Raw genomic sequence first — 576,716 nt, forward strand, 5'->3', positions numbered from 1 at the left:
GTACATGCCCCAACAAAGGACAAACAAGACGAAAAAAAAGACAATTTCTATGATGAATTAGAAAGAACATATGACAATTATCCCATAAATGACATTAAAATAGTAATCGGTGATCTAAACGCAAAAATCGGAAGGGAAGAAATATATCTATTACACACTGGTAAATATAGTCTCCATAATATTACTAATTCGAATGGACACCGAGCAGTCACCTTCACAGCCTCAAAGAACATGATCGTAGTAAGCACATGTTTTCTACACAAAAAAATAGATATGGGGACTTGGACCTCGCCTGATGGATTAACGAACAACCAAATTGATCATGTGATCATAGATGCTAGACACTTTTCCAACCTTATGGATGTCCACACCCATCGAGGCGCCAATATTGATTCAGATCATTTTCTAGTTGGCACAAGAATTCGGGCTAGAATCTCAAATGCGAAGAAGGAGAGAAGTACCAAAACAAGGAGCCTTAATATTGAACTCCTTAAAAACCCGCAAACGGTAGAAAGGCTTCAAAACTATATCGAAACTAAATACATAACTAAAGAGAATCTAACAATTAGTGAACAATGGGAAATGTGTAAAAATTACATTAAAGACGCAGCAAATAACATTCTAGGGCCGCAAAGACCACCACCACGCAATGAGTGGTTCGATGCTGAGTGCGAGGACATTACAAGAAAAAAGAACAATGCATATAAACTGATGCAGCAAAGAAGAACCCGAGAAAAAGAACAAAAATATAAAGATCTCAGAAGAGAAGAGAAGTACATCCATCGGAGAAAAATGTGAAATTATGAAAATAGAATATTGGAAGAACTTGAGGCATTAAAAAAGGAAAATCAAACAAGAAAATTCTATAAAAATCTAAACAAAGCAAGAAAAGAAGCAAGCAAGGATCAGACTATGTAAGGATAAGGAGGGGCATATACTCAATACAAAAAAAGGAGTATCGAAAAGGTGGGTGGAACACTATAAAGAACTACATACTATCGAAGTAGAAGATCCAAATCAACCACTCCCAGGAGCAAACAACAATACACCATTGGAGCTTCCATCAATTCAGGAAGTACGGGATGCAATAAAACACCTAAAAAATAATAAATTTCCAGGAAGTGATGGTATACTCGCGGAACTTATTAAATGTGGAGGTGCTACTCTGACTAATCATATATATAAAATCATACCGAGAGCCTGGAATGAGGAACAAATCCCAGAAGAGTGGTGTATTGAGATCGTTTGCCTGCTACACAAAAAGGGCGATGAATTAGAATGTAGAAACTATAGGGGAATAACCCTCCTTAATACAGCATACAAAATATTTTCGAGTATTTTATATGGTCGCCTGAGTGAATATTCAGAGGAGCTTCTTGGCGAATATCAAAGTGGTTCTGGTCGATCAACAACAGACCAGATCTTTGTGCTAAGGCAAATACTGGAAAAAACCAATGAATTCAATATCGACACATACCATCTTTTCGTAGATTTTAAATCGGCCTATGATAGTGTCCTAAGAAATAAATTGTATGAAGCCATGGATGAATTCCACATCCCCGATAAACTGCTATAATAATCCCCTATAAAAAAATGCTATTTTGGACTGAGTAGACATATGAGAAGCAGAAACTTAAGCCAAAAAACAAAAATAACCGTATACAAAACCCTTATACAACCAGTGTTGACATATGGGTCGGAGACATGGACCATTTCCAAGGCAGATGAAAATCTCCTGCTTATATTTGAACGAAGGATCCTGAGAAGAATATTTGGTGGCATCTGTGAAAAAGGTGTTTGGAGAAGGAGGTATAACTACGAGATATATCACAGACATAAACATCTATTTGGTGGTAAAGACGTAGTATCCTTTATAAAAATAGAAAGACTAAGATGGGCAGGACATCTGGCAAGATCACAGCGGAACAACCCTCCTAGAAGAATCCTTATGTCACAACCTGTGGGAAGTAAAAGTAGGGGTAGACCAAAACTCAGATGGAGGGATGGTGTAGATGAGGATGGTAGACAAATAGGCACAGCAAACTGGCAACAGTTGGCAATGGATAGAGCTGACTGGCGTAATAGACTTGGGAAGGTCGAGGCTCTTTTATAGGGCTGTAGCACCAATGATGATGATGACATGTTATTAATAAAACCAAACAAAATTATTTAACCTAACATAACATTCTTCTACATTTTGGATCTAATATGAAGAAAAGAAGAAATATTTTACTTAACATTAAAAAAGAAAAAGCGCAGTTACACATTACCGAACATGAGTCTGTAAAGTCTATTTTTAAAGAATAAAATGAAGTCTTGCTCCTTGAGGTGCTACCATGATCCAAAAGTTTTGGTAATATTATTTTCAAGTCACATTTTTAAACGGTAGATATATCAGGAATATCAGGCTTAATAAAACAATGCGGAAACGCTACGAAGAATGAAAAAAGATAAAAAATAATCAACACTATAAATAAAAAAAAATGAGCTACTTTGGTCACATACTGAGAAACGAGAAATACGAATTGATGCGGCTGGTCATACAAGGGAGGGTGGAAGGCAAAAGAGGACCGGGCAGAAGACGCACGTCCTGGCTGAAGAATCTGAGACAATGGAGTGGGAAACGTCAATAGAACTTTTCAGAGCGGCTGCAGATAGAGTCAAATGGGCCATGATGATCGCTAATGTCCTTAGGGATGGGACACGTTAAGAATAAGAATAAAACAATATTGTAATGAACTCTTCTTTCTCAAGAAACTAACATCGATTGTTAAAACTTTTGCAATGTAGTAAATTATATCCTCTTTTCCCTGGAGTTGTACCAAAACAAACTCTCCCTCAACAGGATCTCTCTTAATATGTCCCAACCCTTCTATAGCGCTTTGCATATTGTCCTCATCTGAAATTTCGTCTGACATAACATCATCACTTTTTAATATCATAGAACCATCAGATTCGGACTCGGAAGCGTCTTATAACACTTTTCTCACTCCTTTTTTGTCCTTGTTTGTTACATTTCTTTGTTTCTATTTTTCGCTTTCTGGTCATTTTTTCTCTTTCAATCTCTTCTTTTTCTAAAGTGTCCGTTGCTATGATACTTTTACCCTTTTTTTCTATTCTTTCTTAAAGTTTTCCTTGGTCGAGCTTTTAAAGGTGGGCTGAATTGTGCTGGTGGTGTAAATTCCTTGCTATTTCTTGTATTTGAGAGTCAACCTTTTCTATATCTTGACTATAATGAGTTTCATTGAATTGCGGACCGCGATATCCTTCCTCAACTTGTGGACCAACGACATCCTCATCTTGTAAATGATGAACGTCTTTAACTTGTAAACTGCCAACTTCCTCAATTTGGGGACAATCAGTTACTGTGCTCGGTAAAAAGTCAATTTCATTAAAAATCTTTTTATCAAAGGGATGTATTCCTATTTTTCTGAAACTATTTATTTGTTATCGATGTAGATGTCTTGGCCTTGAGATAATCGCCGATGAATTCTCCCACATCATAAATGGATACCAGTTTACCTGGATTTCTTATCATCCAAGAATCCATGCTAGCGTTGTAAAAACTTTTAAATGGTTTAAATAATCCCACATCAAGAGGTTTGTTTTTATGGGACGAATGGGGGAGGGGGAGGGTAACGTAAGAATTATAACACCTTTTGCTTTTAATAATTCTAAAAACTCTACAGACAGGTGTAATTCATGATTATCAAGTAAGTAAGTAATATAAGTAAAGAAGGATTGTCTGTTGAAGATGAAGTACATTTTATGAAATGTTTTAAGACTTCTTGGAACAATCCTCAATTCATCCAGCCGCTTGGAGTGGCCAAACCCAGCGTGCCTGTTGTAAGCTTATTAAGGGAAAGTGTCTACAAATCTTTTTCCTAGTAGTACTAACCAGACACATTTTTACATACGACACAATGGTAGACATTTGCTTGTAATTGGTAGATAAAACTTGTTAAAGTTTTCACATTTTCACGTCCAGTTACCGTAAAATATCTATTTTGCTGAACGTATTTTTTTACCTAAATTGGTTTATAGACTATAAAAGAGTTGTGTCCTTGCATATATCAAAGTACAACACAAAATTAGCGTCACAGTTAAGGTTGATTCTCATTATCCATCCAGACGGCGTCAGGCAACCGACCATCAGATGTCCGTCAATTTTATGTCAGGTTCGCACTATACAGCAGCTAACCATCAGTGTTTCAACAACTTTTGGACAAGTAGTACGGTTTGGCGTGATGTTTAAAAATTATTCACTTACCGGTTTAGCGTTATTGCTGTTTTGCTGGAAGAAGAGGATGAAGGGAAGGAGATATCTAAAAGGAAAGCTAGGAAGACGGGAAAAAGAAAAATATGGTTACATCAAAGTTTGATGGAAAGGAAAACTGAAGGGGAATTTTTCACATTATACAAATAATTATTAGATGGTGAAGTAAAATTTCATGAATACTTAAGGATGTCGAAATATCAAATTAAAGATTTGTTGTCAAAAGTTTTTAAAGAATATTTATTAAGAAAAAGAAATAATACATTTAGATAAGCGATAACTCCAGCTAAAAAATTGGCACTTGGTTTGAGGTAAGTTTATTTATAAAAAATAAGTACAAAAGGATCACATAATAATATATTGTATATATTCGAAATTAAGTTTTATAAAAAAAGTATAGGTATAATATATATATATATATATATATATATATATATATATATATATATATATATATATATTATATATATATATAGATATATATATATATATATATATATATATATATATATATATATATATATATATATATATATATATATATATATATATATATATATATATATATATATATAGCATCGAGAAAAGGAGTACGGCCGTCAATCCAATATAAATTAAGGATCACTCAGAAGAGTGGTGGGTTTTTTCGGTCAAAAGGTGGAGAAAAAAGACAAAGTTGATGGCTACTTCATCTATTTATTGAAGACGTTTCGCTTTCTTAATCAGAAAGCATCATCAGTTCATCTAAAAAGAACAATATGAAAAAACCACACTAGCATGGAAAATGCTGTTACATGTGTTACCTTGTAGATATATAGCAGTCAGTGATAACAAAGTTGTAAAGACACTTAAGTAAATGGACATTATACGATTATGATGTATAAACAATAAATTGAACTAGATAAGTTAACAATTTGTTCAAACTAAGCACAGCAAAAAGAACATGTGGTTTTGTTTTTTTTTATATAAATGTATAAGTTAAGAAACATTAAAAAAGAGAATGAAGAACTAAGAAAATCAAAGAAGCACTTTCAACCAATATAGCATTAGTTATGATTTAATTTTTACTTTAGGTAGCATTATTATATAAATTAATATTGAAATTGAATAATTTAATGTATAATGAAATTACCACTCCTGGCTTCATGAATGCTGCCGATAAAAAGGTGTTCAATTAAGACAATCACGCCATCAACGTAAAAGACAGTAAAACCTAGAGGTCATAAATTATGACAGAACAGCAAGGTGAAATACCAACCCTAATGATAGAGCGGTTTATTTAAATGATAGGGTGAGTTTGGGTGACAACCTGCTTGTAAGGAACCAGTAAATGAAAGGAAAGGTGGTTAATAACACCAAATTTCCCCCATTGATCGGCTAAGAAAAAACAAACAAAACAAGTGAGGTCAAACCAAAAACTCATATATGTATCGTCAACGTTGTGGATGGTTAATCAGCCACAGGTGAAGATCAATTATAATTTCCAACAGTGCAAGGTTCATAACTTGGAGCTGCAAATGAAAAAAAAAAATGATTCTATGAATCACATCAATTATATAACTGTATTGAACTATTTGATTAAAAACAGTTAATACAAATCTGTGTATATGCAACACGAGACTAGGTCAACAGTAATGCAAGTTGCATACGTGTAAGTTAATATAAGTAAGAAATATTTCTTGTGATATATTTTATATTAAAATTATTTTATATGTTAATAAATATATGTGAATATGCAACTAGTGACTATGTCAAAAGTTACATAAGTTTAAGTTAATATAAGTAAGAAATATTTCTTGGTTTTTTTATTTTATTTAAATTTATTATTTATATGTTGATATGTATTTAATTATTTAATAAGAAAATATGAAAATATGGTAAACCTGTACACCTTAAATGACAATGATAAAGTAAATAGCTTATTAAGCCTAATTCTGCAATAATAAAGCATGATATATTTTTGGCTCAAGTTATTGATGTCTGTTCTCTTGTTAAGAGCATTCGGGTGTTTAAGTATTGAACACATTTCCAAAAACTGTCTTTTGACGAGATTACGCTCTGTGCCAAGAATCTTAACTTCATTAAAGTCTATCTTATGCTTGGTATCATATATATCATATATGGTATATATATATATATATATATATATATATATATATATATATATATATATATATCATTACTCGACAATATCAGTGTGTGAACTTGAACATGATGACAGACTCAAGTCTGTCGTGGCTGATGAAAGTTGCTGATAAGTATTTATTTATTTATGGTTTCGCTAATACCATTCAGAAAAGCGTCTATTGCTATAGTGGTAGTGGGTTGCTCATTTTTGCTTATAATGTATTTCATCAAAGTGGTTGATGGTGATCCAATAATTTCAGAGTGAGATACTTTCGCTCTTCTCGATTTGTGTGCTGATGGACTTTTTTTTCTAAGCTGCCTCTTTACCAGAGACAGTCTTCTTAGTTCTCAGCTCTACAAAACTGGTCTCTCAGGCTGAACCATCTTTGTTTACAATCGTTTGCTAAAAAAACTTTTATTAATAACCTATATTAACAATTACTTATTAATTATACTTAATAAGAATTCTACAAATTCAAAGGTCGTTGTTTTTCAGGTTTTTAGCTACAGGGGACACAATGCGGTCATTAGCTTTTAGTTATAGATTGGGGCATTCAACAACTTGGTCTTTGATATAAGGTTGAATGGTCGAATAAATGAACTTTGAAAATTAAAGGCAGATATCGAGCACAGTTTTAATAATTAAATCTTGCCCAAGTATTTTCGCTCCTAGAGCATCTTCAGGGGCATCTGAAATAAGCCAAAAACGTTTTTTAAATGAAGAAATTGATTAATCTCGATAAAAACTCGAAGTTAATGGATTATAAAAAGTTTTTTGTGATTAACGTCGTTAATTTTGGGCTATCCAACAATTGCAGAATGTCATACACATAAAATTAAACATAAATTTGAACATAACACTAGACTAAACAAGGACAAACAGTTTAAAATTATTTAAAAAGCCGAAGCTACATTTTGGTCGGCAACAGGAGAGAGAATGGCTCCCGGTATTAACGGAAATGTTTAGGTGACATGTGACATACGACAGCTTGGATAGATAGTCACAATCATGTAGATGTGATCTGCACATTTTAATATTCTATGTAACTAAGCATTGACCGAAGATCCAACTGACACTACTCTAGGAAATTAACTGATGAAATATGACATATAGAATATTTTAACTAGATTGCATAATCCAGATCTTACACTTAAACCTGTCTATAATAATTAGGGTGCTAGTTTGAGAGCAATTGAAGTGGACGTAAAGTATGAATGCAAGAAATAGACTAAACAATCTATTAGACAGTGGGTGGTTGACTACAATAAAAGGGTCCACCAGACACTATCAATACTGTAGAAAAGAAGAAATCTGACTATGAAATTAAAATGCTAAAAATGAAAGCAATGTATAAATGAGGTATAATTTAAGTAGTTCAGTTAAACCCCCAGTCAATGGGAGAACTATAAAATTAATATGTAAAAGCGTTACTCAAGACCAACTGACCAACAGTGGAAGATGTTGAAATATACAACTGTGGAAATGGTATATCTAAATTACGCAGAGGTATGGAGAGTGTAATTAACGCCGACTATAGATTAATTGAACCTGAGCAAGCTAGTTTTGTAAATTATTGAAGAATAAAGTAGTAATGTTAAACAAAGTATGAAATTAATAAATTCTTAATGGGTATACTCAGTGCAGGAAGTCTAAACAGCCGAGCTTCCACTACGAGGTGAAACTGCAATAAAAATTTTAAAAATAGGTTTCAATTTAGTACAATTTAAATTAATTTGGGTATTCAGATAATGATGACATAGAAAGAAAACAATTAATCTTGTTCGGACATATTAAAAGAATGCCAGAGTACAGATGGCCTAGAAGAGTACTGGAATGGATCCCTCCTGAAAGAAGAAAGAGAGGACGACCACAGAGAAGTTGGCGCAATGATATTGATGAAGCAATGGCGGCAACAGACTTAGAAGAGGCAACTGCATATGACAGAAAAAGATGGAAATTGGGGGCGGAGAAGCGGCGACAGCCGTAATAAATCCGTTATTATATTATATTATATATATATATATATATATATATATATATATATATATATATATATATATTTATATATTAAGACAATGAGAGTTTCTATTTATTTCCTTTGTGATCTCCAAATCTTCTAATAAATCCAACTCCAAATATTTTTTTTTCTATTAATTTCATGTAAAATAGACGGTAAAATAGACGAACCAGTGTTGATGTTAAAATTGTGTTTACTAGATAATAAGTGTTAACCAAAACTTGAAGAGTTTGGTCTTTTCAAATGTTCTGAAATTCTAGTAGATATTTTTCTAATGGTTCTACCTACATAAGAGGCATCACAATCATCACACTTTAATTTATAAATACCACTTTTGTCAAGTGTGTTCATCCTATCTTTGGTGTTAATGAAAAAGTAACCTAAAGTGTGACTTGAAGGAAATTTTGATGGTTTCAATTGTAGAAGTAAAAAGTTTAGATATTTTATTGGAAATGTTGCTATTGGAAATCTATTGTTCTTATGGCACTTGCGGATATAGAATATAAATTCATTGCTGTTGATATAGGAGCTTATGCAAAGAATAGTGATGGGGGCATTTTTTGCAAATTCAAGTTTAGGTCACCGATTCCACAATATAATACAATGAATATTCCACCAGGAAGAACTATTCCAAACACTAATACTGAGATGCCATTTGTAATGCTCGGCGGCGAGGTCTTTCCATTGAAAACCTATTTATTACGACCTTATCCAGGATCGCAAATTAAAGAAGACGAAGCAAAAACAAATTTCAATTAAAGTTTTTAGTTGAGAATGTTTTCGGCATATTAGCTCAACGTTTTCAGGTATATAGTAGAATACTAAAGTCAAAACCTGAATATGCTGATAAAATCATTTTAACCACTTGTATTTAACATAATTACATAAGAGACGGTAATATTATATATTCCTCTAGGGCTGATGTATTAAATTCAAACTCAATTTAGAGATATTCCTCCGCAGGGAGGTACTGCTCAAAGAACAGCTTACGAAATACGAGAAACACTTAAAACTTTTTTCGCCTCTCCACAAGGGGCGGTAACTTGGGAAGTATGATATATCACAGTATGATCAGTCACACTATTTTAAAAAAATATTGCCAGCGATTAAATTAACATTATGTGGTTTCATTTAAAAGTGTGTAGTAAAATTTATGTAGGTACTTAGTAATATAATTTGTAGTTAAATTACTTTTAAAATTAATAAATTTGAAATGAGTAGTACAATCTTACAAGACTTACCTGGAACTCCCAATTCCTCACCGATTTTTTTCCATATTGTCTCCTTAATATGCTTGTCGCCGACGAACTGCATAATATTCTCACTATCCTCAAGACACGTCACCAATAGGTACCGACAATCAGTCCGATCGCATCAGTCAAAATATTTTACTCATGTGTAAACTGCGGTGACATTTTTGTTATTAACGATATTTATACTCATAGACGGTCCTTATTTCAATAACTACAGAAAATGGATCATCTTAGTCAAGACCTAGAGAATATCCTTAGTCTGTCAGATTATTTTTAAAACCTTATTAATTTTCTTCATGAAACCAGATTTTACCAGGAAATTTAGAAGACGACTTGTAATTTAGAATCTGAAATTTAGAATTAAGGTATGTATCTGTGAACGTAGAGTGAAAGTGGAGTATGAGGATCTGCTGGTACGAGGTGAACGGTAGTATGTTATACGGATGGCTCGAGAAAAGGGAAAACTGGGACAGGAATGGTCTCTGTGAATGGGGATTTTCCTTTACCCGACAGGAGTAGCTTTTTCCTTGGTGAACATATTACTGTTTTTCAGACGGATACATTGTGTAACTAGTCCGTCACTTGTAAAATTTACAACAAATATGTATTAATTAACAAAGTTAACATTATTTAAATGGTGTTTATCCTCATATTTAGTGACTTCCATCATGGGGATTTATTACTCCGAAAACGTTCTGTGATGTAATCCGTATATATATATATATATATATACATTTTAATTAAAAACTCTTATCCTCCAGATATGCTACATAGGATATTAAATATTAAAATATTTGTTAAAAAATATTTTAATTAAAAACTTTTATCCTCCAGATATGCTATATAGGATGCTTTTTTTTAATATTGTTAATATAAATAACTTAACACCATTTTTTGCTAAATCTCAAAACATTGTATCTAACAATCGGAACATCTATTATCATTCACTACCTTTTATACCATCATTAACACCTAAATTAATACAAACACTAAAGGTTATTGACAATATAAAAATAGCAACAAAGAACATCAAAACTATTTCATCTTTATATTTCAAAACTAAATATCCTATAGACAAATTTGAAAAAACGAATGTAGTATACAGCATAAGTTCTACTCAGTGTGAAGCTGAGTATGTTGGTGAGACCGGAAGAAATATATTAAATCGCATTATTTCTTACAAAAGTGATTGCAGAATTAAAAAAACCATCTTGTGCTTTGGCAGAGCATGTAATCGATAAAGACCATATTATGGATTTTGATAACATTAAAATTTTATGTAGTGAAAGTAATAAATTCAAAAGGACTTTTTTGGAAATGGTTTGTATTAGCAAAAGTGATAATAATTTAAACAAAAGATCAGAAATTCAAAATCAAAGCAAAATTTATAAGTATATTATTTCCTTATAATTTATATATGAAACTTGAAAAATATCACATTTTCATTTAATTTTCCATATATCTGTTACATTTTTTCAGACATCTATCAATGGTGAATAAATCTTCTTCTTTTTTGTTACTAAACAAAAAAGAATTTTTATATAAAATTTTATTTTTGGCAATATAATTGTCAAAAATTAAAATTTTAAGTTGGCATTTATGACATTGAGGCTTATTTGTAATTGGTCGCCACTTTAAATTATTTTAACTCTTTAATTGTTTTTGTGTTAAGAAAATGTTTTCAAAATTATATTAAAATTTCAGAGAAGCATTTATTAGATAAGGACATTTTTGTAATAATTTTTTTTTGAAATGTATTTGCAGCAATTTTATTAACCAAACTAATTTTATTTGGTGAGTTAACAAAAAATGTTTTTCTTTCTAGTTCAACTTTGTAAGATATTTTGTCTTTTTTAGCAGCTCTTGATAATAATTGTAAACACAATTGAAAGCTCGAGATAATAAATAGTTAACCAATAGCCCCTTTTATTGACTCCAACCCATCCAAAACATTTATATGTATATATATATATATATATATATATATATATATATATATATATATATATATATATATATATGTATATATATATATATATATATATGATGTATATATATATATATATATATATATATATATATATATATATATACCTTTTATAAAAGTTTTTTTTAATAAAAAAAGAATTGTAGAAAGTTAGAAACTGATAAAAGAAAACTTTCGTCACTTTCTAGAAGTTTAAAAATCTTAGTTTGTTTTTCTCTGCTCTTTTTCCTACCTAACGAGACGGAAATTAACAGGAGTTATATGTTTTAGCTGGTTTTCCCTAAATAAATAAATAGGAACATCATATGCACCAGTCACCAAGTCACCTGGGAAAAATTTGGAACTTAAGTTAAGGCTTTGGTTTTTGAAATATCATTTCTACCAAGGATTGGGCTTGCTTACATCGAAGATGAAGTTCTCCTACACTTAAAGGTCTAACCGGAACCGGCAGGAATACTCCACTTCTTGCTTTTTAGTAATAGAATACTACTTTATACTAAAACTTTATGTAGTTAAATATTTATGTTTTTTTTTTGATAATTTCGTGTATACACATTTTTAGTTAATTATTTAACATTCAGTTTATAACCTTATCCTCAAGTCTTTTTTTTTAATAAAATCATTATAATCACTTCATTTAAAAATAATTATGTCATTCTATTTAATAATAATGTAGGTATTAGGGGATAATGTAATACCCCCGTTAACTCTCGTTGTAAGGTAATAGTGTACACTTTTAACCCGTGAGAGCCTTATAAATTTCTATTTAAACAGAATTGATACGTCTGGAATATTCTTTGTCAGAGTATATTTTCATTTTATTTATTATTATTTGTTAGATTGAACGCTGAAGTTACAATAATATTCTTTTTATCACCTTAGTAGACTATATATGTTCATTGTTATAGTTTATTTTTATGAACGAGAGAGTAATTAGCATAATTTTAACTGGTAGCTCCGACCACTCCATGGGCGTGCTCAAGATTAATTGAAAAATTACTTTGAATAATTGTAAAAAATAAATGAATTATTTCAGTGTTATAAAGTGTTATGTGTATGTAAACAAAAGTGACCTCTTTTATCACACACTATATTAGAACTGACTGGCCTACATTAAAAAGGGTTTTAAAAAATTCACATTTTTTTTAATTTTTAAAAATTACAAAAGAGAAAAAGAGTTTTTAAAACCGTCTAAGGTATGTTAAATAGATGAATAAAATTATTAATATAAAACTTACAGCTACTTGTTACAAATCCAAATCAGACTCAGAAGATGAACTTTCAGAACCAAGATTTATAATAACTGGCTCGATCATTTTATCAGTAATATTGTCCAGCTTCCACATTTTTTCCTCTTCTTTAATAGTGTGATTTACTGCCTTTTCCCAGTTTTCAGGTTTTACATTATTTACGGCCTTCAAAAACAACGGTATTTTTTCTTGAAACTTCACTCTTTATCTGTGCCCATACCAGTTCAATCGGGTTTAATTCACAATGATATGGTGGGGATCTAAGTACTGTCATTCCACGATTTTTGCCAATTTCATCAATTTCGTATTTTTTAAATTTTTCTTTATGCAGGGCACACAACGAATAAAGTTCCGTTCTTATAGATCCGGGATGGTACGTAATATTTTTTGAACTCAGCCAATTCTGCAAGTCTTTTTTTAACCACTTGGTTGTGGGTAGTCCTTCTATAAGTCTGGAGTGATAACTTGCATTATCCATTACTATTACACAGTTCTTAGGAAGAAGATCTATCATTTGTTCGAACCATTCTTGAAAGACATCAGCGTTCATGTCTTCATGGTAGTCACCGGTACGAGTTGATTCAAAAGTTATTAAACCACCTTCAACAAAACCGTCTGAACTGCCAATGTGTACTATTATCAGCCTGCGTCCCTTTCCTGATGGTGGGTTTAAACCAGTAGATAAGTTATTTACAAAAGCGTGCCTTTGACTTGTAACAGTTTCATCCTGCCAAAATTTATTTGGTGTATGACCCTCGTTGATCCATGTTTCATCAAGATAAAATATTTTTCTTTTTTGGTTTCTCATTTCCTTTATGGTTCTTAGAAAATGTCTTCTCCATATGACAATATCGCTTCTTTCTAATAAAATAGAGTTTCTGGGATTCTTTTTCCAGCGGAAGCCTATTTCCTTTAAAAGTTTCCATAACCCTTCTCATCTCGAACTGAGACAAGAACTTTATCCAATGTTGGAAATTCTTGTCTAAAGAAGAATTCATGCACTTTCCGTCGAAGTCCTTCTTTAAAATGATATTCTATTTGAAATTTTGGTTTCCCTGGAGCATTACGTGGCATTTGAAAACTACCACATTTCTCTTCTTTAATAACTCTGTAAATCGTAGATTTCCCAACACCAAGTGTACTGCTAACTAACTCAACGGTCTCATCAACACTTTCACATAAACGTTTGTCTGTAAATGATTTAAAACAATTAAATATTAATGTTTTTTCATTAACTGTTAGAGGACCTATTTTTCGGCGTTTACACGGCACTTCCAAATTTTCCATAACACTAGTATACACAATAAACTGCACCTTGCAACTGAAGTACCTACTTTTAGTGAACTGTTAAGAATTTTGAATACGCCACTTGGACCTTCCTATATACAAAATATAAATTTTCTGTGGAATAAGTTTAGAAGGTAATTATCTAGTCAATTACTGTCGTAGATTCCTGGAATTAAAGAATTAAATGTTTGATTGTTGAAACCCTTACTTCGTGGAATGCACTCATTTCAGATAAAATAAAACGTTTTATTTTATCTAAAGAATTAAACTTTATTTTGCAAATAGGCAAAGAATTAAACTTTATTTTGCAAATAGATAAAATAAAACGTTTTATTTTATCTAAAGAATTAAACTTTATTTTGCAAATAGGTAGGTACTTATTAAACTTTTATTGGTTATATATAACCAATAAAATAAACATCTTACATTTCTTGCAAATTCATTAGTACCTGTTAACCTCCATCACTCCGACACTGGCAACCTTATTTAGGGATTAGTAAGCCTCACAACTATTGTATTCTATTCTGCTCCAACCTTTATACCTGGTGGTCATACTCAATTTAAAATTGTTTTCCTATATACTTCTGTAAACTTGTTGACAAATATCTGTTTTTCATTGAGTCACCCGTATCAACAGTTTAGGGATTTGCATACATAATTTATTGTTTTATTACTCTCTCATACATAAAAATACACTATAGTGTTTTCATTTTTGCATTCTTATAATTATTTCTCTTTAACCCTTTCAGGCATGTTGGGTATAATTGTGCCGCTTTAAAGAAATTTACATTATATCAGTATTATACTTCGGCGTTTTGTGCCCAGAGAGCGCATGGATGGTTTTATTCTAAAAGAACATAATGTCAAAAGCAAAATGGCGGCGATTGCATTGTTCGTAAGAGGTAAGTGTACTTGTTTCTTCAAATATCAGTTTAAATAAAAGGTTTATATTCAATCGAGGTTTATTTTTTAATGCAATGTTGAAAATAATGTTAATTTTTACTAATTGTGAATATATTGTATTGAAATTTGATTTTTTCAAGTATAGATGTGTACCTCAAATTTTATGGACACAATTGTATCCAAAATGACTAAGTGTTATTTTTATTTTCAGATTAAAATGTCTCCAATAAAATATTTAAAGCAGAAGGAACTGCTAGGACAACTGTCCGACATAGAAGGATGTGTTAGTGATGACAGTGACTGCGAAGACGAAATGCAATTAAGACAAACAATTGGCCATATGATAGATGATGTCTCAGAAAATCAAAACGAAGGGGAGGATGAGGAAGATAATGAGAAAGAAAAGGAAGATGATGATGAACACGGCGAAAGCAATGGTAACTATGATAACTTCATCACTCTAAAAAAATGTGTAAAATGGTTACAGAATGTTCAATATCTAATACAATAACACGGGTGTCTAATGAAAACGATTCTGAGGAATATCCAGTTACATATTTTCTGAAATATTTCCCCAAAAGTTTATATGAAAATTTCGTTCAATACATGAATATGTATGCTTTGCAAACTGGAATTGAGGAGTTTGCTGTAAGAAGGAAGCAGCTCCATATTTGGACCGTTTTGGGTGGCAACATATGCCATAAGTAAAAAAAGTTGGCGGATTGACTGGTATAAGAACAATGCAGATCCGATAATAAATAAAGTAATAATTATACGTCTTTATGGATCTGCTTCCTTACTCATTTGGTGCAAGAAGAGTGCAGCTCCGGACCTGCATCTTTTTTGCACCAAACGATTGTGAATGTTCGGTGATTTTCGTGGAATATAAGTTCATCTTCTGTTGGCGCTGGGCCGGCAGGGTCCCGCAGGGCAGCTTATTTGTTTTGACTTGTTAGTAGCTATTATTACTGCGTGGCGTGCGTTTTCATGCGGTTTAATTGTTCGTGTAAAAATTTAACGTCGTGTAAAAATGGGTGAAACCGAGTCAGATCCGTTTAGCCCCAGTGAGTCAGACTATGAACCTACAAGCTCTGATGAAAGTTGTTTTAATAGTGATGTCGCAGGACCTTCAGGTAGGAGGAAGCCTCCAAAGAAGTAATGTAACTCTGTAAAAAAACAACACAAACTTCTTCTTCATGTGCCATCTTCTGTAAGAAGGTTGGCAACCATCATGGCAATTCGCACTTTCAATACCGCTGCTCTAAAGAAGTCAGCAGAAGTGCAGTTAAACCAAGCTCTCAAATTGTTTAACCAGAAGATGCGTCTTCTTCCGCGACTCCTTCTACCCTGTTTTCTTCCTTGCATTATTAATTGCAACAAATTATAACGCTCGCCCCTCATGACATGTCCCAGATATTGCAGTTTCGTGACTTTAATTGTATTTAAAACCTCTTTATCTTTTCCCATTCTTCTCAATACACATTCGTGACTCTATCCACCCAACTTATTCTTAATATCCTTCTGTAGGCCCATAAATCGAAGGCTTCTAATATGTCCGAAACATCTTTCTTTAATGGCCAAGCCTCCAACCTATAAAATAGTATGGAGAACACGTAGCATCTCAAAAGTCTTATATTTGAAGAAATTGAAATGTTCCTGCTGCAGAATACTTTTTTCAGTTCGTTGAAAGACTTTCTTGCCTGTCCTATTCTTGCCTTAATCTCTTCTGTGTACTCATTATTTTTGTTAATTATTGTACCCAGATATTTATATTTTTCAACTTTTTTAATTTGTTCTCCATCCATGTATTGTTATGTTTTCTTGGCGCTGTTGGGCTTTTGTAATTACAATAAATTGTGTCTTTTTTGTGTTTAGGTACAGTCCGTTTTCTTCACTGACTTCTACCACTCTGTCAACCATTTGTTGTAAATCCTCAAGACATTCCGCTAATAAAATAGTATCGTCGGCAAACCGTATATTATTGATTGGTCGGCCATTTACTTTTATTCCCATAGTTAGTTCTTCTAGGGCTTCCTGGATTATTTTCTCTGAATACAAATTGAACAAAGTAGGAGACAGGATACAGCTCTGCCTGACGCCCCTCTCAATCTGTATTTCATTTGAAAAGACGTTGTTCTCTTTTACCACAGCGATCTGATTATAATAGATAGCGCTAATGATCCTGATGTCTCTCATATCTAAGTTTCTCTTTACAAGTAATTCAATAAGACGGTTATGTCTGACCTTATTGAAGGCTTTATTGTAATCCAAGAAACACATATATACTTGATTCAAACTACTACTATTCAAAGAACTCGAAAAAAGACTAATGAAAGGTAAGACCACACTTGTTCCCACAAATACTTTATAAAGCTGGGTAAGCTATTCAAACGAGTTTGTGGACATGCTTTTGGTTCAATCCACGGCGTATCAAGGACACGTGTAGATCTCATTGCTCAAACTTTTCGTGACAGTGATATTGCAGCGCCACCTAGTAACAAAGGAAAGCATACAAATAAACCCAACCGAAAATCTAACACGTGAACATGCACATCCAGAGCTTTTCAAGGCGTGAATCGCAATATAGTAGAAACAAATCCCGTCGATTCTATTTATCTCCAGATCTAAGTATAAAGAAGAAGTACACTTTTATATGTATCATGAAACTACGGCTGGAAAGTCACCTAACGAGAAAATGTCATTTTTGTACCACTATATAAAAAATATACTCCCTAAAAATGTTAAAGTTTTATACCTTTTCTACGATAACGCTGCTGCGCAAAACAAAAACTCAGTAATGATTCAGTTTCTGTATTTGCTGGTGAGCAATATCTATATATGCAATATAGAGCAATAGATATCTACCTTCCGAGTTTTCATTTATTCCAAATCTTGAGAAACCTTGACAGCGACTTCTCAGTTTCTTCTGATATTCCTGTCTATTGCAATCCTATACCTGTCAAAAAAGCCAAATATGCAGATGTAATGCAGTTGGCAACACGATTCGTTCCTATGGACCAAATGGCTGTTTACACCCGTCTCACAAGTAATGCAGCCATGGCAGAGAACCAGAAAACCGAATCATCTGGAACGCATGATGACGACCAGCTAGATGAATGAAGGATATATTTGCCCGTGTGTTTAATGTTTTATTTTTATTTCTGAATGCTATTTTTTGACAAGAATCTGTTTCTTTTTACAGATTTTTTCGTATTTGTGTAGTAGTCTAACCATAGTGGTTTGATTGTTGTATCCGAATAAAAGAGTTTTTGTTAGGAATTTGTTTTTTTTTTCTCAAAAATGATGGTAAAGAAGCATTATTTTACGTGTTTGGTGCAAGAAAGATGCAGGTCCAACTTTTTTTAAATTATTTTCTTATTTTTTTTTTAAATATCTAGTTGAAAATAGTCTCAAGTATTGACTAAATCTGTTTGTCATTGATTGATATTATGTCTTTCGGGTTAAAATAAAAACTTTTATTAAAAAACAGTTTTTTTCAATTTCCCAACAATTATCAAATATGGAGCTACATCCTTCTTACAGCAAACTCCCCAATTGAAGAATTTGTATCATGTAACCTGCAAGAAATAAAATCGTTTTTTGGTCTTAGTATTCTAACAGGCTATCTAAAATTTTCAAGACTGCGAATGTATTGGGACAAATAATCAATTTTTTTTCCAGACACATTGACATTGATTCGTTTTTTCAAACGTCGCACCCACTTACATTGTGTTGACAATCTGGAACCCAGACGGGGCAACGACAAACTATGGAAAGTTCGACCTCTTTTTGAATCAGTACTAGAGATGTAGAAAACATACATATTCAATACATGTTCTTTGCAAACTGGAATTGAGAAATTTATACCATGTAAAGAATGTATTGGGACAAATCTATTCGTTTTTTCAAACTTCGCACTCACTTACATTGTGTGGACAATCTAAAACCTAGATAGGAGCAACGACAAACTACGGAAAGTTTGACCAGTTTTTGAATCAATCCTAAAGAAATGTAGAAGACTGTAGATAGAAACAAATGTTTGCATAGACAAACAAATCATGATCTTCAAAGGGAGATTGTCTATAAAGCAATACATCAGAAATAAACCTAATCCATGGAAAGTAAAACTGTATTTATTAGGCGGTGAAAGTGGATTGATTTACAATTTTCTAATCTATCAAGGTAATACCACAGAAGTAGAACCTACCTGTTTGAAATATGGACAGGGTGCAGCTATCATATTGCAATTATCAAAAGTACTTGAACCTAATAAGCATGTACTGTACTGTGACAATTATTTTACGGGCTATAACCTTTTACAAATTCTCAATCAAAAATCAATAACTAATGTAAAAGATTATCAAAAAACGAAAGAGGATCAACGAAAAAAATTATCTATTCTGATGGAATTGTAGTAACCAGATGATTAAATAACAAGCCAGTGATAATGATATCCAACTTCGTTGTTGGATACATGTCGAAGTTATACAAAGGTATAATAAGTCCATGGGTGGCATAGATAAAACAGATGCTCTTATTGCCTTTTACAGAACAAAAAATCGTTGCAAAAAGTAATCTGTTCGACTAATCTTTCATGCAGTTGATATGGTCCTAATAAACTATTGGTTATAGTATAAACGACACATGCATACTTTAGGAATCTCACGAAAAGATATCATGGACCTTCTCACTTTACGTTGAAAGTTGGTGAAGCCCTCATAAAAGTCAACTCTTTCAATAACCGAAAACGGGGAAGACCTTCAAGCATCTAGTCCAATAGTAGCTGAAAAACGCCAAAATATTGAAATTAGACCTCTTACTGAGGTGCAATTTGATAATATCGGATATTTTCCAGAGCACCCACACCTAACTTTACCTTTAAGATGCAAAAACAGATGGTTGTACAGGAAAATCAAGATTGAAATGTTAGAAGTCCAATGTCCATTTGTTCCTGAGAAAGAAATTGCTTTTTTACGTTTCATATGCGCTAGTATTTTGTGTTAGTACTTTTGGGTACAAATGAACCCATAATAAATTTTTTATATATACATTTTTTTTAATGTCAAAAAGTATTATATGAATTGTTTTAAGTACATTTTAGGCAAAAAGTATGTATTTTTCCGTTTGCTGAAAAAGAAAGCGGTGTTGAAAGGGTTAAAGTTAGGATATTGATTGTTTGAGAAAACTTGAGTGTTATATATATTTAAATTTAGGGATTTCATTATTATCATTAAACTAGTTTAATTGTACATATAGGTGAAGGGTAACACAGGCTAAGTTTACTTTGTATCTGTAAATATTAAAATTAAGTAGGTAATAAATTATATTAGTTTTAAAAAGTATTAGTTGATACCTTCCTGATGCCCATACATTCATTAGAGCCACTTCCTGACTACATTTTTCATATTCTCATCAATTTATATATTTTTATCTATTTTCCACCTTTATTCTCATTTAACTTTCTCTGAAGGGCATGCAAATTGGCCAAATCCTTCATTGAGTTTCAAGTGGTTATCTTCCAACATAGCCTGCTAGCCAACCTTCAAATTTGTTACAGTTATAAATTACTATTTTGATATATTTTATATGTATTATACTGCTCCATTCCAGGACCTTCATAGTTTCCACTTCTTGTTACATTACCATACACCCAGACTTTTTGTTACTATTGGCCCAGCAGAAAGCACCTGAGCATTGGTAAAAGCTGGAATTCAGGTTTATAATTATGGACTCGGATAGCCAATCAGGTCTGAAAGCTTTGTTAAATCTCATACCTATATTCTTGGCTAAGAGATCATTTGTATTTAATGAAACGGCCACTCGATATATTAATGATGAACATGTGGTAAAATAATCCTAACTTTTAACATAAAAAAGTTTAATGTAAAATATTTGCTTAAAGAAATATAGCTAAATACAAAGTATAAAAAATAAATAGTATAAATTTTAATTAAAAATTTTAATTTTTAAATATCGTCTAATGATTCAGCTACTAAGAAACTTTATCTAAGGTTCAATGTAAAATGCAATGTACTTGCCCTTAGTTTACATTTAAAATATAAAAAAATAAAAAGAACTACAATATTCTTATTAACTACAATAAAATATATCACATTTATTTTGCCTTACCAGCTTTTTTAATTCTTACAATGAACTGGTACGATTTTAGCATGTTATTTATAACTACAACAAATGATTCAAGCTTAGCACAATAATTAAATAAAGCTATATTAAATTAACGTCTAATATTATCTAATATCCAATCCATATAATGAGCCACCCTGGTATAAACTCCTGGGAAACCGTCTAAGCCACACTCACGGGGTCCAAAAGATACAACACCATGTTGTATGTAACGAGCGGAATCTCCAATCAATCTGGCAACCTGAAGTGGTCCTCCACTATCACCGGGACAAGCGTCTTCGTTATTTTTACCTCCAGCACAAATTTGCTTGTAGGTTAAGCGCGCTTTAGTACTTTGACCTTTGTATGCATCTCTACAACGATTTAAGGGAACTACTGGTATATCAACTTTTTGAAGTACATCAGTTTTTATTTCTGAAAATAAATAGATCAATAATTATTATCAACAATTATATATATATATATATATATATATATATATATATATATATATATATATATATATATATATATATATATATATATATATATATATATATATATATATTGTGACGATTGGGGTTTATAGAAAATAATTTATAAGTTATATACTACATAATATTAGATATTTGATTATTTTAAGAAGTTATATACTAGAGAATTTAATAAAAATATATTTATGTGAGGGCATTTTTAATAAATTAGCATATAATAATTGTAAAAAGTTGTATTTTAGTAATTATAATGTTGTAAATAGATTTAAGTGAGCCATGTGCATAGGCAACCAAAAATACTCTCGAAGTGATTGACAGATAGAAATTAATCATAATACGAATATAAAGTGGGGTTATAATAATATATTGTTTGAAATGTGTATTTTATTAAATTAGAGTGTTAGTTACTAGTTTGAATGTTTATTCTGATCTGAAAAGCCTAAATGTCAACAAAATTATTAATGGAACATTAACGAATTCTCCAGAGTGCAGAATTTGACCTGTGTTTATGTTGGAACATTCTGGAATAATGATTATGGCAGTGGATGGAACAGATATTTTTTCGAGAACATCCATATCGATTAAATAGAACAAAATTGGAACATGATCTCTTACCAGATGGTTCTAGAAATCCAAAAACATATAAATACCCGTGATTTGGATTCAAGATGGCAGTTTTGGAAGTTTTTAGTCTGAAGTCAAGCAGTCAAGAAGTTTTTAGTCAGAAGTCAGGCCAGTTCATTATGAAAGTTAATAGACACATTTAGTTAGTGAATAGTGAAGTAAATTGTTCAGAATTTTCAAGAAGTCAGTCAGAAAAGTTTAGTAAGAAATATGAAAGTTAGTTGGAGTCAGTGAATCAGGTACAAATAGTCGAATTGTTTAATATAGTGAGTTAAATGAAGATTAAAAATTATGCATATAATTAATGCACATTTATAATTATACACAAATAATTATTGAAGATTATAAAAGTATATTGGAAGAAATTAAATTATATTATGGTTGGAGATTAGTATAAATCAACTTATAATAATTGGATATTGGTATATTGAAAAGAAGAATAAATATAAATGCTGTTTGCTGGTTTGCTTGGTGGTATATAAATGCTGGTGAAGAAAAATATATCTTAAATTGGTAGAAGCTGATAATTGGAAAAAGAAATTTCACAAAAACAAGGATAACTGAAGTACGAAGACATTCAGTGGTGATTAGAATCTATATAGTGGAAAACAGTTCATTTAGGCATTCAGTGAAAGAAAGGTACAAAATTTTGTTAATATAATTTAGTTAATGTCATAACAATTTCAATTTTGAAGATAGTTTGTTTAAATTTTACATTGTCTATAGAATTTAATTAGTTTTATAAGAGTATCAATTTAAAGATAATTTATTTTAAATTTACATTGGCTAGGTTAGATATATATGTGTGTTCCATAATAGTTATAATAAAGATAATTTAAAAAAGTACTTACAAACTAATTCTTTGAGAACCGCGATAAAAACCCTATATTATTAAAAATACTCATTGCTCATCATTCATAACAAACAACACATCATAACAATATATATATATATATATATATATATATATATATATATATATATATATATATATATATATATATATAATATTCTGTTAAAATCTATTTTGGCCCTGAAACATGTCATATTTTAATTACTTAATTACTATTTAAATGGAAATAAGCCACAATTAAAGGTTAAAATTCGTTTATTGACGTTTCAATTTCCACTTCGGAAATCGTTCTCAAAATACAAACATTAGTAAATTAAACAATATTTGTTTTTTGTTACTTAGTGAAAAATTCTTCTAATAATTTAATTTTATCTGACTCATATAATGAATAATGAACATAGGGTTCAATGGAATGATTCAAATATAGTCCTAAAAGAAACGGATGGTAAAAAGAGAAAAATCAAAGAAGCGGCTCTAATTATGCTAAATGAGACCAATTGTGTCGCGAATTCCTCGGCAGAATGAAGTAGGATCTGGTTACCCATATTGAAAGAGGAAGTTAAGGAAAATACCAGTATTGGTAAGTCAGTAACATATAGAGAATACATCATTTATGTTTTTTTAAATACCAAACATATAAAATCGGAATTTGGTGTTTATTGAAGGTAAACTAAATGCACGATCAAATACTTACCATGTCGGGATAGTATTTTAGTAGGTCTTTGATTGTTTACAAGTCGAAATATTATGGATGTGTCTTGGAGAAAAAGTCAGACAGATAGACTTGTGTTAATAAAATATTATTCTGAAGCTATGTTATTGTGGCATCTTAATACAATTACTATTTTTGTTGAAAACAAGCCACAGTATAAGTTTCAAATAAGTTATTTTTAATGTTTTGATTTTCACTTTGGAAATCGTTGGCAGTGGAAAATGGAAAATGGAAATTAAAACCTTAAAAATAAACTTGTTTTAAACTTATATGGTGGCTTATTCCTAACAACAATAGTAATAACGTTAATAAAAAAGTGCAAATTATGCTAAAGGAAGAACTGGAATCCAAATCACACGTTTAACTTGCATGGTAAATGTAATGATTTATAATATTTATTTACAATTATTTCATAACTCCAATGTGCAGGGATACAGCTAATAGCAAATATCTGAGAGTAATGCTACACCAATATGGCGGATGTGGGCAGCATATACGGGAGGTAGCCCAGAAGGCAGTGAACAGTGCGGCTAGATACGATGGGGAGGGTGATGCCTAACATTGGGGGACAAAAGTCAGTGACCTTACACAATGTTGTGCAATCAATCATCCTTTACGCGGCACCAGTCTGAAGTGGGGCGGTAGAAATACCGACCTACAAGGGGCTCATGATACGAGTAGACAGAACGAGTCTAATGCAAGTAGCATGCGCCTAAAGGACTGTATCTGCGGCGGCCTTGTAGACTATCATGGAATGTGCCCTTTACATGTGTTAGTAGTAGAAAGAAGACATCTGTATGAGAGAAGAGAGCATTTGACAACAGCCATAAGAATGGAAGAAAGGGAAAGATCAATGGAAAGATGGCAAGAAGAGTGGAACGACGCAGAAGATGTTGCCCAGCGGTCTAAGATGCTGATCCTAAACCTAAGGGGCTGGGTGAAATATGGAGACAGGCGACTTTATTATTTCCTGATGCAAGGTTTAAAGGACATGGGTGTTTTAGGGCGTATTTTCATAGGTTCAGAAAGACAGATATAAATAAATGCCTATACTGCGAATACTCCGACACTGTTAGTCACACAATTCTGGATTGTAATAGATGGACAGTGAAGGGAAACAGAATATACAGCGAAATAGGTATGAACCCTGTGACTGCGAGGGAGATATTCGTGAAGATGTCGGGAAGTAAGGAGGGATGGACTAGTGTACACAATTACATCCGAGCGGTCATTAGAGTTAAAGAAGAAACGACAAACACCAGCCGGACCAAAGATAGAGATAAGATCTAGATAAGAGAAGGAAGTACTCCGAACGTGTCGCCAGCCGCAGAGCGGACATCCCACTTTCAGAGTACGGTACGTGCGACAGTCAATTGCGCACAAATAGGAGTGGGTGGTTTTAATTGGTAGGCAGGATAACAGGAAGGCAGGGGGAGTGCAGGATCTCCTTCTAGGGGGAAATGGGCTTGGATGTACTCTTCTAACCTGAATCCAATAAACGCAATCCTCCGAAGAGAAAAAGAAACTTGTATTGTATGGAACACGTATGATAGCAGAGCACAACAAAACGAAAACATTTGGTGCTTGAGAAATAACGAATTTTAAATATTTTTGTCTCCTAAAATGTTTTTTTTTCATAGTAGTTTTTTTTTGAATCGATTTTATAATTTTAACTTCACTCGAAAAGATATACACAAAGACACCTATAATTCACCAGGCATACTTACAGTAAATATTATAGATCATATTATTGTAGATTCAACACACCAATTAAATCTAATAAACTTCCGTACCGGGATAGGAGCAAATCCGGATTCTGATCACTACTGGGTCGAAAGTAATAAATAAAATAATAAAAAAAGGAAATATGTTTTAAACATGAACGATACAATGTAGAAGGACTCAAAGATACCAACAAAAATAAAGAATAAAATAGAAACATCAATCTAGAAAACAGATTAAAACATGAAAACATAAATAAAGAGTGGGAAGGGTGCAAAAACATCATGAAAGAAACAGCTGAAGAATTACTAGGCATTAAGGTAAACAGATAAGAACAAGAACGAATGACTGTTTTGATAAAGAATGTCAGATTGTAACAGAAAAAAAAGCAGAGCATATTTATTGATGCAACAGAGGCACAAAACTGGGAAAGCAGTGGAGGTATATAAATAACTACTAAAAAAGAAAAGAAAATACACTTAGAAATAAGAGAGAAAATATGAACAAAGAACTTCAAAAACTACAAGAACTTAGTAAGTCAACAGAGAAAGCAAATAAAAGCAGAAAAGAATGGAGCAAAAGATGTGAAGAGATAAGCAGGGTTATATATTGACAGAACAGCAAGAAAAATTAAGAAGATAGAATTTATGAATGCGACCGAAAATAATTTAGATTATATTAATATACTAGATTTGGTTTCGAAAATTAGTCTACGATTTTATTATCAAATGTCGCTAGATTGCGTCTATACAAAGCCATGTTAGAGTTGCTTCCTAATACAGAAAAGATTTATTTCACGTTCAGAGCGTTTGCGAAAGCCGTTCTGATGACGCCTATTGGGCCGAAATACGTGTAAACGGATGCGCAAGCTCCCTGTACGTGAAATAAAATCTTAACTGTCTTTTCCTTTTTAATATCCTAGACTTTTAATTATGTGTTCTTATTTTATTAAAATAAATTATCCGCTACTGACACGCTTATTGGTAAGGGTCATAAAGACAGCTAAACGATACGACAAACTTAAGTGATCACGCGTATGAGCCACTTTATTTTTTTAGTTGCTGAAGTATAACAAATTGTTTTTTTCCCTAAATAAATAAAATAATAAATACATAAATAACACATATTTTATAATTATATCTCTTAAATTAACAAAGAATTTCATAAATATAACTAATAACTATAACTAAATCAAATCTAGTCTCACAAACAATAATATCAAATTAATTTTCCCAATAACAACAACAAGAAAAAACTTCCTGACTGTCTCTTCAAGACAAATCCTTAATATTTCGATGTACAAAAAGTCAAAGACCTACAGCAAATATTATAGCATAAACAAGCATTTTATACATGAGAAGCTGAGTATCAAAGACGGACTACTCCATTTTGTACTTTTTTCAGGAAAGCTGAAAAACTGTAGCGCCTTATATTCTCTACATCCAATTGTGGTTTTTTTTATGAATATACTTCTAGTATCTCTGAATACTTCTGAATAACGAAAATGTAAATGTATTTATGGTTTATTCCCTAAAATCAATTAAGAAAATGGAGTTCGCCGATTTTGCAACCAAGCTCTGGAGCTGTCCGTTTTTGAACCCAATGTCGACCATTTTAAAATTGGAGTTGTCTGATTTTAAAACTACATATTAATAAATAAGACTACCTTCAAATTCAGAACAATACATCGGAAAACTTCTACTGGGTATTATTTCTATTACATTAATTAACATGTTTTAAAGCAGGTGTTACTGAACAAAAAAATAGGCTCCATCATAAATCTTTATTTAAAAAATTAAATTGCTTTTAAGTAATAATTTAAGTAAGATCATTACAATACAGTAAGGACTAAGTCGTACTGAATTTTATCCCGCAGGTCCTCACATTCGCAGGATTCACCATAGTCATCCTCTTCTTGATTGATAGCATCAATTTCAGCAGTTGCTATATCTGATAAGCTGATAGATGTACCACTGGTAACATCAGAATACCAACGCAAACGTTCCAACTCTTCCCAATTATTTCCAAAATGTTTTGTGAGAAGAGTCTTTACGTCAGCTATTTTCTTCGGATTTACTGAACAACCCAAAGTAATTGGAGCTGGATTATTTTGAGCAATAACTTTTCCTTTTTTTGTGATCGAAAACAGCTTGCCAGTGTCGGAATTGTATGCCAGCTCTCCTGCAACTAACACGTTAGTTTTAGCTTTATTGCGAACAAAACGGAAACGTTTGCACTTGGAAACGGCAAAGTGAACACCCTTTGCGGTTTTTAAAAGTTTTTTAGCTTCATCTTTCCAATTTAGCGCAGTCCAATTCTCACCCAGTTTTTTTACTTTTCCATATTTGGAAGACACCTCCAAGTACTCTGACACTTCTATTATCGTTGTCAGTTTTGTAAACTCTTTCTCCAGAATACCAAAAACTCTGTCCGATGGAAGAAAAGAGTGACCAGGTACCGAGAATACAAGTTCTAAATAGTTAGCAATTGGCAACCTTTTTTATTACTACTTCGTTATGACACGTAATTGTTTCAGCATTTTGATCTAACTTCTCCAGGAGACCTGAAGATGACCAGAAAAGTGTAGTGGTCTAAAGCGTTACTCCTAAGTTAATTAAATAGATTGTGAATAAGTCTATTATTTATTTCTACAAACCTGTTTGAAATGGACTCACATGTGCAACCAATTCGTTAACATAATTATCTCTTGAATAAGTGTAAGCATGCATTTAATATATTTTAAAACCAACCTGCCCAAGCGTCTGTATATCCCCATCCAGTAACTGTTACTCTACGAAATTCATCCAATCGATGCTCACCAAGAGGCAAACAAACTGGTCTGGCGTTTTCTAAAATAAAATATTAATGTAGCAGTGTAACAAAAAAAAATCAAGTTTCAAATCATACGTTATTACTGGATTTTACTGTATAATTTTTTTGTGAAGTAGTTTTATTTAATTAACAAAATACGAATGGAAATAGGAAATGCAAAATCAATAATATTATATAAACCATGTATTCAGACTGTATTACAAGAAGTAGCGATTAGGTGTGGTAAACAGCAAACCTAATATGCTGTGTAAAGCCCCGGATAAATAAATAAATAATCAGACCAATTTTCATGTTAATCTATTCATGAAATTATTTATTTATGTAATCACAGAAATTCTTCTTCTAGTGCGTATCCATTATCGAATGTTAACAATCATTTTAGCAATTGTAATTTAATCGTTGCTGCTCAAAATAATCTCGTGCTGGATATTGTATTTCAGGTTTTTAAGTTCTATAGCCAGGATATTCTTTTTCTGACGATGTCTCTTTTATTTGGAACTTTTCCTTGCAGAAAAAATTTTAATAATTTATATTTGCTTACTTTTCTGATTCTGTTACCCAAATATTCTAAATTTCTACGTTTTACTGTTTTCATTTTTTCTCCTTCTTAAATAAATTTTTAGAGTACTCCGATATTTGATATTGTGTCCATCCATGAGATTTTAATTATTCTTTTAAGTCCACGTATTGAATGCTTCCAGCCTTTTTATTATTTCCTTAGTCAAGGTTCAAGACTCTGCTCTGGATAGAGAATATGTATGTAGTGTTACGTTGCATACCCTTAATTGCTGCCCTGCACTTTGGCGAAGTCGACAATTATCCTTTCACTATCCATGTTCTAGTCCCCCGGTAAGGTTCAATAACGTCCCGTTTTTCTTATATAAGCCCGCTGAGATGACTTTTGATTATTAGTATTGACGAATTCTTTTGTAAGCGATAATAGTATCAACGACTTGTTTTGTAAGCGATATCCGCGTGTATTTTAAGCGATACTTATTAATGTAATTAGAATTTATAATATTTTTAATTTAGTGAGTTTGATTTTAGAGTTGTAATAAAGTTAGTTAAACCACGTTTTCGTTACTTAATCTCTGAACCCAAAGAAAAACGTAACAACTGGTATTAGAAGTGTCTAATTAAGTGAAAAGATATTATTTTTGAGATTTTTTATGGTCAAAACAAGAAGTGAGACCAACATGAAGAAAACTCTATATAATAGCTGTAATGAAACAACGTCGAAGAGAAGAAAAAGAAGCTGGAGGGGAACGCCATTTGGAAGAAAAAGAAGCTGGAAAGAAAGGTCATCTAGAAGAAAAGAAAGCTGAAGAGAGACGTCGTCAAGAAGAAAAAGAAGCTTAAGAGAGAAGTCGTTGTAAAAAAAGGAAGCTGAGAGAGACGTTGTGTCATCAGGAAGAAAGAGAGTTGCTCATGAGTCTTTGAAATAGAGGCCTCTTAAAAATATAGAGACCTAAAAAGTGAGTGAGAAAGATATGAAAAAAGAAATCGAAAAGACAAAAGAAAACATGAAAAAAGAAATTGAAATTACAAGAAGTCTACTACCGAAAAGACATAATGAGGTAACGAGAACACGTAAAAATATCCGCCTAGAAATTAAAAAGACCAACCAACTGAGAGTTGAATTGTGGGTGAGAAGTGATTTGCTCCCTATCCACCAAATAGTTAAGCCTCCTAAGTGGTATAGGGGCGGTACTTTCCCAAGTACAGAAGCAGCAAAATTTTAGGAGAAGCAGAAAGAAACTACTGTGTCACCGGGAAAGAGTTATTAGCAGTAGCCAAAGCACTAGCATATTCCCATTCGTTCCTCTATGGCAGAAGATTCTTGATAAGAACCGACCATTCAACCTTGAAATGGCTTCTCAATAAAACTTGTATGCTGAATAGGACATCTTTTATTCCAAGAACTTTCATAAAACCAAATTGTGTTTAAATTGATCTTCTAAATATACATACAAATTCGTTTTTCCCGCAGTCTAAATTTTATTCATTGGTATTATTTATTAATAATATATTACTCACCAACATTTAAATTCATCCTTGCCACCCTTAAAAGTCCAATATCGTTTGCAATTATGTTAGGATTATACTGAGGATGGGGAATAATTTCTTCTATCGCCAAATTTTGAACAGGATCTTTAATACATTTGGTTATTCGGTTTTGGTCTTCAACACAGTCTATTATACTACTGGTATTATATTCTCCCACTCTTACATCCAACCTAAAAAGCAAATATAACAATAATCTTAAACTACTGTGGCATTTTATTTTGTAATATTGATTTCTGTCGATAGTGTTGTGTATTTTAATTAAAAGACACTTAATTAAAAGAACTTTATTTTATCAAGATAACATAACCCAGTCCTTGGCGTTCTTCTTCTTCTTCTTATTCTTTTTTTGGGCTATGTTCTAGACAATTTACCCAGTTTACTTCGAGGGTAGACACTTTTTGTCTTGCTTCAGCAATCAGTGTCTACCTACACTTATATTCTTCCTTTGTTTGTTTTAGGTTATTCTACATGTATACTTGTGCTGGTTTTATTTTTCTTCACAGGCTAAAATATTAGTAATACAACACAACAAAGGTATAAACTTTTCTCGCTCGGGGGTAGCGTCCAAGATTTGCACACACCAGAAATGCTACCAACGGATAAGGTAGAAGCACCCAGGACTGAAAGAAGGAATATCATAGTTTATAATTTAATATTAAAGGTAGAAATAAAGTTGCATAAGGTGCTTATTGTATTTTCATTAATATTTGTGAGAATTGTACAAATATTTATGGGGGTGGGAAGTTTAGTTTTAGCTAATTCGGCATACAAGTCAAAGTGTGGGTTTTGATTTAAGTGACATTCTAATAAAATATGGTTTAAGCCTCCCACTTGGCCACATTCGCAATAAGGATCATCTTTGACTCCAATTCTAAATAGATGAAGAGGGGATGAGCAATGGCCCGTTCTCATACGGATGATTGTAGTTAAATATCTCCTACTGATATATGCGAATTTATTGAACCATGGTAGTGTGTGGATTCGTTTATTAATTTTGGCATAGAATGAATTACTTGTGCCATATCCTTCGTACCATTCAGCTGCCCAATTAGACCAAATCTCTCTTTTCAAGTAGGGTGTAAAATTTGAAAACTCTAGCTTGATATTCATGGGAATATTCAGGGAACGACCTATATTGGCAAGTTGGTCGGCCTTGTAGTTTCCAGTGATACCAGTGTGTCCTGGGATCCATGCTAGTAAGATTTTGATATTATTGTTCCTTGCTAGGATAATTCCTGTTTTCGTTAAATACGATATATGTTCTGTGTCTTTAGAAAACCCTGTTTTTTTAATTTTTTGTAGTGCACTTTTGGAGTCAGAAAAGATAATGGCTTCTGTGATATTTTGTTCCCGTATAATTTGGACTGCATGATTGATCGCAGTAACCTCTGCTGTACATATTTGGGTATGATTGGGTAGTTTAGATGAAAATGAATAGTTTATATCTGGGGAAAAAACACCAAATCCCGCATTTCCCATTGTGTCCGTTGAGCCATCTGTAAAGAATTTTTTGTATGAATGGAATTTTTTGACTAAGTTCACAAAATTCATAAGATTGAATTCATTTTTTGTAATATTTTCATTCAGAATTCCTAATGGTTGAAGTTGTAGTTCCAAGTCATATTCATGGCAAGGAAGAAGTTTACTGGAATATAGGTTCTGCAAATAAGGTTGGATTTTTCTGATAGTTGCTATCAATATGGGTTTTTCCTTATTTCTCCAGCATTTATTGTCCATATTACAAAGTGCTTCTAATTCAATGATTGATTGAATGACAGGGTTGTTTTTAATGCTTAGGTTTTTTAGCAAAAATTTTGTGGTGAGCCATTCTCTTCTGTATTTTAATGGCAGTTCTCCAGACTCTGATAACAAGGCTTGGATTGGAGTTGACTTCATGCATCCTGTGATAATCCGAATACTTTGGTAGTGCATCTGATCTAGTTTCTTCAATATTTATTTAGGGCACGTAGATAGAAATTGACCCCCATAGTTTAAATGACTTAGGATAAGTGCTTCATGGATCAGTTTTAATATTTTTGGGTCAATGCCCCACCATGTTCCACACAAGGCACGCATTACATTCAGTGCTTTACCTATTTTGACTTCCAGCTGGTTAATGTGTGCCTTCCATTTAAGGTTCTTCTGTAAAACCATTCCTAGGTATTTAATTTTATCTACCCACTCTATATGTTGACTCTTACAACTGATATTTCCAGGCATTATTTTGGTATTACCCCTTGTAAACAAGATAGCTTTAGATTTGCCCACAGAGATGTTCAAATTATGATTGTCCAGCCAGGCCTCAAGATTGACTAAATATTTGTTTAATTTTGATATCATATTTTTAACATTCACTCCCTTGACTAGAATTACAAAATCGTCAGCATACTGTATGACTTTAGCATTTTTGGGGAACACTTTGTGTATTGAGTAGGTATATATGTTAAATAGCATTGGACTTAATGGTGATCCTTGTGTGAGTCCAGTGCTAGTGGTATTTGGGCCATGTACTAACCCAGAGTTATCTTTGACAAACAGTTCTCTGCATCTTAAAAAGTCATATATGAGGTTAGCTAAATCATGTGGTATATCCAAATGTATTAATGTAGAGTACAGTTTGTCAATATTAACATTATCATATGCTGAATGGATATCCAAGAATATTCCTATTGTACATTCATTATTACTAAATGATTTTTGGATTTCAGATGTCAAAAAGGATAGACATTCTAAACATCCTTTACCCCTTCTAAAACCTAGCTGCAATGGTCTGAGGATTCCCTTATTTTCTATACGCCATTCCAACCTATTTTTGATCATTGATTCTAAAACTTTACCTACACAAGAGGTGAGGGCAATAGGTCTATAGTTAGTTGCAGTGAGTTTATCTTTCATAGGTTTTAGGATTGGAATTATTAATGACTGTTTCCATTCAATCGGAATGGTCCCTGTACTTAAGCATTTGTTAAAAATTTGTAATAATAGTAATGATCCTGAATGAGGTAGATTTCTAATCATAGAGTATGAAATTAAGTCAAGTCCCGTAGCAGATTCCTTTTTAGAATTGATTATGAATTTGAATTCATTAAAGGTAAAAGGGGAACTTGTATTGCTAGTTTGTATACTTTGTTGATATAACTGTATACTGGGAGGAGCCAAGGAATTCAGTATCTCTTGTGCCATATTAGGATCAGGAAGGGAGTTAATTGGGCTATTACCATATCCAGCTATTTTCCTAACTTTATCCCATATTGTCTTGATTGGCGAGTTCCTATTAAGGCCTTCTGCAAATTTCCTAAAATTATTCTTTCTTTTTTCTTTAAGGAATCTTCTAGCTATAGCACATTTGTTTTTTACTATTAAATAATTTTATAAGTTGGGTGTTGATTGGAATTGCTTTGTTGCCTTAATTCTGTCTTTAATGACTTCAGCGCAAGATTCGTCCCACCATGGGATATGATACTGTTTATTAACATTTGATTTGTACAATGGGATGGACAACTGTGCAGCTTCATTTATTAGATCTGCAAATGATCGGTAGTTCTCCCCTGGAAATGATGTAAATGATGACTCTAATACTGAGGTATATTGGTTCCAATTAGCTTTTTTGAAGTTTCTGTTATTCCTTGGTGGCATGTGGATGGTAATGTTTTGGACACCAATTTTGCACATTGTGGGTAGGTGATCACTAAATCCTAGGTCAGGAATTATTTGCCATGATGATCTGGTAGCAATATTCTTAGATGTTATTGTTAGATCCACAGCTGATGATCTTTTTGGAGGTGGTGCTATTCTGGTATATGAACCATCATTTAAAAAAACTAGTTCCAGCTCATCTAACGTTTGGAAGATGTTTCTCCCATTGGAATTATTACAAGGGCTACCCCAAGCCTCATGCTTGGCGTTCAGGTCTCCCATTATTATTACTGGTTTGTTGATTTCCTGGATCAGTTTTATCCATTTTTATTTAGATATGGTATTTGCATTAGGGACATAGGCATTAAGTAGGTTAATTTGGAATTTAGGTAGGAAGATTGCTTGCAGTTGAGAGTTGTTATTAAATTTATTACATACAGATATTTCATAAAATTCTACTTCATTCCTAATAAGGATGGCTATACCACCATATGAATCATCTCTATCATCTCTAATTACTTGATAGCCCTTGCATCTGATTATATGGTTATTATTTAACCATGTTTCATTTAGCAATAATATGTCAGGATTGTATTCTTTGATAATTATTTTTAAGTTATCCACATTAGCATTATATGATCTCATATTCCATTGTATTATAGTCAAAGGAGTGAAAGCTTTATTTTTTATTTTTATTTTGGGCTTAGTATTCTGAAGCATCAGATACTGTCCCATCTTCCATTAACTCATAGGTTATGTTATTTATTGAGCTGCTTTTAATTGTTTTATATTGTGATACATTAGATGAGTTAGGGTATAAGTTTCTTAGCAAGTTGTTTACAAAAGATCGTACCATCTCTTTATGTTGTGGTGGTAGTAATGACATTGCATGGAAGATTCCATGTTCAGTTTCCTTATTTGCACTGTAACCTTTTGATGTTGATGGCATTGATTGAGAATTTGTTGCCCAGTTCAATCTTCCCTCCGGATTAATTAATTGAGCACTATGTTGTTTTTTGTCATATTCTGTCATGTTTGGTTTCCTTCTTTTGGTGGGTTGAGATTTGACGATTTGGTTATATTTTGGTATACTTGTGTCATTCTTTATGGCTTCTATTCTTCTTTCTGTGATATCTATTATATTATTAGGCTTGGATTCTGTATGCAAGACAGGAAAATTCTCTTCGTTCAAAGAGTATTCCCTGTTTTCATTTTTTGGTATTTGCATGTTTGCTTCATAATATGAGATGTTAGAGAAAGACATTAGGGCTTTTATTTCTTTTTGCCGTTGGAATTCTTTACATTTTTTATCTTTAGAGATATGATCATGATTTTTACAGTGTATGCAGTATGTTTCACAATTCGAGGCTTCCCCGTGTTGGTTTTTTCCACAGTTCTGGCACTTTGGGTTCCCTCTGCATTGATTATTACTGTGACCATATAACAGGCAGTTTCCACACATTAGGACTGGGCTGACATATGGAATAACCTTTATGGGTAATCCATACACCAGCACCTCCCTGGGCAGTGCTTTTCCTGTAAATGTTACGCATATGGTGGTTGTTGGTACATAGTTTTGTTCTTTTCCCTCTTCGATAATTCTCCTATTTAGTCTTTTTATGTCAATTACTTTACAGGATACTAATTTTGTTTCGATTGCATTTTTAATTTCTACTTCAGATATTTCTTTACATATGTTCCTTATTATACCCTTACATGTGACATTGTGATTTGGGATAAAGACATCATATTGTAAACTTTCCCATCTCTTATCATTCACAAATAGATTTGCCGATTTAAAATCTTTAAAAACAACACCTAACCGGTTTTTCCCTTTACGGTTAAATTTAATAATTTGCTGTAGGTTTAGGTTAAATATTGTTTTAGCAATACTTAAGATGTAAAAATTCCCTATATTTTTGTCTTTTCCCTGTACATATACTTCGAAAGGACCGGAATCATATATATTATATTGGTTATTAATTTTTTTTCCACTTAAATCAGGCGGGGGGTCAGGAGGTTTATCAGGATCGAGGTTAGTGTTAGTGGTCTCCATTTTCGGCTGGAGGAACCGTGTCGTGTATTTTATTACTATTAAGTATGTATGCGGTAGGATCGGGTTACAAACAAAGGATTATTAGTAATAGCCTTATTATCTATAAATACCTTGAGTTTTTCTGCAATAGATGTTTCAACCGCCGTCATAACTGCTTAACCTAATTCTTCTTCTGGTCGCCGCACACAACATATCGTCTGCATACTGCAGAAACTGACCAAGTCAAAAATTACTGTTTTCGAGAAATTAAAGTTTGAATTGAAAGTTTTATATAAAATTGATTGCAATTTTGATATCCTGTGTATTAAAAACGTTGGTTTCTAACCACCATATTATTTAAACATTTAGAACTTTAAATATGTAATTATAAAAAAATGTACTTGGTCACTTTTTCTTGTAAAAAAAAGTTAGAAATTTGACTTGATCAAATTCAAAAAATATAATCAACACCTTATTAGGAAATGATATTTATTAACTATGGTCAGTACATAAAACAAAATCAATACAAACTAATGTTTGTATTTTGAGAACGATTTCCGAAGTGGAAATTGAAACGTCAATAAACGTACTTTAACCTTTAATTGTGGCTTATTCCCATTTAAATAGTAATTAATTTAACATGCCACAAGAAATAGCTTCAGAACAAAAATATACAGAAATATATTAAATCAAAAGTTGGAAAATAAACAATTTAATAATAATGAATAACATTACACTCACATACAAAGGTGTCTCCAGTAGGCAGCAACAGAAGCCATTGGATACCAAATCCAGAATCAAAGAAAACTTCCATATTGGTTTGACGAAGAAATAGAACAAGAAATAAAGAAGAAAAGAGACCAATATCAAAAATTCTTAAATACAATGAATATAACGGATAAAATAATCTACAAGGAGTCTCAAGCTAAAGTACGAAAAATGATATGTCGGAAGAAAATTGAAGCATGGCAACAAAAGTGTAACATGATAAATTCACATCTAGAAGGACGAAGAAGCACAGAAAGTGGGAGAGTCTTAAAATCTTTACGATAAGATAAGAAGAGAGACATAGTGTCAACTATAAAAATGAATGACTGGGACCAATATTTTGAGAAACTCCCAAGGGAAGATAGACCACAATTTAAAGACAGCAACGAAACACAAAATATAAATATTTTAACTTCGCCCATACGAATAACAACGAAAGAAGTGAAAGATGTATGTAGTTTTTAAAAAATAACAAAGCACCGGGTCCAGGTAACATCCTTGCAGTTATTTAAACACGGTACAATTAAACTGTATACAAGTTTAGCCAAACTGTTCCAAAACTGCATTAATGGAATGACAACCCCAGAGGAGTGGAAGACATCATTCATATCCACTATACACAAAAAAGGCAAAAGGGATGAATGTGACAATTACAGAGGCATTGCCGTCGTGACAAACTCGGTCAGTAGAATATACGGAAAAGTAATTAAAAATAGAATAGAAAGCGAATATAAAGACTTAGAGGCTGAGGAACAGGCAGGATTTAGGGCAGGTAGATCTACTGTTGACCATTTGTTTTGCGTTACACAGATTATTGAAAAGAAAATAGCCGTTAATCAAGAAGTATATTTATTGTATGTAGACCTACGAAAGGCTTGTGATAGCGTACCACATTATAAATTATGAGAAGCGTTAGAGAAAACAAACATAAGCATGAATTTAATAAATGCGACGAAGAAACTGTACCCTAATGCTAACTCAAAGGTAAAGATTGGAAATAATCTGTCAAATGGATTCCAAATGAATTAAGGCCTTAAGAAGGGCTGCTGTCTCTCCCCGACATTATTTAAAAATTATCTAGAACAGGCTCTAAAACTGTGGAAGCGCAAATGTAGAAATATGGAAATGCCGATTACCAACAATAACATATACAATTCGTCATTTGCAGATGATCAACTAGTGATAGCACAAGAATATGAAGATATTGAGTATATGACTCGAAAATTAAATGGAAACTTGAAATCAATATCCAAAAAACCGAGTATATGTGTATCGGCGGGAAACAACAGGATCTCATATTGGAAGATGGAGAAGTTATCAAATATTGCAACACATATAAATATTTAGGTATATTCATCACAAAAGAAGGCAACATAGACGACAGAATTGAGGAGAAAAACAACCAAGCAAGAAGAGCAATTTCCCTTCTCAATAGTATCCTTTGGGATCAATCAATCTCTAATAATAACAAGCACAAGATATATTATACAATCATTAAAAGTATAATTACCTACAGTAGTGAAGTATGGCAAATAAAGGAAAGATACAAGAGAAAACTTGAAGCAACGGAAATGGATTTCTAAAGACGTTCAGCTGGAAAATCGAGACTAGAAAGAGTAACGAACAACAGAATAGGAGAAATTATGAAAGTAAAACATACAATACTAGACGATATTGGTACCCAATAACTCAGATGGTACGGTTATGTACAGAGAATGTCTGAAGAAAGTCTCCCAAAACACGTCTTAATGTGGACCCCTCACGGTAGAAAAAAAAGAGGAAGACCCCACCTTAGTTGGAGAGAAGGCATCATAGAGAAATGAAAGACAGAAACATAGAAGAAGACTTATGGATGAATCTAGAGGAGTGGTAACTGGGTATCGAAAGACGTAGGAGAACGTTTTAAACCGATCTATATATAGGTATATTAAATTATACTTTATTGCTGGATAGAAAAAGTAGATTTTAGCAGGCTCGATGGAAACAAGTTGAATTCTCATGTCTGTTTAGGTATCTAGCCTATTACTGCATTTAATTTTTTTAACTGTATATACTGAAAATTGAGTTTCACAGAACGGCAGTACAGCAGAGTACGTGGGAACAGCAAAAAAACATTCCGTCTCTGTGGTTAATTGTGGATATTCATTACGAATCGTGCACCAAAAATTGTTTAGTGAAATATTTTTGAACAATGATTACATGCTTGTATACGATCTCATTTAAAAAAATTATTAATAGATCTAATTTAACGTATTTTCAGATTTATTTAGATTAAAAGAAAAAACATTAAGATTCAAATGTCGTTCGCAGATCACTGATATATTGTATCAATTTTGAAAAATTTCTGTATCGTTAAGAATAATGTGACTAAGGAACTCACTTAACAATGAAATCCTTTAAGTTTGTTTTATACCAAAACTAGTAATCCAAAAATTTAATTAGCTTTTAAAACGGTTATCTGGTTGTTAGCATTGTTGTAATACTGACAAAGGCGGAACCCAAGGCATGAATACAAAAGGCAATAAAACTAATCAACAAGAAAAACCAATCAACAGAGAATTTCAACCATCTATTTTGCTCAGCTTGTGCTACCAGATTCCATACAGCACCAAGTCATAATCAACCGTTCATTATATCGCTGCCTTAGAACAGAACTAGTCTATGTCCAAAATTAACTGTTTGCTGTTTTTTTTTGACCAAAACTTTCCTTGTTACAGTGGATACTTACTGCAGAAATATTATAAGTCCAGGTTTAAAATTATTTAAGCATTTCAAATAATATTGAAGTAGTCTATGTCCATTATCTTAATTTTGTTGGTGCAGAACTAGTGTATGTCAACATCTATTAGTTCTCTTCTCATCTTTGACTTGATTTAAATTAAATATACTGCATGCAGAACTAGCCTATTTGGAGATAGACCAGTTCTACACTCACCAGATCGTGGCAGCACTAGTCTATTTTGTGTAAACATAGGTTAGTTTGTGTTATTTGTATCTTAAAATCAACAGTAAAAATTGTACTCTAAAAACAATATTTTTCCTGTTTGAGAATTCAAACAATCATATTGAGTCGTGAGAAGTCTATGGTGGCACTGTCACAACAATGTAAGTATTAGTAATATTAGTATAATTTTAATAGTTCCTGTTTATACAATTAAATAGTTTAATTTCATTAACTTCAGTTTTAGGTCATGTAGGTTACTTTTATAATTACATTTTAGCAAAAAGTAATTTTTGTTATTGGCCTATACCTTAGAATTTTATTATAGATAATGTAGAGGAGAAGCCTATTATGCACTCGACAGTAAGGATTTATAAAATTGATGACTGCACTAATGATATTGACGATAAGGATGATGAAGAGACCTCGACAAGTAGAAGTAGAAAACAATCACGCAGATCCATGTCTTATTTCTATTATCTTTGTACTTCTGAAAAGAAGGAAAGAGTTTGTAAAATGTTTTTCTTGAACACATTATGTCTTTCACGTTAAATGATAAAAACTGCATTTTGCAAAAGAGATAAAATACTGAATACAGTTGGCGAAGATCAAATTAATAGAAAAAAATGTGCTACAAAATTATCTGACAAAATAAAACAGTCAGTGATGGATCATATGTTTACAAGGGTAGAAAGCCATTATTGCCGAAAAGATACACAGAGACAATATTTAGATTCAAATCCAAATATTACAAAAATGTATGATTTATATAAAGAAGACTATGAATAAAAATATTCAACAATTCGCGAAGTTGTCAATGTATAGATCTTTATTTAACACAAATTTTAACCTTGTATTCTTCAAAACAAAAAAGGATTTGTGTGACCTATGCGAAAAACATAAAAACAGCAATGAAGAAGAGATAAATGAAATGAAAGATTTAATTTAAGACTATTTAAAGAACAAGATGCTTGCAAGAGAAACAAGAAAAATCAAAGAAGGGATGTGAAAATGATTATACCTATTTTGCAGCAGTTTCTGATATGTAACAAGTTCTTCATACCCCCCATTTAGATGTATATCAGTTATATTATCGTAGAGAGCTTTCTGTTTACAATCCTATTTAGAAAAAGGTTATTGCTACATGTGGGATAAGACAAAAGGACCGAGAGGATCCAATGAAGTAGCTTCCTGTGTTAAAAAAATTAATAGAAGAAAAGGCTCTGGAAGCAAAACAAGAAATGTGTTTTTTTTCTGACAACTGTGGGGGACAAAATCCCAACAGAAATGCTGTATAAAGATCTGGCTGCTAAACATAAAATTAAAATTTTCGACTTTTTCTTGGAAAAGGGACATACCCAAAACAAAGGTGATATATATATATATATATATATATATATATATATATATATATATATATATATATATATATATATATATATATATATAGTATACATAATAATGTTGAGAGGGCTTCAAAAAATGTTGTTATATACGTGCCAAGTCAGTGGTACCTTATTGTATGAACAGCATGCAGAAATATTTCAATCACTGAAATGGATGAATTTCACGATTTTGTTGAATTCAGAAAACATACTTGTAACGAAATGGACAAAAATGAAAATGAAGAAAACGTCAAGTGACAGAAGGTACGTGTTACTGTTGCTGTACCCATTGTTGTTTTTATCAAATACAATTATGATGATCTGAATTTTATCAGAGTTAATACTGAGCATAGGACAAGAAGAAAAACTTTGTCAGTACATAATAACCTGCAAATGTTGAATGCTAAAAGTTTCCATATTAGTACAAACAAATTAGAGGACTTGAAATATCTATGTAAATGATTGGTCACTCCGACCGTGTACCATGACTTCTATTTGAATTTAAAGTCACGAGGGAACTTAATTTAAGAAATTACTGTTTTTATAATTTATTTTGTAATCAGTGACATGCAACTGCGTGTTTTTTGGTAAAAATGAAGAATATTGTTAGTGTATAACGAGCATAAGTCCAGATAAGCTACTTCTGGACTAATAATTCTAATGCAGCACTAGTATATATCCACCCAATTTGTTATTAAAATAATGAAACAAAAAAAAACTAGCTTTATAGTAATATAAAAGTTTCTGAATGAATTAAAAAGTATGCACAAAGTAAACGTTAATGTTTAAAAAACAAAATAATGGAAAACCAAAATTCTAAAAAACTTCAAATTGCTCTCCCGAAAAGTTGTGATTTCGGACATAGACTAGTTCTGTTCTAAAGCAGCGATATATAAACCACATACGTATCACCCATAGCTACCGCATGTTATCAGAACAGCCCCCTTGATGTCCCAATGTGACATAATATTCACAGTTAAACATATCCTTTTAGACTTCAAATGCTATACAAACCAAAAGCAAAAAAAATGGCATTAACATCAACCTAAAATTCTACTTACAACGAATTTAATAAAAACAATAAATTATCTAAAAGAATTATCATACTTAAAATATAAGCATACCTAAATATGTATACCATAAATTGTAATTATTATTTTCTTTTGTAAAATGTAAAAATGTACTAACGCGTATTTTGTTCACACTACTAATAATTAATTAAAGAGTTGATGCGACATTATGTATCTTGTATCCAATTGAATGTATCCAATCAGTTACTAACAATTAGTTGTTACTAAGGGAAGAACGTTGTTGATCAGATTTTTCCATTTAAATGAACATTTTTAATAAAACTTGTAACGTTTTAAACGTCAGAGGTTTGTTATTTTTTTTGTTTTTTTTTATAATTATATTATTCCAATTTCTATCGATTTTATTTATTTATTAACTTTTCTCTTTTATTTTACTATTTTTATTCTAAAAATAGTTGGCGCTCAAATAATTGATGTTTTATTTATAAAATATTCTGTCGAAATTTTAATTTTCATTTTCACTTATTATTTTAATTCCTTTATTTGGACCTCATTATGTTGTATCAGTGAAACATAAAATTTCCATGCCACACTTCAGTAGAACAAAGTATATGTGTTAGTTGGCAACTCTGCTTTGTCATGTCACTTCAATTTTGTAGAGGTGGATTATTGTTTTTAGAATGTCTTTTGCTTATTTAAGCTGGATTTTCAGTTAAAAATTAATTTATGTTGTTAAATTTTTTCTGGGATTTTTTTGGCCTGAATAAATTTGTCCTGTTGGTGAAACCTCATTGTGATAGTCAGAGTGATGACAACTGCAGCAGCATAGCAGATATGCAGAACCGAATAGCTGCTTAGGACCACAACGGGCTCTATCCCAGCATCTCCACCAACCTGAAAGCTACTCATCAGAACGTTATCAGACGTTATCCTGTGAAGCCAACATCAGAAGCAATCAGCAGGTCAACCACATAAAGCCATAAGTATCATGTCAAATTTTTTTTTGTAAAGCTGTAGGCAAGATTAGCTTTGATTTTACTTTGATATTAAAATTTCAATTTGATATTTTTAATGTATAATAAATATGATTAGTTAATATCTTAATTTATTTGTCCTAGTCAAACTTATTTTTCAGATTTATTTCTAAGATAAACCGTTCTTACACCTGAGAGACTGAGCTGGACGAGGCTAACAAGTGACTCCCAAAGAAAGTTGTGAGTTTTATTTTTTTACATTGGCCTAGAACTTTCGGAGGTAGTTATATTGTTACCCATTGGTACACAGCTTTTCTGATGGGTCGTTGGATGGTTACAAACTTATTTATGAAAAGACAAAATATTATAGAATTGCAATAGAAAGATTGAATAATTTTTTGAAGCTTTTTGTAGTAAACTTGTGTATGTTGTTTGTATGTAACTTATTTATATTACAAGTGGCGACTCCTTCCGATACGTTTTAGTAATACTATAGAATAGTTATTGGAATTACTTACAGTGGTGCCTCTAAACGTGTTAGGCAATGGGCGGCTGTAAGTATATATCTATTATTAATGATGGTTCCACCACACTTAAACTCTGCACCTGTCTCTGTAAAAAAATAAAAATTAATAATGTGCCCGTAATTAAATTTTAGCGTTAAGATTCTAATATCAAGTATTTTGTGATTATTTTATTATGTTAATTAGTTTATTCCAAATAACAAAACAAATAACAATACAGTATAAATATCAGAGTACAAAATAAATTTAAATAATAAATTTTCGTTACTTAAGTCACTTTAAAAGTCACTTAAGTCACAGCTATTAAAAGATCAACACACAGAACATAGTGTAAAGCGGTATATACAGAACAATTTGAATACCGTTATTCAATCGGATGTAATGGACCAGGAGCTATAAAAGTTACATACAGTTTCAAAAGACATACGAGAGAAATTTCTCAAACCACCAAAAATGAAGAAGAAATCGTGGATGACAAATGAGATTCTAGATATAATGGAAGAGAGGCGAAAATTCAAAGATCAAGACATGTCATTATACAAAAGAATCGATAAAAAGATCAAAAAAGCTATTAGAATAGCTAAGGATACACATCTACGAAAACAGTGTGAGGAAATACAGCAATTGCATCATAAACACGATTCGTTTAATATGCACAAAAAAGTTAAAGAAGCCGCAGGCTTATACAAACCTAGAAGAGTTGGGTGTTTGGCAGATAACCAAGGCAAACCACTGTTAACTGTGGAAGAAAAACTAGACACTTGGAAGAATTATGTAGAAGTAACTTTTGCAGATGAAAGTCAGAATACCATTGAAGACACTGAGTGCCAAACAGGACCCCCGATTACCATTGAAGAAGTCACGTCAGCTATTAAAAGAACTAAAGATGGTAAAGCGGTAGAGCCTGACGAGTTTTGTGCAGAATTCCCAAAACTTATGGATGAACAGGGAATAAAATGGATAACAACTGTATTTAACAACATATACGTAACTGGAAAAATACCCCAAAGCTGGTTAAAGTCGACCTTCGTGACCATACCAAAAAAAGTAAATGCCAAGACATGCGAAGACTACAGAACAATTAGCCTAATGAGCCACTTACTTAAAACAAAACGTTCTTGAAAGTGATACACGGCAGAATATAAAAAATGTGAAGAACAAGTATCATGGACGCAGTTTGGATTCTGCGCTTCCTTAGGCACCCGAGAGGGTCTATTCGCTGTCCAAGTGCTTATGCAAAGTTGCAAGGATGTTAACTGTGATGTGTATACTTGTTTTATCGACGACAAAAAGGCATTTGATAGAGTAAAGCATGATAAACTTATAAACATCTTAAAAGAAGTGGGGTTAGATGATAGGGACTTATAAGAATCATCTATAATTTATATTACAACCAAACAGCCAATATTAAAGTGGATGACCAATTGACAGAGGCAGTCTCCATAGATAGAGGAGTGAGGCAAGGATGCATTCTGTCTCCGGTGTTATTTAATATATACTCTGAATATATCTTCGAGCAAGCGCTAGGCGAACCACAAGAAGGCGTATTAGTCAACGGAATACGTCTAAACAACATTAGATATGCCGACGACGCAGTAGTTTTTGCAGATAGTCTGGACGGTTTACAAAGAATAATGTCGCGTATATCAGATATAAGTAGAGAACACGGACTTGATCTTAATACGAAGAAAACAAAGTACATGGTAATCAGTAATCGCGAAATATTAAATACACAGCTTTTGGTTAACCAACATCCAATTGACATAGTGGACAGCTACACATACCTTGGTACCAACATTAACAGCCAATGGGATCACTCCAGTGAAATAAAACAACGCCTAGGAAAAGCGAGATCGGCGTTCATAATGATGAAGTCTCTTTTCAGAAGTCACGATTTACCACTTGCTACCAAAATCTCTCTTATTAGATGCTTTGTATTTTCTACGTTATTATACGGAGTAGAGGCCTGGACACTTTCCGAAACTTATTTAAGAAAACTCGAGGCATTCGAGATATGGTGTTACAGACGTATTTTAAGAATTTCATGGGTGGATTGTGTGACTAATGTTGAGGTCCTACGTAGAATAGGCAAGGAATGCGAGATTATTAACACCATCAAAGAGCGCAAACTAGAATATCTTGGCCATGTTATGAGGAATGAACAGAGATACGGCTTGTTGCAACTTATTCTTCAGGGCTAGGTATTTGGAAAGAGAGGACCAGGGAGAAGAAGAATATCTTGGCTTCAAAACCTGAGAAATTGGTTTAATACATCGACAACCGGACTATTTAGAATAGCAGCAAGCAAAGTTAGGACAGCCATGTTGATCGCCAACATCCGGAACGGATAGGCAGCGTAAGAAGAAGAAGAAGTCACTTTGTAGACATACTAAATACGGTATGATCCAGAATATACATTAGTACCGGCTAGTATCTAATTATCGGGATGATAATATGAGTCGCCTATTCAAATGATTGGCCTCAAAGTTGCCAATCTGCACCTTGAACAATTTTACAGGAACCACCAAATTCTGTAGTAGCTTTATTTGCCTAATTATTATTATAATTTTTTAAAAATAATATGTAATTAGGATTTTGTTTCAACACATTTTTTATAGTCTGTCAAGTAACTAATGAGAAAATTCAAAAAGAAAAATGAACATTGGCGATTGTGATATTAATATACTAACACTGTAACTTTGGTTATTTTGATACAAACTTCGCTACCTCCAAGTCATTTGAAATAAGTCTGGTTAAATCAAAAGTCATTATTGTCCAAAATAACTTTATTTTAATGAAGTTACACAGATAATGCAATATTTTTTTCACTTTGTGGACCACAGAATGAGTCTTCGTAGTTAGGTACGCTTGGTAGATACATATTCTGTAAAGGTGCTCTGCAGTATTCCAACCTTGGATTTTGGAGCCAAGTGTCTCCAAAATAAATTTCAAGCAAATTCTTGACGTCTTTTAACTTCTCCCGACTGACGTTTTGTATATTGTTGGTTCTAAGTATGGTAGAATTGAGACGAGATAACCTTTCTTTAATTTTGGTTAAGCTTTGAAACTCCAGTTGAAGTGTTGAAATTTGGATGACTCTTCACCACAATATCTCCAGGTTTTTTGATAGATCCCTTTAGAGAAAGTCGTTTACATTCTCTTAGTTTAAAATACCACCTCCTTGGAGCTTTAAGGAAGCTATCAGCCTCGGTCTCCCATTCGAAAAAGTTAAAATCTTGCTACAACAGTAGTATATTCTTTCATTTTATTATAATATTTTTTAACAGAATAATATCTCCATTGTCTCTATATTTACTGGAGCTCGCTTTCATAACCATGTCAAGCACATTTTGGCCGCCACACTTGTCACACACAAGTCTCACAATAGTTACCTTTGAAAAATCTGTTTGTAGAGGCTACATGAATAAAATATTTCCTGTATTGGTCCTCGGTCCAGCCATAGCCGAATGAGTTCTGAGGCCCAAATGCAGCCTTTGGGTAATCCCTGAACGACAGTGAGATTATGTAAATAAAGTTGCCTGCTGTAATATGTCTGCTGGTCTGGAACTTTTGGCAAGGACAGGTTTTTCTGAAGGTCGAAGGAGAAAGTTATTATATTGCTATTTTGTTCCTTCAGTAAATTATAGAATGCCCTATCTCGTAGCTTGTGGATTCTTTTTTGACATAAATTAGCTTTCTCACCTCCTTCAGATCGTTTAGTTTTTTTCCTTTAGCGATAAACATGTGGAACACATATCTGTACGTGGTGTAGGAAAGCGGAAACGTTAGAGTTGCTTCTTAAGACAGAAAAGATTTATTTTTACTTTCAGAGCGACTGTGAATAGCCGTTCTGAAAAGCCCTTTTAGGGATGTCGTGGAATGCAATTTTTAGATTCCCCATGTCTCTATTAACATCTTAATCAACGTCTGTTTTGCCTTGCAATTCTTAGAAGGTATAGATTAATGCAAAAATCTGAATTTGGTTTCGAAAATTAGTTTACAGATTTTAAATGTTAAGAATTTGTAAATAACCAAGCACAAAGTGAATCGGCCATGTTTCTCGTTTACGATATTCAGGTCACATGAATGAAAGTCTCCTGATTGGCTCTTTAAAACATAGGTTGTTTTGATACGGAAATCTCCCAAAACATAGGTTACTTTAAAACGGAAGGCAAACTTTGTGATATTTTTTAGGCATGATTTTAGCTATTTTAATACTGAACGTTACTACCAGTCGATAGGTATAAATCAGACGAATCAAGGGCAGTATATATCTCAAAACTGGAAAAATGTAGCTCTGACGATTTTGATACTAGGCGACTCATATGTAATAGGTAATATAGATACACCTGTGTTCATAACGATCACGCAGATTTTGAAATATATTCTGAACATGCTTGAGTCCTAAAAAACGAGACGATCTTCTGATGTAATTCAGCTGTAATTTTGGGCAGATCTGGATAGCTGAAAATTTTCTCCTTTACCATTATCTAGATGTAAGCATCAAGATGTATCAAATCGAGGGAATATGATGGGTAGAAAAAATCAGTGCCACGAAACATGATTAATTTTGGAAAGATTTTTTACAGCATAGTCACATACTGTCGAGCTGTGTGAATGGTCGTTCCATCTTGTTGGAATCAGTGTCTATTCATCAGAATTTTTATGACATGATAAAACCTTCGTAAATGCTGTGAATAAATGGTCTAAACATCATGTCCTCACAACGTTCTATCATATGTATTAAAACTAGTTCAAAAAGTTATGAAAATAGATCATCAGCTGATAAAAAAGGAAATGTGAAAAAGGTGTAACGACTGATGTGTTAACTTAATCTGATTATGAGGCTATGACAAAATAAAAAGTAATCTATACTTTATATTTAATAATTGTTTTTCAGATAAATGTTCTTTTTTTCTAAATGGGACTTATTCGAATAAATTTATTCGAAAATATAAAACTATTAAAAATATCTTTAATTTTAATGTAACTAACTCCACCCAGTGACGTAGCATGGGTGACAGCCAGGGCGGTAATCGATGGTATCACCACAATGTTTTAAATAATGAAAAAAATAAGAATTGTGGATAATGAAATTGCAGTAAATAGTATAAAACAGGTTATTTAGTTTTTGTTTTACATCATGTGAATGAATTAAAATATTTGTTTTCTAGCTTTCAGAGAGCAAACTCTGAAATTACATCTATATTTATATTTGTGTTGCTTCGTTTTCGATAGGTAATAAACCAAGATTATTAAGCCTTGTTTGCGCCATTGTTGCTCGCAGGTAATTCTTCATTCATTTTAGCTTACTTAAAACTTTTCTCACATAAAGCAACCGATACACAAATGGTCATAAACAATTTTAATCTTTTTTTTCTTCTTCTTTTTATATAGACATGACTCTGTCTGTTTTTCAATGGGCCTCCAGTAAGTTGTCATTCCATCGTTTGCGTGGTCTTCCTATTGGGAAACCGTCTCTTGCCGTCTTTACTACTCTATTTGTTGCCATTCGGCTTATATAATCGTTCCATTCTACTCTTCTATTTCTTACCCAGTTTTTGATGTTCTCCACCTTGCATATATGTCGCATATCTGTACTTCTAGCTCTGTCCCATAGTGTCTTACCATCAATTTTTCTAAGTGTTTTCATCTCTGCTGTTTCTAACATCCTTTTTGTTCTCTCTGTGTCAGGTCTTGTTTCTGCCGCGTATGTCATTATTGGTCTGATGATTGTTTTGTAAATTCTGCCTTTCGTTTCTTTCCCGATATTTTTATTTCTTCATATTGTTTCGTTTAGGCAGCCTGCGGCTCTGTTTGCTCTATTCACTTGATCTTCCACTTCGGTTTCGAGCTTTCCGTAGCTAGATAATGTAATGCCTAGATATTTAAACTCCATCACTTGTTCTATTATCTGACCTTCCAGCTCCAATTTACATCTTAATAAATTTGCTGTTATAACCATGCATTTTGTCTTTGTTGGGGAAATAAACATGTTAAATTTTCTGGCGGTTATATTAAATTGGTGCAGCATACGTTGTAAATCATCTTCACTTTGAGAGAGTAGTATTGCGTCGTCTGCATAGCAGATTATTTTAAGTTGTTTTTCTCCCATTTGGTATCCTTTTTTAGTTCTTACTTTTTTTAATGTTTCGTCCATAATCAGGTTGAACAATAGAGGACTCAGGGAATCTCCCTGTCTTATCCCATTGCCAGCTTCAATAGGGTCGGTTAGTTCTTCTTCTACTTTTATTGTGTTGTTTTGGTAGATATTTTCGATCGTTTTGATTATTCCCAGAGGTATGTCTCTTGCATTTAGTAAGTGGATAACGTCTTTTAATTTGACCCTGTCAAATGCCTTTTTAAGGTCCACGAAACATAGATATGCCACTTTGTTGTATTCTAATGACTTCTCTTGCACTTGCCTCATTATAAATATAGCATCGGTGCATGATCTTCCTGACCTAAAACCTTGTTGTTCTTCTGCTAGTGTTATAATTTTATTCAATTTATTTGTTATCACTTTGGTTGTTAATTTGAGTGTTGTGTTTAATAAATTAATTCCTCTGTAATTTTCCGGGTCCGATTTGTCTCCCTTTTTGAAGAGAGGTATTAGGATGCTTGATTTTCATTCTTGAGGAATTCTGTTTTGTTCCATTATTTTTTGAATTAGTTTTAGTAGTTGTTTGGTCAGATCTGGTCCTCCATACTTTAGGACTTCGTTCGGTATTCTGTCCTCTCCTAGTGATTTTCTATTTTTTAATTTTGTTAATGCTTCCTTTACCTCTTCCTCCTCAATATTTATTTCTTCGTTTGTCGTCACATCTGGTGTTGGTGGTTCATCATCTTCACCTTTAGCAAACAGGGATCGAAAGTAGTCTACCCAAGTTTCCTTCTGAATGTGTTTCGTTTTTATAAGTTCGTTCATTTCTTTTCTTTGTCCTCTGATCATTCTCCATATTTCTTTTTGTGTTCCGTAGAAATCGTGTTCCATCTGTTTTGAGAAACTCTGCCAGTGTTCCTTTTTTATTTGTCTAACCAAACTGTTCATTTCATTTCTGATTCGTTTATAGTGGTTGTATGCCTGTTGTATTTGTTGTGTTCTGTATTGTAAAAAGGCTTTCTTCTTTTCTTCACATTTTTTCTTCACCTCCTCTCTAAACCATGGTGTTTTCCTTTTTAATATGTTAGTGTTTGTTACTTTTCTAAACAATTTTAATGCGACCATTAAATTTAGGAGGGATTCCATGAAATCCTATTCCACAATGAATTTTAAAAAGTCTACAGCTAACCATTAGAGGCTGTAATATTATCCGCTTGTAATATGTCTTCTGAGCTTTGGTATTTCTAGCAGGAGGTCTGTTTCTAATACCTCTTCATGGTAAAACTCACAAAATGTTGAAACAGCTAATTTCTACAATTTACTGTCCACGAAAAGCACAGTGTGTGCCTGCACAACCTGGAACAATGAAGACTCATCATGAATGGACTTTGATCTGGTTTCGAGTTCAACCCTGAATCTTTCAAAACATTCCAACATATTCTTTTGAAGTTCGGTACGAAGTGTGATTTCTGTATCGTCAGCTAACTCACCATCTATTCGTTTTTTATGTCGAATTCGTCTTTCGGTGGGAATGTCGTAATCCTCAAATTTTTTCGTGGCAAAATACATATATTGCTTCATTTATAATATAAACACGCTCTTCTTTAATATAATGCGAAGTGCTTCTATTTTGATCGCTGATTGATCAACGGTTATGCCTTTATTTTGCAATTGAATCTGACAAAAATTTATTTCTCTAAGTACATCATCCGAAAAAAAAAGATAAAAGAAAGGTGAATTTACACAGGTTGTGTGCAGTACCTCGGGTATTTAAATTTTCTTGTTGATGACCTAATTCATCAATTGTAGTAACAGCACTATTAAAATGTTCTTCTGCCAATACTTTAACTACAGCATCGTGAGAACTCCAACGCGTTGTAGAAAGTCGTTTAACATATGCTTTACTGTGTTTAATAAGTACTTATAAGAGGGTGTTCACAAAATAATATCGAATTCTATTTTATATTCTATATTTCAAAATATAAAGATGGAAATACAACGTGAAATACCATATTTCTCCTCAATATTTGCAGTTTACGATCTCTGTGCTAGGGCACACTAGATTTAAAAACACTTCGGACGCAGCTAGAAAAGGTACGGTAAGGGTCGTGGTAATGTTACTATGGAGTGGTCTCACGAAGTTGTGTTGGAATTTTGATCATTGTATAAATTACCTAACCTAATAAAAATTTTACCGCCAACACTGATGGCGTACAACAGACTTATAACTCAATACTCGCCATAGAAATGGTCCGACTACCTTTTGGGTAGGTCAAAAGCATTTATCAAACAGCAAATATTTACTTATTTCATAGTAACGTGGGATGACAACTCTCTTTTCTGATCGTTAGAGCCGATTTTCTGTTTCTCTTTGCCGACGTAAGCGAAGAGCGCCATTTCACGAGCTGTCTGATTCCGGCTTTAGACATATCTAATTCCAAAAAAGGCTCATCAAAAAATCAAGCTTCTATCTCTCTCTTTCTAATATAAATTGTTTATACCTTTGGATAGCCTTTTGAACCGTTAGGTTTAAGACATTTCTATATTACAAGAGCTCTTATATTTGTATTCAACAACCTCTCTCAATTATGACATTCTTCATGTTATACACTCTCTCAATTATGACATTCTTTATATTTCTCCTATTGTGTAGATACTAATTTCATCTACAGCACTGCAAATCGACATATTTGCCGTTATGGCGCTGATGAAAATTCTAGAGCTATCCACGAATCATATACTTAACTGCCATTAAAATTAAACATATTTAAGGAGATTGTATTATTACGAGGGTCATTCTTTTTGCAAAAAAAATTTAAACGGGGAGGAACATCTAGAATTATTAGGAGACACGGTTGTCCTATTTTGACAGATATAATAGAAAATGATGATTGAAAAAGGTACACAAAAGATAATTTTTTTGATCAAATGCACTATAACAGTGCACCTTCACTTTATAGTATAAACGTCAGGAGGTACCTTTATGAACGGTTTCCTAGGCAATGGATTGGATAGAGGATTTATTGAATGGCCAGCAAGATTACCGTTTTAGCTTCTCTGGACTTCTTCCTATGTGGTTACTGAACTTACTGTGAGTAACCCCCGAAATGTTTCAATGACTAAATGGTTTTGAATTATGAATATTTACGAGGCATGTTTTTTAAGTAAGTACAGCGCTGGTTACCTACATCTCTTGTCTACGCACTGACGCCATTACAATCTGATTATTCATTGTATACTTGTTTACTCCAGTGTTTAAGATGCCTCCAACAATTGTGAGTCACGCTGATTGTGAAGTACGGGCTGTTATACGATTTCTTAGTGCTAAAGGCGTAAAACCGATCGATATTCATCGTGAGATCGTTGAAGTTTACGGACAAAACATTATGAGTGATGGAATGGTAAGGAAATGGGTAAGAGCATTTAAAGATGGCCGCACAAATGTGCATGATGAAGAACGGAGTGAGCGTCCTTCGGTCGTTAATGAAAATTTGGTGCAGAAAGTGGACGAAAAGGTGAGAGAAAACAGACGCTTTACAATTTCATCATTGTCCGACTGCTTTCCTCAGTATTCTCGTAGTGTTTTGTATCGCATTGTTACCGAGAACTTGAATTACCGGATTGTGTTTACGTTGGATTCCAAAAATATTGACGGATCTGCACAAAACCCAACGTTTAGGCAGTGCATTGACTTTCCTTGAGCGGTACCACAGTGAAGGTGAAGATTTTTTAGACCAAATTGTTACTGGTAACGAAACGTGGGTGGCCTACGTCACACCAGAATCGAAACAACAATCCATGGAATGGCGACATTCATCATCACCCAAAAGAGTGAAGTTTAAGCAAACAATTTCTGCCCGGAAAATCATGTGCACAGTTTTTTAGGACAGAAAAGGAGTATTGCTAGTGGAGTTTCTGACTCGTAATGAGACAATCAATGCAGCGTCTTATTGTGAGACATTGAAAAATCTGCGTCGTGCAATCCAGAACAAAAGACGTGGCAAGTTGAGTAAGGGTATCGTTTTGCTGCATGACAATGGCCGTCCACATGTGGCTAATCAGACCAAAGATCTCATCAAATCATTTAAATGGGAAACTCTAGATCATCCTCCATACAGCCCTGATCTGGCGCCCAGCGACTACCATTTGTTCCAGCACTTGAAGAAACACCTGGGCGGTCAGCGTCTTCAAGACGATAACGCAGTCAAAACATTTGTGATGCAGTGGTTAACAAGTCGGGCGGCAGAATTTTATCAAGAGGGTATTCAAAAACTGGTGCCACGTTATGACAAGTGCCTCAATATTCATGGAAATTATGTAGAAAAGTAGATTAAGGTACAGGCTTTCATGTAAAAATAAAATTATTGCCATATCTTTGCACGTCTTTTTTTAATTCCAAAACGGTACTTACTTAAAAAACACGCCTCGTATAATTTATATAAAATTTAGTTTATTTTCTTTACTTTAGAACAGAGTTATTATGGAAAAAAATAATGAATGCTTGATTTGAATATGTTATATTGAGACTTTAAGATGAAACAGAAAAAGAATATCACCTATTGGTAAGAAGTTCATATAAGATGAATTAAATATAGAAAATAATTGGAAAAAATAAAGATGTAATAATAATTATTAAGTGCATTGATTGCTTAACACAAGAGACTTGTGTTAAGATTTTAAGCGTTTCAGCCATAGTAAAATGTTGATTTCAACAAGAAAAAAGAAGAGACTAATCTGATCAGATGTCGTCCTGCCATACAGTTCTACGTAGAATGTAAGACGTAAGCCATACATGCTTTTAATTTGGTTATTTTTATGGAAGAATGGTTTTAATGGAAAAATTTATTGTTAATAAATTAATTATATTCAAAAATGAGCATTGCAGAATTTATGTGTTAGTTAGCTTATAATTTAGTACAACCACCAAAAGACAAATCACTTCCAATAAAATTAGTACATTCTTCTTCTTGATGTTCCTATCCATCAGGAATATTTGCGATCATCATGGCAATCTTTATCTTATATGAAGCAACGCGAAAAAACTGCACAGATGTGTTGAAGTAGGTTAAGAGGTTGTTTAACAGGGATGTTCAGCTTTTTCACTTTGGATGAGCTTTGTATTCTTTGCGTTTACATTGAGTTCATATTGTTGACTGTAAAACGTGATTTTGTTTATATGAACTTGTAGGTCTTCTCGATTGCCATCAAATACTATGGTGTCATCTACATAATATGATGTTGTTTAGCCGGTACCCGTTTAGTAGAATGCCTTATGGAGTTTTGTGCAAAGCTTCGATAAATAGTTTTTTAGAGTAGAGATTGAAGGTTGAGACAAACTATTGCATACTTTTTCAAAACCCAAAAGACCTGGAAGAAAATGACGAAAGCCATGTAGAGGCTGTGTTAGGTATTAAAATCTTCAGGTTTAAACTACCGTAAAATGGATAAAACAGTTCTTCGGATTGTCTTCTTGTTCCAATTACTCTGACAAACCTGGATACTGTTTGTCTTGTTTTAATAAGACACGTATTTAATTAGGAGAAGCAAAAATTACTAAATAATTTAAAAGTGGACCGTATTTTATTTTATTAAAATATGTTTTGCTTTAATATCCTTTGTTAATTGTATCCAATTACCTCCCAAATAAAATTTGTTAAGCTTTGTTCTACACGAGACACTAGAAGCATGTTATGTTTGAGATAAAAGTAGAGTAGTACTTTTACAATATTGTACTCTATACAGGGTGTTTCAGAAAAAAGGTAACCCCGTCTCTAGGGTAGGTAAAAAACTGAAAAATAATTGGGGTTTGCTTAGTAAAAAATTTTTGTAACGCCATCCGTTTTAGAGATACAGGGCGTTGAAGAAAAAAAAAATTACGCATTTTTTACGATTTTGCCGAAACTACTGGCAACATTGTAATGAAATTTTATACGAATATATTTTGGAAGCTGATACATCCCATGAATTTGTTTTTATATCTGATTCTCATAGAGGGCGCTAGTTACACGGATCGTACTAAGAATTAGTCAATATAACTTTTTTAAGAGTATAATTATTAATCAAAATTTCAAGTAAACTTAAACATCATTCAATTTTATACGAAAAATGTAAAACTCGATACTGTGTACCGTTTTCTTAATATTTTGATTTGAAAATTATGAAGTAATAATTGATGCTGTAGTAATGATAAAGTTCTAATAGGTATACCTCTATTTTCTCCAAGTGTGCCATAAAAATCTGACATTTATTGATTGTTATGACGATAAATCAACAATAATTAGAGTTTTAAAACCTTGTTATTTGTAAAATCAAATCAAAATGTACTCAAATGTTGAATACACTGACATGTTATTAACCTTAGGCGAATGTTTAGGATGTTCTAGTGCAGTTGTGACACGTTATGCAGAAAAGTTTCCTAGCAAAAACTTACCAAGTAAAAAAACATTTAGAGCCATTGAACGACGTTGTCGAGAAACTGGGAATGTGAGACCAAATAAAATAAATTCTGGTAGACCAAGAACAACAATCAAAGAACTACTTAAATTGACAAAGAAACATGATGTCAACATAATTATGGGAGATTTTAATTCCAAAATAGGGAAGGGCAGCTTTGAAGACGTAGTTGGACCCTATGGTCTTGGAACAAGGAACGAAAGGGGCGACCGACTTATACAATTTTGTCAAGAAGAAAACATGAGAGTTACCAACACATGGTTCCAACTCCACCCCCGTCGCCTTTATACTTGGAAATCTCCAGCCGATAGAGCTCAGAACATAATAAGAAATCAAATAGACTTCATTCTTATCAACGGTAGATTCAGCACAACTGTCAAAAGAGCTTGCACATACCCTGGAGCAGATGTCCCTTCTGACCACGTACTATTAGTGGCCGTCATAAAGATCGCTCTTTCATGCAAGAACAAGCCTGAAACTCAACAACATATAGCACTGGACAAACCGAAAGACCCAATGATACAAGCAGAAATAAGCAATGAAATAAACGCACAAATTCAAATATTGACGACAAACATTGCCGAAGATCTAACACCAACATGGAATACGATTACAAGTGCTGTAACAGACATCATGAAAAACAACTTAGGGTACAAACGAAATAACAAGAGGCAAAAATGGATGACAGACGAAATACTATTACTAATGGAAGAACGACGAAGACACAAGAATAAACAAGATGGCAGCAATATGTATGAAAACATTAACAGGCAAATAAAAGCAAAAATAAGAATAGCAAAAAATGAATGGCTTAAGCAACAATGTATCGATCTAGAACATTTACAACGACAGCACGACGACCGTAATTTACATAAAAAGCTTAAGGAGACTGCTGGAATATACAGAAAACGAAGACCAACCACCATAGTTAATCAGGATAACCAGATAGTGCTGGGTGAAAAGGAAAAAAAAAATTGATATATGGGAAAATTATATCCAGGAGCTCTTCCATGACGAAAGACCCATGAGTGAAGTTTATACAGACGACCAGCTGACTGGCCCTTCAATCACCAAAGAGGAGATAGAAAAGGCAATATTCAATTCAAAAAACAATAAGGCACCTGGACCAGATGAAATCCCGTCAGAAATACTCAAATTACTAGATGAAAGGGGAATTTCAGCACTACACAAAATATTTAACTTAATTTATGAAACTGGCTACTATCCTCAACAGTGGTTACGCTCTACCTTTATTCCCCTGCCCAAGAAAGTCAATGCAAAAAGATGTGAGGATCACAGACTCATTAGCCTGATGAGTCACACTTTAAAGATATTCTTTAAAATACTACATCAAAGAGTATACAAAAAATGTGAATGGGACATCAGTGACTCCCAGTTCGGGTTTAGGCAAGGTTTAGGAACACGAGAAGCAATAGTAGCAACACAGGTGCTGGTCCAAAATTGTTACGATCAGAAGAAGGATGTGTTCCTATGCTTTTTAGATTACCAAAAAGCGTTTGATCGTGTCCAACACCACAAGTTAATGCAGATCCTCAAGAAAGTTGATATAGACCAAAAAGACATAAGATGCATTGAAAACTTGTACTGGCATCAAACGGCACAGTTAAAAATAGGCAATTCTATATCCAAACCCATACATATAAGAAGGGACGTTCGACAGGGATGTGTGCTTTCCCCTCTTTTATTTAACATTTATTCGGAAGCCATATTTCAAGAGTCTCTGGAGGATGCAAAGATGGGAATCAAAGTGAATGGAGTACTGATCAACAACATACGATATGCTGATGATGGTGTCTTAATTTGTGACAACATAGTCGATCTTCAACAACTTGTCACTATAATCGGAGAATACAGTAAGCGAATGGGATTAGAGATTAATACCAAAAAAACCAAATTTATGATCATCTCCAGAAACTCGGATGCACTTGAAAACTCCACCATAACACTGAATACTAAGTCCATTGAAAGAGTGAGTAAATTTAAATACCTGGGATCGTGGCTTTTTGAAGACTGGGCATCGGACAGGGAAGTAAAATGTCGCATTGAGCAAGCTCGACAAGCTTTCGTAAAATTCAAGAAGGTACTGACTTGTTCAGAGTTCGATCTTCAACTGAGACTAAGGTTTACTAAGTGCTACGTGTGGTCAGTGCTGCTATATGGCGTAGAGGGCTGGACACTCAAAACGAGGGATATAAACAGATTAGAAGCTTTCGAAATGTGGCTCTATCGCCGTATCCTAAAAATACCATGGACAGCGAAAATCACAAATATAGATGTCCTTAAAAGAATAAACCAAGAACGCCAACTTTTCGAAACCATCAAGAAAAGGAAAACGGCGTATCTAGGTCACATCATGCGAAATGAAAAATACCAGTTCCTCCAACTTATAATCGAGGGTAAAATTGAAGGCAAGAGTTAATGGGACGCAAGAAAATGTCCTGGCTCCGAAACATAAGGCAATGGACAGGGATTAACGACATACAATCTCTGATACATATTGCAAGAAATAGAGAATTAATGGAAAATGTGATCGCTAACATCCATTAGTGGATTTGCATCTAAAGAAGAAAAAGAACAACAAGAACAATTAATAAAGAAAATATTATTTTACATTTACTTGATCAAGATCCAACAGTTAGCGTAAGGAATATAGCAAGACAAACAAATACTTCTTCTTCAAGTACTTGGCGGATACTGAAAGAACAGCAATTACATCCTTATCATTACAGACAAGTCCAAGAGCTCTTGCCAGATGATCTACTGGTTAGAGTGGATTTTTGTGAAACATTGCAACAAAGGACAGCCCACAATCCAAATTTTTTAAAATGCATTCTTTTTACGGACGAGGCCACCTTTACGCGACAAGGTATGTTTAAGTCCCATAATGTACACTACTGGTGTGATGAGAATCCACGAGTCAAAAGGGTATCACATTACCAACACTCATTTAAAGTTAATGTTTGGGCAGCAACTTTAGGTAACAAATTAATAGGTTATCATATTCTACCTGGAAATTTAAATGGTGATATGTATCTTGATTTTTTAAACAATTCCTTATTCGGGATATTAGAAGATTTAACGCTAAATGTGTATGTATGTATGTAATATATGTATGTAAACTGAATGTATCAGCTTCCAAAACATATTCTATAAAATTTCATTACAATGTTGCCAGTAGTTTCGGCAAAATCGTAAAAAATGCGTAAATTTTTTTTTGCTTCAACGCCCTGTATCTTGAAAACGGATGGCGTTACAAAAATTTTTTACCAAGTAAACCCTAATTATTTTTCAGTTTTTTACCTACCCTAGAGACGGGGTTATCTTTTTTTGAAACACTCATTTTTACTTTGGTGTACTAGAGTAGAAATTAAGTATTTTACCTTACCAATAATACCTTAAGTAATACCTTAATAGTTAGATAATTTCTATATCAACAAATTTATCTTACTTGTTCTATATCTTAGTAAAGCCATCCAAGGGAATTCGTTTAAATCAGCATCTTGGCCCTTTCTAATTTTAAAACTTAGGTCTAGGTAACCACAGTCAGGCGGTAACAAATTTAAGTTTCTATGATTTGAGACATCTGGTGGGTCTTGTTGCACTTCTACGGTCGAACCATCTTGAACTATTATAGGCCCTTGTGGACAGCAAACATTGGCTATGTTGTAGGCAAAGCTGTAAAAATAGGATATTTAAACATAAAAAATGAATTAAAATACAAAACTTCTTCATACATTTGTAATCATTGCCCTCTTCCTTTTCTATAAATTTGAGTTACAAATAAAATCTCGCTTTAGAAAGCTGAATAAGTTAAGAAGCCACATACCATAATATTATATCCGTGTGACAAGGACATCTGCACGTAAATTATAAGTGACGCAACGTGGAATGAAAAGACCGTTCTTGGACATAACGTTGAGAGATAGAGTGAGAAACAGAGAAATTCGTAGAAGTTCGTAGAAGCAGAAACTCGTAGAATTTTTTTGTTTCTCCCAGGTATAAAGAGTGTTATAAAACACATAGCTAAAATTAAACGGAATTGAGCAAAACACTCTGGAGTGGAAAAGAGGATATGTACCTACTGTATTGCAACAGCGCAAGATAAATCTGAATGAAAGTTTTTAGAGGAGGAATATGCTTAGCAGTGGATAAGTTGATGGTGATTATACCATATATCTACGTGAATGGTTCGGGTGTAGTTCGATTGAACTTTTTAGGCGCGCTGCTAACAAAGTCGCAGTGGCCATGATGATTTCCAATCTCCGCTAGGAGTGGCACGAGAAGAAAAAGAAGAAGATACCATATATGTATGTAAAATCTGTACACACACAAACTTGGTAATCCCAGCTTCGTGAATACGGATAGACTCGCAACCTCTGGACGAATTTTTACAAGCCCGTGTATCTAGCATTAGAAGAGACCCCGTGAAACAGACTAGTCCAGGAGTGACTAAGGTCTCGTGTCATATATGTAAGTGAAACACAGTAAAAGCCTTCCCAGGTACTGCTTTCTTTGCCATTATATAGCAGTCAGCCGGCGTCCCTGGTAACGATACTAAATAACGGTCAATCCTTCCAACACCAAGCGGGAATGAGAATAAGTTCAAGATGAACAACTCTCATCAAACACGGTTTTTTTCAGAGCTATTTCTTATGATAATCTCGAGGTAATTACCGATGACAAGAAAAAAAAAACATCGTGTCTCTTATGTGTAAAACCTCTAAATACGACATCTTGTGCGTCCAGGAAACTCACCGCGACCAAAAGCAGAGACGACACGAAAGCGTTATTTTTACGAAAAGAGGCCTAACTGTCAAAATAACCGACAGCGCAAACCAGGACCGCGTAGAAATCCTCTCCGTCGAAGTCGACAATTGCACAGTCATCTTTGTGTTCCTCCAGGAACGAGATTTGTGTTTCATCCATCAAAAAACTTCTAACCCGCCAGTCCGCACTTAGCCGTAGATGACTTTAACAGACATCACACAGCATAGGGCTATGCAGAAACGGACAATTGCGGCGAGCCATGGAACAATAAGCGAAATGGCCTTTGTAAGTGGGGTAATTAACGGATATTGCACAAGGACGATCTACGATCATATGCCAAAATCACTGCATTACTCAGTCAGTCGTAACTTACACGTAATAGAAAAAAACGATAGAAGTCACGTTTTGACGTAGGTTCAATTTTAAAAAATTAAATGGGACAGATAAGCTTCCGAGATAGATCGCACGTTGGGAAATTTCGAAGCTGCCCCAGCAAATTACGATGCTTTTGTCGAAATAGTTCGAAAATCCTCCCGAAGACGAATTCCTAGGGACTGTAGGCAACGGTACGTCCTGGGCCTTAACGACGATGACCGCGATTTACACACTAAATATCAGAGACTGTTCGAAACCCACGCCTTCAGCGAGGAAGCCATAGAATTCAGAGAGTAACTTATAAATACCATGAGTGAGAAGAGGTAGCGAAAATAAATAGATACGTTGAAGAAAATCTATATGATATATAGCAATAACTGTGACTAAAAAGCTTGTGACAACCTCTAGGGAAGTTACATTAGACCAAACCGCCCATCAACTACTTGTCAATAGGAAACTCAGCCGGAGATCACGTCCGGAAAGATAGAAAATGCTGTAAGTTAACAAGACCTTACAATATAATAGTTTGAATTTGGTAGAAAAGGAATGTATAATATTGAAAACCAAATCTTCTTCTTTTTCTTTTTATATAGACATGACTCTGTCTGTTTTTCAATGTGCCTCCAGTAAGTTGTCATTCCATCGTTTGCGTGGTCTTCTTACTGATCGTCTTCCTATTGGGGAACCGTCTCTTGCCGTCTTTACTACTCTATCATTCGGCTTATATGATCGTTCCATTCTACTCTTCTATTTCTTACCCAGTTTTTGATGTTCTCCACCTTGCATCTATGTCGTATATCTGTACTTTTAGCTCTGTCCCATAGTGTCTTACCATCAATTTTTCTAAGTGTTTTTATCTCTGCTGTTTCTAACATCCTTTTTGTTCTCTCTGTGTCACGTCTTGTTTCTGTCGCGTATGTCATTATTGGTCTGATGACTGTTTTGTAAATTCTGCCTGTCGTTTCTTTCCCGATATTTTTATTTCTCCATATTGTTTCGTTTAGGCAGCCTGTGGCTCTGTTTGCTCTATTCACTTGATCTTACACTTCGGTTTCGAGCTTTCCGTAGCTAGATAATGTGATGCCTAGATATTTAAACTCCATCACTTGTTCTATTATCTGACCTTCCAGCTCCAATTTACATCTTAGTAAATTTGCTGTTATAACCATGCATTTTGTCTTTGTTGGGGAAATTAACATGCTGACGGTTATATTAAATTGGTGCAGCATACGTTGTAAATCATCTTCACTTTGAGAGAGTAGTATTGCGTCGTCGGCATAGCAGATTATTTTAAGTTGTTTTTCTCCCATTTGGTATCCTTTTTTAGTTCTTACTTTTTTTATTATTTCGTCCATAATCAGGTTGAACAATAGAGGACTCTGTCTTATCCCATTGCCAGCTTCAATAGGGTCGGTTAGTTCTTCTTCTAGTTTTATTGTGTTGTTTTGGTAGATATTTTCGATCGTTTTGATTATTCCTAGAGGTATGTCTCTTGCATTCAGTAAGTGGATAACGTCTTTTAATTTGACCCGGTCAAATGCCTTTTTAAGGTCCACGAAACATAGATATGCCGGTTTGTTGTATTCTAATGACTTCTCTTGCACTTGCCTCATTATAAATATAGCGTCGGTGCATGATCTTCCTGACCTAAAACCTTGTTGTTCTTCTGCTAGTGTTATAATTTCATTCAATTTATTTGTTATCACTTTGGTTGTTAATTTGAGTGTTGTGTTTAATAAATTAATTCCTCTGTAATTTTCCGGGTCCGATTTGTCTCCCTTTTTGAAGAGAGGTATTAGAATGCTTGATCTCCATTCTTGAGGAATTCTGTTTTGTTCCATTATTTTTTGAATTAGTTTTAGTAGTTGTTTGGTCAGATCTGGTCCTCCATACTTTAGGAGTTCGTTGGGTATTCTGTCCTCTCCTGGTGATTTTCTATTTTTTAATTTCCTTAATGCTTCCTTTACCTCTTCCTCCTCAATATTTATTTCTTCGTTTGTCGTCACCTCTGGTGTTGGTGGTTCATCATCGTCACCTTTAGCAAACAGGGATCGAAAGTAGTCTACCCACGTTTCTTTCTGAATGTGTTTCGTTTTTATTAGTTCGTTCATCTCTTTTCTTTGTCCTCTGATCATTCTCCATATTTCTTTTTGTGTTCCGTAGAAATCGTGTTCCATCTGTTTTGAGAAACTCTGTCAGTGTTCCTTTTTTATTTGTCTAACCAAAGTGTTCGTTTCATTTCTGATTCGTTTATAGTGGTTTTATGCCTGTTGTGTTTGTTGTGTTCTGTATTGTAAAAAGGCTTTCTTCTTTTCTTCACATTTTGTTCTCACTTCCTCTCTAAACCATGGTGTGTTCCTTTTTGATATGTTAGTGTTTGTTACTTTCCTCTCTCCGAGTGATTCTGTTGCTGCGTTAATTATATTATTTTTGAGTTTTTCCCAGCTTTCCTCGATGTTATCGTTTTCTAATATTTTATTCCCAACGATCTTCTCTTATATTCTTTTCCTGTATAAGTATTCTGTCGATTCCGTATTTAGTCCTTCGACTTTGATTTTTGTTTGTGTTGGCGCCGCTCTCTTGGGTGGGAAGTATTTCAGGATTATTCTTATTTTACATAATACTAGGCTATGGTCGCTACCTACATCTGTTGAGTTGAGGCATCTTACGTCGATTATTTTTGATGGATGTATATCTCTGTTGGTTAGTGAAACATTGAAAACAAAATGTTCGAGAATATTGTTTTTAACGAAACTATATATAAACAACCTACAACACACAACACACGTACTACCTAATATAATAACTCATCTCCAAACAAAATACTCTATGGATACTATGTTTATGCAAATAAAATGTTAAAAGTTGTTCCATGAGATGTAATGTTAAGGTCAACTTCAAGAATAAACTTGTACCTACTCACCTACAGTAATATGCGTTTAATTGTTTAGTAACGCTTGGAGTCAATGGTCTTTTTACGGTTCGTAGAGCATCTATCATCGGTCTACATTGCCTAACGGGTATACAGTTACCAGTCTCACCAGTTGGAGTCTGACAACCTTGATTAGCATTATCCCAAAATCCTAAAATTTTAAAATATTTTAAGAAACATATATGTTAGAAATAATTTAGAAACTATGAATTTTGATCTTCGTCGAAACACAAAAAAAAATACTATAATAGTATGATATATTTTATGTTTATGGATGATAGTAATTACTAATGTCATAATCATTTAAATTTAACTAACAGCAATTAAGACACATACTTTGTTTCTAACCAAAATAAAAGCAATTGAACTTCGTAAGTCCTGGGTTTTCACCAAAATCACCGGAAATAGAACTGAAAGTCGATATATGAACTTTTCTTGTAACTTTGCCTCAATTGGTATACGATTTCACTAATTATGACTCATCTCTGCCAAATTTCCGGTCATAACTTATTGATATATCACATGTACTATATCTGCGACTACAATGTGGCACTTCCAGTTATGTACAACTTCTTAATTGGAAGTGAATAAACGGCCACTATACTACTCGCGAAGTTGATCGAAGTTCAGTGAGTACGAGAGTGTAGACAGGTACTTTAGGCTACTTCGCTTCGCCTCGTTCTACTTCCGTTCTGTGTCGGTTTCTCGCGTCCGTGTCAAAGGGACCGAAGTTGGAATACGAAGATTCACACTACATTACTCGACTTCACGAGTATGTAGAGAGTCACCTCGCCTCGATTAACTTCACTTCGACACTTCGTCCGAAGAACTTCGATCGAGAGTGTAGACGGCGTTATATGTATATATAAAAACGAAAACTAAATATTTTTCCGTCTGGTAGGCGCGTTAAATAATCTGCAACAAACTTGAGTTTGGTAATATGACTCATGCGCAGTGAATCGTGTTTACTAGTGTTACCATGAAAACGACCAGTGTGCTGTTTGCCAGTGTCGTAGTTTGAGACGTAGGTACCATAGAGAATGTTGATTTGATAGTGTTAAATGTTTTGTTAATTTTTTTTTCGATTAGTGCTTAATATACTGCTAGTAGTAATTAGTATGTTATTAAGTCATTTAGTGTATCTATAAAAAGGGTCAGGCTAGAGAATGTCATCTAGGACTAGAGAACCACAATAGATCTGGAGAGGTCGGAATGGAATAGGCCAAAAGGCCACCCCTCTAAATCTATCTATCTAGAATATGTACGATGTGTCTACGAGGACTTGATAAAAGCAAACTGCTTCAGTTGCTTTCATCAAGTCCTCGTAGACACATCGTCTTAGGACCAGCAACTTCATGTGGAGTCATAAGTCGCCATGTTACCAAATCCACTGGCAACTTTAACATCATAATATTTAATACCACATAATGTAAAGTAAATTTAAACAAACAATTTTTAACGGGTTTTTACCCACATATTTAGTGGTTCAATACATGTATACTTAGACACTGATGATGGAATATGGACTCCGAAAACGTTTTGTAATATAGCCCGATTGGGTTTTTAAATTATATACCTTTTTTATAAAGGATTTTTATAGTCACCGATCTCAATATGGATTATGTTAGTAAATAGGATTAACGTGCATTTTGTTTCTCGATATTTTTATCCAGTAACGTTTAACATTGGTAATTATAGGGATAGGATTCTAGCAGCGACAGGTATAAGTAAAAGTACCTTAGCCAAAATAATAAAAGAAGGTAGACAAGTCAATAAAAATGAAGCGCCTAGGTAGTTCATCTTCTTCTGGAAGTCCAAAAAGTAAACGAGGGTCTCGTGCTAAAAAAATTAATTGAGCAGTCGACAAATAAAAACAATTAAAAATATTATAAGCGACTTCTACACTATTGAGAAAAGATCACTTACAATTAATGGTAAATAGTTAAGTTAAGTAAAAAAATTAGTTAGTGTAAAATTGATATAATTCTTTTATCGTAAAAAAAAGAGTAAGTAAAATTATAAAAGAATTATTTGTACCTATTTAGAACGAAAACAAAATTTCTCATAAAAACACTGATCTAGATATATTTTTAAGAAAAAAAGTGGCAACTACCAAGACGATATAAACCACCTTAATTTTATGAAGTGGGTCAGAAGTCAGCTCTTGCCTAACTTACCCTAAATTTGGATCCTGGTAGTTAATACTGCATCCTATCATAATGTGCTAATGGAAAAAAATGTGACGTCTGCTAGCCGTAGAGATATTATTGTAAAGTGGTTATAGGAAAAAAATATTCCTTTTCAACAAGCACCAACCAAACCGGAGTTTCGCTTGCCTCACTATCATCCGGAGTTAAGCACTATCGAAAAAATATAGACTTTGATAAAAGGTAGAATGGCAATTCTTAATACAACATTTAATATAATAAATGAGGTTAAAAATATAGCAAAAACAAAATTTTCAGAAGTATTAATGAAAGAGATTGGGCTAATATATACAATCACGTACAAAAAACGTTAATTATACTTGGGTTTTCTGGGGGTAAATGGGTTATCCTAAGAAAGCCTTTCTAAAGATGAAGATAGTGATTCAAATTCAAGAATAGAGATCTTAGAATCATACGAGGAATCATAACTAAGGCTTTCCTATTTTGACAAATAAATATATTATTTAATTAGTTAAAATAAACTACTAACCTATTTTTTGATTGTTGAAAGCCTTTTATTTAAATAAATTGTAACGATTTAGGAATTTGTAATTTATTAAAAATGACTATGTACTAATATTTTACTCATTATTTTATCGTGTGGAACTAACTATAATTTTCATAATGATTAAAAACTATAATAATAAAAATTGTCAAATTCATTCTTCACTTTAATTGAATATATTTATAAAAAAATATTTTAAATCTACCTGTTTCTGCCCGCCAGTAAACCTGCGCGTAATACTACGTCAAATTCCCAAATTTGTTGCACTTCTGTATTTTGTCTGATTTGTATCACTTGTATTATTTCGGCGACTTTAAAACAGTACTTCCAATTGCAAGTCTGGATCCAGAAGTCCAGGACAAATTTCTCACCTTCAAAACATTTTTGGGTGCTTTCATTAGACAACTCATTTGTCATTATATCTGTCCTAATAACGGATGAGTTGTGTTGACGTAAGGACAGACAGACGTGGATAATTCAAGGTTTTCACATTTGAATGTTGTCTCTTCTTCTTAGTCGTTAACCTGATGCAGGTATCGTGATATCATGAAGCTATTAGCTAAATTTCCCAATGTTCCTCCACGTTTTTCTATCTTCTGCCATTCTAGCACATTCTGACAATGGAGCGTCAATGGTAGCAACAATATGGTCCGTGTATCGTGTGGGAGATCTACCTCTATTTCTTCTGCCTTCTACTTTTCCCTGGATGGTAAGTTTTTCAAGACCATTTCTTCGAAGCACATGTCCAAAATAGCTTATTATTTGTTCTGATATTTGTGTTCTTAGTCTTTTCTTTATGTTTAGTTGGTCCAGTATGGATTCATTTGTTCTTCGGGCCACCCATGGTATTCTCAGCATTCGTCTCCAGCAGTACATCTCAAATACATCTATGTTCTTTTTGTCTTTCTCAGTAAGGGTCCAGCATTCCAATGCATAAGTAAAAACAGGAAAAACTAGACTTCTTACTAGTCTCATTTTTGTATCGGTAATTATTTCATGGGTTTTCCAAATTTTTGTTAATTTTGCCATAGCGCTTTTTGCGATTGCTGACCGCCGCTTTATTTCTTCAGTACAGCCTCCTTTGTTGGTTATTAATGAGCCCAGATACACAAATTTATCTACAACAGCGATATTGTTTATCATGACCAGATGATTTTAATTATTGTTAGCTCTGTCAATTATCATGATTCTCGTTTTATCTCTGTTTATTTTAAGGCCCATCGTTAAGCTTACGTCTTCTATCCGTTGTAGCAGGTGAATCAATTCAGCTTCAGAACTAGCGAGGATAGTAGTATCATCTGCATATCTCAAGTTGCAAATCTTCTTCCTGCCAATGGTAATGCCACCGTTCCAGTCCTCAGTAGCTTTCCGCATTATCCATTCACCATAGATGTTAAATAGAATTGGGCTTAGTATGCAGCCTTGTCTCACGCCCTTTGTGACCCTGAAACTATCGGTTAGTTCCCCATTTATTCTAACTCTGGCATAATTGTTATTGTACAGGCTTTTAATTAGCAGTATCAGATGATTGGGGACTCCCATTTCAGACAAAACCTGCCACATTTTACTCCAGTTGACCAAATCGAAAGCTTTACTATAATCTATGAAGCACAAATATGTTGTGATGTTGAATTCTCTGGATTTTTCTACAATTTGCCGTACGTTTAAAATTTGTTCTCTAGTACCACGTCCGGGGACGAAACCTGCTTGTTTCTCCGCAATGTTAGGTAGTAAAAAGGGCTTTATCCTTTCGAGAATTATGTGTAAGAGTATCTTACTGCAATGCGCAATTAGAGCAATTGTGCGATAGTTGCTACATAAATCTTTCGCTCCCTTTTTATGTATGGGAATATAATAGTGATTGTGTCCAGTCCTCAGGCCATTTACCTGTCTCCCACATTCTTTGACAAATTTGATGTATTATATCCACTCCAACGTCATCTAGGGCCCAAATCATTTCAATAGGTATGTTATCTGGACCGGCAGCTTTCTGACTTTTTTGCCTCATAATTGCTGCTTCAACTTCACTTTTGAGTACGTCAGGTTCCGTCAAAAAACTGGCATCTTCTTGTTGTGATGGGGCGTCTGTGTTTTCCTCCATCATCAGTCGTCCACAGTATTCTTTCCATCTGTGTATTTTTATGTTTATTCCAGACTCAGAGTTTCCATGGCGTGCCTGGTTTCTCACAACATCATGGCCGGTAGCCCATTTCACACCATCAGCCCCGGACGCTGATTGGCGCCAATTGCTAGTTGGATCGCTCGGCATACTGATATGTTTAGAGGTCATCTTTCATGATAGTTCTTGGGGCAAAGTCCTTCTGCGTGGTAGAAAATAGTTGAATGTTGTAAAATGGGTGAAATAACCCAAGAAACAATAGGTACAATTAAAATGGAGTTTTATGTCTTTGGACATGTAACATTGATAAACAATAACCTTAGAATAAACTAGGTAAATAGGTAATGATGCTAAATTCAAATTTATACTTAGTTTACAGGAAAACTACATACTTCTAGTCAGAAAGCAACCGCAACATTCAATGTTAGTCATTTCCTCTTCTCCTCTCTTCTTCTTCTTGATTTCATGTTTGTTACACTTCAGTGTAACATCATGATTTACAGCAAGTATGGATATAATTTCTTCAGTTTATGTGTTAGCTGGTAATCCCCTGATTACCGTTTGGGAATGAAATATTTCTCCAATTGCGATCTATTGCATTGGGCTACTTTTGTTGTATTCTTCAAGATATCGGTCATTTTGCTGTAATGCTTTAGAACTTTTGTCTCTATTAGAGGTCTCCCTCCTGTTGTTAAAGATTTTTTTCTTCGTAATGCTCTTCTTAATCTCGGACAGGGTTACATACATGATCTTAAAAATAAATTAACAAACCAGAATATAAAGATTGTCTATTTTTATGCTCTAAATGAAAAAGCAACTGATGACGAAAAAAAAATACTTTTTACGAAGATCTTAAAAAAAGCTACAAACAATAAAGAATATAAAATAATATTAATTGGAGATTTGAACGCCAAAATTAGATGAAAGGTATTGAAGAACTCGTTGTGGCTACAGAAAGTGTAGGTTTAAATATAAATATCTCGAAAACAAAAATCATGACCAATTTGGTACCCAACCAGAACATCAGTATTGGTGGGAAAGAAATAGAACTCGTAGATAGATATAAATACCTGGGACATGAAATTATGATTGGCAGGGATAACCAGACTCATGAACTGAGGAGAAGAATCGGCCTTGGGTGGGCAGCATTTGGAAAACTGAGAGAAACTTTTAAAAGTGAGCTGCCCACATGCCTAAAGAGAAAGGTATTTGATCAGTGCGTCCTCCAAGTCTTGACGTACGGAGCAGAAACACTTACCTTAACAAAAGCAGCAGCTACCAAACTGAGAGTCACGCAGAGAAGAATGGAGCGGTCCATGTTAGGAATAACTCTGCGAGACAGAATAACCAACGAAGACATCAGGAGAAGAACCAGAATGACTGACATCATCGAGAAGATAGCCAGACTAAAATGGAGATGGGCAGGACACATAGCCAGAATGACAGATGGGCGATGGACAAAGAGGTTATTGGAATGGAGGCCAAGGGAAGACAAGAGAAGCGTCGGTCGACCACCTACAAGATGGACTGACGATTTAAGAAGACTCAATAAAAACTGGATAAGAGCGGCGCAAGATAGACGGGGTTGGAAACATGAGGAAGAGGCCTATGTTCAGCAGTGGACTCTTGAGGCTGGATGATGATTGAAGACTCTGAAAAGAACATTGGAAATTTCGGATTCGGCACAAGAGGAGAAAAATTTATGGATATCCTGAAACAAGAAAACATATATGCTATAAATACTTGTTACAAAAACAAACTTAACACAAAGTGGACATGTATTGCACCTAACGGAACTACCAGAAATGAAACAGACCATTTTCTCCATCAACTAAAGAATTTTTTTGAAGAACGCACAACAATAAACAACATAACAATTGGTAGTGACCATGGTATAGTTCAAGCAAAAATAGATATAAACATGAAAGAAGCGAGAAAAAGGATCTTTAAAAAAACAACGCAATAATGCAAATAAATGTCCTTAAAGTAAGAACAAATAGAGAGGAAGTCCGAAAGGTCTTAGCAAGTAAATTCGAATCAAATCCTTCACATTATCAAGAACAAATTAACATTAACAAAAACATAAAAAAACCTTGTCTAAGCCGGACTACAGGTCGCAAAGAAAACTAGAACTAATGAAGACAAGATAAGCAACTAAACTTAACAACTAATGAAGGAAAGAAGACAACTACTAGCGGAAAACAAACGAAATTCTTAAGCCTACGTAGAACTTAACACAATTAGAAAAAAACTAAAACATTGAAATTCATTGAAAATAACAGATGTCTAAAATGTCTAAGATCAGCACTGGGTATCTAAAAAATTATCAAAATTAAAGAGACCAATAATAAGGAACAGAAGGACAAACATAAAATAACAAAGATAGTTGAATACTTCAAAAGAACGTCAAAAGAAAAATACAAAACGTGGGATCAGAGGTACTACCAAATATACAGGGATTTGAAATAGAAAGAGCCTCAAAAGAGCTAAAAAATAATAAAGCTTAAACGAGGGTATAATTACCGAGCTCTTGAAAATAAGCAAGACAGTAACAATCCCTATACTAACAGAGGTATTTAATAGATGTCTCCTAAAGACTGGAAAGAGAGTCTAGTAATAATATTACACAAAAAGAGAACAAATATGACCTAAGTAATTAAAGGCCTATTTCGTTGCTCAGTCAAATATACAAACTATCTATGAGAATTATTACTTATTATTAAGAATACCGATAAACAAGGTAAACGAATACCAACTACCCGTATTTCTTGCTTTCGTAGACTACGAAAAGGCATTTGATTGAATCGAGATGTAGGCCGTGGAACAAGCTATTAATCATTGTAGAATAGATTTGAGATATAGGCAACTAATATATAATATATATATATATATATATATATATATATATATATATATATATATATATATATATATGAAAACGGAAGTATGATATGTACAACTAGATGAAAATACAAATCCCGTCTCCATTGAAAGAGACTAGAGACTGATATCTCTAAAGCTTTTTAATCTAGCCCAGAAGACGTCTTCAAAACTACAAATTGGTCAGCATATAGCAGGAACTTGCAAATAGCTCCTAATACGTCTAAAAATGGATGTGACAAAAACAAAAACAATGTAAAACAATTAGATAGAATAAGTTCAGGAATATATCTACCTAGGTAAATTTCTCAAAATTGACAAAGAGAGCCAAAGTGCGGAAATCACTAGAGGAGCAAAATTGGTATGGGCAGGATTTGGAAAACTTAGTTGGATTCTTAAGAACCGTAAAATACCTCAATACTTGAAGAGTAAAGTGTCCAGCCAGTGCATATGTATTTCCTATCAAGACATATGGATTCAAACCTGAAATCCATGTATCCATATCCATATTCACAACAGACAGTAAAATGGAAAGAACAATTTTTAGGTATACGACTGTCAGATAAAAAGAGGAACGACTAGGTAAGATCAAAAACAAAAGTCGAAGATATCACAAGAAAAATTGCAAAACTCAAATGGAGCTTTGCAGGTCACACTGCTGGACAAAAGTCCCCACAATACAATATTGGAGACCTTATAAAAGTAGACGACCAAAAGGAAGACAACAGATGAGATGGGTAGATGACATAAAAAGAATACCAAAAACAAATTGGAAGTATGTTGCACAGGATAGACATCAATGGGATAGTTGGGAGAGGCCTATGTTCCAAAAAGGACGATGGAAGGCAAAGAAGACTGATCTTATTTTTCGCATCTTTGAAAATTGCACCAGTGCTAATCACTGATTGTAATTTAGTCGGTGGTTATATAGTAGCTTTTCTACTTTTATTGGTTTGGATTTATTCGTTATCATCTTCTCGTTTGTGTCGTTTTTCTTGTGATGTAGATGGCTCGCTTGCGTCCATTAATTCTTCACTTGCTTCTGCGGGAAAGTCTTCACTTTATTTTTTCTACTTGCTTGCCGGCTTAGTCGACTGCGATGCTCATGTTTCGTTATTTTTATTTATAGGTTTCTTAACTATCTTTGTTGGTTCCGAAACTTTTGTTTCTTGAGTATTTTTCTTTATTCTCCATTATTACTTATGTGTCAATATTTTAGTCGTGTTGTTCACTTTTGTGGTATTTTTCTCACTTCTTTTAAGTTGTTAGTAAGTTTTACTCTTGAGTCATTATACCTCAGTTAAATTACGATTTAATCTGAAAATGGCTGTATCTCGAGAACTCAGTTCCTCCCCATGAGTCAATATATCGTGCAATAAGGTGGTGTCATTTTTCATTCTGAATCCAAAAGTGACTATTACGTGTATAAATTAAATTGTTTATTCTTTATTTCATTAACGCTACATTATTTATTTATTTGTTTACAATTTTAATTATCTCATTAAAAAATCATAAACAATTTTTGTATTTAAAAATAGTGATATAAACAAATTAAAAATAGAATTAAGAAATATTTTACAACAATAAAAAATAATCGGTAAAACTGAATATTTGTATATTCAAAAACATATTTTTGGCTAATGTTTAAGCACCTTTATTAATAGTAGATATGTCTGACGTATATAGTTTATGACGTAAGGAAATTTTTAGACCATAAACAACGTATTTTTTTAATAAAAGAGAAATCTCAAAGTCGAAGTATTTTTAAAACTTAAATTAATAATATTACGGTATTCCCGAGAAATCTTAAAACATCATCTAATTAATTTTATTTAATGCAATTTGGTGTCCAGTATCGACCAGGTAAGAGGTATTGTAAGTTTATTATAAGTTCATTTGTTTGATTTCGCGATATAAAAAGCAATCACAACTCCAGTTAAACAAAATATTGATCCATCTATTTAGTTGAATTCCGTTCCTAACTATTAAAGTCCCATCGAACAAGGCATGGCATGAGTTTATAAGTAGCAAATGTACAAAGCAAAATTTTTGTACCCCAAATTTTCCAGAAACACTGTTTATAATAAATTTATAAATTGAAGCCATTACATGTTTTAAAGCACTTACCTACAGATCATCATACATGTGTGCCCTAATTTCGCCCCCACCTTCTCCCACTAATTATGAACAATAATAAACAAATCCCTTAACTAAGTCAGTTTAAGATAATTTTCTTAAATCAATGGTTGCCATTTTGACAACTTTTAAAAAGATTCATAGCAACATACTGACTGACAGAAGCACTTTCTAATAAGGTATCAAATAATCGCTACATATAAATGCAAACTATCCCCCATTGACAAGCCGACCATTAACTATTGACTTAACACTTAAAAATTATCCCAAATCAACTACAAATTCCATAATAATTAAACATCTATTTATGGAAATTCTAGATCACTATCCTAACTATTTGCAATTCTTTACCGACGCCTCTAAATCTCCCGATAGTCACGCTGCTGTCTACTACTGTAAAGGAAATTCTTATAGCATATCGATACCTTTCCACTATCGACCAATTCTTATAACAAACTGAAGTATACTAACAGGAGAGGCTACAGCTATTTGAAAGCCCTAATCTTCTTCGAAAAGAGTAGAACGATGAAGTGCATTATTGCAACAGACTCATTAAATGCATTACTGGAATTGAAACAAATATATACCAACAACCCTATTATACAGAAAATAAAAAACGAACTAGAAACATTCCAATCATTAAGAAAGGAAGCGGTTTTTATTTGGGTACCTTCACATACAGGTATTTACGGAAATGAAAAAGCAGATCAACTGGCAAACAAAAGTCGAATGAACTTAAAGCATACTGCAAAATTGAAAACATATCCGTACACCGATCTAAAGAACCTGGTTAAAATCAACTGTACTAATACATGGCAAAATTATTGAGAAAAATTAGGTACAAAATTAAATGATATCCTGGAGACTCCTTCAGACAGAAGAAACCAAGTTATTATTAACCGTCTAAGAATTGGCCATACTGGCTTAACACACAAATACCTAATAACAAAAGATCCACTACCTATCTGCTCCAGCTGCTCTAACCCACTGACTGTCAAACTTATCTTGCTTGATTGTCCTCAATTCATGGAAAAAAGAAGATCCTAAGGATTCACAGATGATGATCTCAAAACAGTTCTCACCAAAAAAATTTCAACAGTGTTAAGCTATTTAAAAGACATCAAGTTATTCAATTGTATTTAATGTAATATTTCTTGTATTTGTTATATCCACTAATAACCCTATGCGGTTGATGTGGTTTTTTGTTTAAATAAAAAAAGGTATCAAATAGCATATAATGTAATTTGAATGCAGTCTCTTAATATTGTTCTGAAGCTATTTTCTTGTGGCATTTTAAATTAATTACTATTTAAATGGGAATAAGCCACAATTAAAGGTTAAAATACGTTTATTGACGTTTCAATTTTCACTTCGGAAATCGTTCCGATTTCCGAATTCCAAAATAGTTAGAATCTGGGACACTTATGTGCAACAACTGTTTAATGATGACCGTCCTAGTAAGTATACACTGAGCAATGATGATACTGGCCCTTCTATTCTAAAATCAGAAGTGGAGAATGCTATAAAGGGTCTTAAAAATAACAAAAGACCAGGCAACGATAACGTATACGGGGAAGTATTGAAAATGCTGTGCGAAACAAACAGTCAATTTCTAGACTCACTCGTTAGAACTCGTCTTTAACAATATTTATAACAGCGGGGAGTTTCCTGAAGACTGGCTAGAGTCAACTTTTGTTGCCATACCGAAAAAACCAAAAGCAAAGTCTTGTGATCAACATCGGATTATAAGTCTAATTAACCACATTTCGAAGGCATACACCAAGGTTATTTACAACAGAATAAGCAAAAAATGCGAGTATAACATTGGAGATTCGCAGTTTGGGTTTCGGAATTCTCTTGGGACAAGAGAAGCACTTTTTAGTCTACAGGTACTCATCCAGCGCTGCAAAGATATGAACAAAGATGTGTACATATGCTTTATAGACTACGCAAACGCATTCGATAACGTAAAGCACGAAAAGATAATTGAAGTTCTCCATAAGATCGGAGTCGACTACAGAGACATTCGAACAATAGCGAGTCTCTATTGGGGCCAAACAGCTAAAGTGAAAGTAGGATCTACATTGACCAATAAAATTGAGATCAAGAAAGGGGTACGACAGGGCTGTATCTTGTCTCCTATTGTCTTTAATATATACTCAGAAGAAGTATTTAAGACAGCGCTGGAGGAAAGCACAGAAGGCATAAAGATAAATGAAGAAATAATTAATAACATAAGGTATGCTGATGACACTGTGATTCTAGCAAGTAGCATGGACGAACTGAGTTGCCTAATGAGTAAGATACAAAAAACAAGTGCACAATACGGACTCAGACTAAATATCACAAAAACCAAATGGATGTTAGTAAGCAAAACCCAACAACCACCACAGCAACTGATATTAGACAATGAAAGAATTGAACACGTGGATTCGTACATCTACTTGGGAACAACAGTTAACTCAAATTGGGATCAAGCGAAGGAAATACGTATAAGAGTAGAAAAGACAAGAGCATCGTTCACTAGCATGAAGCAAATTTTCACCTCTAAAAGCCTCACCCTACCTCTCAAAATTCGACTTCTGAAATGTTATGTATTCCCGGTTTTGTTATATGGAATGGAGGCGTGGACAATGACCGCAACATTGATGAAAAAAGTAGAGGCCTTCGAAATGTGGGCTTACCGACGTATATTACGTATATCCTGGACTGAGCACGTGACCATCGAAGAGGTACTACGCCGGATAGGTAAAGAGAGAGAGGTAGGAATAAGTATAAAGAAAAGAAAGTTGGAATACTTGGGTCACGTTATGAGACATAATAAATATAGGGTACTACAACTGATCGTTCAAGGGAAAATAGATAGCAGAAGGGGTCCAGGGAGGAGAAGACACTCGTGGCTCCAAAACTTGCGGCAATGGTTCGGATTATCATCTGCTGAACTATTCAGATCTGCCGTAAACAAAGTCAGAATAGCCATGTTGATTGCCAACGTTTGGAACGGACAAGGCACATGAAGAAGAAGAAGAATAAACGTATTTTAACCTTTAATTGTGGCTTATTCCCATTTAAATAGTAATTAATTGAATGCAGTCGTCAGAGATGAAAATGCCACTGAACCTCTAAAAATCATACGAACAAGCTGAATTTTGTTAAGAATGTCAATCATAGCACAAAAAAGATGCAAAAAAGCTTGCTGCTCCTACTCTCGGGCTTTTCCCTAAAACCGAATTTGATTGGGCTCGAAAAATGAAAATTCTACAGCGACCTTGCGAACTTTTAGTATCGATAACCAGATCTTTCTGTATTGATAATATTTACTATTAATTTCCTTTAAAACTTTTGATCTTTTAATTTGACACATTTTTTTTATCCCAAATATGCTAGCATATCTGAGATATATTATTTTTCTGTTTCTAATGTAAGATTAATGCTCTTTTACCCTAAGAGTTAGAGGTATTGAAGTTTCACCCAGATAAAAATTGTCACATGGTTCTTTGTTTTTTCTTGTAACACTGTTTGATTTTTTTTTGGATAAAATAAATCTCAGTATGTTAGTTGTTTTAAATATTGTAATGTTGGACTTACTTTTTATAATTTTTCTAACACATAATACGAATGTCAGGCAATACATTTGCTAAAAAGCTTACGACAGTAACACCTATAATACGAAGAAGATGTAGAGACCGACCGCGAATTAGGTGGTTAGATAGAGTTGAGACCGACTTAGGGATACTAGAGATCAGAAGATGGCAACACGCTCCCAGAAACCGAACAGAATGGCGACTAATCAGCAGTACAGGATACACAGAGGATTGTCGAGCCAAAGATGATAATAATAATTTTTTGGATAAACCTTTTATGTATGGTATTCTTGTTCTTTATGAATCCCTTTTTGTAAGTGTTTCAGGATGTCTCAGTAAAAGGGGACTTTTAAATGGAACTAAATGGACTATAAATTGGAAAAAAGTAAATTTTTAAATATTAAACAAAAAAAAACTATTATATATATGGTCACAATTTTTTCTATTAATTGTTAAGAAGGATTAGAGGTATAGAAAAAAAAATTTTTGACACCAAGTTTAATTGTTTTTCACCACGGTAGAGGGCGTTTTCCAAAAAATGCATTTTAATGTGGGGGACACGTTTCTGTCCCCCTTTAACAATTTTTTTTTTAAATTTCAAATGGATTTAATTCTTTTGACTTAATACTAATAAATAAACCTTTAAAAAGTAATCTTTTTAAATTTCAAGGCTTTTATATGTTGTTTTATAAAAAGTTAGAAAAAACGCCTGGTTTGGAGGTGAATTTACCTCCGTATTAAAGAAATAGGGTGGTTTTTTTTTAACTTTTATTTATTACTAATATTATTTATTTAGTAGTCGAATATATGAAGTATCAAAAAAAATTTGGTTTACTGGGATTTATTATTATAGCAGATTTTGAGAAAATGTCTCCCAATTTTTAAAAATGTGATTTAAAAAAAACACGCGTTTAAAGTATTTTTACTATAATTTTATGTAATAAAATAACCATATTTTTTTACCTTTAATCAACGATTTCTGCTAAATATTGTGTGCTCTCACTGTCCAGTGAAAGTCGATCAAAGCTTTTTTTCATAACTTTTCACTCTTTTGATGTCTCGCTGCTCTTTCTATTAGCTTGAGCAATATGAGTTTCGTCGATATTTTTCGACTAATTCGTTGCTATTTCACCAATTTTTATTCCAATTTTTATTTTTATCCATTTTGTCCGAGGAACTGAGTAATTTAGAATTGTTTTCTGCAGTAAGCTGATTGCATTTGAAATTTATTTTCATATTTTTTGGAGTAAACATATCCAGAAATAAAAATTTTTCTTTGCTATTGTGAATTTGCTCGATTCTTCTTTACAGTTGATGTGCAATATGGTATACAATCAGTGGCGGATCCAAGGGGGGGGGGGTCACGGGGGTCATGACCACCCCCAAAACAAAATTAAATATCAATCAAATAATCCTAAAAAAAAATTTAAAACCCATCAACCTTATAAGCAGGAAGTCAAGAGTTGAAATGATTTAAACTCATTTATTGTAGGGGTAAGTGTAGAATTATACGGAAGCCTTTTTAAATTGCTCTTTAAAAAAATCAACAATTCTGAATACAGTAATACCTCGACTAACAACCTGACTTCCGCGAATTCAGAGTTACGTAAGTTTCAAATTTTGACAATTCGTCATTTGAGTGCCAGAGAATTTGTTCGATTATCGATGAGATAGAATTACCGCCCACACATTATTGCTCATTCAATGTACCTGACATGACTTTTCGCACGAAATCAGCACATTTTTATTTTTTATTAGGTATTTCTTATCTTCAGTTTTGTCTACGAATTGTTTGTTTGTAATTTGAATATGTATTATAATTGTTGAGACTGTATGCTACATTTTATAATTTATCTATAATAAATATCAAAGTGAATATTGTTGTTGCATTAGCTCTGTCTGATACGTTAGTGAATACAAATAAAGGAACTGCGGGCTGCTGTCCAAGGTATTTGTGAAACTGTGAAATAGTAGTTTGTCTTAGTGATGTGTTAGGTACAACTGTATCACTTAGTCGTCTTCTTCATTCACCAAAATTAGATTTTAAGTAGGCTACTGAGGCTATATAGAGGACACTAAATGCATTCTTCAAAATAAAAGATCAAATGTTGAATCTGTTTTTAGCAAACTTTACTATGAAGTAAACAAATAGCTGAACAATTAGACATTGAATTAAAGATGCCTCGTATATTTTCTCGTCAAACCTTTCGTCAAAACCAATCTGCTAACTCTTGCGAAGAATATTTCCGAAGATCTATTTATTTACCCCTTTTAGACAATATCTTAACTTCCACCTTTCAGGATATTATTGGACCAACTACTTTCTGCATATTTCACAGTAGAATAAGAGTTTTCACTGTGGATTCCAAAGTGAAAAAGAGTCGTGCAAAATAATGGAAAATGTTCTAAAATATAATCAGGAAAACTTCCTGATTATATTTTAGAAGTATTAGAAAACTGCGATATTCATCCTATGTATCCAAATATCAGAATATTTCTGCAAATATTAATTACACTGCCAGTCAGTGCAGCAACAACAGAGCGTTCTACGCGTAAGCGTCTGAGTCTAATCGTTAACTGGTTTAGCACTCATCAATGTGTATCCTACAATTTCTCTAGATGTTGATGTAATCATAGAGTGATTTGCTAAATCGGATAGACGAAAAGAATACATTTTTATAAAATTATATAATATTTACTTTTCTTATAGTATTTTTATTCACTAAACTTTTATTTACCACTCGTTGTCGGCTGTTGCTGACGATTCGTGCACTTATAGCCTAATATGCCTAATTATAGAAATAACTATTCCTTAATTATATTATGTTTTTTGTTGAATAAATTAATTTAAATAAAATGCTGTGTACACTTATTCTTAAGGTTTCTTCTTCATTACGGAAGGGTGGCTATAGCTACAGCCAATTGGTCTCTATCTTGAGCTGTTTTTAATATCGAATGTGTGTCCATGCCTGTCCAGTCTCTTACATTCTTCAGCCAGGATTATTTTTTTCTTCCTGGACCTCTGTTTCCTTCTACTTTCCCTTCCATTATGAGTCGTTATATTTTGAGTTATATTTTTCTTCTCTGAGAATATGTCCTAGATAACGCATTTTTCTGTTATTTACAATATTTAGGAGTTCTCCCTCAGTCCTTATTCTTCTCAGTAGCTCGTTATTGGTGACGTGCTCTGTCCACGAAATCTTCAGCAATCTTCGAAAAACACACATTTCATAGGCTTCTATACGCCTCATACTTGTAATTCCGAGAGTCCATGTTTCTACTCCGTATAGTAATAAGGAATAAATGAATGTTGTTACAAATTGCAATCGGATATCCAACGATAAGATAGAGTTTATTAGGAATATTAAATACATTCATTAATGTTTACACTTATTGCATTTAAATTACTTAACTTTGGTTTATACTTATGTATCCTCGGTTTGTTCTTGATTTTGTAGCTATGGGATAGGTGGGTTTAAATTAATTGTCTTTAAAATACCTAGTTTAAATTGACAGTCCTTGATTTTTCAGTATTTATATTTTAATAACTTTCCTTTGGTTTAATAACCTTATACACTTGATTTTAATAAGTATGTGGGTTTAAATTATTTTTTTTTGTTTAGGTTTAAGACCCCTACCCTTCTATGCACCCGTAGGGTATTTGGGTTTTAATAACTTTTCATTGGTTTAATATCGCCTAAAATAATTATTAAGAAAATGGTTCCCTTATATTAGGCACAAATCATATCAATCGTAAAGGTGCAAAAATCTAAATCCTATATCAAAATCACCCTCAAGACCCATGACCGCCAATTCTCGACAAAAAATTTCTGGGGATCAGCCACTGAAAGGTGCAAAAATCTAAATCCTGTATCGAAATCACCCTCAAGACCAATGACCCCCTGACAAAAATTTCTAGATCCGCCACTGTATACAATTAGGTGTATTCTTCTCCACCATATTGTGGTGATATCAATAATTATTCATGAATTGATTTTAGAAGTTGGAAATTGCAACGTAAAAAGTTATAATTTATAATTTATTGTAGTTTATTCATATGTGTAAAATATTCAGTGAAAAACATGCCACAAGAAAATAGTTTCAAAACAAATATCAATGTGTTTAACTCATTCCACGATTACTTTGACTTAATAACATTAATAGTTTTTCTACATTATTCATGACATTTGATTATTTTTCTTTTTCAAGCATTAATAGTGTGTTTACCAACCATGCTAATAATTATTGATTTTTTATGATTTTTGAGTATTAAGCATTCTTTTTCGGGTGCCATGTCGGTGGAATCATCGATTAATTTTTAAAAATATCACAGGTCAATTTAGCCTGCTTTAAATAACTAACTTTAGCAACAACTGCGATAGAACTAGGCGGTTGCTCAACTTGAACGCTGTTCAATTTGTTGAGTCCTTACGTCTACAAATTAAAATACTAAACTATTATACACCTAAGCTGCTCTAAGTGCGTTAAACTGTATTGTATTTTGTAGATTTCAAATGTAGAACTCGCAGGAACAAAGATTTTAAAAAAAGATAATAATAGTCTCCCGTTTTATAAAAAAAGATATGTTAGCTAAATTAATAGCATTTTTTCTCTCCATCTTAGTATTAAAAAATAATAATTATTGACTAGAATTGGTACACCTAAACTGGTACATAAACTGTATAAGGCTTGAAGTATTTTACGTATCTCTTATAATTTATTATGTTTTGATATTTTTACATTAAAGAACATGTTATCAAGTGATATTAATCTTTAGAGTGGTATTGGGAAGGAGTGTAGGAGTAGAAATAGGTTTCAGAAATAAGTGGACAATGACAATGTACTAGAGAGGTTCAGAGGGGACACAATAAAAGATTTCGGGGAACAGCTGATAAAAATCTGATACCACTGTAAACAAGAAATCACAAAAAGGATTTTACTGACACAAGGAATAACATAAGGTATAAACATAAGAAATTTAAAAACACTTGTTTAAGAATTTGTTAATTAAGGTGCCAATTTGTTTAGACAATGAGTTTGCCCCTCTTAATTATTGTTCTGAAGTGTTTAAAAAAATATCTTGATTAAGTAAAGACAGATTATTTGATGTCGATTAAACAAATTCGTTGTTTCTTCTGTGCCAGTTGTATTATGTTTTATGGCATATGTGTCACCGTTTTCTGAAAGTAGAACTTGAAAATCCAAAAGAAGGTCGTCTTTATTAGAAATGGACGCTAATGTTAGCCCGTTGGGTGTTTCACCAATGGACTGCCTATAGCTTTTGGAATATAGAAATTTATTGGTGGTGGATGCGGGATAGGAGTTATCTATGAGAATGGACTTCAGTAGATTGAGAGATTCTTCTTTGTAAACCGGGAGTGTCAACGCGTGTACTCTATATAAAGAAAATCACCAAAAATTAAATAAACGAACAATAGTACTCGCATTATAGTTTTTCTTGTGTTTTTTCATACAATCTAATAAAATAATTGTAAAAAAATAGTTATGTTTTCACATCTAAAAGAAAATCGATTTTAGAAGTCTTTTCCTCCAAATAAATTTTGATTAACAATAAAATTTACAATAACAAATATTAAATGAACAAATATTACTAAATTAGATTTTAGTACAATTTACGGAAATAAGTGTCAATTTATTATTTTATGTCATACTAGTTTATTATTTTGTTTTTTGTGTTGTTTGTAAAAATACAAACAAAAAGATAATAAGGTTTCCACAGCGTAGCAACATAACACGGACGATAGAATGTCTACTAGTAAATATATTGTCAAAATAAAATCGAATTTTCGGATTTTTTAGAACATATTTATTTGTAGATGCAATAATGAACTAGTAAAACATAAAAGTTTGTATACACCGCGGGTATTAATAGATGTATATGCCCTCGGGCGATATATAAATAACTATTATGTGTCAATTTATTCCACCTACTTTTATTCATTTGTAATCTTCCTATAGTATTTAAAGCTAAAGAAACCTACTAAGAGCGTAGGCGCAAAATTACGGGTCATGCTTTTTAAATGCATTCATTTTTTTTTTCGAATCCTGAGAAAACAAGTATTTTTGAAAAATTTAAACGCAGAATAAAACAATACATTATTACTGAGTGCCGAAAATCTCTCAAATCTTCTATAATGTTTATTTTAATAAGTTACAGGGGTGAAAAATAAAATAAAATTTAGTGTGATTTTTAATTTAAAATATCTCATTCAAAAACACTTTTTGTTTATTGTAAAGGACTTTCGGCCCTCGGTAATAATGTAATCTTCCATTCTGCGTTTAACTTTTTAAAAAATATTTGTTAGTTTTCTCGGGATTTGAAAAAAATTAATGCATTTAAAAAGCATTGGCCTGAAATTTTCCGCCTACACTTTCATTTTTACATCTTTTCGCTGGAATAGGCTAAGACCTTACTATTATGTAGAAAATTTCTCTAACGACTGCCTCCATTTATTTCATAAATAGTTGACGACATCCTGTTAAGAATTTTAAATGGCCTTTTTCTTATTAAATCTAGTTTGTTTCGATTAAGACGGTTAGCCATTTAGACATAAACTAAGCCCCCAACTTTAAATTCATACCTATATTTGCTTCTTCCGATCAACTCTAAATTTATTGTTATTGTGATCACTCTGTGAATTTTAAAATGCCAAAATTCTGATCTAAGCCAAATCTTGGGGTTGTTTAAAATCTGAGGTCTAAATTGATGATTGTTCTCCAGTATGCAGAAAAAGTGGAGAGAATTTAGTTACACTATGTGTTATCCGGTTGTATTCGTCTGTGCATTCAATTATGATTTTGGACCATAGATGTCGTGGTTTCTCGTTAATCTTCTAGCGGATGCGATTTACCAGTGTTTAGTTGAGGCACTTATTTAATCCACAATCAAAGTTATGCTACAGCTGCATATGAAGTATTTGAACTCATTTAAATTAATGGCTGTATAACAATCAGCAAGGAGAACTTTCACCTTATTCTTCTCAAAAATAGGGCGTAAGAACCTAATTAGATCTTTAGCTTGTTGGCCTTAAAAGGACATGTATATGCAAACCTAGAGACATAATCTGCAAAAGATGAAGATCACGTTTAGGTGAGTTGTTTTCTGCAAACCCACCAATAGCGTCAACCAAAATGATTTCATATTTCATAAACGACCAATGTCTTGGCTTCTTCTTGATTGGTTTTTCTTGCAGATATCACATTGGTTACAAAATTCTGCTATAACTGCATCCATATGTTTAAAATAATAAAAAGATCGTATCTTTACTATCGTATGAAAAATTCCAATGTGGCCATATTCAGTGGCCCTGGATTTTAATCAGTTTACAAAAGAACTGATAAAAATTTTGTTCAATTTTTGAAAATATTTACAAGTTTACAAGCTAAATCCGCTTTCAGATGCACGGTGGACCACTTTTAACAGGAATAGTTGCTGGTTTTTTTAACGGTAACATAGACTATGGATGAAAAAAGTATCTAATAATATTTTATAGGTGAGTCAATTCTTTGAGTAACATATCCCACAGGTATATGAATTATATCCTAATCTAATCGGACTACAATGACAACAGACTACACTAAAATGTCTACACCTTTTGGACTAATAATTTTTATCGACCAGAGAAACGGATGATAAAAACCGCACTGGATCGAAGGATTTCGTTAAATTCGACAAAAGCACTCTTCTTGTGATGGCCTTTGTGACTGTAATAGTGGGAAGGAAAAAAAATATAATCTCTACAAAGAGACCATTTAAGTACTAATAATTTGCTAGTATTAGGATCCATACCAATTACTACAATAGCCGGAGAATCAATACAAATAGTTCTCAAAAAATACAATGAATTGGAAGAATACTTATGCAAAGACAATTTTGCTGAAGTCAATAGCGCATTATGTTGATTGAATACTTATTGATTGTTTCGTTGATTAAATTTTATCTTAATTATTATTTTTGTTAGGAATAAGCCACAATATAAGTTTAAAATAAGTTTATTTTTAACGTTTCGATTTTTACTTTGGAAATCATTCTCAAAATACAAACATTGATAAATTAAATTCAATTCTCAAAAAGAAGCTCGGTGATCATGTTTAATAAGTGTCTAAAGTGCATCCTTCATCTCTTTAGGTAATCTTTGAAGTACGACCAGTTTTAACTTTTGTTTCAACATTTCTCAATTTTTAAACTGTGAAATTATATTTCTCACTGATCCTTGAAGAATACTTAAATTTTGAGTAATTTATTGTCCAGAAAAACCTTTGTTACAGACCGCAGCAATGGAATTTCCTAAATCGTTTAATAAACACTATCAACGAAAGATTTTGACAACTACCTCATAAATTTTTTTACGGCATATTTAATAAAATAATTAATTATAATTAATAAAAAATTATACAAGAGATTTTATTGGATAAGTATTTATCACGGATTGGGTGATGGTCTAATTAATTTGCGCCAGACATTGTTTCTTCTTTTTGTTTATTTTATAATTACTGTAGTAGATAAAAGTATGAGATATTGTTGATTAATTGGCAAAACCACATTGTATCAAATAAAATTATTCATGTTCGTTTTATTTATAATAGTTAAATAAATTCTAATTCTGAAAAATACAATTGTGTTGCGTATTGGTTTTGGTCCAATTCATATGTGTCTGGGTTCGTGGTTTCTATCTATGAGTATGTCTTAAAAGATAAAAACCAAGAAAATTTTAATAAACACATGTCGATATAGGTATTCCCCTATTTTACGGAAACTTATACCGAAAATCATTATACTGAGAAGTGGTATTTCCACACCTTGCTAAATGTATTACTAACGAAGTATGACTGATTGTGACAAATACTATATTTCACTGTTTATATTAACGTTTTTTTATATCCAATGTTGTCTAACATATACAGGGTGCCTCAATAAGAATGGGACATAAAATAATTGAAAAATATCTACATCAAAAAAAGACGTGTCAAAACTGAAGGGTGTTAAAGTTGTACATTAAAAAACTATTATCGATTATATGTTTTTATTACTTAGCATAACTTTCCTGGAGAGTCGTTTTTGATCGTTGATATCCACAAGAACAGATGTATTTGTTCTTCTGGCTGTTCAAGATATTCGAAGCATTTAATATTCGTGCAAGATTCATCTTAGTAATTGATATTCTATCCGAAAGTGATAATAAAACTCAATATCGACGTAATGCAGTATTGGCTTCAGCAAACTTCTCTATGAATAAGTATTCTTACAATTCATTGGATTTTTTGAGAAATATTTCTATCTAGTTTATCTAAAACTAAACCTAATAATGAACAATAAAGAACCATTTTACTTATAAAATACCTTGTAAATGCGATCATTTTTATCTACGTGAAACATCAAGACCATTAAAGATTAGAGTAAGTAAACATCAATCTTGTATCAAAAATATAAAATTTGATAGATCTCAACTCTGTAAACATGCATGGTAAAATTAACATAGGGTTCAATGGAAAGATTCAAGTATAGTCCTGAAAGAAATATATAGCAAAAAAGAGAAAAATCAAAGAAGTAGCTCTGATTATGCTAAATGAGATCAATTCAGTCGCAAATTCCTTGGCAGAGTGCAGTTTGATCAGTTTACCCATATGGAAAGAGAAAATCAATAAAAAGAAAATACCCCTATTAGTAAGTCAATAACATATCTAGGATACATCATTTATGTTTTTAAAAAACATACACATAATATCAGAGTTTGGTGAAGACCAAATACTTAACATGTCGGGATAGTATCATGAGGTTTTTTCCTCGTGATTTACTATGGAATCACTTACGTTAGAATTTTACTATCACCTTTGTATTTGGTTGACTTTTTGAAGGTGTATCACATGCTGTGATTTTTTTTACGGGTATTTTTAAGTTAATGTTGATTTCATCGAATCGATTTCATCTCAATCGAATGAACTATCTTACAATAAAGTCGTCCCAGGAAGGCAACTCAACAATATTGGCAATATAATTTTAAAGTCGTCTACTTTAAAATGTCTAATATGTGTCTGAATTCCCATTATAAAAGAGTTGCATAAAATAAACTTTATTAATGTTTGTATTCTGAGAATGATTACCGAAGTGAAAATCGAAACGTCAACAATAAACTTATTTTAAACTTATATTGTGGCTTATTCCCAACGAAAATAGTAATTGCGATAAAATTTAATTAACGAAACAATCAATAAATATCCAATCAACTTAATGCACTATTGACTTCAGCAAAATTGTCTTTGCAAAAGTATTCTTTCAATTCATTGAATCCTCCTCACTCCACGTAGTGTGTGATCGCGGGAAGTGTGTGGTGGCGCGATCTGTCGTTACAGTCGTTTCAGTCGTTTTTATTTTATTACCTCTGCGCTATCCACCGCTCAGTCCGTAGCTCGCGATAGGAAAGCTATGCTTCCAATAAAAGTTATCTTCAGGGACACAAAACTAAGATAATCCCGTGAGGTAATCTGCTCATCATTTTCACGATATTAGTCCACATTTGACCTTCAAGAGTAAACCTTTCAAGAGATATGTTGTTTGCAGACTTAAGAAAAAAGAAAGGAGACACTATATTGGTGCTCTGATTGTTATGTGCCATATTTTAAGTTGTACCACACTGTTAAAATTTGTAATTTTCTTCGGTAACAATAATAATTATGAGTGTTTTGAATAAAAAAAAACTTTATCCTTCATTTACTGTGTTTTTAACTTTTGCCGTTCTATACGTCTAAATTAAGGACAGCAGCTGTGTGGTTGGAAATTTACTAGAATAAAAGGAACTTATTCAGACAATAAAAAAAGAATCAGACAAGACATCAGGGACAACAGAACCGAAAAAATCGAAAATATTATACAGAAAAACAAGAACATGAAAGTGTTTAAAACTCTAAATATCAAAGGTCAAAAACAAATAGAACAGATGAAAGACAAAAATAGAACCAATATAAATGACAAAAACCAGATAATAAATATATTGTTGAATATTACTATCTATACTCATCCAACGTACCAAAACTTAAAAAGCCTCAATATAGAACGAAGAATATTAAATGTCAGCCTGAAACACTACCAGAATTATAACAATAATATACTGAAAAAATTGTTTTCAAAACTTCCACAAAATTTATTATAATGTCTTATCACTACTATAAGATATTATAATAAATTTTGTGGAAGTTTTGAAAAGAAAACTTTCAGTGTTTTATTGTTATATAAAATGAATGTCTATCAAGTAACGGTCGAATCCTTCACTACCAGAAATTACAAACGAGGAAGATAAAAATGGCTTAAAAGATTAAAAACAAACAACTTCGGAAGACGACGGAATCGCAAAAGAGATAATAACAGCTGAAACTACTTTGGCAATTAATATCTTAATGGACAGGTACCTCGTTAGGGTTGGTTTTCCAACCTCTTGGCAAAATGCGCAGGTAGGTACTTTTACTAAACAAAATGAACACAAATTCGTAAATTACAGATCAATAAGCCTGGTACCACATCCGTGCAAATTGCTTACTATAATAATTACCAACAGACTATCAAAAAAGTTCGATAGTTACCAGCTTGTTGAAAAAGGGGGATTTTGAAAAGGTTATAGTACCATAAAACGCCTACAGACAACATGGACACTTATCAAAAAGTGTAACGAATACAATGAACCTCTTCATTTTGCATTTGTGGATTATAATAAATAAGGCATTCGATTCCATAGAACTCTGGGTCGTATTAGAAGAAATGAATAACACAAGGATTGATTTCAGATATATAATATTCCTAAACTACATATACGACAATGCAACTATACAAATATACGTGGCAGAAGATCTCACAACAACCAAAATAAGAACGGAAAAAAAAGTTAGGCAGGAAAACACTGTCTCTCCAAAATGATTTACTCTTGCATTAGAAGATGTGTTCAAGAAGTTAATTGGGAACACCGCCAAAGGATTAAGATTAAAATCTCAATTTTAAGAATTTTTAGATGGCAGAATTTTAAGTTATCTAAAATTTGCTGATGAGATAGTACCCATAAGGAACAATACAGAGGAACTACTCTACATAGGCAGCTGTAGGTCGACTCAGTGTTGTTTTGAAAAACAAAACGATACAAATAAATTTAAAGAAAAGAATATTCAACATATGTATTCTACCAGTTATGGCCTATGGATTGAAGATCATGACACTTACAGAGTTATCAGCGAATATATTAAGAAAAACACAGAAGGCCATCGAACGAGCTATGCTAGGAGTTTCTATAAGAGAAAATATACGAAATGAGGACGTACCAAGCAGGAAGAAGTTAGCAAATGTAATTGAAACAATTTTGCAAATGAAATGGAGCTGAATACGACACGTGGTACGACAAAACAACGAAAGGTGGACGAAAACATTGTACATTGAAGACCACGCGATCACAGTCATGGTAGAGGTACACCACAAAAACGTTATCTAGACATCAAAGCAAAAAGGGGGAAAACTAGCACCAAATAACACAGAACAGGGAGAAGCCGAGAACTCATAGGGAGGCCTTTGTTCAGCAGTGAATGTGAAAGACTAAACTAAAGAAGAAAAAGAGATATGTCTGGAGCAGTTTGGTATCGAATTACCGTTCTGAAAATTTGGTCTGTACTGATCAAGATGGGTTTATTCGCACCTGATAATTTCTTGTAGGAAACCTACACTGTTCACACATCAATTTTTTATCAATCAGCAGAGAAAGGCTTAGTCCACAAAAATTTAATATATTTACTGACAGAATTGAATTCAGTGACAAGCTTGTTGATTTTAAAAAGATGTGTTTTATTTCATTAAACAGTTTTTATGTTTTCGAATACCTTTAAATCTGAAATGGACAAGGCGAAAAGCTCGGGTTTGTACGGAAAGATATTCCTATGAGATTTTTTTGCATATTCACTTTCATAAAATACCCTAAAATAAGGTTCAAGAGGTTTCCTATGCGAAAAGTTGATAACATTTTTTTAAACAAATCGTAATAATGAATTTTTTTTTATTTGTTGGCCATTCTGAACAAATAAGTCTCCTGTAATTTTTCTGATAGTTTTCGAGTTATAAACAATTTAAAACTAAAAATAAACGTAAAATTACGATTTTCAAGGCTTAAAAACATAACTAAAAAATATTTTTGAATTTACCGAGAACCTAAATTCAAGTTCAGATCTTGTTTTATATCGGTTCTTTGAGCCTTGTTTTCTTTTACAATGGGTAGGATGCTAACCTGGCCCATCAACACTCCTCTTTTATCCGGGCTTGGGATCGGCTGTGAGCATTAACGCAGCTTCTGAGCTACTCGATCCACCCAGTCATCGCGCTCATACCCTCTAGGCAGAGTTTTTTTGATAATATCAGCAGACAGAACCAAATGTATGACAACATCTAAATACCCACTGCGATGTGAAATCGAAATTGATGGGAAAATAATAAAGCAGGAAGCAAGGTTTACATATCTGGGAATAGATATAACTAGTTACTGAGATGTTGAATAAGAAGTAAAACAACAAAGCTTAAAAGCAAGTAAAGCGGTGGGATCTCTTAATGACACCATCTGGAAGAACAAACATTTAAGACAAGACACAAAAACAAGAATCAATAAAGCAGCAATTAGACCTATATTAACATACACGGCGGAGAGAAGACCTGACACATCTAAAACGAGACGGCTACTAGAAACAACAGAGATGAAAATACTCCGACAAATATCAGGAAAAAGTCTGTTGGATAGGGAGAGAAGCGAAAACATAAGAAAAGCATGCAATATAGAAGACATAAATGGATGGGTGACAAAACGGAAACAGTAGGGGAACGAATACATCAGTAGAATGGCAGAGGATAGGATAGTATGAATAGCATGAGATAAGTCACCAAATTGACGAAGAAGTATTGTCAGACCCAGAAAAAGATGGTGCGACAATTTAAACAATTTCGGAGGCTAAAATTAAAGAAGAAACAGGCTTTAAAGCCTACATACAAAAAGGAAGAAGAAGAAGATCTTATTATCATTTCTCTAAATCATTTTTTGCTTATTTAATTTTAAAACATTGTTTTTTAATTGTTAATGAATATGACAGGGCGGACGATCGGGCTGCGGCGTATATAAGAGAGAACAAGATCTATGGCACACATTTTTGCTGGTTTAAATTTTCATTGTACAAATGAGCACCCGCCCTACTATGCGCGGTTCATTAACAACTAAAAACAATGCTTTAAAATAAAACAAGCCCAGAATTTTTAGCGGGAATTAATAGAAGAAGTCTTGAACTATAATATGGGCAGTTACAACATTTTTTGTTCATAACGATCTAAAAAACCTAAAAAAATTGAACCTAATGAAACTCGTATGGCAGGGCGGGCATTCATTTGTATAATGAGAATTTAATCCCGAATTACTTATCGGGAAATGATAGAACAAGGTTTGAACTTGAATATAGGTCCTTGGTGAATTCAAAAATAACATTTTTTAGTTGTGTTTTTAAGTCATCAAAATCGTAATTTTGCGTTTTTTTTTCAGTTTTAAATTGCTTATAACTTGAAAACGATCAAGTTTACAGAAAAATTACATGAGACCCATTTTGTTCAAAATCGACCAAATGATTTAAAAAAAATTGTCAGGACCGAAAAAATTGATTATTACCATTTGTTTAAAAAAATTATATAAAAAAATTTGCGAAAAACAGCTTTACGCCTGAGCGACCTCTTGATTCTTATTTTGGTGTATCTCATGAAAGTAATTATGCAAAAAAATTTCATATGAATATTTTTCCGAACGAACCCGAGCTTTTCGTCTTGTAAAATTTAAAACTACTACTGAAAAATATAATAACTAAAATTTGTCTCAACTGACGTTTTGGAAGCAAGCCTCTATGTATATGGTCAAAGCACTGTTCTAAATTAAAAAGAAAGGTTGCTGATATTAATTAGTTAATTATTACTACAAATAGTAAATAATGTAGAGCAATATTTTGAAAAACGCCAAGTCTATTTAAAAGAAGACTGCTAGCACTAACCATACAAAAAGCAATCACAGTCTGATATATGGAACATAAATATGATCGGTAGAACAATAAGCTTTTACAACCGGTGATTTTTAATGGTACAATGGTACAAGTTTTACAGCCAATAATCGGGAATTATTTCTGCCTGGAGTTTCGTCAACGAACGAGCAAAACAGTATCAAAGACGATCTCGATTTAATCCTCTTGATTTAATTAAGAAAATTGTCTATATATTAAAACTTATTTAAAATAATTAAAAAGTTAAGAAATTTTTATACTCACCTTGGGATTTAACAACTACCAAACAACACATAAATAGTAAGGAATTCCCAAATAAAGCCATTGCACTGGATGAAATTGCAAAAAATAGGTAGACTCTATACTACTTAACGGTACTATCTGCTATTGTACGGTCCACTTCCAATAACCGAAGCTAAGATACTAACTACTAACTCTAACTGTGTCTGTCGAAAGGCGAGCTTATACTTGAATATGTTAATGACGTAAAATACAAGTCTTCGTTAAAACTAAACAAGTTAATAACTCGATGATTAAACATTACAGGTGGTTAAACTGCAATAAAAAGGATCTGAGAGACAGATGATTTTTAAAAGAAATGTGAAGTTTTTTTTAATAAATTCATAAAATACTATGACAGTACAAGGAATAGTTATATTGTAGAAAATTCAATGAGTAATAATGAAAATAATACTCATTCGTGATAAAATATTTATTATGTTTAAAAGAATAAATAAATATAAATACATATTAGTCTAGTAACTCATGGACTGCATGGATTTTAGATTAATGATAATTTGTACTTTAATACAAATTCTCAACCCTTTGAAACCACTGCTCATGATGTAAATAACGTCAAAAAAATTTACGATGTAAAATGCTTAACTTATAAACTAAAATCAATTCATTCATCGCTTGTTAATACTCCAGTCACTGTGGAGGAAAAGAGGTCAATACCTCTAAATTTTTTATAACTGAATCGATTTTGCTAATAATTTGGAATTAGGCTTATCTTACCTCCCTCTTCAAAAGCTATATATGCGATAGGTGAGCTTTTCATTTTTAAGGGGTGAAATCACCCCTTATTGAAAATAATGAAAAAAATTTATATTAAAGCATTTTATGGATTTAAATCGTGTTAAATTAGGTAATTGAAATATTGTCAATTATATTAATGGTTATTGTGTACATTGTCAACCCTTAAATAATCTTAAAAACCACCCCTTTTAATAAAAATAATTGTAAAAAATCAGGTTCAAACGCTTTTGTAGTACATTTATATCATCTACAATGTAATTCTCTGCTTATATAAAATAATTTTAGTTGATTGCAACATTTCAACCCTTAAAAACTACCCCCTATGTCAAAATATATAAAAAAAAACCTTTTAAACAACTTCAAAAGTTTTTAATGTACATTTATATTCAAAAATTCCGTTCTTATCAATAAAATATTTTTTGATGATTGCTTATTTTCAACCCTTAAAAACCACATCTATGCTCACGAAACAAATTCCCCTTTAATAAATGTCTAAATAAAAAAATTAAGTATACTCATGATGTTTTTATTGTAAAAAATTATGCATGAAAATACTTTACATTAGAAAGTATACAAAATGTATTTACAAAAATAAAAATTATTTACAATATATCAAATTATTCATTGTCTGAAGAGCATGTTCCACACGTAGCATTGCAAAATAGACCTAGTCTACGACAGCCACACGCTGAGCCGCAACCCTTTTTGCAATTGCAAAAAATCATTTTCAATAGTTCTTCTGGTGCAGGTGAACTTTTCATTTTTATTGGTTGTAAAATATCATCACTCTTGAACCATCCCCAATCCGTTATATCAATTTCTTTGTTTCCAAGCCATATCTGAGTTTGTAAATAAACTCTTTTGATATGCTCATCCAGGGCACTTGCAGTTGGTCCAAGAGATGATAATTTAATTGCACTATTTTTAGTTGTGGCTTTAATAAAGGATTCGTACGGCATTTGTTCAAGTAATGATGAATAATCTTCGACCTTATTCACTTTGTTCATGTCGGTGTCTTTCGCAAGGCCATACAGCAAAATTGTACAGTATCTCCCAGCTTCTAAAATGTCTTCGAGATCTGAAGTACTCCTGTCATTGCCACTCATTGGCGGCTTGCCCACGCAACTTCAAAGGAGTATCGCTTCTCTGTGTTCGTTAGTTCTCTGAAACAAATGTTCAGTTTAGAGGTGCCTATATTATATACATAACATTTATACATAGATGTATGTATGTATGTATTATATACATATTTGTTTGAATATTAGTGTGTCTGCTACCAGTTTTTCGAATATACTTGAATAAAGCATTTATATATACAGAAAATAAGTTGATGCTCCAAAATATAAATAACATGCTCCAATATTTTTTTAGAATAACTCCGTTAATTTTTAAGCTACAGTGTCCATTAAAAAATATTTTGAAGGTCATTTCAAAAGCTACAAGACTAAGTAGATTAAAATATGTTAAAATTCTTTCTTTTTAAATAGTAAAGGGCCAAAGTGCTGATTACAGGTGTGTCAGCCGCTGTATCTCAAACTTCAATTGGCTATATCTCTATTATTTTTCGAGCTACAACAAAAATAAAAAAACCAAAATTTTTGTTATGAAAAAAACTACATTTTAGTATTTTTCACGTATCTCTTATAGTTTTAGATTTATTTTGAAAAAAAGGAAATTTTTAGATAATTAAAAAAAAAGATTTTTTTATTTAAACATGATTTTTTTTAAAAATACGCATTTTAAAAAGGTAAACTTTTAAAACTTATAAATAACACTAAAATAAAATGAATTGTAGAAGATATACGTTTAATTTCAATTCTGATCGAAACAGTGTTACTTATACTGCTCGTTTTTTTTTAAACGCTAGAGTAATTCAAATTCTTTCCTTCGTATTTCGCTTTGTTTTAAGCGAAATGGCGTTTAACATAGCTCATTTTAAAGGTTTTTTCTAGCTCTTTAAATGCATCGAGCTCATTTTAAAGGTTTTTTCTAGCTCTTTTATTTGATGTTAAATGCATCGAGTATATTATCCCAAAAATAAAAAGTCATCTTCAAACAATTATAAATCCTTTATAGTACTTATAAGTATTGTACTTATAAAACTTAATAAAAAAACAGTCTCTTTGTTTTTTTATAAGCTTTATTTTTGTTCATTATAGATTTTTCAATAAAACGCTTTGTTTTTGAGTTATTCGTACAAAATCATTGGAAAACATGTTCTTTTTTGCGAAAAGTTTACTTTTTCAAGTGCGTATAACTCAAAAAGTATTGATTTAGCGAAAAAAATTTATATGACATTTTTTGTTTAGAATTTTATTCCCTATCAATTCCCGGGGTTATTTTGAGTGTAAAAAGTTCAACCCCCTAAATGGGGTGCCAACCACCCCAGGGGTAGAAGCACATATCGGCACCATATAACTTATGTTTTTTGAGTAATTTACTATCCACTGTAAAAATTTCAGATAAATCGGTGCAGTTATAAAAAATTTAAAGGGAAAATGCCACAGTAACTGGACTATTAAATGATGTTTCATTAGTTTCAATTACCTCTCGAAAGCATCCCTTTATGCAAAATAGTGAAAATGTACTGGCCTTCAACTTTCGTTGAAGTTTTTTAACCTTCGGGTAGTGGCGCTATAGCTTCTTACAAGTTTAGTTGCCCCGGTCTCATAGACCAGGTGTGTCTAAAAAGTAAAAATATGGGATTTTTCTTTTTTATTGTGTAGGAATTTAGAATAGGTAAATATATTAAGACGTTTTAGTAAATCACTACATCACTAGAGTTGTTAGAAAATTTATATGGGCCATCGGGTTGGGATCCCACGTAGACTTCCATTTTTGAAGTGTAAAATACTTTTGAATCACAAACTGCAAATATCTTAAGTCCGTATTTATTAGGTTTTGAGGGAATGTACTGACGGAACGAACATTTCCATCTGAAAGCAGGGAGCACCTCATCTTCTTCTTCTTCTTAAAGTGCCCTCTTCTCAATGGAGGTTGGCTACTACAATTTTAAACTCTTCTCTATCTTCAGCTGTTCTTATTAGCTGTTCAAAATTTAGCCCTGTCCATTGTCGGATGTTTCTGAGCCACGATAGTCTTTTCCTTCCTAGGCCTCTCTTTCCCTCGATTTTTCCTTTCACTATAAGTTGGGCATATTGGTACTTATTAGCTTACTAGCTTTTACTGTGTTAAAAAGTTCTCTTTCCTTGCCTATTCTATGCAGCACTTCTTCGTTTGAGGTATGCGATGTCCATGAAATTTTGAGTATTTTCCGGTAGATCCACATTTCAAAGGCCTTCAATTTATTTACGGGTAATGTTTTAAGGGTCCACGTTTCAACTGCATATAGAAGAGTCGACCAGACGTAGCATTTTGATAAACGTAGTCGAATTTTATTCGAGAATCACAAAGCAGTTTTTTTATTTTTTTCGAAAGATTTTCTGGCCTGTTCTATTCTCGATCTTATTTCTAGATCAGGATTTAGGCTGCTATCGATCCAACATCCCAGGTACTTAAATCTATTGACCTGTTCTAAAATGTGCCCATTTATTGTGCAAGGTTGAGGTACGTTTTAGTTTTTTCGGATTGACATCACTTTGGTTTTTTTAGTGTTTGGTACCTCATGCACCTCATCAATGGTAAGAGATGATGAATGATTATAATTATTTTGACATTTTTTTACGAAATGGTCAAACACCATACGAATGGGGGCTAGCTTGTCAATTTTTGATCGCTCTGCACGTGTTTCCTTATCATCAAACCTAATGTAACGAAGAAGAAATCGGAACCTTTGTAGAGTAATCGTAAGATAAAAAATTTCTATACCATAACCATCTCTCCTTGAAACATCTTCTGCACTGGCACGATTACAGTGACCTAGCCCAGATAAATACAAGAGTCCTATAAAAGCACGGATTTTCATTTCATCAGTGAGATTAGCATTTCATTTTCGCGAATAGTTTTCTTGGATGGAGGCTATGTATTTATGTGTATTTTCTACAATGATACCCATTATCGTGCCATCCAAAAAATAATTCCAAATTCCGACAGCGTCCTTTAAATTTTTAGTACTTGTTGTAGGCCCTGGTAAGCGAATTATTATGTGATCCTGTCTTGTTCTAGTGGTTCTTGGTGTTGGAGGATGCTTCTTCCAGTGAGTTGTACGGTTCTTGCCTAAAACAATAAAAATTTAGCATGACTTGCTAATACATATTCTAGTTTTTTAACATACCTATATAGAAAAGACGGGCAGACTGACGAACCGCAACTGTTTCATATGCATCTGATATCTCCTGTTCTGATTCACTATCGTGATTTATAACTTTCTTAATTTACTATTCCTCTTCCTCTGATTCATCTTCGCATGCCACTGATTCAATATCACTATTATGTAGTCCTACTTCTTCTAAAAGTTTCTGCAAGTAAGCTTGCCCATGCTCGTAATCCCCCATTGCTAAAATCTAACAATATTTTAATTAGAATTAGAGAAATGTACAAGAGCTTACCTCGGAATATTTTTGTATCGATATTAGTGGCGCCGGTCTAAGACACCTGAAAGCTCGTTTACTATAGCACACTATTACACTGTAATGCTCACACGACGACTAACCTTCAGTCACAACGGTACATAAAGGTACTGAAACGTTCGATTCCTTACAATAACTTGTTTAATACCAACATCAAAAAATAGTCTACCCGTTCTCTCACACAGTGACGCCACTACCCAAAGGTTAATTGTGCCTGTTTCAATTATGGAGGATGAGGAAGCTGTTTGTTCTGATTCTCATTCGACATTAGTTACTGAAACAATATTATATTAAGAAACTTGGGTATTAATTTTTGTTTCTAACACAACTACATATTTTATTTTCTAAATTAAATTTAAAATGGTTTCAATATTGTACTATTTTATTTTCTTAATCATTTTTAAATCAGCTTTAATAGTTCTGTTCTTCTAATTTATCTATTCTACTAGTAATTTGATTTAGCTCTAACTTAAAATTTTATATACAGTCTCATTGCCAAAATTGGACATTAAAGTATGTTACAAGAACTTCATAACAGCCTTTTAGGAGGACATAAAGTTTGACAGAGTTGCCAAACTCCGAAATAAGAGCACAATATTATACTAAATGAATATCATACAAGAGACAGATTATACTAAATGAATTACCGCCAAGATTTAGAAGATTGTCGTGTTAAAATGGCACAATATCTTTCCGGGAGATATTCAAGGTCCACTTCCGATGACATAGAAAGGGAACAAATACTTAATGGTGGCAATGGATTATTTTTCAAAATGACCTGAAATTGTACCCCTTTCTAATCAAAAAGTGACTAGAGGGGCAGAAGCATTCATAACACACGTCGTATTAAGACATGAAGTTTCTTTAGAGTTATATGCTAATCAAGGATGAAATTTTAAATCAGAATTATGGCAAGAATTAATGAAAATCTTACATAATAAAACTGTTTGTCAATACCTTTAAATGTTCGTCGCTGATAATCAAAAAAATTGGAATACTTATATATACACCGGTATTTAGGCGGTACGCCCTTCCGGTAGGGATCTATGGAGGAGTATCGCCGAGCCGCAAGCCCTTATCTCTTGCCATACTGCTCCACCATAGGCCGATCAGAGACCAGCATATTCTAGTCTAAGCCGCAGATTCACTTAGAATTTTAAACTGCAGCTTCTTCTTCTTCTTCGCGTGACTAGGATTACTCCTATTTGTCTGCCTCTTATTCTGTTTCAGTCGTTGTTGACTGTATATTATCTTTCCACCTTTTTGGCGGCCTTCCAACGGGTCTTCTGCTATACGTCTTGTTGTTTTTACAGATGTTCGCTAATCTATCTGGTCCCATTCGGTTTACATGTTCGTTCCAGTTTTTTTTCTTGTTTTTATCCACCTGTTAATATTTTGAATTTTGCATTGTTCGCGTATACTTCTGTTAGTTTGTCTGTCTCTTAATGATATGCCCGCTATTGATCTTAATACTTTCATTTCGATATTGTTGATTTGTTGTTTCGTCTTTCTTGTATCGGTCCTTGTCTCCGCTGCATATGTTAAGATTGGTCTTACTGTTGTCTTGTATACTTTCATTTTGCTTTCCGTGGTCAGATATTTGCTTCTCCATATGGTTTCTCGGCGGCAACCACTTACTCTTGCCGCTTTTGATGCTTGCCTTGTGGTCTCTGTTCTTATATCCCTATCACTAGTGATCTCTACTTCTAGGTAATTGAATTTCATTACTTGTTCTACAATTTTGTCGTCTATTTCTAGTTTGCATCTACGCGGCTCTTTACTAATCACTATCCATTTAGTTTTTTCTACTGATATTCTCATATTAAGTTTGTTTGCTCTGATATTGAAGGTGTGGAGCTGCCTTTGTAGGTTATTTTCGTTATCAGCAATTAGTACTGTATCATCGACATAGCATAGTATCGTGATTTTATGCACTCCCATGTGGTATCCGTGTCGTTTTCCTACTTCGTGAATTATTTGATTCATCACCATATTGAATAACAATGGGCTGAGCGAGTCTCCTTGGCGGATTCCTCCTAAACCTAAACTGCTGCGTTAGCCTTTTTGTTTTCTGTACACCGAGCTGGGGATCGAACTCACATCCACTGAACCACTCGCAGTGAAGTGAATGAGAACCGGCCGCCCAGCCCGCTTGGCTATCTGACCGACTTTGTACTTTAATAATGACCGACTTTATACTTTATACTTTAATACTTTAATTCCTCTATTCCTGTTAGCCTACAGAAGTTCCCAACATGAAGCAACTGGTTATTCTCTATCATGATGATCACCGGAAGAGAAATGAACTTTCCTTAAGATCTTTTTTTCGGTAGATTGTCTCCCTGCGAAGAAGAATGTTCACCCCTGACGTACATTGAAAATTTAAAAGAAAAATTGGAAAAATTCTGCAAACTTACTCGTAAAAGTTTGAACCTTCAAAGTGATAAATTCAAGGCTAGACTCGATATGCATGCTACTGGTACAACTTTCGAAAGAGATGACCCAGTATAGTTATACAATCCCACACGCAAAAAAACTTCAACGCAACTGGGAAGGCCCATACACTGTCTTGCAGAAAATAAACGAAATTAGTTTTCAGCTAGAAGAAAACAAAAGATAGTTCATATCGAGAAACTAGCTCTATACCGTGAAACTGATTTACCCTGTTGGCTTCAATCAATCGTTATAATGATGTTGGCAGATAAAGCAGGTATGTTGATAAATAAATTGTCTTTTCTACAATAGTTTGTTAAATAAACTATAATAATTAAAATATTTTAATTTCCCATCTCACTAAATTAAAGACCTACGATCAGCACCGCATGCCTTCTTCATACTGTTTCGTATCTTCTACGCCTGTCAGTTATTTTACATTTAACTATTCAAACCGAACTATTCTTAAAACAATTTGTCTTTGTCTTCTCAAATAGAAGCACGCCAGTCAAAACCCCATCTTTGGCTTCTCAACTAGAAGCAAGTAAATCCTTTTCACGCTTTTCAAATAGAAGCAGATTTCAATTTACTTTATTTTTATTAAATAGTTACCTCAGTTAAATTCAGTGTTAGTGCATCAGCAGTGTTGCGACAGTTTCATCTATAAAAGTATTAGCACGATCATATCCTTGTTCTCGTTACTTACTTTTAGGTATATTTTTTCATTTATGGATTTAATAATTTGGCTAGACATTGCTAAAGCTTTAACTTCATAAAATCCTAAATATGACAATTTAATGATGAGCGCCTTTAGAATTTCGTTTCCGTCTTTCTCGATCATATAATAACGGTAAAGTTCACACATTTGATCTGTTTTTGAAATATCTATTACTTAATGTAACATGCTTCATTTGTCGTCAAATTCAATTTTATTTCTTAAAAATATTTTGAATTTATTTTTACATAGACATTCCATTTTTATGGAAGCAGTAGCCACGTTCAATTTTCGTCGCTATAAATTGACAAATATTCTGGTTTTTGAATTCAGTTGTATTTGAACTAACAAGGCGTTGGTAAGTATTGTATTTAGATTGTTTTATGGTAATAACGATTTTTGTTTTTCTCTTATAGGGAAACGCAGTAAGGTCCAGGACGAATGTCTATGTTTTTCAGATGGGCCGTTTAAGTTGCCTTGATGTTATTTCTTTTTGGATCTTACCTAATGCCGGTAAATTTTGGATTTTGGATATTGGATGTTGAGATACTTTTAGATTATTTAATCCTATATGAGAACTTTTTTTATGGTTGTTCCGGATATTCCTGTATCAAGGGTAATTCTTAGTATTTGAATGGTATGGGTTTCTTAGTATGGATTGAAGACCGTCTATATGGTTTTCTACGACCTATCTACCGCTGGAAACATGGCAAGATTCAACCTTAAGTACAACCTCAAATATAATTTTAGTTCAGGTACCGAATACATTGTTGAGTTGAGTTTTCGAGTGATCAGGCAAAAAATTATCTGATAATTGTTTGTCTGATTCTTTTCATTGTCAAAGGTTCAATAAAATAAAACTTTTAACTTATTTATGAAATATGTGAAAAGATTTTGTTAATTAAGAATGTAAATTTCTCTTCATAACTACCACACACATGAAAATAATCTAGGAACCTATATTAATACTTTAATGCATGTTTAAAATTTCCTCAATTATTCCTCTTAGAAAATTACTTTCACGCCACCTATGTCCATAGACTTTGCTAGACCCATTAAGAATAACCATTAAGCAACGAGTGATTTGTCACGCCTGTTCGCAACAACGAAATAGCTCACAGTATGTTGTCCTTGCTCTTAATATCTTTCGTTAGTTAAATAGAAACTCTTCCTCTTAATAAAGAAGTTAAGTCCTATTGTCGAACAACCCAGCTTACTTTCTAAGAAAAGCTGAGATGTGACTCTTCTATGAAATAATCTTCTCACTCAGGAGAAAGTAGAAATTATAGAAAATAAGACCACACCGGACTTGTCAATTAAGTACCATTTTCGCTTGGCACTCTTCGTTTCACTTCAGCAAATACTCCCACTCTTTTTTATCCCTAGCTGGTCTAAATATTGAAAATCGAATTCATTTTCTTTGCGGTTCTTGTTGCATGTGGTTGTCTTTATCAAACGGCGGTAAGTGTAATTTCAATTTACCATTATGAATCTATCTTTTCGTTTCCTCCATCCATTCAGTTCAATATATTCTATTCCAGTCTAGTCTATTGTGAGGATTGACCTGATATATTACCTGTACCTACATTGATTTGATGATTTATGTGCTGATTGAATCCACGGTAATTTAGTACCTTGCTTAAATCATCTACGCTGCTGGAGACGTCCCAATACACCTATACCTGCCGCCGACTGTAACTACAATATCGATTCTTCAATTGTAAGTAGCCGAGATTTTTATGATTCAACGATCATCTTTTCTCCGGTGCTACCTAAATCGTTGGGAATTGATTGATGACTTAAGTTCAACGCCTTTAATTTATTTCTTCTTCTTCTTCTTAGTCGTTAACCTGATGCAGGTATCGTGATATCATGAAGATATTAGTTAAATTTCCCAATGTTCCTCCAAGTTGTTCTATCTTCTGTCATTCTAGCACATTCTGACAATGGAGCGCCAATGGTAGCAACAATATGGTCCGTGTATCGTGTGGGAGATCTACCTCTACTTCTTTTGCCTTCTACTTTTCCCTGGATGGTAAGTTTTTCAAGACCATTTCTTCGAAGGACATGTCCAAAATAGCTTATTATTTGTTCTGATATTTGTGTTCTTAGTCTTTTCTTTATGTTTAGCTGGTCCAGTATGGATTCATTTGTTCTTCGGGCCACCCATGGTATTCTCAGCATTCGTCTCCAGCAGTACATCTCAAATACATCTATGTTCTTTTTGTCTTTCTCAGTAAGGGTCCAGCATTCCGATGCATAAGTAAAAACTGGAAAAACTAGACTTCTTACTAGTCTCATTTTTGTATCGGTAGTTATTACATGGCTTTTCCAAATTTTTGTTAATTTTGCCATAGCGCTTTTTGCGATTGCTGACCGCCGCTTTATTTCTTCAGTACAGCCTCCTTTGTTGGTTATTAATGAGCCCAGGTACACAAATTTATCTACAACAGCGATATTGTTTATCATGACCAGATGATTTTGATTGTTGTTAGCTCTGTCAATTATCATGATTCTCGTTTTATCTCTATTTATTTTAAGGCCCATCGTTAAGCTTACGTCTTCTATCCGTTGTAGCAGGTGAATCAATTCAGCTTCAGAACTAGCGAGGATAGTAGTATCATCTGCATATCTCAAGTTGCAAATCTTTTTCCCGCCAATGGTGATGCCACCGTTCCAGTCCTCAGTAGCTTTCCGCATTATCCATTCACCATAGATGTTAAATAGAATTGGGCTTAGTATGCAGCCTTGTCTCACGCCCTTTGTGACCCTGAAACTATCGGTTAGTTCCCCATTTATTCTAACTCTGGCATATTTGTTATTGTACAGGCTTTTGATTAGCAGTATCAGATGATTGGGGACTCCCATTTCAGACAAAACCTGCCACATTTTACTCCAGTTGACCAAATCGAAAGCTTTACTATAATCTATGAAGCACAAATATGTTGTGATGTTAATTTATTTATGGTTTGTTTATTTTGAATCCAATCGAACGAACTATTAATAGCAAAAATTTACGGTATGTATATGCATACGATGTATGATCAGATTTGTTTTATATGTAGTTTATATTTACTATAGATTTTATACACATATTTTTGAGGTGATCACCATCAAACATTTCAGTAATTTCATATTTACGTATTCTCAAGGTGTAAAAATCACTCGTTTGTTTTATTTCAAGTAATATCAAATATTGACATATATATATACAGCTATAATATTCCTTGCCTTTTTCTTATTCTTGAGGATACTAAATTATTTATAATTATTTTTCAGAAAATATTATTCGTTGTATTTAATAATAAATTGTACAGTAATTTATTTCTTGCTATTTAACTGTTCAATAAAATTTTTATAGAGCATTTACTCTAACTATACCTCTATATAACCCTGTTGATGATCTATTTGCCTTTTATTTTTTTTATTATGTATATATTTATTTCATGTGTATGGTGTATCTCTTTCAGACATTGATTGATATTACGATTTGATTTATTATATAAACAATGTATATGTGGCGAAATGTCAAGTGTGTACCGCGTAACCATAATAGTTTTCTCTCACGGTTTATTTTATTCTCGAGTGATCATCCTAACCGTACCTTAACTTTCTCGATATCTTATATTATATGTCGTAGGTTTCCCTGTTGCTTCAAAAATAGGGTGGTGCCCAATTAACTTCCCTTCTCTTTATCTTCTAATTTCTCTTCTCTTTATCTTCAGTACTTTACTACTAACTAATTCTTTGTATTTGAGCTGCAAAGAACCCCGACCAAGATACCTCTACCAGACTGAAGCCCGAGCCTAGTGCCGTTCCCTGAGTAACCTCTACTTCTTTCATAAAGAGGGTACAAGCTGTAAATCAATGTTAGCTGCAAATACAAAAATAAATTTATGTTGTTAATCTTTTTTGTTGTTTTGTCGATTATTGTACAAACTAGGATGGTAATGTTAATAAGAATGGTTATAAAAAATTTAATAAAACTTAAATATGCGTTTTTTTTATAAGATAAAATAAAAAGCGATATTTCTTTATTGGTACTTGATTTTCAATGTCTATGTGGAATATTATTTAGTTTTGCGATTGCCAATAAAGGTGAGACATCGTTTAAATCGCGAAACGCAGTGGCGTGCTATCAGCATGTTTCAAGCTGGAAGAAGTCAAAGAGACGTTGCTGAGGTCCTTTACACAAACATAAGTGTAATTATTCGTTAGTGGTTAAGGTGTAAAAAAACTGGTAATGTTGCTAAACGTCATACATGCCGTACAATGATAAACAACCAGCTTAAAGACTGTTTTATTAGGTTGCAAGCTTTGAGAGATCACCCTGTAACTGCATCAAAATTACAAATGACGCTGCAAGAGACCCACCAGGTGTTTGTAAGTGGCCAAAACATTAGAAATAGACTGCATTAAGTAGGGTTAAATGCTCAAAGACCTGTGAGAGTGCCTGTGTTATCAAGAGGAAATCGGGCTCCTCGACTTCAGTGGGCACAAGATCACGAAAATTGGGTTAGACGTGAGTGGGCCTCTACTTTGCTCACAGGAGAATCCCCGATTTAGATTTGAACCAGATACAAGACGGGCAAGAATTTATAGATGATCTGGCAATGCTGAACAATTGGCCACCGTACAAGAGGTTCATAGACAGCAAGGCGGCTATATAATGGTATGAAGTGGCATCACTCTTGGTGGAAGAACCAATCTCGTTTGCTTGCACCAGTTTCTAGAGGCAACAGACTACCGCGATATTATTCTCAAACCTATTGTTGCACCCTTTGCATAGTCCTCAAGCTGGTCCTCAATTTCAATTAATGCACGACAATGGGCGTCCGCGGACTGCCAGGGTCGTGCGAACGTTCCTCGAAGATAATGAAATTGAGGTTTTACCATGGCCTGCATAATCGCCAAATTTAAACCCAATTGAGCTTGTATGGTGCATATTGCGTATACGCATTTTGCAACAAAATATTACATTCACTACAAGACAGCAACTGCTCGAGGGCCTTTTAATGGAGTTGAACAGAATACAGCAGCAAGACATTGACCATCTGATCATGAATTTGCCTTACAGATGTAGAACAGTGATCAACAACCATTGAGGTAATACAGTATACTAACTTAACCTAACGACTACTTTGTTGGGAGTTGAGGTGCAACAAATTAGTTTTTTTATTTGCATTGTTTGATTTATAGAGTTCTCTTTAAATTTTCTTAAGAGCGAAATCTTGAGATAACTTTAACAAATAATGTTTATTTTATATTCGGGACACTATAAATTTTTGTTAAAAGCAGTCGCAATAAATTATTTCAATTCATTCTGTAATCTCGCATTTTGTTTTTATCCCCTAGATTATTTTGATGTGTGTATTTCTTTTATATTTCAAAAATACTGAAATTTAAAATTAGATTTTGGTAATAAACTCTTTAATTTTTATGAAGGTATACTATATTATTTTTATGACATTACAATTTAGTTTACCCCAGGATGTATTTTGTTCAAGAGTGATCCATTAATCATAAATATTATTTCTTTTATTTGTCTTTTGTCTTAAGATCGAGTTAAATATAAGATGAGTTAAATACATGGAGGTATTCGTAGGTTAATAATTTATTGGTTGGTGGATTCCTTTTTGAACCTCTGAAAGGAAGAAGCAATTTCCCTAGGAGAATACTCCCCGTGGAGATTAAGGGTTTTCAATAAATTGAATTTTTATTACCCAGAGTGTCGTGTTTTAGTAGAACTTTAAGTACTATCCTAATAATTACGAGTAAAGTTTTTTTTACGTAACATATCTTAAGTGGTATCGAATATGATAGAGTAAAATATTGCAGCGTTTAATCCATTTATGAGTCAAGAGAGTTAGAGCCAGAACAGAAATGAGCTTATCTTATTTTTTATTTTTGGACTTAAGGATCTTAAAATTTTAGTAAGAATAAGGATCTTTTTTACTTAAGATCGGATCGTATTTTGCTAATAATTATTCTACAATACTCAAAAGCACTGGGATCGTTGCTATCTGACTTTTCTCTGTGATTCATATTGAAAGCGGTAGGGTAACATCAAAGACCTCTTGTTCTTTATATATTGTTCTATGTTACCGCCACTGTTGATGCTTAAGACAAGAATTTAGGTGAATTTTCGATGTCTGGTGTCTTTCTATAATATGTATTATAAGTTTCCAGTCGTTTTTGTACTTTTTTAGATGCTAGTTTTTGTGAATAAGCAACATAGTTCACAATAATCATTTTGAAGTATACACATTTTATATACACAAAAAAATCAGCAAGAAATTCTACTTTTTTAGAAGAGTAGCAAAAAATATATCATTAGTATAGTATTTCAGTAATCCAATCGTATTTTGATTATTGTGCATCAGGCTTATATATGTTCAACCTAAATAAAATGGGACAACTTCAGAAATTACAAAATCGTGGTATGCGTATAATATTATGAATGGGCCGATTCACACCAATAAATTTTATGCTGAATACATTGAACTGGTTTTCGGTATATCATAGATTTCATTATATTGAAATCTATGATAATGCCTAATTAGCCCAGTCTGGTTAAAAAAAAAGGTGGAAAAATGTTTCGCAGATTTCTGAAGCTTTTAAGACATAGGTGGGGGATACTAGATGATGAATAGATGAAAAGATACTTCTAGTTTTACCTTGCGTTTTTTTAAGCAATAATTTATGGTCACAATTTGATTTTTTGTCTATAAATTTTATCTCTTATATTTTAAATAAACAATATTTATGTCATTTTTTTATGTCAAGAATATCTTTATTTTCCCGTTTTTTTAATTAAAATTGATAAATAATTTACAGAGATATTTGCAAAAAAACAGTTTTTTTGCACTAATTTATAAATTATATTAATTTTTTTATTAACAAAATAAAATGGTATTAATACATTTAAACATCAAGGAATTACCATCTTTTAGATTTGTGCGAAATTTCCTCCCGATCAGTCAAATATTTTATAAGTTATTTAATTTGTTTATCCCTAAGGCTAATTATTTAAACTATTGAGCTTGCCCTATGCATGATGCTAGACACATTCAGCAAATTTCATAGGATTCTTTAAGACTTAGACTATCTCAGAAGTTAAATGCATATTGAGTTTTCATCGAAATTATTTACAAAATAAACGTTTGAAAAAGGGGTATGTTTTTTGCTTATAAACAATTGTAATAACTTCTATATTTTTCAAGCTACAGACTTGTACGTACAACCATTGGATAGCTGGTAAAAAAGCTCACATTAAAAAATAAAAAACCTTCTATGACCAATAGGAACGAAGTTAGTGACTATTTTTAAAAAAATCATATCTCCATTGTTTATAAACATTAAGAAGTAAAATTTGCACAAATTTTGAATGAAAATCTAAACTTTATATTGAAACTTATAGCTATAAAATTTATCTAATTTTTCGAAACGACGGTACTTTCGAAAGATCGACATAGGAAAGTGGAGAGGATATCTGTTTCAGCTCCGTTTTTTTTTCGGCATTGGAACTTCAAATTGCAACACGTAGGTAAAATTTACATTATCTCGGCGTCCTTTGCAGCTGCAAGCCTCTTTTTTTTATTCTGGGGTAGCTCGTCGAAATATGAATAACTACATAGTTTTCACTGGCTGTAAAATATGGGAAAACTCGGAAAAATTGAGTCCATTTGAAATTCACCCTAAATACTTACTTTTTTTTAATTTGCCCGAATAGTCTGTCGCAGTATTAATAATGATGACATAATTTTCACCCCCATAAATCTCGGAAAATCCCGGAAAATCAACATATGTTTTTTCATTTTATATCAATGATGTAATAATACTTATATATTTTATAAATTAAATTTCAGGTAATTTGTTACACATTATATTATTATATTCCTTATATTAATTATAATTGTTTGTATTTTTTAGAATTAACAATATCGATTTTTATTCTATTTTTCTTACAAATATGATATACAATATTAATCTAATCTGCCTTACTGCTTTGATAAAATAAGTCGATTTTTTCATCACTTGCCTCATTAAATTTTGCAATGTTTATTGAACTTTACTTTTTTTATTTTCTTTACATACATTGGTTTAAAATTTAAAATTTGGTTCATTTATTCGACTTCACTGTCAGGCCTAAACCTTTTTGTTGCAGTTTGTTTGTCTTCACTTATTAAGTCAATCTTTCCATACATTAACATATTAATGGGCGATCTTAATGCCAAGGTGGGTCAAGGTAAGGTAGGAGAACAAGTAGGAAAATATGGGCTTGGAAACAGAAATCACAGAGGAGATCGATTGATTCAATTTTGCCAAAGTGAAGACTTCGTAATAACAAATACCTTTTTCAAATTACCTCCTCGACCGTTATATACATGGACATCTCCACAACATACCAAAGAAAAAATAGTGAGAAATCAAATAGACTACATTATGATAGCAAGGAGGTATCATAATGCTGTTAAATCTACTAAGACGTACCCAGGAGCTGATATAGGCTCAGATCATAACCCGGTAGTTACTGTGATAGAGGCGAGACCAAAAAAGATTAGAAGACCACACAGAAAGGCACTAGATTTAAATAAACTTAGAAACAAAAATATACGACAAGAAACAGGAGAAGAAATAAATGAACACCTCCGTTCAGTGCAGCAACAAATTAACGATACAAACAACGTTAACCAAAAATTAAAGTACATAAATACAGCTATACAAACAGCAGGAAAGAAACATCTTACAAAAACAACAACAAAGAATAAGGGGTGGATGACACAAGATAAATTTATATTTAAATGGGAATAAGCCACAATTAAAGGTTAAAATACGTTTATTGACGTTTCAATTTCCACTTCGGAAATCGTTCTCAAAATACAAACATTAGTTGATATACTAGACTTGATGGAACAAAGAAGAAAGATGAATAATTACCCAGACAAATACAAAGAAATAAATAAACACATAAAAAAGAGAATAAAAAAAGCCAAAGAGGAGTGGATTAAAGAACAATGTGAAGAAATGGAAACCTATGAGAAAAAGTACGATGCGTTCAATATGCACAAAAAAGTAAAAGAGATAACAGGAAGCATAAAGAAATGCCAAATAGGTAAAGTTAAAGACAAAGATGGAAATCTTATTGTAGATCTAGAGAATAAAATAAAAAGATGGACAGAATACCTGAATGAATTATTTGAAGACGATAGAAACAACTTAACTCAGATAATCAATGCAACTGGGCCAGACATATTGAAAGAAGAAGTAGAATACGCAATAAGAAACGCTAAAAATGGAAAAGCAAATGGACCTGATAAAATTCCTACAGAACTGTTGAAGCTTTTGAATGATAAATCCGTAACCATAATATTAAATTTTGCAGCGAGGAGCTAAAACAGTTTCCCCTCCACTTTCCTATGTCGATGTTTCGAAAGTAACTTCGTTTCGAAAGGTTTTAAGTTTCGAAAAATTGGATGAATTTTATAGCTATAAAATTCAATATAAAGTTTAGATTTTCATTCAAAATTTGTGCAAATTTTACTTCTTAATGTTTATAAACAATGGAGATATAATTAACAAAAAAATTATCGCTAACTTCGTTCCTATTGTTCATAGAAGGTTTAATTTTTTGTTAAATGTGAGTTTTTTTATCAGCTATCTAATGGTTGTACGTACAAGTCTGTAGCTTGAAAAATGTAGAAGTTATTACAATTATTTATAAGTAAAAAACATACCCCTTTTTCAAACGTTTATTTTGTAAATAATTTCGATAAAAACGCAATATGCATTTAACTTCTGAGATAGTTTATGTCTTAAAGAATCCTATGAAATTTGTTAAATGTGTCTAGCATCATTCATAGGGCAAGTTCAATGGTTTAAATAATTAGTCCCAGGGATAAACAAAGTGAATAACTTTTAAACTATTTGACCGATCGGGGGGAAATTTCGCACAAATTTAAAGGACGGTAATTCCTTAATGTTGAAATGTATTAGCAACATTTTATTTTGTTAATAAAAAAATTAATTGAATTTATAAATTAGTGCAAAAAAACTGCTTTTTTGCAAATATCTCCGTAAATTATTTATCAATTTTAATTGAAAAAACGGGAAAATAAAGATATTCTTGATATAACAAAATGGTATAAATATTGTTTATTTAAATTAAAAGGGAAAAAACTTATAGATAAAAAATCAAATTCTGACCATAAATTGTTGTTTAAAAAAAACGCAAGGTAAAAATAGGAGTATCTATTTATCTATTCGTCATCTAGTAACCCCCACCTATGTCTTAGAAGCTTCAGATATCTGCGAAACATTTTGCCGTGAAATCGATGATTTTTGTATAACCAGACTGGGCTAAATGCATTAAAAGATTGTAGGACAGATAAAAGTTTTAAAAATAAGTTTAAGATTTTCCTTAAAAATATAAAGTAATATTTGAATTAGCAGAGAACGTGCACAATATTTTATTTATTTTTATTAATTTTTGTAGACTTTTTTTAGTCGTTGAACTTGTTGTTTGAATTGATTGCGATTTGTTATTGATTTTGAGAATAAATTAAAAGTTTCCTTAGGAATATATAGCGATATTCGTACTGACAGTAAACGTACACAATATTGTTGTATATTTTTATTAACTTTTTTGTTGTTAAACATTTTATTGATTTCAAGTTGTTATTGTTATTTTCTTTTGTTTATATATAAAAACGTTATTGAAGTTAGAACTTGTTTTGTATATTAGGTTCATCATCATCATCCAGCCTTCATTTATCACGTCCACTGCTGGAGATAGGCCTCTCCTAAACTCCTAAATTATTTGCGATTGTGTGCTCTTTGTTGCCAATTTTTGGTGATACGCATAATGTCCTCAGCTCAACGTGTAAGTGGTCTTCCTCTACTACGTTTGTCTGATCTTGGCCTCGAATTCGTGATTTTACTTGTCCATCGTGAGTCATGTACTCTCGCTACATGGCCTGCCCAGTTCCATTTTAGTTCCGCTATGCATTCCACAACATCAGCAATACTTGTCTTTCTTCGCAGATCTCTGTTTCTTATTCGGTCCCGCAACGTCACTCCCAGCATAGACCGTTCCATTCGTCTCTGTGTCACTCTCAATTTTGAAGCCGTACTCTTGGTTAGAGTCATAGTTTTCGCCCCATAGGTCATGACCGGGCTAGTATATTAGGTTACCTATTTGAAATAAAGATATATCTATAAAAAAAGTATTAAAGCAAAGGATAGTGTTGTGAATTTATTAATTGTTATGTCTTTAATTTATAATGTCTTTACTAATTTATTATCTTGTTCCTACTTTAATTTATTAAAAGGCACGATAATTTATATAAGTTTATTTATCACTACATATACAATAATTTATTAGTAGGCGAGCGTAACAATAATATCACGAGCGCGAATCTTCTTTATTAACTGTCCCTTCCAAATAAAGTTCCGTTATTATATACCAGTGCCGTTATCTCGAATAGTCTAAAACCTTCGATGGCGAAACGGTAAAGGCAAACTGGATTTCCCTCGCATCGCTTCTGGAAGGTCGCTCAGGTAAATCGAGGCCTCTCGTAAACTCTACAACATATTAGATTAAAAACATGTTTTAAAGGTTAAAACTATGACTCATATTTTTACGTAACATTGCCCCCCTCTCAAAAGATGGTTCCTCCTGGAACCTTGTTGGGACTAGAACTGGAACGGTATGCTGGTATCGGCAACTGGACCCTCTTTTACAACTTCCAGTTGTATAAAAATGACAAGGGACGGTTTTCTCTCCGCACCAGTAACTATGCGGATTGCAACAGACTAACACCTGGACTTCGGTGTCTTTAAAGATCTCCTCCACCATATTTCGGATAACCCTCCAATCTAATTGGCGGCACTCCAACTTTGGCATGGCTAACTTTTGCACGTCGGACTCTAGTACGTGCCCTCTCAATTGAAGTAAGGCTTCCCATACATCTCGGTAGGTAGGTTGGTCACGGGCAGTGTCTTTTGTTACCAGGTAGAAAAGGTAACGTGATGCATCTTGGAGTTTCAAGGTTTTACCGGGAGCTGGCACTTGGCATTGAAGTTCTGCAACTCGACCAAACTTCCTTCGAAAGACGGATGCCAACCCTGGTGCGTCTTTGATACTGGCCGGGATGGTAAGGGCCAGCGAGTAGTCATCGGGGAGCTCGAGTAGATCTTGCTTTTCTTCAGTGGTAACACCATGTCTCGCTTTACCGGTACCTCCATAGGCACCCATGAATTCCTCAAACGTGAGGTCAAACACATCTTGGACTTGGTTTACTTCCACTTCTTCATCTACGTCGTGGTCACCTTCGAAAGATGCCAACCGGTTATGGTGTACTATCATCGGCTTTCCCCTCGGAATCTTGCTTATTCGGTAGATGACATCGTTGATCTTCTCCATGATGAGGTATGGACCTTCCCAAAACTGCTGCAATTTGGGAGAACAACCTTTTCGCTTCTTGGGATTATACAGCCATACTTTGTCGTTCTTCTTAAAGCAACCCTTTTCGGCTTGTGTATCGTACCGTTTCTTCATTCGGTCGCTAGCGATCTGAAGGTGGGAACGGACCAACTCATGTACATCGTCCATTCTTCTTCGTAATTCGATCACATAAGCTTCACCTGCTACATCTTCTCCAGGTCGACACCCAAATTCTAGATCACAAGGTAGTCGCATTTCGCGTCCGAATAGGACTCTGGCTGGTGTCTGGCCCGTTGATTCGTTAACAGCAGATCTGTAGGCCATTGTGAAGAACGGAAGGTATTGGTCCCAGTCTCGCTGATGATCGGACACCATCTTTGTCAAATACTTGCCAACTGTCCTATTCATTCGTTCTACCATACCATCCGATTGCGGATGATACGCGGTAGTTCTTGTTTTCTTCATGCCTAGTCTATCACATATTCCTTGGAATAGATCACTTTCGAAGTTCCTGCCTTGGTCACTATGGATCTCCAAAGGCACTCCAAATCGGCTGATATATTCTTGGATCAACTTATCTGCAACGGTGGCGGCCTTCTGGTCTGGAAGTGCGTAAATCTCGACCCACTTAGTGAAGTAATCCATTACTACCAACATGTACTTGCCCCCATTTTCACTTTCTGGAAATGGCCCTGCAATGTCCAAAGCTATTCTTTCAAACGGGCTTCCAACATTATATTGTCTCATAGGAGCTCTCCTTTTCCGGTGAGGCCCGTTACTCGTAGCACAAATAGTACATTTCTTACACCAGTCTTTTACGTCGTCGGAACTGTTCATCCAATAAAACCGTTCCCGAATTCGCTGAAGGGTTTTCCTTACACCAAAATGCCCTCCCGATGGACTGTCGTGTAACTGACGAAGTACTTCGGCTATTCTGCTCTTTGGGATCACCAACTGTCTTCTCTTCTCTGAACCGTCATCATTTTCCAGGACTCGTTTAAGCAAGCCATCTTCGATGATAAATGAGTCCCACTGGGCCCAATACGTCTTAACTACTGAGCATAGGTTTGATATTTCCTGCCAAGGTGGTCGACGGTTTTCCTCTTTCCATTTTCGGATTTTCTGTATAACTGGATCTCTCTCTTGTTCTTCCCTTATCTTAGTAGGCGTCCAGTCGTCGTTGACAATCGTCGTTCTTAGCACTGCTGCTTCCTTGGATTCCGTTTTGTTGCAGTGGGGACACTCTGCTGGGCATGGCCGTCTGGAAAGAGAATCAGCGTTTCTGTGGCTAACTCCGGCTCGGTGCTCAATCTTAAAATCGTATTCTTGGAGTCGTTCGATCCACCTGGCTATCTGACCCTCTGGATTCTTAAACTGCATCAACCACTTAAGGGCGGCATGGTCGGTTCGGATTAAAAACTTCCTTCCATAGAGGTATTGATAGAAGTGCTCTACTGATTTCACTACTGCCAGAAGTTCTCTTCTCGTGACGCAATAATTCCGCTCAGGTTTTGAAAGAACTTTACTAAAATATCCGAGGACTCGTTCCTGTCCTCCTTGAATCTGAGACAGCACTCCTCCAATTCCCACATTACTTGCATCTGTATCTAAGATGAACTCTCCTTCTGGCAGTGGATACCCTAAAATTGGTGCTGTTATTAAATGCTTTTTCAACGTTTCAAAGGCATTTTGGCAGTCTATATCCCAGCGGTATTCTCTTGCTTCCTCTGTAAGTCGCGTTAATGGCTTAGCGATATCTGCAAACTTCTTAATAAACCTCCGGTAGTAAGTACATAGTCCAAGAAAACTTCTCACTTGATGTTTGTCAGTTGGTTTTGGCCATTCCTTAATGGAATCGATTTTTCCCTTATCCACGGCCACTCCTTCTTTACTGACTATATGACCCAGATAATTGACTTTACCTTGAAATAGCTGGCACTTCTTGGGGTTTAGCATCAATTGGGCAGCTTTAAGTCGATTAAAAACGTTTTCTAAATTCCTCAAATGATCTTCGAATGTCTCCCCCAAGACGATTATGTCATCTAAATAAACCAGGCATGTTTTCCAAGATAACCCTCTCAACACATTTTCCATAAGCCTCTCAAATGTCGCAGGAGCATTACAAAGGCCAAATGGCATAACGTTGAATTGCCACAATCCAGATCCTGTGGTGAAGGCTGTCTTTTCTTTATCGACTGGGTCCATTTCTACCTGCCAGTATCCAGACTTCAAATCTAAAGTAGAAAACAATTTACTTCCAGCCAATGTGTCCAATGTGTCATCGATCCGAGGCAGAGGATAACTATCTTTCTTGGTAACGTTGTTCAGCAAACGGTAATCCACACAGAACCTCGTCGTTCCGTCTTTCTTCTTAACCAGGACCACCGGAGAGACCCATGGACTCGTAGAAGGTTCTATCACCCCGTCTTTCTTCATTTCCTGAACAATCGTTTCAGCTTCCTCTCTCTTCGCCTGTGGTAATCGTCGAGCTGTTTGACGAATTGGCTTAGCATTACCAGTATCAATTTTATGCTTAACAACGGTAGTTCTTCCCGTCTTTCCTCCTTTCGGTACGAAAATATCACGATACTGCCGAAGAAATTCCCTTAATTTCCTTTTCTCCATCTGATTTAGAGACTGTCCTGCAACTGCAACCATTTGGTCGAATTTGTCGTTGGAATTATCAGATGTTGTCGCCTGACGGATTATGGATGTCACAGGTACACAAGTTCCTACCTTTGTCTCTTTCTTGATGGTCACTGGGTAGTCGTTGACATTGATAAGTCTCACAGGAATTTCTTTGGCCGAAGTCACCAATTCCTTTCCAATTATGATTCCACGGCCAACCTCATCGTCGTGGTTCCAAGGCTCCATCATAACAGGTGTCCCTTCGTCTACAATTCCCTGTAGTCGCGCTACTATGATCGTTTCGCTTCTCGCAGGCACGACTGTATCTTCTGTAATGGCTGCTTGCACAGTGTTGTCATTATGTGGATGGAGAAATACCTCCTCGTTGCCAACCTTGATTACCTTATTCTTAAAATCCAATTGGAATCCATGCATATTCATTACGTCCATTCCTAATATAACATCCTCTTCGATGTCAGCAACTATAACAGTATGGACGAACTTTTCTGCTCCAACTCCCAATTGTACCTGGATTTCTCCATGAATGTTGGCATTTTCACCTGTAGCGGTCCGAAGTCGCAACCTCGTTGGTAACAGTTTCTTACGGCTGTTTATAACTGTTGGACGTATAATGGTTCTGGTCGCTCCGGTATCCACCAACAACGTATGTCTTTTACCATTTATTTCTCCATCTACATATACACTATCTTCACGACATTTCAAAGAAGCTATTAGTATGAGAGGGTCTTTGGAAGAGTTCCGGGTCGAAGCTGCCTCCCTAAGGTTGACTCGTTCTGGTTTTCCTGATGGTGAGTTTCTTGATTTTATGGTCTTCTTTTTCTTGCATGTCATGCTTTTCATCAAATTAAAGAGCTGGTCAAGTTTATCTTCGTCTCCTTCCTCTTTTACAGTCCTAACTTTACTGTACCCGCCAGAGGCCTGCGTAGCTGACTCGTATTCGAGGGCGGCGGATAAGACATCAACCAGCGTTTTGTGACGAGCTAATCGCAGTGTTCTCTGCATTTCATGATCACGAAGACCATCAATAAACGTTTGAACGGCCAATTTTTCCATCATGTCTTCGGGAGCTGTTGGATAAGCATATCGTACTAATCTGGCAATATCTACCTCATATTCTTGAAGAGCCTCATCTTTCTTCTGTCTACGATTTTTAAGCTGCGACTGATATACATGCTCCAAATGTTCGTGGCCATATCGCATATTTAACCTCTTCTTCAGTTGTTCGAAATCATCGGTCTCCTCTACGGCTATGGTCTGAAGCACATCTAAGGCATCTCCTCGAAGAGCGATAGTCAGGTTTACAGCCTTTTCTTTTTCAGACCATCCATTTGCTCTTGCGGCTGATTCGAACTGTTTCATGTAGTTGTTCCATGATGATTTTCCGTCGAAAGTTGGGACTTTAACATGAATAGAACCTCCACTTCCTTCAAATTTCGGCCGTGTCTCCAACTTAAATTTCGTCTCGTCTTCTTTTATCTCCACTGTAATCGGATTGTTACCTCTCTCTGCTGTCCCTGTTTCCTCCATCTTCTTTTCCATCTCTTTCCATATCTTTTCTTCGAAGGCTAACATATCGGCAGCAACTTGGTTTTTTAATGAAGATATTCTATCGTCCAGGGCAGACATCTCAGAAGTGACTTTAGAGATTTCCGAAGAGATGTTAGCAGAGACTTTGCTTTCCAGCGAAGAAATCTCGTTAGAAACTTTGCTTTCTAAAGAAGCGATGTCGCCGGATACTTTGTTCTCCAATGATGCGATGTCGCCGGAAACTTTGGCTACATCACCAGAAACTTTGGCTACATCAGAAGAAACTTTCGAAATCGACGAGAGGACAGCATCATGCTTGTCTTCAAATATATAAGTTTCTGGATCTAGTCCTTCTTCTAGCAAAGCGTTCTTTAGTCGTTGGACTAACTCAGCCTTTTTTCCGGTAGAAGCTAATTCTCTGTCTTCGAGATGTCTTCTTAAATTCGTCACTGTGAGCTCATAAATCGTAGCCATTTTCACAATTTATTTTACGTATTCACTTGTATTATTATTATAAGTCTAATTTATGTTCGATCTCACTCTGACACCATTTGTTGTGAATTTATTAATTGTTATGTCTTTAATTTATAATGTCTTTACTAATTTATTATCTTGTTCCTACTTTAATTTATTAAAAGGCACGATAATTTATATAAGTTTATTTATCACTACATATACAATAATTTATTAGTAGGCGAGCGTAACAATAATATCACGAGCGCGAATCTTCTTTATTAACTGTCCCTTCCAAATAAAGTTCCGTTATTATATACCAGTGCCGTTATCTCGAATAGTCTAAAACCTTCGATGGCGAAACGGTAAAGGCAAACTGGATTTCCCTCGCATCGCTTCTGGAAGGTCGCTCAGGTAAATCGAGGCCTCTCGTAAACTCTACAACATATTAGATTAAAAACATGTTTTAAAGGTTAAAACTATGACTCATATTTTTACGTAACAATAGCCATCTACAAGTTTTACATCAGACTTGGAAACAATTTTTCTCGGTAAGATCTATTATCACTGCCTTTTAAAAAAGGACCCTCATTTTTGTAATGTCGCTTTTGATCACGAACTGTTTCACTTGATCATTTAGTTCTTTAAAATTACTCTTATCAGTAATATATAGTGAAGATGCAATATCTTTCACACTAAAATATGATTGCCTTTAATTTTCTAGCACCTTGTTGTGGTTATTCTGGATATACACAGGCATCGGGTGCTGCATCTGCTATACTGTTACATTTATCTAAGTCTAATTCTTTACTTTCAAAGCACTGTTCACTGGTTATTTTTCGTACTACATGACTACATGACGTAGTCAAGACCGCTTCTTCGCGCAACATTTGAATGTAATTGTATAGGAAAGACATTTAATTTTAAGTGCTTTTATATAATTTGGCTAATTTAATTATAGTAATTATAAGGAGATGATAAAATTATGTTATTATAATATTTAATCATAAATTATAAAAAAATTATAAAATAAATTTATTGATTTTTAGTACAGTTATTTTGTTAACATAGATATCCTTTATAAAACAAGTTTTAATTATCTTTTATTACACGTAGGTACAGGTTAATCAACTTATACTCCAGAGTTTGATATTTCAGAGGTTTAAAAAGATATAAAAAGTGGTAATGAAGGTACACAAAATTACAAGTACACACAAGTCTCAGACACAGGCGCGCCTTACTCGTAATTTTATACGCGCTCATCTGGGATACGGGCGCCGGTTAAATTTTACCCATCAAATTTTTTAAGCCCTTGCGAAGTGGATATTTGTATAAAGAGACATATGTAAGCATATATCTAAATTATTTTTCTATTATAAAATAGATGACTCAGTCAGTATTGAGTTACTTTAAAATATATTTATTATCTCATAACTTGCAATTTGCAGTCGTCACCATTGATAACCGATATTATTGTCGAACTTTTGTTTTTATACAAGCCTTCTGTCTTGCAGGTGTAAAGTCGTCTGAAGTCTATATTTATTGTGTTTTGCGTATGAAATAATTTGTGTCTTATTTTCATGTTATTATATTGTTTGGTAAGTAAATTTTGCATATAATAATCGGCGGGTTATAGTAATGTGTATATTTTTTATTTTACTAAATTTAAAAATAAATCAATCTAAAATACCATATTCAATTATAAATCAGATTTTTTTTTATTGTAATCGATTTTGTTTTTATTTCAATAAAACTGTTAGGAAATGAGTGATAGTGAATCAAAATACGCAAATCTACTACCATTTACATATACAAAAAGAGTGCATATATTATTAGTATATGTATGAAAACAAAAATAAATATTTCGCCTGAACTCCCAGGAAAAGTAAAGGTTTTACGCTACTAAAAATATATTTTTTATTCAATTATAACCAAAACAAAACATTTAAAAAAAATTCGATCATTTTTTGACCATAATTTCAAAATTAATGTGTACATTAAGCTGCAATAATAGGTTCGAGCGGTCTTGACTACGTCACACTCCTGTGCCAGCTGTCAAATGTCATGCGTAATATCATACCTTGTATTCATTGTACCATGACCTCTAGCGTCACAAGCTCGTCCGCGCCACCTAAGTACGGCACGGCAGCAACAAGGAGAAGAAGGAACCATTAGATGCGTTCTAAAATGTATCTTTTACTTATGAATGCGTTTAAATCTTAATTATTTTTTTGAATTTGTATATGATTTTGGTTGTGTCTAATTAATTTTAAATATATTTAAATTTAAATATTTAAATTTATATTTTTTACTAAATTTTCTTAAACATGCTAAGTCACTTCTCAGTTCGCAACCTCTCGAGCTGGGTGCTCGTAGCATTTGGACAGTCCTACCACCTTATAGAATGCCACTGCTTACTAATAAAATATTTGTTATAAATAGTGTATTTTAAAGAGGAGTTTATTTTGTGACTACATTTATTGATTGTTTTTATTCTAATTTTTAATTTTGGATATTTTATCGTATACTGCCTTATAGTCATTCAATCGAAACTTGTTTTAACATTTAATATTATTTATTTTTTTGCCGTAGCATATTTGTGCCATTGTAGAAAATAGGCTATGTACAACCGCAGTTGATATTTAGTTTTTATTTTTACTATATATTAATGACAAAAGGTATTAAGCCGGGCTTTATCATTTAAATTATTTCACTTAAACATGAAAAACTAATTGACAAAAAAACGAAACGCTTTTATAAAACATTTAGATGCACTAAATATTAGTTCACTACAGTCTTATACTCTGTTTTAACGTTAAACACTGGCATTATATTAAGCGGATGTAATCTTGCCTGGATAAATGCATGCCATCTTAACAGACCGCAATCAGCTTCCAAAGCCTCACTGATAACTTTCACAAATATTTTAGTTACTTTTACCTGACAAAGAATGTTGGAAATTCTAGAAATAATAACATTATTTATCATCTTGGAATTTTAGATACGTTGGAAAGTTCCTCATGACTCATCAATGGTGCCTCGGTCACATTTATTTAATTCAAATAAATTACCTCCACGTAATTTTAAACCCCAAAGTTGATTTTGACTTGTACAAACGTCCGTATACAACGAGACAAAGGTTTTCCTCTTTTCTCTTTCAGTTGTCATAATGATGTTAATTTGGGATTTATTGAGCCCTGTTGATAGGCGCGCCACGTATTCGATAATAGGTTTCATTACTGAGGTTAAGACTTTATCCATGAAGCTTTAGTTACTTCATCATCATCATTTTGGCTTTACAACCCTGTGTGGGTTCTAGCCTCCCCAAGAATTTTTTTCCAGTCGTCCCTATCCATCGCCTTCCTCCGCCAAGGACGTATTTCCATATTTCTCATATCTTGATCTATGTTATCTAGGAATCTTGTTCTGGGTATTCCTCTTCGTCTTTGACCAATAGGTCTATCAAGGAGCGTTTTTCTAGCTGGGTCGGTTTGCTCCATCCGCATTACATGGCCTACCCACCTCAGACGTTCTATCTTAATGTGTTTTACGATATCTGGTTCCTGGTATATACTATAGAGTTCGAAGTTGTATCGTCTTCTCCAGACACCATTTTCATTTACCGCTCCATAGATTCGCCTTAGTATTTTTCTTTCGAAACATCCTAACATGTTTTCATTGCTTTTTGTTAAAGACCAGGTTTCTGAACCATATGTTACAGTTTTACTTTTGTATTTCTTGATATAACTGTAGATTTAAAAAGGAGATTAAGCCCAAAATAGCATCTAATAGCCGTGCAAATTCTGCGGTTTATGTCTGCGGTAGTGTCATTTTCAGTATTGACGAGCGTTCCCAGGTATACAAATTTGTTAACTGCTTCGATGACGTCGTTTTCTATAACAAGTGGCCGTAGTATTTGTGGTTGCGTACCTATTTTCATGTATTTCGTTTTATAGGTGTTTATTATTAAACCCATTTTTGTAGCCGCTTCCTTTAGTGCTACGTACGCCTCTCGTGCTGCGTTTTCCGTTCTCCCAACAATATTGATATCATCAGCATATGTTAGGATTTGCACAGATTTGTTATATATTGAACCGGTAGTTGTAATTTGTGACGTACGTATTACTTTTTCCAGAGCTAGATTGAATAGTATACAGGAGAGTAGGTCTCCCTCTCTCATGCTACAAAAGGATTGCGAGGTCATAAAGCACATCAAAACAAGAAAGCTGGAATATTTAGGCCACATTACCAGAGGTGCGAAATATGAGATATTAAGGCTCATGATGCAAGGTAAAATCAATGGTAAAAGATCCATAGGAAGACGAAGAATTTCCTGGCTGAGAAACCTAAGAGAGTGGTATAGTTGCAGCTCAGTAGATCTTTTTAGAGCAGCCGCCAATAAGGTACCGATAGCTGTGATGATAGCCAACCTCCGATAGGAGAAGGAACTACAAAAAGATGAAGAGTGGGTCTCCCTGACGTAGCCCGTTATTTGTTTTAAAAGATTCAGAGAGTTCCCCCTGGATTCGTACTCTGCATTCAACTTTTTCAAGGGTTAGTTTGGTTAGACTTACCAACTGATTTGGTACTCCTAGGTCTATCATTGCTCTAAACAATTCTCTTTTATTTACGAAGTCGTAGGCTGCCTTGTAGTCTATAAATATGTGGTGCGTGTCTACACCATATTCCAGTGTTTTCTCTAGAATTTGTCTTAGGGTTGAAATCTGATGAATTGTTGATTTACCACCTCTGAAACCAGCCTGGTATTGTCCTATTATTCGCTCTGCATATAGTGCCATACGATGGCATAGTATATTGGAGAATATTTTAAACGCTGCATTTAGGAGCGTAATTCCTCGATGGTTAGAGCATTCAAAGATATCTCCATTTTTGTGTATGGTGCAAAGTATTCCAATATTCCAGTCATTGGGAAGGGACTTCTGTATCCATATTTCTTTTATAAGCTGCTGTAGCGCTTTTATGATATCGTGGCCACGTTCTTTATATAATTCCGCTGGGAGATTATCTATTCCGGGTGATTTGTTTCTGACTAGTTTGTTTACAGCGTCTTTAACTTCCAGGATCGTTGGTGGATCCTCCTCCCTCTCGTCTGCTCCACTTACCTCACAGCTTTCGTCTTCCGGGTTTTCTTCTTCTTCCTCTATATTAAGTATCTGGATAAAATATTCCGTCCCTCGGTTTAGTACGTCTGTTCTTGTTGTTAATAGATCGCCATCTAAACATTGATTTGTGTTTGCCTTGAATTCTTTTCTGTTGATGTTAACTTTCTTATAGAATGTTCTAAATTCTTTGTCTCTGTTGAGGTTTGTTATATATTGAAGTTCCTTTTTTAAGTGGTTTCGTTTCTTCATTCTGTTTATTTTCTTTTCTTCTCTTTTTTTTTGTCTGGTAATTCTCTATACTTGTTTTAGTTCGGCGGGTAAGCATTTTTGCATAGGTTTCATTTTTTTTCTGTGTTGCGTCTTTGCATTCATCGTCAAACCAGTGATTTTTTTGGGTACAAGTTTCTGTTCCTATTTCATCTTGTGCTGCTGACTCAATATCTCCCTTTATCCTGTTCCAGTAGGAGTCTATATCTCTCTGGTCTTCTTCGCCTAGACTTTGATTCCTTAATCTATTGGTAATATTTTCCCAGTACTGTTTTGCAACAGTTGCATCTCTCAGCTTCTGTACATTCCATTTCTTTATATTTGTTTCTTTTTCTTTGTTGGAGTTTGAAATTCTAGCCCTTAGTGTTGAGATCACTAAACAATGGTCTGAGTCTATTTTTGCGCCTCTATACCTTCTGCAGTTTGTTATGTCCGTTCCGTGTCTTGAATCTATTAAGATATGATCAGCTAAGTTTATCAGTCGTAATCCATTATCGCTACTGATGTTGTGTAGGTTATGCCTTCCTATAGTCGGCATAAAAACTTGCTCTCGTCCCATTCTTGCATTCATGACACCTAGCACTATCTTGATGTCATTTCTGGGGCATCTTCTGTAGGCTTGTTTTAGGCCTTCGAAAAACTGTTCTTTAATATCTTTTAGTTTGTCGTCGGTCGGGGCATGTGCATTAATTAAACTGTAATTAAGTAATTTACCTTTTAAGCCTAAATAGCACATTCTTTGACTGTAGGCTTTAAAATCAATAACTAGGCCTTTTGTTCTTTGGTTTACTATAAATCCAACTCCATTTATGTGTTGGTTTTCATTGCAGCTGTACTATATGAAGTGAGTTCTCTTGTGAAGAATGCCTGTTCCCGTCCATCGCATTTCCTGCAGTGCCAAAACACCTACTCTGTACATGTTTACTATGTCTAGTAGAGATGCGAGTGCTCCAGCTCGGTACAGGGTTCGAGTGTTCCATATTCCTTATCTTAATTCCATTTTTCGTTTGCAGTGTCGTCGTCGTAAGTTCCGTCCGGCTAATAGTTCTTGAGGTTCCGTAACATATGATTTTTAGAGGAAGAGGTTGTTAGCCTCTAGCCTAATCCCCAACCTGGAGGGCCAGGGACTCTTTTGGGTTGCCATACCAGTCTGTCTTGGTTTACGGATGGTATTTTATTTCCCACGTACCCGCCAGTCCTAGGACTGGTTAGGACGTTCCCCTATCCACCAACTGGGGACGCGTCCGATGGGCGACAGACAACATCCACACGGCTTTAGTTACTTATCCTCCTCAAAAAAATTACGAGATAAATTAGGGTGTCTGAAGAGCATTACATAAATGTGTTCTAGTTGGATTTAGCATGAATCTTTATTTGGTGCGCTAACTCAAGAGTGAGTTAGTTTTGGCCCATCTGAACTTTACCGAATACAGAGAGCTTCCTCTCTTAGTGTGGTAAAGAAATACTTCGAAAGTTTTATCAATCTTCAGTGTAAATACAATGTGGTGAAGTTTATATTGTAACTCACATAGACGGAAATACCTCTCATAGAAAATATACCAGAACTAGCAGGTTTTCAGTCGGTTCAGGTGTGGAAACATATAGGTAATCTAATAACAATTTTCAATGTGCACTCTTGACTGATTTTCCTTTATTTAATATGATCTGCATGTTTCAGAACAAATTTCAATTAAATAAAGGTATTACGCGCTAAAATCTATTTTACTAACTGCATCACGCAGATTCCATTTAATGATTTGAGACCGTATTAAGGAAAGTCTCTATAAATCTTCCGAATATTTTCCTATATGTTTTAATATTGTTGACCCAGTCGTGGTACGATCCGGATACTCTAAAAGACGACAAAATGGTAGTTCATTTGCATGCAATTGGCAAATAAAACATTAAAAAAGTTTTTATCTTTTCACGTTCAGGCAATTATTTCAAGTTAATTTATAGGTAAAAAGGTTGCATCCTTGTATATATCAACGTACAACACAAAATTGGTGTCACAGTTAAATTGCAAACAGATCGCATCAGTCAATGCTCATATGTAAACTGCGGTAGCATTTTATCTGTTAAAGATTTACTCATAGACTGTCCTTATTTCAACAACTACAGAAAAAAGAATCGCCTTATTAATTTTCTCTATGAAACCAGATTTTACCAGAAAATTTAGAATATGAAAAATATTAATTAAATTTAATATCGTTTATTTGTATCGATTGTAATGTAACTGTATATTCCTGCCATGTAATGTTGTACAATTGTTCTCTCTCTCTCTCTCTCTCTCTCTCTCTCTCTCTCTCTCTCTCTCTCTCTCTCTCTCTCTCTCTCTTCGTCTTAGGGATCTTCGTCGTGATATTCAGCATTGAACCTGTCCCTAATTAATAAGATAAATACGTAATAATAAGGATAGTACGTCCTTTTAATTGTTGGAGATGAACTTTACAGGAAAGCCGTTTGCTTGCCTTTAGTTTATTTAAAATTAAATTATTTGTCTGGTGGTCGGTCCACGGAATTCGTAACATTCTCCTCTAACAGAACATTTTAGTGGCGTCTATCTTTCTTCTTTCCGCTTGTCGTAGGGTCCAAGAGATTTACATTCGTATATCAGTATTGGGAATATTTAGTAGTTGATTAACCTCATTTTTAGAGTTCGTGAAATTTGAGAGTCCTTACATATTTTGGCCATCTTTCCTACGGCGACTTTTGGTAGATCGCATCTACGTTTTATTTCTTTCTGTAGTGACTCTGTATTTGTGATCAATGATCCCAGATATAAGTATGAGCTCACAACCTGAAACCGGTCAATCGTGGTTATTTGGTAATGATCTTTGTCTTTCATATGTTTAACTGCAGACCAAATTTACTTTTATTTTCAACCAGTCGTATGAGATCAATTTACTCTTCTTGACTACTTGCAAGAATAGCTCTGCCGTCTGCAAAACGAAGGTTGTTGATTTTTCTGTCATATATGTGTTGGTATAGTTAAGTTATAAGCGAAATTAAGTGGTTGTGGTGCTCATACTCCTTTTAGTGTCTCCCATAGGTGTTGCCATTTAACCCTGTCGAACGCTTAACGATAATCCATAAAACAAATATATAGTGGAATATTATGGATATGGGTATCTCTACCCATTTTAAAATCTGGTTTTCTCTTGAGGTATTTCTCTTTGTAGGAAAATTTTCAGTCTCTCATTAATTAAATGTAGCATTATCTTGCTGGCATGTGAGATAAGGAAGATGGTACTATAACTATTGTTGCATTTATGAAAGCTGTCTTTTTCTGATTTCTTCGGGGAATTGGTGAACAACTTAATGGCGTTGATCATCTTTATATACATCCCAGCAATATAATCTGCCATATTTTCTTTGATGGTTCTCAGGGTTGCTGTGCCGTCTTTAATGGCCCAAGTTCTGACATTAAAGTCTCTTGTTTTGTAGCGTATTTTCTAAATAGATCTCTCGGATGATTGTTTTGATCGTGGCTCTCAATTTCTTTACATATTTTGTGATAGTATTGTTTTCTTTCAACCTTGCATCTTCTTTTTTTTTTCTTCCTCTTTAAAAGCAATACTGCTTGTTAATTGGCGGATTAATACCTTTATGGTAGGTTGTCACTCCATCTTTTGCGCGGTCATCCGATACTTCTGCCGATTGGTGACTTCTCTTGCTATTTTGACGACACGGGTCTCCTTCATTCTGCTTATGTGGTTATTTCATTCTTTTCTCCTATTTTGTGTTCTTTCATTCCATTCATTTATCCACTCTAAGTTGCATTTTCTTTTAATATCTTCACTTCTCTTTCCATCTCTCCATAAATTTTTGACTTCATCTCAGTATTAATGTGTCTGTTTTGCCATATAGTGCTATTAAGACATCTTTCGCCATATAGTGCCAGTCTGTTTGCTTTTTGTACTTGATCTCTCACTTCTTTGTGCAGGTCTCCATAACTAGACAATGTAATTTCCAGGTATTTTATTTCTATTACTTGTTCAATAATGATGCCATCAATTTCTATTTTACATCTGGTTGTTTCTTTGCTTACTACTATTGTTTTAGTTTTCTGAGATAATATTGTCATATTAAATTCTTTTGCACTTATGGACCAGTCTTTGCAGACTATCTTCATCTTGGGCTATCAATATTGCATCGTCTGCGTAACAGAGTATTTTTATTTATTTGTTTCCTATTCTGTATCTCCTTCCTTTGTTAACGCTTTTGATGATTTTATCCATGATCAAATTGAAAAGCATGGAGCTTAGTGAATCCCCTTGTCTTATTCCGCTCCCTATGTCTTAAGGTTCTGTAAGCTGTCCATCTATTCTGACTTCCATTTTGTTGTTTTGGTAGATGTTTTCGATAGTTTTTATAATATTTACGTGAAATTCTCTATTATACAGAAGATGGATCACATCTTTTAGTCTTACTATGTCAAACGCTTTCTATTGACCTAAGTCAATCAGATCCAGAAATGCTGGTCTATTATACTCTAGTGATTTCTCAGTAATTTGCTTTATAACGAATATTGCATGTGTACACGATCTTCCACTACGAAAACCCTGTTGTTCATCTGCTAAACTTATAATCTGATTTATTAGCACTTGTAAAATTTTAGTTGTAAGTTTTAGCGTAGAATTTTATAAGGTCATACCTATGTAGTTTTCTGTCTGTTTTTTGTCTCCTTTTTAAATAGTAGAATTAGTTTACTAGTTCTCTATTCTTCCGGAATTTTATTGTGTTTTACAATTTTATTAATGTTGTTAATTTTTTTGTCATTGTTGCTCCACAATATTTCAGTAATTAATTTTTAATAAAATCCTTTATAAAAAGGTATATAAAAACCCAGTCGGGCTATGTTAAATAGACAAAACGTTTTCGGAATAAGTATTCCATCATCAGTGTCAGGTTAATACATGAATGTAGCCACTAAATATGGGGGTAAAAACCCTTTAAAAATTACTAAATGAAATTTAGTTTACATTATGTCTTGTTTAAAATTAATTATTATTATATATTATATAATTAAAACAAAAATATATAATAACTTTAGCATACCTATTGTTAAGGACACTCAATAATTCAATTTTATTTCTTATTATAATTTAGTTAGGAGGAATATATACCACAAATATGATCGGCCTAAGACTTAACATCGTTTCTGCTGAGTGTGCGATGAAATCGTTCGGTTAACACGTTCCGTCCGGATGGCATACATGTGAGCCACATGGTGCCTTCACCAATGTGCGGACGGCGCGCATGTATGCCATTTATTATACACAATTTTATTAATAAATAAGTTTCAATTCTTTATAGATTCTTGATTCAATTCTTTATAGATTCAATGCTGCTTTATAGATTCTTGTTTTTGTGTCTTGTCTTAGGTGTTTGTTTTTTCCAGATTGGATCATTAAGAGATCCGGTCGCTTTACTTGCTTTTAAGCTTTGTTGTCGTACTTCTTCTTCAACATCTCCGTAACTAGTTATATCTATTCCCAGATATCTAAACCTTGCTTCCTGCTGTTATTATTTTCCCATCAATTTCGATTTTAAATCGTAGTGGGTATTTAAATGTTGACATACATTTGATTTTTTCTCCAGATATTATCATTTTGTATATCTTGGCTGTTGTATTGAAGATGTGTATTAATCTTTGGAGTTCGTCTTCTGTCTCGGCAATTAATGCGTCGTCGTCTGCATAACATAATATTTTGATTTGTTTGTTCGTCGTGTTCTTAAATATTAAATAATATTACATTTCTATACATATTCATCATCGACTTATTCTTCCATTCTTTCTATTTCTCATTAGTAGTCCCTCTAAAATATAAATATAGAAATAGAAATTTTAAAAATATAATTAAAAGAAGAAAATTGGAATACCTATCTCGGACATATTACACGTGGAGAGAAATACACCTTGCTCCAACTGATTATGCAGGGAAAGATCCAAGGAAAGAGAAGCATAGGGAGGCGTAGAATGTCGTGGCTGCGCAACCTGAGAGAGTGGTACGGATGTACATCAAATGAACTTTTCAGAGCAGCCGTCTCAAAAGTCCCAATAGTTAGGATGATTGCCGACCTCCGCCGCGGAGATGGCACTTGAAGAAGAAGTCCCTTCTACATCAACGAAAACTAACTACTCACCTCATAATAATTTCCACCTGACTAATCCAGTTATTTCACCTTATTTCATTAATGATCTTCTTTTTCTTCTCAATTCCCTGAGTGGTTTAACTTAACTAGGTACCTACAATTCTCACTGCATACTCATAATTCTCTTTAATTTCGATTTCCTACTTCAACAATACTCTATGATCATCTCTTACTATGTAAGTTCACAATCAATTGCCTTTAAATTTATTATAAAATATTTTTCATTAGATGCTCATGACATTTCATAAAACAACAGATAGGGAATTTATTTTCCATTCATTGGGTTTAACATCACAATTTGTCAGAAAACTAATAATTTTATATGCAATCATATATGAGTTTACAATCTTACGTTAAACTGACACATCTCTACTTCAGGAATCATTAAGTTCCTTTTTCATTATTACTTTTTCAATTCTACCATTTTCAAACAAAATTTAACTTTACAATTGTACATTACATTACCAACTTATACTATTGACTATTTATACCTCATTATATTTCTACCAGTACCACTTTCTATCTCATGACTCCTGTAACATTGATACAAAAATAAAATATCACCTTTTATTTATAAAATATTAACATTCTCTTATTATCAATAATCTTACACACTTTTTCAACCAATTCAAAACATTTATATTACAGCAAATGCAATTCAATTTTCCCTCAGACATATACAACCAATTTTACATCTTACCTGTAGTTAAAACTCCAACACATTTTCCTCATTTTACTTAATACGTCTTTAACTTTACTTTGTTCACATAAGATAATTAATTATAAATCCCTCATCGTTGGTCTATAAGATAAATCTGCTCTTTCCACATGTTATTATTCGACCGACCATCTCACTCTTAATTCACTTTCAATCATCATGTAGTGAATTCCTTCTTTCCTTTTCTAATGGCATATAATAAATATATTATCTTCAATTTAAACCCAAACACTGTTTGGTTTTGCGGTTAGTTATGCAAGTACTTCAAAAGTCAGGAATCTAAATCAAACTGCTGTATCTAACGGTGAAAATTTTAAATTCGCCTTTTTCTTAACTTAGTAGGATTATTTACTTCTTTTAGGTTCACTGAAGATGAACTGATTAGTCCCAAAAAGGTTCTGAACTTTTTATAATCCATTTTGATTTTTAATTTAATTACTACGTACAACAGAAGTTTTTACTTTGATGTTCGAGTTTTTTAGATAACAAAAAGTCATCCAGAGTTGAAAATGGACCCATATGCAATTCAATATACCTAAACATAATTTCGAAATTCTGGTATATGGATGGCTCTAAAAACGATGAAGGGGATGGAACTAGAGTATACGGAGAAAACCAATGCTATGTCTTAGTAAAATCTTGGTAATCACTCCACTATCTTCCTAGCTGAAATAAATGCTAAGGAGATATGCCTGCAGGATTTAATAAAGGGAACCTGCAGGACCGTTCTATAAAAATATATCAGATAGCCAGGTGGTATTAAAGGTACTGGAATCGAATCGGATTGACTTAAAGTTAGTTTGGAACTGTCTTTAAAATCTGATTCAGATCGGAAAAATAACAAAGTAAGTTTACTCTGGGAGCCTGGACATACTGGTGTTAAAGAAAACGAAAAAGCGGACTTACTTGCCAGGGGAGGTCCAAAAAAACATTCATAAGACCAGAAAGATTCGTTGACCTAGCAAGAAGCGCAGATAAAGAACGATATTAGATTAAGTGGAACGGATGAAACGTAACCACTGGTATAAACAAATAGGTTTCATGCGGTATTTTATACATGAATCTTCGAAGAAGAAATCGAAAGATCTACTGGATATAAATATAAATAGTCTGCGATTACTGTAGCTCTCCTAACCAGATACTGTCGCCCTATGGCCACATGAATAATATCAGACTGACCAAAAAAACCAATTGCAGATTTTTTTAGGCTGCATTATCTTAAGCCTCGTAGAAGTAAAGAAGTATCACCAAAGGCTATAAAAGACTTTTTTAAAAAGGCTGACCTACAAGGGATGTGTTACTCACAGGACACTCACTGAAGCTATGGAGAAAAAACTGGAAGCCTTCGAGATGTGCCTATACAGAAGAATCCTGAGGATATCATGGACGGACAAGATAACCACCGAGACTGTACTACGAAGAATGGGGAAAGAAAGAGAAGTGATGTAGACGATTAAAAGGAGAAAGTTAGAATATCTCGGACACATAATGAGAAGCGGCACTAAATACAGATTACTAAAAATAATCCTCCAATGCAAAGTATTCGGAAAGCGAGGAATTTCGAGAAGAAGAATATCATGGTTACTGAAATCTCCACAACAACAACTAATCTTTTTAAAGCATCAGTTAATAAAATAATTATAGCCAGATTGATCGCCAATATTCGAAACGAATAGGTTCCAAAAGAAGAATTACAAGGGATGTGACACAAGAGACCTCTTAGGTCGAACGAAAGGGTGGTTAAGCGTCCACTCATATTGAACCTGACCTAACTTAACCTTTTTTTTGGAATGAGGTGGAAAAAGATGTCCCTAGTACTGTTAAATTTAACCAGAAGGCAGTACCACATGAAAACAGCACAGAGTCCACACGGAATACGCGTCCCCATCGTGCCCCCCTGTCAGATCGCCTACCAATCAAAACCACCCCCTTTTCGACGCTGAACATCCGTGGATGAGTTCATTAGAGAAATATATAGGGATATCCTGCGCAGTCTGGAAGGGTGTTCTTGTACAAGGTCTTGGGGCTTGTGCTACGATGCATACTTAATAACGGCATGCATCTAGGGGAGGGTCTGGTTTCTTTTCGAAAGGAAAAGGGGAAGTGGTTCGGAAGACTGATATTGTAGAATGAAGAAGAATAGAAAGAGGAAGAAGAACAAAGAGAAAAGTTTACAATTGTGTCTCTGGTTACCGTTTATATGGAAGCTGGTTCCTACCGAAACGAGATTGGGACATATCGGTTTTTCGCAGTAGTTTCCGCACAATTTTTACTACTGTTGTATATATAATAATTATCCTAATATGTGTGACATATAATATCCGGTGTACCTACCCGCCCTGGGTACATTTAGGCAAAGTAAAAGAGAAGTAGGAACAAAAGTTTTTTGTAGGTAACAGGTTTATCTGCTATTCAAAGTAGAAAAAGAGTGAGATAAAGTTATTTATAGGTATCCCCTTGTGTGGAAGTATGGTGTTTTTTTCATAATCTCCGTTATGCTGTCTGTTCTGATTTCGAAATTCTTCTTGTTAATCATAGCCATCTGTATGTTGTTTGGTGTTGTCAACCCTATGCTGTTACTTTGCTGTTACTGTTTTCTTGATAGCGTATGTGTAAGACCTGAAAGATCCACGTCCGGTCAGAAATTGTGTAAAATAATAATTCACTCATTTAAACTTACAGTTTTACCAAGCCACCACATCAGGGATTAGCGTTTTGGTCCATTGAGCTTTCGTAGTCTGTGCCACCCATTCCCTTTGCCATTTTGTTAGTAGTTGCTCTCATACGGACGCTCTTACCCGGGGTAAGTGACCGTTTCAATTATCGTATAACATCTGCCGTTCTTTGGCTAAGAGGTGAATGGGAAGTGCCCGAGATTGTCTGTAGGGCCAGGGTAGAAGTGGTTCGGTACGCACTCGTAACTGTGAGAAGGGGTTTACTCTGTGCTAAATCAATGCCTAGATATTTAACACAGTTGGTTGATTTTAGTTCATTACTACCTAGTTGGAATATCAAATTTGTCTAGGCTCTCGGGGCTTTCAGGGTGGCCACTTCTGTCTTGTTACCTGCAAGTTTCAGGTCGTTATTCGTCATCCACCTATTTACTTTACTGAAGCAGTCATTTACAGTGTCTACGATTTCCCATATCACCTGTTACTAATATAACTAGGTCGTCGGTATAGGCTATTGCTATCTTTACCGTAATCGATGTCTAGTATCTCATTATATCTTGACGGTAACCTCATTATAACAGCCCAGTATATGATGTCCCAGTTGGCAGAGTTAAAGGCATTCTTCACATCAAACATTACTAAAATCGCCCATCTTTCCCTTGTGGTATTGACAGTGTCTGTGATATGTTTAACCGCATCTGCAGCTGATTTTGCTTTTCTAAATCCGTATTGTCTAGTTCAGATGACGCATTTTTTCCTCAACTCGTCTTCAAAGCGATTTTTGACAAGATTCTCGTAGAGTTTCCCTAAACAGTAAAATAGACAAATCGGCTGATATGCGCTGGCTTCGTCCGGATCTTTTCCGGGTTTAGGTATAACGGTAAGTCTCGCGAGCTTGAGCTGATCGGGGAATTCTTGTCTTGTCAACAGCTGATTAAGGATTTCTCTTACTGGTTCTGGTTGTAATGTAGTAAATAGTTTTATCGCCTCGGATGGACCAAACTCTGGTCCAGGAGATTTACCTACTTTGATGGAATCTGCGGTAAGCCTCGTAGTAGTGTCACCGAAGGCTATAATTCTTCTTCTTCTTCAGTGCCTTATCCGGTCCGGATGTTGGCGATCATCAAGGCTATCATGGTTTTGTTGACTGCTCTGCGAAACAGCTCCGCTGAGGTCATCCCAAACCATTGTCGGAGATTTTTCAACCACGAGATACGACGGCGTCCCGGTCCTCTTCTGCCAAATACTTTACCCTGCATAACAAGTTGAAGAATTCGATATTTTTCTTCGTTCCGCATCACGTGGCCAAGGCTATAATAGACTTTGTTAAAAAGGCTAGCCTACAAGGGATGTGATACGTAAGACCTTAGGTCGAATGAAAGGGTGGTTAAGCGCTCACTCATATTGAACCTGACCTAACTTAACCTACGCATATGTTAGTTCTGAATCTTATTATGATTATGTTAAAATGTATTAAGTAAATGGGAGAAAGGGGTAATAAAGATAAATTTTCAGAATATAAGTACTGTTTATTTAAAGATAAATAACAGAGCGAAATAATAAATATCTACATCAATTTTTACAGAAAATCTTTTCTACAAAAAACTTTACTGATACGCAGTATGTATAACAAAATATTTACAAGTTTACACCACTATTTACACATTCGAGTAATTTTTTAACAAATCACAATGTTTAAAAATCTACCGAGTACAAGATACAGTATTGCTAAGAGGGTAGGATTCAGTCGTTTCAGTCTAGTACGTATTAGGACCGATGAGTCTATAATCGATGAATTCATGGGTGGTTTATGTTTCGGTGTTGATCTCTTAGAAATTTTATTTTTAAAGTACATCTTCTACACTGAATACTACTTATAAAAAAAGATATGTTAAACTGTGTGAAAAAAATTAAATGTGTGTAAAAATCGCATGCCACATATCTTAGCTAGCTTAAAACTATGTCATCTGTAAAAGGTAGACACTAAAAAATTTAGGCTGCTTGGACATATTTTTCGATGTATTTTGCAATAAATACGTTTTATATTTGAATCATTTACAGATTAAATTGACTTATTTTTAGACGAATAGGTATATAAAAAGTATTTCTTAAATAAGTGTTACAAAATTCATAAAATATAGTTACTAAAAAAATAAAAGATCCTAGCTTAACTAGGAACTAACTTTAGGTAAGCAAAATAAAGTAGGATTATTTATTGACAAAAAAGCATGCCGACAAAATAGTATCTATACAGGCAATAGTTGCAGACAAATCATAAAAATCAATAAAGTACATGCATTAACTTGTATATTGATGAATTAGTAGACAGATTTTACGAATATCTTTTCGCAACCATAAACAGAAATAAAACTCAACCTACGACCATCTTCGGAGATTCTAATGCAAATGCAAATAATGCAAAAATTTCGAATCAATAAATGAGATTATTTACTTTACGAAAAAACATACCTTTATTAGCACCAAATGAATCGTTTTTTTTTTCAATACCAAATAATAAAAGAAACTATAACAAGAATATAGAGAACTCCAGAAAACTAAATAAAAAAGAGTCTAAAAAAATTCCAGAAACAGAAGACTTAAATGTTTTAAACAAAGCCATAATCTACATAATAGGGAAACCACAGGAAAATATTGTTCTAACAGAAACAAGCAAGAGAAAATCAGTTTCTATTCTAGATAGAAAATGGAACATCGAAGAACACTTTGAGAAAATTACATAAACAACAAACACACATAAACAAACACAAGCTGAATGAACTACACTCAAAAATATCTAGAGCAATAAGAAGTAACAAACGGCAACACCAACGCTACGAAGTAATAGGAGCAATATTACAAATTACGTTGCAAAAGATTGGGAAGCGTTTAACGAATTGATCGCCAAACTTCGTTAATAAGAAGTACAAAAGTTCTCACAAAAAAAAAACAGGCAAATGAGAAAATGGAAATATTCCAACTCAACCGGAAGAAAATAGTAACATTAAATAGATATAAATTAATAGAAATTGTAGAAGAATAATACAAAAAATAATATAGAAATAAACCTCCCCACCCTAACATAAACAAAAAAAAGCAAGATCAAGTTAGAATAATAATATAATCATATACACTACCCCAGGGGGACTGACGGCTTTACGTGTCCTCCGAAGCACGGTGAACGGCTCGTATCATTTTTAGAAATGAAAGTGTCGTTGTTGTTACCGAGAATCGAATTTTATCCACTGAGCTATGCCCATTCACAGCGAAATGAAGTCAAAAAACCTATCCTAATGACTAAAGAATGACCTAAAGAAAATCAAATTCAATCGGACAACGAAAGAGGCTGTGATAGTAACAGACGCCATAAAACTTAGAGACCTAGTAATAAATGAATAAAAAAGTATATAACTTATGCCGATATTATCACGAGATTCGAACAAAGTGGAATAAAGCAGATACTTTTCCGTTATACAAAAGGAAGATGGAGTAACCTCTAGAATTATAAACTAATGAATCATTGTAACTAAGTATATTATAAGTCAAACTTTTAACGCCCGATAGTACAAGCACGTTTCCGCTTAAGTTAGAGGACGAACGAGCATCTGATAGGGTTTAAGATAAAAATAGAGAACACCATAGAATCTCTCTTGTGGTCTCTTGTGTGTCTCTTGTGCTAATTTTTGTAAACTTTAATAACACATTTACCACGAAGAAAATGCGCACGTTATTGACAGCCTTATAACAGTGTAGAATTGACCACTAGTTTTCTGTAGAAAGGTAATGTCAAATTTGTTCCTCAGTAAAAAATATATTCTTATAATAGAAGAGAAATAGAATAGAACAACAAAACGTGTGAAATTCTCAGTAGGACAACTTTTGGTTGGGCGGTCAATGGTAGACTCACAAATGTTTAAAGATACATATTGGATATTCGAATTAACTTAAGAAACACTCTTTTTCTATCGGTTTCGATAGATATAGGTGTGAGATACGAGGTTATGCTATCGTCGTTATTATTTAAGATATTCTTTGAACATATCTTCGTGCAAGCTATGGAAGAACAAAAGGAAGACATATTAGTCGACGGAGTGCATCTAAATAGCATTAGATGACGCAGTTTTTTGGTAGACAATTCACAGGATTTACAAACAATAATACTATCCTTTGGTAATAATTCATAGGTAAGTCAAAATCAGAATTCATAGAGATGAAATTGATCTCGTGGAGTCATGATTTATGTACGGACTATAGGCTTGTCTTAGAGCTGAAATCCTTTTAAATACTTAGGGTGTTACAGGCGCATCTTAAGAACGACATGTGTGTACCTGGTGGCTACTGTTGAGGTTGTGCATAGAATGGGGGGAGAAATGCGAGATCATTCATACAATCAAATAGGGTGAATTAGAATATTTGCCGATTTACGAGAAATCAGCAAATACATGGCTTTTTGCAAACTCGTTCTTTAGGCAAATGTGTATGATGATAGAAATGAGCCAGGTAAAAGAAGAATTTATTGGTTTCAAAACTTGAGAAAATACTGTCTACATGTCTACAACCAGACTATCCTGAATACATTTCTACAAAGTTAAGGTAGCCATGTTGTTAGCCAATATCCGGAACGAAAGAGAAAGATGAAAAAAGAAAAAGTTTAAAAAAATTAGCTCATACCTACTACAAATTCTTCAGTATAGGGCGAATGATATCCACAGAAAGACAAAGGGTCTAAGAAATAGAGAAGGTGGAAAAACTGAAATGTAGGTAAGTCCGGCATCTGACAAAAGAAAATGCACGATATTAATTAATTTAAAAAATGCTTTCGATATAATCATGTGATCTAAAGCGATTAAAGAATGGAGCAGCTCGGCATAATAACGACACTAAGGAAAGTGTTCATGAGTGAGTTTTAAGAACACCGCCAAGAGGATAAGATTCAACTGAACAATCCATAAGAAGATTAAAATAAACAAAAATGTAAAAACAGAACAGTCTAACTCCACAACACTGTTCAATCTCACTGTTTAAACAATAGTCAGGAAGGCAAACCCCGTGGACAAAAATATTTTCGCAGGTCAGCTTTAAATATCATTTGTAGATGATTGACCACTTTACTGAAATTATCCATACATAGCCCCTAGAAAAACTAGACAAAGAAATTCATTATTCTCATCTAATATAACGATTTCAATCAACAATATTACTTGTGGCTGTAGTAATTGAAAAGAAATATACTAGACTATTTCAACCTCAAATATTGCTAAAACTGTATACTATACACATATACATAATAAACCCTTTTCTTCACAGAAGATAATGGTCATATGACATGGCAATTAAACAATTAGGTATAAGTAGTATTAGTTTTCTTCTAATTTTAAGATGAAGCTGTTTATCAATCATTCATTTATACAATCAACACTGGAACATAAAACCTATTTTATATACCAGCACCTTCTTTTAGTAAATAATCGAAAGTGTTCAGTCTAAAGGTACACTATATACAATCCTCAACAATGCGTGGCATTTCACAATATTTTAATTCTTAGCTAAAATGGTGCCAAATGTAAATTATGTCATTTATTCCAATGAAAATGTAATGCAAAAGATTGCATAACTCCTAAACCTATACGAACAACATCTTTGATGCACAAAATATAAATTTTCAGTTAAGATCATCAGCTAATATTCTCTTTTTAAATGAAAAATTTTATAAAAGTACATGCCAATACCAATGTCTTTAAAAACATTTCTCTAATTATCTTTAGATGTATTGCGTATGTATATTGGAATAAATGATTAAGTTTATGGCACTGCTTAAGTTGTTTTATTGATCTTAAAATTGTCTACCTTACATAACTATACATCCATGTAGACGGAAACATTCGTTTTTGCAGTTTAATTAGTGCGAGGGATTTAAAATACATTTTAAGACAATAAAACACTCCCTTATAATAACTACATAACATATATTAAGCTGTACATAAATTTTACAAAAACAACAGTGTAAAAATAAAAAGTTGGTAATAGATTAACAACCAAAAGAAAGAATTTGTCGAAAGAAATATACTCAATAATATACAAAAAGAATTGAAGAATGTTTTAATTAAAATTTTGTATAATTTTTATTAAAATAAAGTAGATATCTAATATATCTTGATTTCTTTTAGATTTCCATAAAAAGCATTTCTTCTCGATCATCAAAAGATGGACGTTCTTCATAATAGAAGTTTACTTTTACAAATAATTACCAGTTTTGGACCATATTGTTTCTTGAAATTTTAAGATTCTTCTTTTATAACACGCTTCATATAACTTAGTTATATGTTAATTTTTAGATTTATAAATGCTTTTATCTTTAACTATACTACACAATTTTTTCATATAATTTTAAAGAAAATTTGTCTATATTATAGGCAAGAAAATGAAGCACAACCCCTTAAAAAAGATATGCCTAAAAGACAATTACTGAAATAAACTACTTTAGCTAATTTAAATGATAGAATTCGGTAAAAACATACACTACTTTTTCCTTTTTATCTATAGGCTCCTAAAATCTGTTTCTTCTTCGATATTAGCCTCCTGCATTATGTAAATTACATTATCTTTTCCTTTAATGTATTGAAAATGTGCGTTAATCTTTGGAGATCATCTCCGGTCTCGGAAACTGTGTGTTATTCTTTGTAGATGATCCTCTGTCACGAAAAGAAAAAAGAAATAGAAAACTGCAATTAAAAAAAATCATAAAGGCTGTTTAGATAGTTTAATTTTGTAGTTCGATAAAAGATGGCGCTATTAGGTTCGTAGCGTTATTGTTCTAAAGATACAATACTGTAGGATGAACACGTGTGACGTGTATAAATATCCACGATGATTATAGCGAACATACAGGATATGATTAATATTTAGTTAAAGTCCTAGAGACTTGATTAAGAAGTATGGGAAATATTTTGACTGCTGTGAAGTTTTGGAATAGAACATAAACACATTCAAACTTGATTTTCTCAGCAACCTTTAGAGCTTTTTAGAAATAAAAAAATAATAATTATACGTCTCTTTTTATCACTATAAATGAAATTTAGGTCTACCATCAATATTAATATAAGCAAGAGGCTAAGGAATAATAACCAATCACGAAGTTAGTTATGGTCCAGAAATTGACCAAAAAAGTATTCACCTAGCTCAAAAACTACCTCAAAACGCAGTAAAGTAGGAATTGTTGCGATATTCTTCGTATTTATCTGAATTCTAGATATTCTCACATTCGTGTGTAGGAAATTCTTTTAAGGATGACTGTTTCCATGGCACTCTGGGATACTCTTAAATTTTCCGCTGTCTTTTTTGTTAATGTTATTGTCTACGCTTATGTCATTACTGGTAACACGCATTGTTTATATACTTCTCTTCAGACATATGGATATATTACCTTTAAATATCTTCCGTAATTTTCCAAAAACAGTCCAACCCAAATCTATTCTACGCTATATGTCATGCGTTTAGTTGTTCTTTCTAATTTGTATTTCGTGCTAAAGTCAAAAAGTCTATTCTGACGTTCTGTGCGAGTATTAGATTTATCATTATTTGAGTTTTGGTTCTATTTAGTCAACTTCCAATGAGGCTTTTAATATTTCGTCAATCTCTTTTACATCAGCGATGTTGTCTGTGATCAGAATGATGTCGTCTGGGAATCTAAGGTGAATTAACCTTTTGCCGTTCATAATGATGCCTTTGTTTTTAGAAAACAATGATTTCATCCCTTATTGATGACATTTATAAAAAGTTTTGGCGAAATGGTATCCCCTTGTCTAACTCCTCTGCCTACTTTAATTTTACCTGTTGCGTTATGAAGTTTTACAGTTGAGTTATGGTGGAATTATTGTTCACGTATTCTATAAGCGTTGTATCTGAAATATATGTTACATTGTTCCAGTGCTGCTATTATTGATGATAGTTTTACCATATCAAATGCTTTATGGAAATAGATAAACACCAAGGTCAATGGTTTATTACATTCCGCAGACATTTTTATCTGGACTTTATTTGCTTGAAGATGATCATTTGTTCCGTAACTTTTCTTGAAATCTGCTTGGCGACCACAAGCTGGTAAATATCGCAGAGGTCGACCACCGATGCGTTGGAGCGACGACGTAAAAAGAATTGCTGGGAACTGGAATATGACAGCTCAGAATCGAGATATTTTTGCTTAAATCTATGCCTTCTATAAATTGCAAGGCAAAACAGACGATGAAAAGATAAAAAGACCGACAAGGGGAATCTAAAAATTGAATGGTTTCGTCAACCAAGAAATCCTTGGATTTCTACTTTGTTGTTTTATTTTCAGATGTCGCTGTAGCGTCTTTATTGCAGTTGTTTTATTATTGCTTTTCTTGACGGAAAATATTTGATTTTTCTTTTTTAGAGGTTCTGCATCAGTCGCTCTGGTGAATCATGGTAGGATAAAATGCGTATAAGCGAATATACAGAGGCACTATACGTGAAATAAAATCGACGTTTCTTTATTTCTATTTAGTTTTTATTAGTACAAGAAACCAGTTCACCAAGGGTTCTTGCTTAGATGAGTAGATATGTTGTGAAATCCAGTTTTTAGATTTTCCATGTCGTTCTTTCTATCTTTTGATCGTCTGTTTTGTCTTGCAATTTATACAAGACGCAGATTTAAGCAAAAATCTGAAGTTTGTTTTCTTCAACCAAGAAATCTTCGGATTTTTACTTTTTGGTTTTAAAATTATTGTGGTTTATTCCCAAAACATAATACTCATTTTACATTTATACTCCCCTTTTGACGTAGATGATAAATCCGTTATTAAAATTACTTTAGCAGTATTACGATATAATTAGTATTACGACCCAATGAAAACTTCAAAGTGGATAATGATATGGAAAAGTCACTAAAAATCTCTTAAAAATTTAGAATTTTCTTTCTTTCATTATTAATCTATCAATTTTAGTGTTAAAACATTTTTAAAATACCAATTTCTTTCATTTCGACTTACACTCACGATGCCGGAAAAATCGGCATTAGGTACAAGCTATGTTTTTATGTGATAGTTTTTAAATAAGGACAAAAATATTTATGCTAACATTAGATCTTACACTTCTTTCCACATTTGTACATGAAAATACAGATTTTTATTTACGTATTACACTGATTGTTCAGTTAAAGTACAAAAAATTACATTCATCCATTTATATTATGCTTGCTACAACTGTTTGTATGTACAATATTTTCAAGTAGGTACTTATAATTTTGAACAAATAGTATAATCTTTCATTGCAAAAAAATAGTCTTTTTACACATATGAAATCAATCAATCGATAATTTCGGTATTTCGGCGAAGAAAATATAAATCGCCGTTACATAAAATGATTAAAAAGACTATTATATTAAAATCAGACCTTCAATATCAGTATCACACATTCTAAAATTTTCCTTTTAAATTTCAAACTGCCACAAAAGTCCATGTTTAAAAATAAAAATCGACAAAAATCTAGTAAAGTATGTACCAAAGAAGGACCAAATCAATTAATGTTTTTATTTTCCCCTTTTCCATGTTCTTCTTAATGTCCCAAAGTTAGATTTGTGCAAAAGCAGCTCCTCTGCATAGCTGTCTCCAGAACGCAACCTAAGCCGCAGTATTGTACAGCTTTAGAGGATAAGAAATGTCCTTAACTTTTAGATTTAAAATAAATTTTATTATTGTAAAGTAATAATATATTTCATTTGCTTAATAACACTTTACTGAACAAAAAGGAACCATGAATAGGTATTAAAGAAAGAGTATACTTTAATTTTAACCGATAAACAAGGCTAAGAAAATACTTATATCCAGATATTGTCAATGATATAATTGATGAACTACAAAATGGCAAACAAAAATTAGATAAGAAAATATTAACACGCAAGAAGAAAATACTATTTTTCATGCACAGGTAACATATCTTTCTGCATATGTTTTTATACGATGCATTAAAAATGAAGATTACATTATTCACAAAACTAGTTGGTATTAAATATTGCTTTAACAAATTACTATAATGGACAAATTCGACCTCTAGTCAAAACTCCTAATGAAGCAGAACTATGTATTAAAATATGTTAAATAGGATCGATTAAGAAATAAACCAAGATACACTATTATATAAAGTTTCATGGTCTTACAGTTTTTATAATTCACAAACTCGTTTTAATAATGTTTAAACAATATACAAAAGGAACAAAAACCTATTTAGAAGTCTAACTCAACATTGATTTTCCTTAATACCATTTAAAACGAGCTTCGTAAGTTAATATTATGCTTCCTACTAGGACACCGCGCTATTGAACAGGAAGACGTTGGTCAATCTAATCTGAGCATATCGATTTCTAAAACTAGGACTAGTAAAACGTAGCATTCATATCTGATATGCAGTTCTCATAGACGGGCCGTTCCGACTCGGAGATATGCTCGATGAACTAAAAATAAATGCTGAAGTCGGCGTACCCTCACTTAAGCCGTTTATTAACCTGCGGGTTATGAGCCAAAGGACGGGGGTTATTGGAAGGTCCGGCTTCAGCATACAAACAGGACGATTCGCTACATGAGCAGGTAGTATCATGGCTACTGGTACATGAGTGTCTATCTTCACAGTCGGCGTCTTCGTTATCCCAATTATGTTGGTTAAACCAAATCTTAGTATCACAGCTGTGGGGAATATTGTTACAATAACCTCTACTGTTTGATCTATGACCGGAACTACCGCTAGCTAAAGAGCAGTGAGCATCACAGTTATTGCAAGAACGAGCTCTGGCATGTTGAATTTTACCGCATTGATTAGGAACGTGGACAGAGTAACATCCGTACCCCCCAGCACTTCCACAAGTACTACCACCGCCTCTTGGTGGAGGTACTGGGGGATTTTCTCGGGGACAATCTGGAGGAGGGTGGTCTGGTGGAGGAGGAATTATCTCAGACCAGTTTGGAGGGGGCAAAATCATTGTTGTAGCGTACGGGGTAGGACTTTCCAAATTTTTCTTGCAATTATAAAATGTGGATAAATTTTTGGTGTCAACTTCAGCATAATCTGCAGGTTGTGCTAAAGGAATAGAAGAATCCTTGTCACAATCGGTAGCTTTCCATCCCCTGTCAATCCACAGACTTTCTTTTGCATTCAACTGAGAAGCATTTACTACGGGGACATTTAGATGTCCCAATTGTTTACTCAATGACTGTCTTCTTTTTAAGTATAGCAGCACTCCAATACCTAACAGCAATAATAATACAAGAACTGCGAGAAGTGCAACAAACCAGGTCTGGCGAACTAACGGTACAAATGGACCTAATGTTCTAGGACTTTGCGCTCTTGGTGCAGTGAGCAAGGGTACAGGGTTAGAATATGGACCTTGACCAGCAATTGTAAGTGCTGCCACTTTTGCTGTATACGAACCACCAGCTGTAAGATTGCTAATTAATATAGAAGTCGTGGAAGCATTCATAGTCATTGATCTTACAATATTTCCCTTAATCTGAATTTTATAACCAGTAACTATTCCGTTACAATGTTGGGGTGGAGGAGGCGACCATCGTACCCAACCTGCGGTGTCATTAAAAACTCCAGCCGTTATGCTATCTGGCGGTGCAGAAGGAACATCCTCTAACGTCTGGGCTATTCTTGAATTCGATGGTTGACCCTCTACCGATTTATAGAACGGCGAAATAAAGAATTCATACTTGGTAAATTTCTTTAAATTTGCTACTACATAAGATTTTGCTTCAACATCTAATACTGTTAGTATGTTGTAATTGTGAGATCCTCCTGATAATTCTCTAAACCTAATGTAGTGACCTTCTACATAGTCATTATCAGAAAAATTCCAAATCAGTTTGACGGAACTGGAAGATTGAGGTTTTGCTTCCTTCAACTCAATTAATTTAGTGCTAAGTGTAGCTCTAGCAGTGTCTAACTCTGAGCTAGGTAACGATCTTGAATTAGCTAAGGTTCTAGCAATTTTTGATACTGGACTAGCTGGAGATAATCCGTGAGCATTTTCTGCTCTTACTATAAATACATATGAACTATCTGGTTTCAGCTCGTGAACTACCATATAGGGATTCTGGATTCGATGGGCAGCTATAACCCACCCAGTCTGTAAATCTGGACTCCAATATTCAACAGTATATCCTACTAAAGTATTTTCGTCGTCTTCACTATCCCATGACAAGCTTATACTTGACTCGGTGGAATTTAAGATTCTTGGAATGCTTGGAGCTTTTGGAAATGTAGACGGATCCGGACTGCGATGTAGTGGAATTGAGGTTCCTTCGACAACATTGAGGGATGCTGACCAAGAACTTTCGCCACTTTCGGATGTGGCTGAGCACGTGTATTGGCCAGAGTCATCTAATCTGAGATCTAAAACAGAAAAGCAGTTTGTTGTATAAACATTATATATTTGTTAAAAATAAAGTAGAAATATGTAGTAATAAATAAAGTCAAAACAAAGTAGAAGAAAAACAAAGTGGTTATAGACCAATCCCTTCCTCTATAGACAAATTGGCTGCTTAATAAGGGAAGGCAAGGTAAAATGAAACAGAAACGTAGCCACAAATTTTCGTGGCTACGATATATAAAGAACTAAACGGACATAAATAACATTGGCGAGGTTTTGAATGCCACAAAAGATAGACGTCTGGCCTTAAGATAATTCGCCAAAGCGCTATAGGTGCATGGCATTATAAGAAGAAGATATAAGAAAAACATATAGATTTTTATCTCGTAAAACAAATTATACACATTCATAATATATTCATTAATTTATTTAAATAAGCTTATTGATAATAATAAGCTCGTTATATATAATTCTATAAAACTTCAACATCCCCTCAAAATATATCCACCTAGTTAGCATCAATGGACGTAACACCTGATGACACATTTCGAAACATAAACTAGTTACAGGAATCATGACATCCAGATTAGACATACTCAAAGTAGTTTTCAACATGCAATGGAAAATAACATCACACGAACAAAAGAGGTCTTATAATTCTAGAAGAACTAAAAGAAATCATAAAAGGAAAAAACAGAAATAAAAGAACATAACAAATAACAAAAAGGATCGAATACAAAATCTATGGTGATGAACTATCAGAAGATATACGAAGGAATGTACTTCAAACCTCAATCAAAAGTGTATGCAATAGCAAAAGAACTAGCTAAACACATACGGACAAAATCAACACATGTCAGATGAATAAACCATAGAAATGGCAAACAAAACTATTCACAGTAAAGGAAGAAGACAAGTCTAGTAGAAGTAGCAAAAATAATAAGAAATTTACAAGAAAATAGAGCACCATGAATGGTGCAACTATTCTACATACACAAATTCTGACTAGAATATGCATATTTCCGAACAACTGGAAACATGCAAAAATTATTCCTCTACTACAACCAAAAAAGGACGTAAGAAGAACAAAAAGTTACAGGCCAATATCGCCAGGAATCGGTTAGAAAAATATTGGAAAGAATCATATAAAAAAGACTACAAGCATGCAGAAATAAGATGAGTCATCCAGGAAGATCAATTCGGTTTTAGAAAAGAAAGGAATTGTGAACTACAATTAGCAAGACTTGCCAGTGATGAAAAAATCGACTTTAACAGAGAGAAAAGAACAGAAAAGGCCACATTGGACATAGAAAAAGTCTACGACACAGTTTTAAAAACAGCCATAATTTACAAAATGGAAAAAGCTAGGTTACCTCAGACTGAGTCAACAGAATATGTGATACATATTTGATTACTTGATAGAATTTTTCAGATTTCAGCTGATAAAAAGATGTCCAGGATATAAGCAGTTCAAGAAGGGATGCTTCAGGACATCATTTTATCACCGATACTCTATAATATTTGTGTTTCAGATTTGAAACATGACACAGTGAGATGGTACAGTAATTTACACCTCAGCTTAAGACAACGGGAAGATCTTCGAGAGGCTTGAAAACCACCTAGAGAGAATTTCAGACTACACAAACAAACGTAAAATAAAGATCAACACAGAGACGACCCAATTTATTATCTTTACATAGCAGACTATACCAATCAGAGAAGAAATAACGATGAGAGGAAATAAAATCCGGTCAGAAGAAGTCTTTAAGTTCCTAGGAGTCCATCTCAATAGAAGATTAAACTTTACCAAATACACCCAGAAAGTCAAGAAAAAGACATTAGTGGCGAAGAGATTGATTCAACCTTACATCTACAGGGCCAGTCGTTTATCGCAGATGAAAAAGATTCAATTATATCAGGCCTACGTTAGAGTGGTACTGGAAGAAGCTTGTAAGAACAGACGAAATGCTACAGCTTAAAAATTACAGATAAGCAGCGAAGTAGGTACGGTCCCAAAAATAATACCTACAGACACAGACGTCTAGAAGCCTAACAGCATAGATAATCAGGTACCCGAAGAGAATGCGATTCCCACCAAGTACGCGGTGTTGGAGGGACAAAGGAGAAACAGAATGTTGGGAGAATAAGAAAGAAGACTAAAATGTATTGTAAATACTATTTGACATGTACATTCTATTTTTATGTAGATATGACTCTAATCTGTTTTTCAATGTGCCTCTAATAAGTTGTCATTGTATCGTTTTCGTGGTCTTAGTACTGATCGTCTTCCTATTGGGGAACCATCTCTTGCCGTCTGTACTACTATTTGTTTGTCATTCGATGCTTGCATCTTGTTCTTCTATTTCTTACTATATCTATACCTGTGTTTTTATCTCTGCTATTTCTAACATCATTTTTGTTTTGTCTGAGTCAGGTCGTGTTTCTGCCGCGTATGTCATTTTTGGTCTGATGACTGTTTTGTAAATTCTGCCTTTCATTTCTTTTCCGATATTTTTATTTCTCCATATTGTTTTATTCAGGCAACCTACGGGTCTGTTTGCTCAATTCACTTGATCTTCCACTTCTGTTTAGAGCTTTCCGTAGCTAGATAATGTGATACCTATGTAGATATTTTAACTCCATCACTTCTATTATCTGACCTTCCAGCTCCAATTTACATCTTAGTAAATTTGCTGTTATAAGCATACATTTTGTCATTTTTTGGGGAAATTAACATGTTCAATTTTCTGGCGGTTATATTTACTTGGTGCAGCACACGTCGTAAATCATCATTACTTTGAGAGAGATTGCATCGTCTGCATAGCAGATTATTTAAAGTTCTTTTTTACCATTTGGTATCCTTTTTTAGTTCTTATTTTTTTTAGTATTTTATCCATAATCAGTTTGAACAATAAAAGACTCAGGAAATCCCCTTGATTTATCTCATCGCCAGCTTTAATGGGGTCGGTTAGTCCTTCTTCTACTTTTACTTTTATTATGTTGTTTTGGTAGATATTTTCGATCGGTTTGATTATTCCTAGAGTTATCTCGCTTACGTATAGTGTGGAAACGTCCTTTATTTTGATCTCTAGTCAAAAGCCTTCTTAAGGTCCACAAAACCTAGATATGCCGGTTTTTATATTCTAAAGATTTTTCTTGCACTGTCATCATTATAAATATAGCGTCGGTGCATGATTTTACCGATCTAAAACCTTGTTTTTCTGTTAGTGTTATAATTTTATTCAGTTTATTTGTTATCACTTTAGTTGTTAATTTTAGTGTTGTGTTTAATAAATTAATTCCCTTGTAGTTTTGCGAATCCGATTTGTCTCCCTTTTTAGAGAGGTATTAGGAAGCTTGATATCCATTCTTGAGGAATTAATGAGGTTTTAATAATTGTTTTGGTCAGATCTAGTCCTCCGTACTGTAGGAGTTCGTTCGGAATTCTGTGCCCTCTGGTGATTTTCTATTTTTTAATTTCCTTAATGCTTCCTTTACCTCTTTCTCCTCAATATTTATTTCTTCGTTTGTCATCATCTCTGGTGTTGGTGGTTTATTATCGACACCTTTAGCAAATAAGAATCGAAAGTAGTCATTCTTTATATTTCTTTTTATGTTCCGTAGAAGTCGTTTTTCATATTTGGAACTCTCTGTTTTGAGAAACTCTGTCAGTGTTCCCATTTTATTTGTCTAAACTAGGTATTCGTTTGATTTCTCATCCGTTTATAGTGGTTGTACGTACTTTAAACGTTTTTATGTTTGTTTTTTATATTTGATTTTTTATTTGACTTAACAACAGAAACGGTCAGTATACAGAATGAACTGTTCTATCTAGCTTTGAATATATCATACGATAGCTATATGTAGGAAGGGTATATATTTTAACAAACAAATGATTAAAATTTGTCGAAGGTGACGATGACGTTAAGATTACGTCTCTCAGACGAGGCGTCATAAATATATCCATAATTAAAAAGAGCGGTAAATGAGATTTGTCTAGAAATAAATATGCACAATACAAAAAAATATAACACAGATAACATACGAAGGTCTAAAGAGAATTAAAGCTAATCATCACATATCTAGGATTCAAATTAAATATTATGCAACGAAAACAGAAATTAACAAAAAAAAATTAAGAACAACAAAGCTATGTCTCGCTGAATAATATATTAAATTCCAAAATTATTCGCCGAAATTCTAAGATTAAGATTCAACCAATATTAGACTAATAGTATCTAGGTTTTTGAAAAAAAAATTCTAAGGAAGATTTTCAAAATCAATGAAAGATAAATGTTTATGTTTCGATAAATATTGAGCATGGAGGATGATGCCCGACTACCAAGAAAACAATAAAATACCAGATAAAATAATAAAAAGGACACGCACAGTTTAATAAACTTCTGATCTTAATGGGGAAAGGCCCACGATCGGTAACGTTGGAGGTAAACATTAGAGAATCGAAGTGTAAGTAGAAGTCTACTAAGAACTAAACGTCTCATTTCTCGTGTTAAAATCTCCATAAATAAATTAGCAGATAGATCTGATACCTCTTCGTGATACGTCTTGGATTTGCTATGGTTTTTATCGTTTGTATTGTTTGTATTCTTATTACGGTGGTATTTCCTTTCAAGATAATACAGGAAAGTCTACGGTAAAAACGAATACTTTTGACGGTTGGAATGTGGAAATTCCGAAATGCCAGGAAACCGGATATGCATATGGCAGATGTTCATAATACCAACTTAAAAATGAAGAAAAAGAATATTTCATGTTGTAAATTATGTTAAGGATGTGAACTACTTTTTTTTTAATGAAAATCGTCTCTACCTTGAAAATGGGCATTATCGAAAGCCTTAAACAAATCTAAATATTAATTTTGAGTATATATGTTGGTCCATAATTGTTTGGCTAGTAAATCAGTATTGTTCGACCTCCCTCCCCCAATCATCGTTGTTCTTAATAAATAAAATACAATTAAACAATAAATCTGAAAGTTTGAAACATCTCTTTTTTTCGTGTTCCAATTAAAATTTCGAGTGTCCGTGAATATTACTGTTGAATGGTGCTCATAACAATTCAAATTACACGGAAAACTTCGTTAGGCCTGGTGGAAATGTACACAACACTCATTTTAACTGTAGTTATAAGGTTATTACCGTAAATGCCCCGGAGAATTAGTCAATTTTATATGTTTCAACGTTCATCATTTGGTGTTTTGTAGTTAATGGAAATGGGAAAATATATGAAAATAACTTTTTGGTTATTTACATTTGAAATGACGCTCACAAGTTGTTAGGGACCGAATCATATAGGATACAACGGGCATATAGTTCGGTAAAAGTTTTCTAAAATAAGGATATGTTACTTTGATGAGTTGTGAGATATATTTTATGCATTTATATACAATGTTAAGAACTGAATATAAAATAATTGATGATTTCAGAGTATAGATTCTATTTATATTTCTATTAAACCTTGAAGCCTAAGATTGCTTTTAAAACTGATATACAACATATTGCACATAAACATACAGACATACAGAGCAGCACTTTATATCACTTACAAAGTTAACAACATTGTATCTAATAAGAAAAAGAAATGTTAAGACTAAATAGTAAATCTCAATAAGGAAAACAGGGTCAACGTTTACCAAATTAAAAAAAAAGTAGACAAATCTGGCGTATTCGATTGTATCTAGCATAACATCTACAGTAGAAGCCAAAGTTATAATGCAGTGCAAGTAAGATAGGCAATGTATTTCTTACGGCAGAACGACCGATCACGTTGCCGGTTTGCCCCGAGCGGCGCATCACAATTATTAAGTATGTTCCAACTCATGGGAATAAAGATAGCTCAGTAGTGGACTCAGAAGGGATTGTATTCAAAATATTAAATATATTAACAGAGAAGAGTGGCGAATGGGTATCGGAAAACTGTGTAGAACCTTTTAAAAACAATAAATATATACACTCATATGTTTATTTTGTTAATATATATTATAAATTTGCAAAACATTAAGTACTTACCATCAACATCCAAGGTACCTGTGCCGCTTAAGGTATATCTAGAAGGTAGATTGCTTCCAAACAGGGCTTTCCCATCTTTTAGCCACCGAATTTTCGGAGCTTCTCCTTCAGGACTAGAAGCTCGACAGTGAAGTGTCACCATGCTATGTAGTGGTAAAGTTTGATTTGCGGGTCCTATTTGGATGATGGGTGGAGGTAAGTCGGCTACTGATGTTACCTAAAAAATATTAAAATTTATTAGAAAACACATTGATGTCATGTTTTGTTTTCTTCTCCTTCGTTTGGCAGTAGTAGCTCAGCGACCAAGCCAGTGACCGTCTAAGCCAGAGCGCTCGAGTTCGATTCTCAGAACCAACAACGGCATTTTCATTTATAAAAATGATAAACGATACTAGTTATCTGAAACAGAGTCAAAGATGCAACTGGCGCCGGAAAATTCGGAAAAGATATCCTCGTAGAAAATGCCATACGATATAATTATGTATTCTTCTTCATAGTTTTTCTTTCCTTTTCATAGCTTTTTATTTATTTGGCGTAATATTTTATTTTTATCCAATTCCCTCTTTTATATATCATACATTTGATTTTTGCTTGATGTGTTTATTTTGCTACAGAGAACAATTTGGCCAAACAGCAATTTTCGTCACTTGTTGTCTTATCTTTATCTTAACATCCAGATTGTGCGATGTGCGATCTCTTTTCCAGTCTTAGTCATCGAATCACATCATATGAGTAGAAAATAATGGTTATCTTTTGTATCTGTTTTGTATACTATGCTTTCAGTGCTACTTACAATGCTTACTTTATCGTTACATATATTTACATATTTTACATATTTTCTTTCGTTTTACATAGTTTCCCCACAAAAATATTGGAGTTGCTGTCTTAGGTGATTTAATTTCTTTCTTTATCATCCTCTCTTCCTATCGCTGTATATCTCTCTCTCTTTCTCTCTCCTTTCTATCTTGCTTTGTAAAGTCTAAGGTGTCAAAATTCCGATACGTTACATTTTGTGGAAATTTCAATTTCAAATCATTTTAAATTTCAATAAACATTTTCTCATCAGTCATTTCGTAGAACACCCACTTGTCTATTCTGACTTGCATTAAGGCCTATCAGTATTTACTGTAATACCGTAATAAACCTTTTTAAAAGTTATTGTTCGATTACCAGAATATAATTCTATATTAGAACATCTCTCGCTGTTTTGACTAAGGTTGCCGGTAATATAGTGCCGTCGGTAGGATGCAGTAGGATCTGGTTATCCATATTAAAAGAGGAAGTTAATAAAAGGAAAATACCAGTATTAGTAAGTCAATAACATATCGAGGATACATCATTTATGTTTTTTAAATAACAAACAAAAAATCCAAATTTGGTGTTTATTGAGAGTAAACTAAATGTAAGACCAAATACTTATTAGGTCGGGATAGTATTATGAGGCTTTTTTCCTGGTTTTTCCTCACGATTTACTATGGAATCACTAACGGGAGAATTTTAATCTCATCATGGCATGTGGTTGTCTTTTTAAAGACAAATTATAAGGATATTCCCGAGTTAAAGTTGAGATCATGTAATCGAATGAACTATCTTAAAATAAAGTCGTCCCAGGAACGCAACTCAGCTATATTGGCAATATCATTTTAAAGTCGTCTATAAATGAGACAGATAAAATTAAATTATTAGAAGAAATTTTCACCAAGTAACTCTAAAACAAAAATTTGTTTAATTTATTAATGTTTGTATTTTGATAACGATTTTCGAAGTGGAAATTGAAACGTCAATAAACTTATTTTAACCTTAAATTGTGGCTTATTCCGAATAAAATAGTATCTACTTTAAAATGCCACAAGAAAATAGCTTCAGAACAATATTAACATGCTATTAAATAATATTTTTGCTGTTTCCTGTATGTCTCTTGTTTACCAAATTTTATTTAAGGTATTGAATGCACCTTGTGACTTCGTTTTTATCGCCTGTTTATCCTTTCTTCACCGCTTTGTTTTCCATAATTAATTCTAAATATGTATATTTGTCCATTTTTTAAATTTCCATTTATCTTTATTTTAGTATTTTGGTACTTATTGCTTTTTAGGATTTTAATTTCCCTACTTGTATTCGGGGACAAATATTGTCGAAGTAATTTGTCAACCAAACAAGTTGCATCTATATTTGCATATAGATTTGGTGCTCAATTAGCATGCGAATTTAAGCTGCAAATTCTAGGTCTTCTAATTGGCAATACAATTTTGTCCAATACTAATGACAATTGGAGACCTATGTGATTCTCACGATCAATAAATATTATGTAGAGGTTTGTTTTTGAAAAGTTTTTATTAACTGTCTTTTAATAAAATTAGTCTAGATCTATTTTATATCGTGTCTAATCAATGTTTAAATATTTTCATCGCCTATTTCGACACATTTTTAAACGTGATTGTTTTCGTTCACCTTGCTTCTTTAATCTGATTTACTTAGATTTACTTAGTGAGTTCCATTAAACATTCCAAGATGCCAAATTATTGTTTTCTTTTTAGAATTATCCATAATTTCTTAAAAATAGCTTAATTTCTGGCAATTCTCATTTGGAAAACTATATAAGATTTATTCTTAAGTAATTTTACAACTGTGTATTATAAATAAGTATAAGTTTACCTGAAGAAAAGCTCTAACGCTATTAGAACCAGCCACGCTCAAAGCATTGCAAACCAAGAATCCAGCATCCTCTCTTTGGACACCTTGAATCCTGAGGGTTCCATGAGCATTAACATGCATGTGACCATTTGAATTGTCTGAGAACATGAGAATCTGGGAACCTTCCTTACTCCAAAACACTGATGGTGGTGGATTTCCAGTTGCTGAACAGTGAAATTCTACTACACCGTTAAGACTAACTTTCTGATCCTTAGGACGTTCTATGAAAGTTGGAGGAGCTAAAAATGCATTAAATAATGTTTTAGTGTACGTGATTATTTTTAAATACATCAGGTATGTATGTATGTTTGTGTTTTTAAAAACGATTACGGGTACTTTAAGTTAGTTGATGATTTGTATTGTGAAATAAAAGAAAACGATAATTCTAAGACTTTATGAAGTCTAAGACTTCAAGAGACATTTAAATTATCACTCACACTACAACATAAATATCAAAAGTAAATCATAAAACCACTATATGATAGAGCTCAAAACGCCTGCTTCAACGAAATCGAAAATGCATCTTAGGAAGAAAAACGTGCTAACCAAGATCTTGACCAAAAAATGATTATTCATCGTCATTTGTAAACCAAAAAATACACACCAGAAATCAAAGAGCTGCATTTATAAAATACCTTGTAAACAATTTTTAGGTGGAAGAAACTTCAAGATAAAGAAGTATTAGGATAAAAGATCATGGATCATACATCAAAAACAGAGAATTTGACAGATTCCAGATATGCAATAAAGCAAATGTAGAAAAATGTGTAGCAAACTCATCAACAGAATATAGCAGACTCTGGTTATCGATACTGAAAGAAGTCAGCAATAAGAATATACCAACTACAAGTTAAAATTTGATATCAATCCTGAGGGTTAAACATCATCCTCAGAATTTCAAGTCAATTGCAAGTTAACATAATTCCTTAATTACAAAAATATTTAGTTCTAAGGTTGCTGTAAGGTGATAGTTTAAAAACTCTCTAAAATAATTTATAGTTCTCAAACACAACTGTAATAGATTACATCCAAATCAAATCTTATTTATCAGAAAGTGATATAAAAAAGGCCAGATACATAGTTATAAAAACAAACAAAAATGACTTGAAAGTTTCCTAAGTGAACAGTGGTATAAAAAAGGCCAGATATATGGTTATAAAAACAAAAAAAAATTACTTGAAAGTTTTCTACGTGAAGAGGTCACCTAAAAATTTATGTTCTATTACACAATTCCATTAAAAATGATTAAAAAATCCGTATTAAAAAATTTATTCATATTAAGTTTAATTTTATGGGAAAATAAAAACTGGTCATATTTATAAACTTGCATATAAATTTAAGTTTAATATCAGATAATACACCGAAACTACCGGACCATTAAAATGATATACTTTAAATATACAGAGCAGTATAGCAATGAAAACCGAACTATAAAAATAATAAATGCAGAAGCTATAAACGAGAATCTTCAAAAGAAATGTTAGCAGACACATTTTGGTCATGTAACTACTAAACGGTTGGGTCTATTAGGATAATTTTATTAAGAGAGCAATAAAAAGTGCATTAAATTATAAATTTTTATTAAAAATTTGAATGTTATTACTACTTTTAAAGTGGTTTTATTGATGAGAGGTTATTTTAATTTACTAAATTGGTTTTTAAAAGGAAAATTTATTTACAGTCGGTTAAAACAAACGAAATTAAAAATTGAAATGGATAAAAGTAGAAATAAAAATTGAAATGGATAAAAGTATCTTTAGTTCTATATATCTGTTACTAAAGTGAATAAGTGGTAAATCGATTTTTTGCCAAAATGGGTTGCAATAATGAGGACAGATTGACTTCTCAGATGTAAATAAGTTAAGGTTAAGTTGTATCGGAACTTTAGCCAAGGTTATAATTATTATCTGTGTATTTTTGGCCATCTTTGAAATTGATGTACTATTTACATTAAGTTAACTTAACTAAGAACATAAAATAATGTCTTAGAAAATGAATAGTTAAATTGATCTGCTTAGTTATGAACAATAAAATTGTCTTTTGTGCTTAACAGATTAAGTTGAGTTGATCTCTTTTAGTCAACTGTGCACTGTGCATGACTGGTCAACTATAATATAGTTATTATATGACGACATTTTCTGTCTACTTTACAATTTAAAGTAGATATCTTCAGATGAGCTGCAGCGTAGTTTATATACTAGTCATTAGATGGCATTGAATGTACGATTGTTGAATTTTTAAAGAACACTATTCGGGGAAGTACAAGCTCATATCATTATCGAGGTAAAATTCAGAGTTTACATTTATTTTTATTTTTGCTATATGACTGATAACATTAGTTCTTCATAGTATTTCTGCATTGTGTTTAAAAGATGAATTTCTGATCAACATTTTTACGAGAATTAAAACAAAATTATTTACATCCTGGATATTAAAGCTCTTCAGATGAAGAAACTTCCAACCTTAAGCAGACAAAAAAAACAAATCTGTGCTAAGAAGAAAACAATGGAAGCAATTCATGTAACACTGAGTTGTCGAGGTAAGAACTTATAATGATGAAAAAGATATTAAAAAAGGGAGATCGAGACGTCAGAGCTGAATGCAAAAAATCGAGAAATTTAGGAAAATCATATATAACCGAAACAGGAACAAAAATTTTCGAAAGAGCAATGAGTATTTTAAAATCATGCAGAATGAAATGCAATGACAGGATAATAAAAAATGATAAAAATTTTGCTTCGAAAATTCTTGGAATTTAAGAAGTAGAAATAAAAGGAGCAGTTACGTTGGTTCTTTGATAGAAATAAAGGAGAAAAAAACCAAAAAAATGTTGCTTGTTCCATTTAAGAATTGACAAACAAACAGTGAAAGTATGCAGAGATTGTTTTCAAAAAATATTGGGTAAAACAAAAGGTTTTGTCCGATAAATACATAATAGAAAAAAAAAATAACAATTCTGCGTGATATTAGACAATGGTGTAGTTCCACAGTAGAAGAACTATTTCGTGCAGCTTTCGCGATAGAGAGAGGAAAGGTTTCAGGAAATTGTAAACATGATGACGGCCAACGTCTGAATACGGACAGGGTATCTAAAGAAGAAGATTATTGTTTTCTTCGAGTAACTTTTCGTAAATCTTTTAGGAACTTTTTTTATGTTGTATTTAATCTGTCGCGCTATGTGTCCGGTCTATTAACACTTAAATATAGCCACTAATTATGTTGTTTAACTTGATATGTTGTTTAGAAATTGCTTGAAGATTTCAAGACTGTATATAAGCTGCCCTACATTGCCACCACTCTGTATCCACATAAGAACTCTGGTTTTTTGCCAACTGTATATTCTGCTCAATCTAGATATTTCTTTTCCAATATTTAAGTATAAACCCTTATTTGATTTATTCGATTTTAGTTAATAATTAATAATGAGTAGTGGCATAATTTATTAATAATATGTCTCCCAAGCTACCCCGTATATTACGTTGTCCATCTTGCATCATGTCTTCGTATAGTTGTTGCATATCTATTCTCATTAAATCTCATTTTAGGTAGTTCTACTCTTAATTTTGTTTCACGTAAATCAAGAACGTCATACTATACGTGTTGTAGTTCTTCTGAGAGCCTTTTAATATGATGTAGGGACCGCAAAGTTCTTTTGTACCTTTTAAAATTTACCTTAGTGCAATCTATATAAATAAAAATGAATTTCCGAAATGTTTGTAAGCGTACTTCAGAACGACTGTACCAAATTAAATAATAGTTCTTTTTTTGTTGTATTTGCCATTATCAGGAGAAGGTTTATCTAAAAGATAATTTTCAAAAAATTGTACGAAAAGACATAAAAACAGTTTTTCCATCATTTTAAATCGCAATTGCAAAAGAAGATTTGATTAACAAAATAAATGTCAGTATTATTAGAGTGACATAACGACATAGCTGTATTTGGTATTGCGGCAAAGAAATACTATGAAGTGTCAACATATCAAATGGGAAGATATGTCAATGAGGCGGTTTGGGAATCCCTTCATTTTCAATACACAAACGTCATCCTACTTTTGTTAGTTTAGCTGTTTACCTAGTGGATGGATACTTTATTTCACGAGAGAAAACGCAACACAATGAGCTGAACCATCACCAACGAGTCAACGACAACGTTGAAATGTTACTTTTTCTTAAAGGGAGACATGAAATTATTATATATTGTTATATTATGTAGTTTTTAAGATCAGGAATAAGTCAAAAATTGTTAATTAAAATGAAATATGATAAAATAGAGTAAAATAAAATAAAATAATATAAAATTAAATAAAATTAAAATAAAATAAATATGTCTATATTTTTTCCAGACATAATTCTGAATGGCCAACTTAAGACAAACAGTTCTCTCCTCCTCAACTTATTCAGTTAAAGACTATAAAGTGTAAATAGATACCAAAAATAGACTTACTTGAGGACGGCACTCTGGCCGCAACGGCTGTAGTCTTAATATTTTCAAACAAATTTTGTGGAAGTGTTGAAAACAAACGTTTGCAGTATTTTATTGTTAGATAAAATGAATTTCTATCAAGTAACAGTTGAATCTATCACTTAATATTCTGTTTCTTTGTGGCTTTATGAAAGGGAACAAGTTACAACAGTTTAGTACTGAAGCATTTGCCGAAATAGTTCGTATAAATTTTCTACAATTGACTTAACAACAAAACATATTGTGTACGATACTTTGATAGAAGCTGTGAACATTGGATGTGAACAAGGATCAGATCGCAGTAGCCGTAGTGTTGTCTTCATCTGGTAGATCTGCAACTTTATTAGTGGGTGGATGAATTGCGAATTTTGTCTTAAAATTACCATTAAACATACAAATGAATGACACACCAGATTGCAACATCGTCAAGAATAGAAAGATTTCGAAGGCGAAGAGACAAATTAATCGTTTGGTATAAATGTACATTGGCCCACAAAAGGTCATTACAGGAACTGGACAGGACTTTGCAGATATTCGAGACAATCAAAAACATTTTTGATGAAGCCATGATTCTATTGTCAGACTGAATTATTTCCCAATTAACTTCTACTAACATCATCCAATTTGCTGCGGCATTTGACGCTACATTGACAAGACAATTGACAAGATCAAAATGCAATTGTGTTCTCGAAGCCGTTGTTAGATATAGAAATAAGAAAGTCGCTATTAACACCTCAATCGTATTTATTTCATTACCATATTACTTAACAATCTCAAAAGTTTATTCATAAAAAGTGCCTATTGAACACCAATGGTATTAAAACCGATTTTAATCCAGTTTCGTGGATAGAGTAAAAAACAACTTACACGTTTTATATTAAATAGAAAAGAAGTTAGAGATTGTTATAATCGCATTAACAAGGGAAAACAAAAGGTAGTGTGAATACATAATAATGTAATAAAATAAAATATTGTTCAATTTATTGCTAAATGGGCAATTCTTTAGTAAAAGATAGATAATGTACAAAAATCAGTCCGGATTTCTAAGGATTTAAAATATTTTCAATCACTTTATTAAAACGTGTATTGAATTATTCAAACATTTTTTAATTCTATTTGCATTATACTTACAGTTGACAACCAAAGACGCTCTGGCAGAAATAGTCCCTACCAAGTTTTCCGCATCGCAAATGTACAACCCCTCGTCGGTTGTTTGTACGTTGTCGATAAGCAGAGATTTGTCATCCATAATCCTAGCTCTTCCTATAGGCATTTTTCCATCTTCTCTACGCCACAATACGTTTGGGGTCGGGTCCCCTTCCACTGAGCATTCAAAAACTACCTTTTGACCGGTTAAAGCCACTATATCCTGAGGTTCCTTATTAAATAGCGGTTTCACTGAAAAAAGCAATTTGTCTGTCAGTCGACGTGAATACATAAGGAGGTTTTTTTATGGGGTACATAATAAAACATTTTATAAACATTTGGATTTATGGTTAAGTATTATTATTTACTAAAATTTCATTTTTCCACAACTTTTTTCCAGAATGGAAGAAAAATATATAACCTTTTTATGAATGCTACTAAAATCAAATTTACATATTATGCTGTATTATTTGGTATAAAAATCAAATCTCTAAAACCAAGTGCAAGATATATATGTACAGAGACTATACAATATTTGCAGAAATATTTGAAGTTCCACTGGAGAAATAAGTAAAAATGAACGATTATCACAAACATGGGTTAGTAAAATATTTATTGTATACTGCAACAAATTTAAGTTTGGGAATATGACTCATAACTCGACGATGCGCAGTGTTAGTAGTAATTAGTGCATTATTAAGTCATTTAATGTATCATAGTGTGTTTAGTTTATTTATTAATAATAGTTATTTAACAATATTGCTCCTAAAAAATAGGAACAAAAAAACCATCATACTTCTGAACAGATACTCTTCAAATCATCTTGAACAAATTACAGGTGGCGAAAATCCAAAGACAATAGGAGTGTTCTAATAAAAAGTTATGATATTCGTTTAAAATAAACAGAATATTTAAAGCAGCTAATTCAATTTCAATCTGAGGGTAGAACCATAATTTATACCGATGAAAGAAATATAGGTATATACAGCAGCCATACTACACCATATCACTGGGCAGATCAAAGTGGACAAATTTTAAAGAAACCGATTTTTAAGGGCAAACGGCTGATTATTGTTCATTCTCTAGGAGAGACTGGATTTTTACCTAACGCTGTGTGCGTTAATGTGCGTGTGAATTTTTAAATCAGGTACATGTTTATAATTAAAAAGTCAATTGTTATAACAATAACAGTAATGTAAACCATAATTACTTTTAAAGTTTCATATTAAATCAAATCTATTGTTGAGAAAAATGTCGTAAAAAGCTTATTAACGACTGTCTACTAAACTAATAACGAGGTAGGTCGTTTGGCAAAAAGTTTTTGATAAAACAACATTTAGTAAAAATAATAATATACTGTGATTATTTTAATTAATTGGCCGAAATATCTTCTCAAATAATTCATACGATAATTTTATGACATTTTTTCCACCTGCTTATGTATTATGTTACGAGCTTAAACATCATGGACAATAAAGTTCTTCGCTTGTCCCCTATCATCCGGAGTTAAACCCTATTGAAAAAATCTGTGTCTTGGTAAAAGATAGAATGGCCACTTATAATACAACATTTAATATAAATGATGTTGAAAATATAGCAAAAACAAAATTTTCAGAAGTGTTAATGTAAACACGTGCAAAAATATAAAAACATTTAAATCGAAAAAGAACATTTGTTAGACACTACGCTGGACCACTTACGCAATTTGTTGTTAATACTGGTTTATCTTTTTAATGTAAAATCGATTTACAGAAAACCTTTCCGAGGATTTTCGATAGAATTTTGCGAAGAATCGTAACTAAGACATTCTTGTTAAGACAAATAAATATATTATTTAATTAGTTAAAATAAACTACTCATTTATTTTTTTTTGTATTATTGAAACCCTTCCTTCGTGATTATGTTAATAAATTGTGGAATTTTATTTAAAATATGTTATTTATTGAAGTACTATTTTACTCATTATTTTTCGAGTGCTACTAACTATAAACTTCATAATGATTAAAAACTATGAAAATAAAAATTAACAAATTCATTCTTAACTTAATTGAATATATTTATAAAAAACTATTTTGAATGTACCTGTTTCCGCGCGCCACTGGTAGTAACAGTCTGCCCACCTGCGCTAAACACTACGTCACATTCCCAAACTTAAATTTGTTGCACTCTTAGACAGTTTGCAGAAGATGAGCTATTAGAATAGTTATAGTGCAAACACTCCTGACCACGGCGCAGTAGCCGAAATTTGGTTTGCAATAGAACCTTTTTGCCTTTACGTGAATTTTGACTCCACCTTCGCGCAGCTCCATGGTCAGGAGTGTTTGCACTATCTTTACTATCGACAATTTATATTTAAACTCAAAATTGGTAGAATCTATTTTTTGAGTACGACAGAAAGAAGCTATGACCCATTTAATGATATATTTAGGTAATCTTAGTCAGAAGTTAAATAGTCCTAATTGTGTAAAACAACACTTATTTTTGTTAGCCCTTGTATTACCAGATTTAGATGTGGTAGACTCAATCTCATGCTTATTGTATTAAGTCTTTGAGTTCAAAATATTTTTGTGTATAGTGCACTAGATGGTTTAAAAATAGTGAGTTAAGAAATAAGATCTGTGTTTATGAATTTTATTACATAGGGAAGATAAAATTTTCCTAAAAAATTTTAAGAGAACATAAATAACTGCCGTTATATCGGCAGTTATCGCTAAGAATGAAAATAACACCAAAACATTTGCTACAGGAAATCACCGAGAAAAAATTCAATGTAGAATCACTGTGGAATGACTCTACAAGAGAAATGTACCAAAGGAGGCTAGCACAGAAGATATAGCTGAAACAAATAGACAACATCAAAGATATAAACGCGAGCTGGGAGAAAATTAAAAACAACATTGAAGAATCAGCAACGGAAGCTCTAGGAAAACGCAAAGTCATACTGAATAAAAGAAACAACAACAATACACCATGGTTTAGAAAAGAAATAAAACAGCAATGTAAAGAGAAACAAGAGGCCTACACGAAGTAAAAAACATCAAATACTCCAGAATCCCGAGACACCTATAGAAAAATACGAAATGAAACAAAGCAGTTGGTACGAAGAACAAAAAATAAATACTGGGGATAGTTTACAAAAAGGATGGAAAGCGACTTCTACGGTACACAAAATCAAATATGGAGATTCATAAGAAACCAACGGAAAGAAATGACAGAATTGAAGAAATACAATAACATACCAGCAAACGAATGGGAAAGATACCTGACGGATGTAGAAACAGCATAATGATACCAATGTTTAAGAAAGGTGAGAGGAGATCAAGAAAACCCCAACAGTTATAGAGGTAAAAATCTACTGAACACCGCACTTAAACTTACCACAAAAGTCCTAACCAACAAATTCAATAAATTAACAAATGTATCACATGAACAACAAGGATTCAGATCCGGAACATCCTACGTAGGTGCCGTATTTGTACTAAGACACATTACAGAAAAAGATATCGAGTATAATAAACCAGCATATCTATATTTTATAGACCTGACAAAGGCTGTCGATCGCATCCAAGTAGAAGACGTCTTACACCTACTGTATAAAAAAAATACCAATCAATATTGTACAATCCATCGAAAACGGCAAAGATAAATGAAAAATTAACACAGTGTATACCAGTACAAAGCGAAGTCAGACAGAGTGAATCGTTAAGCCTACTTCTCTTTAATATAATAATGGACGAAATAATGTAAGCAGCACGTAAAGGTTATGGTTACAGAATGGGGAACAAAGAAATCCAAATATTATGTTATGCAGACGACGCCGCATTAATCGCCGAGACAGAAAGCGAGCTCCAAAGATTAATACACATCTTCAATACAACAGCCACCAAATACAATATGATAATATCAGCAGAAAAAAACAAATGTATGACAACATCTAAATATCCACTACGATGTAAATGCGAAATTGATGGAAAAATAATAAAGCAGGAAGCAAGGTTTAGATATCTGAAAAAAGATATAACTAGTTACGGAGATGTTGAAGAAGAAGTACGACAACAAAGCTTAAAAGCAAGTAAAGTGGCGGAATCTCTTAATGACACAATCTGGAAGAACAAACACCTAAGACAAGACATAAAAACAAGAATCTATAAAACAGCAGTTAGACCTATATTAAAATACACGGCAGAGACAAGATCAGACACATCTAAAACGAGACGACTACTAGAAACAACATAGATGAAAATACTCCAACGAATATCAGGAAAAAGTCTGTTGGACAGGGAGAGAAGCGAAAACAAATATAAAGAGCATGCAATATAGAAGACATAAATGGATAGGTGACAAAACGGAAACAGGAGTGGAACGACCACATTAGTTAAATGGCACATGGATAGGATAGTACGAATAGCACGAGATAAGTCACCAAATGGACGAAGAAGTAATGGCAGACCAAGAAAAAGATGGTGCGATAATTTAAATAATTTGGGAGGGTGGTAATATTGAAGAAGAAACAGGCTTTAAAGTCAACATACAAGAAGGAAGAAGAACGATAAATTGGTAAATACGTATTTCTGACTATTTGGTTGTCATCAGTACGGTGCAGCCAAGTTAGAATAGGAAATAATTAACTTGAAAAAGGGTCACCAAAGAGACAATAATGTTAGAAGACCTTTTTATGGCAATAATGTTAGAAGACACTAAAACTCTACAGCTACCTGAGGAAAGGAACGCCAGAATGATTTATTATAATAAAAAAAATTAATGCGAGTACTAGTTTAAACATGGATAAGAAATCATTATTGGCAAAACTTGCAACGTGAATAAAATAAATGATGACAACCAAATACTCAGAAATACTTATTTACGATTTTATTCACGATGTAAGTTTTGCTATTGTAAATAAAAATTGCTGCTAATACATCTTAAAAATAATTAATATAAAAATGTCCTAATCTAATAAATGCTTCTCTGAAATTTTTTTTTAGTATAATTTTGAAAACATTTTTTTAATACAAAAAAAATGAATTTATAAATAAGTTAAAATAGCAACCAATTACAAATAAGCCTCAATGTCAGAAATGCCAACTTAAAATTTTTATTTTTGACAATTATATTGCCAAAAATAAAATTTTGTTTAAAAATTCTTTTTGTTTAGTAACAAAAAAGAAGAAGATTTATTCACCATTGATAGATGTCTGAAAAAATGTAACAGATATATGGAAAATTAAATCAAAATGTAACATTTTACAAGTTTTATACATAAATTATAAAGAAAGAATATAATTATAAATTTTGCTTAGATTTTGAATTTCTGATCTTCTGTTTAAATTATTATCACTTTTGCTAATACAAACCATGTCCAAAAAAGTTCTTTTGAATTTATTACTTTTACTACATAAAATTTTAATGTAATTTTAATGTAAAATCCATAATACTTTATCGATTACATGTTCTGCCAAAGCACAAGATGGTTTTTTAATTCTGCAATCACTTTTGTGAGAAATAATGCGATTTGAAAGATTTCTTCCGGTCTCACCAACATATTCAGCCTCACACTGAGTACAACTAATGCTGTATACTAAATTCGTTTTTTTCAAATTTGTCTAAAGGATATTTAGTTTTGGAATATAAAGATGAAATAGTTTTGATGTTCTTTCTTGCTATTTTTATATTGTCAATAACCTTTAGTGTTTGTATTAATTTAGGTGTTAATGATGGTATAAAAGGTAGTGAATGATAATAGATGTTCTGATTGTTAGATACAATGTTTTGAGATTTAGCAAAAAATGGTGTTAAGTTATTTATATTAACAATATTAGAAAAAAGCATCCTATGTAGCATATCTGGAGGATAAGAGTTTTCAATTAAAATATTTTTTAACAATTGAAATATTTTATGTAGTGAAAGTAATAAATTCAAAAGGACTTTTTTGGAAATGGTTTGTATTAGCAAAAGTAATAATAATTTAAACAAAAGATCAGACATTCAAAATCTAAGCAAAATTTATAATTATATTCTTTCTTTATAATTTATGTATAAAACTTGTAAAATGTCACATTTTGATTTAATTTTCCATATATCTGTTACATTTTTTCAGACATCTATGAATGGTGAATAAATCTTCTTCTTTATTGTTACAATATTACAGTATTGTTACAAACAAAAAAGAATTTTTAAACAAAATTTTATTTTTGGCAATATAATCGTCAAAAATCAAAATTTTAAGTTGGCATTTATTATATTGAGGCTTATTTGTAATTGGTTGCTATTTTAACTTATTTATAAATTAAAATTTTTTTTTGTGTTAAAAAAATGTTTTCAAAATAATACTAAAAATTTCAGAGAAGCATTTATTAGATTAGGACATTTTTATATTATCTATTTTTAAGATGTATTAGCAGCAATTTTTATTTACTAAACTAATTTTATTTGGTGAGTTAACAAAAATTGTTTTTTGTTTCTAGTTCAACTTTGTAAGATATTTTGTCTTTTTTAGCAGATCTTGAAAATAATTATAAAATAATTATATATATATATAGCAAATTTCTGATTAATTTGACGATTTAATACTTCCACGGAAACTAAAAAGTTGAAGGTAGACACATGATAAACGGCGACATGGAGCATATCGCTGTCAGCGATCGGCAGATAAATTTTTCCGTGAAAAATAAAAGTCACCGTCGGTGTTCGAAACATCTGAGACTGACTTATATTAGGCATAAAAGCCGTTTTGTTCAAACCCATCGAATCGTGAATGCGGAAAGACAAAAATAAAAGTGAGCTTCGGGATCTAGCAAGTCATGGCTTCTATACGCAGCCGAAAAAATATTACCGAGTTGTTAAAAATGGTGACATGTGCATGTCATCAAAATACTTTTGATGTTTCATGGTACAAGCGTGTCTTGTTCTGAGGAACTCCCGCTGTTTAATGAATGGACTGTTAAGTGATTCTAAATGCAAATTTTATTAAGTCTGTTCCAGAGTTACATAACACAACTTAAAAAACAACGGATCAAAAATAGTAACAAAGTTGATACAAATTATTTATTTAAGAATTTTACTTTTTTAATAAAAATTGCAAACCTCACAATTTACAAATTAATACTGGAGTATTATAGACTTGCCCAAAATAGCGAATTAATCCATATTAAATAATATATACTTAAAGGACCAGACATATTACATTAGGAAGTATTTTATGCAATAAAACAAACAAAAAGAAAAAAAATTTAGGTCTGATTTAGACTGATCATGACTCGTTAGACAAATTAGTCAAAGTTTACAACCGTAAAAACAAAATGACCACCACCAAAAACTTGCTATTTTTGAAATATTAAGTCTGAATAGGTTACAATACAAAAAGTATAATAAATACACTGAAAAGAAGAAGAACTAAAAGAAGGATATGTAACAAATAATAAAACCTCTTGGACGACAACACGACACATGAGGGAAGGAAAACAAAAGTAAATAAACGCAGTAAAGAGATGCATTAAAGCAAATCCAAATAAACTCAGAACAAATAGCTAGGATATGAAAAGAATATTATGAGAAAAAAATTTGATACCGAAGTAATAAGGGAAGACAATGTAATAAATGAAGGCGAAGAAAATATAGAGCAAGAAAAAATAAGCAAATGTAAGAAGTAATAGATCAAATATACAAATAGGTAAAGCAGATGGAGATGAAATTGAACCGGAAATGGTAAAATACATACATGGGAGAAGAAGGAATAAACTGGCTGAGAAAAATATAAAAAGAGGCCTATATATATAATCCCTAAAGATGGGCAGATCAACATCATCGTACCAATATACAAAAAAGGAGAACACCTAAACTGCGACAACTATAGAGCAATATGCCTATCATCGGTATGCTTTAAAATATATACAAAAATAATAGAGAAGAGACTAGGACAAGAAGTAGACATAGAACTGGGAAAAGAACAAGCGGCATTTAGACCAGAAAGACAGACAAATCACAACATATATATCATTAGAAACCTAATAGAAAGAAGCATAGACACGAAGAGAAAACTAGTATTAACATTCATAGATCTAAGAGCAGCATTTTGACGCGATAGAATGAGCAATTATAGGAAAATGCTTGAGGAAAATAAATGTACCAAATACATTGATAACAATTATAGATAGTACTTACAAATGAGCAAAAGAAAGAGTATAAATAACAGGGGAAAGATCGGAATAATTTAATTGGAAGAGAGGTCTTAAAGAAAGAGATAGTTTCAACCCTTTGCTATTTATAGTAGTAATGAACGAATTGATATATGACATTGCTATTATACATTACAGTGTTTAGGTTGCCAGAGATGGACAAACCGGACTGTGGCTGAAATTGTGAATCACACAACACAAAATTGACTGCAACAGGCGAAATAAAACATGCGCTGTTGTCAAACATTTTATAAAAGCAGGCCAACATATCGATTATGATAACGTGAAAATATTGGAATCATTAAGTAATTACAAAAATAGACTGTTTCTAGAGATGCGTCATATCAACCTAACTAAGAATGCCATTAATTTTAAACCCTTTTTAGTAAAGTCAAAAATAACATACCTCTCTATATAATTTTATATAGTTTTTAATATCTAAGCAAAAAAGAAAATGGTTTAATATGAGTTCAAGTCAATTAAATACGACACCTGTGAATAAATGTAGAATCGTCTAATTACAACCCCACCATACCAGCAAATTAGATATAAAGGAAGAATGAAGATAATAACAGACCAAAAATATAAAACAACAAAACACACCAGTTTGATTATAAGGATACACATATTGGCACATTTTCCTGTTTTTGATAGGGCATGGAATCTTCTATTACTAAGCTAACATGAAAATGAGAAGAAATATATGAATTGCTCTATCAGCAGTGCGTCAAAAACCTTTGCGCTTATCTAAAAAATGTATCAGGTGAAAAGGAGATAATACAAAAAAGCAGACGTTTATGATAAAATACGAATCAAAATCAGTATTCTATTTTAATTATTGTTTTCGATAATTCCTACATGTTATTACTTTTCATCATCCTATTAACATTCTTGTAGGTTTGCCAAATTTACGAATTTAAATTCAATGTTCATTAAAATCATGTTCATCATCAATGTTCATGTTCATCAAATTCAAGGCTTGGATACCGATAGTATTATAATAATAATGCTTTTCCGTCGACCGTCCATTTATGATTAATTTTAACACCATCAACATCATTGATTAATGACCGCTATTAATGAATCATTTTTTATTAATGAACGATTTCATTATAGGCAAAAGAACATACATTGCTTGCATAAATTAATTAAACGCTCTGTGATTGGCAGTGACCTGTGGTGTAGGCAACCAAACATATACCTATTTATATTCCCACTAAAAAAATTAAAATGAAGTAGCCGCTATTAGTACTATATGTCATTGTATGTCATTATTTACTTTATTGTTTAAAATTCTGTGTATTTGAAAAGTCAAAAGATGAATATTGACGAAGAGTTTAATTTAACTCCTCCAGAAGTGGTAGAAATTGCAAATGAAATATCTTTGCAAATGAAATATCTAAGTTTACTTAAAAGTGTATATTATTTCATTAAAGTTAATGAAAGGTAAAAAAAATTGTTATTTATCGTTAAGTAAATAAAAATTTAAACTAAGATACCTTTATTTCTGAAAAGTACGGTCGACGGAAAAGTTTTGTAACGAATTAAAACGGCGATTAAAAATCTCGAACATCGCTCCGCTCACGCGTTAAAATATCTCTATTGTTAATCGCCCTTACAGTTATTTAACCAATAGTTGTTGGTTAAATAACTATTATAATACAGTAGTTGTAATTAAAACGATTTCTTGATTTCTTACCATGTACTTTTAAGGTAGCTGGTGGCGTCTCCCTAGATCCTACCAAATTATGAGCGACACACTGATATCTTCCTTCATCGTGTTGTCTAACATCAGATATCATGAGATTTCCTCCATCAACAACCCTTATTCGTCGACCGTCGACATCCATATCCTTTCCGTCCTTTTTCCAGACGAGATTTGGCTCAGGATGCCCTCTAGGAGCTCCACATTGAAGTAGAGCGGTTTCACCTGCAGCCACGTGAGTATCAGCTGGCATCACTTTGAATTCATCTCGAAGAACTGAAACAAAGAAATAATTTATTAACAAAACAGAAAAAGGGTTTGTTATAGTTATTTATAGAAGCGATATGTCTGTTAATATAGCAAAAAATAACGAAGCAGATAAAATATGTATACTCAAATATTTCAAAAAAAAAAAAAAAATTACAACTATTTTAAAAATTGTTGCTACAGAAACGCGCTTACTTTAAGCCTTGTGGTCTTGAAGACCAATAGTACCATAGTATGATTCAATTTAGCAGACCCACGGTATATGTTCTATCCCACTTCAACCCAAGCATAGTTAATTCGTACAATTGCCAAAAAATGTTGCCACTTGTTGATAAGTCCCAATCAATTTTATTTTTTATTGTGGAAAATTTTAGAGCCGATAAAATGATCTGGCAAATTGATTTCTACTTTTTTTGAATATTATAATATATTCCAATTCTAAATGTTTCAAATATATTTTAACTACAATATTGTAACTTGAAAAAAGTCAGTGGTTAACAAAGTCACATTTCTCTTTTGCCAGGTCATACCTTTTATTTTTAAACATTGCTTTTACACAAATTTTCATAGGCAATAAGAAAAAAAAAGGGAAAATACTTTAAGAGTTTTCTTATAAAACTGTTAAAGAGGGAGCGATACTGTAACTGCCAGAAAATAAACAAAATTTTTGCAAACCTAAATAAAAAAAAGGTATGACAGAAACAGTGAACAAGAACGTAATATATCTACCAATAAAAAAACAATCTTTATAATAAAACCATTAATCAAATACGGACAAAAAGATCACTGTACAATTCTTGTTGTGATAACCTCTATGTATATGATAACACCGTTTTAAGATCTTATTTTAATTTTCCCTTCTCCAGATAATCCGCTGCAAAAACATTCATATGTACTAGATGGGTAAAAAAGGCAATTCACCATGATGTGGCGATGTTACGCCGACACATACACAAAACACCAAATGCATACAACAGATTTTACCTTTATAAAATGTAATTTTCTTTACAATCAATTGCGGCTATCAATTGCAATATAAGAGCAAAAAAGTTTGTCCTTGAGGAGGAGACTTAAAACCTCTACTGTAGTCGATAATGGTTGAAGATATTTGAACAATGCTTAAAAGAGAATAATTTCGTGCTCTCAACTATACAAACGATCTAGTATTCGTGGTTAAAGTTAAGCACAATAGTATTTCTGCTGATGGCATGTTAAGTGTCTTAAACCTAATAGCTACCTGGTGTTCGAAAGAAGGACTTTCCGTTAATCGTTATAAAAAGATACTTGTTTCATTCACAAATAGGAGGAAGTTAGACCATCAACGCAACAACACTCTCAGAAGGGAATAAGTATTTCGGACTTATGCTTGATAGGAAAATTACATGGAACACTTATCTTGCAAATATCGCCACTTAACCAATAAGGGCTTGGTATATGCCGTATACTTTATGTCAAAACAGAGGGTCTGAAACCTATAATGATCTGATGGTCATATATAATGGTCAGACCCGTAGTTACTCATGCCGCGTTGGTTTAGTTGAACAAAACAGCGGAGCAAAAGGCAATAATGGAGTTATAAAATGAGCAAAGGTGTTCTTCTGTAGGAATTGCGGGCGCTGTGCGATCGTGTCCCACTACAGCATAGAGGTAATGTTGGATCTTTATTCTCTGTACATATATGTAAGAAAGATCGCTCTAGAAAATTCCTTTAGGCTAACATAGGCTTACAATTTAAAACCTGGGTATCTAGAGATTTTAAGGATTGGAACAACGCAATTCATGAAGATGAGCACAGACATTATTCCTGTAAAACAAAAGTTTAGTTAACGCGAAACGAAGGTGTCAGAATCACAAGAGGCGCCCTTATGTTTTATTTTGATGGGTTAAAAACACAAAGCATCATACGCTACATCTGAATCAGTTTAATAACCTTCTTCAAACATATCACTGTACATAATTCTCTTGCTTACGTGTACAATCTTATACGATGAATATCTACTGAACACTTGCTTACGCGTACAATCTTTTACGATGAATGTCTATTGGACACTAAGAATTTTTTTGTTCTACATTAAATGCTATATAATACATTACGTTCCCCTTTAATTCTTAATTTTTCAGAAAAGTATTTTATTTGTTAAAACCGATTACGTGACACCTCATACGTCTCTGTATGTTAAGTCGTTTGGCTAAGTATTAGATTATCATTGTTAAGCGTTATAAGCTTAATGCACCTTCAACACCCCTTTACGTTAACTTTTCTCATCTAGCCATATTCTAATCGTTACATCCTCTTACGTGAGATATGCCTGGGTATTTCAAACGTAAGTAAGCGAGGAGGCAGTTTAGCTAACGACATTAAAAAAAAGAAAGAAGAGTTAAAAGAAAAAGATGACAAGTAAATGGTTTCTCGACCGGTCCATACACTGCTTGGTGTGGGAATAGGGGTTACTGGAATCTGAAAAAACGTCTTAATCCTGAGAAATAACCAAGCAATGTACAGATTTTACAGAAACGCAGCGGAAACGACCAAACATATTGCCTACACTTGTAAGGAAATTGTTGGCCAACGCCAATAGAGCTTAGAACCTCAATTAAAGCCTAGATCTGTTAGATTAAATGTAGGGTATACACAAAAGATGTTTCATGTGGCAGTACGGAAAGATCTATGAGGCCAATCGAGCCCTTTGAAATCAAAAACCTACAAGATCGGCGAGATCTGGATCCTAAAGAAACCAAATTATGCAAGTTTTGGTCTGCAAATGTTATAAACAGGTTCTATAAAGAAGTTTCATATTTCATCATTCTTAAAGCAAGCATATATTTACATACATTTTATTTATTAAAAATAATATTTTGAGAAACTGATGAAATAATTAAATTAACAATTTTATAAAAACAACACTAGGAATCCTAAGATTTCCTACATGGCGAAACTAAATTCAAATCTTTGCCACTGTGCTTTCTAAAACTTGTAAAGCAGACAGATTGATGAATTAGTCGGCAAAAGAATCTATAATTTGCATTCCATATAGTTTTATATTTAAAAAATAATGGTGCTTTTATTAATTAATTCATTCTACAAATTTTCAAAAGATTTTGTAATTTATGCAGACGATGTAATGCTATTAGCGGAAAGAAAAAACAAGCAAAAGTTTTTTCAACATGATGATTACCGCATATAAAACAAAATTCAAGACAGAATCAAAGATATCTCTAAGGTGCAAGCTTGAAGTAGATGCGGCACCAGAACATACAATAGTGTTACGATAAATATACTGGCCTAACTTTTATGACTAATTATTCTGTTTTATTGTAGAAATTTCGGTGGAAGTCTAGAACCAAAATTATGGTGAATGAGCCGGCCAAGCTTCTCGATCTTTCGATGCTGTTCTAGTATATCAGGATTTCGTATATAAATACAACATTTTTATATGGAGGGCAGTTAATTCGGACGACGCGCTCGCGATAAAATGTTACGTTCGCTTTTTAATAAATTATGTATGTTTAGTGAAAATAAATAAATATCAGTCATTGTGCTTTTTAATGAATTAAGATAAGAACAAGACATTATAAATTAAAGACTTAACAATTAATAAATTCACAACAAATGGTGTCAGAGTGAGATCGAACATAAATTAGACTTATAATAATAATACAAGGGTGATATAAAATAAATTGTGAAAATGGCTACGATTTATGAGCTGACAGTGACTAATTTAAGAAGACATCTTGAAGACAGAGAATTAGCTTCTACCGGAAAAAAGGCTGAGTTAGTCCAACGACTAAAGAACGCTTTGCTAGAAGAAGGACTAGATCCAGAGACTTATATATTTGAAGATGCTGTCCTCTCGTCGATTTCCAAAGTTTCTGGTGACATCGCATCATTAGAGAACAAAGTTTCCGGTGACATCGCATCATTAGAGAACAAAGTTTCCGGTGATATCGCATCATTAGAGAACAAAGTTTCTGGCGATATTTCGAAAGTTTCCGGCGACATCGCTTCTTTAGAAAGCAAAGTTTCTAACGAGATTTCTTCTCTGGAAAGCAAAGTTTCTGCTAACATCTCTAAAGTCACTTCTGAGATGTCTGCTCTTGACGATAGAGTGTCTTCGTTAAAAAACCAAGTTGCTGCCGATATGTTGGCCTTCGAAGAAAAGATATGGAAAGAGATGGAAAGGAAGATGGAGGAAACAGGGACAGCAGAGAGAGGAAACAATCCAATTAGAGTAGAGATAAAAGAAGACGAGACGAAGTGTAAGTTGGAAACACGGCCGAAATTTGAAGGAAGTGGAAGTTCTGTGCATGTCAAAGTCCCAACTTTCGACGGAAAATCGTCATGGAACAACTACATGAAACAGTTCGAATCAGCTGCAAGAGCGAATGGATGGTCTGAAAAAGAAAAGGCTATAAACCTGACTATCGCTCTTCGAGGAGATGCCTTAGATGTGCTTCAGACCATAGCAGTAGAGGAGACCGATGATTTCGAACAACTGAAGAAGAGGTTAAATATGCGATATGGCCACGAACATTTGGAGCATGTATATCAGTCGCAGCTTAAAAATCGTAGACAGAAGAAAGATGAGGCTCTTCAAGAATATGAGGTAGATATTGCCAGATTAGTACGATATGCTTATCCAACAGCTCCCGAAGACATGATGGAAAAATTGGCCGTTCAAACGTTTATTGATGGTCTTCGTGATCATGAAATGCAGAGAACACTACGATTAGCTCGTCACAAGACGCTGGTTGATGTCTTATCCGCCGCCCTCGAATACGAGTCAGCTACGCAGGCCTCTGGCGGGTACAGTAAAGTTAGGACTGTAAAAGAGGAAGGAGATGAAGATAAACTTGACCAGCTCGTTAATATGATGAAAAGCATGACATATAAGAAAACGAAGACCATCAGATGCTGGAATTGTGGCGAAATAGGACACGTACGAAGCTCCTGTAAACACCCTAGGTACGACGCAAATCAAGAAACTCACCATCAGGAAAACTAGAACGGGTCAGCCTTAGGGGGGCAGCTTCGACCCAAAACTTTTCCAAAGACCCTCTCATACTAATAGCTTCTTTGAAATGTCGTGAAGATAGTGTATATGTAGATGGAGAAATAAATGGTAAAAGACATACGTTGTTGGTGGATACCGGAGCGACCAGAACCATTATACGTCCAACAGTTATAAACAGCCGTAAGAAACTGTTACCAACGAGGTTGCGACTTCGGACCGCTACAGGTGAAAATGCCAACATTCATGGAGAAATCCAGGTACAATTGGGAATTGGAGCAGAAAAGTTCGTCCATACTGTTATAGTTGCTGACATCGAAGAGGATGTTATATTAGGAATGGACGTAATGAATATGCATGGATTCCAATTGGATTTTAAGAATAAGGTAATCAAAGTTGGCAACGAGGAGGTATTTCTCCATCCACATAATGACAACACTGTGCAAGCAGCCATTACAGAAGATACAGACGTGCCTGCGAGAAGCGAAACGATCATAGTAGCGCGGCTACAGGGAATTGTGGACGAAGGGAGACCTGTTATGATGGAGCCTTGGAACCACGACGATGAGGTTGGCCGTGGAATCATAATTGGAAAGGAATTGGTGACTTCGGCTAAAGAAATTCCTGTGAGACTTATCAATGTCAACGACTACCCAGTGACCATAAAGAAAGAGACAAAAGTAGGAACTTGTGTACCTGTGACATCCATAATCCGTCAGGCGACAACATCTGATAATTCCAACGACAAATTCGACCAAATGGTTGCAGTTGCAGGACAGTCTCTAAATCAGATGGAGAAAAGGAAATTAAGGGAATTTCTGCGGCAGTATCGTGATATTTTCGTACCGAAAGGAGGAAAGACGGGAAGAACTACCGTTGTTAAGCATAAAATTGATACTGGTAATGCTAAGCCAATTCGTCAAACAGCTCGACGATTACCACAGGCGAAGAGAGAGGAAGCTGAAACGATTGTTCAGGAAATGAAGAAAGACGGGGTGATAGAACCTTCTACGAGCCCATGGGTCTCTCCGGTGGTCCTGGTTAAGAAGAAAGACGGAACGACGAGGTTCTGTGTGGATTACCGTTTGCTGAACAACGTTACCAAGAAAGATAGTTATCCTCTGCCTCGGATCGATGACACATTGGACACATTGGCTGGAAGTAAATTGTTTTCTACTTTAGATTTGAAGTCTGGATACTGGCAGGTAGAAATGGACCCAGTCGATAAAGAAAAGACAGCCTTCACCACAGGATCTGGATTGTGGCAATTCAACGTTATGCCATTTGGACTTTGTAATGCTCCTGCGACATTTGAGAGGCTTATGGAAAATGTGTTGAGAGGGTTATCTTGGAAAACATGCCTGGTTTATTTAGATGACATAATCGTCTTGGGGGAGACATTCGAAGATCATTTGAGGAATTTAGAAAACGTTTTTAATCGACTTAAAGCTGCCCAATTGATGCTAAACCCCAAGAAGTGCCAGCTATTTCAAGGTAAAGTCAATTATCTGGGTCATATAGTCAGTAAAGAAGGAGTGGCCGTGGATAAGGGAAAAATCGATTCCATTAAGGAATGGCCAAAACCAACTGACAAACATCAAGTGAGAAGTTTTCTTGGATTATGTACTTACTACCGGAGGTTTATTAAGAAGTTTGCAGATATCGCTAAGCCATTAACGCGACTTACAGAGGAAGCAAGAGAATACCGCTGGGATATAGACTGCCAAAATGCCTTTGAGACCTTGAAAAAGCATTTAATAACAGCACCAATTTTAGGGTATCCACTGCCAGAAGGAGAGTTCATCTTAGATACAGATGCAAGTAATGTGGGAATTGGAGGAGTGCTGTCTCAGATTCAAGGAGGACAGGAACGAGTCCTCGGATATTTTAGTAAAGTTCTTTCAAAACCTGAGCGGAATTATTGCGTCACGAGAAGAGAACTTCTGGCAGTAGTGAAATCAGTAGAGCACTTCTATCAATACCTCTATGGAAGAAAGTTTCTAATCCGAACCGACCATGCCGCCCTTAAGTGGTTGATGCAGTTTAAGAATCCAGAGGGTCAGATAGCCAGGTGGATCGAACGACTCCAAGAATACGATTTTAAGATTGAGCACCGGGCCGGAGTTAGCCACAGAAACGCTGATTCTCTTTCCAGAAGGCCATGCTCAGCAGAGTGTTCCCACTGCAACAAAACGGAATCCAAGGAAGCAGCAGTGCTAAGAACGACGATTGTCAACGACGACTGGACGCCTACTAAGATCAGGGAAGAACAAGAGAGAGATCCAGTTATACAGAAAATCCGAAAATGGAAAGAGGAAAACCGTCGACCACCTTGGCAGGAAATATCAAACCTATGCTCAGTAGTTAAGACGTATTGGGCCCAGTGGGACTCATTTATCATCGAAGATGGCTTGCTTAAACGAGTCCTGGAAAATGATGACGGTTCAGAGAAGAGAAGACAGTTGGTGATCCCAAAGAGCAGAATAGCCGAAGTACTTCGTCAGTTACACGACAGTCCATCGGGAGGGCATTTTGGTGTAAGGAAAACCCTTCAGCGAATTCGGGAACGGTTTTATTGGATGAACAGTTCCGACGATGTAAAAGACTGGTGTAAGAAATGTACTATTTGTGCCACGAGTAACGGGCCTTACCGAAAAAGGAGAGCTCCTATGAGACAATATAATGTTGGAAGCCCGTTTGAAAGAATAGCTTTGGACATCGCTGGGCCATTTCCAGAAAGTGAAAATGGAGGCAAGTACATGCTGGTAGTAATGGATTACTTCAGTAAGTGGGTCGAGATTTACGCACTTCCAGACCAGAAGGCCGCCACCGTTGCAGATAAGTTGATCCAAGAATATATCAGCCGATTTGGAGTGCCTTTGGAGATCCATAGTGACCAAGGCAGGAACTTCGAAAGCGATCTATTCCAAGGAATATGTGATAGACTAGGCATGAAGAAAACGAGAACTACAGCATATCATCCGCAATCTGATGGTATGGTAGAACGGATGAATAGGACAGTTGGCAAATATTTGACAAAGATGGTGTCCGATCATCAGCGAGACTGGGACCAATACCTTCCGTTCTTCACAATGGCCTACAGATCTGCTGTTAACGAATCAACAGGCCAGACACCAGCGAAAGTCCTATTCGGACGCGAAATGCGACTACCTTGTGATCTAGAGTTTGGGTGTCGACCTGGAGAAGATGTAGCAGGTGAAGATTATGTGATCGAATTACGAAGAAGAATGGACGATGTACATGAGTTGGTCCGTTCCCACCTTCAGATCGCTAGCGACCGAATGAAGAAACGGTACGATACACAAGCCGAAAAGGGTTGCTTTAAGAAGAACGACAAAGTATGGCTGTATAATCCCAAGAAGCGAAAAGGTTGTTCTCCCAAATTGCAGCAGTTTTGGGAAGGTCCATACCTCATCATGGAGAAGATCAACGATGTCATCTACCGAATAAGCAAGATTCCGAGGGGAAAGCCGATGATAGTACACCATAACCGGTTGGCATCTTTCGAAGGTGACCACGACGTAGATGAAGAAGTGGAAGTAAACCAAGTCCAAGATGTGTCTGACCTCACGTTTGAGGAATTCATGGGTGCCTATGGAGGTACCGGTAAAGCGAGACATGGTGTTACCACTGAAGAAAAGCAAGATCTACTCGCGCTCCCCGATGACTACTCGCTGGCCCTTACCATCCCGGCCAGTATCAAAGACGCACCAGGGTTGGCATCCGTCTTTCGAAGGAAGTTTGGTCGAGTTGCAGAACTTCAATGCCAAGTGCCAGCGTCCGGTAAAACCTTGAAACTCCAAGATGCATCACGTTACCTTTTCTACCTGGTAACAAAAGACACTGCCCGTGACCAACCTACCTACCGAGATGTATGGGAAGCCTTACTTCAATTGAGAGGGCACGTACTAGAGTCCGACGTGCAAAAGTTAGCCATGCCAAAGTTGGAGTGCCGCCAATTAGATTGGAGGGTTATCCGAAATATGGTGGAGGAGATCTTTAAAGACACCGAAGTCCAGGTGTTAGTCTGTTGCAATCCGCATAGTTACTGGTGCGGAGAGAAAACCGTCCCTTGTCATTTTTATACAACTGGAAGTTGTAAAAGAGGGTCCAGTTGCCGATACCAGCATACAGTTCCGGTTCCAGTCCCGACAAGGTTCCAGGAGGAACCATCTTTTAAGAGGGGGGCAATGTTACGATAAATATACTGGCCTAACTTTTATGACTAATTATTCTGTTTTATTGTAGAAATTTCGGTGGAAGTCTAGAACCAAAATTATGGTGAATGAGCCGGCCAAGCTTCTCGATCTTTCGATGCTGTTCTAGTATATCAGGATTTCGTATATAAATACAACATTTTTATATGGAGGGCAGTTAATTCGGACGACGCGCTCGCGATAAAATGTTACGTTCGCTTTTTAATAAATTATGTATGTTTAGTGAAAATAAATAAATATCAGTCATTGTGCTTTTTAATGAATTAAGATAAGAACAAGACATTATAAATTAAAGACTTAACAATTAATAAATTCACAACAATAGGAAAAAATGGCAGGATATTTATATCTGCAATCAAATCAAGAATGTACAGGACAATGTTCAAAGACAGCTCGAAGATCCATCATGAAGAAAAATGTAGAAAGTAGACAAAAAACCCCTTGACTATTGATTAGTAATAAAAGATATAAAGATACCAGAAAAAAGCCAAAGTATTAATACAAAGTGGAAAACATTCTTTCCTAGGAACTAAACAGAAAAAAAAAGGAGAGATAAATAAGTAGGATATTGGAACGTGGGCGGCTTTCTCCGAAAGAAGTGGAGGTATGCGAGTAGATGTATGAAAATGAAACAAACAATTTATCTAAAACCAAAACGGAATGAGAAGGAAAGCATTTTCTAATACTTCTAATACTACCAAATTATTTTGACACTAAACTTTTTGCCGTTAATGTATTAATAAATGAACTATATGCAACTTTTTTAGACCCCAAATGTTTTTAGAATATAAACCCATTTAAAAATAATTTGACAAAATCCTAAAACCACAAATACTATTTTTTTAATTGAGTTTTTAGTTGGATTTCAATAAAATGGTGAACCCTGAGGTTAACTTAAAACAAATTAAAAGTAAATACAGCAATTGTTAAAATATCAATCTAACAATAAATAATATTGTCATTTAATTTACGGCATAAAGTTTTTGATATAATTCCGTCTTTTGTTATTTTATAATCTCATAATCCTTTTTATTGAATAACAACACCGGAAGATGTATTACCGCATCCCATATAAATCCACCTATCAGCTTCTGTTTGTATTTCTCTTTTAATCCAAAAGCTGTTTTTTCAGCTGACTCACCTACTTCACTACCCGCATAGCTAATTCGGGGATTATTTTGAGTTAGACTAGCTATAAAGCAGTAATTTTACATCGATGCATAGGGTGGTATTATGGTATTATAGTCTCAAATCACCGAAATTCATTTCAGTCAAATCGCTTTGGGGTGGAACTATATTAAAGCTCCATTATTATGGTCCACTTTAGCATTACTGCGATATGAGTATTTTTATTGTTTATGGATTGTTGTATAACACAAGGGGCGTGATGTAATTATCTATGGAGTCCAACAGTTTTTAATATTAACGTTATTGATAATGTGCTTGTTTAAAGCAAAATACTATTAGCTGAAACCAATTTTGTTGAGTCTTATATTCAATCATGCATACTTTTTATTTAAATAAAATGTTTATTATAGTACACTATACCTAACTGTTAAATCAAAAACGAATATTACATGAAATGTTATATCAAGTGCAACTAAATCGAGCTTGTATTGGTAGCTAGATTGACAACAGTGTTTTAAACATTAGTTGTGTACAGTTTATTATAAATTAATTTTGTCCAATATAGAGGACTAAATGTGTCTATTATCTGACAGATCGTCCGTTGTACAACGTCCTAATTTCATTACCTACATATTTTAACAGAAATCAAACACTGATGAAGATATTATATGCCGTTATGCAAATGACCAAACCATTTAATAAACTTACTTTACTTTTTCGTGTCTGGATCCGACTACAGTTTTTCTGCCCAATATCGGGCTACGTCTACACCCTTTGTATTTGCGAGCCATAAATCATCGAGGGTGCACTGTGATGGGCAAAGTCTGCATACTCTCAGGTGCTCCATGTTCTGTATTTCCCCACATTCACAAAGTGCGTCGCTGTCTGTATTGATGCCCCATTTAATGAGGTTCTGTTTTACAGGGGCAACACCTGTGCGTATGCGATTCAGTGTCCGCCAGGTTCTCCAGTCCAGGTTCATTCCATTAGGTCGTTCTGGATGCAGGGGGAACAGTTCGGGTGGTTCGACGCTGACATTTCTCATAAACCTTTTCCTTGATTTAAGTCGGCTGATTCCTGGTGGTTCGTCAAACCCGTATAATTGGTGCCTTTCATCGAAAGTTTGCCTGAACTTCTCCACATATTGTGAGGCGCATCTACGGTCATCTGGTGATGAGAATCCAGCTACCCGGTACAGTAGGGGTAGGGGGGTAGGCTTCATATAACCGGTAATTATTCTGCATGTTTCATTCAACGCCGTGGTGACTTGTTGGGCGTGTCTAGATCTACCCCAGACGGGACAAGCATATTCTCCTGTTGAGAAACATAAGGCCTCAGCTGTTGTCTTCAAGACCTGGGGGTTTGCACCCCACTTGCTCCCTACAAGTTTCCGGAGAAGGTTGTTTCTCGTAGAAACCTTTTGTCTTGTGTTCTGGCAGTGGAATTTATACGTTAGTGACCGGTCTAGTACTACTCCAAGATATTTGGGCTTATCAATATGTTTCAAGCGTTGTCCCTCCCAAGAAACATTCAGCTTTACATGCGCTAGTTGGTTGTTGAGATGGAATGCACATACTTGGGTTTTAGTTTTTTAATAAAAACAAAATGGATATAAAAAGTGATAAAAATGTTTTAGTTTTTTTTATTTAAACACGTTGTTAAAGGTGAATATAACAAACACAAGGAATATTACATTAAATAGAATTGTGTAACTTGATGTGATTTAAACAGGTTAACACTGTTGAGATTTTTTGGTGAGAACTGTTTTGAGGTCATCATCTATGATTGCGTGGGATCTTCTTTCTTCCATCAATTGTGGACAATGGACTACCTGAGTCTTACGTCACAATGGGCGGGAATTTTGAAAACCTTTGCAAACATTTCTAATTTATGTGTATTTGTCATATAAGATGTTGGAAATATTGCTTTTTTTTAATTGTTTAAAAAATAAATAAGGACTTTTGGTTATGAACATTCATTTTGTGTGATTTGTATTACTTGTTTGTAATGAATTTGTGAGGTAAGAATATCAAAGTATTAAGATATTTACTATGAATATTCATATTTTAAGGTTGGTTTGTTTACAACTTTAATTATTTTTTTACTCTATTTTAAGTACTAGTAATCACTAGTACTTAAAAAAGAATAAAATAATAATTTAAATATTTTTTAAAATAAAATCCACAAGGAAAATAATTCCTGTAGCTGGCTGTATACCACGTATAACAAAAGAGGTTAGTCTTTGTATGTGGGTATATTTTATTTTATAAAAACCCTTAAAAGGGCAACATTACAAGCACGAACGTTTTCGGAACAACTGTTCCATCATCAGGTTAAAATGCAGGTTAACATGCCTGAGCCACCAAAATATTTGGGTAAAAACCCTTTAAATTGAAAAATGTTACCGAAGAATGTACATGATGTTTATAATACTATATGATGTTTAATATTTTAATTAGATTTTACTTCAGGTAACATACACCCATGCTTAAGTGAGTTCCAGTGTCCGGAGAGTAAACCTCTTCAAACGGACTACCAGTTGCCAACCGTAGTCCGTTTGAAGAGGTTTACTCTCCGGACACTGGAACTCACTTAAGCATGGGTGTATGTTACCTGAAGTAAAATCTAATTAAAATATTAAACATCATATAGTATTATAAACATCATGTACATTCTTCGGTAACATTTTTCAATTTAAAGGGTTTTTACCCAAATATTTTGGTGGCTCAGGCATGTTAACCTGCATTTTAACCTGATGATGGAACAGTTGTTCCGAAAACGTTCGTGCTTGTAATGTTGCCCTTTTAAGGGTTTTTATAAAATAAAATATACCCACATACAAAGACTAACCTCTTTTCTTTCATTTTTTAAAATAACCCTGATAAAAACAACCACAAAATACCATGAAATACAGTACAAAAGTAAAAAAAAAATTAAAAATTTTAATCAAACCATAACATAACCTTAAAATATGAACATTCATAATAAATATCTTAATACTTTGATTTTCTTACTTCACAAATTTACGAAGAAGAAATAATACCAATAGCACAGACTGAATGTTCATAACCAACAGTCGTTATTGATTCTTCAAACAATTAAAAAATCAAATATTTCCAACTTCTTATGGGACAAATACACACAAATTAGAAATATTTAAAAAGGTTTTTAAAACCCACGCCCATTGTGACGTCAGAGCTTAGGTAGTCCATCAAGCAGGATATGTTTGAAAGGTCAGTGGATCAGAGCAGCTTAAGCGAAATGGTAGTGGTTCTTTTGTTCACACAAATATTTGTGTGTTAAGGCAGTATGGCCAGTTATTAGACGGTTAATAATAACTTGGTTTCTTCTATCTGAATAATTATTCAGGACAGAATTTGTTTTTGTGCAGACCTTTAATTTTGTACCTATTTCTTCCCAATGATTTTGCCATGTATTAGTACAGTGGATTTTAATCAGGTTCTTTAGATCGGTGTAAGAGTATGTTTTTAACTTTGAAGTAAGGTTTGAGCTCATTCGACTTTTGTTTGCCATTTAATCTGCTTTTTCATTTCCGTAGATACTTGTATGTGAGGGTTCCCAAATAAATGCCGCTTCCTTTCCTCGAAATGTCTTTAGTTTGTCCTTTATTGCTTGTGAAATAGGGTTTCTGGTATATATTTGTTTAAATGCAATATATGTAGTTTAAGGATAAATGCTGTCATCTTATATGTAACGGTAGTTCTCCAGTTAGAACTTGCATACTACTAACCAGATTAGTTTTAAAAGCACCCAGTGCCAATCTCAGAGCTGAAGATTGAACATTGTTAAGTTTTTTTAAAGTGGTTTTGCATGAATCGTAATATATACACCCATAATTGATTTTACTTCTAATGACTTTAGAGATGAACTAAAACGTAGCTTTGTAATCAACTTAGAATGAGACAAACATGTTCTCGCCAAAAGTCAATTTTTTGATAATTTTTTTCAATTTTTGTATAATTCTTTCTTCATATAATTCCTGAACAAGTATAATTACAACATTTTGCCTATGATAAAAATATTCGAGTAAAAACAAAACAAAAATAATAATAATAATAATTAAAAAAGTATTCCTCGACAAAAATTAATTTGTAAAGAGTGTTCAAAGTACAGACGCGTTTTGTTAATGTTCTCAACACTATTAGTGCGTCTGTGGCAATAAGACTTACCTTGGTTCATATGAGTGTGCAATCAAGTTAGTCATCTTCAGGCAGCACTGCAAAACGATTCAACCTCATTTTTAGATAAGTTACGTCCTAGCCAAACATTTAACCTGATCTAGTCCTCAGCCCAGAATACCTACCAAGACATAATAAATACAATTAATGAAGCAGCGTATAAAGCGTTCGGTAAGATCTCAAGAAAGCATACTCCGCTGTGGTGGACAAATGACATCGAGAATGAAGTACACAATAAGAAACAAGCATATCAAAAGAGGCTGCAAGCAAATGACCCAGATGATAGACGAACATACGCAAGATCAAACTAAGAAGTAAAAAATCTAGTAACTAAAACAAAAGTTATGTCCTGGGAAAGTAAATGCGAAAAACTCAACAAATATAATATGCCACAAAGATAAAGAGAAGAATAGAAAACGAAAAAACCTGATAGAAAATATACGAGGTAAATATTTAACAGAAGTAATATCTTGGGTGGAATATTACTCACAACTTCTGACTGAAACAATACTGCAATTACCGATATACCGAACAAATTACTAAAAGACAGCCCATAAGTATTACGGGAATTACTAGCGTATATTTTCACTCTATTTTATAAAGGACGTAACTTACCACCGGAGTGGACAAAAACACAAACAACATCTACACAAAAGTAGATCGAAAACATTGTTCAAACTACAGAAAGATATGTGTCATAAATTCACTTTCAAGACTTGGAGGGCGATTCTCGAATACCTACATTTGAAAATTTTGTGAAATATTTTGTGACTAGAAGATATACCTTCGCTTAACATAAACAATTGTAGTAGGTATTACTTTATTTTACCTTTTCCTGTATCATCCAAATACAGTGAAGTATTTTTAAGATACACTTAACATCACTTCGCGGCTATAATTTTTTATCAGATTTTATTACATTCTTAACTTACTTTCTCACGTTGCACCTTTAACTTTAAGTGATAAAACATAGTCCAATATAGTCCAACAATATGAAATAAGAGTGAGAGGGTGACTCACTCTAAAAACGAAATCTGATACCGCGAACTATTGAAGAATTCCATAATTCCAGCGGCGTCGATATTTCATCATTTTTTTTAGGATTGAATTATTTTATTAACACTTAATTCCATCGCGATGTGTTTGAAGGTCATTCCGTGAGTTTCTAACTTCCCCAGGTTTAAATATTGTATTTATGAGGGATTATACCATAATTTATATTAATGAAAAATAGATTTTACATTAATTTTGCTGTTTCGATTGGCAATACGCAAAAATTTAAAAATAAAATTATTAATTAAGAAATTATGTTAAGATGTAAATTTTGTGGCTGTAAAATATCAATCATAAATTGGTAAACATTTACAGAGCCACATAATTTTTTAATTTTATGTTAATGTCAATAAAAAAATTAAACATGCCACAAGAAAACAATTTCAGAACCTCTTCCCTCAGGCTTAACTTACTATTTTAAAAATATAGCTACGTAAATTGCTACGATTAATGCTTTTTTCTGAATTAATTTCTTTAATACATACATATCATTAAAAAATTATTATTCATGTTACCTAAGAACTGTCATTCCATTTGGACAGGATATGGTCAAAGTAGAATTAATCACAATAATCAAGGAGCATCGTGGTAGATATCGTCAATATAGTGTTGATTCAATGTGAATTCAATTGAAGTAAATTGGGCTCAATTGAAGGGATATGTGGCCTGAAAGAATTGGGAAAACGCAGTTATCCGTGTATTAAAAATAGATTAATTACTAAATTAAAGTAATAATTTAATAGATTAGTAATTAATTAAGTAATAATTTAAATCGCAACTATTTATTAAAATACTTCTAAAATACACAAGATGACTATTTATAAGTAAAATAAAGATCGTTTTAACTAACAATCGGTGTATTGGTTATTTGACAAATAGTTATCTAAACAAATTATTTAATTTCAGTTGTTATCTACCTATTTTCATTTTTTAAATTAAATTACTCAAATAAAGTCAATTTTTTATGTAGACAGTACTTTTAAGTTGCCGTCATGAAACGCCACTGACAAATCTAAAGAATTAAGAATACGGATAATCTGTGCTGACCAAATTTTAATTTGTTAAAATACATCATTATAACGTCTGTTATTGCAACTGGCTCACTATAAAGAACTGCATATTACCTATTAAATTGTACGGAAAACTATTAAAATGTTGTGAACCGATATTATTTTGATTTTGTTATTTGTAAATGACGTATTTCATTTGCACTTCGTACAATAAGTAGAACACTCTACACTTATGGGTCACCCTACCGAAGTTCTTGTCGAAGTATAGTTATTAATTTATTTTCACTTTACTCGTTAATGAAACTGGATCACAAGAGTTCATACTGGATTTTATCAAAGTCGATTATCTACCTAACTATAATAGGCAAAAGATTTTCAGCACATGGAGAACATCTTATAAATTTAAACTGATACAGTAATAATTCTTTAATATCTAAAAATATTAACACAAAAATATGTACTCTTGAATAAATTTAATTATGCTTAACTGTATCTTTTTCACTAATTCAACAAAATAACAAAGTATTTGAAATACGGTTTAATCCAAACTCGTCCAGTTTTCGTTCATGACTCAGCAAAGCCTCATACTTTATAAATTGATGTTGCGGAAAGCAATTGGACTTTTATTTGGAGAACAAACAAACCTTAAACATAATCTTCTTTACGGATAAAATAAGCACAAAATGAAATTGTTTTTGACGGACCCGCTTTCCATGAGGGAATGTTTGATTTTGTTATTTCAAGTCTTTTGCTTTGCGATGTGGCGAAATATTTACCGTTGTTTTGCCGAGACCGTTACGTTCCAATTATCGGAAAATTTAAATATTTCTAAAAATAAAGCCCATAAATAAATGTTTATTTTAATTATATGCGGTTTAATTCAATGGTAGAAATTAAAGTGTATCCTTCATTCTTAAAATATATATTTAACGACACTTGAATAAATAGCAAATTTGAAAATACCTTGTAGGCTAGACAAGGTTTTTCAAGGTTACACAAATTTATATAGAGCTAAAAATTATTACAAATGTTTGAGACACCATTATAAATAAAATTCGAATAAACCCCATCAATTCTGGATCTGCAAAAAAGATCATTCAAGGTCAAAGGTAGTAAATATAGGGTTTTTGCATTTTTTAGCCAAAAGGTACCTACGTTTTATTATAAAAATACATTAGACAAAAATTGTAGACCATGCAACTATTTATAAAAATCGCCTGTACAGTTTTTTGCCTTACAATCACCGTCTTAGAAATCAAAAATTGAAAACTACTATACTCTTCATAATAGCACAATATGTTAGAAATAGAAAATATGCTTTATTGTCACTGAAAATTGTATAATTTTATGGACAAAGCTTACGAAAAGTCAGAAAAATAACAATAACAATTCCAGGCAAGGAAGGAAAAATAGACAAAAACATTTTAAATTTTTAAAATATTTTATTAATAAACCAAATTAAGAAATAGTTAAACTAAATAACATAACTTTTTATCAAAGTAAGTGTTCGATATGTCCACCATTTTCTTTAATTCATTTGTCAATATATTCCATAAAAGATCGTTTCATATTAAATAGCATCATTGGTTTTAAAGAAACTGCTGCAGTATTTATTTCTTCTCATAGTTGGTTGCGAATGTTTATGAGATTTTTATAGACACGTTGTTTTAATACGCCCCATACACCATAATCAAGCGGATTAAATTCTGGGCTACGTGGTGGCTATAATGTATAATGAATGAATATAATCTTCTGGATACATATCCAAATCTTATGGTACATTATGGAACTGCATCTTATTTGTCGCAGAGGTTAACTAATGTATTAAACTGTAATGTACCTCATTCATTGATTACTTATATACACACGGAATAGCATATCGACAACATTACTTATTTATATGATTACGTTACAGCTTACGAGTAACTATAATTACATATCGAATAAATGGACTATTATGAGTAACTAAAGAACTAATATTATGCTGAACTAAATTGCCTGTGTTTACTATGTTTATAACAATATCGGTTATTAGGCCCACGATGATGTTTTTGTAAAAATGCTGAGTCTTTAAGGTAAGATTTGTAGATCTGTGCTTTAGTTTCTAATTGTCCTAATAAAAATGGGTAAACAACTTACGTAATAAATAATAAGTATTCTTTTGGGATTTTTGTTCTCAATGCCTTTTCTCTAGAATGTGATGGTGTACCATCTTACATAAACCACATATTTTGGGTTTTCAGCATTTTACAATAGGGAAAAAGTAATACAACGACAGTAGGTATAGAATCTTAAGCAGTGATAGAAAAGAGAAATTGTAAACATGATGACGGTCAACGTCTGAATACGGACACCGTACCTAAAGAAGAAAGTGACGAATATTTTCTCCAATAAGACATTTAGCAGTCATAACAAAAATTTTGTTATGTTGCATTATCATCTTTGAGTTATTTTAATACGAATAAACTATGAAATATGCTTATCTATAGGTATTCAGTGCTTTACCGCACAAATATCACAATTAAGAATTATTATGCAACTGACGATTATCTCGAAATGCGATTATCTCGAAATCGGTTGAATTTTGAGGTTACTAACAAGTATACCTTTTCTTTGTAAAAATAATGTATCTTTAATATTGTTTAACACAAATAGAGCTAACTTAAAGATCAAAAAAGTTAAGCGCAAATCTATGACACACATGTGGCATATGTGGCGCCCTCTATCAGTTACATTAAAGTACGCATAAAATTATATTTTATCCTACTTAAGACCGTCTTATCATAAATTTTTGTCCAAAAATATTTACAAACGTAAAAGATATAACGAAAAATAACATTTTAAAATTCCACTTTGACATCCTGTATCTTTCTTAATATCAACATTTTATTAAAGCAAGTTGGCTTAAATCGTAATATTTTAAAGTGGAGAATCTACGGTTTCTGTTTGTACAATTACTTAAGGACCACCCTGTATATATATAAATACTTCAGTTACTTGTACATAAACGTACATATTGTAATTTCTAAGTTATTCGTTAAGAAACTATTACACTGAATAATATATGGTCTTTCAGATACATAGGCTTTTGTCATTTTACGGAACTTAAGGGGGTATGTTCAAGCCGCAGTTAAAATGAGTGGCATTCAAACTAACTAACATTTAACAACTCTTTGAGTAGATGGCAGCACGTGCATCGTATTATAATATTTTGATTTTCCCGAAATTTAATTCTCTGAACAGCGACATTGTTGCCAACGAGGCCAAGTACTTAGACTTATAATATAATATACGATTGGTAGAATCGGTACAGTTCGCTCTCAATCGGCAGTCTTCTTCAATGTAAGTTGAAATTAGCTATTATTTGAAGTTTCACAAATTCTAATTTTTGGATTGGATCATTCGATATAATTTTTTAATTTTTGTATTGTGTTGTGTTGTTGTTCATTTACCTTTGAAGTTAAGTTGCTGTTTGGATTTTGAGTGTTGTTTTTTATCAGTCTTGTTTCCTAACTAAATTAAAAAATTAAATTTTAAGTACAAAAAAATTACTTATAATAAAAATATACACCTGTAAACCTCATAATTCATCAACCAAGCAGCGGACGCTAAGGGCTGATCAGTTCTTTGTAATTTTACATTTTTCTTAGTAACAAGGCTATTGAATTTATATTTATTTTTAGCCGGTAAACGAAAACCTCCGCGAAAACTTCTGCAGTTTCTCTGATATTTTCCATAGACACGGAAACATTTGAACATGAACATGAAACACGGAAAGATGCCAATGTCGAATCATATCTTCTGGTAAACATGACTCAATAAGAGGATACAATATCGCTGCAAACTTGTCAGTAGGTTTGTCTAAGGTCTCAAGTGAACGAAGTTGACACTCAATCATACCATAAAGAGCAGAAATACTACAAGGACTACTAGAAACTCGTCTCAAAATTAACTTTAAGAGCTCTCTAATAACCTAGACTGCAAATTCTGAACAATTTTTGAACTCGATTGCAGGTAATTTAAATTTGCGCTTACCTTTGCACTTGATGACTCTGAACTTACTAAACCTGTTTCGTCATAATATTTGTACTTAAGTTAGTACTTATTTGTACTTAGTTTAAAGTACTTTGCACTGTATTTATCCTTTGCCTCCATCTCACTGATTAACTCTTATTCGGAAGCTTCTTCGAATATAGTTTCAAGTACTGCACTCTCCACTTCACAAAACTCATTGTACTTTTACCTGTAAGAGTTCTCAGGTTCTCTGTCCAAAAACAATAACAATTTTCGCAAATGCACTACAAACTACCGTTCTTCGTTTTCCGGGTTCGAAATAATAAAAAATTAAATTTTAAGCACAAAAAACTTACTTTTATATTAAATTACACAAGTGTGATTTTATTTTAATACAGTTTGTTTGGTGGTACAAATCTACAAGTTCGACTAACTGTATCCTATGCAATTCTAATATTATTATTAATATGACACACGATACATTCCCAAACGAAAAAGTCATAAAATTTAATTGCCTCACTCCAGCACTAAACTGGATGTGCTGATAAGGGAATTTTTTAAGTAAACATATTAAGTAGTCACTTGACACTTATCCTACTATACACAAAACATTCATTAATTTGGAAATATTTTATTCTTCTTCATGTACCATGTCCTTTCAGAACGTTGGTGACCATCATGGCTATCTTAATTTTATTCACTGCCACCCTAAATAGCATGCTTGTATTAACACCATACCAATCTCGCAAGTTCTTCAACCATGAGGTTCTTCTTTGTCCTGGACTGCATTTGCCTGCTATTTCCTTGCATGATATTTTGTAGCAACCTATATTTGGGACCTCTCATTACATGTCCGAAATACTGCAGCTTTCTCTGCTTGATGCTTTTTATGATCTCAGTAGTATAAGTACCTAGTAAGTACCAGTAAGTACCTAATATTGTATTAGGTATTTATTTCAGGCGACAATTCTGAAGTATTTACCTGCCCAAAAATATTTATTCCAAACTGCTAAAATTTGATTTTTTGAAAAACAGGTAAATTATGATCAAAAAAGGGATTATGGACTATTTAGGTATAAGAACAGTATTTATAAGAAATCTAAAATACCGTTAGTCAGTTGAAAAACAGCGTCACCACAATAACAATTTTTTTCATATCGAATGTTAGAGATAGTGCAAACACTCCTGACCATGGCGCAGTAGACGAAATTTGGTTTACAATAGAACATTTCTGCCTTTATGTGAATTTTGACTCCGCCTTCGCGCAGCCTTATGGTCAGGAGTGTTTGCACTATCTTTTAGGACTCTAGTGAATTTCAATAATATTTTTCATTTACGGAAATAATTAATCGACAAAATTTAATAGATCATTACATAATATTGTTTTGTCTATAAAAATTAAATTTGTTAAAAAGTGAACAAAACTGGAATTGTTTTTATGTTTATGTATTATCTAAAAACCAGTATAATCCCGCAGTAAACTTTACTGACCAGTTTGACTATCAACCACGATTATATAACGTCAGGGTACCAAGGATAAAAATAGTATACTTGTATATTTAAGACATTGTGACGTTATACAATCATTATTAAACATAGAAAGACAAACGAAGCCAAAATATTAACTGGGAAAAAACTTTGCTAACAAAAACACGTAATTCGTATTACCATGGTTACTGCATAACCCATAGATAACTGGCACAACCACAAAACTAGTTTTCAATGTTTTGCAGATTTTTCTTAAATTCGGCAAACGTGCATCTGTCGCCATTTAATACACTACTGCTACCTTCCACTAAATGACACGTGAACTTATTTTCTTATCTTAGCCGAACTGATTTCTCACTAACAAAATGTAAAAGTTTATAGTTTACGTACATAATCATAAGTTGAAGATTTGTTTTGAAATAGTGACGATAACTGTACCTAAAAAGTATATAAATTTTAACATTGTGACATAAAACATTAAGGAAAGAAGTTGCAAAAAGAAAAAGATTTAAGTTGCAAAGGGATATGGTTGTATAATTGTTTTGCCGAATATAATATAGATTTCTTTACTAACTAAGTGGACGGGATCGGTAAGTACACATCAAAGGTTGAGTTTCTGAAAATACAACCCTTTTGAAGATATTTCAATTAAACCGTTGTTAGGACGCCATCTTTAAAAGGCATTTTGCGATGATAATCGATATAAAATGAGTTCCAGAATTTGTAGTTTTGTTTTTAAAGAACTTTTTTGGACATTCTGTATGTAGTCCACAAATTTATTCGAAAATAATTGTATTATTATGTATATATATAATTATATTATATTGCTTTTGTAACCAATATACATATAAATATAAACAGTATGACATTTCCTTTACACTGTAATATATTTTAGTACACCTGCTGTTTTTATATAAAATAAAATACAGTTCGAGTATTTTATGGAGCATGGAGAAAGATTATAGTTTATACGGAATACTATTCGACATTTTTCAATGCAGCTCGTTCTACCGATGCCATAAAAATATATCAGCAAATGTTCGTCATAACTTCCTCGGCTACACAAAACATTCACATCCCACTCTTATCAGTCGGAGACCTCGAAATGCACTGCACTAAAATTATTTATGATACATTTACTTCTGCCGGTAATATATTAGATAAAATGTTTCCCCAAATCCCTTAGGCCAATATTAGGGCATGCAGTGTTAGCAAATAGAGCTTACACATCCTGAGGGTGGTCATGGGGCCGAACACCCTATCCCTTATCCCTTAAAACCCCAGTATTAGCGCTATTAGACGTATCTGGTCTGGCAGTCACTCCAATTACTGCAAATGCCAGATGCAATGGTCATTATGTTGCGAACACTGTATATGTAATTGACATCTATATATGTTCCGAAGCCAAAGATATTTAATACGCCATTAATATAAATCCATCCACTTAGATAGCTAATTACATACGATCCACGTTTTTTATAGATGGATAAGATGGATATAAGTCCGTTTTTAGACTTAGCGTTAATATAAAACAGAATATACAGTGTGACAAAATATAATCATATTGTATACTTATTTGTACAGTGGGCGTCTACAGTCCAACACCCGCCCAATTATATTCTGATCCATAAAATTTAGATGACTACATTTTTGAGTAACTGATCTACAGAACTTTGATTTTATGCTATTTTAGTGTCATATTTATGCGAAATGACCAACTGGCGCTATTTTGCAAAACTGTATATAGCAAGTAATACCTTAAGTTCGTGCGTTACTCCATAACCACTCAATATTCACTAAAGAGTGTGTAAAATAAAAGTACGGACGCTAATAATGATCATTTTTAGGTGCTATAGAAAACGCTTAAACAAATCAATTGATTTGTCTAGTTTCCCACCCAATACTAGTTTATTTATTGCTATTTGTCTATTTACTGATATTGGCCAAAAATATGACATTATCGACATTTTTCTTAAATGACTATAGAGCATGTGGTCTATAGGATCTTATCCATAACTAACTTAGTTGCTTTCATCAGGTCCTCGTAGACACATCGTCTCAGGACCAGCAACTTCACGTGGAGTCATACGTCGCCATGTTACCAAATCCAATGGTAACTTTAACATCATATAATTTATCACAATATAATGTAAACCAAATTTAAAAAACAAATTTTAACGGGTTTTTACCCACATATTTAGTGGCTCAATACATTTATACCTACCTAGTGCACTGATGATGGAACATGGATTCTGAAAACTTTTTGTGATATAACCTGATTGGAGCTTTTTAAATTATATACCTTTTGTAAAGGATTTTTAATAATTTTTTTTTTTTTATTTAAAATAATTTTACAAAACGGTACTTGTCCGCTATTTGAGTTTAAAATTAGAGGGCAGTCTTTGGACGTACCACGGGTAATGGTAAAGAGTTAGACTACAACCTTCCAAACAGAAAACACATCTTCAAAAAGAACACTTAACTTAGACTAGAAATATATTTTAGGACAAACGCAGTTACGGTTTATCACATCACGATTTCCACAATCGTCATACAAAGCGTTATCCAACAGGCGAATTGTTTTTTTTTACGATTTTTCAGTTGTCTCTTATTTACATAATATTCTTTATGCCATAAAAGCTAAATAAACTTTTTTTACATAACAGCATCATTTCCTTTTTGTATTATTTGGCTGCACATTTTTAATTTACATGATTCGGTTTTTTTATGTGGTCATACATTTTGCTTATTTTGATCTTATATATACACGGTGGGCCAAATTTATTTGGAATTCATTTTGATTTTAACTAACTTTATTTCTGATCCGATTTTGATGAAATTTGAAACCTATATTCAAAACGCATATTTAAATTAAAACTTACAAGATTAACGGCAAACCTTAAGGGGGGTCTAAGTAAGGATCATTTTTATAAAGGCTTACTTTCAAGGTCGTTGCAAAAGTAAACCTGTTAATATTTAAATTAAAAAATTAGTATTACTATTAATAAGTATCTGATACGACTACCCTTAAAATCATATTAAAAATTTTTTAAGCGTTTGGAGCAAAATAAATAACATTCTGAAAGGGTGTACATATTATTTTTATTAAATTAATTTTTTTATTCAAAAGGTTATACAAATCTTTTAACTAAATAAAACAAGTCTTCGAAGCCATTGTACAATTATTGATCGGTTAATAATTTCTTGGTCGAATTGGTTCCACCAAAAATCTATGCGATGTTCTAATTCCTCGATAGTGTGAAAATAGTTTTCGTGAACCGTGGCTTCTAATGTACTCCAAATATTGTAATCAACTGCTTTAAGATCAGGGCTATTTGGAGGCCACATGTTAGGTTCGATGAAAACTGCAACTTGTTTTTGCAAATATGTTATCGTATTTCTGGAAGTATGAGATGGAGCACCGTCTTGTTGAAAGGTGAAGTTGTGACTAGCATATTGCTTAAAATATCTCTCTGATAAATTCCAGAATTTATTTTAAGACCAGCGTCTACAAAATAATTTTTTGTTTTTTCCATCATTGAGACTGCTAGTGAAACCATCGCTAAAGGGAAAAATGACTTCTTTGAACTAAACGTTAATCTAGCGGTATGTCAGATTTCTTTCGAGCACCAGAGTAAACCCTAATGTTTTGGGGTTTTTTGGTTGACGCAATGAAAAAAAATCTGAAAACCAGATTTTTGCCATTTGTTGTCTGCTTCTGAAGCTTCGCTTATTCAAGTCCTGCCTTATTATTCTACGCACAGTTGTACGTATAATGTTTGTTATTTATGATATTTTTTTTTTAAACTAATAACATCATTTTGCCCAACATTTTCAAGAATTTCCCTTATCATGGCAATATATTCATGACTTCTGCCAGTTTTTGTTCTTCCCCGCCCTGATTTCATTTTAATGGAGCCATCATTTTCTCTCAAATGTTTTAAGAAGTAACTAATCGTGCTCACTTTCCAGTTAAACACCGGGAATATTTTTACAATTCTTTTGGGACAATATTTTTTTTTTATTTAAAGACTTTATTAACATTTTATCTTCAATTGATGGGTAAACCATTTTTAATAATAACAACACAAAACTAAATATATTAATGCCTGCTGACAGTTAACGTAAAACATCGGATAGTTTTTTGTTGGAACTAATTCGACCAAGAAATTATTAACCAAGCAATTGGATAGTGGCGTCGAAGACTGCAAGCTGTAGTAAATAACCATGGGGGACACATCCATAATCCATAATGAATTTATTTAGTTAATTTTTAAGTTGTTTTTTTTTAGTTAAAAAATTTGTATTGCCTTTTATACCTAAAAATACTACATATTTAGAATCTCCCTTTTAGAATCTCATTTATTTTGCTCCAAGCGCTTAAAAATTTTTAATACATGGGGGACACATCCATAATGAATTTATTTAGTTAATTTTTAAGTTGTTTTTTTTTTTAGTTAAAAAATTTGTATTGCCTTTTATACCTAAAAATACTACATATGTACGCCCTTTTAGAATGTCATTTATTTTGCTCCAAACGCTTAAAAATTTTTAATACGATTTTAAGGGTATTCTTTCCGAATACTAACAAATTTTAACTAATTTTTTGAATTTAAATAACAACAGGGTGACTTTTGCAACGACCTTGAAAGTAAGCCTTTATAAAAATGACACTTACTTAAACCCCCCTTAAAGTTTTTTCGTTAATATTGTAAATTTTAATTTAAATATGCGCTATCTATATAGGTTTCAAATTTCATTAAAATCGGAACAAAGCTAAAAAAGTTATTTAAGGTCAAAATCAGTCCCAAATAAATTTGGCCCACCGTGTATAATAATGCATATCTGGTTAGATATTCTAAACATTTTTAGTAGTGCTTAAAAGAAAAATGATACATGTACTTAAATAACTCTAGTGGGAGAGGTATATATATGCTTTTGCCTCCACTATTTAATAAATATTTCGAATTTATCTTAAGGGAAATTATACAGGAATGAGACATGAGTGTGTTTATTTAGGAAGTTGCTATTACCCACTTAAGATGCGCAGACAGTATATTTTTCATCACCAATGTGGACAATCTACATAGATTATTAGAAATGATGAAAATCAAATAAAAAGTGTCGAATTAGACAAACTAATTTAATGATAAAAAGGCAAAATAGATGGTAGTTAAAAAAGATTATCACCTCATTCACCAATCACCATTATTTACTCATTATTGTCAATCATTAGATACAGAATTGAGCAGAAAAGACAAGTTTCTTCTAAAATTAATAAAGTAACAAATAAAAATAACTAAAAAAATACTAAAATAAACATACAACTCCATGCGCACTTACTACTTACTATACCGGTGTTTATTAGTATTTTCTAGAGCATGGGTTCGCAATGAGTCATGAATCACGTGCCCAACTAATACCATGTATAAGCTGTAATTTTACCCCCAAGCTTTCGAAACCTGAACATATAAGAGAATGCTAAGACATATATGTACCGCTAGATAAACTATTGGGTATATCTTTTTCCAGACTTGTTAAAATAAGAACACGAGAAACTAAAAGAAGTCTTGTTAGAAGAGATATAAAATATTGCAACTCATTTTAATCGAAGGAATAATTTGTAGAAAATAATGATGTAAGGAAAGTACATATCAGTTTAAAGAATATACGTCGATGGAATCCGAGAAGCGGTAGATATAGGTACGATGTAATTGGTTGTCGACGTTTGAAGAACACATGACAAAACAGACTAAATAGTTATCTTAATTTTCTACGAATAATGGTATTGCTCTTACACATCTCACACAAAATATTTTTATCCTTATCTTACATTTGATCATATAATCTAAACTATATGATAGTTATATAAGATCCGGTCAAGGAGATTTAAATCTATTTTTACAGATTAGGAATCTAAGGGCCCCTTAAAAGGTTGGCAACTAAAGGTTGGCTACTACAATTGCGAACTCTTCTCTGTCTTCAGCTGTTCTTATTACCTGTTCAACTGTGGGACACTATGCCATACATACTACGAGACTGGGATAGATGGGTAGCCAAAAGACGCCTGTTTAAAAGTGAGTTGAGGGAGAATTTTGGACTGTCATAAAGATCCAACGACATAAAAGAGAAACTTAAAAGACGAATTGAAAAAAGACAACAGAAGATAAGGCAGGTGATCAGAGTGAGGAATGATGAATGAACGAATACTTGTGAGATTATGAGTGAAGATGGATGCTGTGCCCAAATTAATTCCAAATCAGGGCAGCCCGTACCAGCATACGACATTGTCTAGAAAAGTGATTTTTAGCAGGTAGGCCACTGGCACTGATGACGATGGTGGTCGAACAGCCCTTATAGCCTCAATACCTTCGCAGCAATTAAGAAGGAATCTTGCATTCTTCTTTTTTTGGTGCCTATTCGTTTCGAATATTGGCGATCATTCTGGCTATAATTATTTTATTAACTGATACTTTAAATAGATTAGTTGTTCTTGTGGAGACCTATTTCCTCAGGTTTTTTAACCATGATATTCTTCTTCTCCGAATTCCTCGTTTTCCGAATACTTTGCCTTGAAGGATTATTTTTAGAAATCTGTATTTAGTGCAGTTTCTCATTATGTGTCCGAGATATTCTAACTTTCTCCTTTTAATCGTATACATCACTTCTCTTACTTTCCCCATTCTTCGTAGTACAGTCTCGTTGGTTGTCTTGTCCGTCCATGATATCCTTAGGATTGTTCTGTATAGCCACATCTCGAAGGCTTTAAGGTTTTTCTCCATCGCTTTAGTGAGTGTCCAGGACTCAACAGCGTAGTATCTTTCATAACAAAAGCTAATGTAAGTGGTTCAGTCGGTCTAGGACTGAAATCAGGGTTACGAATATACTTACATCTAACCGATTATTAAAAGAGGCCAAAGTTTTCATGTCCAATACCCTTTTAAAAGGAATAAGTTTGGCTTGTATACGTCTGTTTATAGTATTGTAATCTATTCAGCGAGATCTGAAATTAATGATTGAACATGTAAGAAGATCAATTAGGTTGGTGTTTATATTCGATAGATTTATAAACTAACTGATGAAGGATATATAATGGTAATTATAATAAAACTCTATAAGTTCCGTCAAGCCTAAATTTATGCCCTGGAATAACTTTAGTTTTTACTTAGAATCTCTTAAACGTAAATTTTATTTCTTTGAACTAGCAATTGTCCTATCGGAGGTTTTTTGTAATATATGCTATTTTCATTTTTGTGTATGATAATTTATTTCTATAATGTATTTTTTTTTAATTTCGCTCATTTCCTGTAGTGTTTTTGGAATATTAACAACCAAATTAATGTAACTCTTTAAATGCTAGTAAATCTGACTTCTTTTGAAGAAGTCGAAAATAGCAGATATTGAAATTAAAAACTTTTTAACGGTAAAAATGATAAAAAGCAATATTTTCCTGTCTTAAAGTAATTAAATGAAGACTATTAAATATTCTACTATATCACGTTTCAGAGATAAAATTCTTTTAACTACCGCTTTTTTTATTTTCTCATTTATTATCTTAGTAACAATTATCCAAGAACTTTTAAAATATATAAAATTTATAGTATATTCAAAAAAACTATTCAAGTGTGAAAAAACGGAGAAATATAATTGTCGTTTTATTTAACGTCATAAATTCCGACTATAAAAAGAAATTACATGAAAGTGCAACTTTATTACATCATAAAGTTTTATTTCCAGTTTTACTACGGTTAAGCTGAGATTATCCTAAAATGTTTCAACAACGCATTGATATAAAACATACTCAACCCTACACTGGGACATAGTTTAGCTCATTCCTGTGATAGGTTAAATTGACAAAAAATTGTAAAACCACATTTAATGCAGTTGGAGTTAACAAAAAATGTAACTTTGAAGTTTTTGTTTCTTTAAATCGATAAATTCACCTAATATTTGTAAATCTGCAGGTCCTTGGCAGATTTACAGATTATCTACAGATTACAGGTATAAAGTCTTAACTCTTACATACCCAGTACTCACTAACGTGAGTGTCGTAACAAATTACTAAATAAAAGTCAAAATAATATGTGATTTGATTCAGGCCCGAATCATTTGACTGTGATAAATACCGACTGCCTGCGGTTTAATGCGAAAGTGCTTAATTAGCAATTGTGACGAAAAAGTGTCCCTCTAAAGTCGTATTATATTGTTGACATGACATCAAAACATAAGTAGTATTTTTTTTTATTTTTAGCGTGTATTTGTAATGTTAAAGAAGATTACAATATTGTAAAATTATTACCTCAAGTGTTGTAAGAACCGGCCTTAGACTTATATCACAATTTGTGATCTTTGAGTCTCAACAACTTTGTAGCTTGTCTAAACAAATCAATTATTTTGTTACAGGATCGGGGTCTAAAATTAACTTAAAATATAAACTTTTATTTTATTATTATTATTTTATTATTTATAATTATTATTATTTTATATATTATTATTTTTTATTTTAAGTTTTATCTTCCTGGATACAAAACTGAACTTTGGAAGTTTTCCTAAGCTTTTATTTTATTGACCACCATTTGCAATCTAGCCTTATTTCTTCCATTTCCTAAATGTTTTCTTCTAGCTAATCTACAAATCATAATTATACAGTTATTATTGTACAATTAAGGCATGTATGTACATAATTATGTAAAATTATTAATATAATTTCAGAGTTTTAAAAACTGTATCAATAGGACTGGTTCAAAATCGATTAGGAGAGCGTAATTAAGGTTAGGTATACAGATAATTGTTAATCACGTTTATAGAAGTCCAAAATTGCTGGTTTATTCATTCGCGAATCGGTACTCGGAAGCTGGTAGGAGTTTGTCTGTAACGAATTAGCTGTTTTTACTACGTCTCTCACGGTATTGTCTCTCTAAGCGAGGTGGAGAGCACGTCTGCTGTCCACGCGATTTAACAGTCAAGAGAGAGAGACAGAGAGAGATTTTATTTTTCATTTTCCAAGACATGTCTGTATTTCTTGAGGGTGGGTTAGAGTGGGAGTAGGAATTTTTACTTAGAGTTGGATTCAGTAATGGTTTTTAATATTGAGGTTGAAAATATAGGATTTGATACAGCAAAAAGTATAAAATTGTTTTTTGCATATGAAAAATTGACCAATTTTTCCACTTGACAAATATGAATACTCATTCCGCTGTGGAAGTTAGACAATATGTGTAGATGGATTCGAAGATGTATTATTATTGTAAGACCTCACTATCACGTGATCTGAATTTGTTCGATTATTTCTATGAGGTATTATTAATAGCACAAAATAATAATTTTATGTTTAATAATTAGATGATTTTGAAACATTTAAGCACTGAGTCACGCACTGACAAAGGCTCAAGGAATAAAGAAGAGGAATATTATATGAAAAATATTCGGAACTACTAAGGTAATCTAAAAATCTTAAAATCTACAGGATGGTCCATTTGGAAAATAAAGTGTTTCACATTATTGGAAAGATGGAAGGTTAAAAAACGCAAATAAATATCAATACCTATCGACTTCATAAAGAACTGTCATAATTATGTTACCCATTTCTAAAATCATTTAAGCGTTTTATATACTTTTACATTTTGAGTAATGTATTGAGTATAGAATTGAGTAGTACTTTATATACTTTAGCGTAATACGTATACATAAACATTTAACACGTCAAAGATACAATATATATCCAACGCGTACAAAAAAGTAGTAATCTTTTCATTTAGCTATTATATTTATTACTAGTCTATCAAATAATTTATAATTGTTACCATTTTTCAATTTGTACCTTATTTCCTCCTAAATTATAACTGCAATCGCCTGGGTCATCCAAAAAACTTTTCGCATAAAGGGACTTGAAAAATAATAAATTAAAATAACTGACAGAACCCTGTTTGTACTCGTGCCGATCAAACCAATTACGAAAGTAAACTTTTCTCTCCTTTTTCGATCATAAATCTTTTCCGAAAAAGTTATAATTAAAATTTATTTGGAGAAATGCCTGAAAGATAGAAAATTCATAATTTATGAGATACAGATTCACCAAATGTAAAAGCAGTACGAGGAAATTTTAACTCGTCGGATTTCTCATTAATTTAGAGGTAATTCCATAAATGAATACGTTAACTTTAGAGTTATGTGCCCAACTTGAATGTTTAACTTTCCCGTTTTAATTGCCCGAGTATGTGATTAGCGAGCTATTTCGACTTCCTGGTAAATCCGCAATTTAAATTTACAAACATGTTGTTTTTGTTAAATAGATTTACAAAGGAAATATCTTCATTTGTACAAAACTACGACAAACACCACAAGTCTAATGTATTTAGGTCAAAACTTTTACATTTCTACGTAATATCAACTAGAACAGAGGTTAATATACGAAATATGTATATATATATATATATATATATATATATATATATATATATATATATATATATATATATATATATATATGTTCGGAAAGATTTCCGCGATTAGTACAATTAAACTTGGAGCTAAGATTAATATTATTATAAAAATTAATATTAAACTCACCAGTCTTCCGGGTTGAACCGCGTCGATATCCATTTTGCCGAGCTTTCGACATCCTCTCTGATGTCTTCTTCAGGGCTTCCGAGGTCTCAGTCTCCCGAGCCTCCAAACACTACTACACTCACTAGTCACTTCTAGTTCACTCACTAGTTCACTGCTACGACTAGGACCAGGGGACGCTTCATTTATACCGTCGATGGTGACGTGGCCTAGGTGACCTCCATGTAGAAGGTAACCGTATGGCGTCATCTCTTTTATTAAAGCAATTTGGTGTTTTTTCTATTTCTATGGCTTCTCGGATAATTCTTGGTTTATAAAAGCGGATGGGGGCTATGGTTCTGGAGTTTTCGCAATTCCGATTCAATTTCAGCTCTCGGTCAACACCATCTTCATACAGGTCACAAAATTGATTTCGAAAACTCCAGAACCATAGCCCCCATCCGCTTTTATAAACCAAGAATTATCCGAGAAGCCATAGAAATAGAAAAAAGACCAAATTGCCTTAATAAAAGAGATGACGCCATACGGTTACCTTCTACATGGAGACCTCTCATAAACAAAATATCGCCCCCTCCATCTTCGAATCAAAATCCCACTGTCGGAAATGTTCGCGCCAACTCTCGCTCCAATTCAAACCCTAACTCCCACCTAGGCCACGTCACCATCGACGGTATAAATGAACCGTCCCCTGGTCCCAGTCGTAGTAGTGAACTAGTGAGTGAACTAGAAGTGACTAGTGAGTGTAGTAGTGTCTGGGAGCTCGGGAGACTGAGACCTCGGAAGCCCTGAAGAAGACATCAGAGAGGATGTCGAAAGCTCGGCAAAATGGATATCGACGCGGTTCAACCCGGAAGACTGGTGAGTTTAATATTAATTTTTATAATAATATTAATCTTAGCTCTAAGTTTAATATATATATATATATATATATATATATATATATATATATGTATATAAATGTAAAATAAACATATACAAATGTAAAATAAAAAATAGAGAAAGGGGAGAAGACGAAGGAATTTATAAAATTATGTTAGCTATACATATCGATAAACGGTTTAATAATTTGTGTGAAGTGTCATGGACTTTTTTGAATTTTAGAATTATTGTGAATTGGGACTTTCCGAATTATAAGAATTAGTATATTTAAGATATTAGTTTTAAGTAATCTCAATGAAATTAATATGTTTCATTTTTACCTACAGTAAATCATCATAAAATCTTGGGGCTAATATTCGTTCAGTACACTTAAAAAATCTAAAGGATAACTGTGCTGGTAAACTAAACATATTGAAAACACTGGCACATCCTCAATGGGGAGCTGAAGAAAATATATTATTGAGAATCTATAGAGCTCTTATTCGCTCTAGATTACATTATGGATGACCGCCTGTAATACTTATCTTAAATCTCTAAATTAAATACAAACGACCTCCTTACTTATATGTCTAGGTGCATTTCGATCTAGCCCCGCCGAAAGCATATGCATTGAAGCTTTGAAACCTCCAATTTTTATAAGACGTCAGCTTTTACTCTCTTTTTATTTCACTAGAGTTTCCGCCAATCCAAAAAACCCAGTAATTAAGCTCATTAACATCCACCACGCTCCTGAAAATAGAGACAGATCTGTTTACCCCCTTCCACAAATAGTAAATCCTTTGCTAGCAGCTATAGTATCGAATATAACTACCCCCATCAGTACTTCCAATATTCCTCCATGAACCAAAAAGCTACCTGCTTTCAATACTAGTCCAATTCGATGTAAGAAAGAAGACACTCCTAAGCACCTCCTTAGACAATTATTTCAAAAAGCAATAAATGCAAAACAGTACAACTAAGTTCTTTATACCGACACATCTAAAGATGACAAGAATACTGGCTGTGCTATCTGTACCGAAAACATTATCTTAGCTCTACACCGACTACCAACCACTTGTAGTATTCATACTGCAGAATTATATGGTATCCTTAAAGCTCTTGAAAGGACTTCCCCTAATAAGAAATCTCTAGCTATATTCATTGATTCTCTTTCTTCAATTCAGTCCATTGCCAACATATACTCGTTAAATCCGATAGTCCAAAAAATCCAACACATCTGTCATCAAAACCACAGCAGAGGAACATCAATAACCATTCTTTGGACCCCATCTCATGTAGGGATCACTGGAATTGAGTCTGCAGATATCGCAGCAAGAAAAGCAAGTTGTTATGACCTACGCCTAGAAAAACTTCATCTTCATCAAGATCTAGCAGCAATCATAAAACAAAACACTCGTAAAACATGGCAAAATCATTGGAATGGACAAAACACAAAACTGCACATAATCAATCCCACTGTGTACTCATTTAAGATACCTACAATAACTAGGAGGGACAAACTCATCATTAGAAGACTCCGAATAGGACACACTCGCTTCACTCACGGATACCTGATGACTTCCGAAAACCCACCTGTTTGTGAACATTGTGACTCTCACCGCCTTACAGTAGAACGCTTGAGTGCAGTTATTATAGACTATTATAGTCTAGCGCATAATATAAACGGTAACCTGAAACAGATACTTAGTTCGCCAAATGCGTACAGTGCTCTAATTGACTTAGATTGCAGATTATATTATCGTATATAACAAATATTGGAACACTGTTCGTTAAAAAAAAACAAAATGTTTGTAGCATTATATTTATTTCAAATCTAATGTAACTTACTGTATTAATCTTATATGTATAATGTAATACTCCAGACGTTTTTCTACCCGTGTCAATAGCCATAGACGTCGAGACACGTTAATTTCGATAAAAAAAATATGTTTCATTGAAATATCATCATGGGAAATCTGTTTACCTGTTTTTTTTAAGGATTAATTTTTGTCTTGAACAAAACAAGTCATTAAAGGTAGAAAGTTTCTTTTATCTCGTATGTTTTGTACAAAATTATGAAATGTGAAAATTGATTTTTGAGAAGTGAATTTCTTTTGTCTTAAATGAAAAAGAGGATATGTTGGAAACCGAAAGGGTAAGGAACTGCTGTTTGACTTTAAGCGAGAGTTTAAACATCGAATTCAGCAGAAGAAATATAATATATGTAGTTTTTGTTTTTGAACGGTGAAAGTAAATTTTAATTTGTAAGAAATCGTGTAAATGTAAGTGAGAACAGTGTTACTATTTGAATCCTGAGTTGGAAAATTGGCAGTATAAAAAGTTTGCAGAATTTTTAAGTAAAAAAACAAACTACCATTCCTCGGGAGATTCATAGCTAACAAGAGTTTGGAAGACAAAAGGAGATATAAACGGTTTTTATTAGGACATTTTTGATCGACAGTCCTGTTTTTATAAGCAGAACCAGAAAAGGAGTTCTCGCTAGGATGCTCACTAAAGTTAATCGCTTAAGTAAAGTTCAGAGGAAAATTGTTAGAATGAGACAATTAATTGAACTAAACTTGTATGATTTTTGTGTGTTAATTTTATGAATACAAGCTATATAATTTAGGGAAACGTTTATTTCTAAGGGATGTGTTTATTTGTATGAAAATTTTCAAAGGTATTTTATCATTCTATTTTAATTATATTGCACAAATTTGAATTATTTTATATATTACCTCCTACTCCTCTTCTTATTGAACCTTATAAAAGGTTAACGTATTTCTGAACTCAAATAAGAAGACAAAGATTAGAAAATATATAATTACTAATATGGCGTCTGTAATACAAATTGATAACATATATATATATATATATATATATATATATATATATATATATATATATATATATATATATATAGATATATATATATATATATATATATATATATATATATATATATATATATATATATATATTGATACCAATCACATATTGATAATCAAATTCATTAATTTTGTTTTTGGTTTGCTAATTGTGTAAATAATGTTAATTAATCAGATAATTTGCTGTTTAATTCCAAAATTACATTATCATAATAATATATCAGTTAAAACATTTAGGCGCTGTAATGTATGATCTCAATCAAGATTTAGAATTTATTAAGAAATAATCTTGTAGCAGTATCAAGGAGATTGTTTTTTCCTGATGCCGCCGTGGAGTAGTTTGGATACCGTAAAACAAGAAATAACCAGCATACTAGAAGCAAAAATAAAGTAGACAGTAAGCAAAGAGAAGGGCATAGAGAAAAACTGGAAGATAATGAAAAATATATTAAAGAACGTTCAAGAAACATAATTGAGTGCAGTGAAAACAAGAAGCAAAAAAGGTGGATGACTGGGCAAATACTGAAGCTCATTGACCAAAAACGAGAAGTTAGAAATAAAGAGAAATTAATACAAGAGAAGCAACGCAATAATCAGATAAAATATAACATGTAAGAAACACAGGTTCATAAAAAGAATATAATGAAATTAAAAATTATGAGAAAAAACTTAATAACTTTCAACTGCGCCATTCGGTGAGGTGAGTCTTGAAATACTAAAATTGTTGAGGTGGAAATAGAATTAGAACACTATGTAATCTCTTTAACATAATCTATGACACGCGGATATTACCAACTGATTGGTTTAATCGACTTTTGTTACAGTAGCAAAGAAACACTGTGCAACTACATGAAGTGATTAATGAACAATAAGGGATGAGTCACGTTTTAAATACATTACTGCAAGAAATGTACAGTAGATATACAGAATATTTTATTAATACTCAGTTTGGCTTTATTTATGTCTTGAATACAAGGGAAGTCCTGTTTAGTATCAGAGATGCAGAGATATAAATCAAAATGTACACATATATACATGAAAGAAATATAGAGTTTTGGTAATTTATTTTGTATTATTTTGCAGGTGTAATAATTTACACAAAGAATAGGAAATTAAGTTGAAATATTATTGACTATCAAAAGAAGAAAACTTGTGCAGAAGTAGTGCAGAACTATTTAGAGCGGCTGCGGCAGTCAACAGGGTCTGCATAGCCATGATGATTTCCAACCTTCGACAGAAGATGGAACTTAAAGAAGAAGAATAATTTACAATAAATAACAATTGTAAAAATGGTAAGACACTGATTTTTTCAATAACAGGATACAAAATTAAGTAATTGCTGAAATATTATACGAACATTTTTTATGTTAAATTCTGTGGTAAATCTGTATTCAGAATGACATTAGGTTTAAGAAAACATTGAGAAATTTCAAAAAACTATCAAAAAAGACGTAAAATTCAGGAAAAATTGGAAATTTGGACCCGGAGCTACTCTGCAATTTAGACTATGCGAAAAATATTAAAAAAGTAGCACATGGTCCAAATACTTATTTAAGTATTTCAGAAGAAACTGTATTAGAAAAGTGGGTAGTAGATTGTCACAGAAAATGGTTTTCCAAAAAGAAAAGAGGACATCCAAGTTTCTGTTAAGTCCTTTTTGGATCAGAACCCCCAACCAAATCCATTTAAAAATAATCTCCCTGGAGATCATTGGTATCAATCGTTTTTAAGAAAACAACCTAATTTAACAAATAGAATTGTTAAATCCCTGAAGCTGTAAATAATGCCAGTGGAAACGTGTCAGAAAATATTATCAGAAAGTGGTTTAATGATATACAAGAATATTTAATGGATAAGAAATATTTTGACATTCGTTCTGATCCTAGCAGAATTTACAACGGAGATCAAACTTATGTTACCCTTTGTCCGAAAGAAGATAGGGTTCTTGCACCAAAAGGTGTCAAAAATAATTATCAGATAGAGCAAGGCCCATCGAAAACAAATATTACCGTCATGTTTACATTTTCTGCTGCAGGAGTTACAACTCCACCGATGATCGTTTATGCTTATCAAAGATTACCCAAGGCCCATCGAAAACAAATATTACCATCATGTTTACATTTTCTGCTGCGGGAGTTACAACTCCACCGATGATCGTTTATGCTTATCAAAGATTACCCAAAAGCATCGCAGAAGGTGTTCCAGATGGGTGGGGTATTGCTACTAGTGAAAAAGGTTCGATGCCAGCAGATGTATCTCATGATTATATATCTAAGATATTAAATCCTTATTTAGTAAAACAAAATGTTACATTTCCAATTATAATGTTTGTAGACGGGTACAAAACACATTTAACATACCAACTAAGTCCATATGCCAGTCCAGTGATATCCAAATGCCACTAGAATTCTTCAACCCGCCGACGTCTCTAGTTTCAAACCACTTGAAAATGCGTGGAAAAGAGCTTTGTTGAATTAGAAGAGACAAAATCCATTTGAACAACTAAGTAAAAATAACTTTGGTAAAATTTTAAAAGAAGCAGTAGATACTCTTAAACCATCGGCTATCTTAAGTGGTTTTAGAGTGTGTCGCCTCTGTCCTTAGAACGTGGATACTATTGACTACAGCAAATGCCTAGGTAAAAAATATACCGTAGATAAATTTGGCGAAACCACAACAGAATCAATCAATTTGACCGATTTTTGCAACATATGCGATGAAGATACTTTACAGCTCTTAAAAGAAGCCAGAAAAAATAAAGTCAATTCCAATTAGGTTAATTCCAAAAGCACGTTAGAAATCTGTCAGTATTAGGATTTGATCCGGAAGTTCCAGAACTCTGCTCACCACGTAACAATAATATTTTTATGAATAAGGGTATATGCTTTACATGTACTGGAAATTTTTCCCTGATTAGGTTTGCAGTTAAATGCCAGAAGTGTTCCAGAACATTTCACAAGGGAAGTCTTGAAAAATATGATTTATATAAAGAATATTTTGTTTGTAAAACTTGTCTTAACTAACTTGTATAAAGAATATTGTTTTTGTAATTTTTTTTTTAAATATATAAATAAATGACACTTTGTTTGTAAGTAAGTACTTATGTTTTAGTTTTGTTTTCAATGCTCAATCAATATTTTGATATAAAAATTATGCCAATTACTGGGTGAAAATGATTGAGTACACTGCCAATTACTACATGCCAATAACTAGAATATAACTGCCAATAATTAACAGTAATAATAGTAAATTATAAAAAAAATCAAAATATCCCCCTATGATGTTACCTATATAATAAATCTTATGTTTAAACAACTCTTTTCCTTAAAATGCCAATAACTGGGTGGTTTACCCTATGCAGAATCTGAATATTCAAAATGTATGCTGATTTTCTTTTATTATCCAGATATTGGCATGAATTCTCATGAACTAAATAATTCACTGAAACTAAACTTCACAATTAAATGTTTGGATTTGGTTAGAGAATTATCATTTTTATTTCTACAACAATTTTCATCTTCTCGTAATCGGTTACCGGATCCCTGAAAATGTAAATAGTTTTTATTCTCGGGTATTAACGCAACTACGCGCCGTCATAAGTCTAAGTCAGATTTAGGACATAATCCGTTTTATAAATACTTCTTATACGTTGATAATCCCGGAGATAACACTCAACTGTAATTAGCACGCGATAAATTTATTGACATTATGATTAACGAAAGCCCTTTGTTGTGACAACTTCTAAGATTAAATCAAACGGCGCACCCATTTTCCCAGGGATATTTCATACAGGTTCATTTTTTACGGAACTATATTTGGAATTGGTAAATCTAGTAAAAAATGTGTCGCTCAATCTTATGAAATTAAAAATATGTTTGATATTTCATTTTTTTCTTTTTCTTTTGCTGATATTTCATTTTTGTGTTTTCATTTGTTGAGTTACCAATTACTTAATAATGAACTTTATGCCCATGTCAAATTAATCCACTATAAGTCTTGACAACAAAGCCTCATCTCGCTCACAAAAATATAAAATAAAACAGACAGTTAGTCAAAGCTGCATTTTAGTAGTTATTATCGACATTATTTTACTATATACTCAAAAATACTGTTCAGAAAAAGTATCAGTACAATAAACGAGGATAAAAAAGATGTTACTAAAATAATTAACAATTCAGGTTAGGCGAAGGACACAGATCTGGTAGATGATAGGTAAGAGGATTTGCAGACTAATAGACAGTGTACTAGAAGCATGTGACAATGCAGCATAAAATTATTTAGTAAAAATACCAATATTCTGGTAGTAAAAATATTAATTTATAAATGGGATATTTCGTACAGGACCATTTTTTAGGAACTATATTTGAAATTGATAAATCTAGTAAAAAATGTGTCGCTCAATCTTATGAAATAAAAAATATGTTTGATATTTCATTGTTCTGTTTTTCATTTGCTGATATTTAATTTGTGTTTCATTTTCTGAGTTACCAATATTAAAGGAACTTTATGCCCATGTCAAATTAATCCACTATAAGAATTGGCAACAAAACCTCATCTACTCTATACAAATATACAATAAAACGGACAGTTCGTCAAAGTTGCATTTTAGTTATTTACTCCAGTGGTCAGAGACGAAAATGCCACTGAAACTCTAAAAATCATACGAACAAGCTGAATTTTGCCGTGAATATTAATTTTGGGACCCAAAAAATGATGCAAAAAGTTTACCACTTTTACCCCCGGGCTTCCCCCTAAAACCCCCTCGCAAGGAGGTAAAAACGCAAAAAAATCGATTTACACAATCGAAGTACACCGTCAAAAATGTTTCAAATAAAAAATGTAACCGAAATAATTTTATTGTTTTTACAATACAAAAATGTTTATAGGCATTTTTTGTCTAGAATGAATCATTCTCTTATAAAAAACGCTTGAAGTTACCGTCGATTTTGCGTGTCAGTTACGCACGCGAAATCAATGTTCAATAAAATTTGTATCAGCTCGACGGTAAAAATTCGATATCTTTTGATTCAAGTCGCCTATTGACAAAAATCAAGATGCGTTTTAAAGGTAAGTAGCTTACCTTTTGTATGCAGTTTTTGTATTTTGCCGCAAATAAACTCAGATTTTATACAGGTGTTAAATAAATAAACGTGGCGCAATTTTTGCAATTTTTTATGATTCTCACGAGATCAATACAATCTATCCCTTTCATTGACTGGCCACTACGAAGTTTTGATAAATAGAGCCCAACCTTTAAAAGCTATAGCATGAGATTTTAGTTTTGACCCCCACTTTTATTTCATAGACCCCCAATTTTTTTTGCACAAGTACACCCCTTGCATGTTTTCATTGATCCTTGGGGGTCAATATAGACCATTTTGGGAATCACTGGTCTAAATGGAGGCGGGAAAGTTACATAGCCCAAATGATCGACAACCGTTGGACGAGAAGACCAATAATATGAAGACTCAGGAGGATAAAAGAAGTAGAGGTTGTCCACTAAACCAGATGGAGCGTCGATGTAAAGAGAATAACAAACAACTAGATAAACAGTGCTCAAGACCGGAATATGTGAAAGAGAAGGAGACATATGTTTAGCAGTAGACAAAAATATCTAACTAATGATGATAATAAATCTAACATCATACATGGTGTGAAATATATATTGGATATTTTTTGTTTTACTTATGTTAGTTTTATTTAAATTTTAGATTAAATTTTTATACTTATTGATCATTTTACAAAAAGTAAAATTCTATGAAACTTTTATTAAATTGTAAAAATTAAGGTTGAAAAATTGTTTACAGTTATTTATGTATCAAGACCATTAAGTAGATATTTATGCCTAAGGGCGACCATCTTAAAAACACGAGGGCCTCTGGCCCGAGTGTTTGTAAGTCGCCCAAGGGTATACACATCTACTAATGCCCACGGCGCATATAAACTTTTATATCATACTAGTTTGTTATCATATTCACAATATAAATATTTTTAAAAATAAAGAAAATTTATCATAGAAGACTAGGCAATACCGACTTTAGGGAAATGATGTCAAACATAAATAAACATCTGCTGCTGACAAACCTAAAACGTTCCTTATGATCCAAAAATTCAATGGTAAAGAATACTTTGAGGGTAATCTATTAATATCGCTAATTACCATAAGTTAAACGAAGAGTTGAAGCAAGGATCAAAAGGACACTTTAGCAAAAACTAAAGTTCTGTCTAGAGAAGATGTTTTAAAAATTATCTATGAAGCACCGAACGAGACGTTTTTATTGAACAAAGTTGCATTAGTATTTGGTATATTTGGTATACAGCAAAATAATTACTGTATAATCAATTGGAAAAAATACATTTGGCAAAATCCCCTTTATCACGGCAAAATATCTGGGTTTGAGCGCTCTTGATCACTGTCACTGTCTGCATCTAACATCGACAACTCTTCTGGCAAATGCTGGAGCCAGTATGACAATGTTAAATCAGCATGGTAGATGGAAGAGTACGTCAGTTGCTGAAGGATGTATAAAGGGTTGTATTTATTCAAAAAATGAGTTTTCAGGGATGCTGGCAGGTATCCCTTCTGGATCTGGTGTTTTCTTACATAAACTTAATACGTAGACAATGAAACATGAATCAACATTTGCTGCTGACAGTCTATTTGTCCGGGATTTTTCCAGAATTGCTAGTTATATGTGAATTCCACTAAATCATGTTATGTAGTTATAATAATTTATTTCCATATTTTGTAAATTTAATAATATATTTATCAGATATTGTTAGGATAGGCTTACTATTATCTCGTCTCATTGAAATATATTTACTAATTATCTGTGACTGACGGTTGTGTCTCTTCATCGACGTAAAAAAATTAAACATCATACCGTTCACTTTCCCCTCATTATTTTTGTAAAACTTTTCAAAATTACAAACCAAAAGAACTTTTATGTCTCAACACATAAATAAAAAAATATTATTGTATGATAGCCGCATTGAAAGAAGAAAAAATTTAAACGTGCCAAAACAGCCACTTTTCCAATATTTTTACCAATAATTTATCGACGATTACCTCCAAAGTCCCAAGCTTTATATTTCATTTTAAAACTTTTCTAAAATGCCTCCTCTACGTCGAACTTTCCAACCATTTTTTATCTGATCGGAAGCGAGGAAGGAAAATATAAAACGCGAATTAGCGTCATCGATTCTGGTGAAAAACATGATTTACGGACCAACCAGTCGCAGAGATCAAAAAGTAATTAATTTCGGTTTATGGTGGATCTTACGAAAAACAGCCATAAAGTGAACGGACTCAAAATAGATTACTATGTGACGGGATATGATGCTGCAAAAAGTAATGGACAGCTGGAATTTTATGAATTTAAAACCCTTTTAGCTGTTAGTGATATGAAAAAATGAATTGGTCAAAAAATTGAGTTAGTGTGTTCGCAAATATTTATCGGATAATTGGTTTACTTGGAATACACTTATGCGCTATACATTTAAAACAATTTTATTAAAATATACCGTAGTCTAAAAATAAAAGAAAACATAGAAAATGTTTAAAATATATAGAACTTACTCTAAAAATTAAAAAACAAAAATGAAAAATATTGCAAAAATTGTAATAATAAACGGTACCGTCGAAACAAATTTTAGGCCATTCCAATATTGAGACTTGCAATCAAAAAATTAAAACAAACTGAAATAATTCAATGATAAATTAATATCTTTTAGTCTATTTATTGTAAATTGGTGCAAAAAATTCATTTTTGTCTTTTAGGGCGATGAATTTAAAAATAGCAATGTATAAAGTTTTGTTTTATTTTACACAAAAATAAAAAAAAGAATATTTAAATAATAAATAAGATGATATTAATATTATAATTAATAATTTATAAAATAGACAATAAATAATTTTACACTTTTACTAGCTGGTAGTAAATAGGAGCTCCTCAAGGCAAAACACATTTGAACAATGCCTGTAAACCACAAGATGGATAAAGCCTAATTAAGATCACTTTACATTAGACTAATAGACCAACTTTTACTAAGTAGCTGAAGAAATAAAAAAAATATATTAAGTACCAATGAAACTAATAGCTAAATAAAAACAAACTTACAGGAGATGGAACGGCTAGTTAGCGATGCCAGGATAAACCAACTGCAACTGAGCTTCGGCTGTGACGCGAATGCGCTATTGAGGCCTAAATATAACGGGGTTGTATCATGGGGACGAAGATGCAGATTCAGTAAGTGAGAAATTTAAACAGTGAAACAAATCTTATATGACTTAGAGACTTTCAATTGCAGGCGGCAAACAGTTTATGGAGACTAACAAGTGACTTGAAAATATATGGTATTCATCCACTTCACCAAAATAATCTAGTAGATGGTTCCAAAACCCTGGAATTACTTCTTCTTATTGCGCCATCTCCTTTCGAAGATTGGCGATCTAAATGTCAATTGTAGCTTTGGAAACTGCTGTACGAAATATTTCTGCGGATGTGTGGTCAAACCATCTCCTCAGGTCTTTCAGCCACGAGTTCTGGCATCTTCCAACTAAACTTTTGCCTTGTACTTTACGTTCCAATATGATTCGGTGCAACTCATATCTTTCGCCTCTAAACACATGACCCAAGTATTGCATTTTCCTCTATTTGATTATGATTAGTACTAGAAAACGTAACATTTAATCAGAGGATTCTGAGCTCTAGACTAAGGTCTGATCTTGTAAAAAATGTGTGTTTTCTGGAATCTGGAATGAAAAAGTGTTTTCTGGAAGACGTACAGTGGTGCAGTATGATTAGATTATAGAAGTAGGCGTTAAAAAAACGTCTTTTCGCAGTCAAAAAATGCTATACGTATTCGTAAGTGATAAGTCATTCCAGATTTTTTTTCTGGTTTGTAATATTCAAAGTGTTTATCAAAATATAAATCAAGTATTTACCAACCATATTTTTTTCTGCGAATCAACTGAATTCTTCCAGTCTAGATATTTCATTTAACAGTAGTAGTTGTTCTGCGATATGTATAATAGCTTTCGGACTCTAAAAAATCATTTGGATATGTATTCAATTTGTTCATGATCAATTTTTAAAAAAATAAATATCTGTTGTCATCTTGATTGATTATATTAGATCATACTACTCAAATATCTTCCACATAATCCCTATAACACTATTCTAAGATCCGAACTATACTCGGTTTAGTTATCTTTAAATTTTGTGTGTATGTTTTGTCTAAAATTTTAACAATTGCATATATATCATGAGTAAAAACATTCATAATTCATATTTTTCATTGTAATTGTGTATTTTTTAGGTACGTAATAATTACTTTTAACGCGAAAATAAAATTCTAGTTTTCAAAGTCATTAATTTAAAATTTTTTACCTTTGTTGGTTGTGATTAATCGTTCCTTCAACTAACGTCACACTGAAATTTTAGGCATCACCCTTTTTAATAAATTTTTATGATTTAAAGTCGAAACTCCCTAATTTTTCTCCCCTTCGAAAAATCTCGTCGAAAAAGCACCACAAAATTCAAGATAATTATCTAGGATTTTTCGCTTGTGTTATCTCACAGGGTGGTTTTCGCTTGAATATCTTTGCGTTCCAGACACGTGCATATGAATTGTCTGTAAAATGCATGTCTTTAGATATCGATAAATGGGTCCCTCGATTGCTATTAGAGAAGTATTAGAGCGGCATAGCCGTGCGACAGCTCTCTATTACTTTGACAAATGCTAGTCTGCGACGGGTGGGAGGAATTAATATTTTACAAGGGTGGATTTTCGATAAAATATATAGAACAAGTATCGAGAGAATGGGTGGCTCGTAAAGAAACGTAATACCGACGATATGTTCGCTAATGGGATATACGTTATTATAGATGGTTATTATAGACGTCCCTAGTAAGTATTATAGACGGTGCAGTAACTAATTACCAAAAAGAGCAATTTGAATCTTTAATGAATTAAAATTAAATTTATAGTGAAATATACCGAATATTGGTATATATATATATATATATATATATATATATATATATATATATATATATGTATATATATACATAAAGATTCACTCTTGCCACACATGTGCATGATAATAACGACACGATGGACTACAGTTCCTTTAAAATCTAAGGTGCAGAAAAAAAACTATAGTAAAAGAATCTTTCTAGAGATGGTTTTCATAGCAGAGTGTGATAATTGTATTAACAAAAAATCAGACAGAAGCATTTGATTGAAGTATATGTATTCCTATTTACTAGCCTTGAATAAAAGTAGCTGTAACCAAAGTTAACAGATTTATAATGCTAATTGCTGATAAACTTTAAACAGTTTAACTGGGATAATGGCAAAACATTTTACCAACTAGCTATTAAAACAGAACAAAATTGTACATCGAGTAAATGTCTAACCTTACTTTAATTCATGGGTCTATCAAACATAAATTTTACTTAATTTAACATTCTATATTTTAATAAATAATTTTAATTTGTGGACCTAAACATTTGTAATTTTTGTGTTCTAGATTTTTTATTATATTAATTTACAATTCCTATAAAGTATTTTTTTAAAGTATATATATATATATATATATATATATACATATTATATATTATACTATATATTATACTTCCTGTAAAACATATTTTACAGGAACTGACAGGCAACTTGACCAATTTTTATATTGAATTTACAATAGAAACAGAACAAAATCAGTCCATAAAATTTTTTAGATTTAAAAATTGTCAGTCTTAAAAACAAACATGAGTTCTCCGTATTTCATAAATCTACCCATACTGACACGACTACAGTCTGTCCCAAACCCTTCTTTCAGTGCGTCACTAATTTTGACGTCATATAGGATTTTAAGAATGTCGAGAATTATTGCATGACATTTTAGTTAAATTTGACAGTTGCAGGATCGTAATATGTCTTTTTGTAATTGAAAATAATTTAATAATTTTAATATAAGTCTTTGTTCTTTCTCGATACATCTCGGCATATTTAAAATATCTATTTAGCGTATTCTATTGGATATCTATTTAGCGTATTCTAAACTCCAACCAATTATACATCCGTAAGTAGAATTAGCTTACGATAAATAATTTTCTAAGTTCTATGTATAATAATGTTGTGAATTTATTAATTGTTATGTCTTTAATTTATAATGTCTTTACTAATTTATTATATTGTTCCTACTTTAATTTATTAAAAGGCACGATAATTTATATAAGTTTATTTCTCACTAAATAATACACATAATTTATTTAGGCGAGCGTAACAAAAATATCGCGAGCGCGAATCTTCTTTATTAACTGTTCCTTCCAAATAAAATGTCCTTTATATATGCCATTGCCTTTACGCTAGAATCATCGAACAGCCTTCTCGATTAGCGGCGAAATTATAACGGTAAGGCAAACGGGTATTTTTACATCGGCTCGACCGTTTCTGGAAGGTACCTTCAGGTAAATTTCTGCCGGCTAATAGAATACTCTCGTAAAATCTAAAAACAGAACAGCATTAGTCATAATATTTACGGTTATTTTAGGCCAGGATAATTATCGTAACATTGCCCCCCTCTTAAAAGATGGTTCCTCCTGGAACCTTGTCGGGACTGAAACCGGAACTGTATGCTGGTATCGGCAACTGGACCCTCTTTTACAACTTCCAGTTGTATAAAAATGACAAGGGACGGTTTTCTCTCCGCACCAGTAACTATGCGGATTGCAACAGACTAACACCTGGACTTCGGTGTCTTTAAAGATCTCCTCCACCATATTTCGGATAACCCTCCAATCTAATTGGCGGCACTCCAACTTTGGCATGGCTAACTTTTGCACGTCGGACTCTAGTACGTGCTCTCTCAATTGAAGTAAGGCTTCCCACACATCTCGGTAGGTAGGTTGGTCACGGGCAGTGTCTTTTGTTACCAGGTAGAAAAGGTAACGTGATGCATCTTGGAGTTTCAAGGTTTTACAGGGAGCTGGCACCTGGCATTGAAGTTCTGCAACTCGACCAAACTTCCTTCGAAAGACGGATGCCAACCCTGGTGCGTCTTTGATACTGGCCGGGATGGTAAGGGCCAGCGAGTAGTCATCGGGGAGCGCGAGTAGATCTTGCTTTTCTTCAGTGGTAACACCATGTCTTGCTTTACCGGTACCTCCATAGGCACCCATGAATTCCTCAAACGTGAGGTCAGACACGTCTTGGACTTGGTTTACTTCCACTTCTTCATCTACGTCGTGGTCACCTTCGAAAGACGCCAGCCGGTTATGGTGTACTATCATCGGCTTTCCCCTCGGAATCTTGCTTATTCGGTAGATGACATCGTTGATCTTCTCCATGATGAGGTATGGACCTTCCCAAAACTGCTGCAATTTGGGAGAACAACCTTTTCGCTTCTTGGGATTATACAGCCATACTTTGTCGTTCTTCTTAAAGCAACCCTTTTCGGCTTGTGTATCGTACCGTTTCTTCATTCGGTCGCTAGCGATCTGAAGGTGGGAACGGACCAACTCATGTACATCGTCCATTCTTCTTCGTAATTCGATCACATAATCTTCACCTGCTACATCTTCTCCAGGTCGACACCCAAATTCTAGATCACAAGGTAGTCGCATTTCGCGTCCGAATAGGACTCTGGCTGGTGTCTGGCCCGTTGATTCGTTAACAGCAGATCTGTAGGCCATTGTGAAGAACGGAAGGTATTGGTCCCAGTCTCGCTGATGATCGGACACCATCTTTGTCAAATACTTGCCAACTGTCCTATTCATTCGTTCTACCATACCATCCGATTGCGGATGATACGCGGTAGTTCTTGTTTTCTTCATGCCTAGTCTATCACATATTCCTTGGAATAGATCACTTTCAAAGTTCCTGCCTTGGTCACTATGGATCTCCAAAGGGACTCCAAATCGGCTGATATATTCTTGGATCAACTTATCTGCAACGGTGGCGGCCTTCTGGTCTGGAAGTGCGTAAATCTCGACCCACTTAGTGAAGTAATCCATTACTACCAACATGTACTTGCCCCCATTTTCACTTTCTGGAAATGGCCCTGCAATGTCCAAAGCTATTCTTTCAAACGGGCTTCCAACATTATATTGTCTCATAGGAGCTCTCCTTTTCCGGTGAGGCCCGTTACTCGTAGCACAAATAGTACATTTCTTACACCAGTCTTTTACGTCGTCGGAACTGTTCATCCAATAAAACTGTTCCCGAATTCGCTGAAGGGTTTTCCTTACACCAAAATGCCCTCCCGATGGACTGTCGTGTAACTGACGAAGTACTTCGGCTATTCTGCTCTTTGGGATCACCAACTGTCTTCTTTTCTCTGAACCGTCATCATTTTCCAGGACTCGTTTGAGCAAGCCATCTTCGATGATAAATGAGTCCCACTGGGCCCAATACGTCTTAACTACTGAGCATAGGTTTGATATTTCCTGCCAAGGTGGTCGACGGTTTTCCTCTTTCCATTTTCGGATTTTCTGTATAACTGGATCTCTCTCTTGTTCTTCCCTTATCTTAGTAGGCGTCCAGTCGTCGTTGACAATCGTCGTTCTTAGCACTGCTGCTTCCTTGGATTCCGTTTTGTTGCAGTGGGAACACTCTGCGGGGCATGGCCTTCTGGAAAGAGAATCAGCATTTCTGTGGCTAACTCCGGCTCGGTGCTCAATCTTAAAATCGTATTCTTGGAGTCGTTCGATCCACCTGGCTATCTGACCCTCTGGATTCTTAAACTGCATCAACCACTTAAGGGCGGCATGGTCGGTTCGGATTAAAAACTTCCTTCCATAGAGGTATTGATAGAAGTGCTCTACTGATTTAACTACTGCTAGAAGTTCTCTTCTCGTGACGCAATAATTCCGCTCAGGTTTTGAAAGAACTTTACTAAAATATCCGAGGACTCGTTCCTGTCCTCCTTGAATCTGAGACAGCACTCCTCCAATTCCCACATTACTTGCATCCGTATCTAAGATGAACTCTCCTTCTGGCAGTGGATACCCCAAAATTGGTGCTGTTATTAAATGCTTTTTCAACGTTTCAAAGGCATTTTGGCAGTCTATATCCCAGCGGTATTCTCTTGCTTCCTCTGTAAGTCGCGTTAATGGCTTAGCGATATCTGCAAACTTCTTAATAAACCTCCGGTAGTAAGTACATAGTCCAAGAAAACTTCTCACTTGATGTTTGTCAGTTGGTTTTGGCCATTCCTTAATGGAATCGATTTTTCCCTTATCCACGGCCACTCCTTCTTTACTGACTATATGACCCAGATAATTGACTTTACCTTGAAATAGCTGGCACTTCTTGGGGTTTAGCATCAATTGGGCAGCTTTAAGTCGATTAAAAACGTTTTCTAAATTCCTCAAATGATCTTCGAATGTCTCCCCCAAGACGATTATGTCATCTAAATAAACCAGGCATGTTTTCCAAGATAACCCTCTCAACACATTTTCCATAAGCCTCTCAAATGTCGCAGGAGCATTACAAAGTCCAAATGGCATAACGTTGAATTGCCACAATCCAGATCCTGTGGTGAAGGCTGTCTTTTCTTTATCGACTGGGTCCATTTCTACCTGCCAGTATCCAGACTTCAAATCTAAAGTAGAAAACAATTTACTTCCAGCCAATGTGTCCAATGTGTCATCGATCCGAGGCAGAGGATAACTATCTTTCTTGGTAACGTTGTTCAGCAAACGGTAATCCACACAGAACCTCGTCGTTCCGTCTTTCTTCTTAACCAGGACCACCGGAGAGACCCATGGACTCGTAGAAGGTTCTATCACCCCGTCTTTCTTCATTTCCTGAACAATCGTTTCAGCTTCCTCTCTCTTCGCCTGTGGTAATCGTCGAGCTGTTTGACGAATTGGCTTAGCATTACCAGTATCAATTTTATGCTTAACAACGGTAGTTCTTCCCGTCTTTCCTCCTTTCGGTACGAAAATATCACGATACTGCCGAAGAAATTCCCTTAATTTCCTTTTCTCCATCTGATTTAGAGACTGTCCTGCAACTGCAACCATTTGGTCGAATTTGTCGTTGGAATTATCAGATGTTGTCGCCTGACGAATTATGGATGTCACAGGTACACAAGTTCCTACTTTTGTCTCTTTCTTTATGGTCACTGGGTAGTCGTTGACATTGATAAGTCTCACAGGAATTTCTTTAGCCGAAGTCACCAATTCCTTTCCAATTATGATTCCACGGCCAACCTCATCGTCGTGGTTCCAAGGCTCCATCATAACAGGTCTCCCTTCGTCTACAATTCCCTGTAGTCGCGCTACTATGATCGTTTCGCTTCTCGCAGGCACGACTGTATCTTCTGTAATGGCTGCTTGCACAGTGTTGTCATTATGTGGATGGAGAAATACCTCCTCGTTGCCAACTTTGATTACCTTATTCTTAAAATCCAATTGGAATCCATGCATATTCATTACGTCCATTCCTAATATAACATCCTCTTCGATGTCAGCAACTATAACAGTATGGACAAACTTTTCTGCCCCAATTCCCAATTGTACCTGGATTTCTCCATGAATGTTGGCATTTTCACCTGTAGCGGTCCGAAGTCGTAACCTCGTTGGTAACAGTTTCTTTCGGCTGTTTATAACTGTCGGGCGTATAATGGTTCTGGTCGCTCCGGTATCCACCAACAATGTATGCTTTTTACCATTTATGTCTCCATCTACATATACACTATCTTCACGACATTTCAAAGAAGCTATTAGTATGAGAGGGTCTTTGGAAAAGTTCTGGGTCGAAGCTGCCCCCCTAAGGCTGACCCGTTCTAGTTTTCCTGATGGTGAGTTTCTTGATTTGCGTCGTACCTAGGGTGCTTACAGGAGCTTCGTACGTGTCCTATTTCGCCACAATTCCAGCATCTGATGGTCTTCGTTTTCTTGTATGTCATGCTTTTCATCATATTAACGAGCTGGTCAAGTTTATCTTCATCTCCTTCCTCTTTTATAGTCCTAACTTTACTGTACCCGCTAGAGGCCTGCGTAGCTGACTCGTATTCGAGGGCGGCGGATAGGACATCAACCAGCGTCTTGTGACGAGCTAATCGCAGTGTTCTCTGCATTTCATGATCACGAAGACCATCAATAAACGTTTGAACGGCCAATTTTTCCATCATGTCTTCGGGAGCTGTTGGATAAGCATATCGTACTAATCTGGCAATATCTACCTCATATTCTTGAAGAGCCTCATCTTTCTTCTGTCTACGATTTTTAAGCTGTGACTGATATACATGCTCCAAATGTTCGTGGCCATATCGCATATTTAACCTCTTCTTCAGTTGTTCGAAATCATCGGTCTCCTCTACGGCTATGGTCTGAAGCACATCTAAGGCATCTCCTCGAAGAGCGATAGTCAGGTTTACAGCCTTTTCTTTTTCAGACCATCCATTTGCTCTTGCGGCTGATTCGAACTGTTTCATGTAGTTGTTCCATGATGATTTTCCGTCGAAAGTTGGGACTTTCACATGGACAGAACCTCCACTTCCTTCAAATTTCGGTCGTGTTTCCAACTTACATTTCGTCTCGTCTTCTTTTGTCTCCACTGTAATTGGATTGTTTCCTCTCTCTGCTGTCCCGGTTTCCTCCATCTTCTTTTCCATCTCTTTCCATATCTTTTCTTCGAAGGCCAACATATCGGCAGCAACTTGGTTTTTTAACGAAGATATTCTATCGTCCAGGGCAGACATCTCAGAAGTGACTTTAGAGATTTCCGAAGAGATGTTAGCAGAGACTTTGCTTTCCAGAGAAGAAATCTCGTTAGAAACTTTGCTTTCTAAAGAAGCGATGTCGCCGGATACTTTGTTCTCCAATGATGCGATGTCGCCGGAAACTTTGGCTACATCAGAAGAAACTTTCGAAATATCGTCAGAAACTTTGTTCTCCAATTTCGAAATCGACGAGATGACAGCATCATGTTTGTCTTCAAATATATAAGTCTCTGGATCTAGTCCTTCTTCTAGCAAAGCGTTCTTTAGTCGTTGGACTAACTCAGCCTTTTTTCCGGTGGAAGCTAATTCTCTGTCTTCAAGATGTCTTCTTAAATTAGTCACTGTCAGCTCATTAATCGTAGCCATTTTCACAATTTATTTTATATTCACTTGTATTATTATTATAAGTCTAATTTATGTTCGATCTCACTCTGACACCATTTGTTGTGAATTTATTAATTGTTATGTCTTTAATTTATAATGTCTTTACTAATTTATTATATTGTTCCTACTTTAATTTATTAAAAGGCACGATAATTTATATAAGTTTATTTCTCACTAAATAATACACATAATTTATTTAGGCGAGCGTAACAAAAATATCGCGAGCGCGAATCTTCTTTATTAACTGTTCCTTCCAAATAAAATGTCCTTTATATATGCCATTGCCTTTACGCTAGAATCATCGAACAGCCTTCTCGATTAGCGGCGAAATTATAACGGTAAGGCAAACGGGTATTTTTACATCGGCTCGACCGTTTCTGGAAGGTCCCTTCAGGTAAATTTCTGCCGGCTAATAGAATACTCTCGTAAAATCTAAAAACAGAACAGCATTAGTCATAATATTTACGGTTATTTTAGGCCAGGATAATTATCGTAACAATAATCACAGACTCACGTTTTTTTCTGTCACTTCTAGCTTAATGTGTTAGAGAGAATTCGATCAACTATGACGCACTGAAAGAAGGGTTTGGGACGAACTATATACACAATGGTCGTGTCAATAAGGGTAGCTTTATGAAAATATATCTGTACCCCGGAAGAAAAGGACACTATATCCACATTCTTAATTTTTAGGAGAGCAATTTTAACATTTTTTAAATTTGTAATCAGTAAATACTCAAATGTTTCTTATATTTAACGAAGATTAATATATTATTATTGTTGTGTGTATAATCGTTTTGCTTCCATGAAGTGTTATTTACCAGAAGTTTACCGTTCATTATATAAAATATTTTAAAAATGTGTAGTTGGACATAGTGTTGTTCACCTCTAACAACTTTTTTAAATAATGTAATATTGTGCGTTAAGGTCTCTACGAAATAAACAAGACAAACACATTAAACAACCTATAGTGTTATTTTTTTAGAGACAAATATTATAATGTTATAATTAATTAAAATTATAGACAGGTCCCAAAATTGTTAAAGAGGCTCCTATCATATTCATCTTCGTGGAGGTAATCGTTCGTAGCTATGTGTTAAATTTTGATAAAGCGCATAACAAACCGACGAAACAGAAGGCAATAGTGCAATTAAGTCATTGTACTTTTGTTTTGTGATTGGTAATGGGATTAGTGAGACTTGATTTAATTGGGCTAAAATCATTACTTGCTGTCTTCGATACCTCATGAAGTCCACCTCATATATAGTTTTGATTATTGAAATCGGTCTTTTAAAAGAGCTTTCAAATGTGTTCTTGTTGGACTTGTATGAAAACACATGTTGACAGTAGAACAGGCTCTTTCTTAACATTTTCTTTTCTACTTACAAAAGGAGGATTACGAGTAGGTGACAGTTTCTTTTCGAACAGCGTTTTGAAGTTTTTGAAATCTGCGAGTTCCATATTGTGCACTGTGTATTTTCCCGATGTTTGCTTCCCTAGCTGTTCCCAGTCCCATGGTGTTAAAACGGCCAAATTGGAGTATGTGCATGGAGTTTCAAGTATAAACACTGTCTGATTCCATATGTGTGTGCCCTATCAGTAAAACCTTTTGAGTGGTAGTCTTTATTTGAGGGTACGTATGCAGTATCCAAAAATAGCACATTATAAAACTTATATTTTTATTTTGTCCATAGCAGTTATCGGTCCAAAGAGTGATGTCCTCTACTTGACTACCTGGAATTGTATTGTCAACCCATTTCCAAATTGACGAGTCAAGTTCATTTGCACAACGGGCCCCTTTGTGTTTAAATTTAATGTCCAAAGCTTCCTTTTGTAGAAACTAATACAATTGTTTGTTAATGGTGAACGCAAACATTTTTGCAAATCACCAGACACTAATTTGTGTTTTGGGGACTCTTTAGCCATTATAAAGTCCAATTGTTTTAAGTAACACCAAGTTTCAGATTCAATTAGGTGAGCATCATAATCAGCCTGTACACTGGTTAGTTCATCTGTAGTAAGATTATTTTTCATTTGAGCGGCGAATGTACTGCATGTATAGTAAGTGTCTATTTTGGGTGGTTTAAACGACAATTTGAAGTCTTTATTAAAAATATCTGCTTAAAACCAGTTTTTTGCTCGTAGCTTTGGATCCACATGTTTTTCATTGCATTCATCAATGTACAGTTGATACATCTTTTCTATTGCAAGTTCTGTGCCCAGATAATTTCTCTTGCTCCTTTCTCTGGAATAATGACTCTCGTACTTTGGAAAGGAATTGATATCTTGATGTATACAATTTATGGTTTCGGTATGAGTTTTATTGATCTACCTCTTTAATCAGCTTTTATTAAACCTCCTGTCTCAATTTTTTTCAACATATTCACTACTACTAAATTAGATATACAAAGTGTGTTTAAAAACATAACTTTGCACACCTTCAATCGCTGATTGTTCACTAAAAAATGGTAGTGTAGTGTATTATTTTTAGATTTGGTAGAGTTTGAGTCTCTTTTTCTTGATCGAAGAGTAGGTTGGATGTCGACACATGAGAAGATAAATTGCTTTTTAACTATTGCGAATATATTGCGAACTAAATAAAATGGTTACAATAATTTAGTAGAGGTAAAACCAAGTCCACATGGTGTTGTTTACCTCTGACTCGAAGTGGACTTGGTTTTTATTAAAAAGTCGGTAACTTGCCGTAAAATTGTCTCTGGATATAGTATGGATTACCTCTGTGTAGAGCCAGAAAAGTTTTTTGATCTGTTTCACTGCTTGTTTAATTGTCAACGTTTTTGATCCGGTTCTAATACAAAAAAAGAATTTAATCTAGTCTGTTGCGATATAGTTATTGTTTACGTTCGTGAATAAGAGTGCCCAAATTGTATGACCTGTGACCTTTACCTTTTTGGTTTTTGTGGATCCTTAATTTCTAACGTTGCGTCTTAATTTAGGTTCATATTGTTCAAATTGTTTTATTTTTTTTATAATTACTACCCTCCTTATGAAAACCTGTCATACGCCTATTGTTTTGATACAATTTAACTAGTATTTCCTCGTTGTCACTTACATTTAGTTCTATATAAGGATCCACTACACTAGCATTGCTTTTTCGGCTAATATTCTCCTATTACAATCTACCAATATTATTGATTCTCCTGTTTTTTTCTGTTCATTATCCGATATTGAATATAGTCGTAGAATAGTTACTGGCTTCAGATACTTATTGAGGTTAACCTGAATTATATTTTTATTTAGTTTTTCAAAGTCGTTTTTTTTTCAGTTTGGTGTTTTGTGTGCATCATTACGGACAATCCCGCTTTAGCTCTTTGGCATTTTGGGATACCACTTGTATTCTTTGCCAACTCCTTTTTTCTTTGTTTCGGTCCATACCCCTAAATCCCTACTTGATGTTTCTAATTCCTGAACAGTTTATTTTCTTCTCGTATACAAATGGAAAATTCTTAAAAAAGTAGTTGATATAACATTTTTTTCAAAAATTTCATCGTTAATCCCGAAATATGTGAATTTACTAAGACCAAATATATATATATATATATATATATATATATATATATATATATATATATATATACATAGGTTCATATACTTTCGTCCGACTTCTGCATCCCTTTTAATTGATTTGAGTAAATACATTCAAACAACATGGTGTATGATAATCCATCATAATCGGAGAAAGCTACGTCAACAATGCTTTTGAAATAAATACGCATTGGTTCACGAACTTGCAAAAACCTAACAATAATATTAACCTACCAGGGAAAAAAATAATCGCCGATGAAATACGTTTAGAATATAAAGCGTTAAACGAGTATCCGTATTCTACTAATGGTAATCAAATTCTATTGTAATCAAACATCTGTATGTCCTCGAATTTTCACCTATTGTTAGCGAGGTCACAATTTTTTACTTTTAATATAGGCAATAAAGATGTTGGATTTGCAGTGTCAGATTGCATTGCAATGCAATGTGCATTAGTTAATGCAGCAAAGATCAAAGACTGACGCAGCCTTTAAATTGCCAGAAAAAAAACCGAGATACGACGAGGTATCACAATAAAAGGCAAATGCTCAGGCCACATACTCAGGTTTGCCAAATACCTCCTTGCTTTGACGAAAATGTGTACAGTGTAATATAATATATATAAATAATTTTAAACGCGTTTTATGCATGTAAATACTTTTGTACATTTTTCAAAAGATCAATACTATGCCAACTGTGAAAGATATTTTCGTTTAGTTTTTATTAAAATTGTAATACGACGAGAATCTTAAGAATTTCAATATATCTGCAGCTGGAAAATATATATTAGAAATTTAATATCATAGACTAACAGAATTACGTTTATTAATAGGAAAATATTTAAATTTGTGAATTTAAACTAAAAAGAATGTAGTCAGATTTCATTGGAAATAAAAGTTTGAATATTTCAGATATGAAACATGGCATCATTAGAACAAAAATGAAAAGAAAGTAGTATAAAATTCAATAGTATAAATATGTAGTAGTTTTTTTTACATTTGTCGATTATTTAAAAACTTCTATTTCTTCTTCTATTCTTCAATATATTCCGGTGAGACCAATGGAGAGAATAACCTCTTCCTACCGTACTACCGATTTATGAGGATTTGGAGTAAAAGTCAAAGATGTTAAATTATCGTTGACAAAAAACTAATGTTGGCTGTTAAAAAGTTTATTTATATTCTTTCCCTAAAATAACATGAAAACCGTAAACAGTCTCCTTGGTCTTAAGAAAGCATTGGTATACTTTTAATATAATATGCTGATAATCTTTAGTTCAAAGGAAAAACTTGAAGGAATTAAGGCAAAGACTGGACACCACTGGGACAGCTTCTTAAGAAGCAATTGGCCAAAAATTTAATATACAGGGTGTTTCAAAAAGATATGTCATAAATTAAATCACGCATTCCGGGGACAAAAATAAATAGATTGAATTCAACTTACCTTAGTACAAAAGTGTACACAAAAAAAGTTACAGCCCTTTGAAGCTACAAAATAAAAATTGTTTTTTGCATTATCTCCTAAACTACATACTTGACATTTTGTAATAAAACTAAAGGGGGGTGTGCAGCCGTAAATCCCCCCAAACTTTTGAGTACGTTCAAATAAAATGAATTTTGTGGCATCATTAGTTTAACACATTATTTTTAAATTTTTTTTACTTTTTTCAAAAAAACAGTTTTTATTGAGTTACGGACCCTTTTTTTAAACTTTAAAAAATAACGTGCAACTAAATAAATGGCTTAAACGAATTAACAAGTACACAAAATGTCTATAACCTCCATAAATATGATATTACAATAAATGTTCAAAATGACCCCCATTTTCTTCAATACACATTTGGTATCGTTTTAATAAGTAACACCGAATGCGCATCATATTTTTCTGACGAAATTGATTTGCAGCTTCAATTATCTAACCCTCAATTATTGTTCATCCTCTATTAATACAGAATACACTTTCTCTTTCATAAACCCCCAAAAGCAAAAGTGTAAACCATGGGGTTAAGACCTGGACTTCTGGATGGCCAAGAAATAGGTGCGTCACGAAACATACCCAATCCACCTTCCAGGATACTGCCTGCAAAGGTATTCTCGGACTTCTCGGATCTTGTAGAAACCACATATTTTGCCTTATTGCAATATTCACTTCTTACAAATACTCTTGTAAATCGTTTGCCAAGAAATGCAAATTATCACCATTTAAATTGTTGGGAACAAATACTGGGCCTATTAGATTGTTATCCACAATACCTGCGCAAACATTAACTTTGAAAGTCCTTTGGTGATGAGTCGTTTGTTTGGCGTAAGGATTTTCGTCGGCCCAAACGTGCTCGTTATGATGGCTTGTTATTCCATTTCTACTAAAGGTAGCATCGTCGGTAAACAAAATATTTCTAATAAAATTAACATTTCGAGTGTTTTCCATTAACAACCAATCGCAAAATCCAATCATTTTAGGATAATCTTTAACCAATAAGTCTTGAACCGTTGTTAACTGATAGGGTTTAAGCAGCTGATCCTTCAAACGCCTCTAAACCCTTACGTGAGGAACATTTAGTTGAGCAGCTATTACCCTTGTACTTGTTCCAGGGACTTCTTCAAAGATTTCTAAAATGTCTTCATCAGTTGCATCCGTTATTGGACGACCACTATTGCCAGCACCTTTCGGTTGGAATGTACTTGTTTACCGTAAACGACGATCAATGGTCAGAAATAATCGTCTATCGGGTGTATTTCGATTGGAGTATTTTACTGCATAACGCCTTGCGGCTGCTGCACTATTTCCTTGACATTCACCTACGATATTCCCGATAGTTTATTGAAATCATAATTTAATCTGATCCAACTTACATAAAGTTAAATGCATATCTGCCATTTCCTGAAATGTGTGGGTCATTGTAATATCAAAATTTTTAATATTAATCTTATTCACACAATAAATGATAGCTTCAAATTATTGAGTATTATTGATGGAACTGTTTGTAATTATTGTATCAGTAGAAACTAATTGTAATTTTATGGCCAATTAGGAAAAAACCAGTTTTTGAAAAAGTGATAAAAGGCAAAAAAGTTTTAAAAATAATGTGTTAAACTAATGATGCCACAAAATTCATTTGATTTGAAAGTATTCAAAAGTTTGGTGGACTTTAGGGCTGCACACCCCCCTTAAAATTTTTCTGTGCTCTTAGATTTTGTTGTTTTTTTGGTATGAAAAATGCTTTCAGAACAAGGAATTAACGTGTCCATTTTTATTACAAAATGTCAAGTAGTTTAGGAGATATTGCAAAAAAACAATTTTTATTTTGTAACTTCAAAGGGCTGTAACTTTTTTGTGTACACTTTTGTACTCACGAAAGTTGGATTCGATCAATTTATTTTTGTCCCCGGAATGCGTGATTTAATTTATGACATACCTTTTTGAAACACCCTATATACATATATATATATATATATATATATATATATATATATATATATATATATATATATATATATATATATATATATATAATTTATATATTTAAATGGGACCTTGTCGGAAGTAATACCTCGTTTGAAAGGTATTGAAAATATCTCTTAAATTACACTAATATTGTTGGGTTTAGGCTGATGTTGATGAATAAATTAAATACAGAAAAATGTAATGGTGTGAGGTCCGATGACCAAGCTAGCTATTCTATCGAACCTCGTCGTCCAATATATCTACCACGATATTCCTCATCTAGGAAACGTCGTACTGCACCATAATTGTGTGCATGAGCATCATCTTGTTAAAACGTTATTTCCAAGTTGCCGAATTCATCTGCATTATCTTCCAGATTTTCAAGAATTAACGGCTCAAATACGTTTTGTAACATCTACAGATACACTTCACCGGTTAAGATAGCATTGAAAAAACAGACCCAACTATGTGGTTTTCCAAAAGATATGCCCAAACATTACTTTTTCTGGAAATTGAGTATTTTTTTCACGAAAGTCTTGAGGATTTGTGTCACTCTAGTACCTCACATTGTGTATGTTTACATTTTCATTTGGGAAAAAGTATTTTCTTTACTAAAACAAATTGTTTTTGTATAATCTGGCAATTGGTTAATTTGATTGAACATATTTTCATAGAATTTTAGTTTTGGGTTGGGGTCATCATCTGAAAGTTAATGCACAGTTTTTAGTGTAGCGTATGGATGAATTTTGTTTTTAGCCAACACTCTATGTACTGTCCTTTGACTGATTCCACAGATAGACGCAACTTGAGCTGTAGAAGAAGTGGGGTTCACTACCATTTCTGCAACTATGTCAACCTTTATGTCAAATTATTAAGAGAGCTGCTACTATATATATATATATATATATATATATATATATATATATATATATATATATATATATATATATATATATAAAGAAAAAGAAGGTAGGAGAATTCTCACCGATGGCGATTTAGGTGAACTGCGAATCCAAGCTTACTAGAAGTTACTCACCGATGTTACGAATCACCCATACAACAATACAGTTTAACCTTACAAAACACTATCATTGGCACTCTTTACGTAGAGTAAAGACGTTTACATGAAAGTAGACGATTGCATTTCTTTTCAGTTCGACTTTCAACGTTCTTCTACACGTATTTAGAGGTTTCATCTTTCCTTAGGAAGACTAGTAAGAAAAGTTGAACTGAAATGCTGTTAATCTATATATAATATAATATATAGTAACATAATATGCCTGAGTATGCTAGCAGCGATCTCCATATGAAGAAACAAGCATTTATTAACACTATGAAGCATCTCGATTTTAAGCTTATTAGCTATTATCAGACATGCGTAAGCGTACACAAAATTAAATTCAAAGACCGAGAAGACAGTGCCATTTACTTGACGGCGATGAACGAAAATAGCTTAATAATTATTGTTTTCTGTCGTTAAAGTGAAAGCTCTGCCAACTCCACAACATAGGCGATTTGATTAGTATCATTATGTACAGAGTTTTTAGCATGATATTTAACATGATTCATTATATGATAGTGACTACGTGATTATTCATTTTTGTAGACTCTCAATTTCATACGTAGGTATTAAACTTTTATGTTCAGACTGATACATATATCGTGGTTTTGTATATCATAGCATATGACAGTTTCTGTCTAAACACTCTCGACTCTCGATGTAAAAGTACATGACAACTCAAAATATACTGAATAATAACTACTTTATATTGTTTAAATGAATTCCAATGAGAACATTGTTATTAATTATACTACTCATCCAAAAACCGGCATATTTTGATGTTTGATTAAGTTATTTCAACATTGCTTTAACTCAAGAGAATTATATTATCAGAAAATCACAAGGCGTTCACCATTCCCGTACAGACACACATTTTCTAAGATAGCCAGTAATATTTATCTGAATACCTACTTAAAATCAATTTGACAAGATAAGAATATAATAATTGGATGTCCCTGTAACTACGGCAATGACCATCTGATGTCTGAGTATATTTGTATCAAGAAATTTCATCTAGATAAAGTAGGCGATATAAAAAAGATATATTTTTGTCACATCGAAAAGAAGCAGATACTCACTAGCAGCGGCTTATTACAAAGAATGAGATACTAACGGCGAGAATAGTCTGGTACCTTTTATTTTAAATCTGAGAAACGTGAAAGTATGCTTATTGCTTTTGACAATCTAATGTTTAACACTGTTAGGTGACATTTTTGTTGCTAGTTCTCACTCATAATGGTACAAAATTGTTCCAGAAACGGATTTTAAGATATTATGAAACAAAGAAAAGTTCAGACGTTTAAGCTTATTGTTCATCAGATGAAGAATTTATAAATTGATGAAAATATGTTCACAAAAGAAAAAACAACCAATTATTCATTAATAATCGTGATGATAAAAAAGTAATGTAATATGTTATTTCAAAACAAATATGATGAAAATTAAATTATTGGTGGTAAATTTGTAAATTCGTCGTAGTTCTTTAAGAAAGTCTGTTTATTTTCAATAAATCTTATTTTGTTTTTTAAAAAACCTATTAATAACACATTTGAAATAAAACAAATATGGATTAAATTATAAAGATCTTTTCATGGACACAATAACGGAACCAACACAAATTGATAGCGAGGAAGCACCAATAATATTAAAATCTGAAGTTCAACATGCTATAAACAACTTAAAATCTGGCAGAGTAACTTGGCCAGATAAAGTTCACATTGAGGTGATTAAACTTAACGATAAAGACAATATAAGCGCAATAACTATCCTCTTTAACATCATATACAAATCTGGTGAGACACATATAGAATAGCTACTACCGCTCATGTTCCGCTAGCAAAAACCAAAAATCCAAAACACTATAATAACTAGATTAATCAGCTTAATGTCACAATCATTGAAAACATTTTTAAAGGTTTACATTTTAAAACATGCAAGAATATTCAGAAAGTGTGAAGTGGATATGAGTAATAGACAGTTTGGCTTTCGTAATGGCTTCGAAACAGTAGAAGCTCTGTACAGTTTCACAACTCTTGCTCAAAAATGTGGGGACCAACATTAAAAGATCTATTCGTCGCATTCATAAACTACGAGACAACTTTTACAATATTAAACATAACATCCTCATAGAATGTCTAAAGCGAAAAGCACTCGAAAAAAGTTATATTAACGTCGTGAGAAATCTTTATAGGAACCAACAGGCTGTGGTAACATTGGATGGACATAGCACGGATGCGCAACAGATAAGTAGAGGTGTCAGTCAAGGCTTTGTACTTTTACGATTACTATTTAATATATACCCCCAAGAGTTATTTACACGAGAACTTGAAATCTTTACAGAAGGGATCAAGATAAATGGTGAAAATATAAATAACATTCGTTATGCCGTTGATTGAATAATCCAAAGGGGTTATTCAATCAACGGTTATGCCGAGGACATATTCATTGTCGCTGAAAGTGAGAAAGACCTGCAGACCTACAAAACACAATTTGTGATTCTGGGGAACGGTTTGGTTTAACAATAAAAAAGAAAAAAACAAAAACCATGGTTATCATTAAGAGGGGTAAAGTCATAATAAAGATCCAGATAAAAAATATAGATATTGAATGTGGACAACATGAAGTACTCAGGAGTCGGAATTACTAAAGATCTAAATCCGAAATTAGAAATTATATCAGGAATAGAGAAATCAAGCGCAGCTTTTTTCCAAGATCAGGAAATTTCCGAGTAACCAAAGACTCAATCTGCAAATCCGATAACGGATGGTAAAATATTATATATCCACTCTATTCTACTTTATGTTGCCAAAGTTTGGACTGTTAATGTTGACTTAATGAGAAAACTGGAAGCTTTTGAAATGTCGCTTTTTAGAAGAATTTTAAAAATACCAGGGACCGATCATATTACGAACGAAACGGTGTTGCACAGACAGAATAAAAAGGGACAGACAACTTTTACCACCATTAAAAGGAGAAAGGCAGCGTATTTGGGGCACATACTTAGAAATGAGAAGTACGAGTTGTTGCAACTGATTCTTCTTTAAGTGCCATCTCCGCGACGAAGGTTGGCAATCATCATGGCTATTCTGACCTTCGAAGCAGCTGCTCAGAACAATTGCCTTGAGCTGCAACCAAACCACTCTCTTAGTACGGTGATGCTTGTCACTAACTGCCATGACGATTTCTAGGGGTACTCTACGAGTCTTTAATGCAAAGGTTCCCCGTTGCCTTCGGCATCCTTATGCCGTTGACCATTCCTTGGTTCATCCGCCTTCGAGATAGATCTCTATCTCAGGACAAAAGAGTGCCCTTACATCTACCAGCTCCTCCGCCCGAAACCGTTGGCCAGTATTTGACTTGATTCTATATCAACCCTAAAATCGAGGGTTGCCACTTACGCCATCCGCACCGTACCGAAGTTTAGCTTCTCCGCCGTGGCTGCCGTTGTGGGCTTCATCCGTAACCCTGGACAAGGGACCCTAAACAGGTACTAGTTTCCCGGGTCAGGAAACCCCCGGAATCTGCGGAGGGCAGGGATTGATTCATTTTCCCTGATAGGACTATCTTCAAGAATTTAAAGAGTTCCTACCCGCTACCCCCTGCAACTGATTATGAAGGGTAAATTCGAAGGAAAAAGAGTAGTCGACAAATTTCCAGTCTGACCAACATTCCCGACTGAACCGGGTTAAACATACATACACTTCTTTTAATAAAAGTCAGCACTATATAATAATGGTAAAAGTTTATATAATAATGGAGTCAGCACTAGAAGAAGAAGAAGAAGAAGCTATTCCATTGACTACTAAGAGTCGCTACAATTAGTTTCTTTAGTCTGACTAATATATCACTTCAGTCGGAATAATAGTTTACTCTATTATTTGATTCAGTCGTTTTTCTAAAAGTAAAGACATTTCAAAAATCTTATTAGATATAACCAAGGCTAGTTTTTATATTTTTTGTACCTTGACTTGACCTTTATGATTATTCTCAGTTAAATCATATAATAAACGTCTTTCTCTAACTAAATTAATTATTTTTATTTTGTTTTTAACATGGCAGAGTTGTCGCATTCTTTGTCTCTGTGTGAATAGACCGCTAGACCGCAAGAATTCTCAGTAACAGTGGCGGTATGACTGACGCGGTGTGTGTTATTAGATTACTACAAAAGAACCGAGAACTCTGGATGCAGAACTCGGGACGCCTGACGCTGTCTGTGTGCGTTTGAAATCGTTTAAAAAAATATTGTTGTAAAAATTCTGTGGAAATCTATAGAAAACAAGTTGTTAATAGGTTTAGTGTTTTGTTAATGTATGTGTTTTATTAATATAATTCGCTATTGTTGGTATATTCTTGATTGGCAATCAAAGCCTGCTACATTCTGCTGATGGGTTTGCTATACATTTTTTATCATGAAGTAGGCTGAGTGTTGCTTCCTTTAACCTTTCTCTTTTTTATGTCTCTTTTTTTCATGATTACTGGTGCATCTTTCTATTGTACTCTTTCCATTGTGCTTGTTGTCCCAGGCATGTTTGCACATCTCAGATTTGTCTAAGTCTCTGTTCTTGATGTATGTTTCATGCTCGTTTATCCTGCCACTAAGTGGTCTTGCGGATTTTCCCACATAGAGATTGTTACATTCAAAGAGTATTTTATAAATGCAGTTCTTTGATCTTTCTTGTGTGTTGCTGGGTTTGGTTTTGGACATTATACATTCAATTTTTCTGACAAATATAGTCCAGGACGAAGAAATACTTCATGGTTGAAGAACTTGAGACATTGGTAAGGTATTGAGATAAACGTGCTATTTAGGATCATCATCATCAACTAGCCTCTAACGTCCACTGCTGAACATAGGCCTCTCGAATGCTTTTCCACTTAGTCCGATTTTGCGCCATCTGAATCCAATTTGTAGTCACTCTTTTTATGTCATCTGTCCATCTCGTTGGAGGTCGACCTCTATTTATGTTAGCTTGTATTTGGGGGCTCCATTCCAAAATTCTTTTTGTCCACCGGTCATCAACTGATCTTGCTACATGACCTGCCAAGTTCCACTTTAGTGTTTTTATCCTTTCAGTAACGTCTGCTACTCCTGATCATCTTCTGCGTATAGTAGCATTGGGTATTCTATCACGTAGAGAAATCTGTAACATTATTCTCTCCATTGCCCTTTCTGCAACTAGTAGTTTACTCACTGTTGTTCTTGTGAGTGTTAGGGTTTCTGCGTCGTAGGTCATCACTGGCAAAATACACTGATTAAATACTTTTCTTTTCAGACACATTGGAATCTTAGACCTAACATTATCCTTCATCTTTCCAAATGCAGCCCAAGCAAGGTTTATTCTTCTTTTCAGCTCGATTGTTTGGTTGTCTATTTAGGATGGCAGTGAATAAAATTAAGATAGCTATGATGGAATTTTTGATGCGTCTCTGAAAAACCCACAATTCACCGGTTGTAGGCGATCATAGACAATGATGAACAAATTTTTTTATCTCAACTTAATTAATCTGGGTTTATCATGACTGATTTTAGACTAAATTATAGCCTTAAAACAGTATTCTTACGTTTTGCGAAAATATTATAATTTTTTTATAGGGAAATAAGATCTCTTTTTCCTGTTTTCATAAAAATATAATGCAAAAAGACAAATTATCCATCGCTAATAATAACGTCTTTTTTAAACAAAGAATGAAACAAACATTGTTGTTCTTTCTCTTTTTTTGTTGTTATTTTTAATATCCTGTCATTTGTTTTGTTAGTGTTTAGGTTTCAGTTCTAAAATATTTCCTACGACATTATATAAAAATTGTCTGTTTATGTTTAGAACCACAAAACAGGATTCTTGCAATTACGAACAGAAGGCGCCTGTATAATGTATAACATTTTAAAATACACTTACATCGATCAAAGAAAAATCCCAATTTCTATTATTTTGATACGTTAAAATTGTAGTAATTGTTGACCCTACCATTATAGTATCTTAGCATCTAATATATCGATACCAGCGGTTTTTTTGTGGTGAGACTAATAAAATTTGGGTAATTTTCCTGACCTAATGGGCCCGACAAAAACAATACACTATATTTAGAGCGAGAATGGAAACAAAAAACACAGCCACTCCGAATTTAACGCACATACCTAGAGGCGTGTGGAAAATGATTTGGAATATTTAAAGAATGATATATACTCACAATTTGTTTGCTATAAAAACAAAAGGTGAAAGAACTTGTTAGTTAAAGATAAAAAGGAGAGAAATTGGAAACGTTTGACTTTATGACTTTTTTATACTTTTTTAAAACTTTTTACAAGCAGAAACTGAATTAACACCCATATAAATTACTTTTGCGGCTTTTAGGTTAAGGGTGTTTTATTACAAAAGTTTTAAAATTTAAAATCTTATTCAATGTTGGTTTTGTATTACAGGACTTCTTGTATGGTTCTTATCAGAGTCTTTTTTCAGTCGTGACGCATTTTTCTGTTTTATGAATGTCGATAATTATTGCAGGAAAATTGGTGTAATATGAAAATAAGCAACAATGATTTTAATTTTAATTACATAGAGAATATTGATGTCACAGTAAAAAACCCAAAACAATAAATACACAGGATAAGGAGAAAAATTTCTGCTGATATAAAAATTGAAAGAAGGGGAAATTATAAAGATAAACGAAAAAGACTAACCACACGATTAGGTAGAAATCCATATTGAAAAACTGGAATAATATTGTAATCAAAAATATGTCACTGATGTTAGTGGAAATGTTACTTGTTAGCCGGAAAAAGTTTATTTCCATTTTTATATATCGACGTTAGTAACCATATTTCCATGACGATGGAATTGATACCTTTTGCAAATATTTAAGCATTAAAGACGCTAATATATGGGTAGCGGGTAGATACTCATCTATGATCCCGATAGGTGACAGATCTACTTCAGGGATGCGCCCCTGCCCACGCGAGCCTTGGTTTATCTCCTAATACTATACAGGGGAAAACCATTGTCCTACCTTCAGTCCATATCCAAACCTACCTTTTCTCTCCCAGTACCCTGGATGGATTTACCGATAACGACCCTAGATTGAATATGGAAATGATCTTTTGATTAACGAATAGGAAGATGGTCCTCCGAAGAATAGGGGGTTGAGGCGCCGGGCCTGCTACCCGACACTCGGAAAAAGTCATTATGCAAAAATCAATCCAATACAGCCTCGGATTTTGAACGGAAACAAGGATATACGACTTAGGCGAAGAAAAAGGACTATAAGAATAGGAACGTATAATATACAAGGAATCGCTTTTAAACAAAATGAAATAATACCCAAAAACCGAAAGACTAGGCCTATATATAATAGTCTTAAGCGAAACAAAAAAAAAGGTCAAGGAGAGGAAATTATAGGGAAATATACACACATATGGAGTGGAGTTTGTAAACATGAAAGAGCCGCAAACGGAGTATCAATATTAATAAAAAATAAATGGAGAAAATACATACAAGATTACCAGCAAATAAATGAACGAATAATGGAAATTAGGATGAACATATTTGGACAACCAACAATAATTGTTGGAGTATATGCAATGAATGACAATGCGACCATAACGGAAAAGGAAGATTTTTCAACACACCAAAAGATGTAGACAGGACAAAGGAAAAAGGAGATATTCTACTAATTGGAGATTTTAACAGCCTCATAGGAAAGGATGATGAAGATATAGTGGGACAATTCGGGGAAGACGAAATTAGAAACGACAATGGAAGTCGGCTAATCGAAATATGTCGAGAATACGATTTAGCCATAACCAACACAAGATTCCAGCATAAAAACATACATAGATATACATGGGAAGAACCTAGTAGAAACCAAAGATCAATTATTTATTTAATAATATCCAGTAAGATTTAAGAGTATACAGACAAGCAGAATGTGCAAGTAGCCACCGATTAGTGCTAGGAAAATTCATATACACGGGAAGACGACAAAAAGACAATATCCAAAAAGATGAGGACATGCAAAAATCGCAAATACGAGGTATAAAGTAGAACTTCTACAACAAATTAGTACTCGAACACTATATCAGAATAGGCTACAGAATATGCTACAGATAAACGAAGAATGGACCCCAACAGAAATGTATCAACACCTAAAGGAAAAAATAAACAAAGCGGCAAACGAAGTGCTGGGTATTGAACAACATAAGAATACATATTTGGAGAAATACAGCGACGACTTAGAAGAGATGATTAAAAGAAAAAAAGTGCATTTCATAAATGACTAAACGGCAGAACCCCATGAACACGGGGAGAATATGTTACCCTCTGACAACAAGTTAAACAAAGAATAAAGCTCGAGAAAAACGAATACTGGGAGAGAATGTGCAGAGACATAGACAACACGATAGGGTATAACAGATCAACGGAAGCATGGAAAAAAATAAAAAACATCAGAAGTAATAAACGAAGTAAAAATACCATACAGATAATTACATTAAAAGAGTGAACAAAGCATTACACAAAATTATTGCAGGAGAATAGGCCGGAGTATATCTCATACGACCCTGTGACAATAATAACTGAGGAAGCAGAAGTCACAGAGGAAGATATACATAAAGCACTAAAGAAATCCAAAAACAATAAAGCACCAGGACCAGGGAACATAAAAATGGAACTGCTGAAATATGGAGGCGCAAGGATAGTATCCTTTATACGATTGTTGTTCAACAAAATCGAAGCAGGAGAGAAGATTCGCGATGAGTGGAATTTATCATAAATGTCTTCCATTTTCAAAAAAGGTGACAAAAGGTCACCAAATAACTACAAACTAGAACAACACATGGACCATTATAGCGAAGAACAAGCCGTATTCCGAAAAGCCAGATCATGTTTAGATAATATATTCATTATGAGACAGGTGATTGAAAAGAACAAAGAAAAAAACATTGAAACACATATGACCTTTATCGACTTAGAGAAAGCATACGATAGCGTGCCAGGAAACAACTATGGGAAGCAATGAGAAGAATGTGCGTTAGAGCGAAATGGGTAAATATAACACAAAGACTGTATAAAGAAACACAAGTGCAAATAAAGTTAGGTAACGAAATAACAAAAACAATCACCGCAACAAAAGGCCTCAAACAGGGATGTGGTCTCTCACCTATACTTTTTAACATATATACAGATCAGGCTTTGAAAAGATGGTATAGAAAATGCGGAACAATGGGCATACCAGTACAAGAGAATATATAACATTCACTACTTTTCGCAGATGATCAAGTCATTTTTGCACACGACATGGAGGATATGGAATATATGATAAGGAAATTAAATGAAGAAAATGAACTTTGGGGACTCAAGATAACTATGTGCAAGACCGAATACTTATGTATTGGACCCGAGGTTGCAGATTTGAACTTAAGTATAGAAGAAGAGACTATTAAGAGTTGTAAGGCTTTTAAGTATTTAGGGTCAATGATTAGCCGAGATGGTACTTGTATGAAAGATATAAAAATAAAAATAGCACGGGGAAAACAAGCCACAAGAGCACTTCATGGAGTGAAATTGAACAACACTCTAACCAAAGAAAACAAAAAAAGGATCTTTCAAAGCATAGTAATGAATATTACCCTATATGGAGCGGAAGTATGGCCAATGACAACAACAATACGAAATAAAATAAGAACAGTTGAACTGGACTTTATAAGAAGATGTCTACAAATCACAAGAGCGGATAGAATAAGAACGGAGGAAATATGAAACAGAATGGAAGTAAAAATGCTCAATTACAAAAAAGTTGGAAAACAGAGCCCTGCAGTGGTACGGGCATGTACAAAGAATGCCAGAGCATAGGTGGCCGAAAAGAATATTAAACTGTGACCCGCCGGGAAGAAGACGGAGAGGAAGACCTGCTACAAGATGGAAAACATACATCGGAAATGCTATGATAGATAGAAACCTCAGAGAAGGTGACTGGGAGAATAGAGTGCTGTGGAGGATGAAAACGGCGAACTTATAAGGGGAAAAGCCGAAGAAGAAGAAGAAGAAGAAGAAGAAGAAGACGCTAATATTACCTACTATTAAATAGTCTGCACATTTATTATACAATATTAGTGAAATTTGTCCCAATACAGAAACCGCAATAATCTTTAACAAAATTAATACATCTTTGACCAATTTAAGAGGGATACAAAGGAGTGATGCATGAGATAAATCTGAAAGGAGAAAGTCAACTATTAAGTAAACTTCTTCTTCTTATGGTGCCCTATCCAATTAGTGAATGTTGGCGACAATTCTGGCATACTCCTCTCGGTCTTGTGTGGCTCTAAAGAGTGCATGGGCATCGAGGTTTGTCCAATCCCTTATGTTTTTAAGCCATGAGTATTTCTTTCTTCTGATGCCCCGTTTTTATTCTATCTTCCCTTCCATAATAAGCTTTAAGAACTGGTACTTGGAATTTCGAAATATATGACCCAGATGAGCAGTTTTTTATTAGCAGATTAAGTAAATAGGAAATATAAACTGTAAAATGTTCGATCAAATATATTTTTAAACATGTTTTATCATTAGATTATTATTTAGCAACGGTATGCCAGTTTTCGCAGAGAATTTCGATCTTCTTACGTACTTATAAAAAGCTTTAAAAATGTATATAGAGGAATAAACAGTTTAAATAAAATTTCAAACTTGTGCGCTGAAAATATTTTCTCTGATATTTTTAAAATACTTAAAAGTGGTGTAACAGACATAATTTGGAGGTTTATATGGATTATATGGAGTATATGGAGACATAGATAACATGATTGGCTATTACAGGTAAACAAACGGAAAATCGAACAAAAATATAAAAGAATAGACGAAATAAATAAGGCAACAACATCTTACAAATAATCGCACAAAAAAAAAGATTAACCAAAACATTACACAACATATCTATATAAAACGATAGGATGACAAGTCACACTTTTTGAGCAGTAAGGTAACGCCACCTAGGAAATAAATCTGACTAAACTGAAAACTACCAACATCTGACATTTTAATCATTTTTTGTTCTTGATATAGCGACATACGACATATTAGGTGTCACTATAGTTGATAATAGACATATTTGCTTTATATATAAAGCATAAAGTAAACTTACTGGTGCACCAGATCATACTTTATATTTACTTGGTTTATCCCAAATAACCCTGATGTTCTACATGTAGAACGCTAATTTCAATAATTTCTGAACGCGGCCCTGGATTAAATCTGATAACGCCGTCTATCACAAATTGTTACTTAAGGACGAATTGTCCCACTATCGTTTAGTTTGTGCGTATCGCTTGAAACGTATACTTGTGTTGCAGTTGCAAAAAACGTAAAATATGGCTGAGCATGGAATCAGAATTGCAAGGTAAGAAATGAATATTATACTTTTGGTAAAATGTACTTTTTTATGATGTTATTTATACATAAATGTTCATTTATCCAAATGGTGAAATAATTTTATGCAAAATGTTTGCCACATGGCTACCAGATAGTGATAAATTTGACCGTCCTACATGAAGGCCGTCAGGATTATGCACTATTATGGCACGAAAATGATAAATTTGAATAAATATAGTAATCAATGGCTTTCTTTGTTTATTTTACTCCATTCTCAAGCTGATATAGTCCTGTTACCTCTGGAAGATGCCGCTGAAACAGATGAAGATTCTGGTGAAGAAGAAAACGTGTCTCCGGATAATTTGCCTTCAAACATGTTGAGAACTGTAGCTGAAATCCATGTGCCTCGTTCGGTTGACTCTGACTCGGATGATAATATTCCAATATCACCAACCTCCACTCCAACTCCTCACTCCAACCAATTTCAAAGTTTTCATCTCTATCATTAAGTTCAAACAGAACTTAATGATAGAGATGTGGATATGTGGCAAACCGGGGTATCTATGGGTACCAAGAAAACTATGCGAAAAGCTTACTACATAAACTTACATTATTTTAACCAATTATTGCTCTTATACGAGAAGCGAGACAAATCTTTGACAGATCGGAGAGCACTTGTCATTGACAGTTTATATCAATATACATTATTTCATAGATCATATTCTCGAATACTCATTTTGTCACGTGTTATATAATGAAAATATATGCACAACACATAAGTAAATATTCTAAAATAAGTATTCTATCTTCAGGTACAGTATTTCTACTTCCTTCTATCAAAAATAATTTCGGGATTATTACGTTTACTAATGGTGAAGGAGATATTGATTTTATAAAAAACTGTGGTATCTCTTATGATACCCTAAGAGGTAAATTTTAAATAATAATGTACTTACGGTATAATAAATATTATTATTGTGGAAATCTGATTCTTCCTGATTTATTTCTAATTGTTTTTCTGTACCCGTACCCTACTGAATTTAGTAAATCCGTTCAAACTCAGCCTGAATATTTATCTCTATTATTGAACTTACAATGTACCTAAATAAACTCATGAATTTCTCCTCACAATTTTCAAGATAAAACTGAGCTATGAATTTTTAACGTTAATAACACATAAAACAGTTATTTCGTTAAAGGAGCATCTACATCTTGAAAATTTTACTTGCAGAGTGCTGTAAATTTTTTAATTTAAATGTAGATTAAAACGTATTTGCAACTTTCATTTTAAAAACTAATCTAAAGCTTTCGCAGATACCAGCACTTTGCTCGTTGATATCTATAACGCCTAAAAGCATTTCAACTGTTTGTACAAAAAATGTAGGTATGTTCGTTCCCAAGCCGGTATTTGGTGTTTGATCCGTTGAATTGTTTAATTTGTATTCAAATACAAACAATCATTTGCATACTTCCGCCCTCATGAGCAAATAAATGAATCCTCTTTGCGATTGCCGGTTCTTTTTTCTTGCAAAACGCAATTCATTCTGAATGAAATGAAAATATCTGCAATTTGTACAACATTGTCCGGACGGTAATTGGCTTTAGCAGCGTTCACCGACGACAAATGGACGTGATTGATTCTTTTCTGAAAAGACAATATTAGTAAAATCGAGCTTGGCAGATTAGTGTAATTGTCTACTCGAAGACGGTTTTATTACCGCCTCGAAAACTGAATACAAGAAGGAATGCGAATTTCAGGAGAAAAGAAGGACGTATACAGCAAATTAAAGAAGATATTACAAGAATGGGTAGTCATTTCCCTAATCAAATAAAAACAACTGCATGTTTGGTTTATTTAACAAAACTAACACATTTATTTTTATTGAAACAATTCTTTGACAGTTTGCTAAATAAATAGATTCAAAATGATTCAGTAATACAAGAAAAAAAAATTAGGAGACAAATAAAAGGTCGAGACAAATAAAAATAATTTAACCTAGAGCAAGTAAAGGATAAACCTACAAAAAACGATAAACGTACACAGAAAACAATATACCATTCGAAAAGCATTTCACTAATCAAAAATACGAAATAATAAGATGGTGTTTTCACTATAATAATTTTAAGTAAATTAGTTAGAACAATTAGTCATAACTTTTTATATAGAATACCGGTATAAACGGACCCGTCGAATATTTCGCTGGTCTACCACAGTAGCACTGCAGTCGGCGTCTGGAGTTGTTGCTCTTGTGAGGACTGAGGAGGCGGAATGCTACTTAATCTTTCTCATGATTTTTACGTATAGAAGAAAACTTCGTCTGTTTCGCGTAGGGGGTCAACCTTTACTTCTTCTGTCTGCTCTTGATCTCCATACTGTAATTTTTTGGGTCCACTGCCCGTCGTTCATTCTACCCACATGTTCCGTCCAGTTTCACTTCAGCCATGCTATGCGCTCTATGACATCTGTGACGCCTGTACTTCTTATTTCTTTGTTTCTAAGATCAATAAGGCACCATAAATTGACACATTTACGAGAGAGTGATAAGTTTTAAATACGTGGGTGCATTAGGGATCGAAAAGAAGTCTCTAACAGAGAAGATTATAGCCAGGATGGCAGTTATTTAAGTTCAGAGTTGTCCGTAGCAATATAAAGAAGATCTTGTAACTAAGCGTAATTTGACCAGTAATGATGCATGGAATTCAAACAGAGATTAGTTTCCAACAAGGATAAAGAAGCAGTCAGAAGGTAGAAGAGAAAAATGCTCAATAAAAATTTAACCGACAGTTAAAAACGATAAAGTCTAGGAGTTAAGAAGAATGGAAAACTAGAGTTGGTATCTGAAATAAAGAAAGGGCGGATAAGTTGGCTCGTACAGAGAGAGAAAAGAACCAATAAGCAAGTGTTTCGTGAAGGCGCATGACCTAAGAAGATTGAGAATCTGACTGTGACGGCAGCGACACAATAGAAAAGAAAAGAACGATTTAATGAGGCAGGCTGAGGCAAGACCTATACCAAAGAATATAGGCCTATACTGACAAGGTATGACAAAGGTAAAAGAGGCTATTACGTAAGAAAATTAAAGTAAATAATAAAAAGAAGACAATATTATTTACGTGTATTTGAGTTCTAACGTAGCCATTCTGCTTTTAGCCGTAGTGTAACAAAAAAGAACGGGTGTGGCAGTCCAGTGGTACTGCCGGTAGAAGTTACACTTCTATACACGCATTCGCCGTTACAAATTTATTTGGGAGTCAATCTGCACAACCATTACATATGTAATGCTATAGGTAAGACATAGCAGAAAGAGAAACAGAATTAGAGATAGTTCAAACACTCCTGACCATGGAGCTGCGCGAAGGCGGAGTCAAATTCACGTAAAGGCAGAAAGGTTCTATTGTAAGTGGAATTATACAGTGCATAGTACAATGTGTTTCGCATGGAAGTGGGGACTAAACCAAATTTCGTCTACTGCGCCGTGGTCAGGAGTGCTTGAACTATCTCTAATAACAACTTACTAACAATTAATAAACAACATTTGACCTGTAATAGGAGTATAGTAAATGAAGGATTGAATCAATATTTTGATGAAAATGTATATTTTTATTTTCATATATGTATGAAAGGAGTTGAATGCAAAAATTTTTTTACACATACTCTGCAGTAAAATTCATTGTTTATTTTGTTATTAATATAAAAATACAATACACTGCAACATAATTCAATATAATAATACAATACAAATTAAAATGCAATATTCATAAGTATTTAAAAATGACAATAATGTACATAACTTTTCTATTTACGCATATGTTTAATTTACCATGTAATAATATTAATAAAAAAGTCCTCCCCGACTGGGAATCCAACCCCGGTCTCTCGCGTGACAGGCGGGGATACTGACTACTATACTACCGAGGACATGACAAACGTATTTCAAAATTGACAGTTCTGAGTCATACAGTGATTTATTGAGATAACTATTTTGAAATACAAAAGACTAATATAATTATGAACATTTAATAAATAATACAAAACAAATTACATAAATAATAATATTAATAAATATTTTATTATATATATAATATATGTATATATATATAATATATATAATATTAAATATATATACAAAAAGAACATTTTTATATTCAAGAGAGGAAGAGAGAGAAAATATATTTTCTGTCTCTCTCTTACTCATTATCTTACAAATGTAATGATTTCACAGATTCACTCCCATACAAATTTCCAACGTGGAGCGCGCGTATAGAAGTATAACTTCAAAATGCTTGTAGAAATATTAAATTAAGATTACGATGTGATTTACATTATGTCAATTTTTTTTATTATGTAGTTCATGTTACTATTATACGTTATTGTAATCTTCTTGTTTTTTATAATATATTTACAGACAATCCTTCTCATCGCATAATTAATTCATCTCATTTCAGTTCAAAGGGAATTCCATAAAATTAATACCATTGTGGAGAAGCGAACACCGCACTAAGCATTGTTCGATTTGGTCCATTTAGGTTTTGACCCTTCCACGTAACTGGGAAATTAATTGTCAGAGTCCGGTCTTCAAATGTCTGAAATCAATCCAGAAATTGATCTGGCCCAATCTGTTCCAGATCATTATTTATTAACCGATTATATAAATCAAAGGACTACGATTTATCGTTGGCTTATCTGCTTTGTGTTACAGCACATTTATTATTGGGTTGAAAGGGATTTCAGACCTTTTGTTGCAAAAAAAATTCCTGCATAACTTTAAAGGCTTTGTAAATTAGAGGGTTTGTTTAGTTGTGTCAATATAGTATAATGTAATGTAGTGTGTGTAATATTTCCATAAGAATACTCTTATGGAAATAATGTAATGATGTCCTTGTATAGGAATAATATTTTGACCATTGTGGAATAATATTTTGGCTGTTAAAAGCGATGCAAGAACACAATGAATTTCTACAAGCTATCTAATATGGTGATACGTCTAAGACTAAATAATCTGCAAAACTGATTATTTATACATCTATCGTGCGCTTTAAAATATGCTCTATTTGTAGTTGACTTAATCTTAAAACATCCATAAACTTGACCATATACTAAAAAAATCCTCAAAACGCTAAAAAGTGGTGTTTATTTTAATTAAATTCTATACATATAAATGTTTAAACACTATAGTAGATGGCAAACATTTCAATGTAATATGGTACCTGAAAATATCTTGGCTCTCGGAAAGCACTTGAAAGTAGAGAAGCTGCTTTCGCTCTGCAGATGTTTCTACAGCGGTGTAGAGACATTATTTAACATGTGTATTACAGCTTTGTGGATTTTCGAAAAGCATTTAATAATGTCAATCATTAACAACTTATAGATATTCTACAAAAGTAAGATATTAACGACAAGGATGTTCGGATTATGGCAAACCATTACTGGAGTCAAAGAGCAAGAGAAAATATACAACAAACTTACTAAAAGTATGAAAATCAAAAAAAGTATCCAACAGGAGTGTATCTAACCCCCATTCCAATTAAATATCTACTCCGAGGAAATAATTTAAAAATTTTTTAAAAATGCTACAAACGACATAAAAATAAATGATAACTTACGAACAACATAAGATATGCCGACGACATTGTAATCCTAGCCAGTAGCTTGGATGAATTACAACAGGCATTCGAAAGATTTAATGCAGCCAGTGGGGACTACAGCCTGAGCCTCAATTTCAAGAAGATAAAATGGATGCTCAAGTTGTTTCTTGGGAGCAACAACCTGTTTGACAGTTAGAGATAAACGACATAAGAAATGACCGTATAGAATCTTACGTATACCTTGATAACAGGTCACAGAAATTAAGGTGAAATTACAATATGCTAAAACAACATTTAACAATATCAAACAGCTCCTTATAATCAAAGACATGTCTCTTTCTCTTCTTATTCTTTTTCCATAGCTTTTCTCTTTTCAGGGGTCGTTATTTCTTACTCTCTTCTTCGACATTCATTTCTATCCATCACGTCTTCGTCACCTTAACCTTTCTCTCTGCCACACTGTCTTTCCATGTTCTCATTGGTTTTCCTCTACCTCTCTTTCCATCAACTTCTAACAGCTCTATCCTTCGTCCCACATAGTTTTTATTTCCAAGTCTGACTTTTTTGAGATTGTGGTCATTTATCAATTTGTCAGAGTATACAACAATGGATATAATGATCCATCCCTTCAGAGGCAGATGTAGCTGAATACAATATATACCCAATAAACCTGCTAAGTACGGGAAAAATGTGTGCGTTATGTATAGGCCTTTAAGGTTGTAAAACTTTCAGTAGAGTCCATAGAAATGACGGTAAGAAACATAATTATCGATAATTTTTATATCAGCATTCCGTTAGCTAGATATTTGTTGAAGAAGAAAGTTACTTTGCTTGGGGCGCTCAAGAATTCCTCAATAATTTCTTTCACATAAATCAAGAGCAGTTCAATCTAGCATATTTGGATTTTAAAAGGATTATATGATTACCTCTTATGTGTCCCGTAAAAGTAAGTAAGTCATATTATTATCGTATATTATGCATAACGACAGCAAAGTTGACATGGATACTAAGAAATCACAGTTGATTTTAGTTTACAACCAAACAAAATAAGGGGTTAATACTGTAGATAAATTGTGCTCATCATACAAGTTACAAAAGATGGCCGTGTGTGATATTCTATAATTTAATGAATAATATTGGAGGCATAAATGCTTTTGTTTTTCATTCTACTGCAAATTCTGGAAAATCACTCAAAATAAGACATTTTTCTAAAACGTTGCAATGAACTTGGTAAAAGAATAATATCTTATACGATCACAAATCAAAACACTTCCACGTGATATAACCAAATTCCTGTTCAGGATGTTTCCGAAGCAACCAGTTACTCGTCAAAAAGACGAAAATCCTGCTAAACGTGGTAGATGCTGCAATTGTTACAGTGAAAAAATTAAGTCGTATACGTCTATGAAACGCACGCAATATAGTGCATTCACTTGTGAACCACATTCTAAATCTAATATTGTATGTACAAATTGTAACGATCATATAAAGTAAAGTTTTTTATACATTTTATTAAAATTAATTAAATTAATAAAGCTTTTTTATTTTTTGACACAATAAATAACGATGCAGTTAATCAATCATTAAAAAAAGTGTCGAAAATAATAAGGAACTATATTGCAGCAAGATGTTGCCGAGCGCCCGATGTTGTTATAATTATTTAAGGCACGCACGCCCTGCCAAAATTAAAATATCTTATTAAAAATTTATACAAAATTTTAATATAATCACTCAACTATTACTGGCTGTTTGGATTTATAATCACTTGTAGGAGGGGTGTTTTTTAAGTAAGTACCGTTTTGGAATTAAAAAAAGACGTGCAAAGATATGGCAATAATTTTATTTTTACATGAAAGCCTGTACCTTAATCTACTTTTCTACATAATCTCCGTGAATATTGAGGCACTTGTCATAACGTGGCACCAGTTTTTGAATACCCTGCTGATAAAATTCTGCCGCCTGACTTGTTAACCACTGCATCACAAATGTTTTGACTTCGTTATCGTCTTGAAGACGTTGACCGCCCAGGTGTTTCTTCAAGTGCTGGAACAAATGGTAGTCGCTGGGCGCCAGATCAGTGCTGTATGAAGGACGATCTAGAGTTTCCCATTTAAATAATTTGATGAGATCTTTGGCCTGATTAGCCACATGTGGACGGGCATTGTCATGCAGCAAAACGATACCCTTACTCAACTTGCCACGTCTTTTGTTCTGGATTGCACGACGTAGATTTTTCAATGTCTCACACTTATACGCTGCATTGATTGTCTCATTACGAGGCAGAAACTCCACTAGCAATACTCCTTTTCTGTACCAAAAAACTATGCACATGATTTTCCGGGCAGAAATTGTTTGCTTAAACTTCACTCTTTTGGGTGATGATGAATGTCGCCATTCCATGGATTGTTGTTTCGATTCTGGTGTGACGTAGGCCACCCACGTTTCGTTACCAGTAACAATTTGGTCTAAAAAATCTTCACCTTCACTGTGGTACGGCTCAAGGAAAGTCAATGCACTGCCTAAACGTTGGGTTTTGTGCAAATCCGTCAACATTTTTGGAACCCAACGTGAACACAATTTCCGGTAATTCAAGTTCTCGGTAACAATGCGATACAAAACACTACGAGAATACTGAGGAAAGCAGTCGGACAATGATGAAATTGTAAAGCGTCTGTTTTCTCTCACCCTTTCGTCCACTTTCTGCACCAAATTTTCGTAAACGCCCGAAGGACCCCACTCCGTTCTTCATCATGCACATTTGAGCGGCCATCTTTAAATGCTCTCACCCATTTCCTTACCAATCCATCACTCATAATATTTTGTCCGTAAACTTCAACGATCTCACGATGAATATGGATCGGTTTTACGCCTTTAGCACTAAGAAATCGTATAACAGCCCGTACTTCACAATCAGCGTGACTCACGATTGTTGGAGGCATCTTAAACACTGGAGTAAACAAGTATATAATGAAGAATCAGACTGCAATGGCGTCAGTGCGTAGAAAAGAGATGTAGGTAACCAGCGCTCATGCGCGGAACGCCGACCGTAGCGCTGCGGCGGCGGAATCGCAAAACGGTACTTACTTAAAAAACATGCCTCGTATATTTACTTGACAGTAGGTCACTCCTACTTTAAAAGCTGAGCTTCAAAAGGCGATAATTTAATACGTGTTTTTAAACGTACTAATAGTTTTTTATAAAAATATGTTTCCTGATATAATCTAGAAATGGTGATAATGTTAAATTGAAGACGTTACCATGAAAAATTTTACCAATAATTTAAAATTATTAAAGAAATCAACACAATATAATGATCTAGTAAACTATTATAATTTTATAATAAAAAATAAACAATTTTTTGTGGGCATTACATTTTTCATACACATTAGTCGTAAGTTTTTGTACGTTTTGTCTTCCAGTCAAAGCAATAAAAAACATATAAACTTTTAATCTTAAAAGTGCTCCACGCTAAAAACAAAACTCCATAAAATGACAAACTGAAAGATAAAAACTGAGATTTTAAGACCTATCAATATCGTTAAGTGCCAAATCTGGCAGTAAACTTTTTATTTAAAATTGTTGTTTGGGCAAAATCAAAATTTTGATTGCTGGTTATCACTATGCTCTATACTCTTACATATATTGAATTTGTTGATATAATTGTATCCTCATTTAGATATGTACGAACATAAAACCTTAGTTATTGTGATTACCAAAGTTGGATAGAGGTAAATGAAAAATACGAACGCTCCTTGTCAAATAATGCACACAATAAGGCGCAACACATAATTTGTTTTTTACTGTTTCATTAAAGTCCGGTTCCAGCTTATTATTTCTGCTAATCGTACATTTAAACGTTTTTGTTGATTTTTATACTTGTTACCATTAACTTTTCTTTTGTATCAGAATAATCTAGGTCAAATCCTAGTTTAAAATTAATATAAAATGAACACGAATCCCCAGACTTGCAAAAAATACGTATATCTGCACTAATTCAACATGCTTCAAATCGATATGCAAAATTAATTAATACCTAATTGCTCTTGCTAAAAATACTAAACTTCAAGATTTCCGAGGGTCCTTGGAGTGGTAGATAGCACACATATACAAATACAAACCTCTGAGGCGTACATGACAAAAGCATTGTTGTAACAATAAGCAATTTCCTTGTGGCATCTTAATATAATTTACTATTTTTATTAGGAATACGCCACAACTTTTCTTGAAATTGTGTCAAATTGTGAATACATACCGCAAAAATCTGTTTCAAGGAAACGATCTCCGTTTTTTTGTTTTCAATAATGTCTAAAAATTTCTTAATTATTAAAATTAGAGTTTCCTATTTCTCCTTTATATAATTTTTGTTTTTTTCACGTGTTCTGTCCATGTTTAGTAATCAAATAAAGATCAACCAATAACAACGATTATAGGTTATGGATATATGGATAGTTAGTAGGTAAACAAAACAAGCCATTACACGAGAACTTATTCCAGGAATAACTAATTGTGGCGTACAAATAGGTACCGAAACGTAATAAAGTATAATCGACTAATAAATTTTATTTGACCAATAACTATGTACCGATTTATTTATTGTTGGTAAAACTAGTGCTTACAGAGTTTAACCAGGTAAGATCTGACATCACAGCGTAGCATAATTGAGATTTACGATATTTATTTTTAGCTGATGACTATTTTAAATTATTTAAAATCAATTTTATTTGAATTTTTTGACGTGATATTTAATTGGATTTTTTTTTATTTATCCCCAATATACGAATCTTTGGTCACATATTTTACTTGATCCTTCGTTTTTATTAAACCAATTTTCACATGATGACGTGGCACTATTAACATCGTGATTTCCGAATGTAGCAATCTACGACACCCCCTTAAAAGACAGACAATTTACAAGCATGCATTGATGATCACGAACAATACCTTCGTTTCTGGAGAATGTTATCAGACAGTTACAGCAATTTTCGTTCAGATCGTTGTTGAGACTACAGAGTTGCCAGAAGAAATTGGAAAAATATAAAAAGAAGTGATCAAAAAAAAATTATAAGTTCTTTATTTTTGAAGACTTAATATATTATGTGCTAATACTCTACTTATTTAAATAAAATAATAAATAATGTGTCTAGGGTTTTTTTAACTGAGTCAAATCCAAACATTTCATGTTAATTCACGTTTTATGTTATTATGTGCATTATGGCTTCAAACTCTGACCTGAATGTATTAACATATCACTTTTGAGAGCGGTGTTACATACTAGCGATCTTTATTTGAACATTTGGCAACCTTGCAGCCTAGGGTGGCAGTTTCGCAGGACGTAATGAGTTGAACTCGGCAATTTATGTTCCGCAGCGTTTTAGGGAAGGCGCATAATATTTAAGTATATCAAATTTCATAGAAGCAATTATAGTTTATGGAAGAGCATCACAGACCACGGGGAAAGAGCAAGTTTTAGTTTTATTGCGGCTATTACAGTTTTATAGTTACTTATTAACAAGTTACACAGCGGAAAATTTTATCACATCCTGGATTTAACAACAGTTGAAAGGAAACTTTTGTCGCATAAAGACAAATAGTATTTAAATTACTTATACTACTTAACTGACATGTTAAATATGTAAGTGCCTTATAAGATTCTTCTGCGAGGGCTTTCTGGAATGAAATGAATTAAAATTATGGCAATTTTTTCTCGATTTCTTTTTGAGCATTGTTGTGAATATATGTACAGTCCATCCGCTGGATCCTTGCACAAGCATGATATTATTAACGAATTATTTTTTATTATTACGTTTATATCCTAATTACAGAAACTAAATGGATGAACTTAAGCCACCTGTCCATACAAAACAGCATTTATGGAACAAAGACAGCCATAGGATGATGGTCGGTGATTAATTCACCAACTGGCAATTGTAAGTTTTGTTTTGACAGCGTTTGTAGTGTAATTATAAATAATTTTCATGTCATTTAAATATTCAATCCTTTTTCGTACTTTGAATATACACATTTCTTATCAAACAGTTGTTATAACGAACATATTGTGACGAATAATATAATATCTAGTCTAACCTCTAAATTAACATTTAATTATTTAAATATGAGCCGCAATCACCAAAGCAGGGACATAATCAGTCAGAACATCACCATCGATGACTTTAACTTTGAGCGCGTTAGAGAATTCAAGTATCTTGAAACAACAATAACTGAAGACAATAACGGATCACAAGAAATTACCAACAGGATCCAGGCCGGCAACAGATGTCTTTTTGCCCTCCAAAAGCTTATAAAATCGAAACAACTAATAAGACGTACAAAGATACAGGTCTATAAAACAATCATACGACACGAAGTGTGATAACTATTATACATCAATAGAAATTACAAGAACACTTTAAAATAATTGAACAATACGTTGCAGTACATCGAGATAAAAAAGACAGAAAAGCTTTGCTAAGTGTCCTGCCAACCAACTCAAGCGAGGTGAAGTCATGGTAACACATCTAGGATTTACTTAAGTCTTAAAATTGGTTAACAAACGACAAGTTCTAATGCTTAAATTTGAACACCATAACTTATACCAAATCTTAGTTAAGATGGGTAAAAAGAAAAATAATACACCGGTGCTAAAACCACCAGCTATTCTTGATTATAACTTAGAGAAACAGGGTGTCGATTTTAGTAATCAAATGACTTCTCACCAAAGCTCACTCCGAAGTGGTATCGAAAAGTGGCAGTGGAATTAATATTTAATACCGTAGTAGTCAACGTTTGGTTTGCAATAACAGAAGTGAAAATAGCGACAAGTTACCTATCCTTGACTTCAAACTGGAACTCGCAATGGCATTGGCAAATAGAGAAACTTAAGAACTCACACGACCATTTACATCCAAAAAATACCCTACACTCCTGTGTATGTAGCAAAATACCAAAGCGAATGATCAAAATCGGTAAAAACGGTGTACATGAAGTTACATAACTTTGGGAAGAATGATGAAGAATGAGGCCATTAAAAAAGTTAAATAAAGTTTAAACATACTGTAAAAAATGTGATGGCAAACCTGCATTACGTCTAGAGTGCTTTAATAAAGCACATTAAAAAATATGTTAACTGGTAGAAGAACTTCCGCCTATTTTTCGAGGCTCATTCTTTGAACCACGCGTTCGCAAAAGAAATATTTAAAATACAGTAGAATTATATTCAAAATGGTCAAAATCCAAATATATTACTAGTCAAGTCAAAGTGATCATGTAAATTTGTATGCCAGAATAATATTACCCCGCATGAATGACTCACTAACAAATAACAAAAGAAGAATAATAAAAAGACTTATGAACTGATGTCCAATATAAGATAGAAAAAAAAAAGAATTAACTCAATATTCACAAAAGTGAGCTTCGTTTTAAACAGATAAATACATTGTCGCAAATTCTTAGTATAGCACAGTCGAAAACAAGGTCTCCAAACAGACTGCATTACAACATTATAACCTTTTCGCTAGTATAATAAGCTCTATTTTATGTTAGTAGTTACCAACGATAAAACACACCAGCACTTTATAAATGAAAATTCTTCTCCCGGAAAGAAATATTTCTCCTCTAGTTAACAAACATCGCATTAAATATGTTGTCTACAACTACGTTTGCAAATAGTTATGACCGGGAAAAGGAAAATTTAACAACATATTCGGTTGAAAGCGCTGCACTATAATGGCCTATTAGGAACGTTGCCAATGGAGAACCAGCCAGCAGACTGTTAACTTTATTTAGAGTTTTACACTTTTATCAATAAATTTTACTTCTGCGAATACTGCATTACAGCGATGGTAATTGAAACGAAATTAACAGGGATTTTAAAAATCAATTTAGGTTGATTCATCGATATGCGGAAGTGGAAACTTTAGGCTGTTTACCATTTGCATTGATTCTGTCTACGAATAAAATTTTATTGGTACAATGGCACGTCAAAATAACTATCATATTTCTAATATATCATTAATAACATTCAATGTCATACAAAAGTAGATTAAGTTGAATTGAGCTTAAAGAAGTTGGTAGACTTTAAATGTATTAGAATTTTTCTTCACAACAACTATACTTTTACAAGGACAAAATTTATAACTGACTAATGAACTTTTTTGACAAAACAAAAAACAAATGTAAGGCTTTATAAAATATTTTATGTATAGCGAGCTCAGACGAACATGTTGCACTTAGATTGCGAATATCAATAACATATCAATCATATTTCACATCGCGGAAAAGCTTTAATAGAACTTGTAATAGAGACAAAGAAAAGATTACTCGAAATTAAACAAGAAGTATAAACAATCTAATTTGATCCCGAAATACCTACAATTCCTACGATCAAGAAAATTAAAAAAAAATACACATTTGAGAATATCCAGCACTTCAAATATCTAGGAGTAATAGTAAAAAAATTATATAAAAAAAAGACAAACCATAGAACGTTTACCAGCAGGAAGCAAAACCTACTAATATACCATAGACTATCAGAAGACAAAAACCCAATTAGGAATACAAAACTGAAAATATACAGAGGCAATTAAACCAGCAGACACTCATGTGGATCTTATTCTTTTTCTTTTTGTGTAGATATGACTCATCCGTTTTTTAATGTGCCTATAGTAAGTTGTCGTTCCATCATTTTTATGGTCTTACCACTGATCGTCTTCCTATTGGGAAACGGTCTTTTGCCATTTTTACTAATCTAATTGTTGTCATTCAGCTTATATTATCAATTTCTTACCCAGTCTTTGATCTTTTCACCCTGCATCTCCGTCGTATCTGTACTTCTAGCTCTGTCCCATAGTATCTTACTATCGATTTTTCTAATGGTTTTCATCTCTGCTGTTTCTAGCATTCTGTTTGTCCTCTCTGTGTCAGTCGTGTTTCTGCCGCGTATGTCATTATTGGTCTAATTACTGTTTTGCAAATTCTGCCTTTCATTTATTTTTTGTGGAATTCACTGCACAGTGCTTTTTGTGTTTTTTCAAAATAAAATAGAACCAGCCAAATAAGAAAAAATTTCTGTAATTTTGTTACCAAATGATCTCTCCTAGTAGTGATACTTAAACACTTGACCATAGCTCTGAAGATGACTTGGTAAGCCGAAAGCGCTCAGCTAGGCATTAAAATTGTCTACACACTTTTAAAATACTTTCTTTTTTATATTTTTTGATCTTTTATTTTTTTTTCTCCATATTGTTTCATTCTCTAAAAGTTACCAAAAGTATTTCGTCCATTATATCTTTCTTTTTACATGCCTTTCTGAATGTGTTTAATTTTTATTAGTTCGTTTATCTCTTTTCTTTGTCCTCTGATCTTTATTCTCCATATATCTTTTTATGTTCCGTAGAAATCCTGTTCCATCTATTTTGGGCAGTTATGTCAGTGTTTTTTTTTTCATTTGTCTGACAAAATTAATTGTTTCATTTCTGGTTCATTTATAACGGATTTGTGTCTCTTGTGTGTTGTGCTGTATTGTGAAAAGGCTTATTTTTTTTCTTCACATTTTGTCTTCACTTTCTCTCTAAACAAGAGGGTTTTCTCTTGTTTAGAAGTAGTTGAAAGAAGTAACTGTGGATATCTTTCCTTGGATTTGGTCTCAGAACCTAAATATCTTTCCTTACCTCTTTTCTTTTCTAAGTTTTTTTAATTTTCTCCTTGAACCCAAAAAGTTAAGTGGGGCCCTGTTTCTATCTTATCTTATTTTTGGTAATTTTACCCGTCTATGTTTTTGTTTATTTCTATATCTTTTCTAATATCTCTTATCCTGTTCTAACTTTACTTATTTCGTCCGTTGGACCCATTCCCGGTTCCAAAAGCTAGTTTCGAAACCACGACTCGCTCTCCACCAACCATCTGGCTGCCGTTTGCAGTGTCTCCATTGGTGACCTTTCTAGCACCATAAAAAAAAAAGTGGTTACAAAGTGGAGGTTACAAAGTGATACAGCTATACACTCCTTAGCCCTACTTCACGAAAATTTTAAGAACCTGGCTTACTAACCTGATCTGGCAATACCTGAAACATATTTGGAGCATGCTGAAGGAATCAGGAATTAAGTCAGAAGCCCAGCAGATATTGGACAACTACAAAACATAATAACCGGTTTTCAACAACTGCAGAAACCACTCTTTATAAACATGTTGGATAATCTGCAAAATCGTTATGAAGCTTGTTTGGGCCGCAATGGCGCATATTTTAAACATGTAAATTATGTAAATTAAAAAATAAATACAATGCTTATTTTCGGTACAGTTTGTTTTTGGCGAATACTGTACATTGTACATTGACTCAAAAAATATGTTATATAAGTTGTAGTTCTTTGGCAAAAACCAAAGTTTTTACATCTGTATTAACGTTTTTTAGTGTGTATTAACGTTTCGCCTTAATCAGAATAAAACTCATTCATGTAGTGTGTATTAATTTTTGGCGGAGATTTAATTTCGCATCATCGAGCACACCCTGTTGGAATCATCTAAATTAGTTACACTTGCTTAACTATTTATAAGCTAAAATAGAGTTTTCAGCATAAAACAACGTTGGTTCGAACTCATCGCACTGTGACTAATACATAATGTAAAGTTTGGGCCTACAAAATGGTAATGTAGAGAATAGACGATGGAGAAAGTTACCATATAGCTAATCCATACACTGTGTTTATTTTATCAACGATCAGAAAATTGGTGAAATAAAGTGCTTCTGGCTACGGTTGATTTGTAGTGTGTAACATCGTTCGGACAAAATTGGCTCGAAGGGAATATTGCTCATACGGCAGTTTAACATTTAAGTGTGTATATAAATCAAGTCTTTTAAATAAAAAACTTTACAGTTGCCCAGATATATATTTTTCTTGTCTCTATATTTATATTAGATGTATTACCTGTGTATAAGCCTACTTATGAGACTTGTCACAAGTTTATCTAGTGTGTTCCTCTGCGTCATTATATGGATGAGTAAAAAATTATATTTTTATTTGATTGGTGGGTTTGGTTATTTAGCTTTTGTGTGTGTTAGGTGATTTAGATAATGTAATATGTTTGTACCCACTTTGAAATGTTATTTGGAAGTTGATAGTTGATAGTCTAGTCTCTTACTAATGGTTGCGTTACATTTTACTACTTTTCTACTTTATGTGGAATCATTATTTATTTACTACAACCAAATTTACCCTATAGAGAGTTGGGGATATGACTCTTTTCGTGGCCTTAAGAGGTCTTCTTCTTCTTCTTACAGTGTCTATCCGTTTCGGATGTTGGTGATCAGCATACCTATCCTAACTTTATTTGCAGCTATTCGGAATAGTCCGGTTGTAAACGTATTGAATTTCCTTAGGTATTGAAGCCAAGATATTCTTCTTCTCCCTGGTCCTCTCTATCTAAACACCTTGCCCAGAAGAATGAGTTGCAATAATCCATATCTGTGTTCATTTCTCATAACATGGCCAAGATATTCTAATTTGCGCTCTTTGATTGTGTAAGTGATCTTGCATTCTTTGTCCATTCTACGTAGGACCTCAATATTAGTCACACGATCCACCCATGAAATTCGTAAGATGCGCCTGTAACACTACATCTCGGCATTAAGCTTTCCTAAAGAAGCTTTAAAGAGCGTCCATGCCTCTACTCTGTATAATAATGTAAAAATACATAGCATATGATGACAGAGCTTTTGGTACTAAGTGGTAAATCGTGACTTCTAAAAAGAGACTTAATCTTTACGAACGCTAATCTTGTTTTCCCTATGCGTTGTCTTATTTCAGTAGAGTGGTCCCATTTACTGTTTATGTTAGTACCAAGATATGTGTAGCTATTTACTCTGTCAATAGGGTGTTGGTTTACCAAAAGATGTGTATTTAATATTTTGCGCTTACTAACTACCATGTACTTTGTTTTGTTCGTATTGAGATCCAGCCCATATTCTTGACTTATCTATGATATGCGCGACATTATTGCTAGTAAAAATATTGCCCATCTAGGTTATCTGCAAAAAATACTGCGTCGTCAGCATATTTAATGTTGTTTAGACTCACTCCGTTAACCAAGACGTTTTCTTGTAGTTGCCCCAATGCTTGCTCGAAGATTCACTCCGAGTACATGTTAAATAGCACTGGGGACATAATGCATCCTTATCTCACTCCTCTATCTGTGAATACTGTCTCTGTCAACTGGTCATCCACTTTAATGTTGACAGTTTGGTTTTAATATAAATTATATATAATTCGCAAATCTCTATCATCCAAGCCCGCTTCTTTCACAATGGATATGAACTTCTCATGTTTTACTCTATCAAATGCCTTTTTGTAGTCGATAAAATAAATATATATTTCACAGTTTATATAGAGCTTCACTGGTACCTAAGGTATCGCAGAATCCAAATTGTGTCCATGACTCTCGTTCTTCACATTTTTTATATATTATGTATCACTTTTAAAAACGTTTTAAATAAGTGGCTCATTAGGCTAGTTATTATGTAGTCTTCGCATGTTTTTTGCATTGAATTTTTTTGGTATAGTGTAGAAGGTCGACTTTAACGAAATATAGTCGTTATCCATTGTCAGGCCCTACAACTTTACCATCTTTAGTTTTTCTAATAGCTGCCGTGACTTCTTCAACAGTAATCGGGGGTCATGTTTGACATTCTATGTCTTCAATGGCAATCTGCCCTTCATCTGCAAATGTTATTTCCGCATATTTCTTCCAAATGTCTAGTCACTCTTCCACACTTAGTAGTGGATTACCTTGGTTTTCTGCCAAACACCCAACTCTTTTAGGCTTGTATAAACATGCAGCTTCTGTCTTTAAGAGGTCTAGTATTGAATTATTTATGATAATAACACGTTTCTCATATTTTCGCTTTGATTTTAGGTATCCCGAAAAATTTCTTAAATTGACAGATTGTTATTAATTGTAAATTTTAATTTTAGTTTTATGCATTTCCTGTGCTGAGATATTCTGTTAAAACACGCTGCAATTTTTGTCGGTACGTAACTTGTTCTCTCATCTCTATTGTTACGAACATGCTTTCGAGATGGCCCAGGTAACGGTTGCATTGCATCTCTAATACTCCTCGAGAAGCTTCGAGATCCATCGAGTGAGAGACAGAACAACCGGTCACGTAGGCGAATTAGAGGTGGGACAACGCCAGAATATTCTCGAACCTAGTAACTGTAGTATATATATGACGCGATTTTAGAACTAGGGTTAGTTGTTAAGATACTACCGAACTGTAAAGTTATAAATAAATATATGTATATAAATTCGAACCGCTCGTTTTATTTAATCTCGCTACAGTGGTGTTACGGTGTGAGTAAAAGAAATAAATTCAGCAGTGACTTTTGAAAAAGACTTTTGAACTTTTGAAAAGTATTGTTCGTCGGGAACATCCGCGTAGTTCGGTAGTGATCTTTGTACGAAAAGAACATTTAAAAAGTACGTGTGTGCCTGACCAAAGATGCTGCTAGTACAACTTTCAGTAAAACAGTTGCGTGAGCAACTGGAAGAACGCGATGAAGACTGCAGCGGGTCCAAGAAGATACTCCAAGAACGACTAAAAACTGTTCTTAACAAGAATGGAGATGACCCAGAGACATTACATTTTCAGTCAGCAGAAGAAGCAGTTTTAATAAAGATAGAAGAAACTTCTAAAAAAACTGATGATAAATTCGAGAATGTTTCCAAAAGATTCGATGAAACGTCTCAAATGATCGAAGAAACTTCTCAAATTATTAAAGAAACAGCCAGACAAAATGACGAGAAATTCGAAAATATGTCTAGAAGATTCGACGAAGTATGTAATCAAAACAATGAGAAATTTGAAGAAGTCTCAAGAACATTTGATAAGATACAGAAAAATGTTAACGATAAGATAGAAGACGTAGAAGAGAAGATCAAACAATTAGAGACCATGATAACTAACACAAAAGTGCTACCACCAGTTAATACAATAGCCTTAGATCCGGTAGTGAAAGAAGAATCACCTAGAGACGAAACGACACATAATATGAGATTCAAATTGCCACCATTTGATGGAAAGTCTTCTTGGTCCATATACCTTAAACAATTTGAAGCTATTGCGACAGCCAATCATTGGACAGAACAAGAAAAAGCTGTTTCCTTGACTGCTGCTTTACGAGGTGATGCTGCAGATATCCTAAGATCGATTCCTAAGGGTCAAGAAAAATGTTACCAGACCTTGTTTACCCGACTAGACAAACGTTACGAAGATGCCCATCTACAACAAGACATTAGTGCATGTAGTCCAGAAGTCAAGTGTTACTGGAGCCAATGGAATTGCCTAGTGCTGAAAGATGATCTTCTGTATAGAACCTTTGAGAACGATGATGGTACAGAAACTAAGCTTCAGTTAATTGTACCTAAAAGTAAAGTGTCAGAAGTATTGCGTCAGTTGCATGACGGTGCATCAGGTGGACACTTTGGTATCACGAAGACTCTGCAAAAGGTTCGAGAACGGTTCTATTGGGTGAACTGTAAAGATGATGTAAGAAGATGGTGCCGGAAATGTGAACTGTGTGCAACCAGTAATGGTCCAGCTGGTAAAAAGAGGGCACCTATGAGACAGTACAATGTTGGTAGTCCTATGAAAAGAGTAGCAATCGACATTGCAGGTCCACTTCCAGAGACAAATGATGGAAATAAATATATCCTGGTAGCCATGGATTATTTTACGAAATGGACTGAGGCTTATGCGATACCAAATCAAGAAGCTGGTACCGTTGCAGAGGTACTTGTTAAAGAATTCTTTAGCCGATTTGGTGTTCCCTTGGAGATCCACTCCGACCAAGGGCGAAACTTCGAGTCAACCCTTTTCCAAAACGTTTATAAATTGATTGGTGTCAATAAGACCAGAACGACACCCCTGCATCTTCAATCAGACGGAATGGTCGAGAGAATGAACCGAACAATGGGTAAACACTTATCCAAGGTTGTATCAGAACATCAAAGAGATTGGGACCAGCATATTCATTTATTCCTAATGGCCTACCGCTCGGCCGTGAATGAAACTACAGGCCAGACTCCAACCTGCCTGATGTTAGGTCGTGAAGTTCGTTTGCCCTGCGACCTAGAGTTTGGCTGCAGACCTTCCGAAGAACATGTTGCAAGCGAAGATTATGTCGACCGCCTGAAGTTAAGAATGAACAACATTCATGAACTTGCCCGACAACACATCCAGATAGAAAGTGACAGAATGAAAGATCAATATGATTCTCGATGCACGAGTGAAAGCTATGAAGTAGGTGATCTTGTTTGGCTTTATAATCTATAACGTCGTCGAGGCTTGTCTCCCAAACTGCAAAGACAATGGGAAGGAGGTCCATATGAAATTAAAAAGAAAATAAATGACGTAATATACCGAATTAAGAAGTTGCCGAAAGGTAAACCAAAAGTAGTTCACATAAATCGTCTTGCACCATATGCTGGCTCAAATGAAACAGAAGAAGCACGAACCCTTCAACATGAGATCAGAGATGACCGGCGACCAAGCTTTAATGAATTTATGTCAAATTACGCAGAGAGAAAGAGTGCTAGATTCGGCGTGACCACAGAAGTTCAGCAGGATCTTTTTAGTGTTCCGCATAACGTCTCTCTAGCCCACTGTGTTGCCCAAGATCTTGAGATGACTAAAGGAATCTCATCCGTATTTTATAAGAAATTCGGTCGTTTGGACGAGTTAAAAAACCAGCAGCCTAAAGTTGGAAGAGTAATGAGATTAGAAGATGGTTCTCGATCTTTGCTGTACAGAAAATCGTATACAGACAGGGCAAGCTACGAGGATATATGGCGTGCTCTAACTAATTTGAAGAAAATTGTGTGCAATTACGACATCAAGAATTTGGCCTTACCCAAGATAGGCCATGCACTAGATAATCTGGACTGGAAGATTGTCAGAAGCATGCTTGAAGTGATCTTCCGAGAAACCGACGTACGAATTACTGTGTGTTGCATTAACCCGATGAAATCGTATCCTTCAAAGTCAGTAGACTGTTATTTCTTTCTAAAGGGTTCATGCAGAGCTGGAGAGTCCTGTAGATTCCGCCATCCTGTGTCTACATATAGAGTTGCTGATCGGGACGGTCAGATTTAAGAGGGGAGCGATGTTACGAACATGCTTTCGAGATGGCCCAGGTAACGGTTGCATTGCATCTCTAATACTCCTCGAGAAGCTTCGAGATCCATCGAGTGAGAGACAGAACAACCGGTCACGTAGGCGAATTAGAGGTGGGACAACGCCAGAATATTCTCGAACCTAGTAACTGTAGTATATATATGACGCGATTTTAGAAGTAGGGTTAGTCGATAAGAGAGTACCGAACTGTAAAGTTATAAATAATTATATGTATATAAATTCGAACCGCTCGTTTTATTTAATCTCGCTACACTATGTAAAAATCGATTTTACTGTTTAAACACCAAGGTCCTTAAATGTTTCTTTTTTATAATTTTAATAGTTTTTTCCGTCGACCATCCATTTATGATTAATTTTAACACCCTCAAAATCATTGATTAATGACCCCTATTAATGAATGATTTTCTATTAATGAACGATTTTATTATAGGCAACACAACATACATTGCTTGTATAATAATTTAACCACATTTAACGCTCTGTGATTGGCAGTGACCTGTATTGTAGGCAACTAAACATATAGGTACCTATTTATATTCCCACTAAAAAATTATTTAAAATGACATAGCCGCTGTAAGTACTGTCTGTCATTGTATGTCATTATTTATCGTTAAGTAAATAAAAATTTAAACTAAGATATTTTTATTTCTGAAAAATTCGGTCGACGGAAAAGTTTTGTAACGAACTCGTGAATTAAAATGGCGATTAACAATCTCGAACATTATCGCACTCGCTTCCCTCGCGCGTTAATATATCTCAATTGTTAATCGCCCTTATTAATAAACTTGTTGGTTAAATAACTATTTTTAATTAGTTTTGATTTGTGAAGCATTTTAATTTTAAATGAGAATATGTATTAAAATATGGAAAAAACTTGACGGCAACAAGATACAACGCACCAATCTAAAGTTACCATAAAAAAGCTATAATACGTTTAAGAACAAGACCAAGTCACAAAAATAACTGTGTCGATATACGCTGTTAATAATTTCTTTATCATTTCTCAGCCTCTAAAGAACAGCTATGTTCGTTGTGAGGTGTATATATGAGATTGTTACCGTACGTCGACAGCACATTTCAAATGCCTCTAACTGCTTCCATTATCCCAGTTAATGTAGCTCTCTTTCTAACGGTGTATCGTTTATTGTGATTTAAGCGGCTATGTTGGTTTTCTTAGTAATGATCAATATTTTTGTCTTCTTTCAATTTATTTTTAGGCCGTATTTGTTTCAGATTAGTCTTATATCTTTACCATCGAGTGCTGAAGTTTTTAAGATATCGATTAGTTTTCCATACGGTACTTTGTCACATGCCTTCTCTAAATTGATGAAACATGCAAACACATCCTTGATTCTCTGTATTAGAACTTGAAAACTGAAATGTGCTTTCCTCTTTTGGAGTCCTGCTCTGAATTCAAATTGAACTTCACTTAGGTTTTCTTTTAATTTGGTGTGTATGCGCGAGTGAATGATAGTAAGAAGTAGGTTAAGTACATGCCTCATCAACCTAACTAGTCTACGCTGTTCACACTTATTAGCGTTGGCTTTTTTGGTAAGTGAAATGAATATTGATGTTAGCCAGTTTTTGGGTAAGTGGTCAGACTCATATATGCTGTTGAATAGCTTCGTACGGGTTGTGATTTGGAGTACCTCTAATAGCTTTAAAATTTCACTATGCACTTCATCAGGTCTTAGTGGTTTCCCATCTTTAATTCGCTTAATAACCATTGTTATTTCTTTGTTTGTTATTTCTGTATCTTATTACCGTAATGATTGTCTATTCCAATCGGTCTTCTTGCTGTATCTTCGAATAATTCTTGCATCTATTATTTTCATCCTCTTAATTTATCTTCAAGCGTAATCAAAATATGGCATGGCTTCGATGTTTACAATTCTGCCTGTATTGCGTTGTTCTCTGGTGTTCTGCACCTCGCTAATCTTTTTGTGCATATGGAAATTGTCATGTTTGCGTTGTAGTATTTCAAATTCCGTACATTTATCCATCAACCATGCTTGTTTTGCACTATTTATTTCCCGTAGTAGTAGTTCTTATGCAACTTTCTGTTTTCATTGTAATTTCTCACTTTTAATTTCCTTCGGTCTTCCATCATCTGCAATTTTATCTGCCATCCATTATTGCTTCTTTTTTTTATTTAAGATTTTCATGCAAAAGTATGGTAATAGATATATTCATGTCGTTTCACTGTTATTTATGCCGTTAGTAGTGTTTATATTTTCGCAAAATATAATAACGCACGTGTATTATTAACGTTTTGAATACTGATCCAAACAATTAAGAAAGTCATTGATTGATCATTTTAGATGCATAGTCTACCATAATTTTTATTTATTATTTATATTTCGGCTACTTTTACTAAATCTTCAGATATAAATACCTGAAACAACTATAAATAATAGTGTGTTGTATCAAATTCAGATGCTACCAAATTAAAAGTAAGAAATAAATCATATTTTAGATAATATATTGCTCGACCTTGTTGTCTTCTTTAATTTTATAACTTTAGACCACACAAGGATTTGTGTGCTAGACCAGTTTTTGGTAAAAGATTTATAGCCTAATGATCATGACGAATTGATCATATAATTAAAACCTAAATACATAAAGGTGTGTAAGTTATACTGACTTAATAAAAACTATTTACATAATGTTTAAAGAACTAAACGTAAACCATACATTAAAGAACAATAATTTGATTGATCTATTATATGCAAACATGTACGTATGGAAGAATGAGTGTAGAGTATGTACTATAAAAACTTTAATCGATAATAATTTTAACAATTATAAAACTACATTAATTTTATTAATTTTGCAAACCTCAAAGCAAATGAGTATTTCCAAAATACAAATAATGGCAAATTTAAATAAGCTAAGTTAAATTTAATGAAATTTGATGGCTGTTTTGAATAGATCAAACTATCACATAATTCTTACCACTATTACTGTATCATTTGCATATTTTATTCAAGTTGTAAGTAAAAATCAATAAGTAAGTTTAATGTGAAAGCCGAAATCAACTTTCAAGCCGAGATCTTTGCGATCCTGGTATGTGCTCACGATATAATAAATAGGACTTGCTCAGGCAGAATCATCCATATCTACTATGACAATTAAGCAGCGCTAAGGGTTTTGGAAGAGCCCAAAGCTCTAAGCTAGTTTTTGGTTGGAAGAGAGCACTGACTGATGTTGTGCTAACCAATAGGGTTAACTTAATATTGGTGCAGGGGCACACAGGTGTGGAAGAGAACATGGCAAAAAGGGGGCCATCCACTCTGCCTGTAGGACCTGAACCTGTGATTGGAGTGCCCTTCAGTACTGATAGTCTCAAGGAGCTTCTTTTTCGAATGTTCCAAGACTCCTGTGCTAGTTGTGAAGGCATTAGTTAGGCCAACCTCCACATAATGGGGCCATCCAAAATTCTTACACCCTAACTTCACTTTCTAGAATGTAGACCATGTTCTCTGCTGGTTAGTATACTTAGCGCCTGTAGACTCAGGCGACATCTACATCTGCTTGGATTGACCAATGATCCACGGTGCCGTCTATGTAATGAGGAGAAAGAAACCTCCTCACGTGTCCGCTGAAAGTGCTCGGCTCTGGCCTAACAGAGGTGGCAAATCCTGCGTTCAGCCTTTATGTAACCGAGCCAAATAAGGGAGTTACCCTTAAATACCCCTTTGTAACTATCATCGCAATCATCATAGCTATTCGGATTTTAGAAACTGCTGCTCTGAAAAGTTCATTTGAAGTACATCCTTACAATTCTCTTATGTTGCGCAGCCATAATATTCTACGTCTTCTATGCTTCTTTTTCCTTGTCTTTCTCTTAATAATCAGTTGGAGCAAGTTGTACCTCTCTCCACGTGTAATATGTCCGAGATATTCCAATTTTCTTGTTTTGATTGTATTTAAGATTTCCATTTCTTTATTCATCTTTTTCTCTATTTATATTTTCAGAAATCTTCTGTAAACCCACAATTCCAAGCTGACAAGGAAAAAACATAGCGAAAGAACAACAAAATTCAAAAACCGACTGATACTTGTAATGTATTCCTGATGTTTTTAACAATTGAAAATAAATAAATTAATAAATACGAGAAAAAATTTTATTCTCTAGTAATAAAAGAAACGTGTTGTATATAACTGTTTATATTTACATTGTGGACGACCCAAAAATGATTACTGAAGCTTTCAGGTTTAATCTTAAAAAAAAATAATATCACTGTCAGCTGTCAGCGGTGAATATTTTATTTACATTTTTATCACCCCGAAAACATTTTGTTAAATTCTGACGCCCAAAACCAACTTATCAGAGAATTTATTGCTTCTCGTTAATTTTTTGACATCGTTTTATTCAACTCCGTTTTGGTTGGGCTAAATAACAAATTACTGGTTGTCACTAATTCCAGATAACGAACGGGTCGCGGTAACTTGATTAACTAAAATCATTATCACTACAACTTTCGACACGAAGGAGACATTAATATAGAATTTTTTATACGATCACTAAATCTGGAATATGTATATCCTCTTTGGCAGTAGTCTTTTAAAATAAATTTTACTATATACGATTAATCATTAAAAATCTTTTATTAAAAACATAATAACTTGGTGGAAATAGGTCAGCCGCTTGCTACAAACAATTTTCTAATTATTTAATAATTATTTTTAAAATTTTTTTATTAGAAGAACACTTACTATTTTAATATATATTTTTGAGTAAGGAATAGTTTGTCTGTCATTAACGAAAAAACTTGACACAGTATGATGACAATACAACAGTCCTGACAAAGTATTTTTGTAAGTACCTAATGAATATGTAGGTATATGAGAAACAGTATTTGTAAGAAAAAAAATGTACTTCTAATTTTAAAAAAATTATAAATAGAAATTTATAAATTATGTTTTTCACGACATTAATATATTTGTTTTAAATTAAATTATTTCAAATCTTGGGGAGAAGTTTTAATTAAAGAAGAAAAAACAGCATACATAATATTAAAAGTGAATACGGTTGATTTTTCTACTGTTTTTGACATTATATCTAAAACCTTTTGTAAATTGACTTCAATACTCCAGTGACACGACAGTAATGCAAGTCCAGTAACCGTTTCATTACCGGTTCTATTTCTCAAAAAGGTTTTACCAGCTTCGTAGTTGAAAATGAGCACTTAACACTGATCGTAGTGACAGTAATAGTAATAACTTAAATACTAAAAAATCTATTGATGTTTGGAAAAAACCTTGTATCATATCTAAGACTCCAGATCTTCGGTATCAGTCTTCAAAGTTCTTATTCTTTTACACCATATTAAGTACTCCTAGACTTTTCCATCTGCTTCTGTTCTGCGCCTCTGCTATCCAATTGGTCACGATTCTTTTGAGGTCGTTGGTCCATCGCGTTGGGGGTCTTCCTCGGCTTCGCTTGTCAGTTGTTTTTTTGTCCAACTGTCGTCTTTCATTCTTGCAACATGTCCTGCCCATCTCATTTTTTGCCTTGTAATATGTTTGATAATGTCTTCCACTCCGATTCGACTACGAACTTCCTCGTTTCTTATTATATTTCTTAAGCTTATTCCAAGCATTGATCTCTCCATCTTTCGTTGTGTCCTTCTCAATTTTTCGGCTGATGTTTTTGTGAGAGTTAAGGTTTCTGCTCCGTATGTGAGGACTGGTAGAACGCACTGGTTAAAAGCTTTTCTTTTTAAATGGATCGGTATATTTGTTTTAAATACGTCTCTCATTTTTCCGAATGCAGCCCAACCCAGACTTATTCTTCTGAGTAGCTCGCATGTTTGGTTATCTCTCGTTAACCTTATTTCGTGACCCAGATACACATATTTTTCCACAAGTTCTATGGGCGACTTTTCGATTTCTATTAGCTCATTGGGGACGAGATTGGTCATCATTTCTGTTTTTCCATAGTTTATTTTTAAACCGACTTTCTGGGTTACTTGCTGTAGTTGTTGTAGCATAACTCTGGCTTCTCCTAAGTTGTCTGTTATGAGAACAATATCATTGGCATATCTGAGATGATTGAATATCTTTCCATCGATGCTAATACCCTTTGATTCCCACTCTAGCCGTTTAAATGCGTACTCCATAACTGTTATAAATAGTTTTGGCGACAAGGTATCTCCCTGCCGCAACCCTCTGCCAATTTTTATCTTCTCAGTCATGCAATGGAGGTTAACGGTTGTTGTCGCATTTTCGTATATATTTCGAATAATATTTGCATACCTGTGATCTATTCTTCATTCTGATAGTGTTTTTAAGATAGCAACTGTTTCGACTGTGTCAAATGCTTTGTGGAAGTCGACAAAGATAAGAGCAAAGGGTCTGTTACAAGCAGATGGAAAAGTCTAGAGGAGGCCTATGTTCAACAATGGACAACTCAGGGCTGATTGATGATGATGATGAAGTACTCTCCTGTCAGCTCTGTCAGAGAACATTATCTTCAAAATATGGAGATAGCTCTGTTAACTGGTTATCTTTATCAGGAGATGCAAAACCCCATGATCTAGAGAGGAACTGAAGACATACTGTGAAAAAAGAAGGAAGTCTTCTTTCTTTAGTTAGAAAAGAATACTTTAGTTAGACAAATTAAAAGAGAACACTAGCAGAGCTACTCAAAACAGATAGAACACGACTTCTACGGAGCACAAAAAGAAATATGGAGAATAATCAGTTGACAAACAAAGTGATGAACGAACTAATAAAAACCAAACACATTCAGAAGAAAACATGGGCACAAAACTTTCGTTCCCTATTTGGTAAAGGTGAGGATAATAAACCACCAATACCAGAGGTGACGACAAACCAAGAAATAAATATTGAGGAGGAAGAGGTAAAGAAATCATTCAGGAAATTAAAAAATAAAAATTCACCAGCAAAGAACAGAATACCGAACGAACAGCGACGCAAACATTTAGAAAAATTGATGATAAAATACTATCGGACAGAGCTAGAAGTAGAGATATACAATGTAGATGCAAGGTGGAGAACATTAAGGACTGGTTAAAAAATAAAAGAGTAGAGTGGAACGATCATATAAGCCGGATGACAATAAATACAGTAGTAAAGCAGGCAAAAGACGGTTTCCCAATAGGAAGACGATCACTAGGAAGAACCACGAAACCACAAGTTTACATATAAAGAAGAAAAAGAAAAAGAAAAAGAAAAAGAAAAAGAAAAAGAAAAAGAAAGAAGAAATTTTTAAATTTCGTGGGTTTGGTTAGTCCAATCGTCAAAATTGTTTCTTTATTATATTGGTATACATGCTCCTAAAATATAAAAAATTTGCAGCTATATTCATTGTTTATCTGTGACATCCGCTAAAGTTTGACCAATTTTAAGGTCAATTTTTATCTATTTAAAAAAAATTGATCAAAGAATTTGTATTAAATTTTGCGTAAAAAATTAAATAAAGTGTAACAAAGAGTGTGAAATGTTAACAAAAGTCTCTGGTAAACATGCTATAAAAAAAACAAGAATTTACATATGCTATAAGCGTTTCCAAGATGGCAGTGAAGAAGTTGAAGATGATGAACGCCTCGGACGCCTCAGCACATCAAGAACCGATGAAAACGTAAAAAAAGTTACAGAAATGGTTAGGAATGACCGCCGAATCACAAACAGAGGAGTTGCTGATGAAGCTATTGGCATATCATTTGCCTCATGTCATGAAATTTTTCAAAATCTTGGCGTTTCCAAGATGGCCGTAAAGACGTTGAAGGTGATGAACACCCCGGACGCCCCAGCACATCAAGAAACAATGAAAAGGTAAAACAAAGACAGAAATGGTTATGAACGACCGCCGAATACCAATCAGATGAAGTTGGCATATCAATTGGTTCATGCCATGACATTTTTTAAAGGTTTTTTGTTTGAAACGCATGTCAGCAGAATTTGTTCCAAAATTGTTGAATTTTGAACAACAACAGCGGCGAATGGAAGTTACTCAGGAGTCACTAAATGACGTAAACGAAGATACAGATTTACTCAAAAGGGTTACAACAGGTGACGAAACATAAGTTTATGGATATGACGTCGAAACTAAGATTGAGGCATTCTGATTCGATAATACCAAAAAAGGCTCAAGAATTGCGGTCGAACGTGAAGGTTATGCTCACTGTGTTCTTTGATTTTAATGGCATAGTGCATCATGAATTTTTGGCCACGAGATTAAACGGTCAATAAAGAGTACATTACCTATAAGTTCAACGCCCTTTGCGAAAAAAAGACTGGATTTGTGGAAAAAGAATTCATGGGTTTTGCATCACGATAATGCGCTATCTCCCACTTCATTGCTTGTTTGTGAATTTTTGGAGAAAAACAATACTATAATGATGCCTCAGTCTCCATATTCTCCAGACATGGTTCCGTGTGACTTTTTCCTATTTCCAAAAATAAAGAAAACTTTAAAGGACCGTCGTTTCACAAGCAAAGATGACATTAAAAGCGCATCGCTGATTGATTTAGAGGTTATCACAAAGATCTAGTTTCGGAACTATTTCAGCAATTGGCAGAAGCGTTGGCACAAGTGTATAATATCTGATGGGGACTACTTTGAAGAAACCAACATTAATGTAGACGAATAAATTTCTTTCAAAAAATGAAAATTCCGGGTATTTTTTGAACACACCTCGTATATACGACTGTGTCCGGCAGACCAGAAATAAGTTAAAAATGTTGAAATTGCAGATAGATTATCTCCGGATGACTGTATACCGAAAGTATAGGTGGAGGAGACTCCTAGCGCCAATTTTGCTTTTCTTAAGCAATTGTGATATGGTCTTTCAATTTGATTCGTACTTCTCGCATCTAGGCGGCGTTAGATAGGGTGGCTAGGTGGGAATTATAAGTACTTCTTATTTAATATGTAATTAATATTTATATAAAGTTGCGAAACTGCAACACTGGTGCAAATATAAATGCGCGTTGTCATGTCTACTTTCCCAAAATGCTTTTTCAAAAGCAATAAAGCACGTATACTCTTCTATGCTAACGTCTAAAGTCCATTTCCATCACATTGATAGCACATTATGTATGCAAATCCCTAAACTGTTGATACGAGTGACTCAATGAAAAATAGATATTTGTCAACAAGTTTACAGAAGTATATAGAAAAACAATTTTAAATTGAGTATGACCACCAGGTATAAAGGTTGAAGCAGAATAGAATACAATAGTTTTGAGGATTACTAATCCCTAAATAAAGTTGCCATTTTCGGAGTGATGGAGATTAACAGGTACTAATTAATTTGCAAAAAATGTAAGATGTTTATTTTATTGGTTATATATAAAATAATTTGTGGCCGTAACAGGGGCCGATTTGTAAAAAAATGAATATTATTTTAATCAAATTCCATTTCATATTCACTACTTTCTTCAGAATCTAAGGAATCTTCAACCCCAATGTTAATTATTACCGGTTCCAGCATTGCATCAGTCATATTATCCAAATTCCACATTATATTTTCTTCCTTGTGAGCATAACTAACAGCATTTTTCCAAATTTCTGGAGTTACTTTTGATAAGGAATGTTCTAATAATTGTTGTTCTTCTAATTTAAAGTCTTCTAATTTAAAAGTTTTGTTGTTGCGTCCGACTTCACCCTTTACTTGAGACCATATATTTTCTATCGGATTCAGATCACAGTGGTATGGGGGTAAACGTAAAATAATTGCATCACGGTTTAATGCCATTTCATCAATTATATATTTTTTATAAGCTGCTTTAAGTTGCCTTACAATAGGTAATAATTCCTTTTTTGTCGAATTCTCCTTCTACTCAATTGCGTGTTTATCCAACCATTCGATTATCTCTCCTTTTTTCCATGCCGTTGTTGGCAATTTTTCTGCTAGTCTTGAATGGTAACTAGCATTATCCATGACTATGACAGAATTTTTTGGAATTAAATCCAACATTTGCTCAAAATATTCTTCAAAAACGTCAGCAGTCATTTCCTCGTGGTAATCTTTGGTTGATTTTGAGGCAAAACTTAATAATCCACCATGGACAAAACCGTATTCGTTTCCAATATGGGTTATTATGAGTCTGCGTCCTTTTCCAACGGGAATATTGTTTATTCCAGTAGATACACCATCCATGAATGCCTGACGGGAACTTTTCACATTTGTATCAACCCGTAGATATGGTACAGTATGACCTTCATTTAGCCAAGTCTCGTCCAAATAAAAAATTGTTTTCCCTTCTTCTCGGTACTTTTTAATAGTTCTTAGATAATCTCGTCTCCAACATACAATGTAATCTTTTTCAATTAAAACGGATATTCTTCTATTCTTTTGCCAACGAAATCCCATCTCTCTCAATAGTCCCCATAATTTCTTATTGCTTATGATTGGTAACTCTTCGTTTTCTCTAATTAATGTTTGGATTTTGTCCAATGTTGGAAATTCTTTGTTAAAAAAAAATGAGTGGACGCTACGTCTTATCATGTTTTTATGTATTTCTTCAATTTCCAAGGGTTTACTCCCTTCACTCTTCTTGGGAGATGAAACAGTTCCTCCTTTTCTTTCTTTTAGGAATCTATAAATTGTTGCTTCTCCAACCCCTGTCATATTTGAACACATGCTAACGATTTCACGAACATTACCTAAAGGGCGTTGATGTACAAGTGCATCGTGTACATTTAATATTATATTTTTCTCTCTTAGACTGCACCTTTAAAACTACACTTAACCGGGATAAAACCTGTTATCGACGTCATTTTTAAATGCAAATAACAAAATATCGACACCAAAAACGTACCAAAAAAGACATGAACAATGTACATCTACAAACTAAATGGAAGATGCAAACAATTTCTAATTTATATTATTGGCATAAGCTGTAATGTGGCATAAAAACTACTTAAACTATCATTAGTGAAGCCTTATCAGTAATTCCAGGTAATCGTTCAAAGAAGGTATTCTTTTTGTGTCAGGCGATAACTTGTATAGAAAACAATAATTACCTTTAAATTACTGTTTACATTAATTTATTTCGTGAAACATTGAATTCTCTCGTTAATTACGCGTGTATAATTAACAATAATCGTGTGGCATATATACCGACGTTTTTTACGCTCAAAAAAGGTATAGTGAGATTAGTGGACACTTATTTTACAGAGATTTTTTAAAAGATAATGAACTGTTGACGGCATCTGAAAATATTAATTTTTTTTATTTATTTCAAAACAAGTATAGGGTGACGCCTATGGTTTTTTGACCTGTTGAGGATTTGCATACATAATGTGCTATCAATATGATGGAAAAGGACTATAAGTATCTTTGCATTAACACATTTATGTCGGATAAGACCACGCTCGTATCAGTTGTTTTCTGAGCCCACAATACATAATAATATATCACTCTGCGAAGTATCCATATTAGATATTTAAAAAAAAATAAGCTTGGACTTAGCTCATGCACGAGATTACGGGATAGTGGAGAACGAAAATAATTTTTATATCTAAAATGAATACGGCTTAGGGCGATATGGCAATAATCTATTTTGGTTTCCGTTCAAAATTACGTTCTGTCATTAAATCGACTTAATAAACGGTACGTGGTTATCTGACAAACTAAAATCATTATTATCATGGTTTTCGGGTTATACGTAAATACATTACCCATCTAATAGCATTACAAGGTCTCATTTGTATCTAGATTATTTACTAATTTCATTTGTGTTATATTCTAGTTAGTTATTCGTCGGGTTTTCGTTTGCGTAACGTAGCCCTGGGGAATGACGATCATGCTAGAGATTAACTTGATTGGATGCTGTAATGACTGATTATTTAACTCGATTGATTAGTGAGTGGACGGATTGAGTGAAAACGATCCCGTAGGAAACCAAAGGTATTATGTTCTAATAATTTATTTACGCACGAAATATCTCCTGTTTGAAGAGTATATGTTTAATTACAAAATTAATTGCCACAAAAAGGTATTACTACCTTAACTTTTGGACTTAAATAAATAAATAAAATAAAACAAAACAAAAATACCATACAGATAATTACATCAAAAGAGTGGACAAAGCATTACACAAAATTATTGCAGGAGAATAGGCCGGAGTATATCTCATACGACCCTGTGACAATAATAACTGAGGAAGCAGAAATCACAGAGGAAGATATAAATAAAGCACTAAAGAAATCCAAAAACAATAAAGCACCAGGATCAGGGAACATAAAAATGGAACTGCTGACATATGGAGGCGCAAGGATAGTATCCTCCATACGAATGTTGTTCAATAAAATTGAAGCAGGAGAGTAGATTCCCGATGAGTGGAATTTATCATACATGTCTTCCATTTTCAAAAAAGGTGACAAAAAGTCACCAAATAACTACAGAGGGATCAGTGTAATGCCTTCAATAGCAAGAATCTTTTCATCAGTTATAAAAGAAAAACTAGAACAACACATGGACCATTATAGCGAAAAACAAGCCGGATTCCTAAAAGCCATGTTTAGATAATATATTCATTATGAGACAGGTGATTGAAAAGAACAAAGAAAAAAACATTGAAACACATATGACCTTTATCGACTTGAGAAAGCATACGATAGCGTGCCCAGGAAACAACTATGGAAAGCAATGAGAAGAATGCGCGTTAGAGAAAAATGGGTGAATATAACACAAAGACTGTATAAAGAAACACAAGTGCAAATAAAGTTAGGTAATGAAATAACAAAAACAATCACCGCAACAAAAGACCTCAAACAGGGATGTAGGCTCACCTACACTTTTTAACATATATATTTATATATATATATATATATATATATATATATATATATATATATATATATATATAGATCAGGCTTTGAAAAGATGGTATAGAAAATGCGGAACAATGGGCATACCAGTACAAGAGAATATATTACATTCACCACTTTTCGCAGATGATCAAGTCATTTTTGCACAAGACAGGGAGGATATGGAATATATGATAAGGAAATTAAAGGAAGAATATGAACTTTGGGGACTCAAGATAAATATGTGCAAGACCGAATACTTGGACCCGAGGTTGCAGATTTGAACTTAAGTTTAGAAAAAGAGACTATTAAGAGTTGTAAGGCTTTTAAGTATTTAGGGTCAATGATTAGCTGAGATGGTACTTGTATAAAAGATATAGAAATGAAAATAGCACGGGGAAAACAAGCCACAAGAGCACTTCATGGAGTGATATAGAACAACACTCTAACCAAAGAAAACAAAAAGAGGATCTTTCAAAGCATAGTGATGATTATTACCCTATATGGAGCGGAAGTATGGCCAATGACAACAACAATACGAAAAAAAAAAAAATAAGAACAGTTTAACTGGACTTTATGAGAAGATGTCTACAAATCACAAGTCTCACACAAGTCTCAAATCACAATCTGCAGTGGTACGGGCATGTACAAAGAATGCCAGAGCATAGGTGGCCGAAAAGAATATTAAACTGGGACCCGCCGGGAAGAAGACGGAGAGGAAGACCTGCTACAAGATGGAAAACATACGTCGGAAATGCTATGATAGATAGAGACCTTAGAGAAGGTGACTGGGAGAATAGAGTGCTGTGGAGGACAAAAACGGCGAACTCATAATGGGAAAAGCCGAAGAAGAAGAGAAGACTTTTGGACTACCAAAAAATTTTATTTCTAATTTGTTCCAGTAATTTCTCTATTTTCTATGGACAACCTATAACAATTCTGTAAACAGGTTATACTCGACTTGGAAAGACATGATACCACAGTTTATATAGCATAAGATTACAACGATGTCTATAATATGACTGTTCAAAAAAAACAAATTTGTCTCACATTTGTTCAGGAATTATTAAAAAAATATGACAACCCGGACAAACTCCAAATACAACAAAATATAAAATCGAAGTGAGCAAGCCTTAAGGGTTGAGGCCGGATTTGTATGTCCCGTTGGTGGAGAAAATCAGTTTATCATAGGAAAATAAAAAAATGAAAACAAGCACATACTCTTATTATACAAGGTGTTACGTTTTTGACAAAGTTCGTTAAATCTGTTGTTTTGGGGGAGACCAAAATAAGTTATTTACAAAAATAGGAAGTACAGGAAGTCAAAGATGCAATATCAATTCTAAAAAATCGAAAAGCATGCGCACTAGAAGGTATACCAAACGAATTGCTAAAACAGAGACTACAAGTATTACGGAAATTATCAGTGTATGTTTTCACTTTATTCTTTAAAGATCATGACCACCGGAGTGGACAAAAGGACATATTCACAACATACGTACAAAAAAGTAGATAGAAAGAATTATTCAAACTACAGGGGCTAAGTGTTATAAATTTGCTCTCAAGACTCAATACCATCGACAAAAATGTATGACTGTTTCTTGCACCATATTCCTTCATTTGGGCCCAGACTAAGTCAATGATGGTAGGATGGCAATGATAAAGTAGTAGTCTCAACACCGCAACTCCAAGTTCTTTTGCTATTTGCAACTTATCTTGTAAATTGTCTTAAACAAAGCCAGATGGTGACTAAGAGTTCCTCTACCGAAAGAATAAGGTTAAGAAAACATTGATATGACGTACTTAACCGCTTTGGGACAAATTGTAGGCAATTACAACATTAAAATTATTAGCTTTTGTACAGTATTTAAAAAAGTGTATTCTTAAGTTTTTGATAAATAGGCGATATGGTATTAGGTATTCTTAAGAAAGTTTGATATGTTTACATTACTACATTTTCAGCTAATTTCACTTCAAATACCTATTTATGCTGGAATTACCATTATATCTCACATTCATTACATAATCTACCTAGTATGATCGGCGTTATACGCAGATAATTTATTAATTTAATTTATTGTAGTAATTAGTTCACGGAATTTAGTTAATATATCCCACCCCCGGGAATAATGATCGTGTTAGGGACTAAGTTGATTAGTAGTTGCAATGACTGATTATTTAATTAAATGATTGCCATGTCGGATGCTTCAATTGAAATAATACTTTTAATTAATTCAAAGTATCATACTTAAATTAGAGATGAGTGGTATTTAACGATCTGTGATCTTTTTCACTAATATGAATACATCAGTTATAAGGATTTTAAAATAAAGTGGCCTTTAAAAGATTGCCGGATTTTACACGGCATATAAAGTCGAAAAATACCATAAGAATCTTTTACCAGCATCTCTATCTAAAGCCCTTTTTATATCCAAGTTTGGATATAGGTCTCTCCTTCTAGCTTCCATTTTTCTCTGTCCATTGCGATTTATGTCTTGAACTGGCATGTCTCTTTAAATCATCTGCCTACATCATCTGTGGTCTTAGTTTGGGTCGTTTTTATTCCCATCGTCTCGAGTACAGCACTTTTTTTGTTCTATCTATCGTCTTTCTGCCTGATGTTATCAAGCAATTTAGTTGAACCCAGCCTAAGAGACCTGTACACCTCATGAAATGATGTTCGGGTGTTACAATTTATTGAAGCGAGATAGATGTATTAATTCGTATAAAAACAGGAATCACTTCACTACGCTCCAATGCTCCAGACCATCCCTTTCCTCTCTATAGTAATCTAATGCGCGATAAGGGCACACTAACGTCTTCTATCATTATTGCCACAAACTGGTCGCATTGCTTCTCTAATCACCCTTTTTTAAGTTAACCTGCCCCTTTTCTAACTTGGCTGCACAGTACTGAAGACGACCAATAGTCAGAAATATGTATACTTATACGGTTGCCTTCCATCTTATAAACATATTTTATAAAATTTTTTTTTTCTTTGTTGCGGGCTATGCTGATACATACTATCTTTATTTTGCTATTAGGCTATTAGTTAGTATAGTCAATTGTTGCTCTGGAATCCTCAGAGTCTTCTAACATTACTGCCACAAATATATATATATATATATATATATATATATATATATATATATATATATATATATATATATATATATATCTAATAAAATAGAAATCGAATATATTATTATTCGATTGGCAGAAGATTGCAGCGGTACCTGAAAGTATTTTATTGTTTAATTGTGAGAAGCGGTGTATATACTTACTCCTAAAATTCTATTGTTAAATGTTTGTCCTTACCTGAAACAAATATAGAACAGTTAGTATAAAAATTGTTTAAATACAATTATGTTATATAAAGACGAATAACGTTCGCATAAAGTTAAACGAAATAAAGGCATTACTCAAACTATCCCTCTCGTCCTGATACGCTCTTCTGGTATCAAAAATCACAGGACTGCTCATCTCTAACTTGCATTATGGTCTGATCGGTCGTTAAAGTATTCCCAGAAAAACATTTTAGATAATTGTCGCAACAAATACTTTGAATTTTATTGAGTTTTTAGTTAGCTGGTTAAATGTTTAGAAAAAGGCGATGCGCGATGCAGTCTGCCACCCGTACTTTGGTATAATTGTTTGATTGGTATTTTATGAGCCTCGAAAACAATAAAATAAATCATAAATAATGTAGATGAGGACGATTACTAATGAAAATGATTAATACGTATCAATTTAAAGTACATATGGATAACAATGATTAAGTGATTTGTATCGACTCTATAATACGTACAACTATCTACAATAAACGAAGCAAATGGTTTGTACCCTTAATACTAAAAATAAAACAACACAAATACAAACACGAATGATCGTTTAACAATTATAAATATACAGCTTGCCCAGTTGATAGTACTTTGTGAGGCCCCCATATGCAGAGTTACAACTCCCCATATGAACTCTACAACAGCGACAAAGGAAACGAAATGATTGCCGGTATAAGCAATTTGCTCTTATTAGTTGACATCTTCGGGTAAAGGAACTAACAAGATTAAGAACACTTATATTCTCGGATTAAGAGATTAGCCTCAAAGGCAGCTGAATCAAAGACCTGGTCAACAATATAGGAATGTAGGAGGCAAGGAGAAACGAATACATTAAAGATCCCTATGGAAATTTCTTGCCACTTATAGTGGCTATGACTAATGGCAATAAAACATTTACTTATCTTAGATTTTGAAGACCAAGATCTGGCAGGGGAGCTACATCTGAACTATACAGTAGGGCTTCATAAGTTATTAGGCGAAGCTCCCGTGACAAGCAAAAGAGAACAAACACACCGAAAATCGGTACCTGAAATGTTAACTTAATGAAGCAGGCAACATCATTAAGTAATAGGAGTAGATAGTAATAGCATCTCATCCTACATGAGATGCGGAGAATCGATGTTAATAAAATTGGACTAAGTGGAACCCTCTCCTCCCCATTCCTTGAGCTCGTGTCAGGAAGGGGTGACATTTAAGTGAAACCAGATAATTTGAATTTGGTGAAAAATAAAAATTGACGGATCAAGAATATTGCGCAAATAATGTAGACACGCATCACTACAAACGAGTAGCGATACTGGCTGATATCAGTTTATGTCAGTTTATTGCTGGTTTTGTTCCTACCTCAGGTACAGTACTTATGATAACAGCTCAAACAGCGCAAAATACCCTTGATATTATTCAAATATGTGTATCCACTGCAAACAAAACTGAATACCAAATAGAAACATTGCATAGCGACATAAAAAGCGCTAGATATTACTAGCAACAGAGACATAACCATAATAATAGGAAATTTTAACTTTAGACTAGGAAAAGACAAATTCCAAGATGTTATTAGTAAGTTCGTAATAAAAAGTAACAACGAACGAGGAGAGAGACTGGCGGAATTCTGTCAGGAATTTTGCATGATAGTGGCGAAAACCTTTTTCAGTTACCAAGTCGAAGACTATAAGCATGGCAGTCACTTGCCATACTCAAGGAAGAATTATAAGAAACTAAATAAATTTTATATTGATTAACAGGATACACGATAATTCCGTCAAATCAACTAAAACATATCCAGGACCACATGTGGCGTCAGGTAACAATTCAATAATAATAAAAGTTCGTTTAAAGAAATTAAAAGCCCAAAAAATACACAAAAATCTGTTTTCTTCTAAAACACCCATTAATATACCTGGCATCAAAAGCAAATTAAAAAGGTGGATGGAAAATATTTAAGAACTCCTCAAAGACGAGACATAAATGAAAAAAATATGAACAATTTTATAAAGAAAGGAAAATAGTGTCAATTATAACAAAGGCTAAAATAATATATAAAACGAATCTAGAAAAATGCAATAACCCCACGGAACCTGACAGAATTCCAAAGAAAATAATTAAACTATTATTTATCAGAAGATCAAATACCAATATTATAAGAGCTATGTCATATAATAATACAGAAAACTATTTGTCTGTTGCCAATTGTAACTTCTGTCATTGTCAGCAATTGCAATTTTTTAACATTTTTCATCTACTAAAGCTGATGTTTTAGTACATAAATTTATTTATATTAAATCTCTTCTCTGGTGTCAGTACAAATTTCCTTTCATATTTGTAGTTAATAATTTTTTTACCTCCAAGCCATGTTTTAGTTACAACTTTTAAATAATAATTGCATTAAGATGCCACAAGAAAATAGCTTCAGAACAGAATTTTAAATACGGTATGTATGTAGGATCTTTATTTAAATCATGTTAACTAATTTAGTTTAACAATATTTATATAATTTAATTATTGTTACCATCAGCTATGTCTTTTAAAAAAATTGTTTTTTTCTACGACAAGGAACTCTTTAAAACGTATGCAGTCGCTAACACAAGGTTTCTTATTTTAGTTTTTTTTTTGCCACAGTAAATTCTTCTTGATCCCCTTGGGTGGAACTTCCTGAAGTCTCGTGATGCACCACACATGGAATAACAATTGCAGCAGCGTAGTAGATACAACTGTAGTCAACTACAACGGGTTTGATCCCCGGCATCTCCACCAACTTGAAATCTACTTATTCAGCTACAATCCATCAAACAAGCATCTGAAGACATCAACAAGTTATCTTGTTAACTACATGAAGCCAAGTATTAATTTCAAATTTTTTCTTTTTCAAAATTTGTTGCTTTGTTGATATTAATATTTCATTTTCTCAGATAAGACGTTCTCACACCTGAGAGACTGAGCCAGACGAAGCGAGTTTTATTGTTACACATTAGCTTCCAACAGCATTGGAGATTGTAACGAAAGAATATCAAAATTAGTTAAGTGGATACAATAACAAATGCTGAGGTGCTGACAGGAATGAAAAAAGAAAAAGAAATAATAAATTCAATTACGATGAGAAAGTTACAATATATGGGTAGATAAAAATGCAGTTCGTAGAATTATTTAGAGCTGCACGTCAAAAGTACAAGTAAAAGGGACCATGTTGATTACGAACCGATCATAGGAGACAGTACAGTTCGTCAAAGTTAGCTCTGTCTTTCAGTTTAAACTCTAGCGATGCGAAAAATAAACAGAGAACGCATTCGGAGTAAAGAAGATAGCAAATGCGTTCGGCTTTTAAAATTATTTTATTATGGAACTACGACTGGGGGAGGGTCAATTGAACTCAGCAGGTATTGAAATTTGAATAATCAGGAGTAATTATTCCACGTAATATTACGATTAATCTAATATTCCACGTAATATTAGATTTTTATTGTTTTTAAAGATGAAATATATTATTACTAACCTCTGTCCTTTAGAGATAGGCTTACGCAAACCATCGTGAGAATCATCATTCCAACTTTTATTGAATGTGTGACAATAGTGGATTTATGTTTCGTCCATGTATACTATAGGACGATTTTTGTTTCTGTACCTCTTAATACTTCGCAAAAAAGTTATTTTTTGCCCTTTTTGTTGGGTGTCAGGTTTTTCCATAAGCAATTTTTTCTTTGTCTGAGTTTTTCGCCAACGGAAACCAATTTTATGTAATACTCTTCGTAAACTTTCATACGATCCTGTGTGATCCATTGACAAATTTCCTGTGTATGCCTCTCAACGTAGGAACTTTTTTTTCGTGGACGTGAAAATTTATTACAAGTCTCCGAAGAATTTCCTTATCCATATTATCCAACTTAGTTTTGGTCGCACTTTTTTGTCTTTTAATATTAGGTGTATGAAACGAATCACTTTTACCATCTTCAACTGACCTCATTTCCTTTGAAATTTGCTTTACAGAACCAACACTAACACCAGTTGCGCGCGAAACACGTTCTTGAATTTTCGTTAGTTCTATTATCGGATGTTTAGCCTCCGCTTCTCGTTTCATAAAATATATCACATTTGCTATAATTTCACGAGATTGACCACTCAAAACTTTACGATGAACTTTTGATTTAAATTCCATTGTAACGGAACCGGATTAATAAGTCCTACGCCAGTATATTCTGAGTATATTCGGGCTACTGACGGATCCTCCCCTCTAAATTTATATTCTTGTCAAAACTCAGAGACATTGCAATTCTTGACGATCTGTATATAGCGATAATTCCCATATTTCTAGAAAACCTCATATGTCACAGTTAAACAGATTGTGAACAAAAACTAAAGTTTTGTTTTCAAAATTTGCTGAAATGAAAACAATAAATATAGGGGAAATGTTATTAAACTGCAGATCATTTTTGAAAAACAAATAAACTCTCATAGTTCTCATAGTGCCAGACTGATCTCAAGAGGAGAAGAACGAAGATAATAAATATAAAATATGCTCCACATGAGAGTGAATTCCATTTGTTAAATATAACATTTAATCACAGCACTTTTAGTCAGTATTTTCCAAATTTAATAATTTGGTGAAATTGACACCAACAAATTACAACAAATCTGTGCCTGAATGCAAGAGGTGTTGAGTAATTTTCAGTGAACATTCAAAACGCGACACATGTGTTACGCACGATATTAAAAGATTATTCAATAACGCGACCCGATAATGTAATAACCAGATGCTTCCACTATAAATTTTGACCCACGACGTGCCTAGCCCTTTTTGCACCATCCGCTTTAACCCTTTGTAAACAATAAAGGTGTCACATGCCCTAGTGTCATTCATTACGGCCGGAGCTATTGTTAAACCATAAAAAATGGAGCTAATTTTTGCACCGCCTACGGCCGTATACCATCTATCGAATCTCTCGGTAAAAATACATTGACATGCACTCTGTGGAATTATAGTTCAAAAGCGAAAAAGCATGAAATCAATTTCATATAATGTTCATCGAATATGCACGAGTTTAAAATAGTCTCTTTTAGTTTCATCCAAATATGAAATAAACATTTGAAAATGCATAAAACGAAATTTTATATTTAGTTTTTATAAAAATGATTGCCTTTCAACTAATGAAATTTTTATAACTGATCTGTATCTGGTAACATTACTTAATGCTTTGTAATTTTATATATGAGCGAATCAAAAATAGATCAATATTAAGTTGATAGTCTCTGAATATGAACTTCATCTCAAATTAATATATTTAATAATATTAACGTCTTTTTATTTATATTAATGTGTCTCGGCTGGACTGGCCAATGACAACAATAATGGATATACAATCATTACAATAAGGACTAATAACTAATTATTACAGTTAATCTTCAAAGTGAAAAACAGGTAAAAATTTTAAAAATAAAAAATCACATTCTATTAAATAACTGAACGTCCTTTAAGAAACTAATTAGATCATGAACTTGATCGGATGTTATGAGTAGAGACTGGATTATATGCAAAATGCATGTGCATATATATGCTGCATATTTGTGGGTTTCTTTATAAATGCATATGCTATTCATATATACTTGATTAAGAGCATATTGCCACATATTTGAAAATATCACATAAATAAATTGGTTTTCTATACATATTTAGATAATAGTTTCTTGGAATTATTCATAGCAGGTACTAGGTAAGGTAACTACGAAATAATTTTATTACAAATATCTACTAAATCTACAAGTTTTATTGTTTGGGAAAACCCATCTGGGAATTATTTATCAGAAGAATAGGGCCAACATGCAGTTAGTTATTATACAGTAAATTCGTTTTTAAATTCTCTTTACCAGCTGGCAAAGCAACTTGGGATTGTGAATATTGTGCTTATAAAATAAAAATAATTTCTTTTTTGAAAATATGCTGAAAGTAGCGAAACAACAATCAAGTCTATTGCTGAGTTGGGTTGGTGGCAACAGTGAAATGAAGATTATAGACAATGAAAGTGTTAAAAAATATAAATTATCTTAAAAATTTGAAGTCCATATTATTGCATTAGACTCTTATTTACTAAACCGTTTTATTACAGATTCTATGCGAAAAAAAATTCCAAATTTCCCAACACCTGAAAACGGCTCTCCGCCAATATAAACTATCTGAGGACTTCAAGAAACCACGCCAGCAGCTTCTGCAGAACAACATTATTCAAAATCGTCACACATCGACGGGGCAAGAAATGTTTGCAAAAGATGTGTGCAATTTTTTTATAAGTTGCAATATCCCACTGTATAAATTGGATAGCAAGGTGTGTCAAAATTTTTTGAAAACATATTGTAAAGTTGAAAATAAGTCAGTACAGGTATCAAGTTCTTCAACTCTTCGCAAGAAATATGTGAGGGCATCTTATAAAGACGTTATTGAAGGTATTAAAAGCCGGGTAAGAGATGAATATCTGTGGATATCTGTTGACGAGACTACTCGCAAATTTAATTATTGGAGTTTTAAACAGTTCATCTGATGACTCCAACAAGTCGTATTTAATTAGCGTAAAATGTTTAGAAAAAACCAACTATGCAACAATTGCTCGATTTGTTAATGAATCTTTGACAAATTTCTTTTTACCGAATCAAGTACCTTCTGAAAAAATTTTGCTACTAGTTAGCGATGCCGCTTTCTACATAGTTAAAGCTGTTACTAGTCTTAAGATTTTTTTCCGAATTTGATTCATTGTACATGCTTAGCGCATGGTTTAAACAGGGTGGCAGAGAAAGTTAGACTCGAGTTTCCAAATATAAACACTTTAATCAACAATGTAAAGAAAGTATTTTTAAAAGCACCATTGCGAGTAGAAGTATATAGAGAGATCCTTCCCGATATCCCTTTGCCACCGGAACCAGTGTTGACTAGCTGGGGGACGTGGTTGAATAGTGCCATATATCTTGCAAATAATTATATTGATATCAAAAATGTTATATTAAATTTTGATGTTTCTTGTTGTATTGCTATTCAGAAATGTCCAAATATTTTTAGTGAGAATTCTGTTCAGAATGAACTGTCCTATATAAAAGCAAATTTTGATATAATTGTAAACTCTTACAAAACTAGAGAGTCAAAAATTATCTTTAAATGATAGTATTTGCATTGTTGAGTATGTCAAAGAAAGAATAGTAAACCTTTCAGGGACAATTGGAAAAAAAATCAAAGATACATTTAGTGAAGTTTTAAACCGGAATAAAGGCTTTTCTTTATTGCGATCAATAAATAACATAATCAATGGAAGCTTTAACGAAGTTATTAATATGGATCCCTCGCTAGTGTCAAATTTTAGATTTGCGCCAATTACATCCTGTGATGTTGAAAGATCATTTTCCTCATATAAACACATATTAACTGATAGAAGGCATAACATTACTCTTGAAAATATTGAACATTTTATGATTATATACTGTAACAGCAAGAACGAGGACATTTTCTTGTGAATTTTCATTTATACTTTTTTATTAAATGTAGTAATAAATAAACACTCTCTAAGTTATACTCTCATTTTATTTTTCACCAAATCTCAAGCCCTAAAAATTAAAAAATATTTTTTTAAAGTGCATATATAAATGCATATTGCATATAATAAAGGCATATTTGGTTACTTTTTAAGTGCATGTTGCATGCATATTTTAACCATTTTTTAGAGCATATAATCCAGTCTCTAGTTATGAGTTTAATATTTGACTTAGATTTGTGTTGATTTTTTTGTTGCATACCGAGGACACTCGGACACTCGAACATAACACTAGAGCAGGCCTGGCAGTTGTGTCTCCAGCTCAGGCTTCATTAAGTACTCCTGTGAATCGGGTATGTCCAATTCTTAATATTCAGATGACTGCTTTTTTTCTTTTTTTTTTCTAGGTACATATAGTTGAAATTTCAAATATATTAACAGTCTGTCGTGTCTTGTGTAACGTGCTTTTGATTGTGTTCGAGTGGATTTGCCAAGAATTGTGCTTTGAACATATGCTTCAGATGATTGCAGATTTGAACATGTAATTTTGAGTGATGGCCATTTAGGGCGGCAGCTAGTTTGGAGGCGTGATCTGCTTTTTCATTGCCAGGGATGCCGATATGGAATAGCAGCCAGATGATTTACACCTTAAGAACTGAGGATACCGTAAATTTTATGGATTTTTTAAACGAAGGGGTGCTAAAAATACAGTGCTAGTCAAAAGTCCGTTCCCCCTCCCTCGCATCTTTTGAACGGTTATTGTTATAATAGTGAAATTTGGAGGAAGGTAATAAACAGACGTAGGCTTCTGAACTAGTCATAACAGGTGACGTAATAGTGATAGATGACGTTACAGCGCTACAATGACATATAATTTTAAATGGGACCTTATGGCAAGTGATACCTCGTTCGAAAGGTATTGAAAATACCTATTCAGTCATAATAGTTTTGTTTAAGTTTAAGATCATTTTGATGAATAAATGAAATAAATACTACAATTGTAGTTTCTCATTTAATTAATAAATATTTAACCAGTTCTTATAGTAAGATTTCAAAACGTGCTCCATCTACTTCTTGACAGTAATGCATCATATTTCTAAACTCTTGTACTCGTTTCAATGTGTCGGGGGAAATTGCCCTACATTCTTCAACAATTCGTTGTTTCAAAATGTCAATATTGTCGGGTGCTGTAGCGTAAACTTTAGATTTCAAGTATTCCCACAAAAGCAGAAACAGAAACTATATATTGAGTTATAAACGCTTTTGCAAACTAAAAACAATCAGAAAATTGACAAACATCAACTTTTTTGGCAAATAACCAAAGGCGGACGGTGGAATTTTTATTAATTAAATGCCAAACTAGAATTTTAGTATTTATTTAAATTATTCGTCAAAATTGAATAAGTATATATTGAATAGGTATATTAAAATAATTGCAGTTTTGCATTTAATTAATAATATTCTAACGTTCGCCTCTAATTAATTGTCAAAGAAGTTGGGGTTGACGTAAAAACAATTAGAGAATTGAAAAACGTCAACTTTTTGATAAATAACCAGAGGCGGAGGTTTTAATATTGATAAATTAAATTCAAAACTACAATTTTAGTATTTATTTCATTTATGCGTCAAAATAACCTTAAACTCAAATAAAATTAGTTTGGTTTCAAACGACGTATCACTTGTCCTATTTAAAATTATCTGTCACAGTGGCGCTGTAACGTCATCTGTCACTATTACGTCACTTGTAATGACTAGTTAAGAAGCCTACGTCTGTTTATTACCTATAACCGTTCAAAAGATATGAGGGGGGAATGGACTTTTGACTAGCACTGTATAAACTTTTTATGGAGAAGAGTGACGATAGGGAGCCTGTGTATATTGCTAGATTCTTATCATCGGTTCTTAGTATTTTAAAAGCTACTGGTTGTGACATGTGCAGAGACAAAACGATGCAAAAACAACAAAGAAAATATTACAATGGAAGCCCATATTAAGGCGAAAAAAAGGAAGGCCCAGAACGAGATGGTTGGATGACGTGGAAGACGACCTAAAAACAATGAACATAAGACAATGGAGAAGAAGGGCACAAGAGAGATCTGAATGGAAGGACATATCCAGACAGGCAAAGACCCATCCAGGGTTATGATGCCAAAAGAAGAAGAATAATTGCTGGCTAGGCAGATTAGGTTTTTCCTTCTTATGCCATTTACTTGCAATGTGTTAAAATATCAAAGACACTCAAATAGTTTGTACACAATTTGGTCATGTAGTAGATAACTCACTATCAGATTACTTTTAGTCACCAGCTTAAAAACTAAGGTTAAAATGTAAAACCCAACACAACATATTAAACTGCCATTTCTAAGCATATGCACCACTTAGCCTAAGCTGTGGGTGCGCATTAATTAGTGAATTTTTGAAACCTAATCTGTGTTATAAAGGGCGATGTCAGGAACATTCCCCAGTCCGTGCAACAGCACTTTTTGGTTTAGATTTTTGCAAAGGTAAGTGAATATAAAATATAGCCATAAAATCATAAAAGTATATTGGATAAGCTTTAATTTAAGAAAAAATTTTTATTTCAAAATTTTTAGTAAAAGGTATAAATAAAATACCCAAACGGTCTATATCACAAATACAGAACGTTTTCGGAACCTGAAAGTAATTAACCACTTAAATAGATTACAATTACAACAATATACTAGTCACTTTAGATATTACCAGTGTTTTCACCAATATGTCATTGGAGAAAGCTGTAAAAATAATAAGAGTTAAATTAGAGAGGGACGATATATTGACAACAAAAACAAAACTGAAAGTATCAGCTAGCATGATACAGACTATACTTATATTCAACTAGATAATGATTTCTATAAGCAAAACTTAGGATTAGCGATTGACCTTAGAGTTCGAATGACATCTTTCCTGTCCTGCTGTATGGAGTGGAAGCGTGGACTTTAACTGAGGTTATCCTTAGACGCTTGACAGCCTTTGAGATGTGGGTATACAGACGACTACTGAAAATAAGCTGGGTCGACAGAGTTAGAAATGAGGAGGTCATTAGACGGCTGAACCAAACAACACAACTGGTCAATATAATAAAGAAACGCAAGCTGGAATAGTTTGGTCACATTATGAGATACTCTGAAAAATATGATCTTTTACATCTGATCATTCAGGGAAAGATTAAAGGTAATCGTGGTCCTGGTAGAAGAAGAACATCATGGCTGAAAAATCTAAGGCAATGGTATGGAAAATCAACTACATCGATATTTAGAGCTGCTGTCAATAAAGTCACGATAGCGAATATGGTAGCCAACATGATATCCAACGATCGATAACGGTCATGGAACTAGAAGAAGAAGAAGGATTAGCGATGGGCTCATCCTGATCTCATTATTAGCAGATATATTCATGAAAGATTTTTAACAACCTGAAGCACGTTCACTCGGCCTTTCTCCCAATTATTTCCCCTCAATTTTTTTCTAACTATGCCTTTGGTAACGTTTCAACATCTCTTCGCAAAGATAACTTTCTAAATCCATAGGTGGCATACTTTTTTTTGTTATCTTCTGCCTTGTTTTTCTAACAAAGAATCTTCCACCTTTGTTAATTTCGAAGTGCATTTCCTAAAATCGTTCAGATACATTTTTTTTGCTACCACACTTTAACTTTCGAAGCAAGAGAAAGTTTTTTGATTTTAAACGGTCCTATATTCATACCCTTAAAATTAGGGCTGTGTTTATCTTTTGTAGTCTAAACCTGACAAAAAACAAGACAAATAACCCACAGTATGGTGGAGATAATATGTAGATGATGTGTTCTCCATTTGGACTCACGGACCAAAAGCATTGAATAAATTAATGATGGACATCAATAATAAAGAAGAATCAATCAAATTCTTCAACTTCTTCTTTTTTATGTACCATGCTCTTTCAGAACGTTGGTTATCATGATAGCTATTTTAATTTTATTCACTTCCAGCCTAAACCAACAGATACTTAAATTACCACTTAAATCACAACATAACTATCAAAAAATGAATTGTCAAATCTTTATACCTATATACCTCTATATCTGAAGATAGACCCCAAAACACCTGCTGCAAAGAAAAAACAATTCTGGAAGAAAAAAAAAAATCAAAGATGACCACAATACCACATGTAAAGGGATTATTAGAAAAATTAACAAGGATAGAAAATAAGTACAATATTACAAAAATTTTCAAAACAACCAATACACTATGAGATGCCCAATCCAAAACCAAACCCAACACATAAGAGGGATCAAAAAACTGCATATATAAAATGTCCTGTGAATGAAAACAATTTCTACGTGCTCTACGTGTTCTACGTACCTTTTAAGTGTCAGGATAAACGAGTATGAAACATATACCAAAAACAGTGACTCGGACAGATCATACATATGCAAACATGCCTAGGATAATCGACACAGAGTGCAATGGAAGGATTTATCAATAATTATGAAAGAAACAGACATGACAAAGGGGAATATCAAAAAAGCAACTTTTATCTTACTTAATGAAGAAAAATGTGTAGCCAACCTATCAGAAGCATATAGCAGGCTTTTGGTTGCCAATACTAAAAGAAAATACCTACAAAAAGAATATACCAACAATAGCGGATGAATAAAGTTGGATACACATTGTCCACTATTATACACAATACTTATGTGACACACAACACACAAACACAATAAACATCGCAAAGACACAAAATCCACCGCCAGATTTTTTCAGCCAAAACCATGGCTGTTCTCCGCAACACCGTGGCCAAGAAAGTCAACCGTTAATTTTGAAAAGACGTAACCGCCTTAACAACATTGGCTCCTATAATCTTTTTATACAGTTGTTAAATAATGTTTTTTGAAAACGATTTCCGAAGTATAGGTAAATCGGAACATCAAATTTTAAGTTAAAATGTGGTTTTCATTACAATCAATTGTGGCTTAATCCCATATAAACACAATATTATTTTTAATTTACGGTTTAATTAGTGTCGACTCTGCTGTCATAAAATAAATTATAAGGTTAGATTAACCAGGGGTCGGCAAGTAATTATATGTGGGGTCCGGATACTAGAAGAAAACTTGAACAAGGTCCAGAAAAAAAACAAATGATAACATTTAATGACAAGATGTTTATTATTTTGGTACTTTCTTAATGATAAAACAAAAGACCTTAAATTAATACGAAAAATTGCACCGACGGTCTTGAGCTAGTTGTTTGTGGTCTGGTTCTCAAGTCGAACAACAAATTCGAAGTGTATCTTCGATCGAGGTGAAAAAATTTATTTTTGAGAAAGATTTTTCGCACATATACGTTGATGCAAAAGTGGCCAAATTGATTGCAAGTTGTCTGCAATTTTCATATTTTGCTGGCACATGTTTGGCCCAAAATTCTTCGGCAAATACCGATTTATAAACGTGCAAGGATAAATCTTCTTGTAATTCAATAATCTCCATTTGAAGTAATGCTTTTGAAAGAATAAACAGCTAAGCAGCTACATCTGTCCATTCTGCCGCTGCATCAACTTCAAATGGTGATTTTAGAAATGAAGATAGTTTGCTTACCTGTGCAAAATCTTGGAAACGTGAAGCAAATTCGTTCCTAAGATCGCCCAGAGATTTTACGAACACCGCAATGTATTCTTCGGAGTACTCCTTATTTTTATTATATTCAAGAATAGTTGGAAAATGAATGAATTCTTGTTGTGCAATATCTTTTTCAAAGATATCCAGCTTGTGACGAATAGCAGACACGCTTTGTATCAGATCACATACTAATTTTCCATTTCCTTGTAACTATGTGTTAAGCGCATTCAAATATTTTAAAATATCTTTTAGAAAAGCCACAACCAGCATGTTGCGTCTGTTTGTTATATATTTAAAATGTGCCCTGGCTCCCTGCGTATCTATATTTTGTAAGAAGGGGATCACATGTTCTTTTATTGGCCAGAAACATTCAATAACTTGACTTTTGCTTAACTATGAGCATTATTGTGTTGTAGTAAGTTAGAATATGCTGAATTACATTCAGAAAGAAACTCCATGAAATGTCGGTGCTGAAGAGCAGAATGAGATCTCATAAAATTAATTAACTTCACTAAACTGTCCATGACTTCTTTAAGTCTAGCACTAAGTTTTCCACAAAGGGCTGCCTGGTGTATTGTGCACCGATATGTTATTACATTTGAATTTTTACCCCTGATCCTCTTTACTACACCTTTTCCTTTGTCAATCATTGCTGTGGCCCCATGAGTAGAAAGTGAAATCATTTTATTATAACTGATGTTAGATTTAGAAATTAGTTCATCAATATCCTTGAATAAATCTTCTCCTCGAGTGTTACCTTTCAGCGTCAACATTGCTAGCGACGCTTCCCTAAAAATCTGACACTCAATATCAAGAAATCTTACAAAAACAGACATTTGTTCATCATTAACAATTTCACATGATTCGTCATGTGTTATAGCGTAGCTGTAGCAAGGTGCCTTTTGCAAAAGATCAAGAAGAGAGTTTTTAATATCCGCAGCTAAAATTTCCGTTCTTCGTGTATTACTTCGCGCTGACAATGAGATGCTTTGAATTAATGCTTTTTTCGTAAGAATTAAGATATACCCGAAGTTTTTCTTTACGCGCCTGACTGCCAAGAGGAAAGTTTTTGTGGAACTGCTGATGAGTTGTTTCGTAGTTTCGCTTCAAATTTCCACTTTTAATTAAGCGACAGTTTTAGTGCATATAAGGCACACCGGAACCGATTGCGACCTATCAGGCAGTGTAAAACAATATTGTTCAGTCCAATAAGCCAGAAACTTAATATTTTCAATGTCCACTTTTCTCCTTTTTGCATCCATATTAACGTAGGTACAAAAAGATGTTTTATAAAACGAACGAAAACGCGAGTAATCACAAAACAAATTAACGGTAGTGCGCTACGTGCATGTCACTGACCAACTAGTGAGCGACTGTCAGTTAGTGGGTAGCAGCGTTGCCAGGCCCATAAATTTTATTTCCCCAAATTGTGTTTTAAAAGTTGCCAGATCTTGAACAGAATTCCCCAGATTTATATATTTCAGTTATTGTAAACATACTCAAGCCATCCTGCAAGGAAAAATATTTGGAAAACGAGGTCCAGGAAGAAGAAGAACATCTTGGTTAAAGAACCTCAGAATTTGGTTCAATACAACATCTGTGCAGCTTTTCCGCGCTGCTGCAGATAAGATAAAGATTGCCATGATGATCGCCAACATTCGTAACGGATAGGCACATCAAGAAAAAGAAACATACAATATTATTATAAAACAATATTTCATCACTTATACATAATTGTTATTATGTTTATTTATTTATTGACTTCCTATTTGAAAATTAAAAGCAGTTTTATTTTGAACTTGATTTACTCAGCAATCGATATTCCGCAGTTCGGTCCGCAGTTCAATCTTTCGCGGTCCGGATTCGGACCGCGGTCCGCCTGTTGGATTAAACCCTAGAATTAGGTTAGGTATTAAACACGGGTAAACACGGCACTACGTAGTGCAAATTTGCTTGATAAACTTCTTTGTATGTTTTACTTTATTTTCTAGGGGTCAAGCAATCATCACTAAAATTTCTAGATCACACGAGCCAAGTTATATTTACTATCATTTTTGATGTAACAGTATTTTGTTTTATATTCATCACAAAAATCGTCAGTGACCTTTTTTATTTAAAGAATATTTTTGTGTCTGAAATTTTTGTTACATATCTTGTTCTTTCTGATCATATTTTCATGAACCGTTTTCCTGTAAATTTGAATTATTGAAATTCCAGTCGAAATACACTATAAAGCAATATCTAGCTACGAACATACGGACGGGTATTTTATATTTCTTGTGCTGGTAGATATTCCTACACCTGAATAAGTAACACGTTATACGTCATAACAAACATTTTACTGTTAGCTTTTTTCGCAAAAGATCGTACGGATGTGTGCATCTCTCTTCATACGTCATAACAAAAAGAACATCTTAAAAGCTGATATATTATGTTCCCACGTGTATATTTTATCACCGGGGTGCGCCTGTCTCTCCAAAATATTGTCGACACAACCTACAATAAACTTTCTAACACCAAGAATTTGGCTGCGGTTGTAAAACAAAGTATAAAATATTTACTTTAAAAAACGGTAAGAAAATAATATGTATGCTACCTTTTATCTACTTAGGTCATATTTAGGCCAGTCTATTTCTTGTTTACAAAAGCTGAATTAAAGAAAAACAAAATACATGGTTATAAGTAAAAATAAGATAATAGGCAACTATTAGTTAACCAATAACCGATATCACAGACCACATTAACTGTTAATATTTAGGTACGAATATTACGAAAAAAAGGAAACTCAGAAGGATCTGGAAGTGACCTAGTCTTTCTGATAAAACAAGACTAAACAATGCAACATAGCAACTAAAAGAAAAATAAAAAAAAAATAAAAAATAAGTCAATATTAGTGAGTACGTCAGAGAACTAACAATTAACAGTAAAACTGATTATTCTCTTTAAAGAGCCACTAAGAGATTAAAGAGACCAACCTTGCATAATCATCCAATAAGAAATTCAGATAAAAGCTGAGCAAAATGCAATTAACACAAAGCCAATAAATTTGCTAATCATCTAAAACAAATATTCCAGCTAAATGAGGGTGAAAATATACTTGAGTGGAAAAACATCATCCAGGAAGAAGATGAAATCCAAAACAAGTAATCAAGAAATGAAAGAAAATATCAGTCAAAAGAAAACTTCTGGATTTGATTTAATTACAGCAGAAATCTTAAAACAACTATCTAGGAAGCCCATACTTAAACTTACATATTTTATCAACGCATTGTTCAGATTAAGATATGGTCCTTCAATGTGGAAAATAGCTAAGGTTATAATGATGCTCAAACATGGAAAACAATCAATCATTGTACAGACCGATTTCTTTACTCTCTGTAATTTTAAAACTAGGAGAAGCTGAGGTTGAATAGGTGAAAACCGTTTTATACCAATTTGGTTTCAGAGAAAGGCACTTCACTATAGATCAAGTCCATAGAATAACAGATATAATAGAGAGAACATTGGAAGAAAATAAAATATGTGCTGCTGTCTTTCTTGACATGGAGCAAGTTTTTGACAAAGTGTGGCATAAGTGACTTAAATACAAAATTAAGAAATTTCTTGCCCAGAAAGTACACAGAAATATTAATCATATATTTCCGATGGAACTTTTAGGCTTAAACACGAAAAAGCTTACTCAGAACTCAAAGAAATTAATGCAGAAGTACTGCAAGGTAGTGTATTGGGACCAGTCATATTGGTACATATTACTATTCTGCACTAGCAACATTCCTGAGTTAGTACAAAACACAAAAGCCACTATACATATTGTACATAATACAATGCAGGAAGCTCAAAACCGACAGATTCCTGTTAGTATAAATATTGCTCAAAATACGCTGGAGAGCCCTTGTCAAGTATAAGAAAAAATTGGATCTTGAAGACAATCAACACTGTCAATTTACAATAAAATACTTTTTAATAAACAGGGGATAAAACCAGTAATGGACATAAATGGCAGCCAGTTGTGGGGTTGCGCCAATAAGACGAATTTAGATATCGTACAATATTTCCAAAATAAAGTGCTAAGAAGCATTGTCAATGCTCCTTGGTATTACAGAAACAGTGTCCCCCTAGGGACTTGGAAATGGAAACTGTTAACAATGTCCCTTTCAGCATGTTGTTGTCGAGGACATCCAGCTCCTTGAAAAGCGGATCGGATTAGACGGCTCAAGAGGAAGAAGTTCTTTGAGTCAGTGATGTAAAAAGCAGAGTACAGTGATCTTACACGCTAATATTTATGTAAAAATCTATTAGATTCTAAGGAATACTAGGGAGTCTGTGTTAGTTATAAGTTTTTAGATGTAATTTAGGTTAAAGAAAAATTGCTTATTGATTAGACTGTAGTGACCATAAACATCAAACATGTGTTTAAAAAAACGTATAAATATAAATAACCAACGAAAACATCATATTTCATATTTCAAATATATTATTTTGACTGAAATAAGGATAGGAATTGAGGTCAATAGTAGCATTCACCAAAATAACAAAATCTTCAAAAATCACGACATACAACTGAAAATTAAAGTCTGCTTGTTGAACCGCTACGTCCATTACCACTAGTATCCTAGATCGGTAGATAATATGGGTAGACAATCCAAAAAAGGTTTCTGAACAATTCTAAAAAACGATCTTTAATTACACTTATCCATATTTATAAAAAAACTAACCAGCAATTAAAAACATACAATTGAAATTAGAATAATTACTATTTAAATCTGAATAAGCCACAATTAAAGGTTAAAGTAAGTTTATTGACGATTTTAATTTGAACTTCGGAAATCTTTCTCAAAATACAAACATTTTAATTATGAAATATTATGAAATTAGAACTATCTTAATATTGCTCGGAAGCTATTTTTTAAGGCATTTGAATATTATTCACCATTTTCAATGAGAACTAATCACAATTTCAGTTGAAAATATGTTTTTTTGAAGTTTCCATTTGCACTTCGAAAATCGTAAAAATACGATATCCATAAATTAGACATACTTAACCTCTTACGAGAATGACAGCATATACATATAATACAAATAGACTAATCCCCGCAATACACTACCTTTCCCCAAGTGTGACAGAGAAAACTGACGCACAGCAGTCCCTGCACCTTTTTTATTGGGCCGGGTTTATCGACCACGTGCCCTTTCCATTGGGGTCACGTGGTAAAAAAATCAGGCCCATTTGATCCAGATGCAAGGACTGCTTTGAGTCAGTTTTCTCTGTCGCACTGGGGGAACGACGCTGTATTGCAACGCTCAGTCTATTTGTATTATTTGTATATGAATGACAGCGTTTTTTCATTCGTGATGGGAGGTTGTATTGTAAAGATCCGGCTATTAGTGAGTAAATCAAATGTCGTTTTATTTGGATTAACTCATAGTCCTTATTTCAAAACTAGGTAGTTGTTATATTTAAGGCATTCTATCGTCTGCATAGCCCAGAGCAAGTCCTTTTCCTTTAAAATTTGTTAAAAGATTGTCCATCACTCAGTCATCATCACTGTATAAGATCTCTTCTAGGCGAAACTTTTACTGCTCTTATATTGGTCAAGTTTTCTCCGAGGTAGGTAAAGGTATCTATATTCCTAGTACTTAGCATGAATTAAGTCTATTTGATGGCAGAAAGTGGTGTAAGTTTTCTGCAACTAGATTCAAGGAGGTATTATCAAGTGCATCCTCTATATCTATGAGAAGTACTTCTAACGATTTGGCCATGTAGAGAGGTTTAACAAGAAAATGCAAGGTAACTACGGTGGATTCGCCTGATTAATATACAAAGAGTTCTTCATATAGCAGTAGACTTGGTAAGTATTTACTTCTTATGAAAGTAGTATATGTAGATATATATTGAAGGGGCATTTAATAATGTTACTATCAACTCTGATAAAAGCAATGAGTAGACGAGGCACACCTGGGGAAATATGCAGATAGATAAGGGCATTAATGGAGCATTAGATAGTAATATCCATTCTGGATAAAGCAACCATCAAAGCGAGAGCACGTGGAGGCTCTCCATAAGGAGGAATTTCGTTACCTCTAAGTTGAACAACTTTGGTAGATGATCTTCTCAAAAAACTAAAAAAAAACTGAAAAAAACCCTCATCTACGGGTTATATCTTTGACAATAAATTTAAAATTAATATAGCAGGTAGGGAAGACTAGAAGGAAAATGGTTCAATAATATCAGAGGGTGTAGAAGCCGCTATAGTAGGGACCAAGTAAGGGATATATTTCCTGGTAAGACTAACTAAAGATGTCACAATTTTTCAGGTGGAAATAACGGCAATCAATTACTGCGTAGAAGAAATAGAACGGCAGACAAGAACGTAAGATTCAATGGCCATCTTCTCAGAGAGCCTGGCAGCGCTTAAGGCACTCAATTTTGCAGAGATGAATTCTAAGCTAGTATGGGATTATGTGGGTGCCCTCAATAATCTAAGAGACCGTAGCAACGTTACGGTAGCATAGGTACTGGAGCACGAGGGTCATAAGGGCAATAAAAAGCAGATGGCGCGTGTAAAACAAGGCTCCTCAACGACATTTGTTGGTTCGTAACTCTTCTGTGGCGTTGCAAAGACAGTAACAAGAATGACTACAAAGAAGTGTGTACCTTACAAATCTCTGGAATGTTTGAGGAATTCACCAGGACAAAGACAGATTGAAAGTTTATTAAGAATATTCTCCAAACTTTACGGTTACGATTTAATAGGCAAATACAGAAAAATAGTCGAAGCCATAGAAGGTTCGCTAACAGAGGTATCCTGTGTAGATTCTCTCATCTAGAAGAAGAAACTACAGAACACATTTTATGTCAGTGTAACAGTCAAGGAAACGTGCGGGTCTTTGCATTAGGCGAAGAAAATCCACCTAGAGAATGTAATCTAGTGTAAGAGGACCACAATAGATCTGAAAAGGTCGCAGTGAAATAGGCCAAAAGCCACCTTGTTAAATCTATCTATCTTTGTAAGTTGTATTATTTCCCATTATTTAGAGAAAAGGAGGTTATGTTAATAGATATATACGACTTTAATAACTCTAGAGGACCTAGAGGAATTTTAGAATATAACCTAAGATGAAGGTAACTTGAATGTTTATACTGTTACCAATACTCTTAGATGCTGTTAACGATCTTTATATTATTAAAGATTGTCTGATTTTTCGAATTAACTAGGATTTTTCTAAGATCTTATTTTATCAAATCTGCCTCTAACCACATTGGTTAAGTTTAAATAAAAAAGCTAATTTTAAATATCGTGATAGTTCTTGTTTTTTTAGTATCTGTAATATATATATATATATATATATATATATATATATATATATATATATATATATATATATATATATATATATACTATATATATATATATATATATATATATATATATATATATATATATATATAGATATATGTACAGACAACTATAAATATAATTTAAAAAAAAAAAAAAATTCTCACAAAAACTGGCCTAATACGAGAAATATGATCTGCGCTGGTTTTCCCCTAGATAATATTTTTTTAGCGAAAATGGGATCTGTTTGGAATAACAATCACGTGCTATGGGTAGAGAAGTTGATAAAGTTGATCGGCACCCTTATTGATTTTGTCATCATGTAGATAAAACTGAAATATGATGAAAATCATCAGAAACATTACAGGTCATGTCACTTCGACTAAAACTTTCTCATCTTTTTACGTAACGTTTCATTTTATAAAGTGCATGTCAGCGAACGCATATATATATATATATATATATATATATATATATATATATATATATATATATATATATATATATATATATATATATATATATATATATATATATATATATAGATATATGTACAGACAACTATAAATATAATTTAAAAAAAAAAAAAAATTCTCACAAAAACTGGCCTAATACGAGAAATATGATCTGCGCTGGTTTTCCCCTAGATAATATTTTTTTAGCGAAAATGGGATCTGTTTGGAATAACAATCACGTGCTATGGGTAGAGAAGTTGATAAAGTTGATCGGCACCCTTATTGATTTTGTCATCATGTAGATAAAACTGAAATATGATGAAAATCATCAGAAACATTACAGGTCATGTCACTTCGACTAAAACTTTCTCATCTTTTTACGTAACGTTTCATTTTATAAAGTGCATGTCAGCGAACGCGACTCAGAGTTGATGTAATGAAAATGGTGGCTTGCTTTTTACGCGGAGTGTTTTGTTTTTATCGTAATTCCAACTTTTTTTAATAATAAGTAAGAAGCATGTACTTATCGAGTTAAATTTATTTTAAAAAATGATACGAAAGACTGGTAATACATTACAATTTTAAAGATATTGCACTGTTGTTTATGGTGATGGATCAGTTGTCAACAATTTTTCGTAAAAATAACCTTGAAGTGTAATTTATTCTATGACTTCACATTTCAATTATCATAATTTTATTTTTCTGAATTTTTCTTTCACCTATATGTTATAGTTCTGCATGAATTACATACAGTGTGGAAACCACTTATGAAATAAAATTGTTTGTGTCCTTATTTTAGAAAATAATAAAAAAACGTTGAGATATCTTAACTTTTAAATTTAAATGTGGGCTTTTTAAACATAAATTTGAATGTACAGGGTGATCCACGCAAGTCTGGCATAGTCCATAATCTGTATTTTAAATGAAACACTCTGTATATTTTTATGTTTTTAAAAGCTCCTTAACAACCTGATCTCAACGAACTATATCATGTAGGGTCTATTATAAATAATACAACGTGAAATTTTATACTTAAGTATACTTTTCTTCAAGACAATTAATTCATAGAATACCCGAGATAATTGATTGGATTACATTAAAATAAATGCTCAAAATGTTCTCCACCTTGTTGTTGGCAATAACACAGTCTCCTATAAAACTCGTTCCGAATTTTGTTTAAAGTTTGAGGTGAAATATTCCGTATTTCTGTAGTTATACTTTCTTTGAGGTCTTCAACGCTAGTTGGTTGTGTTGCATATACTTTGTTCTTGAGATAACCCCACAGAAAAAAAACCAAAGGCGTAAGATCTGGCGACCTAGCTGGCCACTCAGTAGTACCCCTTTGTCCAATCCATTTATTGAAGATTTCATTCAAGTAATTTCTCACCATTAAAGCATAATGGGGTGTTGCACCGTCCTGCTGAAACCAGACAGTTTCATGTGATAGGGTCGGATCTATTGGATCGGATCTAGTAGATTGGAAGTTAGCTAACTGAGGAAGAACATCGTCTTTTAACATGCTTAAATATTTTTCCGCTGTCAAATTTCCATCTACAAATATAGGACCAATAATATGATCTCATATAATACCTGCCCAAACATTCAACTTTTGAGGATACTGAGTGTGTGTCTCACGCATCCAATGTGTTTTAATGTTTACCTCTCCGTTCAATGTAAATGTTGATTTATCAGAAAAAAGAATTGTGCCAAGAGCTATTTCATTTGTGTTAATTTTATCCATCATTCTTTCCCAGAAATCCATTCTACGATCTGTATCGTCTTCTGTTAGCTCCTGTACAAAAGTCAATTTATATGGATGAAGTTTTTTTTTCATGGAGACGCCTTAGGACAGTTGTGTGACTCACATTATTTTGATGTGCAACTTGACGTGAACTTGACGTTGGATTCTCTGCGACACTTAACAAAATATCCACTTTCACCTCATCTTCAATGAAGTTCGGTTTTCTTTTTAATGATTTGACATGTCCAAGTTCTCTGAATTGTGCATAAATTTTAGACACAGTACCTTGTGCAATATTAGGCAACTGAGGATACCTCTGATTAAATAAGTTTGCTACTTCAACTTGACTTCTACAATTCTTCCCGTAACCGATCATCATTAAAATTTCAATTCGATGCGTCTCAGTTAAATATTTCATTTTTATTTCTGCAAGAAATTAGCTTTTAATTAGGAGTTTATTATTTTAATGTAAAATGTCAATACACCAACAACTGATTGATAACAATCCGCATTATTTACCGATTTAGTTTAATTAGCAGACTATCTAGACAGTTATTACCTGTTGATGACAAAAAATGTTAACACGGTTACTAAACAGAAATTTTTCCCAATATACTGACACTTAGAGTAGAAGTGTATTGTCTGTATTTAGCTAATTTAAAATAATACCATAACACGTGATAAATTATTAATTTCAAAATTTCACCTTGTATTATTCATTATAGACCCTACATGATATAGTCCGTTGAAATCAGGTTGTTAAGAATCTTTTAAAAACATAAAAATATACAGGGTGTTTAATTAAAAATAAGGATTATGGACTATGCCAGACTTGCGTGGGTCACCCTGTACATTTAAATTTATTTTTAAAAAGCGCACATTTAAATTTAAAAGTTAACGTGTCCCAGAGTTTTTTATTATTTTCTATAATAAGGACACAAACAATTTTATTCCATAAGTGGTTTCCACACTGTATAAATTTTATTGAAACATGATGACATACTTTGTCCTTGAGATTCTAGAGGTCAATACATAAAGAAGAACTCTATATAAAACAGAAACTTCACGAAAATCTGTACCACTTATAACAAGATTTGCACTTCACCTTTAATACTGCTGCTCTAAACAACTTCACAGAGTTATAGATGTACTATTGTCTCAAATTATTTAGCCAGGAAATCCGTCTTATTCCAGTGCCATTCTGCCCAGTATCTTTCCCTGTATAATCATCTGCAGCAACATATATCTCTCTTTTGATTGTATTTAAAATATCACACGCTTCTATTCATCTAAAACGCTTTTATTCTGTTGCTAATATCCTTTCTTAGCGTCCATGCCTCCATTTCATACAACACATAAAACCTCAGTTTCCAAGTATGTATAACTGTCCACCTTTTGAACAAATTCGCCCTTACTCCATAACCTCTCTTATTGTTGTCAATGGTCTTGGCAATGGTCATGAATTTGGTCTTTTTGATATTTAAAGTTACAGTTCGCCCTATTGGCTACTATCAACAATCGTATTCTTCAGAAACTGCAATTCTTCTAACGACTTTGCAGCGATTAACATATTATCTGCTTATCTGATATTATTGACGGGTTATCCGTTGATTTTAATTCCAATTGATGTTTTTCTAGTGCTTCCTAAAATATCTCTTCTGAGTATAGGTTAAAGGGCAGCAGAGAAAGTATGCACCTCTGTATGCACCTTGTATCTCTTTCATCTGACACTTAGTTACCAATCTTTACACGAATAACTTCATTAAAATAAAGACGATATTATTTCAATGTCTTTCGTATCTAGATTTTTATCTCGAAGCAGTTGTAGGATGCAGTTGTTAAATGCCTTGTTGTAATCAAGAAACAGAGATATAGATACAATTTTGTGCCAATAAGAGCCATTAAGAACAAACAATACCTCCCCTGTACCCATTCCGTTTCTGAAGCCAAACTGAGTGTTTGGCTGAGTCGTCTTTTAACGGATTCGCGATAATTGTATGTAGCGAATTCACGTGTAGACGTCACTTTTACGTTTTAACTAGTTCAAAAGGAGAAAAAACCGTTTAAAGTAGACGGCGGTAACGAAGAGAAAAACGTCTTTTCTCTATGGTAGACGGTATGCGTCTTTTCTCTATGGTAGCAATTGATGAGCCACACATTAAAAAATTTTCTTTACATTAGGAGACTCAGATGAAACCCAGTTTGGATTTAGGATTAGGCTTGGTTCGCGCGAAGCACTTATATTAAAAACCAAAGGAATTGATGGTAGCGACCTACGTATTATAGAAAACTTATACTGGAAGCATACAGTATTCGTATCGAGTCGATGGGAGATTAACCGACGAATGCTACATTTAAAATAGCGTTAGACACGATATTCTATCCCAGCTATTATTGAATATAATTTTGAAACATGTTTTGCAAGATAAAAACTTTGTGACTGATAATCCTTGGTGAACTGATCAGTAATCTTAGATACGTTAAGATACTGTTACTTTTATGCGACAGTCTCCAGGGACTTTAAGAGTTATTGGATTGCGTTAACACTAAGGAAGTGAAATAGGTCTAAAAATAAATGCTTCTAAGACATAATGCATGATATTTAGTCATATGTTTATTTAATTTATTTAATTCAATTTTTATGTTTATCTATCTACAGATAGATAAACAAAACATTGATAGCGTTACTTATTTTATATATCTGGGATGCAACGTTATAGACCAACTAGACCCAAGTAAAGAGACCAAATGCAGAATAGAAGCAGCTCGCATAACGTTTTTAAAAATGAAATCGTTTCTTCTGTAACCACCGCTTAAACCTAAAATTAATTGCGTAGAGGCGTTTGAGATGTGGTTGCATAGAAGAATGTTCCGAATACTCTGAACAGCGATGCAGACCAATGAAGCTGTGTTTCAAAATTAAAAAGAAAAATTTTACACCTAGGGCATGTTCTTAGAGAAGATCGGCACAAAATCTTTCAGCTTCTCATGAAAGGTAAAATCGGGGGCCGCAGAAAAATTGGAACGAGGCAGGTGTCATGACTTAAGAATATTCGCGAGTGAACAGGAATACGCAGAGCCGAACAACTATTCCAATTAGCTGAAACCGCGAACAACTTGCCAATATAATTGCCAACGTTAGGGAAACCTAATATGGTACTGAAAAAAGTAGGCGGCAATCGAGAGAGCGGAGAAGAAGCATTTATCTTCTACGGTAACTAAATTAAGAGAGGCGAAAATCTCTTTATGTATGTTCTTTACGGGAATCAAAATCAGCAAGACGAAAAACAACACACTCTACGAATAGGTAAGAGAGAGCGAAATTTTGCGTTGTCCAGGAATGTCTGTACCTCTCGCGGGTGAGGATAAAAATAGGTAGGAGGAATTATTATTCAGAATTAGTAAAGTAATGATTTTGATATCGAGGTTCGTAATTATAGGAATCATATAGCGTAAAATATAATATTGCTTTTCGCATATGAAAACAATAGTTCACACAAAATGGAGTCCAAAGTTGCTCCACCCACTTAACAATAGGTGGAGCAACTTTGTATCTGCACTGTACTAATTTTTTTTAGGAAGCCGTCAGTTGTAAACCGGGGAACTGCAGCCAATTGGTTTAGTGTATATCTTTCATTTATTCATGATCCTTCCATTCCAGAATTCTGGAACCATGTACTAGCTTGAACAGGTCTAGTCGATTGGTACGGTTTGTCTTTGGTGTCACTTGAAAGTCCACAAAAAATGTCTGTCACTGCGATCTAGTGCCTCATAGTAACATAAATTATGGTTGTCTGTTTCAGGTTCTTTCAGCCTTTCAGTTTAGTTCTTTCAGACTAAAGTCTTTAGCTTAAACTTTCATAAAATAGCTCCATTGTATACAGGTGTCATTTCACTGTCCACTAGAAAGTTGATTCATTGCCATGTATATTCGGTTATTTGGAATCCATACCAGCGTGACACTGTTATTTTGTGCCAGACTATCGAATTATTCTCGGCATTCCCACACTAGTCTATAGTCTACCTTAGGGCTTCTAAGAGCTGTTTGAGTATCTGTGCGTATTTTGATCCACATATTAATAAATTTAAAACCCCTCAAATGAATTTCTCTTGTACACTACAAGATTGCATAACTCTCTGTCTGGAATACAGAGGTATATGCTTTTAGTGGAATAGAAATGTATACATTTCCACATTTCTCCTTCTTCTCATGGGCAGATGTCCACCTGAAAAGGTACTTTACGTCTGTATCTGAGTAGCATATAGTCATAAATTATCATCCATACGGTATCCCTAATTTAAATGAAAAAAAGTGACAACAATAGTCTATTAAATACCGAGCGAGATATAATTTTTCAACAAGCATTTTTTAGACAGAAACAAAATAACAAAAAAAAAGTGGGTAAAATTGAACTGGCTATCTTCGAATTAGGAGACTGAATAGTTAATGTATCAGTCGCAATATCTTTTTGCAAACATTTTTGTTTTATACGAGTACGTTTTAATGGCATTTTATGTCAACTTTCATACCAAATTATAATGAGAATCATTCCTAATCAAAAAAAAATAAATTTAATCAAAATGATAAAATAAAACAGAAACAGAACACGCATTATAGTATATATTATAAATATTTTTAATGAAATCCAAATAAGCACAGATACAAAAATGATGATGTTGGCTTATTGTAGTTTAATAATGTTCGGCGCTTCCCTTTCATTTCGTTCAGACATATTCACTGGTAACCGGTCGATACCTGCACCCAGCACTGAAGGGTGCTTTATAGTGCGTTTTGCGTGGCTAAAGAACTCTCATATATTTGAGTGGCAGGTACAGAGACGAAGTAAGGTTGGCAGCTAAATTAAAATCTTGTTAAAGTAAATATTTATAATATTTGCAATAATATTTACTGTTGATCATTGATACGTATTATGATATTCAAATTTGATCTAAATTTAAATACGGTTACTGATTTTATAAAATTCAATAAATTTGACAAATCAAACAATTTAAATAATTAATCAGTGTTTTAATTAATAAATATATCAATGATCTTAATTACAGACGCCAAATTGTAAACCAGATGTTCAAATTTAATATCAAGGTCATTTTGCAACTGCACAGTAAAAAAAGGCATTCTCTTTACTAAATAACCTATGCACCTCTACATAACTTATAAAAATAAACTACTTTATAAATTTATTTATTTTCTCTTCCGTTTCAAAACTTTATATATCTGTAATATTGTTCTCAAATTTTAATAAACCCATGAACTTCCAATTTCTTTCAATTCTAAATACTCTTGTTCCGGATACTCTTTTTTTAATTCGCTGGCCAAACTTCCTTCTTGGATCTGCTCCCAAGTATGAATCACGATCTTACGCCCTAACCAAAATTCCTATCTCCTTTTGGATACTAAATTCTTTTAGCTTGAGCTTCTCCCGATGCAATGATAATATATTGGCACTTACAAATGCTGTTAACATTAACATTTGCACTACTACTCTTCAGCATACATGGAATCGCCACTGTTACCACTTTTTCAAACACTTTCGAAAATAAAAATTACTTTTTAATTCACACAATTTAATTTAATTCTACCCTTCAAATTCAGCGGCATTCAATCTCTTTTTTTTCTTCGGATGTTATTCTTGGTGCGACCAGGAACATACTGTCATCTTATCTATTTTTAATATCCCATCAAACGTACAACGTACAATTTCTACGAAAATTATCATATTTATATTTTTTGTTTTCGATACATACCCAAGTTAAAATTTTCCATTTTGCTAAGACAATAGCTGGATACGGTTAATCGCTGTTTTATAATTTAATGGTTAAAGAACAATTTCAAACTATTTTGCCCTAACTATTGAATCAAAACACTTTCTATTCAAATAAGTTCATTTCACTTCCAACACAAATAAAACTTTATATGAGTATAATTCCATTCTCTAATTTTTTTACATGCAGAAATAAAATTTTTTGTCATTCTTCAGGTTTTATCAGGGTCTTGTATATTTTGCATTTGGTATTTTCTTGCGATGTTAGATCTTAGATGTTTAATTAGTCCATTATATGTTGTATTAGGGATATGTATTCTTCTCTTAACTTCTTCACTGACATTGTTATCTGCGGTAACTAGTGAACCTAGAAATGTAAAATGTTTCACGCTTTCGATGTTATAGTCTCCTATTGTCAGATTCTGTAGGTTTCTTGACCTGTCGATTTGCTGGCCTTCATGTATTTGGTTTTTATTTCGTTAATGTTTAGGCCACTGTTTTGTGCCGCTGGTTCTATCGCATTAAATGCTTCTATCCTCTCTCTTTCTAACTATGATATCAACATCACCTGCAAATGCCAATATTTGTACACTTTTTGTTATTATTGTTCCTCTGGTGTTGACTTTTGACTCTCTAATTATTTTCTCTAATGTGATGTTGAATAGAATACAGGATAGGGCATCTCCCTGTCGTAAGCCCGTTCTCACATGGATTGTATCTGTTAGTGCGTTTTAAATTCGAATTTTGCTTTGTACTTTAAGTGTTTCTTTTACTATATCAATGAGTTGAGTTGGAATATTAAATTTCAGTGCACGAATCAGAAATTCTCGATGGATGCTATCCTAGGCCGTCTCAAAATCAATGAGAAGATGCTGTGTAAAAAGTAAAAGTAACGAATATGCAGCTGATCGTATAAATTCGAAACAAATGGCGGATTATACAATTAGACATATCACCATACATCCATGAAAGAAATAGCAAGTGTCGAAATTTAACATAAGGTATAGCAGTTTTGACCATATTCTGATATGGCTCAACCTTGTCCAAATGAATACAGCATTACGGGCCCGAAGGGCAGAAGGGTAAAGATTTGTAACTACAAGTAAAAAAGAATGATAGTTTCACAGAAAAATTTGGAGTACTCCATACGAGATTATGTTAAGCACAACTTAATAATAGCCTGGCTGATTAAAATCTTGCACTTGAAATTTTACTAGATTATAATAATATGAGGCAGATATTTATATATTTTCCTCATATTGTAGTGTTACCGTAAATATTGACGAAAAAATAAGCTTATCAATTCGACGAAGAATTGATAAATACGGGTAGTGGCGAAGGACCATAATAATTTAACAAATGAAAGAAATACGCAACCAATAAATTTGTCACAAAATGACGGCGCATTAGGTGATTTACGAAGATAATGATAAAAAGAAAATACTGAGTGAGTTTTAAGTATGGAACGCCTCAACTATCTCAGAAACGGCTTGCACGATTCACAGATATTTTGATGTGGTGCACGTATCTCAGCGACTAAAATACTTCATTTCTACATCAGAGTGCACGAGTTCGCTTCTACGCATATGCAACTTGCTTAGGAAGGCACGTAAAGCCTCGGTCCAATGGGCTAGTTGTCATTGCAGTAATTAACTGAAACAGGGTTAAAGATACAAATGACGCAGGATCAATTCGAAGGGATCTTTCTGTCAAAAATGCCATACGATATTATTATTATTATTATAAATTATAGATTTTATTTTGTGAGAAGTCGGTAATACGAAGTTTAAATAGTAGAATTTATTGCTGTCAGATTATTAGTTTTTCTGGAAATATGTTGAACTTTGTCCTTTATTTTCTTTAATTTCTAAAAAATACTAAACATTTTTAACGTAATATTTCCCATATCTAAATCACATAATTTTGAAGTTACGGCTAAATTTATATTATATTCACTCAAGTTAAAATAATAAATAACAGGTTAAGATAATAACTTTGACGTTTCAATAAAATATTATTGTTGGTGTTTATTTAAAGTCTCAATTGATCGGTTATCTGCAAAAGAACGAAATGAGCTTTTTTTTAATAGTATTTCGATATGGTGATATGCTAGAAGTCAACAAGAAACGTGTAACATTTTTAATAATCTGTATCCTAATCGAAATCCCATAAGAAGATCGACTGTGAGTAGGTTGTTATAAAAGTTTAACCTAACTGGTGCAGAAAAAGGTTTATCCAAATCAGGACGCAAAAAAACTGCATCAACCGAAAACAAAACCGTCCAGATCCAAAGATATACGTGTGGTGTAAGTTGACGATCCACATTTAAATTCTAGACAAATATCTCTGGAACTTGATATAGCGCCAAAATCCGTAATGTGAATTTTACGTGATGATCCAAACAAAGAAAGTTTTTTTTGGGAAAACCAAAAACCATTTTAGTATCGCATAATTAATTGCCATACTTCTTTGAAACGGCTTAACCGATTTGTATGAAATTTGATATGTATATTGCTATTTATTTTGCTAATTTGCTAATTTACTAATAAAACTTGAGGGGATTGGTATTCGTGGTGTAGTTCTAAAAGGGTTTACTTCCTACCTAGAGAATAAAAGACAAAAAGTAAAGATAACATCTAATGAACTTGTAAACGAATCAAACACATTGGATATCCATTATGGTATCCCTCAGGGTAGTGTATTGGGTCCTCTACTTTTTATAGTATTTATTAATGATATAGCTTTGGTAACTAATTCACTGACTGGGGTTAACATCATCAGTTATGCGGATGATACCAACATTCTAGTCACAGGAACGTCTGATCAAAATTTGCAAAATAAAACTACACAGATACTATCCACCATCAACAGTTATTTTTTATCCAACCAATTTATTTTTGAATGAAGAGAAATAAAAGTATATGATTTTCACGTCAAATAATTTATTAAACCATCAAGCCACTATAGAAGCAGCAATAGATAAAACAGACTGCACGAAGTTGCTGGGGGTACTTCTAGACAGTAATTGTAAATGGTCAAACCACATGTCTAATTTAAAATCCAGATTAAGTAGCGCATGTTATGCATTGAGAATTCTTTCACGTCTCTTTCATACATCAATACTAAAAACAGTATACTTTGTCCATTTTTACTCAATAGCCAAATATGGCATTGAAGTCTGGGGTTGTACCTCTGAATTAGAGCAGATATTCGTACTTCAGAAAAGAGGTATTAGGATAATGTATAAAATGAAATTTAGAGATTCTTGTAGAAGCATCTTTAGACAAAACAATATTCTTACAATTCCTGGTCTGTATATATTTTCGTGTATAATGTATTTACATAGCAAAATTTATGAATTTAATAAATTTCAATTTAACCATGCTTATTCAACAAGATTCAGAGACAATCACTTTATGCTTCCACAACATCGTTCTGTTTTGTTGGAAGGTAGCACACATTATGCAGCCATAAGTTTCTTTAACAAATTACCAATAGATATACGAATGAATTTACATCAGCCAAACTTTCGGAGGTGTGTACATCAATACATTTGTGAGCTAGAGCCATATTCTAAAAATAACTTTTAAGTATGTTTTATCGTGTTTATTAATTTATATACTTTTAAGATGTATGTCTGTAACTTTGACTTGTCTTATACATGTACTTTGTATAATGTCGCATGTGATCAATAAATTTGACTTATTGTGACTTATTGTATTCGGTTAAATATAGTATTTCTCTAAATTTTCTTCCAGGAAAGTTGTTCTCGTTCAAATCAGTTGACACAGTTATAGATCTGGATGACGTACTCAACTAACTTAAAGAGTTTTTGAATTAACTGAAATTGTCTCCCACTGAAAACTCCCACCTAACAATTTACAATCAAAAGTCGGATCAGCTGTCATTATGCTGCGATGATTCCATACCATTCGATTGTAAGCGTTTACAATTTTCTGTGCTTTTGGCTTTTGTAATGACAATAAACAAGTCTCAAAGCTGAAATTTGCGGAATTAACTTAATTATATTTCATATTTCGCGCATGGAAAATTATTCGCGTGTCGAAGGACCGTCATCGTTGTATATTTTTTTGCAAGGCAAATTTGTATATTTTTATTAAAAATCTATATATATATATATATATATATATATATATATATATATATATATATATTGTTATGATGTGTTTTTTGTTTGAATGATGAGCAATGAGTATTTTTAATAATATAGGGTTTTTATCGCGGTTCTCAAAGAATTAGCTTGTAAGTACTTTTTTAAATTATCTTTATTATAACTATTATGAAACACACATATATATCTAACTTAGCCAATGTAAATTTAAAATAAACTATCTTTAAATTGATATTCTTATAAAACTAATTAAATTCTATAGACAAACTACAATTTAAACAAAACTATCTTCAAAATTGAAATTGTTATGACACTAACTAAATTATATTAACAAAATTTTGTACCTTTCTTTCACTGAATGCCTAAATGAACTGTTTTCTACTATATAGATTCTAATCACCACTGAATGTCTTCGTACTTCAGTTATCCTTGTTTTTTGTGAAATTATTTTTTCCAATTATCAGCTTCTACCAATTTAAGATATAGTTTTCTTCACCAGCATTTATACACCACCAACCAAACCAGCAAACAGCATTTATATTTATTCTTCTTTTCAATATACCAATATCCACTTATTATAAGTTGATTTATACTAATCTCCAACCATAATATAATTTAATTTCTTCCAATATACTTTTTTTTAATCTTCAATAATTATTTGTGTATGATTATAAATGTGCATTAAATTATATGCATAATTTTTGATCTTCATTTAACTCACTATATTAAACAATTGGACTATCTCCAACTAACTTTCATATTTCTTATTAAACTGCTTGACTGACTTACTAAAACTGTGAACAATTGACTTCACTAATTAATTGTGTCTATCTTCTACTAACTTTCATAATAAACTGCTTGACTTCTGACTAAAAACTTCCAAAAACTGCCATCTTGAATCCAAATCACGGGTATTTATATGTTTTTGGATTTCTAGAACCATCTGGTAAGAGATCATGTTCCAATTTGTTCTATTACCTCTATATAGATGTTCTCGAAAAAATATTTGTTCGATCCACCGCCATAATCATTATTTCGAGAATGTTCGACCGTAAACAATAGTCAAATTCTGCACTCTGGAGAAATCGTTAATGTTCCATTGATAATTTTGTTGACATTTAGGCTTTTCAGATCAGAATAAACATTTAAATCATCAAATATATATAAATTAAACACCTCAAACCAACATTATTATTATAACCCCACTTATATTCGTATTATGATTAATTTCTATCTGTCAATCCACTGTATAGTTGGTTGCCTAAGCACATGGCTCACTTAAATCTATTTACAACATTAAAATTACTAAAATACAACTTTTTACAATTATTATATGCTAAGTTATTAAAAATGCCCTCACATAAATATATTTTTATTAAATTCTCTAGTATATAACTTATTTAAAATAATCAAATACTTTTTTATATCTAATATTATGTAGTATATAACTTATAAATTATTTTCTATAAACCCCAATCGTCACAATATATATATAGTATATAATTGTGAGAATATCGATTATTATGGAGCAGAAAAACAAGAGCTTTTTAATTTTATCCTATAATTTTTAATAAAATTTTATTCTATTAAATATTTTCTCAGTCTTTAAATTCTCCATTACATATTTCAGAATTATTTTACGACTAAAAATCCATGTTGGATAAAAAACATAGTTTGTATCCTACAAGTACGGACCTGCACCAATATTATCGACTATGTCGTTATACTGTACATTTAGTCAAATATATTACACATGCTATCTGATAGGCTCTATGATCCCCAAGAACTACTTACTTGAAGTGAATCGTCCCGGGGTTGGTATAAACAATCGAGATAAGCAAAATGTCAAATGGTTATAACCCCTAAAAATGTTATGGATATGACAATATAAACCGAATCGAGGTGTTTGAATCTTTTATGAATATCTTGACTGTTATTGGAAAAAGAATTATAAATTTGTAGGCAATAATACCAGTTTGTTTTCCATTAGCTAATGTGAAAAGTTTTTATTGCTTCTAACTTTATATTTATTTATTAGTTGATAAAAATAAGATTATCCTGGCCATGATTTTGCTTTAATTGTATTGTAATCTGTTAAAACGTTTCCACGTTTTAATCTTTTTATTTTTTCTATATTCTTCTAATTTTATTTTCTCTCCCGTCTATTCTCACAATATTTTTTTATGATACTGCCAATTTTAATACAAATTTTAAAATACCGTCTATAGTCCGCAAATAGTACCGCTACTCTCCAAAAGCCTCGGTCTAAATTCACACTTTGTTGAACTTAATCGCAAAAAACGTTAATTGAAACAAGACACGTTTTCGATAATATAAATATGCCTAATTTTTCGAATCCAGCCATCTTTCCTCCTGTCGCTGAAAAAGATGTAACGTTCGTTGACACCACCTGTTTTTGTCTATTGACCCCTTTTATTAATTGGGTAAGGCATGTTATACTTATCTCAAATTTCTCTTTTTTAATTTTTTTGTTTTTCGTTTTTTCGCCCGTCAGTTATCTTATTGTTCTTACTTACAGGGCCTTAGTAATGGCTGGTATTTTGCAAATATTCAATATCAGTTTCCTAAAGCTACTTGCTATTAGCATAGTTCACGGAGTGTTTTAGTATGCTTATTAACTGCAATAATAAACTAAATTTCTTACTTACTTTGAAACTATGGGAACTGAATAATTTTGTAATTTTATTTTGTTTTCATTTTAGATTGAAAATTAAGAAAAAATAATATTTCTTCATTCAAAAACTGCATTCAAGAAGATGTGAGAAATATCCAAAGATAGACAGATAAGAAGATGTAAGGAATCAACTTATCAACTCTCCAGCTTCTATTAATAATATACCAAATATTTAAAAAATGAAAAGTTCAAATGAAAAATCGCAACTTATCAGTTTTGATACCAGGATGGTAATGCAAAAAGAAAAATCTTTCTTAAACACTACTTACAAAAAACATTAAGAATTAATAAATAAATTTAAAAAATATAAGAAAAACCATTTTAATGCATTGGGACTTATCATATATGAGCATGCTGAGAATTATCAAGCAACAAATCTGCTCTTATAAATGACGCGATTGAAACTACATGTTCATCAAGGATCTCTAGCACATATCTGTGTACATTAAGAGTAAGTCTAGGTATAGGAACCAACTCCGTACAGGCAAGATAGACTACACCTCAGCAAACCATGAGACTCCCTCCGGGAAATGGCACCGATCCGTTTTCATACTTTATAATAGCTATCTGGAGCTCGCAATTCAGTTCTCGCAATAGACAAGACTCGCATCCATTATCATTGTGTACATTCCGTCCTACGTATTTACTGGCAAATCTTAAACAATCTACAAGGTGTTGCCTGACTAAAAGAGGTCCCGTGACTGTCCTTCTATATCTATAGTAGAAGCTACAGGTTCAATGCAGTGCGGGTAAGATAGGTAATGTATTTCTTTCGGGAGAACGGCCGACCACGTTGCCGGTTTACCCTGAGCGGCGCATCAGGACCGGATTTAAAAATCCGGTCGGCACTGGAATTTACGTGCACACATCAATTGCCTACGGTTGTATAAAATACTATCATTATTGTTTCAACTGAAGCATGTTTCAATTATCGATGTATAAATAAGAGAGTTACATTGTCAAACTAAACAATAACATGAAGAAAAATACTATAAAAAAAGTAAAATATATCAAAAACTCTCCTCTCTAATCCAAACATGTCTCTTTGTCGATTTAGGTACTGGCCACTAGACCAAAAACTTGTTGGCAAAACTATGAAAGCTCAGTTCTATTTTATTTTCGCAAGCGGATGAAAGTACCTACATCATGAAGCCGTTGCCAGTATCTATCGTGAATTTCAAATAGGGTATGACTCTTAGTGTGCAAGTAAAACGTGTGGTGTTAAATGTATTGAACTATCATCTGAACTTAAAAAATGGTGACTTGGTGCTTGACTATTACTGTGTAAAAAGTTTCGAAAATGTACGGTGTAAGTGTTCGCAAAATTTATGACATCCGCGAAGAGGCCCTGCAAGGTGAACTGAAACCGGTACAAAAAAGGAAGAAAAACAGTTTCCAGTCCAATTCACGTGAGAATACTTACGAAGGGGGAGTGAAATCTCGAACAAGGAAAATTATCAATGATTTTTTTTTTGAAAACATACCACCAGCCGTCGACAGCAAATTAAGCAGGGTGAAGAATGGTGAGTATCTACCAGCTTTTTCAAAACCACGTAGCCCATGTCATTTAGTAGCCATTTCGTAGGCTACTAAATGACATGGGTTTTAAATATGGTAAAAGAGGTCGAGATTCGATAATGATGGAAAGAAAAAAAATATTATATCCTTGAGACACAAGTACCTCAGACAAATAAAAACATTGCGGAAGAAAGATAATATACACCTTGTTTATACCGATGAGTCTTGGACTAAAGTCGGTGCTTCAGTCAAAACGGAATGGAGGGACACAACGATCAAGAATCCACGAGATGCCTTCATAAAAGGGCTCTCCACTGGACTAAAAGCTGCAACCCAAAGAGGTCCTCTGTTTGTTCTTCTTTATGCTGAAAGCGAAACTGGTTTTGTGGCATGGGCCGAATTAACTTTCTGGGCCACGAAGAGAACCGCTAATTACCACCACGAAATGAACGGAGATCTATATGAAGAATTGTTTGAGTAGACGTTATTTTCAAACTTGCCGAAAGACAAAGAAAACGTTGTCGTTTTTGATATCGCGTCATACCACTCCCTCAAATTTGATTTTAAGAAAAAAACTGTGGAAAAAAATGCAAATCAAGGATTGGCTAATCGAAAAGAACATTTTCTTCGAGAAAGATTAGCTAAAAAGTGAATTACTGGATACTACAGCCGCATTTAGAAACGAGTACAAGTACAAAATTGAAACAATTGCGGAAAAATATGGTGTTAAGGTTTTGAGACGGCCGCCTTACCATTGCGAGCTGAACCCGATTGAGATAGTGTAGAGTCAAGTGAAAAGGTATGTGGCTTCAAACAACGTCGATTTTAAAGAAAAAATGGTAGAACGGTTGATAAAAGAAGTTTACCAACGCGTATCTAAAGAGCAGTGACATACTTTTGTGAACAATGCCAATAAAGTAGAAAAATAAATGTTTCGGGTGGAAAATTTGCAGGAAGATATTGAACCGGTGATAATTAATATAAGAGATGATTTAGACTTTAGAGGATTATTTGTATACACATTTGGAATATATTTTCCGGAATGTGTAAAAGCTTTTTAATACAATAATTCAGATTCCCTGATTTGCAATTAACCAGTGTAAATTTTAATATAACGTTGTTCCACTGGATTGCCTCTACTTTGCGGTTTTGTAGTAGAGGATGTGGCACGTCGACGGTGTTATCCCATTTACCGATTTTTTTTTAATTGAATCGTTTTGGATATTCGTAATTCTATATTTTTGTGCAGATAATAATAATGTTTCGTTACCATCCACTCTGTATTCATTAGGTATTATTTAATTATTAAATTTATACTGAAATGCATTTATTACTCCGAATATTGTTTATAATTTCAAATTAAAAAGGGTGTATATTATTTTACTTTTGAAATTCCTTTTTATTTTTATTTTTAGAAATCTACTTTTTTTCAAGTCATTTTGGCAATAAAACATAGGTTGAGTTTACCGAAAGTACAAGCTGAATATAGCCGCAAATGTCAAAAATATTTCGGTTTGGCAGTGTTGGCAAATAATAAATAATTGGCATAATGCATATATTGTATGCTTCAAATATAAAGAGAGAAAGCTTTTAAAAAGTACATATCGATTATACTATTTTATAAATTCTGCAATTTTTATTTTATATGAAACAATAACGAGTAAATATTTGTCTCTCTCCAGATTAATTGCAAACATCTGTTGCAATCTGGCAACTGCTGATTTGACGATTGCCAAATCTATTCCCCAATCAAAGGGTAATTGCCAAAAAAAAATTTCTAATAAATAACTGCAATTAATCTTCAAAGAAACAAATATTTACTCATTCTTATTTTATATAAATAAAAAATTGCAGACTTAATAACATAATATAAACAAAATGTACTTTTCTAAAGCTTTATCTTTTTGTATTCAGCATCTACATTATAAAAACAACACAGTCAGACAACCAGACAACACTCTTAAACCGAAAATTTTTGTTCCATGTTTGACATTTGCGGCTATATTCAGCTTGTACTTTCGGTAAACTCAACTAAAACATAACCATTTTTGTAGTTAAATATTATTTTTAATTCCATATCTACATTTATAAATGTATGTTTTTGGCGAATTGACTTGCAGTCTAAATATGTTCCATTTTTACACTTACACCGGCGGCGTGGCGGCATCGCGGCGTAGATTGACTTGACGATGATCGTTTGCGAAAATGCGGTAGTAGGATATTGACGGCAAATGAATTAATTATAAAACATCGCGACGTTGTGTTGAAATTTACACTAGTCAATTGCAAATCAGGGGATCTGAGTTATTGTATTAAAAATCCTATATTTCGTAAAAATTTTATTTACGAGGTATTAGATATTTTATGTATACAGGCATATTTTACAGAATTAATTTGTTTTTTTTTTTGTTTATGCTCTTATTTAACTCAGTTAAACTAATAAGGAAAGATTTTTGAAACGAAGCGCGTACGGTTCTGATTTCTCAGTCGATCGCCAAAGTACCATGCTCCTACCACTATGCCGACATATCGCGCGTCGCTGCGCGCTGTAAGACCAACACTGCATTATAACTGTGGCTTCTACTATATTACTTAAATTTGCTTTGTTGAGATGCCTTCTAACGGCACTATTAGAAATATCGACATAAAATACTTCTAAACTCAATTCATTTACGCTACAAGTGATAAACGTTCTCTTTTTAAGGACAAAAAGTTGCAAAAATCTTCCGAAAACGTTAAATACGTAGATCATTGTCTGTTGGATGCCAAGTAACGGTAACTTCGATCCTTTACAGCTCAAATAATTTTCAGTTAGATGATTATGTCTATCCATGTTGAATAAAAAAGGTTTTTGTTTTGAAACAGCGTAAAAATTTAACGACAACTTACGATGTACGAAGTATTACTGAAACAGTTTACGGAAGTTATAATCGACAAAAAATGAAAACTAACAATTTTATAACTGAAGATATTTAGTTCTGCTTATTGTTCTAGTTCGAAAGCTTCTTCATCTTCTTCTTCTTCTTCAGCCTTAAGTAATCCAACTTTGGACATAGGCCTCCCCCAAATCAATCCAGTGTCTTCTATTTTTTTTATTTTTATTTTATTTTTAGTTAGAAAATAGTTCAAAAGCTAGGATTTACATATTAATTATTAAACAAACACCTTTGATTTTGATGTATACCTTGTCATTCGGTCAGAAGTGAGGCATACATTCTTGTTCTGATATATAAATTTTCCCTTCAACTTTATGGAAAATAACCAATACAATATGTATAAAATATCACATCAAATATTTGTATTAGAATTGACATCAGCTCTATCAGTGCCCCGAAATATAAAGCTTTTCGTCAAAAAGTAGGTTAAGCCTCAATGAAGGATATAAATGGTGGCAAATCTTCCGCCCTCTATTTATTTATATCCTATTTTTTATAAACCGACAAGAAAAGTTTTTTTCGTCTTGATGCTTGAGCATGTTCGACAGGTTAGAAATAAAGTATAAAAATCCAAGAGGAAAAAGGGATTTTCTGTAGGAGGAACTTCTCCGCTTCCGAGTTCGACGAACGTTTATAAGACTTTATATGTCGCCATTTTTTATATCTGAGATTGGGTACAAATTTTATCATCGTAAAACAATCAGAATGTATAAAGATATGTGAAATGATTTATAAGGAGTATATTGGCATGTAAGGTAGTACAATAATAAAAAAAGAAAAATCAAATTTCTTTTAAAAATATATTTTTTATTATTAACAAGTTTAGCCATACCCAACTCGCTTTCTCTAAGAAGAAAATATATTTATTTCAGACAGTTAATATATTTTGAGGTGTGAGTGACTTCTTTCCATGTTGTTAATGTATGGTTTACATGGTATTTTAAGGATTTTCAGTAAAACCCAGCTGTTTGATGTTCTCCATGAATTTTTTCATCTCGTACATTTTCACATTCTCCATTGTCTACTGATTTGTACTTTAAGATCTCTATACTTGGGAGATTTTCTCATAGTATTTAAAATATACAAAATGCATATATCGCATACTTTGGATATTTTATGCAAATATTTGGAGATTTTACATATTTATACAAAAAAATTTCATAAAATTGCCGATTTTAAATAATATGTATCTAACCGTAGATAATGGTATGACTAAGTAACAGGAAATTCCAATGTTTATTTTATTTCAGTATTTCAGTTTTCAATATTACCGATAGTACCTATGGATACTACTTAATATATTTACTATTATAATAGCAGGTAACCGATTATAATCCCGTAATGAAAGGGTGTTTCAAAAGTTTGTTGCGTGTTCAAATAATGATCACCTAATTAATTTATTCATATAAAGAACGCTTTATAATATATTATACACTTGTGTTTATTATTTTTTTTAACCGGATTATAGAAAACATTACAATGATTACTTAAAAATTTAATAAATACTTTCTGAAATACCAGTACGTAAATAATCAAAAACACGAGAATTATTTTATTTTTCGACAAAGATGTTGCATTTTCATATCTAAAGATGGAAATAAGATGTTCTTGTATAAAAAATTTATAAATAAAGGCAGAAAATGTTTGAGATTTAATTTCAATGCAGTCATGCCATCCGCTTATATGTATTTCGACCTTATTAGGTCTCCTCAGAGCGGCTTATGTAAAAGCTCTGGATTGATAACAAATCTCTCCCATCATAATAGAATAATTATGAAAATAATTATATATAGACGCTACAACGCAATCTAATAACAGCGCTTTCTAAAATATACAAAGTAGACATACTAATGAATTAGCCAACAAGGGGAATCTACAATTTGCATTTCACAACCTGTCGATCCACCATGACAAAAATCCTTCGCAAATTAGTTTCTAGTACTCACGAAATTAAGTCAACACATAAAGCAGAAAGACGTATATACAAAGCAAACAGGTCTTTTGAAATTAAATCTCAAACGTCTTTCTGCTTTATTTATTTAAGTTCATGAGTACTAGAAACTAATTGGAAAAGCATTTTTGCGTGGTGGATCGACGGGTCGTGGAATGCAAATTGGAGGATCACCTTGTCGGCTAATTCATCAATCTGTCTGCTTTGAATATTGTAGAAAACGCAGTAGTCAATTATCTGAATTTTAGTTTTCTATCTTCGGATTTCTGCTATGAAGAATAAAATAATTTATATAGTAGGATTTTTTTTCCAATCTTCAGAAGAAAATGGATAGTGTTCCTATGCGTAAGATATTACAGGTGACGAAATAGCCAGTGGCGGATCTAGAAATTTTTGTCAAGGGGGTCATGGGTCTTGAGGCTGATTTTGATACAGGATTTAGATTTTTGCACCTTTCAGTGGCTGATCCCCAGAAATTTTTTGTCGGGGCGGGGGGGATATCAATGTGTAACAACATTGCGTATGTTACTTCGTATTGCTACACGAAGTGGAAACATGGACTCTCGGAATTGCAAGTATGAGGCGTATAGAAGCCTTTGAAATGCGTGTTTTTCGAAGAATGCTGAAGATTTCGTGGACAGAGCACGTGACCAATAACGAGGTGCTGAGAAGAATGGCTGAGAGAGAACTCCTAAATATTGTAAACAATAGAAAAACGAGTTATCTAGGACATATTTATAGAGAAGAAAATATAACTTATTACGACTCATAATGGAAGGGAAAGTAGAAGGAAAAAGATGTCCAGGAAGAACAAAATGCATGGACAGGCATGGACACACATTCGATACTAATAACAGCTCAAGATAAAGAGCAATTTGCTGTAGTTATAGCCACCCTTTCGTAATGAAAAGGAAACCTTAAGAATAAGTGTAACCAGCATTTTATTTAAATTAATTTATTCAACAAAAAACATAATATAATTAAGGAATAGTTCATTTAATTTATTCTTATTTTTTTTTATTTTAATTTCACGAGAAATGGGCCGACTTTGATGTTAAGCTCGCTAACCAATCAAATACTATCCCAAAGGTCCAAATCAAAGGTAATCCCATCGAAGATTTTACGAAGCAAATTGAAGAAAACAGAGAGAATATAAAGAAAAATATAAAAAAATAACAAAAAGAAAATAAAAATATTACAAAATGAAAACACTAAACTTGAAACAATTATAAACAAATATAAAACACTAAGAAAATAAGGAATAGTTATTTCTATAATTAGGCATATTAGGCTATAAGTGCACGAATCGTCAGCAACAGCCGGCAACGAAAGGTAAATAAAAGTTCAGTGATTAAAAATACTATAAGAAAAGTAAATATTATATAATTTTATAAAAATGTATTCTTTTCGCCTATCCGATTTAACAAATCGCTCTATGATTACATTAACATGGCAGTGTAATTAATATTTGCAGAAATATTCTGATATTTGGATACATACCTATGAATATCGCAGTTTTCTAATACTTCTAAAATACAATCAGGAAGTTTTCCATTATTTTGCACGACTCTTTTCCACTTTTGAATCCACAGTGAAAACTCTTGTTCTACTGTGGAATATGCAGTAAGTAGTTGGTCCAATAATATTCTGGAAGGTGGAAGTTAAGATATTATCTAAAAGCTGTAAATAAATAAATCTTCGGAAATATTCTTCGCAAGAGTTAGCAGATTTGTTTTGACGACAGGTTTGACGAGAAACTATACGAGGCATCTTCAATTCAATGTCTAGTTGTTCAGCTATTTGTTTCTTCTTCTTAAAGTGCCCTCTCCTCAATGGAGGTTGGCTACTACAATTTTAAAATCTTCTCTATCTTCAGCTGTTCTTATTAGCTGTTCAAAATTTAGCCCTGTCCATTGTCGGATGTTTCTGAGCCACGATAGTCTTTTCCTTCCTAGGCCTCTCTTTCCCTCGATTTTTCCTTTCACTATAAGTTGGGCATATTGGTACTTATTATTTCTCAGTATGTGGCCTAGGTATGATGTTTTTCTAACTTTTACTGTGTTAAAAAGTTCTCTTTCCTTGCCTATTCTATGCAGCACTTCTTCGTTTGAGGTATGCGATGTCCATGAAATTTTGAGCATTCTCCGGTAGATCCACATTTCAAAGGCCTCCAATTTATTTACGGTTGATGTTTTTAGGGTCCACGTTTCAACTGCATATAGAAGAGTCGACCAGACGTAGCATTTTGATAAACGTAGTCGAATTTCGAGTTTTATTCGAGAATCACAAAGCAGTTTTTTTATTTTTTCGAAAGATTTTCTGGCCTGTTCTATTCTCGATCTTATTTCTAGATCAGGATTTAGGCTGCTATCGATCCAACATCCCAGGTACTTAAATCTATTGACCTGTTCTAAAATATGCCCATTTATTGTGCAAGGTTGAGGTACGTTTTGATTTTTTCGGATTGACATCACTTTGGTTTTTTTAATGTTTATTTTCATACCAAATTGCTCACAGGTCGAGTTGGTCTTGTCGATGAGTCGTTGTAGACCTACGTCGGAATCCGCAATTAACACTGTATCATCGGCGTATCTGATATTGTTGATATTTACGCCATTCACTTTGACTCCATCCTTGGAATCCTCCAATGCTTCTTTAAATAGGAACTCGGAGTAAAGATTAAACAGCAGAGGCGACAGAACACATCCTTGTCTAACTCCCCTCCTAATTTCTACTTCTGCGGATGTGGAACCTTCGATCCTAACTCTGGCGTTTTGGTTCCAGTACAAGTTTTTATTTGTTTACTTCATAGTAAAGCTTGCTAAAAACAGATTAAGCATTTGATCTTTTATTTTGAAAAATGTATTTAGTGTCCTCTATGGCCTCATTAGCCTACTTAAAATCTAATTTTGGTGACTGAAGAAGACGACTAAGTGATACAGTTGTACCTAAAACATCACTAAAACAAGCTACTGTTTCACAGTTTCACATATTCCTTGGACAGCAGCCTCCAGTTCCTTTATTTGTATTCACTAACGTATCAGACAGAGCTAATGCAACAACAATATTCACATTGATATTTAATGTAGATAAATTATACAGTCTCAACAATTATAATATAATCCAAATTACAAACAACCAATTCGTAGACAAAACTAAAGATAAGAAATACCTAATAAAAAAGTGCTGATTTCGTGCGAAAAGTCATGTCATGTACATTGAATGAGCAATAATGTGTGAACGGTAATTCTATCACATCGATAATCGAACGATTCTCTGGCACTCAAATGACGAATTGTCAAAATTTGAAAATCGCGTAACTCTGAATTCGGGGAAGTCAGGTTGTTAATCGAGGTATTACTGTATTTAGGATTGTTGATTTTTTTAAAGAGCAATTTAAAAAGGCTTCCGTATAATTCTACACTTACCCATACAATAAATGAGTTTGAATTATTTCAACTCTTGACTTGGGGCAACCCTGCTTATAGGGTTGATGGGTTTTAAATTATTTTTTTTTACGATTATTTGATTGATATTTAATTTTGATTTTGGGGTGGTCATGACCCCCGTGACCCCCCCTTTGTATCCGCCACTGGAAATAGCATGATTATAGAACGAAGAAACACATCATGTTGAAATCATTATGAGAATGACAATCTAACATTAATAGTCCAAATTGGTGCAATATTTTGCTAGTAATGGTCACCTCGATGGTATGCGTTGGTTCAATTCGGTCCTCTCAGAAAGTCTTCCCTGATGAAACTTAAAAGTTGAAACACGTGTAGGAGAATTGTTAGAGACTCGAATTTAATCGAAATGTAACCACCTATATGTATTGTGTTTATCGTTCTTACTTGACGAAAAAAGTGCAAAAATGATAGTGATTTATATGGGTAAATTGTTGATGTACTAATAGAGTATAAATATTCGTAACATCGACCTAGAAGCTTTATGACCCAAAAAAGCAAACATATTGACAGTCGTGATATGAAAATTATATCTAATCTATATTGTAATCAAACTGCCAATGTAAGAGTTGATAACCAAAAAACTCGAGATATTAAAATACAGAGAGGAGTCTGTCAGGGTTGCGTGCTGTCACCACTTCTTTTCAATGTCTACAGTAAAGCAGAAATTAAAGAAGTGCTCTCAGATTCAATAGAAGGTATATCTAACGATGAAGAAGTTTTGAATAACTTGCGTTTTGCAGACGATACAGTAATAATGACGGATAGCAACAATGATTTACAGAACGTAATGCAACGACTTACGACAACTTACGACAACGAATGCTGTCATGAATACGGACTAAGGATTATAATTTGAAAAAAACTAAATGCATGATCATGACTAAATCTGCAGATGCAAACATCCAATTAATTGTTGAGGATACTGTAATTGAGAGTGTGGATACCTACAAATACTTAGGAACACCGATAACATCAAATGTAGAATAAACCAAAGAAATTAAGACACGTACTGAAATAGCACGTGCCTCATCCGTTAAACTTAAAAAGTTTCTTTGTTATCGGGATATAAGGTTAGGACTATACCTAAGAATGCTTCGGTATTACATATTCACTACTCTTCTTTATGGCTTGGAAGCATGGACATTAAAACATGTGCATCTGAATAAGTTCGAAGAGAAGAGAAGGTATCGAAAGAATGATAGCGGAAGGCAATATAGCAGACATAAGTTCTAGAAAATATCACCGCGATGATCAGACCAAATAAAGAACATGGCCGGTTACTCATTCTTGGAAGCAAAACAATATGCACACGAAAGAAGTAATTGGAAATCAACAATCAACTGAATATATAGATAAAAAGGTTTTTTATATCATTATCTCGTTCAGATCAGTACAGAGAATATCCTCTTTGATGGGAAGCTTTAAGCCAAATAAAGTGTTTCTATTGTCGAGTAATTTAGAACTTGCCGCTTTGGCTTAGTATCCATATTTGCGTAAATTTTAATATTTTTACAGCGTACATGACCTTGACCAAGTCATTTAAAAATCGCAGTATAAATATTTTAGTGCTGCTTTGCACTTAACGAACTGTACAGTATGCCATGATTTATATAGATTTCGTTTGTTTATAAAACTATCATCAATAAAACTTAGTTCTCCTTATTTCCGGTTTTCTATATGTAGTCTATATGTAGTTTTTAATTGTCTAGACTGTTCTTTACTTGGCTGAATGCCTCAGACACTAAGCCATCATCCAAAGAGATTCCAAAAATTAAAACTAGCATAAAACAATACAAAAATAGAATGAACAGATTAAGATTATTTATTTATGGCATTTAAATGTCAAAGATAAATCCATTTAAAATTAGATGTTAAATGCCAAACAATTGAAAAACAAACACAATGTATTGTTAAAGATCTTTGTGATACTGATGACTAAGACTGATGACTAATATAAACCTGTAGAGTTTTTGATATCTTAATATTGCAAAATATTCTATAAGTACAATTTCTAGTCACCAAATTTTCTATAAACGATGTCATCACAGTATCTTTAAATAGAACGCCATTGGTAGGAAGTAGTTAAAAAAATCTCCTTTATCTGATCCGTACTTTATATTATACTTAATATAATATATACTTACTTAATAATAGGAGCTCTCGCAGTTGTTCGTATATAATAAGCGATTCTTTATAAAGAAAATAAACCCGACTTTACTTAGTAACAATACAGCTCCCCAAAACACACAGTAGATCGTACACAACGTACAATAAGCCAATTGGTTGCACTAGTATATAGGTTTATACCGGTTTTTAGGTAAAACACATTAGGGAGTAGTTATCACAGAAAATACTCATACAGCAATTACTAATTATTTTCACACGAAATGTCTCCATTCCATAGCTTTAAGGTCTCCTGCTATATTATTTAGCCACCGGAGTCGAGGTTGTCTGCGTAGTCTTCTTCCAGTTGGGACTTCTTGCCAGACCAGTCCTACAATTCTTTCGTCAGAATGTCTTCTGAGGTGTCCTCTTCACTGGAGTTTTCTGGACTTAATTTCTTTTATTATGTTGGCATCTGCATATAGTTCTTCCAGCTCTTTGTTAGTTTTTATCCTATATTGTTCTGTTGCTCCATCAAACGCCGACACAAAGATCTTCCTTAGGATTTTTCTATTCCAAAAACATAGCAATTCTTCGTATGCCTTTGTTATCGTCCACATTTCTATACCCTTCATCACTACTGGTCTCATGACTGTTTTATATAGATTTATCTTTGGGTGTATTATTAGTTGTTTCGATTTTATAAGGTTTTGAATTGCGTAAAGACATAATATGTTCCAATCTGGTATACTAGTTAAAGTTAAAGTCGTCGATGGTGATGTTCTGTCTCATACTATCTTTGTTTCGGTTATTGCGGGTTCTCTTACTTCCTTGTTGAACCTGATAAAAGTTTCCTTCATTCTTAATCTGGCGTTTCCTATTAGATCGATATCGTGTGGAAATGCTAACAGTAAGTTTGGTCCGCGGAACGGTCTAAATCTGCATTGATAATCTCCAAAGACTTCTTCTGTGTATGGTTTGTTTCTTTCTAGCAGGATATTTGCAAGGACTTTTTAGGTGTATTGAGGAGCGTTATTCCCTGTTAGTTAATGAATTGCTTTTTGTTTCCTTATTTTGTGGATTAGTACAATAACTCTTTCTTTCTAGTTACCTGGAATTAATTCCTCTTGCCAAATGCCTTGAATTAGATTGTATATAGATGTGTACAGTGATTCTCCTTCGTGTTTTAGATATTCTACACGTATACTATCGCTGCTTAGTGCCTGATTATTTTTGAATTTTTTTAATTGCCTGAGTTACTTCTTGATATGTCGGGTATTGGTCTTCTATTTCAGCTATATGGACCTCTATGTTTAATGTATTTCTAATAGATTTGTAGTTTAACAGTTGAAAAAAGTATTTCTTCCAGATTTTTAGGATTCCGTTGTCATTACTAACAAACCCTTCGCTGTCTTTTTAAAGTAAATTTTCTGTTCTTGCTTGGTATCCGGCCTTGATCTATGAAACTTATTTAAACAATTGTCTCATATTGTTCTTACGATTTTCTTTTATATCTCTGAATATTTGTACCTAGTTTTCCTCATTTTTCCTTTTCATTAGTGTCTCTGTTTTTGTCTATTTTTTTTACCTTTTTTGAAGTATCTCCCTTCTAGCCAAGTTTCTTTATTCTATGGATTTTAGACAATCGATTCTCTTTTTTTATTGTGGTATTTCACCTGATACGCTTGTCAAAGTTAATTTTCCCAGTCAGAGTCTATATTGCTATATTCCTTTGTCTATGTTAGCGTTATTTTTGTAGCGCTTTGAAATTTCTCCTCCGTTTCATTATCCTGCACAACTTCGGTATTCCATACCTTTGTTCGCGTATTCCTGTGTGTTTTTTAGGATGCTATTCTTGTTCTTACCTTCGTTTTTACCAGAAAAGATTCCGTGTTTCCTTTTTACATCTAGGCAGTTATTATCCCTCCTAGCATCTACCAGAAAATGATCGATCTGATTTCGTCTGATACCGTCGTTGGAGATCCGGGTTTCTTTATGAATTTTCTTCTATTCGAATAATTTTGATTTTGTAAGCAGGGGATGCTGCAAAGTCTATTAACCTTGTTCCAATATTATTACTTACCTCATGGAGACTATGGCTACCTATTTTGGTCTATATGCTGCTTCCTTCTCAATATTTGCATTAAAATCTCAGTAAAAAAAAGAAAATATGCATGTCCAGTTTAGAGAGACTATGTCCCCTAGTTTTTCAGAGAAGTTGTGTTTTTTTTGCTCTTCCTTTTCCTCAGGCGGCGCATGGACAGTCGGTTCCTTTTAGTCTGATATAGCAGAGCCGTTAGTTAACAGGTTTGAAGGTTATCACTGATCTCACAAGACTTTTCTTGACTAAGGCTATGAAGCCAGTACCGAATTGGTGATCCTGTTCATTTCACCTGAAAAATACTACAGATTTACTAGTTTTCAGTATGCTTTCTCCAGTCTATCTAATCTGTAGTAAAGCAGTTATATTCAAGTTTTTGGAATTACTTTCTTTGACCACCTGAGTGACTGCCCCAGGCCGATATAGGCTTAATACGTTCCACGTTTCTATATTTTATGTCCTCTATCGTCGCTTTTGTAGTCTTAAAAGATCCATCCTTATGCGAGGTATGTATTTCTTGCTTAATTGTTATGTCGTTATATTCCAGATCGTCTTTTCTTTCATGTAACGTATCATGTGTTCGATGATGGAAGGTCTGTGTTAACCAGTGCACGGCCTAGGCGATGATTTGGCAATTTAGGAAGAATATGATTAGTACGACATGCAAATGACAGCTGGCAGATGACCTACAAAAACAGAAATGCGGCTTGGCAAAAGAAAAGACTTGTTAAGTTAAAAGAACAAAAAAATAGTCATGTGTATTTATGGTATACAAATTATCCTATATATATATATATATATATATATATATATATATATATATATATATATTATAAATACAAGAATTACTGGATATTAGTGACTGTCAATATAAACAAACAACACAGTTTATTAGGGTTGCAGTCAGAAAATTGGCCGGGATGTTAATGAAACACTCTTATGACTTTTTGTCTAGCTTTCGGAATGGTTTTATTCCTTTTTCAAGACACTGTAATAAGAAAAAAAAGTGTAAATATTTATAAAATATCACAAATCTTCAGTGCAACTTACTAGTCGAAGAGATTATTTATAAAAGCATAGACACTCAATATTAATAACACACACATAAAATATACAATAGTGGACAAAATACATTTTAAAATTCTTTAAAATTTAGGTACAGATAGTAAAAATTTTGTTGGTCATCTTTTACTGGTGTGTTTTAACTCTGGCACCTAGAGAACAAAAAGAAAAAATCCTATGATTAAAAAGTAATTAGGTGTACTTAATATTATATTTCTTTTTAAGAAATACTAGAGGCCCATCTTAGGTGATTTTAATTTTTAAACCTGTCTTAATGGTATGCAACATGTTATGCATATAAGTGTAATTTGCGTGGGTACGGGTACAGGTAGATATTAATTTTATTTTGGATGTTTTTCTAGTAAGTAACAATAAATGTTGCTCAGTTTATCTATGTCTGACTTTTTATTGATGCAAAATGTACTAGATTTTATGGAACACATTTTCAAGAAAACACGTTTTGAAAGGTTCTTTTCCTTTGCCAAAATACAGGAATCCTCGAAATTAAATTCATGTTTCAACGTTAGTGCATGTTCTGTCAATGCACATGCATTTATTAAGTATATAGTATAAAAACCAAAAAATATATACCAGCTTGTGTGGTTTTTTCATATTGTTCTTTTTAGATGAACTGATGATGCTTTCTGATTAAGAAAGCGAAACGTCTTCAATAAATAGATGAAGTAGCCATCAACTTTGTCTTTTTTCTCCACCTTTTGACCGAAAAAAACCCACCACTCTTCTGAGTGATCCTTAATTTATATTGGATTGACGGTCGTACTCCTTTTCTCGATAAATAGATATATATATATATATATATATATATATATATATATATATATATATATATATATATATATATATATATATATAAAAAAAATGTGCACTCGTAAGTGAAAGGGATATTTTCGGTCAATTTGGAGATTAAAAAAGAAAAGAGTTGTGCTACTTTATCTTTTTATTGAATAAGTTTCGCCCACTGTTCAATGGGCATCGTCAGTTCATCTAAAAGAATGGTATTAGCGATACATCTAATATAAAAAACAATAAGTAAACGATCTTACCTTTAAAAGATCTGTAGCATTAAGATATTAGTATGGTGAAGACACATCAAAAATTAATTTACTAAATAAAACAGCAAAAAACACAGAATGCCGGAAGATTCCCAATTTAAGTAATTTTATATTAATTAGTTTTATAATTTAACTTTTAAAAACATTAATATATTTATTTATATATATATATATATATATATATATATATATATATATAAATATATATATATATATATATATATATATATATATTTATATATATATATATATATATATATATATATATATATATATATTTATATATATATATATATAAATATATATATATATATATATATATATATATATATATTTATATATATATATATATATATATATTTATATATATATATATATATATATATATATATATATATATATATATATATATATATATCTACGGCATAAAGTGGACTCCGCCCATGTTAAAATTCAGGTTCAATTGAGCTCCGTGGTCAAGTGGATACCGATATACGGAGCTCACTTGACCATTCCATAATATTGGTTCTGTCGATTCATCACCATGTAGAGTTTAATAATTTATAAAAAATTTTTGGAGCCCGTAAATACCCCTGTATCATAAATGTATATCGTTTAGTTCACGTGTATATATTATACGGGTCGTACAGATCTTCTTCAATGTATATTTGAACCATACGTTTATCGGTTTAAGTAAGCTCTGAGAGTTTGTCAACTGTGCGATTATACCGTATATTTTCAGCATATACCCTGAACGGTTCATATGGGCTCCTTATTTTTATCTACTGTTCGTAGACAGTGTAATCTAATACGCATTACACTGAGTAACAGAGGATATCTTATTACCTGGTATAACTACGTACTAAAAGGTAACTGGTTCTTTAAAAACAGGTATATAGATACAAAAGGATTTGGGCTTATTATTTAATGGAATATTCGCTTGCATAGGAAATTTTATTTTTTCTGCATTTTTAAAAATGTTGTTCTTTTATTTAATATAATTTTATTAGTTCAATGCCGAACTCGATGTTTTTTTTAATTACAGAAATTTCGTAATATATTTTGTTTACGTGAGTATGTCTTTGTACGTCTTATGTAAGCATCCGATTAATAAAAACTAATTTTATTTCATCCAATCTTCTGCGATATCTTTTATAAAGCTTTTTTATTATTTTAGTTCTGGTCTTATTTGTGTACTACATATGATATCTCGATGAACGGTTATCTCAAAATAAATATGGTTAAGAGCTAAAATAGATATTTTTGAATTAAAATTGGTAGTAGTGTGCACAAAAACAAAGAATGGTTAATTTGTCTAACAAGGTATATTGGGCGGCAGATGCATATAGTGCAAGCGTCTATGTTTTAAGGGTGGAAGGATGTGCACCTCATTTTTAGCTGACAAGCTTGCGAACAATATTATTTCTGGTCCTCAATTTACCTTTTAGTTTTAAACAATAATCTGTGACTGACCCCGTGTGATACAAACTATTTTCAAGGAATTTATAGGGAGTCTACGTTCAACAATCATGACATTATTGGATGTTCAGTTTTGTGAAAGCGTCTATGTTAGGGAAATTGAAGGAGCACACACGAGCTTTTCAGGGGTTTTGGCTGAAAATTGATTCATAGTTTATTTTTATTGTGCAATAATAGGTGTATCGTCTATATAATAGAAGTCCTAGTATCTACCGGTATGGATCGTTCGTTTGTGTAAATGTTATACAGTGTAGGTGCCTTTATGCTACCCCAAGCGAGACCGTTCTTCATCTGCTATTCTTACCATTGAGTGATATAAAAAATATTCTCTTGTGTAGGCATAAGCAGACAATATAAGTGAGTTTGTTATCCAAGGAGATATCATATAGTTTTTGAAAAAATATTCTGTAAGTTAAGGTGTCGTAAGCGGCATTTAGATTGAAAAATACCACCACTGATACCCGATATTTTTCGTACCCATCTTTGATTTAGTATTTGTGATGTACATTACTTTGAATAGCTGACAAACTAAAAATTTCGGCTGATAGTTTTTGTGGTCGTTGGAGTTTTTGCCAGGTTTAAGCAAGGTAACAACTTTGGCTTGTCTCTAGACTTTGGGTATCTCCTAATTTGAACACAGTTGTTCATCATCTGGATAAGCCATTGTAGTGTTTTTGGTCCAGATTTCGTAATAAGCTTTGTGCTCAGATCCTCAATGTCGGTATTTGTATTATTTTTCATTAAATATGTAGATGGTGGATCCAAGCTCAAAATCATTAAAAGGTTCTCTTAGCTGACTGGTTTTGTTCTTTCTTACTTTGAGTTATTCTTTGCTTTTTTTCCAATAGAAATAGTATGTCTATATCTATAATGTGGTTTTCAGCGATCAGCTATATACCAAATACCCTAGGTTATGCCCTATATGTGTTTCCTGTACTAGAAATTAGTCAGATTCGTGTTTAGCTCATATGTCTGATAAGTTTAAATAAAGTAAAGTTTCTTGATTTTTAGATATACCCTTAACAGTTATAGACATATGTTATTAGAATAGTTGGTCCTAAAAAGGACCAATTTGACAAAATCATATTAAAGGGGTGACTGAAGAATTAGCCGATTAATTAATTAATCATTACCCGGGGTATGCCCGATTGCGGTGGTCTTATTAGTACTTCAATCTTCCTAAAGGCTCGTTTTTTAAACCCCATAAGTAATGCGTAATCTTTTACTTTTTATTAAAAATTTAAATTTTACATGCCGTGTATTACTTTTTGAAGATATGTCGAATCAGATTTGTATAGTAATAATTTTAGGTTCTAAAGAACCTCTTTGTGGAAAATAAATAAGTTTGTGATATCTGTCACAACTCATATATAGATAATAAAAAAATAAACAGGTAAAATAAGTGTAAACAATCTTAACTACATACATCGGCGCCACTGTTCAGGTGATGGGTTTATCACAGATATCAAAGGTTACATTTTAATTCAATGTACTATTTACGTATCTTCAATATTAAAAAAGTAGAAAAAGACATGTTTATGCTTTTATTTTTTTAAATCTATGCTATTTTCTTTCTAGAGTTCCGTCTTTTTTGAACGACCTGTGTTCTTTTTTCAATTGGGTACTTGTCCAAAGCTATGACAAATACTCTGTCCTCTGCTATTCTACATTAATATGACTGATTTATTTTATCTTTCTTGCAACTATTTTAATGGTTATCCTGTGTATCTTCTTCTACTTTTTCTTTTCATATAGACATAACTGTCTGTTTTTCAATGTGCCTCCAGTAAGTTGCCTTTCCATCGTTTTCGTGGTCGTCCTACTGATCGTCTTCCTATGGGTTAACTGTCTCTTGCCGTCTTTATTGTTTTATTTGTTGTCATTCGGCTTATATGATCGTTTCATTCTACTCTTCTATTTCTTAACCAGTTTTTGATGTTCTTCACCTTGCATCTACGTCGTATATCTGTACTTCTAGCTCTGTCCCATAGTGTCTTACCATCAATTTTTCTAAGTGTTTTCATCTCTGCTGTTTCATATACTTTTTGTCCTCTCTGTGTCAGATCTTGTTTCTGCCGCGTATGTCATTATTGGTCTGATGACTGTTTTGTAAATTCTGCCTTTCGTTTCTGTTTCGATATTTTTATTTCTTCATAATGTTTCATTTATGCAGCCTGTGGCTCTGTTTGCTCTATTCACAAGGTCTTCCACTTTAGTTTCGAGCTTTCCGTAGCTAGATAATGTGATGCCTAGATATTTAAGCTCTAACACTTGTTCTATTATATGACCTTCCAGCTCCAATTAACATCTTAGTAAATTTGCTGTTGTAACCATGCATTTTGTCTCTTTTGGGCAAATTAACATATTAAATTTTCTGGCGGTTATATGAAATTGGTACAGCATACGTTGTAAATCATTTTCACTTTAAAAGAGTAGTATTGCGTCGTCTGCACAGCAGATTATTTTAATTTGTTTTTCTTCCATTTGGTATCCTTTTTTAGTTCTTATTTTTTATTATTTCATCCATAATCAGGTTGAATAATAGAGGACTCAGGTAATATTTCTGTCTTATTCCATTGTCACCTTCAATAGGGTCGGTTAGTTCTTCTTCTACTTTTACTTTTATTGTGTTGTTTTGGTATATATTTTCGATCGTTTTGATTTTTCCTAGAGGTATCTCTCTTACGTACAATAAGGGGATAACGTTTTTTTAATTTGTGTATCTTCTGTATATCATTATTTCTTTTGTGTATTAAAAATTAAATTTTGGTTATTATTTCTTAAGATTCTCTTAACGTGTTTATTAATTGTCTTGTTTTATGTGTATCAAGATATGTGTGTCATGATAGATTGTAATGCATATTTCATTTAATGTAACCGACAAAAATTTAAAAATTTCTAAGTTAACTGAGCTGCCACCGTGCTTCGGAGGGCACGTAAAGCCGTCGGTCCCGGCTACGAAAGTAGTCGTTAAGTCATGTTAGGGGCGCTTGCGCGACCTGAAAACCCTAACACTAGACCTTAGCCAGAAGGTTACACGAACTTTACTTTTTTATTTAATGTAATTAAAGTGCTCTTTGCGTTTGCCTATTACTTTCTCACTTCCTTAGCGATAGGTCTTTTTTTCCTCATCAATAACCTTATCCTCGCTCGATACAGCTATTTTAACCCTCTATAGCCCCGTGTGTACTCAAGGTAACAAAGGAGTTTTTGATGCAGAAAACTTTTTTAAAACAATTTCCGACTCTAGTATGCCCTCTGTTAATTTCAGGCATTATTTGGTTATACATTTTAATACACTCTATGAACCTATGACGAAACCTATATGGAAATGTTTAACAGTATGTCAAATGGACATGACTGCCTTATTAGTTTGTATTTTCGATCGTGATTTATTGTTATAAATTGTGTACAATTTATATAAAAATACATACAGAGGCATTATATCAGCATTTAGATATTGATTACCGTTGACATTTGTTTATTTTATTGTGTTGTTTCAGTACTGTGATAAAAAACAGGTATGTTGCTTTGAATCCACACTTTACCATATTATTTTAAATTATTTCTTTAAGATGGATACAAAAACGTTCTACGGGAAAAGCAGTAAATATCCGAGGAATCCAAAGACTCTGACTTTGATAGTGATAATAAGAAAGTAATAATAAATTTTCCAGGTACCCAGATATTAATCGATCCAGAATCAAATAAAATGGAAAATGAAGACGATTTGTACGAAGCAAATTTAGACCAGGATACCAATTTAGATTTAGACTAAGATGAAGATGAGGGCGATACCGATAAAACTGAAAAACACACTGAACAAAATGTGCTCAAAAGGTCAAAAATGATCGTAAAAAACATTCAGTGGAAGAGTGGTTCTCGAACAGTATTTCCAATTCCAGAATGGAAAGGTAATTTACCAACATGCAAATTATTAGAACCGGAATCCCCTCTACATTATTTTAAAAAGATGATATCTACCAATATGCTGGAAAACATAGTAGAACAAAGTAATTTGTATGCACTGCAAAAGAATATACATAAACCATTGAATATGACACTAGCAGAATTAAACCAATTTATTGGATCTGTTCTACTGATGTCAATATATGGCTTGCCAAGGACAAGATCATTTTGGCAGAAGGAAACACGTATTGCTCAAATAGTCGATACTATATCTAGGAATCGCTGGGAAGAAATAAAAACTAAAACGCATTTCAATAATAACGAAAATATGGTCAACAATAATGATAAGTTATACAAAATTAGACCATTCATCAACGGTCTATTTTAAAATTTTCAAAGTATTCCAATGAGTGAAAAATTGTGTATTGATGAACAAATGATACCATTCAAAGAGGCACATTCTTTAAAACAATATATGAAGAACAAACCCAAAAAATGGGGATACAAGGCATTTGTTTTGTGTGATAGCAATGGTATTGTTTATAACTGGGAATTATATACAGGAACTGTTAAAGATCCCCTTCATTTACCTAATGTAGACACCAGCGGTAATGTAGTAATAAGATTGTGTGAGATAATCAAATCAAACAAATACTATAAAGTATATTTTGACAACTGGTTCAATGGCATTCAGTTGCAGATTGAAATGGAAAAACGTAGACTGCAATGTTTGGGAACTGTTCTTCCAAACAGATTGCCTTATTGCCATTTTTCTGATGACAAGAATATGAAGAAACAGGGCAGAGGTACTGTAGAAGAAAAGCACGCTACAGTAGATGGCATAAGACAAACAGCGTTAAAGTGGTACGATAATAAACCGGTTCATTTGCTTGGTACATTTGTTGGTTCTAAGCCTACTTCGTTAGTCAAGAGGTGGGATAAGAAACAAAAATCAAGAATTATTGTATGCTGTCCAAATTCAGTACAATTTTATAATAAATTTATTGGAGGTGTCGATCTTATGGATTCACTAATTGCTCTTTACCGAACAGACATAAGATCTAAAAAGTGGTATCTAAAAATATTTTTTTACCTTCTGGATTTAGCTGTTGTTAACAGCTAGTTGTTGCATCGTCGTGATTGCGATTACTTTGAAATTAAAAAGAAAAACCAGTACGCTACATAAGTCCCACTTATGTAGCGTACTGTTAGCAAGCAATGATCAGATCAAAAACAAAGGACGTCCCAGGCTCAGTGAAATTGAGAACGAAATTGTAAAAAAACAGAGGAGAGGATCTACTGCTATTGTACTACCAAAGGAAGTTAGGCTTGACCAAACCTTCCACTGGCCAGTAATTTCTGAAAAAAAGGAAAGATGCAAAAAACCAGGATGCTGTAATAATTCTAAAGTAATGTGCGATAAATGTAAAGTTGCTTTATGTTTTACAACTAACTACAAATATTTGTTTTTTTGAATGACATAATAAATAAGTATATAACTTAATTCGTTAGTTTTTGCTAAACACTCCCAAAACTCTCCCCAAACGAAATTTAAAAAATCTAAAAAAATTACTAGTTGATGTAAATGGATATTTGAGCACATATACAAATTAAAACATTTTATAAACAAACAAGTTTACAAAAAAGTCGGGCAATAGAGGGCTAAGATATTTATATTTCACTATATGCTCTATCATTTGGTTTTCATTTATAATTTGCACCTATGACGAAATTTATAATATCTAAGATCTGGTGCTTTCATATGAAACTGGAATAAAACACTTGTTAGATAATATTTATTCGTTTTGAGTACACTTTTCTTAGAACCTATATATAAAAAATAAATATTTGTCTGTCAACAAATTTCTTTCTATAAAAGTACGAGGCACTATTCTCATGCTGTGAGCTTTGCTGCTCTGTTACTTTTATAACGCTTAAGCTATTTTTAATTTATTGTCAATATTTTTGAGGTGTGTTATCTTAAATGATCATTTTTAAGGTTAGTACGTTTGATTAAATGAAATTGACATTAATTTGATAGTTTCCATTTTATTAGTGCTGATGGTATATGACTAGCATCTGTTGGTACTATATATCAATTTCAACATGTGGAAGTGAGAGCACTCTCTTGTTAGTAATTTCAGCGTAAATTTTGACGAAACCAGAAATAACCCATATTATTCTCCCCGTGTGATCTTAGTATTTCCGTTGATTAAATAGTATAGGGTATCCAATATCAATATCTAATGTTGATTTTTAAATGCACACTTTAGATACTCTGTTTTTGTTTACCTTATTTTTAGACCTTTTTGCTCAAGCGCCCATCTCCATTGTCTCAATCATTAATTCAATTATCTCTCCTTATCTCTTACTAACACCACATCGTTAGCATACATAAGTCACCAAGGGATATCTCCTTAACATGTTTTCGTTAATTTTTCCAACACTAATTAGAAGAGATAAGGGATTAGCACTGACCCCTGATGCAATACTATTCTCAAATGAAATTTATCAGTCTTACCCTCACTTGTTCTAACATTAGTTTTCCATTACTTGCCTTATGATAAAAATTGCATCCGTTGTTGATATGCCTTGCATGAATTTAAACTGATTTCCTAATATTTCTGTTTCTTCCTCTATCCTACTATCAATTATTCTCTCCCACAGTTTCATGGTGTGACAGAGTAGTTTTAGGGCTCTATAGTTTGTACAGAGTTTAACATCTACTTTGTTTTTGTATACAGGTACTAAAATGCTACTTCTCCATTCATCCGGTATTCGCCTTACTTTCAAAATTCTATTAAATAGTCCTGTTAGCCAACTTGTTCCTGATTTTCCTAATGCTGATCATATATCCAGGGATGCCATCAGGACCTATGCCTTTTCTTTTTTCATCTTATGTAGCTCTTGAATTACTTCCGCGGTCGTCATTTTCGGCACCGTTGCTATTACTGTCTCTGTTGCCTCTATAGATGCTTTCTCAAACTCTTAGTTTAATTGGTCGTTAAAGAACTCCTTGTAGCTATTTTTTAGATCCTTTCCTTGCATAAATAGTTTAATGTATTTATCTCGTATACATTTAATCTGATTAAAATCTTTGGTTTTCTTTGCTCCACTTTTAACAATTTTGTATATGTTTTTTTCTTAGGACTCAGTTCATTGTACAGCTTTTCATGCGCTGCTACCTTAGATTGTGCTACCGCACATTTGCTTCCTCTTTATCTATTTGATACTTTTGATAATCTTATTCTGATATTTTTTCTTGTCCCTCCTTATATAATCTTCACTTGTCTTTTATATTGTCTTAAACATCGTCTGACTATCTATATTTACCAATTTTTAAGTCAATTTTCTGAGATTTTTTCAAGTATTTTAATTACACCCTCTTTAATAATTTTTGACACATTTCTCCAAATTTCATTATGACCTTTTTACATATTCCAACACATTCTTTTTTTATTTCTGTTCTAAATTGAACTACTTTGTCGCTTGTTAACGTCAATTAATTGTTTTTGTGACTCTCCTCGATATTTTGGTTTTATTTCATATTTTACTTGTATATCTAGTACCAGCACTTTATGCTGTTGGCTTACAGTTTCACTAATTATTACTTTAGAGTCTTTACATAAGGGATTGGCTTACGGTCCATATTTGGAATTGATTTTGTCTGCTTTTAAATTGGATAAGTTGGCTTTCTCTTTTCTAAAAGCATGTACTAACAGTGGACTAGGTATGGCCACTGTTAGTACATGCTACTGCTAATTCCAGCATATTATCTGCCATATTATTTGCTGCTAATAGCATTCTAATATTTCATCTATAGATTAAATCCGTATAACAAATAGATATTTTTCACTTTCTCGGAGTAATAATATTCTAACATACAAAATCCTATTAAATTGCCAAAACCTTCCTTGCATATTTTATTCACTTATAAGGGACAGCAGCAATATTAGTACCATAATAAGGGTATAGTCCTGGACTGGCTAATCGTTGGATAATAGGAAGCATGAGTGTAGCAGTTTTAATGTTTTCGGGACTGCTACCTGGTATGGGGGAGCAGAGATATCAGTACCAAGTTATTGCATATATGAATTGTTGCTTGAACTTTATTATTATTAAACAGCACTATATAAACAGCACTATATTCTATTACACAAGAAACACTGTTATAAAACAGTCGAATAATATACAGATTCTCAATTCAAATATTCAAAAAATTAAAGAACAGCTTACTAAAATAGAAATCGCCTATTTAAAATGCAATCCATTAATGGCCCAAAGTACCAAGCACTTCTAGCATATGGTAATGATATTGATCTCATAAGAAACTCTCTCCCGTCTGCGACATCTTAAACAAAGTGAAGAGAACACGAAAAATGTTTTACTTAAAATCAACAAAATGAAAAACAAATACAAGCGAATCAACAGAAGAGAGCAATTCAATCTAGATTGTGAATAAAACAAGTGATGTTTTTATCTAAGGGGACGTCATAGAATTTTTGGAGATATTTTCTCTAATTTAATATGTCGTAAGCGGCATTTCGATTGACAAATACTACCCCTAATACCTAATATCTTTCGTACCCGTTGTTGATTTTTGCAACAACGGGTACGTTATTACATACTTTATAAGTATTACGAATAAAAATAAATAAGCAAGAAGAATGTAAGTGTACTATATTTAAATCAAGTGACAGAAAAAAGAATATTATACATACATGTACTTCTAAATTAAAAATTATATGCCTGACAACGCAAGATACAAAAAACAATGATTTAACATTGAAAACAATGATAGCTTGCACAAGCGACAAAGTATTTAAAACGATAAGGCCGAACATATTATATGTAATTGTAATAGATATGTTGGCTAAAATTATACCATAAGACACCGAAATATTATATCTATGTGTTTATGTGTATCTAAAGTATAGTAGTATATTGAATTCCCTACATTAAAAAATCGAAATATTTAAATTAGCCAGTAAAAAATTATAATTTTAAGATTGATTTATAAATTATTATAATTTTGATTTTACTGCTTGATGAAACAAATATTGTAAGTCATACACTATAGCAATCGAAACATCGGAAAGTACATTTATAATATAATAAATATTTCAGTGCCAATGTATTAAAAAAATTCTAGTACATAAAAATGGACACTTGCCTATTCAAAGTTTATAATAGACACTAATTTCAGTTTATCTATAATTAAAGCAAGTAATATAAATTATAATTATTAAAATATTTAAATACATTAACCAAGTACGTATTTGTGAAATTTCTCGATGACTAAATTGATTGATATTTAAATAAATTTGAAGTTCCAAAACGTACCTGCTGTAAAATTTAAAAATCTACGACTAATCAAATTATTGGCAAAATCGGAGGAGTTTAGTTGGGTACGCAAAGAAATGTATACGGATCCCAAAAGTGTTTTAACCTATTACAGAGTCCACTTAATCCGACGTGTTGGTCGGAGTCCACATAAAGCGCTACCCAGATAATAATATACACGGTGTATATTCGCCTGGAGTTAGTATAATACCGTTTTAGTACGGAGCTCTCATTAACCGCTAGATCTATATATATAAATATATATATATTTATATATATATATATATATATATATATATATATATATATGTATATATATATAAATATATATATATATATATATATATATATATATATATATATATATATATATATATATATATATATATATATATATTTATATGAACTCGAAATATAATATTAAATTTTCTCTTACTCATAGGGAATATCAATTTAAAAGAAGCGAGTTGCGAGTTGAATAGCAACTTATTAAAATACTCTTGTACACTTTACCAATGCTAATATATCAAGTTCATTTAAAATCACAGCTTATGGTATCAACAAATTTTAACTCTACTATACTTATCATTCAATTTGTTCGAAATATTTTAAGATATAACGAGAATATGTTATTTTCGTCAGGTGCTAAAGGGAGTTTAAGGTAGGATTAAATTCAAGATGTTCGCATTTGAAGAGATTTGAGACTTCCTTTGAAACGTTTGGGGTTGAAAAGGCAGTGAGAGATTACCAGCTGGACAGTTTTCATCATTGGATTTGAAATCCGCTTTAGAGATTCTTTTTAGAGCTATATATTTTATAGTCAAGTGCTTACGCGAATATTTTTTATATCTTGATGAATTGAGAAGTTTATATTTTTTACTAAATCTTTTACAAGATATATTTATGGACTTATCCATAGTATACGTACAACACAGTATTTTGTAGTTATTCAATTTTATTGGATATAGATTAAAAGATTTACAAACAAAAATGCAACTTCGAACAATATATTTTTTTATGTTCTTAAAGTGCCGTCTCCCTACGGAGGTTCACAATCATAATGGTTATTTTTATTTTTGATCTTGCTGCTGTAAATAAATCAATTTCGTGATCTGCATTGATACCAATTATGTAGATTCTTCAAGTAAGAATTCTGCCTTCGGCCAACAGATTACAGCCTACTTCTTTCTTGAATCTCTTCCTGTATTAAGAGTCTCAAAATTTTATATTTTGGTCCCTTCATCACGTGGCCTAGATATTCCAGTTTACTTGTTTGTATAGTGGTGATAAGTTATGTTTCTTTACTAACCCTCCTTAGGACTTCTTTATTTGTAATTCTATAAATCCATGATATTTTTAATACTCTGCGATATAACCAGAATTCGAAAGCCTCAGTTCTTCTTAAATTCCATTTTTTTAATGACCAAGTCTCAGCCCCAAGCTAAATAATATTAAAAATATATAACATCGAATGGTACGTAGTCTGATTTCCAAATTAAGATTTCTGCACGTTAGAAGTGGCTTTATTCATATAAATGCTGATCTGGAAAACTCTATTCACTAGTTTATTTTTCTATTTAAGTTTCCAAGTAGGTAAGTTTACGCAAAAGTGGCGATAAAACACATCCCTGTCTGACTCCTTTACAGATATTCATTGTTGCCCATCAATTTGAACTGTGGCACTTTGGTTCCAATATGGAACCAAAATGTTTTGGATTATCTTTATGATTTTACTGCAAATGTGCTTATTCATCTTCTTCTTTGAGTACCGTGCCCAAATGAGGCTTGGGTAGCTTCCATGACTATTTGCCGATATTGTTCTCGATCTTGCGCGGCATATAACATATAGGTATTATTATTCATAAGTATTGATATTAGTTTTTCATGTCTTACTCTATCGAAAGCTTTTTTGTAGTCAACAAAACACAAGTGTAGGTCAACCTTTACATCAAGACATCGCTAAATCAGTATGTTGATGGCATATGGTTATTCTCGAGTTAAATAGTCCTTTTTTATGTTATAAGTATTTAAATATTCAATTATAAAACTTGCTCATCTCGGAAATATTTCAAAGTGAAACACATACTTCTATATCATTAAGTCGCCATACTTTTTTACTTTTTATTGAAGAATTATATTTGTTTTTATTTTACGATTATCGAGTAGCATCCATTAACAAAATTGGACGATAAGCCTATATTTATCCACTGATTTAGAATTTTCATTTGACAAATACTTTGGCCTTAAATGAAAATTCTTTTAATGTATTTTTTTACATAGTTTATGTACATAGTACATGGTCTATATGGACACATACAATTTCAAAAGAGTCAAAGAATTTCAGTATCTAGGTGCACTGTAACTTAAGAAAATGACATGAACAGCGAAATACGAGCAAGAATAAAGAAAGGTATCAGAGGCTTCTACGCATCACAAGACATACTGAAGTCAAAGATGCTGTTGACATGCTGTCAGAACAGTGAAGCTGTCTAGCAGCGGCGATAGAATCCTGTTAGGGCCCGTTCCCCTTCCTGTCATAAAAGGCGATTCATGTAAAAGGAATGAGAGGTGAAGAGTCGTCGTTTGAGGTATCGAGTTCGCAGAAACGGGCGCACGGCGACTAGGTGTTGTAGCATTTTTGTTTCACCCCATATATCATCAACACACAAAAGGATTCTTAATCTTTTTGCGTTTCTGAGATTGATAAGGTAAACATCTTGAAGTCTGTTTATAATAGGCAAATTGCTATTGCGGACAAGAGAATAATTTTGGGTGATAATACCACTTCTCGGGAGAGTGGCCAGTAGAACGGTCGTTCTTATTGTGGAGGTCCTAAATTTGTCATGAGAGTACTTCGAGGTTGACAACCATCGTTGTATGATATGTGGAGTAAGGCTTAGGAAGGCTGTTTGTTTTTAATTCCGCAGTTGAGTACGTGGCCCGTAAAGAATGGGAAAATCCATATTAAGTACCTATGTCTTATTTCGAGAGATGGTAAAGAGATGAACAAGGATCCAATAAAGTGATGAATTTTAATTGTTTCAAAGTTTAGTCAGTGCCGTTTGGAGAAAAGTAAGCCGAGTCCTATTTAAGTCTTTCAATTTAATTTAAAACTTGTCAAAATGTTTGGAGATATAATAGCAGAATGTTTTCTACCTGGTGAGCTAAACAAAGTTACCCGATTTCGCGCCCTTTGTTTTTTCCCTTTCATTTAGTACCAAGTATAGTCGTTTAGTCATTTGTAATGACTGAAAATTTTTTAAATATACGACCATCCCAAAATTTATAGACCCACGTCTCAAAGCTCACCGTCGTGTCCTTTAAAACACCTGAGCGCCGGTTTAGAAGGTAAACTAACTTGCACCTGGATTTTCTTCTTCTCTTCCCATCCCCCCACTTCCCATCCAGACAATTTACGTTACGGCGTTACGGATACCGGTCTGCGCTTCTAGTTTTTAAGACAAGCCCCGTGGTACCACTGTATATAATAACAAACCAAAATAAACTATTGTTAAGACGCAAACTACTTTAGGAAAATATATGACCCGACAGTTTCTAAGATAACCGGATACTACAGAATTAAAACAAAAAAAAAACTGGAAACCTTTTAACTGGTACAACCAACAAAATATCATCAACGAGATAAAAGCGCAGATACTGAGGTGGGTAGAATATGTGCATAGAAACAATGAAGAACGACTCATCAAACAGATATAGGAGGTAAATAAGATAGGCTGGAGACCGATAGGCAGGTGTAGACTAAGATGGAAGAATAACATTATAAAATATTTTTCTTTCATATTTTCACACTGTACCTAGTTATTTAATTATTGTATTCGTGTTGGTTAGTTTGTTATATTTCGTAACTTCACTTATTTATTTTCAACACTTAATCATTTAAAATTTTTCTTAATCAATTAAAAATATAAAAAAATATACGCTATCGTAAGATTTGTGAATACTCCTAAATAAGTTATTTTGAGCTAAGATATCACAAAACGACTGCGAAAGAACTGTGTTTTTAATTAAAAATAATCAACCTAATCTGTTTAATCCTCCTTTTAGCATCAACCAAAATATCTTCTTGCTGGTCTTAAAATAAATCTTGGTAATAAATACAATTGGCAACGCGGCACTCGAAGGAAGGGTATTAATAGTTGGGTCAACGGTATTTAGGGAAATCGACAAATGAATGTGGTTTGTACTAGTCACTTGACACTAATGAGGCTGTTCCATAAATGACACACGAGTTGATTTTACAGGGTAACACTCATGTATGATTGGTTAGCTGAGAGAGATATTAATCCTATTCATTTAGGATTTTCATGATTCTTTAAACAGTTATAATTAGTAACTTATAGGACAGGATATATCTTTGGAAAGAATTGCAAAGCATCTTTTAGTAAAAATAAGAAAATAATTTTTGACGTGTTGTTTGGAGTAGAATTTCACTACGTGCCTGATTCAAAAATGTAGTACTTGCCGTAAGATTTCGCCGGCAGTTAAGGAAATACAAACGCTATCTCTTTTTGTTTGCGCACAATGTTCTAAAGTTGATTAACAGCACGAATCACATAGCTACTACTAACTATACGATACTACTACATATTTATAGCTCATGGCTATATTTACTTATAGTTATTTATTCAGTACTTAATTATTCTCTATTTGGTTGCAGTTGGCAGCTCATTTTTGATGAAATGTACTTATAGACAATAAAAAGTAATTGTAAAAAATTGTGCGTTTTTGACCCGGTGGATTGTTTATTGCCTTTTAATTACATTTTTTAACAAAAAAAAATGACAAACAAAATGAGAGCATAAGCATTTCTCACATACTCATTACATTACAGTACCTTCTCCCTCTTCATTTTTTTCCTTAAGGTACGGCTCTGTCTATGCACAATAATTTGATTCCTTCAACAACATCACCCTGGCAAAAATCAAGCTAGAGCTGTAAATCCTTGTTCCGTTATGTAAGTATATTTGCAATACACTTATATTAAATTTGTTCATTATACGCTTAGTATTGGCATAATTCATCTTTGTTTTTCTTTACCACATAGTTATTAATAATAGTAGAATTAGATATATTTTTCAAGCGTAGAGAATTCAGTGCCTACATTTTTTTCTAAATATTTTTTTGTAGGTATACTCTGTACCATAATGGAATTATCGACCAACGTCCCACTAAAAACTCACCCTGTATGTAAGTCTAAATAAAAATAGATCTCCGTAATAATTAAAGATTAGTAAGAAATACCTACAATCAAAATAAACTATAAAATAAGAAAATACATGACTGTTAGGAAATTACCATAAAAATAGAACTGAGTTTACAGATACCTATGTCTTCATATATATTTTATCTTCTTATCTTCGTCACGATAGATCTTATCTCTACAAATATTATGCCTTATTACATAGTTTCAGGTCAATACAACTGCCAATTTATTGAAATAAAACGATAAGTTTAAATCTAAGTAATCGGTAGTTTAATGTACAACTTACAGAAAACAGTTACCCAACAAATTTGCAGTACCGTATTTTTGTTGAAGATAGGACATATTCCATCTAGGAACAAACAATAGTCCAGTCGTCAGAGAGTTGACTTCTAAAAATCATACGACCATGCTGAATTTTGTCGAGAATCTTAATATTGGGACCCCAAAAAGATACAAAAAAAAATTATCACTTTTACCCCCAGGTTACCCCTAAAACCTCTCTCGTAGGTGGGCATTTAAGCCTGCTCACGGTTACTTAATTTCACTAACGCTCGTTCATGCATATGAGATCCATCATTAAGTTCCCACAAATACGCGATTCACGAGTGAGTCACAAGCCACGTCATATAAATTAAATTCAAATTTAATTTTGTACCACACGTTGGATGGCTATGCTGACAAATGTGGCAGTCCTTGAGAGAGCAAATGCTGCTCGCGAACTGCTTGATAACATCAAATGTAGAAAGATGGCCTATTTTGGACACGTAGTAAGGGGAGACCGATATAATATTCTTCAACTTATTATGATGGGTAAAATTGAAGGACGCAGAGAAATTGGTAGAAAGCAGGCCTCTTGGTTGAAGATTATCAGGGAGTGGACAGGAATCAGCAAAGCTGAGCAAATCTTTAGAATAGCTCAAGACAGAGACAGTTTCGCCATGTTAATCGCCAACGTCAAGGGGACTTGATAGGGCACGTTAAGAAGAAGGAAGACCACACGTTGGGACTACATCTATTTTTCGATCTGGGATCTGTATGTGTCCTTAAAAATGTAATTTTTTAACATCCACCTAGTATCATAATAATTATCACGTTTATTACTTTAAATATATAATTTGAAGGTCATCTGACCTTGTTATGTGGCTAGTTTCAACAACTATATAGACGTTTTTTACTGGTTCACATGGTTTACATGGTTCGATGGGACTGAAAACGTTCTGACAATATATAAAGTCACAACAGATGACAAGATTTTTAGTAAATTTCATACTATTTTGTCCAAGTAAGTGTTTAATATTTGTTGCAGTTTCGCAACTGTGTTTAAACATTTGTAATGTAATAACAGACTTTTTGATAGTTTCGATTCTCCCTGTAAATTTAAACTGAGATTTGCCTGTACGAAAAACACAGCGGCTTTAAGAACTAATTGAGACCCCAATTGTTATATTGAGCTCATCGTATGTGCAAAACGCAACAATATTATAAAATATTAAATTAAATATTATTAGTTGTTAACTAAGCTGATTTCAAATTAAAAATTAAGTTTCTTGCATTTAAAACTGCCGTGGAAAAATTTTCTGTTTCCAATCTAAAAAGTAAAAGAAAGAAACTTTATAGGCATATCATTTTAAAACAAAACCTCATCTTTAACGGAAAAGTTCCGTACGTCGTCAAAAATATATATAATTTGAAATAATCTTATGTAGAGCGACTGATCGATCGATCTTCCACAAGTAACAATTTAACGTGCAAAAGCAATGAGTGTGACCCAGTTGTTAAAAACGGTAATCGTTTAATTTGAAAAAAAAATGTATTAGGCTATCATTAACTGAACGCTTACTACATTGTCGTTAGGTACAACAGAATTACACTAAATTTTTTTCTTCAAAATTAATAATAGGATGAGAAAGATATATAACAATGGTGTGGACTCTGTCAAAATCTGATAAAGCCAAACTAGCTTAAATTAAGAACAGTACTTCAGAACAAAAATAATCCATCAGGATCTTCTAAATCGAATAGGAAGGTGTGGGTCATTACACAGTATTTTTTGAAGGACCAAAAAGTAACGCCCCAAATCATGAGGCCAGACAAGAAAAAGAAGAAAATTTATTAGAGATATCGTTAATTATTCCTTTAATACTTTTTTAATTAATTAATTAATTTATACTATACTCAAAATAGTCTTAGAATGTATCAGATTAATAATCGGATCTGTTTTTTCTATCTACATACAGAGTCTACAGCGATGCAGCGTTATGTTTCTAGATGCTTTATTGATTTTAGGATGTATTTCGTTGATAACTATGCATAAACCTGAACATTAGATTTACAAAAGCAATTGTAGAGGTATGTAAAAACTTGTTTACAAATCTAGTAATATATTTCTCCTGAATATAACAAATTCGTTTCCATTTCCAAATTTAATTATGCCGACAATACCTGTTAGTGCGCCATCGATTGTTCTCGGCCCTTGATTATCCCGGACAATTTATAATAGGGTATTGCAAAACTGGGATGATTAATGAGAATAATGAATTGTTCGCTAATAAGATAAGCCCTCGAAGGGATGACAAATACCTTCATTAATTTTGCATGGGTTAAATTCCGTTCAAATCTATCCGAAACGTTCTATCATCCCGAGGAAATGGAAACGTTGAGCCAGACACTATCAGAGAACTATTTACTACTGAAAAATGCCTTTTCAAACGTATTAAATCTACTTGGAAAATTGCCTAGAATATTCATTTTTGGAAAATTAATAAGATGTTAAATGTAAGTGAACAATTTTGAAGAATAAACAAATTTATTTGCAAAATTTATTTGCCAATAAAAATTTTCCTTGTTTACCTACTTGTGAAGTTTATAGTTGCTCAATAATGCTCAATAATAATTTCTAATCGAATTAGTCACGTTATACTCATCATTTTAATACTATGCTGGGAAGGATTAATTTTTGGGAGAACAATATTTATTGTAGGTGATTATTATACATACTATATGGAAGAGTACATATCTCTGTTGCAAAAGTTAATGTGAGTAAGAGAAAAGAGAACTACAAGAAATGCTATAAGCACAAACAATTTAAAAATCGAAAAAATTCGAATCCCTAAGAAATCAATACTATAACAGATAACTAAAATAAAATACTAAAGGACACCGAAGAAATGAGGCAGGAGCTACAGGACTAGAAAATATATATGGAATGGCTTTATAAAAGGAGTCGAGAGAGAATAGAGCACTGACAGGGCTACAAATTAATACAAGTAGTTCAAATGATTTAAAAGTGAACTGAGCAACTTTTTTGAGTAAAAAATAGACTTACTGTTTCAAATAGTAACAGAAAAAAAACTGAGAGACACACAGGATGATAGAATTAAAAAAAAACGCGGAAAAAAACAAAAACCATAAGATTAACTTGCTGAATGTAAGAACCCAGATCTTTGTCGTGGTCTACCTGTTGCCGGTCTCCAGTTGGCGATTTTTTTGATAATTGCTTCTGGATCTCTTGATTCTAGATCTCCCGTCTATTTGAGTTTTTGTATAAATTTTATTTTCGTATATCTTGACAAATCTGACGATACCTACTCTTTTCAAAAGTTCTCTTATTTCGCAGTTAATCAGTTTTCTAAATTCACCATTAGCTATGTGGGCTTGTTACTATTTGAATTATTTTTCTCTTTAGAGTTTTTAATCTTTTTTCATATTTCTGTTTCAGGCACATTACTTCTGCATCATATATGATTGCTGGTATAATTGTTGCTCTGTAAATTTTAGGTTTAGTATTCTGAGTAAAAATCTTATGTTTTAAAAAGTTGTTGTATTTCCAGTAAGTTCTGTTTTCTGCCAGAATTCGTCATTGATAACCATGCTGCTTACATTAGTACCATTATCTAAGTCGCTGAATGAAACAATGTATATCGGAAAAGAAACGAAAGGCAGAATTTACAAAACAGTCATCAGACCAATAATGACATACGCAGCGGAAACACAACCTGACATAGATAGGACAAAAAGGATGTTGAAATAGCAGAGATGAAAACGCTTAAAATTATAGTAAACACTATGGTACAGGGCAAGGTGGAGAACATCAAGGACTGGGTAAGAAATAAAAGAGTAGAATGGAACGATCATATAAGCCGAATGGCACCAAATAGAGTAGTAAATACGGCAAGAGACGGTTCCCAATAGGAAGACGATCAGTAGGAAGACCACGAAAACGATGAAATGACAACTTACTGGAGGCATATTGAAAAAGAGTCAGATTCATGTCTTCTTAAAAAGAAGAAGAAAAAGAAGAAGAAAGAGAAGAAGAACTAATCGCTAGTTTTTAAAATGTTGCTAATTTGGATGCTTCCTTGCCCAACTCGCAAAAGAAGTTGCGACGTTGATGTTATAATTGTACCTTTTGTTTGGGTAGCTCTTACTGTTCCTTCTATCCTATGGCTACATTAAATAGTGAGGTTTATAGTGAGTCGCCTTGTTCTACACCAGTTACTATTTCGGCATTCGAGATGACGTGGCAGGAACAGTATGCTTACAGACAGAGATGACCTTGTAATCTGGAGAAGAGAATTTTTAAGGCAGATAAAAGATCATAGGAATGGCAATCGTAAAATATATTATTTAGATGAGACTTGGATTAACGCCGGTCATACTAAATGAAAAACATGGATTGATAAGTCAGTCACCTCATCAAGACAAGCATTTTTGGATGGACTCTCGACAGGTCTGAAAAATCTATCAGGTAATATTTTTTGTTGAACATTGAAATTGATAAATAATATTTGAATTTTTAGGTAAAGGAAAGCGACTGATTATTTGTCACATAGGCAGCGAAGACGGATTTGTTCCTGACGCTCTTGAGTTCCTGAGTTTTTAATGAAAGAAAAGTGGATATTGCCATGAGGAAATGGATGGTGACCCATTTTACTCATTGTACCTATGTAGTTTTCCAGTACTTATTTTTCGTAATTCGATATTACTCATATGTAATAGTAAAAAGTTTTTTTCATCATTTTCAAAGAAAACCTTTCGTTTTGCAACCGCAAAGTATGTTCGTTTGTGCGTTGTCGCCTATGCAACACTTGGGGACGATCTGTCAATGGATTCATATATAGTTTTGTCTCCTGAACCAAAATCTGAAAACGGCATTTTGATATGTCGAACCATCTTCGACATAACCGGCATTAAAGTCAAAAATAGTGACGTCACAATTCTTCTAAATATACATTCGTTTCTGCTGACACAAATAAATGTTAAATCGAAATCGAAACGTCGACTTAATAAATTTTATTTATTAATGTTAATGTAATGTTAAATGTATAAGTCTATCTACCCAATAATATATGTATAAGTATTTTCCCTAACTTTTTTACAGTTTACAAAAACTAATATTAAAGTATACTTCTTTGGAAGATTAATCATTGATTACTATTATTTTAACAGTAATCCTAAAAATTATAAATTCATTCATTTCAAATTCAGATATTATAGACTGCTAGAATCTTTATACAACCCTGTACAATTATATAAACATCAGGTTTCGCGTGTTCTGTGCATGCATTTGTTGACGGCTACTTTTCTGTTAAATGAATTTAGTATAGTATTATCGAAATATGACACTTATTGAAGACCCAGCAGATCCTTCCTGAAATCATTTCGTTATCTGTCTGTTTGTATATACGTCTTTATGATAAACTTGGTACAAGGAGAACCCTATTGATAGAAAGAATATTGGATCTTGAAACTTACTTAGATAGTTATTTTAGTTTCGAATTGTAGAATTTTATCATATTTGTAGATGTAATTTGCTAGTCTTTTGCTAATAATTTGACCCGTCGTTTTGAACTTCTATGAAAGTTATAATTTTCCGCTATATATATTATTCCGCCAATTAATAATATACGTAGCAGTTAAATATTTCTTGTATTAAAAAATTACAACTAAATTTTATCATTTAAAGCTTCCTGATTCTCCCCGATATAATTACCAAGTTTATTATGACACAAAATGGTCAAACCCTCGAAGGGCTTACAAATACCTTCATTAATTTTGCATGGGTTAAATTTTGTCCCTATCCGTTCAAACATTCCATAGGCCTGGGGAAACTATACGTAACTCTGCTGGAAACAGTAACTTGGCGAAACAAGGTTTGTAATTATTTAATAGATATTATATGTTCAAAAACTTAAAAGAGTAGTTTTAAACTATAGATTTTCATCCAAATATGTCGTTAATAAAATTAGCGAGGTCTCCTTTTTTATGAAACTTACTTTTGTAGCTATTAGAAATAGCCTAAAATAGCATAGTAGACTGTAGTCGTCTGTTCTTAAAAATATTGGGGTATTTTGTTCGTTTTTTTTTATAAAATTGACGTAGAGTTTTAATGATTTAGAGAAAGGAAATATTTCTGATTTTCCGACAAAAATGGGATATGGTAAAAACCATTTACAGCTTAAATATATTTGAAATATAAAATGGATAGCCGACAAATATAAAACAAATTAATAACAGCGTTAGTAAAAATTACTTTAAAACAAAACATAATAGACTGTGTGGGCTCCTCTAACTGCTGCACAAAGTCCAGGCTTGCTTTTAATCACATTTCGAATAGTTTCTTGATCTAAATGTTGTTCCTACTCTTCCACGATAATTTCGTCGACATGTTGTAGGTTTCTTAGTGACTGAAGATCCTTTAAAAGCTTTCCGAGTGTATCCTAAATGTGTTCAATGGGATTTAAATCTGGACTCCTTGCTGACCACTCCATAACCTAAATATTGTGGGTAGTCGAATAATTTTGCACTATCCTGGCCAAGTGTGGTCTGGCATTATCTTGCTAAAAGATAAATTCTGGACCCATATGTTCAGCAAATGGAACAACACATGGTTTAAGAATTTCGATAATGTACCGCTCTGCCATCATCGCCCCTCGCCGCATTCCTAATAGATCAGAGCGGCGATTTAAAGTTATCCCACCCCAAACCCTAATTTAACTTCCGCCAAAAGCCTGGGTTTCTTAAATTGTGATTTCAAAAAAGCGCTCGCCGGATCTTCTACAGACTCGTCCATCAACATGATTTAAAGGAAATCTGGACCTATCAGTAAACATCACGTTACTTCATTGTGCCATGATCCAAATCATGTGTTCTTCTGTACATAAATGTCTGGCTCAACGATGGGCAGGGATCAAAGAAGGTCTCCTAGCTGGCCTTCTTGCATTCAACCCATGTTCGTGAAAGCGATTACGTATAGTTTGAGTATTTACTCTTGTACCCGTAGCTTCTACCAATTCATTTTGTACTCTCTAGTTGTAGTCGCTCTTGCAAAATGCGTATAAGGTTCTCTTCTAATGACTCATTTCTCTTATTTAATATTTCTGCTGTACGGCGTCTTCAGTAACCTTCTTGACATCTCCGTGAGATATAATCTGCGCCTTCGGGGCAAATGTTATGCTTTGCTTTTTTAATGAATACAAGAAAAACGAAGACAAGAAACTTTTTTTTCTTTCGTTTGTAAAAAACTATACATACATATACATTATATATAAAATAATTTCCATAATTTCCATTAAATTAAGTTAGTGGCTCCTTTTTCGTTTTGATCAGTGTATAAAGGGCAAATAAATTAAAAATAATAAAAAAAACTATTTTTCAAATAATGGGACATTTAAAAATATTTTTTTGTGATTTGTTATAGTAAGAACCTATTAACTACATTTTTCTAACCGAAAAACAAAAATGTACACATGAGAATTAACATAAACCACAAAGACTCTCATTAACGAGCATACTAATCCTCTTAAAATATTAGATGAAAAAAAAATACCACAAAAGAGACGGATATTTCATTTAATTCAAATCACATGAATGCGCAAATAAAATATCAAATCATTATATTATATATCCAAACTTATTTTTTCTAATATAATATTTTTTAGAATTAGAGGATTTATTAAAATTTATTTTGGTGAAAAATAATTATCTGTTCTCATTTATAAAAGGAAGTTAAAAAAGTAAAAAGTTTACCAGAAAAATTTAAAAGAACTAACAAACACAACGTAGCAAAATATTTTAAATAACCAGTATATTAAGATCCCTTATATTTATATAAAAGCAGAATGAAAATCTAAGAAAAAATAGCTACTAAAAAATGTAAAAAAATTCCTTCTCAAAGCGGAAAATTTTCTTTGGTTGAAACGTCAAGGAAGACGGCTAAATGAGAAAAACACAGATTTTGATAAATCTTCAACATAAAAACATATATGGAACAATGAAAATAGAGTGCGGTGAAAGGACTTCTAACAGTTATGAATGAACATTAGAATGCAGTAGGATTCTCTTACCCTTATTGAAATAAAAATTTGCTAAAAATAAAGTATTTTTATTAAATTTATAGAATTTTATGTCGATATTAAAATAAAAATTTTAAGGCTTTTTTTTATTTTTCTAATTATTTTAAAGGTAATTTAAGGTAGGTTAAACACATATTGCATAAGTTTTTATTGCATTTCATTTTAATTATAGAACACAGAAGATATACTACAGCTGCCAAAATAACACAAACGAATTCGGAAGTGCTTTCATAGTTCAAGGTGGATCATGGCAAATAGTCCTTGACGTCGAACCGATCAGCCAGGGAATAATCATTTTTAAACGGGAATCTCACAAAGCGTGTACAGGCCCTCTTCGCCAGTTCACGTCGGCGAAGAGAAATAGATAATAGTGAAAAGAAAAGAGAACACAGTTAGCACCCCACTTTACTATGACACTTTACTACTATGAAATTAATAAATGTTCTGTCTTCTGATTCATCGGGATCTGCGTGCTAGTGACTTAGACAATAGTGCACCCAGACATTCCAAAGAGTTTATTAACTAGTACGTAGTACTTTAGTTTTAGGATTTTTTTGTGTAAATTGTTTCTTTCTCATTTAGTAATTTTTTTTGTACGTTTGGATAGTTATTGAACCGTTATTTTTGAGATATTTCTAAATTACAGCTAAGAGTTCTCATATTTCTACCCAGCATCCTATGTTTATACACTCTCTTATTTATTAAGGACATTTTTCATGTTTGTCCTATTGTGTAGATAATAATTTTACCTACAGTAGCGTACTACGAAAAAAGTTATTTGAAACAGTACAAGACTTCAGGATTCCTCTTCAACTGATAAAGTTGGTAAATATGACAATGTCAAGAGTCATATGTAAAGAAAAATGCCAAAATAACTACCCTGAAGAATTTAACACCACCAGACGACTGAGACCACTAAATCAACAAAACATGTTGGAAGCCTTGACAGAATGCCGAATTGACTATCGGTATATAAATATAATTAAACATATATACCAAAACGCAACAGCTAGTGTTAGAGTGGGTGATCGTCAAACCCAGAAATTCCCGATACAACGTGGAGTACGCCAGGGGGACACCATATCGCCGAAACTGTTCACTACACTTTTGGAATATATATGTAAAAGGGCAAAACTGACCGACAAGGGCATAAACATAAACGGAGAAAAGCTTAGCCATCTAAGGTTTGCAGATGATATTGTACTAATAGCTGATAGGATAGATGAGGCCAAAGAACTTTTAAATCAGCTCTAACTTTCCTCGCTAGAAGGGGGATTGAAAATAAATATATCTAAAACCCAGATGATGACAAATCTTGTAGTCAGCGAAGATATATGCGTAGGAACAAGATCCATAGACCAGGTAATGGCCTATAAATACCTAGGTCATGAGATTCGCATAGGAAAAGATAACCAAACCGTTGAGCTTCTCCGTCGTATAAGACTGACTTGGGCAGCCTTCGGCAAGCTGAACCATATTTTCAAATCGTCTGATATACCAATATGCCTTAAAAGAAAAACGTTTAACCAGTGTGTTTTGCCAGTGTTAACTTACGGTGCCGAAACGTTGACCATGACAAGGAGAACAGTTCAAAAGATCCGTGTGTGTCAAAGAGCGATGGAGCGTGCTATGTTGGGCGTTTCACTACGAGACATGATCCCAAATCGCCAGCTACGACAAAGAACAGGAGTGGCTGATGCAGTAGAGAGAGTAGCAACACTAAAATGGAACTGAGCAGGTCACGTGGCTCGAATGACAGACAATCGATGGACAAAGCGGATACTGGAATGGAGACCAAGAGATGATGCCTACCGAAGTAGAGGTCGTCCACCAACACGTTGGACTAACGATCTAAAACGTTGTCATAGGAATTGGATGCAAGAGGCACAAGATCGAAATAGATGGAAAATTATGAGGGAGATCTATGTCCAGCAGTGGATAAGCGAAGATTGAATGATGAGACGACTGAGACAGGGGGATGAGCTGGCGTGTCTCCTTTTTAACATTGTGCAAGAAAAAGTTATAAGAGATGCAGAACTGAAAAATATATAAATCTATCCAGATATTGGCATAAGCAGATGACTTTGACCTTGTTGCAGGCACTACCAGTAACACCAAAGAGAAGTTCGCTGCACTTTCAATTACGGCAAATGATACGAAAGCAAAACAAAGCTCATTTTATCAGGAACAGAATACGGAATCAGAAACATGGAATAAAACTTTAACGCTTGTAAATATAATTAAGTGGTCCAATAGTTCTTTTACCTATAAACTATGGTAAACGCAACATTATATCGAAAGAGATAAACCGAAGAATAAAGTTTCTCCCCGATTCTGCTTATGGGGTTATTCCATTCTTTTTTCCTGTTTAGAGTCCATTGTTTATACACTGTATCATATATTTTCTTTTAATGTCTTCTTCTCTCTTTTGATCTTTTAGCGTGTTTCCTGTAATTCTTCTCAGTACTCATATCTCTGTCGTTTCCAGTAGTCTTTGTGATCTGTGTGGTGTGATATTTGTGGCTGTGTCGGATCTTGTTTCTGGTGATATTGGTTTAGTTTTATGAATTGAGATTATGATATTAAATTCTTTTGCGCCTATGTTAAATCTGTGGACTAGTCTTTGCAGACTATCTTCATGTTGGGCTGTCAATATTGCGTCGTATACGTAACAAGGTATTTTACTTCTTTGTTTCCCATTCTGTATCTTCTTCCTTTGTTGACACTTTTGACAATTCCATTCATGATTAAACTGAAGAGCATAACGCTCACTTAGTGTCCCTGTCTTATTTCTATAGGTTCTGTAAGTTGTCCATCTATCCTGAGTTACATTTTGTTGCGTTGCTTTGGGAGAGCAAAGCAAAGAAATATATTATAATATATAAATTATTAGTTTATGTATATCGAGCTAATAAATACAACTTAATAACGGAAGATATTTGTACTCTACAAGAAACAAAAAGAAAGGAAAAGCACAATCAAAATTAGGTAAATATATACTAATCTACAGTGGAGTAGCAGAAGAAAACAGCGCCAAAGAAGGTGAAGCCTTTCTAATACACCAAAGGTACCAAAATCACATCAAAGAGTGTCAATACATATCAGAAAGTATTGTAACAGCAAAGATAAGAATGGAGAAGGAAGACCTGAACACCATCGGAGTACACGGCCCAGAAAATAGCAAGCCTCAAACAACAGGGGAAACGTTTTATGACCAATTAAAACAAGTAGTAGATCAAGTTAGAGAGAAGATGATAATATTGGGGGATTTTAACGCTCGAATAGGGAATCAAGAAATACCCGGAATTAAGCAAAAACATAACAAGGATGTTAAAAACAAAAATGGAGAACTGATGAAAAATCTCTGATCGAATAACGAAAGATCACATTTTTTGACCACAAAGACCAACAAAAATATACATTTAATAACAGCCGTAGACAAAGATCTATGATATATTATGTTAATAACCAACAGAGATATATTATACATCCATCGAAAATAATCGACGTAAAATGCCTCAACTCAGAAGATGTAGGTAGCGACCATAGCCTAGTATTATGTAAAATAAGAATCATCCTGAAATACTTTACACTCAAGAGAGCGGCGCCAACAAAAACAAAAAATAAAGTCGAAGGACTAAATACGGAATCCACGGAATACCTATACAGAAAAAAAATATCAGAAAAGATCGCTGGGAATAAAATATTAGATCACGATAACATCGAGGAAAGCTAGGAAAAACAATAACATAATTAACGCAGCAACAGAATCACTTGTAGAGATTAAAATAACAAACTCTAACATATCAAAAAAGAAAACACCATCGTTTAAAGAGGAAATAAAGACATAATGTGAAGAAAAGATGAAAGCCTTTTTACAATACAGAATACAACAAGCACAACACGCATATAACCACTATAAGCGAATTAGAAATGAAAAGATATACTTTAGTTAGACAAATAAAAAGGGGAACACTTGCAGAGCTTCTCAAAACAGATGGGAACACGGCTTCTACGGAACACAAAAAGAAATATGGAGAATTATCAGAGGACAAAGAAACGAGATGAACGAACTAATAAAAACCAGACACATATTTGCTAAAGGTAACGACAATTAACCACCAACACCAGGGGTGACGACAAACCAAGAACTAAATATTGAGGAGGAAGAGGTAAAGAAAGCATTAAGGAAATTCAAAAATAGAAAATCACCAAGAGAGGACAGAATACCGAACCAAGGAACGAAGGAAACTACGGAGGACCAGATCTGACCAAACAACTATTAAAAATAATCCAAAAAATAATAGAACAAAACAGAATTGCTCAAAAATGGAAATCAAGCATCTTAATACCTCTTTTCAAAAGAGGAAACCAATCGGAACCGGAAAATTACAGACAAATTGATTAATTAAACACAACCAAATGATAACAAATAAACTGAATGCAATTATAACACTAGCAGAAGAACAACAAGGTTTCAGGTCCTGAAGATCATTCACCGAAGCTATATTTATAATGAGGCAAGTGCAAGAGAGATGATTAGAATACAACAAACCGGCATTTCTATATTTGGTGGATCTTAAGAAGCAATTTAACCGAGTCAAATTAAAGGACGTTATCCACTTATCTTACTCAAGAGAGATACCTCTATTAATAATAAAAACTATCGAAAATATTTACCAAAACAACACAATAAAAGTAAACTGGAAGAAGAACTAACCGACCCTATTGAAGCTGGCAATGGGATAAGATAGGGAGATTCCCTATTATTTCATCCATAATCAACCTAATTATGGATGAAATAATAAAAAAAAGTAAGATATAAATTAGGTCTGGAAGGTCAGATAATAGAACAAGTGACGGAGTTTAAATATCTAGGCATCACATTATCTAGCTACGAAAAACTCGAAAGTGGAAGATCGAGTAAATAGAGCAAACAGAGCCACAGGCTGCCTGAATGAAACAATATAAAGAAATAAAAATATCGGGAAAAAAATTAAAGGGAGAATTTACAAAATAGTCATCAGACCAATAATGACATACGCGGCAGAAACAAGACCTGACACAGAGAGGACAAAAAGGATGTTAGAAACAGCAGGGATCAAAACACTTAAAAAAATTGATGGCAAGACACTACGGGGCAGAGCTAGAAATACAGATATACGACGTAGATGCATGCTGGAGAACATCAAGTACTGAGTAAGAAATAGAAGAGTAGAATGGAACAATCATATAAGTCGAATGACAACAAATATAGGAGTAAAGGCGGCAAGAGACGGTGTTCCAATAGGAAGACAATCAGTAGGAAGACCACGAAAACGATGGAACGAAAATTTACTGGAGGCACATTGAAAAACAGACAGAGTCATATCTACATAAAAAGAAGAAAAACAAAGAAATAACGGAAGACAAAGATGTAATTAGACCAAGTGAGTAATGAGAGACCAAGGTTGACCAATCAAAATGACAGTAAAATCGGTGTGGCAAACTAGCACCAAGCTGCAAAGAATAAGACTAAATGCAGAAATAAGCTAGAGACCGACTCCACTGACCAAAGGGTATTGACTAAAGACCAACCGCTCCTGCTAGAGTGTTGATCTAGTAGCAGCTCCTCCCGAACCGAGTCTTAGAGTACTGATCTAAGGCCGAACCGTCCTGCCGACAATAGCCAACTATTGTTTGGTCATAATTATTGTTTTCCCATAATATATCTATAAGCGATGGTATCCGAAGGAGTAGGATTGATAGCAAAAAAAAGGCTTGGCAGTAGAAGCAGACACTAACGTAACGAGTGGGAAAACATTTGGCTATTTACTACTTTTACTGTTAATATTTACAAATTATAAACACCTCTTTGAAATTTATGGTTTTAATTAATAATGTAAACCAGCAAGGCTAAATAGCTTTAGAGATAATATTTTCAGATATAAGCTCGGCAGTGTCGTATATTCTTTATTATAATTATTCAAGAGGTTTACCAGACGTGTTTTTGTATCAACAAATAGCATGTAATTGGTTTTATCAACGTGTGTATCTAGCGAACAAAGTATTTATCGATGAAGGTGTGTGTGACCTGTCAATTGCAGTTTTTAAACTCTTCACATCCGTTTAACCTTTCGTGAATGTCAACGGCTTTTACAGTCATTTGTATGTTGAAACGGAAAAGTTACTAAAATAGGCATATTCATTACAAAGCTGTTTCATGTTTAGCTTTAGGCGTGTCTAATTCGTTTTATGTAAATTGTATTTATGGTACACAAATTATTTTTATATTTTTCATGTCATAAAATAACGTTGGCTTTTGATTAACTTTAAGCGATAACATTTTACCGTTATTGAAAACAACTCAATAAACTGCGAATATTTATTTTTCTATTAGAAGCGATCCATAAATTATTCATAATGAAGGTATCTATTTATTATAGTCCAGAGAAATAAGATAAAAAGTACCCTGTTATAGATTTTGAAGCCGCCAAGTATCTAATAAGTTTTGAGTTTTATGTTAAACAAAACCTCTGTTTCCTGCAGTGGATTTGGTAGACTTTTTAAATTATTAACAATTTAAGACAAACAATGCATGATTTTAGGAACTCGTCAACCAGTAAAAAGCATTTTGATCGGATTTGGAAATAATTATATGATAAAACACGTTTAAAGCTTTAAAATGGCGATTTATGAATGTTGATATACTAACTTATTACTTACAAAACTGTAAAAGATTTTAAAATTCTTAATTTTCAATAAATGGTTATAAATATTACAAAAGTGAACCTACAGCCATGATATTACGTGAAAAGTTGTATCTAATAGTGTTAAAAATGTGGCTACAATTTCAAAGTGATTCATTAATTAGATTAAAACTTATTCAATTTGTTTATGTCAAAAACCTTTTTTCCAGTAACATAAGTCAGAAAAAATGAACTTACAATGATTTTACATGTCGCGTAAGCAAGACAGAGAGAGTTATTCTATCAAAAGAATTTAAAAAAAGTTTTTTTAAAAAAAGTTGGAAAAAGCCATTTCCAACATTGCAAAAATTGATTCCAAAAACATTGTAATTTTTTGCTTATAAACAATTTGAAAACATTTTTTACTATTGCCTGGAGAAAAATTATTTTTCATATTTGAAAAGTTTAAATAAAATTGTCCTACGATTATTCTGGACACAGTTAGTCCTATTTTTCAAATTCGTGATATCGACAAATGAAATATGAACTTCAAAAACTCGGGCTATAAACTGTCTCAGGTTCTTGTTGATGGATTTTGACATTTCTTTTTATAATTTGTATGCACTTTCTATACGCCGTTTGTTAATAAATTTAATGTTAAATTAACCTTGTAAATTTTTTAAACAATTTTTTGTTTAAAAATTTTACAATGTTTAATAACGATTTTGGTTGACTAAATATAGGAATAGATCATATAAAGTTAAATTTACAATACGTAACTTATTTAAAAAACGTGAAATCAAGAAAATACTTTTTTTTTTAATATGGCAAAAATTTTAAACTGTAAATATTTATAGTGGTGGATAAATAATATGGTATTGAAATTCTATAGATACATAATTTTACTATTATCAATTATTTATAACTTCTTCTTCTTTGAGTGCCTCTCCTATCGGAGATTGGATATCATTATGGCGATTCTAATTTTATTTACTGCTGTTTTGAATAATTCGTTAGTGGTACAGCCAAACCACTCTCTTAAATTTCTTATCCAGGGTATTCTTCTACGGCCTGGATTTCTGCGTCCTTGGATTTTTCCTTGCGTTATATTTTGTAGGAATGCGTAGGAATGCGTCCTACTTATGTCCTCTCATCAGGTGGCCTAAGTATTCAAGTTTTCTCTTTTTTATATTCAGTATAACTTCTGGATCGTTATTTATTCTGCGTATTACCTCTTCATTTGTAATTTTATCCACCCAACTTAGTTTTAGTATACGGCGGTAGCACCACATCTCAAAGCTTTCAAGATTTTTAACATTCTTCTGTTTAAGAGCCATGCCTCAACACCGTAAAGCAAAGTACTGAATACATAGCATTTTAACATTCTAGTTCGTAGCTGAATACTAATATCACGATTACAAAATAATTTTTTCATTTTTAGAAAGGTAGACCTGGCAATTTCAATTCGTCTTGTTATCTCGTGATTTTGGTCACCTGTTTCATTGATGAGGGTTCCCAAGTATTTGTATTCGTTTACTTTTTCGAGTTGGGTACCGTTTTTTGCGATACTAGTGTCATGTATTGGATTCTTACTGAAGGTCATATATTTGGTTTTTTTGACGTTCATTTATGCCGTAGTTATTACATATCTCATTCATACTTTCAACTAGATGTTGTAGATCTTCCGCTGCTCTTGCCATTATCACAGTATCGTCAGCATATCGAATGTTATTGGTAACTTCTCCATTGACTATTATCCCTTCGTTTGCATGTGAGAGAGCTTCTTGGCATATTTATTCGCTGTAGATATTAAACAAGAGCGGTGACAATAGACAACCTTGTCGTACTCCTCTACGTATTTCTATTTCGTCCGATGTTTGGTCTTCTATTTTTATCTTAGCTTGCTGATTCCAGTAAAGTCAGTATAACAGTTTATTGTAAATTCAAGTGTTGGTGGCATATTCCTGTTAACCAATAAAAGTAGTTTTTTTTTGTAAAAAATTGTTTAAACAATTTACTTATTTATTATAATTTTAATGGTTAATTTAATATTAACTAACAGTATATTCGAAATGTACGAAAAATGTACATACACATTAAAAAAGACGTTAAAATCCATTAACAAGCACCCGAGATATAGTTAACAGCACGAATTTTAAAATACCCCCTAGCCTGCACTACTCCAAGCTGATGAACGATTTTGGCTCAGACATTAAAGCTTTGTAGACAACTCTGTTCAAAGGCAATCTTTAAACAGATTTTCCAACTTTGTATTATATCAAACGCTAAAATCTTTGAGGTACACAAAATAAACGAGGACACGTTGCTCAGAGTCGGAAGAGATGTGGAAGTGGGTCTTGTGAACTAGTGAAAAAGAAAAGAATGCAAATGATAGCGACTAGACCTAAACCAGAAATAATAAACTAATAAACTCTGTGCATAACACTTCTATTCGTCTTTGCTTAGGCGCTTTCAAATCTAGTCCCATAGATAGCCTATACTGCGAGGCTAATGAACCACCTTTTTGGATTCGACGAGAGTATCTTCTTCAATCTACTTTGCTTCCGTATCCGCAAACCCATCCAATCCAGTCTACCATTTAATTACTTCAACATCACCTCCGGAGACCCCGCAAAGGATCCACTCAATAATAGACATCCTGAAATTAACTCTAAGAAAAACCATCGACCTTACTAAAACGCATCCCTTTCCAATCCCGGATACTCCGCCTTGGAATAGACCAATTCCACATTCAATCACTTCTCTATTAGAATACAGTAAACATGAAACCTCAAGCCTTCTCATAAGACAACACTTCAAAGAAATCATAAGCAAGAACCAATTACAAAAAATTTTGTATACAGATGCCTCCAAAAGCGAAGCAGGCGTTGGATGTGCAGTTACCAAAGATGATGAAATAATAAAATCGTTTTTTTTACCGAATTTATGCAGCATATACACTGGAGAACTTTATGCGATACTAGAAGCTTTTAAAATACTAAAAACAGATGATAAAAACCAAGTAATATGCACAGACTCCCTGTCGTCACTACAATCGATAAAAAGTCTATACTTCCAGCATCCCTTAGTTCAATAAATCCATAGGACTTACAGTGCACTCGCTTTTCAAGGTGTAAATGTCACGATCATCTGGCTACCATCCCATATCGGCATCCCCGGTAATGAAAAAGCAGACCAAACAGCCAAGCAAGCTTCTTGTGTAAACAGTCAATCTTCAAAAGCCCAACATATTCAAATCCATAATGACCTAAAGCAAATTTTCAAGCAACAACAGTATCATACCTGGCAAACCCACTGGAACACAATCAAGAGTGCATTACATGAGATCCGGCAGACTGTTTGAAAATTTGAACTTCCAACTATCTCTAGAAACGAAAAAGCTGTCATCCGAAGATTAAGAATAGAACATACCCGATTCACACATGAATACTTAATGAAGCCCAATTGCCAAATCTGCTCAAGGGCATTAACTGTGAAACACATCCTGATCGAGTGTCCCCGGTACGCAAAACACAGAGTGCAACATAAACTTAAGTCTAACATCAAAGACGTTTTAAACTCACGCGATCAAGTATTTAATCTAATTGGTTTCTTGAAAGACATTCAGTTGTTCAACAGAATATGACCCCTTGTTTTCCATGTACTTTACTTATATAATATTATTTAGTCATAGGTTCTAAGCTTATAGATTAACTATAGCAATTAGTTACATGTGCTTATTGTAATTATTGTACACAATATTGTTTGTGTCAATGGTCATTGCAGTCGAGACACATTAATTTAAATAAAAAAAAATTGCGTTAATTCATATATTACAATAATAATTTTTGACCTACTTTTACCAAGGGATACTGTATAATTTTAAATTAATATGTTTAAGTGAATTAAATTTTTCTTTATATGCCAGCATTAAAAGGAAAATTCTAACATACTTGTTGTTGCAGTGCTGCGTTTTATCAAATAATTACCCCTAAATTCGTTCAAAATGCTTTACTGGTAGACAGAAATTCTTAATAATTAAGAATAATTTCAGAAGTCAGCCGAAACTACTGCAGGAATCATAGAGGTTTAGGTAATCAGGGTCCTTAAAATTAAAAAAAAAATGGAATGGAATGAATTTTGATCGAATAATTTCGAATGCCAACAAAGTATCGAAAACAACACACCAGATTTAATTGTTTCTACGAACTTTTTATGTAGATATTTTCGGTTCGGAAATGAGTGGAATATCTAAAAAGTTTAATATTTTTGATATGCGGATCGAGTATCAAGTTTAATAGGAACGTATAAACAATTGAGTTTAATCAATGGTTAATATATTATCCTCTCATCAAAGTATTTTTATCAAATATCCATTTTTCTACTTCGGAAAAAAATTTATTGTTCTATTTCGAATATATGTTTAATAAACTCATGATATGTTTAATAAAAATTTTGTCTATGTCCAATCTCAATAAATTTGTTCTTATTCATTCTACAGGTATGTGCATATTATCACCATTTTAATAATGTTATGAAGTATATTTTTAGTGACCATACACTTGTGACAATACAAAGGGACTGGACTTTCGACATTTTAAAAATGTTTACTTATATTAAATAGATATATTGTTATGGACATAAGAAAAGTGACCTTGTGATATTAGCCTCCACAAATGTCATCGTTCAATGACTATAAGACCTGTCCTTATAGAGCCTTTCTCTCTGTCGATTTATCACGTTGTGGTTCTTTAGTTCTTTTAAACTTTTCATACAATCTGTCTCAATATATCTTTAAAATTAAAATAAATATTTGGGCGCAATCCTTTATTATTTACGGAATATTAAAAGAAACGAGCTCAGACAGAGAAATAAAATGAAAAATTTAAAACAAAGCTATTCTAACTTTTATTAGTTTGTATATAACAAAAAATTACTAAATTTTTTTTAAGAAAATTGCATTATATTGCAATAAAATAAACATTCTGTATTTTGATATTATTAAGAATGATAAGTACTTATATGAAACTAAATTATATTTTACCCAAATTTCGAAATTCGTTCACAAAAAAACACACACTCACACGATCACATCACTGTTATTAAGTTCATGGATAATCTTCACTATTCAATAAAAAAGTATAAAATCGGTACAACCTGTATATTCAAAAGCTTGTGTAACTTGTACAAATGATATGTATATTTTACCACTGGGTACAAATGCTGGGATTTCATAGCGTCGAATCACCAAACGATATGCCCTCATATAAGATAATGAAACATAATAACAAATCAATATGGCAATCATAGAACAATATGGCTCCCAAAAAATCGTATTCTATTTCATCACTAAATTGACATCGCGTCAACAAACATGGCTTGGACAGTAGCTAGTGCTCCCGATGGGAGTCTCAAATAAGTTTTATTTGGAATATGAAACAAAAAAGAGAAATTTTGGCTTCCCTTGTCAAAGACCAATAGCACACATATGTCCTTTCTGCTGAACGTTCAAAAAGAAAGAAAAAAAATGGTGATATCTGAGAGATAACTAAGCACATGGATTTGTAAGGCAAAATTAGGAATTGACTATGATTTGACAGTTGGGTTCTTGAAAGGTAATTTACATGTTTTCGTACTTTGCTGAGAGGTGACATTAATAACATTAATTTAAATATTTATTATGAATTATAATTTAAATGATTTAAGGAAGGTTAATTTTTGCCACGGAAACAACGTTAGCTAGATTTTATTTAGTAAAAGTCTTTTCTATCTTTTAACTACTCAGATTTCGTCATATTGACACATTAACGAATGGTTAATAATATGCTTCCAACCACGAGAAAAGACTTTTAGAGTTTTAAGGTTTGTTGAAATGGCTCTTGGACTTGACAATTTATTATAATTTACGTTGTTGGCAAATGCTTGATGGAATATGCTTGATTCTATATTTATATATATTTTTTATACTGCCAACTGCTAACTGCCAAAAAAACCATCCTGCACCCCATCACTACAAATTTCGACATATAAACTTTCCTCAGTCATGCAGTAGACGATCTCGTCGATATCCACTCTATGTTCAAGACACTTTTGAACGTCTTCCCAGAAAAAAAGGGACGATGTTGCCAGCATTTGTAACACAATTACTGGGCCTTCTTAATGCGCCTTGTCCTGCAGAGGGCACCCACTATTCAGGTCGATACTCTACAACTCTATTTATCCTTTTAGCATTAAGACTAGGAGCCCCAACCTGTACTCCTTAAGAGTCGGATTCAATCATTCTAAAGAACAGAAGGAGATTGGTTTTCTAACTGCACAATGATTGCATAGTTGTCCTAGGTAAGAAAAAACCACAGCTACCCTTCAAGCGATTTTACTATTGGGAGACCATAAATTCAGAAGAAATAATCAGTTTTACGGTATTAGTGTTTTTATTAAATTAACCACATGACCAGCCCCGTCAATGCAACACCGTTGACTTCTTAGAAGCCTTTGCCACTTTACCATTCCGGCATTTACAAAAATTACTTCCCAAACTTAATCTAAATTTGAATTTTATTCCTGAAAGAGGCAAAAAGTCCTATTTCAGGCAAAAAGTTTTAAAGCTCGTTAAAACAATGGTTTCATTCACATACTCTTTCTTTTATCTTGTAGATCCGGAATTTTATCTAAATTCTTCTTCTTCTTCCTTTGTCCTATCCGTTTCGGACGTTGGCTATTAACAAGGCTATTTTGACTTTGTTTACGGCACCTCTGAACAGTTCGGTCGATGTTAGTCCGAACCATTGTCGCAGGGTATGCATCCATGAGTGTCGTCTTCTTCCTGGTCCGCTCCTACTGTCGATTCTTCCTTGGACTATTAACTGTAGCAGCCGGTACTTAGTATTCCTCATGGTATGTCCGAAGTACTCAAGCTTCCGTTTCTTTACGGTGAAGATTATTTCTTTGCTTTTGCCTATTCTCTGCATTACTTCCACGTTAGTGATGTGGTCTGTCCAGGATATCCGAAGAATACGGCGATATATCCACAGCTCAAAGGATTCTAGTTTCTTCAGGGTGGCTTCCGTTGTGGTCCATGCCTCTGCTCCATAGAACAAGACTGGGAAGACATAACACTTGACCAGTCTTAATTTTAGTTCCATTGAGATTTTGCTTGTGAACCACTTTTTCATATTGTTGAACGCGTTTCGCGCTTTTTCACGCTTTTTCAATTCGTGATCTTATTTCTGTTGACTGGTCCCATTTTGTGTTGACTGTGGTTCCAAGGTATGTGTATGTCTCCACTTGTTCTATTTTTCGGTTGTTTAATGTCAATTGCATCGGAGGTTGTTGTGTTCTGCTGATGAGCATGCATTTAGTTTTGGTTGTATTGAGTTCTAAACCATATTCTTGACTTGCTGTGTGTATGCTTTGCATGAGTCTTTGAAGCCCGTTGCAGTCATTTGCGATAATAACTGTGTCGTTAGCATATCTAATATTATTGATTACTTCTCCGTTTACTTTGATACCCTCCGAAACTTCTCCCAGTGCTTCTCTGAAGATTTGTTCAGAGTATATATTGAACAGGAGCGGCGAGAGGACGCATCCCTGTCGTACACCCTTTTTAATATCTATCTTCCCACTGCGTAAGTTGCCCATCTTTATCTCAGCACTTTGGTTCCAATAGAGACTGGTTATTATGCGCAGATCCTTGCCATCAATATGCATCTTCCTGAGCATTTCCATGAGTTTATCATGTTTGACCTTGTCAAACGCCTTGGAGAAGTCGATGAAGCACAAGTGGACGTCCTTGTGCATGTCTCTGCATCTCTGAATTAAAACTTGCAGACTGAAGATCGCCTCTCTTGTGCCCAATGCGCTTCGGAATCCGAACTGTGACTCCGATATATTTGCTTCGCATTTGTTATATATTCTATTGTGTATGATTTTGGTGAAAACTTTGGTAATGTGATTTATCAAGCTTATTAAGCGGTGTTGATCACAGTGTTTTGCACTTGGTGTTTTAGGTATGGCTACAAAGGTCGATCGAAGCCATTCCTCCGGAATCTCCCCTTTGTCGTAAAAGGTGTTAAAAAGGCCTGTCAGAAAATCGAGGAAGTGGTCATCCGTTTCGCATAGGAGTTTTATGATCTTGCCCTGTATGTTGTCGGGACCTGGTGTTTTGTCGTTTTTTAGCGATGAAATGGCTTTTTCCACTTCAGACCTTAGTATTTCTGGTCCAGTCATGTTGTCATCTTGGTCCACTGTCGCTCTGCGTTTATCGTTAAAAAGTCGTTCTACGTAATCTTTCCATGTGTCAATGAGCTTCAAGTCGTCTGATATAAGGTTACCGTCTGCGTCTATTAGTGTCGGGTGGGGATTATTGGTTTTCTTTTTAGTTGTTAATTCTTTGATCTTTTTGTGCATGTTGTGGTAGTCATATCTTCTGTCGCACTCTTCGATTTCATCGCATTTCTCCTTCAGACAGCGTTCCTTCGCTTCCTTTATCTTTGTTTTTATATTGTGACTTGTTTCTTGATACTTCACTTGATTTTTGCATTTGTGTTGTCTTCTTTCTTCCATCATATCAAGGATTTCATCCGTCATCCATTCTTTCTTCTTTACGCGCTCCTGTAACAGAAGTGTCTTGTTTGTCATTTCAACAGCTCTTTTTATTTCTTCCCATTTAGCAACTGCGTCTTGTGCGGGTTCACTCAAGTTTCCAATGCTTCTTCTTAAGGATTCCTGTACTTGTTGTTTAACGTTGGGATCCTTTAATTTCCTAATGTTTATTTTGGTTTTGTTAGGCTTCCCTTCTTAAATTATATTATTATTAAATATAATATTAAAAAGTGTTTACCATCTTTCAGCTAGTAAGCAGTAACGCTCAATTTAAGACTTTAACTAAATGTTATCTAACAATTAATCACCTGTCTTTCAACCAGAATAGGTACAACCTGTTTCAATGGAACATGATACTAGAGTTATCTATAAGTACGATTTCGTTTTTGAACTAGAGAAGACGTAGTATTCCATCGATTTGAGTTCAGCTAAGTGTAATCTCAAAAGTTTTAAGCTCGTGTTTGAAACAATAAAGACATAAGGATACCGCAGTCAAGTTCTACCGACGTGTTTGGTTTCATTAAATCATAATATATATTGTTTTTAAGTTTTTGAATTTTTGTTCGTGGTGTGTTAAATATTACTAACATCACACCTCCCAAATATTTTACTTGCCTTGTACAATAAAGTGTTAGTTTACCTCCGGAAATAGGTATGCAAATACATTGTTCTATTGACGGCTGGCAATACATAAAATTGATAATCAAAACACTCTTGATAAACTTTTACGACTAAGAAATTCTATCCTGTACATATTCAACACATGCTAAAATATAATTTCTGGCAATATGAATGCATCCTGTAAACGTACCTTAACGGACGATTTACCGATATTAAATTTGATTGTGATAGTTGAAGTACGGTAGTGTATGGTCGATCCCGATGCTTCTATTGATACGAACTAATCGATGAAATACCTTGCATTTATCACTATCTGTCAGAATTTGATCGAGGAGTTTACCGACACACGCCGCGTTTACTGGCTATTGTAAAACTTGTTATATTGATGGATGGTTGCGAGATATTTCTAAAAGTAAAATTACGGTACATAACAAGGAGGTTCTCGTGAACCCTTGAGTATTTAAAAATGTTAATGCTTTTATGACACAAGAGATGATTTATTTGGAACTAAAATAATTTGCATGATCTACGAGTATCTTTAATACCAATAAATCTTTAATAAAATATAAAGAAAATACAAAGTTTGTATATTATGTTTCTATAGATGTACCTATAGCATATACAGAGAAAGATAAAATTATACGAGATAATTGTAGAGGCATAACAGGCAGTAACACCAACGTTTAGCAAGCTGTAACCAAAAATAATGAAATTGTTAATTGAAGATAAATTTAGGCATAGAGAGGCAGAAGAGCAATGCGGATTCAGAGCAGGACGACGTTAGTGTGTAGATAACTTAGCATTGGAGAAGATACATAGAAGCAATCGACTTAGTAAAACTATCAAGAAGATCTGTAAAAATACAAGCAATATTAAAACTGAAAAAAAAATGCAACAAAATTATTTCACACAACTAAATGTCTCAAACAGGGATGTTAGCTCTCACCTACCTTGTCTAAAATATATAATGGATTGATACATTTAAAAAATAAGTGTACCAAAATAAATATACCATTGAACAACACAGAGCTATATACATAAAAAGGTGACTCAGAATATATGACAAGGAAATGATGAAAGTAATACCGAAAAACAACAATAATGTTGATAAAATAAAATATATCAGTACAGGTGAAGAGACAACAGACCTAATTTTGGGAGAAAACGTAATCTACAGAATAAGAGGATTTGAAAACTAGAGTTATATTGGAGCAAAAATTAGTAGTAAATTAAAGAAAAAATAATCCAAGAAAGGAACGTTCTAAGCAGATTAAATAATATATGGTATCAAAAGGATATCAGCAAAGGAAGGAAAATAAACATCTGTAATACGATCATCGAAAGCATAGCACTCTACGATGTAGATACATGAAGATGGACAGAATATAACATAAAAAGATTGAGAGCCATGAAAATGGATGTTTGATGGTGTTAACACAGAATATTATAACGAGACAGAGTAAGAAACGAATAAATAAAATGATATAAGGTTGAATGCTCGAATAAATGAACTTTGATCAAATAAAAGGCAGATATAGAGCACAGTTTATTAATTAAATCTTGCCCAAGTACTTTCGCTTCCTAGATCATTTTCGGGGGCATTTCGTCAATTTTGGCCTATCCAACAATCTACTGAGAATGTCGAAAACATAATAATTATACAATTAACACTACACGATACAAGGACAAACAGTTTAAAATTTAAAAAACGGCGAAGCTACATATTGGTTGGTTGGCATCAAGAGAGAGAATGATTCTATTGATTCTATTCTATTCTATTCTATGTTTAACTGTGGCTTGTTTTCAATAAAAAGAGTAACTGAGATATCTCAGTGACCTACCATGTATTTTCTTTAAAAAAAATTGCGACCTTACCCGTGTGCGCGTCAATAATGAATGTAAAAGTCTTAATTGTGTAATAAAAAAATGCGAAATTACTATCTCTTAAATTCCACCAAATTTTATTTGCATATCTCCACCTATTTCAGAACAACAAATAAATCGTCAGTCAAGAGTCAATTGTCAATCAATCACGCAAGTTCGAATCTTTAATGTCACAGCGTACTATAACTATTTTGAAAATCGGTCAAAAACTAATAAAGTTAATAGGGCCACAGTGTCCCTATTTGTCCTAGGATAATTTGCAATAAAAATTAACAAAATGTTTCTTGTAGAAAATATACTCGTTAATTATTCGTCGCGATAAGAAGGGATATCTTTAATAAAAATTTAAAATCAATTGTCAAAAACTTACCGGCTACTTGCAACGTCGCATTCCTGCTTGTAGCAGTCCCAGCCACGTTTTTCGCGACGCACCAATACACTCCAGCGTCTTGTTCCTTTTTGCTGTTCATCGTCCTGAGAAAAAATAACGATCCTGCAGGCAGAAGCACCCTGTGCGATTTATTGTCAGTGGGGGATGTTCTAACGAGTTCGCCATCTTTGTACCACTCGATGGACGGTTCCGGCCGACCTTCGGCCTTGCAGTTTAAGGTTACCGGTTCATTTTTGGCCACGATTATGTCCGAGGGGTGTTCGGTGATGCGAGGAGATCGGTATTGTCCTGAAACAAACAGTTATCGTTATTATTTACGTTACGTGGGAGATTAACTTTTGTCGGTTTAGTTAAATGGGGTAAAAAGATAATTAAATTAGCTATATTCATGCGGTTGGTAAAAAATATTAATACTATGAACAATATATTATTCTAATTAGCTACATTCTATATTTCGCTTATAGTCTCTAATGTTTAGCAATACCATTTAAAATGTTTCTCTTTCAATATGATATAAGATAAACAAGAAAACAGAAAATTGCAATTATTATAAATACTCACACATAGACTGATTCTGTTTTGAGAAATCTGAGAAATCATAACTGTGTGTATTTATGTGTGTGACCCTGACTATTATATTATTTGTGTTAGTTTTTTATTGGTTAAATGGTGATTTAATATCAATATGCACATATTAAATACGAATAACATTTGAAAGTCAATGCGAAGAAAGGCAAGAGACGTGTTGAAAGATGAAACGAGTTTCTGGTTAAAGAACTTGACGATCTGGTTTGCAAAATCCACTACGAGTCTAACGAATGTAGCAATTGATAACCAAATTAACATTGCTAGATTCCTAGCCTATATTCCGAATTGAATAGGTTTCAAAATTCAGAATAAAACAAATATAAACAGAGTCCTGGGTGAGCAGTATAATAGCTCTCATTCCCACATGACACGTTCTGATGGCCATAAAGAATGTCATATGGGTATATAGAATAATAGGACAGGTGTGACTAAGATACAAATACACACCCCCGAATCAACTGAGAACATGGGATAGGGGCTGCAGCTATATAATTTATTGTAGAATTGTTAATTGAAAACAACGCCTACTCTCACCTACATATCTACACTATACTCAATCAATAAATCAGTCAGTAGTACCCCAACTGACTTATCGTATGGTAAAATTTATTCTACAGATATTGCACCCTCCAATGTAACAATATTGTGTCGGTAGGAGGTATAGCTTCTTCTTCTTCTTCTTTTGGCATCATAACCCTGGATGGGTCTTTGCCTGTCTGGCTATGTCCTTCCATTCAGATCTCTCTTGTGCCCTTCTTCTCCATTGTCTTATGTTCATTGTTTTCAGGTCGTCTTCCACGTCATCCAACCATCTCGTTCTGGGCCTTCCTTTTTTTCGCCTTCCTATGGGCTTCCATTGTAACATTTTCTTTGTTGTTTTTGCATCGTTTTGTCTCTGCACATGTCCCAGCTATGACAGTCTTTGACTTTTCACAAATCTTACAATGTCATAACCTTCATTTAACTCATTAACCTCGTCGTTTCTCCTGATTCTCCATGTGCCATCTTCCTCTTGTACCGGGCCATATACTTTCCTCAGTATTTTTCTCTCGAATGTCCTGAGTTGGGCTTCATCTTTTTTCGTCATTACCCAAGTTTCACATCCATAGGTTACTACGGGTCTAATCAGTGTTCTGTAGATAGTCATTTTGGTTCTTTTGTCTAATAATTTCGATGTCATCAATCTTTTATTAGCATAGTATGTACGATTCCCGCTGGAAATACGTGCATTAATTTCGCTACTTACGGAGTTATTCTGATTGATTTCTGTGCCGAGATATGTATAGGAATCCACTCGTTCGATAGTATAGTTGTCTATTGTGATATTATTTTCATTGTCAGTTATTCTTTTGACTATCATATACTTCGTTTTTGCTTCGTTTATTTTGAGACCTCTTTTTCTTGCTTCAGGATCAATTTGTCTGAACACTTCCATTAGTCGTGGCTTATTCCTACTAATGATGGCTACATCGTCTGCATATGCAATAATTTGTACTGATTTGGTGTTTATATGGCCGGTTATATTGGTTTTTCTGATGACTGCCTCAAGAACTAGGTTGAATAGCATGGTTGATAGGGCATCTCCCTGTCTTGCTCCCATGTTGATGTTAAACAAGGGAGTCAGTTCTCCATCTACTCTGACTGCGGCTTTTGAACCCTGCAATGTCATTTTTATGAGGCTGATGTATTTCTTAGGTATACCTAGATTACAAAGGTCTTCCAGCATTTTGTCTCTTTTCACACTATCAAAAGCTTGTTTAAAGTCTATATACATATTATATAGGTCTATGTCGTATTCATAAGCTTTTTCTTGTATCGTTCTTAGTATGAATATGTTATCTGTAGGAGGTATAGCACAGGTGGAAAAATGTTTCCTAAATGATACCCCCAAGAGCTGGCGAAGTCCGGATATAGACCTGATACGGTAGGGCACACGGTATCAGCTCACAGTCGAAGAACATTTTCCTCAACTCGTAAAAATAAACTGCACACTGTAAGGAAAAATAAGCCTTGAACAAGGACTCAGAAATGGACGACTATTTTGAGTCTACAAATAAAAATAGAAAAGAGACAAGCATATATGCGACCTCGGTCCTCAGAATTGTAGGACCCTGTATAATTTCAGACAGAGAAATTAAAAAGAATGCAGTAGAAGTTGTAAACAGAGTAACGAAATAAGGACAGATAATTTTTCACTTAATAGGTACAGAACTATTGAATGAGTGATGGATTCTACCGTTACTTGACGGACATTCATTTTATATAACAATAAAACACTGAAATTGTTTTCAAAACTTCCACACAATTTATTAAAATATCTTATCACTACAGCTGTTTCGGCAGAGTGCCTTTCTCAAGTGATCTATTTTTGGTCTGTGTTTACAATTTATAGTCTTTAACGGAATATGTTGAGAAAGGGAAAACTGTTTGTCTCAAGTTAGTCATTCAGAATTATGTCTGTTTTTTAATTTGTTAATTTCCATTGATTCTAATAAAAATAGCTTAAGGCCTTTATTTTGGATGTGAAGAATTTGAAATTGGTCATTAAAAGAATGATTATGCTCTAGAAAGTGAAGTGCGTACGTAGAATCTGTTTGTTTACTATTGAACTTTTGTGTTTTTCCATACGTTTGTTTAAAGTTCTACCAGTTTGATCGATGTAAGTTTTTGGGCAGTTGCCATATTTAAGTGTGCATACACCACTGTGCAAGTGTTTTTTCTTTTGGCATTTGTCGTTTTTAATATATTTGCCTAAGTTGTTGTTTGTTCTGAAAGCTGGTGATATTCCTTTCCACCATGAGTATAATTTTAAGTTAATGACATTTAGATAGATCTCAATATCGCAGATACACTTATTTCGTTATTAACTTGACGTTTATTCCTCTTCAGCGGTATTAAATACGTTATATCAATATATGAAATATTGATTATCCTTACATAATATATTGCATAAATAAATGTGAAAATCACCTCCAGCAGACATACTAAAGCGAGACTTAAAAAAACCTAAAAAAGTAAATATTGCTACCAAGAACAAATTGAAAAACCCAAGAATGCAAAATTTTATTATCTACCTATTCATGGTACCAGAATTAGCAAAACTATAAAGTTTATTAACAAGTTGAGAGAATAAATGGACAGAAGGCAGTAAATGAAACAGTAAACGAAGATAACGATTTGTCAGGAATAAAAAATAATTATGCATTGCATCAAATGTTAATCACAATGAAGAGGTGTGCGAACATCAAGTAAAATATTGTTATCAAGTAAAAATCTTTAAACTTTCATCATTAACAACGCAAGTAATGAAAAATAAACAAGCATAAAATAAAACGTTGTTAAAATAACATAAATTTTACAAAATCGTAATTCCCGACACTAACAAACTGACAACAATCTTGGCCATTTTGAATTTGAATAATTCGATATCAAACAGAGAAACTTCCAATTAAAAATATTACTTCTAGGAGGTCCAATAAACACTGCATGTATTTACATAGCAAACAGTATTAACAAGGTACTTAAAAACTACATCAAGAATATTATAAAGTTATTTCTTTGTAGGAGGTAGCTGAACAAATGTAAATAGGAATTAATAAAGTTATTACAATATTGTTAACATGTGAAAAAAAAGTTTGACAAACTACAGATTTAATAGAATCGGCTAGATTTATTTAATTATTTTAAATAAATTCAATGCTTAGCAAAAAAACATGGATACTTGATTTGTTGTGTATTTATTATAATGTTAGTTAATGTTAATTTATTATAATTATTTTAGCAAATGGTATTTATATAATTATTGTAGGAAGTATTGCGAAAACCAAAAAATTTATATAGCAGGTAATGCAAAACATAATATAATTATTATATTGTATATTATATGTAAATTAAAAAGCAAACATTATAATCGTTTACATTATTATCCCTTCTCTTTTTAATTTTAACATAAAATGCTATACTTAACTTTTCCCACCCAATTATTTTACGAGCACGATTACGAGCACGGGCAAACTTACTTGCAGAGACTTTTAGAAGAAGTAGTACTAGATAATAGTGATTGAATCAGTGGCATTTGAAAATAAATCAGAGGAAGAGAAACAGGACATTGAGGAAGTTATAAATCATGACAGAAAAACAGAACAGGAGATGTCAAACGTAGATGAAACAGTTGTGGTTCGTCAGTCTGCCCATCTTTTCTATATAGGTATGTTAAAAAACTAGAATATGTATTAGCAAGTCATGCTAAATTTTTATTGTTTTAGATAAGAACAGTACAACTCTCTGGAAAAAGCATCCTCCAAAACCAAGAACCACTAGAACCAGACAGGATAACATAATAATTCGCTTACCACGGCCTACAAAAAGTACTAGAAATTTAAAGGACGCTGTTGGGATTTGGAATTATTTCTTAGATAGCACGATAATTGGTATCATTGTGGAAAATATAAATAAATACATAGCCTCAGGTTTATTTTTCAACTTCTTCTTTCATTCTCGAAGTTCTGCAAAATAGGCGCTTGTTTTATATTTGTTCGAGCTAAATTTTTTATTTGGTTGTCGGTTGAGAAAACAATTCGAAGCCTAACTCAAACATTTTTACCATTGTTATAACGCTCTTGTAAGACATAAAGCCGTAAGCAATTTTTTTGAAAACACAACACTTTGTTCTTTTATATATGACGCCATTTTTACGTTCTGTAAATAATGGTTTTGCAATTCGAAAATACAGCGGCCATAACCTTTTCGACCCATGTTCCCTGGTGTGTTCTCAGGTTTCTTCAATGATTACTAATCGATGCCAAAAGTCCGAAGGATAGCGCTTTATAAGGTCCAAACATTGTTGAGTGGTCATAGTTTTGCAATTGCCAGCAAACGTGGCACGCAATGGCGTAGTCCATTTGTCAGAGATTTGACATCTAAAAATCATATGAACAAGCGGAACTTTGCTGAGAATTCCAATCCGGATTCCAACTAAGGTGCAAAAAAGTTGACCAGTTTTAACCTTTGGCTTCCCCCAAAACGCCACCTGGCAGGGGGGGGGGGAGGGAAAAACGGCCTTGAAAAAAATGTTTCAACTAAAAATAGTAGCTAAGATAATTTTAAACAAAAACGTTTATTAGCACTTTTTGTGTAGAATGAACCGTTCTTTTAGATGTCCTCCTGATCAAAGTGTCCATTCGATAAAAATCAAACTGCGTTTTAAATGTGAAGAGTGCAGCTTTCGTATGCAATTTTTGTGTTTTGTGACAAATAAAGTCGGTTTTAGGTTTTATAAATAAACGTTGCGCGAAATTGCCGTTATTTACGATTTTCATAAGATCAATTAATGTATCACTTTTATTGACCTGTCGTAATGGTATTATCATTGACAGAGACTAATCTTCAAAATTTATGGCATCAAATTTCGATTTTGAGTTTTGGCAACAAATATAAGGCATTTGAAATTTGTCTAAAATACGCAAAAATTAAACTTTTAAAATATAAACGATCACACTTCACGGGAAAGTGAAGTATGATCGTTTACCTCCAGGAAGGTTGTGTTGAGTGAAATTTGTAGCCCAAGTTAGGTTAGTTTCGAAAAACGTACATGTGTAATAAAAAAAAGAGTAGCTTTAAACGTTTTAGAATATTTGTAATGTCAAAGGTAATTCACCGTTTTTAGCCATATTTCAAATCGTCTCAAATTTATTGCCAAAACTCAAAACCGAAATTTCATGCTATAGGTTTTGAAGATTCTGATCTAAGAATGGAACTTCCTTTCCAGTGACCGGTCAATGAAGTGATAAATTTTATTGATCTCATGGAAATCACAAAAAAATAGCAAAAATCGCGCAAGCTTTATTAATTTAACACTTTTATAAAAACTGACTTCATTGTAGAAATTCGTCGACTACAAAATTCAAAGAACCAAAATTTTACAATAAAGTATGAAAGAGCATTAGTACCAAAATATTTATCGAGCTTTTTTTATTTCCTTTACCTTTTTATTTCTCAAATAATAATGTTTACTGAGAGATGGAAAAACTTATTTCTCCATACCTATGTGTTATTTTTCCAAACATGACAACTTTATGCAACTGTCAAAAATATACTAATGTTTGCAACCCACTAAAATTTGACGTGTATGCGTAGAAAACGCTACAATTTCTAGAACTCATCATTATCATCAGTTGCCGCTACAGCTCTTCGTGAGCCCTGGCCTACCTCAAAACATTCTTCCATCCTTCCCTGTCGAATGTCTGTCTTTTCCATCCTCTTACTCAAATCTCCCTTAAATCGTCCTGCACATCATCCAGATATCTAAGTTTAGGTCTCCTCCTCCTTCTTCTTCCGATAGACCTATTTAGCATGGTTATTTAAGCAGGATCAGTTCTATTCATCTGCATAACATCGCCCACCCATCTGACTCGGTTTATTTTGATGGTTTTCACGATATCTGTGTCACCAAAAAGTCTATTCGCTCCGTGCGTAACCGTGGCGGCGAAATTAGACAAAATTGGACGTATCCTTTTAAATTTTATCAAAAATGTGTGCAAATACATGTTGCGTATTTAATTAGGCTAATAATAGCAAAAATAGTGAGTGCAGTTTTTATACGTTTATTATCGTAAGGCGTAATTAATTCTCGAAGGGATTGTACGTATCGCGACCCGATCCAAATTGTGTCTCAATGATTACTGAAAACTAAAACCCAACACAGAATACGCGTTCTTTGTTTTTAAAAGCCAGGCCATAAACTTTTATTATAGGGCTGGTCGTTATATTAATTTCGTTTCCCATAAATGCAACGCATTCAAAATGTATAATGAAAGAGTCGAGCATATCTAATATCTGTAGTAAATAGACATATTGAAAAAACACATTTCTATTTCTTATGTATATAAACCATTTGCGGAAATGTAAATTTTAATATGAGATTGTTTTATTTAATTTTTGAATACAAAAATTTAATTCGTAATTAGCTTGTCGCTATACATATAAATTAGAGAAAAGAAAAATATTAATATTATTATTATTAAAGAATATTAATATGAAAAAGTAAATATCACATAATCTCAATTTTATGCAATTGGAATAGGAAAAATTTAAATAATATACCATTAAAGATATATCATAAGGCTTCAAGCTAACTGCAGCCTGCCTGATGACTTTAGCTTTTATATCATAACTTTTAGTATTATTGTTTTTAGTTACATGCTCTTCCACATGATAAACGTGATTTGCCACTTTGCCAGTATTAGATTTTTCTCTTCGTTTTCCATTTGGGGTTGAAAAGATAAATTATGATGAATTTTAGAGACCCAGTTCTTAATATAACATCCATTTTGTACATAAACTGGAAAAATATAATTAAAAAACTAATTATTAATAATTGTCAATTTTGTATGTAACATATGTTTAACCTCAAATTTGGAGGTCCAAAACTGTATGATGAAGGCGGTAGGTGTCGCGTTAGTCACGCACGGAGCGAATAGAGTTTAAAATTATATCGCCTATCCACAGGCACTGTTCGTTAACTCCGCCATATATGGTCCTTTTCTTTCAAAGATTCGTAGCAACTCTTCATCTCGGGTTGTCATTGCCCAGGTTTCCGATTCTTAGCACTGGGAGTATAATTGTTTTATAAAGGTTGCACTTTGTAGCTCTTGACATATTCCTTGCTCTTAGTTGAGGGCCTAGTCAACCAAGTCTAGTGTTGGTTTTGCAGTCAACCAGTGACCCTAAGTAGCAAAATTCTTCCACATTTTCTATAGTTTCGTGTTGCAAGTTATTTTGTTGCATTCTTGATATAGTCGACATATATTTAGTTTTCTGCGTGTTAATCAAATAAAATAATTTATTTCACCATGATTTTAATCTTCAAATAGTAAATGGCATTTCAAGAATTCATTTCTTTCAACAAAAATATTCCTTTTTATAATACCAGAGGTTTAGATGACATCGCTCTTTTTTAAAAGCTTCCTTAAGTTTAATCAGTTACCTGCATCTATAAAAAAATGTCTCTCAATAATTTTAAAACGTTGCTCAAACAATATTTCAAAAATTTAGTGTATTTTTCAGACACCAACTACTGTTCATAATATTTATAATATTATAGTAGAATGATTTTTGAAAATGTGGACGGAAGATTTTTTGTAAAATTCTTTTAAATGAGTGTTGTGTCACTCAGATGTTCCTAGAATTTTATGCAATTCTGTAGCGCCCTTTCAAAATAATTACTGTGCATTATTCAATGACGATAGTATAAAACAAAGTATGGAAGTCTCCTAAATATTGAGTAGTCTCCAGAGTTTATGAAAAACGCGGAAACAAATCAATTTAGTTCTTTTTTGCTCCAACATTCATCGATATATTATTATTAGCTATGGTCCACGAAATTTATAATTACATACTTTAAATATAAAGATTAATACCCTAAAAAAAGGTAATACGGTGATGAATACTTTTCGGTAAAAACATAATTGAAAAAATTTACAATACGAAACTGGTGTAACGATAAAAAAGATATTAAGAATTATTTAAGCAAACGTGCGAAAAATTTGTTGTGATAGCTCATGCGTAAACACAAACGTAAACTTTTTCCACGCCAACGAATAAATTGCAAATTTTTTTATGATCTACCAGATCAAATCGCCTATATATCTTTACATCCATAAAATTTTTTGCTCGTAATTTTAACTTTTAATTTAATACATATTTAGTTTTTTCCCGATATATACGTACGCTGTTATGAGATATACAGTGTGTTTCAAGTAGATCTTGAACTAAATTTATATTCAAAAATAATCAAATTTAAAATTTTTACTTCTGCGCTGATCTACACCACTAAAATATTTACATATCTCGTATACTCTATCAAATCGCTATTATTTATGCTAATTACTATTCTAATGAGAATAAGCCTTAATTGAAGGTTAAAATAAGTTAATTAACATTTCAATTTCAACTTGGGAAATCGTCCCTTCTCCGAAAAAAAAAAAAGATTTCCGAAGAGGAAATTGAAACGTCGATAAACTTATTTTAACCTGCAATTGTGGCTTATTCCCATTAAAATAGTAATTACTTTAAAATGCCACAAGAAAATAGCTTCAGAACAAGATTAATTATGCTATTTTTAATGGCATACCCAGCATATTATTGGATTTTTAGATATTTAGATGAAAATTTTTTTGGGCCTACAGTACTGTAGTCACTCGGGTTATTCACCTCCAAATTTTGTAGGACTGAACCGATTCATTTAAAATATGGTAAGTTGATGAGAGAGTGCTTAAATAACAAAAGTTATATGATGCCGATGATAAAGTTAAAACCATGTATGAAGACCGGTTTCCCATTTAATTCTGATAACTTTATTACTAGTGGACCAAGTAACCGAAGATATCTATTACATCTTTATGTATAACATTTTACTGCTCTATTGTGTTCAATCAACTGCTGCAAATCAGCGCTGTTCAACAAGTTTTCGGAATGGTACGGAATATAATATTGAATATTTCGCGAAATGAACATCGAATCTAAAAACTAAAAAACAGGAGTTCGAAAAATTTTGAATATAAAAGTTACTTATTTTTTTTTTGAGGAATCCAAATCTGCAATAAAAAAATGGGAATGCCTACTTCAGATTTTAAAGTTGCTCCCCTCCCTGCTCTATGGGGTGTAGTAGGGGGGGTCGTCGTGTTTAGTGTCATTTTATAGATTTTTTGAAAAATAATAAACACCTATTTTTCAGTTTTTCGATCCGATATTCACTTCGCGAAATATTAGATCGTCCCGTATCTTTCCACACACCCTGTGTATAAATATTATATTCATTGCATTTGCCTTTAATAGAACAAATTCAGCATTCTTACTGAACATAAAATACTTTTCAAGCGATTGGAATTTTAAAGCCACTGTTTTGGGCCCACTGGGCGTTGCTTAATTATTTATCGGTCCTTATATACGCTGTTTACTTTAGTAGACGTACTACATAGCAATCATCCACACATAACCACGATTGATCGGTTTGAGGTTGTGAGCTTATATTTAAATCTGGGACCATTGATCGCCAACATAGCGTCACTACAAGATGAGACAAAACATATATGTGATCTAGCAAAAGTCACCGTAGAAAAGATAGCCAAAATATTGAAGGACTTTCAAATTTCGCGAACTCTAAAAATGAGGTTGATGAACTGCATAATTTTACCAATATTGACAGACGGATGTGAATCTTGGACCTTGCGACAAGCGGAAAGAAGAAAGATAGACGTCACTGAAATGTTCTGTTGGAGAAGAATGTTACGCATTCTGTGCACCGACCACAGGACAAATATTACACTTTTAAATGAGCTAAATTAAATGACATATTAGAACGGCTCGAAAGCCATATGAGTCAAGGAGAAACAAGAAAGTTCTATCATCAAATAAATAGTATTAGAAAAGAATTCAAACCAAGAATCAACTATTGTAATGATAAGGAAGGTAACTTACTTACCAACAAAGAGGATATCCTTTTACGATGGGTAGAGCACTTTCTAGAGTTGCTGGAAGGGGAACCTACTAACAATATAGAGCTGGAATATCGAAATGAGGAACTCGTGGAACCCCCTCGGTAGATGAAGTGAAAATATCTATAGAAAAACTAAGGAACCATAGGTCCCCAGGTAGCGATGGCATCCCAGCAGAGTTATTTAAGCACGGTGGAGAGCAGCTCACCAAGGTGATGCGAGAAATTGTTTGTAGAATTTGGTCTGAGGAGCAAATGCCTGAAGAATGGAGCTTAGGCTTAATTTGCCCGTTACACAAAAAGGGAAACCAACTGGAATGCAATAATTACCGCGGAATTACTCTCCTAAATACAGCATACAAGATATTGTCAAATATTTTGCACGAGAGATTAAAGCCTTATACTGAAATGTTTCTAGGAGAATATCAGGCGGGATTCAGGCGTGGACGTTCAACCATTAACCAGATCTTTACACTACGACAGATCCTCGAAAAAGCGCAAGAGTTTAACATAGATATGTATCATATTTTTGTCGATTTTAAAGCGGCATATGACAGTGTCTTAAGACCAAGTCTTTACAATGCTATGAATGAGTTGGGAATTCCAAAAAAACTCATATGTTTGATAAAAGTGACAATGGCGAAGATGCTATCAGCAGTTAAAATTCAAAACGACTCGTCAACCCCATTTCAAATACATAGGGGGTTAAGGCAGGGAGATGCGCTGGCGTGTCAGCTTTTTAATGTCGCCTTAGAAAAAGTTGTACGAGACGCTAATTTAGATAGCAGGGGAACAATATTTAATAGATCAGTCCAAATTCTAGCATATGCAGACGACGTGGACATTATAACAAGAACTAGGGCGAGAACTGCGGAAATCCTAACCGAGCTAGTAGCAGCAGCAGAACGAATGGGGTTACAGATAAATCAAAATAAAACCAAATTCATGGCGACTAACACAAACACAAGAGCTGGAAATGTTGACACAAATTTAATCATCAATGACCAAAACTTCGAAGCAGTCAAAGAGTTCATATATCTAGGGACATCGGTTAACCCCAATAATAACACATCTGAGGAAATAAAAAGGCGAATAATAATTGCAAACAGGTGTTATCATGGTCTATCAAAGTACTTAGCTAACAAACGTCTGTCTCAAAAAACTCGTATAAGGCTGTATAGAACACTGATAGTCCCCGTTCTCACATATGGATCAGAGGCATGGACGCTAACGAAAACAGATGAATCCGCTCTATCCATTTTTGAAAGAAAGGTGCTACGCAAGATATTCGGAGCGGTCTGTGAGAACGGAGTATGGAGGCGTAGATATAACTTTGAACTGCAGAATATCTACAAGCATACGTTTGGTGGTAAAGATATTACCACTATAATTAAGCGAAACCGCCTGCAGTGGGCAGGACATGTAGCCCGGGCCCCTGAGTCAAACATGATAAAAAAGATTCTAACAGCGCAACCCGTAGGAATGAGAAGACGGGGTAGACCAAAGCTAAGGTGGATGGACGGGGTAACACAAGATGCCGAGAAGATCGGAGTCGGCAACTGGAAAATGCAAGCGAGGCACAGAATAGAATGGCGTAGAAAGCTTGAGAAGGTCGAGGCCCTCTAAGGGCTGTAGCACCAAGATGATGATGATAAATGAGCGAAAAGTCAGCAAACAGCTATCCAGCAAAGTCCATCTCCAACAATTAAAATACTTTGGACATATTATGAAAGGAGACACAGAAAACATGGAAAGACTTATTATCTAAGGAAAGGTAGAAGGCCGAAGATCACGAGGAAAATCCTCAACAAGATGAATCAATCAAATTACAGGAATATTCAAAAGACCTATACATGAGTTAATAAGAGTAGAAATGACCAGAGACAGAGAGATCTTTGGAGACGGACAAAACACGCCATCACGATGACCACTACACTCCCTCCGGGGGGTCAGGGATTAAAGAGAGAGACCTTATAAAATTTTATACTGGTCGACTGATTTTACAACTGGTAAAGATATATCATCACTGTTTCACGAAAACTGAACTAATGATTATTTTCACAATATATTAATTAAAAAGTGCGTAAAAATCATATCATTAACTATGTAAGTACTTCAAATTTTCAAAAGGTTCTGAAACTGTTTTCTTATGACATGTTTAAGTAATGGAGTTGTTGTTCTTTGGTAGTCTGTCAGGTACTATATAAATTTAGATAATGTATATTTTGTTCTCCAAGGATTTTGACTGGATCTTTTTGTAGATTATTGTCCATTTGTGACTAGTTCTTAAATTATCTCGTGGTATTGAATTTTGGCCATGATTATAGTTGCATTACCTTTGCTGGTAAGATTTTTAAGAGCTGAGCTTTTAAAGATTGAATAGATTTAAGTTTCTCTTTACATAAAATACTGTGCAAAAGATAACTAGAAAAAGCATGAAATCGAAAGCAAATGTAAGTAAAGTGGAATTTTAAAAGCTACAAAGAAGAACTCAATTAATGTAGGGCAACGTACTTATACGGAGTCCAAACAATACACAAAATATACACAAAACGGTCAGACCACACACACTCAGGTCACTGGTCCATCTAAGAGCACTCTCGAGATGCCATACGTAGGGGTTTGAAAATAACGGTTCGCCCTCCAGAAGCGCAGCAGCGTCAGAGGTTAATTTGTTAGAATATTTGTTTTAAATTATCAAAAGAGGAAAAAGTGAAAAAATACCTAAAGAGCAATTGAAACTAGCATATCGAGAAAAATTAACGTTTTTTAAAAGATTGAAACTTGCCAACCAGAAAATATTACAATGATTCAAATTCAATTCTCGACACCAATAACAATTTTATTTCTAAAAATTATACGAGCCGTTCATCTTGCTTCGGAGGGCACGTAAAGCCGTCGGCGCCCTGGACTGGTGTGCATCGATATTTAGTTACCCGAAATAGGGTTAAAGATGCAATTGGTACCAGAACCTGTAATCTCCCCGCAAAAATACCGTACGATATTATTATCATTGCCGTAAAATTGAAGGAAAGAAATGGATACTGCAAAGGAAACTCTCCTGGTTGAAAAAGTTGCGAGAATGGTCAGTTTTAACAGCAGAACAATTATTGCTACATGTAGCCCACGACCAAGATCAAAATAAGAATATAAGTATGGTAGTCGTCGCCGCTCCTTAGGAACATGGCCCCTTAAGAACAAGATGTAATATTTGTATATGAAAGTTCCAATATATCTATCATAGTTTTATTATAGCTATATTTTGCATATGTATATTTTATTAAATAATGTAAGTTATTAACCTATTGTTTTATTTACCGTTCCTATTTTTAATAGTTCACCATTCTTCATTCTTTCTTGACAATCGTTGGTCTAGTAATCTCATAAAATATTTCTAGGTTCAAGATGAGGCTATATAAAGATAACAATAATTTATCCATAAAAATAACTGTTGTTTATGCAGACCTGTCTTCTTTATAATTGCTTCTCTAAATAATACGCCTTAGTCCTGAACATAGTCAACATGATAAAAGTCAAATAAACAACTGTTGTATCTACATACATCGCCCATATATTAATTCTAATCGTAACTGCCCAAGTTACAGCATACAATACATTATCAGTTTTAATCACCATACTTCATTTCATTGCCCGGATGATTGATTAAATGTGTCGTATTCCAGTCATAAAGACCCATAAAACGGGAGTTTTCCTTGAAGGCAAATTAAATGATCCGTAAAGATAAAATCTCTACAAAACAGTCATAATTTATGCTTGATAAACAAAAATATACAGAGCCTTTTTTTTCTCAACAGGGTCGTTAGGATTTTGTTTCTTTATCACTTAAAGTGTGGTATATATCACTTTTGACGATTCTATTAAGCATGGGTGCGATGTAATGACCGTTCTGTTTTTAAAAATGAGACTAATTTATTAGGAGATAGGCCAGTACTCGTAAATAATTTTATTTAAAATGTCTATGATATTTTAGTTTTATTTCGGTGCTTGTAATTGAACAATTTGATTAATTCGTAATAACTTATTTCCATTTTGTATAGTATAGATAAAAAAATAATTTTATACTTACCTATAAGGCTATAATACGCTATAACTAGTTTTTAATTTTTACACAATTTGGCTTTTCAAATGGAAGTTAAATTTCATAAACACAGACCGTTTATGAATATTCTTCGGAGTTCCATATCATTCTGTGATCGTTTTAGATACCAGCCAACAGTTGGTCTAACACTCTAATGTTTTTGTTTCGAGTAGGGATCTGTACGTTCCCTTAAAGAATTGTTGATTTTAATGGCAGTGTAGTTGTGTGGGAATAGCATATTTAATTAAATTGTAAATGTATTTGTTAAATAGTTACAAAATGTGAAACCATTTGGTTTTTGTCAGTATATATGAATAAGCATCATATATGTATATGGCAGGATCTTTAAAATCCAAATTGAAACGCTATTTGTTTAAAGGAAGAATAAAAGAAAAATATAATAATGGAGAAAAGAAAAAGACGAAAAGAGATGAAGCTTTTTACATAAAAGAGTGAAGAAAATAAATCAGCACATTTTCTGTTTGGTATATATGGCGTATAATTCCAGTAATCAAATCTTCTGGTAAAGTACGTCCTTGCTAAACGTGTATTAATAGTTTGTGAAACAGGGTTACGAATGTTTGACTGCAACATTAAAATATATCTGCAGGCAGGTCGTCTACTCTAGGTGACTGAATTGCTTTATTTATTTTTTCCATAGTTGGTAGCTAAATTTCTTTCTGTTCCAGTTCTATATCATCTCGACCTTCAGCTGTATGTTCTGAATTAAGTATTCTCCATTAAGTTTTATTATGACTCTTTCAACTCTAATTGGAAATCTGTGAATATACTTGCAAAATACTCTGGCCAATTGGCAATACCAAGCACATTAATAAAAAATCATTGACTTAGTTCACTTGTGTCTTGAAAACTTTTCCTTTTGTGTAAACTGCTTTGTCAAATTTTTGAGTTTGTGTTCCCTATTTAATTTTTTCATTTTTTCAAACTCTTTATTGATTTGTTACCACTTTTTCTGTTTGTCCTTTTGTTGTTCGTCCCTCCTGGATATTCTTTAACATTGCTCCTAGTCCTTCTTTTGATCACTTTCAGATACGCGTCATTCTTGCCTTTGGTAAGCCGCTTGCATTCCTCATCAAACCAGTTATTTCGCTCACCCAGCATTTCATCTGTGTCCTTTTGCAGCATAGTTTTTATAAACTTTCAATTTGTGTTAAGTTCAAACGGATCTGCTTCACTTTTGGGAGCGCTGTTAGTTTACGATTTAATCATATTTGAAAGATTCTTACAACGAGACGTCAGTAGAGTTTAATTTATTAACGTTATATTTAATTATTTTTGGTTTAGCTTTATCGTTTTTGTCGTTTGATATACGTGTTCTAAGACACCAAGCTATGAGATAGTGAACGTAGTCAATATTAGCGCCTCTAAACTTCTGCAGTCTAGTATTTTTAATCCATGTCTTGAATCAATCAGTACGTGGTCTATCTGATTTTCGGTCTGTTGATCTAGGGATGTCGACGTGACTTTATTTATAAGCTTATGTTGGAAGTACCTATATACTACTGATCGTCATATTTAAGTCTCGTCCCATTATCATTGCATTCATGGTGACCTGTATAGTTTTTCTTGTCCGATCTTGCCGTTCATGTCCCAAATAATCAACTTAACGTCGTTATTAGGACATTACCTATATGTTTGTTTTAATTTATAAATAACAGTGAAAATCTATTATTAGGTTGTTAACTCTTTTGTTCACTACAAAACCTATCTCAAAGATATGTTGCGTGTTATTACAGCTGTAACATTCGGTATTTAAGTTTTGGAGCCTACCGGTCCACTTCCATCGTATTTCTTGTATACCTGTTATGTCCATATTACATTTGTTAAGATTGTATAAGAGGCATTTCATCGATTCTGCAGAGTACAATGGTCTCATATTTCATAATTAAAATCGATTTTTTTTGCTTGCGAGGTCGTCTACATAAGGTCCGTCCGGTTTTTGTTTTTTTTTTTTCAGGTTCCGTAACAATATTTTTTTTTCAGGGTAGGCTTTTTAGCGCTACCCCCAACCCCCAAACTTGGAAGAAAGGGACAACTCTGTAACCTAAATATTGTGGGCCTACATATACACAGTTATTAGCATAACACTTATTATTTAAATGATGAAATATTAAGACCAACCTATCTTATTGTATATTTACTATAACTCAAATTTTATTTGAATATAAATACTAGTATTATTTTTCTATTGCATTAATATTACATATTTCAGAAACAAAGAAAGTTACCCACTTTAAAAAGGTACTGGCCTAAAAGGTCCCACGTGAATGTCACGTCTAGTTAACAGAGGTCCTGGATCTTAACCACATTGAAAAATTAGAAGGATCCACATTTTGTGTTACGACATTGTTGATTAAAAAGGATGTGCTTACCGCACATATAAAGCACATGTGTCGTCCTTTTGTAATATATACGACCTTTTTACATGACGAAACAGGAGGAAAATATACAAAAGCTTAAAGTTAAGTTGATTATTCATAGAAATTTATGGTTTGAAATATTTATATAAATTTGTTAAGAGTCAGATAAAATAACAAAAACGTACAACTCTATATATTTTAAACTATATTACAGTTATTTCGATCTTTAAAATAAGGAAGTGAGTTATTTATTTAGTATTTATTTAGTGTTTCGATTCTTCTAGAATTATTACAATTATAACAATATTATATATTTTTGGTTTTTCGTTCTTATTCATTTATGGCGCTCCGTTGGTAGATGGACATAAATGATACTAAAATCCGCCAGTTAAGTTTGTCTAGAAATTAATATGGGGAGAAATACACCTTGCTCTAACTGATTATACAGGGAAAGATCCAAGGAAAGAGAAGCATAGGGAGGCGTAGAATGTCATGGCTGCGCAACCTGAGAGAGTGGTACGGATGTACATCAAATGAACATTTCAGAGCAGCCGTCTCAAAAGTCCGAATAGCTATGATGATTGCCGACCTCCGCCGCGGAGATGGCACTTGAAGAAGAAGAAGAAATTAATATGAATTCAACGATAAATCTTTGTCTTATTTCTGCAGCACTTGCTAGTTTAGTTTTATAAATTCTACTTTTCAAGTATTCCCAATAAAAATAATTTTTAAAATTCAAATCGGATAAACAAGTAGGCCATTCAATACCACCTAATCTACTAATCCATCGTCCGGGAAATGTCTGATCTACATAACGCCGAACATTTACACCTAAATAACCTAGGGCTCCATCTCGCTGAAACTATATCTCATTAAAATTTGCTTCAAACTTGTTTTTCAAGGCAGGTACAATTTCATATCTAAGTAGCATTTGATAATTATCGAATGTTAAATTTTCTTTTTTAAAAAAGGGCTTAATTAACTGAGTACGTATTATACCCGACGATACATTTAGGTTTTGTGATCTTTGAGTATGGATGTCACGTATCCAGTGTGAATTTAACTCACTTTAATACCTTAAATTTTTGTAATTTACATTCCCCCACATCGTAAATATTGCTTCGTCGGAAAAACATATCTTTTTAACGAAGTTTTAGTCAGTTATAATTTTGTTTACCATTATCTCACTAAACTGTAATCTACGGTCCTAGTCATCATCGGTGGTGCACTGCACAGCGTTTATGCGACTAAGTCGAGGAATGGATAAAAATGCATGAGCTAGAACTGGCTGCGGATAGAACCGTAGGCCATTCAATACCACCTAATCTACTAATCCATCGTCCGGGAAATGTCAGATCTACATAACGCCGAACATTTACACCTAAATAACCTAGGGCTCCATCTCGCTGAAACTGTATCTCATTAAAATTTTCTTCAAACTTGTTTTTCGAGGCAGGTACAATTTCATATCTAAGTAGCATTTGATAATTAATCGAATATTAAATTTTCTTTTTTAAAAAGGGCTTAATTAACTGAGTACGTATTATACCCGACGATACATTTAGGTTTTGTGATCTTTGAGTATGGATGTCACGTATCCAGTGTGAATTTAACTCACTTTAATACCTTAAATTTTTGTAATTTACATTCCCCCACATCGTAAATATTGCTTCGTCGGAGAAACATATCTTTTTAACGAAGTTTTAGTCAGTTATAATTTTATTTACCATTGTCTCACTAAACTGTAATCTACGGTCGTAGTCATCATCTTTGGTGCACTGCACAGCGTTTATGCGACCAAGTCGAGAAATGGATGAAAATGCATCACCTAGAACTGGCTGCGGATAAAACCGAGGCTATTTTCTCAACGGACCAAGGAAAAGGGACGGGATAATATTCGAATGTGCAGGAGAGAGAGTGGTTCCAAAGAAATGTGTGAGGTGTAAGTCAAAACGGAAAGTGGGAGCACGTAAAGGCGGTGACTCAAACAGCTGCTGTATCATGCCCACCATCAGAGGGCCCAAAACTGAGAAGAGGAGGGCCCTTCGTTCTATTGTGCAATCCATCGCCCCCTACGCTGCGCCTGTCTGGAGTAATGCAGTTTTAACAAAGCGTACAGAAAACAGCTCACCCGAGCAGATAGGAAGAGTCTATTGGAGGTGGCATGTGCATACAGAACAGTCTCTGCTGAGGCGTTGGGAGTTATTCCGAGGCGTGTATTCCGATGCACGTGCTAGTGAAGTAAAGAGGAAGAATATACGGGAGAGGAAATCAGGACATAGCAACAGAACATTTAAAAAAAGAAGAAAGGGAGAGATCCATAATGGTGTGGCAAGAGAAATGAGACGAGACGAGAAGGGTGGCGCAGTGGACGAAGTCGCTGATTCCTAATCTGAGAAGATGGATGGACTGCAGGCACCGGCGTTTGGATTACTTCCTGACGCAGATGCTAACAGGACATGGTTGCCTCAGGCGCACCTCTACAGATTTGGAAAGGCAGAAAATAAGAAATATCGAACACTGTCTCACACTCTATTGTTATGCAATAGATAGATAGGTGAGAGGAGCCTGCTTGGGAGAGAGTTAGGAAGTAGGTTGAAATCAGTCACGGAACTGGTGGAGGAGATGCTTAGGTCGTCATACCGGTGGAGAACAGTTCAGAGATATGTAAGGAGAACATTGGAGAGAAAGGAACAAGAAAAAAAGCGACCCGAAGGGAGGCAGGGTGTCCAGGAAAAAGCAAGAAGATAAGGCAGAATGAGAAGGATGAGGTTAAACATGAACAGGGAGGAACAGAGGAAGGGAAGAATTCAGTTGTAGTGAAAAAGTCCTAGAATGCGTGAGAATTGTGCGTGAATGAGAGATCGGATAAATGCCGTGCCGATGTTGCATCCCAATCAGGGCGATCCAGCCGGTATTAACGACGACGCGCGATGGTGTCCGAACAACAACTGTACCCGGTCTTGGAAATCATCGTGGTCACACTGGAGAAGTCCTTCATAAACGAGGCTGGAAGGCGGTTCCGCCCACCTTCTAAGATCGAGGTATGTTTCGAACATCTGGACCACCCCACCTCATAAAAGACGAAACAAAAAATCTTCATTTAATTCTTGTAATTTAGGATTTAAATGAATTCTTATGTAATACACGCAAAACTGAAGAATGACCTACATCATGTATGTGTGCAGCTCTGCATGATGGATATGGATCTTCAATCAAACAGTAACTCGCTCTTTTTCATCACAAACCGTCTTTATTCCAGAGCTTTTAAAAACACATAAAATAACTGTTAGCTTTACTTATTAATACAATTTATTTTAATAAACTTCGACCTATTTTTAGTGTTATGAATTAATGTCAAAATCACAGCATTCTATATTTACTTAATTACTTCAAAACTATTTGACACTGAGAAGTTTTATGTATTTAAGTCCATCGTAACTAGATAAAATACCATGTATTACATATGGTTGAACTCGTATTAAAGTGAGGCTTACAATAATAATACAATGTATATAGTGCTGTTTAAAAATAAGTCTTTTAAAAAACTTTTAATGTTGAATCGAAATAAATCATCAGGTTTTCCGTATCTGGCTGACATACGAACCGCACAAGACTAAAAATTTGAAATTATTTTTTTCCATCAAACATATTTAAATATCTGCTTTCTCATGCAATTTCACCGTTTCTAGAACCTCTAAAAGAATACTGCTACAAAGAACCGACTAACGCATTTTCAGAAATGATTCGGTAGGAATACTATAACAAAAAAAAAAGATAATGTATGTTGACGATGATTTTTTCATCATCAAATATATTAAGTGCATTTTTAACTGTGCACAATTAAATTTATTGTGTGGACACATAATTATTTATATGCTAAAAAGGAATAATAAAAATATCGGATTTACCAACCCTCCCAATAGAACTTTTCAATAATCAGTCATTTTTTAAAAACAAAGTGACCGAATCAGATCGACAAAACATTTTAATTAGTGAAAATGTTTGTGCATGGTAATTGTAGTTATTCATCATCATGCTAACTGACTAAAGCTTATTTCCATTTAATATTCAGTAGGGAAATTCAATAGTAAATTTTAATTAATTATATTTCCAGTGTCGAGTTTTTGTTTTCAAATATTCAATCAGGTTGTTAAATATTTTACATCTATTAGTTAATTTTCAGAGAGTCCGAATACATTTTAAAAAATATCCATATATGCTGTTTTGTTAAAAAGTTATATGATGGTATAAATTTACCAGCAATATCATGTTTCATGGAATTTTTTTTATGGTAGTACATCTGAAGTTCAGGTTTTGTAATCGTTACATTCGTTTCAACCATATCCATGTTGTTGAAACGTTGCTTTTTAGACTGAATTTTTAGTTTTGCAAACACGTAGCAACATTTTATTGAATTGTACAGATAACAGTACAATTATTGTGTATCCATGTTTTTGACAAAAGCGTTGCACAAGGTTCGATGAATGTGACATTGTCGTGATAAAGAAATCAGTCACCGCTCGCCCAAAAATTGGGACGTCTTTTTCTCACTGTAGCACATAATCTTTTAGAATCCAAAAGTAAAATTCTCTGTAGGCTGTCCGACCGCTTGGAGCTCATTAATTGACCGCAAGACTTTTATAATAAAGAAAAACCGATGGAAGTTTATATTAATATTGTTATCGGATCATAGTCAAGAACCCATGATTTTTCACCGGATAAAACTTTTTTAAAGATATCTTTATCATTAGCGACCATTTCTAAGTAGTTGTAGAAAGACAGAAGAAATTTAGTATGCTATCGAATTGTATCGATGCTAATACACTTGTGTATACTTGTGTTTTGGCAAAGAGTGTTGGGGTAAGGATGTGACATTACCGTCATAAAGAAATTAGTCCTCGCTCGCCCAAAATGGGGACGTTTTCATCTCACGGAATCTGTGGCACGCCATCTTTTAGAACTTAAAAGTAAAATTGTTTGTTGACTGTCTGACCACTTTTGAAACTCATTTGGTCCACACGACCTTTATCATTAACAAAAAATGAGTATAGTTTGGATGAAAGCTTATATTGTTAAGACTATTTTGTTTTCGGATCATAATCACAAACCCATGATTTTTCACCGGATGAAACTTTTAAAGATACTAGGATGTAAAGTAGTCTTCCGTGACGATGATGACTCCCTTATTAGACTTCAATTTCTCCCCGGCGTGTGACCTTTTCAAGTTTAGAAACAAAAAGACGCCGCACAAGCCCAAATCTGGAGAACACGATGAATGAGTCTGTAGTTTGTATCCCAATTTGGCCATGGCGACGGCGAAGGTGTAAGCCGGTGCATTGTCATTGTGGAAGATCACTGTTTTCTTCAGCAAATGGGGTGATTTTTTTGCAACTATTCATCGAGTCGGCCCAATAATTCGGCACAGTAGAGCCTTTTTACCGTTTTGCCCTTCATATAGTTACCGTAGATTATATTTCGTGAATCCTAGAAAACGGTGGCCATCATCTTTCAGACCGATAGGATAGTCTTCACCTTCTTTGGAGCATGTTCTCCGGGTGATATTCAATGTTTCGACTGTTCCTTAGTCTGTAGCATATAACAGTGGATAGTGGATCCATATTTCGTCGACGGTTATTAAACGACTAGAATCTCCTTCGGATTACGCTTAAACAGGGTCAAACACTACTCTGAAGTGGTCTTACTCGCGCTTGTTGTTCGGAGTGAGAAAACCTGGCATCTATCGCGCTGACTTTCTCGTTCTCAAAATTTTATGCAGGATATGACAAATGTGGTTGTTTGGGATTACTATCTCAGCTATCTCGTGCACCTTCAATCGGTGGTCTGCCAATACGAGGTCGTGGATTTTTGTCACGTTATACTCCGTTGTAGCCATTTTCGGGGCACCTAGGCATGGCTGCCTGATCAAGAACCGACATATTACCACGTTGAAACTCGTTAAATCAATTGTTGATGGTTGTCATCAAAGAAAAGACACCGTATACAAAATCCAAGCGTTCTCTAAATTTTCTGTGTTCTAAACTACAGGGACACGCCCGCTGCCACATGTGGTCAAAACAAAACTACGAGTCTGATTCAGCTGAAATTTGGACACTAGCCGTCTACAAGAATGTATTACACGATAGTAGATTATTCTTATGATAGTTACTCCATCGAGCGGTGGGGCTAAGTACTTATCAAACCGCCTAGTATCTTTATCATTAGCGACCATTTCTAAGTTGTCCAAGGACTTTTAAGCAAATCTTTTTCTGCTCTGTGTTGAGTCATTTTGAGATGAATTTAGCATGTACGAGAATTATTCTCAAACTCTCATAGGTAATTCGTTAAAGCAAGTTTGCAGAATTCAAAAATCGCTTTCTACTTCGAACACATATATATATATATATATATATATATATATATATATATATATATATATATATATATATATATATATTATTGTGATATTTAAAGTCTTGGTGCGCCAAGCAATAATTAGCTAATTAATTTTTTATTAATTAAAATTATTTAAATGATATGATTATGACTCTATCACAATTTTTAATTCTTTTATCTCAGGGTTAAATTCGTGCTTCAATATCTATGCTATTACATGTGAAAGGTAAGGTCCAAAGAATACCGGAATAATAAAAAACACATATGATCTAACACTATATATTGAAATAAAAATACTGAAATAATTCACACTCAAAAGTTTTCAATAAACAAATCTCATATAATGATTCTCAAAATTGTGTTCTACGTACGTGAACAATCAAAATTAATGGTACAAACAATATTAATTGAAATCTCAAAATCCCAAACTATTCTAACTCTCCTAATCAAAATACTTATATCCTTTCTAAATTAAGTGTAAAAATTGTGTTATCAATAAAAGAAAAAAAAACTGCAGAAAACAAAATATCTCTCTCTGATGATGAGTGGTCCAAATCCTTGTTCCTTGTAGACTATATTATCTCCTCTCAAACGCTCCCTATGTAATCAGCAATCTTACAACAGATTGTTGCAAGTATATCGTCCTTAATGATCTCCTTTAAAAGCACAAATCATTCAAATTATGATAGCCTTTCTCCTCTCGATAAACTGAATCTCTCGTTGGCCCGAGTGAAAAATGACTCTTGGAATATCTTCTCTTTACGATAAACTGAATCTCTCGTTGGCCTGAACAGTGACTCTTGGAATATAAGTAGAAAAATATGACTTACAATATTTTGTTGCTTCAGCTTCTGTCAGATACACTAACTCCACAAAAACTTACTAACGTTCAACACTACTGCTTGCTACTTCTCGGGAACCGCCAGAGAACAATCCCTGTTCGTCTTACAGACTTGGAAAACCAACTGATTATCTTTTCTCTCTCCTAAATCTAGCTAAACTTTCATTACTACATACCTATCCCACCTCTTTCAATCTCCGCCAATCAAAACTCGTCACAATTCCCCCATTTTTTCATTTCAATAAAAAACAAATTTTTACCTATAATTATAAAATTTCCTAAAACTTATTTACAAATATTTTTCTATAATTCTTAAAAACTAACAAAAACCTCTTTCTAAAATGTCTTCTATTGTCTCTAATCACTGCATTAATGTTTTTGGAAAACCCGTTCAATTGTCTTTGGATTTCACTTAAAATTATGCGGGTCACTCAAGTATAACAAAGAAATAATTTATGTATAGCTTATATTTTGTTTAGTACAGGTAATCCAAGAATTTAATAACTTTCCTTCTTCGAAATGTTTGTTGGTTGTTATCTTACTTATCTGAATTATTTTAATGTTTTTGAACTTTGAAATATTTTAATCAACCCAATATTTTTCTCGATTTTGCATATCATAACAATATATATATATATATATATATATATATATATATATATATATATATATATATAGTCACAAGTCTAATAACACGTTGATATTTTTCGGTGTTGTTGGTTTGTAAGGTCGACCAGAACGCCGGTCGCCGATGAATTGTTCTTTTGTCTATGGTTTCATACGAATTTTGCATCATTTGACTAGTTTCCGTACTTCTCAACATGCAGAACAGCTAAGATGGGGGAGTCATTACCTACACGGCGCGTCACAATAGCATTGGGTGACATTGCCAAGGGCAACGTTGCCAAACCTTAACAGGAGAACAGTATCTCTAAAACACTGTAGAGAATTTGTCCATTTATATCTAATTTGCATAATAAAGAGTGTTTTTTTAGAGGTACCTATAAAACTTTGAAATGAAATAAAGCAAAGATATTTTTTTTAAATTGACATGAAATTACCTTTATTGGAAACGGCAGTTATGTTTGTTAACTAGCTATTCAACCAAATGTGAGCTTTGCCGCTGAACATAATTCGCCTATGAAAATCGGGATCAAAGGCAATCTGGTTTTGGGCCCATTCACCGCATTTACGCATTGCTAGATGATCGTGTATCTTCAATTCCTACACGAGTTGTATTTTGTAAGCACGCAAACCAGGATTTTTCCATAAAATCTTCCATAAAGTGGATGGACACATATCCAATCCAACTGCTTTGCACGATGACGGAGAGACTGATTCGGGTCTTCTTCTATGCTATTCTCTACAGCAATAACAACTTTTTTTATACGCACTGTATGACATCTCTGTGGATGCGTTTTATAATTTAGAGTAAACTTGATGCGAAAACGTTTTATGGTTAATCGAATAAATTGCTCTGGTAGACTATTATGTTGATCATAAAATGGACATAATGTGCGATACGTATTTCGAACAGAACCATTTTAATAACAATCTTTAAAATAAATTTGCACAATTTGGAAGCCTTAATACATAAATCACTTGACAGCTGTCAAAATGGCCGACAGTTAAAAACGTGTTGCCAACTTACATTTCTATACCTCTAAAAAAACCCTGTTATTTATACTGTCACTTGCCATTTACTGGTACATCGATATGGAAGTGATATTCGATAATTTTTGGTTTAACTGTGTTAATTTCACTATTTTCTTAATTTTTTTTTTAATAGTTTACGTTTTTTGTGTGTCTATTGGTTGGCTTCAATATTTTTGTTGTGCTGATGCATTTATATACGTAGTAAATTGGTTACATAACTAAAATATTTTTTTGAGTATAAAGTATTTAACAGACATAATAGTAAGGTTTTGTTTTCATTGTAAATCACATTCTTTACCCATTGTCTATAAAATTTATAATTTAAATAAGGATTGTAACTATGATGACCAGTATAAAATACCTTTTATACGATCTTTTTAATTTCACAACTTTAATAAATGATCTATACAAAACATATTTGATTGACTTCTACAAAAGAGTGCATATTAAACACTGAAAAAGATCGATCTGAGAGGTGAAAGAGAAGGTTGATAGTGCTATTAGCGTATCAAAAGGGACTAAACATATTATTACCGGGAAGAAATTACTTTTTAGATAAGAAACGGATAAGCAGTTTTAATTAAAGTTTACTAATTTTGGTTTCAGTATGTATGGGATGAGGAGATTGACAGTTTAATAAAGTAATTTATCTTTATAAAAATATCTTTACGTATTATGGTATAAAATTTCCTTATTAATAATACAAGTAATCTACTGTTGTTTTAAAATAAAATAAACCAAATAAAGGAAACCAAAGAAATAAAAGAAATTTTAATAATTAGATTTGAAACTTTTTTACAGATCTTACATGATCTTTAAAGGAACAATCTCCAATAGATACGAGCCATCGAGACTAATCGTAATTACGGTATATTATGCTGTTTAGATTTAATAGAGGCAGGTTAGAATTTTTTTAATGGCATAGACTAGGTGTTAAGTCAAAATATGACTAATATATCAAACTTAAAAAATTAATGACGGCAAAATATCAATAAAAAAGAGTTGAATAATATGATTTAAGTACTAAAATTAAAATAAGATTCAAATTAAATACAGCTTCTTTTCAACATCATCAGTGTGTTCAAAGAACGATATACATAATATAATATAATATAATTCCAAATAATTTTCTTTGTGGTAGAGGTAATGGATTATCTAAACGGCTATGACTTTTACATGCTCAAAGTACAAACTTACGCTTCGCCGTAGACACAGGGTTGAGACATTTTTCATATTTTTGATGATACAATGCTGTTTATTGCCGATTTTTTGTAGTCAACTCCAAAATACAATTATTGAATCTATTTATAATAAAAAATAGCAGTCTTTTGTAATCACAGACTAGATTTCTTTTATTAATTATTTTTAAAAACACTTTTTTGTCCCAACGTGGCCCAAGTAGTGGGCTAGCTTGAGACAAATCCAAAACAACTAAAATTCTTTAAAACATTCGTTATATATTTCCCAATACCAAATGGCATATACAAATAAATTTAAAAAAAAAACGAGTTCTGAACGAATGTCTATATTATCGAACTTGGCGCCAAATGAAATAAAGGACTTTTTGTACCTCCGCAATAAGAATTAATTTCAGGAAAATCCTGATAATGACCAAACTCAAAATCTTTAAATGATTCGGCATCTGAGGAATCAGACAGGAATGAATCAGCATCTCTCTCTTAATTTTCTCTTGGATCCTTTAGAGAGAGCAATTGCTTTCTTTCCTTTTTCTCACGATGTTTTTTTTTTCGATTTCTAACTTCTCCGGCGTATCAGTTATCAATTTTGATTCGGTTTTTCTTATCATTTTAAGATTTCTTCGGGTTTCTGCTTTGGGATAACCCACCAATTATTTTGGATTTCTGAAGAGCTGACATTTCTCGTCAGTTTACGATTTGTATGACCCTCCTCTACTATTGCATTTCTATCGGTTACGTTACTAATCAAAAAGTCACTCTCATCGAAGAATTATTGATTAAAAGATACCATTCCGCATTTTTTAAAACCGGCCTTTAGTTACTGGCAGATTTGATACATTTATCAAACGCATATCCGATACATTCTGATATTTGAAAAATTGTAATTGGCTTTCCTGGATTTCTCATCATCCATCAGTCCATAACAGTGTTATCTCTCTCCAATGGCGCTAGAGCCCAAATCGAGCTTTGGCCTCCTCCAAACTATACCTCCAACCTTACTGGTTCCGCTCCAATCTTTTCCAGGTTCTGACGTCTAGCAAATTATGCGCGTCCACTGCAACGTTAATCCTCCCACCTTTTCCGTGACCTTCCTTTTGGTCTTGCGCCCTGCATTTTACTATCTAGGGCTCTTTTTGACAATTTTTCGGTCTATATTCTGAACAGCCCATCGAAGTCTTTAAAGTTTACATAACACTGTTATAGTATGTTTTAAATGGTGCATAAACATCCACATCCAGTGGATGCAATTTATTGGAATAATATGGCAGTACAGTTAGCATAATAACTCCGTTGTCTTTTCCAAATTTATTGTCTCAATGGAGAAGGCTTTCTTGATTATACAAGATCAGTAATGTTGGATATGTTTGGGAACTGTTGGACTGTTGTATAAAATGCCGCATAGCAGCTGTCAATATTCAGAGTTCATCCATCCTGAGGGATTTGTAAGTCCTAATGTAGGATTTAGGTCCCAAATGTTATTGATTTGTTTTACTCCCCTTGGTGCAAGATATTTTGATAACTTTTGTACAGTTGTGGTCGATATTTTATCTAAATTAAAATTGTGTGTGCCTTGAAAATCATCAAAACGTCCGCTAAATTTCGAAAAAATACATCCCCATTACAGCGATTAAATATTGTAGCCGTGGATAAGCTGCAACCTTCTGGTTGGCGGATACTGAGTTTAGGATGTCTCTTTCTGAAACCATAAAGCCAGTAAAGTCTAGCAGACTTCATTTCTTCCCATTTCTGAGGCATATGAATATTGCTATATAGACTGAGTTCGTAAGCCAGTAGCCTCACGTCTTATCTAGACTTTCCGTAGCTGCACAAGAGCAAACTCTTGTGCAGCTATCGACTCAATCCCATAGCTGATTTGCTATGGACTGTCCAAGTTGATCACCACATTATTTTTTATAGTTGATACTACAAGACTATTTTGGTACTTGACATAAACTTTAATTGTGCATTATAAATTCTCTCATTTCCATCAGCTAGTGATCTGTTTTATCCTGATATTTTTGGCATTTAAAAAAATCTTTTTATCTATCTTTTTTAACACAATTTTCACAATGATCATTTTCGGGAACACGAATTTTATGTAGGTGTGTGGGATAACAGGCGTGGCCAAATCAAAAATGAATATGTTAAGCCATTTAAATATAAGTGTTAGTACCTGAAGTTTATGATTTTTTATAGTCAATATAACGGTCATTTATAAACATACAATATTCAGAGTTTTATTAAGAAAACTGACGACACGTTAGGTAATCTATAAGTTATTCTGTAGAAGATATTAAAATAGCAATCCGCGATATTGGACAGACTGCTATAATTACATATCTTATGGAAAACCTTTTTTTAGTGCCTTATTTATTTCCAATAGGTTGAAAGCGACAAAAAGACTGTAGGTGTCTGATTATCGCTCAAAAACAATAAGATATTTTAAAAGAATGAAAAGAAGCTGGACAACCGTTACAACATAAAACCGAAGAGAGTTTCAGTTTTTGGAAAGAAACAGGTGATCAGCTAAAATAAAATTAATAGCTATTTAACTGTAGTTTTATTTAAGACGAGATTACAAAAAAACTGGAAATTTATGACCGTCATGCCAAAAATATTATTATTTAATGACTAATGGGAGACGATAAAGCTATTTGATGCCAGTAACATATCTCCCGTTATTATTAATGTAAATTATGAATCAGACTTATGATTTATACATGAAAAACATCCAAAAGGTGCCACTTTGTTTAAACATTGTTTTGTTAATTGTAATCACCACAGAATTAAAACGATGGATATTTTTAAACAAGTGAAGGAACAGAATAAATACATGGCATATAATTGCAAAATACTTTTTTGTCTTTTCTTTCATTAATGATATGAAAATCACAAACATGAAATTTTTCACTTCATTGTAATGTTATGAAAATAATAGTTTTCAATATCATCTTTGTTATTAAAAACCAAAGGTAGTATTACAATAATTTACACTTTAATCAAATATTTAATAAACCAACAAGCAAAAATCTTGTAATAAATAATGTTTAGATGTCGTTCCGTGAAACTTAAGAAATTTTCCGATTTGCCATCTCAATTTTCTGGCTTACCAGTGACAATATTGAATATTATTATCATAAATATTTTGCTTTTCTTCTCGTGATTCGTATTTATTGATTTCATTCAATATAAAAGATAATGTAGTAGAAACTAAAATCTATCCAAACAAAAGTCACAGAAAACTTAATAAGGTAAAATGAAACGAAAAATGGTAACTTTGTGAATACTTAAAATTATGGTTAGTAAAAACAGTTTTTTGAAAAGAAAAACGAACATAGGTTTTTTCAATTTTTTACTTTAGAATAAAACTAAAACATAAGCCTCAAAGTTTGAGTTACGCACTTATCGCAAATATCTACGCACTTTTTAATTTAAAAATATTGAGAAATAAATAATATAGTTCAGTTCCTTAACAACATTGAAACAGTACTAAAAATTATTCTTTTCGACATGTTGAATAAATTAAAGAGGATGTGTGTGTTTTTTATTTAAAAAAAAAACAGTTTATTGGTATTCAAAAATTTTGCTTTAGAAAAAAAGAGTAGCCAAATGGTATTTTATAATTGCATGAAAATTGTTGTTACTCGAACGAGTATCTTTATGTCTAAACTAAACTAACTTCCTTAATAGATATTTTGTTCCTTTTCATAAAGTTTATATAAAAACATTAATAAGCCCGTAAATTCTATAAAATACGTGTACAATTAAGGCATGAACATAGGCGAAATTATTAAAATAATTTCAGAGTTTCAGAGTTTTTTATCATAGGTGTGGTTCAAAATAATCACGAAAGGTAATTCAATGATATACAGATTATAGCTGAATCAAGTTTATAGAAAAGCTTACCAATATTACTGTTATATAAACTCGCACACTGGTAGTCATCATATAAGCAGAGTTCACGCGCAGTGGTTTCTCGTACGAGTTTTAATTGTCTTTAGCGGATTATTGGTATTTGACTATAACTGTTTCTTTGTGATTAGTCGTTCACTAAGAGAGGAGGAGAGAGTATAAAAGCGTCTGTTATCTACGGCAATCAAATTAAGAGAAGTCAAAAAAGCGTCTGGTGTGTACGGGAACCAATATGTAAGAGAGGTAAAAACACGTCTGTAGTCTGCAGGAACCAATATCATAGAGCGAGAAAAATACGTCTGTTGTCTACTTTTACTGTACCTCTTTCTTGAAGGTGGGGTTAGAGTCGAAGTAAGAAGTATTACGAAGGGTTGGATTAAATGATGATATTGATATTAATAATTATATAAATGACACAACAAAAAATAAAATATTGTTTTTTCCCATGTGAAAAATTAACAATATGGTAATGAAAAATTGAAAGCAGTACCCCCCTTTTGACTTCTTTGGTCTTCCTCCTCTCTGTATTTAGGGTCTTGATACCTATAGGATTTTTAGCAACAAATGTTTTCAGTTTGAGGGAAATTTAGATTTTGGAATTTGATACACCTCTTCTTCTTAAGGTACCTTCCCCATTACCGAAGGCTGGCGATACAGCAAATTATTCGCCATCTTGAGCTGTTTTTAATAATGAATGTGCGTGCATGACTGTACACTCTCTAACATTCTTCAGCCAGGAGCATTTTTTCGGTCTGGACCTGTTCTTCTTTCCACTTTCTCTTCCAATATGAGTCATCCTATGTCCTAGAATCCTAGATAACTCGTTTTTCTGTTTTTTACAATATTTGGGACTTCTCTCTCCCCCATACTTCTCAGCACCTTATTATTGATCACGTGATCTGTCCAAGAGATCTTCAGGATCCTTCGAAAAATACTCATCTCAAAGGCTTCTATACGTCTTATACTTGTAATTCTAAGAGTCCATGTTTCGACTGCATATAAAAGTATGGAATAAATGAATGTTTTAAATCTTGAGTGAGTTCTTCTCAACAGAAGATATGATAACGACCCTAATTTAGTGGAAATTTTACTAGGCAAATGTCAACAAATCTGATGTAATATGTGTCTTAAAATATACTTTCTTCATTCCCATTTCTACTTTTTCCCCTAGTGGCAACATTTCAATAATCGAAAAAAAGTATCAAAGTACTTCGTTCATGTTGACTTCAAATGATAATCATCATTAATAATACGTGTATAAAATCTCTAACAAGGCTTTTATATAAATGACATTTAGCAAAAGTTGTCATATTCTTAAAAATATCGAAAATGTTTCGCCAATATCAATAGATATCTAGAGTTTTAAAGAATACAAAGAAATATGTGGAAGAACCAGTTGTTGATTTCTTTATAATGAATGTTGACCAAAATCAGATTGGAATATGAGGTGCTCTGTGCTTATTTTAAGCCAAATATTAATCCAAGAAACAAAGAATAATAATTTCAAAAAAGTAATTTACCGCTAGTAATCATGAATGGATTTGCTATTTATTATTGTTGTTTCATTTTAAATAAAAATATTAATTATGAGTTAAAAAAAACTAAAAAAATAAAATATCATTTATTTGAATATTGATAAAAGACTTCAATAACTCTAGTTGTAAAGCTACCAACGTGACATCGTATTTTTTGCCACGATGATTTCGTTGTTTCTGATTCGATTCAATCATACTAGCAATGTATCATAACATGTTTAGTTTATCAATCCAATCGAAAACAGAAGAGACAGAAGACAACAGGTTAATCCTATTACTAAAACAGATTGTTTCACCCTAATATCAAACAATATTCAATCAATACATTCTCCAAATACGCTGTGACAGAAAGCAAGAAGAAGACAAATATTGACGATATTGGAGACAGAGCAGGACTAATTTTTTAGTAAAAACAGTAAATAAAAACCAATATTTTATTGTGTTCTTTTTTTTATTATTTATTTAAATTCATATTGTTTGATATTAGCATCAAATGCTAAACCGAAAATATGGTAGTTATAGTTTTTCTCAAAATAGGAATATCTGTCTATTGCAATTATTGCAATTATTGCTCGTTCTGAAATTGTATCTTACGGATTGTAAGAGGTCTCCCAATAAGAATGTCCTGATGTTTTTTTTTAAACGAAAACGGTAAAAATTGCTTTAAATAAAAAAAAAATTTATTGCAAAATATTCGACTAATTTTGCGACTACGTTTGCAGGAGCGAATCCGATGAACCCAATTTTCGGTCACTTTATGCAAAATATCCTCATTAATCTCACGAATGGGGTGCTCTATGTTCCTCTTCAAGTTTTCAATAGAGTGTGGTTTGTTCACATAGACTAATGACTTAACATATCCTCATAAAAAATAATCCAACGGTGTTAAATCGTAGCTTTTTGGAGGCCAAGCATATGGTCGAAGTTGCTGAATTCTCCTGGGATCTCTGGCATCAAGAGAAATCAATATTTTCGGGAACTTTTCCTTCAATAAATCAATGGTTGGGGCAGTAGTGTGACATGTTTCCGTCTTGTTGAAAAAACATGCCATCCAAATCCATTTCATGCAACTAAGGCCACAAAAAATCCGTTATCATCGATCCATACCTTTCACTGTTGACTGTTACACCATGTTCGAAAAAATAAGGTCCGATGATGCCACCATGCCATAAACCGCACCAGACAATGACTTTTTCTGGATGCAAAGGCTTCTCAAGAATTTCATGTGGATTATTTTCACTCCAAAAACGACAATTTTGCTTATCCACAAAGCCGTTTAACCAAAAATGAGCTTTATCGGAGAAGATTATGTTTTTGAAAAAATCGCCATCATTTTCGAGTTCGTCTAAAGCCCAATCAGCGAACAAACGTCGCTTATGATGGTCAAGTGGCTTCAGTTCTTGAGTCAGAACAATCTTGTAAGGGTGTAGGCCTAAATCTTTTCTCAGAATTCGCCAAGTTGTCATTCTGGTGAGTCCAAGTTTGTGAGAACGACGATTTTCGGACACATTTGCAAAAATGAAAAGCAAAATGTTTTCGCAACAATTGACTAAAAGACACTTACGACACTTTGGCAAAAATTTGTAGATATGTGTCGATATTTTCTAAAAAATCTAAGAGTTAGAAGTATTAGACGACCTCGCAAAAGATGGAATGTCAACCTTCCATAGAGGTATTAATCCGCCAATGAATAAACAGAATTGCTTATAGAGAGAAAGAAGAAGAAGAGGATTTTTATGTCTGTGTAAGTTATAGAATTCACAATTTTTGTAAGACTTTTCTTTTGTTTTTAAGTAAAGATGATATCTCAGATTTGGATGGTACTTCTATAATCTGTGTGGAAACAGGGTTCTCGCAATGTTTGATCATGGTTTTTTAAAGTACACCTTTTAAAGAAATATTTTCGTTCAGACCCTGTTACCTTATGTCAAGAATAAAACGAATTTCTTGGTAATACCAAAAATTTTCCTGTATCCTCACATACAAATACACTGCCGACAATTTAATTAGGGTCACCCTGTAATTTGATTTTATTTTAGAAATTATTATACTTTTTTTCCTGTTTTCGGTTGTAACACAGTTTACTTATGGATTGCTTGAAAAAAAAATGTTGCTGTTTCGATAAGCGTTTGAGATAAAAAGGGCCGCTTACCCTAATTCTTAAAATCCATTATCAGCATAGTTTTTGTTTCTGTGGTTTTAACGGCAATTGTAAATTGTTTTTGTAGCGTTGTCACTGTCATTGTATTGCAATAAACATAAGTTCTGTTGTGGCGGCAAGAATTGTGGCGCTGCTATAAAATGGCCACGGTCAATGCGAAACTGCGAGAAACTTGGTGTAAGTCTCTCAAGTGTGCAACGAGGCAGAATTACACAACTAGGGATGACAGCTTTGTCGTATCTAGTCCTTGGAGAAATCGAACGATCACGTAATTTTCCTTCAAAATTATTTACAAGAAGTGAGAAATGTAAACGTAAGTAAATGAACAGTTAGGAAGCTACTTCATGATGCTGGTATAAACACTGAATTCCCAGATTGAATTTTGCACTAGAACACTTGGCTTGGACAATATAAGAATCTAGTCGTGTCTTATTTTTCGATGAATCGAGATTCTGCCTTACGGGTTCAGAGAATCTTCCACAGAATGTGATCCAAAATCTGATCCAAAGCATGCCTCATCGTTTGCTATAATACCAGAGAGAGAATACTCGCTACGGAAGTTCTTAAAATTTCTTTTGTTTCAACAAAAAAAGAATCCTTTGTCCTTTTTCAAAATTGTCCCTTTTCAATATTTAGTATATCAAAGGAAAATATGTTCATTGTCATTACTTTCAGTAAACTATGAGGGATAAAAACGTTGTTTTCCTTAAGCAATCAGTTACGAAACTATGTTACAACCAAAAATAGTTAAAAAAGAGTATTAATTTATAAAATAAATTTAAATTACGGGGTGACCCTAATTTTATGCTCGGCAGTGTATTATAAAGCAATCATAACTTTAAATAAATACCTATAGTGTTCTCCTTCCCAAAATGTATACTTTACCCAAGTAACCATCGTAACAGAATCCATCTCTGCTAAAACCGCCAAGAGGGATGATCGGAAAAGTTGTTTTCAACATTCCGCGTGTTCAGCAGGAAATTGGTATTTCCTAATGGCAAATTAGTCGGACAGAACTGAGGTAAATAAACGAAATTGATATCGATGTCTACGAGAATTGCTTCAAATAGATACAGCGTCTCGTCAAATATTTGGAATTTGGAGTCAAACTTATTACAATACAAAATGACTAGTTACAATTTTCCGTAGAATTAACTGAATAAACGACAGAAATATGTTGATTACAGATTTACTTCTTAATATCGCTATAAAATAGGTTGACTAAAATAGAAAATTGTAGTTAGTACAAAAGATATTGAAATGCGCCATATATTCAACATTTGTAAATAGACTCTTAATTACTTAAGCCCTTCCGGATTTGCACAGTCGTCGAAATGATTGACAAGTTCAATTATTTGGACTTGTCAGTGGCTAAAAGTGACTGTAAGTCACTATACAACGAAGCATATGTGCTCAAGGCCAATATTGATTGTAACTTAAAAGTAAACAATTATTCACATGTGGTTTATTAAAAAAATAAAACTGGGTCAATTATAAAAATAAAACAATAATTTAAATGTTATCGTCATGAGAATTAACTCGACAATCCTTTGTGGATCTTGGCCTGATCACAGAGAAGTCGCTACTCCCGTCGATTCCTAGCAACTCCCATCCATATTCTGACCATTAGAATCTTAAAGACTTCTTCTGCATCATTTATCCATCTTCTATGCAGTCGTCCTCTACTTGTTTTGCCCTTTGGGTTTTAGAATGTCAATTTCTTCGTGTACTTAGTATCTGACATCCTAGTAATATGTAGGTACAGCCCTCTTAGTCTCTTCACCTTAATAAATTTCACAATATCTGGATCTTAGCATAGTAAAGTTTAAGTGTAATCAACATAAAACACGAATTTATAACTTCAAATCAACCTCAAAAATAAAAAATACACAAGATGAGAAAAAAAAAAAAACAAAAAAAGTAATCTCCAAAACCCAAATAAGACGCAACCCTAGGAAGGGACGTCAAAATCATTCTGCAGGAAAAGAATTGTAATTACTGACGAATACTAATACTATGGAAATACACAAGAGGAATTGTCTAATAGATAAATAAAGTTAACAGAATAGCGGAACATCTTAAAAATGCAATCTGGTGCCATAAATAGGATGGTCCAAGATGTGTAAGGTAGCATTCAGGCAAGTTATGGACTTGACTAGCTAGACTAGACCCTATATAAAGCACATAAGATGATAATGAAAATGTGTGAAATGATAAGATAGTCAGAGATATCACAGAAAAAAAGCTATAATGCAGACATCGTATACATAGATCTCAATAATTTAATGATAAAAGCGACGTATTCCTATCAAAGAAGTAAAAATAGAACTGTCCAATCTTCGGCACCATAACGAAGAATAGAATGAATATAAACATTTTACCATCCGATATCGGATTTGCAGAGTAAGTTTTCGGTTACTCAGAAATTTCCTCATCTTCAAAAAGGCTGCTCTTGATTGAAAATTAACGTTTTTGGAGGTAAGGATTGGGGGTGGGGCCACCCCAATATTATACCTTATGCAATACTTATTAATTTTATGCCTCAGAGTTTTTGGAAAACTTATTTACTCGATTTTAAAATAACAACTGGAGATAAGATCCTTTACGTCTAAGGGTAAGGTATAGAGTAGGTTTTTTAACATCCAGCGTAGCCGTTTATTTAAATAATGTCATTTGAGTATAATAGGTAAAGGGTACTAAAATAATCCAGATATTTGGGGCTCAGGAATTAGGTATATAAATACTAATGAACATGTATATAAATGTCAAATTATAAGCCCAGTTAGGGAAATTGTACCAGCTTTGTAGCTCCACCATAACATAAATTTATTATCGGTGACGTCTAAAGAACAATGTAAAAAATAATTAGTATTTAGATTAGAATTAATTATATTTGGTTATAGTTTTATACTACGTAATATAATTTTTTTTATGATCTTAATTTAGAAAAATAAAAATTACCGTACAAACAAATTCACAGACAAAATGGGCTTATTTCACCAAATTGAATTGTTTAAATTTAAAAATCTCCATGTAATAAGGAAGTGGTCAATTTAGTAGGCTGTGCAGGATTTCTTACTGTTGTTGCAATTTCCAAGAAACAGAATATCATAATTTCACAAACTGACGTCTCTTCCTTTTTACCTCCTAAAAGCTTACTCAAGCGTTACTAACCCAGACAAAAGGAAATTAAGCAAACTACGACTTTTTCATAGATTCAAGATGTGCCCTTAGGACGCTTTGTCGTGATCAGCATTTACATTTTTTGTTTTTTTGATTCTCCATTCTTAGCGATGGTAGCAATTCTAACAGCTCCTTCCAGGTCTTAAGATTGTCCCGTTAGTTGGAATTGTAGCTACGGGGTGTAGACCGACTTAACTATTAAAAATGAGAGCGTGCCTTCGAGATTTAATCTTCAAACCGCAGAACAGAAGCAGAGCCGAACTTAAAAAAGGTGAATAAAAACTGTAACTGGAAGATTATGCTACAAAAAATGTACGTTTCATTTCAATGGACATTAGTGCTTAATAATTTTAGTGGACTCTACTACACTTAAATATCCGATAACAGCGAGTCACGAAAATGCTTACATTGGTGCAGTAGCTAGTAACAGATTAACAAAAACTTAATATTGTTTAAATTTTGTGTCGTTGTTATCAATAAGATGCCTCTTATTTTCAAAATGTTACAGATCTGAGGCGTTCCCACATCAAATTGCTGCAAAAGTTGCCATTGACTTTATATTTCTCAAACTCATTAATAACGGTATAATAATAAACATCTTCGGATCGCCGCTTTAAAGGCACTAAGAAATCAGGAATTCATAATATGTATACTACAGCTCCTCCACTAGTCGTTTAGGGTCGATCAGAGTCGACTGTAGGTGACATATATCTATGTACAACTATTAAAAATACACAATATGCAGATGAGCTTTCCTAAAATCAAAAATTGTTATGGCACATAAAGAATAAGACATGCAACCTGTGAAGGATCACACGTTAAATATGCTAAATGCTGAGATCGTGCTCAATTACTGAGATTACTAAGATTAATACCGTAACATATACCACCGCAACTGATGCAACGGGCGGCAACGGATAAAATCTTCGACCATCGAGAATTGTCGTGAGTCATTTTCACACTCCATCGCTCACGTTTACGTCCGGTTACGTTTACGCCCAAGAAAGTTACTACCTCTTGGATAATTATAGTGATCTCCTGATAACATGGTAAAATGTATGTACAAACTAAAGATTCTTATGACAGAAAATTTAGGATAAATATTCGAAAATGCCAGAATGTCATAGAAGGCATTAGTTACTCTAAGTATTATGTATTAACTCCCTGCAACCAGGGTTCTAGCTCATATTTGATGCTAAAGAGTGGGGTTACGTTAGGTAGGGTGCTTGAAAACAAGAATTTGATCAAGATCTATGTTTCATTTCCAAAAATAAAAAAAATATATACACTGTTATCCTTACAAAAAGTTGACTTTAACTTTCCTTAAAGTCCCTTACTTAATGGAAATGGCACTATATCAATAGGTACTATCCACACTTCTCCTTCCAAGATGAACTAAAAGACCATTCAAAATACTGAAAAAAATTTCTGAAAAGACTGAAAGCCCTCCTAAAGATGTCAACTATGGAAGATTTGTCGGCTCTATTATAAGCCCAGTTAGCTTATACTCAGGGGACACTGAAAAGAATATATCCTCGGATGTCAGAGTGATGAGTAATAAAGTTCCTTGAAAACGAAAAGCAGAATATTGTCGATGAACTAACCAACTCTCTTGACATTACGCGTCATGAAAAGTTATCCGGGATTGTCGAATTCCTGACTTCTAAATATCTACTAAGTGGAGACTCTTCTTCTCAAACTAGCAATAACCAAGAAATCAGAATGTCAAATGACGACTATCCTACCAAAATAAGTAGCCTTACATGTTACATATTGCCTCGACGTCTATCTATCAAAGAAAACGAGAACATAGGATCTAGGTCAAGCAAGAACTAAAGCCTCTCAGAACAGTTCTACAGGTACAGTATAGCCCAAAATAAACAATACTGAACTTGTTATTATTTTATTGTTTTAAAAAATACATATTATTGACACTTTATAACATGTTCTACATGAGCTCCTCCTCTCTCAAGATAGACTTCATATCGATATTCCAGATTTCTCGTAATGTTATGGAATAAAGGTTGCCTCAAGAAGGCTCAAGAAGTTGCGAAGAAGGCTTTAACGGCATTCCTTAACTCATTGATGGTTTGTGGTGCCCGTTTAAAAACGGCAGTTTTAGCTATGCCCCAAATGTATGCGTCTGGAGATTTTAAGTCTGGAGAATGAGCAGGATAGAGGAAGTCAGTAAATCGTGAAATGAATTTGTTTGGAAAATGTCCCTGAAGAAATTGACGAACTGCGACAGCAGTATGGCAAGTTGCTCCATCCTACTGGAAAAATTGGTCTCGAAATGCCAAATTATGTGCACGACAAAATTGACGTAGATCATGGATAAAGCGTCTTAAAATTTGTATGTACCTCTGTTGATTAAGTGTGACTTGCCTACCATTTTCTTCAATAAAGTATGGACCAATGATTCCGTGTCCCTAAACTGCACACCAGATACTCACTTTTGCGCTATGTAAAGGAACTTCTTGAACTTCATCTGGTCTGGCAAAGCCCAAAAATCGATTTTTGCGACGATTTACATGGCCTGATAAATAAAAACGAGCTTTGTCTGAAAACCATACATTTTGCAAAAATTCATGATTTTCATACTGTAATGCAAGAATTCTGGCACAATATTCTACTCTACTGTGATAATCCCTGTGATGTAATTGTTGAAGTACCTGATCACATACGAAAATGCACCCAGCTCCTTCAGGATTCTTTGCAAGGAAGTTCGTTTTAAGCCAAAATGTAACGCTGTTCTTGTTTGGCTGGCTTTCGGATTTTCCAAGATTCACTTAAAAACACGTTCATGGTTATCGTTGTTGTTACTGTCCTGGGACGCCCTAAATTTCCTTTTCGTTGGCACAATACATTACCCGTGTTTCTAAACTTTTCAACAACCTTCAAAATTACAGCATTACTTGGAGAACGTTTATTAAACCATTTTATGAATTATCACATACGTATTGCAGACTTGCACTATTACGTCGGCTGATTCCGTATGAGCGAAAATAATGCTCCATAAGAAACATTTTCCCTTCTGTACTTAACACCATTTTTAACAATTAGGCCTTAATAATTAATTGTTTAAGGATTACTTGACAGGTCTAAACTAGTTAAATATGAGCGCAAACAAAGAGACATCTATGTTTTTAGTACTGTTTATTTTGGGCAATACTGTATTACAGAATATTCCTTATTATTTACAAAGAAACCTGTTGCATTAAATGTGAATCTTGAAAAGTTCAGTACAGTTGACGACCAGAATACAGGGTACAACTCCAAACCCTACTTCATAATTTTCTTGTTCTCCTTTAAAGCTCTTTCTCAACTTCGGTTTCGTCACCATAACTTGCATTTTCGTCTTTACTTATATCTTCACTTTCGCGATTTGTATATACCAAGCTGTTCGACTCTATCAAAATCACTCCCCGAAGTGTTTTCCGATAGATTTTCCGTAATATAGTTTAATGCTTTCTGATTTACTTTACGTTTTTGTCTGAAAATTGCAATATTTTTAAAGAAAAATGATACAAATAATTAATTTACCGATCCTAATGACAATTGTAGCTTTGGAAACTGCTTCACGAAAGATTTCTGTGGATGAGCGGTCAAAATATCTCCTCAGGTTTTTCAGCCACGAGTTCTGGCGTCTTCCAACTGATCTTTTGCCCTGCATTTTACCTTCCAATATGATTTGGAGTAATTCATATCTTTCATCTCACAACAAATGACACAAGTATTGTATTTTCCTCTCTTTAATTATGCTAAATAATTCTTTTTGTTTACTCATGCGCCGAAGTACCTCACCGATGGTAACATTTGGCACCCATGGAATTCTCAGCATCCGTCTGTATATATACATTTCAAAGGAATCTATTCTTTTTTTCTGTTTCAAAGTCCATTATCCAACTTTCACCGCCATACAGAAAAACAGAGAAAACGATCGGATCATGCGAATTCTGAACTGTAGACTAAGGTCTGATCTTGTAAAAAATGTTTTCATGTTCATGAGTGTTTTCCTCGCTTGTTTGATTCGTGATAGGATTTCTTTTTCGGATTACACTTGCTGTTGATATTTGCTCCCAATATGGGACATAGGACGTTTATATATATTAAGAAACACAATTATTGTAGATAGCAACACTCAGTATATACATATATCCATATACTTCACTCGACAAGCACTTCATCCCAGCTTGTTTGTAAATCAATCTTTTTAAGAATGTTTCGAGCCACCTCTGCATCTGGATGTTCTAATAAAGGACCGCATTGTCTTATAGTTACAATCTTATTTAAAATATAAATCAGTGATTTACAATAACGTTGTCGCCGGACGAAGGAATCGTCGCTGCATGCCTATAATTAACTATTCTGTGTGCGGTCACCGGTTAAACATGACAGCAGAATGCGATTGTAGCATACAAAACGCACCAAAGCGACAGATTTGCTCCAACCGATATCATTTTATCAGCACAGGAAATGTTCTTAGTAATGGAGAAAATTATGTGGGGTAATAATTTATTGTTTCCGAAACAGAGATAATAAAATAATGAAATAGACAGATAATGCAAATAATGCATGTGCAATAAAGGTAACAACATATATTGCACTCTACGAATGTTTTAGTAGAAATAATAAAATATTTTTTATATAATTTATTCAAAGACTACATCAGTCTTATAACCGCATAAAACTTGTAATTTTATAACTATAGTAAACTCCTTTCATTCTATTATCTTCCATTAGCTTCTTAAAAGAATCCGAGTATAGATAAAGCATTTAAAAGCTTCTTTTACTTCTATACTTGATGCATTTTAAAGTGTACTTAAATTAAACGTAGTCGAGCGAGTGATTTTAACGTCACGGGTCATTAATTGGTCAGAAATTGAAGCATGTCTGCATTTACTGAGTTATATTAACAGATCGGTAGGGACTGTTCATATGATTCAAGCATATACTGAGTAACAAAAAAAGGGAAAATCCTATGTATACTTATTAAGGCGGGTACACATATGCGAGCAGAACTGTTCGCGAACCGTTTGTGAACGCTATATTCGTTAATTTGTACGACGGGACGAACCGCTTGCGAGCTGTTCATTCGTTGCTCGTCAGGAACCACAGCCTGTCGGTTTTTGGGACGAACACAAAGAATGTTCGCAGAACTATAAATTGTGTCTATAAATTGTTTCTGCTAAGTGTGCGATGAGATCATTCGGTTAAACAAAATTGCTGAACGAGCGCGGCTTATTCAAAAGTAACGAGAGAAATTAATAACAGATAATCTAAACAAAATACCGAAATGTTTAGAATAACGAAGTAAATTAATTCTCGGTTTGTTATTAGATACTTAGGGTATTGGATAGCCTTGACATAAACATATTTTCAACGAACTCTTCGCGAACAGCTCACGAGCAGTTCGCAAACAGTTCGGCTCGCAAATGTGTACCCACCTTTAGAATTTATCAATTTTATCTTTCCATAAACAGCAAGTGATAAAGTTTTTGTGATGACTGCGTGAATTGTTTGGTGATAAAAGTCATTCAGTTTTTATATTTTTATAAATATACGGTGTTAGACAAGTAGAAAAGCTCGGGTTCGTTCGGAAAAATATTCTTATGAGATTTTGTTGCATATTCACTTTCATAAGATACTCCAAAATAAGGGTTCAAGAGGTTGCCCATGCGAAAAGTTTTTTTTAACATTTTTTTAACAAATTCTAACAATAATTTTTTTCGGCCCGGACAATTTTTTTTTAATATTTGGACCATTCTGAACAAAACAGGTCTCGTGTAATTTTTCTGTAAACTTCATCGTTTTTGAGTTATAAAAACAATTCAAAAAGGAAAAATTTTCAAGGCTCAAAAACTCAACTAAAAAAACCAAGGTCCTAAATTCCAGTTCAACCGTGCTCTATCATTTCCCGATGAGTATTTTGGGCTTATTTAATTTTAAAACATTGTTTTTTAATCGTTAATGAAACGTTAATGACAGAACGAGCGTTCGGGCTGCGGCGTGTATAAGAGAGAGAAACAAGATCTATGGCACAAATTTTTGATCGTTTAAATTCATATTGTACAAATGAGCGCATATCCTGCCATGCTCAGTTCATTATGAAATTAAAAACAATGTTTTAAAATAAAATAAGACCAGAATTCTCATCAAAAGCTGAAATGAGAAGGTTTGATCTTGAATTTCGGCTTGAAGTTTACAGAAGTCCGGACCGAAAAAACTGATTGTTATAATTTTTTTTAAAAATATTTGAACAAGTCTTGCCTGGGGACACCTGTTGAACCTTATTTTGGTGTATCTCATGAAAGTAATTATGCAAAAAAAATTATGGGAATATTTTCTGAACATCATGTAGCTAATTGAGAATCCTTTTTTTATTGCTCAAAATACTTAGAGTGTGAGCATTCGGTAGGGTGTGGGATCCCATGGGTCTAGGTATGGGACTAAATGAGTTTGAGAGGGGTCGAAAAGTCGGATTGCGTGAAGCCGGTCTATCGATAAGAGAATTTTAGCGAACGAGCGTACACATACAAAGGCCAAGGATATTCACCGAGGGATTCTCGACCTCACAGAGGGACAACAGAGTGACAAGATCACCGATTAAGACTTCTGACTTTAGAAGAAAAATTCAGTAGTATTCAAGCCATCGGAAATCAGTGGTTTGAAGAGCATGAAAGGATGTTTGTTATGCGTACGGTATATCGCAGAGTTTGGCTCTTTATCTTATCGCGTTGGATTGAATGGACATCGGCGTCACCGTTTGCTCTGGTGTGGAAAAATAATTCTATTAAATCAGGAATGGAATCAGGTGGTGGTCTTTAGTAACGAATGGTTCTTCTGTATGGGGATGCACGATGGTGGGACAAGGTAACAGGCGACGTGGTAAAAGACATGACCCACAATTTGACATGGGAATTATGGAATGGAGTGCTATTACCTATGGAAGCAGATCACCACTTATTGTCATCACAGACAATATGATAGCCCGACGCTATATTCAGGAAGTAGTAGAGTCTCTTCTTATTCCATGCCTAAACACCATCCAAAACCCGATTGTTTAGTAAAACAATGCCAGACTGCATATTGCCAAAGAATCGTTCGCCTTCATGGATCAACATCTCATCAACCATTTATTTAGGCAACCATAGTGGCCTGATCTGTCTCCAATTGAACATTTCTGGGACGACAAAGTGGCAAGCTCTTGAATTTGCAATATTCCCAAAGACTTTAGCAGCTCATACGAAGTTGCAGAAGCCTGGATTGAGATAACTCAACAGAATATCCACCACGTCATCGGAACGTTGTATAGGAGTGTTAATAAGTGAATAAGAAATCGTGGATCCTAAACACATTATTGAACCAGCCTCTGCAGCAAGTTGACGAATCAATCTTAAAATTGAATCATTTTACTATTAAGGAACACTGAACATACATACCAAAAATTTTCCAATTACTGATGATAGTATAGATATCTTAATAGGCTGACCGGCGTTCCTATTTATAAAAAATGTAGTCAAGATTTGGTTTGAGCAATATGTCAGCCAGAGAAATTTTTTTGTCGCAGTAGTGTAAAATTTAAAGTGATTCTGCGGCTTTAAATTGGAAATTTGCAAGTTAATTGAGTCAATCTATAAATGAATGATACAGTTAGATGAGGGATTTCACGGCTCGGCCAAAATCATTTATTGATGATTATGCAATGGTGAAAAAAATACTTCATAAATAAAAATAACAGATGTCTGCAATTTATAAAAAAAATTATAACAGAAACAATTTAACAGAAACTTATCCTTAACTCATTCTGAATATACAGCAATCAGTCTTTTCTGGTATATTGTGTCTAGAAGATATAACATTTCTTGAACTAGGAAACAATCACTGCAAATACCGCTCTAAGACGACATACAAAATGAAGTAAAAGAATAAAAGAATAAAATCTTAATAAAAAAGATAATAAACAAAAGAGAAAATTACAAAGCAGCGGTTTTAATGTTTATTTGTAAGAAAATCTAGTAAGAATTAAGTACTTAATGCTTTAATCGTTGGATTGCGGAGGTAATAAACTCTAAAATCGTAATCAGTTTCTATTAATAGTAAATTTTAATTAAATAATTTAGTCGACCGAAATTGGATAGTCACCTGAGACATTTACTCGATCTATTTTAACCATTTATCCGTTTCTGATATAGCGCACCTCTATCGCTCGGCTTTAGATGTCAATTAATTATTTCATTCTCTATTCAACACCTGTAGAAATTAAACGATATTTCTGGCATATAATTGAGAATAGCGAAATAAACTAATAGCATCTAGTTCTGTATTAATCACCATAAATTAAAACATTGATTTGCTGTTAATGATTAACTGTATTTAGAATTTAGATTCAAGGCCAGAAAATAAAAAAAATAATGTAATAGTTTAAAATCCAAATAGATCTGCGATTTAAACTAGAATACGCTGGTGTACCGGATCTATCCATAGATTAACAATACGGATATGGATATATATCTTTATCAATTAGCCAGCTACGCCAAAGGTCAGGAGTAACTGATGCTATAGAGAGAATAGCAATACTGAACCGGAAGTGGGCCACGTAGCTCAAATGACAGACATGGACCAAGCGGATAGTTAAATGGAGACCGAGAGATGCTGCCTGTACCTACCGAAGTAGAGGTCGTCCACCAACACCACGGACTAAAGATCCAAAACGTTGCCCAAAAGACTGAATACACGGGTTGCAAAATCGAAATAGATGAAACGATTATGTCAAGGGAAGTTTGTATGATGATATCTTTATGTACATCAAGTATCAGTATTTCCAAAACTCTGCAATACTCGCAATACTTTCTACTGTCAAGGGAAATAAGCGATGGGGTCATTTATATATAGTTATCAAAATCAAGGTTTTTGTTTATTCACTACTAGTTTTAAATTCTCAACGCAGTTCTTCCCGAGAACTCAGTAATTTTCATTTATCTGACCGCGGAAACTTATCCGAACATATATATATATATATATATATATATATATATATATATATATATATATTGTTGTGATTTGCTTATAATTGTAAATCTACTTATATAGTCTGAAAAGTAATAAGTTTATCTTTATCAAACAAATCATAATCAAAAAATATCTCAGGGCTGAAAATAATTATTATATATAATTTTTTTATTAAAAACGTGGCTTCAAAGTATCTTCTGCTAGTTCCATTTAAGAAAGATAAACACAAAGAAAAAAGAAATACTAGACAATCAATTCTGATATTATAACAATTGTCCTTTATTTTAAAATATATCAAATTAATTGAAAATTCCGTTGAGGATAAATCTTACACCATACACTATAAATAGAATAAAAAAAAAAAATATAATCAATCATCCATCAAATCACACATCCCTTAATAATCAATAAGGTTTAACTACACATATTTCTAAATCAACTATCTCTTAATATAAAAATTTTAATTATTAATTTAATTAATATAAGAATTATTGGTTCCTTTGCTTGGATTTTACCACAATCTCCAAACTCCAAGATAAACAAATTGCTTCCTCTCAGACACAACGAAAATATATCTGTGTGTACTTACACAGTAATGCCTCTATTTCTACTGGCATTCGTCTCTGCTTACCACAATGGCTGCTTAATTTTCCACACAAAACACTAAACACTACTTCTTATAAATTCTCAATTACAATATCTTTTCTACAATATCAGAAAACCACTAAAAATTAATATTTTTTAGGAGCATCTCCAAAATTCGCATTCCAGTTTGACAGTTATTTTGACAGTTCTCTTGACAGTTCCCTGTCATCCAACGCATCATCGGATTCTTAGTTCATAAATTTTTTTTTTGTTTTTCCAAAAATTACTTGACGTTAAAATACTTTCTTTCAAAGGACCTTGAATTCTTTTTTAACTTTTATAAAGGAGAAAACTCAATAACCAATAATCCTTACTTATTACTTTCTAATCTATTATAACTGCAAATTTCAAATAGTTGTGTACTAAATCTAACTGCTTATGTCCAAACCGTATTGTCTTTTTTATTGGAGAAAACTGTCCAAATCACTTATTCACTTATTCGGAAACCACTCATGTACAACTAAACTATTTCTATATACAGGGTGTTCTCGAATTTTTAAATGGTCTTTCTAATTTTAATTTTATCTACAAATTTGGGGATCTTATTAACTCCCCGCCTGGTGAAAAGATGAAAATTTTCCGCATATGCAACAAATTTTCTCGCGTCAACACTTAATTTCAAACTAATGAGATTACCCAAATTCCTTAAATCAAAAATTTTATTTCTACTTAAAAAAAAAAAACCTTTTCGTTTTCTATTCATGATATTTGTATACATCGTGAATATTGAAAATTCCTCTGATTCTTTCAGAATCCATATGTCTCAGGACATAACTATTTACACCGTTTTCATTATTTACGATATATGGACCCTCAAACACCGGCATTAGCTTAGCACAAACATTGTTGGTGATGTTGGATACTCTCAGAGCTCTCACCAGCACCTTTTCGCCAACCTGAAAAGTGACAGGCCTTCTTTTTCTGTTGCGGTCCTGTCTTTGGACGTATTTCTCATTACTTCTTTGCAGTCTTCTCCGCACCAATTCCAAAACTTGTTGATATTCTCGGATGTTTGTATCTTCCCACGGCCTCTCTGGCATTATTCCTTTCATAACATATTCCGGGGTTTCTTTTGTCACCGTGCTCGGGATCGTATTTAAATATTTTTCTATTTCTGTTATTTTTCTGTCCCATCGATTATGTTGTCCATCTGTAGCAATACGAAGAAATTTTGTTACCTCTTGGATAAATCTTTCCGACGGATTGCTCTGAGGGTGACGAATGCTGACAAAATTTGTCTCTATTCCTCTTTCCCTCAGCTGTCCTTTTAAACGATCGTTTCCAAAATACGTCGCGTTGTCCAATACAATCCTCCTTGGCGTTCCTACGGAATCTATGAAATCGTCAATTTTTCTCAATATTTCGACTCCTTTTGTCGTGCGACAACTATACAATTTCACATATTTTGAAAATACATCTACCATTACCAGGATGTGTTTATTTCGTTGATTTGTTATGATTAAATCACTCAACATATCGATTGCTACGATGTCCAATTTGTTTCGGGATACGATGTTTTTGGCGACATTTTCATTTTTGTAATTCTTACTTTTATATCTTTGACATTTACTGCACTTTTGGGTCATCTTCTTAGCTATACAATAATCTTGTCGACAAATATAATTTTCACGGAAAACTAACCATACTTTCCGGGCTCCAATATGTCCGTTATTTACATGTAGGTTTTCCATCAGTTTCTCGGCCAGTGTTGGTGTCACCAAATATAATTCTTTTCCTTCAATTCTTTTAAAGAAAATATCGTCTTTTCTTTCTGCTCTTCTTTTATCCTTTTCCTCCAAACCTTCTTGATTCCTTCTTATTTCATTAAGCGAGAAAATACCGTCTTCTTGTGCCAATCGGTTTAAACCTACATGCAATTCAATCGTATCCTTTTTTCCTGTTTCTTCATCCCGGGTTAAAGCATCGGCTATGATATTGTCCTTTCCTCTGATGTACTTGAATTCAAAATCGTACTCTTGTAGTAACAAAATTCCTCGATGTATTCTGTTATTTACTAATCGATTCTTCATGATGTGGACTAAAGCGGCATGATCCGTCTCGATTGTAAATTTCGCTCCCAATAGGTAGAATCGTAGCTTCTTAACACAAAATAGTACACTCGCGAATTCGAGTTCAGTAACGCTATATTTTCTTTCATGCGTTTTCGTTACTCGAGAAATAAAACATATCGGAACTTCCTGTTCATTCTGTATTTGTGATAAAACCCCAGCAAATTTTTGAATTGAAGCATCGGTTCTCAAAATAAATGGTTGGTGGTAAATAGGATGATACACCTTGATTTCTTTTGAGAACTCTTCTTTTAATTTTAAGAAAGCTTTTTCTTGTTCTTCCTTCCAATTCCATCTAACTCCTTTTTTTAGTAATTTTATTAGCGGTATTTGTTTCTCGCTTATATCTGGGATTAGTTTTTTAAAGTAATTCACCATTCCGAGAAAACCTCTCAAAGTTTTCAAATTTTTCGGTCTCGGATAATCATTTATTAAATTTACTCGGTCTTCCGCTAAAGTAATTCCGCTCGTGTCCAGTTTAAACCCCAAATACACTACTTCCTTTTGAAAAAATTGGCATTTTTCTATGTTTAGTTTCAAACCAGCCTGATCCAATTCTTCCAGCACCAATTTAATGTGTTTCAAATGACTTTGCGTATCCGGAGAAAAAATCAATAAATCGTCTATATAGTGGACAATAAAATCTTCATGACGGTTGAGAATGGTGTGCAGAGCTCTCACCAGTGCTGCGCATGCACTTTGCAATCCAAAAGGAACTACCTTGAAACGATATACTATCCCATCAATTGAAAAAGCTGTATAATTTCGGCATTTTTCTGCTAATGGAATCAACCAAAAACTATGTTTTAAATCAATTTTGGAAAAAATATGTGACCCAGTTATTCTTCCAAAAATAGCCTCAATATTTAATGGTGATTCATATTGGGATACTGTATGCTGGTTGATGTTTCTCGCATCTAAACATAGCCTTAAATCTCCACTGCTTTTCTTCACTATCACTATTGGATTGACATAGGGTGAATCACATCTCTCTATAATCTGATCTTCCAACATTTTCTCGATTTCTCTTTTCACGTCTTGCCGATATTTATACGGGATGGGGTATGTTTTTGAACGAAAACTTCCCAAATTTTTCACCTCAAATGTATGCTCGTAATTTCTGGCCACTCTATTTTCTTCGTTTATTAAATTTTCGTAGTTTTTTAACATCAAACGCATTTCCTTTTCTTGTAATTCTCCGCAAATTAGTTCTCCTTCGTTCTCCTAATCTTGTTTACATATATTTACCGCGTATTCGGTGTCCTCGTTTGCATACACTTCTTCTTCAAATACAGTTGTTTCTAACTTATCATCTCGCTTTTCGTTTATGCTCCCTGGATTCCATACATCCCATGTATGACTGTCTTCTTTTAACTTTCTTTCCTTTTCTTCCTTTCTCTTTTCTTTTTCTTCTTCTAAACTTCTCTCTTTTGCGGAAATCCATTCTTTAATTTCTTCTATCCTTTCCTTTTCTGGGCTCGTCTCATATGAGGAATGCCATTCTTTAAATTCTTCTATCTTTTCCTTTTCTTCTTCTTCTGGACTCGTCTCTTTTGAGGAATTCCAGGCATTAACTTCTTTTATACTTCTCTGCTTGTATCTTCTCATGTTTCTTTGTCCTTGTTTCGTTGCCAAATTCATTTCTACTATTCTTTTTTCATCCGCTTCATCTATATTCCTTGTTTCATTGTCCTTGTCCTTATCTAATTTTTCTTCCAATTCTATCAGTTCATTCTCGATGTTCATGGTTTTCTTATTAAAATCCAACACTATATGCTTTTCCGATAATTCGTCTACTCCTACTATCATATCATGCGACATATTTGGCATTATCACACATTGTAGTGAAAAAAATTTCTTTCCCAATCGTATCCTAATTCGTATCCCTTCATTTATCGTTGCTAACGTTCGTTTATTCGCGCCCACTAAATTTACCCTAGGTATTTTATAAATTAAATTTGTCAAATTAACTTCTTCTATCAACTTTCTATTTACCAGCGAAATTTCAGAACCCGAATCTATCAAAATTTTTATGGGTGTCTCATTTATAAATCCGTTTATATATTTTAAATTTGATCCATTTTCTTTGTCCTTATGTACTGCGAGTTTTATAAATTCCTTTGGGTGACAAAAAATTCCGGTGTTTTTCTTTGTTTTTAGTGAGCGCCTTCGCGAAAATCCTCCTGTTGTCTTTCTGTACTTCTTCTGTCCTCGCATTGTCTCTCTTCCCCGTATTCTTCTATTTGTGTGTTATTTACCTCTCTTCTCACTCCTCCTGGCCTTTCGGATTCGTATCTGTTGTCCCTATATCCTTGTTCATTTGTCCTCCTGTAATTGTTATTTTCTTTATAGTCTGTGTATGTATTTCTATTGTGGTTTTCTCTGTATCTGTCTCGGTTTCCTTGCTGGTTCCTGGATTCGTATCTCTCTCTCCTGTTTTCTCTATTTTCGTATTCTCTTCTCGGAATAAATTCTCTTTTAGGTCGGTCTTGACGATAATTTTGTCTCCTATCTCTGTTTTCCTGCATTTCTTGTGGTCTTCTAGTTTTTCTGTCTCGTAAATGTGATTCTCTTATTTGTAAAAATTGACAGAGACTATCAATGTCTTTGTAATTTTGCAAAGTAATGTGGTCTTCTAATGTTTCCTCAAACTGTCTGGCAATCAATTCTACCAATTGTTCCGATGAATAATTGTACTCTAAATGTTTGGCGTTGTTGTAGATTTGTAAAGCATATACTTTTTCTGATACTCCCAACCTTTCGTTATATTTCCCGTTCTGCAGTTCTTTGTTGATCTCCAATTGCTGTATTTTTCCCCAGAAATAGTTCAAAAATCTTTTCTCAAAGTTTTCCCAATTGGTAAATTCCTCTTCTTTACTGTCAAACCATAAACTCGCCTCATCTTTAAGATGGTTCCTTATCGTTTCTTTGGCTGTTTCGAAGTTACCGATGTACCGCACTTTCTTCTTTAAATTATTTATGAAAATTACTGGGTGTAATTTTTTTACGTCCCCGCCAAACCTTATTTTCACATCATCTGTACTATGGATAAGCATTTCCCTTCTTTCTCCAAAATTTTGTTGCGTCTTGATTTCCGCAATTTGTCTTTCGTTCTGCTTAACTTTTTCTTCTATTTCTCGCTTGTCTTCTTGTAACGCATTTTTAAATTTGATTTCCAATTTCTCTAGCTCCTTTTTATGATCGTTCTTTATCTCCTTCATTGTATTTTGAATTTTTGTTTCTTGTTCTTTCATTTGATCTTTAATTCTCATTTCTTGCTGTCCCATTTCGTTCTTCATCATTGTCAAACATCCTTTTATTTCCTTTTCATATTTTTCTATGCGTTCCTCCATTTTTTTGTTGTTCTCCTCTATGGCTTGTTTTGTTTCCTGTTGATTTTTATTTATTGTTTGTTTTGTTTCTTCCATTGTTTGTTTCATTTGTTGTTGTGATTCCTCTATTTTCTTTGAGGTTTCTTGTTGATTTCTATCCATTTTTTGTGATTGTATTTGCATCAGTTGTAATATTTTCTCTAATCCTGATAATTCCTGACTCTCTCTCTCCATAATTGTTGTTTCGAAAATGTCTTCTTGTTCTAAATGTTCTTCTTGTTCTAAATGTTCTTCTTGTTTTTTGTTTTCTTTACTTTTGCTTCTCGTTGCAGCCATTTGTTTATCTCTTGAAATATTGTCCCCGCCAAATGCCAACTTTAAATTTCCTCGATTTGTTGCAAATACGGCAAATCCTCCGTTCACCCAAATATAAATATTTGTCAAAAATTTTCAAATGTTATCAAACGTCAATCAAAAAAAAAATTAAAAATAAATTGTTAGAAAATATAAATTTAGATAAAATTTTAAATGTCATAAAAAAATGTACCAAATTATTATTCACTTGACCAAAAAAAACTATAACTACCTGTTGTTTTTATTTTTCAAATTGTATCTCTTTCCAAATGTAACCAGTAATACTTTTTTATCAGCCCTCACGTTCTGGGCGCCAATTGTTGTGATTTGCTTATAATTGTAAATCTACTTATATAGTCTGAAAAGTAATAAGTTTATCTTTATCAAACAAATCAAAATCAAAAAATATCTCAGGGCTGAAAATAATTATTATATATAATTTTTTTATTAAAAACGTGGCTTCAAAGTATCTTCTGCTAGTTCCATTTAAGAAAGATAAACAAAAAGAAAAAAGAAATACTAGACAATCAATTCTGATATTATAACAATTGTCCTTTATTTTAAAATATATCAAATTAATTGAAAATTCCGTTGAGGATAAATCTTACACCATACACTATAAATAGAATAAAAAAAAAAAATATAATCAATCATCCATCAAATCACACATCCCTTAATAATCAATAAGGTTTAACTACACATATTTCTAAATCAACTATCTCTTAATATAAAAATTTTAATTATTAATTTAATTAATATAAGAATTATTGGTTCCTTTGCTTGGATTTTACCACAATCTCCAAACTCCAAGATAAACAAATTGCTTCCTCTCAGACACAACGAAAATATATCTGTGTGTACTTACACAGTAATGCCTCTATTTCTACTGGCATTCGTCTCTGCTTACCACAATGGCTGCTTAATTTTCCACACAAAACACTAAACACTACTTCTTATAAATTCTTAATTACAATATCTTTTCTACAATATCAGAAAACCACTAAAATATATATATATATATATATATATATATATATATATATATATATATATATATATATTATATATATATATATATATATATATATATATATATATATATATATATATATATTATTTGTTTTAAATGTTTTAACGTAATTACTATTTTAATGGAAATAAGCCAAAATTGAAGGTTAAAATAAGTTTATTCACGTTTTAATCTCCACTTCGGAAATCGTTCTCAAAATACGTATTTGAAGTGGAGATTGAAACGCCAATAAACTTATTTTAAACTTCAATTGTGACTTATTCCCATTAAAATAATAATTACTTTAAAATGCCACAAGAAAATAGCTTCAAAACGTTTTAACGTTTGGCATTCCTTTCCTCAGGTAGCTGTAGCTTCCTCCGTGGTTATTATTAGTTGTTGCCCTGGAAACCATCAGGGTTTTCTAACTCTAATGTCAAAAATTGGTCGCATTGCTCCTGTAGTGATCCTTTCTCAAGTTAACATGCTCCTTTTCTAACTTGGCTGCACCGTACTGAAGAAAACCAATAGTCAGAAATACGTATATACGGTTGCCTTCCATCGATATACTATTTTGTTTTCCTGTTTTGCGAGACATTCCATTACATTTTACTTAATGATTAAAACTAGATTTTATTGTGCCTTTGAAATCAACGTTTCGACAGAAAAAAAAACGTTTGCATCTGTTTTTCATTAAATTTTCTTTGTGTTTGGAATTTATTATATCTGTTTGCAACATACGTTACTATCGTTACTAAAAATTGTCTTACCTAATCGGTACATTAGGGTAAAATTTATGAAAATGGCATTGTATAAATATTAAACAAATAGAGATTCTATTTAAAATAAAATTGACTAACGAACATTGCTTCCGCCTTTTATGTATATATTCTGTTTTGTAACATTTCAGTTTTTTTAATCACATATTAAAATCTTTGAGACATAGAAGGCGTTATTATATTAGTTGTGTGAGGCGGACAATGTGGGTTTTACGACTTTACTACTATTGTTATCGCCTAAATGATCCACAATTATTTCTCTGTTGGGTGTTTATTTTCTTGTATTCCTCATGATTAATGATTTTGTTATTAAAAACATTCACAGTGCGAATACGTATTTTAGATTACATCGAGTGGAACACACAAGTAGATGTCAGCTAGCGATAAAAATGGAGTTAAATACTATTATTTGATTGTAAATAATAAGTTTAATATCAACTTGACATAAACATTCATTTATCTATGTTTATATATAGGTAACATAATGTTAAATATATAAATTGTATTTTAACTTTTTCGGTATATACCACATTAAATTAATATGGGATAGAATGTATAAGAATATAATATGAAAGTATAATGGCAAAGGGAATTACACAGGAGTTATAAATACCTATTTAAACAATGTGAATAAACATACAAGGACGATGGAGTTACACAACAATATATGGTACACAATAAGTATTAAACAATTCACAATTCCCACGAGCTAAGACGAGCCACAGGCGAGTGCATACGAGTGAGAAATGATCATTTCATCCGAATTTTACGTTACTTTCAACGGTTTTACAAGGTATTTGAAAATACAGATATATGCACAATAATATTATAATAACAATAATGTTAATTTAGGAAGCCTACGTTATAATATATATTACAAGAAATAACAAGTATACTAAATACTAAATAAACATACCTAAAAACTCACTGAAGTAGAGCTACCATAAAAGCTACCAAAAATTTGATTTCGAACATTTAGAAACCTTGAGTTTTCTAAGTGTTTGGTTATATATACATATATATATATATATATATATATATATATATATATATATATATATATATAAATATATACATATATATTTCTATATGTATATCTATATATCATTGTATATTTATATTTATATTTTAAATTATCCTTTAAATCAGTACAGGATAAAACTTTAGACAAAAAAATATTATATTACAATAAAGATTGTACAAAATTATAAATCTAGTAGTATTTCGGTAGAATAAGGGATATTTTATAAATACTAAAATTAATTTTTATTAAAAAGTTTTTATTAAAGACTTAAAAGCTCTTGATACTAATAATGCAAGTCAGTATACGAGTACTTATATTCTCAGTATGTATCGGCATACATATTTTATTTACCTCCCTGAGGAATTAAAACTTAACAAAAGAAGTAAACAAAAATGTTTACATGACTTTCTCCAGACTTATTCCCATCTCTTAAACTCTAAACGTATTACCGAACCGAATGCAGACTTTTTCAATCACTTCTGTGAGTTTTTTTAAAACCTTTGTGGATTCTTTTCAAATATTTTATAGACTTCAAACGATTAAAATGCCGGATATTGGATGATAAGGGGATCTTGGATAGGACCTAAAAAACCTGCAAAAGGAAAACAGGGTTATTGATATAGGAAAAGGGAATGTGAGAATTGATATCTTGTCAGTCCCTTTGTTGGTAAAGGGATTCTCTTTGAGTAGGGTAATGAGATGTATACGAAGTTTGAATGTTGAAAACGCTGGCAACAGGGAATGTGTACGCCTAAGGCGGTTGGTTCTCTTTCAAATTTTTATAGTATAATATCAATGGACAGTAGAATGAAATAAATATTGACAATGACTTCTAGTATCGAGTGAAAGGATCGTTGTGGACGTTTGTAAAAGAGACAAGTAAATGGAATTTAATTCCATAAAAAATTAGTTATACCGTAGCGTGTAGAGATCAGTATCAATATAAGTAGAAAATTACTGTTTTCTGCAATTTAATTATATAATTTAACCGCTTTAATGGATTAAATGTTCTACGCGAGCAATTTTATGCACATTCTCAAGGCTTTTTAATGGTGTATTATGGTATTAATATTTATAATTTACAATTTTTTATATAATTAAGAAATCCTTCACAATTTAAAATGAATAACATTTAGCAGGATCAACTTTAGATATAATGATATCTTTTTAAACAACAATTAATCAATAGTTTTACTCAGATAATATTCAATAGGTGTTGATATGTCTTTATTACTTTCCAATGTAACTCCGTTTTTTAAATAATAAATGACATTCTTCTTCTTCTTAGAGTGTCTGTCAGTTTCAAACATTTTGTTGGTTGCTATACGAAATAGCTGTGTTGAGGTCTTTCTACACTATGCTCTCAGATTAGCAAGCCAGGATATTCTTCTTCGTCCTGGGCCCCTTTTTCTTTTAATTTTACCTTGCAAAATGCATTGAAGTAGCTCGTATTTGCTTTGATTTCTCATTATATATCGCTAGTACTGCAGCTTACAGCTCTTCACGATGTTGACCAAATCCGCATTTGTGTTCATCCTCCGCAGTACTTCTTCATTGGTAATCTGTCCACGGTATCTTCAGGATCCTTCTGTATGACCATAGCTCAAAAGCCTGAAGTTTTGATAGAGTTTCCGCTTTTATATTTATTATTATTAAATTAATTAAATTATTAATTTATTATTATTAAATATTTTATAAATAACATAAAAAGTTATAATTAAGATTGCGATTTTTAAAGCAGTACATAATACTAATAAATTAGGACACTTACTCTCTCCATCTTGATTTAGGTGTTCCCTTTCGTTTTTTTCTTTCAATTTATTGGTTATGATTATTCTTGCTTATCTTTATTGTGTTATTCTCCAAATATGGTCCCCCGCTTTGGTTTCTTTGTTTTTATTATTGCTATAATGTTCTTCATGAGTAAATGACACAGGAAATCTTAGATCTGATGGAATTTCGACGGAAACATAAAAATATAAATATTAACAAATACCGCGAAATTAACAATTTATAAAAAAAAATTAAGCAAGCCGAAGAATCTTGGCCGAGAATTTATGGACAGAAATAGAAGCCCTTAAAAAAAACGCACGACAGTTTTAACCTCTACAAGAATCTTAAATATACCTCTGGAATTAAGAAACTGAAAAATACGATAGAGAGACGTTTCTCTTCTTCTTCTTAGCCTTCTGTCGTCCATGTTTGGACATAGGCCTTTCCCAACTCCTTCCATCGGTCTCTATACTGAGCAACATATTTCCAATTTGTTCCGGCTATTCTTTTAATATCATCAACCCATCTCATCTGTGGTCTTCCTCTTGGTCGTTTACTTTCGTAAGGTCGCCAATGTTGTATTGTAGTATTCCAACGTTGTTCTTTTTGTCTAGCAGTGTGGCCCGCGAAGCTCCATTTAAGTTTGACAATTTTTGTTGCTATGCCCTCGACTTTTGTTTTGGATCTTACCCAGTCGTTCCTCTTTTTATCCGACAGTCGTATACCTAACATTGCTCTTTCCATTGTTCTTTCTGTTGTGGCTAGTTTATTCATGTTTGCCTTGGTTGGGGTCCAGGTTTGACATCCATATGTCATGATAGGAAGGATGCATTGGTTGAACATTTTGCTCCTCAAGTATTGGGGTATTTTGCGGTTCATAAGTATCCAACCAAGTTTTCCAAATCCTGCCCATCAGGATTCAAGAGAGACGTTTCAGGAAGTTATAAACAGGATGACGGCCAATGTAGGAATACGGACAGCGCACCTAAAGAAGAATGTAATAATCTTTATTTGTTATTTTCATTCCTTTCCTCTTTACGTTTCTCCACTAAATATCATTTATATACCATTTCTTTGAGTGACAGACGAGCCTTCACGGCGGTGACCTGTCAAACGTGTGATGTGGGCTGTTATTCTCACCTGCGTTCACTTATTCGTCCTCGCGGGATAACGGGCAGGTGTTTGTGTAGCGACAAATATACTGCAGGTAAGGTTGAGCCCCACGTTACGGCTATAGTGCCACCCTTATCTGGAGACAGACGCACAGGGGCATTGGTTCTGCCAGAATAGGATAGACTGCTCTCCGGATGTTGGTTATACCATTCATGCACCCTGCTCTACCCAAACCGGGGCTTGTTGGGTTGCCGCATTCAGGCGGCAACCCAACTCGTTCCCGGACTTGACCTACCCAGGGGAATCTTTGTTATTTATTGGCGTTGACAACACGGATTACTTGATGGTATGGTATTCTTGGTTTTATTGGGTACCTCAGGTTTCGAATGCGGCCCGCAGCACGTGCGTCCAGCCAACGCGAGATGCGTGCGGCGGGTCTGCGCTGAGGTCAGAAGATCGCGTAGTGGTTAAGAGTCTTAATTGCTCCTGGAAATGCAATCAAGTGGTAATGCCGCCTTTCAATGTCCTCCAACCAGCTAACGTGTTAAGGTGAGCAGGACACTTGTGTAACCGGCAAGTTGGCAGAACGGCGGTTTTGCCAGCAAGTTAAAAGTACTCGAGCAGACCGCATCCGTCACTTAAAATGAGATATTGTACTTTGTGCTCTGGGGAGCTAACCAGGCCGCCTGGTTCGGTCTTAATTATGACTCTCTTAAAGTGGTCTCTTAAGCCATATACAATATAAAAACTATTCTTTAAATTAATTTGATACTTTTTGACCTGATAGGACTTCCATTAATCTATAAAAAGGTTCCTTTGCAAAATGTGTTAACTGCTTAGATTAGTTGGATATATGCTAGTCAAATATTTTTGGTCTAAATAATGTTGCCAATTTTAGTATTTTCTAGGTCTCTTAATTCGTCATTAAAACTGAAGTCTATATAAATATAGTGAAAAATATTTTTAAGACAAAACACGGTTTTCACTTAACTGAAAATAAATAGTATAAAATGGAATATAACTAGTACATATAAGGAAAAGAAGAAAAGTATTTAAGAAAGATGATAAAAAATGGTGAATCCAAAGCTATGTACTGACATGTCATGGTAAGTAAGTGGCGAAGAAAGGGGGATTTTTGTATATATAAATCAAATGTAAATCGTAAGGACTAGAATAGAGTTGTTAGCTATAACAAATATATGGCAGGAGTAGATATCCGAGAAAAAATAACTACTTATTATACTACGGTTCGCAAAACCTTAGGGTAATATAAAAAAATTGGTATACATATTATTCATTTATATTTACAAAAGCCTATAAGCTTTTTAATAAATATTGCGGAAGTAAATTATAACTTTCCCGGTTTGCGCTGAAAGTTTTGGAGAAATTATTGTAGGAAAGACCCCAACTCATAATACCATAGTTACACTTAGAACACTTATACCATTTAGATGTTCGCAATCTATAAAAATAGATGTTCTTAGAATCTTGTTATGAGGATTGCGAATACTAGTACCTAGCTTGTCCAGAAAAACAAAATCTCTGTTTAGGAATTTGCTTTCGTAAGTTCCTTAGCCAATAAAATAATAAGACGCATAATATGTGCGTCCTGCGCATATCAATAAATATTACTACAAATATGAGGAAGTCGCAAAGCAAGTGCAAATATAAACGATATGGTTTAAATTAAGTTTATACAGGGTGTCCCCGAAAATAGTTCATTCCTTTAAGGTATGGATATAATACACAATTTAAAACAAAAAAATTCTAGAACATTCTTTTCTAAAGTTAACCGAATAAAAAATATATACATTGTTTTCCATATAGGTAAATTTTTATTTTTAGAAAATTAAATAATCTGGCAACGTCGTACGCAGTAAAAGCGCTTCTAAATAAAAACTCGTTTATGACTTAGGGAATTTAACATAACATAACCCTTGTTTATTTACTATTTAAGGTTGTTGACATCTGAGGAAAATGTATCTAATCTACAAAATAATACTTATTTCTTGCTTTAATAATGTGACATTTGCTATTATCTGAATTAATTAAGATTTTGGATTAAAGCTCGAAGTTTTAAATAAATTACTAATTTTACTTAAGTAAGTCAGTACTATGGTTTAATTCCTAAAAAGTAATTATTGCAACCTAAAATTATTTGTAATGTTTTTCTGAAATGTATTGAAATGTGGCATAATTTTAACGGAACTGTTGAAATGTCAATTATTTAAAATCAAAAATACTTTATCTTTTAACCGAACTAGTATTATGTGTTTATTAAACTTTAAAGGTGTTTAATGCTGAGGACTTTAACTGAATTACATAATTTAAAGTGGAAATTAAATACAACAGACAACGTTTAATAATTCTAACTTATATTTTTACACTATGCTCGGACTATCAGAAATTTGTTTGCTTGTAAACTAAAATTAAATTAGACATTGCTTTTCAAATTTAACGTGATACTTGGCCGATTTGAAATTAGGCTCCACCCACGATGCGCATTCGACCACAACACAATTCGTCCTTATTATTTCTTGGCCCTTCGAAGTGTAATGTACTTGTATAGTCTGTGAAAAAGTTTTTTTTTTATTTTACTTATGTTTAAAGTTACAGTGTGTTGAAGAAATATCGTATTACAATAGATTTGCTTTTTTAAATAATTATTGTTAAGTATTTTAAATTATAAACATGGATTTTCATTCAAAATTAGAAGACAAAGTCTTGTCTGGACAAACGAGGGAGGTAATAGCAAATGTAATTATTTTTATCTAGAGAGAAGCGATGCAAAATCCGCATGTTAAAGATTTTAAAAAAGTTCAAGAGCGTGCTTCCTTAGCAACGGGAGTAAGTATAGCCACTATAAAACGGATCTCTCGTGAAATGAAAAATATAGAAGAAGGTGCTTCTACATCATTTTCGGCGCCTAACAAAAGAATAAGATCTGCCCCAAAATCCAACTTGGGCGATTTTGACAAAGGTTTACTTCGGCGTATAATAATAAATTATTATGTCACGGAAAAACGAGTTCCTACATTGCGACATATAACAAAAAAAAATTAATGAAGACAATATTTATACAGGGTCGCATGAAACTTTGAGAAAAGTGATGAGAGATATGGGATTACGATGGAAGAAAGCGAAGAATAACAGAAAAACCCTAATGGAAAAACCCGATATACAAGTGCTCCGGAGGAAGTTTCTCAGAAATATTAAACAATATAGGGAAGAAAATCGGCCAATAATTTACATGGATGAAACTTATATTCATTTCTCTCATAATCATGACAGATACTGGGGAACAATACCACCGAAGATTTGCACAAGCCAGTGTCCAAAGGGCAAAGGCTGATTATTGTTCACGCCGGCGGCCAAATGGGGTTTATAAAAAACGCATGTTTGACATTTAAATTTAAATTTAAATTTAAATCTGGTACGAAGTCTGGAGATTATTATAGCGAAATGAACTATAATAACAAAACTCATTTTGCCAATTTCTACGACTGAGTGACCGAACACACAGTTTGGACAGTAAGTAGCAGTATATGACTATAATATAAAATATTACGACAACTCTAGTATAAAAATTAAGTAATAAATGTTTCATCGGTATGTTCCAGGTATAAGATTAACTACTGTTCTTTTATTCTTATACAGTTTACTGTAACGCAAATGTAAAGCTTTCATCTCTGCCAATACTCACTCCTCTTATAAAATTACAGAACGAGACATTTATAGAAGTGTTCGAAAAAACTGCTGCATTAACATGACTGAATGGTCAATATTAATGAGTCAAATAAAATATAATTATTAGAAGAATTTTTTTACCAAGTACCTAACCAAAAAAAAATATTTTGTATTTTGAGAAAAATTTCCGAAGGAAAAATTGAAACGTCAAAATAACATACAATATAGACATATCATAGAAGTTCCAATAATAAAATAAGGTCATCTCTGTAAACTTGTAGTATGGAGTGTACAACGAGGCGAAGAGACCGAGCGCATTATGTATCTCTTTTCCTCCGAATGCGTTCTCGCTTAATTTTCTACGCAAGTGGACAAATTTGTCAAGTATCACCTTAAATTTGACAAGCTGTACTTGAGTTATCTAAATTATGTCGGATAGTTTCTGCAGCATCAAAAATTCGTTGCCGTAATTCAGCTTATGTTTCGATTTCATCCCGGTTATCATAAAATAGCGATTTCAGATGTCCCCAAAAATAAAAATCCAGTATATTGCATTCGTGACTTCGTGGTGGCCACAGAATAGATCCATTTCTACCAATCGAACGACGAGGATAAGTGGTATCAAGAAGATTTTTAACAGCTCTGGTAAAATGTGCTGGGACTCCGTCGTGAAGAAACCACATTTCACGGCGTGTTTGCAAAGGCACGTCTTCAAGAAGTACCGGCACAATATTTTGCAAGAAATTATAGTAGGCCTCTCCATTTAGTCATCATCATCAGTAGCTCGACAACCCTTTCTGGGTCCTGGCTTGTTCTAGGATTTTCCGCCATTCTGTTCTGTTCCTTGCTTTGTTTTTCCAATTGGTAATCTTAAGTGTTTTCAGATCTTGTTCCACTTGTACCATGTATCTAAGTTTGGGTCTTCCCTTTGACCTTCTTCCTACTGGTGTTTGTCTCATAATATGTTTTGGTGTTTCAGTCTCCAACATTCGTTCAACATGGCCCATCCAGCGCAGACGTCCGATCTTTATGGATGTCTCCATTAGTATTCTGGGTAATTCATATGGTCCTATCAAACGATTGCCAATTATTCCAGCCCATAAATTTATGATAAATTTCCGTTGAAAATTTGACCTACGTCACACCATTTGGTGATAAATTTAGAAATTAATTTAAGGAAATAACGTAAAAAAATGTTATTCTTAGAAGAAGATCACCTTGGTGTAAATCGTATACTCTCTGATAGTGGTATAGCTGTAGAATTTGTTACCGAAATGTTCTATGAACAACGTTTTTCAGCATTCCTACCATTTTAGCCACCGTTCCTGTATTTACATTTATGATACTTCTTGTTCTTCCGCAATTTTTTTCAGTACAATAGAACTTGATTCTAATTATCTTTGAGAAACATTCACAAAAGTTTGAATATTAGGAGTTGAACATAAATTTGGACATCTAAAGTACTGTTACACTGCGCTTCTCTATAAAACTCATAAATCGAAAATATCTGTTAAAGTTGTGACTGTTTACGTTTAGATTTTCGTACTGCACGTAGTTGACAGATTTCTTTTTGTATACCTAAATGTATTTTCGTGTTTTTGGTCAAACGGCTGAATTTAGAAAAAAATCTTAACAAAAAAAATTTTTTTGCTCTACATGGTACACCCTGTATAAACACATACAAATCAATACACAGAAAATTTACACGCACACACAACACAATAAATACCAATTTTACCATATTTAAATGGAACACTATTTAAGTGGTTTCGGTTAAATATGTATGAAAAATAAGACACTAAATTTCATTGCAATAACTTCTCTTATTCTATCTAGAAATTTTGCAAACAAAAACTCAAGTTTCTTTTGTTCAAACTCAAAGTAGTTTAATAAATCGTTCTTAACATATTAGTCTACAGCCCGTTTCCCCCAAAATTCTTTTGTCAATTTGATCTTCCTTCCCGGATATCAACGTCGGAACTTAAATTTGTCGTATCAGTTGAACTAGCCGGATTACTCTGAAAGTATAGCTAAACTCGTTATAAACATTTATCTATTTTAAACTTTCGAAAGAAGTATTTTTGTGAGGACTAAAGTGCCGTCAACTTGTCTGGATTTGGTTGTGGACTGATGCGAGTAATTCGATGGATGTTATATCGTTTGTATTCTTGTATTTATTGTCTAAGTCTGCAGATGCTATCCTAACATTTATCTTTTGGCTGACAAAGTGCAAATGGTAGTTAAGCCACTAAAAACTTCCTTATTTCAACCGACGAAAGTATTTGGCACCATTGACCAAAGTATTTTTAGAAAACAAATTCTTTTGTGACTTATTTATAGGCACTGGAAATAGATGAGTAGTACTTACAATATTTTAAATAGAAAGAGCATAATTAAAATATAAATATTACACAATAAGCCAAATTTTAAGAGATTGTTAGAGTGGACTGCAATATACCAACTTATAACAAAAGAACATTAATTAAATATCCAAATGAAGCAAAGTTTCTTATAGAAGACATTTTCGAGATCTTTTCACTCGAGATTTACGTGAAATACCCGTATTATCTACTTGACTGCGTTGTTCGTTCACTAGTAGAAAATTCTCGTTTATGGAGATAATGAAAGTCATTAGGAAATATACACAATATAATACTTTAATGCTAACGAAATCAGTATAAATGCTTTAAAATCTTTGTGTATAACGTTTATAGCGTTATGCTAGGTGGAATTTCATAATCTCTTAAATAAACTACGAATTTCTGCTCGTGAATTATATTCAGCTCATATTTCTCTAAATTTACTCCGTGCAGTAGTTTGGGTTAAATTTGAATTCCTTTCGGATTCCATTAAAATCTGAGCACCGATATTTTATACAAATATAGGCATTTAATAATGCCGATATCAGATTTTCTGCTAGTTTTCTTAAAATAATTAGAAAAATACCAGGATATAAAAAATGTATTTTCATAGACTAGAATAAGATGATTCACATAAAAAATATCCATTATAATATACACGGTGAGTTTTTAGTGCGACATCGGACGATAATTCCATTGTGGTAAAAGATATCCAAAAAACTTTTAAAAGGTAAAAGAAATAATAAATTAGACTTACTCACAATCAATTTAATTTAACTAATCAGACGACCAGTTTCGCTTTCTACAATATGCAAAGCATCTTCAGGTCACGATACAAAGTTTAATTAAATGCTGAAAATAATAAACCCATATTAGGGTGTTGGGTGTTGTCTACTAAAGATAAAATAAAGATAGATGATATAAATTATATAAATTACAGTAATTATGCCAATATTACATGTCTGTGGTTTTTCAAAATGAATAAGATGTTTAGGCAGATAAGGTAAGACCCACAAATTGGTAAAATAGTCTATTAAACTGTAATGAATTAATAAATAAACTAATAAATAAAACATTACTTACATGCCGGTACTCTATTAATTGATGGTTGAAAGAACATGGTTCAAACTATCTTGTATTGTTGATTGGAGAACTCATGTCAACTATTGTAATTGTTTAACAGTAAACAGGGAAGTTCTTGAGGAGACAGATTTTATCCAATGAAGTAGAGATAGGTGAAATGTAATTGTTTGTTTGATGAAAGTAATGTTCTATACCATTAAGTTCTTTAAAGTTATTTATATTCAAATAAATATAAATATAATATACAATTGCAATAGTTGACTTGAGTTCTCCAATCAACAATACAAGATAGTTTGAACCATGTTCTTTCAACCATCAATTAATAGAATACCGGCATGTAAGTAATGTTTTATTTATTTGTTTATTTATTAATTCATTACAGTTTAATAGACTATTTTACCAATTTGTGGGTCTTACCTTGTCTGCTTAAACATCTTATTCATTTTGAAAAACCACAGACATGTAGTATTGGCATAATTACTGTAATTTATATAATTTATATCATCTATCTTTATTTTATCTTTATTAGACAACACCCTAATATGGGTTTATTATTTTCAGCATTTAATTAAACTTTGTATCGTGACCTGAAGATGCTTTGCATATTGTAGAAAGGGAAACCGGTCGTCTGATTAGTTAAATTAAATTGATTGTGAGTAAGTCTAATTTATTATTTCTTTTACCTTTTGAAATGGACTCACACAAGCAACACATTCATGATTTAAAAAACTTTTAATTTAAAACATTTAGAAAAAATGTTTGCAATGATATTCTCCACACTTGGAAAATATGTGGAATTCTACAAGGTGATTAATAACTAAGTGGTATAATACCAAACATACAATTTTTAAAATTTTTGTTTTTATAATATTAGGCTTTGCATTACTATACAGAGTATTTAACAAATTATGGCCATTTTTATTTCGAAATATCTATGAAATTAACACCATGTATATAAAGAAGTAATGCATAAACAATTATTTATTTTATGTAATAAGATAAACAATATATTGCAGTTTTTAAATAAGTATAATAATTGAAATCATTGACTAAATTTGCATACAGGGTGAACTGTACAAACCAAATTACGATTTTCTCAATTTTTTTAAATAGATCACCTTTTATTTTATTTTTTAGAAATATTGTTAGAGATGTTTTTAGTTTTCTTCAAATTTCCTGAATATACATTCAATTTTTGTAAGAAGAAATAAGTATTTATATTGAGTAATAAAATAAAAAACTTATTTTTATTTATTAAGTCATCATCATCCTCATCTTCAACCTGTATGCGTCGACTGCTGGACATAGGTCTCCCTCAGCTCTTTCCATTTGTCTCTGTCTTGTGCGGCTTGCATTCAGCAGTTGCTAACCGCTTCAGATCGTCAGTCCATCTAGTTGGTGGGCGTCCTCTGGTCAGTATTGCTTTTTGCCTTGGTCTTTGCCACTCTAAAATACGTTTTGTCCATCGGTTGTCTGATAATCTGGCGACGTGTCCTGCACAATTCCAGTTTAAAGACGCGATTTTTTAGATGTGTGTTGTTTTTGTAATACGGCGTATTTCTTCATTTGGAATTCGGTCTCTCACAGAGACACCCAACATCTGGCGCTCCATAGTTCTCTGAGGCTCGCGAATCTTATTAACTACCTGTTTTGTGAGTGTTAATGTTTCTGCTCCATAAGTGATAACACACATTTTTCAAAGATTTTCCTTTTGAGGCATATGGGTAGATCGATTTAAATACATAGTTTAATTTACCAAACGCTGACCAGACTAATCCTATGCGACGTGGGAGCTCACATGTCTGGTTATCTTTGCTCAACGGAATTTCATGTCCTAGATACGTATACGATGTAGTCTGCACAATATCCCTTCCATCAACAGCAATATTTCGATTTAGCATCAGATTAGTCATTATTTGTGTCTTGTTCATATTAATCGTTAGTCGAAGGAAGCGTGATACAATTTTTTAAACATTATTATTGCATCATCCATACGATCGGCTATAAAGACGATGTCATCTGCAAATCTCTAATGACTGAGCATCTCTCCATTTATGTTGAATTTTAATTTTAATGTTTAATAAGTTACTTCCAAAAAATATAAACTATCATAATATGCAATGAATGTAACAATTAATGTGATATTAAGGAAACAAGTCTAAAGTAATGTTCAAAATGTCCACCTTCAACGTCTAAAGTTTATAACCGATATTCAAATGACCGAGCCACATTTCTTAACATTTGTACGTCAATTTTATTAAAAGCTTCTCTTATTCTATTGTTCATAGCATCTGGCGTTGTTGGAGGCTTCTGGTATACAAAGTCTTTTATATAACTCCACATGAAAAAATCAATTTTAGAGAATTCCGGTGATCGCGGTGGCCTCAATTGGTCCTCCTTTGCCTCTCTGCCCCTCAGGAAAGTTATTATTTAGATGATTGTGAATATTAGCAGTAACTATAATGAACTGGAGCACTGTGGTGTAAAAACCACATTCGTTGTCAAATATTAAGCGGTACATTTTGCAGTAGTATTGGCAAATGGTTATTTAGAACATCCAGATATATGGCATCATTCACACGACTGTCACAAAAATCTGGGCCAGTCACATAATCGCCAATTTGAACTGAAACAATTTGAACATTAAAAAAAATGGCGTACAAATACATTTAAAAACACTCACAGAAATTAAAAGATTTTGCAAATAAATACTGACATTGAAATATTGAATGTCAAGATTAAATTGTCTTAAGCACGTTGGTTATAGCAATATGATAAAAAAATTAAAATGACTTCAAATGTAAAAATAAAAATATCAACAAAAGAAACGTTAGAAGAATGATATTTCTTTGATGAATTATTAAGGTTAATATTACAATATATGTTACTTAACTGTCCAGTGTCCGTTTTATAATTTAAGGTGTTTTTATTTTTGTAATACATCTCAAGAAATAATCTACTTTTGTAGTTATCAGTCTGTGCCAAAATGTGAGCTTTGTTATAGTCTAGCTAGCATATGACCTTTGTTTTCATAGTGCTCAACTACTGCGCAAGTATTTTTTCCCAAGCGGCAATCACTTTTATGTTGTGTGATGCATTGTTTTAGCCATTGTGATGTTTGGCCAATGTAGCTATTTTGACATCCTAGACACGGTATTTCATAAACAACATTACTTTTATATAAGGTTGGTACTGGGTTTTTGATTTTTGAAAATAGTTGTTTGCTGTTCATGGTATTATATTTAGCTATATCTACTAATATTAGGAACATTTTTGAATATGGATATTACAGAATGAGTTAGACCATTAATAAAGGGGAGTTTTTTATATTTGACTGATTTGTTGTTGTAATCATGGACGGGACCGTCATAGAAATTACTGCTGTAAATCAGTTTTTTTTTTAATTTATTTAGGATAACCGTTGTTACGAAAAATTTTGTATATTATGTCCAGATTTTTTTGTAAAAAGTTCTCATTAACAATGGACACTATCCTGTTTTTCATATCTAGTACGGTATTATATTTTTGACGGGTGATATGATTTGAATAGTAATTTATATACCTGCCTGATGCTGTCGGCTTTTGGTACCAATCCAATGTCAAAATATTGTCATTTGTTCTTATTACTCTTGTGTCTAAAAATGGTATACTAAAATCTGTCTCAGTTTCAACTGTAAACTGAAGATGTTTATTAAATGAATTAAAAATTTTTAGTGTGGTATTCATGTGATAAGATGGAACTGCACATTTGATGACATCGACCTATTTATATATAAACGGTAATTCAAAAGGTAATTGCGTAATCACCTTATCTAAGAGATGAACAGTTACAATAGTTGCAAGGATTGGACTAATCGGGGAACCCATCGGTGTTCCAAATATTTGAGAATAAAATTTACCATTGAAACTAAAGAAAGCGTTGTTAAACATGAACCTAAGAATTTGTAGAAAATTGTCTTTTGATAATGTCGTGTAGTCTTTTATAAGGTTCCAATTTGATTCTATAATGTCCGTGACCATATTTAGTGGAATGTTTGTAAATAACGACACCACATCTAAAGAAATTAAAACATAATCATTTGGTAACTGCATTCCCCTAACAGCATTGACAAAGGTAAATGTACTTTAGAATTATAATTATTGTGATATTCAAAGGCATCAGTTAATGTATCAGCAAGGAATTTAGAAATGTTGTAGATAGTGGATTTTACAGAACTTACAATAGGCCTGAGAGGAATGTCAAATTTATGGATTTTAGGCAAACAATAAAGTTTAGGGAAACATGAGTCATAAATTATCAATTTTTTTGCAACTTGTTCAGTAATTTGATTTTGGGTTTTTAAGGTTTTTATTAAGTCATTATAGTTCTTTTGTATCATTGACGTAGGATCTTTGTCCAAACCCTTATATGTCCATTTGTTGTTTAACAAGGTTAAGGTTTAGTCGATATACTCCTGTTTGTTTATAGCTACCGTACATCCACCTTTGTCAGATTGTAAAATGTATATGTGTGAATGTAACTTTAAATATTGTTTTACATACTTAAACATTTTGTTCATTGTTGTGGGGAAACATCAATGAATCAAAAGCCAAACATCACAATGGCTAAAACAACGCATAACACAACATAAAAGTGATTGTCGCTTGGAAAAAATACTTGCGCAGTAGTTGAGCACTATGAAAACACTGGTCATATGCTAGACTATAACAAAGCTCACATTTTGACACAGACTGATTACTACAAAAGTAGATTATTTCTTGAGATGTATTACATTAACAAAAATAAAAATACTTTAAATTATAAAACGGACACTGGACAGTTAAGTAACATATATTGTAATATATTAAACAAAATTTATAAATATTCAAAATAGCCAACATTCACCTTAATAACAACTAACCTTAATATTTCATCAAAGAAATATTATTCTTCTAAGGTTTCTTTTATTGTTATTTTTATTTTTACATTTGAAGTAATTTTAATTTTTTATCGTATTGCTGTAACGAACGTGCTTAAGACAATTTAATCTTGACATTCAATATTTCAAATACATACTTCAATGTCAGTTTTTATTTGCGAAATCTTTTAATTTCTGTAAGTGTTTTTAAATGAATTTGCACGCCATTTTTTGTAATGTTAAAATTGTTTCAGTTTACTCCTGAGGAAGCTATCCAATAAATAGCGAAATATTGAGTATCTTAGGAAAAAGAAAGATTTTTATTAGAGACCACTTTACCCGATAATTCCAACGTAGTTATAAATTATTTTTTGGTCGAAATAATTACTTCTAATATATATATATATATATATATATATATATATATATATATATATATATATATATATATATATATATGTGTGTGTGTTTGTGTGAATGTGTGTGTTGTGTTACAATTACGCAACGTTTCTGATTACAACCCCTAAACTCAAGTTCTCCCTAGTTACGATGTAATGGCTGTTGCCTATATCATTAACAAAATGTTACGCGTGATACTGCTTGGTACGGAAGATAGAAGGGTTGATGTTAATATTATGCTCGTATTCATAATGACCCAATTACCGGATAATTAAGTTTTATTTAATTTTCACTTAGTTTAAGGCGCGATCTTTTCACTGTCGAGAAGTTTATTTAGGTACGTTGTTGATGAACGTGTCAACACATCGATCAGTTAGACAGTAATTAATGCAAGATTTTATATAACGAGACATGAGTTAAATAGGGGGATAATACAAAGGAAAGAATTTTACATTTAAAATTGAAATATTAACACTTGACTTTTAATTATGGATATTATGCAATATATGGTCCTTAACTTATAATTAAATTAAATAAAATTGAACTTTAAAACTCTGTGGAGTCGTGGGTTTGAATCCAGTCGTGATGGAAATTTTTATTGAAAATGTCTCATCTTTGTTGGATCAGTACTTGTTCAAGGTATCGTGGTCCGAGTTTCGAATATTCCATATTATATACCTACTAAAATAAAAAAAAAAGTCTTCTTCTTCTTCCATCTTCTTTTTCGACAATTCTGCCTGTTTCTGTTTTCTGGGATTGTGCATTTGAGTTATATTGTCTTTTCATCTATTCCATGATCTACCCACACTTATTCCAAACAACGGCGATTTGTCTCTTGCTATCTCGACTGCCTGTCTTTTGTCATTCTGCTTATATAACTGTTGCATTTTCCCTTGCTATTAAGTATTAACTCGCCTCTCTTTTCCACCTTGTATGCTGTTCTGATTTCGTCATTTTTTTTTCGTCTCAAAGTGTGTTTTCCGTTATCCTTCGTAGTATTCGCATTTCTGTTATGTTTAGTATTCTTTGTATTTTGGATGTATCAGATCTCGTTTCTAACGTGTATGTCATTATTGGTCTTATAGCCGACTTGTAAATTCTTGTCTTAGACATTCTAATGTGCTTGTTCCTCAATATCGTATTGTTTAGACAGTCTGCTACTCTATTGGCTTTCTGAATTTTGCCACTGCTTCCTATCACCGTAACAAGATATCATTAGATATGATTTTTTTTTTTGTTTTTTTTTGGGGTGAAATGGTCATTTTGAACCTTTGGTTTCATATTTGTAAGTCGTCCTCATTTCCTGCTGTTAGTATCGCATCGTATGCCTAGCAGAGAATCTTAATATCTTCATTTCTCATCTTATAACCGTTACGTCTCTTCATGGTTGTCTCTCTTACTATCCTTTCTTTTATTTCCTTTTCAGTCCGGTCACTACGGTTAGTTGTTGTGCCTAAATATGTGTACTCCCTTCATTGCTTTTAGAGCAAATGAATTAACTGTAATTTGATATGAATTTATTATTTGACCCGTAATATAATAAGCTAATTTCAAGGCATTTAGATTTACCTGATATCTAGCCATTATTACTTTTGGATTTTATTTTAATTTTACTTTCCTTGATTTTCTATTTCGCTAATTTTTTTCAAGACTTTCTCGATTTGTATGTCTTTACTTACTTTACATGTTACTTATTTCACATTTATCTCCAGATTTGCGAAAGTAATTTCATCTCTTATTTTTACACGATATTGACAATTAATGATTTGTCATAAAATTTATATATTTCGGGATTTATTTATATGTATTATAAGTTTAATCCTAAATTTCAAATTCCTTATTAATTATCTTTGGTAATAAAATAGTCCGGACACATGGCTGTTCTTTACATAATTGGCTATAAAAACTATTGTTCATAATTTAATCTCGATCTCAATGATTTGCCCCTGTCCATTTCTTAATTTGTGGTTGTTTTTTCTTCCAATAGGCATGATCTGTCTGAGTTCTTTCGAGCTTTTGTTTTCTTCTTTTATTCTATTTATTTCCATCGTGTGGTATCGTCTTAAATGCTTTCTAACGTCATTTCTAATTGTCTTATTCAAGATTCTTAGTTTATTTTTGTTATGATCCTGATTTTCTCTTAGTGTTCTTCTTTTCTCTTGAAGATGTTTTGTACTGTGGCTTAATTTTTTTTTTTATTCAGCAAGAGTACATTATTCCTTTTCAGCTTTTTTCAATGTTTGAATAATAATATTGTTCATTTCATTGATTTCTGTAAGTTATGTGTAGCCAAGCTAGTCTTGATGTTTTCTTTGCAAACTGTTACATCTTCTGGGAAAATCCATCTTCCAGTTTTATTTTTGAGGGTAATTTTTGTTCTTCCAAATTAAATGTTAAAAGTGGTTTTTGCTCGGATTAATCTATGGTCACTTCCTGTTAAAAATTTAGCAAAGTCTGTTACGTTCTGAACTATATTTTTCCTATTTGAAATTATGAACTCAATCTCTTTTTTTTTGGTTTGGTTATCGGGTTACCGGACATCCGGACATAACACCCAATGAAGTTCGAAGGTCAGTGCAAGAAATAAAAAACAGTAAGTTCCCACTATTTACGAGGTGTCTGGAGGAAGCAATAACACCAATTCAGTGGTGTAACGGACACATTATCCTATTTCGTAAGAAAGGCGATACTATGTACCAACTTCAGAAACTACAGGCCCATAAGTCTACTTTTCGATATTTATACAGGATATAATTTTATCAGCCCATAGAACAGACGGGTTTTAGAAAAGGAACAAACTATCATTTATTGATAATAAAATATCTTATAGAAAAATGTACCTTTTCAACATTTCAACATAAAAAACCACTAGCTTTAATATTTGTATATTACAAAAAAGTCTTTTGATACCAGAAATCAATTAAAAATGTTTGAAGCCTTGACAGAATGCCGCACTGACTATCGGTGTATAAATATAATTAAACAGATATACTAAAACGCAACAGCTAGTGTTAGAGTGAATGATCGTCAAACTCAGAAATTCCTGATACACCGTGTACTGTGTCTGGAGGACACCTATTTTACCGAAACTGCTCCCTACGCTTTTGGAATACATATTTAAAACGACAAAACTGACCGATTTACGCCAAAAGGCGTAAATATAAACGGAGAAAAGCTTAGCCATCTGAGATATTGGGTTAATAGCTGATAGGATAGATGAGGCCAAAGAACTTTTAAATCAGTTCTATTTTTCCTTACTAGAAGACTGATTTAAAATAAATACATATATCTAAAACCCAGATGATGACAAATCTTGTTCTCAGCGAAGATATATGCGTAGGAACAAGATCCATAGAGTAGGTAATGAGATTTGCATAGGAAAAGATAACCAAACCGTTGAGCTTATCCGTTGTATAATACTGACTGGGGCAGCCTTCGGCAAGTTGAACTACCACATTTTTAAATCGTCCGATATACCAAAATATCGTAAAAGAAGAACCTATAATTAGTGTGTTTGGCCAGTGTTGATTTACGGAGCGGAAACATGGACTATCATAAGAAGAACAGTGCAAAAGATCCGTGTGGCTCAAAGGACGACGGAACGTGCTATGTTGGGCATTTCACTGTGAGACAAGATCACAAACTGTCAGTTATGATGAAGATCAGGAGTACCTAATGAGGTAGAGAAAATAGCAACAATGAAGTGGAACTTGGCAGGTCACGTGGCTCGAATGCCAGGTAACAGATAGACAAAGCGGATACTTTAATGGAGACCAAGAGATGATGCTGACCTGATAAACACAGGCAATCCACCAACACGTTGGACTGAATATCTAAAACGTTGCTATAGGAATTTAATGCAAGAGGCACAAGATCGAAATAGATGGAAAATTATGAGGGTGATCTATGTTTAGCAGTGGACAAACGAAGACTGAATGATATTCATGATAAATCCTTTATTTATCTTCTAGATTTCTAATTTCTACAAAAATTATTCTTAACTATTTCTCTTTAAAAACTCTACTTGTGATTTCATTTTATTTGCCATGATTCTGATTTTTTACTCTAGCAACCAAAGCGTTATTTAATTGCTCTTTTTTAATTACTGAATATAAACTAAACCTGCTAGGTCTTAACATTGACCTTTTAACATAATTTTTATAATTTATTTTTTTATTATTTTTATAAGTTATACCTAACTGTATACTGATGCAAAATATGCTGTTTACTATATTTCGAGCTAATTAGACGTACACCGCTTCTTTAAATCCAGATAAAATGAGAAGATAAAAATTTAGTAGATACATATACCTACAACAGAATATTTTAATACCTTACGAATAATGCTGATGATAAAATAATATCAAAGCAGAATAACGCTTATGAAATACTTCTTGATATTAGAGATGGCCTTCGCGTCAGCAATTGCTAATAATCGTTATTTAGCAAGTAAAATAAAATCTAATATAAATATTTACTATTAAATAGCTACTTTTAAAAATATATGTGGCAAAAATGTTACCTAAACCGTATTCATTTTACAAATTCCCAATTGTCAATAGAAGCACGTGAAAGCCAAACAGGGTCGTACTGATGTGTATCATATGATTTTTAAAAATATTTACTTTTGAAACTGTTAGTGTAAGAATTTCTTGAAATTTAATCATTATATCACAATTAAACTAAACTCTAAAAAATAACACGACCAGTAAATAACTTAACAATAACTATAACATAAATATAACACAATATATTAACTTAAAAATCAACACGATACAATTTGAATTTAAAATGCTGGTAAGTTTGGATATGTAACATGAGAATCTGTCTTTCTTTATATTGTGCTTATGCTTACAGATGGGAATTTGCTAAATGAATGCACTTTAATGCTATCTTCTCTTTTTCAACATACACAAAATAACAAAATTGGCATTTTGAGAAGCTTAAAGTAATTGCTACACGAAAGAATAATAAATTAAAACATCTTGGTCTGCCATGATTGTTTTCAAGCTAGGCTGTTATCTTAACAAGCTCGACCAAAGACTACATTAAGCAATTCCTTGATAGTTCTACTTGTTCAATGTCTAAGGTACGAAAACAGCGTTTTCCTTTTATTTTTCCTCAAATGATTAACCGCAGTAATTGATATTTAGGCCGCCTTATTTATTATATGACCGGAGTATTGGACTTTTCTCATTTTATTGTTGTAGATCAGTTCTCGTTGTTGAGTATAGATTCCAACAGACGTTGGTTAGATATTCAGGGTGACCAAATGAAAACGAAACAGGCATTATTAGGAACTACGACAACATTTTTAAATTCGGTGTAATACTACTAAAAGTTTAAACTTTAAATTGTATTTACCTGCTTAATAAGTTGATTAAGTACGCCAATGCTTTAGAAATTAATTTATTTCTTCGCATCGTTTTTGTTCTCTTTTTTTTTGTAACATTTGTCGCTTTAAGTAAATGATGTGATACAAACTCATAAACCACGTGAAATTAGAAAAAATTCTTATTAATATCATTTGTAAGCATTAAATTGTAGTGTTTGAAAGTTTATTTCCATGGTTTATTCCATTCCGGAAAGGGTAGACATGAGTATGAACAATAAATCTGCCAATATGACCACTCAGCAGTTTAATGAATGACATAAAGATAAACATGTCAGTAGGAAGTATGTTGAGGAGTTAGTAAAAAAATTTCAGAAAACTGAGAATGCAGGTAATAAAAAACGAGAAAGGGCACTACAGTTGACAAAGCTAGTGAAGTTGCAGTGTAAGGACATATTCACCTAGATCCCATGTTAGCAGCTGTATCTGGAATCAAACGAAGTAGCATCCAAAACATTTAGAAGAAAAACAAATTCCATCCATATAAAATACGCTTAGTGCAGGAATTTAATGAGGATGATTAGGACCACCGTTTACAGTTTTGTAAAATAATCTGCTTCTCCGATGAAAGCACTTTTTTTTATAAACGAAACTGTAAATCGTCACAATTTCTGTTATTGTTCTGATTCAAACCCCAGGATTTTCCACATCATCCGCAAAAATTAAATGTATGGGATGGTATTTTTGGTGATCTACTGGAGGGACCATTTTTATACCTGACAATTTGACTGCTGAAGTGACATTTTCAACGGATTGGGAGAGGTAGCATCGAATAGCCTTCTCAGTTACCAGATTTGTCTTCCCTGGATTTCTTTTTGTGGGGATACCTAAAAAGTCAAATCTATAGAACACCAACCGCGTCTTTAGAAGACTTACGGCAACGAATGCCGACGAATCACTCCACAAATGCTTCGAAATATGATACGACGTTTCAAACAAAACCTAATCAATCATTGTATGGAAGCCGAAGGTCATCAGTTTAAAAAAATTATCAACTAAGAAGCAGTTTAAAATAATAAAAATATTAATTTTCAAAAGTAATATTTTTTTTTAATAAATCAAATAAAGGACTAGACGAAATTTAAAAATTTAAAGACTAGTGTACAGGGAATTGAAAGGGCTTTTAAACGATATCTGATTTGACTCCCATTGCTATTAAAAAATGTTGGAGTGATTTTTTTCATCCTTTAATAAAAAAATGACCCGTCTCTGACTTTTTCAAAAAATGTTGTAGCTCCTGATAATGCCTATGTTTCGTTTTCGATTGGCCACCCTGTATGTACTGTCCAAGGGATTGTCAGCATGCGACAGTTACATTTTAACTTATTTTAACTTACAAGCTTCAAATCTATTTAGATTCTCCACTTTCATTACACAGGTATCACATTTATAAAGCAAAGCGGATCAGACTTTAATACTAGTTCAGAAAGAGATTTTTATTGCATGATACCTAACGCCAGTTAATAAATCTGCGTACCAGTTCTATTCTAGTCGAGGGTCCCACGTTCCCCTCAATTTTATTGAATATATATATATATATATATATATATATATATATATATATATATATATATATATATATATATATATATTTATATATACAGGGTGTTTGGTAGGTCGATGGAAATTTTTTAAGGGATAATAGGGGACGCCATTTGCAAAATTTTTTGCTAATAATGTATCGCTCAAACTGTTAAGGTTTCCGAAATAAAGTTAAATTTGTCATAATTCGAAAATAAAGCTGCTCATCCATTTTATTTTTAAAAATAATTATCCAAGGGAGAGACTTCCCTGACATACAAAATACCTTACGTATTACTTGCTCAGATTGCAAAAACCCTTCGTTGAATATCAATGCATTGTTAAAGTAACCTTCATTAATGAAACGGGTAAGAAAGGTAAAACATAACAACGATACATCATGCTTTTTGTAACATTTATTATGCCTTATTAAGTATGTACATAAACTTCAGAAAACAGTCATTGTTGTTCAAGATGAGAACCACCTGTTGCCCTGCGTCGTATTTCTGATGTGGTTACTTTTAACCTCAATTCTGCCCTTATAATGTCAGCTGCTTCGATAATCCTTTCCATTAAATAAGCTCTGGTTCGGATTGGAAGTTGAAAAACAAGTTCTTTGAATCTACCCCAGATGTGGTAGTCACACGGTGTTCAATCGGACGATCTAGCAGGCCACAAAAACGGTCCAGTTCGTCCAATCCACCTATTGGGATAGTGATTGTTGAACCATGGCATACCGTAGCAGATATATTGTTTTTTGTTTGTTATGCGTTCGGAGAATGACGATAGCTGATGGAAATTTTATGCGAAGAGTCAGTGTTGTAGGTTTACATTTTTATTCCATTCGTAAAACAGGGGGGTAGTACGCCTAGATAATTTTTAAACGTTGAATTGTCAAATATTGACAAATTTAACTTTATTTTGGAAACGTTAACAGTTTGAGCGATACATTATTAGCAAAAAATTTTGCAAATGGCGTCCCCTATTATCCCTTAAAAAATTTCCATCGACCTACCAAATACTCTGTATATATATATATACACATATATATATATATATATATATATATACACATATATAGATATATATATATATATATATATATATATATATATATATATATATATATATATATATATATATATATATATATATGGAAAAGGATAATGCGAGTGAATAATAAAAGTAAAAAGTAATGGCATGTCTCGCAAAACAGAAAACCAAAAATGGTATATCAATGGAAGGCAACCGTATATACGTATTTCTGACTATTGGTCGTCTTCAGTACGGTGCAGCCAAGTTAGAAAAGGAGCATATTAACTTGGGAAAGGATCACTACAGAAGCAATGCAACCAATTTGTGGCATTAGAGTTAGAAGACCCTGATGGTATATATATATATATATATATATATATATATATATATATATATATACTGTAAATTTTGCAACGTTTTATTTGGCTTCCAGTTTTCTTTGTTATTTTGTGTTGCCAATTCACCATATTTGTTACTGTATAATAGTAACTCCTCCATCTCTTTGAAACTCTCTTCGAAGTTTTGAATCTTTATTTGATCCTTTATGTCATCCATATTCATATATCTCTACGATATATACAAAATATGATGATTTTCCCATTCCTCTAAACATCAATTCGTAATGATCGGTCGTTAGTGAGCGACGCATCTCTACATAATATCGATTTTCGTCCTATAGAAACGAATAAGCACAAGTTTTGGTTACAACCGACATCGTAACATGCATTTTCATTATGGAAGTAAACGTAGATTCTGTTTTAATAATGTTCTTGGCCGATTTTATCTGTAGCAAAACTGCAATTATCAAATTATAGTCCTGGTTTAACGATTAGGTTGTGCGGGTTTCAATAATGGCATATACGCAAGAAAGTAGTTCCAGTTTGTGATTAGAGTGCGATACACATCTAGAATTTAATGTAATAGTATTTTTGTCGGAGCACAAGCATGCTGGGTAATTGGAAAATGCCACTTTATGGAATAGTTTTTTAAATTGTTTACGTAATGTCATTACGGTAAATTTATATAGATTATTACCATTACTTCTAAACTTATCGAATCACAAGCTTTAAAAAGCCTGTTCTAGCCATTTTTAAAATCTCCAGTTATTACTCATTTATATGTGATGCTCTTTAAGGATTATAAAAATTCACTTTATTTTATCTAACTGCTGGTGCAGGAAACATATATCTATAGATGTTTTCCAGGTCCATTGTTTAAAGCTGTGCGTTACATTGAACAAAAATATTTGCTGTCTTTGTATGTTTTTTATCGGTTTTATTATGTCTTCTACTAATACTGTATAAGTGTATCACTGTTGTGTATATGTAGTCTTCTGTATTTGTATGTGTGACAGTATGTATTGGATGTATAATCTATTACGCTGGTTTGCCATATTCTAGGAATTTCTTCTTTATTTGTTTTACAAGGAATAGTCTAGGGGCAAAGGGGGTTTCGTGGCATATTGAGGTCCATGAGATTTGACAACTCATTTCTATGTATCTTTATCCGCTGAATCCCAATCTTCAACATAATAATCCGAATTTTTGGGCAGGAATTTGTTAATAACAATTTAATTGTTTAAATGCTTATAACTAATATACTAATAAATACACTTTTTTTTAAATCACATTTCGTTTTTTTTAAACAAACCAAACAAACTTGAAAAATTAAAACCGGTCCATTAGAAGCTGAGATATTGCAAATGTATTATTAAAAAAAACTAGCAAGGAATGAGAGGATACATTATTCGTTGACGGACGAGGCAAAAAACAGGAAATGACTGCAGATAAACACAAGTACAACAAAAGTAAAATAAAGAAAGACAGACAAGAAAATAAAAATAAAAGACGAAGACAACAGGAAAAAAACTAAATGGGTTGAAAATAAGCACATGGACATAAGAACTATGCTAGCTCCAGGAAAAATGCTAGAAATAGGAAAAGAACTCAAAAAGTATAAAACAGATATTGCAGCACTGCAAGAATTGCGCTGGGAGGGACAAGGACAGATTGATAAACAAGACTTTAGAATGTTATATTCAGGAGGAAAAAAGCAAGGACAAAAAGGGGTGGGATTCATAATACTGAGGCAACTAAGAGAGAACATTATAAATTTCAAGCCAATATACAAAAGTATGGCCTATGTAAGAGTCAACAACAAACCATTTAATATATTAGTGTTGAACTTATACGCTCCTACAAAAACAAGCAATGCAGACGAAAAAGAAATCTTTTATGATAGGGTCGAAGAGAAGGTAGAAAAAGTACCCAAATAAGATGTCATATTTGAACTAGGAGACCTCAATGCCAAGATTGGAAAAAAAGACTTTTTAACAACAAATTGCAGGAAAGCATACAACACACGAAAACACGAATGACAATGGGCAAAGACTATATAACCTAGCAACAAGAATAAATTTGTTAATAAGCTTAACAAAATTTGAAAACTCTAAAATACATAAGGTAACATGAAGGTCACCAGATCAGAAAACATACAGTCAAATTGATCACATAATAATCAATAAATGAAAACAATCGTCAATAAACGATGTACAAACATTTAGAGGTGCGTGTGCAGAATCAAACCACTACATGGTCGCAGCCACTATAAGACAAAAGGTTAAAATTGGAACAAAACAGAAAAACCAACATAAAAAGTGGAATGTCAATAAAATGAGTAATGAAGAAGTAAAAAAAAATATGAAGAGGCAGTAACAGTTCAAATAAAAGAGAAATATAAAGCAGATAAAACAAAAACCGGATGGTATAACCAAGAATGTAGAATGTAGAAATAACAGGAAAAAGTGCAAGTCAGAATTAAATGGCTAAGAACAGATAAACAGGAAGACATAGAAGAATATGAAAAAATAAAAAAAAGAATGCTAAGAAAGTGATATGGCAAAATAAAAAAAGATGGGTAGACGAAACATACAAGAAAGAGCAGGAAAGAACAAACTGAAACACGAAAAATTTTTACAAAAAGATTAAAGAACAAAACAAAAAATACAAAGGCAAAACAAAGTAAACAACAAAGAGGGAAGAGTGATAATAGAGGATCAAGAATACAAGCAAGTATGGAGGGATTACAGAGAGCTCTTGACAGAAGAAGCAACAGGAGAAAAAATGAATATCAAGGAGGAAACGGTGCACGCAGAAGAAGTAGACGAAGTAGATAAAGTAGACATCGAAATTTTAAAAGAACCAACATTGGAGGAATTGGAGAAAGTAATAGAGAGAAGCAAAAATGGACTAGCCCCTGGTAAAGATGAAATTAATATGGAAATAAGATCACAAAGAAGACAGTGGGACAGTACCAATGTGAATTCACAGAAGGAAGATCTACAATAGATGCAATACACACAATAAAACAAACAATTGAAAAAGCAAACGAATATAAATTAGAATTGGAAATGTTATTCATAGACTTCAAACAGGCATTTGATTCAATTAAAAGAAAAGGATTAATGATGCACATAAAAATTTAAAAATTCCACATAAACTCAGAAAATTAATAGAAATGACAATGAGAACTACAAAAATTAGCATGAAGACACAAAGAAAAAAAACTGAACAATTCAGTATAAATAAAGGGATGAAACAAGATGCCTTATCAACAACGCTATTTAATCTAGCCTTAGAATATGTACGACGAAATATAAATAAAGGAAATCTAATAACAAGAGGTGGTCAAATAATCGTATATGCAGACGATATTGCTATAATTGAAAAGAACAGGAAAATAATGAAAGAAATGCTAGACGAAATAAAAGAGAAAGGAGAGGTAATGGGACTAAGGTTAAATCAAGAAAAGACAAAAATATTAAGATTAGATAAAAATGAAACTGGTTGTGGATTATTTATTAAAGGTCTAATCTTAGAGTTATTCCAGTGGTGTTAATAAACTACATTGTGTCATAATTTCCAAGATGATACAGAATAAGAAACAAAGAAGTAAAAATGCTCTGTTAAGAAGACGAAGCAATATTGATAGTTCAAGATAAAGATAGTCTGTTGATTTAGTCAATAAAATTTATGGTTACTCACAATACCATAGACAACAGATGGACACACAGGTGATGGCGTTACGTCCTCAATACAGACACTTGACACTGGGTCCTGGCGACAGGTATTGGACGGCAAGTACAGCAATGAGTTACGGTCTTCGATCCGTAATCCCTCGAATTGACTTAGGTAGTCGAAAAGAGAAACAACCAGACAGGAACAGCACAGGTAGTAGTAAGTAGTATAGATAAATGAATAGACAAATGACCGTAAAGTTGAATGAAGGCCTCGAACAGCAGAGACGAATGAAGGTAGAGATGAACGATCGGCAAACAGAAGTGACTTCGTTCCTTCGAATCGGAACACGTCTGTTTGACAAAAGAGAAAATAGTTAATAAAGGACTCAGTGTGTAAAGATATTTTATATTGATAAGGGTGAATTGAAAATACACTTACCGCCGTGTGATGGAGAACAAACACCGCTTGCCACAGGAAACAACTTGAAAATGAATTAGAATTCTGATCTTAGGCAAGCTAAAGATAAAAAAGGAGTGTGGCTGAAGAGTGCCACGCGAAATTGATATTTAAATGACAAGGCTAGTGTGGTAATTTTTGTAACCTAACCACCATCTCCCGACAGGAATTATACGTTCACCGAAAACCAACTCTTCTGTTTTTCTGAGAATATAGACCGGGGATTTCACAATAGGCACTGACTCCTTTGTTAGTAGGAAAGATTCCTATTAAGCAAAGGATACATAAAAAAGATCAGGGTACATTTGGCGAAATATTTCATTGTTAAAAAAAGTGTAGCGAATCGCTCGTTGCTGTTGGGTTATTTTTAAGGCTTTTAACAAAATATATGGACATAGGCGGCGTGAAATTAATTTATTAAGGGGAATAATTTAAAGGAATTTTAAACATGCTTCAGTGACAGATCAAGTACAAAACGCAAATGGACCAGCAAGTCGTCTTAATAACATTATACGGCGAATCCAACATATTAACACTGATAAGGTTAAAAATTTATAAAGCCAGTGTAAGACCAATATGAGTCAGAAAGAGAGCTGCAACTCTCAACGTCGGAAGCATGACAGGTAAAGGAAGAGATCTCGCCGATTTAATACAGAGAAGAAGGATTGAGATAGTCATCAAATTAACATTATTCAAAGAATTGTTCAGGAATTGTGAAAAAAAAATTATTTTTCATAACAATAATTCAGACAACACCGCATTCGAAGATTGACAAATATGCTAGTACCAGGAAATATCTGAAAAGAACTGGCAATCGAAATTGCCGGACACGAACACCAATAAAAATGTATGAAAGCATTTTTCAAAATTATTTTTTTGCGAAAGCTATCAATAACACCTCAGCACTTGATTGTCTCTATTGAAGAAGGGTGGTAAAATATGCCTCAACATTTTATTGCTAATCTAATTAGTATGATTTCAAGACATGTTGATCAACTGATTAAGAGTTGGTGCGATCATAGAGATAATTAAAAAATGTTTTTGTTACTTATCACTATTTTTCCAAAAATGTTTCTGAATTTTGCTGCAATTATCGATTTAATAGTATATTGTTAAAACTTAAAATAATTTATACATGCAATATACAGGGTGTTTCAAAAAAAGGTAGGCCCATCTCTAGGGTAGGTAAAAAACTGAAAAATAATTGGGGTTTGCTTAGTAAACAATTTTTGTAACGCCATCCGTTTTGGAGATACAGCGCGTTGAAGAAAAAAAATTTACGCATTTTTTAAGATTTTGCCGAAACCACTGGCAACATTGTAATGAAATTTTATACGTATATGTTTCGTGAATTGGGAATCGACATGGGTTACATCCCATGAATTTGTTTTTATATCTGATTCTCATAGAGGGCGCTACTTACACGGATCGTACTAAGTATTAGTCAATATAACTTTTTTAAGAGTATAATTATTAATAAAAATTTCAAGTAAACTTAAACATCATTCAATTTTACACGAAAAAGGTACTCTTGGTAAAACTCGATACTGTGTACCGTTTTCGGAATATTTTGATTTGAAAATTATGAAGTAATAATTGATGCTGGTATAAAATAAATTAGTAATTAAACAAAACTCACAAGAAGAAAATTAAATTAATGACTAAGAACATAAAATAAAATTCAATTACAGTAAGTGTTGAAAATGCCCTTCGTTTTCGCGAATACACAAGTCTGTTCTTTTTTCTAAAGATTCCATTAACCTTCTAAACGGTAGGGGATCAGCTATGATGTCATTAAATTGACGTTGAATTCTTTCTTCCAATTCTTGGCGTGAATTTACCTCTGTAGCATAGACTTTTTCCTTAATATTCGACCAAACTGCGTAGTCCAAAGGGTTGAAATGGCATGACCGAGGAGGCGAATGAATCGGAGCTTCTGCACCTCTACCAATCCATCGATTCGGAAAATGATTACTCAACCAATTACGACACCTTCTATTTTTTGCATTTTTTACGATTTTGCCGAAACTACTGGCATCATTGTAATGAAATTTTATACGAATATGTTTTGGAAGCTGATATATCCCATGAATTTGTTTTTATACCTGATTCTCATAGAGGGCGCTAGTTACACCGATCGTACTAAGTATTAGTCAATATAACTTTTTTAAGAGTATAAATATTAATCAAAATTTCAAGTAAACTTAAACATCATTCAATTTTACACGAAAAAGGTACTCTTGGTAAAACTCGATACTATGTACCGTTTTCGGAATATTTTGATTTGAAAATAATTATGAAGTAATAATTGATGCTGGTAGTAATGATAAAGTTCTAATAGGTATACCTCTATTTTCTCCAACTGTGCCATGGAAATCTGACATTTATTGATTGTTATGACGATAAATCAACAAGAATTAGAGTTTTGAAACCTTGTTATTTGCAAAATCAAATCAAAATGTACTCAAATGTTGAATACACTGACATGCTATTAACCTTAGGCAAATGTTTAGGATGTTCTAGTGCAGCTGTGACACGTTATGCAGAAAAGTTTCCTAGAAGAAACTTACCAATTAAAAAAACATTTAGAGCCATTGAACGACGTTGTCAAGAAACTGGGAATGTGAGACCAAATAAAATAAATTCTGGTAGACCAAGAACAACAAGAACAATTAATATAGAAAATAATATTTTAAATTTACTTGATCAAGATCCAACAGTTAGCGTAAGGAATATAACAAGACAAACAAATACTTCTTCTTCAAGTACTTGGCGGATACTGAAAGAACAGCAATTACATCCTTATCATTACAGACAAGTCCAAGAGCTCTTGCCAGATGATCTACCGGTTAGAGTGGATTTTTGTGAAACATTGCAACAAAGTACAGCCCACAATCCAAATTTTTTAAAATGCATTCTTTTTACGGACGAGGCCCACCTTTACGCGACAAGGTATGTTTAACTCCCATAATGCACACTACTGGTGAGATGAGAATCCACGAGTCAAAAGGGTATCATATTACCAACACTCATTTAGAGTTAATGTTTGGGCAGCAACTTTAGGTAACAAATTAATAGGTTATCATATTCTACCTGAAAATTTAAATGGTGATATGTATCTTGATTTTTTAAACAATTCCTTATTCGATATATTAGAAGATTTAACGCTAAACGAGCGAAGATCTTTATTTTTTATGCACGATGGAGCTCCACAACACTTTGATAGAAGGTGTCGTAATTGGTTGAGTAATCATTTTCCGAATCGATGGATTGGTAGAGGTGCAGAAGCTCCGATTCATTCGCCTCCTCGGTCATGCCATTTCAACCCTTTGGACTACGCAGTTTGGTCGAATATTAAGGAAAAAGTCTATGCTACAGAGGTAAATTCACGCCAAGAATTGGAAGAAAGAATTCAACGTCAATTTAATGACATCATAGCTGATCCCCTACCGTTTAGAAGGTTAATGGAATCTTTAGAAAAAAGAACAGACTTGTGTATTCGCGAAAACGAAGGGCATTTTCAACACTTACTGTAATTGAATTTTATTTTATGTTCTTAGTCATTAATTTAATTTTCTTCTTGTGAGTTTTGTTTAATTACTAATTTATTTTATACCAGCATCAATTATTACTTCATAATTTTCAAATCAAAATATTCCGAAAACGGTACACAGAATCGAGTTTTACCAAGAGTACCTTTTTCGTGTAAAATTGAATGATGTTTAACTTTACTTGAAATTTTTATTAATAATTATACTCTTAAAAAAGTTATATTGACTAATACTTAGTACGATCCGTGTAAGTAGCGCCCTCTATGAGAATCAGATATAAAAACAAATTCATGGGATGTAACCCATGTCGATTCCCAATTCACGAAACATATACGTATAAAATTTCATTACAATGTTGCCAGTGGTTTCGGCAAAATCGTAAAAAATGCGTAATTTTTTTTTCTTCAACGCCCTGTATCTTGAAAACGGATGGCGTTACAAAAATTTTTTACTAAGCAAACCCCAATTCTTTTTCAGTTTTTTACCTACCCTAGAGACGGGGTTACCTTTTTTTAAAACACCCTGTATTTAAAAAAGTTATAAACCCGAAATTTGTTACATTTTAACTTTAACGAGATAGATCTCGTCGAACTGTAATCCATCTAATATCGCTTGTTACGAAACATCTATGTAGCCTGTTGTTATCAAATAAAGATATTTCTTAACCCCATTGGAGATTCAACAGACGAAACCAATATAAGTTCGAACATAATCCTCAGAGAATTGCGCAAGTTTTATCATTCGGCAGTGCAAGTCAATAGGATATACATGCACTACGAAGATCCACTGTTAAACATTTGCCAGAAATTCAACCAGATGCAAATTACTTACTTATCCAAGATAAATTGAGGCGGATATAGTTCATGAAATCCAAACATTTCGAAATTATTACCGAACCGTAACTGTTACAACTGGATGTACGAACTTCTGTACAGAAGGCAGCTGTGCAATGTAGAATTAAGTGACTTAAGAGTAATTAATTCGGAATGTACACTAAACTGATAGTCCTCGAGTACCGCACAACTACAAATTTACTTCTCTTACCTCGAAAAGGTAAATACACTATAAAGTGTATTTTAAATATTGTAATACCTACATTTAGATAAAAATTATGGCTAAAAATGATAAAGAACGTGTAAAATACAAACGGTCTTCACAAAAGAAGAGTTAAAATTCTGTAACTCATTTTATGTTGATTTGACGTAAATTTTCTCCTGGAAAATACATACTTCCTAGAGGAGCTAAAAAGATGGCGCCTTAACATAGCTTTAATTTAAATATCTTGAAAACAGTTGTCTTTTAAATGATAACATTCTACATATTTATTCAGTGAAATGCACCCAATCGCTTGTCCAATCGTTAGAGATTTGACCCCTAAAAACTATAAGAACAAGCTGAATTTTGCCGAGAATATCAATTTTGGAACTTCAAAAAATATGCAAAAAAGTTAACCATTTCAACTCCCGGGATTCCCCCTAAAAACCCCCTCGTAGTGGGATAAAAACGCAAAAAATCGATTTACCAAAAATCTGTACGCCGTAGAAAAAAATATTTAACATAAAATATGTAGCTGAGATCATTTTGAACAAAAATGCTTATTAGCACTTTTTGCGCAGAATGAACCGTTCTTTCAGAAACAAGACTTGAAGCGACCGGCAATTTTGAATGTCAGTTCCGCGCGTGAAATCAATGTTTAATAAAATTTGTATTAACTCGACGGTAAAAAATCGATATCTTTTGATCAGAGTGTCCTATCGACAAAAATTAAAATGCGTTTTAAAGATGAAGAATGAAGCTTAGGTATGCAATTTTTGTATTATGCCGCAAAAAAATCAGTTTCTATAAAGCTGTCAATAAATAAAATTTGCGCAATTTTTGGCATTTTTTACGGTTCTCGTGAGATCAACAAAATGTATTACTTTCATTAATCTTCTTCTCTCTTCTTTGTCAACCATTTTCCATCCACTCCTGAATGTAGGTCTCTCCCAATTGCTTCCATCTTTCTCTATCTTGCGCCAATCTAATCCATTGTTTGCCTGCCACTGTTCTTATGTCATCTACCCATCTTTTTTGAGGTCTTCCCATGCTACTTGTTGTCGTCCTTGGTCTGTATTCTAGAATTCTCCGTATCCACCTGTTGTCATTATATCGGGCTACGTGACCTGCCCAGCGCCATTTCATTTTTGCAATTTCTTCCACAATATCCCTAATCTTCGTTCTACGTCTTATCTCGGTGTTTCTAATCTTGTCTCTTAGTGATATTCCAAGCATGATTCGTTCCATTGCTCTTTGCGTTGTTTCTAATTTTTTAGCAGATTTTTTGGTAAGGGCTACTGTCTCCAAGCCGTAAGTACAAACTGGTAGTATGCATATGTTATACACCTTTTTCTTTAAGTTTACAGGAATGGAGGTGTTTTTCAAGATATATGCTAATTTGCCGAAAGCGCCCCATGCCAGTTGTGTTCTTCTTTTAATTTCAGCATCTTGATTTGGTTTTCCTAGTTTGATAACATGACCTAGATAAACATAATGTTCAACATTTTCTATGGTATGATTTTGTATTGTTATATTTGTCTGGTCTCAGCTCAGTAACGTGTTATTGTTCAGTAGTAGTGAAATTTCCATTGCTGGAGACCAGTCTTCAAAATCGATATCATGAAAATTCGATTTTGATTTTTGGCAATAAAGATGAAGCATTTGAAATATGACTAAAAACGGAGAATTTAAACTTTTACATTACAAACGATCGCACGTCACGAAAAATGCCTCGAAGAAGACGGTTTTGGGTGTACTTTAAAGCAAAAGTTAGGTACTTTTGAAAAACGCACTAGTGTAATTAAAAAAGGACAGTTTTAAACGTTTCTAATCGTTTGTAATGTGAAAGTTTAAATGCAGCGTTTTTTAAACATATTTCAAATGTCTGACATTTGTTGCCAAAACTCAAAACTGAAATTTCATGCTATAAATTTTAAAGATTAGGTTCTAGTTATGGAAACTTTATAGTGACCGGTCAATGAAAGTGATACGTTGTACTTCTCATGAGAATAAAAAAAAAATGGCAAAAATCGCGCCACGTTTAATTATTTAACACCTTTATAAAAACAGTTCATTTGCGGAAAAATTCAAAACTGCTTATGAAAACTGCACTCTTAACCTTTAAAACGGATCTTGATTTTTGTCGATAGGACACTTAGATCAAAAGAAATTGAATTTTTACCGTCAAGCTGATACACATTTTATTAAGCATTGATTTCGTGCGCGCAACTGACATTTAACATCGCCGATTGCTTCAATGATTCTTTATGAGAGAACGGTTTATTCTATACAAAAATGGTAATAAACGTTTTGTTTTAAATTATCTTAGCTACAATTTTTATTTGAAACATCTTTTTCCATGGCGTACAAATTCTTGACAAATCGATTTTTTTCTGTTTTCCGCCCTCTACGTGGTTGGTTTTAGGGGAAAGGCCGGGGGTAAAAGTGGTAAACTGTTTTGTATCTCTGTTAGCGTCCTAAAATTGACATTTTCAGCAAAATGTCATAACCGGCTCGTTTAGGAGGGGTATTGGACATTTTTATTCATAACTTTTTTTTTCTTTTAAAATTTTATCATTTTGACATACGAACAAATTTTGATTTTTTTATGAAAAAATGATACTCTTATCCAAAGTCGTTAGTACGCACCATTTTGATTAAAATTAGATTTGTTTTGATTGGCTAGAAAAATAAACAAAATCACTTTGACAATACAATAATTGTTATTTTGTTTATTTTCTAAGTTTACGAGCATAGCTAAGCTGGTTTGCTGTTCTACTGATTTCTCAACTATATGTCCACTATTTGTACACATCAGTCTTTAAGATGCAGTTTCTGCCAAAAAACGAATTCCTAGTGAATTCGTCGTTTTAAATATTTTTATTTTTTAATTAAAGAGTTTTTACTAGCTCTTTTTACACTTTTTGCAAATCGTTTCATCAAAAAAAGTTAGTAGTCTTTTAATTCTTCGACTAAAAGTTAACAAGGAGGATAATATAACCAGTCAGTCCTACGTATCATTATCCCTGATTTTACTGAAAGTATTTACTTTATTAAGATTGCGTAATTTTTGGTCGAGGAATGTTATCGACGGTCGAGTTTTCGAATCCGGATCTCCCAGTTATATTTAAACACTCTCTGTTTTGAGTTATCCTGCTTAAAATAATAATAGAAATGCGTAAAAGAGCTAAATAATAATAGAAATACGTCAAATAGGTACTATAAGTAATTTTTACCTTTTTCTGAAGATTTTAACATCACAATCTAACTGAATTACTTGGCTTACCTGTAAAAAATAACAATACTTTAGTTCGTATACATTTATACTGTTGATAAATAATTGTTGGGTAAAATAAAACTAGTCATCATCTTTCACCATAGTCATGCCACCTTATTCAAATGTCAATATCAAAGAATAAAGTATAATTTAGCTCAAGTTGACGCTCTATAATACAAAACAACAGATTTCAGATCGTATCGAATCTGCAAAGTATTAACGCTCAGTTTCAAAAGAGACTAATTTGGATTCCAATGTCATAATATATGGCTTTAATTCCATCAGATCAATAGCAAGCTTTAGCTGAAAGCTACTAATATTTGCACATTTCGAGAGCCCCGAGGACAGAAAACAATTTATTTAATTGTTTAGTTCTTCACCACAAAAGCAGGCGGCACCTCTGTGCTTGAACCACTAAAAGTGGGAAGATTCTGGAGACATTAGTTGGACTTTCTCGTTTGAAACGGAATCAGCCTGAACGGATGACGAAGTAGCGACAATGAAATAACTGTTATATAGTTCTACTGATTCAGATTCAGACGTGAAAAGTTTGACTAATTTGTGCTCCAATGCTATAATGCTTTTTTCATGTATATATAACCTTTTTATTCTGACATATCTTTCGCCAAACGTCTTCTAGTCTTCGGCCAAACGCCGAAGGTCTTCTAGTCTTTGTTCACTATCCAAGTTTCACATTTCTATATTACTCTTGTGATGATCTCGTAACTAGTAAATTTTTATACACTTTTCTTGGCCATACAAGAATTACTATATTTAATAACCCACATATAACAGTAGTTAAGTAACATAAAAGGTGGCACAACAGTTATAGATTACAATATGGCATCTGTTGTAAATGTATATATGTTCTCGTACATATATGTTCTCGTACATCGTTATTAATTCGTTGAAAACTAAAACACTTGTTCAAAACCCTTCAAAAGAAATGAACGATTACATTTTAAGTATCCGTTTTATAAAGTATAAAATTATACCTTAAACTTTCTTACGAAAACAAAGTTTGTTATGTGCTCTGTTATCAGGTCAAATATATCAAACTGACTAAGAAAAACAATTCTTTATACTCATAGAGGCGAATATTAATGCGCTCGACAAGATTTATACAATTTGCCTCCGAGTTTTGAGAAAACAGATTGGGCACATTTTTTATAAGGATTTGCAGGGATATAAATTCTCTAAGACCTAACGGTCACATAACACAAGAAATATTTTCAGCGGAAAAGATAACATTTTCAATTTCGAAAGAAAAAATTGGGCCTTTTTGTCTTTTCGCAAACACTTGAGTGTAAGCTTCGTAAGATTAATATCTCAATACGTTGTTTGCTTTAGACTAAAAGCGATTTTTAAAGAAACGCACAGATCAGATAAGGCACGAAGAGTATCTATCTGTTCTTATGAAGTATTATTAATCAAATATTTGTAATAATTTACGGAAAGCATTAGGCTGAAATATAAATTTATGAAGTAAGGTATAGAATGGCCTAAAAATTAATACACATTTTAATATGTACCTGCTTGTATATGTAAACCAGCGGTCGCGGAACCGGGGTAAATTACCCCAAATGGGGTAAAAATTTTTGGGGGTAAAAATGAAACTTTTGTAAGTAAAAAGTATATATTTTTAATTTGCTATTTTATAAACCTGTAAGTATTTTTTTCAACTTAAACAATTTGGAGACATATGCAGGCCACGCCATCTTACTCCCCACCACTAGAGTGTTCTCGAGATATAAAAAAAGTCTTTAAGTTATAAAAAAACTATATAAAAGTCTTTGCGCAGTAAAACATAGCCCCGGGCACCGGCTATCTGCTCAGTCCGTGCCATACCGTCAAGATACAAATACATTGACGAGTCAGAGAACGAGTTTTTACTAGTTAGTTGCTGACAAGACTACCATTTTATCATTAATCATCGATACATCGATCAAGGTAAGGCGCAATTTGAAAATTTAATTCAAATATTATTTTCTGTCTTCCTTAAGATGGCAGCAAATAGAAAAAGAGCATACCAAGACGAATTCCTTAATTATGGTTTTACACAAATAGAAGATAATGGTACAATGAAACCACAGTATGTGGCATGTATGAAGATACTGACTTCAGAATCTTTCAAAAAAAAGTCAATTGAAGAAACATTTAGAAAATTTGCGTTCATACCTGTCTTCCAAACAGCGAGAATACTTTGCAAATTTAGAAATATCTGTTAAAAGACAAAGATTGAATAGCAACTTGTTTGGTATATTTAATCATGGTTCAGCATCAAGGACTACCTTTGAAGTAGCCTGGTTGATTGCTCGAAATAAGAAACCATTCACTATTGGTAAAGATTTGGTTAAACCAACTGCTGTAAAAATAGTAGAGATTATGTGTGGTCAAAAAGAAGCGAAGAAACTGAATTCATTGCCCTTGTCAGCGAGAATTGTTAAAGACCGAATTTTTATATTAGCAGAAAATGTGAAGGAACAGGTTATTTTCGCATTAAAACAGGCTAAATATTTTGCTATTCAGCTTGATGATAAAACTGATTTTAGTAGCAATTCACAGCTAATGGTATATGTTCGGTACAAAGGTGCAGATAATTTTGAAGAGGAATTGCTGTTTTGTTCTCCTCTCGAATTGAGATCTCGTGGAATTGATGTCTACAATAAAGTTAATGAATACTTCAATGCGCAAAGTTTAAAATGGGAAAACTGTATTTCTGTATCTTTGGATGGAGCTCTAGATATGCTGGGTCATATTAATGGTTATTTGGCTTTCGTAAAAAAATAAACCAAATATTGGACTTACTCACCGTATGATCCATCGCCAGGTCCTTATGGTAAATTATTTAGAATCAACACTATTAGACCAATCAACCAACATTATTTAGAAGCCGTCATGCATGATGTCATCAAGATTGTAAATTTTATGAAGAAACATGCACTAAACACGCATTATTTCGTGAAATATGTCAGGACGCGGAAGCTGAATATACGGACCTATGTAGTTTATTATATAGAAGTATGGTGGGCTCTTTCGCGGAAATGTACTAAATCGAGTATGGACTCTCAAAACTGAAGTCGCAATTTTTTTAGTTGATCAAAAAAATATTCTCGCAGATTAGTTTAAAAACTCGTCCTGGGTTGCATATCTCACATATTTAGCGGATATTTTTAAGAGTATAAATATATTAAACAAACAATTGCAAGGAAATAATATTAATATCATTTTAGCGAGAGAAATAGTGTCAGCGTTTGGATTAAAGCTTAAATATTGGATACAGAAAGTGGAACAGAACAAGATAGCTTCTTTTTCAAGGTTAGTTTTGTTTTTGGAAGACTGCGAAAATATTACTTTTGCTGACATCAAGGATACAATTGTAAGACATCTTATCAAACTCAGAAAGTGGTTTTGAGATTACTTTCCAGATCTTGATACACGTACTGTCAGTTGGATTGTAGATCCTTTTAATGTGAAATTGCTATGATACCAGAAGGACCTTTAGTTTGCCAGAAGCAATTCTTGAACTTCGATCTTATACCGAAGCACATATTCAATTTAAGAGTAAACCAAACCTGTCGTTTTTGGACGTCAAATGCTGCACAGGCTTTTAAAATTGCACATGAAGAGACGGATAAAAAATATGTTGCCATTTGGAACAACATATTTATACGAACAAGGCGTTTCCACTCTAATGAACATAAAAACAAAGAACAGAAATCGATTAAACGCCGAAAACTGTATTCAAATCGCTCTTACATCAAAAAGTCTCAATTTTTAAATCATTTCTCTAAACGTGTTTTCAATTATTCTTTTTTTTTTCTAATATTTTCAATTCTAATCTCTGTTTGTACCCCCATTATTATAATTATCAAAATTTGTTACAGTACCCCAAATTGTAAACCCTCGATTTTAAGCCAATGGTTTTTAATTTGTTATAGAGTTGAGAAAAAAAAATTCGCCCCCACAGAAAACATAAGTAAGTAAATGATAATTTCTTGTTATTTTGTATTTCATATGATATTTTTCTTGTCATAATAGAGTCTAAGATAAGAAAAATATCATATGAATTACAAATTAACAAGAAATTATCATTTACTTATATTTTCTGTGGGGGCGAATTTTTTTTTCCTCAACTATATATTACATATAATACTATTATTACCGTTATGTGTTACTAGGTATTACATTGATAAATTGAATAAATGATGTTTAACTTAAATTTTTAGTTATTGTTTTCTTTTCAGAAGTATCATGGGGGCTATAATATGAAAGATGCTAAAAAGAGGCAATTTCGTTTTTTTGCTCTTCGCCATGGGGTAATATCAACTTACACAAAAATATTTTGGGGTAACGAGTAAAAAAGTTCCCCGACCGCTGATGTAAACTAATTACTATTTATAAAAATAAAATTAGTAAATAGTGATTATTGCATAAAATGGCATTATCAAAAACATGTGTAAAATGAACACATAAGTAATGTTTAAAGAACAGACTATTTTTTCACTTTAAAAAAAAATCTCATTTTTTGTTTATATATTACTTGATTCGTAAACTTTAAATTTTTAAAACTTTAAAAACCTTTAAAATCAACGAATTGAGATTATGGCATGAAAATGAAATAATTAATCACAATCTTTTATTAAGACAGAATTGGCAATACCTCAAATTTGTTTCATTAATTGCTTCATACTGTGAAGAAAATTAATTTAAATTTTAAAGATCGGGCTGCAGTAAACTTTAAAATTGGATTAAACAAGATTACTAATAGCACTGATGGTCACAGAATGTCCACATTTAACACATCCATGTTGAACTGGTGTGGTTTTTTAGCACACTGATTTGTACGTCAATGATATCTTCCGGAGCGTGGTTTCGCAGCTCGATAGGAACAATTTCCGGATATATCTAAAAATGAACGAGGTCACCAACATAAAACAACGTCAAGTTAGGCTCCATTAGATCCATAGGAATAGCTAGAAAAAATGTCTTTATAACTGCACGCAAACAGTGTGAATCTATAGTAGATATCTGCATTCATCATTATTATCATCATCATCATCATCATCATCATCCAGCTTTCATTTATCAAGTCCACTACTGGACATAGGCTTCCCTTAAACTCCTTCATTCTTTGCGGTTTTGTGCTCTTTGTTGCATTTTTTTTTGGTGATACGCATGATGTCGTCAGCCCAACGTGTAAGTGGTCTTCCTCTACTACGTTTATCTGCTCTTGGTCTCCAATTTGTGATTTTACTTGTCCATCGTGAGTCATGCATCCTCGATACATGACCTGCCCAGTTCCCTTTTAGTTCCGCTAAGCGTTCCACAAAATCAGCAATACTCGTCCTTCTTCGCAGATCTTCGTTTCTTATTCGGTCCCGCAACGTCACTCCCAGCCCCAGCAAAGACCGTACCATTCAGCTCTGTGCCACTCTCAATTTTGACGCGGTAGTCTTGGTTAGAGTCGCAGTTTCCGCCTCATAGATCATAACCCGTAATACGCATTGGTCAAATACTTTTCCTTTGAAGCTAGTTGGTATGTTGGCCCCAAGTGCCTTGCAGTTTTCCAAAGGCTGCCTACACTAAAGTAATTCGTCTTTGCATTGCGCATGTTTAGTTATCCCTGCTGATTCTTATTTTATGACCCGAATACGTATATTTCTTTACCAGTTCTATAATCGTTTTCATCGTTCTTGGCGTGTGCGTGTAAAAACACTTGCAATAAGTTGTTTCATCTGTCTTTCCTTGTCTAAGCTCGATTCATTTACCTCCTCCAGTGGCGGAGCAAAATGTAGCATGTCAAACGAAACAATAGTTATAAAAGAAAATTATAAATTATTTTTCATTAAATTTCTAATAACGGAATATACGTATAAATTGCGAAGAAGTATTTTTCTAGCTTGCAGTACAATAGGACAGGATATAACGAAAAGTACATTGTAAAAGGATTTTGAAATATACCCAAAAAAGTGTTAATTATTTAACCCACTTTAATTAAAAAATGATACAGATTTTTTAAGTTTTAAGCACTGTAGCGAATTCTGAACTGTTAAAACGTACTGACCTTGATTAATTAGCTAATCAGTCAGCGTCTTCATTGGAACTGACTTCATCATTGGAATCTTCCGCCAAATCGATGATAATCCTACTTTCGTTTTCATCATATGTGACCATTTTTGCCCAGTCGTCCTGAATTAATTTTTCAGTATGGTTAACACAACTCGCCCACACTGCAGGTGTTGCCTCAGCTAATGCATTGCCCCAAACTTTTTTCACTGTTTCATCTCCACGTCCATGTTCTCCAATTTGACGATCATAGTATTGTTTAGAAATGCCCCAGACCAACTCAATCGGATTATATTGACAGTGATATGGAGGCAATCTCAAAACCTGATGCCCATGTTCTTGGAGTAGCTCGTTTATAACGTACCTGGTATTTTGTGGTTTATTCTGGCGACAAAGACTCAATAGCTCTGTCTTGTTCGAATCGTCGTCAAAAATTATTTTTTCGCTCGTAACCATTCTTGTAAGTCCGATTTTTCCAACTGGCATTCGGTAACTTTTCTATTAAAGAGCTATGGTATGAGGCATTATCCATAATAATTAGAGATGGTTCCTCCAACATTGGTATCAGCTTTTCGGAGACCCAGTTTTTAAAAGACTCTTTATCCATAGAATCATGATAGTCTGCACTCTTCGATTTCGTAGAAAACAGTAATCCAGCATCTTTAACAAATCCTTGCCTACTTCCGGCATGTAAAACAACAAAGCGTTTACCTGTATTTTCGTGTCCTTTTCTGATGCTTTTCACACAGTCATCTTGCCAAGTACGTTTATATGCCCCTTTTAGGAATATCCATGTTTCATCGAAAAAAACGAACTGAAGTGAGCTTGGACTTAAAAATTTCTCATATAATGCCTCAAAAAATACAGTCGTTTGGAGACAATACATGGTTTCTCACATAGCACTCTTCTACTATTTTCTAGTTTATATGAAAACCCACAATTTTTCATAAGACGCCACAAACTTGTATCAGAACCGTCATAGAGATGCTTGTTTCTTAATTGTGTATTTAGGAACTTTAATTGTAACGTGCTCTCCTTTTGCTTTCATGCCATACAGTATATTTCTAATCTCTCCTTTTATAGTATCGCTGACATCATTAGTCTTTTTTTTGTACATTACGTGACTCTCCTGGTGTAGTAAGAGCTGCCCTGTCTTGTATTCAGTCTTTATTCTTGTCAGTGTGCGAAGACTGATTTTCAAAGCGTCGCTACTCGTTCATGTACCGATGATAACGAAAGCAAAGGTCCGTTGTTTTCTTTTTCTTTTTTAAAATACTCCAATAAATGAACTACACATTGTCGCATTTCTCCTGTTATCGTTTTTTCCCGGAATTTTTTTTTATTAAATAGAACAATTAGTTATTCACAACAAAAAATAATAAGTAAAACTGTTCGGAACAAATTACAACAATGACTGACTAAAATCGACTAAAACAACATAAAATATCAATGGTAATTGCTACAATTATAAACCTATTAGCCAGCTCATTCAAGAACAATGCAATAAGTCATTATTGCAATGAGTATCGGAAGAGAGAGAGAGTTAATTTATAATAAACTGGAATTTTTAAGGTGTCGAGAGTATTATTTTATGTAATGGAATTCCACACAGTAAGAGCTCAAACTATTAATTAATTAAAAACTATTTACTTATAAAAACTATTTCATCAGCTACTTCAAACCTGCCCAGATCAGGGTAACATGTTAAAAAAAACACGTCACTGCCAGCTATCTGTATTCGTAAAGAGGCCGAACTTATCACCGACACCGTATCGGCCAAACGCATCGGTGTTATCGCTAGAATACTGAGAGACGTGAGTGGTCTCTTCATTCCCTTCTCATCGCACTTTACCATGACGAACGTGACTCGCACAATTGAATTACGCATCTGTGTATCAGAGAGAGACGAATATTAAAAATTCCGTAGTAGCTTATTTCAGGAACACGCCAAGAAAGATTAAAACGAGTATACCACTTTGAATTGATTAGTTATATGTTAATTGGGGACCATATTTGTCATAAACTTAGTTTTGGTCAAGTTCATTCTGAGGCCCACCTTCGAACATGCAAAGTCCAATTCATTTAACATATCTGTGGCTTCTCCTAAATTATTTGTGATAAGGACAATATAATCTGTGAAGCGGAGATAGTTAAGCTTTTCGCCGTCTATTGTTACTCCTCTGTGGCCACAATTGACCGTCTTAAAGGCACACTGTAATGCCGTTATGAATAATTTCGGTGACAATGTACCTCCTTGCCTTATCCCATGTTTTATTTTTATTGGTCGGGTTTTATCGTGTATCTTAACAGTCATAGTGGCATTTTTGTAAATATTGTAATTAAGTTCACTATACCTATGGTCAATCCTGCTGGCATTAATAGCTTCTATAAGGCTGTCTATTTCGATCGCGTCGAACGCTTTATAAAAATCTATGAAAGCGGGGACAAGAGATTTGTTGTATTCTATAGATTTTTCAATGAGTGTCTTTACTGTATGGAGGTGATCATTGGTACCACAATTTGATCGGAATCCTCCCTGCTCTCTCGGTTGGTAGAAATCTAATTTTTTCTCCATTCTTGATGTCACTAACCTAGTAAAGAGCTTGTATATGTGTTTCAACAGGCTAATAGACCTACTAGCGGATATTCGCATTATTAATGTGTTCTTCTGCACAACCAAATTGTAGGGATTAACATAATGTTGGCCTGTAAGACAGAATGTAATGTTTATTGATACTTCCATATCACATTATAAAAATCGTGAATTTATAGTTATTTTACATGCAGGATAATATAAAGACATATACTGTGAAAACAGTAAGAGATTGGTTTAATAAAGAAGATATTAATCATATGCGATGGCTAGCACAATCGACAGACCTTGGTTATATTGAGTATGTATGGGATATGCTCCACAGACTCACTTTTCTTACTAATATCTTTCAGCTGTTAAGCAAGTCTGAAACTTATTAACTTAGTCTTCTAAAGGTGCCTATCTTCTAGTGATGTTGGCAACCACATTGACCCATCTTAGTTTATTCACAGCAGCTCGAAACAGATCAGATGACGTTAGACCAGTCCATTTCCTAAGACTGGTGAGCCAGGATATACGTCTACGTCTAGAGCCTTCCTTATTGCCACAAAACGAAAATTGATAATTTATGTTTTAATATGTACACTAAATAACTAAAGCTGCTGGAGAACACGTAGATTACTAAAGACACTTTTTGGTTAAAATTTTCATGTTTTATATTTATTGTTATGTTAAGAATTTCAATTAACCTTGTACAAGTAATTACAGTTTCTCTAGGAAGTAATCATCGGATGGTTAGAGCCAAATTAAAGATAGATCACAACACGGATAGAAGAAAATTTAGGAATCATGTTAAATATAGATCTAGATGAACTTAAAAATAATATGCGAACAATAGAAAAATAAGCTAGAACCATGGAATCACTAAAATTAGAACAATTAATTTTAGATCTTATGAACGACGTTATAGAGCAAAAGAAGTACACAGTGTCTGTTTAGAAGTGATTACTCGAAAGCGAGAATAGAAATCTAAAATAAGTACAGAATCCCACACAAAACATGTTGAAAAAAAAACAGAAAGAAAAAAAAAGAAAAAAGAAACTAGGGAATTAAATTGCGGTGACGCGACCAGTCAGCAATTTTACATTTTTGGTGAAGACACGCATAAGCGCCCAATACGACAAAAGGAGGTGAGGAACTAGAGAGATGGATTAAATGAACTTAACAGATTGATACGTAAAGAGAAAAGATTCAGAAACATCAAGATTACACAGAAAAAGTTATACTGAAGATTTAAAATGTAGTAAACTGGGAAAGAGGGACGTAATTCACTTGCAAAATCAACAAAGACAACTTCAAAATAGCAAAACCCAAATAATAAATTCAAGAAAAGCCTTCTACAGTGACCTTTACAGCTCAATAAATAATCTACCCGCTACTTTGAAGCAGAATCTGCAAAGAATCACAACAAAGAAGTAATGTCCGAAATAAGCGAAAGAGATGTAGAACATGACATGAAAGAAACGAAAAGGAACAAAGTACTTGGAAGTGCTGAAATTCTGATATAAATGTTGAAAGAAGGAGGAAGGAAAACCATCCGAGATCCAAAAACGCTTTTTAATAAATGCTTATTTGAAGAAAATGTGTCTCAACATTGAAACCCCGCTACCACTATCTTACTTCACAAAAAGAGTGACACCACGGACCTAAATATTACAGAAAGATTACGCTTTCTTCACAAAACACTATACAAAAGGTTTACTAACGTCATTACGAACAGGTTTACACGGAAATTTGATGAATACCAACCAGTACCAACAAGTTGCACATAGAAAGGAGTACAGCATGTGTGACGAATTTTATACCCTAAAAATTATAATAGAAGAGGTAAATGAGTATAATCTTTCTCTCTATGTAACCTTTATAGATTATGAACTATAGTGTGGAACTATGGGCTATCGAAGAAGCATTGGTCATCAGCCGGAGAGACTCAAAATACAGAATAATATTACATAATACATATATATAAACAAGCCAAAATACCGGTGTTAACAAAGAGCGATAAATAAACTAATCTAATCGAAATAAATCATGGCGTAAGGCGGGGCATTAGAATATCTTTTAAACTATTTACAGTAGCAATGGAGGACATTTTTAAGTCGTTAAAATGTAGAAGGCGAGGAATTTCTGTCAATGGAATATTTGTATTTAAATCGTCTTAGAGATACGACGATGATATAGTTATCATAGCGTCCAACTAGAACGAATTGGAGACGATGATCGAAGAGTTATGTATGTAAAAAAAATCGGTTGCCTGTAAAGTCGGTTTTACGGGCGAAAATTTTACGTGACAACGTCTTTTTCTCGGTAGAATATTTATTGATATGAATATTATTAAATTGCACAATAGGAACAAGGAATTGAATGAAAATAAGAATTGCACAAATTTTAACTATAGAAATATATTTTGTTTACTAAAACATTGTACATGTAAACTTAAACTTAACTAATTTCTATTTGAGTGATTTTTAAATGTTTGACTAGCAATACGCGCTGTTTCTTCTCAATCGACTGAATTACGATTGATTGCAGAGTGATTTAAACTAATAATTTACTTAACACTATCAACATTTGTCAATAGTATGACATAACCTATAAACTCAGTTTCTCAACTTTTGTGTCAATCTAACAATTAATCAATCAATCATAGTTTACGATAATGAAATATTAGTGTACAATTATTTACCTTTATTGTTGTAGTTGTTGTAAATGACGAATCTAAGCACTCCACATTTTCACTACAGACACAGCTGACGATATTTTAACCACACGTGTGAACTTGTATTATGACGCTTTCTCGGTTTTCCAACGCCAAGAACGCTCGAGAAAGACAGAGACACAAGCACGCACCGATTCAACGCGCCTAATTCTCAAGTGCTGCGCGCGCAGCGGACCGATCATGTTTGAGTGGGAGAGAGACGCAAGGCATTTGCCGGTCCGGCGGGCCTCTCTCTCGTTCGGTGACTCATCGTAACATACGTGAGCGGGCGTTACACTTTTTCATGAGTGACTCCGAGCCACAACCTAATTTAAGACGTTGTCACGTCAAAAATCGCAACAAAGTGACTTAAACTGAACTTCAACAAAATAAAACTCATGTCAAACAAAGATGACAAACCGGTAATAACAGTACAAGAAGCTGTCGTGGAAAATATTCAAATGTATGTGCTGCGTTTGTAAAGCAGTGTTATGTACTGAAAAATAGAAAAGTACCTCAGAGTCTTTGAACCGAATCATTTAATTCTTATATCCTCCCTGTCCTAACGTACGGAGCTCAAACATGGACATCCACCAAAGCAAATTTGAAAAAATTGAGAAAAACTCGAAGAGATTTAGATCTGTCATAAAACGACAGATTCTGGGCATTTTACTTCGGAAACATAAAACTAATTTATCATCTAAAGAGTCAATAGTAAAAAACGTTACTGAACAAGCAGCTTCATTGAAATTGATATGGCTAGATATAACGAACGCCTCGAGGCTGGCAGATGGAACAGAGAGGTAGACAGTTGAAGAACTTACGAAGTGAAAAGATCAAGATGAAGACCCCAAATGCGGTGGAGCGATGAAATTAAAAGTGTTGCAAGAACAACATGGTAACGTCTGGCTAGAAAGCATGGAAGGAAATGGAAGACGTATATAATCGAGCTGTTCGAGTAAAGAAATAGGTCTACAAAAATGTTTATCTGTTGTTTGAATATTGACTATTTCGTAAGAAAGAAATCATATTGCATTGAAATTTAAGATTGATTTATTAATGAAAAATTAGGAGTTATAACGACGTTTCACTTTTTAAAATCAAATTCAACTTGTGATCTTAAAACATGAGGGCATTTGAACGAATAACGGACTCACCTTATCTTTCAAAAATAAAACAAAAACAAAATAACAAAAATATTTTTTTTTAAATCAAATTTATAGTGTTGGTTACACTGAAAGTAAAATAAAATACCATAAAACTGTTACATAGTAAAAATCCTTATTTCTTACGGTTCAACAATATTACGTAGCAACTTGAGTGATTATTTACAAAACATTTAGTGTAAAGGTTAATTTACTTTTTTATTTTTCTTAGCGTAGAAGTAGTGGAAAATTGCCTCTTCTACTAATTTATTAGTATTAGCCCTAGTGACCTGAATCTTTAATCAGACTACTGCATGTATATTGATCTAGAGCATTATTGTCAGGTCTAAGTAAACAAACACATTAAACTTTAAAGCAAATAGCTACAATTACTTGCTAAGTTTACAGATTCTGTAATGGTAGAGAAGCAACACACAAAGTCAACAAGCATGCAAATGCGTAATATATGTACATGGTGGTCGAAACTAGTTACAATTTTAGGTAAAGAAAATGGAGTCCGTATTGATTTAACCATGAAATACAAACCGCTTTATTTATCTAGTTAAGGGGTTATTGCCCTAATAAAAAATATATAAGAATGTAAAAAATTTGGCAATGGTAACAACTATTATATGACCGAATAATATTTTACAAATATTATTTTAAAGATTCTTGAATAAAATTTGTAAACAATAATACGAATATATTATGGTGTTCTAACGTCGTAACGCCATTCGGTGAGGATTATCAAATGAGCTACCACCAAGACATCATCTCTCGCTACTCTTTTTATTTATCGGCCGAATTTATACATTCATATAACTACCAAGAGAAGAGTTCTATGTACCAGGGATTTAAAACTGGAACTAAGAGTTAGGTTGACGAGGTGCTATGTTTTTTCGACCTTATTTTATGGAATGGAATCTTGGACCTTGAATGCTACATCAATGAAAAAACTGGAATCATTTGAGCTGTGGGTGTACAGAAGAATTCTGAAAATATCATGGACAGAACACGTCACAAACAAAGAGGTTCTGAGAAGGATGAACAAAGAAATGGAAATTTTAAATTCAATAAAAACAAAAAAATTGGAATATCTCGGACATATTACACGTGGAGAGAAATACACCTTGCTCCAACTGATCATGCAGGGAAAGATCCAAGGAAAGAGAAGCATAGGGAGGCGTAGAATGTCATGGCTGCGCAATCTGAGAGAGTGGTACGGATGTACATCAAATGAACTTTTCAGAGCAGCCGTCTCAAAAGTTCGAATAGCTATGATGATTGCCGACCTCCGCCGCGGAGATGGCACTTGAAGAAGAAGATAACTACCAATTCAAAGTCGCAGATCTACTAAGGATTTTAACTACTACGTTTAAAATTAACATTTCTGACTGGCCTCGGTTTGAACCAGGAATATCACGATCTGTACACAGCTAAGTTTTTCTGCCAGCCAACCAAGCTACGAAACCGATTGAAAACATTATTTATTATTATAAAAGAAAAGTGAAAGTTATTGTATCTTCTTGTTAATTATTGTTTAAATTAAAAATAAAAATAATAAGATATATTTCCTTTTTTCTTCCTTTTTTCATTTTGGCAATCAACAGGAAACATTCATATTATTAAAATTATATGCTGAAGCAGTATAAAAAAGGTAAACACTTACTGTGAACTTCTTTGTTTCACTATACTTGGTTTCCTGATGTTTCCTAAAAAAACTTATGTTTCCTCTCCCAGTATTTGGCAAGTGAACAAAAACAGAAATTTTTACTTTTAATGGACTGAACTGAACGAAGTACTAGAAGAATGCCGGAGAACCAGGTCGTTTGAAAGCTTAACCGGTAATGAATAATATTTCTCACATATAAACGCAATAAAAAAAACATTTATATAGATAGATAGATAGATAGATAGTTTATTTGACTGTAAGTTACAACAAGGTTTACAGCAAGTCAAAACTAAAATTATAAATATAAATTTTAAATAATTACAAAGTATAATATAAATCACTATAAAGTCATTACAAAAAAATGAAAACAATACACTAAAAATAGTTAAAACATTAAAATACATATAAAACGTACAATATGGACATCATAATATAATTAAAATAATATTAAATTTGGTTATGTTGCAGCTTGGGCATTCACAGATACACTCTGGTAATATTCACCTAATGTATAAGGACACAGTACTTACTTACCGAGTAGCGGGTAAGTACTCCTCCACAATCCCAGTGGAGGATAGACTTACTTCAGGGATGCGACCCTGCCCTACGCGAGCCTTGATTGTCTCTCAACTTCTATGGAGAGAAATCATGTCCTAAACCCATTCCTACCCAATACCTACTATCCTACCAATTTCCCAAACCAACTCACCAACCCGCCTGGCAAGCGTGGTGTTTAAATGCCAAAACCCCTCAGCATGAATAGACATTCAAGAAAAGGGCCCTCAGTCCCCGGCAGCTCGCTAGTTCCCAACCAAGGTAGCGGTAGGATTCACGGACAGCGGGCAGAGGGTGCAAAGAATCTCCGGGATGTAAGAGGCTACCAAGAACGACGAACGCTGCACATAATTACGTATAATGTAAGAACCTTATCCAAAGATGAAAAAATGACGGAACTGGAGGAAGAACTCAGACATGTGAAATGGGATATTATAGGAATTAGCGAAGTCAAAAGAAGAGGTGAAGATCAGGTCAAACTAAAATCAGGCAACATATTCCACTATAATGGGGAAACAGAATCGACAACTGGAGGAGTAGGTTTATTAGTACACAAAAAATTACAGAAAATGATACAGAGCATTGGCTGCATTTCCCCAAGAGTTATGTATATAAATCTAAGACTAAATAAGAGATACAATCTGAAAATAATCCAGGTATACGCCCCCACCAGCGATTACGAAGATGAGATTGTTGAAGCCTTCTATGAGGAAATCGAAAGAGCAAAAAAGCAGGAACCGGCCCATTACAATCTTATAATGGGAGATTTTAACGGGAAACTCGGAAGGAAAAAGGACGAACAAGAAGTAGCAATCGGAGATTTTGGAATCGGAGTAAGAAACGAAAGAGGCGAAATACTTACCAACTTTCTACTGCAACACAAACTGTATGCAATGAACACCTTTTTTAAGAAGAAACAGAGTAGAAAATGGACGTGGGTTAGTCCAGATGGAAGAACTAAGAGCGAATATGATTATATAATAACAGACAAAAAGCAAATTATTCAAGATGTCACTGTACTTAATAAACTATCAGTAGGAAGCGACCACAGACCAGTAAGAGCTAGAATAACGATAAACCTACAAAAAGAAAGAGCAAAGATGATAAACAGTGGCAAACGCATAGTTTGGAATTCACCAAATCAGCCAGAAGCGTACATAAAAAATATAGCAGAAACTTTACAGAGTAATAATCCCAAACCTCTAAGTATCGACGATCATAATAAATTAATTACAGACTCGGTTAGAAACGCACAACTCAAATTCTGCAAGAAAAATTACACCAAAAGTGAAAAGATTAGCAAAGACACAAAAGCTCTCATGGAAATACGACGAAACCTAAGCAAGAAAGAAAAGGGAAACAAAGAAGAATATAGAAAACTAAATAAAAGAATTTCAGCGGATATTAGAAGAGATATAAGAAGATATAATACTAATGTAATTACTCAAACAGTAGAAAAGAACAAAGGTTTAAAGATAATGAAAAGAGAACTCACACAAAGTAAAAAAGAAATATACAAGCTAGAAGATAAAGACGGAAAGGCAACAACAGATAAACAAAACATTCTGAAAATAACTAGAGAGTTTTATAAAGACCTCTATACCAGCCAAAGATCACAAGAAAATTTACCGACACGAGTAAAGACTCTCATAAATCAGGGATCGGAAATACTTTTACCCATTACTGTGTCAGAAGTAAGATCAGCTTTAAAGGAAATGAAGAACCATCGATCGCCTGGTGACGATGGACTCGTTATTGAGGCAATAAAAGCAGGAGGAGAAATTCTATTAAAATCAGTAAGCGAACTGTTTAATAAATGCTTACATGCGGGTACGATTCCTAAAGACTGGAACAATGCAGTGATAGTCTTGTTACACAAAAAAGGTGATATTACTAAATTAGAAAATTATAGACCCATCAGCCTCTTGACACATATGTATAAACTCTTTATGAAAATCTTAACAAAGAGACTAACACCTAAACTAGATTTCTATCAGCCCAAAGAACAGGCAGGCTTTAGGAGAGGATATGGCACAAATGACCATTTGCACACCATAAAGATCTTAATTGAAAAATGCATCGAGTACAACATACCACTGGTTCTTGCATTTGTCGATTACGAGAAGGCTTTTGATACTGTAGAGTTTGAAACCGTACTGGAAGTCCTAAATCAAAGCCGAATAGATTACAGGTACACGTCACTAATCAAAAACATCTACGAGAACGCTACATCAAGTATACGACTACACGAAGACACAGAAAAATTCAGCTTAGGTCGAGGAGTAAGACAAGGAGACAATATTTCACCAAAATTGTTCACGGCAGCTCTAGAGTCAATATTTAAGAACACCCAATGGCAAGATATGGGCATCAATATAGATGGAGAAAGATTAAATCATCTGAGGTTTGCAGATGATGTCGTATTAATCGCAGATAACTTACAGGATACGGTTTCTATGCTACATTCGCTTAAAAGTCTGTCTGAAAGAGCAGGATTAAAGATAAACTTTGAGAAAACTAAACTTATGACAAATCTCGTAATGAGTGGAAATATAACTATCGACAATAATACCATACAACAAACAGACACTTACAAATATCTGGGACACGAGATCAAAATAAACAGAGACAATCAAACAAATGAAATACAGAGGCGAATAGGCCTGACATGGGCAGCATTTGGCAAACTAAGCCATATTCTAAAAAGTTCAATTCCCATGTGTCTCAAGCGAAAAGTTTATAACCAATGTGTTTTGCCTGTACAAACTTATGGAGCAGAGACTTTAACACTCACGCAGAAATCTGCGAATAAACTAAGAGTTACACAACGAGCCATGGAACGTGCAATGCTGAATGTGAGCCTCCGAGACCACATAACAAACCGACAAATCAGGCAAAGATCAGGAGTTCAAGACGTCATCGAAAGAACCACGAGACTTAAGTGGAACTGGGCAGGACACTTAGCCAGAACACAAGATGGACGATGGACAAGACGAATTATGAAATGGAGGCCCAGAAATTATAAAAGAAGCCGAGGACGACCACCGACTAGATGGACCGACGACATAAAAAGAGTAGCGGGAAACTGACTACAAGCGGCCCAGTGTAGAGAACACTGGAAAGAACTGAGGGAGGCCTATGTCCAGCAGTGGACGGGATTGGCTGATTGATGATAAGGACACATGGTCACTAGGTACTCTTTGACTTGGTTTTTAAAAGCTGTAGTTGAATGAATGTTTTTAAATTTTTGAGGAAGTTGATTATACAGTAGTAAACTAAACTAAACTAGTAAAATATTGATACTTAATGAACGACTGGCACGGTATACTGACAATATAATAGGATCCTACCAAAGAGGCTTCTTGAAAAATAAATCTACCATTGATCACATATCATCCATCAGACAAATATTAGAAAAAACGACGGAGTACGACATAGACTGCCATTACATCTTCGTAGACTTTAAGGCAGCGTACGATACTATTGACAGGCCCCAATTATATTCGGCGATGATCGAATTAGGAATACCAAAAGGATTGGTAGAATTAATTAAAATGACAATGATGAAAGTCGAATGTAAAGTGCGCGTACAAGGGGATGTTTCAAAACCATTTATAACCAACAGAGGACTGCGCTAGGGAGATGCGCTATCATGCACGCTGTTCAACCTAGCGTTAGAAAAAGTTATGAGAGATTCGGGAATAAACTTAAAAGGTACGATATATACCCGTAGGATACAAATAATGGCATACGCTGATGATATCGTCATAATTGGAACAACCCAAAATGAAGCAGTGGAGGCTTTCACACGTATCAAAAATGCCGCAGAAAACATCGGACTTCTGATTAACATCCAGAAAACTAAATATATGCCGGCCATATCAAGAATTCAACAAAATAACTTGGAGGTGCAACACGAAACGATAGAAATGGTAGAAGAATTCTGCTACTTAGGATCACTGGTAGACTACAAAAATAACACATCCAACGAGATAAAAAAAAAGAATATGCGTGGCTAACCGCTGTTATTTTGGCCTGGGCCCTCAACTAAGAGCGAGAAGTATGTCAATAGGAACAAAGTGCAAACTTTATAAAACAATAATACGCCCAGTGCTCACATACGGATCGGAAACATGGGCAATGACGACCCGAGATGAAGAGTTACTGCGAGTCTTTGAAAGAAAAGTATTAAGGACCATATATGGCGGAGTAAACAAACAGGGTCTGTGGAGAAGGCGATATAACGTTGAACTCATAGACTTTTTGGTGATGCAGATATTGTGAAGACCATCAAAATAAATCGCCTAAGGTTGGTGGGCCACGTTATGCAGATGGATGAGAGTGATCCCACTAAAATAACTATGCTAAACAGGCCGGTCGGAATAAGAAGAAGGGGGCGACCTAAACTCAGATATCTGGACGATGTACAGGAAGATCTGAGGGAGATTGGAGTGAGGGGCTGGAGAAGACAGACACTCGATAGGGAAGGGTGGAAGAACGTTTTGAAGCAGGCCAAGGCTCACAAAGGGCTGTAGCGCCAACTGATGATGAAAACAAACATTTAATGTTTATTCTATTTCAAGAGACACAAGAGTTTGCGTTTCTCGCTTGAAATTTTAAAACGAAATAAGCTAAGCGCTTAATGGGAACTGTACAGATTATTATGATATGTCCGGAATGATAAATAAATGGTTGGAACGTATTTTCTTTACAGCGCATACGCGTAATCATTCCGAGATTGGTAATTTGGCGGATTGATACAAAGTATTGCAATATTTTTTGACTGATAAAAATTCTTTTCCAATAAGCAATTGGCTTATTGGACATCTTCCATTATCTACTATATAAATTTTCCCAGAGAATAACTTGTAACCACATGTTTGTGATAGACCCGTAAGCACTTCGGCCAGTCTTGTCTGTACATTGTTGCCGAAAAAAAGTTTATTTTTAAGACGGTCTAGGGAAAGGTTTAAAAGCAGGTTGATATCTTAGATTAAATCAACAGTTTATTTAGTCTCAATTCATAAAAACTAACATAAATTCTTAACGGCATAAATTAAACCAGTTGATTCTAAAAAACAACAATTTTATAATTTTAATTAAAACTAGTTTAAATCAAATTTTCAAAAAGTCCACCACGTTCACCCAAGCAGTAGCTCAATCCATTTTATAATTATTACCTTCGGATGTTCGACAACATTTCGGGTTATTCGAGATGATTCGTATAAATTTCCGGCACGTTCAAGCTCATGTCGATAAATTTGCTGCTTCCCATCACCTCATACAAGAAAGTCCAAAGGTGTAAGATCAGGAGAGCGAGGTTGCATTTTTATGGTACCTTTTGTACTAATAACTCTATCTGGAGACCTGCTGGAATTATGTGGTTTCTCAGGAGATATTTGTATTTACGATGACACAAAGTGAGCACAATAAAAAAAGGGCCAATTATGTTGTCACCTTAAATCCCATATGTTGACTTTTTGACAATAGTGTGTTTTGTAAGGAACACTTATGTACCTATTTTCTGTAGAGTAACTCACGGTTACAGATGGAAAGTTAAAGAAAAAGAAGACTCATATGTAAACAAGATTTTTTTATGAAATATTTTTCACGATTAATGCGTTCCATCATGTCTTCACAAAACACCATCCTTCTACTACTTTTCTCCTTTTAAAATATTTCGTACAGTTCTAGCACTAATACCAATTTCTCTTGAAAATAGTGTGCGGTTACAAGAAAAGTTGATTTCAGTTAGACTACATACGGCAGTGTCAAGCAGTTACCGTCCTTCTTTAATTGCACGAGCTGGTTGATTTTTAACTTTATCACTATCCGTGCATTTTCTACAATTCTTAAGATAACCAGTTTTTTTTTAATTTAAAATAATGTTGTGAATTGTAGATTTTTGTTGGTACAGGGCCTTCCAATAAAAACGAAAACCTACCGATTATATCGTCGGCACTACTTCCAGAATAATGCCATTTAATAATCTAAATTTTGTGTTCAGTTGTAAAGGTTACCCTTTTTATAATCTGAAATATCAATTTCTTTATTCTGTTTTTTTTTGAGAATAAAACCAGAATTATTACTAATGAAAAAATAAACGTATATTTGACGTTTCCGTTATTAAAACTGAATGTCACTGACAAAACTAGAATTCAATCTAATGGGGGTAAAAACAAGCTCTTATGTCGGTACTAATTTCATAATACATTCTCTCTCTCTCTCTTTCTCACTTTGTGTTAGCCGAACAACCTCATACTGTTCTTTTCGTACTAATTATGCATTCTATATGAAGTTTTCAGATTACCACAATTGTATATAATACAAATTCTCTGCGAGCATCCGATAGAGATTTTCTTTAGTCCAGATATTAACATAGTTTTTGAAAAAAAGACGAAATTAACCTTTCTCATAGTAACAATAAGCTCTGCTGAAGCTGTATTTTTTACTTTAAAAAAATATTAAACAAAAAAAAATATATAAAAACCTGTAAAAAAAGGTTGTAGAAAATACGATAATCTTTATTTATCCTGTATAAAAAATGTATGTGCTTCATTATAGAAACCGCTGTAACAGCATTGCCAAGAGCACAAATTCTTAACCCATCTGTGTGTAATATATTTCAGAAATTCATTATTTCTCGTATAGCTTGCTCCTGGAATCCAATCTCGAAACTTTTATATTCTTAAAGATTATCTTCACGGACAAATCGATCAAAAAGGTATTATTATTTTTCTTATTACTTTCTCATATCTCAGTCGTATTAGATAAACTGATAGGATACCAAAGAGATTTATGATATTCAATCTATAAGGTTCATTCGTCTTGAAAATTTAGATAAACATGGGCGAGTTTCATCTTTTATTCGTTCCCGTATAAAACTCGTATAGGACCATTCATCATCTGTATAGGCTCACACGTGAAATTCCATTTCTTTCAGAAAATATCCAGAGATAGACAAATAATGCCCCATTTATTGTTGACATTATTGATGTGCTTGCCATTTTTGCCATTTTCGCTCCTCTTTTTTGCTCATTTCACGTTATAGTGTATTTACGTGCTTCATTAATCTTTTATCAATACCATACAGATAAGTCGAATTTTAGTGAATAGTACCATTTATCACTTCTGCTGATAAAAAAAAATTATAGTCATTTATTCGAATCGTTAACATGCTAGTCTGAATTTACTACGCTTTTGCTGAACGGAAACATTTTACTTTAATTTATTTTTATTATTATAATTGTAACGCAAAACAATACTAAAATTCACTGTGCATAAAATATTATACAGAACAGAATGAAAAATTGTATTATCTTGATATTACCGTGACAAAGCAAATACATCTCGAAATTGGTGAATAAGCACCAGTTGTTTTTCTTTAACTATTAGTTGAAATACCTCTATTAGTAGTTTTTACTTGATTATCATAGGAAATAGAGTGGTGGACCGATATGACTTAATTTCTATTTTTTTTTTCAGTTTTGATATTATAATAAATAATATATAATTTTTCGCCTACTTTCTATAAAAACTAATTAATTCCAACCATTTAATATATAAGTTGTAATTTTCATTGTTGTGATTTAGTCTAGTTCGTATAAAGTTAGCTGCAGTTAGTTCAGAAATTTACAAATTATTTCTTCGTTATTGTCTTAACACAACCGAGTTGACCACTCAAAAGAGTCCAATATTCATTGAATTTTGGAAAAATGCTAAAACATGTCGATTTTTATTCCGAAAGGCCCATCTTCTAACGATAGATATATCTGTCATTTGTCTTTCCCCTCCCTTCCAGTACCACAAACAATTAATTTTAAATAGGGAATAGACTATGTGATTCACATCATTAGACAAGCATTTCGCTGGATAATGCAGGTATCCATGATGTTTTTTCATATCAACCATATTCTTGTGAAAAAGATATTAGTTAAAGATATTAGAAAAACACTTGATATTAGTTAAAAGTGTTGCCCCTCTTAAAAACTAAACTAAATGCCTTTGTTTTGCTAGTGCCAATAACAAATTTTTTCCATTAGCTCAAAATCTATATTAAAAGAAATTTTTAAAAAGTTTAGTTATTTGAAATATTGTGGGTAGGATTAAACAGAGATGTTAAATAAGTATTTTTTAATTCCTTAGAAATGGTCTCTACTGTCACAGAAAGCTTTGAAATTATTTCCGTATTTACTGAAAATGGAAAGTGTGCAAGAAGTATGGGACAGAAGTAGGAAAATGATAATTTGGAATCTACTTCCTCTTCTTCTTCTAGTGCCGTCTCCTTTAATGAAGGTTGGCTATAACCATTGCAAATTTGTCCCTATCTTATGCTTTTCTTAAGAGCGTCTGTGTATTTAACCCGGTCCAGTCGCGAATGTTTTTCAGCCAGGATATTTGTCGTCTACCAGGACCCCCTTTTCCTTCGATTTTACCCTTCATAATTAGCTGCAACAACTCGTACTTATCATTTCTAAATATGTGCCCCAAATATGCTGTCTTTCCCCTTTTAATGGTGGGCAAAAGTTCTTTGTCTCTTCCCATTCTGTGCAACAACCATTTCGTTCGTAATCTGATCGGTCCGTGGTATCTTCAAAATTCCCCTAAAAAGTCACATCTCAAAAGCTTCTAGTTTTCTCATTAAGTCAACATTAACAGTCCAGGCTTCGACACTATAAAGAAGAATAGAGTGGATATAACATTTTACCATCCGATATCGGATTTGCAGTTTGAGTCTTTGGTTATACAGAAATTTCCTCATCTTCAAAAAGGCTGCTCTTGATTGCTCTATTCTTGATATTTCGGAATTTTTGATTTCGGATCTACTTCTAATACTAAAAAATAGCTCAATATTCTGTTTTTTGTGGAATACAGTCCGGAGTGTACTGAAACATTACACATTTTATCGCTACAAAATACACTTGGTATAGCAAATAAATAAAGATGATCCAAGTAGGCGACTACAGTTTTGTGACGTTATGACTAAGAAAATAAATAGTAAACTAAACTTTCTATTTAAGTAATATTTGTTTTTGGGACGAATGATCTTTTTTTTCGGTCCTCTAAATCGACACAATTGCTGTTATTGTGTCGATGACAATCCTAGAGCTCTCCACGAAACACATAATATCCAATAGCCATTGAAATTATTCATTTCAATGGCTCAATCATTCCGTATGTGCCGGAATAGGGATGTTACTGTTGGACCATTCTTTTGCAAACAAATTTTAGCAGAGCAACATAAAGAATTCTTAGAGAACACAGTTGATCCCATTTTGACAGATATAATCGAAAATAACAGGTAATCAGAAGATGATTTGTTTTTAAAACAATACAGAACATCTCTGCGCATTATAGCATAAACTTAAGGCGATACCTTACAGTTTCCTATGCGAAGGATTGGAAGACTCCTGGACGTCTTCCTTTGGGGTTATTTAAAAAGCAATATTTATAAAACCATTCGTGCTTCATTGTAACCCCTGAAATGGTTCACAATATTCTTCGTAATTTGCAACAGCGACTTTATATTTGTATAGATGTTGAGAGAAATCATTTTGAACATTTGGTTAAATAATTATTAGCTAATCAGTAAACTTTTTTTAATTATGAATTCATAAATTTAACATTTAGTTCATTTTCTTTATGCTAAATTTAATCCCGTTAACGTTGCAAATTTTGTTCTAATGTAGTTTTTGACTTGACAGAAAAAATTTACATTGACACTAGCAAAACACAAGCCTTACGTTTAATTTTTAAGGATTGTAAACTTTTAATAAATTGATACTTTTTCGCAAGAATTGAGTAATACCTAAAATAAAACATGGATGCCCAAATTTTGAAAGTGGTTGGTTGACAAATGACAGATATATTGTTAAAAATGTCTCCTTTGAATAAAAATCTAATGAATATTCCGAAATATCAGGATGGACCCTTTTGAATGACCAACCCTGTACACTGTATATGGTTAAAAAAAAAACAGTTTTTAGGTGTTTAATAAACATTTCCTTGTTACTCCAAATCCACTGAGAATCTTCAAGTTGGGGTTTTTCAGTTCAGCCTCTTTTTTTAATCTGGGGTAGCTCGTCGAAATATGAATAACTACACAGTTTTCACTGGCCGGGAAATATGGAAGAAAACCACGAAAAAAATTGAGTCCATTTGAAACTCACCGTAAAAACTGACTTTTTTAAAATTTTTTAATTTGGATGGAATAGTTTATGGCCGTATTAATAATGATGACATAATTTTCACCCCCTTCCCCGGAAATCTCGGAAAATCCCGTAAAATCAACATATATTTTTTTTCATTTTATATCTATGATGTAATAGCACTTACATATTTTATAAATTAAATTTCAGGTAATTTTTTACACATTATATTATTATATTCCTTATAATAATTATAATTATGTTGATTTTCCGGGAGTTTCAATTGCTGACGATTTTCTCATATATTTGTCAGAAATCAAGTGCTTTTGAATTTGCCTTTGTAATTACCTGAATATCTTAAAGTGTTAATCGCTTAAATCTTTTATTTTACGCGTACCAATCATAGTTGCTTAAGAAAAATCTGAAAAAAGGTGATCATGTGTTATACTTTTTTGACACCCTTTTTAAGGTTGGGTAATGGTTATTCACTTAACAAGTACAAATTAGTTCTTTTGTCCTTCAAATATCTTAGCACCTCAAACTGTATTTTTGAAATTCTATTATAGATGCTAACAGGTCAGCCTTTCTTAGGTTAGAATACAAATATGTATACAAAGGAATGGCCCGTATTTCAGAGAATAAGTTAATAGTATCTATAAAAATCTTACAAGTAACGTAGATCAGTTTCTCGATTAATTTTTCAGTCATTGAATATTTTGAAAAGTTTACAAAATAGCAATTGAAACATCCACTTCCAATAAAATAGAAATAATGAATACACAGAATAAAGATACTAATAAACAATTTCTAATATTTCTGAGTTCATTAATCATATTTCTTATTTAAAATATAGATTTGATATTAATGCTTAGTGATGCATATAATTTCACCTAATTTTAGGTTTCATCTCCAATCAACCAAAAGCCGAAAGTTTTATGATCAGAGATACTACCGACTCCAGTTTGGCGATTTATCGTCTTATAATAGATTTTTCCCTTTGATGATAAATTGATAATATAAGTTCAGTGATAAAAAGCCAAAGATAATTGTTAATAGTATTTACTGTATAAATGTATATGTATTTTTGTCTTATTTATTACTACTTGTATATAATTAAACCTTAACAGAATCAAATTTCCAGATATTTTTCATTTAGTAGAGTACTCAAATATCTTAAATCTAAATATCTTAAAATTTCAATACATAATTTTTTTATTTCTACACAGTATTTCGATTGTAATATTCGGCAGGTATTCATTGTTGTTTGTTTAATAATAACTTTTCTAACTTTGTTAATTGAACTAATTTTTGGTCAAGTATATAACGAACTTTGCACAGCGTTCAGTTAATTTGATGTTATCAAATACATAAGTTAAGTTGTAAAACGAACGTATTTCTTTTATTTAATACCGTATATTTAGTTCACCCTTTAAAATATTATTTATATTATTATCTCTTTGAGGTACCAATTCTTATTTGATTGTATTAATTAATCTTTATATTAATTACCATTTAAATGGGAATAAGCCACAATTAAAGGTTAAAATACGTTTATTGACGTTTCAATTTCCACTTCGGAAATCGTTCTCAAAATACAAACATTAATTTAAATTAATTTAAAATGCCACAAGAAAATAGCTTCAGAACAATATTAATCTTTATATATTATGTATATATGTCTTATTTTTATTGTTTACAGCAGAATATAATTACTCTTCCCTACTCTTTTTGTTCCCGTCTAGGAACCACCTGTATCTTTCTCGTATTGTTTTTGTCTTATTTTTCTACCGTTCTCGTCACTTTATATCTTTCACGTTATCGCTCTTATCTAATTTTCGATCCATTCTCATATTTACTAGGTTTCCCTGTTCCTTCAAAAATAGGATGATGCCCAAAAGTTTCTTCTCATACGTGTATTTACCTCACTCGCGAATCTCTTGTAGTGTAGCTCTGTCGAACCCCGACCAAGACACGCCAGACTGAAGCCCATACCGTAGTACCCTTATTTGTATAACCCTGTTCCCAATGATCAGAGAATTTTTCATCTTCCATTAAGCACACTTCTCCACAGCCTAACAGTGGCATTTATTAGGGTGGCCGCACACAGAAAGAGCAAAACTGTTTAAGTCAAAAACGTTTTTGTTTGAAACGAAAACGTTTTTGTTTCCACAAGAAACGTTTTGTTTTCAAGAGAAACAAAATGATTGCACAAACCATACTGCAATCAGTTTTATTAAAGATGTCGACAGATAACGACAAAATTGCACTAGTTTTCTGGCAGTGGTTCCTCCTACAGGACAAAAAAACGCAAAATAAGAGACAATTTTGGGTGCATCCTATAAATGAGAAAAGAATCTGGCCTCAATCAGTACAATTAATTTTTCTGCGTCCACTTCCATGATACACACAATATAAACAAGCAAAATATCGCTGTTTCCACATGTGCTTCTTGTTGAGTACTCGAGCGGTTTCAAGAAGGGAATTCCAAAAACACGATGCGCCTGCGTACATTGAAATGTTTCGACACAAAACGAAGATCCGGTAATCAACATCAAACACACTGACTGAAACTAAATGAGCCTAAACATGCTTAAGACACACGACTAATCAGTGTGCGTCAGCTTATTTCATTTATATGGAAACATCAGCATCAGACTCGTTTAGTCAAAAACGTTTTTGACTAAAACAGTTTTGCTCTTTCTGTGTGCGGCCACCCTTACGCTACACTTTTAATCAATGTGCATATTATATTCCTACGTTTTAATCAATTTGTTTCCTACATTTTTGATACTCGCGCAGTGAATTTAGTGTCTTCTTCTTCCTATGCTGTCCCCATTAACGGAGGTTGGCGACCACATTTTTAAAAGCTTCTCTGTCTTTTGCAACGTAGAATAATTCGTCTACAGTCATGTTTGTCCAGTCTCGAATATTTCGCAGCCATGACTTCCTCTTTCTACCTATTCCCTTTTTGCCATCGACTCTACCCTGCATGATGACCTGCAGAAGACTATATTTATTATTTCTTAGTATGTGTCCAAGGTATGCAGTCTTGCGTACTTTTATCGTTCTCAACAATTTTTTGTCTCGACCCATCCTTCTCAGCACTTCCTCATTGGTGACCCTGGCAGTCCATGGAATTCTCAACATTCTCCGGTATATCCAAAGTTCAAAGGCTTCAATCTTTTTAACTATTTGCGCTTTTAGTGTCCATGTTTCTAATCCGTACAATAGTTGCGACCAGACGTAACATTCAACAAACCTCAGTCTCAGCGCAGTATTCAGATTTTTGTTACAGAACTGTCACAGAATTTAGTGTACATTACGATTTTTACATGATTTTTTAATACCTACCTAATGGCAACCCCTTTAATTTAGATTAAATAGATCATAGCTTATTAAAAATGTATTGCATGTTTTTAGATTAACTTACTTCTGAGTAACTAATCATAATTGTATAGTAGTTTTAATATTATTAATTCCAGTCCTTATCCCACCGCCATATTGGTATGATCGGTAACCACTCCTTCTGACGCCGTTTTTTATGTACGCGTTATTATACTCATAGCTTCTCCATAGATTCTAACTCGATGCTTTTGATGCACATTTTTGTTAGATGTTCTCTTCCATATTTCAATTTAGTTTGAGCAAGAAGTTTCTCGTTCTGTATTACTTAACGAAATTAAACTGAGTAACAAACATCCAAAAGACGCATTATCCTCACCTTGTAACAAACCTGACGTTAAAGCCAAAGGTTTCATAACTACACAGTATTCCTCTAGGTATATTAATAGTTCAGTTTCTATAAAAGGTTCTAAAAAAGGATACCTTCAAATTTGGTTACGGACACATATCGGATACAAAAGTTAAAGAGTATCAGGAGACAGATTTCGGATACATAAAAAGTACCCAGTTCCTGTACCCAAACAGACGTATCCGGATACTACCCAGCTTGAAGTTGTAAACTCATTTCATTATATAAATAAATTCGCTATTTGTTCTAAGACACATTGAGGCGTTATTTTCAATAGATCTAGAGGTATTTCTATACGTCCATTAGATCTGTTAAATGGGTACGATCTGTGTGAAACTGATACTGTACTTTCGTACATTTCGTCTTCTGGTTGGTTAATAGGTCTTCGTATGGTTGCCGTAATTATGTAGCAATTGTGGTTTAATATAATTAAAAATCTAATATAAAAAAACAACTTTAGTATAATATTAACTTTTTTTTATCTCTGATTATATTATCTATTTATCTTCTAATCTATTCTGCATTATCTTTTTGGCCTTCCTTAATATGCTTAATTGTTTTAATATATAGCTGCACATTTTTAACACATAAGAGTATAAGAAAACGAAGGTAAAAGAGGATGTTATAAATGCAGAAACAGTTCTGTGTGATAAATAAGCCGTAAATCTTTTCTGTAAACTACCTTTTAACACATTGATATACTGCCGCTCCAATTAAGCTCCCATTAACTTAATAAATCACGAAATATGAAAATTGTCAACTTATTTCCCCATTAAGCACCCCCAAATAGCAGATTCAACTTTAATTACAATGAAAGGGCCAATTTGAAGTTAACTTTTTCAAATCCCCGCATTGTCTTCGGGCTGCTACGTGACGCACGTTCCTCGAAACTCCGAGATGATTTATTTACTGTTATTCAAAAAGTTACTTATTTCGTTCCTTGGCAGAGGCAAATTGGAGTACGGTTAAGATACCAAAACTGTGAATAATTTAATTGGACACTTGATAAAAAGCATAGACACTTAAGAGAAATAATTTTATAAATACAAACGTGAAAACTGCTTACAAATTTTCACAAAAATTTTGGCTAACATCACAAAATGTTTACTAAGTAAATAATCATTTATGTAACTGTCACCAATGAATGGTGAATTGATTTAGTAAAGGGAAAGTAGCAGTATTATGTATTTCATTAATAACACTAGGAAACAAAAAAGTTGCATTTAAACAAAAACTTATCTTGATTCGAGATTGATTTTAAATATGAAATTATGTTTCTCTGTCAGTTAAATAAAAACAATGTTTGCATTCAAACAGTACACACAGCCTCTCAAAACATTAATTAGCGAGTTCATTAAACCAGTTGAATTAAGGATATCACTAAGGATACCACTAATATTGTTCTGTCGTCGGATGGAACTGAAAATACTGCATTTAAATAGGACATGCTTGATGGAACGGCGTACTGTGTTACAGCGTTTACAACCTGGTGGATTTGTCGAACTCATGAGGTCACTATGCGTAAGTCAAGTGTGACCTATTCTTATTCTTCTGATTATTTCTTTGTCTCTCCTTTTTTTTTAATACAGATATACGGAGATCGTATTTTTGATTGTACGAGTATTCGGTGTAATTTGGATGTGCTTTTACTTCACCGATCTTACCAATTTTCCAATACCGATTGAGAGATATTTTAGGTCTTGATGAATGGAAGATTAGGGAGTTTATAACTGGTGACTGGTGATTGTGTACCCCATTGACTATTGGGTGTTGTGAGCTTAAGGTGCTTCTTAGTGATTGAATCGAAGACAGTGATTCGGTGCATCTGGCAATGCATTTGCTGCTTTTTTGGTGTGACTTCCAGAGCCGTAGGTATTCCATATAATTCCGCAGTGTGTATACTAAAGATTGTAGGGAAAAGAAATGATGTTATTGTTTGATCTATTATAGTAACTGAGCCTCTTGTACCATGTTCAACTTTACTGACATTGGTGTAGAAGATTGTGTCAAACTCTACCATATCTATCATTTTATTAAATTCTTGTCTAACTAGAATGGTGGGAAATTCCTTTTTGTCGTAGTTACATATACTATATCAGGCAGCTTGCTGATCCAAGGCGGTGTATGAGGCATATTAATGGGGGTCATTTTTGAGAAATCTATATTGTTAATTAACTGTATAATTTACGGTCAATTGGGCGCACCGACCAATATTATACCTATCTAAGGGTACTAATTTTGTGTCTGGCTACAGTTTTGGCAGCTGGATTTAAGGGTTTAGCAAAGACCGTGGCAAAGCAATTCAGAAGGAGTCTTGGTCTACTTCTTAAAGAGAGAGTTGCAGGTGGACATATAGAGTACCGTAATCAAGTTTGGATCTGATTAGAGCTCGGTAAATTCTAAGTAAGACTGAAGAGAGCTCTTCAGCTCCCCAGTAATATTGAGCACGGGATGTAATTATCTTAATTCGCTGTAAACAATTAGCCTTAATTTCTTGTTTATGATTTTTCCAGGACAGTCTTTTGTCAAACTGTATACCTAAGATATTTGGATATCTACTACACGAAGATAGGTATCATATATCTGTAAATTTGATTGAATAGATCTGTATCTTTACTAAACTGGATTACTGCGAACTTAGGTGGTGAAAATTTGGATCCTACTCTTGATTACGAATTATTGATAATCTCTAGGGTGTTTTAAAGTAAGGCGCATGTACTAAATGACCTAATTTTAAAATATGAATATTTTAAATAAAAAATATTGCATTTCGTATATAAATGTTTATTTATTTTTTGGTTAGTATTCGCTCCGTGCGTAACCATGGTAGGGGTACCTTGAAACGACGCCGGCGTGCCTAGCGGTGAAATATGACAAAATTGGACATATCTTTTTTCTCATAAATTTTATCAAAAATGGGTGCAAATGCATGTTGCGTATTTAATTATGCTAATAATAGCAAAAATAGTGTAGTTTTTATACGTGTCCAAAGAATACAATTGAAATAGAAAAATTTAGATAATATACCTTTAATGATGTTTCATAAGGTTTCAAGCTAACTGCAGCCTGCTTGATGACTTTAGCTTTTATTTCATAACTTTTACTATTATTGTTTTTAATTACAGGCTCTTCCACATGACAAACGTGATTTGCCAGTATTATATTTTTTTCTTTCTTTTCGGTTTGGGGTTGAAAAGATAAATTATGATGAATTTTAAGAAGCCCAGTTCTTAATACAACAGATACTATACAGGAGTAATTAAAAAATTACTCCTGTATATTATTACTGTAATTGTATTTACGTCAACGTCAATTTTTTTGACAATTAACCAGAGGCGAACGTTCAAATATTTATTAATGAAATGCGAAACTACAATTATTTTAATATACCTATTCAATCATACTAATTTTGTTTGAATGTAAGATGATTTTGACGAATAAATTAAATAAATACCAAAATTCTAGTTTGGCATTTAATTAATAAAAATTCTAACGTCCGCCTTTGGTTATTTGTCAAAAAAGTTTACGTTTGTCAATTCTCTAGTTGTTTATAGTTTGCAAAAGCATTCATAGCTCAATATTTAGTTTCTGTTTCTGCTTACTTTAGTCAATTCAAGTTTAGTCAAGTTGTTTTTAGTTAGTTTTTCTTAGTTAACTTTAGTTTAATTATTGTTTAACGAGACGTTTAAATTTTTACCAAGGCAGAATGGTACGTACTGTAGCCGACAAAGTAGCAGCTATATTAATAATTGGTGAATGTGGAAATAATTTCCATGCAGCGGAACGTCTTTTTAATGAGAGGTACCCCAATCGCCCTACATCGAGAGCTTATTTGAAGAAGCTTCTTCGGAAGTTTAAACAAACAGGTAGTATTCAAGATGTCAAACGATCTGGTCGACCAACAATTAGTGATAACAAAAAAATTAACACAATTTCAGAAATGGTAGTAAACCCTACTTCTTCTACAGCTTAAGTTGCATCTATCTATGGAATAGTCAAAAGAGAGTACACCGAGTGTGGGCTGAAAACAAATTTCATCCATAAAAATTAAAAATTGTGCACGAACTTTCAGATGATGACCCCGACCGAAGACTAGAATTCTGTGAAAATATGTCCAATAAAATTAACCAACAGCCCGATTACATAAAAACAATTTGTTTTAGTGACGAAAGTATTCTCTCAATGGAAATATTAACACACACACAATGTGAGGTATTGGAGTGACACAAATCCTCACTTCTTTCGTAAAATACATACTCAATTTCCAAAAACAATAAATGTTTAGGCAGGTATTTTGGGAAACCACATAGTTGGGTCTGTTTTTCTCAATACTAAGTTCACCGGTGAACTGTATCTGGAGATATTACAAAATGCAATTAAACCGTTAATACTTGAAATTCTGGAGGATAATCCAGATGAATTTGGCAACTTGGAAATAACGTTTCAACAAGATGGTACTTCTACACACTATTATGGTGCAGTCAGACGTCACCTAGATGAGGAATATAGTGGTAGATGTATTGGACGACGAGGTACGATAGAATGGCCAGCTCGGTCACCGGACCTTACACCATTAGATTTTTTTTGTGGGAATACTTGAAATCAAAAGTTAACGCTACTGTACCCGACAATATTAATATTTTGAAACAACGAATTGTTAAAGAATGTAGGGCAATTCCACCCGACACATTTGAACGAGTACGGCAAGAGTTTAGAAATAGGATGCGTTACTGTCAGGAAGTAGGTGGAGCACATTTTGAACACTTACTATAAGAACTGGTTGGTAAATATTTATTAATTAAATGAGAAGCTATAATTTTAGCATTTATTTAATTTATTCATCAAAATAAGCTTAAACTCAAACAAAATTATAATGACTGAATAGGTATCTTCAATACCTTTCAAACGAGGTATCACTTGCCATGAGGTCCCATTTAAAATTATGTGTCACAGTGACACTGTAACGGCATCTGTCACTATTACGTCACCTGTTATGACTTGTTGAGAAGCCTACGTTTGTTTATTACCTCCCTTCAAATTTCACTAATTGAATTTATATAAAATTATAGCACTAACCGGTTAAAAGATACGGGGGGGGAACGGACTTTTGACTAGCACTGTATGTTGATGTCAAACGCAGCTTTTGTGTTTAAAAGTAGGTATATGTACTCAGATCGAAGATCTAAATTTTTAAATAAAAATTAACATGCTTACATATATACGCGCATATTTCCTTTATTTTTTGTGCATATTTGCTCTTCTTTACCCATCATATTTATCATTTATCTCTTCTGATTTGTCTTTGAGACATATCCCCATTTTTCCTATAATTTTTTGTATGTTTCTAATAGTATGTTGTAGGAATATGAAAGGATCCTCTTGGGAAGTTTTTTTTTCTTTGAAATTTTAATTTAATTTTTCTCCTCTTTTTTTTTAGTTTTTAAGTGTCATAATATGCTAGTTAATTTATATGTTTCTGTCATTATATCCAATAGTGTAATCCATCATTATAAATTTAAATTTTGTAAAGTGTGTATAGGTAATAGACATTTATCTTGATAAAAACCTAATACTTAAGCGGTAGTCTGGTACGTTCGATTAGTGTACATTTGTTTTATTCCACACTACTTCATTACACTGGATAATAACCTTGCATACTAAACTTCTCTTTAGCCGGACAGAATGATTTATTAACTTTATTCAAAAAGTTAGTCACTCAGTTCCTTAGTTCAAGGAAATTAAACGACTTTCAAGACTCGGATCCCAATGCATAATTTATATTTTTAGGAAATTGGGGTTGTAACTTGTCCCGAATATCCCGCATTCCGGGGCTAAGATCCTAAATAAATTGTCACCATCGCATAGTCATTCTTGTGATTGATGTTATAGTCCTACATTTGTCCTTTAGCATATTTTCTTGTGTACGGCCTTCAAACATTTTTTAACTCATTTCTTTGCGACAAAAAAAGAATGAGGTGTATGAATGATGATGGTGATGTAGAGATGTAAGTCTTGTTGGAACTGTTATCACAGTATTAAAGATATATAAGTGACATACTTTCTAAAAAAAAAACAAAGAAAAACTAAAATCTTCAATAAATATTTAAAGAAATAATGGAAATCAGAACATCATGTTTTCGGTATTATTACTAAATTGAACCCTACCAATAGCATATAACAATAATCTATACTATTCAAAAATAAACAATCAAAAAGTATATACAAATATTCACACAGGCAGCTTTGACCCAATTTTACACAAAATTGTGACAATTATGATTTAAAAAAAGTGAAGAGACAATATTAAACACAAAAATAATTACTGTTTTTCTATTTTTAACCATTTTTTCTATAAACGTTTTTAGTTGTTCTAATTAAGTTTTGCGAAATTACCGTGTTGCAAAGTAATTCTTTAATACTCTTTAGCTGGATTCAATCAAAGGTCCTCTAAGCCTTTTTTTGCCAATAAATCTACTCGTTCATTCTCATGAGTTCTTTGATGCCCTGGCACCCATATTAAAGACATTTTATTATCTTTTGCCAGGATGTTGAGAAGATCTTTCCAGTTCCTCACCAGTTTTGATTTGGTGAGTCGGTTCTTTACTGCCAGAATAGACGCTTGGCTATTTGTATAAATCAAGCAATAAAACGTAGACTGCGTAAGTAGAAACTTTTTTTATAGTATTGCAAGCTCTTTTCTGTTCTACTATCCGTTTTTTATAGGTTCTAACCGTTTGACCGTTAGAACCGACATCGGTCAAACATGTAGAACTTTTAACAAAGGGATAGTAGAACATAAAAGGGCTTTTAGTAATAAAAAAACGGATTCTACTTACGCACTTTACCTTCTAGCTCATAATCATTCTTTTAATAACCAATTTCAAATTCTGTACATTTAAAATAAAGCTATCATTATTAGAATCTATAGAAATTAACAAATTAAAAAATACTGATATCATTCTGAATAACTAACTTAAGATAAACAGTTCTCATCTCCTCAACTTATTCAGTTAAAGACTATAAAGACGCATAACAAAAATAGCTAACTTGAGAAAGGTACTCTGTCAAAACAGTTGTAGGGATAATAAATTATAAGTTTTCAGTGTTTTATTGCTTGATAAAATTAACTTTCATCAAATAACGGTCGAACCCACTATATCTGTATAAATGTTGATTCTCTTTGCTTTGGTGTCTCCGTCCATGATTTCATCAATACAGGCCACCAAAGCAAACACTTCTGCCTGAAACATAGTTGTATATTGACCTAGGCTGTAAGATTTATTATAATTACACGTCTGCGCAAAGACTACTAATACAGTACCATGGGAACCATATTAAGTTCCATATATCTGAGTTCATCATAAAGAAGGATTTCTCAAGTATAGTCCTAGTAGTATTTGTGTTGCTATTTGATACATAATTTGGCCTTCCAGTAATGTTTATTTTAAAAATCGGGATGTTCATAAAGGCTATCGCAGAAATATATAATTCCAGCGTAGAGACACCTGTGATAACGACTGAAGATGCCTGTACTATTCAAGTCTCCCGTCATAGCTAATAGCGTTTGTTTGTATAGGATGGTGAGAGAGGTAGCACAAGATTGCAAAGCCGTCCTTTTCCACCAAAGTACTAAACCATAACACACGATGTGATACGGACGACAATAACTGTCGGTCATATCACTGATATGTATAACCAACAGATTAACTTTGGTTTCAACCTCTACATTTTACCTATAACTCGTCTGCAATTCCAGAAGAGTAGCATAATTTTTAATACAGTGTTCCAATTGAGTTTGGAATCTAGGGGTAACCCTAGATAATTGACCTTATTGGTTCTTTCTAGGTCATCCCCAAATAATGTTAGTTCACTCATTCCCGTAAGCTTCATCTTCCCCTAGTAAAGGCTACTATAAGATAAAACATAAGATATAAGCAGGAAAACAGTGAAAAGAAACTGAAATATTTTAAATATTATAGTGATATTCAGTTGAATAATGTAATGGTTGGTAAAAATAAAAAATAAAAAAGAATAAAAAATAAATAAAAAAGATTTTAAAAAGTTTTCGAGTTAATTTGGTTTTATTGTTTACGCTTAAAGGATCCTTTATTTATTCTTCTTCTTATTGCGCCGTCTCCTTTCGAAGCTTGGCGATTTAAATGGTAACTGTAGCTTTGGAAACTGTTGCACGAAATATTTCTGTGGATGAAAGGTCAAACCTCAGGACCTTCAAATCTTTTGACCTGTACTTCACCTTCTAATATGATTCGGATTTATATCTTTTACCTCTCAAACACATGACCCACGTATTGTACTTTCTTCTCTTTGATCGCGATTAGTAGTTCTTTCTGTTAACTCATACGCCGAAGTACCTCATTGTTGGTAAATTTTTGTATCTATGGAATTGTCAGCATCCGCCTGTAAATATACATCTCAAAGGAATCTATTCTTTTTTCTGTTTCAGAGTACATTGTCCAATTTTCACATCCATGGAGCAAGACAAAGAAACCGTAAAATATGATCATTCGGATTAGTCGGATTAGGAGCTTAAGACATTTATTTATTGAATTACTGTAACTTAATAATAATCAGACCATCAATAATTTAGATGTTTATTAAATTGGCGCTTACTTGATAAAAATTCATGTTTAATAATATACCAATGAATAACATATTGATTTTAATTTACACTGAATATATTAAGCAACCTAATATGTTTCGCTACAGGATGTCCTTTAGGAAGCTGATGTTTGCTGCAAAACATGCCAAGTTGACATGTAATAGGATGTGTAATGCCTATATACGGTGGATATTAAAAAACAATGCTTTGTTTTATATGATCTTAAGCATTTTTGGCATATTGTCTTTCTAGTTTTAGATTTCTTCGATGTTGTTTTCCGTTTTGTAGTTTCCGTCGATAAAGTATCCATTTAATTTTTTTATATAACTATAAACTGAATTTTGAATTATGTTATATGTATAGAACCTATGACAGATTGTGAATTGAACTGTTTGCAATAATGTTCGACTAACTCAATTCATAAATGTATCATGTTTAATATAACGTCATTTTTTTTCTACATCTATTTTTTTTATATCATTTAAATACTAAAGTCAACTTAATGTCAATATCATAACTTACAGCATTATCAGACGCTTTTACAATTTATCTAATAAATTATTTTCTAGTCTGGTGTTCTCATCGTTCCCATCTTCTCACGTAACTTGTAAGATGCACTTACCTTAAATAAACCAGCATACTGCACTTAACACTCGAAAGGCTGAGTTACATCAGCCCTGAATTGCATTAGGTGTCGATTGTTATTTAATAGTTTAATAATTTACTTGCGGAGATGCTGCGTCGTTGGCAAATTTTTGCACGTTCTTTGAAACGTAAATAAGAAAGGCGGTGAACAACCTTTGGTTCTAAAATTATGTATTGGAAAAGCAAATAGAACTTGTTTGTTTTTAAAATTTTGTTTTCTGCATATTTTTTCCTTATATACAATTTTAAGGATTTATTTGTTAATGATACAGAAAAAGCTCAAATCCTAAAATAAACCTTCTATTATTAATAAGATTATGATATAAGATAATAATAATAAGATAATATATTTTTACAACAAGACCTTAACATAAAATTTCGTTAATAATAAATAGCATCAAGGCATTAATAAATATCTCATTGAAAATAAACCAAAAATTATGAAATAGATTATTTCGCTGAAGTTTCGACTTATATATCGACAGCTGTTTTCAAATTACAATATTTGGTTAAAAAAAGATTACAGATTTCAACTAGCGGGGCTCTTGGCCTGATATACTGCGACCTTTAAAGATTTATTTCCTTTCTGACCCAAAACTCCTCATCCAATCCTATTCTCCTAATGAACTTCAACAGTCTTGAGAGAAGTAAGTACTTTCATACAGAGTGATGCTTTTGACACTGACATAACACGTGCAGAACGGTTTCCCCTTCTTCTAGACTTTCGACAATTAGAAACTTCCGTCAAGTCCCACAGTCAACAAACTCACTATCACCATTTTTTCGATTGTGGGTCAATTAGTCGGCTGTGAATTTGGCTAAATGTCCCATGTGAATGAACCTGCCCTCTATCTCTCAAGTCATTCTTTGTCCTGATGTATTTCTTCACCATTCCAAAGACTTGTTTGGTTAGATACAAAACAGGACCAAGGTACATAGACCAGGATACAAGTAATTTTTCTTATATTTTTTTTATTTGACTGACTTTAACCAAGAACTTTGTAACGTTATAAACGTCACATCTTTATTAATTTATATTTAAATAATTATTTTATTTTAGTTTCTTTATTAATTTATTAATTCCTTTGCCTTCAGATTCGTTTTTACTATATTTTTATTCAAAAAGAAGTTGGCGCCCTCTGATTTTCTTTCCTTTCTCTTTCTTTTCGGTAGAATAAATATTTGCCTTCTCTCTCTCCTTCCGGTAGACTAAATTTTCTGTTCTATGTTTACGGAAAAGCTAATTCCATCATAGGTATACATCCTATGCCATCTGTGCTAACTTAATTTAAATCTCCCACTTCTTTTCCGTCAATCAGCTTTTTTGACATAGTGGGATGTATTTTTTTTATCTATAATTAAAATTTATAAAAGAAGGCAAAAATTGTTATAAGCTTCATTTTATGGTCCGCAGAATTCTCTTGGGGTGAGTACTTTCATTGTTATATGTATTCTATAAAAGTTTCTAAAACCGCGTTTTTTTTATATGCATGTAGGTAACATTGATGTTTTAGTGACACTCTTGAACCAAATTTATAGTTCAGGCGTATTACCCAAAGAGTGGTTATCTATTTTTATTTGTCTCCCTAAGAAGAAAAACGTAAGAGAATGCAGCGATTACCGCACCATTAGCTTAATATGCTAAAGTTACTTCTTAAAGTCATACATAACCGAATATGTCACAAACTGGACATAGACGTTAATGATACACAATTTGGTTTTCGCAAAGGCTAGGAACACGTGAAGCTCTTTTTTCACTTAAAATACTAATACAAAGATGCCTGGACGTCAATCAAGATATATATGCATGTTTTATTGACTATAATAAAGCATTCGATAAATTACGACATAAACAATTAATGCATGTCCTGAAATCAAAGAAGATTGACTACAAAGACCTCAGGATCATATCAAATTTATACTATAAACAGCGAGCAACAGTACGTGTTAACGAACAGCTGTCAGAAGAAATTGAAATTAGATGTGGAGTGAGACAGGGATGCGTATTGTCGCCAATTCTTTTTAATGCCTACTCCGAAGAGGTCCTGAAAAAAGCTCTTGAGGCTGAAACAGCTGGAATAAAGGTAAATGGAGTTCCCATTAACAACATTAGATATGCGGACGACACTGTGATCTTAGCAGAAAACATTGAAGATCTTCGGAGACTGGTGACCAGAATAGCAGAGTATGGAAAAGAGTATGGTCTAACAATGAATGTCAAGAAGACGAAATTTATGAGAATATCGAAAATTTAAAGAAATAACGAGAATCTTCTAATAAACGGAATTAACGTCGAACAAGTGGACATAATATGCATACCTGGGAACAATGATTAACTCCACAAATGATTACAATCAGGAGATCAAAATAAGAATAGAAAAGGCTAGAGCAAATTTCAACAAAATGAGAAGAGTGCTATGTACCAGTGATTTAAAACTGGAACTAAGAGATAGGTTGGCGAGGTGCTATGTTTTTTCGACTTTATTTTATGGAATGGAATCTTGGACCTTGAATGCGACATCAATGAAAAAACTGGAATCATTCGAACTGTGGGTGCACAGAAGAATTCTGAAAATATCATGGACAGAACACGTCACAAACAAAGAGGTTCTGGGAAGGATGAACAAAGAAATGGAAATTTTAAATACAATAAAAACAAGAAAATTAGAATATCTCGGACATATTACACTTGGAGAGAAATACACCTTGCTCCAACTGATTATGCAGGGAAAGATCCAAGGAAAGAGAAGCATAGGGAGGCGTAGAATGTCATGGCTGCGCAACCTGAGAGAGTGGTACGGATGTACATCAAATGAACTTTTCAGAGCAGCCGTCTCAAAAGTCCGAATAGCTATGATGATTGCCGATCTCCACCGCGGAGATGGCACTTGAAGAAGAAGATGTAGATAACAAAATTTAACTAAGTTCAACAGTAATTATATTTCATGTTATCCTTGCCATCTGATATTTGTTTAATTGTAATTTTGTTAAATGGCAAGGAAATTAAACCCTTTTTGATGTGTCTCTAATACAAGCTGTTTCTAATATTTTAGTTTATTGGCTGTATTTCTTGGCCGAATTCAAGTTTTATTGGCTGTATTTATTGGCCGGATTCAAGTTTTATTGGCTCATAGAAGACTATTGGAGATTTTAATGTTCCATATTAAATTTCAGAATATAATATGGAACAACTGTAATATTATACAACATACTCTGGAAGACCTAACCGTCTAATTGGGAGACCACACAAGTAGCACATTGATGCCATCGATGCCATAAGTATCATCCACATTGTATTCATTGTAAAGCATTGGCAGGGTTGATTGTTTCCTATTTTTAATAAATATGATTAGTTAAAAATTGTTTTATTTGCTATCAACTAAGGGTTCATGGTTTGATTCCCAGTTTAATACAAGACGAACTCACACTTAAGATACGGAGCTAGGCGAAGCATAGATGATAAGCTCTATTGGTTGATCGAGGTATTATTTTTATAATAGTATTTCAATTCTCTTTGGTAGTCTTATCGTTGCAACTTATATTTTATGGTATACAGCTTAAAATATTATTGTTAATATTTTTGACAAGTATCGTTTCTGGTCTATTAGAGTATAATTAATATTTTTAATTTCATTTATTAACGTTCAAAACAAAATTCAACTCAAAAACATTTCACGCAAAGTTATTGATATCATTGTATTGTATTGGGATTAAATAAAATAGCAGTATTTTATGATACACAAACATAACAAAAAATTGTCGTAGTAAATCTGTTAGAAATAAGACGGAAAACTAGTGCACCTCATGGTATTATTTGGTTATAGTAAATTCTGTTTAATTTCGATATTACCTTCTATTCAATTTTTTTACTTACTAACTTGTCACGTATAACTGGTAGGTGCATTTATTTTACAAACTTTGTAACAATATAAGTACCCTCAAAAAGTTTTTAGCCAATGTATAACAATAAAACTTTAACTTTTTTTGGGAGCCAATTGCTAAGGCTTCGTCTAGCTTCGTCTGGCTTCGTCTGAAAATTGAGCTTGCTGGCACAAATACAGCATGATATCAACTAATCATATTTAAAAAATTTTAAATGAGAATTTAAAAAACTTAAAATAAGATTTTAATTTCAACGCAGAAAATCCTGCCTATAGCTTTCCAAAAAATTTGAAAATTATACTTATGGTTTCATATAACTGATAAGATAATTGGTTGATGGCTTTAAATGCTGGTTGGATGGCTTGTAGCTGAATGAGTGGATTTTAAGTTGATGGAGATGCCGAGGATCAAACTCGTTGTAGTTTCAGGAAGCTATTGAGTTTTGTATGGTGTCTGCTATGCTGCTGCAGTTGTGATCCCATGTGTGGTGCGCACCTAGAGGCCTCAGGAAGTTCCAACCAAGATGGGGGAACAAAAAAAATTATTATGGCCAAAAAAAAGTAAAATAATAAACCTTGTGTCAGCAGCATCACTAGTTTTTAAACCTTTCTGTGCCATATTTAATAGAAGATTACAAATAATTATAATTTTAAGAAAATTCTAAAAAGTAACAAACAATAGAATTATTACAAGAATTAGTTAAATACAGGAAAGATTCTAGCTACATATAAGATTAATAAAGAAACACGTGTGATGGAGGTTAAAGATTTGCATAAAAACAGATTCCCACGTTTGTATTGAAGCGGAACTAAAATTGCTGACATTTACAGAAGACACGATGTGACAACTCAAAAATATATTTTGTCGCTTAAAGTGGGACATGGACTTTTTATATATGGCGAGGTATATAATGGTGTAGATATGGGCTCTAAATACGGGGAATATAATCGAAGTTAATTAAGAACGATTAAATAGGATATTTAGTTAATAGAAGAGTTGAGCGCCAACTATTTTTATAAGAAAAATAGTAAAACAAAAGGCGAAGTTAATAAATGAATAAACTCAAAAGAAATTGACACAAAAATATACTAAACATGTGTCGATAACATTATAACTTCTTCAATTCTATCAATAAAGCTAATCAAATAATGCTAAATCCCACTGAGGATCTTGAAACGCAATTAATCTGTTTCAATTTGGTTTCAATTAGTAAAATGTACACAGTTTCTTTATTTTCTTTTTTAGTTTTGCGTTCGTTCATGACTATTCCATACCTGTGATCTGTCAAATTCTCCATTTTAGATGTAAGATTTATTTACAAAATATTTAATATTTAATGGGCTTGTCGTTTCACTCATAATCTTTTTAGCAAATAATGTTGCTTACTGAAATTAGTCCTTCTTCTGTAAATTTTATTTTTTTACTCTCTGTGTTTCTTAACTTTATCAATAATCTTATTTCAATTTATGTTTATTATTCCATGCATATAAGCGTATATAAGATATATCCGATTCTATTGTTTTATAATTTAATCTTAGATCGATTCTTAGATAAAATAGATCTTCGTGTATTTTTTGTTTTAATGTTGATGCAGTATTGTATTTATTTCGAACTTTTTTTCTGACAAGCCTTCTAAAGGTAGTATTGTTATATATCAGAAATCGTTTTTCTTAGTTTATTGTTAGACAAAATAGTTCTGAATGCATTTGCTGCTTTTGACGTTGGTTCAAATATTGTGTTTAAATCGTACAGTTCTTTAAGTCGAACAAGACTTCTAGGCATAGTAATATTGAACATTTTGCGACAATACTAAGTTGTAGTACGATATATCCAAAATTAGAAAAGCTATGTTATTGAGAATTATATACTAAGCTGTCGAAAATAACAGAGGTTATTAGGATAACAAAGCCAGGTAAACCTTCCAAGACGTCACATTGCAACACTACTTTGTTGCCTGTTATCTCCAAATTCTAGAAAAATGCTTGCTCAAAGCTTAAGTTTCATTAATTTGGTTTTAGAAACATATTTACATCGAATGGGTGTATAAAATTACAGACATGACTAGACTAGGAATGACTCAGAATTTTGATAAAGGTTTGACCTTTAAATGTTTTGACCTAAAAGAAATTAAGGTAAGGCTTGACGTAATATTCATGTCCAACACTTTATCTATTACACACCAGTGATATTTACTGCAATTCTGGCTGTTGAAACTCTGCTTGCATTGGCTGTAAGATGAACTCACGTTCATGTTTTGTATATTGAGAGGGATATTCGAAGTGGCAATCAAAACGACAAATAAACTTATTTTAAAGTAAAATTGTGTAGTAAATTGCATTAAGATGCCACAAGAAAATGGCTTGAGAACAATAAAAAGATCATTCAATCATTTATATGATAAAACCAAAAAAAAAAATTATTTTTGGTGTTTTGAACAAAAATTAAAACAATTACAATTTATTACTGGGTAACAAATAAAAGAATTTTCCACCTCTAACCTTTATGTGTTTTGGTACTATCACGCAATCCCAAGCATCGTTTAATGTGTTCCATGTCAATCATCTTAATGATATTTCGGAGAACCCTTTTCATTTGGCAGCTCGTCTGACGACACAGCGCGAACGAGTCTATGGCGCCGGCTGTTTCCATTCATATACGAAAACTTCCCCTTCGTTTTTCCTCTGTAAAAACCGTACACACAAAATTGACACGACCAAAAAAAAAGCAGATCGACACATAGACAGTTCGGTGCGGAAGGCGTACAGGAAATCTACTTTTTTAACAGAAAATATCCAAACTAATTTAACTGTCACAAGAAAAAACGATCGGGAGATTGAAAAAATAAAAGCTTCAATTGCATCAGATTCAATACACTGAGATGTGTTTGCTTTGGATATTCTAGATATATAATATCTGAATTTGAAATTAAAAAAAAAATAAAGAGAAAACAAATAATTTAAAATTATAAACGATGTCCAAATTATCAGAAAACTATATCTAAATGCAATGAAGATAATATATGAGGAATAGTATAGTTATAGTTTGTAAATCACCTAAAGGTGACATTTGAGGAAGCTCTATAAAACAATAGGCACTTATTGGAAAGGTATTTAATATTATTCACTTAAACCGATTAAGGCACTAAATTACTGTAGAATTGACCAGATATTCTCAATTTACCAAAACCATTCTCATCGATTATTGAACATGCATTTAAGATACTCGACTGTGTGAATAAACATCGATGTAGGGAGGATAAATGTCTTAAACTAACTAATATAAAAAATAAACAAACACATGAAATACATTTATTAAATTTTATTGATTCGAAATTCTTTAAAATGCTCAGAATTACCGATAGACTTCTACACACACTGCCAGCGAATCTCCACTCCTGGTTCTGCGAATTGCTGACCTATTGTGCAGGAGTGTTTTGGGCTGAAACATGACATGGCCTTGGTAAATAGGCCATACCAGCTAATTATAACTATCTTTCACAATTTAATAGATTGAGTATTCTATCAATTAAATACAGTAACTTGACTCTCAACGATCAACAACATTTTTTTAAAGTGGGTAGCACCTTCACTCCTCATGTCTGTTCTTCTCCAGGTAAGAAATAGTACTGTTTTATTAATATATTAACTACCGGAAACCACCCCAGCGTTCTTTTAGGTAAACTTCGTCAAATATAACGGCTTATTTTGTGCACCAATATTTAAAATCGACGTCATTATTTCGCTTTCGGAACAACAAGGAACAGATCATAATAGATGAAAATCACAGACCAAGTCAAGATCGACAAAGGCTTGTCGAGGTACCTATAATGATGATGATAGACGGAGATAATATTTAAACTGGGATAATAAATATTTAGACTGGGACGACTTTACTTGTAATTTTTTTTCCTGGTTTTTAACTCATAATTTACTATGGAATCACTAACAGGAGATTTTTTACTCTCATCATGGTATGTGTTTATCTTTTTAAAGACGAATTATATGCTATGATTTGTTCTGACGGATATTCACAAGTTAAAGATGATTTCATGTAATCGAATGAACTATCTTACAAGTAAAGTCGTCCCAGAAACGCAACTCAACAATATTGGCAATATCATTTTAAAGTCGTCTACTTTAAAATGTATAATGTTTGTCTGAATTGTCAATATAAATAAGTCAGATAAAATTAAATTATTAGAATAATTTTTTCACCAAGTAACAAAAAACAAAATTTGTTTAATTTATTAGTGTTTGTATTTTGAGAACGATTTCCGAAGTGGAAATTGAAACGTCAATAAACGTACTTTAATCTTTAATTGTGGCTTATTCCCATTTAAATAGTAATTACTTTGGTACAGATAGGTTGAACTGCCCGAAAATGTCCATCTTTCTCATGTTTCATGGACCGGCTAAAATATTATACGTTAAAAGTGGCGGCGTTATAGTAAGACCAAAGACGACGTATTCTATGACTCTGGGAAAAACAAAATATGGAACATATTCTTCTACAAGAGCAGTACCCAGCGGTATACCTTCCAAGATTTGTGGCGCGTGAATCAAGATGCAACTGAGGTACATACTAGATATTGGGCTGAAATGCATCAATAAGATGTCTGGATGTGATATAATAAAGTAAGTAACACATCTATACATACTGAGAGGTTTTGTTGATTTTGTGTTACTTCTGCTTTCATCTCAATAGATTTATCAATGCAAGGATCCACTCCAGGATTAATTTTCTAGTGGGACTGTATTGGTAACTTCAAAATTACTTGTGCCAAATTATTAACGCATTTTTTTTTCGTAGCTTTAGCTTTTTACTATTGCATCATCTGCATAGTACAGTAATTTTAAAATTTTTCTACCTATTGAATATCACATTTTATATTTAGGTACCTTGTGAATTGTTTCATCAATGATTAGATTAAATAATAATGGATTTTTAATTTTCGACATATTATGCTATTTAAATGTATTGAGTTTTTTAACGAGAGAAAATTTTTAATACGCACTCATTTAGTGTGTATTATGTTTCTTTCTTACAGAAAATATATTCATTATACATTTTCAAGCCTATTTTCCGTTTGGGAACTAAGTTTTTTGATTGATCAGATTCTAAGACTTGCTTCCGGTATTTATCCATGGGTTGGAGAATAATACAATGAAATTGTAGACTATATGTTTGGCTGTTTTCTCTACATTTTCGCAGAATCTGCATGATGTTCTGCCCACTCGGCTTATTTTCAAGAATGATATCTGAGTAAACAGTGTTTCATGGAAACACCTTTTATAACTTTAGTTTACTTTTAGTTTACTTTTCTAAAACTTCAGCTCGATGGTGCGTACAGGAAAGCTTATATATTATTATTATTATACTGGTGAAAGCAATACAACGATCTTCGATTAAAAATAAAGATTAACAACCAGTTCTCCGAGAACTTTAGAGTAAATAAGGGACTAAGGCAGGACTGCAGTCTATCTTCAACATTTTTTAAAATCTACCTTAGTGAGAAACTGAATAAATGGAGATCATGTTCTGGAATAAATATACCATCAAACGACGAAACAACCCTGTATACACTTCATTTCGCGGACGATCAAGTAGTCATCGCACAGGACCAGGAAGATCTGCAATTCATGAAAAAGCGATTAATGCAGGAATACGAGCGATGTGGACTAAATGGAGTAAAAAGGAAAACAATACATGTGCATAGGAGGAGTTAAAAACAATGAACTAAACTTAAAAGATGAAAATGAAATGAAACTGGAATCCGGAAGGCACAGTAAGCTATAAACCGAACATTATATATTTGCCAGTTGTTTAAGGCACTGTTTTAAGATCCAAGCAGTTACGAACTCACAAGTTGCAGACTTCATAGTTTTGATCTGCATTTATCTGATTTGCATTAGTATAATCATTCAGTGTCTTGTAATTTAGGCAATCTTGTCGTATAACTCATTTACCTAATTTGCTCTCCATAGGATCTCCAAATGTTCAGTCAGATCATTAAGTTCTATATACTAAGCATGTTCACTTTAGTTACAATATGTGAACTTTATATTTACAGTGGGGCACGAGTTCATTGAACCAATGATTCCTGTGCAAACGAGTCTTCGTACTTTGGGCAGCTATATTGTTGTCTTTTTCTGCGTAATTTTATTTTATTACATCACTGCAGCATAAGTAGTTATTGATCTACTGCTTGCGGTAAGTACGGACATTTCTTGTTGCTCTAGAGGTAATACTGGCGATGTGCGTATTTCACGTAAGTTTTCTATCAATAATAACTCCAATATAGTTAATCTTGTTCAAGAATGACATGTCTAAATTCCATTTCTAGTGCGACATTGAAATGTTAATTGTCTCCAATTTCTGAATAAAGTAAGTGTCGATGGTTAGGCGACTCATCGCATTTTTTGCCATCCAATACGTCTCCGAATTTCTGTTTCACAGTTATCATCGTGAGTTACACTAGACCCGAGATAACTGTCCAATATCTGGTATTGCTGTAAGATGTTAGTCAGTTTAATAGTGTGAAATTTGTCGACCACCATTTTTGTCTTAGCTTTATTGATTTTCAGATAAACTTTATTGCTTTCGTACTCAACTCTTCACAGGAGATTAAACATTTCTAGCTCACTTACGGCTATACGTGTAGTGTCATCAGCAAATCTTAAGTTAGAGATTTTCCTACCAGCCACTGTTACTTCACCGGCCCATCCATCTAAAGCCATCCTCACGATATGTTCACATTAATGTTGAATAAGTCAGGTGCAAAGACACATCCTTGTCTAACACCTTTGTCGGTCATTTCTATTAAAATGGACCACAGATTTATCCAGCTAACACAATCAAATACCTTTTGGTAGTCAACAAAGCATATAATCCTAGGTACTCGAAATTGTCTAGACTTTTCAATTCTCTCAGGTTCAGGATTTGTTCCCGTGTACCTTTACCCTTTACAAACTCCGCTAGTTCCTGAGGTATTTGGTAATGTAGATAGGTTTTTAACCTCTTTTTGATGATATCCAACAAGATTTTTATAGCATGTGTTATTAGTGACAGTGTGAAGACGTGAACATGAACATCAGGTGGTTATTAGTTTAAATGCACCTTGCCGCGATCGACTAACAATAATATTGTCATTCTTACTCAATCCCTAAGCTAGATTATCCCCATAGCAAGAGACTAAATAAATTTTCTAAATCTAACACCTCGTTGTTCTTTGTACGATTTGTTAATGTTAATATAACTTGCATTACTAGTTTTAGTGTTATATTTATTTAACTACTACATTTTCATCATCTTTAGTTTAACAGTAAACGCTTAGAGCATTTAAGTGCTTCCTTTTCGTCTGTGTTTCTATTTGTAGCGATTCCATTGCATTTTATCATCATATTTTTCAGCTTTCTGTTCGCTTCTCCAAACCAAGGAGTTTTCGTTCTAATTAATACTTATCAGGAATCATCTGATAGACATTAAATTTTGATAACAACTGAATGGCTGGCGATAAACATTACAATTTAAGTCACAAAGGTTTAGCGTTGGCTTCAGTTTATTACGTCTAATCTAAGAAAACAACAAAGTCATTAAATGTCCCTTTACAGTTACGTCACTGCAATATCCACACAGCAAAAAACCCAACGATGTCTCATATCGCTTCTCGCAAACAGTTTTTCCCCGACGGTTTTCGCTTTTTAGAGATCAAACGTTACATTTGATATAACATTACTGAAATATTTTCTGAAAGATATTTTCAGTTACTCTAACGAATCGTGCAATTTGAGCGTGTTCCATTAGCCGGATGAGAAGATATTATCTACTAGGGATAAATGAGAACTCTTTGCAAAATTATCTTAAAAGTTAGACTGCGAGAGAGTAGAAAATTTAATATACATTGAAAGTATACCTCTTAACATACAAAAACTGTTACAAGTGTGTCTAGAAAATATTCTGATTGTAGTATAACTAAAATTAATCATTGCAAATTGAACCAAAGAAGAAATAAATCTAACGGAGGTGTAGACGGCAAAATATTTTTATTCAAAGCGATTTCTGGTCCCACGAACTGATTTTAAAAAAATGCGAATTCAAGAAGTTCTTTTATATCAATTTTACGTAAATTCTACTTTTAACTTCGGCAATCGTTCTCAAAATATAAAATATAAACAACAATTTCAGTAAAACGTCTTGGATACTGGACTTAAATAAAATGAAAAGGAATTCATCAGCGAAAGCGAAGAATGAATATAGGATGTTGGAACGTACGTACATAGTATAAACAATAAGTATGAAAAAACTTACGGAGCTAAAATAATGGAATATAAGAATCAGTCAATAAAACACTGAAAACTTTTGTTTTCAACACTTTCACAAAATTTATTTTAAATTATTATCACTACAGTTGTTTCGGCCAGAGTGTCTTTCTCAAGTGATTAATTTTTTCATCGTTGTCTGGTTGTTCTTTTTCTGTTAGTTGTTTCCCTTTGTGGTTTGCGGTTGTGGTTTGTTTTTGTTTGGTGTAGACATGTGTCGCTGCGTTGTGCTCACTGGTGGTACGCATCGGTGGCTGTAGTCCTGCGGAGGTGGTGGTGTCCAGGGTGGTCAGAGGTGAAAGGGTTTGAGCTTAAACGGTCCTGTTCAGAAATTTATTAGTAAAAATTATATAGTTATGAATTGTGAATGGATTTAATTAATAAATGACTGATTTAATTAATAAATAGACAGGTATAATTGTGCAATAGGATAGGGAAACCACAGAAAACTGATCCCTCCTTATCCGGAGCAAAGCTCAGAATGAGCTACTTATTAGTTACGGCGAAAATACGCCTCCTGGATGTCAATGTATTCATCAGGTAGTTCGTTACTGGCAAGGGTAAGCAATTAAGTAGGTAGAAATGAGAGTTTGCGTTTGCGTTTGTTGAATACATTGCCAAAGACTAAGCAGGTAGTTTTCATGATATTTTGGGCTCTGAAGTTCTGGCTACGGATGGTTTTGATTGTATAACTCCTGCTCAGAGAGCAGAGCCTCTCATTGATGGCCTGGATATTCGATAGTTGATGTATGGGAGCGGAGGGGTAGTCGTGCCGTTTGTTGCTTATTCTATGCAGGATTCCCCGTTCCAATCCCAGCAGTTGTTGTGTAAGGCAGTGACTGAACATGACATAAAGATTTGCTCTATATTGTCATTCAGAATTATGACTGTATTTTTTAATTTGTTGATTGTTTTAAATTGTTCCATAGATTTTAATAAAGATAGCTTAAGGACTTTATTTTGAATTAGAAGAATTTGAAATTGGTCAATAAAAGAATGATTATGGTCTAGAAGGTGAAGTGCGTACGTAGAGTCTGTTTTTCTATTATTGAAAGCCCTTTTATATTCGGCTATACGTTTGATAAAGGTTCTACCAGTTTGACCGATGTAAGTTTTTAAGCATTCGACACATTTAAGTTTGTATACACCGCTGTGTAATTGCTTTTTCTTTTTGGCTCTTATTATTCTTAATATATTTGCCTAAGCTGTGGTTTGTTCTAAAAGCTGCTGTTATTCTATTCTTTTTTGAGGGTTTGGTTATTTTTGCTGATATCTTGCCTGTATATGTAATCGAGCAGAAGGTACTGGGTTTTTTCTCTGGTAATGGAAATACTAATTTCAGGGCTAGAAAATTTATGGATTGATTATGTTCTGTTTCTATTGTGAATTTAATATGACTATGGAGTGAATTAATATACGATAACAATTGGTGAAGTTGTCTGTTAGTTCCTGTAAAACATACCAGTACATCGTCTACGTATCTCCAGCAATACAAAAGCTGTTTGAATATGGATTGTTTTGAAATCTTTCTTTCTAGATGGTCCATAAAACTATCTGATAGCAATGTGCTTAGAGGATTACCCGTTATAAGTCCTGCACTGTTATTTGTATATATTTGATTATTAAATTCAAAGTAGTCCTGGCTTACGCAAATTTCAAGAAGATGTAAAATTTCAGACGTTATTAATATTTAAAGAATATAACCATTGCTACAACAGAGTAAATAAAACCAAAGAGCAAAAAGAACAGTGCCTGTTGTAATAAGGAAGAAAAATAATAAAGACAATAAGAATTGGGCAACCGTAAATGAAAGAATAATCAGTGTAGCTATGAAAATAGAAGGAAGATATACAGTTATAATAGGAATATATGCGCCCACCGATGACAATAAAGGAGAAGAGAAGAATTTAAAAAAAAAATGAAGAAAATTGCTTCATTGGAAGCCGAGAAAATACATTTCTTACATACATCAATTTTGATATTTGAAATTCAATTTGCTTTAACCTAATTTTTTTGGTATTTTTCAGGCGCAATTCCGATGGTTTTTAATATTATAATATATGTAATAAAAAGGAAGTAATTTAAAGATTATCATCCTATTGTTTATAACTTCATTGCAAATGCTGGCCAACTTTATCTTAGGAATTACTAACCCTAATTCAACTTTTTTTCTATTTTAAGAAATGTCTGCTCAATCTTTTTCAACGCCGTTTCCTGAATTTAATTTAATCTAATAGTTATCGAGATTATTCTATTTGTTTATTTATTGCCACAAAATTATTTACTATTTTAAAACAGCCTAAGGCTGTCCAAATAATCCGATTTCAATTCTATTAAGTACATTAGATAGGTTAAGTGCATTTTTATACCTAAAAAAATTGGCAAATTCTATACGGTCTAGTTTTTGTTGTGCAAAATTTGGAAAAAATTCAATTTAAAAAAAAATTAGATTGCAAACTTCTTACGGGAAATCTATTAACTCGATTTAAGTAAAATTGGGTGGGCCATTTTATTATGTTCTAAAGATTTTCCACACGAATAATGAAGGTCTTAAGTGCAATATAAGTGGTTAAAGAACATTAAATAAGAAAAGGCTTGTTTCTCCCTTTTTGTTTGTATTTATTGGTAGTTTACAGCAAGAGTAATAAATTAAAACTTTAGCAACCAATCCTGTCTTATAGAAAATTTAATTGTCGCTGTTTTATTTCATTAGGACTTTGTTCTAAAAATATATATTCAAGTTATAAGCAAGGAAAGTAGAAAAAATCGATGTTTTTATTATTGTTTAAATACTTTAATTTTTTATTAATGTTTCCGACCTATTTTAGAGGGAGGATAAATCAATTATTATTACTGAAGTTATCACCTAACTATGTCTGCAAAAATCCGAATGCCACCTCTCATATCCACCTCAAAACCGATACGCCCTGGTCTATTTTGCAAAATCAGATATTTGCTAATAAATTACTACAGTTAAATTATTCACCTTAAAATAATTTACTCCTTAGCAAACAAAATAAACCAAAAAGAATCAAATTCACGACCCCTCTATCTGCCTAAAGCTGCAATTAATTCAGTCCCGCAATCCATCGAAACAGTCATTCGTATTATATTTTTGGACTAATTACAAACAAAATCTAATTTGTACGAGGGATCCAGACAAAACTGAGTAACACGGATCCCTAACAAGCGAATTGTAATTTCACGAAGGGCGGAAACAATTTAAGAACGCTCTCTTTCAGCGCTGGAACTTCCGGTATTACGATGTTGTGGTGAAATAACACATGGAATAGTAGCTGGGATATGCAGATTAATATATAAATTAGCAGACAGCGGATATCAAATATTTACGGGATATCCATTATTGGGTTAGGTATTTTACTTTCATTAGGAATTTAATCAAAACTTACCGCCAATTTGGGTTATATAAAATAGGCTAAATAAAATTCTTATAATGTTAGAAAACTCCTTAGTCCATTAGTCCAGTCGGGTTACGCGAATGACACGGTGTTCATTGCAAATAGTTACGAAGAACTTTGATTACCACAATGATGAATATGGACTAAAGCTAAACACCAAAAAGACAAAGGAACTGGTTGTCAGTAAAACGCCAATACAACCAGAAGTGGTAACAGCTTATAAAGAACAACTGGAGAGAACGAGCAGTATCATTTATATTAATTGTAATCTAAATGAGAACTGGGACATGAGTAAAGAGTTTAGAATACGTAAAGAAAAGGCCAGAGGTGCATTTTTTAAGATGAAGAAAATCTTTTGCGGAAACAGTATTACTTTGAGACTGAAAATTATATGTGTTTTCTATTATTTTATACGATTTCGAAGGTTGGACTCAGAAGGTTCTGAAATGTGGGTGTATCGAAAAATTCTGCAAATAATTTTAGAATAAAGAGTTCGTATGGAGGTTGTCTTGCAACCGATAAGAAAAGTTATGGAAGTGGTCTGCACAGTCAAAAATTGCAATCTGAAATATTTTGACCATGTTATTCGTCACCCAACGAGGATTCGCTTCTTTTAATAATAAGAGGCAAGATAGTTATAAGAAGATGGCCAGGTCGAAGTAGAACGTCATGGCTTAAACCATCCATCCATCCACTGGCTTAAACACCTGAGAGAATTCTCAGAATTCTCACCATATCCTCTGCATACCTTTTCCGAGCTGTCGTTAACAAAATTAGTATAGCCGATTTAATACCCAACGCACAATAATCGAGCAGGGCATAAGAAGAAGATGAAAGAAGCCTTTCTCTTTAATTTGTGATACATAAATACATGTGATATTGTCCCCATTATCACGCGAAATTAAATTTTTTTGTGTATTTTTAGAAAAGTTGTTAATAATTTTCCAAAAATTGTTGTGCCTATCTGTCGCGCTGCTCCTTTCACTGCCATTAACAAGCAGTGAGCCTCTGATACTGTCATTGTCCTACAGTTCACAGCAGCTCTTCAGTTAGTGCAGTTTACGTGTTGTTGTTACTAGTGCTTTAAAGTAATGACTTTTTTCTTGTGTGTTGTGAAGTTATTGTGTTATATATACATTGAACAAATAAACAATGACTACTAGAGGATGTATAAACTCGCCAGATCGCTTGTGTTATATTTGCGGTAACTATACCGTCAAAAAGCAACAAAGAAACGTTTCCGATTTCGTTGAAAACATATATTTCGCTTATTCTGTATTCTATAAAGTTAGGCGATCAAGATAAACCTTGGGCCCCACACAAAGTCTGTTCAGTGTGTGTTGAAAAACTGAGGCAATAGTGTTAAGGTAAAAAAGCAGTCCTTACGTTTTAGAATACCAATGATTTGGAGAAAACCTAACAATCATAGTGATGACTGCTATTTTGTTCTTGCAACGTACGAGTTTTCAAGTTGAGAAACGAATAGGATATTTCTTACCCTAACATTAAATCAACCATTCACCCTATTCCTGATGGACCTGAAGTGCCAATACTCTCTCCTCCAGATTCTTTGGATGATACACAGAATGATCCCGAGCCATTGGATTAGCAAGTTAATAGTGAAGAAGACAGTGTTACGATCCTGGCACAACCAATCCCATTCTATTTACACAATTTGAACTAAACGATCTAGTAAGAGACCTAGGCCTTTCTAAAAAACGGCAGCAGTTTAATTATCTAGATTGAAAAATAAACATATATTAGCTCCGGATAAATATTTTTTCTTGGTATCGATGTAGGAAAAAGAAATTTGTATCTTTCTACTCCCAAGAAGATAACCCGGTGTTTTGCAGTGGTGTTTCTGGACATATGGCACATTTTAAACTAGAATATGTTCCTAAATAGTGGACACTTTTTATTGATTCTTTAAAAAGAAGCCTTAAAGCAGTACTCCTACACCATGGCAATAAGTATACTTCTATACCAGTTGGACACTCGGTTCACTTGAAAGAATGTTACGAAAACTTAGAACTAGTTTCTTAAAAAAATGCAAAGCAAACTCTGCTATTCAAAACACAAATGGAGACCATGTAGTGATTTAAAAGTGATTTCAATGCTGCTTGGTCAACAAAGTGGCTATAAAAAGCTCCCTTGCTTTCTCTGTGAATGGGACAGTAGAGACAGAAGGCAACACTATATAAAAAAAGCTTGGCCCTTGAGAGAATGCTTATAAGTAGGGGTTAAGAAGCTGGGCTGTAACATGAGCATTAAACTTCACTTTCTCTACTCAGATCTTGACTACTTCCCGGCAAACCTTGGTAAAGACAGTGAAGAGCAGGGCGAAAGATTTCACCAAGACATCAAAGAAATGGAAAGAATATACCAAGGAAGATGGAATGTGAGCAAGATAGCAGACTACTGCTCTATGATGAAAAGAGTTGATCCTCAACGAGTCACAGCCGGAAATGCAGTAAAAGAAGCTTCGACAAAAAGCGAAAGCGTTATTATAAGAACTTATAAGCTTAAGGAGAAATGTAAGTGTACTGGAAACTATTTATTATTATAATTTCGAGTAAAAATTCAAAATAATATTGCTCATGATATCTACCCGCCGAGTGCATTAAAATTACCTCAAGAACCCTACTGTAGTTCCTAACATCTCCGATATATGACAGCGTTCGTTAACTCGTTTCAAGTTCCGAGCATTTTTTTTTCTGCATCTTTATCTCCTTGAACGTCAAACAGTCAAGACGTTATTTTGTTTAAGTGGTCTCTTAATGAAGTAAACCGAAAAATTCTTTTTCTGTTATATATTTTCAAATAAATATTTATTTTAGACTCTTAAGCTATGTTTATTGGCCCGAGGTTGTATAAATAGATATGTGTTCTGAAACACAATCCTATATATTGTTATGGTGTATAGTATGTTCCTGATAGATAGATCCAAGGTTGCTGTCAGCCAATTACGTAGAGGGTAAAAAAAATTAGATCCATTCTTTATGCCCACCAGCTTTTGGATAATACCAGCTTTTGGATAAATCAGGTTGCACCTATTTTATATTTTTTTATTGAACAGTGAAGAATATCTATGAACTAAATAACAGTGAAGTGATTTATTATCGATCTTTTAATTATAATAATTATAATAGGTATTCTACCTAATAAACAAATGTATTTTTATGTGAACGAATTTCGAAATTTGGGATAAAGTATAATTTTATTTTCATATATTTCTCATTCATAATTTAATGCCATGATATAAAATGTTTGTTTTCTTATGATACGATTTTAATTTTAGTTTCGTATAAACATTTCTCATGATAATTGAATACTGTAAACACAGATTGTTAATTTCTTTTCCGAGATGACGTAATTTTTTTACGTAGAATCTTTTAATAGGTAACTTTTTATTTATTACAAAAATAATAAAAAAATAGTTTTGTTTTAAATTTTTCTTTTCAATTCATTGAACTCGTTTCCTTACGAGAATAAATATAAGGATGGCGCCCATTAAGGTCGGTACACATATACGAGCCAAACGGTATGCATACGATATGCGAACGCTATATTCGTTAATGTGTACGGCAGAAAAAACTGCTTGCGTACTGTTTCATCGTGACTCGTCGCGAACCAAATTGTTGCGTGGTTTATTCCACGACTTCAAAGGAAGCTCGTCTTTCAGTTTGGAGCGAACATTTTTATTGTCTCATCAAATCGACATTGTGTGAATGACGTGTTCCTTCCTAGAGAGACGTGAGAAAACAGTAAACTGATTATTGTACATATTTTTATTTTTGTTAAACAAGCAAAAACAGAAACATAAATCAGTACCCAAATTATAAATAAAATGAATCATTTCGCACATGTGTGTTCGTTGTTGGTTTGTCGCTTTCCATGGATCGAGATAAGTATGCGATCAGTACGATGTAGAATATTTTTCAAGGATATGTACGCGTACGGTACGTATACCGTTTGGCTCGCATATGTGTACCCACCTTTACATTTTAATTTTAAAGATAATACAAACAGCTTCTATATGATTTTTAAAAGAACCACACCCACTCTTCGACACGAGCGAAATGCCTTGATCGCTTTTATACTAAAGTAAATAGTTTGCTCAGGTTAAAATAACGTTGGAAAAAGGTGAAAAATTGCTTACATTTTGTTATTATACCCAAACATACTCACTACTTTGTGAGAAAATCTGACGTGATAGACAAAAATGGTTTGCATTTTTGAAATCAGCGCTGAAAAGTACATAAAATCAGTTATCAAATTTTAAACAACTTTCAAAAAATATTTTTTGAAGGCCTGTGGAATTTACCGGTTTTCATCTTTAGTATTTAAAATCAAATAGCGATCTTACATTGTTGATATATCGTTTGTAAGTAAAAAATAAACTTTAATATTTTGCATATTTTGTTTATAATATTTGGTATCACCTAATTTATCAAAAGCATTGTTACATACCTGTATCATAGAGCGTCACGAACTAGGCTTTTTATTTGCTAACTTCTCTGGTCTATTCTTCCAAATAACCAGGTAGTATTTAAGTATTCAATGTCTTTTGTAACTTTTTTTTTTATATTATTAGATTCACAAATATCGTAAAACGAATAAAGAAGCTACTCTAAATAGTTCCCAAGTTTCCTTTATACAGAAATAAATATTTACCTTAAACCCTTTTCGAGATTGAGTAACAAACACATTTACAGCAAAGGTTGAAGATGTTTCGTAAATTTTGTATATCCCTCCTACTAACAACTTCGGTGGGTAAATGACTGTAAATATTCATTGGGCCGTGGGTAAACGGACACGTGTCACGTACACATACGCACAAAGTATATACCTACCCCAAATATATTAGCCCTGTTGTCCCGTTCGCTGTTAATAAGCATTCTATTCAATTCTCTGTGACGTGCTTTATTGATGAGTCTAATTAGAGAGCTGACGAACTACTTCCAAAGGATATTAAAATTTGAGCATTGGGTGTAACTATGTCAAACTAAATGTGAAAAGAAGTTAGAATTATGTTTGGAGGAAGCATGGGCTAATTTAATAATACAATTTGAACATCGCTCGTGGAACGTCAATAAATTTTACATTCGTGTAATTTTTTTAAGTCTACGTATACTATTATTACTAAATTGTTTATTTATATACAATTGTTTCTTCAAAAAATTGACGATTAGAATATATTTAAATGTATATCTATTTTCTTTACGTTCCACAAATATAATACCTATTTAATTAAGTAACTACTATTAAAATACAAATTATGAGTATCGGGTCCCTATTCAACCACTAACTCACGCTTCCTATTTTGTTGCCTAATAATAATAGGTATTGAATTTTATTTTATATTTTGGACTTTCTTAAACATAATTCATCGTAAACGTTAGATGTTTTATTTTTATAAAAAAATCCCATAATAATGAGCTGAAATTTAGTGTAATAAACTCAGTCCGTTCAAACGGGGTTTCAAACCTTCCGACAACCTCGGAACAAACACCAAAACTAGAGGACGATTTGCGTATCGAACGTAAAGTACTGAGTTTATCCAGAGCTCACAGAAAAAGATCAAGAATCTGAGTAATCAATAAGTAGAGTGCTGCTACTCAATCCCTGGTCGTCAATCCACGGAAACCTCCAACTATTTTTCGAGTAATAGCCGACGTGATGAAAGCTGCTAAACGCACTGAGTCTAGCAGAAGTATTTCTAGAGAGAAAGTTTCAAAAAAATAGTCAGACTGCAACTAATCGGATCAAGACAGCAGTAATTCGCAAGGACTAATGAGAAAAATTAAGTCTGAGAATGAAATAGGACCATAAAAGATGAAATGAAACTTAAGCTTGAAAATTAAGTTTATTATTGAATTAATTTATATAAATTAGGTAAATTTAAATGAAAAAACCTTAATGAAACTTATCCATGGAGCTTCATCTGCTAATCAACTCAAAAAAAAAACATTGCTCATAGATAAGCACTGTTAAAGTCTTAACATACCCTCAAGAATCCTTTATTATTTCTGTTACAATTAATTATTTTTTCGTATTTGTCCCACTTTACTTTTGCTAAAAGGCAGGAATAATGTCTTTGAAAGTGTGTCATTAGGTTTTTTGTTTTCGGAATTCTTATTTAAAGGGTAATAAATCTTTCAATTTTATTATTTCACTTATGCATTTTCTTCGTAAATATATGGTTTATTACTAAAATATTGTTACTAATGTTAAATAACTCACTTTATGAAAATACGATAAGATTCGTCAACAGTCGTTAAGAATCGTTGAAACTGACGGTTTGCTGATTCCTATAAATTGTTGGATTGGAGCAAGAGCAGCAATTGAGCATTGTATAATCGCATGTCAACCCGGGCAGTAGGCCCGACGCCCCGACGGGCATTTCTAATCGCACCTCAGCACGGGCAATACGCACCAAAATGCATTATATGTTCACGTCCCAAACCAGATACTTTCTCGCCAACACCACAGTGTAATTTTCGGTCGCTTTGAAATTGATACGGCTACTACGTAAAAGTCTCTGCGCATATAGACGTAAAATAAAGGAAAAATTGTTGTGCCACATAAAATAAGGTGCTTTAAACTCACCAAACTTTATTTACTACCAATTCGACTAGGAAATTTTTTCGACGAAGAATTCTTTAATCAAAGTCTTCATATTCAACGAAGTGCAAAGTTGTTAAGGCTAAAGAACTCTCTAAATCCAAACGTCTGCTGGAGAAAGTTAGACGTCGATAGAAGACTACACATTATTTCATTTTGCAGGTCAAGTCAGTAAATTCGATAGTTCTTTTTCTTCTTCTTCTTTTTATGTAGACATGACTCTTTCCATCGTTTTCGTGGTCTTCCCACTGATCGTCTTCCTATTGGGAAACCGCCTCTTGCCGTCTTAACTACTAGATTTGTTGTCATTCGGCTTATATGATCGTTCCATTCTACTCTTCTATTTCATACCCAGTGCTTGATGTTGTCCACCTTGCGCCTACATCGTATATCTGTACTTCTAGATTCATCTTACAGTGTCTTACCATCCATTTTTTTAGTGTTTTAATCTACTGTTTCTAACATTCTTTTTGTCTTCTCTGTGACATATCGTGTTTTTCCCCGTATATCATTACTGGTTTGATGATTGTTTCGTAAATTCTGCCTTTCATTTCTTTCCCAATATTTTTATTGCTCCATATTGTTTTATTTAGGTAAGCAGCGGGTCGGTTTGCTTTATTCACTTGATCTTCCTTTCTTTTTCGAGCTTTTAGTAGTTAAATAATGTGATGCCTAGATATTTAAACTCGATAACTTGTTATATTATCTGAATTTCTAGCTCCAATTTACATCTTAGTAAATTTACTCTTATAACCATACATTTTATCTTTTTAGGAGAAACTAACATATTAAATTTTCTGGCGGTTGGTCCAGCATACATTATAAATCATTTTCACTTTAAGAGAGTAGTATTGCGTCGTCTGCATAGAAGATTATTTTAAGTTGTTTCTCTCCCATTTGGTATCCTTTTTTAGTTCTTACTTTTTTTATTATTTCATACGTAATCAGGTTCAACAATAGAGGACTCAGGAAATCTCCCTATCTTATCCCAATGCCAGCTTCAATAGGGTCAGTTTTGTGTGTTGTTTTGGTAGATATCCCGGTTTGTTGTACTCTAATGATATCTTTTGCAGATGCCTCATTATAAATATAGCGTCGGTTCATGATGTTAGCGACCTAAAACCTTGTTGTTGTTCTTCTGCTAGTGTTACTATTCCTTTCAGTTTATTTGTTGTCACTTTGGTTGTTAATTTTAGTATTGTTTTTAATAAATTAATTTCTCTGAAACTTTCCAGGTCCAATTTGTCTCTCTTTTTGAAGAGGGTTATTTGGATGCTTGATTTCCATTCTTGAGGAATTTTGTTTTGTTTATTATTTTTGGATTAGTTTTAATAGTTTTTAGGTCAGATCTAGTCCATTAGGAGTTCGTTTGGTATTCTGTCCTCATCTCCTGGTGAGTTTCTAATTTTTAATTTTCTTAAAGCTTCCTTTACCTTTTCTTCCTCAATATTCATTTTTTCGTTTGTCGTCACCTTTGGTGTTGGTGTTTCATTATCGTCACCTTTAGCAAATAGGGATCAAAAGCAGTATGTCCATGTTCTGAATGTGTTCGTTTTTGTTAGTTCGTTGAACTTTTTTTTGTCCTCTGATCATTCTCCATATTTATTTTTGTATTCCGTGGAAGTCGTGTTCCATTTGTTCCGAAAAACTCTTCCCTTTTTATTTGTCTAACTAAAGTATTCGTTTTACTTCTTAAATTCGATAGGTAATTATAGTTTCAATCTAATATCTTAGGATTAATAGGATTAACACCAAATTATTAAAAAAAGCTTTAGTTGTCATTTCGGCTTTTGAAATAAAATAAGAATACTTTGAAAATTTGATAAAATACACAAAAAAATAATATAAGTTTATGGGCAAACAATGATTTAGTTTTAATTTTCCTAGCAAACTCAAACCGAGATTAACATATTCTACAAAGAAGCTCTTTTAAATCATTCATAATGTAAATACAGCTGAAAAATAAACATCCAAATTTGAGAATAATTTATTTAAAGCCATATAAAAGAACCTTTCATGTTGAATTTACGTAAATATACAAGAAGTCAAAAGTGAGAAGAAAATCTTAACCAGAAGCCACAGGAACTAGAAACTTTTTTTAGGTTGTCTATTCAAATTCTTATGGTGTGCACTTTCCCCCGTTTCGTTTAATATAAATAGATACGAGTAGATCATTTACAGAAAACATTATAGTCAAGTCAATATAGTGACGTTTTTGTAAAAAAATAGCATGAATATTTTATAGTTTCAATTTCAAATCATTAATACAGAAAACAACATGGATAATAGAGGAAAGTGACTAACATAGAGGTATCTCCAAAATATTATTAGAAAGACAATCAGGATAAGGTCTTGAAAAATGGGAAGTACTACAGGTAAAAGTATAAAGTTACTGGATACGCTTAAAGGAGGACCTAATACATCATCTGTCGATCATACCAATCATACTTAGTAGTCTCTCCTCTTCGAGCAGGAGTTATGCTATAAAAACCATCCGTAGCCATAACATCCGACCCTATAATATCCTAAAACCTCCATGCTGGTTTTTCAGCAATGTATAAGTCAGACATTTTAAAAGGAAACTCCCTTTTCAACCCACAAAATTGCTGATCTCTCCCAGCAACGAACACCCTATAAAATACATTAATAACCAGGATGAAAAAAAATGAAAAACTATCTTATCGATAATTACCAGGAGTTTAACCTCCTGGTAATCCTCTTCTGGCCTCCTCTTTGCTACTAAATCTAGCCAAATAGCTCACTTGAGCTTTGAACACGAAGAGGGAGGGGTCGGTTTTTTGTGGTTTCCCGATCCCATTTCACAATTATACCAATTCATAGAGAGGGAATAGCCACAGCTGTCCTCAACTAATACGAGTACATTAAATAACAATGAAATAACAAAAAATTCGGAAAAGACCCATTCTCCAAGCGCTTTCTTTCCAACAACCAACGAAGACCGGTTCAGCCACACACTACCAAAAACACGTCCCGAAGGGGCACAAGAAGATGTCTATACGGAACAACAATTATACACCAATCCAAGAAAGACCTAATCCCAACCTAGACGCTGACACCAATGATAGTAAAGTGAGAGGTACAAATTATAATATGTAGACGTTTAATGGTTTAAAAGATAACGCAAGGAAGACTGGCGCTCTAATTGGCAACGGTTGGTAAGGGACAAGGGTGTCTGGCTAAACAAATAGTGTAAGGTCTACGCTCAACTAGAACTGTAGTACTAATGATGATGATGATGTTTGTAGAAATAACTGAAAATTGCTTATAATATACAGTCATCTGTAAGAATTTTTAAGTTTATTAGCAGTTTGAACAAATCCCTCGGGGTAAATTTTTATAAGGCGTGTAACTAGAAATAGTGGCAAAATATTAAGTTTTTGCAAAAATACAATTTATAAAGTTTTTTTAAAGTTTATGTAAACCTCTCACGCCCTTCCTTTCTTTTAAAACGCTGCGTTCACCCAAAACAATATGTTTAGAGTAAATTGACTGGATCATAGATCGTATATGAAATCCGTTCACCCAATACTGACACGTCAGTTGCCCCGAAAGGAACAAAAAATTGTGGTTTCGGTTTGTCTCTGCCATATCTCCAGACGCTTTTTTAAGCCTCGCTCACGACTGTTAATCTTGACAATTTTGACACTCCCACACGACCGCAGCAGGGTTTTACAGTCCGGAAACTTGTTTCGGAAATAGGTCTTTAACAAGTGATAATGATATTCCTTTGAAGGTATTTTTAAAATTCATTTTCTGCCTGATGCAAATGTGTGAATTCAGACCGTGAAAAAGTAAAAGAGATTTACTCACTAATATATTATTCGTTCTATGATATACCAGATGACAAACTATTGCAATTAAAATATATTTTAATCTCCTGCAGATTCTAGATATATATTATCAAAATAATCTAGGGGACAAAAACAAAATGCGGAATTTCAGAAACATTTCAAATAATTGATTTCAAATATTTTTAATAAAAAGTGTCCCGAATATAAAATAAATACTTTTTCCTAGAATTATCCTAGAGGTGTATGACCTCCACGATTATTAATTACTGTCATAGATCTGTAAGGCAAACTCATCATTAGATCATCAATGTTTTGCTGCGTTATTCTGTTCCACTCCATTTGAAGGCCCTCAAACAGTTGTTGTCTTGTATTGAACGCTAGATTTTTTTGTAAAATGCACCTGCCCAATATGCCCAACTTGGTTTATATATGGCAGTTGTGCAGGCCATGGTAAAACCTCAACTCTATTATTCTCGAGGAATGTCCTCACGACCCTGGCAGTATGCGGACGCGCATTGTCGCGTATAATTGAAATTGGAGACCAGCTTGTTATGCAAAGGCTACAACAATAGATTTGAGAATAATATGACGGTAGTCTGTTGCATTTCGAAACCGTTCCAGACAAACAAGATTAGTTCTTCCACCAAATGTGATGTCACTCCATACCATTATACTGCCCCCTTGCTGTCTATGAACCTCCTGTACGATGGCCAATCGTTCAGCATTGCCAGATCGTCTCCAAATTCTTGCTCGTCTTGTATTTAGTGCAAATCCAAGTCGCGGCTCGCGACAACTAATTTGCGTGATCTTGTACCCACTGAAGTCGATGAGCGCGATTTCCACTGTATAACACAGGCACTCTCATAGGTCTTCGAGAATTTAACCTACTTCATGCAGTCTATTTCTGATGGTTTTGCCTAGAAACACCTGATGGGTCTCTTGAGATTTAGCATAGCCTGCAACCTGACAAAACGGTCTTTAATCTAGTTGATCATTATGTTTCGCGTTTTAGATGATGTCACACACATAGATATCAAAAATCAAGTACCAATAAAGAAATATTACTTTTTATCTTATAGACAAAAATGCATTCAGGTATATGGTATCAGGTATATAAGTTTTGTTAGATCTTTTATAGCCATTCTTATTAGCATTACCGTCCAAGTATTGTAATTCGCAGTACAATAATTGACAAAACAACAAAGAATATTAAAAACATCAATTTATTTTTGTATTTGCAGCTAAATTTGATTTAAAGCTATTAATATGGGTGTTCCCTAGATTATTTTAAAGTGTGTATGTGGAAATTATCAGGTAATGGTCTCTAATAAAAATCTTTGTTTTTTCTAAGAACTCAATATTTCGCTATTTATTTAATAGCTTCCTCAGGAGTACACTGTAAAATAATTTTAACATTACAAAAAAGTGACGTAAAAATAGATTTAAAAACACTTACAGAAATTAAAATATTTTTTAAACAAAAACTGACATTAAAGTATGTAAAATATTGCATGTTAAGATTAAATTATTGTCTTAAGCACGTTCGTTACAGTAATAAGATAAAACAAGTAACATTACTCCAAATGTAAAAAATAACAATAAAAGAAACGTTAGAAGAATGATATTTCTTCGTTTAATTATTAAGGTTAGTTGTTATTAAGGTTAGTTGGTATTAAGGTAAGTGTTATCTATTGTGAATACTTATAAATTTTGTTCAATAAAATACAATATATTATGTTACTTAACTGTCCCGGGTCCGTTTTATATTTCAAAGTGTTTTTATTTTTGTTAATGTGATACATCTCCAGAAACAATCTACTTTTGTAGTTATCGGTCTGTGCCAAAATACAAGTCTTGTGATAGTCTAGCATATGACTGGTGTTTTCATAGTGCTCAACTGCTGCACAAGTATTTTTTCCCAGAGGGCAATCACTCTTATGTTGTGTGATGCGTTTTTTTAGCCACTGTGATGTTTGACCAATGTAGCTTTTGTGACATCCTAGACACGGTATTTCATAAACAGCATTACTTCTATATGAGGTTGGTACTGCGTCTTTGATTTTTGAAAATACATACACATACATAATAACATATACAAAATTTTTCGTAACAGATGACAGATAGAAAATGTGAGAAATGCGGAAAATAAATTGAATTCTTCAAGAAGCGTCATTCATAAAATCTGAACGAATGTCGTTTCGAAACTACGACAGAATAGCAGAGAATTTATTATTTGCCATTTAATTCTATTTATAATTGTCTTATAGAATGGCGCCCGTACGCCATTTTCAAGTCACTAAAATGTAACAAAAACAATGAAGATGTAAAGTCATACAACAAATTACAGAACCGAAGAGGATGATCAGGGACTGATTTCTAGAAGAGAAGATGAACTATACATTTAAATAAATATTATGAATTATTTTTTCTGTGCTCCTAAATTTTATTGTGCAACTATATTTTTTTTTAAATGTATGTCCACCCATCCAGTTTTTGCATTAATTTCCTTTTAGTGTTCATTGATTGTTTTTGGAACTTCCTTGTTATCTAATCAAAAAATAATGAAAATATATTCAGGCTTAACACTGATCTTTGCTTTTTGTCACCGATGGTACCATATTGTACTGGACATGCCTGGTTACTCATTCTCCGAAGCAAAACAACAGGAGAAGGATAATTGGGCAGAAGTAGTGAAATGAATTACATGTCGCCACTACATCCTTACGAAAGAAAAAGATGAAAGAGAAGGACCACATTGTAATCTTTGTAAATCTATTAAAAGTACAGTTGGTTGAATATAAATTCCGATGCATGTCATCGGCGTCATAGGAAGTGACGTCACATGTTACCAACACAAAATATTTAAGTCGTAGGTAATGTTTCTTCTTAGAATCTTTTAACCAAATACACTCGAATTACAGCCACTAGACATAATTATAATATCCGAGTAGAAATATTTGAAAATTTCTATTAATACAAACTTAAAGAAATACACTATAACGTGTTTCATTTAATTTGTAATACTTGGATTATAAAACGTTTTTATGAAGCACACTTGTCCGGATCATAATTTAACTGCGATCGAACGAAGGTGACATTTTAGCATAAATTGGTAACACTTATTTCACAGTTGCGGTATTGTGTTGCGGTGACACTTCAGATTTGTTTTTATTATTTATTAATAATAATTCTGTTCTTTTTAGAACAAAATTTGTGTAATTCAATTCAAAAATTTCACATATTAAGTAAAATAATTGTAAAGAGATGGTAGCTTCTTTGATTCATATTTTGAACGGGAAAGTGATAAAAACGGCCTCATTCTACTGTTAACTGGTGTTAGGGAAGTATGTAACACATTTTTTTAAAGGTTTATGTAGATGCTTAAAATAACATACATTTTTTAGCGTAGCTGCAGCTTTAAATTTAAGTATTTCAACTGTGAGTTATATCTCTCAGGCCGTAAAATCCAATACATCTCTAACATCACCACCCAAAAAACGTACTAGGCCTAAGAAAGTTACCAATACTGAAACAATATATATATAAGCAAAATTAGTAATATAATTTACGGTATATATTAACGAAGTTAGTATACTTTTCGTTAAATATCATAAAGAAGTATTAAGTTAAACAGATTAATTTTATTTATTTTGGTTCAACCACTTAGGATTATTAGCATAACAAGTTGCAAGTTTGGTTCACAAATTGACAAATCAATTGCTGAAAACTATCTTGTTGTTGCATTATATCGAGTATTCCTGCCGTCATTAAGTAGATCTAAATTTTATTGAGATTATTTAAAATAGTTTCTATTTTTCTTCCAATTTTTGTAATTTTTTTTGAGCCCCATAATGAATTATGTGCATTAAAATCTCCCAGTATAATTCGAGGTGTAGAAATCTGTCATAAAAGATTAGAAATGTCTGCTATACTTTGATCAGAATTAGGAGCGATGTAAAGACTGCAGATGTTAACTTTTAGTGGATGTTAAACAGATTTGTTTAACATGAAATCAAATTTAATTCTTTTTAGATCAATATGTACCTTTGACCTCTTTATGGATTCAATTGAAAGAAAGAGTAGTATTTAGTGGTTGTCGAATGTCACTCAGTCTTGAACTGAAAGACATTGGTTTTAAATAGCCAAAAGATGATACAAGGCGAGGACTGATGGAACAGTCTCATAATGCTGTGAAAAGAGCAGAATTTTTTAGATGATATTAAAAATATAAACGTTAAGAACTGTACAAGTTTTTTTTATAAATGAAACTAGAAGTGTAAAATCTATTAAAACTTATGGAAAACAGTAATATATTTAATTATAATGAAAACAAAAGTGTTGAAATAAGTGTTGTTTTTTTTGGTAGATACATTATTCTTCATGTTGGTAATGGAAATATCTTCATTAAAGGTGCAGAGGTTATATTTTCCTCTAAATCGGTTTTTCTTAACCAATCTTAACCAAAAGAATGGTTAATCAATAATAATGATGATCTTTTAATGAGATAATGTTGAAAAACGAGCTTTAGCAAATTGTTGCGCAGTAAGTACGCCTAATGAGTTTAGTTCAGGTTATCAATATTCATTTTTAGAAACAAGCCACCTCCAAAATATATTGTAAATGATTTAGCAGAACAATATGGCCATAAAGTATTACGATCATACCACTGTATTTTCAATGCTATAGAATTAATATGACCAATTGAAAAAAACTATTCTAACCGACATATTGGTAGAGATAACTATAAAGGAATTACTATTTAAATGGGAATAAGCCACAATTAAAGGTTAAAGTACGTTTATTGACGTTTCAATTTCCACTTCGGAAATCGTTCTCAAAATACAAACATTAGTGAGAACAACTATAAAGGATATGATGCTTTAGATAGAGCAAAATTCTATTAGTCATACAGAAAATATAATTAAAAAATGGTATGACCAAGAGCATATACTAGATAGACAGGAAATTCTACCTATTGTAATTAATATGAACGATGATAGTGATTCCAGTTGCAGCTGTAATATAGACAGTGATTAGTAAGTGGAGCATCTCATGGCTCTTCGAGCATTAAAATGAAGCTTCATTGTTTATGGGATTAAACCGATGATAAAACAAGGTGTTTCTAAAACAAAGCAAGACTAAAGTCTGGAAACAGAGGCATGTACTGAGTGTGCAACTTTTAAGCACCACATTTTTTACTTTGTTCACAAATGATATAAAACCATCATATGCACAATTCTAATGTATCGATCAGAAAACTGAAACTTAAATAAAGCTGAAGAAAAAAGATTGATTAACATTTAAAAATCTAGTTGTAATGAGACATTTTGCAGTAAATAAATAATGAAAAAGTGTTGTTTTCTTATTCTATTTTACTTCTTTATACTAAAAAAGTGGCTCAAATTGTTTTTAACGAAAGATTATTACTTAATTTTTGTTTTCTATTTCTATTTTTTTTATTTAAGTACATTGAATATTAATTTGATTTGTTGTACAATACACTTCTGTAATAATAAAATTATGTGATATATTTGATGTAAAATGAATTCAGAATTTTTTTGTAATTTGGCAACAATGTCAATTTAGATCTCTCTGACGTAGATAATGACGTGCATTGGGATTTTTACTGTACCAACTGTATGTAATTTTCTCCTCTAATTTGTATTATTTACTTTCAACTAACAATAACTACCGTTCGAGTGATCTGCTGGAGGTCGTTATATCTAACTAAGGCATTAGTGTGAATTTATGCTTGTCAAAGCTTTTGAACTTTTTAAAAAATATATGAAACTGTCTTTTTGTAGCACGTTTAAGTTAAAACATAGTCTATATATAGCATTTTTCACATAAAAATGCTTGCACGTCATTCAAGATTTACGACGTCAGAACCCCACAGCGTTGCCAAAACATCAGAATAGTTAGTGAGTGAGAAATTTTTAAAATGTCAACTATTTGTCAAACTATTATATTAACAGTAAATACACTTAGTTTTAAGACTACTGCAACGCACTAAAATACATAAGAAAACATTTTAATACAAAATTATATATTCTAAATTTTAAACTTAACTCTTTTAGGGCTGTAATAGTAAAGACGTCCCGCCATTATTTCTTGTTCAAAATTATCTATCTTATATGAAAGCTTATCAGCTTTCTACAGACTATTTATTTGTTTTGACATAGCACAATCACAATACACAATAAGTAATAATTAGTTTTCAAAGCTATTAGTCTAAATTTAATATGTATTTATAAATACAATTTATTAATATACAGATTGAACGAATTTAAAACGGAACATACAATTTAATATATGTCTGTTTGAACTGCATTTGAAATAGTGGACTAATATAAAACTTGGACAAAAATAAATCCATACCCGGTGATAGACATTGTATAAAATATCGTTCAACTATCTGTCTCCTTTAAAGGAAAGAGGAGCTTGCCTAATAGTCGGAGAGATAGAGCCGAAATTTTGAACTGATCAGAGTAATATGACATTTCTCTATTGGAATATATTCATTGTAACTGGGTTAAGACTTTGCCTTACAGGCGGACGCCCCTCGTGGTACAGGGGGTGGCTATACAGGGATAAAGTTGTAATTTTTTTCGGAAAAATTAACGATCGATAACATGGCTGAAAATTTGCCCAGAGTAAGATCTTGGTATAACTAGACGAAATCTTAAAGGGCGGACGCGAGAGTGGATACATAAGGGGCGGCGGACAGGGGTGAAATTGCAATTTTTTGGGGAAAAATTAACGATAAGTAATATGTCCGTAATTTTCATGGCTCATTATTTAGCCCCTAAAAACTCTAAATCCAAAAGAGCGGACAGCTGGGTTGGTACAGAGAGCCATAAAACGGGGTCAAATGTACCACTTGCCTGCGCATTTTAGGTCTCGGTAACAATTTTCAAACTGATTTTATTATGATATTTTTATACCGATTGATTTGAAAATTTGTATGCTCACTTCTGTTACTATTCTGAAAAGCGTCAAGTAGAGTTTTCCTCAAAATTTTCCAAAAAAATTTCCGTAAATGAAAATTTTCGTAATTTTTTCTCACTCTCATTGATGTCATCATCTTCGTCACTTTCACTTTCAATAATATCACATTCATTATCTGCTTCATTTTCAATCACTACTTCTCGAACTGATTCTGGCATCTGAGGTCCACTAAACCATTTGAATTTATATGTTTCATCTTCAAACTCCCAACCATGTTCTTCATCAATCAATTCTGTTGGTACTTTTTTATGAGCATTTGTCCAAATATTTGAAATATAATGGGCTCGCAGTAGATGTTGGTGTAATTCATCTTGACATGGTGGTAAGCTTGAAGCATCGAAATTTTTTAGTTTTTTTTTAAAGGCTCGTTCACATTATGCAACTTATACTGCCGATTAAATAGTGAAAATCTGACATCGTTTACTTTTCTTTTTGGAATTGTTCTCGTCAGTCATGTTCCCTATAAGTGACATATGAAAGTTTCTAAGGTTTCAAAAACTTCATTACAATCGAAGTCAGTTTCACCAAGTTGGATAAAAGCATCTTGATTCTTATTACATTTAGCGCATGCGTCTAGAATTACTGATCTAAATGGAACGCGCATCATTATTATTTTAATATTTTAAAATAATAATGATGCAAAATTAATGTCCAAACAGAATTTGTAAAATTATAATTAACTAATGAAAAAAAAATTCAATCAATTTAAAAGTTAAAAAAAATATTGAAAATATCTAGAAAGTAAATTTCAAAACTTAAAAAATTGATAATTCAACTATTAAATTGATTTTTATTAATAATTATTTGTAAAATGTTAAGGGAATTCTACAAATTGAATTTTACCTATTGATAAATAGAAATTAATGTAATAATAAATCAAATTTTTCTTGTCTGAACAACCATTATTTATGCAATATAAATTTAAAAACCTTTTTATTGTAATAAAAAATAAATAAAATTACTATTTGTTATACCAAAAATATTTAATAGTTAACATTATAAAATTACTTTAATTTAATAAAATATCAAATATCAAACATTTATTCAATTAAAAATTAATTCGTAAAATATTTAGATTTAAGAAAAAAATGTGATTTGTAAAGTAAATATGACTTTAGTTTGAAAAAAAAAACATTATCATAATATCATTTTAAAACTACAAAATATTCTATAAAAGATTCAGACGATGACGTAGAGTTTTATCAAATGTTTTAGAAAAGTTTTTCTAAATTTTTTTTTCTTATTGGAAAAATCGTTTGAAAATTTTTGGAAAAAAATCATGGTATAACTTACAGAAAATCGAAAGGATTCTACAAATTAGATTTTACCTCAAAAAATTACGAAAATTTTCATTTACGGAAATTTTTGAGGAAAACTCTACTTGACGCTTCTCAGAATAGTAACAGAAGTGAGCATACAAATTTTCAAATCAATCGGTATAAAAATATCATAATAAAATCAGTTTGAAAATTGTTACCGAGACCTAAAATGCGCAGGCAAGTGGTACATTTGACCCCGTTTTATGGCTCTCTGTACCAACCCAGCTGTCCGCCCTTTTGGATTTAGCGTTTTTAGGGGCTAAATAATGAGCCATGAAAATGCGGACATATTATTTATCGTTAATTTTTCCCCAAAAAAAAATTGCAATTTCACCCCTGTCCGCCACCCCTTATGTATCCACTCTCGCGTCCGCCCTTTGAGATTTCGTCTAGTTATACCAAGATCTTACTCTGGGCAAATTTTCAGCCATATTATCGATCGTTAATTTTTCCGAAAAAAATGACAACTGCATCCCTGTATAGCCACCCCCTGTACCACGAGGGGCGTCCGCCTGTAAGGCAAAGTCTTAACCCAGTTACAATGAATATATTCCAAAAGAGAAATGGCATATTACTGATCAGTTCAAAATTTCGGCTCTATCTCTTGGACTATAAGGAAGCGATAAGTGGTTTGACAGCATAATAACTGCTTGTGTAGTCTAGTTTTTTCAGTGATTCTAGGCAACCTATTTGGGTGGAGTTTTAACTTGTTCTTGAATGAATTCAGAATCCAGCAGCCCGCTGAAGTATTGGTTTTTTATAATATAATTATTTGACAACCTTTTGTTGGCCAACCACCTAAAGCGGAGTTGAGCCGAAATACATTGATTTCGTATGTTCCGTTTTAAATTCGTTCAATCTGTATATTATATTATGACCAAATTGTGTAAGAAATCAAAACATAAACAAAATTCTTACTCTAAAAAAGCGGCAACACTTTATACACTTTTGCCACACGCTAAATTGTCAATAAAATTTGAAGTATTCCGGTATCAGTTGCGTACAATTATCTAATCTATTTAATTAAAATTATTATTTTGTGCAATATTAGACAAATGTTTTTGGTTATTTAATCAATATAATTCTAAAATTTTCAATATAATGATGATTACATTTTTCTGATTATTACACCATGTTGACGCCTATGAAAGATCGAGCAGTTCCGTATGGGTTTCGTATTATTAGCTGTCTTAGAAATATTTGAACTGTAAGGTTGACGTTCTGGAAATTTTAAATACAAGTGACGTCATTTTGTATAAATCGTGACGTGCAAGTGTTTTACTTTGAAAAATGGTATATGTGGGAGTATGCGACAATAATTCATTGTAAGAAAAATTACATTTTACTTTTGTTTTGACGTTTCGATCTCCAATGCGGAAATCGTTCTCAAAAAAAATTATTACAAAAAAAGGAATTACTTTAACCTGTAGGTGTTTATTAATTTACGACGATCTGATCCTGGCATTAATCAGCTCTTAAAATAATGCGTATTTAAACAAAGCAATAAACTGCAAGCAGTTAAGCGTTAAGTCTTTTTCATAACAAACACCATATTTGCATGAAATTGTAAATAAAGTTTTTCCGAGAAATCTTAATTAAAGTCTAGACTATATATAAGCCGTAATAAACCGTTTGGTCGATTATTTATGACGCCTTAATGACGAGGAAAATTGTGGTTTGCGTGAAAGTTACGATTTAATCTAAAGTGATTGACATTGTTTATTTATGTACTCAGTTTTATGGTAATACGGGGAATGTGTATATATTTAGCTTTTACTGATTGAAGTTGTTATTCATTACTTACGAAAAAGTAATGTTTAGTCTTTAGAGAATATGGTGGTATAAGATTATAAAAAGCTTTTATTTGCTTAAAAATATTAAAAAAAATCGTTATGAAAATACAAAGAGATGTGCAGTTTTAAGATGGCGTATTTAAAACAATTACGAAAGAATCAAAGAAATACTGATAAAATCAAATGACAAAAAAGTGAATTTTATAGCTGATACACTTGGAATCAATTAACAAGAATAAGTCGGGAATATGACATTCATCTGGACTTTGAAAACTATATATTGCTGTAGCGAGATTGCTACACTTAACAAAATCAAAAAAGATCACGAGAGGATCCCAAAAGTGATGATTTTCCCTTAGCCCGTCATTGTTAGCGTATCAGGAAATGATGCAATTGTTCGCCTATGAGCGCTGCTCTCCATTTTCACTAAAAGTAGCCATTATCTTCTCATTTAATTATATTTTATTAGGATATTCATTAATTAACGAAATTTAGTCGGTTGCTGGTTCTTTAAAAATTTTATTAGTGATAATATAAATAACATGAATGTATGTACTTTTTATGAATGAAATAATACATACAGAAAAAATTGTATAATCTAAGAGAAATGTAAACACTTTATTCACTCTCATAGCATTTATTGTGGCATATTTGACATATTGTAATTATATGTTCACCGCAAATGGGTTTTAAAAAATCTGCACACCTTGAAGTGATTTTTCTATTTTTATTTCGAGGACAGTGAAAACATTTGACTCTATCTTTAGTTTCAGCAGTTGCTACTGAAGTTTTTTCATCGGGAAGACCTGCTTGGCATCTTATTTGAAGTCGTTATAACATTGGTAATGTTGTCTGCAAGATCTGTACTAATTTATCTTAGATATTTACGGCGTTCTAATTTAGTATTAGTATTAGTATAACAAATTACCTGACTATTTATTCCTGCAGAATTCATCAATGAAAAAAAGACTGTAATTGATCATTGGCAACTTATTCGAGAAACGGAGTAATTTACATTTCATCTGGTCCACAACATCCACTGCTCCATTTGTAAAATTGTAGATGGTTATAACCTGCCGCTTAAAGTTTTCACCCGTTTTTTCATCAATTGTGTCATCATCATGAAACGTAGCTACCATCAGAACATTTTTGTTTTTCTTGAGAACCAACAATAGTAAAAGACAGTCTATACCATAACCAAAAATGTGGGCTTCCTTTTGTAGCTACAAAAAAGGAAGAATTCGTGGTTTATTCTTCCTCAGGGTTTCTACTAGAGTAATCTTGTAATTATGTAACAAGTAAGTAGCTAGTGGAATGGACGTAAACCAGTTGCAATCAATGTTCCGTCTAGTATGGCAATTGGTTCTATCATATGTTTAACCACACTGCTAGGACTATTATCTATCCCAGAGGGGCCTTCTCACTGCTTTCCAGCATATATTTCCAACTTTGCTGTATAAAAAGTTCACGAATTAACAAGTGCGAACATTTCATCCCATATTTTTCCGGCTTACTGGGTATATATTTTGAATTGAATAACTACATTTTCCCTGAAAACCTCCAAGAATCTCGTCAACGCAGAAATACATTCCAACTGTAAATCAAGCCATTCACTTTTCCAAAAACTCGTTAAAAACTTTTTTAATCGGTGAAAGTTTGTCAACCTTTCGTCATTTTGTTCTTGACTGGATATCGTCAAAGCGTAGTGCACGAAAGAGGATCTAGAATCGCTTCTTTGACATAACTATCCGAAAACATTTAGGAGCTGTTCCATTTGTAGCTCAAAGATCGTCCTGATTTGCATGAGAAACTTTGAAGGTACCAGTTAAGTACAACAAGCCAAATAGAGCTCTCATTTGATCACTATTGGTACGTCGTGCTGAATCCCTTTTACGAGAAAACTGGTTGCGCATTTTTGCTAAATACGTACTGGTATGTTGCATAAGTTCGTTTATTATTTCATCAGAGAAAAACAATTTCCAACATTGAATTGGTATTAACATATTTTTCGATATTTGTATTACACCTTTTAGACGAGTAACTATGTTGCGCCTACGTGTGCAATTGGTTTTTCGCTGTGAATGAACAGCTGATTTTGTTATACCATCGATACCAACGATAAACGCAGAAAAAATCTCCACGTTTATTTATTATTTATGCATGTAAAACATAATGGTTTGGAACATTGCACGCAGAATGGTTTATGACATTGAACACATGTTTTGTCATGGCGTGTGTTAAATCATAGCACAAAAAACATACGTTGCATTTAGCTAATACCAAATAACTGTCAAGGTTACGCTGCCAATTTATTAGCAAATGCGGGTTTTATTGGTACTACATTGGTATAAAATAGATGAATTAACCACAGAAATGTCCAGTGCACAAAAAACCAGGTAATGAGTAATAAGAGGCGACGAGAGGGCGTTTTAAAGTATTTCGAGAACTATCGAATACGAAGAACGAATCCTGCAATAAAAACTCCTTGATATTGATTTAACCCTCACTCCACCTAAAAAAATACCAGTAAAGGGACATTTTGACGTTAAAACGAAGGAAATGATTATAAATGTATTTAAAACGGAAATGCAGGAGAACCCTACAATGTCGAAAGGCGCGATTACTATTAGAGTAGCAGATAAAACAGTTATACTGATATTGTTTCTTCATTATTTATTTTAGAGTGCGCATTTTCACTTTATTTAAAAAATATTGTTACTTTTTATCTATTGTAGGCGTGTGTAGCTGTAGTGTACGCAATTTGGTTCATGAATATGAAATTACGGGAACATTGTCGACACCAAAATCAGTTGAGTATTGTTAAAATCATCGTAAAAGTATTGTTAACACGCTGGATGAATTTTATAGAGAAGCAATAAGAAGAATAATCCATCAATTCTTTTTTCGAAATGAAATACCCACAATAGACAAAGTTCTGAGGATTGTTAATGAAGATCAGGTTTTGGCTAACTTCATAAGAACTACGTTTTTATCGAAATTTTAAATTATCGAAAGAAATAAATTTTAAGTTTCAACGTCGTCAGCGGAACAGCATTTTGATGGATAGGGACGAAATTGTCTTGTGGAGACACTGTGGAGAATTTCTGATAAAAATTAAGTCCTACAGAAATGAAAACCGCAAAATTTACTACTTAGACGAGACTTGGCTAAACGCTGGTCATACTAAATCTAAATTATGGGTCGACAATTCGGTAACGTCTTATAAACAAACGTTTTTAGATAGACTTTCTACGGGGTTAAAAAATCCTGCAGGTAAATGTTTATGTGCTTTTTCACTTCAAGTAAATTTTAAAATAATAAAATTTTCAGGAAAAGGAAAAATACTAATAATCTATCACATTGGCAGTGAAGATGGGTTTGTTCCAGAAGGGCTGTGGGTGTTTAAATCAAAAAAAGTGGGGACTACCATGAACAACTTCATCATCGTATTGGACAACGCGTCTTATCATTCCAGAAAATTGAAAAAAATTTGAACTACTGCTTCTAGAAAAGCTGACATCGAAGCGTGGCAGAAATAAAAAAAATATAGGGTTTGAGGACTCCATGTTAAAAGTGCAACTGCTGGCTATCGTTAGGAATATAAGGGACAATATAATAAATATATCATTGATGAGATGGCAAAAAGCCAAAACAAAGTAGTGTTAAGGCTGTCCCCATACCATTGTGAGCTCCATCTGATTGAGCCCATCTGAGCAGAAGTAAAAATTATGTATCAGCCAAAAACACTACTTTTAAATTTACAGATATGAAAAATGACAGCAGCACATGTAGCTCCTTAGACTCAGAGTAATTTAATTGGTATGTTTTTATGTTTTGATAAACTTATGACAATACTACTTTATTAAAAATGTTCACTTTGTTCTGTATCTCTCAGTTAATAAATATTTTATTTTAGCACATTTTTCTTCAATGGAACATTAAATTTTGCTCAAAATGATTAAATTTCAAGAAATTTTTACACTAACAGTTTCAAAAGTAAATATTTTTAAAAATCATATGATACACCTCAGTACGACCCTGTTTGGCTTTCACGTGCGTTTGTTGACAATTGGGAATATGTAAAGTTAATGTAGTTTACCCCCCTCTATAAAAGACGAAAAAAAAGGTAATGAGTAGTTATTTAATTTTTCGAAGAATACAGACACGTTTTGAGAGGCTTAGTCGTTCTTAAGATACTACAACATTTAAATCCAATCAGTCTCACAGACGTTACCGATTTAGAGTTAATAAAATCTGTATTTATTCTTATGTTCAAATGGCATATACAAAATATAAATTACAATATATGCAATAATTTATTAAACTATTACTTATTGGTTTTTTATATTATTGTCTAAAAAAAAAAGAATATAAAAGGCATAGACGGGAATAAAAACACAATTGTAGTCTACAATGCTAACAATGAACCATTAAAGTCGGCGTATCTTTTGCATTCTATTTGAATCGTCGATGTAGAATAGTCAATAATTGGATTTATTGAACCTTTTTCTAACTAAACGAATTTTCAAACCGCATTACGATTTGGACGTAAACGTTGGCTAGTCACATTTATTTAGGTAAACCCTCCGTAGCCGAACTAATGCGATTGAAAAATTCGAACTTAATTTCACAGTCGCGTGATTCGCTGCCGTTACCGGAATATTAACGTCTCATATAATGTAAATTTAGCAGCTGCAAACAACGGTGGACCTGTTCTGGACTAATTAAGCCATCGCCTCATAAATTCATTACTATCTAACACGTTCAATAGACCATACAATAGTAATGAGAGATAAGCAGTGGTCGAAGTACACTATAAATATCCGAACTATTAGTCATTTTGTTTCAATGCGTCTACTACGGGGTTTATGTTTGGCATGATCGGTGTGTGTTTGAAATGGATTTTTATTTCTAGCGAATAGAGATATGTCTGCATAAATTTGTTCATTACCAGGAGAGCTATAATAAAACTATTGAACCGATTCGAAATAAAATTGACAATATTCAGTACTTAGGAGTAATTGCCATACAAATTAATAAATGAGTAGTCGGCCTGACAGATAATACTATTATATAAACATTCACCACCTATTAATCCTTTCAGGACCCTTGTCCATTACAGTAGGCATAAACTTATACACCTTCTATTTCTCAGTTAAGTAATGATGCTTGTCCTGACATTATTTCCGTATGTTGCTTGATCTTCACTCAATGATTTACTGAACATATATGTGTCACTTGCTTTATAGGTTAGTTAAACTAATTGAGGTTTTCAAAAACTGGGCAATACGCCGTAAAAGAGGTATTTATACCTGATTGTTTTAGAGACATAATAATATTATTAATAAAAATTTGATAACCAATCATGACCGACCATTGTACTGATGCAAAACTGAATAATTATTACGTGTGAGTAGATTCTGTAAATTAAATTTACATGTCCACTGAAATTAGCCTCAATTATAAAATTTTATTAGGTTATAATTTAGTTGACCAAGAAATACTTTTTATCTTTTCTATGATAATATTGCAAATGCATGCGATGAAATTCTGAATAGTTTGAAGAATACATCGGATCTAAAAGGGAAAAGTGAAGATGAACAGGATGAAATGCACAAAAGTAAAGAGCTGGATAATAAATCAACAAAACAATTTATAACTTATTGGCAGCATTGTCCTTCTCGTGCAGGTAGTTATCTGCCTGATAAAGCCGGGATCTCACAGAACGAGAGGCGATGTTCTTTATCGGCGAAGTAAAAAAGGAAAATACATAATAAAAAATATCAAAATCTAAAGACGAGAACTGCCGCAACGTGGACTATCGTTTCCCCCTCAATATTTGTGGTTTACGATCGCTGAGATAGGGTAAAACTGTCTATTTACGGTAGGAGCCTGCTGTCCCGTCGTTTGTTGGTAAATAACACGGTTCAAAGGAAGGTTGGAAGCTGATGCATAGCACGTACTTAACCCTCCTCCCTTCCGACGTGGCTAGGGTCCAGTAAAGTCAGTGTGGTGCTAATTTTACTATGGAGTGGTCTAAAGAAGTTGAGTTTAGAATTTTTATCATTGTATAAATTATCTAACTTACTAAACTTTCTACCTTCAACACTGGTGACATCATAGAAAATATATTGACAGCAGAAAGCGATCATTTGAGTCGACGAAACACTAACCGACGAACTTAACATTCAACGAGGTATCAGGCAGAGATGCATTCGATTCCCACTGTTTCTCAATATCTACTCGCTAACTTTTAAACATGCCTCGAGAGTTTTGACAAAATAAAGAGTATGGCACTGTTATCTTGTCCGATAATATCCAGTGCCTTAAAGTGCTGTTGGATGTGAAAACACAATAAAATAATAAATGGGTATAAAAATGAATTTACTTAAGACAAAATGTAAATATATTCAGCCGCCAAATGCACGACAAGGATTCCCACAGACAGATCAACAAAACATTGAGAGATTTACCCAATTTAAATGTGTGAGATGCTACATTACAGGACAACTAGACCAAAGTAAAAAGATCAGGTGCACAACTGAAGCAGCTTGCACAAAATATCTTTCTATAAACACAACTGAAAGTTACAATTGCATCAAAGCATGATCAATGCTATATTTGGTATGTGTTGTTATATGATACGAAAGTAATACCTTGGGGATGTCCTCAGAGGGACGGCGAGACACTTTCTATGCAACTGCCCAGGGTTGGATAGAATAAGACTCAATACAGTGTGTAAAAGCCAAATGGAATAAATTCATTATTTAGGTTACTGTACATATTTATAAAAAATCCCGAAATACGTCAAATTTAAATTATAACTTGACATTCTTTAACGTGAAAATGCAACCCCTACCTTCAACCCCCTTAGAATGACAGGTACAACCCCCAATTTTTAAAATAGGAAGTATAGGCTTGTGATATATCGTTTGAAAGGTATTTTCATTCTCAATTCAAAATAGTTGTCGCTTTCAAGTTTATTAAGATTAATTAAGATAAAATAAATTAAAATCATGTGGTTACCGAAATTCGCTACAATAAAATCAAAAACTAAAATGTAATGCAAAACGTAATAAAATTTAGAACACGAAAAAGAACTATGAATGTTAATGAAGTAGATGTTCAAAATGTTCACCGCGAACGTCTTGGCAACATCCTAATCTCAAATAAAACTGTCTTCTAACATTATTTAACATAACAGGCGTGATCGACCTAATCGCAAGAGTTATTCATTCTTTTAAGTCAATTAAATCAGAAGGTTTAGCTTTGTACACATGGCTCTTCACATATCCCCATAAAAAGAAATCTAATAATGTAAGATCAGGTGATCGCGCTGGCCATTCAATCGATCCTCGCCTCCCTATCCACCGATTGGGAAATATTGTATCGAGGTACTGCCGGACATTAAGTTGGTAATGTGGTGGTGCTCCATCCTGCTGAAACCATATCGTATTCGCTGGAACTTGAGGGTTTCCTGGATCAGGATATAAATTTGCCAACGTTGGAATGACATCATTTTGAAGTAGTGCCAAATAATTGTTGCCATTCAGGTTGCCCTCAATAAAAAAGGGACCAATGATATTGTTTTCTACAATCCCTGCCCAAACATGAACCTTTTGAGGGTATTGAGTGTGTTCTTCTCTTATCCAGTGAGGATTTTCCGTGGCCCAGTAGCGGCAATTTTGCCGATTAGCATGACCGTTAAGTGAAAAAGTACACTCATCAGAAAACATAACGTCTTCTAATTGGATAATATTGTTATCCAACATGTCCATCATTTGCTCACAAAAAAAGTTCTACTATCAAAATCGTCTTCCATGAGCTCCTGAGTAGGTATCATCTTATAGGGATGCAATTTATTTTCTTTTAATATGTTTACTATCGATGTCTGGCTAGCATTGAATGTAGTGGATGCCTGTCTACTCGATGTATGTGGATTTTCCTGAAACTCAAGCTACACATCTAATTTGAGTTCATCACTCAGTGCAGCTGCTTTTTTTATCTGCCTTACATGACCAAACTCGCGAAACTGCTTTTCTATTTTACTTATTGTTCCTTGGGATATAGGCGGTAAATTAGGAAATTTCTCATGAAATAGGCGAGTTACTTCCTGTTGTGTTAGGGTGTTATCTCCGTAACCAATCATTTGTAAAACTGTTATTTTATGCATTCCCGTTAATCTAACCATTTTTCAGAATTGAATTGAACGAACTTTTTACTTAAATTAAAATACTGACAACTTAAATAAAACAATTTACTAATGCGTGTTAAAATAACGTTGCCACGGAAATTCTTTAAGTTTTTTAATGGTTACCATCTAAAAACCACATTGCTATGGTTTTTGTTCACTTTCTCATTATCAAGACCTAAACGGGAAATAAGTTTTGAGTTTTGAGTATATTTTAGCGAATTTCGGTAACCACATGATTTTAATTTATTTTATCTTAATTAATCTTAATAAACTTGAAAGCGACAACATTTTTGAATGGAGAATGAAAAGACCTTTCAAACGATATATCACAAGCCTATACTTCCTATTTTAAAAATTGGGGGTTGTACCTGTCATTCTAAGGGGTTGAAGGTAAGGGGTTGCATTTTCACGTTAAAGAATGTCAAGTTATAATTTAAAATTGACGTGTTTCGGGATTTTTTATAAATATGTACAGTAACCTAAATAATGAATTTATTCCATTTGGCTTTTACACACTGTATATTTGGAACACTATCAACTCGAACCCTACGTCTTCGTAGAAGTGTCATCAAAGGCCATAATAAATTTTGTTAAAATAGGGATGAGCCACAATAGATCTCTTCGAGTGGAATAGAAGCCTGTTTAAGCACCCACTCTTATTAAACATAACCTAACCCAACTTTAGAGAAGATCGATATAGAATTCTTTAGCTTATAATGAAAAGTAAAATCAAGAATCGCTGAGGAATTGGAAGGAAGCCGATGTAATTTCTAAAGAACATTCACTATCGACAAAACGACCAAACAGCTATTTTGACTAGATGAAAACTGCAAGCAACTGGCCAATGTAATTGCCAACGTTAGAACATAATAGGGCACCCAGAAAAGAAAAAGCTTGCTCCAGGAAGAACTTGTTTGGAATTTCGTTGCTTATTGCTATTGGTTATATGTTATTGCTATTGTATAGTATATTTAATGTATGTCATTTATGGTCATTGAAAGATGAATAGGCGTATGTCTTATTATCTATAGTTTTGCTTTCGAATTGCATAGTTGAATTTCTTTCAAAGAGCTTTCTTTACGACTTCTTGAACTCTCAGATATTTTTAATGTAGCTTTTAGCCAAGTGTGAAAAGTAAAGGTAAACCACTTAAAGAAGAGACGACGAGAGTAAAGAGAATCGGGACCTTGCATATTTTTTCTGTTGGAAATTGTAGACTTAAAGTAACTACACCAAGTAATAACATTAAAAAACTTATCAAAAATAGTTTTCAAAATAAAAAAAGAAATCTTCGTTAAATAAAATGTCTAATACACATTTTTGAATTTCACAATCTTTGCCAAGTAAATTTATTAATAAAAAAGCTTTAAAAGATTTAAATTAAAATGCATAAAATATTAAACAGTTAAAATGTTAGAATGTTAGTAGAAATGTTAGATTAGTTAAAATAGTTAGAATATAGATATGTTTATTAATAATATAAAATAGAAGAATTTACCAAAAATTGAAAATTTACGCGATTTAATATACCATAAATTGTTTAAAAAGTATTTAAGGTTCATCTAAGGAAATATGTCGGATTTAAAATTTAAATATTTTTTCAATAAATATTAAACATCATTTAAAAAACATATTATACCTAGATAAAGCCATATACTGTTAAAAAAAGGAAAACATATGTTTATGAATAATATGAGCTTGTCAGATTATTTATTGATCAATATACTTATAAAGGCATATATGTAAAAGCAGACCCCAATTTGGTAACGATAGCTTGTGGTTTCCTTTTTTCCTTGTCTTTATGAGATATTCAGAGTATTTAGATGTTGCGAAAAAAATTTTTATAAGTTTTATAGTAATATGGGTGTATAATAAGCCAAAAATGCGCAAAACCATGATATTAAACGTTTAATCTATTTTTAGTAGCATATATACTGCTGAAAAAAAAACTAGGTTCTATCAAATTTGTAACTTTAAACATAAAATTTAAATAAAACTTTAAAACTAACACTGAATAACTTGCTCCTTGAACTTTATCTGCAAAATGTTTTTTGTAGATAAAGGTCCAGAATAGATAAAGAATTGATATTTAATTCTCAAAATGTTAACTATCTTTTGAACACTTTCAGTTGAATATTAATTTAGACAATTCTGAGTTAAGTTTTTTTAAGGTTTTCTTAAGTACTGTCACTATTGATAATATCTTCAATAGATTAATCAGCTATTCTTAACTTCGATTGTTAAAAATAATGCCTAAAGAAGTGGGAAAAATAAGAACTCCTCTTGCCGATAACTGTTTGATGCAAGACGATTTCAGAAAATTGGTTTTACTGAAAGCCTGTTCAAAGCATGTTCGAGCACTTTCCCTTCAGCCCAGACATCGCGTCTTTCGATTATCATTTGTTCCCGAAACTGAAAGAATTCTTAGGTGGAAAGAGGTGAGTATCTTGGCTCAAGCGTTTGTCGGTCTCTCTCTCTCTTCAATCCTGACCTCCCGGAGGGAGTGTAATGGTCATCGTGAAGTCGTGTATTGTCCGTTTCCAAAGATCTCTGTCTCTGGTCATTTCTTTAAACTCATCGATCGTAATTTGATCGATCCATTCGTTTAGAGATCCTCCTCGTGATCTTGGGCCTTCTACTTTTCCTTGGATAATAAATCTTTTTATGTTTTCTATGTCTGCTCTACGAGTCCAAATTATGTTTATTGTTGGCCATGAACTTTGCTGGATAGCCGTTTGATGACTTTTAGCTCATTTGAAATTGAAATATTTGTCCGGTGGTCGGTCTGGCGGTAAAGGAATAGAATACCGGTATCTGAAAACTCATTTCACGATACAATAAATGCCTAGACAACAAAGGCAACTACATTGAAAGATTAATTTATATTTAAATGGGAATAAGCCACAATTAAAGGTTAAAATACGTTTATTGACGTTTCAATTTCCACTTCGGAAATCGTTCTCAAAATACAAACATTAGTCTAATGTCTAAACAAAATTACTAATGTTTGTATTTTGAGAACGATTTCCGAAGTGGAAATTGAAACGTCAATAAACGTATTTTAACCTTTAATTGTGGCTTATTCCCATTTAAATATAAATTAATTTAAAATGCCACAAGAAAATAGCTTCAGAACAACATTGAAAGATAGTCTAAGGTTCTGTGACTGTAAATAAAATTTTGTGTTAATATCTTTTGTTTTTAATTTTTTATGCTAAAACGCTCTTTACTTTCAGAACGACCTAAGTACAATAATAGCACTTTTCGTGTGAGATAAAAGTTCAAAGATTTCTTCTTCATGATGTGACTATCCGTGACGAATGTTGGTGATCACCATGGCAATCTTTATCATATCTGCAGCAGCGCGGACAAGCTACACAGATGTTGTGTTGAACCAAGTTCTGAGGTTCACCAGGATGTTCTTCATCTTTCTGGACCTCGCTTTTCAAATATTTTTCCTTGCAGGTGATTTGATACAACATAGAATGAACAATATTTTGCAATTATTGTAACTTTTGAGATTTGATGATGGGTTCTCGGTTCTTTTTTATTCTTCTGAGGACCTCATTTGTCACTTGATCAGACCACGGGAGCTTGTGAGGACTGAGAGGACTGGGAGCTTGTGACTCTCCAAGGGAGAGGTTGTGGCTCTTGAAGAAGGCGCGCATCCGGTTGAAGGTGGATCTAGATTTTCCAAATCGCGGTCTTATCTCCTGGTTATTGGTTTCTTTTTCCTTTATTATGGTGTACGTTAGGGTACGTTCATAACGGCGACCATCGCATCGTATCTTCGCCTAGAGCATAGCAGTGACAGTAAACGCCCGCATTTAAAATAACGCATTTATTTTACCTGGAAATCGATAATATGGTACGATCTTATGGTCGGAGCGAGGGTCGACGCCTCATTGTGAGCGCCCACTTAGTTTTATACCGAAAGAAAGGTTGTGGTTGTGGTTCAAGGACTGTGTGTAGTCCTTGTTAATTATTTAAACATACACATCCATATTTTATATATATATATATATATATATATATATATATATATATATATATATATATATATATATATATAAACTCAATGACATTAGAAAACATGCTATGATGACAATATCAAAGTTTTATCTTTTCAATTTTTTTGTAAAAATAAAGTTTTACCTTTAAATTTTTTTGTGAAGATACCGATTTTTAAAAACCGGTTTGTATAGAAATTTTTAGTTATTATTCCTAAGTCTAATTGTATTCAGTGTAAGAAAATGCCTCGAGTTCGAAGACATCAAAATTACCACCATGTAAGCGATTTTAACAGGGGCAGAATTATTGCGTATAGAGATATGGGTTTGTGGTATCGCAAAATAGGCCGTCGCGTTAATTGTACGGCAATCACGCTTATGCTTGTCTGTCGTGTGTGGACAAACGAAATTAGAGGAACACAAAGAAAACCTACTGGTCAACCGAGGCGTACCAGAGACCGTCAAGATAGGCGCTTTAGATTACTTGCTCTGCGAGACCGTTTTGCTACTACGCGTCAAATTGCTGACCAATGGTTTGGAGTAGTAGGTAGACCTGTTAGTATGCGTACACTATATCGTCGCATTCGAGCCTTTGGACTGGTTTTATTTCGCCCACGACTAGTGCTTCCTTTGACTGCGGTTCACTGTCATCAACGTTTACATTGGTGCAGAGAAAGGCAGCGATGAATCAAGATTCTGTTTAGGAATGTATGATGGTCGTAGGATGGTAAGACGCCGCCGTGGAGAGCGACGAGATATCGGGTTTGCTGTTGAGAGACATGTACACAGGACAGTTGGAGTAATGGTTTGTAGGGCTATTGCCTATGGTAGCCGATCACCACTTGCGTTTATTCGAGGCCATATGACAGCTGCGCGATATGTTGATGACATCTTACAAACCACTTTACTGCCGTATCTTGACGGCCGTCGAGACGTCCTTTTTCAGCAAGACAACGCGCGTCCCCATATTGCTCGTCAAGCTATGGACTTTCTCCAAGAAGCTATCGTTAATGTTTTGCCGTGGTCACCCCGTGCTCCGGATTTAAATCTTATCGAACATGTATGGGATATGATGGGAAGGAGACTGTCCACTTTGCACCATCCTCCACATACTCTGGCACAGTTAATACATGAAGTTCAAGTTGCTTGGAACGAGGTGCCTTAAGCAGATATCGATAATCTTATTTTGTCAATGCCTAGACGTATACAGGAGTGTATTCAGTTACGGGGTCGCCAAACACATTAATTTTTTTTTATTACTTGTTAATAAAAATTCTTGACAACGTTATCGTTTCATTCTTGATGTAAATCTACCATGTTGCCAAAAAATTAAGTTCAAGAAATTATTCCTTCTGCGTGTAACACTTCTAATGTCACTGAGTATATATATATATATATATATATATATATATATATATATATATATATATATATATATATATATATTATATGGAGGCAACCACTACATTGTTTTTCTGAATATTTGTTTCTTAAGGCATGGTTATCATGTCTAGTTTAGTCATAACATTTTCAAATTCTTCTGTTGATAACCCCAATATTATGGCGGTTACATGCATGATTAGCTTATGAAAGTTTGTGTATTTTTCATCCTCTTATAGTTATCCAGTCTTGTCATTCCTCAAAAACTAATCGCACAATTTGCTCACTGTACATGTTAAATAGAATGAGTGAGATAACAGACCCCTGTCGACCTCTGCCTTTTAATTTAAACTTACTCGAATACACGTCGTCAATTTTTACATTTGTACTTTAATCTGTACCATTTACTGACTGTTCTTGAAGTATATGTGTTAAAAGTTTTGATGTTAGACTCTGATTAATAAATTAATAACGATGGGGAGAATGGTCCTATACTAAAATCACAATCAAGATACACTAGAAATAAACAAACCAAGACACGTTAAATGTTACAAGGAGCACTTTCAAATAATTATTTACAATGTATATACATTGTATAAATCCCAAATCATGATTTACAAAATTTATACATTGTAAATCATGATTCGGGAGTGTTCCTCGTAAAATTTAAGTGTCTTAGTTTGTTTATTTCTAGTGCATTTTGATTGTGATTTTAGTTTTTTTTATATAGTGTAAGTTGTCTGTGAAATTTTTGGAATTTACTTCAATCATATGCGTTACTTCGAGCCCTACTTCTCACATTTCATTGGCTTTAACCGTTAATTACAATCCTACTTTCATAGAGAGTATGTATTATAAAATATCTATTAATACTTTGTGTTGTTTAAAATAAACAATTTTGTTTTTGATAACGGTAGGCTCATAGCTATAATCCCGTTGGTCAAACATTACAAAACAAAACTGGTCCATTTGACATCAATGCATACAAAGTAAGTTTACTAAACATGTTCTAAACTATTTTTCAACAATGTACAAAGCAAAACTAAAAAATAATGTCGACTAATCTCCTCTTTCATCGGATATTTTTACATCCATCTACCGACTGCAACTCAACCAAATAATGAACGAAAGCCATTACAGCTATAACTCGGTTAAAACTTTATTTTAGTGTTCTGCTTTGAACCAACAATGGCGTTCGAGCAAATGACTATAACCGTTTATTTTATGGCGTGTTGGAAGCAGACTTGAATTCGTCTAATGTTGGCAAGCAAGAAAGTCTAGAAATATGTATGCGGTTTATAAATAAAATTTTACGGAAACTTATGAAAATTAAGTTAAAATTTGTTTCCGGATAGAAATATATCTATGTAGAATAAAAAAGATTGGAAATTCAGTATACGACAACAACTGGAATGCTCTAGATCTAGAAAAAAACTAGGATTTTTGTCTGAAAAAAAACACTGTTTTCAGTTTAGTTTAATATAATCCGCAGAGCGTATTTCCAACAACGCAATTCTAAACATAAGTAAGTTCAATTCTAAACATCAACTCTTCTTCTCAACAGTTCATCAGGAAAACTTTTGAAAGACCTCGACGGCACCGGCACTTCGACCTGTGTGACAATTTTATGCTTCGTCTATCTAGTTCTTCACTGCATTTCCAAGCTAGCGTTACTACTTTATTTATGGTACAGAATATCGCTTTACATACTGTATATAAATCAAAAAAGGAACCAGACAAGGAGACACGTTATCTCCCAAAATCTTTACGGCAGTTCTGAAACATGCTTTCAAAGAATTGAGTGGGAAGCTAGCTAAAGGAATCAATGTCGACGGCGAAATGCTTTCCCACCTACGATTTGCAGACGACAGTGTTCTAATAACAGATGATTTTGGAAGTATGCTTACTCAGTTAGATGCCACATGTAATGAAGTTGGTATGAACATAAATTTTGTAATACATGACAAATCTGGTACCAACCGAAAATTCAAATGTCGACTACAACGAAATAGGATTAATTCATAAATATAAATACTTAAGTCATGAAATCCAAATTGCCAGGGACAATCAAACTTCTGAACTGCAAAAAATAATCAGTTTAGCACGGGTCGCATATGGAGCTGTATCAGACATCTTTAAGAGCAGCATGCTTTATTATTTAAAAAAAAAGACGTTCGACCAATATGTGCTTCCAGTCATGACTTACAACTACAAAACACACTTTCGTTAACTTACAGAAGCCTAGACTAGCACAAAAAGCATGGAACGCTCGCTGCTTGGACTGAATCTCAGAGACAGGGTTAAAAACGAAGAAATAAGAAGAACAGGAGTCACAGATGTCATAGAGCGCATAGCATAGCTGAAGTGGAACTGGGCGGTCCATGTGGCCAGAGTGAATGTCGGGCGATGAACCCAAAAAATTACAGTATGAAGATCACCAGCAGACAGAAGAAGTAGCGGCAGATCACCTATTCACGATATCACGATTTCGAGATATAAATTTATGGGTGCGATATAATGGCCGTAAGAACATACAGGAGAGCTAGCATAAATTCAAGACAACTATCTGGTAAACGTGTCATACCTACAAAAGATTTCAAAAATGTCGGTAAAAAATAACACCCAAAGCTTAAAAGTATAACATGGGATCAAGAAGAGATATCTCAGATGCAGAAAATTGTTCTAATCGGCTCTGCACAAAAAAGGATCAAAGCTTGGAATATCAATAAATATGATTTACATCGTTTTGCCATGCGGATGGGGTTTAGAAGAGCCAGGTCAATTATTGATCACATTTCAACCATTAGGAACATTCGATAAAAGTACGATTGGGAACACAAAATCCCTTCTATAGAAGCAGGCATTCTATTATAGCTACAATATTTATAGCAACTATTCTAAGATGTTGAGGTGTCTCCACAAGAAGTACCTTAATGTCTTTATATACCATAAACCGTGTACTTTCAAAAATACATGACTGTTATTGTAGCATTTTCGTCTTTATAGTTTTAACAGCCGTTAAAATTTTGATGGTCCTGTACATATACTATTTAGTTGACCGTTTTTATTAAGTACGCCATATTTGAAGTTCCGCCATATTTAATTTCGTGTAATTCTTCTTCTTAGGGTGCTTGTCCGCTCCGAACGTTGGCGATCATTCGGGCTATGATGACTTTGTTAATTAGTGTGATTAGTCTAGTTAAAAAGTATGAGTACTTCTGCCGTGTAACCGTTTTTGTATTATAAACATAAATGCACTTTCCTTTTCGAAGTGCTAAAACTGTTTATATTAGCAGTTAGTTTAAGCTATCTGGCTCAGGCGCCAAGATTTGATTCATTTTAGTTTGGTGCTGCGATGGCTGCGGACGTTAGGTAATTAGTCTGTTAAATATTTTGTTGTTTGATCATAAATTATAAAAACATTTTAACTTTCTAGAGTCCCTTCTGCAGCCTGTTTTCAGTAGCCGCCCGCGTCATGTCTCTATCTTCTACTGCTCCATCGTTCCTTTTTCTGCTGACTACGTAAGAAGAGATCTCAACATTTTTTGAGGATTGCTGCCTTTTCTGCATCAGAACACATAGCCTCAGAACACATGTCTGGTTGAACGACTTGACTTCACGGACCGGCTGATTTCAAGTTAAGTGTGAATAGACATTTGACGATAAAAATTTTTAGTTGTATTAGGGATATATATATATATATATATATATATATATATATATATATATATAAATATATATATATATGTTAGTTTTGATATTTCCGCGGGAGCTGTATGTTATATCAATGGTATTCCGGGTTTGACTCCGCGTTAAATGTTGTTGGTTTTGATAAAAACCATTTTGACGACGTTTCGGCAAGATCTCACTTGCCATTTTCAAGTCTCTCTGGATGGTCTGCTTCTTGTCGATGTTCGAGTGGAAGTGACGCTACGGGTGTTAGGCAGCTGGCTTTTGTAGTTACTGCGTGTTGCGCGCGCTCTTGTAATTGGTCCGGTGCGCAGGTCAGTAGCGCCACTTCCACTTGAACATCGACAAGAAGCAGACCATCCAGAGAGACTTGAAAATGGCAAGTGAGATCTTGCCGAAACGTCGTCAAAATGGTTTTTATCAAAACCAACAACATTTAACGCGGAGTCAAACCCGGAATACCATTGATATAATATATATATATATATATATATATATATATATATATATATATATATATATATATATATATATATATATATATATATAGTAAACTCTTAAATATTGGGGAAATCTGCAAGAAATACTCTAAATAATCTAATAATGTAGATCAGCCCTAACAATTATTAATCTTTATTCTAAGATAAAAGATAAGACTCCCATAGATAGGCTTAGTAATATTGTCTACAACATTCCATGTCTCTCTTGCAACAATTCCTACATCGGTCAAACATCTCAATTATTGAAATCACGTATTACACTACACAAAAGTGATTCTCGACTTCACCCTGACCGTTGTGCATTAGCCAAACATCCACTGGTCATCTCATGGACTATACTAACACCACAATTCTCCACCGTGAGAACAATAAATCCAAAAGAGAGTTCATTGAAATGTCTTATATTTTCCTTAACGATTTCTCCATTAATGTTAAGAGTGACATCAAGAATCTAAGCGATATATACCACCTGTTACTTAAATCAGATACCAAGAACAATACTATATCACAGATAACTAACTTGACTGATATATCCATTAACAACTAACATACCTTTATAATTACTTTTCATTAACAAATAATATATAACATTCCCTTGCTTTTCTTAGATACGTCTCAATAAGATTCAATAATACATGAACAATATAATATAATTAAATAAAGAAAATCAAAATAATATTTCCCTTTACTGGGATTTAAATTCATTCGTTTTTTTACCAATGAACCTTAACGATATAAAGATTCATTACGACCTACTAAAGTTGTCAGCGCTTGCGTTCTGGCTTAAACAGAACCTCACTTTTAACTATCTAAAAATCAAAAATTTAGTTATTGCCGACAATTCAAAGAATTACCTCCTTTTGAATGTAGTTGCATTGGTTTTTCGATTAACCTTGGGTAAGCCTTTGCGTGTCAAGTTCGAAGCTACCATACATTTCAATCCTTATAAAAAACTTTTTTTTTGCATATAGTAACAAAAAACACCACTATGTTACTAGCAAAGTTTTTTAATATTCTAACTCTACAATTCTAAGTTACGGTAAGATCAATAATGTTTTAATAGATAATATATGGTAGCTAATTATAATTTATTCTCTTTCAGCCCTGAAGAAGCCAAATTAATTCTCTTTGGCGAAAACGTTCGGCGAAACAATTGATACACATTAGAGTATTTCTTGCAGATTTCCCCAATATTTAAGAGTTTACTATTTAACTAATCTGCAAAGATTATATGTATATATATATATATATATATATATATATATATATATATATATATATATATAATTAATTTTATGACTAAATTTTTATTGATATCGTTTACTATGAAGTTACGAATAATCATTGCTAATTTTGAGTTAAGTGTAAATATATGTAAATATATATTTCACGTTAGATTGATATAAATTGAATTAAAGACATATGTATAATTTAGATATTTTATAACTTAATTCTCAGTTATTTCGTTTATTATGAAGCTAAGTATTATTTTAAGATTAATTGATTTCTTAATAATCGTACGTGTAATTAGTGATATGTAATTTACGAAACAAATTTTTATTTTTGAAATTTATTGATTGATGATATTACATATAAACCAAAAAGCTTCTTTGGTTGACAAATTGCGGTCTATAGCCCCTACTTATCATGTATAAAATGTTAAATAATAATTAACTTACTTTTTTGATGAATCGTTTATTTTGATTTGATCGAGGACCGCAATTGATTTAGAGATTAGTTTATTGTTGTCTGTATATGCCCATTTTCACCAGTAATTAGTAAATACAGTTTTCTAAAGTTTATTGGTTATCATTTTATTCTATTGACTTTTTTTATACTGTATATAGGTAAGCATGTTAATATTAAGACTTTGGTTTGAGTAATAATTTGATATATTTTATGACGAATTTGAGTCCTTTATAAATCATTGGTTAAGATTTATTAGCGCCCTATTTTATCTTTGCAGTTTCGTAGCAATCAGTATTCCTTGGTTTCTTTTGGGTCAAATTATTATCTTTATATTAGTCATACGAATACCCATCCCAACAGACGCTGCCGATACTGAGCAACGAGGCCTTCGTATTGTTGTGTACGATCGGCTTATTACCGCCAGAAATTCCTTTTGCCAGTTTTAGTACTAATGATTATATAGTCGTAGTAGATAGGATAGGAACTCCAGCAGGTCGATATCAGAGAATGGTGGCATCTGACCCTGAGGTTAAACAAGGATCGTGCCAGTGTTCTACTTGCCGTGTAACGAAAACGACGTAAGTAAATAGTACTACCAAATTATTATTAATAACTCAGTGTAACGAAAAAAGTGATCCTCATTGTTCACAATGTGGCTTTAGTTGCACATAAATATACTCACGTGCTAATGTTCTAGTTTTAAAATTTAGTTGTATGATTATTATTGGCTTGCACAATGTTAGACGCAAACAAGTAAAAAGATTTATTTTTATGAAAGATTTATATAAAAATTAATTGAATTCTTATAAAATATAAAAATTAGTATGAAACTGGTTAAAAATAAATAAATATTTTTATTTCAAGCTTACCCCTGTAGCTACAGATAAATATCTTAATTAACTGATTATTTAATCAAAACTCTTATCAGCCTTAATACTTGTTTTAAAAACAACACCCTGATACTCATACTTTATGCAAAAGTACTTAGATTTTCATCGACAAAAAATGTCCCAAGGCTCGCCATTTTCATCAAGTAGGCGCAAAAGAAGTTCAAAGGCAAGCCTGTTGACGTAGGGCGCAGCCAATGAATTTAAAATTAATCTGGGACTAAGAGAGAAAAAGATGTGCCATCAACTATAATATTTAATATTACGCAGGGGGCTTACATAAAAGCGGGCAATAATTTAACATGATACACAGAAGACTGCAAAAATAGGTCATGTATTAAATTGTCTCGTGTTTTATGTGGCAAAAATACTCATAGAGATATATGACGTGTCTTACCAGTATATCAGCTTACATCTTACAACCAACCAAGAAATGTTAGTAAAATCAATGTAAAATGTAATAAATAGTTTAGAAAGGGGATTTTAAAATAAAAATAACAAGAATCAATTAAGTTGATAGGTACTTGAACAAACACAATTTTCTAATAATATTTTTTAATATTATTTATAACACAATATAATAAGGTCATAAATAAATTGAAAGAAGGATGGTATCTATTTTACCGAAAATAACGCGAAATCATCGACCAAAAAAGGTCGACTAATAAAATGAGAAATAAAAAAATAACTAATCTAAATAAATAACTAAAACATTATAATAAAAGCCTAACCTAACGGGTAATAGAGTATTCGTTGGACAGTTAACAGGTGAACATCGTTCGATAAATCTGTGCCGTGTCCTTAACTAGTGCTATTATCAAATTAATAGGTATTTAATTTGAAAATAAACCAACCGATCTTCAAAAAAGGTAGGATCTAATTATTTATTATTATGAGTGAATCGGGGGGTGGTGTTGAGCCACCCCAGAATAATATATCATCAATGGATACGGAAGACAAAAGGTATATTAATTTAAATAATAGATATAAAATAAATGATTCAGGGTATTATAATGTCTTTGTAGAATCTACAGACAAAAACTTGTCCCGTTTATCACCAGTACGTGTCGGTCATTATCTATTTAAAAACCAATATTTTAAACACGATGTACTAGACATTAAACCTGTTGGCAGAAATAAGGTAAAAGTAATTTTTAAAACTTATACTTGCGCAAATTCTTTAATTGAACATGAGCTTATTAAGGATAATAAACTTGTAGCGTATATTCCATCATTTTTTACTCAAAAGAAGGGAATTATTAGGGAAGTCGATACGTTTTTGGATGAAAAGTATATTTTAGAAAATATTGTTTCAGATAAAAATGTTGTCGAAGTAAAAAGGTTAAAACGGAAAATAATTGATTCGGATAATGAAACAATTCTTGTACCTCGCCAGATGGTCATTTTGACATTTGAAGGAAATAGCATTCCTAAGACTGTTAATTTAGACTTGGTTAGGTTTAATGTTGAACAATATATATATCCGGTTGTTCAGTGTTTTAATTGCTTTCGTTTCGGTCATACTGCTCGGCAATGCAAATCAACATCAAATCGTTGTAAAAAATGTAGTCAAACTCATAATAATAATGAAACATGCACTAACTCCCTATTTTGTTTACATTGCAACTCCACTGAACACAACTCACTCTCTAAACAGTGTCCTGCATTTAAACACCAATACAAAATAAAATCAATAATGGCTTTAGAAAACACTTCCTTTAAAGAGGCAGAAACCATAGCTAACAATCCTTCATACGCCAAGGTAACTACAAATAATAGATTCGGTATCCTCAATACTATACAAAATTTCCCCGCCTTAACCCCTAACATCCCTGAAGGTACAAATCAAAATCAATCCTATGTACCTACCATTAAAAAAACAAGAAACAAGCGTAAAGCTATATCTCCTACTGCGATCAAAAACGCACCAACTTTCCCAAGATTTCCAAATGCTACAAACACCTCATCCCAACCTATAATCCCTAATCCCTACAGGGACGAGTTTATGGCGTATAAAGAAAAAATAGAATGTAAAATAATCAATGAAATTCCAGCCTTGATAGAAAATATCATCAAGAAAATTAACCCTAAAATATTTTTACCTAACTTACAAAAAAATACAAAAGAAGAAATTGAAAAAATGTTGAACAACCTAACAGATATTGAAAGCGATGGGGAACAACAGGACATTTAACATACTGCAGTGGAACTGTCAATCTATAAATAAACATAAACCTAGTTTACTTAATTATCTCGAGCACAATGTTGTTGATGTCATTCTGCTTAATGAAACATGGCTTTCTAAAAATAAAAATTTTGGTTTAACAGGTTACAACGTTATCAGAAGCGATAGACCTGATGGTTACGGTGGTGTAGCCATCCTCATATCAAATAACCTTTGTTTTACTGAAATTAATGTAACGAAAAACTTTAATAAAGGTATTGAAACGTGTGCAGTTTTTATAGAACAAATTAAATTGGTAATCGTTTGTATTTATAAACCACCCAAAGTGATAGTCAATAATAGAGATTGGGAAAAGCTTTTAACTCAATTTAGTGGTAGGGTTGTCATTGGTGGGGACTTCAATGGACACCACAGTAGGTGGGGTTCCTTGAAGGATTCCGCTCAGGGCAAGTGTATAGTAGACGCGCTTGATAACAGTAATTTAGTTCTGCTAAACGACTGTAGACCGACCAAAGTAACAAGACCTAATGAACTTCCATCAATGGTGGATCTATCCCTTGTTACACCAAATCTAATTGGATATACCACATGGGACCCTGTTTCCGATACTCTGGGTTCAACTCACTTACCTATAGTAATCACCATCGACTTGGACTATCACCCATGTACAATAATTCCTTCATCCAAATGGAAAGAGTCTTCAGCAAACTGGAATATCTTTAAAGGCCATATAGAAAAAACATTATCCGAAAATATAACCGATAATATCACTTCAGCGGAACGTTTTGACTTCCTGTTAAAGACAATTGACGATGCTGCCTCATTTTCTATGAATATCAAAAATTCCTTTCAGCCAAAATCTCGAATTCCAGTCTGGTGGGATTATGAATGCAAAAATATGATCATTTCACGAAAAGTTGCATACAAAAGATACATTGAAGCATCAAATTTTGAAAACTATATTAAATACAAACAAATTCAAGCCAAAAGTAAACTCCTCTTTACAAACAAACAAAAAAGTTCGTGGATTAACTTTGTAAATACTTTAAACAAAAATACTCCCATCAGTAAAATTTGGAATTTTGTTAATAAACTAGTGAATAAAAATTACCGTACAAGACGATATCCCCTGCCAAATGAACTAATAGAAGAGTTGCTCGACAAATTTGCTCCGCCATATGTTGACCTTCCTATTCAGGATAACAATAAAACTAGTAAATACAATATTTTCCAGGAAAGTTTTGATATGATAGAATTTGAGGCTGCACTTAAGTCTTCAAAGTCCTCGGCTCCGGGGCGCGATCAAATTACTTATAACATAATATATGAATTACCTCTTATAGCTAAACAAAGTTTACTAACAATTTTCAACGATTGGCTTTTCAATGGAAGATATGTGGATCATATGAAAGAAATAGTTATTTGTTTAATTCTTAAACCTAATAAAGATAAAACACTCTCCTCTTCTTACAGACCGATATCATTAATGTCTTGCATATGCAAGACATTTGAAAGACTTATTAAGACTCGATTAGAATGGCTTGTAGAACATTATAGTATCCTTCCAAGTACACAATATGGATTTAGGGCTAGTGTTGGTACACTGGATGCAATATCACATTTAGTTACCGACATTCAAATAACGTTTTCCAGAAACAATTATCTTGCTTGTCTGTTTTTAGACCTAAAAGGGGCATATGATTCTGTTAATTTATCCATTTTACACAAAAAACTATATGATATAGGATTACCTCAAAATATAGCGACTAATATTGTTCATCTTTATAATAATCGTGTTATATATATTAAAGATCATTTAAACCAACTACACGGTCCTAGAATTGCTCATACAGGTCTTCCACAAGGATCAGTTTTAAGTCCGTTATTGTTCAACATATTTTCAGCAAGTATTCATGGCATTTTTGACAACACAATCAATTGCATCCAATACGCTGATGACATATGCATCTATACAGAGCGTAACTCGTATACTGACTGCCTGGAGGCTCTGGAATCCATCATGCAAAACGTTAATAACTGGGTAAAAAATCATGGACTGACCATTTCCCCTGACAAATCAGCCACAATGATATTCACTAGACATAGGATTCGTACGCCTGACAAAATAAAGTTGTCTGGATATGATATACCTATTGTCAAAGAATACAAATATCTTGGCATTCTTCTTGATCCCAAACTCTTATGGTCAAAACATGTGGAATATATAAAAAGTAGGTGTGAAAAAGGTATTAATATTCTTAAATGTGTTACTAATCGAAGATGGGGCGCTGACCCTAAAGTTGCATTGATGTTTTACAGAGCCTACGTGCGATCTATTGTAGACTATGGTTGCATTCTGTATGGTGCCGCCAGTAACACAAACTTATTAACTGTAGACCGCATTCAGTTTAAATGTCTAAGAATATGCTTGGGCACCATGAAGTCTACTCCTTGCCCTGTACTACTTGCTGAAAGTAATGAAATACCTCTTCAAAATCGTCGAGAAATTATGGCAATTAAACATATCCTGAAGCTAAGATTAAATAATAATAATCTACTTAGTCAACTGTATGAGTTATCTATTGAAAACCTCTCAAATAAATACTGGCGCATAAAAAATTCTCCTCCACTTGCTGATGCTTTCTTAGAAACTAATGAGTATCCTAATATCTATGGCAAAGAAAAAAGATTACCAATATATAAAGCTAATTTTCAGGTAACATTAAATAAACCAAAAGTCATTATACCAAAGTACACAGAATCCCCACAAATAAACTTTGTCTTACTTAGATCCATATTGAGTGACTATAATGATCACGTAATAATGTATACCGATGGTTCCAAAAAAGAGGATGGTGCCACAGGTTGCGCTGTTTACATTCCACATAAAAGCGAATCTTTGAAAATTAAACTTCCATCACATTGTTCAATATATACTGCTGAAGCGGTAGCTATCGAAAAAGCATTAGATTGGCTAGATTCACACAATTTAAATAAAGCAGTAATATTATCAGATTCATTATCGGTCATTAAAGGATTAAACTCATATATGACTCAACATAAAAGAAATAATATTCTTTGTGCTATTAAAAATAAAACATATAGTAAAGATATTACAGTTATTTGGGTTAAAAGTCACATTGGTATCGAGGGAAATGAACTGGTTGACCAGCTTGCTAAAGATGCGACCCATGTTGGACTCTATATTCCCATATTTACATTGGAGGACTTACAACAACATTATTATAACAAAATTTTTATAAATTGGAAAGAAAAATGGAAAAACATAGCAACGAATTCAAATAATCAATATTATACTATCCACCCTACCTTGCCACAAGATGTTGACTATATTTTCAAATATGCAATGCCAAAGAAGTTAACAGCCACAATTACACGACTGAAAACTAATCACGGTGCATTCCCAGCTCACTTGGCTAAGTTAAATATTATCCCTTCTGGGGTGTGTTCATGCGATAATATATCACAATGTGACATCAACCATATTCTTTTTAAGTGCGATAAACATAGGTATGAAACAGATCAGCTGTATTCAAAACTATCAGAACTTAAAATTCAGACTCCCATAAACATCACCCATTTACTCTCCTTAGATAGTAGAGAAGTATACGAACTAATATGTAACTTTTTATTTAAAGTTGGTTACACTATTTAAAATCTAATATCTTACATTACAATTCTGTGGCTAAAGGACTAGTTTCCAAGCCAACTCACCAAACACACACACACACATAACGGGTAATAAAATGGAGGTTTAATTCTTTGTAAGTAGGTATATCAATAGGCGGTCAACATGGGAACATAATGGTTATTGATTTTATGCTAAAATCAGATCTGAAATCTGGATCAAAGCTGAATCTAAAGGATTATGGATAATGTAATAAATAACGTAAAATAAAACCGTATTGATCGCCCACCTAATAAACCGTTGTTGATCACCTGCAGCAGTTGACAGCGCTCACCTATCACAACGTGGTCCAAATATTCCAACTTTCTAATTTTGATAATGTTTAAGACTTCTTTTGTTTTCTTATTCTTTCCAATATTGCGTCGTTTGTAACTCTTCTGTACCCAGCTTATTCTAATCATTCTTCTACAAGCCCACATTTCTGAAGCCTCTAACCTATCAGTGATCTGTTTCTTTTGCGTCCATGTCTCTACTTCATACAGCAGCCCAGCAACCACGTAAAACCTTACAAGTGTAACTCCTAATCTGATGGACAAATCTCTGTTCCACAGATTTTGATAAATGCGGATTGATTTGATTTCTTCAGTATAGTCGTTGTTGTTGTTAATTATTGATCCTAAATATTTGTATTTTTGGACATGTTTTATTTGTTTTTCGTAGATCATTAGGCTCTCTTGTCACTGTTCTGATTTAGTGATCACCACAAATTGAGTTTTTTTAGTATTCAGAGATAGACCTCTTTCTTCAATGTCTTACACAACTAAATGTACTAGTAACTGTAGATTTTCGAGACATTCTACTATTAGTACCATATCATCAGCGTATCTTAAATTGTTTCCCCTCCCCAAAGCTCTTTCCTATCTTTAATTACGGCTGTTTGATTATGATAAATTTCGGTAATATTTCGGTAATAATGTCGTTCGTATCCAAATTATTTCGTTGGACTGACTGATTTTATCGAATGTTTTGTTATAGTCTAAAAGGCAGAACTGCAGTGGTTGATTTATACCATGCACCCTTAGATCAACACATTAATGTCAAATAAGGCTGCTCTTGTTCAATGGGCATTTCTGAAGCGAAATTGTATCTCGATGATATTTTGTTCTAGTCTTCGGTAGATTCTGTTATGAATAATTTTTATTATGTTATAAATATGTTGAGTGTGTGACTCGTCAGGCTAATAGTTCGCTGGTCAAAACATTCTCTTTCATTTGTTTTTTAAAGTAAACACTGAATTTTTATTTTATGACTTACGGATGCCTTACTATGAACGTATACTTTCTCGTATAATGTGTATTAGCTTCATGAAACAAACAGTGTATTTAATATATTAGGGCTACATTGTGTTATTATATATCAAGATATAGTCCACCTTCTTAATCTCAGCTAATAAAATATTTTAGTTTATTTTTTATTTGTAACATACCTACATTCATCTTAATTACAATAATCGATTTGTTTTTGACAAAGATAAGACATGCGCTAAGGATACTTTTAAAACATTTTCTTTATGTATGCACTAATGTTAAATTTATTTTAAGCAACAACCAGTTATAAATCTTTCGAGGACCGCAACATATTTTAAACAAAAAGTAATATTAGGCTTCCCTGACCGAATCCATAAATCATAAGCCATAACTGTAGCCCCGTGACTTATAAAAACATTTATATAAATTCCCTTCTCTGCATTAGATACATATTTAAGTCTCCTCTTGGCTATAAGTCTTCCTTAATAATCTGAAAATGTCAGTAGCAGAGTCTTTTAATACGATTCGAGATTGTACACAACTATAATATGTCGTGTTTTATGAGGCTTTTAGTGACTTTTCCACATCTTTCTTGGACCCTTAGTGTGTCACGAAGAGCAATGAAATACGGTATAGTTGGGCTTTAGTGTCTTGTTCGTTAACAGTGAACACGTATGATGAAAATTTTAAGTCCAGGGATTCTTTTTATGTGGCAAAAATGTGGGTTAGGTACCCACATAAAAACAGACTTTATCTCTGATTTAGGTCAGTGCGTAAATAGAATAAGAAAAGAAACTTGAAACAATAGCCATTTTCACTTGGTCATGTGGTCAAGTAATAAGAGAGTGCAAGAATAATATAAATTTTTTTTATTTATTTCAAACACGTGATTGATCTGAACAAATAATAATCTATGATATGGTCCATCACCTTTTTTCTTATATTTTATATATAACGAAAATTAAACACAATTTTAAAATTTGAAATACTTTATAACTCCTATTTAAATACTAATAAATCGTTTTCAAGTTTTTTATTTCGTCCTATATTTGAACTAATGTTTGCGCAGCCATTTATTCTTTCAAGTTCGCACGTTTCTTGTAATGTTCTAGTAGTACATTGAGAACTTACATTAGAGTTGCATTTTTGAGAGGACGCAATTTTATTTTTTTGATGTGTTCGTGGGAGGAGTGAGAATAAGCTTAAGTTCAAGTTTGTGTTGTCGTCACGCTTGTCCCTCGGTCGCCATCTTGGAAAAATGGGTGCAAAGGATTTTCACACTGTATCTCGTAAACTAGCAATGCTAGAGAAAATTTTATTGGACGTTATTTGTAGCAAATAAAATTGTCTACAACTTTATTTAAATTACTTTTAATCGTAAAATGAGAAATAAAAAAGTAAAAACAAAAATAACTAAAAATTTTGGAACAAATTTTCTTTTGGGTCTTATAAGGTCCATTTGCTCAACTCGGGCATATTTTAACAGATTCATAGCTGGAAACCTACAACACAAAAGTTCCTAGCTCACAGTATTAACAGCTTAAATAAACTTTTATTACAGACTTCTTTCATTAAAAAATGAAAAATTAGTATAAATAGTGGAAGTGTATACTAAACCCATAAAATTTCAGTCGTTATAATTTAACATAAGTAACTATTTATTATATGGTGCACATAGATAAATATTGATTGTCGGTAATTCGTAAAGTTCTATTTTATTTACTATTTAGTTTGTTTACTATTAATATTGGATATGAGTACGTGTGCTTGGTTGTATAGTAATTTCCAGCCACTTTTAGTCTGTCAAAAAGTAACTAAATTCGCAAAAAAATAATTACTAAATTTACTAGACAGTTCGGACTGGGAATAGCGAACCGACTATAACTTTTTTCTGGTAATTTTACAATAAAAAATCTTGTTGCGTCCGAATAATCGACATCATGGAATAAGGGGTACGGAGGGTTTTCGAGCTGTCTCTCGTAAAGTAGCAGCCCTACAGAAAATTTTGTTGGACAATATTTATGGACCATTAAATTGTCTACAACTCTATGCCTATTACTTTTTATTGTAAAATTGAAAATAAAAAAGTTATTAATATAAATAACTAAATATTTAAATAAAAAAATTTTTTGGGCCTTATAACTTTTTTTCTGGCCATTTACCAATAAAAAGATATTAGGGCAATATTATAGGGGGTTTTTGAACGAATAATTTTTACTAAAAATTTATTTAATTTCATTAATTTCTGGTTGTCTTATTTAATTAGTTTCTTAGATTACTATTATATATTTTTTTATTCATATAATTTATCATTTTGTTAACATTTCTATATTATTATTAATTTATTCTCGACCTTTGTCCCGACCACCTATCAGGTAGAGTTTAGGGGCGCGTTTTTTTTTAAGTGGTATCCCATTAGAACTAATCAACTTAGCCATTTTTTATTTTCGATGGTCCAGGCTGCGGTTCAGGATCTAATTTATATTGAAGATGAATGTTTGCGGAAGAACGGGAAATAGAATTGGCGTCATTGTGGGTAAATCATCTTCGAATTCTTTTTTAATTTTGATATTTCCATGATGTTATTGCAGGTTTCATCAGAACAATTGAGGCACAATGCAGATAATTTTAGGTCTGCTTTTTGGCAACCACACATACTTTCACAGGTTCCCTTGCATCTACAGAAAATTATATTCAGAAGTTCGGGGTTTGCAGCAGTTTTGATAGTTTTGATTGGAGTTCAAACTTTTCCATAAATTTTCCAGATTCAATATTCAGGATTGCAGGAGAATTTTAGGTCTGCTTTTTGGCAACCACGCATACTTTCATAGGTTCCCTTGCATCTACAGAAAATTATATTCAGAAGTTCGGGGTTTGCAGCAGTTTTGATAGTTTTGATTGGAGTTCAAACTTTTCCATAATTTTTTCAGATTCAATATTCAGGATTACAGTGTTTATTGATGATAAATTCTAAGACTGTGGGAACGAGCTGTATTTTGTGTTGGCAGAAGTGATAATAAATTAAAGGTATTTTTGGTCATTGTCTGGCGAATCGTTTGTATCTCGTGCTTTCAGAGAATCATTTTTATTTCCACCATATAAAGAGATAAACCATATACGTTCGCCTAGACGGCAGTGAGCAAGGTTGGTTCGGATTTCTCACTGAGAAATAATGCTATTTTGCTAGTTAACTCAGGATGTTTGTGTAAAACTTTTATGAACCCAAGTTTGTCGAATTTGTAAGATGATAATATTATAACTTATCCTGAAAAGCATGTAGAAACAGCAAATTCTCTGCAATGACGTCGCCATCTTTGTCGATTTTCGTGCGACGCAAGCACGATGGTGGGTAAGTTTTGTGGTGGCGGAAAGGGTCGATAATTAGTTAATAATAATAATATATAAATGCTAAGAAAATGATATGAATAAAAATATATACAATAGAAAACTAAGTCTTATGGTTCGTTTTTATTGTATTCTTACGAGTAATCAAGAACACGGTCAACTTCGGAGTACTGTAGAACTCAGAAAAATTCATCAAATTATACAAATTTGTAGTGAACATTATTTTTTAAAAACCCGTCTATAATATTACTCTGATGTTATTTTATTGTAAAATTACCAGAACAAAGCTATAAGGCCCAAAAAGTGTAGCTAGTTTACGATATACATCACGAAAACCCTTTGTATCCATTTTCCAAGATAACGGTCAGGTCGGTCAGGGGACAAGAGTGGCGACATCCTCCCAACACATCAGAAAAATAAAATTGCATCCTCTAAAAAATGCACGCTAAGGCAGAAAAATGTAACATTTTAGTGGGCTGTAGCTGTAGCTGTATTTTTATAATTATTTTGCATGATTGGTGACTTTTTTTCTTTAAATAAGATTATTACACATTAATATACAAAAAATGGCATCATTTTATATTAGTCATATGTGCGCAATACTAGGTGGTCTGATAAGCAAGCCCCTTTTTAAGCCAAGAAAAAACATGTTTTTGTTATTTTATTCGATATGGTCCCCTTTTAGATCAATACAACGAATAAAGCGATTCTTGAAGCTCTGCAAAATAGGCATTTGTTGCCTCAATTTTCTCGATTTTTTTTATTTAATAGCTATCTCTTAAGATTTGGGAACACATAATAATAATCGAGGGCCCAAATCAAGAGAATAAGCCGGATAAGAAAGCAATTCGAAACTTAACACATGAATTTTTGCCATTGTTACGGCATTTTTTAAAGAAACAACCCTTTTTTCTCCTATATATACAGCCGTGTCTCACTGAGTTCCTGATTCAATTTCTTCAATAATGCACAATAATATTGGCTGTTGGTACTTTGACATTGTTTAAGATAGTCAATTAACATTATGCATTTGCAATTCCAAAATACAGCGGGCCTAAACCTTTCCGACCCATTGAGCCATTCCGACTCTTTGTCGCTTCGGAGCACTTTTGTTATCTTCAGTCCACCGCTATGCGTTCATTCTGTTTTCTGGTATGTTGCAGTAGATTCAGGTTTCATCAGCGGTTACCAATCGACACCAACAGTCTAACCGATTGTGGCTCATAAGGTCCAAACTCTGCTGAGAACTGGTCACACGATTATGTTTTTGATAATTTATTTTTATATTCGAAACTTCGTTCAAAATATGACCAGAGTGCTCTTTACTAATTCTTGCGGCCTCTGTGAATTCACCAAACTTCAATTTACGATCAGATTAAACCGTTTTATACATTAGTCGCATAATATTTATGCGGTCAGGAGAAGATCCAAGGTGACTGACGTCATCGAAAGGATAGCCAGACTAAAATGGAGATGGACAGGACACATAGCTAGAATTACAGATGGGCGATGGACAAAGAGGTTATTAAAATAGAGACCAAAGGAAGACAAGAGAAGCGTCGGTCGACCACCTACACGAGGGACTGTCGATTTAAGAAGGCAAAATAAAAACTGGATGAGAGTGGCATGTTCAGCAGTGGACTTTTGAGGCTGGATGATGATACGATCACGATCGACGTTTTTCTCATGCGTCATTTTTCAAAATACATTTATGCAGCTGTCAAAAATATACTAACGACTGCATGACGCTAAAATTTGATACGTTCTCTAAAAAAATGTTCCTTTCAGACCACCAGATAATAGCCCATTTGTTTTTAAGGCTTTTTTCTGTTTGTATTTTGCAAAGCTACATTACAAACCTTTTTTATCAAGTCCTGTTAGTAATAAATTTATCATAATGTTCCAGTTTTCGGGCTTACAGGCTGTGGTCAGGAACTATTTCATCATGCAGACATTATCAATAGCGATACCTCAAACGTTCCAGACTCTGACTAAAGCTTATCTTAAACTGAGGTTACGAAGATAGCTGCTATTTACATCAGCTGGCAACACTCGAGGGATTTTTCGGTGCATCTGAATGCTTTATTTATTTTTCTACTTACTTTACACTGTCTGAAAGGAGAATTTTTGTTCTACTTCAATCTATCAATCAATACAATAGATTTACAAAACTGACAAAGTTCGTGCCTGGAAGATAATTTATTTGATCGGACTATTGGTTATATTAATTTAACTAGTTAAGATATTTCCGTTAAAATATCCAACGTATTTACGATATTTATATTTACCTTTAATTAATTTTGATTCTAAAAAAAATTAATTAAAATATTAATAAACATAAAACTTTAAAATTATTCCAATTATAATTTTGGCTTTTAGTTAACAGGGATCTAATTTTTTAATTAACGTGATTATAATTCATATACGATATAAAGCTCATATAACATTCTTTACCTTGCGTGATTTTAATCTAATTCCAGATTTATTATTCATGTTTAACAAAAAGTATAAAAGAACCTGTTACATAAATAATAAATATTTTGCCTACGTGTTTAAATAATTTTTAGCTATTCTGCAAGTTGGATTTATTAAGCAATTAAAATATTTTTAGCTGGAGAAATATGAACAGTTTTTTTGAAAACCGCAATTGAGTTACTTGGAAAACCCACAGAAATAAATCGAGTATAGCTTGATCTGATGGTGGTCTGATGGTGGTCAGATCAAGCGCAAGCAAAAAGGAAACGATTGACGAGAAAATATGTCGGACACAGAATCTTTAAACCATAAAGGTTGCCAAAAAAGATGCGAAAATAGGTTAAGATAAGGCTAAAACGTTAATAATCTTACAAATTCATAAGATGAATTTGGCAGCAAAGAGGCGGAAAAGAAAAATGTTTAACCCTTTCAGATATGTCCATTACAATGGACACAAAATTATGAAACACAAATAACAACAGAATGACGGTATTATATTTTTGTTTCGATACACTGCAGCGACAACCGCTGATACGTATTTCGACCTCCTTAGGTCTCGTCAGAAGGGTATAGTCAGAGCAGTGACTATACCGTTCTGACGAGACCTAAGGAGGTCGAAATACGTATCAGCGGTTGTCGCTGCACTGTATCGAAACAAAAATCTAATACCGTCATTCTGTTTTATTATTTACTTCGTTTGAAGTACCAGAAACTGAATTCGATACGAATTTTGACCAGAATGAACGGCATGTGGAATGCAATTTTAAATTCCCTTGCCGAGTAATTTATCCAGCTGTTTGTTTCGCAAATTTTAGGAAACACAGTGGTTAAGGTTTGAATTCGGTTTCGCTAGGTAGAAGTAGTTTGATTTCTCTTTTTGTTTACAAATAACAAATTTATCGACTGAATATTGCCTATGTATGACATATATGGACAAAACTATTAAAAAAAATAAATTTTTTTTTCAAATTTGTTTTGTTGACAAGAGTATCACACATATTCTTTATTTTTATCTATTATTATCTAAAACAAGAAGATCGTTACAGAAGAAGTTAATCTGCAATTATGATGATTTTATCTTCTCTAATTTGGACTCTGTAACTAAAATATGATTGGATAAGTACTGTTTTTGTCACTACTAATTATTTAATATTTTATATTTTTCTTGTTACAACCAAAAATGCACAGGGAAACAGCAATTTCGTTGTCTTAAATCTGTGACTTGTTTTCAATTAACTTTTGGCCACAAAATATTCAAAAATAATCGCAACTTTTGTATATCACGCCAGCTTTTTATGATACAGGCACCCTCCAAAAATCATACAAATTGTGCATGTAAAGGAACATAAAGTAAAAACTTATCAAATACACACAACCATTTACGTAAAGTTAAATTTGTGGTCATGAAAATAATTGTTTAAGTAGCGCACGGTAATCACATATTTAAAAAAATCGCTTAGAACCTTTTTTGGACTGCTGAATCTGATTCCATGCTCGCTTGATGCTTAAACAACATTAAACCATCATATGTACATCCCATCTATCAAGATACTCCATAGCCTTGATCATAACTGATTGCACCGTTAAGATTTTCCCTAAGTTTAAGTCAGCAAGGTGGTTATGTAAAAAATCCAGTTTGATATTTATCTTGCAACCTAGCAATTTAAAGCTCTCCAAGAGTTGCTGGA

At 33.1% G+C, this 576,716-nt stretch overlaps 3 protein-coding genes across 3 annotated transcripts; 1 reads left to right on the plus strand and 2 right to left on the minus strand.

Annotated features, from left to right (window-relative positions):
- Nucleotides 1-20,962: 20,962 nt before the first annotated feature.
- On the minus strand, nucleotides 20,963-93,409 carry LOC140443433 (phenoloxidase-activating factor 1-like). Its single transcript, XM_072534687.1, has 7 exons — nucleotides 93,232-93,409; nucleotides 64,465-64,624; nucleotides 59,848-60,074; nucleotides 43,817-43,910; nucleotides 30,499-30,698; nucleotides 28,380-28,478; nucleotides 20,963-21,659 (listed from the first exon to the last, which is right to left on the minus strand). The coding sequence occupies exons 1-7, from the start codon at nucleotides 93,290-93,292 to the stop codon at nucleotides 21,337-21,339; spliced, it is 1,164 nt and encodes a 387-aa protein (XP_072390788.1). The 5' UTR covers nucleotides 93,293-93,409; the 3' UTR covers nucleotides 20,963-21,336.
- Nucleotides 93,410-135,233: 41,824 nt separating this feature from the next.
- LOC140443434 (roundabout homolog 2-like) lies at nucleotides 135,234-467,651 on the minus strand. Its single transcript, XM_072534688.1, has 7 exons — nucleotides 467,606-467,651; nucleotides 375,360-375,668; nucleotides 170,282-170,563; nucleotides 160,394-160,660; nucleotides 154,762-155,039; nucleotides 152,107-152,323; nucleotides 135,234-146,100 (listed from the first exon to the last, which is right to left on the minus strand). Exons 1-7 carry the CDS (start codon nucleotides 467,625-467,627, stop codon nucleotides 144,194-144,196), a joined length of 3,282 nt encoding a protein of 1,093 aa, XP_072390789.1. The 5' UTR covers nucleotides 467,628-467,651; the 3' UTR covers nucleotides 135,234-144,193.
- A 1,998-nt stretch (nucleotides 467,652-469,649) lies between these two features.
- Nucleotides 469,650-470,436, plus strand: LOC140444337 (protein FAM200C-like). The gene is made up of 2 exons (XM_072536087.1): nucleotides 469,650-469,738; nucleotides 469,788-470,436. The coding sequence occupies exons 1-2, from the start codon at nucleotides 469,650-469,652 to the stop codon at nucleotides 470,434-470,436; spliced, it is 738 nt and encodes a 245-aa protein (XP_072392188.1).
- The last annotated feature ends 106,280 nt before the right edge of the window (nucleotides 470,437-576,716 follow it).

The sequence above is a fragment of the Diabrotica undecimpunctata genome, chromosome 6 (assembly GCF_040954645.1).
Source record: "Diabrotica undecimpunctata isolate CICGRU chromosome 6, icDiaUnde3, whole genome shotgun sequence".
NCBI lineage: Eukaryota > Metazoa > Arthropoda > Insecta > Coleoptera > Chrysomelidae > Diabrotica > Diabrotica undecimpunctata.

What these genes read in the sequence shown, in the direction of transcription:
- LOC140443433 (XM_072534687.1), bottom strand. Translation starts at nt 93,292, where the DNA reads ATGGCTTTATTTGGGAATTCCTTACTATTTATGTGTTGTTTGGTAGTT. An exon ending in TTAAACGCATATTACTGTAG is followed by an intron (nt 60,075 to 64,464) that starts GTGAGTAGGTAC and finishes CTATTTTTACAG; the next exon opens with CTTTGCCTACAACATAGCCA. An exon ending in ACACGTTTAGAGGCACCACT is followed by an intron (nt 30,699 to 43,816) that starts GTAAGTAATTCC and finishes TTTGCTTTTTAG; the next exon opens with GTTGGATGTAAGAGTGGGAG.
- LOC140443434 (XM_072534688.1), bottom strand. Translation starts at nt 467,627, where the DNA reads ATGTTAAAATCTTCAGAAAAAG. An exon ending in TGCGACGTTGCAAGTAGCCG is followed by an intron (nt 170,564 to 375,359) that starts GTAAGTTTTTGA and finishes TCTTTGTTTCAG; the next exon opens with TTCTTCGAGATGAATTCAAA. An exon ending in AGCTACCTTAAAAGTACATG is followed by an intron (nt 160,661 to 170,281) that starts GTAAGAAATCAA and finishes TGCTTTTTTCAG; the next exon opens with TGAAACCGCTATTTAATAAG.
- LOC140444337 (XM_072536087.1), top strand. Translation starts at nt 469,650, where the DNA reads ATGGCAGCAAATAGAAAAAGAGCATACCAAGACGAATTCCTTAATTAT. An exon ending in AATGGTACAATGAAACCACA is followed by an intron (nt 469,739 to 469,787) that starts GTATGTGGCATG and finishes TTCAAAAAAAAG; the next exon opens with TCAATTGAAGAAACATTTAG.